Source organism: Bombyx mandarina, chromosome 08 (genome assembly GCF_030267445.1).
Source record: "Bombyx mandarina strain Sakado chromosome 08, ASM3026744v2".
In the NCBI taxonomy this organism is placed as follows: domain Eukaryota; kingdom Metazoa; phylum Arthropoda; class Insecta; order Lepidoptera; family Bombycidae; genus Bombyx; species Bombyx mandarina.
Window position 1 is genome coordinate 14242395 of NC_143215.1, and position 550591 is coordinate 14792985.

Consider the following 550591-nt stretch of genomic DNA (forward strand, 5'->3'; position numbering starts at 1 on the left):
GCGATCGATAATTAAAAAAAAAAGTATTTTGATACCTACGCTTATTCCTAATGTAATGTTTTTTAAATAAATAAATTAATTTATATTTAGTATTCATGTCAGGTAATTTTAAAACCGCAACTAAACCAAGCTCAGCATTGCATTCTCAAGTATTACTAATCAGGCGTACGCACTGTGACCTTCTTTGCAATTCGTTGTTAATTATACTCAAAACAAACCGCGGCAATATACAGCTAGCTAGTAATTTGTAATAAATTCAATCCAATAATTTTAGTAAGCAAAATGTTTTATGCGTCAGTTATTGAAAGTTTAAAAAAAAAGGAAATGAAGACAAGTTGAATTTTCGCGCCATTTTACATCAAAGATTACTTTGATCAACGTCTAATTCATAATGCCAAGATAAATTATACTTTATGCAGCTTTAACAAGATATAATTGCTTACACAACAAACATTATTAAATTAATTCGATTAAATGTAATTTAATATTATTTATGTATGATTATAAGTACAAAAAGTTTGTATTTACAAACACAATCCTCAGAATAGGTATATAACATTCTTAATGTATGAAATCACGACCGCAATGGAAACGTTGACACCGTGTGACATTATTTTATTTTTTGTAAATAAATGTACAGAAAATTTTATAGCGTAGTATGTTTAAAAAATGTCAATATTTAATTTTTCTCTTTACGGTTATCATAATATTAGTAACTCATATTAAACTTACAAATGTTAGTATTGCTATATTTAAAAATGTTAAATCTGTCTTGAAATCGAATTTTGATTTGTTTTCTGTCAATTTAGATCGATACAGATTGCCTAATAAAATAAAATAAAAACTAACCGTCATATTTTTTTCGCAGCTGCCAAAACGAACCTTCCAGAGGCGGACAAGACCTCCAGTCGTACAGCCTGAGGTGGACATCGAAAAGGTTCAGCGTGGAGATTCTAAATACACTAAACGGAACGAGACACGGCCGGCCACCACCGCAGCCCCGCGACGGAATGAGAGGCCCCCTAATAGGTTCGTCAGACGGAAGCCTGGTGGGGCGAATGGTAAGTCTTTGAGAATACAGATTATTGTCGTCTAAAGCCGAGATTAATAATGGCTTTTTTCACTTAATTGTTTTTGATTAATATAAAATTATAAAACATACATAATTAAAAGTTGACGATGGAAATTCAATATAAAATTTAAATATAAATAAGTAACATGAGGTAAAGGTATTACCCACGGTTATTTGTTTAATTTGTTTAATGCATTTGTAACACATACAATTTTTTTTAAATAGGTGAACCATTACCTACTCTAATAAATAAAAACTTGTCAACGTCTATAGGTTTTAATAGGAGCAAAGGGAAATCTGCCAACGGCCACTCGATCGACCTTTACAAATAGTAATATCCTTAGGCCTTTATGAGCTACGATAATCTAGCTTAATAAACGTGACTAAGCAATAAAAATATCTTACTAGTAACTAAAATGGAGTGTGGTTTATTATGTAGTGGCTGTTATGGAAAAACCCTTATACATTAGGGACTTGCGAAGCATATTTTGGAGATTTTTTTTTAGTTGGGATGCCCATTTTATATATTTTAAATTTATAGGTACGTGTAGCAAAAACTTTGTAAATTTTCGTAAAAAGGGGTTTTACGAAAATTGGGCGAACGGGTATGAAATTTCCCACACTTATAGAGAACATAGAGAAGGAGTGCAGAATGTATTTTTTTTTAATTATTCATTAAAATACATTAGATCAATAAAAAAACATTACACACACTACCATGTATTTGACACAACACGCATATATACTCCTTTCTTTGTCATTAAAGTCTGTGATCAAATTAAGAATAGATTTTTACAAATTCAAAATTGTTTATCTTTATATTATTTGTCTATAGTGAAGCCTTGGCAAAATCTGTGATTAAAAAAGTAAAGAAAATCAAACTTATAATCTTAATTATTTATAGTAGAATTTCGACTACTAAGGGATCACTAGTCCTAAATAGTTACGTAGATATTAGGCCGAAATCAGAGTAACATTATGGAATTATTGGAAGTAGTTTGTGGAGAAATACCGAAAACGATGGCGGTCGTGCCATTGACGGCCAGACAAGGATAGTTCACCTGGTATTAAATGGTGATTGTATGACGGCTTTGCGACAGAAGATAGGAGGATGGCGGTACCTATCGGTGGGGGGGGGGGGGTTTTGCTTTCTACGTATAGTTCTATTAATAATTCCACACAATTGACCGGTCGTCCTAGTGAAACTGGAAAGGTCTCTGTCCAAACAGTAATCCCTCATTCATAATAAAAAAAGTTAACCGATTATATTTCACCGACGCTTGTTCATCCTTAAGAAAAGAATGTTTAAAAAAAATCTCGAAAACATCAAGCAATACTTGTTTAATATTCGTTTTATTTCATTCTTATTTACACATCAAACAAGTTATCTTAATATAAAAAACAAGTTTTATAAACAAACAGTTTTCGTTATTAAGACGTTTCTAGAGGTCCTTCTTCGAACGTGATTGGAACAGAGTCCTCCCTGGAGCTTGATATTGATGTCCCGAAGCTATAATAGCCGTACGATAACTTAGGTTCGCGTCTGCATACTTTGCCAATCAAAAATTTGAAAATGCCAATTCAGTCTTCCTCGTTCTGTTATAGCGGGTTTCGCTACTTAGATTTAAAAAAATTAAATACAAAGTTATGGAGGTCTGATGACAGTCACGCGCACTGATTTAGAATTGGGAGTCGACCGCTCAGGTCGGAGGATAGGAGAAGACTTGACCGCTCAGGTCGGGAGTTGGCAGAAGACTGGCCGCTCGCGAGGCGGACGGAACAGGAGAGCTTGGGAATGCTGATCGTGCAGCTTGGTTAGGGCTGTCAGCCAAATAGTATTCATACTAGGGTTATAACAGTTCCCTTACTGCAGAGGATCGCGACCACATGTGACGTTCCTCCACAGTGTTCGATCATGGGTGGCATGGACCGCATGACTTAGATAACATAAGAAAACAAAGCCGCTGGACGTAACTTCTCGGGATCCTCCAAAAAGTCGACTGAAAAAAAACTCAGTAAATGACCACCAGTTTACTGAGATTATATTTCATCCTAGTTCATTAATGTCTCAAATTAATCATCTTGACTTCATTTCATTTCGTTTTATTTCACTCCATATTATCATTTTTCATAAAAATAAGGATATAAAATATTAAAATAAGACATGACCTAAAGGTCTTAAATACTAGGTCATAAAATCCCTTAAAAAAATATTTTGTGAATTTTTAATATTATGTAGGTACATAATTGATCTCTATATCTTTTGAAACTATTTAAGCAATAAATAAATTTGTATTATTATATTAGTTATATTTTTAAATTACGAGTATTGTGTCAAAAATCAATAAAATCGAAACAAAAAATGGCGCGAAAGAGAGTTTCCGCTATCGTAAACTAAGATTTGATTTTTAAAAAATCAATGTTTTTTTTATTGCAAAACGCCTCGTAAATGGTTTGTTGAGTTAAGCCATTTAAAAACTAGGTCGTCTTTGATACAATTCCGCGAACACGCAACGTGTATACTGGTATATTTGTAATCACACCAAACATGTATCGCGTCCTGGAAAAATTGTCTAACCTCACCTTTGTAACGTAGAATATGCAGTATACATTGTTTGAAAAACCAACTGTTTTCTCATAAAATCTTCTTAATCACTATACAAGAGTTTCTTAGTTTTTAAAATTCTAAATTCGCTTCGTTTAACTCCTTTTTTTTTGTTCTGTGTCAATGCAAAAACAACATAACTTCGATGATGTATTCTTGGAAAAAAGAATGCACTTTTTGAGATTTTTACTTTTTGACCTTTTCGTATAGCTCACAGCCCTACCCTACCGTATAAAAAAACTGTTATGTGTCTATAGCTTTAATATTTATTTATCTATAGCTTTCATTTGATATAGTTCTTAAAAATTCAGCTTCATATAAAATTTTATACGAAAATGTTTTTACTCATTCATTCAAAATAGAGTTTTTGCGTATAGCAGATTTTAGTTTGACAGCGACGATATATTTAATTTATTAATGAGGCCGTCAAACTGATCCTCTATTACCAGTGGTAGGGTTTATCGTGACCCGAATAAGTAGGCGCCACAACGCTGCCTATTTCTACCGCTGGGTAGTGGAATTCGCGTTTTGACGTCCACTCCTGCAATCACTTGACATCAGGTGATCGTGATAAAAACACTGCGTTCGAACACAGCGTGACCGACGTGATTTATTACCTTCGCAATCGCATCACGCGACTGGTTGTTAGGAACGCAACGATCACGGCTTATGGCTTAACAAGCATTCACATAAAATTGACCGAGAACGATCGGTTTAAGGTGTGTATCGATAATATACGAGCATAAGAAAATCAAGCAATGGGCAGTTTAAAAATGTTATGACTTCCGCCATTTTGGAATCGCATCATTACGTAATTAATGGTGGTAGGGCGTTACATGAGTTCGCACGTGTAGGTAAAATTATCTTTTCTGTCGCCAAGCAGTCACACGTTCCAGTTTGAGCATTGGTATACCAGTTATACGTGACTGTCAGTTATTTTCGACCTTAAGGTCTGTGGTGATATTTATTCCATTAATTCTTTGAACTATTAAACACCAAGTGAATCTTGAACTTCATTGAAGTTCCCTCACCAAAGCAATACGGAAATACCTTCCTTCAGAACCCTTTCACTCTTCAAACGGGAACGTATGATATTTCGCGATAGAACTCCGCAGAATCCTGTATTCCGCAAACTATAAAAACGACTACCAAAATTCGCTCAGACCATCGCAGCCCATGACCTAATCAAATAATCCTTGTAGCTACACATCTCAGGCGTAGAAGCTCTTCATCACATGGACTATTATGGCACTGATGCAGCATTCAAGCTCAGTCTGAGCTCGCCGCAGACTTCGAGCTGCATCGGCATTTGCAAGCTAATCTCTGCACTGACAACGCTAACTAAATGACACGACCTCCGGTCTCGGAGGGGAGTGGTGTCTAATATCTTGTGTTCTATCATAGAAGATTAATTTCCAGATAAATAATAGTCTACCCAGCAATTTCACTCGCTAGGTACAAGATTTTCCCTCTGTCGTTACCTCCCGACTAATAATAATGGGCCCTTCAATTCAAAGGCGCCGCTAATCAACGTGCACTACTATATTGCTAAATATAACAAAAACTAAAGCTACAGTTAACCAATTAAAAACCACAATTACTTTCGATTTCGATTCGCTGACTTTCTCTGTAATAAAATACACTTTTATGTTTACTGAGTTGTACAATAAGCGAGTTGAACGAATGTGCCGAGACGCTAAACCACTCACGGTCATTGCTGAATATTGCTTCGCTATTTCCATAGACGTTATATAGTAATAGTAAATAATCTATATATTATATAAAAATGAATTGCTGTTCGTTAGTCTCACTAAAACTCGAGAATGGCTTGACCGATTTGGCTAATTTTGGCCTTGAATTATTTTTGGAATTCCAGAGAAGATTTAAAAGGTAGATAAATATGAAAATGCTCGGAATTAAATAAAAATAACAATTTTGTTTTTCCTTTGAGTGTCCCCCGTCGGACGGATTCTTTTTGTTTGTTTTAAGTTTATTTTATACAAAAGTTTAGGTATTTTATTTATCGATTGAGGTACTACGAAGTCTGCCGGGTCAGCTAGTAGTAAATAAAACGGTAGCGTCATTAGAACATAAGCACGACACGATTACGTACTATCTTTCTTTCTTTCTTTATTCTTTATTGTACACACAGTTAATATTACAATAATTGCGTAAGATATAAAAAAATGGCGAGCTTAACTCAACAATTGAGTTTTCTACCAGCTAACCGTTCTTAACGAAGGAAAGCTTTAAATGAGTGGGTAGAAGAATACAATCTAAACAATTTACAATTTACAATCTAGACAAGAACTTAATAAAAATAAAAATAAAACACTAATACATAATATATTAGACTACATATATATACATACACACTTATATAACGTAACACATAATAAATCTTATTCAGAATTTTTTTTCTTTTTCGTAGTGCCGTCCGTAATTATATTTGCCAACACTTGCACTGACTTGGCATCACATTGAACCATCATTATTAAATACTAGCGACCCGCCCTCGCTTCGCTCCGGAAACATTAAAATACACATGAAACAAAAATAAAAAATAAAATAAAAATTAAAAAAAGTAGCCTATGTTCATCAGGGACAATGTCGGCTTCTAATGGAAAAAGAATTTTTCAAATCGGTCCAGTAGTTTCGGAGCCTATTCGAAACAAACAAACAAACAAATCTTTCCTCTTTATAATATTAGTATAGATAATAATTTCGGAAGCCATTATTATAACCATGTAGTTAAAATCATGATTTTCATTAAACTGGAGTCTCAATCAGACCGAAGATCAACCACAAGAAAGAGATGAGAGAAGAAACCACAATATTTTCATATTTTTCTTAAATAAATAAAGAAATTCGATGCCTACTAGAGTTACTTTAGCTAAAATTTCATCAGATTGTCTTAGTTGTCGCATATATATTACATCCGTGTCCGCAAACCTCTTTCGATAACTCTTAATTTATGATGATTGGTTTGCCAATGATCTAGTTCGGTGGCCGCGTTACTTCTGTGATCCCTATGTATTTGTAATTTGTTTGTAGCTTTTTGAAGTAATTTAATGTATCTTCATATAGTACCTTATATAGAATGCCTTTGAAGGATGGTAATAAAAAGAAACCTTCCTAATGCAACGTCTGGTATTTACAGTACTAAAAAACTTGGAACTCATGTCGCAAAATGGGTGGGGGGGCTTAGGCTGGTCTGTGGGCTCCGGTAACGATTCATCACCAGGCTTCTCTTCCATCCATCTTAGTAATTAAAAAAGTGAGATATTTATTTTACATAATATGTTCCGACTGGTTGCTCTTAGTTGAACATCACTCAGCGAGTCCTGTTTGACGGTACGTACTAATTACAAAAGTTTTGTTTCCATTTCCTCGCGCTGCTCTTGTTGCTTTACCAATGTTTTAATTAGATGAGAAGAAGCAACGAAAATTTGACCTCGTGATTGGAAAAGCAGCGAAAGTATTCGACAAAGCAATGTTGACTTAGCGTATTGCTTGACGGGTGTGTCTCTATACGTAATCGGAGTCACCTAATTACGTAATTCAGAAGGCACTTTTATTTAATCTGTCTTTGTTAATAGGTAAATAAAACAATTATATTTTCTCATAGAAATCGTCTATGGTCCCTCCCAAAAACGAGATTAATTTCCTTAATTAGCTTTAAAAACCAGACCAACTATATGGCCTTAAGAGTCGGTACCCTGTGGAGCCTCGGATGCGTTCGTGTTGGCTGATGCAAACGCGTCAGGGTTCAAAATAACTTCAAAAACAGCACGCACATGACTAAAGACTTTCACGATGACTGGACAACTTCGTTTTTTCGACACCATCAAACTTAGATCGTTTATTATTTGCGTTATTACTGATGCTGAACGATGATCTGACACGGGTGGGTATCCTAGACCTGCCTGTTTTTGCCGCGAATCAATTGTTCCAGTTTGAGGGACAGAGCCGATGCTGTAAATACAGCGCAATTGAGAGCTCATATCTCAAGTGAGTCGCGGCGTTCTGTGTTGTCTAAGGTTGTGTTGTCTAACCCAAAATCGAATGGAATAAAAATATTGTTATATTTTAATTTACATTGAGTGTTTTATAACCAATATTGTTTAAAAAGCGTTCGTTCTGCGTATCGCTACACGCCTTCTTGCCGTTTCTAATTTCTATTTCACCTAGGATCTGACGCTCAATGTGCTTAGTGCGAGTTTTTTAACGTTCTCGATAGCGTAAAAGTTAACTCACAGTTTGTATGAAGTTGGATCTTTCGCCTACGTTTGCCGTTAGGGGCGCTGTTCCAACTGCATACAAATTTGGGTTAACTTTTACTCTATCGAGAATGTTAAAAAACTCGCACTAAACACTTCGGTGAAAAAGCACTATAGAGATTGTTTCGTTGAAGCATCATCTTATTGCAACATTTGCTCGTTAAAACTAGTAGTTAAAAGTAGTAAATTTCAAAATGTTTCAAGCGTAAATAATTAAATTAAAATGGTGACCGCCTTGTATGAAACCCGCATTTGATTCATTATGGTTGACCAATTGAATGACCGACGGAAAAGGATGTTGGCAATATTAACGACACCGCTTTTAACGAAGAAATTATATTTTAAATGTAGATAACCTACTCGGCTTCGTCATATATGATCCGTCACCGGTATTATTTATTTATTTATTTTATTTATAACTTTATATACTTGACAGTATAAAGGCGGACTTAATGCCATAGGCATTCTCTGACAGTCTACCTTAGGGGAGAGCAGAGGTGAACCTTGGCAGGTGTAGTGTGAAGGTGATATTACTTAAACACATGTGTATATAACATACATATTATTTATAGATACAAACACTTTTACTTAAATAAAATTAGATGAACATGCTAACTCTGTAAGAAAAAGATCTCGAACCCTCACTAAAAAAAATTTTTTTTTTGCCTTATAGCATTTGGCTTATGTTTTAGGGATTTTTGACGTAACATGAGTATTTTATGTAACTTTATCTCCGAAAATATGTTCATGAATGAAAACATTCCCAGATGCCCCTATTGTGTTCAACTTTCCACGCTCTTCACATTGTTGCGTAAAGGCTCGCTGTACTTCTGACCCAGAACTTTCACCTAACAAGACGAACTCGCTAGAGAAGCAGATAATTCTTGGTTGTAGCACCGCAAATTCACACAAAAAATGGGTAAAGAAAATTCGAGCTACTGCTCCAATCTGAGTTGTCGCTTAGAGCAATGTCTTCCAGCAACCTTGTCCGGAATGACATTTATAATACGCTTTTATTAGCTTCATACGCATGTTAGTATCTATGTTAGTATGTAACGGAATATTTGAATATGATTTAGATCGCCTTCAAAACGTCGGATTTACTTGAAATTTGGCGTACTTATCAAGGACCGATGACAATTCAAGCCCACTGAATTTCTCGCCGGATTTTTTCAGTGGGTCGCGTTTCCGATCCGGTGATAGATTCTGCAGCACTGAAGCACTGCTCTTGCTAGGGCCAGTGTTAGCAACACTCCGGTTTGAGCCCCGTGAGCTCACCTACACGCTAGGGTAACGCAGATATAGCCTCTCAAGGCTATCAGCATAGGTAAAAAAAGGCAATACAATATTATAAACAGTTAGACCTGTTAATTACTTTCGACAGTCAAAACAAGAAATTCATTTGAACGCCTTCTTTTTTTTAATTAGCAAAAAACTGTATTTGCGTGAATTGTACATTAATGAATAATTTACGATAGATAACGCTACTTAAAATAATATTTAAAAAAAAAGTTTAATAAGAACTAAAAAAGCACGCTTTTATAGAAAATCGAACTAAAAATATAGTTGTTTTATAGTTTTTTTTTAACTACTATTTATTGTACATGGTAACGACGGTGGTTCTCACGTTGAGAGAAATAACTAACTAAATGCATATAGATATAAATAATTAGTTTCAAATTTGGAAATCGTTAGGTGTGCCTGCGTTAAACACTATGCTTATATGCTGAGATAACCCTTTACTCCAAGATAGGCTGTATGCTTATCTCTCTTACGACACCAGCAATGAAAACAAACAAATCAGTTTTAAGAATAGAACCGTAAAATTTAAATTTTCATCTGAAATTGGTAGGTAAGATTTATGTTTGCATTCTCTCGTAAGTAATCGTAGTAAAATATCACGTTGCGAGCGCTAGTTACACAAAGGCCCAAGTTAGAACACTAAATTGCATAGTACTAGCTACAATCGAAATATTTGTATTACTCATCAAACAAAATCGCATAGCTTCCAAAACAAATCCGTGCTTCCTCATAACGCGTCCAAATATTATCGTATCGTAATTAGCATTCGACAAAAACATTCACAAAAACAAGCTATATATAACAGGCGACACATAATTTTTAATATTAAGTATATATTTTTTTTAAATAAGCTTTTTAACTTTTAATTGTATTTTATTTATAACACCTAATACACTTCACGGATTCCTCTCTTTTCTTTAACTTTCTTCTAAAGACACATGCTTAAAAATAAATTATGGCAAATAAAAAATTAAATAGAATAAAATAAAATTATATGCGGGCAATAAAACTGATAATTTTTTTGTTGCAATGTGCACTATGCGCGACATTACCGCCACTACACCAAAACCTTGCCAACTTACGTGCCGCTTACTATACCTAGTTAATATTAAAAAGGAAAACATAATATCGTCCGTACGGGTCTCACACAAACAAAATTATAATACTAACGGACCGCATCTCGCAAATCAGCTTCGAGAGATGAGTGAAAGCAGTCAGTCCAGTATATTTCAATACTTTCTCGTGGCTTACGTAATTTGTACGCGTCACAAAAACAAGCAACATTAATAATATTTTACGTTATTATTTGATCGCAGGCGCCATTGTTCGCCCGCAGGGGTATGTACCTACCTAAATCTAGGTATTCGGGTCGCTAATTAATCGGTTAGTCGAAAGCCGTTGTGTTTTTTTATTATTGCTTAGATGGGTGGACGAGCTTACAGCCCACCTGGTGTTAAGTGGTTACTGGAACACATAGACATCTACAACCCAAATGCGCTACCCACCTTGAGGTATAAGTTCTAAGGTCTCAAGTATAGTTACAACGGCTGCCCTACCCTTCAGACCGAAACGCATTACAGCTTCACGGCAGAAATAGGCAGGGTGGTGGTACCTACTCGCGCGGACTCACAAGAGGTCCTACCACCAGTACATACATAAACAGCTAAGACTTCGATATCATGTCTAACCAATAATTAAGTTCCAGTGAAGCTCTTTATTATATATGAGTCGTCTATTATCAAAGGTGGCAATCTGTGCATTTGGACAAAAAAATGTTATTGATAAGTCAATACGGATTGATTTGAATATAATCGTCTCCTTCAAAGAATACGGTTCAAAACCTGCATTAAATAAAGGTTAATAGTTAACCTGTTATTTATCTAAGATGTCGTTCCGAAGAGTTTTGTGACTGCCAATGGAATACAAAGTCAATAATTCGTTTTTCTGATTTACCAATAATTATCCAAAAGTCAGATTGCCGGCTTTGATAATAGTCGACTCATATTATGTAAATATGCCGCGAATACATAAACCTTGAATATGTAATTGTAATTTACATACTTTATTGAAATAAAGGGGATACGTTCGTAGATAACAAAATAAAAGCATACAAATAGGTTAATTGTAATAAGGTCTATTTTACTTATTTATTAGTCCATTTGGCGACGCGTTTACAAAGGTTAAGCGGTTGGATACGTACATATTGGAATCATTTTTATCAATGTGTATGACCGATGTACCGATTAGATACGCAAATAAATAAGTCTTTAGCCGCGAATATAGGAATTGGGTCTCATTTTCTTAATCCGCGAATAATGAAAACGCGAATGAAATAAGTGCGACTAAGGGTCGATTCGACCAAACAAGAGTAAATCTTATTCTTAGAATAACTCGTCAGTTAATCGAGAGTAAATCAATTTTACGTTTTACCATCTACAATTCTAAGAATAGTGGGCCTATTCGGGAATTGGTACTATACCGCCGTTTCGCACGGAATAACGGAGCTATTCCTAGAATAAAGTAATGGCGTCAGTCAGTCCAACATCTGATTTCTGTCATTTCATAAATATTTATTATGTTTTAATTTCAAGTCAACGCAATGCACTAAATTATTATTAATAGTCTGGCATTGTATAATGCAACGTTTAAACGAAAAAAGATAAAACCACACGACAAAACTTGACAATTCCCTCAAACAAACAACAAATAAAAATAATACGTTTGACAGCTGGATATCTTACACAACAGCTACTTTTTCACACTAAAATACGGCAAAATCGAGTTGACGATTTGTATGCTCTTACACTATGCCGTTGTACAACAACATTTATTTGCCAGATTTTATTTTTGTTCACCATTCACTCTGCTATTCGCGTATTGTTAATTGTTATTCCTAGCGCAAGTATACGTGGAAAAACGCATATGGATTTACTCGAGATTAAAATCATGGAATAGGTTATTCCTCGTATAGTTACTCGTGTATAAATTTAAGTTTGGTCGAATCCACCCTAAGGAGCTTTAGCTGTAATACAAAAGATGAAAAAAAAAACAATCGTATTCTTTTTATCTCCGAGACTAATACTTTTACGAATTTACGATTTCATTACTGTATTTACGGCACAAACAGCTAACCGCTAGATCTTGGAATTTTCGAATCAAATAATTATTTTAAAAGAAAAACCCGCGTAGGTTGTTTGAAAGGAATCATTGCGAAATACAAAAATAATACGCTTACGTGGGAAAGTCAATTTTCTATTGGTAAAACTCAGAGACATTTGGCGTCCCACGCTCTGATTGAGACATTTCGCGTTCCAAGAGTTAACAGAGAAAAAAAAACAAACAAAAGTCGAACAAGTCTTTGACGTCTACGGTATACATGCTTACGCAAGTCTCCCGTATATTACGATAATATTTGTTGTGATTAATTCGATCCATTTGCTTTATTGGACATGGCGCGGCGCAATGGATTTCGTAAATTAATATCAACATTGTTACACCATAAGGTTGATTTTAGTGTGGCATGCTATATATATATATTTTTTTTTTTATAGCTTAGATGTGTGGACGAGCTCACAGCCCACCTGGTGTTAAGTGGTTACTGGAACCCATAGACATCTACAACGTAAATGCCTCACCCACCTTGAGATATAAGTTCTAAGGTCTCAGTATAGTAACAACGGCTGCCCCACCCTTCAAACCGAAACGCATTACTGCTTCACGGCAGAAATAGGAGAATTTGCGCTGATAACAACAAGACACCTTAGTCGTGGGAAGTCCCATTAAAATTCTGTGCTACCAACCTAAAAACAATAGCTCGATATGCATTTAAAACAATGAAGATAAATATAATCTGTGTTTATTTACCGAAATGATTCATTGTTTTGTAAACGTTTTGCGGCTTCGTGTTCCGGTCGTGTCACGCTCCGACGGCGAATCTAACAATCTTAGTTCATTGCTGAGATTATCTTAGTTCGTGGATGAATTTTGAATTCAATTATCTTGGAATCGATCTGTAGTTGCTGTTGTGAGCGATGCACTGAATTAAAATGAGGCTTTGAACCGGCTTCAAAGAAGGGGACTACAATTAGACTGTATTTTTTATGTGCGTCTGGTGCGTCATCTCAAAACTTTTTCTAAGCAAATGGATTTTGATCGTGTGGCCTAATCTAAATTAGTATTAAGGTCTCAGTAAGTAGTTTTTGTGTGGTCTTAAATGATTCATATTGGTGATTCATGGCTTTGACTACCTACATTGTAATGATATTCTCATTTAAATTTTGCCAGAGTCGGCTTTCTTTCTTAAGATGGGCGGTGGCTTTTAATGGAGCCCATAGACATCTACAACGTAAATGCGCCACCCACCTTGAGATATTAGTTCTAAGGTCTCAGTACAGTTACAGCGGCTGCCCCACCCTTCAAACCGAAACGCATTACTGCTTCACGGCAGAAATAGGCAGGGTGGTGGTACCTACCCGTGCGGACTCACAAGAGGTCCTACCATCAGTGATTACGCAAATTATAATTTTGCGGGTTTGGTTTCTATTACACGATGTTATTCCTTCACCGTGGAAGTCAATCGTGAACATTTGTTGAGTACATATTTCATTAGAAAAAATGGTACCCGCCTGAGATTCGAACACCGGTGCATCGTTCAACACGTATGCACCGGACGTCTTATCCGTGAGGCCACGACGAGGTGTCTACACCCTGCTTAGCATTGTCGCGGAGCCATTCGCCTGGCTTCTAAAGTTGAACAGCTGTACTACAATTGTGAATTTGACCTCATGTCTCAAGATAAATGACGGCATCACGATTTATAACTAGGCGCTCATGTAGCTACACTTCTAAATTAAAACAATGATTAGATTATGCTACGTAACTGCTCATTCATTTAAAAGGAAAACCTATCTTATCATTGTCAACAGCTACCACTCTATCGACGACCAGTGTGACCACGTCAACGACTACCCGCCGTCCGCTGCGCATAGCCAACCGGCGGAGACCGACAGCGACTACCAGGATCACCACCACGCCTACCACCACCACCCCTAACCCAATTACCACTGCCCAACCGACTACCGCCTCGCCTACCACAGGCCAAGCCACAGCCATTGAAGATATCTTGGATGTTGAACCATTACAGGATATAGGGGATACAGGTTGGTTTCTCTTTAGGTTTTATTAGCTGGAACTGGAAAAGAGATGATTTTTTTGGTCCTTATTATAAAAATACCTCACGCATTACAATACAGAAATCAGAGTAAGTTTATTAACACGGTATCTCCGCTGTCAACAGTAACTTTACTGTAGATACACTTGTGACGTGATAACGTCTTAAAAATCGATGAACACCGGCTGCACGCACGAAAAAGTGTCACGTACCGTCTGGGTCTTAGCGTGCAAGCGAGACGCGGAATAAGCGATAGAGAGGCACGATCGGCCCAAGCGATGGCTTGTGACACATTTATCTCTCATCTCACATTTCGTCAGACCTAGCAGTTCGAATAGTTCTGCTAATTACGCTATCACGTAAATCTATCGTCCGTAAACCGACTTTACAGACAACCAATATTTTCAATCCTTATAACGAGGAATGAAGTCCTCGAATGACGGACTCATTGATATGATATGAATGAATGAATGAGTCAGTTTTACAAAGTGAAATAAATGTAACGTCTTCAATATAAATACAACATTACTCCTAAAACAGTCGTTTTGTATTCCCCTGATCCACTAACGGTGTTTTTAAGTACCTCAAGCACCGGTCATCGTTCGCGTCGAACCCGTCGCTTGCGACGAAGGGTTCAGCAAGCAAATTAACCCACAGACACAGCCCACTGAGTTCCTCGCTGTATCTTCTCAGTGGGTCGCGTTTCCGATCCGGTGATAGATTCTGCGAAGCACTGCTAGGGTTAGTGTTAGCAACGCCTCCAAGCTTGAGTCACGAGAGCTCACCTACACATTAGGGCTACGCTTACATATCCTCTCAAGGCTATCTATCAGCTTAGGTAGGAAAAATCTGATGAAAAAGGATTTAATAAGAGTTTTTTATTATTCTTAGATGCTATTGAAGAACCAAATCAAGAACAACGTGGAACAAGAAAGAATAACAAAGTACGTCGTCCTTTAGTGACTTTAAAGGAGTCACCGGGAGACCAGAATCCGTCAGCGACAAACGAAGAGGAGAACAAGAGACAGAGCAAGAAATACAGTTCAAGTTTCAAACAGAATCAATTAGACGACCTACTCAAGTTGAAGAGCAGGGACCTGGAAACCACCACTGAATTCAAAACGACTGCTGTTGAAGGTACTATAGGAAACAAATTACTAGAGCTTAATCTATACTATATTTGAGTCGTCTATTATCAAAGGTGGCAATCTGTGCATTTGGACAAAAAAATGTTATTGATATGTCAATACAGATTGATTTGAATATAATCGTCTCCTCCAAAGAATATGGTTCAAAACCTGCATTAAATAAAGGTTAATAGTTAACCTGTTATTTATCTAAGATGTCGTTCCGAAGAGTTTTGTGACTGCCAATGGAATACAAAGTCAATAATTCATTTTTCTGATTTACCAATAATTGTCCAAAAGTCAGATTGCCGGCTTTGATAATAGTCGACTCATTTTTAATATTATAAAGCTGAAGAGAGCCGACTTAACATAATAGGTGTATGGCTCTAATAATTAAGAATAAAAAAAAAACTGAAGAGTTTGTTTGTTTGAACGCGCTAATCTCAGAACTACTGGTCCGATTTGAAAAATTATTTTAGTGTTAAATAGCGCATTTATCGAGCTATATAACATCACGCTAAGACCAATACAAGCGGAGTACCAATAAAGAATGTTTCAAAATCGTTGTTTTTTTTCCTTTTGAGAGCTTCCGCTGCGTGCGCTGCAGAAACGGTTAAAGTTTCGCTAAAATAATGTATGACAGAATTGTTCCCCTTTAAAAGATTTAAAAAAAAGTCCGCGACAGCATATGTCCATATGTTAAGGTTGGCTCACTATAACGTTTTTTATGCCAACCAAGTTTGTTCTAAAATAAAGCATGATTTGTAAACTATTCCACGCGGACGAAGTCGCGGGCAAAAGCTAGTTCCTAATATTTTATCAACGTCCTCTGGCGATAAAGCGCTTTTTGCGTAAATATTTTCCCAAATTGCAAACAAACTCACTGCTCACTTTGAAAACGTGAACTATAAGTGGATTTCACGTTACGCACAGTGTGTGTAGTGCCAGTTTTTTAACGTTCTCGATAGAAGTTGGTTGATTTTTTTAAATCATATTTACCTATTCACAGACTTCAACGCAGAAACGGCATTAGCAATAGCCGCTCACCAGCTCTTCAGCGCGCCACTGCCGGTCTCACAGAACTATGACGACGAAGCTAAGACCACAAGAACAACGCAATCATTCAAATACACCAGCCCTCAGTTCAACCAGTTCACGGACAAGACACCCTACGAGGAGTATCCTAGCACGCCCACACTTAGAGACACAGTATCTAATGTAGATTTTACACAAACGACAAATCCAGACACCAGAATTACACAATATGAAACAACAAGAACAACAGACTTCCAAGTCACGAATCCGTCAATAAACACGTTCGCCGGTTATTCGACTCTATCAACTACTTCGGATTCCAGTGAACTAACTTCGGTTTACGAGCCCAAGTCAACGGGGACTTTAGCCAGAGCCAACGAAGAGACCAGGACACCGTCCACTAACATCCGTTTTAACGTGCCCGAAGGATTCACGTCGCGCTACACGACCGGTTATACCACAACTGATTTCGAGCCGAGCTTAACCACGAGCTTTGAAACGCAGAGGCCCAAGTATGTCCCAGTCAGGGCCTCAACGTTCGGATACTCTACGTTGACAACGGAGAACTCTCGCGAATCTACGACGGAATTCGAAACACCCAAAACGGGCCGTGCCAGATATCGGCCCACCACCACCACTGATACAAGCGAGACTCCTCCCAGTGTTGTCACTGTCGTGGGCAGAGGCTCAGGTAGATACTCAAGCACGCCATACCCGGCCATAACGAATGAGTACCTCGAAACGACTCGTGGTATTTTTGAGGACCCAACCGATTTCACTTCGCCCAAAGTTTCGACTTTCGCTAGTCCGATCCCAACTGGCTTCACATCGAGGCAGAGGATTTCGTCTCCTAGTGTTGTAAATGCAGGGTACACTGGAGTGTCTCCGAGGTCTTCCAGTAGAAGTCCAGGGTCCAGCGAGAAGTACGGCACAGAGAATTATGGTTATTCAACGGTGACTTACTCTCCGGCCAGTCGAGAGCCTTCGTTCTTTACGAGAGATTATCTTCTGGAGTCACCTGTGACTAAGACTTATGATGGTAAGTGTCTTTTCAATAAAAACTTTTGTTTTCAATTCCGATCTTGTCTCTTGTCTTGATTTATATTAAAGGTATGACAATCTCAAACGTGGTCACTGATCTGTCTTTTAATCATTCTAATATTACCGCAGAAGAATACCAGTACCTAACGCCTGTAACGACGCCGAAACCAAGAAAAGTGTTCAGAAAGAAGATCCAACGCAGAATAACGACCACAGCCCGGCCCACCACTTCCACCACGGTCAAACCGTCCACTCCGGTCCGACCCAGGACCACCACTGAGCTGTACGAGAAGATATCCAGACCCCCAGTGAGGACTTACAGGCCCATCGTGAATTATGATTATTATGATGACAGCGACGAGAAAGTAGCCAACCGGTACGCCGAGGGTACGAAGGTGATTCTACACGAGAAAGGTACAGTCATTTACAATTTTCATAAGCATACGATAGACGTTATTGAAAGTCTTGTTAAGATTTAATCTCGCGTCAGTTTAATTCAAACTTGTCGCATTGGACGACGAATGTCATGCAATATAACCCACATATATCTATTTATATACCACCACACCACATATATATATTTAAGCCATATATATCCATAGAGTTTCTCGCCGAATTTGCTCAGTGGATCACGATTACAATCCGATGGTAGACTGGAGAGGCTCTTTCAGCTGCTCCCAACTGGTTGGTGAGCTCATAGCCTTGAAGAGCTTACTAACGTGTGACCTAGCAAGTGTATATACCCATATTGGAAAATAGCAAACCCTAAATTTCTGGCCGAATTCGCTCGGTATCGGTGTTAAAGTCATAATAATTTGAAAGGTCTCCTTGAATGAAAACCCCCTTGATTGTAGTGTCTTGTTAATGGTCCAGGAGACTCTGGAACTTAAACGTGTTGATGCCACAGGTCTATTTGGGCCGGTAAATGTTCGTGTGATATAGCTTAAAGGTACAACTGGTGTTACGAATCGAGGACATCTCACTTTATCTTCTTGTTTTTTTCCACCTTGTCCCACTAGGTGAGGTCGGCACAGCAAATTTCGCTCTTCCATCCTCTTATATCAGTCGTCATCTCAACACATACTCCTCTCTCTCTCATATCGTCATTCACACACCTTCACATCCATGTCTTCTTCGGTCGACCTCTTCCCCCTCTACCTTGCACTACCATTTCCATACATCTCCTAGTCACGTGCATCTTCTCTCTACGCATCACATGTCCATACCACGCTAACCGTCCGCTCTTTAATTTGTTGATTACGGGCGCTACTTTCACACTTCCTCTGATATACTCATTTTTTTATCTTGTCCATTCTTGTTACTCCACGCATCCATCTCAACATTAGCATTTTTGCCGCATGCATTCCTCTTTCATGCTTTACTGTTTATACATCTCAATTCTTAAACACATAAATAAAAGCACCCCGCAACGAGCCCAATCATGAGACACGTAAACATTTTCTCATATTTCCAGGTACAATCGAATGCTTAGATGTGGGTAACTTCCCTCACCCGACCTCCTGTAAGAAGTTCATATCGTGTGCGCGTATGGAAGGAGAGACAATCGTAGCCTGGGAGTACATATGTCCTAAAGGCCTTAGCTTCGATCCCGTCGGCGGTATATGTAACTGGTCAGCGGGCCTGGGTTGTGATGAGAAGGATGTTTAAGTTAGGCTGTACGGGCGATCGTTCATAGACCGTGCTACGATAAAATAAAAACACAGAAATGTTGTTTTTGGAATTTGTATAATTAAAACTTTTATCTATGGAGGATAGAAGTACCTAAGGAGGACCATCTCGCTGTAAGTGTCCGCTGAAAGCGAGCCAATTAAAGTGGCGCCGTAGGAGTAAGTGGAAAGAGTTTTCAAAATTGTTTTTGGAAAGCGCCTTAAGCTATTAGAGTAGAATACTAAATTAAGAAAAAAAGAAAACCTTCCTACTTAAATAGTAATAAAAATTGAGTTAATATTTTAAATCTGGCATATTTTTAACTATACTTAACTCTTACAACATACTTAACTCTATTTAAAATTGGTATATTATCTAAATCATTTCCACTTCCTACCCTAGCGCTATTTCGACGAGTCTTTCAACAATAGCTTACCTTTTACAGGCGGACTCTTTTTCAACTTGTCTCCTTAAGCAAGATGGTGCTTCTTACGTCTACCCTCCATAATTGTATTATAAAATTTAGTTTTACTTCTTTTTAGTGACTGTACTTAATTGCAATTTATGTGTCGAATTCATACTTAACGGTAACGCGCTTAATGAACGATCGTATTGTGTTAAATAATTATTTATTTTTAGTAACAAAAAATATATTTGTGATCAAAACGTGTTTCACAAAAATTTCCTTTTTTTTCTATATTTTATACTCTATTACTGATGACTTGTGATATCTATTACATATTTGACTGATATAAAATGTTAAAACTCAATTATTTAAAGAATGTAAACGACTGGAGGGCTTATTTTGAATTTATTCAAAATTATGAATTGAATACTTATGAATTGTCTTATAGATAAAATGCATATCTATAAGTTCTAATAACACGTTCGCGTGAGCAACCTTATTTCGTCTTTTCGCATTAAAAGTGTACAATTTCCAAAAATATTCGAAATTGAGTTAATATGCGAAATCATTTGGTATCACTAGTATTTTTCTCATAAGTACTGTCAAAAGAGCGTAGCTTAGTTTTAGTTTTTTTTTTTTTTAGTTTACCTATGTTCTGACTACTATTAACAAAATTAATAAATAATTTAATCTTACTTAAGACAGATAATTTAACTGGTAAAAAATAAAAAATAAATGTTGCAAAAATTAATATTAAAAATATCACATGTTAAGCCGAATGCGAGAAGACGATTTCTGATTATTGCTATAGGCGCACCTTTTTTCCATACAAAGCTTAGCAACGTCTAAAAACGTCCCGCCGTAATACGCACATACATCTTATGAATCGATGATTATTTTAGGAAACGCGGCGGTATAATCTATGAAAATTGAATGTGTTGCGGCGCTTAGTAGATGCGCCAGAGGAATTTGCCCATAAAACAGACGTCCAAAGAAGTTAAGACAAAATAAATATGATAATCTAGAAGCCGTCATATGACGTTGCGCCATTTCATAATTTTAAAAACACGACGTTGTAAGACGTTGCTCAAGCGAACTTGTTTTAATGACATTAAATAAAAGTAATTAAATCCATAAATATTTTATTGAATAAAAATATACATGCAGAATAGTGCACGTGAGAGGCGAGGCTACTACGGTTGGTATGTTTGTTTGTATACATTACGAGCTTCTAATAAGTTAGATCTTATCTGATTTTTTGTCCTGCTCGCACAAACACAAATCTTGCATCGTTAATGCGAAGCATGTAAACGTTACAATACGTCATGCTGCTAACTGCTGCTTTCATTTAATCAATCATATTTTCTTCCGAAAAATGTTTATTGAATTAACAAGTTCAATTATTAAGCTATGCCAGTCAATTATAATTATTTTTAAATTACTCTAAGTCAAAATATTACTGTTACTTTTTATAGTTCTAATAAGTCCTAAACGACCTCAGAAAAGAAACGCGGAAGTGCTTCGAAAATGAACTCTATTACTTATAACATCTTTTGGATGAAATTATTTCTTAAAGGTACAGACAGATACTTCTCAGTAAACTTACACTGCCATTATGATACTCAATGTTAAAAAATTTAGCTATCTTTTAGATAACATAAAAAGAACTAGTATATTTGTAACTTTTAATTTTCGAAAAGTTTCAACAGCACACACCGAATACATTTAAGTAGGTACCTAATTACTTATTGTTGTAAAAAATACATAAATCATAGATTCTTAATTAATTCATGTCGGGTAGTATAAAGGAACCTGTTAATTCTCTTTGTTTTTTACTACCTTTTATAAGTGTTTATACTATGTTAAATTATGTATTATCTATAATAGTTTAAAAATAAACTTAATTTCTTTTTTTTTTTTTTATAAATAGTAGAATGTGCCTTATTGAGTATTAGTTTTAAGGAATGTGAATGTCACTGAATGTATCGTTAAGGAAATAAAGGAGACTTAAAATTGGTATTTCTTTCTGAATGTTACATTAACTACACTCCATCACTATTTGTTGACTAATTTTTCTGGTATTGCTTATACGTTTCATAATGGTTATCAAATTTAGCCACCCGAGTAATTAAAGCACTATGGAGTAATGTAATAAATAATTATATTAGTTTAAAAATGAAACAAACACACTTAATAGTTAACCGAATCATTCATTTCATATATTTTTTATCTGTTGATATTGGTCAGGATTATGGAGGGTGGAGGTAAGGAGAACTGTCTCATATGGGAGAAGCTTGAAAAAGTGTTCCACTTTCAGCACTTAAATAATAGTTCAAAAATCCTCCAGAATGGCGCTAGCATAGGCACAAGGTACGATATGAATTGAGCAGTTGTTAACTGATTGAAGTATGCTGAGTTAGAAAATTTAGTATATTTAATGACTAGAGTAGTTAGTGACAGTGTAATATATAAGACCTTACATGTTTACGTAGTCCAAACTAATTTCGTCAATATAACCTAAAATTATTGCTGTGGTAAAACGTGGAGACACGTGGATTGCATTTTCTTATCAGCTTTAAATAGAATACTTTTTGTGATTGTGTAGTGCTTACAGTTCTTTCTCCTTTTTTATTTCTCTATATTATTCTAATAACTCACAGCGCCTTTTTTTAAATTTACCCGGTTGCTACTGTAGCGCCACCCTTATTTAGCAGATTTTAACGGACACTTTTTACACACAGAGATGGTTCTCCTTACCTCTACTTTCCATAGTACGGATATTAGAGCGATGTCCTTAGTGCCTGTGCGATTTTTCAAGTTAATCGAACGTCCCAAAGATCTCGTTACTTAAAATACTTAGTTCAAGCTAATTAAAGGGAGTTATTACATCCAGATATAGTATTACAATAACTTATGTTTCCATAAAGTACATTTTTCGACTTAAAAATAATAATTTAGTACTTTTTTTTTATTGCTTAAATGGGTGGACGAGATCACAGCCCACCTGGTGTTACGTGGTTACTGGAGCTCATAGACATCTACAACGTAAATGCGCCACCCACCTTGAGATATAAGTTCTAAGGTCTCAGTACAGTTATAACAGCTGCCCCATCCTTCAGACCGAAACGCATTGCTGCTTCAGGGCAGAAATAGGCAGGGTGGTGGTACCTACCCATCCGGACTCACAAGAGGTCCTACCACCAGTAAAATAAAATAAATAAAATGAATACAATAAAACAACATTGTAATCTATTACAAAGTACGTTTACTAATATTGACATATCCAATGCCGACGCAAGTCATTTTGATCTTCTGAGCTACAGACGTCTCATCTTCATCATCAGAGGCCTCATCATCGATGTCGGTTCGTTGGACTTCTAACTTGAACATCACACCAAAAAACTCCTTCAAATGCTGGAGAAATGATATCGTGTAGTCTGAAAGGGGTCCCACCTGAAATAATATTGTTTTTTCTGTAACTACTGTCGGTAAGATGTCTTGTGGGTCCCCGCACAGGTAGGTACCACCATCCCGCCTATTTCTGCCGTGAAACAGTAATGTGTTTCGGTTTGAAGGGTGGGGCAGCCGTTGTACTTTTAAAACTAAGACCTTCGAACCATGTCTCGAGGCAGGTGGCAGTGTTTACGTTGTAGGGGTTTATGGACTCCGGTAACCACTTAACACCAGATGGGCCGTAAGCTCGTCCATCCATCTAAGCAATAAAAAGGAAACAACATAGATACAACAATAGAAGTGGGACCCGTTGAGAAAGTGTGTACTAATTTTTTACAATTTTCTATTACTTAGACGGGTGGACAAGCTCACAGCCCACCGGGTTATCTTTGAGGGCGTTACCATTAGAGACTTTGCGTACTTACAATACACTCGCTAACATCTTTCTGTCCGAGCGCCATCCACAGAGCCAGCAGCCACTGGAAGGCGGAATCCACAGTACCGCCGCGGTATATCTCGTCCAGTAACTTCTGTGCGCACTCCTGGCCTATATCTTCTGGCAATGTAATTTCACCTTTACCTCCTTCGACTGATTTCTGAAACGAGTCAGGATTTAGTCAAAAGCTTTGCTGCTGAACTACTTACTAAATTATAAATGAAGATAATTAGATTTACCATGTAATTATAAATGAGATTTTACAATATTGTTGGAAATCCCAGTCATTGATTTAATGTAAATAAATGGTTCGTAAAGGGCCAAGTTGTTCAACAACAGAGCGACTCAACAAGATCTTCAAAACATTTTGCAAAATTGTCAGAGCCCACTAAGACAACTATATCAACTCCAGTGAGACAAGTTGTGAGCTGTTATATTTGCAGAAACTTAGTTCAGAAGTCTATTGAGGTTCTGACCCTCTGTTATGACAAATCAATCAAGACATAAAATAAGCAGTTAAAAATAAAAATAAACATAAGCCATTTTCAGTTTTCAAACAGTAGTCGAGTAGTCATTTGACACTTACTGCTTCAGCACAATAAAAGGTTTTCTCATCGGTTTCAGCAACAAGACTGACTCCAAAGCCCGGACTCTTGCCAGCGTTCGACCTTCGACACTGGTCCGTGTTGATGTAGACATCCGGTAGAAAATTAAGCATCACCTGAAATATAAAGATTCTAAATGTGAATTTTTATAGAATTGCAGAGGAAGACACATAATGAATTCCTTAAATGTGAGTTAGTAAATTCATTATAATTGGAGAAAATACATCACAGAAGGGCCTACAACTGATGAAAGTCTATGAATGTAACATGTTATTCAAAAAATCGGTTGTCTGTAAAATTGGTTTACTGATGATAGTTGAATGTGAGTGACAACGTCATAAGAAAATACTGATGGAATGGTTTCATTTTTCAAAAAAAAATTTTCATTTTATTTATTTGATAGATATTGTCGCTCGTGCGCGCTCTCGCTTTCACTTCAAGCCTTAAATGGAACGTCTTAGAGCGAGGTAACGCCGCATGAGTCATGTTTTTCGTGCGTGCAGCCGGCTCGATCGAATTATAAGACGTTGTCACGTCAAAAATTTGTTATCAACTTACTTTATAGTCTCATCCTTATACCTAAAAATATTGTAGTGTGTAAGCCCATTGCCTATTACTACCACTAAGTAATGCATTTACAGGTACGATAGTTCTGATATTAGTCAATTGAAATCTAGCCCTTATGTATGTATGGCAAAATTAGAGTTGTCAGGTCTATAGGTGGTTAATGCCACTTGATACTACTTAAACTAATTAACCGATAAATAATATAATAGAAAAAAACACTAGTTAGGCTTATCTTCTTTGAATATAATAGAAAAAAACACTAGTTAGGCTCATCTTCTTTGATATTTTACAGTGTACAAAAACAATTTTCTCACCCCTTTAGCAGCTTCAACAACTCTGTTAGCCATTGTAGGAGACACCCTTAAAGCATAAACTATTCCTCTTATTCTCTTCACGAGACCCCATTTGGTCCATTGTAGAGGTCGGAGATGACGTTTGACTGGACATTTAAAAACAACTTCGCCTCCACCTAATGGCGGTGCTCCTGTAATATAGGTGACAAGTTATTGTAAATTTCTTTAAAGGACATATCAGATACTAGACTTTTTTTTTATAAACAAAATTGGCTCCAACACCTTAGACATTTTGCCAATGTCACGGTATAATAAGCAAAAACGACGGCAGCTTAGAAAAAAAAAACCTAAATACAAATAAATCTGATCAGTTTTCTGCAAAATTCATTTTTTTATTAACCCACTTACATACATATTTTGTCATGCGTCATTTAAAAAATAGCAGATAGTTAAGGTGGAGACACACAAAACATTAACATAATTAATTCCTTTAAACTCCTAATAAACAACATGAAAAAACATATTGTTTACTGATTCATGAAAATTTTAATGTCAGTTATTTTTGAAAAATTTTATAATTTTGATGATTAAAATGCAACATTATAGAAATTTTTAAGAGATTATCTAATCAAATTTACTTTTTGAGGAACTCATTGTTGCTTTAGGGCACTGCATTAAAACTATATTTTCAAATCTCACTGGTGGATAGCAATGTTTCTAGAGGAAGTCATGTTACTTGTTAACAAATAACTTTGATCAAAACTAACCTCTTCTCACAATTTTCAGATCCAAGCCATCGTCGACAAGAATAAATTTAAGGAGCACAGGTAGAGCTGCCGTCTTTATTTTGTCCACTGATACATCTAGGTCACTGTGGGTTACTCCTTGTAGGACTGCATTTAAAGGTTCCTTACAGAATGGTCCCAGTGCTAGCAGAACTTCAAGATAATAACCTAAAAAGGTTTATTGTTTAATTTCAATTTGTCACCCTGAGGATGAAGATAATATGAAGTATTTAAATGTTGAGTTAATGTTTAGACCATGGTATGGTTAAATTTAGTTTAGATAGTTACATCAGTCAAGCTGATGTCACTAAAACTACTTTCAAAAACAACCAAGGCATCCTCACTCTGTCAAAATTTATTTTAGTATTTAAACTGGACTCTCCTAGACGGTTCCATGCCTGACAAAAGATTTATTATCCCATACTATAGTAGATATTAACAATCTGTATTATGTCCATGCCTTGCTCCACTGAAATAGACTCTAAAAGCATGCTTTTAGGTATCAGGAGAATGTGTATGCTGAATTGTCTGAATTTCCAGCTGTATCATATGTAATCAAACTAATATATAATCTTCTAATTTAGAAAAACTACATTCCTAATAACGTATTTGACGTGAGTAGAAACTTTATTGAAGACCACTTACCTATCCCTCTCTGGGTATAACAGTTGTGATTAACTTGTCCACCAATCAGTATACCAGGCTGGTAATATACTGAAGTACCGGTTTCGCTCAGCTCGACTCTCGTGCCATTCGTCACTTTATCTAGTAACCGAATTAAACTGACTTCATATTCCCGAAGACCCGGGTCATCGTTGGTACTGCGAATGTCTTCTATTTTAATAGCACGCCCACTGAGAGTCGAAAGCAGCAATCTTTGACGAAAGTAATTGCTGCCCTTGTATTTTATTACGTCATTTTCAATTACTGCGGGCATTTTAATATAACTAATACTCCGAATTAGTTTTCCGGTGATATGTAAACAGCGAACATGTGCAAACCACTAGGCACTGCGAGTTAGTCAACTGTCAAAAGTGTCAAAGTAATAGCAATAGTTGTATTTTTCCATCTGGAAAGGCAAAAGTATCAGATCATATACTATCATTTAAATATTGTGGTATATTGATAATGAAATGATATAATGAAATGAAGTCAAGTTAATTTATTTGACTATGATTACGCAGCTTTTCTAGACTTATTATGGTATTCTGTGATGGAACCTAAAGTCAGGATTATTTTAAAAAAACTGGTAGGTACCTATACGCTATGTTTTCTTTGCCTATTGGATGGACCAATCAAGCCAAATAAACATTGCTGTTTTAGAGGTTAGGGTATTGTATTTATTTGTGTGTTGCTTTAAAATTCTCACTAAAATAGAACAAAAATATCATGAACATTTCAATAGATGATGTAGTTTTACCTGGAGATCACTGTCCAGAGATCGTGGCGGCTGGCGAAAAAGGAAAAGTTCTACTAGGTCCTGGTCTTCGCAAAGAAATTAACGGTGTTTTCATAACAAAACCAGGCGTATTACGGAAACGAACACCAAATACATACTGGGTGGACAATTATCAGAAGCGCTATGTGCCTTCTAGAGGTGAAAATGTGATCGGTACCGTGGTACAGAAAGCGGGCGATATTTTCCGTGTGGACGTCGGGGGGAGTTGTGCCGCATCGCTGTCATATCTGTCGTTCGAAGGAGCAACGAAGAAAAACCGTCCCGCAATCAAAACAGGCGATGTTGTATACGCGAAAATGTTAAACGCAAGCAAAGATATGGAACCTGAGCTTGTGTGCGTTGATTCGCATGGAAAAAAAGGCCGACTAGGAGTATTAGAAGAAGGATTCGTGTTCAAATGCTCGTTGAATTTAATCAGAAAAATATTAAACCCACATTGTCCATTATTGAACTCATTAAAGAACGAATGGCCATTTGAATTAGCAGCTGGCATGAATGGAAGGATTTGGATCAAAGCAAACACTATGAGAGAGACATTGGCTCTAGGAAACGCGATTTTGGGCTCAGAATATTTGAGTAACGATGAAATTAAAAGTATGTGTAAGAACATAGCAGTTTTACTCGCAGGTCATGTAAGCTAAAATAAAAGAAAAACCTTATTAAAGAAATTTGTTTTCTTTTTAAGAAACTAAATACATTTACAAAATCTTCAATTAAGAAAATTTAAAGGTTTCATGTTCTGGGTCCCAGAAAAACCATTTGAAAGAAAAACATTTATAAAGTTATAATATCATACAGAATTTTCATATGTTAAGTTTCTAGTGGTGAATGGAAGTCAGCTCTCAGATTGAACATAAATGAGAGAACCTTCTACGGAATCCGTTTACGGATACCCGGTCGAATTGAGAAAAAAATTCAATGAGAGAACCTGACTAATGTCAATTGACATTTTGCATATAGGTAGACTACAAGCAGATCCCGTAAAGGAAACAAAACTAAAACAGTGATGGAAATTTTATTTTGGCAAATGCTAATCTAATTATGAAATCTCAATACATAATGAAAACTGCTATGTTTTATTCAGGACATGTAGCATTCCAATACTTATGACATAAATACATTTCATATTAAATTTGAACAAAGCCACAATATATACATAATAACAAAGTCTTCGTATAGGTTTTTATATTTTTTGCTGTTTATTTTAAAAGATTTTTCACTTCAGAACTCTTTAAAAATGTAGTCACAGAATCAAACAATATTTACATTATCATCGGAACACTTTAATTATAATTTAAGACTAATTTAACGATATTTTCTTATGTAAATTCAACAAACTTGAGTTGGTCGTTCAGCAAAAATAATACCCTTATTTTTCACTATTTCTAATATATTTCCACTTTTATGTTATTTCTCAACACATTCCTGCAATGGTGAATTTATTTAAATTATTCATATCAATTATTTTTTAGTCTTTTAACAACAATTTATTAAAGTAAGTATGTAATTTTTCTTTAAAACTATTTTAGTTACAAAGGTAAGGAGAACAAATAAGTTTTTTAACTTTGTATGGGTCAAACTGTGTTCGACTTTGACTTTTAACAATTGACATTCCCAAACTTCAAACTGGAGCTATAGGTCAAGTTTAATTTCCATTGAATGTATGTTGTATGTATTAATTAAACAACAATAAGTTTTATTTACACTAACTCAACTTTCTACTTTCTGTTAAAGATCGAGGCAAAAGTATTAAAAAAACAATGCTATAGATTATAGAATATGAATCACAGCATAAAATACGTAACACTGTACACATTTATTTACATATTATTATATTAAATTTTTCATATCAACAAAGCAGTCAATTCTCATGTATCTTTTTTCTTTTAATCAATAATTAAATATCAAAATATAATTTAATTCTATTGTTAAAAAGAGATCAAGATATTTATACTTACAAAGTTCTTTATTACATATTTTACAATATTTATTAATATACACTAAGTATCATTAACCCGTTTGTTATATGAATGCAATTACATCTTAAAGGAAAGATAAATTTGGGAGTTAACTTCTTCAAAGTACAAAAAATCTGTAATAACAATTAAGTTTATATCTGATAAAAAAAATATATATATGAGTTTATTGGTTTTTTTCAGATTTTAATTATCAAGTTATAAATATGTTGTATGTTTAGAAATAAAATTTTGCTTAGAAGAAAAAATAAATAATCAGAATATTAAATTTCCTAATTAAGTAGTATGTACTTCTAGGTACATAAGTCCTATTTTGAGCCAGTGCTCTGGTACGTTCATTCCGCTAGTTCCTGTAGTGAGTAATGCATTCCAAAGGACTGACTTCCAACATCAATTAACAAAACAATGTTTTGGGTGGGTATTTTATCAGATAAAATCTATTTACTTTCACATGGGCAATACGTTTTCGGGTTACACTGAATTTTAAGCTTAACACATTTAAATTCTTCACCTGCTATCTAATAGCATGTTCTGCTATAAATTTCTTCAGTTCATAAATAACAATATAAAACACTATTTGGGTAGTTCGTCTTTTTTTTTTTTAATACAGAAAATAATAATTAGTACATAATGCTTCGTCCTTCAATTAAAATAAAATTCTAATTTATTTTACTGAACGTCTTGTTAGACTAGGAACATTTCGTTTTACGTTTCGTTTTTAGGCGGCACTCCCCGTTTGTTCGACCGTAAAATTGTGGTGAACCTTAGCGATAATCTCAAAATCGAAGTGCTTATACATATTAACTCAAAAACAGTTTCAGTTAACGTCCATACGTTTTGTAATTGTTTTTATTGTAGCTATATCGTAAGTAAAACAAAGTACAATATAATAAAATAATAGTTTGGAGGCGTAATTCGTAAGGTCCAAAATTGCCTGACATAAAAAAAAATACAGTAGCTCCGGCTTTGGTTTTCTTTAAAACAGACATTGCCAAACAAATCGACTGTATTTTCTTGTAACTTTAGTTCAGAATCACATGGAAAACTATTATGACTTGATCTCCAATTCAGCCTACCTCAACAACTGTGACTACGAGGCATTGACAAAATTTTAAGATGCACAAGTCTTGTATAAATTTGTGCAATTGACAATTCAACGAAGAAGTTTCTAATTGTTCAGGTGAAACATTTGAGTATGTCTGATTTTGATACAAAACAATTACTTATGTGCAAGTCGATAGGGTCTAGAATTCATTGCCTCTGATTTTGATATAAAACACAAGTATGTACTTATTTTCAAATCCATAATATTCAAAGACTTATTAAAAATGACTCTGAAATTTGATTCTAATGAAACAACTATGTTATGTAATATAATTATCGTTGCCTTTAAATTATTTCAAAAGACGAGTTAAACCCCTTTTGGGTGTATACCCGAACATACACAAACAAAAGTACTTCAATATAATTTGAAATACTTAATAAATTCCAATTATTTCAAGTTGATATCTATCGGAATTGTTTGACGCAGATTCTAAAGCAGTTCTTTAGCTAAATAGACCATTATGCACAATCTCAAAGTGGTTCGATTCGGTAAATTATGATAAAGGATCTAGAATTTCCACCTCGATTCAATTTACTTAGAGTTAAGAATCGCATGGGCAAATCATAACTTAAGTAAAACTATCACTGAAATGAGACACCGATTTAAAGGCGGTTCCATAGTAATTTCTTTCTGAACGTATGACCACTTTGGACCTTAACACGGTGAACTTAGTGTCCAGAGTCGCACAACCGAACCTCATAGATTGATCTCGAAAGCGACGTATCTCGGCACCGACTGCACTGAGCGCCCGAAGTCCGGCGAGTTGCACTGGGGAGGTCTTCCTCAGAAGACCGAGTCAGCGGACCTGGACAGGTGCACGGGGTGGGATGGAGAGCGCGCCAGTCTCTTCTTGGGAAGCTTCTGTAGAGTGTTGAGGAGAGACGGGAAATCGGGACGGTCAGCTGCACGATACGACCAACATACCATCAGGATGTCCTGAGAGAAAAGACACGAAACGAAATATTAATAACACTGGCCCCAGCAAGAGCAGTGCTTCGCAGAACTATTTCTGTCATGTGCGCACGATCCGTAATATTTATGGTAACTATGCAATATCTAGAATGTCGTATTGAGATAAAAAAAAAAACTTTTCTTTCTAAAATCTTCCAAACATTTCTAAGTATAGCTCAAGTGCATTATCTTTTTATGTTTCCCGTTTTTCAAGATTCAAATAATTCTCGGAAACAAAGAAATAATCGAGCTTCTTTTAAATTTTGACAAGATTTTTCTTGACAAGATAGTAGTTTCTTTTTCTTCTACTCGAACTACGAACTCTACTATGATTCCTTTACAACAGATGGCGTTGTAATAAAATAATTAAATTAATTACTAACGCTATTCATTAAGCAAATCTTAACTCCACTGCTTCAGCTACAAATATGTTTAGTGATCAACATTAAGTTGAAAAATTCATATTTCGTTTTTTTTTTAAATCATTATTTCCACTAAATAGATTTGCAGCTTGAAAACTGACACAGATACAACTCTAAGTGATTAAGACTTTATGGTGAATTTCCAATTTCGCTAGAGAAATTCGATTTCGTTTACAGAATACCTCGTAAGGCACAAATAGTTAAGAAACTAAGGATATCTTTGATCCTTTTTTCTCTATATTTTTCTTTTATCACGTTAATGAAAACCCCACGACCTCATGATTGTCTACAAAACACGGGTGGACAGGACATGCATGGTTGCCGTGTTTCATCTACAGACGACTTACCAACAATTGGGCCTTGAACTCATCCGCGTCCGTAAGCTAAGAAAAGAAAACTTCCGATAACGTTTCGCAATCCAATTACGGTTCAGCTATCGCGTGTACTTAGTGTTAATTAGAATAATGATAAGATTATTACGCACGGATAATAAAACCGGGTATAAAGAACCCGAAACCGAAAAATTGTTTCGACTTTTGTTTTTTTTACAGCGCGTAATGTAATGCAATTTAATATCAGCAGTCACGCGGAGTCAATGACACATTGTGTGACTGCCTACGTGTAGATTGCGGGTTCCAAAACATATCCGATATATTTCTCCGAGGATAAGTTTTTTTAAAAACTACCTTCATTTTGAGTTTAAATACAAATGAGTACTTTTTACCTTTATATCCCTAGAAGCTTGCATGTTCGCAAGGGACTGCTTCACGCCCTTACCGACTTGCCAAATGATCGACTCCGGAGGTTGACCCTTGAAGGGAAATTCGCCGCAGAGGAGTTCGTACCAAACCGTGCTGAAATATGGACAGTATATTAAAATTACGTAAATAGAATAATCTAATGGTTTTTTTTAAACAGTATAATTAGCCATGTTTTTGTTTAAAAATAAGGTGATGGTCCTTCGAGCCAGATCTACAATTTTCTATTTGACGGTAATAATATTTTTATTGCCCTTGCAGGCAAACCAGCATACGGCCTACCTGATGATGAGTGGTTACCGTCGCTCAAGAACGTCATCAATACCAAGGGCAGAGCCAAGCTGCTGCCTACTGTTAAGTACTCCAATTACACCACTAAATGCTCGTCCAGCGCCTAAAGTTACAGTGTCAGCTGCTATGAAGCCCAGCAGCATTATACGTGTTCCTCACATCTGAATTAGACTCCTCCTTACCGGCGGTAGAGTCCGCACGGGTAGGTACCGCCACCCTACCTATTTCTGTCGTAAAGCAGTAATGCGTTTCGGTTTGAAGGGAGAGGCGGTCGCTTTACTGTAATAACTGAGACTGAAATTGACGTCTATGCGCTCCGGTGACCACGTTAAAAGAGCATCACATCTAAGAAAAGAAAAAAAAACGGGAATATGAATACACACCCAAAAGCGTATATGTCGGTGGCCTTCGAGAAGGGCAGGAGCAGGGAGGCGTGAGGGCGGAGGGCGCGGATGATCTCGGGCGCCAGGTAGCACAGCCAGCCCGATGGGATGCCGAGACTGTCGCCGCGGGCGCTGCGGAACAACACGCATCAGTCGGCGCGGGACAGTCAGGCGCTCCGGTTCGAAATAGCCGGAGCACCCGTTGTACAATGCACTTCGCCGCACTGGCTGGCGGATACAGGTCTATTCACCACTTGCTTTTTTTTAAAGGGATTTTCTGACCTGGTAACTAAGACCTTTAGGTCAAATCTTATTTTAATTTTAATGAAGTTTTTGGAAATGCGGCGTGATGAGACCACACCGTACAGGTATTCGATGAGGTAGTGGAATTTAATCTCTCAATACAATCATGGAAAATTCCTGAGAATGGTCAGTTTGGATGTCATATCCAGTAATTTTGTTTCTCTACAAACAGCGCTCTTTCACATACACTTAAACTCTTAACAAAACTAAAGCAATCCACGTAGCTTTATACATCGTGTTCCCGTCAATAAATCTCAATACATTTATACTAACTTATTCCCGAAGCACAATTTAGTGACGCTGAAGAGACCAAAATCCGTGATGACCACCTTCCCGCTCTCGAGGAAAATGTTCTTCGTCTTCAGGTCCTTGTGGATGATGCCTCGGGCGTGTAGGTAGCCCATACCCTGTGAAAAACAAACCAATTTTTCGTCGAGAACATTCTGAATGATACCCTGGTTCGTATTTTAAACGCGGAATCTTTTGAGGAATCAAGAATTTCTGGTCCTCTTTTACGCAAAAACTTCTTAATGCTGTAACATCAGATGCTATTCATTACGCGACACTCCTTACACCATAGTTGTGATGAACAAAGTTCACGGTCAACCTGGTGTGTTAACTGGTTACCAGGGCCCATAGATATCGCAAGGTAAACGTCGCCAGCGACTCTGAGTGGGTTATGACGAACGGCTACGGTGAGAGGACCCTTCAATATTTTTTTTTGCTTATATGGTTGGACTAGCTCACAACCCATCTGGTGTTAGATGGTTACTGAAGCCCATAGACATCTACAACGTAAATGCACCACCCACCTTGAGATGTAAGTTCTAAGGTAGTGTAGTTACAACGGCTGCTCCGCCCTTCAATCCGAAACGCATTACTGCTTCACGGCAGAAATAGGCAGGGTGGTGGTAACTACCCGTGCGGAGTCACAAGAGTTCCTACCACGTAAGTATCGACGACATATAACCAACAATCTCACCTGTGAGATCTGCTGCGCCACGAGCACGCTCTTGTTGGCGGTGAACTTGTCCTTCCGCAGGTGGATGTGCGTGTAGAGCGTCATGCCCTTGCACAGTGACGTCACTATCGCGAGCCGGGGCGGCTTCATGCAGGCCCCCATAAACAGGACCAGGTTCTCGTGACGGGTCTTCCGGAATATTGAAACCTAATCGACATTAATGATGAGTGAAACTTAATGTACTACACAAAATAGAAGCGTATACTCTCTGACACGTACACAAAGAGTAAAAAAAAATTGTGCTTGCGGGTACGATGCCTACGGGACGTATAGTGGGCGGTCATCGACCTCTCCATTTTGTACGCCTTACATTTCAAGTTCATAAAACATATTGTTCTTCTTTGGTTAAGGCATTTTATTATTAACTAATTCCAAAAGCTTCACTTTCCTCACTCCCACAATACCAAGTCCGTCTGTAACTTGTTCAAATCAATTGCCAAATTTTTCGATTCCCATTCAACTATGTACAAAGAATCTATAAAAAAATTAAATTGATCACACTGATATTCGACGAAATAGCAGCCTCTATGGACTGCGATTCACTTAAAACCAACGAGCGGCGACAACATCCACACTTTGCAACAAAACTCAACAAAATTATAATTTGCGTAATTACTGGTGGTAGGACCTCTTGTGAGTCCGCGCGGATAGGTACCTCCACCGCCTATTTCTGCCGTGAAGCAGTAATGCGTTTCGGTTTGAAGGGTCGGGCAGCCGTTGTAACTATACTGAGACCTTAGAACTTGTATCTCAAGGTGGGTGGCGCATTTACGTTGTAGATGTCTGTGATCAAAAGTAGCATAAAAAGAAATAAACTTATCCACCGGTCTCTTTCACTCCGTCTTTTCGGTTTGAAAACTTTATTTGATGTTTCCGAAAAAAAAATACATTTTCTGGGTTGGATCTTTATTATTCTAAAGGCGCGATGTGTTTCATATGTACTTGAAGGGATTTCTCCGTAAGGGGGGATACCTCATGCTTGAAGGTGTCGAGCAGCGAGCCGTCGTCGCTGAGCGGCAGCACGTGCAGCAGCTTCACGGCGACGGCTCCGTGCCAGCTGCCCCGGCAGACGGTGCCGAACCTGCCCGCCCCTATCACCTCGAATATCTTCACGTCATCATAAGGTATGTCCCATTCCTTCATTGACAACTGTAGAAAAAAATAATGTTCATTTAAATAATGCCTGATCGTCTGTTCAGATAGAGTTTAAACGTTTTTGATTATTAACAATCGGCTAATTGATAGATAGGCAGCGGCAGCGGCTTGGCTCTGCCCCTGACATTGCTGAAGTCCATGGGCGACGGTAACCACTCACCATCAGGTGGGCCGTATGCTCGTCTGCCTACATGGGCAATAAAAAAATAAAAAAAAACTTAGTGACAATGTCTACTGCACTATTGGATCAGACTTTTATTCTCGGTACGTTTTGTAGACTAGTCCGTGTATCCGGTAGCACAGAAAATTCAACATTTTCAAAGTCCCTAGTTGCAGATTCGGAATAGGCAAAAAATAAATAAATTAAAAGATGATCCCGAATACAAAACATACATAACGAAGAAATTCCTCGTTGGAAGTCAGTTAAAAAGTTAATATCATTGGTAGCTTCTTTTTTAATTGACCTGTGTTTTATTCACGCGAATGAATATTTTTACGATACATTCACCAGCATCAAGAAAACCTATTAACATGATTTGCTTACGTATCGAGGTACAATAATAACACAATAATATTATTACTTTCGCTTCAATAGTCTATTGTTGCAGTAGCAATTAACAATTATTTTGCACAAAAACGGTATAACAATGTCATGTTAAAATTTAAATGGTAATTTTATTTTGTTAGTATCAGTTATTGATAGGGCCGGGTATAGTTACTGGGTATGTTGGCCCAGTGCAATTAGAATCACCACAATACAAACAATACGGCCACAATGCAAATATGCCTTACAATTTATAATATTAACCACAGGGTAAGTCACAAGTCTACGCGTTCCTGCTGAAGAAATCTACGAAAAATATGTTTGCATCTTTGGAGTCTATATGCCTATATATAAAACTTTTTGACTGAGAAAGGAATTTAGTATTACAACTAAACTGTGTTACTGTGTTACTTATAATATTTGCTATGTGTATGTGCATTACTATAATTCTCATGTTGTATTTGCTATTTTAGTTATGTGTTATTTGTTCTACACACACTCATCACTTTTTATTATTATTCTAATTAGCCTCCCGCAGGTCTGCTGGAAGAGATTTCTTAAAGAAATAAGCAGTGCCTTTGTACATAATTTTCCTATTACTCTGTACTATGTCTTGTTTTCTGTGTGTACATAAATAAATAAATAAAGTCCGAAACACAAAGTAAGTTACCCATAGCGGCCATTATAATTGAATAAAACAATTTAAATATTCATTAATAAATTACTTACTTCCTCAAACATACGACGTCGGTGGCGGATCATCGCTTTTGTCGCAAAACAAGATTTGGACACATCAAAAATGTAACAAAACTCAACCAGAATCTCACTATGAAATCATGCAAAACTTTATAAATACCTACACAAATTTTAATCTATTCTGTTTATTTATTCGTAACTAAATTTAATTAACAAAATCCTTCGAACTACCCGCAATTTTACCTAATAAATAGTTGTGGTGATAATGTTTTTACACTAGTACGAGTTTGGATTATAATTCTACGACTGAATAATTATTGTTCGAGTTGTTTATCATTACAATTATTGTCGGCCGTTATCGCATCGGGAATGTTAAATACAGTCGATGCCCAGAGTTACATACCCTAATATCGACTGTGGATACGATAAATGTTTTAGAAGGGGAAAATACAAAATCGATTTAGTAAAATATGGATTGATAGTACAACGACGCTAAGAAATCAGTTACGTGAGAATAATTTTTATTTATTTATTGCTTAGATGGGTGGACAAGCCACAGCCCATCTGATATTAAGTGGTTATCGGAGCCCATAGACATCTACAACGTAAATGCCACCACCCACCTAGAGATATAAGTTCTAAGGTCTCAGTATAGTTACAACGGCTGCCGCACCCTTCAAACCGAAACGCATTACTGCTTCACGGCAGAAATAGGCGGGGCGGTGGTACCTACCGTGCGGACTCACAAGCGGTTCTACCACCATGGCTTGGCGAGGTCCCAATTTATTTTGAGTCATGAAGTTTAAGCCTCAATTTGAGCAGCCGACCCACTTTTCGGACCAGTGGGCTTAGTGCGAGTTTTTTAAGTTCTCGATAGCGTAAAAGTTAACTCAAATTACAATAGCGCCCCAAGCGGCAACCGTACGCATTCGTTCCACCTCCACACAAATTTGAGTTAACTTCTACGCTAATGAGAACGTTTTGTGCGACAATAGTCACTCGTATTTATAGCAGAAAGTGGGGTAGCTTAGTCGTGAATTCTCCTGAATACCGTCTTAAGCACTTGTTTACATGCGTAACATTAAGGAAACAGTCAACTTTAACTATTTTTTGTTTAAATAGCGATGTTGCGCCGACATATTAAATTTATTAGTATAAGTAATATAATAAAATGAGCGGTCGCTTTGCCCAGCGAGAATAAATCAGTAACAAGTTGTGCCTTATCTAAGGACACTATCAATGACATGACTAATTAGTACTGAGCGGGGAGCTCTGCGACTACACTATTGTTATATGCTTTGCGACTACTCCGACAATCCGCTTGGTCGGGTGAATGACCTTTTTTATTATTGAAGGATTATTGGTAGCCCGGAGGCCTCTCCAGTTTCAACAGGACAGGTGGGCGAGCAAAGGCTCAGTTAAGAGGGGTGGGATTTGCTAATAGCTGACCGAGCGCTTCCGAAGGAGACCTAACAACTCAAGAGCAGCTGCTTCATTCACGAATGAATCTACTACCGGATCTAACCGAAACTAAGCAGGCTGATGCATGGGCTAAGTTGTAGTCGAATTTTTTACCGAGTTCGATGAATACGTTCAGCGGGGTCCCTAAGCCAAGGGAACGACCTCAAGGCTCACCTGGAAAACGCAATGAATGCCGCCATCATCCTCGACACTCGAGGTCTACATTTTTATTGTATAGTAACTGTGCTAATTCTATTCCAAGTCATTCAATTCCGCTTTTGCAGATAGCCGTCGGAGCAATATTTTTGATTTTTGGTTTGGAAAGATTTTTTGATTTTGTTATATGAAGGTATATGATTTTGTTATATGCCACTGTCCACAAACCGTACAGCCCCGACCTAAGCCCTAATGATTTCTATACTTTCCCTAAAATAAAGAATAAATTGCGTGGACAGAGATTTTCATCACCTGAAGAAGCTGTCGACGCCTACAAAACGGCCATTTTGGAGACCCCAACTTCCGAATGGAATGGTTGCTTCAATGATTGGTTCCATCGTATGGAAAAATGTGTCAAATTTCGCGGAGAATACTTCGAAAAGCAATAAATACATTTTTAAATAGTAATGTTGTGTCACTTCGTTAATTCCCGAAATTTTCAGTGCCGCCCTCGTATGTATGAACATGTGCATATTTGTATTTATGGCAACGCCCGTTGATTCACTGAAGGATTGTACAATTAATAAGATAAAAAGTCGTTTTTCTCTATCCTCCTTTGAACCCGTACCCGACGAGCTAAGGTCTCACATTGACCATCACACCCCCTGTAGTGCGCTGGCGGCCGCGCGGCCCCCCGTGTGGGGGGGCGGGCTGTACGAGCGGTACTCACGCTGTTTTGTCGCGGCCAGCGCGCGTCCGTGTGCTTGTCGAGCGAGTCCGCGCGGCCCCCCGTGTGGGGGGGCGGGCTGTACGAGCGGTACTCACGCTGTTTTGTCGCGGCCAGCGCGCGTCCGTGTGCTTGTTGAGCGAGTCCGCGCGGCCCCCCGTGTGGGGGGGCGGGCTGTACGAGCGGTACTCACGCTGTTTTGTCGCGGCCAGCGCGCGTCCGTGTGCTTGTCGAGCGAGTCCGCGCGGCCCCCCGTGTGGGGGGGCGGGCTGTACGAGCGGTACTCACGCTGTTTTGTCGCGGCCAGCGCGCGTCCGTGTGCTTGTCGAGCGAGTCCGCGCGGCCCCCCGTGTGGGGGGGCGGGCTGTACGAGCGGTACTCACGCTGTTTTGTCGCGGCCAGCGCGCGTCCGTGTGCTTGTTGAGCGAGTCCGCGCGGCCCCCCGTGTGGGGGGGCGGGCTGTACGAGCGGTACTCACGCTGTTTTGTCGCGGCCAGCGCGCGTCCGTGTGCTTGTCGAGCGAGTCCGCGCGGCCCCCCGTGTGGGGGGGCGGGCTGTACGAGCGGTACTCACGCTGTTTTGTCGCGGCCAGCGCGCGTCCGTGTGCTTGTTGAGCGAGTCCGCGCGGCCCCCCGTGTGGGGGGGCGGGCTGTGCGAGCGGTACTCACGCTGTTTTGTCGCGGCCAGCGCGCGTCCGTGTGCTTGTTGAGCGAGTCCGCGCGGCCCCCCGTGTGGGGGGGCGGGCTGTACGAGCGGTACTCACGCTGTTTTGTCGCGGCCAGCGCGCGTCCGTGTGCTTGTTGAGCGAGTCCGCGCGGCCCCCCGTGTGGGGGGGCGGGCTGTACGAGCGGTACTCACGCTGTTTTGTCGCGGCCAGCGCGCGTCCGAGTGCTTGTTGAGCGAGTCCGCGCGGCCCCCGTGTGGGGGGCGGGCTGTACGAGCGGTACTCACGCTGTTTTGTCGCGGCCAGCGCGCGTCCGAGTGCTTGTCGAGCGAGTCCGCGCGGCCCCCGTGTGGGGGGCGGGCTGTACGAGCGGTACTCACGCTGTTTTGTCGCGGCCAGCGCGCGTCCGTGTGCTTGTTGAGCGAGTCCGCGCGGCCCCCGTGTGGGGGGCGGGCTGTACGAGCGGTACTCACGCTGTTTTGTCGCGGCCAGCGCGCGTCCGTGTGCTTGTTGAGCGAGTCCGCGCGGCCCCCCGTGTGGGGGGGCGGGCTGTACGAGCGGTACTCACGCTGTTTTGTCGCGGCCAGCGCGCGTCCGTGTGCTTGTCGAGCGAGTCCGCGCGGCCCCCGTGTGGGGGGCGGGCTGTACGAGCGGTACTCACGCTGTTTTGTCGCGGCCAGCGCGCGTCCGTGTGCTTGTTGAGCGAGTCCGCGCGGCCCCCGTGTGGGGGGCGGGCTGTACGAGCGGTACTCACGCTGTTTTGTCGCGGCCAGCGCGCGTCCGTGTGATTGTTGAGCGAGTCCGCGCGGCCCCCCGTGTGGGGGGGCGGGCTGTACGAGCGGTACTCACGCTGTTTTGTCGCGGCCAGCGCGCGTCCGTGTGCTTGTTGAGCGAGTCCGCGCGGCCCCCCGTGTGGGGGGGCGGGCTGTACGAGCGGTACTCACGCTGTTTTGTCGCGGCCAGCGCGCGTCCGAGTGCTTGTCGAGCGAGTCCGCGCGGCCCCCCGTGTGGGGGGGCGGGCTGTACGAGCGGTACTCACGCTGTTTTGTCGCGGCCAGCGCGCGTCCGTGTGCTTGTTGAGCGAGTCCGCGCGGCCCCCCGTGTGGGGGGGCGGGCTGTACGAGCGGTACTCACGCTGTTTTGTCGCGGCCAGCGCGCGTCCGAGTGCTTGTCGAGCGAGTCCGCGCGGCCCCCCGTGTGGGGGGGCGGGCTGTACGAGCGGTACTCACGCTGTTTTGTCGCGGCCAGCGCGCGTCCGTGTGCTTGTTGAGCGAGTCCGCGCGGCCCCCCGTGTGGGGGGGCGGGCTGTACGAGCGGTACTCACGCTGTTTTGTCGCGGCCAGCGCGCGTCCGTGTGCTTGTCGAGCGAGTCCGCGCGGCCCCCCGTGTGGGGGGGCGGGCTGTACGAGCGGTACTCACGCTGTTTTGTCGCGGCCAGCGCGCGTCCGTGTGCTTGTTGAGCGAGTCCGCGCGGCCCCCCGTGTGGGGGGGCGGGCTGTACGAGCGGTACTCACGCTGTTTTGTCGCGGCCAGCGCGCGTCCGTGTGATTGTTGAGCGAGTCCGCGCGGCCCCCCGTGTGGGGGGGCGGGCTGTACGAGCGGTACTCACGCTGTTTTGTCGCGGCCAGCGCGCGTCCGTGTGCTTGTTGAGCGAGTCCGCGCGGCCCCCCGTGTGGGGGGGCGGGCTGTACGAGCGGTACTCACGCTGTTTTGTCGCGGCCAGCGCGCGTCCGAGTGCTTGTCGAGCGAGTCCGCGCGGCCCCCCGTGTGGGGGGGCGGGCTGTACGAGCGGTACTCACGCTGTTTTGTCGCGGCCAGCGCGCGTCCGTGTGCTTGTTGAGCGAGTCCGCGCGGCCCCCCGTGTGGGGGGGCGGGCTGTACGAGCGGTACTCACGCTGTTTTGTCGCGGCCAGCGCGCGTCCGTGTGCTTGTTGAGCGAGTCCGCGCGGCCCCTCGTGTGGGGGGGCGGGCTGTACGAGCGGTACTCACGCTGTTTTGTCGCGGCCAGCGCGCGTCCGTGTGCTTGTTGAGCGAGTCCGCGCGGCCCCCCGTGTGGGGGGGCGGGCTGTACGAGCGGTACTCACGCTGTTTTGTCGCGGCCAGCGCGCGTCCGAGTGCTTGTCGAGCGAGTCCGCGCGGCCCCCGCTGTCCGTCGAGCCGGATCCAGTCAGGGACAGCTCGCGGGTGACCTCTGAACAACAACACATCCCAACCTTAATAATTGCAACAAGATAATGAAGCAAGTTTATTTAAAGAGGAAAATAGTTAATATATATTTTATAGACTTTTAATGTGAACTAATCAGATTTCGATCACTAATAATGTTTTATCCCTAGCATGAAGGCACGAATACATGTGCGTCCGGGAGGCCGCTCGCAGCAACGAGGATCATTATTTTCAAAGAGTGTCATTCACTAGACTATTGGAAAAAATAATAATACTGGGTTATTCTCAAGGTTACGCGAAAACGACGTTAAGCAGTTTCGTAGATCACATCCAAAAAACTTTTGCTACAATTTTTTATATATGTCGTGGTTAATGAGTAATATAAAGTAGTACTAGTAATATAAAGACGTTGTTTTGACTATTATTTTAAATGATGAAATGTTGTTTTGATAAATATCGCAAAATGTAGGGTAGACTCCGTAACGCCACAGTATAAAATGGCGGTACGTGGACAGAGTCGTGGCATTCCGCGTCAGACAGTCATTCAGTCCGTATCGGACGGTCCGTCCATCTCAGTCAGTGAGTCTCTGGCAGGCAGTCAGTCTGTCGGTATGTGGAACGAAACTGTCGGTTTACCCTGTCATTGTGGAAGTTGTGTGTTGAGTTTCAATAATTATTATTCAAAAAGTTTTATTGACTAAACTGAGTTCAACCCAATACCAGTGATGACGGAAACTACCGCTCAGCCATCCCTGGCCTGGTGCCCCGCGACGACATATATATATTTTAGTTCTTTGAATTTTCCACTGCATTAGTTTAGAGGAAAATTTTGCTTTATAGCATTGAAGATACATGGCCGATACAGCGCGATCGCACACGATATTTCCTTACGTGACGGCACACGACATCGTTCCCGTAGCTAATTTTGCTTGGAGGGGGGTTGGGGGGGGGAGTCTGTCACTAAAAACGTACGTACCGTTTTTATTACTATTCGTGTGTTCCTCCTTGTGCTCCGCTATCGACTTGGCGGGCGACTGCACGACCGTCGGGTGGTTCGGACTCGACGCGGGAGTTTTTACTTCTGGTACGAAATTAATGAGGCATAAGTGGTGTGTGACACATAACCCGACACACAAACGAACTGGGGGACTTTCTGGTGCTGTCCAGCGCTTGGGAACCACCAGCCAGACACGAGACTAATCTCAATGGAATCTTGAAGTCGTCATGGCTTAAAGGATGAGTTCGAATGCCGCAGACGGGTACCAATTTTTCTAATGAAATACGTAGTTGACAAATGTTCACGATTGACTTTCACGGTGAAGGAATAACACCGTGTAATAAAAATCAAACCCGCAAAATTAATAATTTGCGTAATTACTGCTGGTAGGACCTCTTGTGATTTCGCACGGGTGGGTACCACCACTCAGCCTATTTCTGCCGTGAAGCAGATTCGTTTTGAATGTCGGGGCATACTAAGACCTTAGCACTCGTATGTCAAGGTAGGTGGCGGTATTTACGTTGTAGATGTCTATAGGCTTCGATAACCACTTAACATCAGGTGGGGTGTGAGCTCATCCACCAATATATGCAAAAAAAATCGAAACCGATAAACTACGGGCACTACGCCTTACAATAATAGCCTCCCGTACCTGGGAAGTGGAACTTGTGCGGCGGGTGCGGGGCGGGCAGGGGGGCGGGCTGCGGGGTGGCGGCGGGCTGCAGCGCGGGGGAGGAGGGCGTGGAGCTGTTGCACGACGAGTTGTTGGACGACGAGTCCGCGCCGCTGCCGGCCTGCGTCCACAGCCATAGATAATTAATACACATAATATAATGACAAAGTTATGACAGGGAAAAAAAAAAAATTGCTAACGATTTTCTAGAATTATTATTTGGATAATCGTCCCAAATTGGAGGACAATACATTTTAGTTCGAGTTATATCAGAGTATTTTGTTGCTTAGTGCATTTATAGCAATACAAAGGAAAGTTTACTAACAATGCGACAAAAAAAAAACGCTTCCTCAAAATTTTTGGCACTACATGCGAATGACTTGACTTCTGGGCATAGAATCGGAGGTTCAATCAACCAACAAATCACAATAAGACCTCAGAAACAGTTTTATTAGCTCTTTGTCGGGATATCCAATATGTGTATATTCGAGGCCGTCAGCGTAAAAGTGGCCTAACCCATAATTTTTCATATTCGTGCTTTATAATATGCTTATTGCAATTTATTTAAAATATAATAAATTTTGACGCAAAACCAGCCTGTCCCTAGTTTCACCCATAGATAATAGATGGCCTTGTAAGCATTATTTTTGTGCGTATTGTTTTTGCGTACGAAGCAGTGTAAAAGTAAATTCAAACCTCATTATCTCCAACTATGTTAAGCTTAGGGTAATTTTGCAATGATGGCCTCATTTAAACGTGTATAGTACGTATAGTGGGGGGGAATGATGGATGAGCTGGTGGTGGTGGTGTACTGACCGCGTGGTGCAGCGCGGGCGGCGCGCGGTGGCGGCGTCGCGGGCGCCCGGTGAGCGAGGCCAGCAGCCCCGCGCCGCGCGTGTAGCTGTACCCCCCTGCGGACACGATCAGATCATTGAAGGCAACACCACTAAGTTCCACAGCCCACTGAGTTTCTCGCCGGATCTTCTCAATGGGTCGCGATTCCGATTCGGTGGTAGATTCTGCGATGCACTGCTCTTACTAGGGCTAGTGTTAGCAACGTCGTCAGGTTAGAGTCCCGTGAGCTCATCTACTCGTTCTGTGAATCTAGTATAGCCCCTCGAGGCTACTAGAATAGGTAGGAAAAAATACTAAGTGCTCGACTGACGACAGATTACAGATCCTCGCTGATAATTATACTAGTTCTATTATTGCGCCCCCGCTTAGTTATCTAATTATAATAAGACTTTGACTACGTGTCCAGAGGTGTTCGCTTGTGATGTCCGTGGACTCCAGGAGCCACTTAACACCGGATGGACCGTGAGATCTTCTGCGGGCTACTCGTGTACGTTACTAACGGAAATTGAGTACAAGCCCGCGAAACGAATGATAGTGCTTAAGTCATTAGTCGGTAGGATTGTTTATCCGGTACTGAATGCAAAAGAACATTTGTCTTTTTGGCCAGTAGCGCCACGCCGTAGTAAAAAGTACCGTCGACAAAAACGTCTTCTTTTTGTTGTTGACATTTAAACGATTGCTATTTAACTTCTTCCGGGACATCTACATATGTGTACGTTTTACAAATTATTATTTATATATTTAATTCTACGCTAAATTACCACATATGTGAAAATATATTTTTTTAATAAATAGTCAATATTTTTGTTAATTTTTTGTACTTATTTGTTTTCAATATAAAATAAACAAATTACAATGCAAAAAATAAAATTTTTAAAATTCCTCTCTGAAAAGATTAAATTATAAATCAGTACAATATGTAGTTTTCTAAATACAACAAGACTGACCGTCTTTATGGAACTTCTCTTTGAACGCCACAACGAACTCTGGGGGCAGGCCGCACGAAGGAGGCACCTTACTTTCACAATCCCTGTTGACAAAACAACAATATTAAAACTGGGAATAAAAATGTTTATCATTAAATTGGCATTAACTTATTTCTTTTTTTACAATCTGTACTGATACGATTTAAGTGAACAATTGCCTGTAATTTTAACTGCACTAATGAACAAGCCCATCTAGAATTAAGTTACTGAGCCTCATAGACAATGTGGATGGAGCTACGCATCTTGAAACGCGAGATCAAAAATTTAATTACTTATTTATTTATTTGACTCAATGCATTCGGTGATGCAGTAGATAGCGCCCCTGAATGTCGCGCTGACGGTCATAGGTTCGATTCCCACATCGGGCAAACATTCGTGTGATGAACAGGTTTGTTTGCTCTTTATCTGGTTGTCTATTGTCTATATATGTATATAAAATATGTAGACGTATATAAGTATGTTTGTCGGTCTCTGATACCCATAAAACAGGGTTAACCCTAAATTAGGGCCAGATGAGCGTGCTTGGTTTGTTCCCAGTTATTATTATTATTACTTATTCGCCCAATGTATGTCAAGGCGCCAGTAACTACGATAAATATAACTTCTTCCCGGTAAAATTTGTATTACTGTTATTCCTTTAGGGCTTAGGGTCTCTGAACATGTCTTAAGTACGTATGTCTTCAGAGAATTCGGTACCAGTCAGCTGGATTTGTAAGCCCACATCGTCATGTAGCTTTCGATACGTGTCTTAGGCCACGACTTTATATTACGAGGAAGCTGTAGAAGTAGCTCGAGGTTATCTCCCAGTCTCGTCACATGAATGACTTCAGAGACTAATATCGTACAAGAGCCTTCATCAAATAACAATTCAACTATATAATAATATATGTTACATACACGACAAAAAATGTAAGAGCTAAAAAAAGAATTTTTTATTACGTTACTGACGTTACGGTATGAGCGTGCGAGAGGGACAACATGATGCGCCCACTCTTTCACACAAGCACTTTTAAATTAAGCTTGTCATTTCGTACCTTTAGAACTGAAGAGGTTTAACTATTACATATATATAAAAGTTTTAAGAAAATGAGTTTTAAACTTTTTAACCACTTACAAACGTATTCTATCAGTTTATAAAATTTAAATATTATATTTAAATTATTAATATTATATTTAAATTTTAGTTAGAAATGGTAAAAATACACTTTCAATCTCTTTTAAATCTGGCGCATATTTTAAACTTTAAGATAATATGCGCTTTAAGGCTTAAAGTATTATTATGAAACCTGAAAGAATAAACAAATTCTTCAATTAGATTTTTTACATTTATCAAAAAAAAAAACAATAATTTTGTATTAAGCCACTTCCAATTCTCATTTGGATTCTGTTCACAAGGATATCTTTTGAATATCAAAACGGTGCGTCGCCCGTTAGTCGGATACAGTATCGTGTAACGGTCACCTGCTGTTTGTTTGCATCATCATTTATTATTTCCAAACTGTTGATGTATTATGTGTATGTAAGTATATTAGTATGTATTGTATGTAAATATGTTTATTGGTATATATTTCGTATTATATGTAAACGGTATATATTTTGGTTATTGTATGTATATATTTTCTATAATAATGTATTATCTGTAGTACACCGCAACATACCTGCTATATTTTTATATTTTCTAGAATTTCTGTAAATTAAACGGTTGTCTGGAAGAGATCGCTTTTAGCGATAAGACCGCCTATTGTACAAATGTATCTTTTTTAAATTGTTTTTTGAATGTAAATTGTTTTGGTGTGCAATAAAGTGTATTCTCTCTCTCTCTCACCTGTGACATTTGAACTTGCACTCCTTGCACTTGAGGCCGGAGCCGAAGAGCATCTGCTTGTCGCAGTAGTCGCACGTGGCGATCATGTTGAAGGTCTTGGTGAAGCGGTGCGCGATGTCGTGCGCCATGCAGCGGCTCACGGTCGGCGTGCGCGGCGCCGGCTGCGGCCCGCCCGCCCGCGCCCGCGCCCGCTCCGCCTCCTCGCCGCCCGCCCGGCTCGGCACCGGACACCGCTCGCAGCGCCGCGCCGTCTAGCATCACCGATGAACATTTTTATTACTAAGGTGTGTGGACGAGCTCACAGCCCACCTGATGTTAAGTGGTTACTAGAGCCCATAGACATCTACGACGTAAATGCGCCGCCCACCTTGAGACATAAGTTCTAAGGTCTCAAGTATAGTTACAACGGCTGCCCCACCCTTCGAACCGAAACGCATTACTACTTCACGGCAGAAATAGGCAGGGTGGTGGTACCCACCCGCGCGGACTCACAAGAGATCCTACCACCAGTAATTACGCAAATTATAATTTTGCGGGTTTGATTTTTATTACACTGTGTTATTCCTTGACCGTGGAAGTCAATCGTGAACATTTGTTGAGTACGTATTTTATTAGAAAAATTGGTACCCGCCTGCGGGGTTCGAACACCGATGCATCACTCAACACAAATGCACCGGACGTCTTATCCTTTAGGCCACGACGACTCATAGACGGCTTGCGGCTTTGCGGTAGACAGCAGCTTGGCTCTGCAACCGGCATTGCTGAAGTCCATGGGCGACGGTGACCATTCACCTCAAATAGCTTGAAGAAATATGAATTTTCGTGTTTTTGTTTGATCCAACAATTTGATCAAACTGTTGATTAAAAATTTAGCGTATGTGTTGCGAGGGCTCATTTGTTGTTGCGGAAACAACAACTTTTGCCCCTCAATATCATAGATACTATACACATCACAGTATACTGACATGGTTATTGTACTGGTGCAGCGGTCGATGCAGCGGCGTGTTGTCGGGCTCGTGCGGGGACGCGGGGGGACTGCCCCCTCCTACCGCTGACGACTGGCTGTTGTCACTGTCAATATAAAGCAATCATTTTAAAAAGTCTTTCAGTTTATTGGACTATGATTTATGGTAATAATAGAATATGTAGTTATGATGAACGGTTTCTCTTCCTACGTAGGCCGGAAGGGATCATGAATCCATTATGACTTCATGAGGACAAATATTTTTAAAACAGATAACCGCAAATCTTCAAATTATAATAATGCCAAAAACGAACTGGGAATCTTCTTCTTTTTCTCCACCTTATCCCACTAGGTGGGGTCGGGACAGCTAACTTTTCTCTTCCATTCTCTTCTATCAGCCGTCATCTCAACACTCACTCCTCTCTCTCTCATATCGTCATTCACACACTCCATCCATGTCTTCTTCGGTCGACCTCTTCCCCCTCTACCTTGCACTACCATTTCCATACATCTCCTAGTCACATGTATCTTCTCTCTACGCATCACATGTCCATACCACGCTAACCGTCCGCTCCTTAATTTGTTGCTTACCGGGGCCACTTTCACACTTCCTCAATTCCCTTCCTCGTTCACCAAAAACGAACTGGGAATATTGACCAAAAAATTTATAATATAAGTATTTACGTTCACAAACTATTTGAACGGTAGTACTAGAATCGGGCAATGATTTAATTCGCTCATCATTTTACTGACTGGGGGAGGTCAATGTATAATAACACCCCCATTTCCTCCCGTGGATGTGGTAAAAGGCGACTAATATATCAATTTCCTTGTGGCAGGGCGAATTATGGGTCCGCATGGGTAGGTACCACGAGCATGCCGAGAAGGGATCACGCATTTCGGTTCGAAGGGTAGAACAGCCTTTACACAATACAGTCGACACGTCCAAGGTTAATAGCGGGATAACACTTTACGCGGTCTGCGGGCTTCAATTACCACTTAGCACCGGTGTGCTCAGTGCGAGTTTTTTAACGTTCTCGATAGCGTAAAAGTTGGAACAGCGCCCCTAGCGGCAAACGTACGCAAACGTTTCAACTCCATACAAACTTGAGTTAACTTTTACGCGATCGTGAACGTTAAAAAACTCGCACTGAGTACACTGGTGTGCCTTAATCTCGTTCACTTGTTCAATAACAATAGTCCTTTTTGCGCTATTCAATATTAAGTACAGTTTAACTTTTTTCTTTTACAACAAGAGAATTCAATTGTCTTCAGAACGGTACGTGCCTATGATCCGAAGCATCGGGCTTCACGGACAACTGCGATTCGTGAGACCTGGACTTGATGAGGGGAGCGTCGGGAGGCGGCAGGCTCGCGTTCTGCTTCCGCTTGCTCACCGGTGTCGTTGGAGATTTGCCACCTGGAAACAATAAAGAATAAAGAAGTCGTTGTGGCCTAAAGGATAAGACGTCCGGTGCATTCGTGTGTAGCGATGCACCGGTGTTCGAATCCCGCAGGCGGGTACCAATTTTTCTAATGAAATACGTACTCAACAAATGTTCACGATTGACTTCCACGGTGAAGGAATAACATCGTGTAATAAAAATCAAACCCGCAAAATTATAATTTGCGTAATCACTGGTGGTAGGACCTCTTGGGAGTCCGCACGGGTAGGTATCACCACCCCGCCTATTTCCGCCGTGAAGCAGTTATGCGTTTCGGTTCGAAGGGTGGGGTAGCCGTTGTAACTATACTGAGATCTTAGAACTTATATCTCGAGGTGGGTGGCGCATTTACGTTGTAGATGTCTATGGGCTCCAGTAACCACTTAACACCAGGTGGGCTGTGAGCTAGTCCATCCATCAAAGCTATAAAAAAATTAAAAAAAAACCATCAACTCTGGCAACGCGTATGGCCAACCAGTATGTTTGAGAACAATTATTCATTTATTTGCTTTAGACGTCTTGCAACCTGGAAGCAAGAGGCTTTATGGTACCATAACGACCAATGTCGCGACTTTGGCAGGTCAATTTGACCACTCAATCCCATCAAGGGACTCTCGACACCCCAAATATCAACTGGTACAAGTACTCTTACAGGATCTTAAATGGTACGATTCTTTATTGGTAAACGACAGACTTTGGCTTTAAAATGACAAAAGTCTGACCTAGCGTGGAATACTTGCATCTCTAGGCTGGAACTCCAACTATTAAGATCCATTTGACATATGCCGTGGTTTAGACAAAACGTTGAAATACCGGTCATGTAAGTGTAAAGACGAGGTATGGAGTTTTCACATATTAGTACGCCAGCGGCCCACGGGTAGAGTAGTGAGATGCTTACGCGTTGGATACAAAGACATAAACGTTAATGTTATGACAAAAATGATATTAAATTATATTAATACATCACTTCAAAAGGACTTTTTACTAACGCCTACCCTATTTTTCGATGAAGCTATAACTTTTCTCGACCAAAGGGTTGGATAGCACCACTTTACTCTAAGGTGGTTTAGCGGCATTCACCTTTAAGACACGGGTGGTCCTCAACTGGTTTGCCAATAAACATTAGCGAGAACTATGTTCATAAATGCTCAATGTTCTCAGTCTGTTACACGAGCCTACGCCATTAACAATTCCAAACAGACTGCGCAGCCGAAATATCTCTTTAGGCTACATGGGGATTGTTGCGTTGTGGTGAATGAGAGTGGACTGTATTATTAGTTGAGATATATTTATTAATTCATAAGTGACAAATTAAAGATATATGAAATCGATGTGTCGCCCATGGCGGCTGGAAATGAAAAGGGGTAAAGTGTCATAGCGGACGTCGCTCGTTACACTTTTGACGTTCCGGATTCAAACAGAGATAGGTAGAGTATTTTTTTTTCCACATATGGTTTTCTATGTAATTTGGCTATGGCTAATATGACCGACGTCACTACACCCATTTCTATTATAAATGTTTCCAAACACAATGCGTAACGGAAATAGCCCCTTGGACTACAAGGGAATACGTAGGAAAAAAAATATTTAAATATGGTGTTTTATCTGACTATAGCTAATATGACTATAACGTCATTTCATCAAGTTCGACTACAAAAGTGCCCAAACACAGTGCGTAGCTGAAATAGTCCCGTAGACTACCAGCGAAAAAGAAAGCGAAAAGATTTCAAATTTGGTGTTTTATCTAGTTGGCTATGGCTATGACGTCATTTTACCGAGCTCGACTACAAACGTGAACGGAAATATGATCCACCACCTACGTCAAACAAGTTTTACATTTCAATCTGTCTAGACATTTATATGAAAGACGTCACTGCATCGATTCCGCTACACAACATATCGATATGTGTGTGATGACATATAATTATGCGTCTTGCGTCACGTCAAAATTATAATAGACAAAATATCCTACATTCTAAGTGAATGTCCCTTTTTGTACATAGATCGATGGATACGAACTCATCGATTACGACGAAGATTTCGAAGAGCAAACTATAAACACAACCCACTGACTTTCTCGCCGGATCTTCTCAGTGGATCACGACAGCGATCCGGTGGTAGATTCTGCGAAGCAGTGCTCTTGCTAGTGTTAGCCAGTTTTCTCAGGTCGAGCCCGTGAGCTCACTTAACCGTCCGCGCGAGGATTTAATAGCCCCTTAGGCTACCAGCGAATAGGAAGAAAGAAATACGAACTTCTAAACGGCTAGACCGATTTTTATATACAAAAAGAATGGATAATCCTGAAATACCTCAAAGTAGAGCTACCGGGGATACAAAATAAAAAATAAAACCGTAAAAAATCCTTTTTTAATTATTCAGAATTTTTTTTATTAGAAATTTGATTTTCACATTTAGGACAGAACAAACGTCTGTTGGGTCTGCTAGTTTATTTATTTATCGGTGCATTTTCCTGAGATAAAAGAATTGATTTTGTAACTCTCTGTTTCTTCACAAGGTTTATAGATGCATTTAATATAACGGCCTTCTGGTGTAGTGGTAAGTGACATGGTCACTACACAAGGGGGTCGCGGGTTCGAATCCCGGCAAGGGGAGATATTTGTATGATAAATATAAATGTCTTTTCCAGGGTTATGGATGTATATTAAATATATGTATGTGTATAATAAAAATCTTACATTTATTTCCGTTATCTGGTACCTGTAACACAAGTTCTTTACGAACTTATCACGGGACCAGTTAACGTGGCGTGATTGTTAGTAAATATTTATTTATTAATATTTATTGATGGGCGCTAGCACAAAAAATTTATACGTAAAATCATGAACCAGCTAATAAACCGTCTATTGTTGTCGAAATACCCGTAGCTATCTAGGGCGTCTTATTTCCCACTACAAGAGTCGAGAATATCATAAAGACATAATTATAGTTCGTGTACATGTGACCGATCAATTCTGAGACCAAAGACCGCCTGAATTGAGACTTAATTCGGAAATCTGTTGATAGGTGCTTTGACCGTTGTTACAGTTGGACAATACGGTCCTTGAATATGATTACGGTGACGTCATCGGGTCGCTGTGAATTAGAAATCAGTGAACGGAAACCCACCGGAGCTATCCGCGCGTGCCACAGTGACGTCAAACGCATACGATTTGCGTACCATTCCCGTTTATTTACATACGATTTTATAAGGCACGATAAATTCGATTATAATTTTTGATAAGGAGTTACGACTATAAGCGTTAGTTTTTTTTCCTACCTAAGCTGAGAGCCTTGAGAGGCTATATCAGAGTAACCTTAACTATTAGGTGAGCTCAGGGGCTCAAACCTGATGACGTTGCTAACACGAACCCTAGCAAGAGCCGTGCTTCGCAGAATCTACCATCGGATCGGAAACGCGGCCCACTGAGTAGATCCGGCGAGAAACTCAGTGGGCTAAGCGTTAGTATAGACCGAACCAAAACATAAATAACTAAACAAAAAAAAACACCAAATCAAAAAAATTTAAATATTTTACGCTATTATTTGGTGGGTACCACATACCACCACACTGCACAGGCCCGCGTATCGCTCACCATGAGCCAATTCGATCGAGAAACGGATAAAATAGTATGCTATTTTACCATGTCATTTTGTCCAATCTGGTCAAGTCGTTATTACACCGAGCCATCAATGGGACACTAGGTGACTAATGCCTAGGACGGCAAAATAGTCACCTATCATTTTCATAGTCAAAAAGTATAATAATTGCTTACGTAGGTACTTCAATGAGCGAAAATAGGCCGAACTGAGCGGAAATAGTTTAGCAATCTTAAGTTTGGAAATCAGATTTTCTTCAACATTTCAATTGTTAAATTTGAAAATCCAAAACTAAACCATGTAGGTTAAGTAATTATGGTTTTAAATACCATAGCACTTTTATCAACTATAAGCGATATGTTATATATGTTTTATTCATCAATTATTCTCCGGCCTTTTACTTAACTAATACAAGATATAGGTAATGGGCAGAGGTGCTCGGGCAGCTGTTAGCAAATCCCTCCTATCCTGGCTGAGCTTTTGCTCGCGCACCTGAGTATTCCTTTGATCATAAAAAAAAGGTAGTATGTATTGTTCACTATGCCCCAGGGCGGCACTTAAGGGAATTCCGGCTCTGGCTGCATGATCCGGCCATGTTTTTTTTTATTGCCTTTGTAGGCAGACGAGCATACGGCCCACCTGATGGTAAGTGGTCACCGTCGCTCATGGACGTCAGCAATGCCAGGAGCAGAGCCAAGCCGCTGCCTACCGTGACGCGCCCCTACCAGTAAGGTACCTTTCTTGATGTGCGCAGCGTGGGTCTCGTGGCGCGGGCGGTGCGGGCGGGGCGAGGCGCGCACGTGCCGCTCCCACGAGTCCCAAAACAGCTGGAGCTCCGTGTTGGCGTCGCCGCGACTCAACGACTCTGTAACAAGCACGAACAACGTTCATTCGTAGCTAGTGACGCAGATGTCATCTATGTCAACATGCACCGAAACAACAGCAGATTGACTCGTCCTGGACGGAAATAATAATTAATTAACTGACTCAATTAATTGATATTAAAATAAGAGTTAATATGAAATATTATCATCAAGTCTCACAAGAATCTCTTGAATGTAATCAAAAATACTTTTATAGTTTTAATCTCCTATTTATTGTTTTTGACATTTCAATACTTTAATGTTCGTGATGATTGACGACAGAGGTGTTTTTCATCGAGATTTAAATATTGTGCTAATTGTCATCGAATTTTCTACATCATTTAATTCGCCGAAGCGTCAGAATAAACCATATGAAAATAATAAAGGCTAGAATCAACTGTAAAAGCAGTTATTATTAAAGAAATTTAGCGATTATAGCAAATTCAGTGACAAATTAATTAAGACTCACATAAAATTGTTGAAATAAAATATTTTAACTATAAATGTTTACCCATATAAGTTCTTAATCGTTGCATGGCTCGACACAATCGGAGCACCTCCTCTTCGCGCGCCTCCGCCAGTATCAGCCGCATTTCGGCGTCTGACCGTTCTCGTAGGCTCTCCAATGTTGATACCCTTGATAAGACCACCTGAAATATTGTTAGATTTGAGCGTGATGCCTAAAGATCAATGGAGTCAATCTTGTACACATTCCAAACCAACAGACAAAACATACTCTGCGTCACTAATCACAATCAGTTGATACATTAATCATAGACACTATCTAGAGTTTCTCCACAGATTTTATCAATGAGTTGCGATTCCGACTCGGCTGTTGATTTTGTGAAGCATTGCTCTTGCTAGGGCTTGCTAGGCAAATTCTCTCAGATTGAGCCTGTGAGCTCACCTACCTGTCTGCAAGAAGCAGGAATAGCGGATTTGGGAACAGGCTATATTTACTCGTTTTTTTTTTAATGGTTCACTGGTATCCACAAAAATTAGCAAAGCAGTGCAGCACTGCTAAGTCTCAAACCCACCACCTCAACTTGATCTGATCTGAAAGCAAGTACCTATTGCTAGAGTTTTTGACTTACTTCAACAGATTCAGGTGAAAGCCCAACCACTCTGAGCCATTTCGCCAAATTCGGTACATTAGAGAACTTTAATCGTAACTGATCATCCAAATTTGCTTTGATCACTAGCTGCTGTGAGAAGTGCTTCACTAGTTTACCCTGAAAACAAAACCGAATTCAATTAAAAATAATAACCTAAATATTTAATTGTCGTATAAATACAATTACGGTCTTGAAAAGATGTATGTTCTCTACAATTTTTGATAAAACAGAGATTAAGGTTGTGTAAATTAAAGGAATCTCAGCTTGAATTACATTGTCTTAAGAGTCATATACTTGATAGAATAGCATCATAATGTTCAAATTCACTAATGTTCAACATTTTTTTTTATAGCTTAGATGGTTGGACAAGCTTACAGCCCACCTGGTATTAAGTGGTTACTGGAGCCCATAGACAACGTAAATGCGCCACCCACCTTGAGATGTAACTTCTAAGGTCTCAGTATAGTTACAACGACTACCCCACCCTTCAAACCGAAACGCATTACTGCTTCACGGCAGAAATAGGCGGGGTCGTGGTACCTACCCATGCGAACTCACAAGAGGCCCTACCACCAGTAATATACCACTACCAACATAACAGAAATTTAAAATAAAAAATTGAATTGAATCTGTAAACTAAATGAACATTAACTACGCACAAACACAAATGCACACAAACATTGAATCAAATAAACATGAATGACTTTCCAATCATATTTATGCCAATCAGTTTAATATAAGAAACTTATGTATTTATAATTGAATTAGTTTTTTTATTTATTGCTAGCATGGATGAATGAGTTCACTTTCTATTTAATTAAAAATAGTTAGTGAAGACCATGGACATGTGTGCCATGGAGAAGTGAATGCTGCCACCCACCTTGAGATCACCCTTCGAACTGGAATGCATGAATTCTTACAGCAGAAATAGGCAAGATGATAGTATCTACTCTTGCAAGATCACAACATGCCTTACCATAGTAAAAATGTCCCTTTTTTTTAAATCTGCAGGTTTGATTTTGTAGTTGATGGTTCTGTGACTTAGTGGCTTCCGCCAAACATTTAAGACAAAAGGTTCACTAAGCTTAAACTTTCTAAAACAACTAATTTTTATATATGATTTGCAAATGCTGTATTTGCAAGTATTGGTGCTTCTACAAACTTTTAATTTGGGCGATTTAGTTGCCTGTTTATTATAAATTAGCTAAGCTTCAAAATATACCTTAAAGCATTATAAGATTGAATATATAAGCCACAAGTTTAGAATACTTTATTAGAGTTAAGAATAATTTCATATAACTGACTTCAGACTTTAACATTAGCCTGTGTGTGTGTGTGTGTTTTACTATATGTAACACATCCACAATCACACATATGTGATCATGAAATCTTATCAGTGACAGTCAGTGGGCCAATATAAATTCTATTGATTTAACAACACAACACTTTTTAAGAGCAGATGATATCATCATATCATTCTTAACTTGCGCTTATTTTATTGGCGCTCGTACGCAACTAATACAATTTAGTGGAAATTATACAATAGATAGCAAAGTAAGTGAGAATGTTAAAATATTTTTTTCCCTTTTGTTTAAGTTCTATAGTAAATCAGGTAGAGCTCTGATTCCGTAATACGGTATTGACCTATTCACCTCAGTCCTTGAGAGAAACGCAGTCCTTGAAACAGAAGGCCTTGCGACTGGCAAACTCAAGGACACCGCTCTTTAACACACTGTTGTTATTTAAATACATATTTATGGCCCCTACCTCCAGGGTCCGGATCTCCTGCTGCGTCAGTTCGGCGCTTGTGGAACATTGTGTCCGTAAACCCTCAAGTCTTTCCGCTGAAACGTCGATCATTGACTGAATTGTCTCTATAGTTTGGACTGCATCAATTTTCTTTTTTTCTATCTCGCTATCTGCATCCATTACAAATATCACAGTACTGAACCGAATACACTAAACACTATGCATTAATAAAATAAACTTTATTCATTTTAAAAATGAAATTTACAAAACATTACAGATGTTGTATTGCCGAAACAGCGGCCATATCCAAGAAAATCTATATTTTTTGTCTATGCTTTTTGAATTGTCAAACCATAGTCAATTTGTTTTGACAGCTTTGTTTAGTGATTGTCAGCAAAGAATAAAATGTCAATATTATAGACAGTCAAACATTTGTCAACAAAGCAATGTGTCGAAAATCAAAGGAGAAACCCCATTTTGGGCCTAAGCGTTACACGAATGGGATATGTACCAAAAAATTCGTCTATTTTGCTTGATTAACCTATTAAAATCTTAGCTTCATTGACAATGGCCAAGTGTAGAAAATAAGTTGAATTCAATTTTTTGTTTTAAACAATCTTTGTAAACATCTGCAACACTTATTTCAATATACGTAACTAGCTCCACAAACGTGCGGATTAGAATTAGAACATCCATAAAATAGGATCGATTTAGTGGAAATCCAAGTGTAAAAAATAATTAATACTCTTTTGCTTTAGGATAAATGACTGTTTTTATAGGTATTTTAATCAATGTAAATAGAGTATGGCCATCGAATCGTGACACAACTACTTACAATGGCGGCAATTCAAAATATCTACAACTGACAACATTAAATGAGTCGTCTATTATCAAAGGTGGCAATCTGTGCATTTGGACAAAAAAATTTTATTGATATGTCAATACAGATTGATTTGAATATAATCGTCTCCTTCAAAGGATACGGTTCAAAACCTGCATTAAATAAAGGTTAATAGTTAACCTGTTATTTATCTAAGATGTCGTTCTGAAGAGTTTTGTGACTGCCGATGGAATACAAAGTCAATAATTCGTTTTTCTGATTTATCAATCATTGTCCAAAAGTCAGATTGCCGCCTTTGATAATAGTCGACTCAAATATAGCATGAAAGGGTAGTTTTGCATTTTTATAATGTGACTATGCCATAGAAAAACACAAATGTATCAAATCGTGTTATGTTATCTTTAATGTTGCCAACTGAAGATATTTTGGATTTTGCCGTAAAGCAGTAATGCGTTTCAGTTTGAAGGGCGGGGCAGCCGTTGTAACTATACTGAGACCTTAGAACTTATATCTCAAGGTGGGTGGCGCATTTACGTCGTAGATGTCTATGAGCTTCAGTAACCACTTAACATCAGAACTAAAATGAAATGAAATGTGATGAGATAATATGGGAGCACGTAATGATTTATATTTTATATAAAAAAGCTATCATATAAATATAGTATTTCATATAAAAAAGTTTTCATTAAAATTAAAATAAGACTGACCTAAAGGTCTTAGTTACCAGGTCATAAAATCCCTTAAAAAAATCATTTCGTGCGCAGCGCGTTTCGCATTACGTTGTTTTTAATTTTTGGCTTTCGTTCGTTTTCGTAAACAACCTAACACGCGATTTCTCGTAACAGGTTCCATTTTTATTTTAAAGCAACCTGTTGCTGCAACAGGTTTCGTAAAAAATTACTCATCTTTAGTAGGAAATAGCCTCAAAAATATCGTTTTTATTAAAATATCTCGAACAATAAACATAACCTAAAATGTAAACATTGTCTGATTTTACCAATTTGGCCATTGCTGGGAGACCTGAAAATTGGGCTCATGAAACCTTCTTAGGTATTGTAACTTATGCCCAAATTCTAGCACTGTAACGCCAGGCCCAAGTTTGTATGGATTTCGGGTTTGTCCTTTGAACTTTGTTGAAATAGTGACAATCGAGGTTGAAGATTGCAACTATAGATATTATATCTTAAGAACGTTATTTTAACATTTTTTTAAAAAACAAGATTCTGACCTTAATAGATATTATAAACTGAAAGAATTTAATAACTGCTCTACAAAAATTTTCTTCAGTTATTTTCATTTCAAAAAAGAAATTATTACTTTAAATTAACACCGCGGGATGGATTGAATCCAAAACGAATTGTTTCGTGCAAGGGTTTGTTTTCATTCTTTCCATTTATTTTATTTCAGTACCTGAGACTAAATAAAAATATATCAATGATCGGTTGTTAAAACAAAAGAGATCTGTCGTTCATAGCTTTGCAGTTTGTAGGTGAATTTTTGGGCAGTCAGCAAATCAAAGATTATATTAAAGTTAGCCTAGAAGATTGTTTTGCCAAATTAATTAATAAGAATTTGAAAGCAGTATTTTAATGACTTTATCTAGAAGGAGAGAAACATGAACTGTTCTTTAAATATTTTCTTGTTAATTATTAGTAATTCCTATGACTTATGTATTGTCTAAACGAAAGGTTTCTTGTACGCTTGTACCCCACTAAGCTGACTCGGTGTAGATAATATAGAGGTCACTTACAATGCCTTATGTTAAGACGGTGCCGGAATTTGTAAAACTTGTGGGGTAGACCATGGTTATAATTCTAGAGTTATTTAGTAACTCTAATACTTTTTCTGTTAATCTAAAATGATTTTTTATTGGCAGCATTTGCTTTACGTCAACTCAATATGTCCAAATAAACGTCACTCGTCACTTTGTGACTGTGACAACATTTTTAGTCTATGATTTGTATCAATTTGGTTTGGACGTTAGTTAAATCATTATTTTTTAAATAATTCACCTCTCGTGTATTAGATAAATTATTATGTGATGTAATCAAAGTGGAAAGATAACGAATCTATTATAGTTTAAAATCAGTGCTTTAAAAAAAAAAATACGCGGTACTAAATGTAGAATTATAATGTTTTTCGGACGATTATTGTTCACTGTGTTCTGCCTTGAAATAGAAGGTAAATAAAATGTTTTAACCCAAGTATTAAAAAAACTTGTTTGAAACAAAATAATGATATAGCGAAGAATAATTTAAGTTTTAAATATAATAAATTCTGAATAAAATTTCGTACATAAATATATCCTACTCCTAAAATGCTAGACCAATTTTCCCTACCAGTGGTTTTCTGGAAGAACAGTCATGAACGTGTAAAGTTCGCCTCTGTATATATAATTAGATGACCTTTTAAAATTTTGTTTTCTTGTGTGTAATAAATAAAAAATAAAACTGAAAACCTTTTGTTCAAGTTTTTTCTTTCCTCGGGGCTGAAGATGTGAACATACGTGAAGTCTTTGCAGACAAGGGTACCGTAAACGTAACAATACCGTGTGGGGAGCTCCTTACTGTACCACCCCCTAATGTGCAATGGGTGCACAGGGGCCACAAGACTCATCACAATGTTTTGGTAAGTCCGAAAAAAAAAACTTTAAGCTTGACCTTAACAAAAAATACTTTATAGATTTTAAAATAAATTAATGAAAATAAATGTAGACTAAGTGATGGAAAATGTATAGAATATATTAATAGAGTGATTGTGAATGATGATGTAATTAAAATAATTTAAAAGATGGAATTAAATGAAATAACCATGAAAATGTTTCCGTGCCATTTAAAAATGTTTTATCATAAGAACCTTGTGTGTATATATTATTATAAAAAATGTACCCTATGCACAATTTAATGACAAATTTAACAACAACCAAATTTTAAATATCATAAAAAAAGGTAAAAACATTACTGCAACTTCCAATTTCTCTGTTTTATTTATTACATAAGTAATTAGCCTTTTAAACATCGGATATTAGTAGTGAAATAGCTGTATGTAAATAGCTAAATGTCATTAAAATGTACTAGTGTTTACCCAGTGGTTGAAAAATAATCATTAAAATCTCAAGATTTTAATTAATTTTATTGGTACAGGTGGAAAAAAGTGTTTGACATTTTTTTGTGACAATACTAAAGTACTCCAATTGCTACTACAAAAGAAAAAGGCACTAAACTGTTTGATTTCGCCTATATGTAATTAAAAATAGTGATAATTTTCTTAACAACATTTGGAAGAAAAATTAAAATCTAAATATTTTTACAAAATGAATACACATAAAACTGCAAAATTAAAAGAAAACATAAAAAACTTTTTAACACTAAATACTATAATGGATATTTACGACAATTAAGTATGTATATTATGATTTTTATTATTTTGTACTTTACTTCATTGGATTGATTTAAAATTGCTATAAAATTATCAAATGGCAAATATAGACAAATAAAAAAAATGCAGATTTTACAGGAAATAAACATTTTTGTCATCCACCAAATCTTGCGAGATCAGTTCCATTTGTACTACAATACCCGTCATGATAATCGCGGCAACGATAAGGCGATTGCCTTATCGTTGCCGCCGCTGACTACTCCCCGAATCCTTATCATGCAGGAGCCAGTCACTGCCGACGCCCTAGACACGTCCTTACGGATCAATCAGATACAATAACTTTTGCATTAGACGCCTTCAGCTCTAACACTAGGAGCAGGCTTAGGGACCCCGGTAACCGTACTCGTCGAACTCGACAAGGAGGTCGACGTGCAACCTAACCCATGCATCAGCCCGCTGAGTTTCTCGCCGGATCTTCTCAGCGGGTCGCGATTCCGATCCGGTAGTAGATTCATTCGCGAAGCAGCTGCCCTTGAGTTGTTAGGTCTCGTTTGGAGACGTTCGGGTAGCTGTTAGCAAATCCCACCCCTCCTGGCTGAGCCTTGCTCGCCCACCTGTCCTGGTGAAACTGGAAAAAAAACTATAATGAGTTTTTAAGATCACTCAAATTAGATGTTGTTGTTAATTAAGTTGTTTTCCATGCATATCCTATCCATGCTATATGGGGCTTAGGTCGGGCGAGCGCGCTTGTGCTCCATAGCATAGCTTTGATTTCAATCTTTCGAAGATTTTACAGTGGGACCTAGCGCGAGTCACTGAACTAATCCTGGTGCGCATGGTGTCATACGAGTTGTTAAAATTCGTACAAAAAATAATGAAATGACGCGTCCTGTCGTCAAGTTTTGGCCTTTCCTAATTCGACAACAACGGCGACAATGTCGGGCCGTGTATTATAAATGCATAAAAACAAATCTGCCTATTAGAAATGGCAATAGGATTTCTTCTAAAAGCTCAGTTCCACATCGTGCCCTTGTTAGTGACTCATTCACAATGACGCGAAGCTCCGTATGGACCCTAATAATAAATAGCTGACCAAACCAGAACCGATCCTTCACCATATATCTTTTTCCAATGATGTTACGCTGAGCATACCTGCTCAGAGCGTCTCCACACTTTCTTTCTTCCAACATTTGGCTGGTAAAATCTAAAATCGTTTTACTATTTATCGTGATTGTTCTAGTTACTTGACATACCCGATCCTGCGGAACGAATGGTAAACAGTCGATGTCGCCCTAAACACGTCTTTTCGATTCGTGTTAGCAGCATCGTCAGGTTTGAGCCCCATGAGCTCATCTACTAGTTAAGGTTACGCTGATATGGTCTCTCTAGAATCTAGACTATCAGCTTAGGTAGGAAAAAAAGGGCCATCAAGGCAAACATTTAAACAATAGGGAACATATTATAGAACAGTTTCCCTATCCATGAAACTTAAAAAAAAACCCGGCGATTTCCTCCTGACCAAAAAAAAACCATGAAACTGGTATAGTATGAGAAATAGGCTAGATAATTTTGCTTTAAGCTGACAATATCTGCTACGAAAATAAGGTATAGGAAAAAATAGTTATGTTTCTTAATGTAAACGTAAGATTATCAACACAAGGTTAGGTTTTTTTCCCAGTGAACCGAGACGATCCAAAATTTCTTTACAACGGCATTTAGTTTTGTATTAAAATTAAATGTAAGTAAATGTAATTTTGTGACGTCGTTGTTAGCGATTCAGCCTTCTATTCGTTTTCTTTCATTTTATCACAGTTTCCTCGTGCCGCTACAAACACATAAATTGAAAAGCATAAAAAAAACTACGACAATAAAAATCATATGTAATGCAAATTGTAATGTGAATGACGTTTGGCAACAGAGAAGCATTGTACTTATATTTAACTGCATTATAATGATTACATACAATTTAAAACAAAACATTGCATGCATTGGTGCACCTGTGCAAACCTCACTTGAATGTAATGAACTTATAGAGAATAGATTGGTTTTATACAAGTTCATGAGTACCGGATGGAGTCGTATAGGATACTTTTTCAACGCAAGTATAAAAAAAAACATAAAAAAATGGGCATCTATGGTTTAAAGTAGGTCTTCTGTAGTAATGAAAATCGTAATGAGTATAGCATCGATCCAGAGTACAGTTTCGCCATTAAGAAGAATCGTCAAGAAGGGTTAGCTCCCTCACGACAAACACAGATAAAAAATATCAAGTAATGCGCTGCCCGCAAAATTGTGCACTTTCAAACTATTTTCAATTCTCACGTACGTAAACTAAATAGTCTAAATCTAATAGTCATCAAAGTACTGTGTTACAGTGGTGAAAAGTGGTTGTTCACATCTCATTACGATAAAACGCCTTTACTAGTCCTTGTAACAATATTTTTATTTTCCCTGCCTATTCGTTGGTAGCCTAAGGGGTTATTGCAGCTATTCCCGGACGGGTAGGTGAGCTCACTGGCTCAACCTGAGAGAATTTGCTAACACTAGCATGAGCAGTGCTTCGCAGAGTTTACCACCGGATCGGAATCGCGACTCACTGAGAAGATCCGGCGAGAAACTCAGTGGGCTGTGTCTATGGGGTGTAACAATATAAAATAAGAAAATCGTTAATTTAAATAAAAACAAAAAACAAAAATTATTGGCTTAAATGTCATTGAACTTTTAACCTACGGCATGCATAAATCATTTTGTGGGAGCTTAGCTTAAAGTGTATCTCGCCACGACTTTAATGTGACTGGTTACCATCGATCTATTACCACATCGATGCTGGCTACCCTCTAGCTGACGCAAGCTTCACGATCTGCCAACTACAGCCATCGGATTGACAATTAATAGCAGATGAAATCGCGGTTCAGGCCTAGCATAAGCTTATATCTGATATTAATCTGAAGATATGGAAGAACCAGTCTTCCTCGAACAACTGTCGCTATATGTTTTTATTGCGCAGACTGCCTATTTCTACCGTGAAGCAGTAATGCGTTTCGGTTTGAAGGGTAGGGCAGCCGTTGTATAATAACTATACTGAGACCTTAGAACTCATGTCTCAAGATGGGTGGCGGCATTAACGTTATAGATGTCTATGGACCCCGGAAACCACTTAACACTAGGAGCTGTAAGCTCGTTCATCCATCTAAGTAATAAAAAATTATGGTAAAACAATCCACCTGGGATAAAATGGTCAAAAGTCCCCATAGGAATCACAAAGTAAATACTGTCATCCGCTTCTACACCTAAGGCTATAAAGGCTAATCTAAAATGCCGAAAGATTTCGAAAGAAGAAATTATAAAAATGAGTACTTTCAGAGTACAGAGTTTAAAAAGAGAACGGTTTACGAAAAAAAAGTACAAAACTCAGTAAATGAATATAGCTTAAAGGTAAAGTAAGAAAAAACTAATCATGTTACGTACTATCCAGTTCTTTTTTTTTTTAAATCTGTTCTCCACGAAAACATACGGTAAAGCTGCGGCCGGTGGTCGTGTCCGGTGTGGCCTAACTCATTCGACCTTGCTCCGTACACGCGTCACGGCTAGATCGCTTCGAACCGGCGAACTCTTAATTTGCGCACTAAATTGTCAAACGACGAACCCGTATTGCTTTGTGTTTTATTTCTCGATACTTGATTTTTTTTATTGCTCTGACGTTTTTTTTATTGCTTAGATGTGTGGACGAGCTTACAGCCCACTGGCCACAGCCACAGGCTACTGGAGCCCATAGACGTCTACAAAGTAAATGCGCTACCCACCTTGAGATATAAGTTCTAAGGTCTCAAGTATAGTTACAATGGCTGACCCACCCTTCAAACCGAAACGCATTGCTGCTTCACGGCAGAAATAGGCGGTGGTGGTACCTACCCGTGCGGACTCACAAGAGGTTCTACCACTAGTAATTACGCAAATTATAATTTTGTTGAGTTTTGTTGTGACGTGTGGACGTTGTCGCCGCTCGTTGGTGTTTTAAGTGGATCGCAGTCCATAGACGGTATAATGCGAATGCCTATCTTGAAACACGATATCTAAGTCTCATAACAGCGGTTTCATCTTTCGAAGAATGCTTCGCGAACACGAAGAATGGTAATACAATATCTACCCGTGCCGATCGCAAAATAAGCCCTACTCACTGGTAATTACGATTCTTTGATGTTATTCCTTATTCGTTTAAGATCTTTGATGCCATCCGGGCATTCTTGACTTCCTGTCTCCTTATTGGAATAAAATTGGCACTCCAACCTGTGCCCTCAATTGGGCGCTGAAATCGATGCTGTTAGAGGGCTTCGGTAATATGGTTATTGAAAACCCTCTGTGCGTGATTTGGAGCATATTCACGATTGGAAATATACTACTATAGTATTTTATTAATAAAACTAGCGACCCGCCCTCGCTTCGCTTCGGAAACATTAAAACACACATGAAACAAAAAAAAAAAAATTAAAAAAAAAGTAGCCTATGTTCATCAGGGACAATGTCGGCTTATAATGGAAAAAGAATTTTTCAAATCGGTCCAGGAGTTTCGGAGCCTATTCGAAACAAACAAACAAACAAATCTTTCCTCTTTATAATATTAGTATAGATTTATGAGCCTTTTTTGCCAGTAATGACAGTTGCGTCCATCGACGGGTTAATACACAATTGTGATAAATTTATTAAATACTAACCGTACTCGTCCGCTTCGCTGGACATTTAAATTAACATTATCATTTATGGTCATTATTAGTAGGGAGCCCAACACTCATATAAATATTAGCCTGTCCATTACGTACATGTATTTTCTACATGGATACCAAGTTTCAAGTCAATCGGATGCATTGTTCAGTAGTTATAACGGAACATCCGCAAAAACCACTATATATTTATATATTAGTATAGATTTGTCCTGTATTGTTCTCGCAGTTTCAGCAAACGCAAGGGATCCAAGTTTACCCATATTATTATAAATGTCATCAATTTTTTTTTTATATCCGGTAAAAAAAGGTAGATGCAGCTGATTAAAATCTCTTCACAATTCAGGACGCTGTAAGGATTGTAATATAAACAAAGAACACGTTTGAATAATGACGTCAATATTCACGATAATTATAATTCAATCTATACTTCTATACTAATATTATAAAGAGGAAAGATTTGCTTATTTGTTTGTATTGAATAGGCTCCGAAAGTACTGAACCGATTTAAAAAAATATTTCACTGTTTGGAAGCTACACTATTTCCGAGTGACATAGGCTATAATCTTTTTTGAAATAAATTAGGGATCCTTACTATAACTTCAATAATGTAACCCAAGGTGAAAAAAAATTACCTAAAATATTCTTTTCATCGCGTGCCCTGCGAAAACTATTGATTATAGAATAAAATAATGCAATACGACTTGGTAGAGCACATTATTATTTACGAAAAGTGTCGTGACAGCATATGTCTAACTATTATAATGCCGCAATAAGTGTTCTTTTCGTTGAAATTTTTGTTAATGACCCGAGCGGAGCCTGAGCGGGCCGCTAGTATTTTATAAGACAATTTAAATAGTTACTTGTATTAACATAGCCTTAGTGATTTGTGATAACATCAGCTGTCTGCCGTCAAAGTCGCTCCAGGAGTTTCGAAGCTTAACTGGAGCAGATACACTGACAAAAAAATTAAAACATGGCTTCCCGTTATAAGTAAAGCATACGAAGGCATACCTTCAAATGCATTTATTAAAAAAATGCTATTATTTTGACATTACAAAGAGAAATTATTAGCTTTCAATTCGAAACGCTTGGTTTTTTTGTGATAGAAGAATCTAGATCTTTGTTCGATTTGCGTCATCAATCGACTACATGAATGCAGTGTGGTCCAAACGTACCTCGATCAGAACTGGCTCGATCTGGTATCTGTTCGACAATAGCAGCTTGTTAGTGCCCGTCCTTATTTGATAACCACATTTAGGTAAAGACTGACTTTAGGCTGATATTAGGCGGACTTATGTTGTTTATTTTACGGATTTATACGCGTGGGGGGAACTCACTTCCCAACTAGTGTTATGTGATTATCGAAGTCTCAACAGAACTACGGGGGCGGTTTTTTTTTGTCATAGATGGGTGGACGAGCTCACAGCCCACCTGGCTTTAAATGTTTACCGGAGCCCATAGACATCTATAACCATGCCGCCGGTGATGCCGCCACCCACCTTGAGATATAAGTTCTAAGGTCTCAGTATAGTTACAACGGCTGCCCCACCCATCAAACCGAAACGCTTCACGACAAATAGGTAGGGTGGTGGTACCTACCCGTGCGGACTCAAGACGTCCTACCACCAGTAATTACGCAAGTTATAATTTTGCAGGTTAGATTTTTATTACACGATGTTATTAATTCACCATGGAAGTCAATCGTGAACATTTGTTAAGTACGTATTTCGTAAGAATTTTTTTTACCCGGATTCGAACACCGTTGCATCGTTTGAAACACCGGATTTTTTATCCTTTAGGCTACGACGACTTCAAAGTTCTTGAGACATTAGTATTACAACAATTTATTAATATTAATGATATCGACTTTAACATTCGGCCTCAAATTAGACCCGTAAAATTAATATAACAAATATGTATATAGAATAGTAAATAACACTTGTGGACACAGCTGACAGAAATGTCAAATATTTTACTTTTCCCTGACCCAATAAAGCAAGGCAAAGTTATTCAGCGGATATGGTATTTAAATCCCCACGTTTTTTTATTAAATGTAGACTAACTTGCTGATTTCTCAGGTACCATCACCCTGCCTATTTCTGCCGTGAAGCAGTAATGCGTTTCGGTTTGAAGGGTAGGGCAGCCGTTGTAACTATACTTGAGACATTAGAACTTATATCTCAAGGTGGGTGGCGCATTTACGTTGTGGATGTCTATGAGCTCCAGTAACCACTTAACACCAGGTGGGCTGTGAGCTCGTCCAACCATCTAAGCAATAAAAAAAAATGTATTCAACATAAATGAAAGTAAATACTTGTTGAACGTCAAAAAGAACTACGGCCAATTCACAAAAACTAGCCTCCGTCCTGAGAAGAACTGGCAAGAAACTCAGCAGGCACGTCTTTTTTTTTAAATATTAGTTTTTTTTATATTAGTTGTTTTTAAAATATCGTTATAAAAAAATATAGTTTTTACAATGAGTATTAATAACGTAACAATTATTGCAATATTGAAATGCCCGGAGCGAGCAACTCATTCCCACTTTGTGCAATCTTCAATGAGTGTTCAACCTTGTGTCTGGGAGGCTGGTGGCAGTCACGTTGTAGCGGGTCTTAGAATATGAACACCAGCCTGATCATAAACTCCACTACTTATCTAGAGTAGCAAAAGCAAACAGAACTGTTAATGCGAATATCTAGTATGATGTTTGGCTTATACGAAAGGACACACTAGAGTTAAAATTTTATTGGGAGGTGCATGTAAGCGGATTATTTGTATTTTACTGATGGTAGGGGTTCTTGTACTCCCGCACGGCTTTCACCATCCTGCCTATTTCTGCCGTGAAGCAGTAATGAGTTTCGGTTTGACGGGCGAGGCAGCCGTCGTTTAAGCAGTAATGCGTTTCAGTTTTACGGGTGGGGTAGCCGTTGTGCTATAGACTTCGAAATCATGTCTTTTTTTTATTGCTTAGATAGGTGGACGAGCTCACAGCCCACCTGGTGTTAAGTGGTTACTGGAGCCCATAGACATCTACAACGTAAATGCGCCTCATCTCTCAAATCTCACCTTGAGATATAAGTACTAAGGTCTCAGTATAGTTACAACAGCTGCCCCACCCTTCAAACCGAAACGCATTACTGCTTCACGGCATAAATAGGACAGTGGTACCTACCCGAGCGGAGTCACAAGAGGTTCTACCACCAAAAATTACGCAAATTATAATTTTGCGGATTTGATTTTTATTACATGTCTTAAGATAGGTGGCGTTCTTTACGTTTTAGATATCTATTGGCGTCGGCGACCACTTCAGACCAGGGCCGTTAACTCGTTTATCCCTCAAAGGAATTAAAAAAAACCTGTTCGGAAATTTTCCCATCTTTCTCTCTAAGCGAGCATTAGAAAAGGACGAATGATTTCTCTAATGCTTGTTCTTGCCTACGGATCCTACAACATGCGTCCACACTTACTTGTGTGTCGGCGTTAGCGGTCATTTAGGATCTTCTAGGTCCACTCTCGGTACTTATAATTATTCCAAGCGTCGGTCACCTTTCTCCTGAACGTACAACTTAACCCACAGACACAGTCAGGTGTCTCTTGCCGGATCTCTTAAGTGGGTCGTGATTCCGATCCAATAGTGGTGGATTTAGCGAAGCACTGCTCTTGCTAGGGTGGATGTTAGCAAATCTGAGCACCTTGAGCTCGCCAGTCAATCGAGGCAAATCCAGTATAGTCTCTGGAGGCTGCTGGCAGATAATTGAGCAAAAAACGCGTAAGCCACTATAAAGGTAAAATTAATTGACTGTCCGTCTTCATTGATTGAGCGACACTGGAAAAAATACGACGTACAATACGTGGAAATGAGTTTGTAAAAAAAAAAAAACTTATAAATACACTAACAAGCACAGCTAATTCACCGTTATTTAATAATGTGCTTGATTTGCAGTTTTACTGCTGTTAAGAATTGTGCAATTATGTTCACTCCGTTGCGCTTCGAAATATTTTTAATCAATCGAATTATTTATTTAGTAATAAAACTAATAATAAACTTTCACAAAATATTATCGGAAAGGAATCTAAAAATTATTTGCATGCATTAAAATGGTTGGATAAATTGCCTAAGACTTCTCGTGATTCCACTCGTCGTAAATTTGGAATAAATAACATGAATGGTAACTAAAGAAAAATATTCCAGTTTTCAAATCCAAACTCTGAAAGATTTCGCTGAAATGAAGGACCTTTGGCAATCCAATAATTTTATTGAAATCAAATTCAAATTACCAGCATTACCAAGCTTATAAAGGCGGTTGGCTATTAAAACTTGTTTTCTTTTTAAAAAAACCTATTAATGTTATAAATAGATAATGTGAAGAAAACAGCATATCTCGTTCCATAGCTCAGTGGACGACTTTAATTCGGCCCCAAAGACTCTGGATTAGTTTAGAAAACCTAATCCTCAATACAATTGACGATACGACGCGATGCTCCCAAAACGGGAAAGTTATTTTGAGCTCTCCCACGAATCGACCACTTTATTAATTGATAAAATTGTCCGTAGTGAGGACGAACGTCTGAGACAATCGTGTAAATTGGATGTCTCAATTTGCGCAAATTTTTTAATAGCTGCCTGAAAGCGACGCGCTTGATGAACAAACTGTATTTAGGAAATGTGATTTCGATCGTTATTCAATCCACAAGGAAGATCTTCCACCGAGTAAATCTAATTTATCTGTAGACGCTCTGAAGGTTGTTGAGAACTATTCAATAAAAACCAGCTATGGGTCATGCTAGTTTTTCTTGAAACTGTCGTTAGCGTGATTCAAGTTTTAGCCGGTTAGATTATATATCTAGAATCTCGCTTTGTGGTTCCTCACGTCTTCCATCGCAAAGAACCTTAGTTGAAGACCTTCAGTTTTTTCTAGAAAATTCTAACAACCACATTTTTTCATATCGGAACTATATGTATTGTATTGTGTTCGCATGGTATGAAATTCCTAAATGGTATGGTTTAATCACTATTTTGTAATACCCGCCCGTGGCCCTTACTTTAAGCCCCAACTTTAAGTGTCAAGCTCGCGTAACCTCACTTATTTAACTTAAATCTTAACCTCACTTAATTCACGCAAGTAATTTGGATCACGTTTATTATTTCGATTTTATTTCAATTTATAAGTTTCGTGGTCACGGAATATTTGAAAGTCAAAATTTTTGGAACTTTAGAAATAGATGAAAATAAAAATAACAAATGCAAGAGATAAGACTGTTAAAGTAGTTTACATTGATTAAAGAAACGACAAAAAACTAAATATAACTTCTAAGGAGCTTGTCCGAAATAAATGTTTATAATTTTATCTATACTAATATATAAATCTACAGTGGTTTTTACGGATGTTCCGTTATAACTACTGAACCGTGCATCCGGTTGACCTGAAACTTGGTATCCATGTAGAAAATTCATGTACTTAATGGATAGGCTAATATTTATATAAGTGTTGGACTCCCTAATAATAATGACAATAAATAATAATGTTAATTTTAAATGCCCAGCGAAGCGGGCGAGTACGGCTAGTAATAAATAAGTTTCAATACTAAACGATAGCTATACGACAGATATTAGCTATTTATAAATAAACTAGCTGACCCGGCAAACGTTGTTTTGCCATATATGCGCCATCTATTGATTACTTACTCAACCCAATCGAAAGGTATCGACATCTGTTAGAATCATTTGGAGTTAACAGATAATTGTGACTGTCAAATAATAACAGACAAATAATTAGCAATAAATTAAAATTGCGACTATAATTTGAGATTTAAACTATCCTATCTCTCAAGTTGGATCGAACTGCACATGGTGTGCGAATTTTATTATAATCGGTTAAGTGGTTTAGGAGTCCATTGAGGACAAACATTGTGACACGAGATTTATATATATTAAGATGGTAAATTTGACTTGCGCAGTTATCCGCACTTACGCCTGCGTGGTCCTTCGTGAGAATGAGATTTTTTCGATATATAAAGCAGCCCATGTCGTTTCCCCGACCTAATACTATCTATCACTTTAAAAAAATCATGTCAATCCGTTGCTTCTTTTCGAAAGAAGGACAAACAAAAAAACATCATATTTATTATATGATATATATGTATGTACATCATAATAGTAATTGTTACTATAAATGATCACAGGATCACAGTTTACAGATAACTAGAGGTCCCGCAGTAGTCGAAATTCGACTATAATTAATTGGAATTGTGAGTTTGTACACTATTATGATTGTATTTTATACTTCTATAATCACAAATTTCGCCAAGGTTACACTATAAAAAATATTAATAAAGACAAACAATATTTAATCTATTCTCAATTTGACAACAGACGTAAAGAACAAAAGTTTGACAATAAATAGTATGCATGCGTGTGTGCGTCAAATACATGGTATGTAGTGTGTGTAATGTTTTCTTTATTGATTTAATGTATCTTTTATGCATTATTTTTAAAAAATATTAGTATTGTGCACTTCTTCTCTATATTCTCTATAAGTGTGGAAAATTTCATACTCCTTCGTCCGCGCAATTTTCGTAAAAATGGATACAAAGTTTTTGCTTCACGTATTAATATAGTATAGATGAATACGCAATCATCAGACGTCAACTGTACCGAACTTGCATACAGTACTGCAAGATTTTGTGAAAATTTATGTTAGAAAGATTAATGTTTAGGTTGGGCATGTCTTCTAATCTTCAATTTAATACTCAAGCACTATAATCTTATTTTCACATTTAATTTCTTGAAGAATCGAATTCGAAGCGCGGTTTATTTTTTTTTGGTCTACCTATGCTAGTAACATCGAGGGGTTATACTAGCTTCACCTATCGTGTAGGCAAGCTCACGGAGCTCAGCCTGGCGACACTAGCGCTAGCAAGGCTAGTTCTTCGCCGAATCTATCACCGGGTCGGAATCGTGACCCATTGAGAAGATCCGGTGAGAAACTCAGTGGGCTATGTTTGTGGGTTAATATTCACGACGAACCTTTCATCGCATTCGACGGGTTCGACAACTGTGACCGCTATTTTAATACCTAAATATTTATTTAATACTTAATGCCTTTTTTTAATGGTGGTAAGACCTCTTGTGAGTCCGCGCGGGTAGGTACCACCACCATACCGCAAAGCAGTAATGCGTTTCGGTTTGAAGGGTGGGGCAGCCGTTGTAACTATACTTGAGACCTTAGAACTTATATCTCAAGGTGGGTGGCGCATTTATGTCATAGATGCCTATGGGCTCTAGTAACGACTTAACACAAGGTGGGCTGTGAGCTCGTCCACCCATCTAAGCGATAAAAAAATAAAAACCTAAAAGCACCTATAGTGGATCGGGAGGATCCGAAGTGACGTGTTTTGGGCGACGGTGACCGTTTACCGTTTGGTCTGCAGGGTGAGCGCGAGTGTCTGTCTAATCGTGTTGTGTTTTATACGCAGTTGCAATCTACCCCTAAAATCAAAATTTAGAAATAAAACAGTTGATGACACGGAATCATAATAATTTTCCTCTGTATACGCACTAACTATGATATACACAATATTGATAATATAAAAAAAACAAACTACCGAAAATCTAAATTTCAGAAAGTATTTTGAAGTTGATAAAATTTTACTCAATCTATGGTAACAGATGTTGTATAATTTATTCTAAATTATAAAATGAGATTTAAATGTATGCAACAGAATTTAATTAATTTAAAATTTCAATATACATATTAAAATTGTACTTAATAATGAGAATACATTAATTTCGCACCTTGAACATATAATAAATACGTAACTAACACGGAACGTGTAGATATGTATTCGAGACAACAAAAATATTATTTTAAGTTTCTTAGATATGAGTCGACTATTATCAAAGCCGGCAATCTGACTTTTGAACAATGATTGGTAAATCAGAAAAACGAATTATTGACTTTGTATTCCATTGGCAGTCACAAAACTCTTCGGAACGACATCTTAGATAAATAACAGGTTAACTATTAACCTTTATTTAATGCAGGTTTTGAACCGTATTCTTTGAAGAAGACGATTATATTCAAATCAATCTGTATTGACATATCAATTTTTTTTTTGTCCAAATGCACAGATTGCCACCTTTGATAATAGACGACTCATATAAATGATATAAAGAGAGATAAGAGAGAAAGAGATATAAAGAGATGTCACGATTTCGTCGCATTGTTATATTTTGAAATCTTTGGCTGATAAAACAATATTAACAAGTCCGGCAATTTGTACATCCTGTACATTATTAGTGCGAAGCAACTATACGTTGCCATTTGAAGGATAATTTATCTGTAAGACCAACATAATTGAGTCCCATAATCACCGATTCAATTAGTTCAATAACATACCTAACAAAAAATTAATGAAATGTTTTTATTATCACAGTCAGGATTCCAAGTCATAGAATACAATTATTACATTGTCCTCATTATTATTAGACATTGTTACGACGTAAATGGGCAGAAGTGGGCCCAAGTGGGCGGACTGTATACAGCAAGTGTACCCACGCATCCAAACACTGATGTATTAAAATTTCTACATTGCTCACAATCATACTACAATTTCGATTTTATTATAGACTAGCTGACTCGGCAGACTTCGTAGTGCCTCAGTTGATAAATAAACAACAACACATCAAAGGAAAAACAAAATTGTTATTTTTGTTTAATTCCGAGCATTTTCATATTTATTTACCTTTTAAACCTTCTCTGGACTTCCACACTTGGTTAGCATAAAAAACGTTATAGTGAGCCAACCTTAACATATAGACATATGCTATGCGGACTTTTTTTAGATCTTTTAAAGGGGAACAATTCTGTCATACATTACTTTAGCGAAACTTTAACAGTTTCTGCAGCGCACGCAGCGGAAGCTCTCAAAAGGTAAATAAAACCCCGATTTTGAAACATTATTTATCGGTGCTCCGCTTGTATTGGTCTTAGCGTGATGTTATATAGCATATAGCCTCCCTCGATAAATAGGCAATCTAACACCGAAATTTTTCAAATTTTCAAATTTTTCAATTTTTTCAAGTCGGACCAGTAGTTCCTGAGATTAGCGCGTTCAAACAAACAAACTCTTCAGCTTTATAATATTAAGTATAGATATTGTACGTTATTATGAAATTTGTGAAGGCAAATGAATGCGGAGAATGGAGGTGAGGGCTATGAGCAATTATAGGGGCCTCATGCATTGGTCCGACCAGATCCGCACCGCCCTTGATTCCACATTTCACAACGCCCTTCACACCGCCAGCCGCTGCCGAGATAAAAACAGATAGAGAAAGATCGTGCGTGAGAAAGTGATACAGAAGGTTGATCACGACCCTCAGCAGTAAGGAATACGATGCAAGAACGAGGGAGGGGCATCTTAAACCTAGACCAGCGTCTCAAGTCCACTGGCATTATTCAAATTCATCTCTCAGCAACGCTATGGAAACCACACCCGTACGAAGAATCCATGGATTCGTCGTCGATCTTCGTCAATTTTTTTATTTGCCTTGTAGGCAGACGAGCATACAGCGCACCACATGGTGAGTGGTTACCGTAGCCCATGGACTTCAGCAATGCCAGGGGCAGAGCCAAGCCGCTGCCTACCGCTTAATACTCTCCACAAGCCTCGTTTGAAGAAGGACATGTCATAGCGCTCGGGAAACACCGTGGAGGGGAGCTCATTCCATAGCCGGATGGTACGTGGCAAAAAAGATCTTTGGAAACGCACTGTGGATGAACGCAGTGGCTCCAGGTAGTATGGATGAACTCTATTCCGGTGGCGGGTGGTGCGATGGTAAAAATGAGATCCTGGGATCATTTCAAACAATTCCTCTAGAAGAATCTTTAAAATAATAGGGAAACTAGTTAAACGAACAAAAAAGGCTTTGTATTATAGTAAATTTCTTATATTATCGGTCGTTGCATTGAAAGTTGCTTGTTCGCGTTGTCCAACGCCCTTGAGAACTTCATTCCAATGTATTTCTTTGTTTCGTTCACAAACACCGGATTGTATATGTCAACCTAGAACAACAATACATGGCACTGCCGCATAGAACTTGTTACTAGAACTGTTCTAGTGAGTCAATGTACTTCTCATCCGCTATTTGCTAAGTAGAAGGAGTCCGCCAACTGAGTTTCTCAGCGGATTTTCTCAGTGGGTCGCGATTCCGATGAGGGAGTAATTTCTGCGAAGCACGGCTCTAGCTAGGGCTAGTGTTAGCAAATTCTCTCAAGCTGAGCCCGTAAGCTCACTTACGCATAGAAGCGTAGCTGGAATAGCCTCTTAGGCTACCAGCGAATAGGTGGGGGAAAAAAGATGGAGTGGAGCATGAACATCGGTAAGATGGTCACCATCATGACAACATAGCACAGCCACCGCGCATCATCTGCCTTTGATTAAAAATTTTGCGCGTTTACTGCGAAGAAGGACCCATTTGTCATGGTGCTGCATTTCCAAGGAGTATCCCTGCAACCTTCCAAGAGTATATACTTGTAGTCGATATTTCGAGCGATGTCCAATTTCGGAGTAATTTAGAGGGCAAAATCAAGTTGGCGTCAAAACTGCTGGGAGTCCTCAACAGAGCGAAGCGGTACTTCGCCCCTGGACAAAGACTTGCTTTATAAAGCACAGGTCTGGCCTCTCTCTAGACCGGGGCTCCCAAATACTAGCTACTTCCATTTGACTCCATACAGAAGAGAGCCATTCGAATTGTCGATAATCCTATTTTTACGGATCGTTTGGAACCTCTGGGTCTGCCGGGGGACTTCGGTTCCCTCTGTATTTTGTACAGTATGTTCCATGGAGAGTGCCGAGTTTGAGATGATACCATCATCTCGTTTTTACCATAGCACCACCAGCCACCGGAGTAGAGTTCATGTATACTAGCTGGAGCCACTGCGGTCATCCACAGTGCGTTTTCAGAGATCTTTTTTGCCACATACCATCCGGCTATGGAATGAGCTCCCCTCCACGGTGTTTCCCGAGCGCTATGACTTTCCTTCTTCAAATGAGGCTTGAGGAGAGTATTAAGCGGTAGGCAGCGACCTGACTCTGCCCCAGGCATTGCTGAAGTCCATGGGCGACGGTAACCACTCACCATCAGGTGGACCGTAAGCAAGCCTATAATGGAAAAAAAAAATTCAATCTCAATCTACTTATTTATTAGATTCGAATGGTTTTAATTCTTTAAAAGGTGTTCTTTAAAAGTGCTAAGACCTAACCGAAGACCTCGTTTAAAAACAGATAAGACTGAGAATGAAGTCAGTCTAGTAAATTATGATATATGACGTATATTGTTGTGACACCGCGAAAAGTTAATGTACGTAATAATTATGGATCTTAATGCACGAGCTCGCATCGTGGCTAGGGGCTCGTCAATTGTAACGCAGGCGCGTCGGCACTGGTGCAACGTGTCGTGTCGGGTGATGACGTCCGAGAGTTAATAATGTCTAATACGTTTAAAATTAATAACCGTCCATCACATACACAAAAATGATGTGAACACACCATTCGATGTTTGGAACCAAGCCTCTTAGAATAGTGCGACACCAGAACGCAAAAGCAAAATCGACAAATATGACGTATGGAAGCGAAAAAAAATTAACTTAAGAATGGTACCATCCAAATTGGTCCTTAACCAATCCAATCCATATTGGTGGTAGGACCTCTTGTGAGTTCGCACGGTTAGGTACCACCACCCTGCATTTTTTTGTTGTGATGCAGTAATGCGTTTCGATTTGAAGGGTGGGGCAGCCGTTGTAACTTACTTGAGCCCTTAGAACTTATATCTCAAGGTGGGTGGCGCATTTACGTTGTGGATGTCTATGGGCTCCAGTAACCACTTAACACCAGGTGGGCTGTGAGCTCGTCCACCCATCTAAGTAATAAAAAAATAAAAATAATGCACTACAGTGTATTTAAAATGAGTAGAGTATTATGTATTACTAAGGCATGCGTTTCGTAGAGATATAGTTTTATAGTCAAAACATGGGAAATAAATAAGTTAATGAGTTTTACAACTTCAAAATCCATTTTCGCTTTACCGAATAAAATGTATATTTAATTTACATAATAAAAAAATAAAGTTGAAATTGCCCATTTCAAGATTTTTTTCACCTATTCTCTAGTAACCTCGAGGGGTTATGCTAGATTCGTCGAGCGAGTAGAAAAGCTCACGGGGCTCTAACCTGGTGACGTTGCTAACACTAGCCCTAGAAAGAGCCGCGTGAGCGAACACTACACTTGCAATCTTGCATAGGTCATGACCGGACATATGCAAGTTTTGTAGAGTGTCACCATGCTACGAAGGGACAATTTACTTCGCTTGCAAATCATCGGATAGATGAATGCACTACCAGCGGCCCCTGAAATGGAAACCAAAGTAGAGGTATCACGTGTACAAGATAATAACAATTTAATAAAATGACTATTTAAAGAAATAAATTTAAAGGTACAACTTTTGCCCATATACAGAGAGCACGCAATAACAAATAATAGCAATAAAACTCTTTATTGAAGAGAAAATAATGTACAAAAATTCAGATTTCAAGCTCTACAAAGAATCGTGAAATATCATTTTCCACTCGCGCCACCAAGTCGAAGTTCTTAAATATTCTAGCGTGTGTCAGAAATAAATTAAGAAAAACTTAACGCGCAGGTGCTGTTTAAGTTTTCGGTATAATTTGAGTTAGGTCTTAACTTGTGGAAACTAATTTGAATACTTAGATTAGTTATATGACTGTAGGGCTAGAATACCGGTAGGTACTTACAGTTATGAAAAGGAGTTTAGTTCTTATTTTGTATTTGTCGTTTTTGTCCCATACCATCCGGCTGTGGTATGAACTTCACTGTTATTTCCCAATTCTGTGACAGCTCCAAATGTAAGAAGTTCAAAGGAGGTGTGAAAAGAATCCTCAGCGGTATGCAGAGGCGTGGCTTTCTCCCTGGCGTTGTTGACATCCGATGATGAGTACTCACCCCAGGTGGACCATACGCTAGTGTACCTTCGAGAGTAATAAATACAGACCTTGTGACAATAAATAATGACCCTTGACTTGGAGTCTTAAAACCGTTTTTCTGGTTGAAGTCACGATTTTTTTGACCGTCTAAACTTACTGTAAATAGTAATCTGTTATTCTCTAACCAAACATTTTTAATTAGTTTATACCGTTTATACAGACGTCTTCTTAATTTTAAGCAGTTACTGGTACCCCCCATAGGCCCCTAGTAGAGATGCTGTTAGTGTTTCACTCACTTTAAGGCTAAGTTATTTTTAGTTTAAAAATGATATTCAGAAAACGCCATATCTGTTTCCTGTGCTCATAGTTAACAGACACTAAACATCATGCTGACATTGTAATCGACTGTGATAAAATTATTTGTTTTATATCGTATAAAAAAGATTACTTATAAATAATTTCAAAAGTAAATATCGTTTTCCTGTATGTTACGAAGACCACGCGTAGTTTTTCAAACGTTGTCATCTTCTAAAAGCAGTTCCGGTCTGCAATTACTCTCATCGACTGCTCGGTAGTGTCGCTGTTGTGTTGTGGACAATGCAACAATGGTGTCCATTAGTTGCGGGGTTTTCATTGGTCACGCTCATGACAGTCGGACCGGAACGTAGGCGAAGGGAGAATTTGTTACGCGGCAACGCATTTCCTGTTTGTTTGTTGAAGATTCAATGTATTTTGTTGAAAAGTTTTCATGTTCGTTTTTGCCGCCCAATTTGAGACGTTCCGGTCCTAAGGGCAAGGTAGCCGATCCAATTGACTTGGCAAACATAATTGAATTAATGATGGGTACCAGGAGCGTGGGGCGTCCTCCAACCAGGTGGACCGACGACTTAGTGCACACGGCGGGATGGATGCGGTAGGTCGTTGGATGCCGAAGGCGGAGGACTGCATTCTGTGGAAGGCATTCGGGAATGCCTATGTTTAACAGTGGGCAGATAATGGCTGATAATGATGATGATTAAAATTAATTTAATGACTTAATTTCGGGTTTAAATTTTATTATTTACGTTTCAAATACTTTTTTTTAAGGAATTTTATCTAGTAACTAAGACCTTTAGGTCATGTCTTCTTTTAATTTATATTCTTGTTTTTATGAAAAATAATATAGAGTGAAATGAAATGAACATGTTTAATTTGAGACATTAATCGACTGGGCTGAAATGAAACGAAATGAGATGAAATGATATGGGATGAAATATAATCTCAGTGAAATGGTGGTCATTTACTGAGATTTTTTTCAGTAGACTTGTTGGAAGATCCCGAGAAGTTACGTCCAGCGGCTTTGTTTTGTTTTCCGACGCCTCAACTGAGGGCTTAGGAACTTAGCAAAAAAAGTGCGACGCTACTTACGTTTGCTCTTAGAAAGAGATCTTCTTCTCTTCGCTTAGACTCAGCCTTGGTGTTTTTTCTGTACTCAACAATTCCAAATATCCAGACGAAAGTAACGTCTTGGACAATGATATTTGGATTTATAAAAAAAAAATCAACGGTCCTTTTGCCATTCTATAATATTGAACAAGCGTAAATAATAATGCCATTGTTTAAATAAAAAGTAACTGAATTGGAACATACACCATAGATTTAAAACAATGTAAATATTCATCAGGAAGAAAGCTCCGATATAAGTAAGTCCGAAGCGGAATAAATCACGTTTTCCTGTTAAATATTTTCTTGGTCGTAGTAGAATGAGTCACGGCTGCAACCCCAGCACGACATTATAAACGGGGGTGCGTCGCCCTTTACCAAGAAAATGACTCACATTCAAACGGTATTTGAAAATTTTCCGACTGATCCATGAGACGTAGCGATTATTATTGTAAAATTCCTGAGTATTAAGTATTAACACAACTTGTATGCAATACAACTCCTTCTAGATTTTTACTTAGAATCTAATAAAGCTGTCTGGTTACAATTTCGAAGCACCCCATTGATGATCCATGACTGAGTGATTTTACTGGTGGTAGGACCTCTTGTGAGTCTGCGCGGGTAGGTACCACCACCCTGCCTATTTCTGCCGTGAAGCACTAATGCGTTTCGGTTTGAAGGGTGGGGCAGCCGTTGTAACTACACTGAGATCTTAGAACTTATATCTCAAGGTGGGTGGCGCATTTACGTTGTAAATGGGCTCCAGTAACCACTTTACACCAGGTGGGCTGTGAGCTCGTCCACCTATCTAAGCAATAAAAAAAAGAAAGAGTTACAAATACTTTTTCCTCATTTCCGAGAACATAGAATAAGCATATTTGCAAATGGCCATTGCTAAGAGCATCGCTGCGTTGTTGTCTACGATTAATCCATCAGAATGCTCTCTTCATTTACATAAGAAGTAACGTATTAAATGTGCTTCTTCAATCAATGTATATCGCTCAAGACTTAAACCCCATGAACAATTGTTTGAACTGTCACCTCAAAGTTGTAAAGCGTTTACGATTGCGGAATGTATGTGTCGCCGCAGTCTATTCGTCAGACGACGTCGTCAGACGGATTGGTTGCAAATAATTCATTGAACTTCGACTAAGATTGAATTTCTTAAGGTTTTCGCGCATCGTCCGATGTAAATCATTGTTTAGAAACATTTTTGTCTTTTCTGACGTTCCCTATACTTTAACATTGTCGAGTTAGTCGTCCGTGACTAGTGTTTTGTGTCTTGGTCAATGTTTGAAGGTCTTTCGTGTGTCTGTACTTCCTTAATCACAATTTTGAGCCATGTATATGTTGTAAGAAATTGTAGGAATTGGTTTTTCGCACCTGCATCATATTTTACTATATATAATTTAAAATTGTGACTTGTTTCTGAAAATGGTTCTTTAGGTACACACCGGACCCAGATAACAAAACTTTTCACGTACCCATGACCCATGCGAGCTCACGACTCTCTCTCTCTCTCTCTCTACCACTGCGTAACTCCTCACTTCCAATCATTACATCACCCGAAAAGTTCACTCTTCAAGCTTTCATGGCTATTAACGGTCTTGTTCATACGTAAAACGCACAATTCCCTATATTCCGAGTCATCATGTTACAGTAATATTATTATTTAAAGCACGTGCCAAACTTTTATTCCACCTCTAATAGAATACGGCTTCTGAATTGTTAATCGCATTAGGTACGTTAAAAGATTTCTGCAGAATCCACGGCTTAAATCGATATTCGTAAAGAATATAACTGAATAGTACAAATGTAATGCTTTATTACGAAAATTTTATTAGTATTCGTCGTGTGAGCGACTTCCGAAGATCGAATATAGTACTGAAGAGAATAAAACTAAAAAGAACAGAGATTTTATTGGCGTTTAACGATTAGCGGATGCGGCAGCATAAGAATGTTCGAAGTGCCTTTGATTCTCATCGCGTTTTATTACGTATTTTGAACCAAGGAATGGTGTGATCTGATCACGTAACCCGAACATCCCTATAATGCCGTAACCACCAATTTCAAATTGCGTTTCGAGAAACTTGTTATGACCCGTACCAATTCTTAATTGAATATGCAATTTCGAAAAGGGCACATCTCTCAAAAAGTAAAATGTTCAGGAAATGAAAAAAAAAACTGATTATTTTCTAAAGCAGTGTAAAATTTGAAATATTAACTTTTGAGATATATTAGCAATTTTTAGATATATTAGCAATTAGCAATCGAAAATAACTGAAATTATTATAAAATGGATGTAGGTAAGCCTCAAAACTACATGTATATGAAAAAACGTATTTGACAAAATATGCGACATGTGCCCTTTTCGAATTTGCATATTCAATTGATTTTACACATTCTCCTACTTCAGATTTAAACGATGCTATTCAATATTGGTAAAAATCATTCGAGTTATTTATTAAAAAAAAGTTTGGTAGCTTGTAGATAGGAATTAATTACTATTTGCCATCGACGAGCTCGGCAAAACCTCTAAAGCGTTTACGCGTACCTTCTTTTATTTTATTTATTTATTGCGTATATGGGTGCGTAGATGGGTGGACGAGCTCACAGCCCACCTGATGTTAAGTGGTTACCGGAGCTCATAGACATCTACAACGTAAATGCCGCCACCCACCTTGAGATATGAGTTCTAAGGTCTCAGTAAGAGACCTCTCCAGCGATCTTGAGATCCGAAATCGAAGTGTCCATTTTATCATAGCCTACGTAATATGTAATGGCCTCATGGATGCTCACGGTTAGCTGTATAGTTCTTATCCCTAGAGCGATGGTCACAAATGAACAGACTATTAAAACGACTTTGGATACAAAAGCCTAGTTCGATTGCCCATGTGCTTACAGCACAACGTGATAGAAGCTATTAGTTCTCGACCATAGGGGATCTAGTTCAATTTGCAACGTCCAAGCGTCGTTCCCATACGGTATTGTTACGTGTGAGCCGCAAATAGAACGTACAGCATTTAATAAGATAGGACACACATAAACCATTAATAAAATAGCGCGTTAAGATAAAACTTAGTAAACTTGGATTATTAGACATTTGCCCTCATCGGTCTTTATATAAAGTTGAAAATCGCATATAAAATTTGATGGTGCTAACGTTGTTATATTTGAGGTGATTTTGATTGTGCGAATACAAAAATTCATTTGAAAATTGACATAACTTAACAGTTACGGTGATATCATTCAATCTGACAATTTAATAAAACATGTATTTCCTTCCATACTTTTAAACTGCAAAGGTCAATGCCCAAAAGTGGGCCAACTTTATGTCAAAACTATTTGTACTAGAAAAACTATGCCTTATTTTTCACGTTGTTTAGTTTATGTATCAACATTTCTTTCAACCTGGCATTGTTTTACAAAAAAAATAAATTACTTATTTGATAACATCCCAAAACTGAGTGCCATAGTTTTTAAATAAGCCAATAGGCAAAGGGCTTAGCCCATAAAGCCTTATAGTAAACCTTTAAGCTGCCAAACGAAAGAGCTGTCTGTGACTTGAACAACAAATTACAATGAACAAAAAAAAATTAGCTAATGGTTATAATTCACAGACTTTTTAGTTTATTTTTGTTCAATTCAATATATATATATTGTAATAATAATAATTACTTAAAACCATGAATTATTTAATATTTTTAGATATTATTCATTCCATTAGTAAAAATCTCAATGGCCCACCATTACTCTATTCTTATTATATATGATCAGAGAGTTTTGGCAGCAACCCGAGTGAAGCGTCACTTGAAGTTTTATTTTAATGTTTTTTTAATAGTTTATTGTGATGTATAATATACAAATTGGGTGTTGTTTTGTGTATTAAACGTCAATAATCGTTGTTCATGATTATTGAGGAATTGGAATAAAACTGTGGCTAAAAGCAGTGACTGTTTTTTTTTTTTTTTCCAAGATAAAAGGTCTGCGGAAATTCACGCTCACTCAATGTGCTATTCATCGAGTTGACGTCAAAATTCCCAAAAAGCAATAAAAAAGAGTTAAACCAGCTTTTTATTGAAAAAAAAATATATCTACGACAGACTAGGCTGTATAGGCCACGCTATTTGCCTGCTTATTGGCGAATTTAAAAACAACAACAACAATATCGTTGCCGGCTTCCGGATTTTCATTTCATTTTATTATTATTAAGAGGATATAATAATAATAATAAAATGTACGTAAGGGCTTATTTCTAGCAACATTAACCACAATTAACTTATTTAATACTGTAAATAATGATGAGAGCGATTATTGATTTCGAAGAAAACAATTAACAACTGAATTTTAGCTGCAGAAAAAAACAGATTTCTCTTAAACCTGGGAGAGAATATAAAAATCGTTTTCTGAATATGAAACGATATTTCTTTGTCTATCAAATTAAGTTAAAACCATCATGACCCGACAACTTTTTTAGGGGCCCAAACGCCCTAAGAAAATGGGCATTGTCCTTTGTAATATTTGTATATTAATATAAGTATTGTACTCGTTAGAGTAGGTCTACCTCTTCCTCTATATCCTTCCACATTTATAGTCAACATTCTCTTAGCAACCTCATTTTCATTTCGTCTCATCACATGTCCATAACATCCCAAACTCCACACATTCGTCGCAACATTCCCATCTCTGCTGCATGCAATCGCCTTTCATCCAATCCATTTCGCCATTTTTTTTAATTTAGATGATGGATAAAATCCCCTGTGAATATTACAAAAAAACAATGTATGCTGTTAGATTTGGATAAAAGCTCTATTAAATGGCTTACTTTACGAGTATTAGCAACCAAAAGAAGCCGCCTAATACAAAACACTATCACGGAAAATGCCAATTTTATTTCTTATTTTCATAAACATTTTTCTTCGGAACTTTCGTTTCCTGTTTCCCTGTGGTTCGGCTTAACACGCTACACGCGAACCCGCAAACATTGGATTTGACAAATCATTCGTATTCGGGTCCTTCCTGATTCGAATGGTTAATAATAAATTTCGGTCCCAGCTATTTTTAGTCACATCACTCATTGTCTCAGATCTCGATTGGTATTAATTCGTTTGATGAAGGGAAGGGATCATAAAAGACAATTTAGCGGTTTGAGTTGCGCTAGACAAGTCTAGTGTTTTAGATCGCAAAATTACATTCTATAAATTCAAATTCAAATTCAAAATCATTTATTTCAACTTAGATGTCAGTATGACACACTTGTTGAATGTCAAAATACAAATAACAATGTTAACTCTACCACCGGTTCCAAAAAAAAGCCACAGTCCTGAGAAGAACCGGCGAAACAAACTCAGCGGGCTTTTTTTTTTGTTTTTTCTCAAATATTTTCTTTTTTTTTAAATAAATAGAAATATTCACAATAAAAGAAAAAACAAGTCAAAAAAATACAATTAAAAAAATAATAATAATAATGAAAAATGAAAAGGCCAGGAGCGAGCGCCTCATTCCCACGTAGTGCCATCTAGTAAATAATCCTTAACTTTATAATACGCCTTGTTGCACAAACGTTCCTTAACAGTTTTCTTAAATCTATGAACAGGTAGTAGTTGAACGTTTAGTGGGATCTTGTTGAAAAGCTGTACACCCAGCCCCCTAAAAGAGTTGCTTATTTTCTTAATTCGAGCCGCCGGCAACGCAAGCCTATGTTTGTTCCTAGTGTTCACATTGTGCAAATCGCAGACTCTGGGGAATTCTTCAATGTTTTTACGCACGTACAATAAATTTTCAAAAATGTATTGGGACGCTAAAGTTAGAATTTTGATTTCCTTAAACTTGCCAGTAGGTATCATTCCGATTTACAGAGAAGCGTTTCCCCACTGTGTTGCATACCGCATATTTCTTGGAACGGACATTGATAAATTGTTTTGAATGATCCCACCATTTCCTTGCAATCATAGTATTACAGTTTATCTTAACAGAGTCCATCCCAACTGACTGTAACCGCTTCATTCGAGACCGCAGGCGGATCATGTCGGAGTTGAACCGGCTAAAACCCCCTTTCAATTGTATCGGAGGCGGTATGGACCAAGATAACATATTTCTCGAATACCCGGCCAAACGATCGTTAGGTATCTAAAATCCGCAAAGATGTGTCTCTATATGATAAATTCTAGAACCTGCCTGGATCAAAATTATCGTGATCTGAGGAGTATGATCATCTGTGATTCAGTTGTTCGTTGGTAAGATTCGCGTAGTACAGTAGACCCATCGTCTTCTTTGGTCACGTCATGAGGCCTTTCAGTACTTCTCTTTCCTATACTTGATACCTGTAACTATACTTGAGACCTTAGAACTTATATCTCAAGGTGGGTGGCGCATTTACATTGTGGATGTCTATGGGCTCCAGTAACCACTTGACACTAGGTGGGCTGTGAGCTCGTCCACCCATATAAGCAATTAAAATAATAATAAAAAAATCCTAAATAAATCAATAGAATATACTGCAATACTGCAAGCCAAGTTAACCACAAATTCAATATTTTTCATTTTACTAGCTAAAACTAAAGCAAATAGCAAAGGAAAGTGTAAAGTTAGAACACTTTAACTCACTTGAAATTATAAATTATATTTTAGTAAATAAAAATATTGTATCAATATTTACCACAGTAGACCAGACGTAGGCATTTTGATATTGATCGTAGCACAAGGTCCGCCAATACAAGGTCGCTCAGTCTATTACCTGGAGGTCTAAGCGATGTTTACAAATCGGTGCTTGATCAAGAAAAATAAATATGGAACAAATTACATACATACAACTGATTCACGTATTTGGTACATTTGGTATTGTTTAATTCGAGATTATAATGATGGTTAAATACTGAGTGTACCTGATAATAATATGATGCTGCGGTTCAAACCTACACTGTTTTATAAAAATATCCTTCTCGATAAGCATAAAACAAACAGTAGGTAAAACTATCGGTAGGCAGCGGCTTGGCTCTGCCCCAGGTATTGCTGAAGTCCATGGGCGACGGTAACCACTCACCAACAATTGGACCGAATGCTTGTCTGCCTACAAGGACAATAAAACAAGTAATAAAATCGCAAAATTACGTAAAATCAGTAGGGTAGGTAACTAGGTCTACCAGGATCATATATGTACTTACTTATATTATTATATACCCGTCTATTTTGTGTACCGGAAGTCATTTCTCTGTATCCCTTAAGATTTCGACCTCCCATTTCAAGCTACACAACAGTATTCCCACTTTGATGTCTATCATGATTACTTGCTCGTTAACCCAAAGGGAATGGTGGGGTCCTCTGTTCTCGAATACTAAAAAATTCACAAGCAGCAAATTCTGGCAGTGGCCAGAAATTTGCAAATAAGCTTCATTAATTATCAGTAGACTAATGACTTGACCAAGACTCCTTTGTGAAATGTGAATACAGAACAGAGCTAATTACTGCTTTGTTTATTTAGTGCCTTTTAAGACAGGTTTTGGTGCGAAAAATTCATTTTATCTGCTTTATCGAAGGCTCTACTTTGTTAATAAATCTAACAATATGTATTGTTATGAAATAGTGGATTTTTAGTGTTGTCTCGGATTTTGTAATATGATAAAATTAGTGAATGCACTAAGAGATTATAATTTTTTATTTTTTGGAATATACATAATATATGTATCTCAATAAAAATTTTCTATTTAAAAATGCATTTGAAGCTCAAGCCAGTCGACTCTGATAAATTAAATGTTTTTATGAAAAAATAATAATATAGTACTAGACTTTCACACAATACAAAGACAAAAAGTCAGTAAACATTATGTAGGTATTTTTGGAGAAAAAGAACAAAGCTAAGATCTTCTACGGAACGAATGAAATTGATGGGTAGATCGTCGGTCCGAATATTATTGGTCGGGTATTGTGTGTATATTTGCAAACTTATATTGGAAATGTCGCTAATGCGATTCAGGCAACCGTCAAAAATTATATTATTTAATACATTTATTCAATAAAAGTATTAATACGTGAAGCAAAAACTTTGTAGCCCTTTTTACGAAAATTGCGCGGACGGAGGAGAATGAAATTTCCCATACTTATAGAGAATATACAGAAGGAATGCATAATGCTATTTATATTATAATGCTATTTTAGTTTAATTATGCATTAATAATACATTAAATCAATAAAACAAAACATTAAACACACTACCATGTATTTGACACACACACACATATACTCTTCGTTCATTGTCAAACTTTTGTTATTGCTAAAAGTCTGTGGTCAAATCGAGTATAGGTTAATATTGTTTATCTTTAATATTATTTGTCTATAGTGTAGTCTTGGCGAAATATGTGATTATAGAATTACAACAAATTACAATAATAACAAAAGAACCATAATAATGTTCAAACTTATAATTTCAATTACTTATAATCGAATTTCAACTACTGCGGGACCACTAGTTTAAATTAATCTTTCTTATATTGGCGTGCAACCTCGCATACATTATCCACGGACAACGGGGTTAATTACGCGTGCAGTTATTATAAGTTATGAAATTATTTTTCTGAATTACTAGTTCTAGTCTAAAGTAAAAAAATATGGGCCGTCTTTAGTGAATAGGCGTTTATAAAGAAAGACGCTGGTGAATATGTAAATTTGATAGCCCTAAAGTTATTGGCTTCGTAGAGCGGAACGTTTTGTGAATTGAAAATGCAAGCTTCGTTATAAATTCTGATGACACACCCGCAGGCGTCCATTACATTTGTTAATGACGTGTTATTTGTATAAATTAATTGAATAACTTAACGTTTACGATTTTATATTGCTTCGTTGCCAAAATTATTGTTATAACTACGTAATTAGAACAATTACTGGGGTTAGGACGTCTTGTCCGTCCGCAGGGGTAGGTACCACCGCCCCGACTATCTCTGCCATGAAGCAGTAATGCGTTTCGGTTTGAACTAGTTTGTAGTTGAAGGGCGGAGCAGCCGTTTTTTTCTTTTTTATTGCCCGTGTAGGCAGACGAGCATACGGCCCACCTGATGGTGAGTGGTTACCTTCGCCTATGGACTTCAACAATGCCAGGGGCAGAGCCAAGCCGCTGCCGTTGCCTGCCTGCCTAGTTAAGTACTCTCCACAAGCCTCATTTGAAGAACTCTACTCCGGTGGTGGGCGGTGCGATGGTAAAAACGAGATGATGGTATCATCTCAAACAATTCCTCAGGGTACTCCCCATGGAACATACGGTACAAAATACAGAGGGAACCGAAGTCCCTCCGCGGACCCAGATGTTCCAAACGATCTGTGAGAATGGGGTTATCGAAAATCCGAACGGCTCTCTTCTGTATGGAGTCAAATGGAAGAAGCTGGTATTTGGGAGCGCCGGCCCAGAGATGGGAGCAGTACTCCACGCGAGGCCGGACTTGTACTGTTGTTGTACTGTTAAACTGAGACCTTAGAACTCATGTCTCGAGGTGGGTGGCAGCGTTTACCCTGTAGATGTCTAAGAGCTTCGGTAACCACTTATCACCAGGTGCAGAGTGAGATAATTCAACCCCCTAAGCAAAAAAAAAAACCATAAATAAAATTAATCTTACGGCTTAATCTCACGTACTTCATTGCCATTATAATTATTTCTGGGCGTTTCTAATACTTTATAGCTTGATTGAATAAATGAAAAAAACCTTCTTAAATGTTTTCCATTGTAATATTCTATTTGTGTGCGTTTATTCATTTTGAAATGATACAATTTCCCTACAGAAAATCCTTTAAGTACGATTGAATTCGAGCTTTCTATCTACGCCCCTGTGAAACGGAGCTTTGAGAAGTAAGCATTTACCGTCCTCCCCATTTTTCCTTTTACTCGTAAATCCTTTACAAAGACAGGCGGTCTCGAGCTTCTTGAGGGTCAATGAATATCGTGAGCCTCTCGAATTACAAAAAAAAAACTGTTCGTAAACTTTCAAGAAATTAACCATAAGGTAGTTTTTAAGGGATTTTTATAATAATCTATATAATATGTTTTTTATTGAAATGAAAGACTAGTGTTTGTAAAGAGAAACTTTGATAAATTTTGTAAAGAGAAATTTATTTTATCAAATGAATGTCTTGCAAACACAACTTACTTCTACAGTTACTATAGCTATTTAGTAACGTATAAAGAGAAACAACATTGAAAGCAAACTCCTTCAATACTTAATATCTTTTCACAATCTGAAATATTTCTTTTTTTTAAAACCGCGTTGCTTTTTCAGTGTACAAAGTCGGAGAGAAATTTTCTGATTATAGATAGAACATAGTGTCAAATGTTGCCACCATAGATAAATATCTTCTCACAATCTGAAATATTTCTTTTTTTTTCAACCGTGTTGCTTTTTCAGTGTACAAAGTCAGAGAGAAGTTTTCTGATTATAGATAGAACATAGTATCAAATGTTGCCACCATAGATAATGCTATTATGTCTGTCGAAGTTAATGCGCGGGCAATTTCAATATAGTCAATAGCCAAAAGAGCTTCATTTACATATTATACATATACTCGTACAATAACTGTTGCAGCTGTCTACGCCGTAAACACAGCTATTGAACAGGCTCCTTATCCTATTAAATTAGAAGGAGTTTCCGATATTTTGTCCCTTGCAATGTATTTATTATACAGTAGCTGAAAACTTGCTAACAAAAACTCTCTAAAAGATTGAACTCAATCGAACACACACAAACACTCATTTTGATTTATAACAGAATTAAAATATTTAACTAATAGCATTTATATTGTAAGAAATAAAGAAGTTTAATGTGAGAGATAAAAGGCGGAATTACTGGTAGTCTTGTGAGCCCGAAAGAATAGGTACCACCATCCTGACTATTTATATCACAAAGCAAATTTTTCGGGCAGAAAAGCTGTATTATAAAAGTGACACTTATAACTCATGTGTCAAGATAAGTGGCGGCTCAAGGTAGCTGGCGGTTTCTGTTACCACTTCACAAAGCCAATAAAAGGCTCGTCCAAGTGCGCCGTATAAAGTAACTCTCAAAAAATTCACCTAAACATCGGTATTCCGTTCTCATTATATCGGCCGTGACCGCTGTCTGTCTGACTTCAACAGCCCTGACCTTCGAAAGCTGTTATCATTTGATTCCCTAATTTATCGGTGGCCGATACTTTGAAACTAGCGATTTAAACTCGACTTAGAAGGCGAAAGTGCCAAATTCAACAGTATATTGTGTTTATGACATTTTTCTGCGAAATGGCACAAGCAGAGGCATTTTCGCAGGTGAAGTGATCAGACAACGTCACGGTCTATTTTGTGGTCCATTATCATCATAGTCGGTTACTCTTGGCAAGGGCAGTCGTGGTCATGTGGAATTCTTATTTATTAAAAGCCTTGACAGATCTACATCTGACGTAAAAGTTAACGCCATTCTTGACATATGAGATAGAAATATCAATATTCTACAGCTGCTTTATATCGAAAGTACTCGTCACCCAGTGGTACCATATATGTCTCATGCGAAGGCTTTTGGATATATGCCCAGTTTACTCGAGTCATATTTACTGCCACGACAGCTGAAGTAAAATTAAAAATTCACCTTCGTGCGTCTAATTTATAAAAAAATAGAATATTTAACTATAGAATGTCTGCATTAAAATAAAATATGCGATAATTATATAGCAGACCTAGTTCATTGCAGTTAAACTATGTACAAGGTTCTGCGATTTTCAACTTTAAGTTAAGGCGAATGTAAATCGCATTTCGAATAGTTTCAGAACTTCGTCGTTTGTTTGTCGGCGAGAGTGTTTAAAAAATAAACCCTGCATATCGTTGAAGTTTCCTTAACATCGCGGTTGGTTTAAAGAAAATTCATCAGTTCATGGTTTTAGAATCGGACTGGTAATACTTGTGACGTATACAGTGGAGCACCGGTAGTAATTTCGTAGGACGCATTATTCCAACTACATGACAATCTAACAGGAATTTAGATTATTACGTTATGTATCTATCTAAAGAAGCACACACCGACTAAAGTGTAGAAGAAATATGAACGAAATTGCAAAATTTATTAGGAGTACAAATAAGTTTCCGCCATTTTTTGTCGAAAAAATAATATTTATTATGAAAGAAAGGTAATTTAAATTTAATCGAAGTATTGTCCATCACTAGCAGCTACTTTTTCCCATCTCTCAAACAGAGTTTGGATTCCACGTCTGAAGAACTCCTCGTCTTTTGAGGCTATCCACGAATCAACCCAATTTTTGGTATCTTCATATGATGTAAACCGCTGCTCCGACAGAGCATGTGCCATTGACCGGAACTTCGTGGGACGCATTATTCCAACTACATGACAATCCAACAGGGATTTAGTCTATTACACTACGTATCTATTTAAAAAAAACACTCACTTACTAAAGTGTAGAAGGGAAAAATGAATGAAGTTGCGAAATTTGATTTTATAAGTGACTCGTAAAACCCAACCCGCTTTGCTGGCGGGTCATTGATTTGACTTAGATTCGATAGCTACCAAACGTTCGCAAGATCAGCCGCTGGACCAATCTGCAAACTTCCTGAAAATTTTATGAAAATCGGTCCAACAGGCTCAGAGCCTATAAGGAACACACTACATACATGCATGCAACGATTTATGAATATGTACAATTTTCGAATTTCTTCGTAAATCAGTTGAAGTTTGCTTTATTTACTTCAAATGTCATTATGCCCAATGCAATTATTATTGTAGAATTCCTATTTTCTACAATAGCCGTTCCTGTTAAACTCTCGATGTTTTGAAAACTCAAATGTATTTTGTCAATTTAGAGCAGCTCCGAAAAGTCGATAATTTAATGAATTCTTAAAGTTATACATAATAATAATAATAATACTTTTTATGAGAAATAAAACGTAATCCGTATTTTATTAAAAAAATAAAGGCCCTTTATGTCCGAAGACCCATCCTCGTTTTCTAATCCCTCGAGATTTCGATACAAACTCTAATCCGTGTTTTATTAAAAGCGTATTTTCTGATGTCGCAGGCTGACGGTAGTCTGCTCCTGAAGAAGATAGGAACCGAAGACGCTGGACTATACGAGTGCAGTCTTGAAAATGAGACAGATTATGTCGACAGAGTCAACTTGACCGTACGAAGTGAGTGTTCAGAAAACATGTTATATTATTTATAAGTTTGATAGCAAACAAGCGTTAATAATATTTACATTGATCTAGTTGTCAATATAATACGTGTTAGCGGACCGCAGTACTTTAAAACCCTGTAGGTAACCTATATGTTTTTTTCGCGCGTACGTCCGATTCCTAAACCGAGACAGAAGCAGAAAAACTTGTAGTGTCAATTTAGCGAAAGAACCCTCGGCTCGAAGACCACCCCGATGCGCAGGCTGTCAGGAGTTTGCCAAGAGTGTGCCAAATGTGTATCCTCAAAACGCCGCGCCGGATCAGGTTAGAGATGAGTCGGAGAGGACGTCTTCCCATCACGAGAAAGCATTGCTCCCAAACCGACATCTAAGAGGTCCAGTATACAGTCACGGGGGCTTAAGAAAATCCATCCTCCTCATTAATATTCACCTAAATTATGATCCGCACAGCTACTAGCATTTCAGTGTTGTGCTATACACATACATTCTCGATCCTGCGACCTCTTGATTAAGATGCACATCTGATACCTCTGGGTCACAAGCTCAATATACCGTTCATAAACCTGTGAAATCCAATACCGACTGTCAGTTTATTTTCGACCTAGTCATCTAATGTATTGACTGACAAATTGATGATAGATTATAGTTTTATTTTCATTGCACTGCCCAGGTAAGTTAACGAGACAGCTAGCCATCTGGTGTTAAATGGTTCGCCGCATCCACAAACATATTATATAAAGGTTTACCCAAATTGAGATCTGCTATACCTACCTATTTCTGCCTCAAAAAAGTAACACGTCCAGGTTGAAGGATGGGACGGTCACTGTACTACACAATTGAGTCCTTTCAAACGAGATATCCATGGTCGTGAGCTCATAAAAAATGTGACATGAATGTGTTTGTGATAAGATTTGTGTTTAGTTGCTAAGATGATGATAATGACGATAATATGAGTTGTCCGATTACGCTGAACTTATTTTAAGTGAAATAGATGTTTTTTCTAATTGTCTCACTACTTACAGGAAAAATCTGTCGCGGATCATCTCCCAATTAAATTAATCTTAAGCAAGCAATGAATGAAATGTAATCAAATCTTAGCTGTATATTTTTTTTTTTTTTAATGCACTGTCGATTACACCTATAATTGAGGTGACAACTGCCATGAACTTTTGTCAATTTGTCAATGTTTTGTATTGATGATCACTTTGTTGGTGCAACTTAATAAATAAATAAATAATCATTTCCTCATACGGCTATGACATCAAGCTCAACCCTACACTGACTTTCATAGAACTCAACCCTGCACTGACTTTCATAGAATCTACTAAAAAAAACTACAGTCGTTTGTTAGTACCATCATAAACTCCATTAGCGGGCAATTCGAGTGACATTCTTGTTCGTTTAATGTACACCCAAAAAAGCCGTAGCAATTTGTCGTAATAGGTCGCCGCTTCATTACGTCACGTTAGCCCCTCCTAATCGACAGTTCAATCGGGTTATAAGTGAGTAGACGTCATGATATATTCATTCGAAACCATTAGAATTCGATTTCCTGTACGAACCTCGTGCGTCCGGGAAACATTAGTTTGCTAAAAAAAAAACTCGATCGCTACAATTTATTTTGGGTATAGCGTCATGACAGAATTGCCCACAATAGTCCTGCACAGAAATCTAATAGATCGGATACATAACCAGATAAGATGGAAAATTCCTTGAGAAACTGCGAAAAGGGCCGTGGCGAAAATACCTTTTTTCGACTCTCTGTGACGTTTCGTGATGCAGAGGACAGCTGTAAGTGGAAGACCATAGTTGATGATAAAATTATGAATGTAGATCATGACCCACAGTCCACAGACATTGAAGACGCATGAAGGTGAAGACAATCTACCTATGTAACTTTAATATACTACAGAAATGCTTGTCGTTAACTCAGTAATCTAGATTTCATCTCTAAGAAGTAACTATTTTTCGGAGTCAATTTCCTCTCGTTCCTGCTAATATCAGACCGGTTGAGTCGTCTCAACTCAGACCAACCTTGTCCTCCTCTCGACCAACACTCAACCGGCTACATGAAGATTAAATCTAAACACAAGATATCACAGATATCACAAGATGAGACAAAGAGACAGGTCAAAGCTATTGTAGGGCAATTAATTATTCGCGAAAACTGTTTGTTGTTTTTTAAAACAAAGGACGTTCGTTTTTTTTTTAGATACACTTACATAATTCTAAAAATAATAATTTATTTACCACCAATAAATTATAATATATAATATGTAAACTTTTACTTGGCGAAAAACAAAAGATAATAAAAACTATAAATAAATTATCGTAACAACATTAACTCAGTCAGGTGTACACATAGTGCTTGCTAATAGGAACTTCAAGATAATAATTTATCGCTACTATTATTGTCTTGAACATTCATATCGCTTGCTTGCGATTATACGTTTTATTTAAGTCAATCATAATATTATTTTACACTGTGAGCTGAATGACATTTTCTTTTACTATACGAAGAGCAATAGAGGATAGCTTATACATAGATGGGCAGACGACTTCAAAGGTCCACAAAACTAGGACGTCGCCGCAACCCTAATGATACAATCGGAGTATGAATTTCACAATGATCCGAGAATATTTAAATTATACATTTAAAAGTCCTCCCTCTTGTAATGGCTCCCAAGCCATTTTCCATTGAGCTGAGCTCAGTAATCCCGCCGTGAGTTATATGGAAATCTCGCTGAATTGAGTCCGTTATAAACGAATGTATTGTGGCCATGAATAATGGTGAAAAGAGCGATTTTTCGCATGTACGTTTTACTGGTGATACGGTAAGATGTGAGTCCGTACATTTTGCCTATATTTTTACATATCACCCACTATACTGTCTATTTATATCCGTTTTTTCAGCTTGCACTGCTGTTATATCATACAATATAATCGGAGTTAAAATTTAACTTCAATTTCATGCCTCAATTTGGGGATTCCATTCGCGTCGTCTATGATATCCGGTAATAACTTAATAATATTTGGACTGTAAGCAACTTGTGCTACTTTTAATTTTCCTACTTATGCCGATAGCCTTGAGAGGCTATATCAGCGTTACCCTAGCGTGTAGGTGAGCTCTCGGGGCTCAAACCGAAGGTGTTGTTAATACTGGCAAGAGCAGTGCTTCGCAGAATCTACCACCGGATCGCAAACGCGACCCACTGAGAAGATCCGGCGAGAAACTCAGTGGGCCTTGTGCTACTAGTATGAATACCAATTATAGGAATATACGGCACTTGCTTGAATATAGTAGACATTAAACTATGGTCACTGTACAATAATAATAGCGTGCCTGAAGAGGATCACAAAACACCGAAGGTCGCATCACGTAATGACTGTGATTAGATACGTCCATTCCAACCCGAGCTCTTGTGCAAGCCATTGTGCGCCATATGGATTTGTTCCATTACCCACTGCAACTAGCTTAATTGCTGCATCGATTTTACTGTCCATTTATTTGCTTTTGATCACAAACTGAATTGGTGGTGCAGTAGTCAGCGGCCCTGACTTTTGCGCCAACAGTCGTTGGTCCGATTCCCACATTGGACAAACATTCGTCTAATGATGACGTTTGTTTGCACTTTGGTTGTATAATATCTATATATGTATATATTTAAACATATATAAGTATGTATTCCAGTCTCTGGTACCCATAACACCGGGAAACCTAATTAGGGGTCGTATGATCGTGCGTGATTTATTCCCAGCTATTTATTATTATTATTAATAGGACGGGGAAAAGTTTCTTTGCATTTTTAAAGAAAATTCACAACGTTCTTTAATATAGTTTATTTACATTTAACTAAAGTATGTAGGTACCATTTTGTTCGAAAACTTTTTGCTATCTTGTAGGTAGGGACACGATCCCATTGCTATAGAAATTTTGGGCCTTCTGATCAAAATACCTCGACAATTGGTTTTGGCAGTCTTCTCGTGATGTTAACCTGACACTGCCTAAATAATTCTGAAGATACCGAAAGAGATGGAAATCTGAAGGTGGAAGGTCAGGACTATACGGCAGATGCATTAACACCTCCCAGCCAAGCTCTCTTAATTTTTGCTGAGTGGCTAAAGATGTGTGAGGTCTAGAGTTATCATAATGAAAAATCACACCCCTTCTGTTAAAAAAAACACACAATGGTGCGGATGTATATCGGAGGTATATTGAAATTCTTAGAAAAAGAGCATTTCTATTAGCCAGCGAATTGAAAAACTGTTGCAATTTTGTCTGATAACTCTACCACAATAATGAAATGAGAGCTTGTATCATATCTGTTAGATTTTGAGCCAGACCATACTGAACCGATGCCAACACATCCAAAGTATGTCATAGCATTGGGGATATGTTCCCCAATGCAACCTACGTAGTCCACAAAGATGGCTACAGTTCGAGCGTCCTTGATTCTGTCACAGATAACAATAACCTCTCCGCTTCTGAAGTCTTCCGTTGTCAATAAGTCCGGTATATATATTCTATTCCGGAAATAGCGAGGTGCCCGATCGATGAAAAATTCATTTGTCGAACACACACACGTGAAACGTTTATGTAACGTGTTTGTTGACTTTTAGGGTGGTATCGCTTTGCACGATAGGGGTCTGTCTCTGTTCTTGTGCATGTTATATATTGTATATATATTATGTGGGATTTTGGGGCGAAAACTACTGGATTTACCTACCGCGTGGGTAGGTTACTGCCACCATGCCTATCTCTGCCGTGAAGCTGTAATGTGTTTCGGTTTGAAGGATGGGGCAGCCGTTGTAACTATACTTGAGACCTTAGAACTTATATCTCAAGGTGGGTGGCACATTTTACGTTGTAGATGTCTATGGGCTCCAGTAACCACTTAACATCAGGTGGGCTGTGAGCTCGGCCACCCATCTATGCAATAAATAAAAAATAAATAAAAGATTTGAACACCAAAATCTTTATTTCAAAATTCACTGGTAACATCGCAATGGCATAGATAACTGACATTGACATTCACCATTTTTTAAACAAATTTAGTGTTACCAGTGTGAAAAACTAAAAAATCTACTGTTAGTATTACACTTACCTGTATAAAAACAAGGAAAGACATTTAAAGTCTATTTTATAGTAAACTAGTGGACCCGGCGAACTTTGTTCCGCCACACGGTTTGTTTCAAACACATCAACCGGTCAACTTCAAAATTCTACTATAATTAACCATAGAATATATTACGTTTAGCTGTCAGTTGCGTTTTGCTATTCCATATCAGTTTCGTTTTGTTATACCACGTTTTATGTCACGTCCCTTGGGAACGTGATAAAAAGTATCCTATGTCCTTCTCCTGGTTCTAAGCTACCTCCTCACCAATTTTCAGCCAAATCAGTTTAGCCGTTCCTGAGTTATAAATAATGTAACTAACACGACTTTATTTTATATATATAGATTCGTTCACAATTCCATGTGGAAATTTATTTTGTAACTTCATATTACTTCATCTCGGTCACCGCAGTATTATTGACATTCTACATTAATTCTAACTGCTTTACAAACAGCGCAAGCACGGAAAAACTTAACAATAAAGTAACTCCGCTTTCATTACATACGTATGTATATGTAAAATATCGTATTTATGTGTACATTGTTTATTTATTTATCTAGTTGTAACTACGTCGCGTTTAATTTCTCTCTTGAATTTTTTTTTTGTATTGCTTAGACGGGTGGGCGATCTCAGAGCCCACCTGGTGTTAAGTGGTTATTGGAGCCCATAGACATCTACAACGTAAATGCGCCACCCACCTTGAGATATAAGTCCTAAGGTCTCAAATATCGTTACAACGGCTGCCTCACCCTTCAAACCGAAACGCATTACTGCTTCACGGCAGAAATAGGCAGGGTGGTGGTACCTACCCGCGCGGACTCAAGAGGTCTTACCACCAGTAAATGATTCTCGTCCACTTTGAATCAAGTTGTCTGGAAAAGATGGCTCTTATCGATAAGACGGCCCTGAAGACTCGTATTTAAGATTTTTCATTTACAATAAAGCATAATCTAATCTGATCTGCCCAAGATTAAAAACATTAGTTAAGTTAATTCCCAATTAACTTCCACTACAATACGGACGCAATATCAAAACATGTTTTCTTTTGTGGGTATAATCAAGCCTTATCAAGCGGCTTATAAGTCCTTAGTTAATTAGTACGTGTAATGAAAACAAAACGCCCACGACCGCGTGTGCTCATGTTCGCCTTGTAAACAATGCGTTTGATTATGTGACGTCATCGCTATGTTAATAAACTTGACTTGTTTTTGAGTATAAATTATTTTTGTTCTAGCGCGGACGCTTATGTCGTAAGAAATATGCCATTTTTATTAATTTTATTAATATTAATAAATTTTATTTATTAATTAGTATAATTAAGGCCGAGTGTCTTCCTTTGAGACACGTGACGTCTGTGCGTGTGAGCATACATTTATTACGCACGCAATAAAATGTTTTTGCAAGTTGTGACGTCACAACTCAAGGTCATGCGACCCGATTATTTTGTTTCATTTATAAAAATAATTCGCAAATATATAATAATACATATACATAATTAGTGGGAGAAATCCACTATATCTTTGACCCATAGATAATAATAATACTTCAAGCTTATTTTGAGTCTGTGAAAGACTTTTTTTTAATGAAACTCGTCGATGATGTAAGGTATCACTTTTCTTATTCTTCCCACCACAAAGCAACCAAAGCGTTCATGGAGATAGAATAAGACCCTCTCTGTACTGGTACCGAGTGATTTGTCTATACCGGTGCTTATATTGTGACCCAATTTTTCTAAGTAAACTTCCAGTGTATCTATATCATCATGACGCTAGCGAGCACGCTGAAATGTGTTCACTAAAATTTCTAATCCGTCAATGTAAAGTATGATTGGCGGCTCGTATCCGTGCAGAGGAACAATACGTTTTTACTGGTGATTGGACCACTTGTGAGTCCGCACGGGTAGGTACCACCACCCTGCCTATTTATGCCGTGAAGCAGTAATGCGTTTCGGTTTGAAGACCTTAGAACTCACAAGTCGTCATGGCCTAAAGGATAATATTAAGACGTTCGGTGCATTCGTATATAGCGATGCAACGGTGTTCGAATCCCGCAGGCGGGTACCAATTTTTCTAATGAAATACGTACTTAACAATTGTTCACGATTGACTTCCACGGTGAAGGAATAACATCGTGTAATAAAAATCAAACCCGCAAAATTATAATTTGCGTAATTACTGGTGGTAGGACCTCTTGTGAGTCCGCGCGGGTGGGTACCACCACCCCGCTTTTTCTGCCGTGAAGCAGTAATGCGTTTCGGTTTGAAGGGTGGGGCAGCCGTTGTAACTATACGGAGACTTTAGAACTTATATCTCAAGGCTTGTGGCGCATTTACGTTGTAGATGTCTATGGGTTCCAGTAACCACTTAACACCAGGTGGGCTGTGAGCTAGTCCACAAATCTAGGCAACAAAAAAAAAAATCTCAAGGTGGTTGGCGGTTTTTACGTTGTAGATGTCTATGGGCTCTGATAACCACTTAACACCAGGTGGGCTGTGAGCTCGTCCACCCGTCTAAGCAATAAAAATCAAAATATTAACTTTCTGTAACTTTTATTGATATCAAAGAAAAGAAGCCATTACAGAACTTTGTTAGATGGGAGTTCCACCTTTTTAAGACCCATGAGTATGACCACCTCATAATCGATTTATCACCCACTAAGCTCAATATAATGGTTCACAGCGGAGCCCCCGCCTCTAGTGAACGTTACCGTCCATTCCTCGACTATCCTCGCTCTGATCCTCTGGAACGTGGCCGGAGACGGTGGTCATCCCATCATAGATTTCACCGCTCAGTATAGATCGGCGATGCCAGTCAACGGGACATTGGAACCGTGGAGGCCAATCAGCCCCAATCACATTAGTCCTAATTCGGTAAGTTTTATTACACACGGTTTCCCTAAATATTAATTTCACTATAAATACAAATTTTGTAACTATACTGCGACCTTAGAACTTATATCTCAAGGTGGGAGGCGCATTTACGTTGTAAATGTCTATCGGCTCCAGTAACCACTTACCAGGTGGGCTGTGAGCTTGACCGCCCATCTAAGAAATAAAAATAGAAATAAAAAAAAAACATACTCGTAATATAGATAAAACGTAGTTTATATCCATCACGCTTAGTGTTTCTCTAGTTCTCAGGAGAAAAACGAAATGATGTCAAAGCAAAAAAAATATATTGGTTTCATAAATATCTTCAGTGTGATCTATCGAATTTTCATATCGCAATATTAACTATCAAATCTGATACACAATTAGAATATATTCTCTGAATGGGATAAACAATATATTATTACAAAGATACCGAAGTACCCGCAGTTTTGATTTCCTTCAGGGTTCAATATCTTTGAGATAATCTTTAAAGAGGTAATCTGTAGTCTTTCCTATCATGTACACAATAAAACAATCTGTCGAGAAGTAAAAGTCTATTTAGTTTAAGCGAAATTTTATCAACTATACAGGAGGGCAACTTAAAGTTTAAAAAAATTGGAAAAAATATCATAACAAAAAAACTTCTTCAGCTATTTGAATAGAGTAAACATTATTGAAGCTCAGTTAAAAACATTGAACTATACCTAATACCAGATAAAACACAACTTTGAATACAACGATAACCATAGACACAGCCTACTGAGTTTCTCGTTGATCTTCTCAGTGGGTCGCGTTTCCGATCCGGTGGTAGATTCTGCGAAACACTGCTCTTGCTAGGGCTAGTGTTAGCAAATTCTCTCCTACCTCCTACCTCATTACCAGCCAATAGGAAGGGAAAAAAACACAAGATAAATGTCGCTTGAGCCAAACAGCCTTTCACTTCGCGATATCTGAAGGGTAGGTCTATCTATGTCAGCGATCGGGGAACCGGGGTAAATTACCGCAAATGGGGTAAATGAAATTTTGGAGGGTAAAAATGAAACTTTTGTGAGTAAAAAAAAAATTGAAGTGAAACTTCTTTAGAATCGTTAAATTTTTAGTTGTTTTCTTTTCAAATTTATCATGGGGGCTATAATATGAATGCTATTCGTTTTTTTTGTTCTTCGTCATGGGGTAATATCGACTTACACAAAAATATTTTGGGGTAATAATTAAAAAAGTTCTCCGACCGCTGATCTATGTAATGTAATAAATGAAAAAAGGTATCTTTGTTATTCTTTCAGCGTCAGATCGACGTGTACCATTTGGAGCCGAACGCCTCGTACTGGTTCCGAGTTTGGGCGACGAACGTGCTCGGACCGGGCCCCCCAGTCGAAGTGCTCGCTACAACCCTGTACAGTGATCAGGAAGCAGGTGAATACATACGATTAGACATTAGACAACAGTACTTCGTGAATTGGTGGGCGATGTCCTTTCTGTTTTATTGATATTCAACTTTTTTAAATATTAAACTTTAAATGGCTCTTAATTAAAGTCGCAAATATGCCGCTTAAACCAAATACCCGTCGATATACATAATATGTTAGCTAATCCTAATATGTGGTGTCTTAAAGTTAATCATAGCACTAGCTACCGCTACCAGACACACGCAAACTCACACGCACATACACGAAAACAATAAATGCATCGACGCTTTGAAATATCGTAGATGCTACATGAGGTTGAGATCAGCTTGATGTTAAACGGATATCCTAATCTAGAGAATCCGAGGCCCTAATCTCCTTTAGATGTATAAAGAGCATCGAGCGATCGAATTTATTTATATATTTATTTATTATACTTCATGTAAAATTTACATTGGCTGACTTATTGCCTAAGGCATTCTCTACCAGCCAACCAAAGGTAGTGCAGAGTAAATTGTGTTAGGTGCAATGAAATTTATATTAAATTACAAATACATAAATATATATAATACATAATGAAATATACATATACATACATACATCGATTCGATCAAGATTCAAGATCGCTTCGATATCTTCTAGTAGATGGCTCAATTCTTTGGCCTTTCCTCCTCCTCCTCCTCCTCCTTCACCTTGCGTCGTTCTCCTCATTACTGAGGGTCGTGACTCCCTTACTTGATTGATATCTCTTGTAAGATTGTGCTCCATCTGCTGCGATCCTTGGGCTCGTGGACGGCATTTGACTTTAACTAAATTATGTAAAATGTCATGTAAGGTTAAGCTGCTTTCAGACTACGCTATACTATAGTATAGCAACGTATACTTAGCCAATAATATATAGTAAAGTACACTGTGAACGTGTCCATAACAATCTATGGTGCGCGATATTGTTGTGCTATGAGCTATATACTATATGTTATTATATTTTTTTTATTCAGATCTATTTATTGTTAGAATCATTATTAGAGAGTACAAATCAGTTAAATGTTATTATATTATAGCGTAATCTGAAAGCAGCTTTATCGTTGGGTAAACTTTAATTTATAAACCCGCAATCGAAGACGAACATGTTAACTCAGAGCTTCCGATTGTATGTATTCCATTGCGTGCTATGGAATGCAATTCTAAAATTTGTTTTCATTTAGATCTTAAAGCGTCGTCTAGAAAAAAGTTACAGCTACCCGCAATACTTCATATCTAGGTTTTTTTTTATTGCCCTTGCAGGCAGACGATCATACGGCCCACCTGATGGTGAGTGGTTACCATGGACTTCAGCAATGCCAGGAGCAGAGCCAAGCCACTGCCTACCTAGATAATTAATTAGCACTATGTCTTCCGCAGAGCTGTACAAACACTTCCTAGAGGGCGTCGAAACCTTCGACACGAGGACGTGGGTGGCAGCAGTCTGCGTGGTGATGGGCACCCTGCTGGTGCTCGCGGTCGGCACCTGCGCCGTGCTCTGCCGCGAGTGGCGACGCACCGGTGAGCCTCGCATGTAGCGCCAGCCCCTGCCCAGACTCTACTTCGTATGGAGATAGAGTCGGTACTTAAACGAGACCATACGTGTGGTCCAACTAAAGCGAACGCTTTGGACATTTACATATTAATACGTATGACTCTACTTCGTGTGTAGAGTCGGCGGTTAAACAGACTATGCTTATAGTGCGGGTAAAAAGAAATCAGTCGTCTAATTTGTGTTGTGCAGATTATATAGCTGAAGGTTGAAGGTGTGTAGAGTAAGAAAATGCAAAGAGCCTATGAATATAAATTACACAAGGTCGGGACTTTATGTAAAGATCGATCGATAACTGAACAAACGATGTATGTAAACAATTGCCTTTTAAATTGGCGGTACAGTTACTCTATTTTGTTTGTAGAGTCGGTAGTTCTATGTATTCTATGATATGTGGTGAAGGAAAAGAAAATTTATATCGATCAAATTGACTCTACGTGAACGTAGAGACAGGATAATCAAGAAGCAAAACAATAAAAAGCACAATTTTAACTATTTATAAATAGTCAATAGCGAAATGGACTAATATTAATAAATCTAAAAGACAATAGCTCAATTCGATTTGTTTGAATAGATAAAATACTACTTCGGCTCAAGGTAGAGTTCGTAATACGACTTTACTAGTGTTAATAAAACGCCAATTTACGAATAACTTATAAATACGGTGACCTCGTGTCGTGTTAGAGTCGCAACGACTGGCCTAAAGAAAACCAAAGTAATGAGGGAAAAAAACACTGCATTACAGTTTAAGCAAACTCTACATTAAGAGTATTTCGTAGACACTGCATTAAAATAAATCGAAGCAATTGATATTAGATAAACAATAAAATGCTGATGGCGGCCATGCTCGGACTGGCCACTATGCATACATTTGTGTGTGCAGTCCCAAAGGCAAAATTCGCTGAGTCATGTGTATCAATAACACACGGCGGTATGCCACTCGTCAAATTTCATTATCCAATACGCATTCGATAAAAAAAAAGACTTCTCCATTAATAAAATATTTCCTCAATCAATAGATTGAGTCTTAATAACTTTTAGTCCGATCGAAAACAATTGATACATGAAGATTTGTGTCGCGATTTTCACTTGAAAATTTAATAAGTAAATCGAAGGTCTATCCGATTCAAATGACATTTTGGCAACTTTACATGAGAGCCATTTAAAGTTTATAAAAAAATTGGAAATAATATCATAACAAGAAAACTTTTTCAGCTATTTGTATATAAAGTAAACTCAATTGAAGTTTAATTTAAAACATCGGATTGTTGATGCTTATCTATATATATATATACCTAGTCAGGTCATAAATTCTGTCACATGTTTAATGTAAAATAATTGAAACAAGTTTATTCATTATGTAACCATTCATATACCAAAATGAACTTAACAAAACATAGATTCTTATGACACTAAAGTTTATTCAAAATGACCTCCGTGATTTTGAATACAGGCCTTCAATCTGCGCGGCCAGTCGTCTATCGCAGCATGAACGAGGTCCATGTCAATATCGGCGGCTGCCTTAATCAAGGATGTCTTGAGTGACTCCAAATTGGGATGAGGCTTTGAACACGCCTTTTCCTCCAAGTGTTGCCATATCTTGTAATCTAACGGATTCAAATCTGGACTGGAGGAGGGCCAGTCTTCGTGCCGGATGAAGTCGATTTCACGCGCCGCCAGCCAGTCTTGTGTGCTCTTCGCTCTATGAGCTGGCGCCGAATCTTGTTGGAATACCCAGTGCCTGTTATTGAACATGGTATGAGAAACAGGTTCCACAAGGTTCGTCAGGACTGTATTTTGATACACAACTGCATTCGTTTTTACACCTTTCTCACAAAAATGTACCTCTGTTAAGCCCCAATAAGAAACTCCCAACCATACCATGAGCGAGGATGGAAAATGACCTCGTTGGACACGCGGAATACGGTTGCTCGCTTCTTCACTACTGTGTGCGTACACCCTATCATTTTTTTTTTGTTGTAGCTCTCTTCTACGGTAAAAATTTTTTCATCATTTTTTTCCCGCGTACCGCTTCAACAAAGCGCGGCATCTCTTCAGTCTCAGGTCCATTAGACGAGCATTCAAACGATGTCCTGTTTTTCTTCGATATGCCCGAAGTCCTAAGTCTTCATTTAACACCCTTTTCACCGTGGTTCTGCTTAACCCCATCTGAAGGGCCAACAATTTCTGCTTACGTTTGGGATTTCTTTGAATTCGCGCCTTCACAGCTTTTATCACTGCTGGAGTCCTAACAGACCGAGGGCGACCACTTCTTGACCTGTCATCTACACTAGAGTCTTCATTGTATCGTTTGATGGTACGATAAACGAATCTTTTGGTTATATTCAAATTTTTCAGTATGTTAAAAATTTTAATTGGCGCGTAACCGCAACGATGCAACGCAATAACTGCAACACGGTCTTCTTTAAGCGTCCACTCCATATTTAAAAATGAGTAAAATTCTAAAAGTATACATTTTTATTTTCATGAACAATTCGAAATTCGAATTCAATAAACTTTTTTGTGGCCAGCATTCTAAAAGAAAAGTTTTTACTGTGTGACAATACTTATGACCTGACTAGTTATATATAAGAAAGTCGTGTTAGTTACACTATTTATAACTCAAGAATGGCTGAACGGATTTGGCTGAAAATTGGTGAGGAGGTAGCTTAGAACCAGGAGAAGGACATAGGATACTTTTTATCACGTTCCCATTGGGACGTGTCATAAAACGTGGTATAACAAAACGCAACTGATATGTAATAACAAAACGCAACTGACAGCTAAACGTAATATATTCTATGGTTATTTATAGTAGAATTTTGAAGTGGACTTTTTGGCGGGAACGCGAGGAGTGAAGTTGTGTGATTTGTTTTATTTTGTCTATTTCGTGTTTCTTCAGGTTTAAATGTGTAATAACAGTGGTTTATTAACTGTTTAATATCTGTGAAAGTGCAAAAATGTGGGAAAATGAAACAAAGCTGCTGGACGCAACTTCTCGGGTTCCTCCAAAAAGTCCACTGAAAAAATCTCAGTAAATGACCACCATTTTACTGCGATTATATTTCATCCCATATCATCTCATCTCATGTCATTTAATTTCGTTTTCATTTCACTTCATGCCATGTTTCATAATAATCAACTTCATTTCATTTATAAAAGTTACGTATCATTAAAATTGAAATAAGACTTGACCTAAAGGTCTTAGTTACCAGGTCATAAAATCCCTTAAAAAAAAGAATTTTGAAGTTGACCAGTTGATGTGTTTGAAACAAACCCTGTGGCGGAACAAAGTTCGCCGGGTCCACTAGTATCAAATAAAACGGACCTTTAATTACAAAGATAACAGTCGCGTATTAAGCGGAATGTCGCTTATACCAAACAGCCTTTCATCCCTCATGAATGACAATAATTAAGTTTAGAAAATTTTCTCTTTGTTTTTTTTTTACATTAAGCACTAAGAAATTTCTTAAGTGACATGAGGCAAAAGTGGCAAAAGTATTTTATCGAATGTTGTTTGAGATATTGGACAAACGTTTGACCAATGGCATACCTCACTTAGTTGGTTGTTGGACCTCAGCGGTGTCAGTAGCTTTTAAAATACCTGTTCGGACGTGGATCAAGATGTATAAATACAAAGACAAGAATCATAGTGATTCTGTAATTATATATTAGTGTAGTATGTAGAATCGGTTAGAATACTATAAAAAAAGTGATATTATATTACATTATTAAGTAAAATAAAAAAGACAAAAAACTTGCAATAAATAAGATACGCTTAAACACTTCAATTATAATTATGGTCCAAAAATGTTTACTAACGTTTTTATGCACTTTCCTATTAAATATATGTACTTTGAACACGGCTTCAGTAACTATTTAAAATATTTAAATATAATGATTATATCTATAAGTACAAGGATTTAGTGCCAAGGAATTATGATTATACTTCCAAAATTTGTATTAGAATTTAATAGGTTTAAAAAAAGTATAGCTTCGCTATTTTAAAGGTGCTATGCTTACATATAAAAAAAAATGTTACCATTGTTTATGTTCAAAGTGACAGAAAGTTGAAAAAAACGCCTTAAAAAAATTATACCAAATCAAATAATTTTAAGTTTCCAATTAACTATACAATCCCAATTTGACGTAGGACAAAATGCCTTCTTTGACCACTACAGTGCTGTGGTCGATGCATTTTTTGTTTGTTACCAAAAAATATCATCAACATTCCTGTGCTGGTTCCAACACACAAAGCTGAAGTTCCCACCTACTGAGAGAGACTAGATATGTATAAAAAAAAGTAAAATATGCGTCACGCGAATACTGATTGAGTAATCTGTGAAAACGATTTTTGTCCGTTTGCTAATTTTACTAACCAAATTTCCAGGTTATGTCAAATAGACAGTTGACGTTACTGACGTTAGAGTTTCGCAACAACTATGTTCTATTTCATTTATTAAATTTTTAAGGTTAATAATTATGTACCGCTGGAAGTATTTATTATAAAAATAATATTTACACTAAAAGCTATAATTAGTTTAAGATAGAATGCGAAAATACGGACCAACAATGCTACGGAGCGTCAATTAACAATTTCTAAATAAACTTCAACAATGCATTTAAGCAAACTACAATTCATTAGGGTAAATGTTAAAAATACTTTTTGACATAAATATATCAATAATATTAAGTAGCGTGTTACAATAGAGGGCTCATTCGTGAAGGATACAGTAAAATAACACCATTTTGTTTACAAAAAAGAAAACCAACTTCATAAAACAAAATGAGAATATCATCAATGTAGATACACTCAATTAATTATGGATTATTAAAACTAACTCAATACCTGCTGATCAGATCTCGATAGCATGTAAATGAGGCCACACGAAAAGCCTTATTTTTCAAATTAAAAAAGAATCGTCAAAATCGGATCCCCTAAACAAAAGTTCAGCGGCGACACACTTGAAAAAAAAATCGAATTAATAACCACCTCCTTTTATAAGTCGGTTAAATAATTACATCAACATTGAACAAATGCCTGTACAAACCGATCTACATATAAAAACAATCGAACTAAAAACTTTTTTTTACGTCGGTTGAAAAGTAAAAGACATTTTGACTAGATCGATATTATTTTTTCTATCATAATTTTGCTACGGCTATCGTACACTAATGAGATCAAAATGCATTGAGAAGGAACTGTATCTAATTACGAAAATGTTTTTTATGACTACTTTAATTCCATTCCTTCGAAATACAGGCAGAATTCTTTAATCATAGCTCTAAATCGATAGAATGATTAATTAAATTAATATAACCTATGAGTAGTTGCTTAATAGTATTTTCTATAAAAATGGAAAAATTAATTTAAAAAAATTAATTTAGATTCAATAAAGGAAAATCTATCCAGATATTAGTAGACGTATAATAAATAAGGTTTCTCGAATAATTATTGTAAATATCGAATAGGTTCAGTTGAGAAGTTTCTATTTTATTTTACACAACCCTTGACGGTCTTAATAAGAAGTGACATTTAATTTGTGTTGTCAGACTACACAGTCTGTGTACGCTCGATACGCTAGCAACACGGGCTCATAAGGACTCGCATCCAGGGCCGTAAAACAATCTCAAAAAAAAAGCATGTAAGACTATAGAGACAGATTGACATTTAAAAGATACATTAATTACTTAGTTCTAACTAGACTAGTTAAAACTTTCAGCTTTTAATTCTTATTATAATAACCTAGCTAATATATTTTTAGTATACATTTTTATCGATACGCTTCAGTAGTGTACAATATCGCGTTTTCAAAGCAGTTTTGACGAGTCGTGCTTCAAGAAAACGTTCTTCTGATTTTTTCATTTATCAGCCTAATGATGACATTTAAATTTGCTGATATATAGATATTTGAACTCGCTTTTACATATTTTTTCGAATATCATTCAGCACACTAGCATTAAGCCTTTGGTTCACTTGACCATTTTATTAATGTTGAAGCGAGTTTAAAACGTCTTATTTGAACGCATGTCCGCATATTTTATTTAATATGCCGAGTATGTTACGTAAGTGAAAATTTTTTATTCATTCGATTTTTTCTTCTTTCCCCTCTATCGCACTCGCTTGGATCGCACGCTTGGACTGCGGGGACGCACACTAACAAACAAACACGCACACGGTGACGGTACGTATCTAACATAACCTAACTAAACCTAATAGATTACGGGGACGATCAGGATTTAATTGAACTAGTGCCTAACATCATTCTGAATCCGGGATTCATGGAAATGGACCCGATTCGACCGCGGGAGGTGTTCGGCGGCTCGATCATCAGGTCGACGGAGTGTCCGGGCCCGGGGAAGCCGAGGAGGGTTTGATTCTCGTCCATACTTAACCTTAGGATACTGTATCGCACCGATTCAGGATTCTTATCATGATCTTGGGTCGTTCTTGAAGCAGATGACGTCATCGATGCCTGTTTCAGTTTTGCATAAACATTTCAACGGTAGACTGCTTTATGGTTCTTGGTTCCTTGTGGTGTTTTATAGTTGTTGGAAACGAACGACGGGAACAGTTCGCGAATACCCGTGCACCTGCCTTCTTTGTTGTTACTGAATAAAAATGTCGATGGTCTAACATTTTTGTACGAACTTTGTCTATCTATCAGATTTTTTTAAATAAACTAAACTAGTTTCCTTTATTCGCGGCCCAAAGACTTCCATGTTAAGAGATTTTCAAACTGAACTTTTTATCTAAAACTTATGATCTGGTTTTCTATACTACAAGAAAAAGAAAAAAAAACGTTATAGCAAACCGTCATAGCAAACCCCTCACTATAACGTCAATTAGTCCCTAATAGATTTCGATGATATTTCGCACAAAAGAGAGTTTGTGCAGTTTGTATTTGCGCAGTGACACTGCATAAGTGACATAATTGCTGTAACAAATACGAAAATGTGTGCGATGGTTTCTTAATTTATGTAGCAACGAATTTTCAAGTCGACCGGTTGTTTATGGTCCCGAGAGTGTGTGTGACAAAGGGAACTCTTTATTTCGCGGAAAATGGAACGTTTTATATTCCGAAACCGCGCGACGGGACTGGTTGGTAATAATATCCAGAAAAGAATATACCTACCACGAGATTAATCAAACGAGAACCTTAAAATACACCACTGACAGTTGTGTCAATTTTGACGTTGACAGTTCGTGACGAGACCTGACCATCGACACAGATAATAAAATTCATGAAACTTGTTTGTTTAATTGGCGAAAGGGTAATGAGTGACATATCAATTTGGTTAATAATTAAAAGGTAACACGTGTATGTGTGTCGAATCGGTGCGATAGAGTGACTAATGGTTGAAGGCCGCAGAGCCTGTTGTTACTTTGTAAGTTATTAAAACGAAATATTTTCTCATAATGAAACTCGAAGGCTAAAGGAATCGTAAGGCGTGGTGTCGATTTCTAATGTTTCTAGTACTAATCGACTAGTTCAAAATCCAGCAATGGTATTTCAAAAGTCTGGATACTGGGGAGCTTCCGATCCGGTAGCAGATTCATTCACGAAGCATCTACTCTTGAGTGTTTAAGTCTCCCTTGGAGGCGCTCGGGTAGCTGTTAGCAAATCTCGTCCCTTCTGGCTGAGCCCTTGCTCGCCCACCTGTCCTTATGAAACTGGAAAGGCCTCCTGGCCACCAGTAAAACCTCAATCATAAAAAAAAGAAGATGGGAAGCGTTTGGTAAAAATCAAAATGCCTACCGGTAAAAAGCTACTGTCACGCTTAGTTTAACATAATGAGAAAATAATTCGATCTACATTTAAGCTTTTAACCACCAACGAGAGAGAGAGAGAGAGAAAAAAACTTTAGTTTTGTAAAATTTTCACTTTTTCGTAATGTCAACGCGTTACATGAATCATGACTCTTAATGATTATTTTCCGCCAAAATCTTTTTTTTTCTATTGTTATTCGATTGTAAAATGTAAATAAAAACATTGCTTGCATTTACCTTTTTTTGATATACATATTTATACAAAGTTTTAATTGTTATAATCAAAACGGAAGCTTAGATATTATATTCAGTGTACAAAACAATTTTTAGAAAAACTTTTGCTTATCCGTTTGTCGTGTTTTCAAGTTGTTTAGCGAATAATGAATAATGTGACGGTAGATTAATTTATTTTGATATATTTTTAGCGTACGGCAATACATTTTGCGATCTCATTGTAACATTGTTTCTTTAACGTAATCGTGATTCGACACTGTGATTTATTGTTTTCCATAAATTAATAATGTTATTTTCTTTTTTCATCATTAAGCTAAGGAAACTATGCGTGTATATTTTAATACGTACGTTTTGTATAGAGACTGGTGCGTCCTGGTGTTGAGGAAATCGCAATATTACTTTAGTTATAATATTAATATAAGTCAGTAGTGCAGAGTGTCAAGCTTTATAATATAAACAGCGTGTTCCATGAGAGTTTATCGAGAACTGTTATGACGTCATTAAATCAATAAAAATAACTTAAATTCCTCATTTTTCAATTGAAACCGAACCCACATAACAGTGGAGTAGTCGCGGTCATTGAACTCTGCTTGAAGGAGCTTTGAGACAAGCTATAACTTGACGGATCCTATAGGTAGCGGCTTCAGTCCTGCTGATAACGTTGACAATGATCACTCACCATCAGATAGGCCGTAGGCTATTTTTTTATCGCCATCGTGCGCAGGCAAGCTTACGGTCTATCTGATAACGAGTAGTCGCCTTGGAATTGTGGCAAAAAAGTCCTTCGCAGGGAACGCGAAAATAGGTCATCAGTATACAGAGACAATAAAAAAATGCGTATTTGTTAATGTCATCGAGATATCCGGGTCGGTAACAAGATCCTTGGTCCGTCTAGCAAAGAATCATTCGATAAACTTTAAATGGAACTCGTTATCTTTACGAGTGTTAGTCCACCGCTTTAAAAACGAGGTTCATGTTAAGACAATATTATAATAGAAATTTAAATATTATTCATGTTATGTAGGTAACGCATCACACACGTAACGTTGAAGGCGCGACGCAGACACTTGCCTTTAAATGTATACAACATAGACAAGATACAACAAGACTCGAATGATAAGACAGATCAAACTAGGAATTTGTAGACTTTGGGGGTCATACTCATAGAAGAGACTGAGAAATGCATAATGCAATCGTAACTTCAGTTTTAATACCATCAGAAACCACTGTACCAGGTGCCGAGCAACTCCCACTCCAGGAGTGACTACATTCACAATTTTCCAGCGGTCTCTCTTCCTCTCAAATCTGAACAAATATTTCCATTACACACAAAAAACTGAGCATTTAAAGGCTAAACAAATAAAAAAAAACATTTCCAAATAGGTTGATATATGATATATGTTATGTTATATATGCATTGTAAGATGTTTGAGTTGTGGAAATGCAGATGTTCGTAATGAAATATTACATTAAGATGTGACGTAGAACAGAATAAAATACTGCACAGCTCGGAGAGGTCGTGCGAAAATGTTCCAGCCTTTAATTATACTGAGACCTTAGAACTCATATCTCAAGGTGGGTGGCGGCATTTACGTTGTAGATGTCTGTGGGCTCTGGTAAGCGGTTAACACCAGGTGGGTCGTGAGCTCGGCCGTCCATTTAAGCCAGCGGTCGGGGAACTTTTTTAATTATTACCCCAAAATATCTTTGTGTAAGTCGATATTACCCCATGGCGAAGAACAAAAAAAAAACGAAATCGCTTCTTTTTAGTATCTTTCATGTTATAGTCCCCATGATAATTTTAAAAAGAAAACAATAACTAAGAATTTAACGATTCTAAAGAAGTTTCACTTCAATTTTTTTTTTACTCACAAAAGTTTCATGTGTACCCCTGAAATTTTCATTTTACCCCTTTTGGGGTAATTTACCCCGGTTCCCCGACCACTGATCTAAGCAATAAAAAAAATAAAAAAATATTTTAATTTGTCGCATGCAAAAAGGAAACAAGATAAGGTTGTATATGCTTAGTCCTATAAGTCTGTTGCATGTCGAAAGTGTTAATTAATTAATGATTTAATGAATGAAAACTATATGTTTGTGACGTCAGGGGCTGGCACGTTCTCGCATCGCACCGTCCCGTTACGAAAGTTCTCGATGTAACTAGTTTATATTGTTGTGAATTTACAGAGCCGTTTATTTTTGTATACAAAGCGTGTGCATATCAGGAGAGCCTTAGATATTAAATAATAAATAAGAGTTAAAAAAAAAAAACCCTAACATTTCCCTCTTCGAGTATTTCTAAATCTTTCTTCTACGTCTTGCCTTTGCGTGTCATTTATTCTTCAAATTGCATTAACTAGGTATGTACGTGGTGTTATTGTCGTGATAAGAACCTCTATCTATCTACCCCTTCTTTGAGCCATATAGGATTTGATTACAAAAATTACGATTTGTTGTTATATAGGGTGCTTGGTTAGCTCACAATAAACCACGCAGCACGGGCTGCTCAAATGATCCGTCCCTTGAAGCATCAGAACTTTGTCCTCGAAATTGGCTATGATCTGTCTCCTCAGATCGCATTAAAAGTTGACTAACGATGCAACAGATACAACACGGTAGCTATCTCTAGTAACTAATATTCATATTGAGTTAATTAATATTCATAATAAAAAGTAACACCATGTACATATATCAACAAAAGCTATGCCTAAATCATCTTTTCGCACCATTAGAATTGAAGTGGCCTAATCCAAAATTTATTGTTTTTTGGTAAACGCCAAAAATGTAATTGAAAAATTGTAATCCTTCAGTTTCGATTTTAATTCTTTAAGCCTTAAAGCGCAAACCTTAAAGCTTCAGGTACTTATGCGCTCGATTTAAAAGATACGGAAAGTAACCTTTGTCCTGTTTTAGACTAAAATATAGTTTTCATTTTTTTTTTATCTGATATTATAAACTAATAGAATACATGCTTATAAGTGGTCCAAAGTATAAAACTGATTTTCTTCAAATGTTTTGGTTAAGCTACTTCAATTCTAAAGTTGGGTTGTGCTTTCATCGTATGCGAGAAATAGAATATAAATCGTATATAAAAATATAAAAAAAAAAATCGTCCGTCTTGCGTACATCGTGCTAATATGTCAATTAATCGTAAATTTTATTAATTATTACTATAATATATCTTATTCATAATTAATAATGGCGTGTTTTGCACTTTATATTTCTTCTCTGGTGGCTTTATATAGCGAAAAGTGCGCGTGCGATTTAATAAGTAAAGCTTATACGTCACAATGATGATGATGATGATGATATTAGCCATTGTATTAATATTGAAAAAAGATCTTCATTCCACCAACTAACTACATTAGTGGAAAAAATAAGGGACAAAAAGTAATTCTGATTTTTTCGGCTGTATGTAACTTCAAGAAAACTGTTAGTACAGAAATAAAAATGTATTTAATTTGAACTTAGAAATTTTTAAGCGCGGTTGTTTTAAGATTTCTAACAAAACCGCTATCGTTAACAATTTCTAAGCTCCAAAGATCAAAAAACTGAACCATTCAAGCTACATTTAATATTTTGATTGTTAGAGCAATGGAATAAAATTTTTGATGCTTTCTTTTTTTCTACTGATTTAATCAATACTGAATTCGTGCTTAAAATTGTTCGTCGCGCCAATTTTTCAACGATTTATCAATGAATGAGCGCCATTTTAGCCCAGCCGCAAATTCAGCGTTATATTTAAAATATATCTGTGTGCTTAGTGCGAGTTTTTAGCGTTCTCGATAGCGTAAATGTTAACTCAAATTTGTATGGAGCTAGAACGTTTACCTACGATTGCCGCTAGGGGCGCTGTTACAACTCCATACAAATGTGAGTTAACTTTTACGCTATCGAGAACGTTAAAAAACTCGCACTAAGCACATTGTCACTAACGCGAGTGTTCGAAAAAGACGAGCCGTTCACGTTTATAAAGTCTTGTTTGGAAATTGTATGCGCAGAATAAATCCACGAAATATTATAATAATAAGTTAACCACTAGGGTTATTTCTTAAGCCAAGAATAAATGAGAGATTATTATGATGAAATTTCAGTGTGATCTATTCGCCATAGAAGGCCATCAGTATTCTCGCACTTAGTCTATAAAATTATCATAAATTTTAATTATGAACACAGAACGTTATTTTTGTATATGCTCTTTTATGTCGATCTGAGTAACTTTGTTTCGTTGGAATAAGATTTAGAACGCAGTCCTGATGCCTGAACTATTTTATTGAACTACCTTCAAAAGTTCAAACGTCAGCACCGTACATATTACGAACACAAGCGACCCGCTCCGGCTCCGCTCGGGTCTTTAACGAAAATTTCAATGATATTTTACTTTGTTTAATTTTGTTAAATAAAAGAACACTTATTGCGGCATAACTATAATAGTTAGACCTATGCTGTCGGAACACTTTTTGTTAATAATAATGTGTTCTACAAAGTCGTAGTACATTATTTTATTCTATCATCAATAGTTTTCGCAGGGCACGCGATGTAGAGAATATTTTAGGTAATTTTTTTACACCTTGGGTTTTAGTAAGGATCCCTAATTTTTTTCAAAAACACATTATAGCTTATGTCACTCGGGAATAATGTAGCTTCCAAACAGTGAAAGAATTTTTCAAATCGGTTCATAATTTCGGAGCCTATTCAATACAAACAAAGAAACAAATCTTTCCTCTTTATAATATTAGTATAGATAATATCCTTTTACATAAAACATTAAAGGCAATCTAAAAGATAACCTTACTAAACATCCAATGATATCAGAATGTAACAATTTCCTGCGTATATATTTGATATGGCATGTAAATTGATACAAAATCTAAACAAAAAAACTATTTGTGAACGATTCAAAGTTACTCAGATCGTCTCGTAATCATGTCTGCTAATACATGTTTCTTCGCTGTAACAAATCTTGGTACAAAAACGCTGCATCGAATCGTAAAATTATAGCTTAAATATATTATTGTGTAATTCTAATGATAATTATGCTTACTAGTTCTAATGTTCCTAAAGATAATACTTTCTAAGAGTTGAGCAATCAAAAAAAATCTTTTTTCGTTACAATTCTAATTCTAACACACTAATTTGTTTTTCAATAATTATTACAACTCTATTCAATGTTTCCTAACCCATTCATTGTCTTACCTTTTTAACCGAAAGGTCAAGTTATTTACTAAAACGTCAGCAGTTCATATTGTTTTTTTTCTTCCAAAACACAATTTTTTCCAAATTTAATTCTAAACTTAAAATTTTCAAACAATCATTTTTCTTAACACTAATCAATTCTTCGTTTTTTCGTGATTACACTCTTCACAATCGAAACATTTTGAAATCTAATTCTTTCTACATATTTAATACAAGCAATCTTTCGTCTCAATCTTTCCATTCCTTTCATTCGTTCACTTAACGTTTATAGTGATAAAATATCTTATAAATAAACAGACTCGATATTTCAATTAAGAAAACTACAGAGAGAAATAAATGTATAGGTAATGTTATAGTAGAAATAAATTAGATAAAAAACTATTTATAATAAGCGTTCAATTTGATCATAGAACAGATTCAATTCAATCCATTCACTTGTTGCTTACATTCATAAGTTCGTTCCATATTATACTGTGTTTTCAACTACTTTAGTTAGTGACAACACGAAATATGGAGTGATTGATATTTTTATTATTCACGTTCGGCATTCGGAATTGCTTCCTAAAAAATCAGTAGACTTTTGAACTGAAAGCCTTTTTCAAACCCGCGTGGCTTAGTATGATTGTCTTGTCTTATTCCGCTATAAAAAAAAAACGGTTGTCTGTAAAGTCGGTTTACTGACGATAGTTGAACGTGACAACGTCATAAGAAAATACGCCCCAGAGCGAGGTAACGCCGCATGAGTCATGTTTTTTTGGGCGTGCAGCCGGCTCCATCGAATTATAAGACGTTGTCACGTCAAAAGTGCGTTCTCAGGTTTCTTGGGTAAGAACGAAAAATATTTAAATTGTGATTTCGACGTCATCTGGTGCTTGGGCGCTACTAACCATTTCCTTCCATTAGAGTTTTTCATGCGATGATTGAAAATTCCGAAGAGCTCGGGTTGGTCGTAAAAGATCGAACCAAAGTGCAATAAATGTGTTATAGCTATAGACATTGCTATAATAAATAATAATATCGAGGGTTTTGGTATCATTATGGCTTAAGCAACATTTCGTTTAATACGCGACTAGATGATGACCGAGCTTTGCACGGGTTTTTTTTTTTTTTTGATAACGCCATCTTGTTATGTCTTTAAAGCGGTTAGTTGCCCTCAATTAAGAAAAATAGTATTATTATTCGCCAATAGATGTCGGGAAGAATCATAAAGTTGATTATCGATAAAGTTTATTATTGAAAACACAAATAAAACAACATTTTCTGAAAATAAATCGTAGCTAGATCGATTTATCGCCCCCGAAATCCCCTTTATACTAAATGTTATGAAAATCGTTGGAGCCGTATCCGAGATTCAGATTATATATATATATATATACAAGAATTGCACGTTTAAAGGTATAAGATATTTATCTTTTTAATTAAAGGTCCGTTTTATTTTGTATCAGCATCAACAGTTCGACATTTTTAATTGGACTTCAATTAAGTTTACCCCATTCAAAATAACTGAAGAAGTTTTTTTGTTATGATATTTTTTCCCAACTCTAAACAGCTCTTCGGGAAAGTTGCGAAAATGTTGCTTTAACCAAATAGCCAATAGCCCCTCGATATAATAACAGTCTGTCGTGACGATTACGAATGCCTAGCGATTTTTATATAATAGTTGAAGCGCATTCGTGAACAGAAAAACGGGTTCAATCTTGATTCCTAGACAAAATGTAGATTATGGTTATACTATTATAAAATAGTCGTCTGAACGCTAGCTTAGTGCTGTATATTGTGATGTGGAAGAAAATTAAGACTGGGAGAACGAAAATATGTTAAGAAGTTGCTTTAGTGTTAATGATTCTTAGCGGTCGATCTATTGGTTTGAGTAAGACGCGGATATAGACAGAAATTAATCTGATATTATTATGCGTACAGAATCCGTTGAAAATTTGAACTTATGTTACGGTCCTTTAAGTTTATAGTTGCATGAATTGTTTCTGGCCCATATGTTCTCTCGCCTTGTATCCAGAGATTTTTTAATGTTACTGTTACTGCCAAAAGTAGGTTCGTGCAATATAGTAATGTTATGTTTACTTGGGAGGAGTTTCACCACGAGACTTGACGCGATGATCCAAGCTATTTGGGTCTTTAAATCTTGAAACGAGAAAAAGAAAAGAGGTTCGATTGCAAATCGATTTGAAAAGTGAAACACTTTTTTAATTGAAAAATAAAGTAGGTATGTAAAAAAGTATCGATTCATAATATAAACAGTGCAGAAAACGAATTCGAATAGTAGAATCGGATGTCAATAAGACAAATACCAGAGATACGTTATCAGAAGCGTTAAGAAAACAAAAACTAAAAAATTCAATAAACTAATTTATTTTATCGAAACAATATAACCAAATTCACAGTATGGCCACTTATCTTAGAGCTAAAATTCGATGTTTTTGCAACAAATATTTTTAAAATTGTTTTCCAGTGTATCCATGTACTTATAACGGTTGTACGCGTCAGGGGTGAGATTTACAATACGGACTGTTACTTTTCAAAATCTGAATAGTGCTTGGGCAAACAATTTTTCTCCCTTTGATGCATGAGTTATATCTATGTAGTTATATTCGCGAATTAATTATTCTGGAACAAATTATTCTGGAGTTATTTATCGTAAGAAATTGCATAAAATTTAATGACAAAGGAAACATTCCAAAAAAATATATATATATTTTTTTTTTATTGTAGCAGAAACCGAGAAAATTTCTAAAAAGACAAGATGTGGTCACAGATTATGCGAAACGTGTTGATCTGTCTCTATGCTTTTATATCGTTATTTACTTATCATTAGTTAGTTATAGTTATTTACGTCACATGCTTGACTCGTCAATACTTCCAAACAAAGAAGTAAGTATAATTAGAAAACAAATGGATGATTTAATTTTATGTGGCGCAGATAAAATTTAATCTAAAATCCAAACATCAGCCGGACTGCGGATCACAAGTGCCGAAAACATTAAAACTTTTTAGTGGTGGAATGTAATTAATTATATAAATCCATAACACTTGACTTGCGCCGATACTCATATTAAACAATTGTATTTTATTTGTTTTAAATTTGATATTCCTTGTTTATACAAAAAAAATTGCTCATCCAACATTACTTTCCAGAATTATTACAACATGGTAAAAATGAATTCGGGTGAACCGCAAAAAAATTCCATCTAGCAAAAAATGCGCTGTTTCTCTGTGTGACCACTTCTTTAATTGTGTCATAGCGAAATTCGAAGAGCAACTGATCTATTACTACTGAATTTTGGTGTTACCATGAAAATATTACGGAATGTCACTATCGGCATGGGCAGTCTGTTAAGAACGTATTGGCCTTATGCTGTTACCGTTCTGCCAATATCTACCAATGATACCGCTTACTTAAGTTTATTATTAATGCCTTATATTAAAGTGATTTTAGGAAATAAGGGACAGTTTAATTAATAGTTTTTTCAGAAAAAAAAAATTAACATGTTTTAGTGAGATAACTTACTAAAATTTTGGTTTTGTATTTGCAAAGGTTTTTTATATTATTAAGATGAAAAATATGAGAATAGAGTTGTAGATATTTTTTTTAATGAATATCGGTTCGCGCTGATTTGATTTCCGGACAGATTTTACGTGTTTTTTTTTTTTAAATCTATTCTGATCGTTATTTTACCAATATGATCATTAAACTGATTTATATATCACTTGTATAATCGAATCCATTGTATAACCGATAATGTTTCGAATATGTTTACCTTAGTTATTTTGTTTTATAGTTTAAAAAAATACGGCGTTATTGTAAACTCATGGACAACATTGATATTATAAATATTTTAGTTATATAGTGATCGTTAATAATATGGTATTATGTTTAGAATCTCTTGCCAGTTTACAGTTGATAAAATATTTTTATTTGTTGTTTATGGTTTTTAATTATAAGTTACTTTGTCTGTGTTGATGTTTTATAGGAGTAGGTACATACATACATAAGTTTTCTGTTTTTTGTTTGTTTTATTTTATGTTATGAAGTTACTGTTACTGATTTTCTTTAAACAGGAAAACATTGAATACACTTTTATGTTTACGTAAGTTGTAGGATTAAATAAAGAAATAATATGCAATTTTAAGCTGGAGAAATATATTTTTCGCATTTTGAAGGTGCATTTGAAAACATTTGCAAAGGACAATGAATAAAAAAGTTTAACGACACGTGAATGTACACAAATAAATTAAGTACTATTATTATATTTATAGGTTATCAATACTGATCTCACCCAATACACACACACAGACGAAAGCTATGTTTACTTTGTTGGATTGATAAAAAGACTTAAAAATATATTTTCAAAACAAGATATAATTGCATCTTATTTGGTAATTATAACGCATGCTTTATTACTACTATTAAGCATATGCTTACTGAATATTTAAACAATACATATGAAAGTGTTCGATAAATTTTATGACAATTGTTATAAATGCATGTTCGCATAAAATTATTTCCTTGGAACTGTGTCGTATAATACTGCAACTCTTTGTACAATAATATAAAAAACACAACACATTATCTATGGATGTCAATTTGATTTTGTACAATAAAATTAAAAAATCACATTCTCTATGGACGTTAAGTCCATTGTTTAGATATTAATTTTTTTATTTTACATATAAGGTTTAATTTCACATACAGTAAGTATCAAATAACTTTATTTTAAATACTTAATTGCGTGTTTAGCGTTGGATAGAAACATTCCAAGAGATGAACATTTAATAAAATGGGAAGCTGTTTAAGTGTTGTGTTTACATTGTCCACGGATAGTTATTGCTTAAGTTTTTTATTTCGAATCTCATTGTTAATATTTAAAAAATATTTCATGCAATACCAAATATTTTTATTTTTTTTCTTCTTTTTTTTCAGTGAACGGTATTATATTATATTTTTGTAACATCCGTTTTTTATAGTAGTTTATGTAATACAAAGTGAAGAATATTGAGGTGAAATTGTTGTGATGTTTTAAATCATTTTCATTAAAACGCATTTTTCACATGTAATTTTGTTTTATTGTTACTTGTATTTTACTGGTAGTTGGACCTCTTGTGAGTCCGCGCGGGTAGGTACCACCACCCCGCCTATTTTTACCTAAATTTTTTTTCCTACCTATGCTGATAGCCTTGAGAGGCTATTTCAGCTTCGCCCTAACGTGTGTAGGTGAGCTCACGGGGCTCAAACCGGAGTGTTGCTAACACTGACCCTAGCAAGAGCCGTGCTTCGCAGAATCTACCACCGGATCGGAAACGCGACCCACTGAGAAGACCCGACGAGAAACTCAGTGGGCTGTGTCTATGGGTTAATTCGCTCGTCGAGCCTTTCGACGGGTCACGACGACGGTGACCGGTGCTTGTGGTGCCTAAAAGCACCGTTAATGGACCAGGAGGATCCGTAATGACGTGCTTTGGGCGACGTCGACTGCTTACCATTCGGTCTACAGGATCGGGTATGTAGTTTCCAGCGGCCACGACAAGAGGGTTCTCATGTCGTGCTGCCTTCTCAAAGTGGCTATTTCTACCGTGAAGCAACAACGCGACTTGGAAGGTAGCCGTTTTATTATTAAAACTTTTTATTTATTGCTTAGATGGGTGGATGAGCTCACAGCCTACCTGGTGTTAAGTGGTTACTGGAGCCCATAGACATCTACAACGTAAATGCTGCCACCCAACTTGAGATATGAATTCCAAGGTCTCAGTATAGTTACGACTACCCCGCCCTTCAAGTCGAAATGCATTACTGCTTCACGGCAGATAGGCAGGGTGGTGGCACTTACCCGTGCGGACTCACAAGAGGTCTACCACCAGTAACTGAGACTTAGAACTCATGTTTTCAAACTGTGCGGCGTCATTTATATAGGTGATGTCGATAATGTCAGTATCAAACACCCAGACCAAGAAAACGAAACATCATGCGTATGTTGGGCCGACGTGGGAATCGAATCGACGATCCTCGCAACAGTCAGGCCCGCTAACTACTGCACCACTGAGTCAGTCAAACAGAGGCAGCATCATGACAAAAAATTTAAAAGGTATTAATGAATAAATAAAATGAGTTCAAAAGTGCATTCGATAAAACTGAGGAATCTTTTTAATTTTGTCACTGACATTTGAGGTTTGTTGCCATGCACGTCTGATAAAGTTTGTTACAAAATAAACAAAACGATAAATATGTATGTACCTACATATTCATAACGCGTTTGGTTATTTGCTGATGACGATATAAAATATGAGCGTTAGTTAACAATCCATAAATCGTGGTGCATACAAGATATGAATAGGAAATCGGTTTTCAATTTTCATATTTAAAAATTACTTTGCGATCGAAGCGAGGCTGTTGAGTTCGGATTCCAGACTCTGAAAAAAATGGATTAGCTGTTTTAAACTTAAGCTATTTTTGTACGAACTTGTGGGCAATTACAATGTGAACGGCGCCAACCTTTTTGAAACACGCCTTTTCGGTAGGCAGCGTCTTGGCTCTGCCCCTGGCATTGCTGAAGTCCATGGGCGACGGTAACCACTCGCCATCAGGTGGGTCGTATGCTCGTCTGCCTACAAGGGCGATAAAAAAATGTGTTAGTAGTATTGTGTAATTTCTGCCTCGCAAAACCGCAACAGCGGTGGTGGTATACACCCATGTGGACTTACAATACGCCCTGCCACCAATACAATCGTTTAAAACTTGCAACCACACGTTCGTCCACTAGATGGTAAGTAGCTCACCGTTGCCCATGGACATCTTTTATTCCAGGGACAGAACCAAGACGCTGTTTACTATTGAACATAGATGAACCTCTTGTCTTTACTATTAACTCCCAGGATAGAATCGATAGTAGTAGATAGGTATATGTAGTTGACAAGTGAAAGTTGTTTGATCGTAGAAAAAGAGACTCAGCAAATTTTTTTTACGCCACAAATAATTGTTCAGGTATGGCGTCCTGAAATCCTTGAAATTTGGAGATTCGGGTCAAAAGAAGTTAAATTTCGCTAAAAGAGCTTACGATACTTTCCGTGGGAAAAGGATCTGACTGCATCAGATAAAACTCATGTGTATATTTTTTACTTTAGCTTTGGCCATTTTGCTTGGAACATGAGGTCAAAATCACGATTTTTATTGTATTAAGGTTTTCCTTCAAGCTAAAGCACTCTGTTTTGCGCGAGATATCGACGTGATTATGACTGTCGATGCACGGACATCGACAATAGCGCGGCGCGGGCGCCGGGAGGAGGACAGCGGCGCGGGGTCGCGGATTTACACCTTCTTCGAGACTTCGTGCAGCAACGCCACTCGCGACCCTTGCTTATTACTCTTTTTATAAATTAACCAAATATTACACCTATCGTATTAAAACAGTCCACTCTTTTATTTCATAACACCGGTCTACCCCAGAGCAGTCGAAAACAATGGCACAGTACCCATACCTGCAAATCTATTTCATCCAATGCCTCTTGCAATTCGTAAAGTCCTGGATCGTCAGGTGTAAACACCCGACACTCTTCATCAAAGAATCTCTCCATCTTCAGGCGCAGCTCTTCATCGTACCGAATGTCACGGTCGCGAACGTAAGCACTTTCTGTAGTTAACGATAACGGTTCTTGGAAACTGAAATAAAAGATCATCATTTACACACGTCATTTGTTTCCTGAATGGATCCAGGTGGATCGCAGTAATTGATGGAATAACAATGCTCCAGCTCCTTGATATTGATATGACTTCTGCTGGACAAACAACAGTAATAAAAACTGGATATATCTATGTAAATAAAAATTAAACAGATATACTGGGTGGCTTGTGAGCCCGCACGGGTAGGTACCATTAGCCTCCTAATTACTGCCGCGAAGCATTAATTATTATTAAATGATATCGGTGTGCCTGGAGTTGGAACAGCGCCCCTAGCGGCATAAGCTTTTTACTGGTGGTAGGATCTCTTGTGAGTCCGCGCGGGTAGATACCACAACCTGCCTATTTCTACCGTGAAGCAGTAATGCGCTTCGGTTTGAAGGGCGGGAGAGCCGTTGTGACTATACTCAGACCTAAGAACTCATATTTCAAGGTGGGTGGCGGCATTTACGTTGTAGATGTCTATGGGCTCCGGTAACCACTTAACACCAGGTGGGCTGTGAGCTCGTCCACCCATTTGAGCAATAAAAAAAATACTGAGAATTCCTCGCACGTACTCGCTGCAGATTATATCGAGCCTGGTAATAAATAAAAATAAATAAATAAATAAATATTTACTAACAAATCACGCCAACAACTGGTCCCGTGATAAGTTCGTAAAGAACTTATGTTACAGGTACCACCAGATAACGGAAATAAATGTAAGATTTTTATTATACACATACATATATTTAATAGAGATCCATAACCCTGGAAAAGACATTTATATTTATCATACAAATATCTTCCCTTGGCGGGATTCGAACCCGCGACCCCCTTGTGTAGTGACCATGTCACTTACCACTACACCAGACGGCCTTACATCCGCCTCAGCACCGCCATTTCCGCAACTTGGATGGTATACATGTTCTTTAGGGGTTGAAGCCTGGGAATCGCAGTCTATTTACTACAATATTACATTCAATAAAACGCCTAACAGTATAAGTCAAAGTATCTTGATTCTGGATACAAGGTTAATGAAAACTTAACCGGCATTTTCATTGAAGGGTATTTCCTCCACGGTGTTTTCCGAGCGCTACGACATGTCCTTCTTCAAACGAGGCTTGCGGAGAGTACTTTATGGTAGGCAGCGGCTTGGCTCTGCCCCTGGCATTGCTGACGTCCATGAGCGACGGTGACCACTTACCATCAGTTGGGCCGAATGCTCGTCTGCCTACAATGGCAATAATAAAAAGGGAAAAATGAATTGAAATGAATGCATAGTTTAACTATTGAAATAAACAGACATGTAAAATTATAATAACTAGAAGTCCCGCAGTAGTCGAAATTCGACTATAATTAATTGAAATTGTAAGTTTGTACACTATTATGATTGTATTTTATACTTCTATAATCACAAATTACGCCAAGACTATACTATAAAAAATATTAACAAAGGCAAACAATATTTAATCTATTCTCAATTTGACAACAGACGCCAAGAAATAAAGTTTGAGAATAAATAGTATGCATACGTGTGTGCGTCAAATACATGGTATGTAGTGTGTGTAATGTTTTCTTTATCGATTTAATGTATCTGTTATGCATTATTTTAAAAAAATATTAGCATTGTGCACTTCTTCTCTATATTCTCTATAAGTGTGGAAAATGTTATACTCCTCCGTCCGCGCAATTTTCGTAAAAAGGGATACAAAGTTTTTGCTTCATGTATTAATATATAGATAAGTTTAGACAACAATCCTTTTGTAACAATGTATCCATTGTATTTTACAAAAAGTGCCTTTCATTTATTAACGATAAGAAAATGACGGAATACTTGTGGTCTCTTTTCCTAGAAACTCGTACAAAGAAATGTTGTTTCTGTTTAAATAGTTCTCACTTTAATAGCTTATGACTAATTAATTGGTTTTGTCATTTTGTCAAAGCATGAAAGAGGAGTGCATGCGGCAGAGATGCGAATGTTGAGATGGATGTGTGGAGTGACAAGAATGGACAAGATAAAGAGTGAGTATATCAGAGGAAGAGTGAAAGTGGCCCCGGTAAGCAAAAAATTAAGGAGCGGACGGTTAGCGTGGTATGGACATGTGATGCGTTGAGAGAAGATGCATGTGACTAGGAGATATATGGAAATGGTAGTGCAAGGTAGAGGGGGAAGAGGTCGACCAAAGAAGACATGGATGGAGTGTGTGAATGACGATATGAGAGAGAGAGAGGAGTTAGTGTTGAGATGACGACTGATAGAAGAGAATGGAAGAGAAAAATTAGCTGTGCCGACCCCACCTAGTTTTTTTTATTTTTTTATTTCCCTTGTAGGCAGACGAGCATACGGCCCACCTGATGGTGAGTGGTTACCGTCGCCCATGGACTTCAGCAATGCCAGGGGCAGAGCCAAGCCGCTGCCTACCGCTAGTGGGATAAGGTGGAGAAAAAGAAGAAGTCATTATATTATTTCCGATGTTTCGAAGTTCTGTTTACAGTTTTTGTGGTCATAGACGAATTTTTATTACGTGCCTACAACTTTCTAAAATCGAAGAAAATTTCCGACCTATGCTCACAAAAAAGGTTTGAAGGTTTTTTTTCTGTGCCCTTTCTGTTATTCTTCTTCCTATTCGTGCACTCTTGACAGAGTGGTCGTGGTCATGCATCAGTCGGATACGACCTGCTCATGACTCTCGTGGGAAATTAGTGCAGTGGTTTCCCGTTGGCTTCTGCACCAGCATTTTAGGGGGTATTTGATCCCCAAGGTTTCTGACGCCTCTTCCGTACAGGTTGTCCTGACGGGTGTGTATGGTTATACCGCCATTGCTCGGTCGCCATTGCCGATGAAGGTGGTGAAGGTAGCATTCCGATCTCCCCTTACTCCCCTTCTGTCATTACAGTTAACTTATTCGTGATACCTGTATAATGAATCCAGATAGTCAGGTGGAAACGCGTCCAGAGCTGTTCTTAATTCCTCCCACGGATCACGCGTATTTCTATTCTTCAACTGTAACATAGAAAACATAAGTTTTTTAATTTAGCGTGTACGGTTTTTTATGGCAAAACGATTGGACACTGCCAAGAAGCACACGGCCTCATTTTCCACCTGATGTTAAGCATTTATCGAAGGAACAGAGAATGAATGTCACATGTTAACGTTGAAGTCTCAAAATGCATTAAAATATCCTTACGTCTGCAGAAATTAGACAGCTGACACAAAGCTCCGCAGTTTACGCGCGAAAAATATAGGCATAATTTGAGAAGCACGCCATCTTCTCGATTATGTTTAACCCTCAGACACAACCCACTGAGTTTCTCGCCGGATCTTCTCAGTGGGTCGCGTTTCCGATCCGGCGGTAGATTCTGCGAAGCAAAGCTCTTGCTAGGGTACGTATTAGCAACTTCGTCTGGTTTGAGCCCCGTGAGCTCACCTACTAGTTAAGGTTACGCTGAAATAGCCTCTCAAGGCTCACAGCTTAGGTAAAAAAAAAACAATATATTTAGGTTGGCTGTAAATTTGAACATCGGCTAATGTACATTGAGATTCTCGCGTAGTGCACAACTCTACTGGTTCAATGACATCGACCGTTGATTAGCAAACAATCAAAGATGTTGTCGTCCTTCTGACCTCGCGACCTCGATTCGTTTTTTGCAATAAACTAAGTATCGTCTTGCAATCGTGTCCAAGATTTGAGTCACGGAATAGATAATTAAAGTTACCTTAAGGAAAAAAAAGTACCTAGGGTACAAGGGTACCTTAATTATTAGTTCCGTGATTTGAGTATTTCATTTTTGCCTTATATAATTGTTATGTCTGCCCAGTTGTAAATTTTTTTTTTTGGTCAGGAGGAAATCGCCGGACTTCCGCCCTCCACTGGGGATAGAGGGCGGGGCATGTCAGAGTCGAATTGACTAAAACCTCCTGTCGCTCAACAACCAACGTCCAAACCTCGCATGAGACAGAACTCATGAAGAGGCAAAGGGGGGAAAGTGAAGCGCTTAGTGCGGAGCACATCTCTCCCATCACCCTCCCCCTCGGGACGCCGGACCGGCGGTCATCGGCGCCACGACCACCAGCCCTCTCGGTCGGCAGGCTATCCGAAGCCCGCCTAGATGGCGCCGGTTAGAGTGAGCTATCCTACGGAATACCCCGCTGGACCAGAACCAGCGTGGGTCGAGGATAGCCGGCCTTCCATCACCCGGATGCTCTTGCGTAAAACGCGTGCAGAGCAGCTTGCACGTCGTCTTCTTAGGCCCCCCTCGCCGGTCCCCAGACCGACATGTGAGGGGGGACCCGAAACACTTAGAGGGCCAGGGCTTGGGCGAGATCCGCCTCCCTGGCCCCCGCTCGACGGCGGCGGGATTGTGCGTCTCTCACGCGCCCCGCCGCCTCCTTCTGCGAGATGGTGCACTCGCAGAAATCGAGCATCGCCTTCCACGACTCGTCGTCGCCGAGCATCGATGCCACAACACTCGGCAACGACAAGTCGTTTCCTACTTTTGCGACGAGGACACGGCGCCACCCCTCCCATGCGAGGGCAGGCGACGAGCGTATGCTCTGCCGTGTCCAAGTCGCAATCACAATGGTGGCACTCTGCCGTCGGCTCGGCTCTGATCCGGTGCAGGAACTCACCGAAGCAACCATGCCCAGTGAGCACCTGCGTGAGCCGGAAAGTGAGGCGTCCTCTGTCACGATTCACCCAATCCACAAGGACCGGGTGAATCGCCTCGAGAAAATATAGTAGACTTTTATATAAAATCGAACAACGCCAGTTCACCAAAAGACATCACTTACAATGAAAAAAGGAAAAATACTCTAAGTTAACCTTGCGCATAATATTATAAGACGTATCTAGTACTTTACTAGAAAGCTTAATCTAACGCTCACTAATGTGATCATAGTATGATCAGAATTAGGTACTGTCAGTTTGTAATTATGGGCGTACAACATGCTTCTGGATACATTAAATAGAAATATTATTACAATTCTTATTGCAATGAACAGAAACCTTGACCCCATCTTTTATTGATTTATTTGTTTATGTTTTATTTATTTATTTGCCTAGATGAGTGGACGAGCTGGCGATAAGTTTACCGAAGCCCATAGACATCTACAACGTAAATTCCCCATCAACCTTGAGACATGAGTTCTAAGTCTCAGTTTTATAGTACAACGGCTAGCTTAACCTTCAAACAGAAACGCATTACTGCTTTACGGCAGAAATAGACAGGGCGGTGGTACTTACACATGCGGGCTCACAAGACATCCAATACCACCACCAGTAATAGTCTGCTAAGTTCTATGGAAAACATCAGATTTTTCAGGGTCACGTATTCCAGCAATGCTAAAGGACACTTCTTACCGCTAAAGACTCTTCTCGAACATTATTTAAAAAAATATAACACAGTACCTATAGAGTAAAATAATAATTAGTTTTCTCAGTAAAATAATAAGCAATTTATAAAAAAAAAAGATCGCATCATATCTAAATACTAGCGACCCGCCCTCGCTTCGCTTCGGAAACTGTAATTTATTATTGATTTCTCCACTATTTAATGGATGTTATTATACATATAAACCTTCCTCTTCAATCACTCTATCTATTAAAAAAACCGCATCAAAATACGTATGCGTAGTTTTAAAGATTTAAGCATACATAGGGACAGACAGATATAGTAACAGAGAAAGCAACTTTGTTTTATACTATGTAGTGATGAAATAAAAGTCACACTAACCCGTCTATACCATCCATAGTCGATTTCCGAGTCAGTCATAGCTCTGGACAATGGTAAGCTCGAGTCCAGACTCAGATGGGCGGATTCCGACTCATCGACAGTACTGTTGAGCAGGCCGTCGCTGGACGTGCTTAAGCAGTCTTCAGGCTCAGTCCAGACGTAAGGTGACAGGCTGACTTCCGGTATATCGAGTTCATTAACAAAATCATAACGATTTTTCGGTATAGAACTTAAGAACGTTTCGAACATTTCCATATTGCGTGAACTCTTTTTTAAATTATTGCTACTAAATATTTATATACTTGCGTTTATTACATTCTTTTTAATAAATAATTTGAGCAGCTAATAATCGAAAATGCATTAATTATAAATTAATAAATATTCATTGGACAACGGTTAACTTTTAAATAAATAAATATTGATTAATAAAAAGAAATAACATTCGAGAAATTTCTAGGCGCGCAACAACTATATCTATAACTATTTTTACTGGTGGTAGGACCTCTTGTGAGTCCGCGCGGGTGGGTACCACCGCCCTGCCTGTTTCTGCCGTGAAGCAGTAATGCGTTTCGGTTTGAAGGGTGGGGCAGCCATAGTAACTATACTGAGATCTTGGAACTTATATCTCAAGGTGGGTGGCGCATTTACGTTGTAGATGTCTATGGGGTCCAGTAACCACTTAACACCAGGTGGGCTGTGAGCTCGTCCACCCATCTAAGCAATAAAAAAAAAATCTAATTGTCGAACTAGAGAACGATCATGATCCTTTGATTTTAGTGAATCTTAATGTACGTACGTACGTATAGTACATATAAACAGTACAAGTATATAAACACTGTTAGGTGTTCTATGATTAGAATGTTTAAATGTATAGGTATTTACCACATAATTAACATTTATTAAAATCACCAGTAACTCTTAGAAGAAATATCTTCAAAATAACATTAATTTATAAATCGTCACTAAAAGAAATCGTGAAACCATAAGAACAGAAGTAATCAATTAATTGGATATATGACCTTTAATCTAAAGCCTGATTCAGTAAAAAAAAACAAAGAATCCTAAACATCACCACATATTTCCATTGAATTTTTCTACCACAGATTATTTAACTATTGAACTCAAATTTTAACAAGAATTTCATCATCTATTATTCTTACTAATCAGCAAGTTGAATTTCAACAGCTTAACAAAGTTCACGCGATCTAAATCACGTAGCGCACTTTTAAACTGCTCCCAATAGCGTACTGACTGTCGCTTTCACGCGTATACAACTTGAACTTATATAGTTTGGTCGATTTTCGGTTCCTACCTACGTACGTGAGCCAAGCCGCGTCGCACACTCTTTCTGGAAGCACGCTTCGGCAACTGATTATACTACGCAATAGCCTAGTTGTGAAATGTAAATAACATTACGAATAATTTTCAGTGTGCTTAGTGCGAGTTTTTAACGTTCGCGATAGCGTAAAAGTTAACTCAAATTTGTATGGAGTTGGAACGTTTGCCTACGTTTGCCGCTAGGGGCGCTGTTCCAACTCTATACAAATTTGAATTAACTTTTACGGCATCGAAAACGCTATAAAACTCGCATTAAGCACACTGAGCTTTTGACTAGTCGTGTGGTCGAATTAGAACGAAGTTCCGTCCGAAAATGCTGCTTTTGTTCGAGTACGTCGCCGTGGCCTAAAGGATAAGATGTCCGGTGCATTCGTATCTAGCAATGCAACGGTTTGCGAATCCCGCAAGCGGGTACCAATAACTTTTTTAAAATGAAATACCTACTTAACAAATGTTCACGATTGATTTCCACGGTGAAAGAATTTAATAACATCGGTTTTTTTATTTCCTACCTATACATACCCTTGAAAGGCAATTTCAGCTTCGCCCTAACATGTAGGTGAGCTCACGGGGCTCAAACCGGAGTGTTGCTAACACTGGTCCTAGCAAGAGCAGTGCTTTGCAGAATCTACCACCGGATCGGAAATGCGACTCACTGAGAAGATCCGGCGAGAAACTCGTATAATAAAAATTAAACCCGCAAAATTATAATTTGAGTCATTACCGGTGGTAGGACGTCTTGTGAGTCCGCACGGGTAGGTACCACCCACTCATCTAAGCAATAAAAAAAACGTCGAAAAACTCGATCTAGATCTAGTTTCCAGGCTATCTAGTCTCTCTTATCTAGTTCTTAACGACCTCGATGGAGCCAAATTCATCAGTTTTATCCGGTTAAATTTGCTTACGAGTTGTTTGTTACATAGCAATTTAAGAGATATCTTCGGCCACTTATAGTTTGAATATCTGGAATGAACTGCCGTCCGCAGCTCACGTATTTCATTCAATAGTTACCGGAGTCTATGGACATCAATCACATCATGAACGGCTCAACCACCCTTGAGTCATGAAGTCATAAATCTCATTTCTATGCCTTCCTAGATATACGAGCATCGGCCAATTAGAAAGTGAGTGGTTACTGTCGCCCGTGAACAACAACAATCCCAGGGATTGCTTTCAAGCCTCGTTTGAGGAAGGATGACGTAGCGTCTTGGAAAAATCCGTGAGACGGAGGTCATTCCTGTTGATGCTTAATGACACGAATGATCACTGGAAATCAACTGTGAAAAATTACAGCGGTTCGATTTAATTAGGATGAGTCAGATCATACCAATATTCCCTGTGTGTTTAGTGCGAGTTTTTTACCGTTCTCGATAGCGTAAAGGTTAATTCAAACTTGTATGGAGTTGGAACAGCGCCCCTAGCGGCAAACGTAGGCAAACGTTCCAACTCCATACAAATTTGAGTTAACTTTTACGCGATCGAGAATGTTAAACAACTCACACTAAGCACACCGATCAATAGCTGGACAAGCTCTTGTCAAAGTACGATCCTCAAAGCTGTTTGTTTACACCTTGCACCAGCTTTGCGATCAATTGCTTCCAGTAGGTATTCTTGTTTTATTATTATTGCTTAGATGGGTGGACGAGCTCACAGCCCACCTGGTGTTAAGTGATTACTGGAGCCCATAGACATGTACAATTTAAATGCGCCACCCACCTTGAATTGCGCCAATATAAGTTCTAAGGTTTCAAGTATAGATCCAGTATTTCCAGTATTTATTCCAGTATTTTCTCTCAGCAGGAACAAGCTGCCTGCAGTTACGAGTATTTTCGAACTGTTAACACTGTCTATATCATTAAATATAAATCTTAAGCTTAGTTAAAATATCTTATATCTATATCTATAAAAATGAATTGCTGTTCGTTAGTCTCGCTGGACTCGAGAACGGCTGGACCGATTTGGCTAATTTTGGTCTTGAATTATTTGTGGAAGTCCAGAGAAGGTTTAAAAGGTAGATAAATATGAAAATGCTCGGAATTAACTAAAATTAAGAATTTTGTTTTTCTTTTGATGTGTCCCCCGTCGGACAGATTCCTTTTGTATTTGTTTTAAGTATATTTTATACAAAAGTTTAGGTCTTTTATTTATCGATAGAGGCACTGCGAAGTCTGCCGGGTCAGCTAGTTTATAATAAATATGAACTCGGCTGTGTGCTACCGGATTTCAGTAGAATCATAATTGGTTGACTGTGATTTAGCGATCAATGAAAATAATGGTAAAAGGATAATCTTGGACCGGATTTGAAAAAATGCCACTAAAATGAATAAAACTTTTTATAAAATAGTTTTTGCTAATATGGATGGACAAGCTCACGGTACACCTTAAATTAAGTGGTCACCGCAACGAATAGATATATATAAAAAATCTCCACATTTACCAAATTCAAATTATATTGATTACTAGCTGACCCGGCAGACTTCGTAGTGCCTCAATCGATAAATAAAAGACCTAAACTTTTATATAGAATAAACTTAAAACAAACAAAAGGAATCCGTCCGACGGGGGACACGTCAAAGGGAAAACAAAATTGTTATTTTTATTTAATTCCGAGAATTTTCATATTTTTATACCTTTTAAACCTTCTCTGGATTTCCACAAAAAAATGCAAGACCAAAATTAGCCAAATCGGTCAAGCCGTTTTCATGTTATGTCGTGACAACGGAAGACGGGTTTCATTTTTATATATATAGATGGTGATAATTTTACTTCAATACATCGAGAGCTGAAAGGTGGCTTAAGCGATATTTCGCTTAATACGCGACATTTATCTTTGTAATTAGAGGTCCGTTTTATATTGTATTAGTATTAATAATTCGACGTTATTAATTGGGCTTCAATTATGTTAACCCCATTTAAATAGCTGAAGAAGTATTTTTTCATGATATTTTTTCCAAAATTTTAAACTTTAAATGGCTCACCATTCATTTTTTTTTATTGCCCTTTTAGGCAGACGAGCATACGGCCCACCTGATGGTGAGTGGTTACCGCCGCCCATGGACTTCAGCAATGCCAGGGGCAGAGCCAAGCCGCTGCCTACCGCTTAATACTCTCCACAAGCCTCGTTTAAAGAAGGACGTATCAAAGCGCTCGAGAAACACCGTGGAGGGGAGCTCATTCCATAGCCGGATAGTACGTGGCAAAAAAGATCTCTGGAAACGCACTGTGGATGACCGCAGTGGCTCCAGGTAGTATGGATGAACTCTATTGCGGTGGCGGGCGGTGCGATGGTAAAAACGAGATGCCGGTATCATCTCGAACAATTCCTCAGAGTGCTCCCATGGAACATACGGTAAAACTACAGAGGGAACCGAAGTCCCTCCGCAGACCCAGAGGTTCCAAACGGTCCAATTTCCAAAAATGCCACTTAGACCAAATAGCCTTTCACCTCTCGATATGAATTATTATGAATATTAGATACAATTAACACGCTATGACTTAAGGTACGCATTCCCGATCCTGTGGACAAAATGGAAAGCAGTCGACGTCGCCCCAAACACGTCATTTCGGATCCTGCTGATCCACTAACGGTGCTTCTAGGTACTTCAAGCACCGGTCACCGTTCTCGTCGAACCCGTCGCTTGCGACGAAGGGCTCGACGAGTAAATTAACCCTCTGACACAGCCCACTGAGTTTCTCGCCGGATCTTAGTGGGTCGCGTTTCCGATCCGGTGGTAGATTCTGCGAAGCACGGCTCTTGCTAGGGTTCGTGTTAACAATGTCTCCAGGTTTGAGCCCCGTGAGCTCACCTACTAGTTAAGGTTCCGCTGAAATAGCCTCTGAAAGCTCTCTGCTTAGGTAGGAAAAAAAAAGTCGGAACGCTCGCCCCAGCTCGGGCCGCAGACGTCACGTTTGCACAAACGCAATAAACTGCGACTGATTGCAACAAAACTTTACACAATAAGAATCAAGAGTCAAAACTTGTTTACGGGGCGCGAGCATCATGGCAGATCGCCCAGAAATGTAGCAGCCGATAGCGTGATGCGGAATGACGCAACAATCCTGCCCTTGCACTTGAATACCTGGGCGGCAAACGACCAGACAACTTCATACAATAGCGCGCTCGTATCAGCTGAGAAATTGATATGAGATTAATCTGTCTGACTGAACTGGCACAGCGCGCAGTTTGCCGCCCCGCGCTCGCTTGCTCAGTCATGAGTCGATAGCGCTCCCGGATGGATGTGCTTAACGGTTCGCCGTCGCTGCGACTGCGCGGCGGCATCAATAATAACAGTGACAGCAAAAAACACGAGTTGAACCAGTGCACTAGTGCCATGTCGCCGGAGACTCAGCGACTCCTGCCGCCCACTAGTGAGACTATTATGACGAAACCGTTCCCGATCCGAGGTAGCTATATTAAATCTGAGTTTCTACTAAAAATAATTCGTTTATGTGACGTTGACATCGCCTCATAGTCCCCTATTGTTGATACAACAAACGACAGCGCGCGCCGGATTGGGTGTGTGTGCAAAAAATTGCATTAGATGCGCTCTCAAGTCACCCTTCCCCCGAACCGGACAGCGGAGATTAATCGTACGATGCTCTAGTTGTTAGCTTGGAGCCGTTCACACGATAACCTTGTCGACTTAATCCAGTTATGACCGACTGACTTGTGAAAATAATATACAGAAACTCACTAGTTCAATTTGTAGAAACTTCATGTGCGTTTTTAAAATAATTCTTAGTTTTTATCCGTAAATTGAGACAAGTTGAACGGCTACTGCAGTCTGTAAACCTACGATCGAATCTCAAAGGCATTAGAATATTAAATAGCTTCGGCGCACTCACAACACGTTCTACCAGTAATTAAACAAAATAGGTTATCGCGTACGCGCATATGTCGCTATAATTCGAATACAGGGATTACTATAAACAATCCCAAAATCGAAAACAGGTCAGAGAGTTGTGCTGGGAATTTTTAACACAAAAAAACGATATTTACAATTTTTCCTTGGCTTGTTTCTACTTTCTCTTAAACTATAAAAGATCAGCTGACGCGCGGGTTCAATGGCCTCTGGGGTGCGCCTTCCAGCTGCGTTACAGGTTTTATAAAATACTAGCGGCCCGCTCCGGCTCCTCTCGGGTCTTTAACAAAAATTTCAACGATATTTGACGTTGTTTTATTTTTTTAAATAAAAGAAAACTTATTGCGGCATAACTATAATAGTTAGACATATGCTGTCACGATACTTTTTGTAAATAATAATGTGTTCTTCAAAGTCGTAGTACATTATTTTATTCTATCATCAATAGTTTTCGCAGAGCATACGATGTAAAAAATAGTTAGGTAATTTTTTTACACCTTGGGTTACATTATTGGAGATTTAGTAAGGATCCCAATTTTTTTTCAAAAAGATTTTATGTAACCCTATTTCACTCGGGAATAGTGTAGCTTCCAAACAGCGTAAGAATTTTTCAAATCGGTTCGGTAGTTTCGGAACCTATTCAATACAAACATACAAACAAATCTTTCCTCTTTATGATATTAGTATGGAAGTATAGATATAGAAGTACAGATTCACCGACTACAACATACACTCATGGTTATGAACAGCTTTCCATTCCCGAAGGGGTAGTATTTTATTCTCCTTTCGGCTTCGGAAGACCGGACGCTCTGTTTATTGGAATGATATTGAAAGTTATAGTTGGCTAAGAGGTGAAATTTGCCCAAAGAACTTCTTCAAAATTAATTTTCTGGTTAAATATTATTGACAATAAAAAGCAATAAAATGTTACAAATAAAAATAAGTTCAGAAACACGTCAGAATATCAAAATTACTACTTAAACAAAATGCATATTAGACGTTTAAGTAACAAAGTAGGTAACTAAAAGGTCCTAAAACATAATTCTATTTTTCTTTTTCTTTTTAAATATTTTGGCTTAGGAATCTCGAAATCTTTGAAAAAAAAAAAAAATTTCAAAAGACTTAGTTACTGAATTGAACATTATTTTCAAATCTTAAATTAAAAAAATCAAAAATCTCGAATGTGTGTGATGTGTGTAATGGTTGCGACGAAATTTGTAAAATAAAATTTCTTTGTAATTTAAATTATTGTGAACACATTAAAAAAACATTCAACAATAATCATAATATAACAACGTAAAAAAGTAATTCTTTGTCAAACTTCCCACTGTCATGTTAGTTCATTGACTACACATTGAGTACAACACCTATTGTTGGAAACTTCAATGCCATACATAAGAATATGATTTGTTTAGAACAATAACAGTAATTTGTTTAAACAATTGAATGATTTGGTGCAATAGTTAGCAGACTTAAACTAGACTAGATTAGACTCCTGGACTGTGGGTTCGATTCTCACGTATTACATATGTGAGACGAAAAGGTTTGTTTGCTCTTTATCAGGATGTGTTTGTTTTAAACGTAAATAGGACTTTTTGGCGGGAACGCAAGAAGTGAAGCTGTGCGTTTAGTTTTAACGGTGGTTTATGCACTGTTTGATATCTGTGAAAGTGCACAAATGTGGGAAAATGAAACAAAGCCGCTGGACGTAATTTCTCGGGATCCTCCAAAAAGTACACTGAAAAAATCTTCGTAAATGACCAACATTTTACTACATCTTACTACATCTCATTTCATTTCATGATCATGATCATGATCTCATCTCATTTCATTTTATTTCATTTCATCTCAGTTGATTAATGTCTCAAATTAATCATAATTTCATTTCGTTTCACTCCATATTATCATTTTTCATAAAAAAAAAGAATATAAATTAAAATAAGACATGACCTAAAGGTCGTAGTTACCGGGTCATAAAATCCCTTAGAAAAAAACGTAAATAAGTATTTACATCAGTCTCTGGTTCCCATAGTATTCAGTGGGTCGCGTTTCCGATCCGGTGGTAGATTCTGCGAAGCACGGCTCTTGCTAGGGTTCGTGTTAGCAACGTCATCAGGTTTGAGCCCCGTGAGCTCACCTACAAAAGTTAGGGTTACGCTGAAATAGCCTCTCAAGGCTCTCAGCTTATGTAAGAAGAAAAAAAAAAATTGTCAACTGCAATACAATAAATGTAATTCATAAAATAATTCCAACTCTTGAAGTATCAGTGATTTATATCATACGAATCATTCAATCACTGTTCTCAAGAAATATTAATGATTTATATTCGAAGAAGCTAAATCAAATTTAATGTAACCTTTTTTTTCCCTTCAAACTAAACACGAGCGACGACGAATTCAAAATTTGGCCAATAATTAGACCCCAAACGAAGCCTCAACTAGTGAAGTAACATTTAGCAAAGTTTCGTTCGGTTTTCGCCGTCAATTACGTAGAGCAAAAACAGTCCGTTACCCTATTGTATTATTGATCTTTTGAAGACACACGTCCGACCTTGCGTGCCGTCGTCGCCCGCGTCCTTGCTAATCACACCACAATCACGGTCAAATTTCATGTTGCCTTACTGTTGGCGAATGTATTTGTGTATAAAGTTCTATTTAGGGACTAGCCGGTATTTCGCCGGGACTCGCCATATGTCGGGATCTGATTTAAAATAGAATAAAAAATAAAATAAAAATTCATTAGTAGGTATGTCCTTAGTTTAAATTTAGAAGAAGAAGTCGACATGGCTGAAAAGACGCGGGGCTTAGTATTCTGATCTATGTGTCAACTTGGCGTCAGGTGGGCCGTGAGCTCGTCCAGCCATCGAAGCAATAAAAAATCATTCCTAAACATTCGCTACTCTACTAATTAATCTCCGTGTTTTTAAGGAAAAGATCTCTAATCTACGATCCCAGGTGGAGTTAACACTAACTGGCAATAGCAATGAAATCGGGCTAATCAATTAATCAAGTGATTGACAAGAGAATTTATTTAAATCCTCACAATACGTTTGTCTTACATTTGTACGCAATAATGTAGGCAACAGCTTTAAACAGAGCCGCAGAGTAGAAAATCATACAAGAATATTGTATATTTTTGTATTTATTTATTACGGACTATGGAGGGTAGAGGTAAGGAGAACCGTCATATGGGAGAAGCTTGAAAAAATGTCCCACTTTCAGCACTAAATAACAGTTCAAAAATCCTCCAGAATGGCGCTAGCATAGGCCCAGGGTATGACATGAACTCATTGAAGTATGCTGAGTTAGGAAATTTCATATATTTAATGACTAGAGTAGTTAGTGACAGTGCAATATACAAGACCTCACATGTTTACGTAGTCCAAACTAATTTCGTCAATATAACCTAAAATTATTGCTGTGGTAAAACATGGAGACGTCGATTGCATTTTCTTATCAGCTTTAAATAAAATACTTTTTGTGATTTAGTAGTGCTTACAGTTCTTTCGTCCTTTTTTATTTCTCTATCTTATTCTAATAACTTTGAGCGCCTTTTTTAAAATTTACTCGGTGGCTACTGTAGCGCCACCCTTAGCAGATTTTAACGGGCACTTTTTCTCACACACAGAGACGGCTCTCCTTACCTCTACCCTCCATGTTACGGACATAATTTTCGCGTTGCGGTAATCTGTAATTTAATTTTTTTTGCACTTCATATGCAGATTATGAAGAACAATGTGCTATCAATTTAAATACGGATCTACCTACCAGTTCCAGCACATTGTGTCTGATCTCACCTATGAATTTTACACATGTGGATTTTTTTGTATTTGTTTGTCTTAGTTATACATTCATCTAAATAAAACAAAGAATTGGCATGATTTTTTTAAAAGCTATTGATTGTTTGAGGTTAGGCGAGTGACATAGGCTACCTTTTACCGCGAAAAATAATTACATTCCACGAGAAACTGTTTTATTGTCTATAAAAAATATACGTGACATCTTAGAAAAAAAATATTTACACTCTTTCTGGACCGAGTAACAGTTAGTATAATATATGAGCATAGTCGAAGCGTAGCCCTGTACTTCTGTGATACTACAAACAATTAGTAATAGTAAACATTTTTGAATCTTCCAATTTCGTTACTATTTGCTCTCAGTGTTGACCCATGCTGTCGTATGATAGCAGCAGACGTCCTACCTACGGGCACTACGTGTTTTGTTGATATTTCTGTTCACACATACGTGACGGTCATGCGGTTACGTCAGACCGCATTAGCTGTTGCGTGTCGGTGACGTGGTTCACACAAGAATTATTTCTTATTTATTATTGCTATATTATTTATTAAAAAAAATTAATGCGTGTAAAATGACATTTCTAAAACAACGCTATCTGAACAGCGGCGTCTTTCTTTAGAGAGGGTATCGCAAGAAACTCTTGCACCGGGTCATTGTTTTTGTAGACATTTATTCGCGATAATTCCAAGGATCTAAGACAAACATCAAACTTGCGCATCTACCGGAGTTGTTAACAAGAACATTAAGTTTCTGATGCATTAAATTTTTATAAGAGTGTAAAGCACATACGAAATTAGAAATAACATTTTTGGTGCTAACATATTTTCTAAAATTTAATTAGTGGTAAATGGTTTTGATATCACATAAAATTACTATTGACAATCGCATAGACACAGCCCACTGAGTTTTTCGCTGGGTCTTCTCACTGAGTCGCGATTCCGAGCCGGTGGTAGATCCAGTGAAGTATTGGTCACGTTAGGACTTGCATTAATTGCATTGTGTTATTGCATAAGCAAATTCTCTCAGGCGGAGCCCGTCAGTCAACCCTACCAGTCCGCGCTTAGCTGGAATATTCCTTAAACTCTATTCCAATTACGAAATTCCTTTTGACACTTCTTAGATCGTAACTCTTCACGTTTTGCATAATCTCTATATATAAAAATGAATTGCTGTTCGTTAGTCTCGCTAAAACTCGAGAACGGCTGGACCGATTTGGCTAATTTTGGTCTTAAATTATTCGTGGAAGTCCAGGGAAGGTTTAAAAAGTGAGAAAATATAAAAAGCTCGGAATTATATAAAAACAAACAATTTTGTTTTTCCTTTGATGTGTCCCCTTGATGTGTCTTTTATTTATCGATTGAGGCACTACGAAGTCTGCCGGGTCAGATAGTTTGAAATAATAATCATTTTTTGTTCATGGTCGTAAAGATCATTTAAAAAATACACAATCAATCTAAATAATTATACAGTTAATTCAAACACACACACACAATAACATAATAATAACATCTGTCTCATGGGACTTCGTAATTGGAATAGAGTATAGGCTAACAGCGAATAAGTAGGGAAAAAAAGCATAAAGAGTCTAATTTACGAACGTAACATTGCAGTCTAGTAACTAGACTGTGAGTTGTATGCACTGTACGACTGTGTCTAAAATGGTGAACTAACATTATATTAGTTCAGCTTTCGTGCAGATAAAAACCAGACAATTCAAGACTTTGTGTACATTTCTAAATTTATGAATGTTCATTTTAATATGCGTGGCGGTTTAATCTTATCGTGCTCAAATATCAATAAATATGGCCATAAATAGCGGTAGACAGCGGCTTGGCTCTGTCCCTGGCATTTCTGAAGTCCATGAGCGACGGTAACCACTCACCATCAGGTAGGCCGCGTGCTCGTCTGCCTACAAGGGCAATAAAAAAAATGAGAAAAAGTCAAGATTCTTATTTTCCTTTCCATGTTCAACATTCTTGGCCAATCATAAGGAATTCTCTTCTTCCAAAACATTTTAAACTTCCTTTATTTACATAACCAATGGGTCGTTAGTTAACGTAAACAGAGCTACGTTTTTTACAATAGTTTCGAACTCTACCTGCTCTATAGTGCGTGTAGGATTGTGTGGAATAATGTAGAGAACAAGGTCGCCATACTTCGGTTTTTATATCTACAAGTAAAATATAGATATTGTGCAGCCATATAATGCATCTATGTTTATATGAATAAACCTACTTTGTAGCTAAATTCAATACATTAATCCTTGGAAGTTTCTTTTATTGCTTAGGACGAGCTCACAGCCCACCTGGTGTTAAGTGGTTACTGGAGCCCATAGACGTCTACAACGTCCGCCAACCACATTGAGATATAAGTTCTAAGGCCTCAACTATAGTTACAACGGCTGCCCCACCCTTCAAACCGAAACGCATTACTGCTTCACGGCAGAAATAGGCAGGGCGGTGGTACCTACCCGTGCGGACTCACAAGAGGTCCTACCGCCAGTAAAAAAGTGTTCGTTTATATATTCTAAATCTTTCATCTTCCACTAAAACTGTGCGTTCATTAACAACATTTACAGGTTTCATTTTATAGGATGATGTTGTTCCTAAATCGTTCGTGACCACGTATTATTTCTTCGAAACCACAATCAGTAGCTGCCTCAGAATTTAAACACCTGAATGACCGCTACGCTTTATACCCGTATCCACTACTGATTTCACACCGGGCGTCATACGCGTTGGGCAGGCAGCGGCTTGGCTCTGCCCCTGGCATTGCTGAAGTCCATGGGCGACGGTAACTACTCACCATCAGGCGGGCCGTATGCTTGTCTGCCTACAAGGGCAATAAAAAAATAAAATAAAAAAATTGGTCGAAGATGCTTCACGAAGCTAGTATACATTTCAATCATAGACACTGACTTATCTATATATTAATATTTTATATATATATTATTATTACTTTGTATCCCTTTTTACAAAAATTGCGCGGACGGAGGAGTATGAAATTTCTCACACTTATAGAGAATATCGAGAAGGAGTGCAGAATGTTAATATTTTTTTAAATTATGCAGAAAGAATACATTAAATAAAAATAAAAAAACACGACACACACTGCCATGTATTTGACACACACACGCATGCATGTTGTCAAACTTTTCTTATTGCCTAAAGTCTGTGGTCAACTTGAGAATAGATTAATACTGTTTGTCTTTATTAATATTTGTCTAAAGTGTAATCTTAGCAAAATCTGAGATTATAGAGATAGATTATAGAAGTATAATAAATAGTCTTTGACAACAGAACCCTAATAATATACAAACTTATAATTTCAATTAATTTTATAGTCGAATTTCGACTACCGGGCGGTCACTAGTAATATGTAAATAGTCTATTCAATTAATAAAAAAATTATATTCCAAATCCTTCCAGCTATTCGATTTTGCGTCGACAAATCATTGCATCGTAAAGATTAAAATAAAAACATTCATGAGATCGTGTAAAACGATTTGATACAAGCAGTAATAATATGAGAATGTAGTATACGAGAATACGAGATAAATGCGCATGTTGGTTTATAGCCGGCGCGGCGGGCGATCGCGAACATCGCTACACGTGACACGCGCATGCTACACAATTCAACGGGGTTACCTCGGGTTACCTTGTTGATTACCAAAAGAGCATATCTACTATTCAGTTTTATGCAACAATTGTAGTTTTAATACAATTTGGTATTCAACGAAAGGGAATTGAGGTTAATAATACCGGACCCGAAAAATAGATTTTCTAGTTGGAATGCATGCGGTTTTTTTTTGTACCTAAGCAGGTAGCCTTGAGGGGCTATGCCAGCGTAACCGAGCGAATAGATAAGCTCTCGGGGATCTAACCTGACGGCGTTGCTAACACTAGCCCTAGCAAGAGCAGTGCTTCGCAGAATCTACCGCCGGATCGGAAACGCGACCCACTGAGAAGATCCGGCGAGAAACTCAGTGGGCTGTGTCTGTCGTTAGTTTACTCGCCGAGGTTGCAAACGACGGGTTCGGCGAGGACGGTGACTGATGCTAGAAGTACCTAAATGCACCGTTAATGGATCGGGAGGATCCGTAATGAAGTGTTTAGGGCATACGCCGCCGTATCATTAAGTTAAATATTTTACAAACAAACAAAATAAAAAGTTTACAATTCGTCTTCTAAGTAGCAAACGCCAAAATTTCCGATACGAAAAAAGTAAAACACAGTCAGTCTCCTTTGAAAATGAGTTTAGATTAATTTTATCGTCGAGTTTAGATAAGAACGGTGACCTGTAGATACTTGAGGTACCTAAAAGCACCGTTAGTGGATTGGGAGGATCCGAAATGAAATTGCATGCGAACTTAGCCGTCTCCGTGGCACTATATGATCTTTAAACTTATCTGTTATCGAAAAAAAAAACAAGGAAAAAATATTTTATAATAGAAATGTATAGTCGTTGAAAAATAAGCTATAGTTAAAATAATTGAAATGGAGGCGATTTTTTTTTATTAATACAACAGTAAATCATACGAACTAGTTATTGATACTAGAGGTCCCGCAGTAGTCGAAATTCGACTATAATTAATTGGAATTGTAAGTTTGTACACTATTATGATTGTATTTTCAACGCCAAGACTACACTATAGAAAAACATGAATAAAGACAAACAATATTAATCTATTCTCAATTTGACCACAGACGTCAAGAACAAAAGTTTGAAAATAAATAAATAGTAGGTATGTTGAAAGTAATAATACCGAACCCGAAAAAAGGATTTTGTAGTTGAAATACATGTGGCTTTTTAACTCATCTGCGATCGAAAATAGAAACCAAAAGCAGTAAGCAACATGTATTTTAGAAATAGATTGTCGTTGAAAACTAAGCTATAGTTAAAATTGAAATGGAGGGGAATATTTTTTTGTAGTTTCAGTAAATCATGTATATAGTTAAATGAATTAATTAAGCTGCGATTTAGAAGACGTTGTCATTTTTTAATGACATTAACATGCGAACATTTTTTTGATAAATCTAATACACTGCCATGCGGGCGTGATACTGTTTTTTCTATATATATTATACTATCACAAAATAAACAAAAGAGTAATAAAAAAATCATTTATTTGTTTTTCAAAATAATTCTAATTACATTCTTTTTTTTCATAATCAGTTTTTCCCACATTGGTTATAATCTTGCCAGTGCCAAAATTATTTAGGTTTTACAGCGTTACATAGATTACCTTCCTGCAGAATTCGATTTATCTAGTGCTAATATACTTCGTAAAATGACAAAATCACAAAAGAACCTTAACAACACATTAGTGAAAAACGTATTTGCAGATGTCTGATTATGAGCTATGCCATTACCAGTGCTGTATTACCACTAATCGTAAGAATTAAGGAATAAAGATTACATAAATGAAGAACATACATGATAGATTGTTTTTAAAATGATCGCTACGCTATTCCCGTCAATCACGTCTTCATTTTCTTGCTCTTATCCCACTATGCGGCACCACGGCACAGAATGTTTTCTTTTTCCATTCAGACCTATCATGCGTCATCTCTGCGCTCACATCCCATCTCGCGTATCCTCTTTCACACAGCTCATCCAAAGCGTTTTAGGACGTCCCCACCTCACATTACCGTCATATCCAGTGAAGTTGAACGCAACATCTGCCCTTGTAATAACCCGAAGCGCATGACAAATGAAAATTTTGCGAAACGACACAATGACAGAGACATTGACCACATAATATATCTACTATATCAGTAACTACAGATTATAAATCGTCAATAGACCGCAAAACAAATTGTGTAATTTTATATTGCTAATAGATTATTCGATTACTTCAACGCAGTAGATAAAAAGGATAATGACTCAGCCGGGTGAATCTTGTCATTGTTCATTAACGGAAACTTACATCAAATCAAAATGAAAAATAAGATTTATTTTTTTTATTACGCCATTTTGCAACATTGTTGCAGTTAACAAAAACAACCAACTAAGTATTATAGACCACGGGCTATTAGAAATCTGATTTACGACTTTTTAGTAAACAGAAAGATAACACGAGGCCGTCATACAACCAGTCATGTTATACACACAAGTGGACTCGTTCATAAACTTTGATTTGTTTTTATTACAATAACACATATTTGTACTGTGCATGAACGATAATTTTCCTTACAAAAGACACACGTGGAAGACGAATGCTCACACTAATATTTACGACGTACGTACTTAAGTACTAGAATTGCGTTGAACTTTAATTATTTTAGAGAAAAGGCGTAAATTTAAATGAGAATAGTCTGACCCGATATCCCTTTGTCATCGTGGATGTCAAAGCCCATATTCCAACATGGAGGTAAAGACTCAATCCAATTAGAGTACCTAACGACCCTGTAAACTTATAGATGTCATGCGTTGTACTCTAGTACTAATCTACATCGGCTGACAACACTTTCCACCAGCTGGGTACTGCGCCGTATTTAGCTTCAAAATACGCTTTCGTTTTTAAAATACGTAACCTACGAAATTTTGCTCTAAGTCCAAACATCGAAGGATTGTGTTGAAATCCGTCACTTGATAAATCTTTTTCGGGCAAGTAATGAAATGAAGCCTTTCATTTACGAAATCAATCATGATTACGGATCAAATGGTAGGTCTTTCTCTTGTTCTGTGTGCTTAGTGCGAGTTTCTTAACGTTCGCGATAGCGTAAACGCTAACTCAAATTAGTATGGAGTTGGAACGTTTGCCTACGTTTGCCGCTAGGGGCGCTCTTCCAACGCCATACAAATTCGAGTTAACTTTTACGCTATCGAGAACATTAAAAAACTCGCACTTAGCATACTGGAGACTATGCACGTAGGTTCCAGAGGACGTGTAGACTTCCCCAGTGGAGGCGAACGACATACCATTGCTATTTTCGAAGGTTTTTTTTAATTGCTTAGATGGTGTTAAGTGGTTACAGGAGCTCATAGACAATATAGACATCTACAACGTAAATGAGCCACCCACCTTAAGATATAAATTCTAAGGTCTCAGTATAGTTACAGCGGTTGCCCCACCCTTCAAACCGAAACGCATTACTGCTTCACGGCAGAAACAGGCGGGGTGGTGGCACCTACCCGGGCAAACTCACAAGAGGTCCTAACACCAGTTTAATGAAAGATCTTCCAACGAGTGGCTGATATTGCTCGGTCCGTATTCAAGCTTATCTTAAAAACGTCGTAAGCTAGATTCAGGCTTCTGTCAAATATCTTGTGCTCTAGGATGGCTGCCGCCACATCTATATTTACAGTTAGTACAATAAGAGATTCTTCTATGGATTAAATAAAATACATCAAACACTTAACAACGAAATATAGACGTCTAGAAAGAAACCTGTATTTGGATAGATACCGATGACAACTAGTTCATTGGTCCAAGGATAAAAGCCAATAATAGCGATTAGACACAGGGCTGCCGCGTTATAATTACACTCAACTCACTTATTCTACTTATGTAATAATTATTATTATACTTAAGTCATTTAGTCTACTTAAGTAACAACGACTATTATCCAGTCGCTGAGTGAATGCGATCATTTCACAGCCCACTGAGTTTCCAGCCGGATCTTCTTACTGGGTCACGATTCTGATCCGGTGGTAGATTCTGCGAAGCACTATTCTTACTCTCTCAGGTTGAGCCCGTGAGCTCACCTACCCTTCAGGGCGTAGCTGGAATAGCCTCTTAGGCTACCAGCGAATAGGTCAAATCAAATCAAATCAAGCTTTATTAGCTAAAACACGGTTTACAAAGTTGTTGATAGTTATTTTATAGAACAGCGTGTTTCTACCAGGTCGGCGTGCAAATATTATTCAAAATTATTTTGCATTAAATGCAGTCAGTAAATATAATATGTATTAATTAATTCAAATATCAAACAACAAAATAAATTAATTGAATAAGAATTAGTTATTTATGTCATAAAACGAAAACAAACAACAGAAAGAAGTGAATTTAAATCATTTTCATTAATTTATTATTTAAAAAATGGTTAACTATAATAACATCTTAAAGTTAATATTTTTTTCAAGTTCTTTTTAAATAAAAATAATTTGTCTTTTTTTATAGCATCAGGTAGCTTATTAGATTGGGGGAAAAAATCATTTCAACAACAAAATCCTAAAATTACAAATTTTATGCCAAGTTTACACAATGATTCATTTCTCAATGATATTTATTCTTTAGTGGCTAGGGGTTAGCGGCATTTTACATGTTCTCCTGCCATTACTGACCTCCTCGAGCGACGATAACCACTCACCATGAATGTGCTTAGTGCGATTTTCTTAACTTCTCGATCGCGTAAAAGTTAACTCAAATTTGTATGGAGTTGGAACGTTTACCGACGTTTGCCGCTAGGGGCGCTGTTCCCACAGGTCTTTCTACCAATTTCGATAATAATAAAAAATAGAGCAAATACAGAACATACACTGACTGACTCGATGGTGTAGTAGTTAGCGGCTCTTACCGTTGCGCCGGCGATCGTGGCCTCGTGGGTTCGATTCCCACATAGGGCTAACATTCTTGTACAGAACAGGTTTGTTTGTTGTTTGTCTGGGTGTTTATTATCTATTTATGTATATACTTAAACGTGTATAAGTATGTATCTCAGTGTCTGGTACCCATAACACAAAGGGAATCCTAAATTGGGGCAGGACGACAGTGCGTGATTTGTTCCCAGTTATTTATTCTTATTTTTTTATATAGTATATTTTCTGGGGCATTCGCGAATCATATTTTTTTTTATTGCTGGGTGGACGAGCTCAGCCCACACGGTGTTAAGTGGTTACTGGAGCCCATAAACATCTACAATGTTAATGCGCCACTCACCTTGAGATATAAGTTCTAAGGTCTCAAGTATAGTTACAACGGCTGCCCCGCCCTTCAAACCGAAACGCATTACAGCTTCACGGCGGAAATAGGCAGGGTGGTGGTACCTACCCGCGCGGACTTATGTAGCGGTAGCCCTACCGCCGCGACAGACCAACATATTCACGTAGGTACCTACTCTTACTGCGGCGGCAGACGCGTCACTGCTGGGCAGCACCTTAGTGGCACCACTGCGGCAACAGCACTGCTGCTTGTTGCCGAGTTCGGAATCACACCTTAACTGTAAACTGTTTGTTTTGTTTGCTTACAAAACAATTAACTTGATGATACGGCAGCGTACGTGCGGCATGAGAGCGTTGTAAGTTCCGGCTTTGGTCCTTGAACATTAGCAATACACTAGAGACTTCGACTGTCTTCGACCCCAAGGTCTTGAAGTGAGCGAAATATTTAGGTTATAACAAAATGTTAACAATTAGGTACAGAAAAAAAATTATTTCTTTTGGGTATTAGTTTTAATTATGTCAACGACTCGCAGAAACCGATGAAATAACTGAATTGCGCAATCCTTAGGATATTTATAATATTAAACTACAAACAATATAAAGAACAAAACAAAAAAAAAACAGAGTTCGGAAAAAAACAGAAAAAATCAAAACATTGTCTATGTAGTTCAAGTCAATTAAATGTACATTATTAAAGAAAAATCAAAAACTGCTGGTCAGCTCTTGATAAAATTTAAATGTGACCACACGAGAATTGATAACAACTATAAAATAATAATCGATTATCAAAACACAATAAAACACACGTATAATAAATGCAATGGTACAAAGAATCTCCTAATACTTTTTTTTGAAGTCCGTAATAAATACAAGCACGCACAATATGATCTACGAAATAATTGCACATCATTAATTAATTGAATAGTTAATGATAATAAATTTACTTTGCACTGAATTCCAAAAGTCCAACCGATAACGGAAACAAAGCATCGCAGCATCGTTTGAAGTAATTAAATAAAAAACAAATTAGTCACTGCAAAGTTTAAAGTCCGTTTTGTCTATTTATTATTATCTATGATTCATGTATTTAAAATATAGAATCATTTAAAATTTAAAATCATATTTAAAAACATTATTTTCCGCCCAAACCTCCATCTACTCTTAGACATAAAATTACTTACTTTAACTTTTTGTCATGCCAAAGATGGTCTCTGAAAGAATAACAAGATTAATTATTTCTGATTTATATTTTGCGAGCTTACTTTTGTTAAGTAGGTGACGGCATTAACTTTGTTGATGCCTTTGATCTCGTTCACACGTCTGAACAATATAAAAAATTATCTCAATTGTATTTTGTACCAGTTGTCCTACCCCAAAACCCACAGACATCCGGCCTTGATGTAGTCGTGATCCACAATATTTCTTGCCAATAGTAGCTACCACCAGATTACAGCGGTTACGTAACTGCGTGGGCATTGCGTAGGTTGCAATTTCCTTACCGACATAGTACTGACAATCGGATGTTAAGATCATTGACTTCTTCATGAGAACTCTTTTGTCCGGTAACTCTCTGGTCACAATTGTTAATCGAAGACTTCAAAAAGAAAAGTACCTATTCTTTCGATGAATAAGATTCACTTTTAAATGGCGTTCGGAGTCAGTACCGCTGTTAATAGTATTTGGGGCAACAGCTGTATTTGTTTTTGCCTTGTTGGGGCCTTTAGACATATCTCTTCTTTTTTAATTTCTTCTAATATCTTTAGGGCGACCGCTCTTAACGGTGGGTGGCCGTTGATTGAGAAAATGCTGCCTGAGCTATCTGACTATCTGAGAGTGGATGCAGAAATACTAAATAGATCGTATTGTAACTACATAAAGTTCTGAATAGGGCATGCCTGTTTAGCATTATCCCTTATATGTCCGTATAACGCCATATTGGTTGAAGTATTTTTGTTAATGCACTAGATAGATGATCTTGCCACACTTGGTGCTCTCTCAAGCTGAGCCCCGTGAGCTCGTCCGCAAGCCATGGTTTATCCAAAAAAAACCTCTTAGGCTGTTGGCAGTTAGGTAGATTTTTTCTTCTATAGATATAACATAAAGCCACTGCCCGTCTTTAAACTTGTGATCGACATCTAGATTGTAATATGTAGACTGCTTCATTGAAGACGAGTGCCTTATTTAACTCACTCGTTTTGTGATATTGATCTTTTTTTTTCCTACCAATTCGCTGGTAGCTTAAGTCCAACTACGCCCGGACGGGTAGGTGAGCTCACCGGGTCAACCTGAGAGAATTTGCTAACACTAGCCCTAGCAAGAGCAGTGCTTCGCAGAATCTACCACCGGAATCTAGGGCTAGGCTAGTTCTGTGGGCTCGCTCGTTAAATTCGTCGTCGTAATCGACGAGTTCGACGAGGACTGTGACCGGTGCTTGAGGGTCTCAAAAGCACCGAGAGTGAATCCGGGGGATCCGACATGTTTCGGGCGATGGCAGCTTTGCGTTGTCCCGTCACAGTCGGTTAAGATATTGTGCGTGTTCAGATCACGTCGGACCGACGGTCCGAATGTTGTTTTTTTTTTCCTACCTATGCTGATAGCCTTGAGAGGCTATTTCAGCTTCCCCTAACGTTTGTAGGTGAGCTCACGGGGCTCAAACCTGACGACGATGCTAACACGAACCCTAGAAAGAGTCGTGCTTCGCAGAATCTACCGCCATCCGAATGTTGTTTTTTTTTTTTTTTTTTTTTTTTTTCCTACCTAAGCTGAGAGCCTTGAGAGGCTATATCAGCGTAACCCTAACTTTAGTAGGTGAGCTCACGGGGCTCAAACCTGACGATGTTGCTAACACGAACCCTAGCAAGAGTCGTGCTTCGCAGAATCTACCACCGGATCGGAAACGCGACCCACTGAGAAGATCCGGCGAGAAACTCAGTGGGCTGTGTCTGAGAGTAAATTTACTCGTCGAGCCCTTCGTCGCAAGCGACGGGTTCGACGAGAACGGTGACCGGTGCTTGAAGTACCTAAAAGCACCGTTAGTGGATCGGGAGGATCCGAGATAACGTGTTTTGGGCGACGTCGACTGCTTTCCATTCTGTCCGCAGGATCGGGAATGTAGTTACCGGCGGCCACGATGAGAGGGTTCTCGTGTCGTGCCGCTTTATCGAAGTGGCGCATGGACGCCGACTGAAGATACTTACTGATGGACTCTAAGTCCAGGTCGTCATGGAGGTCGACGTTCCTGACGAACCACGGGGCTCCGACGGCTATCCTGCAAAAACGGGATTGAATAATTTGAAATGTTTTTAGGTGTATGCGGGCCGCGTGAGCGAACACTACACTTGCATAGGTCATGACGGGGCGTATGCAAGTTTTGTAGAGTGTCACCTTATTTCTAAGGGACATTTTACTTCGCCTACATATCATCGGGTAGAGACGTCCTAGAATGAAGGCGGCACGGTCGCGTACCGTCTTAATGTGGGGGCGGAATGTCATCCTACTGTCGAGGGTGACGCCTAAGTACTTGACCTTCGGGGCCCACGGTATGGGCTGGTCGAACATCGTGATTGGGCGAACGGCGGGGGCGGGGGTATTGACGCGCCTAGTCGGAAGGGGGATGCTCAGCGTGGTGTTCGGAGGGCGACCCCTTTTGAAGAGCACCGCTGTGCTTTTCGTGGGGTTAATGTCGATGCGCCACTTCCGGAACCACTGTCCCATGGTGGTAGCTGCGGTCTGAAGTCGTCGATGAAGCAACGCCTTCTTCCTACACGAGTAGTAGATGGCGGTGTCATCGGCGAAGAGCGCCAGATGGGTCTCCGGAGACCGGGGTATATCGTTGATATACAAACTGAATAGTAACGGGGAGAGGGCGGAGCCTTGCGGGACTCCGGCTGTGACGTGACGGGGCCGGGAACGCGTTCCCTCGACTCGATATCGGAACGAACGGTTCGACAAGTAGTCTCGTATGATGAGCACGAGTCTGTCTGGCACTCCCATGTTATACAGTTTGTATATCAAACCGTTGTGCCAGACTTTGTCGAACGCCTTCGCTATATCGAAGAAGAGGGCTCCTGTCGGAATGGGTTTCCGCCTGTTCAGCCCTAGTAAGATGTGCTCCGTGAGGCGGTGCACTTGATGGACGCACGAGTGTCTGGCGCGGAATCCAAACTGCTCGTCTATCAGAATTTTGTTCGCGGATACAAAGTCCCAGAGGCGTTTACGAAGGAGCCGTTCGTATAATTTGCCTATCGCCGGGAGGAGACTGATGGGGCGGTAACTCGCGGTTTCGTTATTCGGTTTGCCCGGCTTGTGTATGCCGATAACGTCCGCTTCTTTCCACGCCGCGGGAAAGATGCAGTTCGTCATAGCAGCATTTAATATCGTGGCCAACATCGTTATCAGTTGGGCTGGTAACAGTTTTAGCGCGCGGTTGCGGATGACGTCGGAGCCGGGAGCTTTCCGTGGTTGTAGGCTATCGATCGCCTCCTTAACCTCGGAAGTGGTAATGGGGGGTAACGCGTCCGAGGGCGGCAGGGAAGCTCTGCGCTCGACCTCCCTGTCGACGAACTCGGTGTGTTCGGGGTCCGCGTGTTGAGTGCTGGTGGTGCACTGTTCTTGCAGTGCATCGGCCAGCAACTCTGCCTTGACATCGTCATCGTAAGCCGGTGATTGGCCTGAGGGGCGTACGAGAGGCGGCATAGTGGCTATAGTTTCGGACTTGAGGGTCCTAGCTAGTCGCCAGTATGCTTGGTGGGTGGGCGCGAGTTCTTCTAAATAACTATCCCAGTTTTCGTTTCGGGCGTCGCTTAAGCGGGATTTGACCTCCCGCTGTAAGCGACGCATCCGAGTCCGGTTTGAATCCGTGGGATATCGATCGTAGGCCCGGATTGCCGCGTTCCTAACTCTTACGAGGTCCCTAAGATCGGGGGAAAGTCTGATGCGGTGGAAGCAGTCCTCCACATCGACTTGCTTAGAAGATCTTATGATCGCCGTCGAGACGTGATCTGTGAAGATGTTTATGGATTCGACGGTATCCTCGGGGGATGGAGTTGAATCCGGGCCGCAAGGGAGGATTGGTGGAGCGGTGTCAGCTAAGCACGTGCCCAGCTTCTTCCAATCCACCATGGTCCTCATATCTGGTTCTCGGTTGACTGGGCGACCGAGCTGCATTACGACAGGTCGGTGGTCTGAGTCGAGTTCTGACATTGCCTCGATGGAGCGTAAGCGCAGAGTTACGTTCCTCAGCAGTGCCAGATCTATTGTGCTCGGACGACGCGCGGCGTTGTACGGATAGCACGTGGGGGTCGGGGGGTTGAATATTTCGAATGTGAGGTCGTCTATGAACGCGTCGAGACGCCTACCGTTCACATTCGTGCGATGGCAGTTCCACCTAGTGTGGTGGCAATTTAAATCGCCTGCCAGGATGACCGCGTCCCCCATACCGAGCAGTGTCTCGAGGTCACTGCTCAGGAGGGGTTTGTCAGGGGGGAGATAGACGGATGCGATGACGATCGGCTGGTGTCCCGTCAGCGCGATGCGGCACACTGACGCCTCGATATGTAAGAGCGAGGGAGTATCGAGAGGGCGAATGTTGTTGTTCGGAACTTGTATATATGCGCTTTATCTTGAAAATGTCATAAGCGAGATTCAGGCATCTGTCAATTATCTTGCGTTGTATGATGGCTACCCGCCACAATATCAATCGTTGGTCAGGATTGTACAAATTGAAACAGACAAATATCTTAAATGTTACTGAAACTTCATGAAGTTATAACAAAAGATATTAGTGTAATTCAACTGCATCTAAAATCAGCGTTCCGATGGAATAAACTCATAAAAAAACAAATCCGATTCCACAGTCGTGATAATAATTTTAATTATATAGAATATCAAAATAAAATTACGAGCACATATTTATACGGTAATCTTTCATGGCAATTACTGAAGCAAATACCTACTTCAACGTTTGACAACTAAGTCATTACAATGTCAAGGAAGATGTGACGTCAGCGTTGATTTCGCTGGGCAAAATTAACGTTTCCCGCCCACGGCTTTTCTCGCTTTCATTCATTCATTGTTTACGTGTTATGTAATGAATGTTTATGTTTTTTTTTAGCAGCTAATTTATTTAACGACCGATATTTTCGTCTATGCCTTTGATAGATTTTCCTAAATATAGTGTTCGCAAATCACTTCAATAATGAGGTAATAACATCGAAGACATCAAAACGATTATATTAAGCCTATTTTTTTTCTGAAAAGCAGACGTGGGTTCCCATTTAATAAAAGTTGAAGAACCCGTATGGATACATATACAACCGAGACTAGACTTTATGCCGCAAGTTGGCTGAATTAACATTATGACGTACAGCCACCTACCGTCAGGTGGACATTGAACTATGTCTATCTATTTAAAACAATAAAAATATCACATCATATCTGTGGTACATTTTAATATATTTATTTTCATATTAATAACGCATTTTGTGTACATAAAAAATTACAATGATGAAATTACAACGCTTTACCACCAAGTAGGGCTTCTTGTAGCCTGCACGGGAAGGTAATAGCACCTATTTCTGTTGTGAAGCAGTAATGCGTTCCGGGTTCAAAGCTCGGTCAGTCGCGTAGTCGTACCATAGAACCACGGAATAGATAAATAAGGTGTAGTAATAATCTTATTTATCTATTCCGTGCATAGAACAGTGTGCTTATTGCGAGTTTTTTAACGTTCTCGATAGCGTAAAAGTATTTGTATGGAATCGGATCGTTTGCCTACGTTTGCAGCTAGGGGCGCTGTTCCAACTGCATACAGAATTGGGCTAACTTTTACGCTATCGAGAACGTTAAAAAACTCGCACTAAGCACACCGAGACTTAGAACCCATGTCTCAAGGTAGGTGGCAGAAGTAAAACTGTTGATGTCTAATGATAGCTCCGGTAACCATTTAACACAAGGTAAGCCGTGAGCTCGTTCACCTGTCTAACTATTAAAAAATAGAATGTTCATAATACGTAAACAGATCACTAAATATGGCGATTACCAATTATCATTTTCATTGTAATATAGCATTTATAACTTGCGTATACAGAGTCCTCGTTTAATTAACAACCACTTTCAACGTCTTTTATAAATATATAAAAAACAGTCGTTAATACTACATTCAAATGTTAGTAGTCCGCAACCACGAGAACCGAAACGTCGGAAATAATAATTTAAGGAGAGTAAAAAACGCACGATTAACCCGCAACAGTAGCTTTGTGTCTACGCCTCGGAAAATCCGAAAACACCTGAGTATTACTCGTCTCGATAGCACAATTCGTTTTTTCATAAATGTTTAGCTCATATGGACACAGGGAACCATATCGACCATAAACATCGATTATTTCTAAGAAAGAACATACTCATGCTAGAGGAACAATTAATATTCAGGACTTTTCAATAATAAGATTTAGACCATTAATAACGTGCCAACGTAGTAACAAGATTTATTATTGTACTCAGAATAACATAAATCCACCAAAACAACAAAAGCAAATACGATGCTTTTATATAAAACTTGTACGTGAAATGTTATACACCAACTATTTCATGCCATTCATACTAGTATAGTTAATAATGCGATTAATTCCTCTGAGATTAGAAGCACTTCAAACAGTTCATAAATACTGATGGTCGGTAATAAATCCAGCAGTAAACTTAATGAGTTGAAAAATAATGATAACCCAAAATAATTGCAATTAAACCAAAAAAGTCTATATAATTACACATCCCCTCATTATTTTAATATTGACTTATAAGTCGAGAGTAACAATAATATTCAAGTTCTTTAATTGTACGTCGTTTTTTAGTCGGCGTATCGATATAATGTAACTTCCATCATTTATTAAGGTCTTGAAGTGTCGTTGTCTGTAAAATTTACTAAAAACCAAAATTGTCTATGCTTAATCGCTGTATCTCTCTTTCTGTCAAATGTGTCAAATCGATCACGTTGACAATATGACACTGACAGTTTGCGTTTTGGTATCTGCTGTGATTGGACGTGTGCTAGTAAAAAGTTTTTAGCGAAATTAAATTGCCAATAATATCTTGAGTGCTGTATTACTGGGAATCCCGCGATGGATGACGAAAACCGAGCTGAAGGCTGGAAGTATTTAAATAAGCAGTTCTTCGGTGATGGTTAGTAAACTTATTAATTAAAATATCTAGGATATTTTTTCGTACCTACTTGTTTTGCAGATTCTATCGTCACAAGACGTCGCTTGATAGGTCAATGATAAAGGAGTTTCCGTTATCGCGTTACAGCTTTGGTATTATGTTTTCACATGATATCTAAATACAGTTCTAGACTGCACTAGGAAGTAAGTTTATTGATATCATAGTTAATTAACTTAATCTACTGTCCTGTCAGCATTACGCTAATCACTCCACAAATTTAATTAGTGACTGTTGTTTGAAGGGCTTGTGATAAATTTGAAATAAACTTAAGAATGCTACAAGCAATAAACTGAAACATAATAATAAAACTGCAAAAAAGTAAGAAATAAAAAAAAGTTTAAAAATTAACAATAACTATTATAAAAAAAAATCTACAAATGATTTTTTTTATTCACAAAATATTAAATTTTTGATACACATCTACAATTTGTTAAGAGTTTGAGCTCAAAAAATTTATTCAACAAAACATTTGTAAATACACTCAAAATCTGTTATAACGACATCGAAGGGACTGCTCATATTCAGTCGTAAAAACCGATAGTCGTAACAACCGGTGATGCTTAATGTGTATCGTGCAAGTACAAACAAATCGATAGGGAATTATTGAAAAATATATTTACATAATACGCGATTTTTCTTCAATATTAATTTGTTTTCTTTTTCTTTGTGACATTTTGAAAGTTTCACGAATAACTCCACAAAGTTTTGGTGCGTCTTGTGTATAGATAAGTAACAAACTAACTGAAGAGATATGAAGAAGCGGACTTTGACTACCGCATGCACGTGTTTTGTTTCTAAGAATTAGAAAAGACCCTACACTAAACTAAATCCTATTGTTTTCTTTCCTGATTTTAAAAGCCATTGAAGACAAATGTGGATACCTATTCAAATTGTTCACAATACAGCTTAGCCGGTCGTTCTAACAGATCTAATTCTCCGAAATATTAGTTAAATGTGGTCGTTTTATGAGGTATGTCGTTATTACCAATGTTGTAGAAAGCAATATTTTTAATAAGGCAGTCATATGGCATTCAGCCGGGACCTTTGTTCTTGGTTATTATAACCGGCATGTTGTATTAAACGATGTCGCAGTAAACGGTTTTGACTGTATGTAATTAGCCCAAGAGCCTGCAATGACAAGACCATCATTTTATTAAAGCTTATAGTTTCTCTGTCCATGTCCTCAACACAAGTAAGAATCATTTATATTATACTTACTTGTTCTGGTACTTAAAATTATTTTAAAGTGTTCAATTTTAGTATATTTTCTTTAGAAGACCATTAGAAATCACATCATCCATTGCTGGATACTTAGTACATGCACAATTCACTGACAGACACTTCCAAATTTTAATAAATTATAATTATTCTGATGCCATAATATAGAGCTGAATTTTATACGCAATATATGGGGACCTAAAAAAAACTACCTCAGGTGTTGGACAGTTTTAATAGTCATTTAAATCCTCGGTCATTATTATTATTGTGTTTTATTGTAAATACATGCTTTCAGTATTATAAGACACGTGTTTAAGTACCTTAGTGTAGAATCACATTGGAGACAACATGTTTTATTATATATCACCTAAGCTGAGCTTTGAACACTATGACTACTATGCTGATAATCAAAATTGACTCACTATAATTATAATACCCAAAAATAAATTGCAGTCTCACCAGAAATGGTGATCTGCTCCAGACATCAAGTCAAAGTTGAATATTTGCAAAATGTAAGTAGACTATCTACTTAATTTTTTATTCAATTTATTTATTATTTACAGGAGAACGATCGAATTATGTGAACATACCGCATGTTATCGCAATGGTGGGTCTCCCGGCACGCGGGAAAACATACATTTCCAAGAAACTGTCACGCTACCTGAACTGGATAGGAATCAATACAAGAGGTAAGAAACTTTCATTTTGTAATTATGACACAACAGACACCAAAAACTGTTGATGCATAATTGAATAGATGATAAAAATTAATAAGTTTATTACTTATCCATCTTACTTTCAAATTGTGATTAAACCAGAGACGGTTCAAAAAATAGTGTTTTTTGCAAAGGCAAAACACAACTCACTGAATGGTGAGTGATCACTGTCACTCCTATATGACAGACCACTGACTTATGCATATAAGTTAAAACTGTTTATGATTCATTTAAAAAATGGAATAAAACATATTTTTTCACAGAAGACTTGTTCGTATTCATACTTCGAAGTCACTTCATAGAATTCATTCTTCATTGTTTATCTGCAGTTGACATGTCTTGTTTCTGCTTACAGTATTTAATCTAGGTGAATACAGAAGACATGCTACATCCGCATACACAAGCCATGAGTTCTTCAGGGCCGACAACAAAGAAGCCATGGCTATAAGACAGCAGTGCGCTTTAGATGCATTACAAGATGTGTGTGAATGGCTGACTAAAGGCGGAGAAGTCGCCGTGAGTATCTACATCTAGTGTGATTTTTTTATTTGTTTTGAACAAACACAGGCCCCACGTAAAGTAGTTACCAGAGCTCACAATACAATGTGGATGCCACTACCTAACTTGAAACTTAAGGTCTATGTGTTTAATGTACGATTGCATGTTTGACTATTATTACGGGATGTTATTCTCTCATAATGGTAGTCATTAGAGAATGTTACACAGTACCTATTTCATTACAAAAAATTTAAATCGGCACGTTCAATTTAAACACCAGAAAAATCTCAACAAGCAAGTACAATGAGCTTATTTTTTAGGCCGAGACGATTAACATTATGTACCTACATTAGATAGAAAAATACGAGCTAGATGCTGTTCTATTTTTTTTAATAAGCGATCTGTGGAGCACTTCTAAACATTTGACCAGTGAATTTAATCAGATGTTGTTCAGAAATTCATTTCATTTTCTTATATGGTCACTAACAATTATGGTCTACTTTATATTAAACTATTACTGATGTCCATACCTAAATCTACAATTAGATGCCTCCACTCTCACTAAGATAGATAGTTCTCAGTTTTTTTGTAGAAAGATTTAGTGCGATCAATAAAAAAATGTACTAAATGTCAAATTCAAAACAAAAGAGAATATGTGAAACAAATAGTCTATTTAAACCTTGAGGGATCGATCATTCGCAAACAATATGATACAATGATGCAACAATGACAATGATATGCAATAAATAAATAATAAAATGGTTTTATCATTATATCAGGTCTTCGACGCTACAAATTCTACTTTGGACCGACGGCGGATGATAAGAGACCTTGTAGTCCACAAGATGGGCTTCAAGCTTTTCTTTGTTGAATCTATATGTGATGACCCTAGGATTATTGAACAAAACATTATGGTGAGTTCTTATGTTCTAAATGAAAACTGCCATATTTAAAACAAAACCTACAATGACTTGATATAGTGGAACAACTTGATTATGTAATTATAAAAATAAATACTGGAGGTTTGATTTTATTTGCATTATGTGATCCTTGTGGAAGTCGTAGGCGTTCGCGTCTTAGGTACGTAATCATCTGTGCAAGAGCACTGGGCGTCTGGCATACTAGGCCACGGACGTTTCAGTCTAAACAATTTATAATTCGCAGGAAGTAAAAGTGAGCAGTCCGGACTACACAAACATTCAGAACACGGATAATGTTCTAAATGATTTCATGCTCCGGATAGAACATTACAAGGAGAAGTACGAGCCTCTGGACGAGAGCCTGGAGTCTGAATACAGCTTCATGAAGATATACGATACCGGAGAGAAGGTGGTCGTTCACAAGCACGAAGGGCACATACAGAGTCGGATTGTGTACTACTTGATGAACATACATATTGTACCCAGAACTATATATCTGACAAGGGTTAGTTTTATTAAAATTAATGATAATTTAAATTTTATATTTTTAACATTCATTATAGTGTTGATCAAAACCATTATAAAAAAAATTATATTTGACAAATATATCGATATATACATGCGTGCGTGCGTGCGTGTGTGCGTGTATGTGTTGCAGAAATAATTTAAATTGGCCAATAACATTTTTGCTCTTGCTTTTCCTGAATAATACGTTTTGTTATAGAATATGTTTGATGATGCACATGCAAGTGACATCACTTTTCAGTAGGTACAATGAACTGTTGTCTGTCTAGCCTATAACTTCCTTATTGACTATTATCTTTTTTATATAATACTAGCCGTAGTTGCCCGCTTTGCTGCGCATTTAAAACTAACATTATTATTTATTGTCATTATTATTAAATATTAGCATACCCATTAAGCACTTTTTTTTTTTGTTGCTTAGATGGGTGGACGAGCCCACAGCCCACCTGGTGTTAAGTGATTACTGGAGCCCATAGACATCTACAACGTAAATGCGCCACCCACCTTGAGATATAAGTTCCAAGGGCTCAGTATAGTTGCAAAGGCTATCCCACCCTTCAAACCGAAACGCATTACTGCTTCACGGCAGAAATAGGCAGGGCGGTGGTACCTACCCGTGCGGACTCACAAGAGGTCCTCCCGCCAGTAATTACGTAAATTATAATTTTGCGAGTTTGGTTTTTATTACACGATGTTATTCCTTCACCGTGGAAGTCAATCGTGAACATTTGAGAGTATGTATTTCATTAGAAAAATTGGTACCCGCCTGCGGGATTCGAACATCAGTGCATCTCTAGATACGAATGCACCGGACATCTTATCTTTTAGGCCACGACGACTTCAAATAAAAGTGTCTATATAAAATTAAATAACTATAAAAAAAAAAGCCGTTGATCAGTAAAATCGGAATGAGTAAGTACGAGTCCTGCTTGCAGCACGGCGAGAGCCTGCACAACTTGGTCGGGCGCATCGGCGGTGACAGTTCGTTGTCGCCGCGCGGCTGCCAGTACGCGCGCGCGCTCTCCGCCTACATCGAGCAGCAGCGCATCCCGGGCCTGCGCGTGTGGACCTCCTGGATGCGCCGCGCCATACAGACGGTCAAGGACGTCAAGGCGCCGCAGGAGAGGTGGAAGGCCCTCAACGAGATCGACGCGGTATGTTGCGTAAACTCGATCGCGCCGCCCTTGATCAACAGATGGCGCTGTCATATAAAGATACGGAGTCCGTTTTTGGATGGAGAGTAGGCGGACAATTAAGTTATAGTATAGTCTGTTCACTGTATTTTTGAATTTATAAACATTCATTTCATTTCATAAAATCTCTTAAAAACAGTAAACAGTAGTACATAATAGTACTAGTAATAAATATTTTGGATTTATAACTTAGTATCTAATAATTCCATTTGTGATAGATCGTTATAAATTAATCTATAATTTACATTACCGTAAATGACGCGTTCGTGACGTGTTTCATATCTACGCTAGAATTTCGAAAAATAACAGTTTCATTATTCTCTATAATGAAAACTCATTCATTATAATATAGTTTCTACATGACGGTGATAAAAAAAATTGTGTGAGCGATATGTCATTTAGTATCAGCACAGTAAGTTGTGAGAGTATAAGAGAGACATGAGAATGAATGAAAAGTAATCTAAAGCTGTTAAAGTGTAATAACAGATGGCGTTGTATTTAAATAATCATTATCTGACATAAAATTGCCACTTAACTCATACTAGCGACCCCCCCTCGCTTCGCTTCGGAAACTGTAATTTATTATTGATTTCTCCATTATTTAATCGATGTTATTATACATATAAACCTTCCTCTTCAATCACTCTATCTATTTAAAGAAACCGCATCAAAATCCGTTGCGTAGTTTTAAAGATTTAAGCATACATAAGGATATGGGGACCGAGAAAGCGGCTTTGTTTTATACTATGTCGTGATTAAAGTTGGACGGTACATCCAGGGTATATGTGAAGAGATGACGTACGCTGAGATACAAGAGAAGTACCCGTCGGACTTCAACTCCCGCGACGCCAACAAGTTCGCGTACCGCTACCCCCGGGGGGAGAGCTACGAGGACCTGGTGGCCAGGCTGGAGCCCGTCATCATGGAGCTGGAGCGGCAGGGCAACGTGCTCGTGGTCTCGCACCAGGCCGTCATGCGCTGTCTGCTGGCCTACTTCCTCGACAAGAGTGCAGGTGAATACTATTGAAGCAACATCTACTATTAGATTTATTTTTTAGATTAAGTTATAAATAAAACTCAAGATAAATCATAGAAATAATAACCAGTCACACTATCCTGTTAAACCAACTATTCGTGAACTGTTTCTTAAAACAAAAATAGCTAGTGATAGATTAATTAAATTTGTTCATTTATATTATTAATAAAAAAAACGAAGGGAACCCAAATTAATCAGCTGAGATGAAATTAAATGAAATGAGGTAGAATATGATTTCTGTAAAATGCTGGTTATTTACTGAGACTTTTTCAGTGGACTTTTTGGAGGATCCCAAGAAGCTACATCCAGCGACTTTGTTTCATTTTCCCACATTTGTCCACGTTCACAAATATTAAACAGTTAATAAACCACCGTTATTACACATTTAAACCTGAAGGAACACAAAATAGACAAAATAAAACTAATCACACAACTTGACTTTTGAACACGATTCCCGCCAAAAAGCCTTCCACTAATGTTTGTCATGTGGAATAACGATATTTGTGAAGGGTTGTCAGTTTGAACTATCGTATAAGCCGCGCCAATAAAGAAACTAATCGAAAATGGCGTCTATGTACCTGCACTGACAGAGGGTAGGGTCAACAAATAACAAGAACGACAGAAAGAAAAAGTTGTTTATTGTAAAAAAAATATAAAAAAAAAACAAATTAAAATGTACTTTACTTTATGCCCTGGTTGAGGAGGAGGTGTCTCATCTGGGATGCAACTTGCGTAGACACTTTTGCTGCCAGTCATCTAAGTCGCACAATTCGAAAGTGAAAAAACTCGAACTCAACAACAAAGTCACAACTGATATTCTTTCTGCATGCAGTACGCGCCGTGTGCGACTAAAGACAGGAATAGTTTAGAGTGAGAGCGCATGATCGCCGCCGCCATTTTGGTTTCGTTTCGTTTATTGGCGCGGCTTATAATGACCATGAAGCTCCACGCTGAGGGTCTGTGCTCTGTGTTCTGTGCAGAGGAGCTGCCGTACCTGCAGGTGCCGCTGCACGCGGTCATCAAGCTGACGCCGGTCGCGTACGGCTGCCGCGAGGAGCACATCCGGCTCAGCGTGGACGCCGTCGACACGCACCGCCCCAAGCCGCAGGTACACGACCCTTATGTACGCCTCGCGTCCTGATTTAAAGCTTAAGCGTCTACAAACCAACGAACTAGTAAAAACGCTGATTTAAAATCTAATACTACCAGACCTAACACATCCTGTGGACCGAATGGTAAACACGTCATTACGGATCCTCCCGATCCATTAACGGTGATTTTAGGTACCTCAAGCACCGGTCGTCGAACCAGTCGCTTGCGACGAAGGGCTCGATGAGTAAATTAACCCACAGACTCAGCCCACTGAGTTTCTCGCCGGATCTTCTCAGTGGGTCGCGTTTCCAATCCGGTGGTAGATTCTGCGAAGCACTGCTCTTGCTAGGGCCAGTGTTAGAAACACTCCGGCTTGAACCCCGAAAGCTCACCTACACGCTAGGGTAACGCTGATATAGTCTCTTAAGGCTATCAGCATAGGTAAGAAAAAAGCTTTTTGATGATTTGAACGTTTTACATAAATCAGGACTGTATAAACCGCCGCGCGCACCTCAATATATGTGGCTTGCAGAACGTATTTGTTAATCGTATCCCAAAAAGAGGAAATTAAAGGCATAAAATATATTCGACACTAAGTTCAGTTTTTTTTAAATCTACCTATATTATCTCTGATCATTTAGTCCGTGAAGACTGATATAATTAAGTTCATTTAGCTCACTATTTGATATCTAATCTGTATTGGCCCTGATGCGCCTGTAGCTTGGATAGCCTGCTAAACATTTACTTCACTAAAATGTATGCACTGCGGACCATCGTTGGCTCTAATACTTCTTTTATCATAGATGAAATGAACAATTAACGATATTCAAAACTTCCCGATTTTAACAGTAAACATAAATTGTGGGGCGTATTTGTGATATTTGCGGGTAGATACCAGTCTGACCATTATATCGTAAAAGCATGAAGAGTGGCGCAAACTTTATACAATACTATTCAAACTTTAACGTCATATTTCAGGAATGATGATAACGAAGTAGGCTTATCAGACCACGACGGGGCAACGCAAAGCCACCGTCGCCCGAACATGTCTTGTTAGATCCCCCGGATTCATTCTCGGTGCTTTTAGACCCCTCAAGCACCGGTCAGCGCCGTCGTCGAACTGGTCGATTACGACAAAGAGTTCCACGAACGAACTAACCCATAGACACAGCCCACTGAGTTTCACGCCGGATCTCATCAGTGAGTCGGGATTCCGATCTGGTGGTAGATTCTTCGAAGCAATGCTCTTGCTAGAGCTAGGGTTAGCAAATTTTATACATATCTGGAATATACCAATAGCTGGAATAACTTCTCAGATTACCAGCGAATTAGGTAGTGAAATAAAATACCATTAGAATCTGAACAAACATACCAAATAATTTTAGTTGCTATAATTGGATTCTCCGACCAGTGAGATAGTGGATGAAGTTTCATATCGAAGGGTGCAAGGCTATTTTATTTAAGCGACATTTCGCGACATTTAACTTTGTAATTAAAGGTCCGTATTAGCATCTACAATTCGATGTTTTTAATCGAACTTCAATTAACTTTATCCCACTCTAAACAACAGCTGAAGAATATTTTTAATGATATTTTGTCCAAATTTTTATGTTTAAATGGCTCTCCTGTAAAGTCACAGAAATGTCGCTCAAACCAAATAGACCCCTCAATATAATAATTAGGCCATTTATGTAATGATTATATAAATAGACTTGTAGTATTTAAGAAGGAATGAAGTGAAGAAGGAATTAAATAACCGTTAGCAAACAACAAATCAAATGTATAGGAGTAATTATAACTTATTAGGGTAAAAAATAATCGTCGAAGCCACCTTTCGTGAATTTATTAATCATTCGAAGCAATCGATATTGAAAAGAAAAAAATCGATTAAAATTTTCAATGTCACCACAACACTACAATAGGTAACTGGACACTATATAAATATTACTTTAAATTAAAGAGTGTCAATTAAATTAAAATAATTCTTAGAAATCGTTAAAAAAATAATTTAAATAAAAATCCAATAATTTTAACATTTTTGACGTCAAACTAAATGCAAATAATGGTGTCATTTTCGGACAACGATCATTGGTTATTGCATAATTGACAGTTAGCGTGTCGTATACTCTCACCCCAAATGACGTCATATGAAATAGATTAGTATATTTTAAAGTTTTCAATATGTATATCAGTTGTCCAGTTCCCTGTTTTCTACACTGTATGCCTGTTCACATTAAAATTACTAATAATACAAAAAATAATTATTACAATGATGAAAAACTAACATTATGTATAAAAAACTAAAAAAACCTTTCATTTCACTAAAAAAAAACTCACTATGTAAGAAAAAATGTGTAAATTTCGATTTTGAAAAAAAAACAACAACAATAAATTTTAACTTTTTCTAACAGGACAAGGAAGAAGCCACACCTGAGAGCCAAGTATGAACATTTTGAAGCATGATTTTTCCAAATTTAGCTTTAGTCGTTGGCATGAACTAAGTATCGTATGTTTTCATTTCCACAAAGGAAAGGTCGTTACAATGGTCTGAATATAACGCAAATGTAAGGCCACTTGAAACAAATACCGGGCACTGAAGTAAACTGCAGATCTACACGTGATTTTAGTAAAAAATAAAAAATGGTGCGCGTGGAAGAAGTGAAACTTCTTTTTCGATGTGTAGTATTGTGGTTTTCTTAATTTTTCATCCTCAAATCAGATTGGTCTTGTAATAGAGAATGCTGTGTATAAGAGATGGGACATCTTCAATATTTATATTCTTTATTATATTTTGAAGTATTAATAGAAAAATAATACTTCATTAAAATATTAGGCGCTACTCGTTGCTAACCCTCGCGGCGACATGTAACAGGTATACTACGCGCATGCGTTCGAGTGCCACGCATTCACTCTCGCTCTGTCTCTTTCTATTTCATGGTAGCGTTAAACGTTTAACGCAACCTTATTGGAAGTCTCATTAGAAGTTTCACTTCAATAAATAACTGGGAACAAATCACTCATGAGCATTCATCGAATGATCGATTCGATCATCTATCATCATCGTTCCCTCACTGCTAAGGATCGCGACCACATGTGACTTTCCTACCTAGTGTATTACATGAAGTGTGTGTAGTATGTGAAGTACATGATCTCTTTTTCGAAAGGCGATATTGCTTGATTGTTTTGTAGTATGTTGTGGTTTATATAATTTATATTATTTGATATGTATGTATGTATATCTACGTATCTATGTATTTATTTTGGTATTGTAATTATAACCTAGTGTTTATTTTCACTCATGTCTGCTATAATTCTTTAAATTATCGCCATGTATTAATTTTATCACAGCTACACACTTCTTGAATCTTTAACTTCATCAACGAGGGTTAACTGGAAGAGAATGCCTGCATGGCGTTAAGTTCGACTTTGTGCAATGTTTTTGTGCAATAAAGAATTATCAATCAATCAAGTGGCATGGAGTATGCGTATATTGCACATAAGCCTCAACCTACATAAGCTTCAGTCTCAGTCTATACATATATAGATAATAAATATCATACTACTGTTTGTCCGGCGTGGGAATCGAACCCGCGACCATCCCACTAGTCAGGGCCGCTAACTAGTGCAGCACCGAGTCTGTCATTTTTTTTTATATCTTTATTGCATAGTTGCGTGCGCCCCCGGTCCGCAGCAATGCGTTCAAACCGTATCTTGTGAGTCCGCGCGGGTAGGTACCGCCGTTTGCCTATTTCTGCCGTGAAGCAGTAATGCGTTTCGGTTTGAAGGGTGGGGCAGCCGTCGTACTGTAAACTGAGACCTTAGAACTTATATCTCAGTTGGAAGGCGGCATCTATGTTTTTGATGTGTTGTTTGCAAAACAATTTGAAGCAAAAATAACCAGGGCGAGGACGATTTCGTTTTTAAGATATATTATCAGATTAATGATTAATTACACAGCTTATTTAAGAACAAGATGTGGGTTGAGGTAGTGTCTGCACTGACCGCCCCAAACGACCTTTCCTTGTGATGTGATATCATACAATTTATATAATAGGATATTTTTTGTAAGATATTTGGAGTTTTGTGAGTGTGGAGTTTCACACTGGGTGCAGGGTGTGCTTTTGGGTGGGAAATTGGGTTTGTTCTGTTGGTGTTTAACCTTAAATTATGTAGCTTTGGGTTATTTATTTGAATATGTTTCCCGTGTATAATTAAAGCTATCAAAAGACGGTATTAAATGTAAAGAGAGGATTCTGAATATTCCTAATTATTTCCCAATAAATTTCGTAATCAATTAACTAGGAAAAAAAAGTCTGTGATTGTCACAATTTATTTTAAAAACAACCAATTGAGCTTAAGTCATTTAAATACAGCACTATATCGGGTGCCGATTCACAGAACACATTCTAATTAAAAAAAATATATTACACATAAAAATCGGTTAAGTCAAAAGTTAACCTGTAGTTTTAAGGACACGACTAATGATCGTAATTGTTCAGTATATCTATTAAATGCTATTAAATTCAGTATTTCTATTCTAAGACTTTCTTCACCAAAGGCTGGTCATACCACTGTCTGGCAATACACGAAACGTCAGCTCTATGTTGTGATGGTATGGTATCAACCAGCGTAGAACACGGAATAGATAAACGAATTATATGTATTTTGTTTTATTCGTAGGCGAATGGAGCACTAAAAAAACATTAGATTTGTGGTTGAGAAAGTTGCAATAATCTTCAAATTCAACAATTAAAATAAAATTATTCATTTGAATACACTCTAATGTGCACATAAAAAGTATTTTAAAAAAAAACAGAATAAATGAAAAAATCTTTTTTGTTACTGTTAAATGATTTTACTATCGGTTTAAAAAATGTTCACCGATACTAATTAATAAAAAAAAAAAACCTATAATCGTTTTGTTCATAAGTGTTTTATATTTTGTTTAATATTAAAACTACTGAACGAAATGATGCCGTGAATAAATGTAGTAATAATAATAAATAGTAATAAATGTAATATAAATTAGCTTTAATTGTGATCCACTCAACTAGTTGGTGGTAGGAAGATTAGTACAAGAATAAGAGATGGCGTTGTTTTCAAATTTTAATGTCGTCCACAGATAATACCAGCGCCGCCCATAAAACCGCCCGTGCCTCCAGTCCTGAATGGCGAAACGAATGGGGATCAAAACGACGATATATCTCATTGAAAATTCTTGTATTTAATTTTTATAAAATATATTAAGTAATAACCGCTTTGTAGAACGAGACTGACTCGAGAAAAAATATCAGAAATAGAGATACACAAAGAATTTTGGGTATATTAGTAGTTAGTAACATAATTCATAAATAGAACGAACAGAAAAGTGATAGATATATATTATCTGTCCTTTTCTCTTCATTGCGTAAATTCAAAAGAAAATGCTGCAAAGTGAGTTTCTCGGTCGTCTCGTTTTATAACTGCGACTAATAAGGTTAAGTTTTTTTTTTTTATAAATACCTATTGTAGTTACTGGCAACGATGGTGATGAGCGTGTGGCTCCTTGCGAGGGTTCGGAGAGTGATGTTACTTGCATATGTTTGTTAGACGTAACTGGTAAGAGAGTAATGTGGTCGCAGATTCCTGTGCGGGCGCTCACAAGGCTAAGGAGGCAAGGCTTTATATTTCGTAGCACCAATCACGTACGTGGAGTGCGTTTGCGAGTACGCCTGCCATCGGAACGTCTGTGTGTTTAGTGCGAGTTTTTTAACGTTCTCTATAGCGTAAAAGAAGGGCCGCGGTACGCGAGGAATGGCGACGTCTGGTGAAGCGCACCACCAACCGAAGTGATGACCACGACCACTCTGCCAAGAGTGCATACGACTGAGAAGAAGAAATAGCGTAAAAGTTAACTCAAATTTGTAGGCAGTTGGAGCAGTGTCCCTAGCGGCAAACGTAGATAAACGTTCCGACTCCATACAAATATGAATTAACTTTTACGCTATCGAGAACGTTAAATAACTCGCACTAAGCACACTGAGCGTGGGTAGGATGCGAAAATCATCGAATATAACAAAATCCTTGCCACTAATTACAATATAACGTTTAAATATGTAACGATTGTATCGTCCTTTATAAAAATATAAATTAATTTAAAAAAGTATAGGTATATTATGTATATAATTTTTCTGGTTTCGTGATATGACAGTGCAGCGTGGGCCGGGTTCGTTCACGTTTCGTGCATGTCGCGTATGTATACAACATAATGTTTCTTTGAATTAATAAATAAAATCGCATAGAATCTTCTAATTTTAAACATTAGTTTTTGTATTTGTAAAAATAAAAAATCATATTTTATTCTACGTATCCTAATCTTGCTCGTTTGAAATTCCTTAAAAAAAACGAATTAATACAGGTTACGTAACACGCAATGTAAATTTAAATGATCTAAGTTTTGAAAACATGCTCCGCACCTCTTCACACAAAGTCAATGGTAAAGGAAACTGTGGAAGCCGTATCAACTCTGATTTAGAACATTACAATGACGTTAGCGGAAAGCAATATTCCTTGCGAAGTCACGCTGTATTAACAGTATTCACATATCGTGAACCCGCAATGTATAGTGAACAAAATTTTCATTCAATCGACCTCTGCTTGAAGCGTTTTGTTTTTGTAATCATTCAGCCTTGCGTGAGCGTATGTGCTTGAGAGAAATAAGAGTCATGTAATTATTAGTGTTTATAAAAACTAAACTTCGATAGTTCACTTTGTTATGGCGAATGTTGCTATAATATCAATAAAACTGTGCAGCTCGAACGAAGTGAAACTTGCATTGGCCCGACTGCTACTCAGGAAGGGTACATTTTAAAATAGCCGTACAGAGCGTTGAAAGAAATGTATTAAATGAACGTGAGGTCGATGAATTTGAGACTGACAAACGAGCTAAAATTGTTAAATTTTAAGTCATCTTTCTTTTTTACTATTTTTAATTTAGAATCCAAATAAAACTTTAATTTTTTTTTATTCACCTGATCAAGCTAATAGTTAATCAATATAGTTAAATGACTTTTCCATGTTTACACATTTCAAGGTAACCTGTGGCAAAATTGTTCTGTCACTGTCATTGCTGATGGCCATTTGAGCACGATAACAAAGCTAGACGGAAGTTCTCAAATATATTAAGTGTATAATCTATGCGGAAGTTGTTGAAGCTAACTAAGTGATATGATGTGCTACACGTGTAGGTGAAATCGGTCGCTTTTAATTTGGTAGTAATAAGTTTGTTCATCGTTCGCTAGCGTCAAACGCGTCAACACTCTATGACCTATATTTTTCCACTCCTCCATTTTTTATAAATATAAAATCGTATGTATATGTTCATTATTTAATAAGGATTTATACAAAATGGCTATAGATATCAAAAATAATGTAAATCGTGTATGTAATTTAATCATTTATTTTTAATTAAAAGTACTTTATGTGGGTTTTTGTTTTCTTTCATTATACCTTTTCATGATACTTTATGTGTACTGCAAGTGTACTCTATCAAGACATGTAAACTAGTGTCAGATTCTGTAGTATAGTGCTGACTGCAATTCGTAAGTTTAAAAAAGCTATTTTTAAACGAAGCCAAGATTGTCGTTAGTGTTATCTGGTGAATTTTGTCGCAAGAAGTTTATTCTTTCCTGTGATGGACGAAATTAGTTAATTTTGATACATACAGTGTGTAGAAGCAATTTGTTTACATTTTTCGGCTGTGGTGAACAGCTTTTAAACGCAATGTGTTAAATCAGCCTTTCCCAAAGTGGGCGATAACGCCCCCTTGAGGGCGCTACAGGCCTAAAGGGGGCGGTAAGAGACCCAGAAAAAAAACGGAGGCGTTGTGTCGAAGCTTGGGAGGCGATTTGTAATTTCATCTAGGAGGACTCTTAGACACCGACTGAGCTCTCGCTATAGTGTTTTACTTTTGTGGTAAGTAGGTGAAAAAATGGGGGCGCTAAAAAATAATTTATTCTCAAAGTGGGCAGTAGACAAAATAAGTTTGGGAGCCCCTGTGTTAAATGGTGGAGACCGCGTGGTGAACGAAATATTTATGGCGGGAACTCCTATTCATACCTATTCGTTTGCACTCGCCGTGTATCGAAATGAGATATACCAAAGAAAAGTTATAACGGAAAAAAACAAGCATCGTACTACATGTGTATGTTCTTTAAAAAGACTTCGATTTTAAAACAATAATACGCAACTGAATGGCAGTTTTAAATTGGCTGGCAAACAAAGCATTATTGGTAAAATCCTCATATTTATGGCCAAAATAAACGACCGTTAACATAAAATCGAAACAACCATTGAATATTAATTAATTTCCTTCAATTTGTTTTCGTTTCAATATATGCCATAAATTAAATCGATACCCGCAAAATCTTCATAACAAAGCAGCGATCGGAGTTGAGTTTATCTTCTTTTCTTGCGACAATTTTGACCGCCCACTATCCGAATCTGAAATTAACCTGCCTTCAAAGTATTTAAGGTATAGCGTCATAGAACGTTTTTTTTTTCAAAGGTCTGGAAGTCTAAAAAAATTATACAGAGTCTAAGCTGTGCCCTTGGCTAATCATTAATGCATAGTTAATATAGTTACATAACAATAATGTTAACCCACAGACACAGCCCACTGAGTTTCTCGCCGGATCTTCTCAGTGGGTCGCGTTTTCGATCCGGAGGTAGATTCTGCGAAGCACTGCTCTTGCTAGGGCCAGTGTTAACAACATCTGTTTGAGCCCCGAGAGCTCACCTACACGCTAGGGTAACGCTGATATAGCCTCTCAGGGCTATCAGTATAGGTAGGAGAAAAAATCAATAATGTTCATGACCAACTGTTACCATTCCATAGATAACACAGATATCTACCAGTCATAGAAAAAGCGATCGTATCGAGCCAATGAGCGTGCGCACTTCCTTGGTTGGTCGTAACAAGGTCACGTGACTACAAGCGTAGATGTGACTATGCTTTAAGACTACACAGACTAAATAAATTACATTGAAAAAAAGCATTGATAGAGACTAAATTCGTACCAGTTTCAATATCGAAATGAAGCATGTTCAACTTAAAGAACGCAAGGCACACGGGGAACGAGTCTCAGTAAAGCCCTTCTGGTGATTTTTTTTAAAGAAGCATTAAAGAAAGCATTAATGAAAGTGTAGATATCTGGGAAAACAAAAAAATCGCTGGGAGTGACCTTTCGGGTTCTTCTAAAAAGTCCATTGGACTCTCAGTAACAAGTCATCATTTAACTGAGAAGCTGGTACAATCTTGCCTACTTCGGCCGTGAATAAGTGATGCATTCCAGCTATATGGATATGATAGTCAATATACCATACAATTATGACTAAGAGCTCACGAATCAAGATGAGTTCACGCTATGGTGTCTATGAGTTCAGGTAATCATTTAACACTACGTGGATGGTGAAATCGTTCTCCCATCTAGTATTTAGATAAACCACTCATAATTAAAAAATATTGAAGAATGTGCCGATATTGCTGAACTCCCAACGATGGTCACATTTAAGTAACATTAAAGCAGTGGCCGCGCACCGCAAGTGCTGTTTTTTTTTTCAAACATTTTACATGCGCAAATTGAGTATATTTATATATATTGAGTACTTACTTAACAAAGTTTAACAGTTCGATACCTAACCTTTTTATAGAACTGAGGGATTACTGTTTCACCAGTGATACACAATCTATCAGTTTAATATGTGCCATATTAAATACATACCATATTCCCGTACAAATATTTTTATTTTTCCTACCTATGCTGATAGCCTTGAGAGACTATTTCAGCCTAACCTTAACTAGTGGGTGAGCTCTCGGGGCTCAAGCCTGACGACGTTGCTAACACGAATCCTAGCAAGAGCTGTGCTTCGCAGAATCTACCACCGGATCGGAAACGCGACCCACTGAGAAGATCCAGCGAGAAACTCAGTGGGCTGTGTCTGTGGGTTAATTTACTCGTCGAGCCCTTAGTCGCAAACGACGGGTTCGATGAGAGCGATGACCGGTGTTTGAGGTACCTAAAAGCACCGTTAGTGGTTGGAGGATCCGAAATGACGTGTTTTTTCTCGTGTCGTGCCGCTTTGTCGAAATAGCGCATTGATGCTGACTGTAGATACTTACTAATGGACTCTAGGTCCAGGTCATCATGCAAGTCGATGTTCCTAGCGATCCACGGGGCTCCGACCGCTATCCTGCAAAAAGGGGATTGAATTACTTGAAGTGGCTTTAAGTTAGTGCGGGCCGCGTGAGCGAACACTACACTTGCATATGTCATGACGTGGCGTATGATTCATCATCATCATCATCATCATCAACAGCCCACAGTCGTCCACTGCTGGACATAGGCCTCTCCCAATCTACACCACTGAGCCCGGTCTGCTGCTCTCCTCATCCACTTCTTGCCGGCCACCGTGCGGAGGTCATCGCACCATCTAGCCAGGGGGCGTCCCACGTTACGTCTTCCGCTGCGCGGTCTCCACTCTAGAACCCGTCTGCTCCAGCGATCGTCAGTCCTACGGCATATATGGCCAGCCCACTGCCACTTCAGCTTGCTGACTCTTTGAGCTATGTCGATGACTTTAGTTCTCTGTCGAATAATCGCATTCCGGATTTTATCCTTCAGAGAAACTCCGAGCATGGCTCTTTCCATGGCTCGCTGAGCGACTTTGAGCTGACGGACCAACCTTACTGTGAGTGTCCACGTTTCGGCTCCATAAGTCATTACCGGCGTATGATTGGAATGGTGTAATTATTCTAAGTCACCTTATTTCTAAGGGACAATTTACTTCATATATAGTCGTAAAAATATGTCGTCTATGGATATATAAATACTTATTACTTATTAAGTGTATTTATTATCTATGGATATATAGTTAATAATTGGTTTTTGTGAAAAATGTTACATAATAGTATGAAGTGAAATGAAATGAAGTTGATTAATTTGGAACATTAATCATTTGGCATGAAATGATATAAATTGAGTGAGATGATGTGGGATGAAATATAATCTCAATAAAGTGGTGGTTATTTAAAGAGACTTTTTCAGTAGACTTTTTGGAGGATCCCGGGAAGCCACGTCGAACGGATTTGTTTCATTTTCCCACATTTGTGCACTTTCACACAGATATTAAACAGTTCATAAACCACTGTTTAAACCCGAAGAAACATTTTAAAGACACAATAAAACAAATTCACACAACTTCGTTTCTCGCGTTCCCGCCAAAAAGGTTTGAGGGAGTACGTCTATTGAACAGGTAAAGGGACCGTAGTCCATAAAGCCCATTATTTGTAAAAAAGACCGTAACTGATTTCCGTTATTTATGGAGATAAAAAAGGGAGGAATTTATTTATCTTTTCTTCTTTTTCTCCACCTTATCCCACTAGGTGGGCTCGCCACTTATATTTTCTCTTTCATTCTCTTCTATCAGCCGTCATCTCAATACTAACTCCTCTCTCTCTCTCTCTCTCTCTCTCTCTCTCTCTCTCTCTCTCTCTCTCATATCGTCATTTACACACTCCATCCTTCTTCTTCGGTCGACCTCTTCCCCTCTAACATCCACTACCATTTTCATACATCTCCTAGTCACATGCATCTTCTCTCTGCGCATCAGATGTCCATACCACGCTTTTTAAGGAATTTATTGAGATAAAAAATTACTAACGTATTTTACTTTCGACAAAAATGCCCTTTCTTTAAATATTCAAACTTCAATTTATAAAAAAAAATAGAATATACTAATAGGCTTTAAAGTAAGTCTGCTAAAATGAATAAGCGAATGCTATACATTCCATTTATGCGGTAAATCAAGACAGTTTTCTTGATGCTGCAGATGCACACAGCACGGTAAGTCGACTATAGGTATGCTTTGGATTACGAGACTGGCTGGAGATGATTTGAGTATGAAAGAAAATTCATTCGCGAATCAGCTGCTCTTGAGTTGTTAAGTCTCCTTTGGAGGGGCTCAAACAGCTGTTAGCAAATCCCAACCCTCCGGACTGAGCCTTGCTCGCCCACCTGTTCTGGTAAAACTGGAAAGGCCGTCGGGCCATCAGTAATGCTTTCTTCCTAAAAAAAAGTATAAAAGGTTGAAGTTTAACAACACAGCAATTTATACCTTGAACAGTCAAATTTAAAATAAACAATTTATTTAAAATCACATTTTGATCATTACATAGAAAATGCAACACGGTCGCTCTGCCATTTAAGACAACAACATTTTCAAATAAGGCCTTTTTTTCTTTTCCTGAGTCGGCATCTTCATTTCTGAATGTAATGTCCGGCTTGGTGACTGTTCTCTCATAACCCGATGTACAACTTCTCTCGACGCATCGTCAGCTGTCCTAAGTGCTTCAAGTATACCTAAGCATGACGGTAAGTAACGCGATCAGTTTTTGCCAACGCGTAAATAATCGACCACGTGGTCTTTTCCTGTCGACATGACCTTCTACAATCAGCTTTTCGAGGTTGTCAGTATTTCTATGAGCAGTGTGTCAAAAATAGTTAAGCATGAGCGGGTAACAAATTGTAGAGAGTCTGTTATGAGAACACTTTGACTTTGAGGAACACTTTGAGAAAATCTTTTTGTTAAAGTACCACGACAAAAATCATGAAGAAAAACTTTGTACGGAAGTTGATCGACGCCGCGCCGATGGCAATTTGACCTGCACCGGGCAATGACACTTCACGCTGACAGTCTTATTTAGAAATCGAAATCGATTATGTTTCTGGATCGATAATGATCTATGTTAAGCATTGATTATTCTACGTTATCTACGGAATTCAACCAGCTGTCAATGACATTTCGACGTTTGAAACGTATCTTTACGAAATGCGATTTGCATTGCATATCATATAAATAACATTTTAATTAAATTCCGTTGTAAATAATTAATTTGTATTCGATCGAGGTAATGATTTCGGAGATCTGAAAAATGGCGTTTAATTGAAGTGTCATTCAGTTTGTGCAATTATTATTGACAAAAAAGAATGGCCTCAACTTTGAATTTAGACGAAAAATTCAATCGAGGTGCGTGCGACATATTTTTAATGTGACCTAATTGAAAAATACACGAAAAGTATTGTGTTATAAATTATATAATTATTATGTTACAGTGCGTAGAAACTTTTGTTTTTATTTGGATATTGACGACCATGGAATAGCACGAATATTGTCTCGACGAATTCAAGACATGGGGCTGGTAAGTTAATTTAATAACATGATATTTTTACCGCCAAAAATGAACCTATTTACTGTTATAATATGCAAGTAAGTAAATATGTAAAGACATTTTTGGTTATATAGACATTGAAATAAGGCTAATTTATGAGCGCTTCTTCCTTAACACAATCTGCTTAATTCTGCTAATATACAATTTGGTCACGTTATCCTATAAAATTAATTCCGGTTTACGTAAACTCTAAAGACGTCGTCAAGTAAACTAAGTTAAGTACTAAGGCTACGTAATTTATGAAATGTTTTGTTTCATAATTTAACAAAGAAATGCAAATGCTTAAAATATTATTAAGAAATTAAATTAATTCATCTAAACAAAATTAAGTTTTAAAAAAATGGGACGGTTGTAGATAGTTTTCCTGCCCTAGTGCGAAACGGAATGTATCTTTTCTGAACCAATGGGTAGCTAGCAATCTTCCCCCTCCAATATTAGCGCTATTGCAGCGCCTCCAGTGATCAAAACAAAAACTATTGTGAAATATCTCCATCTTGTATGACAGATTTGTGTTTGTTGTTACTTTTCCGATTTTATTTAGTTAATATGTTTAAATTCAGTTTAAAAACATTATGAAAGATGTAAAACTTATTGTCGAACATATTTACAAACAAAAATATATTTTAAATTATGAACAATAGCAGTGAGATTCAATTCTATCAGTGACGAAGTGGTCGACTCAGTGACTGGTATATAGTTACTTATTTTTGTGATAAGCGGAGCGCGGGGGCCTCGCGGACTGCTTTTATGTAAGTATATACATCTTGTTTTGCCCATACGTGTGCCCGGACAGCGCGTTTGAGTCATAATCAGCCTGAAAAGTATTAAAAAGTGACATAGTGGCGAGTCTAGCTAGTAGTTAACATTCAATTTCAGGTCATCTTTTGTAGGGTCGCGGCCGAGTCGCCGCCGTCGCGTGAAATGCAGCCGGCCGAGGCCGCGCCATACTCTCTTTCGCGCTGCGCTGCACTACATTTAATAAAAATGCCGTTTCAATTGTAGGTTCTTGAGCCAAGCGTGTGACCGCTTAATTTTTGACAGTTGTTATTGCGTACCGCATACACCGAGAATTGACTTTTATGTTAAAATGTTAAGGGTCAATTTCGTATGCACGGTGATTGTGTGTTATTTTTTTGCGCGGGACGGTTGGCGCGAGTCGCGTCGACTCGGTCCATGAGCCGTATTTCAAGGAAGCCTCCATAACGTGTATGGAGGCTCCGAGCGGCGTCGATATCTCACCGCGCCCGGCGCCCGCCTGCACTCCCCGTTACAATGTGTCAATCGCGATGTTCGCGCGAACTATGCGTTCCGAGAATGCTCATCACTAACTATGTCCGTGTGTTGTTCGATTGCAACACACAGCACGTATTAGGTCAGGTCACTGCACTCGACACTTTCGTAATTAAATCAAACGACATAAAACTCGAATAGTAAACAAAGAAATTCCAATTTGCTAACTCTTAAATAGAAAATATGTCAAAATTGACGTTTCGATTGTTTACAAACAATACGAATCTTTTGACTTCTTTGTGAACTAATAATTGGTAAAAATCTGGCTTACTTGTTGGCAACACCAATCAGTGATCACAATTCGAAATTATAATGATTTTTTCTCTTTTTTATCATAAATATCATTCTTCTTTTATTTTGAATACTGTAGATCATTCATTCATTCTTTTTAAATTCAATCCCATATAAGTTATAACAAAAGGGAAACAAACTAAAACTAATGTTGAGTGACAACAAATTGGTGGGTACATATCGACGCTTGAAAGGCAAACGTGACTAAGCGACAATGCGTGAATTTTACAGTAGACTAATTTAAAGTTGAAATACCTGAAAACAAAATTTATTTTAACGAAACTAGCTGTAATAGAATCTAGCTAGTAGCTGTAGGATTGAAATGATTTTAATAGACCTAGAAATATATTTTTTTTGCGCATCAAATATGGTTATTGCCTATCATTTATGTACAAAGCAGTTATTGTCGCTTAGTCAGGTTTGCCTTTCAAGCGTCGATATGAATAACTAATTACCTGCATTTAAAAAAAAAACTGAATAGTAAAACATTATTATTATTTAAAATTGTATTTTATGAAATCAAATATCTGAACATATTTATTTCTACTGGTTGTCTTAAAAACTGTTTGAATGCAACTGCTTTCCTGAGTAATGCAAGTTCAACAAATTGCGATATCTGAGCAATTCATATGAACAATGTGGCTATAATTTATGACATTGTGCAATCATAGCATAATATGAACTTACATGTGAAGATACCATTCAGTCTTTTTCTGCCATGATCTAGTCATACTTAGGGTTTTGAAGGGTTGCATAGCCAAATTAATGGTTGCAATTTATTGAAACAGTCTTTAATGGTATGGAGATTCAAAAACTGTCATTGTTGTGAAAATTAAAAAAAATACTCATTAGTGAAGTGTCATTGTGTTGTTCTAGTGAGAACAACACTGCCTGTCTATGAATCTGTATCTTGAGTTCATGAATGACTCAAAATAAAAAGATAGTATTGTCTCCATTTTTTTTTTCATTATTCATCGTGTTTTTCACAATCCCCAATTATGTAAAAAAATACCAGGTGTGCTCTTGAACCAGCTGCCGTACTATATCACTCAAAAATGCATCTTAATGAATATGAATCTATGTGTAAAACAGATATACAGTACTACAGACCATTGTATCTCTGTATATGGTAACTCCAGAGATCTGATAAATGTTTATTTGAACAGCAACAGGAGTGCTACCTGTCATCTCGTGTGAGCCACGTCGTGAGATCGCGATGTCCTGAGCGTCGTGCCGATGCCATGCTGCAGCGGGCGGTTGCGCCCCACCGCCCCTACGTGCTGCTCACCGTGCACAAGGTATCAATATCAAACAATTTTCTCACTTGTTACTCTTGAAGATTTTTATACCTTCCACCTTGCTCATTTTCCAAATAGAAATTTAAAAGATGCTACTTTTTAATCTATAAACCATCTTCTGTCAATGGAGTGGAATCAAAAAGTAACTATATTTACTCAAGCACATCAACTAATTTGGGATGTACAGATTTTTGTTGCAGTAGTTAGTTCAGCTTTGATAGTTTTACAATTTACTAAATATATCATATCTCATAATGTAATGATAATTGTGTACCATCTGTATTCACGATAATACTAACATATTATTTGCTAGTGATAAAAAAATAAGAAAATGGTTACTTTGTTGAAATATGCTTAAATTTATATTGCAATTTGTTTATTTATTGGAACTTAACAATAATGAACTGTATAGTTTTTATTTATTAAATCACATGAAATAAGTTCACTATTAAAAATGACTGATGCTCATGGGTGGATAATTATATTTTCATAAGTAAATGATTATTATTAATGATTCAGCTCTAAAAAAAGATTATAAGGTTGCATATTAGAAAAAAAAAACTGATGTGGTCAATAAAGTTTTTTTTCTACTCAATGTCAGTTTTCGTGTATGCAAAATGCAAAGCTTCAAATTCTAATATATTAAAAGTTTGTTTACATAATAATCAATTCCCACAAATGAGTACCAACTTTAGTAATAAAATGGGTACTAATGGTAACACATTTTCAAGAACTACTTCCACAATGAACATTGTGTAATGAGTAGTAATTTCTGGTAAAGCATTTTAAGAGCCTAAACAGGTAGGTAATTCACCACCCTATTCATTCTTGTTGCGAAATACCAATGTCTTCCGATTTAAAGTGTGGGATTGTCCTTACATAGTGTATAATTGAAACTCACACCTGTTTCATGGTTGGTGATTATATTAACATACCAATAAAAATCTAGAGACCCCTTAAGCCTAAGTGAACTGTGAGCTCTTTCTCTAATCTATACTAATATTATAATATTATAAAGAGGAAAGATTTGTTTGTTTGTTTGTTTCGAATAGGCTCCGAAAGTACTGGACCGATTTGAAAAATTATTTTTCCATTAGAAGCCGACATTGTCCCTGATGAACATAGGCTACTTTTTTTTTATTTTTTTTAATTTTATTTTTTTTGTTTCATGTGTGTTTTAATGTTTCCGAAGCGAAGCGAGGGCGGGTCGCTAGTCTTGATTATAAATAAACAGTAAAAATATATAAAAAAATAAAAAAATAGACTAACAGAACATCTTTAAAATAAGGAATACACATTTAAAGGGAAAATCTCTGTATGTTGTAGTCATTGGGTTGGCAACTACACAATAAGTTTGTTACCTGTAGTTTACAACTATAGTAATAAATATCCACCATTCACGCATGGTGGAGGATGGCTGTATAATAAAATGTGATGATAAACCATATCTAAACTATCTATCTATCTAGAGAAATCAATGAGTTCATCTTTAGGGTAGCCTTTTGTTTAGAACACTTGATTTTATACAAATAATGGTTAGTAATAGAAAATGTATGGAAATTAAAATTAATCACTGGTAGTCCTTGTGATCAAGTTTTAAAACTGTGAAAATATTGTCATAAGAAGATAATTAATAATAATAAAGAAGTGCACGCAGGTGCTATTAATTTTTTTATTTATAAAACTGGTGCTATACCAAGGATTTTTTATGCAAATTATATCATTCAGAAGTCAAAACAGTAAAATCCTGATATGGAAACTGAGAAACCTGATCTGTGCACTTAGCCTTAATTGTCAGTCAAAGATTAAAATCATGCAATAACTCAAAATGTTGTTTGTTTTATATAATTTAAAACATTATAATATCAACCCAAAAAAAAATGTTAATCATGTAAAAATTTAATAACTTCATGTTTTGATAACTCCGCATAAAATTTTATAAATGTAGGTAACTGATGTATTGACACATTCTAATATAATATCTTGTAGTTTCAAGTTGTTTCTTTGTGACATTTTTTAATTTATCTACATTTAGGAAAGGTTACAATTTTAAAAAACAAAATTGTCCTATATAGAGACCGAAACTGCTTCAGGTAGGCAAATATGATAAAAAAACTAAAGCCAATAAATGAAAGGCAATTTTTTTCCAAATATAATCAATTTGATATTTTAATTTCAACTTGTGGGAGCATGGTAGCCTCTTAGATATTTTTTATATTTCACCTTTCACTATCAATTAATTTGGGTTACTTTAATGCTTTTTATTCATATTTATTCTCACAGCTATTTATTAAACTTTCAGGCTGTAAATCTATTGGATAAGCTATATGACACGTTCTTCTCTACGCAGCGTAAAGCGCATGACAAGCACTACCCTAAACATTTTATCAAGATTGAATTTTTGGACAAGTATGGAATGTTTCTAAGAAAAAATCCTCTTGTACTTACTGTTCAAAGGTAACTATTTTTATTTGATTGCATGTTTTTTTTCTATTTCCAGACTGTGGCGGCCCGTTTTCAAGGAATTCTATGTATGGCCCGAGATATCCATAGAACCTGATCCGCCTAGAGAGAAAAAGGAGAAGACAGAGTCCTTAAAACTAAACAACCTTAAACAAAGCACAAACACAACAGGTCAGAAGTAAGTAATTTACCACCAAATCTACCTTATTTTAGGCATGTCCACTAAAAGAAGCTAATAGTTATCTATTGATTTTAGAATGACCAGAAAAAATAAACCTAAAATTAAAGAGAAGGAAGACAAAGAGCCAAAAGGAGGCTACTGTGAAATGTGTAACGCAGACTATGCTGATGCTGCCTTACATAGACGATCCCCACATCACTTAGCATTTGTCAGAGACCACACCAACTTCTTAGCACTGGATTCTTTGATCAGTTCTGGTGCAGATGTTACAACATTCCTTGATAAAGCTACACCTATAAATGGAGAAAGAAGATCACTAAGAAAGATGTGTAATGGTGATATTGAACTTCCAAAACGGCGATCCAAGAGGTCCCAATCACCAGATTCAACCATGAATGGAAGTCAAAGTCCTAAAAGGAATGGGGGCCTAGACGATGAGAAAAAACATAACACTAGATGCAGCAAGCGTACTGAAACACAAGAAGACAGACACTACTATAAGGTAGTGAGCACTAAACTTAGATCTAGTGGTGGATTTCCAACCAAACGCAAGGACTCTCCTCCAGCTTGTAACGGCACTAAACCATTAGTAGTTAAGTTCAGAAAAGTAAGACGATCAGAGCTCTCGGTTCTGAGTGATGAAGCAGAACAGTTTATGTTCCCAAAACGCGCGAGTTCCACAAGTTCTACTTCATCAGATGATGAAAAGGACCTCGGGTTAAGGTCAAAAAGCACACCTCAACCCCCACCGATATCTATAGAAAGACGGAGATTAGCTAGACCTGTGGCACTCAAGGAAGAATCTTCAGAGGAAGACAGCTGGCCTGAAGATAAGCGACGACGGAAACGACGTACACCAGTTGTAGTGAAACGAGCTCGCAGATCACTAACTAAACCTGTGGAAACTGTTGTGCAGCAGCCAGTACCTGAAGCTGTTAAAGACTTAACTCCACAACCAGACCCTGATACCAACCCCCTAAGAGAAGAACCCACCGAGAAATGTATGAAGTGGGAAGATGGCAAGCTGAAATATACACCAGCTGTCGAACAACTTGAATTTGCCTTTGAGTCGGTTCCTCGAAGTGAACCTTGGTATGAGACTTTCAAAAGACAAGACCAGGACAAAGTAATCGCTAGGAATGTATCACAATATTTTTGTAAGTATTCCTGTATTAAATTTTACTTCATTTTGAATTGATATATTATGTATTAAATTAATTTAAAATAATTTTTCAGCCGTTTTCTCGAAGTCACCAGTGTTACCATATGAAATGGGTCAGTTGCCGCCTTTAAAGCCAAACTGTTGTCCTTTGAGCGATCTAACGAAACGGGAAGACAAACCTGGGCCGTCAAGGTCGTATGGCACGCGTGGCATGAAAAAACAAAAAGTAAGGAAACGAACAGCAGCAGTTCTCGCACTAGAGTCACACCCGCGAAAGTCGCCGCGAGAACACGCCTCCACCCTCGCCATCCTAGGGTCCGCCGGCCTCCTACAACGTCGCAAACAACACGACGACGCCAAGTCTACCGCCTCTGAAGACACCCTCAGCGATGCACCTCTCAAGCTTGAGCCGCCTCCTTCAGAGCTGCATCAGGCATCAGAGCGTCTGCAGCGGTTTTTCTCTGAACTGTTCGAAGACACTGCCGAACTCGAAGTCGCGGACGACATGACCGAAGGACACGCCACCTTCAATACTCTCGCCACCGCCACCAACGCTCCCGACGTCTCCAGCCTCATGTCTGAGTGTGAGCGCTGTGATCTCATCCGGAATGAAATCAAAGAGGTTGTAGGACGACCGCGGGGAAAACGGGGTAAATTCAAAAAGAAGAATCGGACGGGCTGGCCGAACAAGAGAAAACAGAAAAAAGAATCTCGAGGCGACAGCATTGAGTCTGAGAAAGCTGAGAGCGTAGAGAGATCCTCGGCCGAGCCGCCCGACGATGACACCGCACGAGATATTGTCAGCGAGGAGGACGCCGAACCTTCAGAGCTCGAAAACGAAGATCCGCCCGACACGACCACGCACACTACACAGGATCGAACATCAATCGACTCCCAAGAAACAAAAACAAATGTCGACTTAAAATTAACTCCATACAAAAGCGAGAGCAAAAGAGACTCCGATTCGGAGAAAGATGACAACAAGAGCGTGTCGGAAGATGAGAAAGAGCTGAAAAAGAAGAAGCGTGCATTGCAGGGTCTATGTGAATGGTTGCAGCCTGTAGTGCGTGTTGCGCGGGTGGAGACGCGCACTTTGCGCTCTGCCGCACGGCCTGCTTCGCGAACCAGACCGCTGCGGTAGCATCCCCGCCACTCTAAACAATAATAATGTTCCTTCTCTTCACATCAAGTGTTGCGGTTTTATTAAGTGATTCGGTGAGTGCCTTTTGAAGTTGTGGAAAAGACTCGAAATATTGTTCAAGAACCGCTCACAGCATCAGTGTATGTACACTTATATACTTTAATCACTGCAGTCTCCTGATCTCGCTAGACTCTGCATAAAATGAACTACAGTTGACTTAGAATGATGTGTGAACGTGAATAAGTTTATTTATTTCTTATGTAAATATGATTTAGTTATAATGTTTGCATGGACCCTTAATAGGTGACTTAATTTTGGAGTTGATAATTATTAAAGGAGCTGTGCAGTATTTTGTTTAATTTTAATCTTTTTCAATAACTTTGATTGTTTTTCAGACGCTTTTAATTAAAGTATATTATGTTAACTAAAGAAAATGCTATTAACAAATTTTGTAATAAAGAATCTTTAAGCTCTGAAAAACTCATTTGTTGTTAGTCTTTTTTTGTTAGTCAAATTATTATAGATCTGTTTTGAACAGGTTATTTTGTTGAGCTCTGTGAGGAATGAAAATTAAAGCGGCTGGAAATGATCGTGTTCAACAAAAGACGCTCGTTTCGAGGCTTGGAACTTCGAATTTACTTTGTACATAGCATTGTAATTTATGTAAGATGTTAATGTATGCATGTGTAAAAATGTACATTGTGATCAAACTGTATACATTTTAAGTGGTGGTAATTAATATGTTGCCAAACCAAAAAATAATCAATTCAATTTCATTTATTGTACTTTTTTTGTGACAAATTTAATATACACAGAAAAAATGTGACTAGCATTTGAAATGAAATATAATTGTGAACTCATGAAGTGGGTGAGACGCGAAACTTGGGTGTGGACATGAACTTGATTGATACGATGCAATCTGTGACTACCATTGGCATTGTTAATGTCTGTAAACAACCTTTACCTTTCTCGATTGCAACCTTATAGTCTTGCAATCTGTGGCAATTACGACAAAGCAATAGTTCTTGTATTTTAATTAGGCGGGACATCGTCAGACGCATCAAGTCTGCCCCTTCCAACACTACATGACGATCACGACCACTCTGTCAAGAGTGACACATTTGAGAAGAAGAATTATGATATATATTGAAGTCTCAAGAAGGACAACTCTATAAATTTTTTTTTACTGTTCCATAATGTTCAAGTTTCGTATCCACTACCGCTACCCAGTGTGTAACCTTAGTGTACAAAAGTAACAATGTATGCTTAGAAGTTTTTTCTTTTATAAATGGTTGAGTTGACGGAGATGGGAAAGAGATGCAGGGGGAACCAAAGTATTATTTGTGTACTAGTTGTTTCATTGTTTACTGTTAGTATAATTCAAAATATAGTACATTCCAGAATTTTATTGAACTGCTGTTATAGTGCAATACCATAGTAGATTTTAACATTGTATATAATCTGTCAACTCTTGACGTCCAATGGAAAACGTAGTGATGTAATGAAACACCTACCAAGAATAATCTTGTGTAACTAACCTAAATACAAATATATTACCGTTTTGAATAAGTAGTTTATCAATAAAACCAGATGAAACTATTTCTCTTGGACAAAATAATAGATTTCAAAAACTTGATGTAAAAATATCTGAAACTTTTTAAAGATTACTTTCTCAAATCTGTAGTATCTCAATGTTGCCTGTATAATTAAACTGAATGAACCATCAGAATTTCCGTAAATATAAAAATTTAAGATCTGATTCACTTTTCAGTAGTGCGTGTAAGTGTTGTGTTTTATTATTCAAAAAGTGATAATCCACCGATTGTGTTGACCCCTGTCTCCTGATATTCCAAATAAAGTTGTATAAAATATGATAAGGTCCTCTGTTTTATTTAATTGTTCTAACGTGAGATCACCAATTATAATATTAAATAATACTTATTATATATAATAGATGGATAAAAATAGGAACAGCAATTTAGTACTACAAATAAAATATTTCTTTTTATTGGATGATTCTATTCTATTCTATGATATTATTTTATATTCCTGTTACAACAAAACCCATAAGACTAGAAAAGGTATACCCTAAACCCTGAACTATTTAATGAAATATTATCAGACAATGGCTTTGAACTTTATTCAAAAAACATCGCTTTGAAAAAAAGTGATTTCATAATCATGACTTCCAAGTGAAGCTAAACACCAATCACAGCGCATGATGCCATATTCAGTATTTTTGTGTTATGCTATGTACTAACTATGATCAGTTATGTTGAACACCACTGCTCATCTACTCTGCAGGGCACAATCTATATGAAATTGTCATTTATAAGATAGTATAAAACTAATTAAGACTTGGTATTTTAATGAAAATTTTGTCTTTCAAGAGTACTAGCATGCTTAAGTTTATTGTTTGAGTGACTTCCTGAGTTCACCTGGCTTTTCTGGAAAAACAGGATCACTGCTCCAGGCATGTTAGCAATTGTCAATATTCTGGCAAGAGGAAGGCAATGTTATCAAGTATGCACTGCTGTCCTTCATGTCATGTCACATCATAATCACCCAACATCTTTTTTTCAAACAAGGTTTGAAATAAGTTCTTATTTAGTAGCTTTATGTGTCATTGTCAAGATCCATTAGTAATGGTAGCCACTTACCATCATATAGGACATAGCCCACCTTGAAATACAAAATACACCAGCAGTTTTTAAAATCAATAAAAATTAATGACAAATAATAGTACAGATTTAAGACATTTTCTCTTTTAAAAAAAAAGGGACTCTCGAGTCAAATGCTTATTTAGCATGAATTATGAATGAAATAAAATGTGATCTATTTACTATTTTATTATCAGATAATGTACCACCAGATCAAATGAAATACAAATGATCTATTCTAACAGGCATATAATTAAAAACAAAACTTACACTTTTTACACAATGGTCTGAAGTGCACTGATAAAGTTTGTGTAAAATTAAAACAAAATTTGTCTAATCACTAAACAATACTTTTAGGCCAGTTGTAAATTAAGAAAATGCAATTTTGTGTTTGGTTTGTTATCGTTTCAAAAATACAACTGGTCCAAAATTATGAAGTTTATATTTTTATTATTATTCATAAATATCTTCCTTGTCAGCAATGTATTGGACAATGTCTTTTGGTCTAACCAGTCTCTCTGCATCACCATCTGGTATCTCAAATCCAAATTCATCTTCCATTGCCATTATGACCTCAACATGGTCCAGTGAGTCAAGACCCAGATCATTCATGAAGTGGCTATCTACAGTCAACTGAAAAATAAGAGAAAAATTATTAGTTTATCTTAGAATAAAATTTGATGTCCCACACATTCAGTTTTGCACGGACTATAATAAAATTTCCACAATCTAACCTGTTCAGGGTTAATTTTGTCATAAAGTTGAAGTACAAGCAGTACTCTACTTTTTATAAGGTCTAAGGTGAGGGGAGGGCCACCGCTGTACTTGCGGATACCATGTTTCTCGTTCTGAAACAAAATATTTCTAAATGAATATTATGTACCTGACTAGCACTGAGTTTGTCGTAAGCCTTGCACACTTTCAGGACTCGCTCCTCGATTTCCTGAACCGAAAGCTTAGACTGCACGCCTGTCGAGTACCGATGTGATTGTGGTACCTAAACAGTTCGAGTTATCACTGTAATTTTGTTATGCAATAATAATTGAGGTTATATTGATTTTGTTTAAAACAGACTCAAGAAATTTATAATAATGTAATGTCAAGGAAATATTTCATTGTAATATAATGATCACTATACGGCCCAAAATGCATTTTATTATATCAGTAGATAAGAGTCTTACCCCATTCTGAAGGGCCTGACTTTTGTATATTTTGACAGCGGCTTTAATTGTGCTGAACTTTTGCTGCAACGCAACGGTCGAAAGACGACATGTTACGGACGTTCTATACGTTGTTGATCTCCGCAATAGACCACCGAAAGCACTTCGGAAAATATTCGCAGCAGCCATTTCTTCAAGCTCACGAAATGCTTTATTTTCTTTCAGCAATTCCCTCTCATCGAATCCGCAAGCCTGGGTTGCCAAAACCTTTAATACAACTGCAATCGATAAACTGTGTCAGCTGTCACGTATAGGTACATAAAGAGCCAAAACATTTAGCTCAGACAGGTATTAATTTTTTTCAAAACAGAGTTAATTTAATTTATTGAAGTCGTCTTGGCCTAAGGTATAAGATGCCCGCGATACATTCAAATGCCGCAGGTAGGTACCAGTTTTTCCAACGAAATATTTACTAAACAATTAATTATTTACGATTGACTTCTACGGTGAAGGAATAACATCGTGTAATAAGAATCAAACCCGCATTTATAATTTGCGTAATTACTGGTGGTAGGACGCCTTGTGAGTCCTCACGGGTTGATACCACCACCCTACCTCTTTCTGCCATTAAGCAGTAGGTGTCATGATCAATCGATTCCGACCGAAAAATGGGTTTGTATATTGGTATATGTAAAGGCGTTAGAACCAGCTAGGTACATATATTAATCAATTCATTCAACTCATTTCAAACAATGAAGGACATAAATGGATCCACATTACTTGGTGTTTGATGCTCAAAAACCTAAAAGAAATTTCGAACTTATTATGAAGACTGCTACTAAATTTTACATTTTCTTAAATTTTATCGATAATTTCATAAAATAATGTAATATGTTTGATGCCATTTTTGATTACTGTTGATGGCTAGTTAATGTATTGATGACAAAATGAGCGTGTAGATTCTAACTTAGTTCATAGATAAGTCATTGAATATATAAGTCATAGATCTAAGTAAATACTCTGTGCCAAAAGTGACGTTTTTTAATTTATTGTTTTGTGTGAACGTATGTTGATATGAAGTTATTGTTTTCAAATTAAATAATAAAAGACAAGATGGGTAATGCTGACACAAAATTAAACTTTCGAAAGGCGGTTGTCCAGTTAACTTCAAAGTCGCAGGTAATTGAGCACCAATTCGAAGAAAAATAATGAAATAAAAATCAGTCTAGTTTCATCGATTTATGTATTTTGCAGCCTATAGATGCGTTGGACGATAGCTTCTGGGATCAGTTCTGGTCGGAGAGCGTAACCAACGTACAAGATGTGTTCGCATTGGTTCCCGGTGCGGAGATACGTGCCTTGCGCGAGGAATCTCCTAATAATTTAGCAACGCTGGTTTACAAGGCTGTGGAAAAACTCGTCAAGGTCGTGGACAGCAGCTGTAGGACGCAGAGAGAACAGCTGATCGGTGAGAAATTTACTGAACAACTTTTTTTGCCCAAAAAAGTATCACAATTGTTTCGTCCACTCTCAGGTCTACATCATCAAAATGCAGCTGAAAACAATATTTCTGTCTCAAGTTCTTTCTCAAAATAACAATTAAAAAATACTATAAAAATTTTGACCAAGACCATACCATACAGATTAGTAATACAATAGTTTGTAAAGAAAAAATCACTTTCTTTCTTTCAGCATTGAACTGTGCACGTCTTCTTACCAGAGTATTACCATATATGTTCGAGGAACCCGAGTGGCACAGCTTCTTTTGGTCATCGCTCCCGGCTGCAGCTGAGAATGACTCTGTACCGTTAGCACAATCACTGATAAATGCTGTTTGTGTAAGGGAATGTTTGCTTTATTTTGCTAATTTTATAAGACCCTTGTAAGTATTTTTTGGTGTTAGTAGATATTTCAATCTCACATTTCCATTTATCTATATTTGGGTTTTAGTTAATAATAAACTACATAGCCCATTAAAACAGTAGAAAGATAAAAATAGTGGATTAGTAGGAATACTACAGTTAGGAAAATTTTGGTCATGTAATCTGTACACGATCCTGGTACTTGGTACTTTAATTTTGTTGTGTGATGTCTAGTCTACTAGCCTACTTATTACATAAAGTCTAGTGAGTTTATTCAGCATATCAAATAGAGTACATTTATCCATGAGGGGATATGAGAAACAATAAGTTGTCGTAACGATGTCTGTAGCTTCTGGTCAAGCATAATCCATAACAACTTTACTAAATTTTTAGTAAATGATTCATCATCATCTTGCAGGATCTACTCTTCTGCCCAGACTTCACAGTAACGAGCACTAAAAGGGCAGGTCCAGTAAGTAAATGAAATTGCCTTATTATAATTTTGTCCTGCTTGATTCTGCAATCCACCAATTATATTCATCTAAGTTAAGTCACTGCTAGAGTCTCTACAGTGAACTAGAGTTAAAAGTTTAATTCAGTTCAAGTAGATGCTGGTGCTTAAGTTGATGTTAGGGACTTCCTTCTTCTAGAAGGTTGTGTGCCAATTAGTTTGTCATGGTTGATAAATTGCTTTTTCATTGCCACAAAAATTCTTTTGTTGAACTTAGATAAACTTAAGTTTTCCATATGATAAGACTTAACTAAAAATGGTTTTCCGTTTTAATTTTACACTTGTTTTCTGCAACTTAAGAGTTAAAATAGTATGTAAATCGAAAAGGTAAAAATAGTAAAAGCCATGGAACAAAATGAAGTAAAGCAGTCTTCTTGAATTTATTACTTTTTTTTTATTGTTGAATCACTAATGTTATTGATTTATTGATAAAAATACATAAAGTTTTATCTTATCAATCACTCTCAAAGCTTTTTGCTGATAAAATACTATGTAATCTATAGGATCAATACTGTTGCTGCATATATGGATCTGTGTTATGATGCGTGTCTCTCTATGAAGAAATATTACAGATTGATGCATTTTTAGGCCACTTACAAACATTACTCATTTTCAGTTTTTCTGCAGTCAAATGTCAGGTAGCTTTCATGGGAATTGTAAAAAGGAAGGTCTTCCACCGGGCGTGTCAATAGACCGACGCTTCGAATTTTATTGTCTGGCACCCGTATATATGTAAACTCATTAAGAAAATGTCTTTAGGACGAGTTAGGTATCAGTTCAAGTTTGTTGGCTAAGAATATTTTATAGTTTTCATATTATTATGTGAATAAATTTTCACAGACCGTTTTCAGGTACCGTTTTGGTAACTCCTTAAGATAGTTGGACTTAAGATCAAATCTAGCTGTCTTAGTTATTGACGAAGTTGAGGATACTGTTACTGCACACTAATGATGGAAAAGTAGCAGCAGTAACAGTTCCAGGCAGCTGAGGCTAAATTACAGAAATGATTAAAAAATTATCGACATAGCCCCACGTACTAATATAATTAACATGTGATCTCAATTTGACATTAAAACGTAAATAAAAATTCATTATCTATACATTGCACACTTCCCTGTGTGTGGGAGGATAGGACAGTGATAAAAATGTATAAAACTAAAGTGTCACTTTGATTATATATTAAGCTACCTAATTAATTTAGATTAACTAGACTAAATTTGTATAGTTGAATGTGGAACATATAGGAAAAGAGCCTTGTCTTATAAACTAGTCTGTTATTAATTAGGGTTATTATAGACAGCAGTACTTATTGAAAATAATCTAAACTAATTTAAGATTTATTGGAACAGCACCGTATATTAAATTGTAGAAAAGCAGGATCGGAATACCGCCCTGGTGTATCGTCAAAAGCACTGAAACAAAACGTTGCCAGAGCAAACAATCTTTTTTTTTTTCAAAATGTAATGTAACCACGAAAATTAAACAGATATCCAATTCATTATAATTTTACATATTTATAATTATTTCCAAAGCGATTACACTCTTCAAAACCTTGTTTTTCAATTCAGTTTTTTTATGCACACCAACATGACTTCTTCCCTGGTCCCTAGTTCTGCAATGTGTTAATGAGAATCTGTTACCGCTAACTCTTCTCTCCACTCGAGCTGATACAATGATTAATCAATACCTATAAATCGTCCAAAATAATTTCATTTCCAAACTAATATAAAACCTCTTTGTTGTTAACTTAAAGTTGAGTTGTGTTATTTTAAATTATCGACATTATTTTCTTCTGATGTTTATTCTGATTTAATGTTTTTTTTTTTATAATTTTATATTTACTAGAGCTACTACTACTACCACTACTACTATAGATCAGTGCATGCATGACCCTCATCGTTTGAGGCCGTTTCACCCCTCAAAATTTTAGATGGCTACTTGGCAAAAATCGACAGGGTGGTGGTTTTTATTATTTACCGTTTCACACCTGAAATCCTATTACATTTATGGACGCACAAATAAAGCTAATTTAAAGATTTTTTTATTGCTTCTAAGCAATATGGGTGGATGAGCTCACAGCCCACCTGGTGTTAAGTGGTTACTAGAGCCCATAGACATCTATGACGTAAATGCGCCACCCACCTTGAGATAAGTTCTAAGGTCTCAGTATAGTTACAACGGCTGCCCCACCCTTCAAACCGAAACGCATTACTGCTTCACGGCAGAAATAGGCGGGGTACCCATGCGGACTCACAAGAGGTCCTACCACCAGTGACAATTAAAATGTAAAAGTGCTTAAATTAGTCGTCAAGAGCTTTTGTGGACTAGGATCGTGCAGAAGAGCTATCCGGCTTGGACAGCTGCGAGTACATCTGGGCTGGAGGCGTCGGCTTCGCTCGCAGTCCTCCGAGACACGCGCCCCACGAAGCCGCCAGAACCGAGCTGCTTCGTCTGCTTCTCGTCTGCTTCAGTGAAACCATATACAAGCCACCGCAGCAGGCGGCCTCACATCACAACAGATGGATCGCGTATGTCTATATTTTAAAAGTTTAGCAAGATATTCGCCTTCACTATGGCACATATGGATGATTTTTTTTGTAGCCCTTGTAGGCAGACTAGCACACGGCCCACCTGATGATGAGTGGTTACCGTCGCCCATGGACTTCAGCAATACTCTCCACAAGCCTCGTTTGAAGAAGGTCAAATACATGTATGAGTGACTGTGACCTTGTAGAAGGGAATCGGAACAATTATGTTAGAGAGCACAAATAAAATAAATGTATACAGTTGAAAATGTCAATGAAAAAGACACGCTTTGAAAGCAAGGCAAAGTAAAGCTTAATAATCATTTTTTTAGCATAGTTAGGGTATTAAGAGAAGGTTTCTTCGTGTGAAATTTTTCAAATTAATCAGACGCTAGTGAAACTTACTTTAAAACAATCCGTCACATACATCCGAAACAACCTGACAAAAGTGTGTTAAGCTTAATATAAGGCTGCTTATTATTAAACTAACTCCATAAACAGTAGCACTTTGTCATCGTTTTCAAGAACTTTCCTAAAACGAACACCCTGTATAGCCGTTTGAAGCTGTATATTAAAGATCGACCAAAACGAACACCCTGTATAACCTTAAGCCTATAAAGCTGTATATTATAGATCAAAAGGACAGTTATTTGAGTAATCGTATTAAGGTACTTCACGAGTCCGGACAACCGTCACGCCCTGCCGCTGTTCACGTCGTTGTTGAACACTGTCTGCTCCTACGACCCCGTTGGACTCGGCCTGCCGTATAACCATCTGCTGTTCGCTGACACGTTGGAGCCACTAGTTGAGGTAAGCGCTGTGCTCTTCCGATTGCTTCCCCTAAATAATGGAGAGCTCGAAGGACCAACTTCTCTGCACTGAGAGAATTTGACAAATAACATCGAAGTCTCAGATGCGAGTGATATAGTTAGTCAACCCTTTGAACCGGAAGATGGGATCGTTTCGCTGCAACCAGTAGGAAGTAGGTGTAGGGGTAGGAAACACAGGATTAGCACACGACACGCTGCTCCACCAGTACCTATTAGTGTAGACGGACGACGACCAACGTAAAGTTCTCTGGTCTTCTATATTGGAGTCTCAATCGGAACGGGCTCGCAGTCCGTCAGAACAAACGCGAGACCAAACGAAGAGGAAAGGGGTTCATTCTCATCAAAAGTAACATTATCTGCTCGAAGGTGGCGCTTCAGATTCTCATCGTCACTCTTGACCATGACACGAGCAACGCAGTCAGCGAGGACTCCGAGGAAGTGAGTAACAACTAATACGATATCTTTCATAAAGATCACTGCTCCGCGGGAGACGGCAGATACGATAGTTCATGTAATGATAATAATAAGTGATCTTTAACATGTTGAAAGCAACACCACATGTTGCAAGGCTACGTCACGTGTGGCAAACCTATGCCACGTGCGGCAAATTTACACCACATATGGCAAATCTTTGCGACATGTGGCAAACCTACGCAACATATTATATAATATTTTTTAAAATAGCTAAAACAATAACCAAACATGTTTCCATCATCAAAATCACATATAAGTAAGTAGAAAGTGAACTAAGGAAAAAAAAGAGAAATTTAGAAATTGAAGCTTACACGAAAAAACAAAAAAAAATGCAACAAAATACGCACATATTATTATAAAACTTAATAATACTCATTGGCCTAAATTACTTTATAAATATTCCAAAACAGCTTTTCTTTATGCTACAAGTGACAAACAAAAGTTGTCAGCATTAGAGAACTTACTATCATACAACCTACAAGATCTACGGACAAAAAAGTTAGAAGCAAATTTTGTTTGAGCCGTGGTTACGAGAAGAATTTTTTTTTTGTTTTTAAGGGATTTTATGACCTGGTTACTAAGACCTTTAGGTCAAGTCTTATTTTAATGCTATGTAACTTTTTTATATGAAAATTATAGTATGAAATGAAATGAAGTTGATTATTATGAAACATGGCATGAAGTGAAATGAAAATGAGATGAGATGATATGGGATGAAGAATAATCTTATTAAAATGGTGGTAATTTACTGAGACTTTTTCAGTGAACTTTTTGGAAGATCCCGAACGTAACTTACGTTCAGTGACTTTGTTTCATTTTGCCACATTTGTGCACTTTCACAGATACTAAACAGTTAATAAACCACCGTTATTACTCATTTAAACCTGAAGAAACACTAATTAGACAAAATAAAAAAAATCACACAACTTCACTCCTCGCGTTCCCGCCAAAAAGTCCAGAAGAATCTCTATTTCTCCCAGGTGCTGCCGGATAATCTGTTCATTAACTACTTGTCTCGCATCCACCGAGACGAGGACTTCCAGTTTGCCCTGCGAGGGGTGACCCGTCTGCTGAACAACCCGCTCGCGCAGACCTACCTGCCCAACTCCTCGAAGAAGGTCAACCTTCACCAGGAGCTGTTGGTGCTGTTCTGGAAAATGTGTGACTACAATAAGGTATGAGGTTTGAAATGGGATGAGACGACGAAGTACTGCCGATTGTGTGTGCGTAACACTGGCTCGTTCACAGCCTCGCATTGAACTTAAGTCTACAATAGCCTTATAGCCTCGGTCTGGTTGTTTGCACGCCAGCCAGGCGACGACACTTGGAGATTGTTAAAAAATATCGTTTTTTTTTCTAGTAGTTGTGAAATATCTTCGAGCTGTTTGGTGTCTTTACTCGTTGTACCGGCGTTATAATCGAAGATATTACTATTTTCGACATAAAAATAAATAAATATATCTAATAAATAATTAATATCACATTTAACATAACTAGCCCATTGAGTTTCTCGCCGGATCTTCTCAGCGGGTCACGTTTCCGACCCGGTGGTAGATTCTGTGAAGCACTGCTCTTGCTGGGGCTAGTGTTAGCACATTCTCTCAGGTTGCGCTCGTGAGCTCACCTTCCCCTCCGGGCGTAGCTGGAATAACCTCTTAAGCTACCAATAGTAACCAAAAAAAAAACGAAATGATTGGGAAAATGCTGTTGCAGAAGTTCATGTACTACGTGCTGAAGAGCAGTGACGTGCTGGAGGTGCTGGTGCCCATACTGTACCACCTCAACGACTCCAGGGCCGACCAGTGTACGTACCCCACGCCCGCCTCATATACACATATATTTTATTACTGGTGGTAGGACCTCTTTTGAGTCCGCGCGGGTGGGTACCACCACTCTGCCTATTTCAGCCGTGAAGCAGTAATGCGTTTCGGTCTGAAGGGTGGGGCAGCCGTTGTAAGTATGTACACATACACAGTAGAATTATATTATGACAGCTGAATGACTCTGGTGTTTTTAAAATGATGACGTCAGCGTTGCCGAAGCCATTCTCTTCATCATTATCATTGCTTTCCATAGGGACAGTAATTATAATCATTTTATATTATATTAATTATAATCATTATAATCAAATATGTAATCATTTAATTCCATTTATTACATTTCAAGTGTACAAAGATAATAACAGAGAGCTCCGCCTCGTTCGGCTGCTCGAGCCAGAATGTTTTGGGCGTTTTTTGTTCTACCTATTCTAGTAACCTCGAGGGGTTATTCTAGATGCAACGAACTAGGTTTTGTGCGACAATAGTCACTCGTATTTATGTCGAAAGTGGGGGAAGCTTAGTCATGAATTCTCTTGAATACAGTCTTAAACAGTTGTTGACATGCGTAACATTAAGGAAACAGTTAACTTTGACTATTTTTAGTTAATTAAATGGTGACGTTGTGCCGACATATATATATATCTATGTTTTTTTTATTGCTTAGCTGGGTAGACAAGCTCACAGCCCACCTGGTGTTCAATGGTTACTGGAGCCCATACACATCTACAACGTTAATGCGCCACCCACCTTGAGATATAAGTTCTAAAGTCTCAGTATAGTTAGAACGGCAGCCCCACCCTTCAAACCGAAACGCATTACTGCTTCACAGCAGAAATAGGCGGGGTGGTGGTACCTACCCGTGCGGACTCACAAGATGTCCTACCACCAGTAAAAACTGCTACCAGTTATTCTACAGCTCGCGTCGGCCTCATGCACATCGGCGTGTTCATATTGCTACTCCTATCCGGGGAACGGAACCTCGGCGTGAGGCTGAACAAGCCGTACGCGGCCGCCGTGCCGATGGACATCCCGGTGTTCACGGGCACTCACGCCGACCTGCTCGTGGTGGTCTTCCACAAGATCATCACCACCGGGCACCAGCGTCTGCAGCCGCTCTTCGACTGTCTACTCACCATACTAGTTAACGGTGACTATTACTGTCTGTTCATCATCTGATGAAACATTCGGAATTCATGACGTAATTAAAGTAAATAGGTTGAAAAAAGATAAATTAAAAAAAAAAAAAACGGACGCGGAAAACATATCTCTGTCTCGCTCGCACCGTAACAGCGGTGACGTCATTAGCAGCAGTCACCGCTACCACGAGACTGAAAAGCTTCCGAACATAAGCTCTAAATAATTCTTAGGGACCCCGGTAACCGTCCTCGTCGAACTGGACAAAGAGTTCGACGTGCAACCTAACCCATGCATCAGCTCGCTGAGTTTCTCGCCAGATCTCAGCGGGTCGCGATTCCGATCCGGTAGTAGATTCATTCGCGAAGCAGCTGCTCTTGAGCTGCTAGGTCTCCTTCGGAGGCGCTCGGGTAGCTGTTAGCAAATCCCACCCCTCCTGGCTGAGCCTTTGCTCGCCCACCTGTCCTGGTGAAACTGGAAAGGCCTCCGGGCCATCAATAATCCTTCAATCACACAAAAAAAGTTCCACCCTCAGCGATAACGTGTCGTTATGATAAACGTTGCGTTTTGTTATGGCAGTGTCGCCGTACCTCAAGACGCTGTCCATGGTCGCGTCTACCAAGCTGCTGCACCTCCTGGAAGCCTTCAGCACCCCCTGGTTCCTGTTCTCGCAGCCGCACCACCACCACCTGGTCTTCTTCCTGCTGGAGATGTTCAATAACATGATACAATATCAGTTCGACGGTGAGCTTAAAGTTTGTTTTAAGAAAATCCAATATTTCAACGCAATTGTTCACCAACAATTATACACGGACAAGGAATAACAATGATACAATAATTTCATTGGTTTGATCAAATAATGATCGTTGTAGACGGAAAATGATACAAATGATAAAAAAGACGTGTGGTGTCGTGGGACACCGGATAGGAACGAAGTTCCTTATTATAAAAATATTAATTTTATTTTCTATTCGAGGTATAAAGAAAATATTCGGGTATTAATTTTTTATTATGATTTTTTTATTGATAAAAATAAAATAAAACTACTTTACAAAGTTATCACCTTTATTCACAATGATTTATAAAAAATATATGTCGGCGCAAATATGACTATTTACCTACTGATCATCAACTAATTACTCTGTGATAAGAAATTAATGTTAAACAGTTCCTTTTATTGTAATTTCAATACTTTAAAACGTGTTTGAAAAACGTGTAAACCCGCTCACGTGTTTGTAAAACGTGTAAACACGCTCACGTGTTTAAAACGTGTCAACACGCTCACGGGTACGAAGCCCCATAAATACGGCCGTGCTGTCTAGCACTGATTGATTCGTGTCCGAGCCGTTGTACTGTACGGATATCTCTGTAACGTTGTTATGCTTCTCGTGCAATATACGAAGTTCTTGTGAAGTTCTCGTGAAGTTTTGTTTCGGAAACCCAAACATGAGTTATCGTCAACAAAGCAATAACCGTTAAAATTTTAAAAACGTTCCATCTGTATCTCCCCCGACATCAGAAGTGAAGGATCAGGACTCTACTCTCACTGGCGTGACGTGTTTGAACATGTTCGAAGTACAGCGGAAAAACATGATGCAGATGAGAATACCAGTAACGGTATCTGAGATCACGGGTCAGAAATTCTTCGGGAACAGACAGATTCCGATCCATGTGCTTGGTGCGCTACGATTGATATGTACCTCGATGAACGTCTACTGGATGGTGCACGGCTCATTGTAGTCTTCAGTGGGGCCCTGAAAGGCGGTGCCTTATCATGATTGTCGCGGATTTCATACGTAAGTGTCACATGGAGGCATTTGCGACTTATTTCTCGCTCGTTATGCAAAATTCTTGCTGCGACGCTTATCAATTTAAGCAATGGTAAGCCACAAAAGCGTGAATGCAGCATACGCAAGTCGTGTAATAGCGTCTGCTACCTCGATGGAAGATCTGAGCCACGAAGAAACTTTATCACATGGCATTTACTAGCGGAAATAGGACACGAAACAAGCTGTTGCAAGAAATTAAGGCAAGTGCAAGTCTCAAGTGGAAGTTCGATCACAATAATGGATCTGTCATGACGACAAGCAAGCAAACAAGAAAGCAAGCAATTTTTCGTGGGGAAGAAAATTGACACATTTGAAGTCGTCGTGACCTGTAAGATACACCGTCCGGTGCGTTCGTGTCTGACGATGCGGCGGTGTTCGGGTCCCGCAGGCGGATGCCAGTTTTTCGGGTGAAGTGTGTGCTTGTGCGTGCTTGACAAGTGTTCGCGGTTGGCTTCCGCAGTGTGGGAGTAACATCGTGTAGTAGAGGTGGAACCCGCAAAATTGTAATTTGCGTGGTGGCTGGTGGTAAGATGTCTTGTGAGTCTGCACAGGTAGCCAGAGGTGAGACTTCTGCGGTCGCAGCCCACCCAGTCTGCGAGAACCGGGCAGATCGCCTCGACGGTACGGAGGCCGGCCGACGGGTCCGCCAAATGACGAGACTACGCCTCCAGCACGGACTGCCGAGTTTGGAGCCCTCGCGCTCCGGCTGCACTTGCGCTAGGGCGCGCCGCCTCGTAGGAGACTGTGAGGTATCCTTGAATGACTCTGACCGCGATCGCGCGCTGCCGCCGTCGCAGCGCAGCGACGTTCTAGTGGGTAAGGACGTGGCACCAGACGGGTGATCCGTATAGTGCCATCGACCGCACGGGTACCGTCACCCTGCCTATTTCTGCCGTGAAGCAGTGGTGTATTTCGGTTTGAATGGTGGGGCAGCGGTTGTAGCTATGCTGAGACCTTGAAACTTGTATCTCGGGGTGGATGACGCGTTTGCGTTGTGGATATATGTGGGTCCAATAACTACATAGCACCAGGTGGGCTATGAGCTCGTTCATAGTCCACCCATCTAAGCAAAAACATTGCCACGAGTTGCCGCCGAGGCAAATTGATGGCGCGATGTCATCGACGGCCGCGAGCAACGCAGCAGCAGAGCGACGTGCCGGTAGCTGCGTAACATCGGGTGTTTTGGTAAATGAGAAAAATCTGGTGAGTCGTTTTACTTTTATTTGGAATCTGATGCCGAATGTTCTCTTGTCGAGAAATCTATTAGTAGTAGCTTCATAATTCAGGAATTTTATGCGATGGTTCTCATAAAGGGTCTGTTGTTTTGACCAAAACTGTACGGAACAAATCCTTTGCGATGATTTATTGCTTAACCATTTTAATGTCATGTACTACCCGATAGTTGTTTTAATCGGTTCAGTGAGATTGAGCATTCAGCGAAATAAGCACTTAAATCTAGTGTGTCCTTATTCGAAGCCCACACTTGCGTTATTGCTGACCAAGCTCGCAATTAGCTCATGGAATTGTTCTTGACATGTTCTTGACAAGAAGTGCTAGAAGCACATATTTTTTAAATTGTTCTATCCAACGTATAAAAAGGGTGAGCCCTCTTGAGCTTTTAATAATTCGCGTGCCATACCCCGAAAAGCTTTTTACTTTAAATGATACTGAAAACAAGAGATTAACCTTGACGAGACCAGAGAGCAACCGGTTCCCCTCGTACTAATGGACAGGTAGAGCGCGTTATGAGTGTCCTAAAAGCAATGTTAACAGCGGTAGACTAGCGATACCAGATCGTGGCAAGATGTTGTAGGTGAGGTTCAGCTAGCTATTAATTGCACGATGAGTCGTGTAACGAAAGCATCGCCACTCGAGCTTTTAATCGGCAAGGTTGCAAGACCGTCGTTGATGTGTAGCGATGTAGACTGAAATTGATATTGACGAAATTCGCGAGATAGCGTATGAGAACAAAAGATTATGATAAGGCGCGATTTAATCAAACAAAGGCGAAAATTTAAAATTTTCCGGTAAGCGTACGTACAAATATGCACACGATAGGTTGAGGAGGATATCAGTAGGTCATGTACCAGTCGAAGTTGATGTTGACAATGATCCTATTGAAGATGAGTGAGCCTAAGTTGTGCTGGAAACTCTAGTAAGACTCTATCGGCCGTATTGTGTTCGACCGTACTAGTAGCTATTACGTAGTCGTAGCCCGGTAGAAATCGATGTCTCTTGAGGCAACTCAAGTAGTCCGTGGGTGCGCGGTGCGCGTTTGGCTCTGACGGAGGTCGGGGTCTGTAAATACCATCGTGTGTAGTCAGGGGGTGATGCACACGGGCGATTCACGCTGTGGATGCGCATCATGAGGGCAATTGCGATTGCTGGTCGGCGGGAGAGCCGTGGCGATAGAGAGGCTTATGTGAAGTTTCGATAATTTAATTATGCTTAATTAAATGGTTGAATGAATAAACGACGGTGGTACAAGGCTCTGATCATCCTCCGCTCTTTAATTTGCTCTAGAAGTTTATTGTGATCAATTATTTCCGTATACTTGAGAATTTTCTAAGCTTTTACTATGTGTGTGTGCTTAATTCATCAAAATGTAGTGCAATCCCTAAATACGATTTTGTTGAAACTAGGGATTTAGAAGATGTAGAGTCAAAAGACCACGATACAACTAACTGATTAAAGTAAGGATTTTTGTTGTCCTATTTTGTGTGATTAGTAAAGATAAGTATTCGGTGTCATTTATAAAACTGGTAATTGAACACATCACCTAAATCGAGCGTGTGTTTTATGTTGAAGTTGGGTGCCGGATGGAGGTCCCACTTATTTGCGTCGCTCGATGGAGGTATCAAGGTTATCGTCACTCGATATAGGTGGCATGAGTTACTCTCACTAGATGGAGGTGATTGTAACGACAGTTTGTGATTGATACTGAATACTGATGAAATACTACTCACATTACTTAGTTTTGTAATGACTCTGGTTTCTAATGCTTATTGAGCGTTAATGAAATTTTTCAGTTGTATAGTGTGTCGCTAATAATTGGGTAATTAAATTATCTACTCACACAGGTTAAAGATCTTGTTGAAAGCTAACGTTATGTTTTGTAATGAAAGAATCCCAATCCTCAATCTTGAATGAATCAGGATTGGCCGAGACGAAACCTGTTTGATATTACAGAAGGTTATTTTTCTAGCAGGAGCGTCACACAGGGACGTGTGACATGTCAGAATGGCCGTGTCGTGATTAAAGACTTTTAGTAATATTAAGACGTTATTTTGACTATTATTTTAAATGATGAAATGCTGTTTTGATAAATATCACAAAATGTAGGGTAGACTCCGTAACGCCACAGTATAAAATGGCGGTACGTGGACAGAGTCGTGGCGTTCCGTGTCAGACAGTCATCCAGTCCGTATCAGACGGTCCGTCCGTCAGAGTCAATGAGTCTCTGGCAGTCAGTCAGTCTGTTGGTATGTGGCACGAAACTGTCGGTTTACCCTGTCATTGTGAAAGTTGTGTGTGTTGGGTTTCAATAATTATTATTCAAAAAGTTTTATTGACTAAACTGAGTTCAATCGAACACGAGTGATAACGGAAACTACCGCTTAACCATCCCCGCCGCGCGCCGATTTATATTTCTTACTGCTATCCTGATAGTTACTTAAAATGTTTACCAATTTATGAGAAAGTCAGTATCAACATCAGCAGTAAGATCCAGCCGTTGGCCTTTGTCTTTGTTGACGGGTCGACCATCATTAAAAGTAAGCCTGTACATTACCCCTATCCTATTTTCCTTCCTTGAACCAATTTCAGAGCCCCTGTGGACCACGGCGTACGAGACCGCTCAGCACCACAGCATCATTCCCATGTGAGCTCTTCATTACGCTATTTATTTTCAGAGCCTCTGTGGACCACGGTCATAAATATAAGGCCCAGGCCACAGCATCGACCTTCACAATCCTTTAGAGCCCCTGTGGACCACGGCGTACGAGACCGCTCAGCACCACAGCATCATTCCCATGTGAGCTCTTCATTACGCTATTTATTTTCAGAGCCTCTGTGGACCACGGTCATAAATATAAGGCCCAGGCCACAGCATCGACCTTCACAATCCTTTAGAGCCCCTGTGGACCACGGCGTACGAGACCGCTCAGCACCACAGCATCAAACCCTCATAAGCCTAAACAAAAGGCAAGAAAAAAAAAAAAAAAAAAAAAAACATTACTTTTCAGAGCCTCTGGGGACCACGGTCAAAATGATTGACTATGACTGACTAACTTTGACCGACTTAGGCCTAGGCCCCAGCATCGTCCTAGTTCCCACTTCCAATAGAGCCCCTGTGGACCACGGCGTTCGAGACCGCTCAGCGCCACAGCATCAATCCTATCTACGAGAAATCAAATCGTGCAATTATGCGTGGAGCATTTGTATCGATATATCTACGAGTACATAAATCGTGCGAGTAAGCGTGGAGCATTACAAGCACTTCAATATCATCGCTCACCTCCCATGTACAGCATTCCTATACTTATAACAATTTTGTATAAAGCTTCTCAATCTTTATTCTGTACTACATAAGTACCACAGTGTACGCCCACTACATAAGTACCACAGTGTACGCCCACTGCATAAGTACCACAGTGTACGTCCACTACATAAGTACCACAGTGTACGTCCACTACATAAGTACCACAGTGTACGTCCACTACATAAGTACCACAGTGTACGTCCACTACATAAGTACCACAGTGTACGTCCACTACATAGTACCACAGTGTACGTCCACTACATAGTACCACAGTGTACGTCACAATATAAAACTACACAAAATAAGTTACTTTCAAAGTAACATAAAAAGGTACACAGATACCAATCTCAGAAACAGACATTCCATTGTTTCAGATGGACTCCAAGAACTCTCTGGTGATACACCATACATGGGCGGCTGGTGCAGAGCGCGCACCGCCTGTCAGTATGGCCGTGTCGGCGCAAATATGACTATTTACCTACTGATCATCAACTAATTACTCTGTGATAAGAAATTAATGTTAAACAGTTCCTTTTATTGTAATTTCAATACTTTAAAACGTGTTTGAAAAACGTGTAAACCCGCTCACGTGTTTGTAAAACGTGTAAACACGCTCACGTGTTTAAAACGTGTCAACACGCTCACGGGTACGAAGCCCCATAAATACGGCCGTGCTGTCTAGCACTGATTGATTCGTGTCCGAGCCGTTGTACTGTACGGATATCTCTGTAACGTTGTTATGCTTCTCGTGCAATATACGAAGTTCTTGTGAAGTTCTCGTGAAGTTTTGTTTCGGAAACCCAAACATGAGTTATCGTCAACAAAGCAATAACCGTGACGTCAGCAATGCTGACGTCACACTTTTTAAAAACGTTCCATCTGTATCTCCCCCGACATATATAATAATAATATACAAAGAAACAGCTATTTATATGAATAATAATAATTAAGCCTAATTATGTCCTATCACAGAAAACTTAACACGTAGACTATACATTAGACACTGTATAGCCATCATACTAAGACTATACGTAAATAATAAAAATCTTACGTTACGGACGTTTTTCCCGGTTAGGGTACCCCTCCGCATTGTCCCATAAGGAACTTCGTTCCAAAATAAAAATGTTCATCTGCAACGGTCCCTAAGATCTTACTATCGCTTCTGTAACAGTCTATAGGAGTAGTAAGCTCAACTATTTTCCTACTCAACTCCCTAATTATTAAACCTCTTAAGAAGTACTATGTGGTAGGGCCTGTTGCAGTACAAGATATGAATGCCCATGTCTCCTTTTTTATTGCATAGATTGGTGGACGAGCTCACAGTCCACCTTGTGTTAAGTGGTTACCGAAGCCAAAGATATCATAGACATCTACAACGTAAATACCGCCGCCGGCAGAAATAGGCAGGGCGGTGGTACTTACCCGGGCGGACTCACAAGAGCTTTTACCACCAGTATTTTCCTACTTAATTCCCTAATTATTAGAAGGAAGCATGTGGTAGGGCCTTGTACGGTACAGGATAGTAATAATAATCCCTATGTGTACTTGGAACGGACAACGTCCCCCTAGTTTTCTATACTAATATTATAAAGAGGAAAGATTTGTTTGTTTGTTTGTTTCGAATAGGCTCCGAAACTACTGGACCGATTTGAAAAATTCTTTTTCCATTAGAAGCCGACATTGTCCCTGATAAACATAGGCTACTTTTTTTTTTATTTTTTTTTTGTTTGTTTCATGTGTTTTCGAACTCACAGCTCACCTGGTCAATAATAAAATTTAATGTTTCCGAAGCGAAGCGAGGGCGGGTCGCTAGTTTTCAAGATAAAGTTGTTAACTTTACGTCGAGCGACTTAATGTTCCAGGTAACTCCAACCTGGTGTACACGATAATACGCAAGCGCGCCGTGTTCCACAACCTGGCCAACTTGCCGCACGAGCACGCCGCCATCGCGCGCTCGCTGGCGGGCGCCGGCGGGGGCGGGGCGGCCGGGGGGGGCGCCGCGCCCGCCAGCTCCGCCCTGCCCAGGCGAGTGCCGCGCCCTATTCGAAACTAATAGTAGCTTTTTTTGAAGTGCAACTTCTTTAGGATCGTTGTGATTTCAAATTTTGATTTTATTAAAACCCACTTCCACGATGAATTAATGACGTCGTGTTAATAAAATCAATAATGAAACAATTATAAAAACGCGTAATGATTGGTTGCTAATCGCCTTGTGACACCGCGCGGTGAGTACCAGCGGACCGAAACAGGAATGCGTTTTGGGTTGACGAATGAGACAGTCGTTATACCATACCATTTTGAGATTTTGACCTCATGTCTCAAGTCTGTTTATGGTAACCGCGTAACATGAGACGAGCCATGGGCTACAACCATCTACCCAGTAAAAATATATTTGGCTGACGGATTCGGATCAAATTTCGCACAAAGCTAACTTTTTTTCATCTAATAGAATTTTATTACTAATTAACAACCAATGATAAATATTATTATATTGTTAATCAATGTTCGTATTTTGTGAAAACGGCAATGTACATTAAAGAAAACCATTCAAAACATCACACAGGGCCATTGACCCCGCGTTCGTTCGTTATTATACATTGCATGCTGTGCTGGGACATTAGTAAAACGTAATTATTAGACCACCTGCCATAGCAGCCGGTATACCAATATGAGATTGTGTTCATGGTGCAGGTCTCGCAGCACGGAGTCAGTGGCGGAAACTGCCATGGAAGGTTCCAGACCCGCGCAGCCTGCCGAGCCGGGGACACTTAACGCCACACTGCCCGATACACCAGGTGATCACCAAGCTACACGCTCCTTGCCAGTGCTCCAACTACTGATACCATGCATCCTACGCTTTTTTTTTACAATAAAATCATTTTTCCTTACACTATAATTTTTAATTCAAATTTATTAAAATTCATTTTAAATTTTTTTTAGTTTTTTTTTTTTATAAAAGCGTATTTTGTTTGGTAAAGTTTGTTTAAACTATTATTTATTTCTCTCTCATTTCTCTCACTCACATCTTAACGTTCCGTTTCACTCTGTTTTCATACGTTCCGTTGTTATCGGTCCTGCGTAACGTACGCCCAGCGCTGGGAACCATGACGGAGCGCGAGTCCGCACATCCGCCGGCGGCCCGGGAGCGCCTGCTGCCGGACGGGACCGAGCAGCACGACAAGCCGGACAAGACCACCGCGCCTAAGGTGAGAGGACACCGCCTCGGAGGACAATATACTTCCTCAAATTGTAGAACATGAATATACAGTACACCGCGTGATGAGTGAGTCACTCCACTCATGTACTTACTGGTGGTCCTGGTCTTGTTACTCCGCGCGGGTAGGTACCACCGCGCCAGCCGCCACCGTAGCCAGCGTCCATATCCATAAATAGACAAAATTAAATAATTCACACAACTTCGCTCTTCGCGTTCCCGCCAAAAAGTCGGAATAACATCTGTTGACAATTTCGATCATTTATCCCTTTTATGGAGGTAGTAGATTACCGTATTAACCGTACTCCCTCGCAGGAGAGCGGGTCGTGGCGCCCGACGGCGGAGTGGGTGGGCGGGTGGCGCGGGAAGCTCCCCCTGCAGACCATCATGAGGCTACTGCAGGTCCTCGTGCCGCAGGTCGAGAAGATATGCATCGACAAGTAAGTACCGCGCCCTGGAGTGACCGGCTGCCAATGCCGAGTACAAAGGAGGGGAATTATCCCGTCATTTCAATACTTCAGAGCTTTTTTTTAATTTTTATTGCCCTTGTAGGCAGACGAGCATACGGCCCAACTGATGGTGAGTAGTTACCATCGCCCATGGACTTCAGCAATGCCAGGGGCAGAGCCAAGCCGCTGCCTACCGCTTAATACTCTCCACAAGCTTCGTTTGAAGAAGGACATGTCATAGCGCTCGGGAAACACCGTGGAGGGGAGCTCATTCCATAGCCGGATGGTACGTGGCAAAAAAGACCTCTGGAAACGCACTGTGGATGAACGCAGCGGTTCCAGATAATATGGATGAACTCTGCTCCGATGGCGGGAGGTGCGATGATAAAAAGGAGATGAAGGGGGATCATCTCAAACAATTCCTCAGGGCATTTTTTTTATCATTCGCGAAGCAGCTGCTCTTGAGTTGTTAGGTCTCCTTCGGAGCCGTTTGGGTGGCTGTTAGCAAATCCCACCCCTTCTGGCTGAGCCTTTGCTCGCCCACCTGTCCTGGTGAAACTGGAAAAGCCTCCGGGCCACCAGTAATCCTTCAATCCTAAAAAAAAACCTTTTTTTTTTCTTCAACTAGAATTAAACAGCAAACGTGTTGCGAATATTATTCATATACAGTTTATGTTGATCGATACGTTGTGTTTGTGTGTTATTCACTATCCCAGGGGTGGCCAACCGGTCGATCGTGGCAAGATAAAATATATAAATACATAAAACAGACTGCGCAACGTGATCACCAATAGCTGCACGCATCATCTACATCTTGTATCATTTGTTAATGACCATTACGTCACATTATTTATCCTCGCTTCTACACAAGAATTCTCTTTTATTATATAACTAGCTGACCCGGCAGACTTCGTAGTGCCTCAATCGATAAATAAATGAACTAAACTTTTGTATAAAATAAACTTAAAACAAACAAAAGGAATCCGTCCGTCGGGGGACATATCAAAGACTAAACAAAATTGTTAATTTTATTTAATTCCGAGCATTTCCATATTTATCTACTTTTTAAACCTTCCTCTGGACTTCCACAAATAATTCAAGACCAAAATTAGCCAAATCGGTCCAGCCGTTCTCGAGTTCTAGCGAGACTAACGAACAGCAATTCATTTATATATATATATAGATTTCGGGTTTATTTTAATCTGTTTTAATAAAAGAAAATATGCTACTTATTTATATACTTAACTACATTGTTTGATTAAATTTCAAAAGAGGTCATTGTAGATCGCAGAGTGCTTCGTCAGTAGACAGTAGATCTTGGTGCTAATCAAGTTGGCTACCCCTGCATTATACGACCTCATCGTTCAAGGTATGTAGCAGTGTTCACGTTCTGATGCCTATGGACAAGCGGTACTCACTTACCACGAGGTCGTCTCTGAGTTTGTTCACCGAAAAGCCTTAAAAAATTGCAAGTCATGTCCTCCTTCAAACGAGGCTTGTGGAGAGTATTAAGCGGTAGGCAGCGACTTGGCTCTGCCCCTGGCATTGCTGAAGTCCATGGGCGACAGTAACCACTCACCATCACGTGAGTCGTATGCTCGTCTGCCTACAAGGACAATAAAAAAAAAAGTTAATTCAAACTTTTTGTCTATCGGAATTTGACCTTTATTTATGCTCGCACATAATTTCCCAGAGGTCTGACAGACGAATCGGAGATCCTCCGTTTCCTGCAGCACGGCACCCTGGTGGGGCTGCTCCCCGTGCCGCACCCCATCCTCATCAGGAAGTACCAGGCCAACGCCGGCACGGCCGCCTGGTTCCGGACTTATCTCTGGGGAGTTATCTATATACGGTAAGCTTTGCAAATACGAAACGCGAACTTGTGCTGTGAACTTGTGGCGGTAGCCATCATACAACGCAAGATATTTAACAGAAGCCTGATGAATCTCGCTTACGACATTTTCAAGATAAGCTTGCATATATACAAGTTCCGAACAACAACATTAGGACCGTCTAACCCTCAGACACAGCCCATTGAGTTTCTCGCCGGATCTTCTCAGTGGGCCGCGTTTCCGATCCGGTGGTAGATTCTGCGAAGCACGGCTCCTGCTAGGGTTCGTGTTAGCAACGTCATCAGGTTTGAGCCCCGTGAGCTCACCTACTAATTAAGGCGACGCTGATATAGCCTCTGAAGGCTATCAGCTTAGGCAGGGAAAAAAAAAATAGGACCGTCGGTCTACCGAACAAATCGGTCCTAATGTTATTCGGAACGGCTTCTGTCAAATATCTTGCGTTGTATGATGGCTACCGCCACAAACTAATGTAATTCAGTAAATGAATAATCCTTTTTTTTCGTTTATGACGACCTCTAATTATTACTGTTGGAAACCATGGGTTTTATTTGAGACATAACTGATCGACAATCGAGAAATAACATCTCTATAAAATTCTACAAAGATATGTGTGTTGCATTGTTTCCTTTTTTTTTTCAGTAACGTGGATCCTCCTATATGGTACGACACAGACGTCAAACTGTTTGAAATACAACGGGTTTAGTTCAATAATAATGATAACCAAATTACCTATTTATTATTCGAATATGCCTTCGACGTACGAGGCTGTACGGCCACGTATACTTTGGTCTTATGAAAAGTATATCTTTGAACATGGCATTTTAAATCTGGTGTCAGCTGTTTTTCTATTTAAATTAAATTAATATAAGTACTTTATTTTGATAAAAGAGAGATAGTATTTTGTTTTGTATTAGATTCATAAAGTTAAATATGTATTTAAAATGCCTGTAAGTCAAAAGAACTTGGCCTTTAAAATATAATTGGTTTTATATTAAGTTTGTCTTGATAGATTAATCTATGCCGGTCAAATTTTGACACGTTGACCAAAGCCAGTCTAGTTAAGTCCTTAGGATTAGTGTACGTTAGGCATCGATAGTTTTTCAAACTTCCACACTTCTAGAGATGTGTGAACTAGTAATAAAATCACCTATCGATATCGCAAAGTACTTATCAATTATCGATAATCTGTCGATGTTTAAGGTACACTACTTAGGATGTTCCTTGTGGAGTCCTGTATGAAATGAAAATGGCTATTGATTAAAAATATTATTTTTTTGTTAAGTTTTGCTTTTTTGTAGTTTATTATTTACGCGGTGTGACATAAAGTCGGTACGATCCGTGAGAGTATGAATTAACTAAGAATTTATACATACAGTTATATCCTAGTGAGTTTATTGAAAGAGACATTCTTGGCATAAAATTGAGGGATAGAATTGGATAACTGAATGACATTAGAGAGTAGATACAAGGTATATAGATTACATCTAAAGGCGTCCGTGAAAGTAAGATGGCGCCACTGTTCCACGTGTGAATTTAAAATAATCCCTATTTTAAAATTCACAAGATTACGATTATATTAGACAAGGAACGATGCAAAATACTATTAGATATGTACATATTTGATGGAGAAAAAAAACTGAATCATTTAATAAAATATATTTGAAGCTTTTGAAGAAGCTTAGAAAAAGTTAGTATGTTTGTGCGGTCTATCAAAATATCCTTGCTTACGAGAACCAATTCGTGATTTAAGTTCATGATTAATTTTGGATTTATTTATTTCATTGGCTGTCCTATCCGCTACAGTATCTGTTTGAAAATACATTAATAAAATTTAATAAATTTAAAAAAGTTATAATATTAAATTCCTATACAAGATTAAAAAATTCGGATACCTCACTTTGGGGTATCGACAAAGTGATGATTTTCTATCGAGCCGTGAAATCACTCGGTAAACCGACGGAGCTACGATCCAAATGTTATTTTTCGCAACTTGTATGCATTCAAACTATGAAGGGTAGAGGTAAGGAGAACCGTTTCTGTGTGTGAAAAAGTGTCCGTTAAAATCTGCTAAATAAGGGTGGCGTAAATTTTAAAAAAGGCGCTAAGTTTATTAGAATAAGATACGAGAAATAAAAAAGGACGAAAGAAATGTAAGCACTACAAAATCACAAAAAGTATCTTATTTAGAGCTGATAAGCAAACGCAATCGATGTCTCCACGTTTTACCACAGCAATAGTTTTAGGTTATATTGACGAAATTAGTTTGGACTACGTAAACATGTGAGGTCTTTTGTATTACACTGTCACTAACTACTCTAGTCTTAAATATATTAAATTTCCTAACTCAGCATACTTCAATCAGTTAACAACTGCTCAATTCATATCCATACCCTGTGCCTATGTTAGCACCGCCATTTTGGAGGATTTTCGAACTGTTATTTAGTACTGAAAGTGGGACACTTTTTCAAGCTTCTCCCATATGAGACGGTTCTCCTTACTTGTACCCTCCATAATTCAAACTTATCTTGAAAATGTCATTAGTGTAAATTGTGGCAGCTGCCAAATATATTGAGTTAGTAAAATAGCTAACGGCTAGATTCCTGAGTTGATATATCAAGCCATATGCTGTACTACTGTGTAGTGCCATTTCGGTGACTTAGTGAATCGCTAATCAGTGCTTTAGATCACTATACTTGCTTGTTCTTGATATAAAATAATCCATCTCTTTGTATGCTCTCCAATTTATAGCTCAATGCATGAAGAGATGCAAGTTTAATCACATTTTTTTAAATATTCGGACAAAATTGGCAAAGGAGTTAAAAATACGTATATATCTCCAAGCAAAACTATTTTTGTATAATTGAATCATTTAAACTGAGAAGAAAGTAAAAGAAAATAAATTAACTGTCCTTTCTTTGTCAACGGAGCATCACACCGGTCCTAGAGAAGCCACTTGCAATACGAATAATTTGATTAATTAAGCCTGTTTGTTTTTAGACGCGATTTTGCGTCCACTAGCTGAACACTAGAACATCTCTCACTCGCAGCATCTCTGTCAATAGACTTTATAACTTAGGTACTTTATTTACGTACTATATACTATACGTATATAATTTATTTACAGTAGATTGGGGGGAATCGGGACGCTTTCCAATTCCAACACAAATTTTCAGCGGTTTTTCTTAGGGTAACACCAATAAAATTGAGATTAAAACGGTTTCGGAGGTTAAGATATTCATATACGATGCATTATTATACATAGCTCATTGAAAAATACACACAAAAACTATCTTGACCTGATCCACCTTGGATTTTGGGGCGAATCGGGTCACATAATAATATGGAGACAATAGGGTTTTTGATAGGGGTGTCACGATGTAATTGTTAGGTAGATATTTACCTTTAGGTAATTAACTTTTCAATATCTTTAATCAGTTACAAAACTCTGATGACTAAATTAAACTATTTAATATTCTTAAACACTAAATAAGAGTCCTTTTCTATTAAAAAAATTTAAATCTCACAAAAGCATTGTGACAACCCAGATTTCTCTCTATTCTACCCCTAGTCCCTATTCCCTCCAATTTACGGTATTTATATTTATCTTTAAGGAACTCGCACACGCAAACTCGAGACGGTATTCTGTAGATTAAATCTATTTTAGGATCAGAACAAGATGTCGGTACACGCCTACTTATTATTATAATATTGACCACTATAGGTTTTTTTTATATTATCTATAATAGTTTAATAGTGTAGGGAAAAGGCATGTAAAGAAACCAAATTATTATTATTATTGTTCGTTGTACGTAAATGCACTATTATGGTTTTTTTTAAATTATATATTGTTTAATACCTTGAGACGTGCTAAATCATGTATTTTTAAGGAAATTTGTTGTTTAGAAACTGAAACATAACACACTTCAAAAGTTAATCGAACAAGAATTTAACAATTTTTTTTTATTTAAATTTGCTGGTCAATTATATAGTGCAAATTATTATATACTTAAAATATCATAGCCATAAAATTAATAGTATTGTCATCGAAGCTTGACACGTGTGCAAATATTAAAATGAAACTGACGTCTTGAAGTAGATGAATATTACGTTAATACATTCCGCTACATAAATATACATAATATCGAAGAGTGAAAGACTATATATTGGCATAAGTGGTATAGATATATTTTGGTATAAGCGACATTTTTGCAAGTAGAGCCATTTAAAGTTTAAAATTTGGAAAAAATATCATGACAAAAAAAAAACTTCTTCAGCTACCTATTTCAATTGAAGATCCATTAAAAACATTGAACTGTTGATGCTAATACCAAATAAAACGTATTAAGCGAAATATTGCTTAAACCAAATAGCATTTTAACCCTCGATATGAAGCTAATGACAGTGCGCTAAGAACGGCCATCAAGGCACGGTCACAAGCATGCGGAGTGACGCAGCGCTCTGACCAACGTAGCGACATCTATCGGCAAAAACTGAAGTCACGTTAACGCGACCTTCGATCCTTCAGACTACCGAGCAGAGACCCACTCGGTTGAACATCGTCCCCTTTCATTGGGAAACACAAACTTGAGTTCGAGAAAGAGTACATATTGTACTCAGGTCGCGATGGGTCCACAGTAGAAGCATAAGGCTGGTCGTGGAGGGAGAAACTACTGCGAACGCGTGCAGCGCCTATTACTTATGTTTTGCATTTTTAGAGTTATTATCAATACTATTATAAATTAACAAATTAATAATTAATGTCTTATAAATTACCTGTGATCGTATTTATTTGGTTTGTTTTTCAATTTATACCTTAACGAAATGTTGCCTGCAAAGAAAAAAAAACGCTAAAGTGATCTGAGTGACGCAACCTCTATTGTACTTTACCGAATAATGTGTTTGTAAGATATCTCTGTGATTGAACAAATCAATTTATTATTTTTACTCGCGCGATTAGTGGCTAAGTTAATATTCGATGCGTTTTGGTGTTTTAAAACCAAGACTATACTAAAAATTACCATTTCTCTATGTATTGTCTATGTACTTATGTTTTGGGATCTCTTCAATAAAATTTATTAATAAATGATAATTCTAATACGTAATTACATCACTAACATTTGTTTTAAATTTTTATAAAAGTTAAAAGTGTAATAGTTTAAAAAAAAGTTTTAAATCCAAAATTAAACTTAAAATTATCATGTTACATTCCTCTCTGTGTTGTCTATGTACTTATGTTTTGGGATCTCTTCAATAAATCTTATTATTCAATGATAATACCAATTGCAATGACATCACTAAATTTTTTTTAATTTAATTAGTCTTAAAAAAATTTAGATGTTACGTTTGTTATGACAGTAAATATGATTTATTTGTAGTTAATATTAGCTAAATATATATTTGAGAATATTCATAGCTTTCACTACGATATTTCTCCTTTTGAATACCTAGTTTGTGGTGAAAAATAATCGCACTATTTTAAAAAAAAACCAGTCAATCCGCTATTGTGTTAGATAGTAGGTAGGTAGTTAATTAAAAGAACATTATTTTTTACCAAACCACTTACGTATGAGCAACTAAACATCATATCTGTTTATATGACAGTGATAGTACGGTATAAAGCTGACGTTAATAAAGTTTTTCAAGACCTCGGACAAAAGTAGGTATATATATGGCGTCGCCGACTCTATTTTTTGAGTCCTTAAAGCTAGATCTACATATGACCTTATGAAAAACTTTATTACAATATTGCACCTGTGAATGGGTTTGTTTATGAATATTGATATGTTTGTTATCCTGTCGAAATCTGAAACAGCTACATCAGACCTCGTTTTTACAAAGATTTTCCGAAAAACTAGATCTAATTTCGTGTTGATGTCCAGATTATATTTTACTTGTTCTTTCTACATCTTCTCTAATATTTATATAATTTCTGACTTTATGGTTTCAGTGATAATAGCATATGAAATCAAATGTAGTATGCAAAAACAACATATCTATACAAAACTTTTGTCCTTGATGCCTATTATTAGTGAAAAGTATGAATACTTAATTTTTATTAAGATCGGCTGATTGAAAGCTTCACGTAAACGAAAAGTAAAACCGAAAACCGGTGCCACAGATTTTTGAATTAACCAGAAAGAAAATATTTAATCTAAACCTATTTTTTAAAATCCCGAACTTATAAATTGTTTATGAGCAAACGATTATCGGTTAACTAAAGTGGATAAGCATTCGTCGTGATATAGAGAAAGTACACGGTACGGAACTGTTTTCTTTTTTTTTTCTCCTATCTAAGTTGGTAGCTTTGAAAGGCTATGCCAGCGTAACCTAACAAGAACCGTTTTCTCACTGCGAGGTGTTTAAAATGCGAAAAACTTGCCGCTTGCCGCAATTTTGATAGGATTTTGTAATAAAAAAATGGCACTATCGTCATTATTCTGAGACAGAAAAGACGTTTATGATGGTAAAATGCGATCCGCTTTTCTCTCCAATGTGCTTAGTGCGAGTTTTTTAACGTTCTCGATAGCGTAAAAGTTAGCTCATATTTGTATGGAATGGGATCGTTTGCGTACGTTTGCCGCTAGGGGCGCTGTTCCAACTGCATACAATATTGGGCTAACTTTTACGCTATCGAGAAAGTAAAAGAACTCGCACTAAGCATACAGATACATTAAAGAAAATCTGATCTACGTATAAAATTCCCATCTTGCTTTCTCTTTGTTAGGGTTTTTAGAGCACTGTTTGTATATTATGTATAAAAGATAAATTTAATGTTGCTGTAAAATAAACACCGTGTACTTAAATTTTGTGAAATCAAATAAAAATGTGAGCTTAATATATATTGTTGTTTGTTTAAATTCAATTATTATTCATGTATTTGCGTCCAACCACAAGTGCCCACCGTGTTAAATACTCAAAATAATACAATAACATCTACAATATCAAATACGAATCGGTACGTTGCACACTGTATTATTATCGAGATCTAGCAGAACTTAATTAAAAAAGAATACTCTTCTAAATATTCCTAAAACTCCCTTTATTACACAGGGGTATAACTAAGTAACCGATATTAAATAAAATTAATAAGTGTGTAACACCATACAACACAGGGGAAGTCTCGAAACATGGCTTATGCGTACTAGCACGAGTGTATTGTTTAGTTTTGCTTTATTGCAGAATGCGAACAGGTCTGTTCTTGTCGTTTAAAGTGCTATAATTGGTCATTTTTATCGTTTGTTATATCATCGAGGACACGTTAAGGTAAGTTTGAAAGTTATAATATTGAAATGTTATTAATGAATAATGTTTTTGCTGTAGTCCTTGAAAAAAAATTTCTTTTTGTATTAGTGTTGACTTTTAAAAATGTATGCAAGTGTATACACCGGGAAATCACTGTTATAGTATTCTATGGTTAATGTTCTTTGAAATTTAGTTGGAATCCCTTGCTCCTATTTGCCCCGCTCATACATTTTTTTTGTTTTCAGCGCAATGAAAAAGCGAGATATTTTTAATAAATGGTTCCCAAGTAATCAAAAAAAGGTCAAAATAACCTTATAATTGAAAAAATACTGCAATATTACGACATAGAAGACTGTAGAAACCCTCTACGATCACTACAAATGTTAATAAGTAGTCTTACAGCAAAAATACAATCTAAATGGGAGAAATGTAAGCGAAAATAACAGGAATCAATCTGGATTTAATCAAACATTTCTGTTATCTTGGAGGCACAAGACATATGCCGAAGAGACAAGAAAACTTTATTTAGTACATTATTCCTGGTACTACATGCCTTCTAGTATACTCAAAATCCTCTCAAACTCAAAAGAAGTAATTGAAACATGCGTTTTACCTTTGGACCAATTAGCAGAAGAAGCTCAATAAGCGAACAATAAGGAATATAGGAGGAATCGCGAGTATTTCAGCAGGAAAACAAGCAGAATTAACACCAATCGAGACGTACTTAACCGATTTCTGATAGGTTCAGATCCACTTCTATCTTCCAAATCAACAGTGCAAAATAGAACATGGGAGAAGAAACTTACTCGACGGAGGAAGATGGGTAGAAGGTTATGCGAATTTTTTTTAGTCTTTAGAATATATTTAGGGGTGTAAAATATATTTCTTGTGTATTTAGAACAAAGTTGCAGTATTAAAAATAATATTTTTAAAGAAAAAGAAATAAATGATTTTTATTAATAATTAATGTTATTTATTTATTTAGAAATACGAAATAAAATCTAATATTAACATTTTATGACACGTAAAATTAAAAAAAGATAAATTCACGCAAGATTGAATTAAGTTCTGCTAGATCTCGATAATAATACAGTGTGCGTTGGTGCGACTAGATGACTCATAGTTCCTTATATAGCACGTGATAGTTTACCTGTTTGCGACTCTTTCCAAGGTGGTAACGGAAAACGTCATCTCTTTTCTAGCTTACTCTGAACAGATTGAAATCTTTCTACCAAGACATGGCGGTGAACTCGAGCCGCCACAGCGGCAATGAAACACAATCAGACCGCGGTGCTTATTACAAAAAAAATAAGAATATTTTAACACGTTTAAGTTTTGGCGGGCTTTCTATACCTACCACAGACTATAACAATGTTTGTAGATAACAGTAATAGTTGCTGTAGCCGCACAGCCGCCACATAAACACGTTCGTCTGTTTGATTTCCGAATTTTGGTTGGCTGCGGCCATAGGGTTAGTAGTTTAACTTGTTAGTTATACTTTTAACTCCATGGCTGCGGCCCTCTTAAATCTGAGACTGAAGAAATGTCAAATCGGAATATTTGACAGTAAATGTAATAATATAATTTATCATAAAACTTCATGGATGAAAAAAACTTGTATACATTTTAAGTTTGGTAACACCGTCTCCACGTAAATAAAAAAACGTTTTTTTTTATATATTTTTTATTCTGCACTTAACAGTAGGCAAACGCTTCATCGCTTGGTAGCATTTACGTCAAATACCACCTAGACCTTATTTTACAGCATTTTAACCGTCCATTAAACGTTAAATAAAACCAATGAATACAAAACACGAATTGTGCGCGTGTATTATTTAAGCTAAAATGAGATCAATAGAATTGAGCTAAAACAGAAATCAGACTAATCAGATAATTTCACTTTTCTCTGAAAAAATTAATATTTATTTTAATTACATTTTCCTTATATAATACATTTATTGTAAATATGTACCACAAACAATTAACACACGAGACGAAAATCTACTACGCTAACACTCTATAGTTACAGTTACATTATTTTAAAATGGGGTCATTTAAAATTAAACATTAAATTCTTAAATACAATAAAATACAAAACTAATTTTTTCATGTCATTCTAATAACATTATTATTCATCGATTACTGAACACCGTATTATTGTTATTCATATTAATTACCTATTACAAGAGAAATGGCGATTTTCGCGCCTTTTTCAAAAAATGATTGTTTTTTTTGTCTGTCCGCGTTCAAAAAAAACGTAGAATTGTTGTACAATACACGACCATCATTCTTTCGAATAAAATTGCCATGCGATGCGATAACTATTAATACTTGCCCATTATAACACTGCGTTTTTTGGGATAATAGGCAAATTTTGTGATCGCCTCAAATATTTCATTATTCCGTTTTCAAAACGTAACAAAATACCAGATTACGTTGTATCCATTGATATACAATACGTTCAAGAAACCAACTGAGGAATCGTCAGAAAATACAAGGCTTCCCTTAATTATCTACTCACATACATTCATGCAAAGTTAAAAAATATAACAACGCTACTTCATAGAGTGTTTAAAAAAGTGTACAAAATGCGTTGTTATTATTATTATTTTTCACTTTTTATAATAATTAAAATATATTTTTATGATGTGTTAAATTCGATTATTAAAATTTAAAAATAAACAGGTATAGTTTAGTTATTAAATAATGGACATCGAGTTATTAAGAAGAGAAAAACGTGATATCTGTTGGAAATTAAACTTTTCATCGATACGAGGTTCGCGCTGGCTACCACGACGTCATAATGATGTACCGCTCCTGTAATCCTCCCACCGCTGACGATGAAAAGTATAATTTTCAAAAAATAATTAACGTCAATAGTATTATATTTATTAAGATCGTTGGGATTGTCGTCATGATGTCGTCCCGTAGCACCAGCCGCGTGTCGGAGCCGCGGAGCCCTATATGATGAGCTCGCTGGAGGGACGCGGCTGCAGCTAGCTGAGCTCCGTGTACGCGGGCGGGGGCGCAGACTCGCGGGGAGGCATCAGCACCGCTATCTTGTACGGGGGCGGAGCCTCGGGGGACTCCAGACTCACGCCAGAATTCACACCGCGTTCCGGAGGCAGTAATGCACCTAGCGAGATATCGTCGGACGGCTCCGGAGGGGGCTGGAAATGTATATGTAGACTATTGGAAACCATTTATAATGTAACTGTACGTGTATGTAAGGAATTCAGTAATTACCTACATCGTTTAACACGTTCTCAACGGGTTTTCTGTTTTAAAAGAACATCTTGGAAATAAGTCGTCATGGCCTAAAGGATAAGACGTCCGATGCATTAGTGTTGAGCGATGCACCGGTGTTCGAATCTCAGTCGGGTACCAATTTCTCTAATGAAATACGTACTCAACAACTGGTTACGATTGACTTCCACGGTGAAGGAATGACATCGTGTAATAAAAATCAAACCCGCAAAATCCGCAGAATTATAATTTGCGTAATTACTGGTGGTAGGACCTCTTGTGAGTCCGCACGGGTAGGTACCACCACCACCTATTTCTGCCGTGAATCAGTAATACGCTTCGGTTTGAAGAGTGGGGCAGCCGTTGTAACTATACTTTACGTTGTAGATGTCTATGGGGTCCAGTAACCATTTAACACCAGGTGGGCTGTGAGCTTGCCCACCCAACAAAGTAATAAAAAAAAAAACATTCACCTCTTTCCTACATTGAATCAAATTGAAGGTATGACCTCCGCCCGAGAGAGAACGGACTACGCGTATCAGACCCCCCTTATCGCATTCAACGTGTTAAAGTAATAAAAAATGGAGTTTCATCGAGTCTTCAAGGAGAAAACAAAAGTTATCCCATGTATATCCTTGTATAATATTTGTATAGAACTCCGATAAATACCCGTCCCTAGATGTATGCACGTGGAATAGGGATCAATCACAGTTTAGGGATTTTATAAAACTGGCCCTGGATAACCTGGATAACTGGCCCTTTGAGGGATAGCAAGGCCCATAGAGAAGGCTATCACTACGATAACTCATTAAAAAATACTAAATTGTGTGGTGGTTTAGTCGCGTGAGAGGAATAGTCTGTTTATTGGTTAGTCGTGTACCGGTCGGTCCCTTTGCGCGGTTGAGGAGACCCTTTCTGGCAGCACGAGGGGCTGCGGCTTGGAGCGGCACAGCGTGAGGGCGCAGCCCAGCCCGCACACGCACGCCACGGCCGCGCACACCATCCCAGCCTCCCCACCACCAGGCTCGCGTACCACCTACCACCGCCACCGTATCATTGTATACCATTTTTGAAGCGAGTCGTTGCTTTGGTATGCGAAAACCAGTCAGACGGTTTCGACAATTCTGAAGTCGTCGTGGCCTAAAGGATAAGACGTCCGGTGCATTCGTATGTAACGACGCACCGGTGTTCGAATCCCGCAGGCCGGTACCAATTTTTGTAATGAAATACGTACTCAACAAATGTTCACGATTGACTTCCACGGTGAATGAAAAACATCGTGTAATAAAAATCAAACCCGCAAAATTATAATTTGCGTAATTACTGGTGGTAGGACCTCTTGTGAGTCCGCACGGGTAGGTACCACCGCCCTGCCTATTTCTGCCGTGAAGCAGAAATGCGTTTCGGTTTGAAGGGTGGGACAGCCATTGTAACTATTAGGTACTGAGACCTTAGAACTTATATCTCAAGGTGGGTGGCGCATTTACGTTGTAGACGTCTATGGGTTCCAGTAACCACTTAACAACAGGTGAGCTCGTCCGCCCATCTAAGCAATAAAAAATACTAGACACGTAGGCTTCGTCCTTGATACGTTGAAACGTGTCTTCGGTGTGTGAAACACCAGCCAGGTTTCAACGGTTATTAGATAGGCATTGTCACCAATACGCTGGATGCTTTAGGACCGATTCCTCTGATGGGGCTGTTGTCTTTACCTCATATGACTAATGTCAAAGACGTGTAATTTTTAGATCTTAAAGTGCAGATGGATTAAAGTGCAAAGTCATATGTATATGTCATATTAAAAACAATCCGTAAATCGTGGGTTAGAAATATGTAGTAGAATCAATGCGTCGCAAAAAAAATAAAGAGATCTGCAGCCGCAGTTTTATTCATGAATCGCACATTAAAACCTTCGTTACAAAGCACCGATCCCTTAAAACTACACTTACTTGCCGATCGAAGTAATACTTAGCACCGGCCAGGAAGACGGTGGCTAGCGCGAATGACACCAGCATTCCGAACTTGAGGTGAGGTGCTACCATCGGCGTGTGGTGGAGCCCCAGCGCCGCGGTCCTCAGTAAAGTGTCTGGGGTGACGGAGCGCGCAGCTGCCAGACTGGCGATGGTGGGCTGCGGGGGCTCCGACCCGACCTCCACGTACATGGTGTCGTCTTGCCTCCGTGCCTGCACTGCTGGTAACGGCGGAGGCCTAGCGATGAAATCCTCTACTATTATCGTAGTTCTTACATATATTACACTGTGGTGATAATTCTATTAGGTTTCAATTCAAACGTAATACCAGTCTTTGAATCCCAGTTGGAGACCAGGTGACCGTCTGTGATATCTCAATGTTTATTGCTTTATCTTATTTATTTGTTCGATAACAGAAAATTAATCTCAATACTTTCCTTTTTAGAACATATAGTGCTATTGAACTAATTTATGCAAGTTCCTACAATCGCGACCCCTAACACAGGTGGATGGTAATACGGCATAAAGCTTCATGTTAATTTTGAGTATGTTTCAATGATACTATGTACACATATGGACTTATTGTTGTCTGAAATAAAATAAATAAATCATTCATGTCAACTCTCACTGATATTTAATTTTAAGTTAACGGGAAAATTCCTATGTCATCTTGAACCTTAGTGCTTATTAATGACTATTGTATTATAATTATGACGATAGTGATAATGATGATAACATGATAGTAATGAATTGTTAATAATGGGAAATCCTGTTTACTGAACTTTCTTGAAGACATTTGGCGTTTGGAGTCCGGTGATATTTAAATGTCTCGGTGTGTAAGTAAATAAGTGGAGGTCGTGGTACATCCTTACGGGGGGCACGGAAAGGGCCTTGTGTGTGTTACCAATAATACATACATATGAGATTCATATGTTCAGCAGTGTTACATATGGCTCATTAAATGTTTAAGAACAATTGAAGACATGAGAGAATGAAGGGGATATGATACAATTTGTTAATTTTGAGAAAACGGGCAACAACATTTTGTTACTTGTACTTTTTCTTCGTGAATAACTCCTTCATCACATGCAATTTCTAAAAATAACCTTTAAAACTGGAGTTTTAGGGTTTAATATGATTTATAGGCACATAGCATCTTCATTTCAAGTTCAAAAAATGGTACTTAACCCCTTCATCCACTCATGTCACACTTGGTAGGCAGCGGCTCGGTTCTGTCCCTGGCATTGCTGAAGTCCATGGGCGACGGTAACCACTCACCATCAGGTGGCCCGTGTGCTCGTATGACTACAAGGGCAATAAAAAAAAAAATACGAGGCAGGAATCGCAGGTCATTTTTAGTGCGTGCGTTTATATGCTTACGCGTAATGTCGGTGTGTGCGGTGAGGGCGGCGCGAGGGACAGTCGACGGCCGCGAACCGGTGCACCGGAGCCGCCATGCCCTTGCGGGCCCCCAGCGCGGCGTCCACGCACACGCGGCCCCTGGCCCGCCCTAACACAACACATATGTCAACCTACCACCTCAAGTAGACTTCAAGTTGAGGTCATGACTTCATATTGTGGGTAGGTAGACATCGTTATGTGGGTAGGTACACATCGTTATGTGGGTAGGTACACATCATTATGTGGGTAGGTACACATCGTTATGTGGGTAGGTACACATCGTTATGTGGGCAGGTACACATCGTTATGTGGGCAGGTACACGTCGTTATGTGGGTAGGTACACGTCGTTATGTGGGTAGGTACACTTCTTTATGTGGGTAGATACACATCGTTATGTGGGTAGGTACCGTTATCCTGCCTATTTCTACCATGAAGCAGTAATGTTTAGGTTTGAAAGCTGGGGCTACCGTTGTACTGTAGAAACTGAGACTTAGAACTCTTGTCTCAAGGTCGGTCTCCGCATTAACCTTGTTAATGTCTATGGGCTCTAGAAACTACTTAACACACGGTAGGTCGTAAGCTCGTCCACCCATTTAAGCAATGAAAAAAAAAATTATTAGAAGGGGAGAGATTGGTAAATAGTTGCTGGAACAATCTGACACAGGATGTTGCTAATAAATAAGCAGGCAGTGGTAGCGATTCATGCAGTCTCATAGATCAATAATGTCAGGTGAGTACCAGAATTTTCCTCTAAGTCACATAAAAATCTATGATTATAAAATAAAGAAGTCTACTATTTTACAAATGAAGAATGCCTTCACTTGCCTTGTTTCTGTACAAATCTCTTTGATTTTATTTCATTTAGAATACTCAAGTTTTGCTCTAATTAGACCTAAAATGTTAACATTCTAGTTTCTATGTTCTTAATAAATCAATTTAACTCCTGCCTATGTCTGTAGGAGCCTTTATACTATAAAATTACAGAGTCCATAAGTTTGTGTGCCCACAGATACGGACCATCATCATCATAGTCGGTTACTCTTGGCAGAGGCCATGGTCACGTGGAATCCTTGTTTATTAAAGCCTTGACAGCTGTTCTCAAACAGACACTGATAAAGTAAAATAAATTTGGACTTTTTTATTGTTTCAATGAATGATGAATTGTACAATCGATCAACCAAACAATATTTGCATCTTTCCAAAATGATACCTTATTATATTGCTGGTCATGCTAGACAGAAAACAATAGCAAGATGTAACAATAAATAATATATACATAGACAATAACAATCGCTTTGCTGAATAACAATGTGGGTTTCTTTTCAATCTTCAGAAAAACTTTAGTTCCTTATTATAAATTTTACATGTTCTATGTTAATATCTAATATTCTGTACATGTTCCATGTTTTCTAAAATTCTATGTAAATTTTAATCTACTAATAATATTTATCTTTAAAGTAATTAGTCTAACATAATATTTGTTTTTTCTGTTCTTAAAGTCACAGATTCGCATATGGAAAAACTGATTAAATTAATATGTATTTAGAATTTTATTTCTCTAAGCACCAGTGAATTTTGGGTATATCAAAATCAGTGCCTAAGAGCCAATTTTTTTTAAAAATAATATTGATTTTCTCTAATACTGGATGAAAGGCTGAATAAATTGATTTACATAATTGAAATATGACTGTTACTTACAAAAATTTGCCCTAGAAGTAAATGAGTTTATCTTGCTTCTAGCCATTGATAACCTTTTTTGTTTTCAAATGTGACTGCTTATTTTAATCCATTACTCTGGTTCCAACTAACACACCAAATATAAAGTTCCTGAATTAAAGTAATTGCTTTTCCTTCCTTGATCAGGAAGAATGTTTGCGGTGATAAAGAAATAGACAGGGTGGTCTTAGACTTTTGTATGGTAGCAATGTTGTACATCAATCTAGGTCTTACCAGCGGAGAGTGAGGATGGTACTCTATGACGGCCCGTGTAAGCACACTGGCTGCGCTTATCTATCCAGAAATGCATCGGAAGGTTCTTTTTAACTTCTGTGATGCAAACCTCCTTTTTTCAAGGTTTTATTAATTTTCTATTAAGATTTGAAGTTAGTGGCCATTGTCACAGTACCAATTCTGAAAAAAATACTAATAATTAAATATTAGCATTTTAATATGATATAATAATAATAATGTTTATAATTTTAATTTTGATTGATGGAAATTTTCACAATGATTTATTGCCCTTCTTAGTTATATCTCAGATTTCAGAAATCGATATTTCAATACTTAAACGTATACAAATAAAATCTTAATTACAATATAGAAAAAGGAAACTGAAATACCTACTTGCACAAAATCGTTGCCACAAAACACGACAACACGGATATTAATCGAATTATAATGGATTAAGTATAAATGCGAACACTGTTATACAAATACAATGATTAAACCTATTTTAAAATCTAAATGGTCTAAATTTTCTAAAAGTAAAAAAGAAATGCATCTCTAGATTTAGTGATATTTAACTATTTGACACTTCGAACAGCCATTTATTGGTGGGCGTATTGTATAGGCGGGCGGGTGTTCATGGGGTGTTTCTGCCCTGCGCGACATGTGAAGCAAAACAAACAGGACTACCAACATTAAAATACAACAAAATCAATAACTACATAGGAAGCTACATAGATAGTGTGTATATTACACTAATGGATTTTATTTCTATTCAGTGCTTTAGATTTCAATACCTATACATTATTCAGCTTTGGCTTGTGTATTTTAGTATAAAAATATCGTACGCAGTTTTTATGAAAGAGATAAGAAATTAGTATCAAACCTATTTGCGCTGCAGGCATAGGTAGGTATTACAGTTATCACAACAATATTTTAAACAAAAAAATATTTACGATATAACGATAATTTTATAAGATGCCCTTTTTGTTTACAATTTTTTTAGATAATTTTCAGGTTAGGTAAAACAGAAACAAAAGTTCGCGTCCGTAAAGTGAAGTTTATATGTTTTAGTATAGCATTAAAATTAAACAACCTTCTAGTAAACTTGATTTTATTTTTCTTCGTTACCATATATTTATAATATTATAATAATGTGGTGTTTCAAACCCGAGAAAAATAAAAGAGGTAATAAATCAGAGAATCTTACGTCCAATAAACAAATAATAAACATAAGAATAAACTATAAAACCAATAAATATAACAATTTCACAAAAGTATATTTAAAGATTGTGTAAACATAATGAAAGGTGGGAAAACGTTCACTTCCGTGTGATAAAAACAAAATTTGAAATTCCCGCGTTAAGTTTTCGAGGCGTTTCCGGAATATTCCGGGCTACGTCAACTTCTTCTCGTTCAGCAATAGTAGAGATACAATTAGCACACTCTCACAATAAAAATAAAAATATTCTGTGAAAGGTTAAGATGCAAAAGACGCTTTATAATATTTTAGTAAATCGATATTAGACTTCTTAAAAGCATTCCGAGAAAAAATTATAATTCCAAACAACTTGATGGTTTATTTCCGAACGAACCTCCTAGTCAAGGCTTTTTCGCACGAGAGTTTAAATAAGCGCATTTTTTTTTACATCTTAACTCAGATTTTTTCAGTTTTTACAATTTTTTTCCCACCGCTTGAAATTTTAATTTGCTAATACAAAAGAAATATAATTGGCGTCATTACGTCGCACGGGTAGGTACCTCCACTCTGCCCATTACTGCCGTGAAGTTATAATACGTTTTTGGACAATCGTTGTACTGAAAAAGTTAGAACTCATGCCGCAATGTGTGTTGCGGTATTAACATTGTTGGTGTCTATGGGCTCCGGTAACCAAAAATCCGGTAAAAACTTGGTGGGCCATGAGTTTGTTCACCCTTCCATAGTTCCATGTCTATCTTAGCAATAAATAAAAAAGTCCCTTGTTACGACGTTTACAAAACAAGATAGGCTAATGCTATTTTAGGCAGTATCACACAACTAAGATTACACTCTAAAATCACAATCTAACTACTATCGGTTTATAATAAAAAATTAAAGGCTTTTTTAGTTTAATTTAATTGAACTTCTAACATTCATACATAAGTACCCTACTTTGTGGAGTTCATTTAAAGTAATTGTCTTTTTGTTACAAATATTCAGGATGCTTATAGATGTTTGTATAAGTAAAAGAACGTGGATATGCAGAAAAAATTAAAACAATGAAATCTATCCATTTGTTAAAATAACGCGCGTTAAAGCAACAGAAAAGCGCTCGTGCGAAGTTTCTGTAGTTGCGTTTTTCGACATATTTTGACGTTGTTAACAATATGGTGCAGTCTCAGCAGTCTGATCGTGATTATCGACAGTAGTTCACTTGCACGCAATTGTGTTGGTATCAGTTTATCCACGTTAGTCGATAAAAGCAGTGATTCTCTTTAAAAGTTCCATTGATTTAATTGTTGGTGTTGTTACAAAATTTGGGATTTGAGTTGTGCGTTTTGGCGACATATCTAATGTTGCAGAGATGTATGCGACAATGGAATCTAATAATCGCAAGCAAGTCAATAGTAAATATCAAGCTAGGCCGTATTGCCCATGCTGGTCCAAAAGGTCTGGCCCAGTACCTTGGAAGAACCTAAACCTTTGCACATGTGGTGAAGAACAGAACTGTAAGTTGATTTTATTTTTTACTCATTTTCAATCCAAGTGAAGTAATCATTTTCCAGTTCTTAATAGAAATTATAGCTTCAAATATATAAGAAGATTTTTAAAAATATAATAATGTACAAAAATTGTTAAATCTGCACAGTAAAAGAATGGAGTTGGGAGAGGCCTCCGTACGTCGGTTCCAGCTGGCTCGTCCTCACGAATGACCTCAAGCAGGTCACTTTTCATCCATTCTATAGTTCGGGTACTGCAGTGGTCCGGGGAAACTGCCCAATGATTCATAACTACCATTATTATTGGGAAATTAAAATGTTAACTGATACATATGGTACTGATATTGTAAGTATTGACTTAAGCAAGCCTGAATATTCATTTCTTCTTCGTCAACATATTTTTTATGATACATTTTGATGTGCTTTCGGTGATATCTCATAATTTTTATCTTAGTTCAGCTGACATTGAGGAATGAATACTAAAGTTACAGTTCTTCTTTTTTGTGTCCTTCAAATCTTGTTTGAAGAAGGACTTGGTAGTGCAGATATACTGGGGAGCTCATTCCAGATCTGGGTGCTACTTGGCAAAAATGATAATGGTAATAAACAGCCTGAAAAAATGCTTTATTTCTATTAGACTTCTAGATTTCTATTAAAAATGACCATCTGGATAGGAATTAGTAGGATTAGAATGATATGATCCTATAAGTTGTAAATGAGAAAGTAGCAATAGCTCATGGAGGCCAGGGCCAAATTATTATCATAAAATACCCTGAATATTGAGATAAAATATGACATTTTATTATAAATGTATGTATAATTAAGTAATGTATTATTATTTGTCCTGTTATATCTTAAATAGAAAATAAATACATAGATATAAATCCCTTTGAATGTAAATTACTGAATTTTATTTCTCAATGGGCAAGTAAATTCAAGTAATTTATTCCAACACACATGACATACAAAAATGTCAAAAAATTTTAGTCTCTCCCACTGGTTCAGAATAAAACCACCGCTGCTCCCAAAAGAACCAAAGAAACAAATTCAGCCCTGAGAGCTCACCTAAATGTTAGGTTATGCCAGTATAGCCTGTCATGGCTACCAGCTTAGGTGGGAAAAAAAAGAGCAAGTCTGCCCCTTAAGTAATAGCACTTTGCACTACTATTTGGATGGTGTCAAGTACTTTATGTTAAAACATTAAAGAAAAATTATAACATAAAATCAAAATAACACTAAAAATTTGATAATACTTACTTGACTAAACCTTTAATGAATTTAATTCAAGGGCTTATGAAAGAAAATGATTTTGTGCTGCAATGCAGATACTCTATTTTAGCTCACATCTTATGAACTAGACCATCGGATTATTTCCAGATCCATATATTATAAAAGTATGGCAGAAAGATATTGAAAGTTGAATAAAATTTTATATTTTTGTTCCCTTCATTAATGTCAACATCAAGCTTAAAAAATTCCAAAGATGGGCTTTCACGCTATAAATAAATAAACAAGAACATGCCAAGTCGTATAACCAGTTGCTTTGTTTGAATAAACTTACAAAACAGTTGGCATTTAGCCACACTATTAAAATGGCTGTGAAAAACAAAAACTCAAAGTTGTTAAGCCTCATGGACTATGTAATAATACAAATACTATTTATTAATGAGTATAGTGACAATTTTAATGCAATATTTTTGTGGTTATATCTTTGTTGCAACCATGCAATGTTCATGCTTATTAAATGTCAATGAAATTATATTTAGGTATGTAAACTGCTAATTTTTTTTTTATTGTTTAGATGAGTGGACGAGCTAACAGCCCACCTGATGTTAAGTGGTTACTGAAGCCCATAGACATCTACAACGTAAATGCGCCACCCACGTTGAGATATAAGTTCTAAGGTCTCAGTATAGTTACGACGGCTGTCCCGCCCTTCAAACCGAAACGCATTACTGCTACACGGCAGAAATAGGCAAGGCGGTGCTATCTACCCGTCCGGACTCACAAGAGGTCCTACCACCAGTAAATTAATTTTCAAATATAAAATTTACACTTTGTTGCTCTAAATTGGAATAAAAGAATGCATTGAAGAAGGATATTTCATGATTGAAAGGGAACAAAGACCGGGAATCAATGCCAGAGCCGTATAGTACAAGAAACATACTGTAAATGACTGCAGTGGTGCCTGATCATAAGGTTAAGAACAGTTTTAGAGTATTGCCCTCTGATCACTGGGGATGCGCTTCTAAAATTCATCAAGCAATTTCTTAGAGCACTACCAATGAAAATAACAGTTCAAACACCACAAGCCTGCTGATCATGAGCATACTGACCATGAGCACACATAAAATTGCCAATCATACAGCATTACTTTGAATCATCACTGTGTTAAATACACATTTTTTTATTGCTACAGTGTATACAATAACTTATGAACGTTTTCAGCTCATAGGCGTCGGCTCGAATAAAGTGAACATAAGCGATCCTCAGTTCACGTTCACGTCTCTAATAGGACAGGACGAGGAATCGTACGGACTCTCCTACACCGGCGCCGTGCGTCACAACTCTAAAGTCACCAGAGACTCGGTCGGCTTCTGTCGCGGCACCATCATCGGAGTCCGGGTCGACTTGTGGAATGGAACGTTGGAGTTTTACGTCAACCGCGAGCCGCAAGGTATACTCCTAAGGCCTTACTTTCACAGATTTATCCTGATCAGAGATTGTTCAATATCTGAACGTCAAAGTGTCAGAGAGCCCCCTTCGATAAAGCGGCACGACATGAGAATGCTCTCATAGTGGCCGCCGGAAACTACATAGCCAATCCTGCGGACCAAATGGTAAACAATCGACGTCGCCCAAAACAAGTCGTTTCGGATCCTCCCGATCCACTAACGGTGCTTTTAGGTACCCCAAGCACCGGTTCTCGTCGAACCCGTCGCTTGCGACGAAGGGCTCGACGAGTAAATGAACCCACAGACACAGCGCACTGAGTTTCTCGCCGGATCTTCTCAGTGGGTCGCGTTTCCGATCCGGTGGTAGATTCTGCAAAGCACGACTCTTGCTAGGGTTCGTGTTAGCAACATCGTCAATTTTAGCCCCGCGAGCTCACCTACTAGTTAAGGTTACGATGATATCGTCTCTCTAGACCATCAGCTTAAGTAGGTGAAAAAAAGTCCGCTAGCGAAGTCAGCCATGACACTTTTTATATTTCTCTTAAATTAAGTCTTTAAATTAAATTAAGAAGGTTTCATAAATATCTCAAAACAATAAGTACAGTCAACGCTCAATTGCCACAACGAAACAGAGACCAAGGGAAACGCGCTTTAAGTCATGCCTATAATTAGGTACATAAATGAAAAACCATAATATTTGTTATTAATTAATTCACAATTCGTCAACGCGCATTGTAAACGGTACAAATCTCTGAGTTCAACAACTTTATCGTTTTAACTAGCACTCTAGGCTCGCAAAGGGTTTTTTTTTTTTCTAATTGTTATATTATAATAATTTAAAATGTTAAGAAAATATATTCAGTTTTTATTTTATTTATTGTATAGATGGGTGGACGATTTCAAAGCCCACCTGGTGTTAGTGGTTACCGGAGCCCATAGACATCTATATCGTGAATGCGCCACCCACCTTGAGATATAAGTTCTAAGGTCTCAAGTAGGTATAGTTACAACGGCTGCCCTACTCTTCAAACCGAAACGCATTATTGCTTGAAATAGGCAGGGTGGTGATACCTACGCGTGCGGACTCACAAGAAGTCCTACCGCCAGTAAAATTAAGTATATAATTTTGAGATGCGGTTAAAATAAGTAGGTAGTTATAAATATTTTATGAACAGATATGAGTTATTATGGGTTATTTTGATAATATCCTGAAAAGCACCCCACACTTTTTTACAATAAAATAATTTTTTCTTACACTATTTTTAATTCAAATTTATTAAAATTTAATTTCTATTTTTTAGTTGGATTTTCTATAAAAGCGTATTTTGTTAGTTTTTTTAAACTATTATTTAAGTATTTTTAATTTTTTAGTCAAATTTCAATTATTATTTTTTAATATTGAATTGTCATCGGTCCTTAATAAGTATACGAAATTTCGATTTAATCCGACGTTTTGAAGGGGGTCAAAATCATGTTCAAAGATTCCGTTACAAACATACGTACATACCTACGTCTGAATCTAATAAAAGCGTATTAAAATGAGCACTGACGTTTGTATTCGTATTGACTTTGCATTCCTATACAGGAGAGCAGATCTCTGTTCCTTTGTATATTGTATCTAGGCCTTTTCAGTGTAACAAAATTAATGAAGTTGAATTTAGACATCAGAAAGTTGAAACCCTCCATCGATACGTGTACAGGTATAGCGTTCTACAATCTCCGTCGTCACCAAGTCCTGTTCCCGATGATCAGCTCGACCGCGGCCCAGTCGAGCATGAAGCTGATCTACGCGGCGTCGTGGCAGGCCTCGCTGCTCGTCGACTCGGCCAAGATCCTGGCCGCCTCCGTCAAGAACAGGAGCCTCATGCGCCCGAAACTGCCGCCTGGTCTCTGGCAAACCCTGAGGAGACAATTCTGGCTGACCCTGCCTACTGAAGGTGAGTTTATTATTATAAGTATAAAACAAAGTCGCTTTCTCTGTCCCTATATCCCTATGTATGCTTAAATCTTTAAAACTACGCAACGGATTTTGATGCGGTTTTTTTAATAGATAGAGTAATTGAAGAGGAACATCCAATAGTGGAGAAATCAATAATAAATTACAGTTTCCGAAGCGAAGCGAGGGCGGGCCGCTAGTATATAAATACTAATATATAAATCTACAGTGGTTTTTACGGATGTTCCGTCATAACTACTGAACCATGCATCCGATTGACTTGAAACTTGGTATACATGTAGAAGATATGTTTTAGAAGAATTATCAAACTTATAAAAGAAAAAAAATGTGATGTTCCCCTTTGTTTTCAATTTCCATGTTTCATCGCAGACGGGTGTGGGTAATTAACCAGGCGAGAAGAATATGAAAACACAACGTTAGGTTTTCTGTTATAATTTCAAGTTATTAGATCTATACTACCTGGAGCCACTGCGGTCATCCACAGTGCGTTTCCAGAGATCTTTTTTGCCACGTACCATCCGGCTATGGAATGAGCTCCCCTCCACGGTGTTTCCCGAGCGCTATGACATTTCCTTCTTATAACGAGGCTTGTGGAGAGTATTAAGCGGTAGGCAGCGGCTTGGCTCTGCCCCTGGCATTGCTGAAGTTCATGGGCGACGGTAACTACTCACCATCAGGTGGGCCGTATGCTCGTATGCCTAGAAGGGCACTAAAAAAAAAATTAACATCCCTGTTTCGTAATTTTAAAAAATGACTCCCATTTTTACCATGTTAGTAGTGAAATTTCCGAAAAAACCTTCCTTAACATAAAATACGTCAACTGTCAAAATTTCGAATGTACTACAGAATCACAGTGAGTTAGTTACTGTGAAATCAGTTAATTATTAGTTATTATTATTATATAAACAAGATAACAAAAAAAATGTGTGTCATATATGTTTAGTTCATCGTTATCAACAGTCCGACAGGGGTCATGGGTAATGTTTGACATTGGACATGTTGATTAGGTAATCACATGCCAAATGTTACATAAATAAAATTTGAAATTCCAATACATACCCTTCGTCTCGGAAAATAAATTACAATCGCTGTTTCGCTCTTTCAAATTCCTTTCAAAATATTACAGATTTTTTTTTTTATTGCTTATATGGGTGGACGAACTCACAGCCTACCTGGTGTTAAGTGGTTACTGGAGCCCATAGACATCCACAATGTAAATGCGCTACCCACGTTGAGATATAAGTTCTAAGGTCTCGGTATAATTACAACGGCTGCCCCACCCTTCAAACCGAAACGCATTAGTGTTTCAAGGCAGAAATAGGCAGGGTGGTGGTACCTACCCGTGCGGACTCACAAAAAAATCCTTCCACCAATAAGATAGTTAGAATAGCCCGTTACGTTACCGTATCGATGATGATATAATTGACAAAAAAAAACCTGTGATATACATGGTTGAGATGCGAAAACTGTGACATTATTAACTTTAATTAAATAAAAACAACTTATGTCCCAAATGAATTGAGAAGCTTTATTTTTTATTGAAAATGATCTTAAATAAATAATAGTTTAAAATTACTAAAAAACACGTTTTATATAAAATTCAACTAAAAAATAGAAAATAATTTTTAATAGTGATAGTGATATAGTGATATATAATAGTGAAGTCGTCGTGGCCTAAAGGATAAGACGTCCGGTGCATTCATTGTTGCGATGCACCGGTGTTCGAATCCCGCAGGCGGGTACCAATTTTTCTAATGAAATACGTACTTAACAAATGTTCACGATTGACTTCCACGGTGAAGGAATAACATCGTGTAATAAAAGTCAAAAACCCGCAAAATTATAATTTGCGTAATCACTGGTGGTAGGACCTCTTGTGAGTCCGCACGGGTAGGTACCACCGCCCTGCCTATTTCTGCCGTGAAGCGGTAATGCGTTTCAGTTTGAAGGGTGGGGTAGCCGCTGTAACTATACTGAGACCTTAGAACTTATATCTCAAGATGGGTGGCGCATTTACGTTGTAGATGTCTATGGGCTCCAGTAACCACTTAACACCAGGTGGGCTGTGAGCTCGTCCACCCATCTAAGCAATAAAAATAAATAAATAATAATAATAAATTTAAATTGAAAATAGTGTAAAATATATTTTATTGTAAAAAAAAAGCGTATTGTCATCGGTCCTCGATAAATCTACAAAGTTTGAATGAAATCTGGCCGTTTAAAGTGGGTCAAAATCGCGTCTAAAGGAGTCAGTTAAAAACATACAAACATACACAACACAAGTGGAGCTAATATAAAGCGTGTAAAAATATTTAACTGAAAAATAAGACTATATATTATACTATATAGACTAATTATGACTAATAGATACTTATACTATACGAGTAATAGTTTATTACCTTATACGTAGATCCAATTAGATATATTGTTTAAATTATTGAACCACTTTGAACTATAGGCCGTTTTTATCTCAACACTAATTGAGTCAATTACTCTAATGTTGTCAAAGGTTATGGCCTCATTACGAATATTTAATAATAAAACGTGTATTCTGATGATGTTTCGTGTATGACTCAGTCCCCATGTGTGGTATCAGATATATCGCGAAACGATCAAAGAACAAACTTCCATCGATCTGGGATCGGCGGTTATGTTGTCTTTTTTTAGTTGCTTAGATGGGTGGGCGAACTCACAGCCCACCAGGTGTTAGTTAAGTGGCCACTGGAGCCCATAGACATCTACAATGTAAATGCGCCACCCACCTTGAGATATAAGTTCTAAGGTTTCGGTTGTTAGGGACATATAGAAATGAAAACGTGCAGCTTTCTGGAAAATGTCGTGAACGCGATTCAAGCTCTTGTCGGATGTCTTCTATTCTACGACAACAATGACCATGACATTGACACCGATGATTCATTGGTCGAACATCTCATTTGGGATGGCCTTAAAAAATATAACGGCATAACATCTTGCAGTGCAAATAAGACGTCAGGGTTTACCACCGCACTAAGTTGTTTTAGTTGTTATTCTGTTTAACGACTCAGCTTACTGAGTCACGTGCTTGGATTCGATTCCCGTCACGGAGTTTTGGTTTTGGCAACACCGGTTTATGTCTCAAATGTTCTAATGGCACCCTTAAACTACTTAACTTTGATTTTGGTTTAATTTGTGTGGAAAAATTTATTTTATTTCGGCCAGCCTCCTTAAAACCCGAGTCAGACAAACTGCCAGTCCTCAAGACACGATCGGTTCGTTCTGTGTGAAATGAAACGTAAGAGTCTAGAAATTTTTTTTATAGAATAATAGACGGTAGGTAGTTGGCAGATTAATAAAATGTCGACGAAATAACACCTCAGTCGTTCGCGACCACGCAAACTGTTAAAGTATTCAAAACCTCGGAAACAATCTATACTTCTATACTAATATTATAAAGAGGAAAGATTTGTTTGTTTGTTTGTTTCGAATAGGCTCCGAAACTACTGGACCGATTTGAAAAATTCTTTTTCCATTAGAAGCCGACATTGTCCCTGATGAACATAGGCTACTTTTTTTATTTTATTTTTTATTTTATTTTTTTGGTTTCATGTGTGTTTTAATGTTTCCGAAGCGAAGCGAGGGCGGGTCGCTATATGACAATAAAAAACGAGACATTATACCGTGAAAGTAGTAAGTATCGTGAAGCAGCTATCCTTGAGCTGTTAGGTCTCCTTCGGAGGCGCTCGGGCAGCTGTTAGCAAATCCCACCTCTCTTGGCTAAGCCTTTGCTCGCCCTGTCCTGGTGAAACTGGAAAGGCCTCCTAGCCACTAGTAATCCCTCAATCATAATCATTCAGCCAAAAGTATGATTAAGTTCAAGTAGATGCTGGTGCTTATGTTCGTACCAGTAATCCTTCTTTCATAAAATAAAAAAAAATTATCATCCAAGGAAAATGTATTTTGAAAAATTTCGAATGCGTGATATCCTTGTCGCTGACAATGAACCGGCAACCAATGGGCAGTGACACCACGATCTACAACCGACATTGTCGACTCAGACAACGCGCCCTAATTTATTTCACAACAGACAAAACAAACATTGAGATAATGATAACACTCGTGATTAATGTAAAGCTGGTAAATATAAAATAATGATATGATAAAATTTTAATTAATATTTCTTTTGTTAAATTGTTGGCCTTGAGTCGTCCGCGATCACGAAACTGTAAATCAAATCTGGTAGGTAAAGTCAAGTTGGCATATTAAATGTCCGGAGCCCTCAATAGAGCGAAGCGGTACTTCACCCCAGGAAAAAGACTTAGGGTCGCCGCACACGGGCCACCGGTCACAACCACAAAACGCCGCCACCGGCATATTTCCTGTAATTTTCATAAATTTAATATGTAGCTTGTGGCGGCCACCGGCGTCGATTGTGTGCCGCGAGTCCTTATAAAATGTATGAAAACAACAGGAAATAGGTCAGTGGCTGCGTTTTGTGGTTATGGCTGGCGCGGCCCGTGTGCGGCGACACTTATGCCACGCCACACAAAGCACTGATCTACCTTGGTGAGGAAACTCCCTTCTTTGGGACGGAGCTTTAGAATACCAATGGGAGCGCAATTTAATCACCTACAGGACCATTTAGTACAGGGGTTCCCAAACTTATTTTGTCTACTGCCCACTTTGAGAATAAATTATTTTTAGCGCCCCCATTTTTTCACCTACTTAAAAACCACTATAGCGAGAGCTTAGTCGGTGTCTAAAGGTTCTTCCTAGATGAAATTACAAATCGTCTCCCAAGCCTCTACACAACGCCCCCATTTTTTTTCTGGGTCTCTTACCGCCCCCCTTTAGGACTGTAGCGCCCACAAGGGGGCGTTATCGCCCACTTTGAGAAAGGCTGGTTTAGTATCTCTGGGTCCACGGTTGGTTTTCGGAAAGCTACCAAACTACTAACCACTCATCATTAGTTCGACCGCACGCTTCCGTAGCCTTCGTAGGTGATAAAAAAAATTATTACAATACAAAACGCAAAGTTTAATAACTCTGGTCTATCGTGTTATCTTTATATGCTAAATTCACCTCAAATAATCTTAAGTTCGTTGACTTTTGAATTTTGGACAAAAAAAAATTGCTACACATTTTCAGCTTATTCACGTGTTGGCGATACAATAAAAACTTCAAATGGGCAATTAAAATGCATTCAGTTCACAGATATTTCTTCAAATTGTTTTTTTAATTATGTGGTTTTGTATATAACAACTTCAAGACCTCAGACTACGCAACTTGAGCACGTATTGTAGAGTGATAATGCAATAATTTTAGAATTCCTAACACTGTCAACAGAATAAAAACAAACAGATGAAATTAATTGTTTTACTACTTCAGCGTGTTTTTTTAGTTTTAAATTTTTTTTTTTATCAGCCCACACGTCCGATGCTAGACATAGGCCTTTTAAACTTTATTTATTAATAAGAAACTCAGAATACAGAATGCTGAACTGCACTTTAATATCATCCGTACACACGACACAGCGTGTGAACATTCTTGGAATAAGACTGTGAAAGAGTAAAAATCCACGGACATCACTATATTTTTTCGGTTTCCGCGAGTCGTGGACATAATTAACATTACCTTAAGGCTTAATATCGGGTTTATTTTCGGTTGGTAAGCAGCGGCCCCTGGCGTTGCTGACGTCCGACGAGCGACGGTGACCACTCACCATCAGATGGGCCGTATGCCTTTACGGGCAATAAAAAAAATCATTTTAATATATTCGACGTTCACAGTTGTAGTGACTGACAGATGACTGAGCGTCCAACGGGTCGTCCGGGACCCAGCGGTATCAAACCATAAGTACTAATTATTTACTACTGAATTATTTACCTTATATGTACTTATTATTTACTACTTATACTGTTTGATATCGCTTGGTCTTGCTTGGATCTCAAGGAATACATTGTTTTTTATGATAAGCGATGTTCTTTGTGCGTGTGGCGGGTAGCCATCATACAACGCAAGATAATTGACAGATGCCTGAATCTCGCTTACGACATTTTCAAGATAAAGCGCATATATACAAGTTCCGAACAACAACATTCGGACCGTCGGTCTACCGAGCAGTATCACCCGCTCGGTGGAAGATCTTCCCTTTGTCGTAAGCCTCCCAAATGCGTTATAGATTACAAGGAAAATTTTTTTTTTATTGGTTAGGTAGGTGTATAGGTGAACGAGCTCACCTGCTTAACTGCTGTGACGTGTTTTATCCTCTAGATAGTTATTATCTGTACGCCTTCTAAACAAAATTACCATAATTACATTTGCATATCTTGAAAACTCTAAATTAGAATCAGAGGTTCTACTGTCCTATAGTGTCCTCCATCAGCTCATATTCGTTCACAGCCTGAACATAGGCCCTTCCAAATTTCCACCACCGAGCCCGTTTATCGACTTTCCTCGAAACTTCTTGCCGGCCACGCTTTGAAGATCATCCCACATTACGTTTGCGGTGCGAATAGTGTCCGTTAGCCAGCCCATTGAGTTTCTCGCCGGATCTTCTCAGTGGGTCGCGTTTCTGATCCGATGTTAGATTCTGCGAAGCATCAAGGCGAAGCTGAAATAGCCTCTCAAGGCTATCAGCATAGGTAGGAGAAAAAAGTCTATTAGATGTAAAAGTCAAATAGAAAAGACAGCTTTTTTTTATTTATTGCTTAGATGGGTGGACGAGCTCACAGCCCACCTGGTGTTAAATGGTTACTGGAGCCCATAGACATCTACGTCATAAATGGGCCACCCACCTTGAGATATAAGTTCTAAGGTCTCAGTATAGTTACAACGGCTGCCCTACCCTTCAAACCGAAACGCATTACTGCTCCACGGCAGAAATAGGCATATTAAGAAATAGCTTATTAAATGAAAAAATAATTTGTCTCTTCCAGGTTGTTTCGTTGATGACACCGATGTTGATATAGAACTGGAAGCAGCAAAGGCGATGGTGAGTACACTGTGTTCTCTGTCCGTATACCAACTAACAATATGTATTTTAAAGGGCCTGTTTAAATATATTGGTGTAGATAAGCTGTTGGATATATAATTATAATCTGAAGACGCTTGGAGTGCTAATTTACCAATGAATTGTTACGTAGGCTACATAAAAAATATATAGTCTTTTAAATAAAGAAAACGTTGACAGATGTATTTCTGACATGTTACACTGTCAAAATGACAGCTAAATTTGACAGTTGTCCCTTTGCTGTTTAGTGTTTAAAGTGATTAATTTATATAGACTAAGTAAAATATGAATGTACATAATTTGCGGGAATACGATTAAAAAGATCTGATGTCGGATACCTTTGAAAAATATATACGTAAAATGAACTCGAATATACCATATTTGTAAAAATATTGGAATAGCATGGTTTCTAGAAGTATAACAATATTTTTCTATAGTTATTTTAAATCAAATAATTGCGCAATAAATACTCTATTAAAACCTTTTCAGTATACTATAAATCTGTGGTCTTTTAAAATTTAGTATTCTGTTATAATGTGGTATTTATATCTGTATGTGGTGTATATCTGTTATATTAGGCCCTTACATATGAAATTGGCGTTTTGTACGGGAGGAATATAAAATCATTTTTTTTTTTGTAAAATATATTTAATTAATCAAAGTATGCACCGTTGTTATTTATGCCATCTCATAGGTAGTTCATTGATCCCTTTAGTAAAAAAATCATGGGGGTGAGAATCAGTTAACTCTTTGAAGGCGGTGTGGAATGCCGCATCGGAGTTGAATTTTTTTCCTTGTAAAAAGTTGTTCAAATTCCGGAAAAATGGTAATCTGTTGGAGCAAGGTCCCGGCAGTACGGTGGATGTCGCGGACTTTCCAGTTGTAGATCATCTAACTTAGTGGTTGCTTGTTGTGCAGTGTGTGTGGTCTTGCGTTGTCGTGAAGCAGCAGTGGCCTGGAGCAATTGACCAATCCGGTTGTTTAGCAGCTAGTTCTTCCTTCATGGTTTGCAGTTGTTGACAATAGATATATGGTGTAATCGTTTGGCCAAATTTTAGAAAGCTGTAGTGAACGATATAGGCGCAATTTGTTTTTTTTTTTGTTATTGCTTAGATGGGTGGAAGAGCTCACAGCCCACCTGATGTCAAGTGGCTACTGAGCACATAGACATCTACAACGTAAATGCACCACCCACGTTGAGATATAAGTTCTAAGGTCTCAGTATAGTTACAACGGCTGCCCCACCCTTCAAACCGAAACGCATTACTGCTTCGCGGCAGAAATAGGCAGGGGGGTGGTATCTACCCGCCCGGACTCACAAGAGGTCCTACCACCAGTAATAACTAGTCCACCAAACACTCAGAAGTAACTTTTTCTGAGTAAATTTTCGTTTAGGGCAGGATTTGGCTGGGTCTCCAGGGTTCAGCCATTGCGACGAGCACTTCTGATTATCATACAGTATCCACTTTTCATCACAAGTAATAATTCAATTTAAAATCCGTTCATTATTGTGTTGGTTGAGTAAAGTAACACAGCAGTCGACGCGTGTTTTTCAAGTTCGATTCACTCAATTCATTCAATCGTTCAAGTTTTTTTACTGTCCCGATTTGCTTCAAGTGGACTAATAAAGTTTTATCACTTACCCCGAAGCCTGGAGCTATCTCTGAAGTGCTTTGTGATGGATCCGCTTCCGGAATACCCTTTAGTTCTTCATTTTCTGCTTTGGTCTCCGGCCGTCCACGGGGTTGGTTCTGAAGGTCGAAATTTCCAGAGCGAAAATGTTGAAACTAGAGATGAAACGGATAGTGGTTTGGCCGGATACCGGATACCGAATATTCGGCTAACTGCGAGGCAAATGAATGGCTGTTTTCAAAACTCAAATGTACCAGCTAAATGAATTTATAAATTTGAATTTGGAATCCTTAACCATAGAGGAGATATTTCAGATCTAAGCGATCAGTAAGACAAAACGCTAATTTTCATATGTAAATCTTGTGAAAAAATTAAGTAAATCCATGTTTGGTTAAAAAAAAATTCTTCTATAAAATCCGTCTGTTTAATCTACATTATCTAATTAACCGATAAAATTATATAATTTAGGAGGTCCCTAAAATTATTAATTTTATGTTGCAGTATGTGTTGTAAAATTGTCATATTTTTCTGTATGTATAATGTCAGTTGAAACTTTCAATGTTTTGGGTAAATTCAAATGGTTTATTTAATACTTAAAGTATATTATAGTAGGTATATTATAATGGATTAGGTTGGCCACTTATATATACTTTTCATATTGGGCTGTGGGAGAATGTAGACCGAATCATGTTGCTTCCATTAAGTAAATGTTGGTTGATGTTCATCACTTTGTTAATTATACTAAAAACTATTTCTTGAATGTCTTTAATGGAATCTGCTCTTTCCAATGCAAACTGTTTCTATTCGGACAAGACAAGTATGTTATTTTTCTTACTATAATTATTTATTATCTGAATTTTAAGGTTTATTGAGAATTAGAAAGACTGGAGTTGGATCCATTATTTTTGAGTAAGGCTGTCGCTATGTTGTGTACCGTAAAAGCTTGTAATCAGACTGTGTGACTCATGATTGTTTCTCAAAATGTTTTAAAGTGAATAATAATTTATACAAAAAAAACATGCTTCTTTAATAATATATCAATTTTATTGATAATAGTTGATGAGTATGTTATCAGTAAAATTATTGAGCCTGATGAGAAAGAAATATTATGACAATATTCTCCTAGGTTTCACAAATTATAGACATAATTAAAATTTCTTATTTACCGAATTAAATACTTACTAGAAAAAAAAAGAAATTTAAAGTACACGAATTCATAAAATCCTTCAATAAATGTTAGAAATAAACGTAAACCAGCTAAAGCTGTTTTTATAGCCCACAAAAAATGATTAATTTGTTCCTTAGCAGGACATAATTTATTATATTATAACTACTTTCTTGATTTTCATTATCACTCGATACGTATTTCATCTATTTGGATACCAAACCATTGTTAAAAAAAATACTAATATTAAAAAAAAAACTGAAATTGTAAGCATGTTTGTTAATACAATATGATTTTCAAAGTGGTAATCGTTTATCCCCCAGCCCCTATCATCCGGCATGAAGAGAAAGCACTGGCTGAAGCCGAGCTCAACCTGCCTGTTCCTTCAGAAGAACACAGACAGCAGATGATGTGCCTAGGTTTCGGGGCAGGCTTGTTGAGACTGACACGAATTAATCGCATTTATTTAACAATCACAAACAAGAACGCGCTGTGCCATGTATATATTTCACATGTAACTGATTAAAATGTCAAGAAATACTCAACTACCCTCGCTCTATTTGTTTGAAAATTTTATTAAGTTTACCAAATTTTTTGTTACGGTTAAATCCGAACGAGTATTGAATTAAATAAATAAATAAATATTTACTAACAATCACGCCACGTTAACTGGTCCCGTGATAAGTTCGTAAAGAACTTGTGTTACAGGTACCAGATAACGGAAATAAATGTAAGATTTTTATTATACACATACATATATTTAATATACATCCATAACCCTGGAAAAGACATTTATATTTATCATACAAAAATATCTTCCCTTGGCGGGATTCGAACCCGCAACCCCCTTGTGTATTGACCATGTCACTTACCACTACACCAGACGGCCGTTAAATTACTTTAATATTCATTATCAGACCTCCTCATGTCGTCTTGCTGTGATCAAAGCTAGTCTGCTGTCAGCTGATTAATTAGAAAAGAGTTTCTCGTTTATTTCCAAATTACTTTTTCACGTTTACAATCAAATATTTTAATTTCCTACTTTCATTCATAATATTAATAAAAATACGATTTTAATGAAAGTTTTCTCTGAAAAAATATAGAATTAATAGGTTATAACAGTCAAACATGTCGAAAGTATATACATCATCCTTGAAAATTCTTATTAGTTCATTGTAAACAGCAACTATAAAGGTAAATTCTGATATGTTTATATAAATTCAACATTAACAACTTGCATATTTATGTAGTTTTTAGGATTAGATTGCCGTAAGGGGAATAGTGGACTTACTGCTTTTGTAGGCAGAAAACAATATTCATCAGCTAAGTATTTTTTATAGTTTCATTTTCTTAAGCCCACAACCTTTAAAAAAATTCGGAAGTTAACAAGATACGGGTCAATGAACGCGGGGTTCAATGTAACTCATTTAATTGCGTTATCGAGGGAGTTAAGTGGACCTATTTTTTTCTGTAGATTACATTTTATTCTGATATTAATGCATATTGTATATTGTCTTAAGCTTTGTTTAGTATCTACATATTCCTCTTATTCGACTTCAGGAATGAATGTTACACCTTCAACACAGTAGTCTTGTCATGTAAATGTATCAGTGTGTCTACCTAAAATCACTAGTATTTTTATTGTGCCTAAATAGTGCACTAACAGTATTGTCGTAATGTAACATAAAAATGGTATTAATTTTGTTACGAGACGAACAATAAAGCTTAATATCTATGACGAACAGTATGTGTTATGTTTTAAATATGGAGGGTAGAGATATGGAGCACCGTCTTGTATAATGGGACAATATGCAGAACGGTATCCACCTGCTTAGTGAATTTCGACTCGTAGTTGGATAGACCACAAATTATTTTAAAAAAAAAACTATGTATTATCTGTGATGCAGTTATATATTGTATCTATGCAACTACTCAACTTGACATTCTACATGCAAAGGTCTCAAGATATTTATTTATTTATAAGTAAACGTAAGCCCAAATGTGATTAACTTCAACAAAGGTAGGTAATAGAATTCGGATCGATTTTGTTCTATTCGGAAACGACATGGGCCACTCTCCATACATTGCTCGGCCCACTAAACGAAGTTCAAGGACAGTAACGAAATGAAGTTTAAATAAAAGACTATATGAGTCGTCTATTATCAAAGGCGGCAATCTGACTTTTGGACAATGATTGGTAAATCAGAAAAACGAATTATTGACTTTGTATTCCATTGGCAGTCACAAAACTCTTCGGAACGACATCTTAGATAAATAACAGGTTAACTATTAACCTTTATTTAATGCAGGTTTTGAACCGTATTCTTTGAAGGAGACGATTATATTCAAATAAATCTGTATTGACATATCAATAAAAATTTTTTGTCCAAATGTACAGATTGCCGCCTTTGATAATAGACGACTCATATATCCCTTTTATTATAAAGAAATTAAAATCAATATTGTTCATGGGGATACAAAGATATTTAAAAAATAAGATAAGATTTTTAGGTTACCTATATCATATGATTTGCTGTCAATACACTTACACTTCATCACATTCCCGCCGATAATTTTTTTTTCGTCGTTTGTTCCAACTGTTCTTAATTTTTCACCTCTCATTCTGAGCTACAGTTTTGACAATGCAGGAAAATTTTGGCAGCCATTTTAATTTCGTTCAATTGCACGAGTACCAAAAATTATTCTATCAACAGTTTTAATTTCAGCTGTATTATTAATGTATAACATAGGTACCTAATGTTTAGTTATTAAGATTATAATAACCCTTTGACGTGTGTTTTATGGGAAATTAAAGAAAGACTGATAAAAATAAAATCTATTTTATTTACCTACTTTCTTCAGTAAAAAGTTGTGAGACATTTTTCAGTGTTCAGTATTTAAAAATGTGGGGTATGGGGCAGAATTAAATCATCTTTACGTCTCTCTCAGGGAGCCTTGTCAGCCCACGAGGATAGGTGATATATGCTTTTGTTATGGAAGGTAGACGTAAGTACCCATCTCGTATAGGGGAAAAAGGGAAGAAGTGTCCACCTCTAAACAGCAAGTTATTGTGGGAAGACACCGAAATAGTGCTAGTTTAGTAAACGATATAGCATTTTTAAACAGAGTTAAGTGTGTTAGCTTATAACGCTGTTTTAAAATCTTTCCACTCGGCACTAAGTATGTCGCCATCTTAATTTGCTCCTTTTCAGCAGACGATTTCTAATCCACTGAGATGGTGCTCCTTACTTCTTCTACCCTCCATAGCTTCTGTCAAATTAGCATAGACAAAACACATGATAAACTTTTGCTCTAGTACCGTACAATGGGGTAAATAGGGACAAAATCGACCTTCAGATTGAATTTTAAAATAGTTCCAATTAAATAGTCACTGCTCAACCAAAGAAATAAGTTGAGTCTTGAACGTACCTAGGTGATATAGGCCGTTACATTATTTTAATTATTCATTTTAAAGAAATAATCGGTAAAATAATGGCCGTCCCAATTTACCCAGCGTCCGGGGTAAATTGACACGGTTAAGGGTTAAATTGGGATATTTGTAAGGGTTGTCAACTCGCAGTACTGCGATATATAGGTAGGTGCCATATAATTATTTATATGGACCGAAATGATGAATACAATCCATAATTTAAGCACAATACACAACATAGTGTAAATTAAGCTGGTTTCTATTCCGAAGCGATGTGACATGAATGATAATCAACAATACAATGATCAAAAAAAGTATGTGCATGTTATATTTTAGAAAATTATTATTTAATTTCCTTAAAAATCACAACTCTGAAACAAAATCATAAAATAGAATAAAACATATAAAACAAAAGGACTGGAAATGCAATAATACAATTTTATTTAATCAACATTTTCAAAATAATCTTTGAGCAAGAGTAAGATATCAGGTGAATAAGATAAAAAAACAGCTTTATCTGATTACTGCCAATAATAACAAAAATAAAAGAAATTCTTTCTAAGCGAAATAACTAAACTCAATTAATTCACTCACTCATAATTGGATATCTCGGATTTTTAATTAATGTTACATTTAAAATCTGAGGCCTGTTTTTATTTGTGTGTGTTCGTTGTGAATGTTAACAAAATCATGATTCGACGCGTGAATAGATTCTGAAATAACAAAAGTTTTGATTCGTTTGAGTTCTTTTAACTTTTAATTTTTTTTATTGCTATAAAGAACATGCGACCGGGCAGATATTACAAGGTAAATGTCGCGAAAAAAAAGTACTTATATATATACTTTTCTTTTACCTATAATACTTACATAAACTAACTGATAAACACATTAACCTTCTTTACATCACGCAATTAAGTGATAGTATAGGCTAAAAAATATATTATAAGATATCAGTGACAACCCTAACAAGTCATCCCTATTTTGTCTTTTGGCGTTCCAATTTTGTGTTTTCTCGTCCCTAATTTTTCCAGTCTCGTTCCAAATTACCCTACATATGTCCCAATTTTCCCCAAAAAGAAAGGAAAAAATATACATTTTTTATTTTGTCGAAATATTGTATTTAAAATAATAATATTGCAACTTACCGTTTGTTGTGGTATTTCCAGGTGTATTAAAAACTTATATAAACTGTGATCTTATTGAAAAAACAACGATAATATCACTTTTTTTAAAAGTTTTTTAAGCTGTTTTAAAACGCACTTTTCAACCACTATTTTAATTTTAATTTGACGAATTTTTGGGACCAACTTAACTCATGTTTAGTACTTCCATAGTTAACTTGGTTTTTCTTCTATACATTGATAAATATTACCTTAAAGAAAATTAGGTAGATTCCGTGCTACAAGTACTTTGAGAATCTTCCGCAGGTTTGTCCCAATTTACCCCAGGATCCCAATTTACCCCATGTCATGGTAGTCACGTGTTTTGCTTGAAGAGTGGGCTCCGTTAACCATAGATTAAATATTAATAGACGATTGTAAAATTAAAATCCAAACACATGAATTGGAGATTTTACTAAAAGATAGTTTGAGAATTTTTAAAACAATTTCCCTGTGTCTGTTTTGTCAGTTCATTCCAGGACTAACTGTTTTAGGAACCATTCATATGTTTTCAAAATCAACATCTTGATCTTTAAGTTGATTTCGTTCATATTTTATTACAGAAGAGAAATATGTATATTTGTCAAAGGTCCGACATTTGTCTCATGTAATTTTATGCTCATACTTAATTTCTTAAATATGAACGTGTGAGTCATGCCTACATACTGTTTCTTCAACTTCATTAAATGTAATTCGTCTCGGGAACGCAAAAACAGTGGAGGGACCATTTGAATTATTCCAGACTTGTGCAGTGTAATTCTTTAAGTGTCATAGTAATTGTCTTAGAAGAAAAGTATTTTATTATTTTTGCTATTGCCATTGAGTCGCTAATTGTATGAAAAATATCAATATCTTAAAAGTAGTAGGCAACTACAAGGCTACATCGTAGGCAGCGACCTGGCTGTGCTCCTGGCATTGCTGACGTCTATGAGTGGCGGTAACAAGGTATACCACACAAAAATCTACAAGATATACTTTAAAAGTATACTCACCTGCCTGCGATGACAATTAAAAAAAACCGCTTCAGCGCCACGTGTCGTACTCTAATAGTACTACTATATATTATTACTGCTGATTTATATTTGAATTTATAGTTAAACTATATTGTGAATAGTTGCCCAGTTATTTCTTAAAAGAGTACAAAGCATCGATACATCTCAGCTAATTGACGTCTTACCAACACAATATATGAATGGTTTTTACGTAGACAACGTCGAAAGGGACTATCGCATCGTAGTCTGGGAATAATTTAGAGATAAATGTATATATTCTAAGAACAATTTCGAATTTTAAAATATCATCGAAGTTTATAATTTAACTTTTTATTCTTTTAATTTTGATTAATAATATCGATATTACAATTAACTTGTTGTATAAATTAAGATAAATGAAATAGTTTTTGTTTCTTTTTAAACTATTTTAAAACAGGATGGCCAAGGCACTTTGTACCTAAAATTTAACTGGTCATCTTATCCAAAAGATTGAATTAAATTAGAAAAAAATGAAATGATGTTTTAGAATTCGGACATAGTTTTAAGTTTCTGACTGTTTAGAACAGTCCATTGTCCCAATAAAGTACATCTACTTATAAAATAGGAATAGAGTGTATACTTGCAGAATGTTTTTTTTTTAATATGTTACCTTTCAATTGAGTGCGGTCATATCGATGTTAAAATAAAATTCCATACAGCCGAGTGAAACAGAATGCGAATTTTAATCATATATTATATACAAAGATATTCTCGATCGAAATGCTGGCTCTAGTGTAATCATACAAACAGTATGTAAGTCGAGTTTTTAAATAATAAACAACACATATTTTTCGTTGTACTTCCCTTCCACAAAAAGTTTCTATTTTTAAGTTGTTAGTCCTTTGATTTGCATCTGATCTAACATAGATAATTTAAACCTCAGTTTTTTCTTTTTCAATTATGTAGACACTTAACAGATCCAAAAACAGTGAATGTCGTTAAAATTACATGCGCTTAAAGTGCTCACTATTTAACTATTATACTTTTTACTTTATTTAGTTACATTAATAAGCTAAAAAAAATTATGGTAAAAACGATGAAATTAAGAAATTAAAATCTCATTGTAGTAATGAGAATTAATGTATAATAAGATAATTTTTTACAATTTTATCCAATATGATAAATATTAAAATAAATTTATTTTAGACAGAAGTATCTAATGGTGTTTTATTTAAATCATCAAGGTGTGGGGAGTTCGGGACTGTGCGAGTTGGTTTTCCTATATAAGCTGATAGCCTTGCGAGGCTATTTCATCGTAAACTTAACTAGTAGGTGAGCTCACGGGCCTCAAACCTGATGACGTTGCTAACACGAACCCTTGCAAGGGCCGTGCTTCGCAGAATCTACCACCGGTTCGGAACGCGACCCACTGAGAAGGTCCGGCGAGAAAGTCAGTGGGCTGTGTCTGTGGGTTAATTTACTCGTCGAGTCCTTCGTCGCAGGCGACATGTTCGTCGGGAACGATGACCGGTGCTTAAGGTACCTAAAAGCACCGTTAGTGGACCGGGAGGATCCGAAATGACGTGTTTTGGGCGACGTCGACTGCTTTCCATTCTGTCCGCAGGATCGGGAATGAGTATGTGAGTAAGCGCTGAATGTCAAACGATATACAGTCGTCCCTTCCTGACTGAGCCCCTGTACGCCCACCTGTCCTGGTGAAACTGGAAAGGCCTCCGCGCCACCAGGGATACCTTAATCCAAAAATTAATAAATAAAAAATCGCCGTCGCCGCGTCGCCCTAAACTCATCATTTCGAATATTTCCAATCCACTACCGGTGCATATAAGTATTCTAAGCTCCGATCACCGTTCTCGTCGAACCCGTCGCTTGCGACGAAGGGTTCGGATACAGCCTACCGAGTTCCGCACCCGATCTGTGTGCTTAGTGCGAGTTTTTTAACGTTCTCGATAGCGTAAAAGTTACCTCATATTTGCATGGAATGGGATCGTTTGCGTACGTTTGCTAGAGGCGCTGTTTCAACTGCATACAAAATTGGGTAACTTTTACGCTATCGAGAACTTAAAGAAACTCGCACTAAGCACACTGCACTAGGAGTGGGTGATATAAATCGTATATAGATTCAATATCTATATATCGCAGCAATATCGTTGAATCCGATATCGCCCCGCACGAAATCTATATATCGATATCAGCCGATACACGATATTGCTCGATGTGATGCGCATCGCCATATCGTACCGATTCGTGAATCGAAATCTATATTTCGATATCAGCCGATACACGATATTGCTCGATGTGATGCGCATCGGCATATCGTACCGATTCGTTAATATCAGCAATATTCGTTTGGTTCGTATCGAATCGGCCAGAGTGAGTGAGCGCACGATAGGGATATCATGTGATGAATGAAACAGAAACAGGCATTATCCATACAATTGTAAACCTTATATTTAAGTCCATATGTCTGTAGATTATTCTTAGCGTATCAGCAGGATACAATTAAGGAAAGAAGTTTCAACTTTCGACCCTAACTTGAATGCAGTATAGCCTATTTGCATCGTTGAATTTAATTTCACGCGCTTTGACCTTGAACTAGAATTTTTGGACAAGTGTTTATAAATACTTAAAAGTTTTTTGTGTTTGATTTTTAAAGTACACATTTTTCTATTTTTAGTTGAATCCAAATAATTGAGTTTATTTCTTGTGTTTGTATTAAACTTTTGAAATCTACACTCTTTTGGTATATTTTGTAATTTTAAATTAAGACACAAAATACTAAAAACTGAAAATAATGTAGCCAGTCCCAAGCCTGGTAAAAGCATGAAGGAAAGTTTTTTTGATATTTTTATTTTCATGTTCTTTTTATTACTTTAAGATCATATTATAGATTGATATCAGAAAACCAACCGTATAACGTTGACTTAAATCTATATCTACTACGATATTATATCAGCGTATCGTTTCAAATATCATGAATCGAGAAAATCTACTAGCATCCATCAATATATAGTTTCAGAAAATATATAGATTCAATATCCGATATTGATCCTCGATATATAGATACGATTCGATACGCGGCAAAACCGATATTACCCACTCCTACACTGCACAGTGGGTGGTGTTTCTGATCTGGTACTACTTAGTTCATCGAAGCACTGCTCTTGCTTGCGCAGATGTTAGAAAAGTCTCCAAGGCTCGTGATATCGCCTACATTTCGAAGTTAATAGTAATAAAAGCAATAAAGCAAAAAAGCTGTTATTAACAGATTACACTGAAATCAGTTTTATCGGCTAGTCAGTTTTCACTTTATAGTTTAGACAAAATGAAACGTACATGAAGTTTAATCTGTTTTGTCACTTTTGTCCATAGATTATACACTTAATATACTTGAGCTTTTGTCAGTTGATCTTTGGACGCAGGCTGGAAGGTTGTTGTTTTTGTGCAGCGTTTAGATAAATAAATTTTGTCCTAAAGTAGTGATAGTCCAATATAGTTGTTATTTATTACATTATTTCTAAACAATAACGAGAAATTTTATATACAGTATTAATAAAAAGAAATTGTTTTTTCCACAACAGTCATACAGTGTCACCAAGTTAGAAATTTGGATCCGCTGAAAACCGCAGATCACCTTTCTCTATTTTTGATACAAATCCTCGCATCTTAACCGAAATGGCCTATCAGGTAAAATTTTTAGTACCAGTTAATAAGTTTTTGAAAGGATTAGTAAAAGGCGCATTAAAATCTGACGAAGCCGCCAAAATATTGAATAATAAAATGTTGTTAAATAAGGGTTTGTAATTTCTAAAACAGAGTTTATATACGCATAAATGTAGCATTTCTTGCTTGATCAGACAATGAAATATTTTTAAAGTAGGATAATTTATAATTGCAGTACCTAATTAAAGTGGATTTATTCCGTGTTTTGCGTCATAATATTTATAACATTTTCATTTGAATGTAACAATCATTCTATTAAAGTAATAAAGTTACAATATCTACCGAAGTTTGTTGATAATATTAAGTTGATCAATTTTAGGGTGGGACATTGTCCATTGATGACATCAGCTTTAGAAAATAGGGCAAAGGGCGAATAGAGTCCTTGACATGTTTCATCAAACAAGCCTACAAAAAAATGTTAGGTCATGTTATAACAATAAATATAAATGGTACCTACTTAATATCTTAAATATTAAGTGTACTATGACTTATTCACCATTTTTATCATAAGCCCAGTTTCTTAGTAGGTTAATCTTGGTAATTGACATAATTATTTTTTCATTGTCTCAACAAACAGTATGGTACTTCACATTATAGTTACTGCTGTTGTAAATTCTGCTACTCAAAATCGATAAAATTAAATATATGATATAATTACGTACACCCGTACAACAACTTGACTCTACTTATCCGTTAAATATTAATCAGACTAAAATTATAATAAATATATTTCGACCATACGTAACTTATCGAAATTTTGTTTTGATTCTTATTCAATAAACTATTAGGTGCTAGGGTTAGTGTTATCGACGTCATCCGGTTAGAGTCCCGTGAGCTCACCTACTCGTTCTGTGAATCTAGTATAACCCCTTGAGGTTACTAGAATAAATAGGAAAAAAAAAAGTTCAATTGATAGTTGTTAAAGACAAAAAAGCCAGACTAGAGGATTTATGTGCTAACTATGCTTGATAGTTCAAATAAGATCTGATGAATATATTTTCATAAACAAATATAATAAAGTTGAATAACAATTCCGTAGAGAGCTCCAACTGTAGTAGGAGTGCCTAACTTCAATGCTGTAGAAGATGCGGCAGCTTTGAGGGCCGCCATGAAGGGTTTTGGTACAGACGAGCAAGCGATCATTGATATATTGACTACCAGGTCCAACATGCAGCGGCAAGCCATATCACAGGCATTCACACGAGAGTATGGAAGAGTAAGTATACAACGAACATAGCTATGGAAACTATGCAAATTTTAGGTCTACTTCAAGTAATTAGTCATTTATGACCGAGTTGCAAATATGATAGGACAATGAAAACTCAAAGTTTTGAGAGTGCGATAGTTCACCTCAAAATTTTAAGTCCAAATCCAATAATAAAGCATTATGTTAATTAATTTGTTATAACATTGTATACAATAATAGCTTTGACAAGTAATCATAAATACTGACAACAAATTTAAACCGACACCCCTAGTACTTGTATATTGCCTATTAAAATTTATATGGTATTAAGTTAGTGCGAAGCACTGCTCTTGTTAGTACCAATGCCAGCAACACCTCCGGTTTGAGCCCCAAAAGCTCACCTAACAGCTAGGATAATGCTGATATAGCCTCTCAAGGCTATCAGCTTAGGTAGGATAAAAAAAATTAAGCTAGTGGCCCCAGAATATAATTACAGTAGGTAGTAAAGTATAATTAGAGTAAAAATCAATCTTCTCCTAAGTGCACCTTTATGGTATTCATTTTGGTAATGAAATATTAACACTGCTTATCAATGATTAATTACATTTAGAATCATCTGTTCAACCTCAGTGTGAGTCATGCGTGTAACAATATGGCCGCTAGTGGCTCCTAATTTAAAGTCAAGGTTACAAACGTGTTACTCATACATTTAAATTAATGTAAAGCAGAATAATACAGTCAATAAAACATAATTTTAAATATATAAATTATTTTTTTACATTACATTGCATTTTGCATTTCTGAGAACCCAAAGAAGCACAAAACTGAGATTTAGGTGAATGGTTACTGTATGATCATAAGCCTATGCCACAGACACAGTCAAGCCGTGTTAATAATTTTTTTAAATGTTTAATTGGCCAAAAGGTACTATGCAAATACAGTTCCTAAAGACGGTTTTTAAAATAATAAAATAAGTCTTTGCCCAATATTACAATTTCAACCTAATCACGATGGAACACGGTAAATCACTCAAGGATCTCATTGAAGACCTGAAGTCCGAATTGGGTGGTCACTTCGAAGATGTAATTGTGGCTCTGATGACTCCCCCTGAGGAGTATCTGTGCCAAGAGCTGCACCGTTGTATGGAGGGTATGGGCACGGATGAAGACACCCTCGTTGAGATCCTCTGCACCAGAACCAAGCCGGAGATAGCCGCTATTGTGGACACATACGAACGATGTGAGTTTTCAGTTAACGTTTTTAAGTGCTTAAGAAAGTGTTTAACTGGATTACAGCAATTTGTTGTAAATTTTATAAAAAAATAGTGAAAATGTAGGTCAGGTTGTACTGTTAAAATCGCTAATTGTACAAAAAACATTTATATATTTCTTGAAAGTACTAGAATGTCACCAGTTATATGTAAGCCATCATGGCTTAAGGGATAAGACGGCCGGTGAATTCGTATCGAGCGATGCGAATGTGCCGGTGTTCGAATCCCGCGATTTTTCTAACGAACGCGATTTTTCTAACGAAAAACGTACTGACCGCATGTTCACGAATGACTTCCACGGTGGTGAACATCGTGTTGAAAAAATTAAACACGCAAAAGTTATAATTTGCGTAATTACCGGTGCTCGCATGATTTGTGATCACGCACGGGAGGTTCCACACCCTGCCCATTTCTGCCGTGAAGCAGTAATGCGTTTCGGCTTGAAAGGTGGGGTAGTCGTTGTACTGTAAAACTGAGGCTTACAACTCAAGTCTCAAGATGGGTGACGGCATTAAGTTGTTGATATCTGTGAGCTCTAGTAGCCACCTAACACCAGGTGGGCCGTGAATCCATTCACTCGTATGAGCAATAGAAAATAAAAATATTTAGATATTCATGTGATAGAGTTAGTCAAAGGAGACCAGTGTGCTTAGTGCGAGTTTTTTAACGTTCTCGATAGCGTAAAAGTTAACTCATTTGTATGGATTTGGATCGTTTGCCTACGTTTGCCGCTAGGGGCGCTATTCCAATTCCATACAAGTTTGAGTTAACTTTTACGCTTGTAAGTTTGAGTTAACTTTTACGCTTGTAACTTTGAGTTGAGTTTTTGAGTTAACTTGTAAGTTTGAGTTAACTTTTACGCTTGTAACTTTGAGTTTTTGAGTAAACTTGTAAGTTTGAGTTATCTTTTACGCTTGTAACTTGTATGGAATTGGAACAACGCCCCTAGCGGCAAACGTAGGCAAACGATCCAACTCCATACAAATTTAAGTTAACTTTTACGCTGTCGAGAACGTTAAAAACTTCGCACTAAGCAAACCGGTTACTCGATCTGCACGGACCGCTTGTCCCCACAGTGTACGACCGCCCGCTGGCCGAGCACATGTGCTCCGAGACGTCGGGCGACTTCCGCCGCCTCCTGACGCTCATTGTCGTCGTAAGTAAAGCGATGAAATTCATATAATGCACGGATTTCGATCTTAATACAAAGTTCATTAACCTCAGTCAAGCTGTCTGCTGCAGTCGTCTTGTAATCGCGCGCAACATATCGACGCTTGATAGGCAAACGTGACTAAGCGACAATGCGTGAACTTTACAGTAGACTAATTTAAAGTTGAAATTAATTTAATAAAAAAAATCCTATTTTAACGAATCTAGCTGTAGGATTGAAACGATTTTAATAGACTTAGAAATATATTTATTTTGCGCATCGAATATGGTTATTGCCTATCATTTATGTACAAAGCAGTTATTGTCGCTTAAGCCTTGTTCGGACTAGGCGAATATTTTAGTCGAGTACCGAGTAATTTAGCGGCGAAACTACTCGCTACTCGAGAGAATCTGGTAAAACGAACTTTTCTTCAGAGTACGGGCCCAATATGCATGCATCTTAAAACTCAAATCGGGATTTGTGACCTCTTTAATAGAAAGGCTTTAGACAGAGACGGGGAGGAAGGTCCATTATGTTACTGAGAGAGAAATGCCAGTTAGTTAGACCCTGACCCTTAGAGTTAAGACCCTGGTGTAAGTACAAGGGGCTCTTGTCAATATGCATTAAGCTCAACTTCATTCCACGCATACCTCTCCCTACCTGTCTGGACGAATTTGACAAGAACCTACTAATGCGACTATACATGTTAGTTCAAGTACATAATTTACTGTAGTTCTTGACTAGCAAAAGTTTTTGATAATCATTCGCGAAGCAGCTGCTACTCTTGAGTTGTTAGGTCTTCTTTGGAGGCGTTCGGGTAGCTGTTGGCAAATCCCACCCCTCCTGGCTGAGCCCTTACTCGCCCACATGTCCTGGTGAAACTGGAAAGGCCTCCGGGAAACTAGTAATCTCTCAAACATAAAAAAAAGTTTATTATAGATCATAAAGAGATTACGCTGGTATACCTTTCGCTCCCATTTCGACAGCACAGAATCTAGCAACGTACCTGTTTTTGGTTAGTTCGTTTTTAAGATCATAGGTTGTTTCTTTTTATTGTGTGATCTTTGGGTTGGCGTTTTCCACCATACCACTTATGTATTCAGTTTTATTCAAATTCCGTGTATAGACGACATGTTCAAATTGCTAATAAGCCATTAGAAAGGCAGAGATAATCGCTTAGGATATGATTTTGGTGCTGCTTACTAAGATAAGTTAGCTGCTAGTAGAAAAGATTGGGATTTTTTGTGACTAATGACCACACTAACAGATATGTATGTTGCTTTTGCGTTGTTTTCATTTACACATTAATCTGTTACACGGTTTGTTATGACTGTCCTGTATATATTCGTACGTAAACAATAGACTCCCTTAATTCTGATATAGATCTTAGACACAGAGAATTCGGCTTTTCAGACAAAATGTGAAAGTCGTAGTGTTGATTCGATGTTTCTTAGCTTACCCGGAGACTTTTTTGTTGGCATCGATCGTTTTTTGGGGAATATATCTTTGTGTCTAAAACTATTCGTTAAATTCTGGAATGTTCATAATTTACTGTCGCGAAATTAAAATAAAACCAAATTGTATCTGAGGATATGATAAGCCTCAACCGTCAGTTGGCAGTTAAGTTTTCTTTTGTTTGGTGCAATAGTGCCGTTAACGATAAAGTTTTATAAGTACTTAAGTTTGTAGAGCTTTCACTTCGTTTTTATGAAGACGGAGCACTTTCTTTTACTTTCGCTTTCGCCGAGCGACCCGCACGGCCTTGGACTTGATGTACCAATTTTTATGCCTTAAAAAAAAGCCATTTTATTTGACACATGCTGATAACAATAACTTCTTGTGAACAACCGAGATGTTAGAGAATTTCAAAGATGTAAAAGTATGGTACCCGAAGTCCAAGGCCGCAGAAGGGCGGTTCTATCTCGTTAATAAAGTCTGGTGCGAAGGGGGCCCGCGCGGACGAGGCGCCGGCGGACCCCGAGCGGGCCCGCGAGCTCGCGCAGGAGTTGTACGACGCCGGGGAGGCCAAGTGGGGGACCGACGAGGAGGTCTTCAACAGAGTGAGTGTCACCTCCTCCACAGCGCGGACTAACTCGTATATATGTTACGGTAAATGTACACTTTTACCGGCAAATGTGCACATTTAATGCAAATGCAAAGTGCAAATGTGTACTCTTGCCTTCACGTTTTGGTAAATGTATACTCTTATCTTCATGTTTCAAGAAAAGTTGGAATACAAATAAATTAATGTTAATGTTGTTGCAGTAAAAAAATATAATAATACAAAAGGCTTTAATAACGAAAATTATTTTAATTAAAAAGTGTAAATAACAAACAAAGTATACTTTTCTTTACATATTATATAGCATGTCGTAGGCTAGGTTATGTTAGGTTGTAGTTACGCGCATTACTAGCACTTGCGATTTAGTATTTTGTATGCCATGCTCACATTTACCACAACGACATGGTCATTGTGAATTAAATATACATTTCCCTTCTTTGAAATTGTAAATGTTAGTTGAATGCACATTAGCCAAACGAGGAGGCAAATTTGCACATTTACCGGAAAATGTGTGCATTTGCCGCAATATCTACTTTTACCGTAACATATACACTTTTCAATCAATTACAAAATTCATTTACTGTTTTTAGGTTTTTATTACAACCAATTATGTCAATCTATAATGCAATAACATAATTGATTTAATGCATTATGAGTTCGACGTACAACCTAACCCATAGACACAACCCAATGTGTTTTACGCCGGGTTTTCTTAGTAGGTCGCAATTCCAATCCGGTGGTATATTCAACGAAGCACTCTGCTCTTGCTAGGGCAGATGTTAGCAAGCTCTTTCAGGCTATGTCTATGTGAGCTTTTGATTGGTGGGCACCTATGCGAAGCCAAAATAGATCAAGACTAATGGAAGATGAGTGGCTTTTTGCCAGAAAATTATTTTTCTGTCTAAACTATTATGCAGTAAATTTAAATGATGTTGAATATATTCGACCGTATCTGAACGTTTTGTGTCGTTTTCGTTTTGTTGTTATCGATGGTGGACAAGCTGATCGCTCACCTATGACTCAAATGGTTAAGTGGTCACCGAAGTTCATAGTGCTTGTCGTCGTCCACAGCGAGATATGAGCCCGAAGCCGGGATTGTATTGAAGTAAGTGATGACCTGGAATGCGTGAAGGCCTGGCGTAGTTACCTTAAGTGTCCAAAGATTTTCGTTTTTATTTATTTATTCTTGCTTATATGGGTGGACGAGCTCACAGCCCACCTGGTGTTAAGTGGTTACTGGAGCCCATAGACATCTACAACGTAAACGCGCCACCCAACTTGAGATATAAGTTCTAAAGTCTAGTTACAACCGCTGCCCCGCCTTTCAAACCGAAACGCATTACTGCTTCACGGCAGAAATAGGCAGGGCGGTGGTACCTACCCATGCGGACTCACAAGAGTTCCTACGACCAGTAAGATAACAAAAATAGAAAATAAAAGTGTTGCAATATAGTCGTCTTCTCGCATTAAAACTGTATAATCTCTCAAATCTTACTAATTTTACAGGAGAGTGTTTTAAAAGGTTTAAAATGTGATATTTTTAATATTAATCATCTTTGCAACATTTATTTTTTATTTTTTACCAGTTACAGTATCTGGCTTTTAAAGTAAGATAAAATTATGTATAATATTAATTTTGTTAATAGCAGACAAAACGTAGGTCAACTAAAAAAAAAACTAAAACTAAATAACGCTTTTTTGACAGTTTTTATGAGAAAAATACTGGTGATACTAAATGATTCCGCATATTAACTCAATTTCGAATATTTTTGGAAATTGTACACTTTTAATACGAAAAGACGAATTATGAGTGGGTTGATTTAATGAGGATATTTCGGCGCGTCCAGATCTTAGCCCACGAGAGCTTCGCCCAGCTCCGCCAGATCTTCGAGGAGTACAAGAACATCGCGGGGCGCACCGTCGAGCAGGCCATCAAGGCGGAGATCGACGGAGAGCTCAAGGACGCGCTGTCCGCCATCGGTCAGTGTGACCAGCCTAACCAGACCCCCACCCACATCCGGGTGTCTCTTGGGGGGGTGTCTTAGAACCACTCTGAAGTTTCATTACCAGTGTTCGTTCCCGTTGCGCAGACTTATATGAGGGGTTTTTTTATGGCTTAGATGGGTGGACGAGCTCACAGCCCACCTGGTGTTACGTGGTTACTGGAGCCCATAGACATCTACGACGTAAATGCGGCACCCACCTTGAGATATAAGTTCTAAGGTCTCAAGTATAGTTACAGCGGCTGCCCCACCCTTCAAACCGAAACGCATTACTGCTTCACGGCAGAAATAGGCGGGGCGGTGGTACCTACCCGCGCAGACTCACAAGAGGTCCTACCACCAGTACCAGTCAATCAAAACAAAGTGATGAAAAGCGTTATGTTTATTTTGAAGCAATTCAAAATGAAGACCTAGTCGTTTTAAAATGAAAGCTTATATTACGATCGATATCGCACACATACGACCTTTTTAATTTAAAGCTTTACATGTTGAATTTGTAATGAAACGTTCGCGTGGCTCAATTGAGTACTTCCTGTCATCTTAGTCAATTCTCAAGGAATGCTGAGCACAATTCAATTTCGGGCAACTCACGTGGGTCACGCTCGGTGGAGCCCGGAAACCCCCGGGGACATTTTTTTTTTATTGCCTTTGTAGGCAGACGAGCATACGGCCCAACTGATGGTAAGTGGTCACCGTCGTTCATGGACGTCAGCAATGCCAAGGACAGCCAAGCTGCTGCCTACAAAATATTTCAATAATGTCTATTTCATTATTTGTTTTCCATAATGCAATTAACCTCTTGCGATGCCATTGTTGCCAGCTTATACAAATCTTCAATTATTAAATAGCAGCTCTGTTATGTGACAATTTATTTGAAACGAATTGAAATTAAGATTATTAATTTGGGACCGTAATCCATTGGGATGAAATTGAATGTAACGAGATGAGATTGGATGAAATTAAGTCTCAGTAAAATGATGGTTATTAACTGAGACTGCATTGGACTTTTTGGAAGAACCCGAGGAGGTATGGTCAGCTAAAAAAAAAGAACAAGAAGCTAAGAGGCTAATGAGCCTGAACAAACACTAAACTCTATATTAACGTCTTTGTGTTCTTTAAGAGTCCACGGCATGCTCGTCAAAGCTGCCTGGTCGCGCGCTTTTTACTATAAAATTTTAAGAATGTGGAGAAATTAGAATACAGCTAACAATGCTATTGGACGAAAACGTCGATCGTTAAAATGTATAGTCGAATGCCAATTAAATAGGCTAGAGGTCGATAGGGTTAAGAGTCCCGAGCAACCACATGTCTGTGCCGGCATCGCTGATGTCCATGGGCGATAGTGACTGCTCATTTAGAGATGGTTACCGAATCGCAACTCGTCGAATCCGTCGCTTACGGCGAGTAAATTAACCCACAGACACAGCCCACAGAGTTTCTCGCCGGATCTTCTCAGTGGGTCGCGTTTCCGATCAGCGGCATATTCTGCGAAGCACTGCCCTTGCTATGGCTAGTGCTAGCAACGTCTTCAGGTTTAGAGCCCCGTGAGCTCATCTATTAATTAAGGTTACACTGAAATGGTTTCTCAAGACCATCAGCTTTGTTAGTGGAAAAAAAAATCGCACTGATCGTCCTTTGCGTTGGAAATTTGCAAGTTCGAAATGTCATAGTGACAGATAACCCGCTGCTACAAGCGAAGGGATGTCGCCTCCCCACTAAACCCGCGATGATTCCAGTCGAGTGCGTCCAGAACGCGTCGAGCTGGTTCGCGACCCGCCTGCGCGGCGCTGTCCAGGGGCTCGGGACCGCGGACCGAACCCTCATCCGTATCCTCGTCAGCCGCTCCGAACTAGACCTGGGCGCCATCAAGCTGGAGTACGAACGCCTCTACGATAAGACGCTGGAGAGTGAAGTGAGGGTATGTACGTTACAGTGGAGTGCGTGGAGGACGCGGCCGGCTGGTTCGCGCGGAGGCTGCGGCGCGCCGTGCAGGGCGCCGGCACCGACGATAGGGCTCTGGTCAGGATCCTCGCCACCCGCGCCGAGGTAGACCTCGATAACGTCAAGCTGGAGTACGAGAAGCTGTACGACAAGACCCTTCAAAGCGACATCTCGGTACGGAAACGGGTCTTGCTTGATTTGAACGGTGGAAGTAAAGTCCACATAAAAAAAAATGGGCAAAGCATGTCAAAGAAGTGAAATTTCTTGTTTTCTTAGTTACAAGTATAAAGAGTCAAAATACTACTTACTACAAATCATATTATGTATATATAATAATCGATATAAATATAAAAATTAATTGCTGTTCGTTAGTTTCGCTAAAACTCGAGAACGGCTGGACCGATTTAGCTAATTTTGGTCTTGAATTATTCGTGGAAGTCCAGAGAAGGTTTAAAAGGTGAATAAATATGAAAATGCTCGGAATTATATAAAAACAAACAATTTTGTTTTCGCTTTGATGTGTATTTTATACAAAAGTTTAGGTATTTTATTTATCGATTGAGGCAGTCTGCCGGGTCAGCTAGTGTATATATAATTATCAATATGTAAGTAATTAAAAATTATTCGTTCAAAATTATTCGAATATGTACATATTTGAATTTACCTAAAAAGTATAACTTTGTTGATATAAATACCTACTAGCTAGTAATAAAACCTTCACACGGATATGTTACGCTCATAAATTTATAATTATAAAAAAGCAACCATTTTTTCTCGGTTGTCGTTAGAAATTTCACTTCAAATTTCAAGTAAGATTTAGCAAATAGCGTAAGAATGCTCATCCACCACAACACCAACTTCTACTCGCACTCTGAAACATATTATTACATACCGGATCCTATATGTATATATTATATATTTTATTCCTAACGTACATTTTTTTTCTAAATCAATCAATTCATTTTGACTAATTAACTTGCTTTCAATGTCGTAATGGTTTCGGTATACTATTCCTTGAATGTATGTAACATGTTTTAATGTATTACATTCTCGCTACCTGCAATGCGTCGGAACAGGAGGTGAGATTGTATTTTCATACATTTTCCTACGTTGAAGAGAACTTTTTTTATTTACATCCAAAAAAACTTTCTTAAATTCATCAATAATCTACTCCGCGTGATGGAGACTAAAAGCTATGATTAATTAATTTGGAAGCAATAAAATTTAAATCACTATAATACTAATACATTGCATTTCTTTCCCATCCGCATGTGCATCTGTCCACGATCGACACGAAATATTGCTACACCGCCATCTCTTGGCCGCCATGCTGACTACACCGCACGTGCTGCCATCTAACGGTCGAATTGTGAATTACCGAAAATGTCCCGCGTTTTGACAGCAGGGAGAGACCTCTGGAGACTACAAAAGGGCTCTGGTAGCCCTCATCGGACCAGCTTAAGAAGGCCTTTGCTGTTGGAAGCATCCATTCGATGTGATACAGATTGCGATCCTCGAATATTTATGACAACGTTAACAAGAATTATTTAAAGAAATTAGTAAAATTGTAATTTTATTTCAAGTAATATTTATTTGTTGTTGAGCTTTACGTGGCATATCTGAGTTAATAGATGTGATTATTTTCACTTTTATCATAGAAATACAATAGTTTTTTTTGTATGGAAATAGACAAAATCGTACAATTTAAAAGTACATTCATTTTGTTTAAATTAAAACAACTGAACAGACTGAGATAGCTGAATAATATCCTTTATTAACATTAAATTAATTTAATAAACTATTTATTTTGTCATTGATAACAATTATACATTTAAACAAATTCTAAATCTTCAATTGTAAGTGCACGCATTAGGTACTTTGTACAATCGCCTTATTAATTGTCAAGAAACATGAAATTGTTGTCAATTTAATATTTTATCGCGTGTTTTTGCATTCCGAATCATATTTTGTGAGTCCCGTGTTTTTCGTATTCAGTTAAGCTTTAAAAGTTTATAAAAATATTTACTATTTAATAAATAGCTGTGTACAATATTTCAGGTATTTATTATTTCATTTCAAAACCCTCACTGTGACATACAAATCGAAACTTAAAATCTTATAACTTAGTTTTGTTTGTATAAAAGATGTGTTTACATTATCAATAACGAGGTGAATTGTTTTAGGTCCTATTTTATTTTATTATTATTAGCGTATTTAATCGAAAAATAATATATACAGTAAATTAATAATTACACTACGATTAGATTGGGTATTATTAGAGATCATAATAGATTTTTAGTCAAATTAAAAATTTCAATGAGTCATTCAAATAAACAAAATTTATTTTCCTTGATGCTTGATCCTTTTAGATTTTTTTTACTTAATGAAAGCATTCTGACAACACAAACCCAATTAAAAGTTCTAAACATCGTTTTACCTTAAGCGGTCACATAGTGGAACTTTTTAAACTGAAATAAAGCAAATAAATATTATAGTTTTTATTTACAAAATAATAATTAAATCTAGTCTGTTAAAAAACATGAGTTTACAAATTCATTATGTCCTAGCTGTATCTGCAACGTCAGTACATGTTCTACTAATCTATATCTGATCTATGTAAGGGAACCATTTTCGAAAATGAACCAAATAAAATGAAATGATTAAACTCCTCTGGGATTTTTCTGGAGAGCTCGCACATTACGTACCGAGGCTTAAGGAGAGCTTAGAGTTAGCTTTACTGTTGTCCATGGCGGCAGTGACCACTTTTCGAAAAGAGAGTGGTTACGTGCTCGTCAACCCATGGAAGCGATAAAAATTGTAATCCGATGAAATTAACAAACTTAATCAAAATACCGACATTTTTTGTACATTTCGGACGCTGAGAGCGATGGGTCGTTGACCTGAGAGTTTCGCACGCTACACATGGGATCCTGAAGTGTAGCGACAAGTTTAGACGCAGTGTAGTATTGATATATCGGTTTCGTGTATTCGAGGGTTCCCTTACAAAACATGTTTTTTTTGTATTTTCGTAAGTAGTTTACATTTTTCTCAATTTTTTTAAAAATATATCCTAAAATATATACAGGGCATATAAAGATCGCTTCCAAAAACGACGATCGATCATAGTTCGATGGAACGGAACTACATTTTAGTGACGCAGTGTATGACAAACAAAAATGCTGCGATCTGAGGGGTCGTTGAACTGTTAGCGCGTGTGTGCGATCATTGACCCCAAGTCTTATCCCATTACTACTTCACAAAATCATTAACTAATACGGGTCGCGGCGGTAACATAATTACAATTTCGATTTCGGAAGCAATCCGTCTACACTCTGTAGAGTTCACAGCACTACGGGTTCTTATTACAGTACGATCACTTAACATCGCTCGGGATGTTGTTCAGTCGTTGGGCGCGAACAGTTTCGCTTGTAGTTCTTCTAATGACAGCACTTCCTCGTCGCCGAGGGCCGGCTGTTGCTCCGCTTTTGATTTCTCACGAAGTTCTGTTTACACAAAAAAATACGTTTTAGAAGTGAAACTTCTTTACGCGCGTTGAGAGTAAAATTTAACTCGCGACAGATTCGTTACGGCTAGAGAGAAAAGATACAATTTAGGACGAGCGAGAGTGAGAAAACAGACAGAGCGTCTCGCGAACCATCTTGGAGAGAGAGAGAAAGCAAGCTAAGTCGTTTCTCTTATACACATTCTGTTTACGGGCGTCGGCCACTAGATGGCTAGATAGAAATTATATTTCTACTATTAAATAATATATATATATATATATATGAATGGTTAAGAGCTTGTTTCTCTTATACACAGCTATCCCCTCTTACAAGAGAAATTTGATTTAATGATGAAAAATGAAAAAAACCAGAACACTACACACCGCAAAAGAAGTTTCACTTCTTTCTCGTGCACCAGGTTGCGCGTACCATTTTTTTACTGTTTTTTTTTGACCAAAAGTTTCCACGAATTGTAATGAAATGTAATATATTATTTTTGTCTCATTTTTTCTTATTTTTATTATCTCTCGAGAACGTTAACTCTCACTAAGCACACCGACATGTAATGCAGTGTTCTGGTTTGTTGGTGCGGTGCGGCGGGGCGGTGCGGCGGGGCGGTGCGGCGGTGCGGGGGGTTGGGGGGCGGGTAGTTACGTTGCCAGCGCTGCAGCACGCGCGCGTAGTGTGCGGCGGCGTCGTGCCGCTTGAGCTGCGTGCAGACGTGCACCAGCCCGCGGTAGTCGTACTCCAGCCCCGAGTAGCGCTCGCCGAACAACTTCACGCCTGCACACACACATACATGATCACTTATTTTAACCGACTTCAAAAAAGGAGGAGGTTCTCAATTCGACTGTATAAATATATATCGACGCTTGAAAGGCAAACGTGATTAAGCGACAATGCGCGAACTTTACAGTAGACTCATTTTAAATTGAAATACCTGAAAAAAACTCTACTTTAACGAATCTAACTGTAGGTAGGATTGAAATGATTTTAATAGACCTAGAAATATATATTTTTTTGCGCATCGAATATGGTTATTGCCTATCATTTATGTACAAAGCAGCTATTGTCGCTTAGTCACGTTTGCCTTTCAAGCGTCGATATATATAATAATATAAAGCTTTTGACCGGGTGAATCGATTTTGACGATTCTTTTTTTATTAGAATGCTGACGCTTCCCGTGTGGTCCCATTTCAATTTAGTCCAGTTCTGATAATGATATCCATGAGAAAACCATACAAGTCTTAAATTTGCATTAAGAACGTGCGCGACAAATAAATGAATAACTTAATATCACGCCAACCGATTTCGATGATTATTCTTTTTAGTGTATATTAATTTGTCTTTAAATATCTTTTTGGAAGTTTTTGCTTAACGTATTAATATTTCATTTACGTATTAATATCTGCGGTAGGCAGCGGCTTGGCTCTGCTCCTGGCATTGCTGAAATCCATGGGCGACGGTAACCACTTACCATCAGGTGGGCCGTACGCTCGTCTGCCTACAAAGGCAATAAAAAAAAAATTGTCGAAATCCCTCGAGTGGGGTTCTATCAATTCGAATGAGACCATCGTTTGACTGTGGATCTCCGGTGAGCACTTAACATCGGACGGGACGCGTGCTCGCGGTAGAGTCGGCAACAAGGCAAGGTGTCTGACTTATGTGTATGGAGCGCAGGTAGAGTTTCTCTGCGGCGCGGTGCATGTTCATGTGGTAGTTGTAGAGCGAGGCGAGGTGGCCGATGCTGAGCCCCACCTCGTAGTCCTCGGGGCCCAGCAGCTCCTCCTTTATCGCTATCGCCTTCAGGTGCATCGTCTCCGCGTCCTGGAATTTAACACAATTTTTTTGTTACTTTATTGATGCACAAAATAAATTACAACCATAGATATTATAAGTTTAAATATTTTATAATACTTTTTAAACAAATACCTAACCGGACAGTTCTTAATTTTCAGAATTGCCGCGCAAACTTCACAGAACGCGGGTATAGGCATACTCTTTTTTTTTAAGGGATTTTATGACCTGGTAACTAAGTCATGTCTTATTTTAATTTATATTCTTAATTTATGAAAAATAATAATATGGAGTGAAATGAAGATGATTAACTTGAGACATTAATCAACTGGGATGAAATTAAATGAATTGAGATGATATGGGATGAAATATAATCTCAGTAAAATAGTGGTCATTTACTGAGATTTTTTCAGTGGACTTTTTGGAGGATCCCGAGAAGTTACGTCCAGCGGCTTTGTTTCATTTTCCCACATTTGTGCACTTTCACAGATACTAAACAGTTAATGAACCACCGTTATTACACATTTAAACCTGAAGAAACACTAAATAGACAAAATAAAACAAATCACACAACTTCACTCCTCGCGTTCCCGCCAAAAAATCCTATTTCTTGCGCGAGCAAGGGCTCAGCCAGGCGGGGCGGGATTTGCAAACAGCTGCCCGAGCGCCTCCAAAAGAGACCTAACAACTCAAGACCAATTGCTTCGCGAATGAATCGGTTTTTGTTAGAGCATGTCTATTTATTGTACAGCGATTGTACTATTTATTGTATTACTGGCGGTAGGACCTCATGTGAGTCCGCGCGGGTGGGTACCACCACCGCGTCTATTTTTGCCGTGAAGCAGTAGTGCGTTTCGGCTTGAAGGGTGGGGCAGCCGTTGTAACTATACTGAGACCTTAGAACTTATATCTCAAAGTGGGTGGCGCATTTACGTTGTAAATGACTATGGGCTCCAGTAACCACTTAACACCAGATGGGCTGTGAGTTCGTCCACCTATCTAAGCAATAAAAAAAAAGCGAAATAGATAAATGAACGCGAGGGGCAGGCAGCTAGGTCATTGCGGCTGCATCATGCACGTGCTGGGTGACGTCACGACTCACGTGGAACTTGTGCATGCTCTGGTAGAGTCGGCCCAGGTTCCCGTAGTGCTTCGCGGTCTGCACGTTCTTCTCGCCGAACGCCAGCATGGACAGCTCCAGCGCAGCCTTGTGCAGCGCCTCCGACTCCTCCAGCAGACTCGGCTCTGTCCGACAACAAAACAATGTTCAACTTTATACTTTAACTAACGACCCGCCCTCGCTTCGCTTAGGAAACTGTAATTTATTATTGATTTCTCCACTAGTTAATGGATGTTATTATACATATAAACCTTCCTCTTCAATCACTCTATTAAAAAAATCTATTAAAAAAACAAAATGTGTGCAATTCACACGTGGTAGAAGTGAAACCTTCCAAAATTAAAATACAATTATCCTAAACGTCTTAAGTATATGTAAAATTTTGTCATTAGTAAATAATTGTAAGGTAGCGCCCTCTGTGAATTGATATTTTAATTTCACGTATAATCCTAAATTAAAATTCACTACAAGAGCTTTCATACACACGTTAGTATTAAAAAATCTCACAGATGGCGCTGTATTAAATAGTATGTATATTTCTGTCTCATTCTTTGCTGGCTTCATCCTACACATTTTTGTATTTGTGTCTCTTACCTGTCGTTTTTTCCGTTGCATCCGGTTTGAAATCACAACGATTCTAAAGAAGTTTTCACTTCAAAATCTATTGAAAAACCGCATCAAAATCCGTTGCGTAGTTTTAAAGATTTAAGCATACATAGGGACAGACAGATATAGGGACAGAGAAAGTGACTTTGTTTTAAACTATGTAGTGACGCAAACGTTGAGTTGTGATAAATTCACGGTATAATAACATGTATATATATAAAAATGAGATGCTGTTCGTTAGTCTCGCTAAAAGTCGAGAAATAAACTTGTGCGCATTGTGAATTAAAAAAAAAACCACATGTGTTATCTGTGGACCGTGCGGCCGCCATGTTTCTTGGGATTTAAGGTCGAAGTTAAATACCGTACAATGGGGTAAATAGGGACAAAATCGACCTTCAGATAGAATTTTAAAATAGTTCCAATTAAATAGTCACTGCTCAACCAAAGAAATAAGTTGAGTCTTGAACGTACCTAGGTGATAAAAACCGTTACATTATTTTAATTATTCATTTTAAAGAAATAATCGGTAAAATAATGGCCGTCCCAATTTACCCAGCGTCCGGGGTAAATTGACACGGTTAAGGGTTAAATTGGGATATTTGTAAGGGTTGTCAACTCGCAGTACTGCGATATATAGGTAGGTGCCATATAATTATTTATATGGACCGAAATGATGAATACAATCCATAATTTAAGCACAATACACAACATAGTGTAAATTAAGCTGGTTTCTATTCCGAAGCGATGTGACGTGAATGATAATCAACAATACAATGATCAAAAAAAGTACGTGCATGTTATATTTTAGAAAATTATTATTTAATTTCCTTAAAAATCACAACTCTGAACCAAAATCATAAAATAGAATAAAAAATAGAAAACAAAAGGACTGGAAATGCATTAATACAATTTTATTTAATCAACATTTTCAAAATGATCTTTGAGCAAGAGTAAGATATTAGGTGAATAAGATAAAAAAACAGCTTTATCTGATTACTGCCAATAATAACAAAAATAAAAGAAATTCTTTCTAAGCTAAATAACTAAACTCAATTAATTCACTCACTCATAATTGGATACCTCGGATTTTTAATTAATGTTACATTTAAAATCTGAGGCCTGTTTTTATTTGTATGTGTTCGTTGTGAATGTTAACAAAATCATGATTCGACGCGTGAATAGATTCTGAAATAACAAAAGTTTTGATTCGATTGAGTTCTTTTAACTTTTAATTTTTTTTATTGCTATAAAGAACATACGACCGTGCAGATATTACAAGGTAAATGTCGCGAAAAAAAGTAATTATATATATACTTTTCTTTTACCTATAATACTTACATAAACTAACTGATAAACACATTAACCTTCTTTACATCACGCAATTAAGTGATAGTATAGGCTAAAAAATCTATTATAAGATATCAGTGACAACCCTAACAAGCCATCCCTATTTTGTCTTTTGGCGTTCCAATTTTGTGTTTTCTCGTCCCTAATTTTTCCAGTCTCGTTTCAAATTACCCTACATATGTCCCAATTTTCCCCAAAAAGAAAGGAAAAAATATACATTTTTTATTTTGTCGAAATATTGTATTTAAAATAAGAATATTGCAACTTACCGTTTGTTGTGGTATTTCCAGGTGTATTAAAAACTTATATAAACTGTGATCTTATTGAAAAAACAACGATAATATTACTTTTTTTAAAAGTTCTTTAAGCTGTTTTAAAACTCACTTTTCAACCACTATTTTAAATTTAATTTGACGAATTTTTGGGACCAACTTAACTCATATTTAGTACTTCCATAGTTAACTTGGTTTTTCTTCTATACATTGATAAATATTAACATAAACAAAATTAGGTAGATTCCGTGTTACAGGTACTTTGAGAATCTTCCGCAGGTTTGTCCCAATTTACCCCAGGATCCCAATTTACCCCATGTCATGGTACTCGAAGGTGAATAGTGCAACATATATGTGGGATTTTAAATTCGGGGTGGGCCAGTTCGATCACTTCACAAAAACTAGATGCTTTATTTCGTCTTAAGTAACCCCAATACAACGTCTTTCGTATTTTCGTCTTCCGGGTTACGCGTCCGGAAACTATTCCCTGTTGCTTATGCAATAAAACTAGATGTTCCGCATTCATTCGCCTCCTTGCTAACACGACATCTCCTATCTCTCTCACTCAGTCATGCTCCATATCGCTCCGTTCCGTTCCTACATATATATTGTCGTGGTGGTGCTCACCGCTCATGTCCTGGCGCGCGGGCGTGTCCAGGGCTATCTCCTCCAGTATGAGAGCCTTGACGCGTTTCGCTGACGCCAGGAGCAAGTGGTCAGGGGGCACCAGGTTCTGAAAGTTAAGGTTTAGTAGCGACGTCGTCACGCCGAGGTTGAAGTCCTTACACTTACGATGATAGCATTCCCTTCGGTTTCCTCCAGTCATAGACACACTTACAAAATTCGTCATTGTCTTAAGTCATTTGCAACGTCTTTAATATAGACGAGACGGTACAATCGAGACGTTTGAACATTGTGCTGACTACCGTCAAATTTTTTTTAATCATACACCCGCCCGGCGGCAGCGCGGGGTCGCTGACCCTTGAGAGCGCCCGCACCGCGTGACTGCAGTCATTGACCTTCGAGTGCTGTTTTTCATTTGTTTTGTGTTTATTGATTCAATGATTCTAACTTAAAAATAGACTTTATTAGTTAAGTTGTTATTTCCAATGTAATGTGCTGGTCGGTCGGTGTACCTGTATGATCCTAATGGCCCTCTCTGCGTGCTCCCTCGCCTTGTAGAAGCGTCCCGAGGAGTACTCCAGCACGTAGAGCGCGTAGGCGAGGTCCTCCTGCGCGGTGGCCACGTGCAGACTGTGGCGGCCGAACGCGGCGCTCAGCGCGGCCAGCGCCTCCTGCGACAGGCGCGGACGGGGGGGTGAGCGGGGGGTTGGGGGACATAGGTACGTGAAGTACCTATATATTACAATACGAGTAAGTTCTGGTGACATCAACGAATATAGGTAAATAAAAATTTGGCGAATTACACTCATTAGGATCTGGGGAATTCCTAAGAAAAAAGCAGTGGTTTAGTCTATGATTTATTTTACTACAGGATTACTAGTATAGGCTTTAAAACCCCGAAATTCCCTAAATCCTTATATTTTTCAAATTGTCTTTAAACATCCAGAATGTCAGCAATTTTTCCCTAAAAAAGGGATAATTCCCTAAAAGCGGCAACAGTGCCGGCGACCCGCACGCACCTCGTACACGGCGACACTGTGCAGCACGCAGTCGACGTTGAGCAGGTAGAAGCCCAGGTCGAGCAGCGCGGCGGCGTGTCGCGGGTGGCGCGGCCCGTAGGCGGCGCGGGCGAGCGCGGCGGCGTGGCGCACGAGCAGGCCGGCGCCGCGGAACCGCCGCTTCACCACGCACGCCTTGCCGCACGCGCGCAGCACTTCGATCGTGATCCTGCAGCAGCAAACGCCCGCACGTTAGCTGTGCGCAGTCTACCACACTTACTTGTGCTGATATTTATCATTTATCTTTATAATATTAGTATAGAAGTATAGGTTAACAACTCAATCCACGAATCGCTTTTTGTTAAATTTCCTATTCAGAAGGTGGGAGTTGGCACTGGGTATAAGACGATCTTCAGACGCTCGTATGGAAGCGTGTCTTTTGTACTGTCCTTATAGTTTCGGAGCCTATTCAATACAAAGAAACAAACAAATCTTTCCTCTTTATAATGTTAAGTATAGACGTATCATTCATTCAGTATCAAGAATAATTAATAGAAATAAATAAGTAATTCTTCTTTCCTTTTGCGGGCCTACTGGAAGAGATTTCAACATGAAATAAGTAGTGCCCTTGTACTCTGTATCCTTATTGTCGTGTTTTTTCTAATAGCTGTGTGTACAAAATATATTAAATAAATAAATAAAGAATATTATCGATATTTTAGACATTGCCGAGCTCACTTGACGGGCGTGTGCGGAGTGAGGAGCTTGAGCGCCCTCATGCTCCACGTGTAGGCGGCTCCGTAGTCGCAGCGGACGAAGAACAGCGAGCTGAACTCCTTGCACAGCCGCGCCAGCAGACTGCTGGAGCCCCACGTGCCGGTGCTGCCGCATCTGCAGCACTCCTCCGATATCTCCCCCTCCCTCTCGCATGGATTCATGATGTCGCTGAGAATGTTTTATTTCGTTTTGTTAACATAATCGCGAGGGAGTCTGTATAGAGTCCCTTCTTTATTTCGACGTAAAATCGTGTTTTATGTAATTAACACCACAGTTGAAACAATATTAGTTTATATTAGTAACGGCATAAATAATTCTAAGATATTATATTATATTAGTTATTATACATATTATATTTTATTTTTACGTTTTTAAATTTTCCGGCTGTAAAAAAGGTCCCGTGTCAGAGACTATCTACTTTTTCCCACGTCTCGTGCGTTCCGGCTTACGCATCATAAAAATGTGCGTTCATAAACGCCAAAATTGTATTCAAAGCATACGACGAAGAAGACTTCGTTAACACCATACTACGATATTCTTCCCCACCAAAGATTACTGTGGTATGAACTGTATGAACTAGAAAGCTATAGACGCTTTGAAAGCACACTCAAACAGCTTCCGACACGACTTCCTACTGTACGTTTCTGAAAAGAACATTGTATAGAGTAGGAAATATTTTGACGAAATCCTAACTTGCGCTAAAGACATCTATATAAGTTTACGTATAGACAGATCCTGAACATTCATTCGTATTGTTACGCCGGTAAGAGTAACGCCATCTATCGCCGAATAGTCGAACGAATGTCAAAGGACCTATTCTAGTAGTATCTAGAACGCTCGAGAATTACAACGGCATCTATTGTCAGATAACGGAAACACACAATACTGGATTTGTATGGAATATTCTCGATAATTAATGGGATGTGGTATCGGCTATATAAGCGTTGCAGAGATGGCACGCAGTCAGTCAGTAATCGGAACTACTCGAAGCGAAACAGCGAATGGATCACCTGAAGCGAAGCGGAAGAAGTGAATTGAGAATTTTAAAGTGTTAGTGAAGTTTTTTAAGTGTTTTAAGTACTAATACAGTGTCAACTTGTAATTCGGTAGAATTTTATTTATCCCGAACCCCAGCGCGTAACAATATCACACAGGCCTACAGAACAAAGAAGTTAGTCCCACCCCTACTCTTTGTGGTACCCCAAGCGCACTTGATTGTTTTACGTTTCTCTCGACGTTACATGAGCCTATAGCGACTAAAACCATCAAAAGTCTGGTCTCGGTGCTTTCTTATCGAATTAAATCTTGAAAAAGCTCACCCGTCAGTCTGCGAGGCTACGTCGCAAGTTTCCGCCACACTGAATGAGCATTCGGGAAGCTCAGCGACGTCTTCAGTGATGCCCAATAGCTTTAAGGCCAGCGAGTACGTCTCGGCCGCGGCGGGGAAACAGCAATACGCTGATTGTGTGTTCAATAATCTGGAAATCATTAATGAATGTGTGACCTTGCCGTCACCGACATCCTGCTATCAGCTGCAATGACCTGTCGAATAAAGACCCCCCCTCGGGGACAGGCGGAATGACCAGTCGAACTTACTGAATTCTTTGTTACAGACATGCGTTCTACTGTTACGATGTTAATTAAATTTCATTTCGATTACGTTCCCTGAAATCCGTAACTGCAACGTATTTACGAACTGTATAGATGAGTTGAGAAAGTTTTCGTTGAGTTATGCCAGCTTTTCCCAAAGTGGGCGATAATGCCCCCTTGTGGGTGCTGCAGGACTAAAGAGGTAAGAGACCCAGAAAAAAAGGGGGCGTTGTGTAGAGGCACGATGAGGCGATTTTTAACTATACTGTCGTAGTATATGGTCACTATTTCATTTTACAACTAATATCGGATACTGTCTTAAAAATATTTCTTTTTACTGAAGCAAAAGTACTTTATTTAAAGAACCTTAAGCTAAACATAGGGAATGTATAATGTTTTCGTGTTGATTACATGAGATTTACGGCAATCAAATTTTGCTGATGGTAAGGCGTCTTGTGTGCCCCTTCGGGTATGGTACCACGACCCTGCCTATTTTAGGCAGGCATTAGAGACATAGAACTCATATCTTAAGGTGTGTGGCGGCCTTTATGATTTTGCTATTCATCTATGGACTCCAGTAACCTCTTTACACCAGGTGGACTGTAAAAAATTACAATAAATGTACATTAAGTTGTTGACAATTAAAATAAATAATAGTTTAAAAAAAACTAACAAAATACGCTTTTATAGAAAATCCAACTAAAAAATAGAAAATAAATTTTAATAAATTTTAATTAAAAATAGTGTACGGAAAAATGATTTTATTGTAAAAAACCGTGGGGGTATTATTAAAATAACCCTTCTACTCATATCTGTTCATAAAATATTTATATCCCACGCAAATTTCGAGTTAATCCGACGTTTTGAAGGGGGTCAAAATCATGTTCAAAGATTCCGTTACATATATATGTCTGAAGCTAATAAAAGCGTATTAAAAATAGTTCCTTCAGACCTATGACAACATTCGAGGGTCAGTCTTTTGTAGTACGTTGACTGCGGCTGTGCCTGACAGATACTCCTGCACTTGAGGAGGACGGTCTGCGCGTCCGCGTACCACCCGGCTTCGTTTAGGAATCCACCTGCGAAAGTCGAGATTGAAAAGACTCGAACCGCTATTACTGTTGTGGGCGTAAACAACTGTTCTAATTAAACTAAATACCAACGAGTCTTCGCAGAGATATTCATATGAATTCACATCATTATAATCCGCCCGTCGTGTTCTTAACGTAAATATTTATTACTGGTGGTAGGACCTCTTGTGAGTCCGCACGGGTAGGTACAGCCGCCCTGCCTATTTCTGCCGTGAAGCAGTAATGCGTTTCGGTTTGAAGGGCGGGGCAGCCGTTGTAACTATACTTGAGACCTTAGAACTTATATCTCAAGGTGGATGGCGCATTTACGTTGTAGATAGCTATGGGCTTCAGTAACCACTTAAGACCAGGTGGGCTGTGAGCTCGTCCACCCATCTAGGCAATAAAAAAAAACGACCAACTAGAGATGCATCTTACAAAACGTTTTCTTTGATGGGAGAGCAGAAAAAATTAAGCATACCGTTCCAAAGTGAATTAAACCAGACGTCTTTTAGATTCTGTTCGTAATAATGCGCATAAGATTATTGCAGGGGTTCGATTGATTCCCGAGGCTCACGACCCACTCGGTGTTAAGACACGACACATGGGACCGAAGTTTCCAGACTGTCCCATGATAATATTACTAACAACCGATTCGCAATATCCATGATGGCGTTACCTACCGGTCTAGGTGAAAACAACGATCGTAGTTTAGTCATGCGACAGTGAAGATCAGTGGGAATACTCACCGAGCCTCAACCCGAGCTGTATCAGAGAGTTCCTAGATCTGACGTTCGCGTTGCACTTCTCAACGTAAGCGGTCGCTAGTTCGGTTGACAGCTTCGAACAGTGTTCTATGACTGCCTGAAATAAACAATTGTTATTTAACGAGAGCGACAAATACAGGGTCATGAGTGTGATTAGAGCGAGTTTTTAAAACGTTCTCGATAGCGTAAAAGTTAACTCAATTTTGTATGCAGTTGGAACAGCGCCCCTAGTGGTAAACGTTGGCAAACGACGACGACGACGACGTTAACTTTTACGATATCGAAAAAGTTAAAAAACTCGCTCTAAGCACACAGTAAATTGCAATAGAGCAGTTAATGAAATTTAATCTTCATTAAAGTCTATAATTATTATAAAATATGTATTATTATGTTTAGAAAAAAGTTTTAAATCGGCCACTCTAAGTCCATGTATGGCGAAACGCTACATAGCATTGAAGGCAGCGGTTTGGCCGTGCTCTTGGCTGACATCTAAGGGCGGCGGTAACCACTCACCATCAGGTGAGCGGTGTGCTCGCCTGCCTACAAGGGTCATCATCATCATTATTTCCTATTACCCTCTGCTGGGGTGTAGGGCTCGAATCAAATTTTTCCCTTTATATCGGAAGCCTACAAGGGTAATAAAAATAAACTTTTTATTCTTCTATCATCATTATCCTGCCCTTCTCCCAGTCACCAGGGGTCGGCGCAACATGTTTGCTCCTTCCATACTCTTCTATCATATACCATTTCTTCGCTCACTCCCCTCTTACACACATTGTCTTTCACGCAATCCATTCATTTCTTCTTAGGTCTACCTCTTCCAGTAAAGCCTTCCACATTCATAGTTAAAACTTTCTTAACTTAAACTTCTTATTCTTGTGTATACACATAGGATTATCTTCAAATTTCCGTTAGCCCAATTCAGGTTTCGGCCGGATTTATTATTTACCTACTGTATTATTTTACGATATCGACCGCTACATTGTAATAATATGCAATACGTACATATTCAATAAAATCTCCATAAAATCACGTTGCTCTTACAAAACATGACAATCAAGTAATTACGTAACGTTTATACGACATTTTTATAACATATTTTTAACATATTAATCGGGTGCGTCATGGGTCGCCGCGCTAGCAATTCCGCGTTCACTACACGATAGGGTTGTCAGTAATTTTACCGACTTCAAAAAAAAAATTTTTTACGCCCTCAACGCCTCTGCCTTTTTAACAATAATCATTGTTGAATAAATCCTTGTGTTATTTTTCCTGTATCAATTATTAAAGCAAATTTTTTCCCTGAAAATAGTGGCACAGATCTATAAGTCTGGACTAATTAGGATTTGAAAGATGAAACGTTTTGAAGTCATCGTGGATTCGTGGCCTAAAGGATAAGACGGCCGGTGTGGTCGTTATAAGCCACTGCAGCTGTGCCGGTGTTCAAATCCCGTAGACAGGATACATTTTTCTTAAAAGATATATGTATGTACATAAGTACATTAAATGCTCTTTATTAGCGAGGAATATGTTTCGTAAATATGCCGCGAATAAAGAAACCGTGAATATATAATGGTAATTTACATATATGGGATTATAGGGGATACATTCGTAGAACACAAAATAAAAACATACTTTATACTTGTAATAAGGTGTATTTTCCTTTTTTTTTTAAGTCCATTTGACGACGCCTTTCTATCAATGTGTGTATGTACCGATTAGGTTCGCGAATAATTAAATCTTTACCCGCGAATATAGGAATTGGGTCGCATGTTTTTAATCTGCGAACAATAAAAATGCGAACGAAGGTAGCTGAAATAAGGAATTTTTAGTGTACTTAACACGCATTCAAGAAATACTTCCATGATGAATTTTTATTCGAGCAATTATAATCAGGACCGCAAATTTTACAATTCACGTAACTAGCGGTGCTAAGACGTATTTTAGTCGAGAACGGGTAGTTGTCACGATCCTGCCTATTTTGCCGCGTCACAATACGTATGTTCGAGATCGTAGACTTGGAGATATCGATTGAAAATTCGGCCTCATGTCTAGTCCACGACGCTTGCCAACGGGTTTCGTTAACCGACCAACAAGACGAATGTATAATGATATGTATATATGTAAAAATGAATTGCTGTTCGTTAGTCTCGCTAAAACTCGAGAGCGGCTGGACCGATTTGGCTTATTTTGGTCTTGAATTATTGTGTCCAGAGAAGGTTTAAAAGGTAGATAAATATGAAAATGCTCGTAATTAAATAAAAATGACAATTTTGTTTTCCCTTTGGATGTCCCCCCCCCCCCGTCGGACGGATTCCTTTTGTTTGTTTTAAGTTTATCTTATACAAAAGTTTAGGTCTTTTATATGTCGATTGAGGCACTACGAAGTCTGCCGGGTCAGTTAGTAGAGCAATAAAAATAATAGCAATTTATAAGCCACTAAATAGGGTAAGAAGGCACGTAATGAATTCCTATTTTTTTTTATTTTTAATATTCTGACAACCCTGATCGCTCTCGCAAAGCGTCACCACACAAAAGTACATTGTTCACAAGCTTTTATAACGTAAGCATAGGAAATGTTTTACAATGTTTTCGTTTCGATTTGTCTGACGAGCTGCAGTTGTTTAAAGAGCATTTGTCGATATTAACTGTGGCGGTAGCCATCATACAACGCAAGATATTTGACAGATGCCCAGGGACTTCTTAAACTAGGATGGGGCCCTTGGACACACAAGAATTTGAGGCCCTTTTGGAAAGTAAAAAAAGCGAATTATAATAACACTTTTTTACTGAGTATGACCATTTATTATAGGTTATCAAATACAGTATGATATAATATGTCATTAATGATATTAGAATGCTGCTGGTTTTTTGGTTACGATTTCGATAACGGTTTCTTTCGGGATGTCTGTTGAGCAAAATCTTTTATTATAGGCATAGTATATGCCTTGTAGATAGATACCTTCTAATTACTGATTTGTGAAAAAAGGGTAATGTGCCCGACAAAAATGTTTTGAGAATAAGCGTGTGAGAGAAATTGTCGGTCTTTCGGGCCCCCCTGAGAATGGGGGCCCTGGGCACGGGCCCCGTGTGCTCTTATGGTAAAGACGGTATTGCAGATGCCTTAATCTCGCTTACGACATTTTCAAGATAAGCTAGCATATATACAAGTTCCGAACAAGAACATTCGGACCGTCGGTCTGTCGAGCAAATATCACCCGCTCGATGGAAGATCGTCTCTCCGTCGTTAAGTATCCCAAATGAACCATATTATTAGAAGACATTTCTTAAGTCATAATATTATTATATTACCATTTTAAATAATATAAACTTTACGTTACATATGTATTCACAAATTCTATAAAACACTTGTAGATTTTTGTAATGGTTACGATTATTTTGGTTCCTTGAAAAAATACCGGTGTGTTTTTACTGTTAAGGTGCACACTGATTATTTATCAACAGATCGGTGTGAACAAAACACCTAGACCTTAGTGCCAACCTCACGATGCAAATTCCACCACCAACCTTGAGGGATGTGAGGCCTAAATTTCAATTGTAACGGCTTAAAACCACCCTTTGAACTAGGAAAGCTTTACTGCTTCGCGATAGTAATGGCCAGGGTTGTAGTACCTATCCGTGAAAGGCTCACAAGAAGCTCTTCAGCAAGCAACATCAACCAACCGGGGAACAGCAACCAACCAACATCAACAAACATCCAACCTGGTGGCAGGACCTCTCGTGAGTCCGTACAGGTAGGTACCACCACCCTGCCTATTTCTGCCGTGAAGCAGTAATGCGTTTCGGTTAGAAGGGTGGGGCAGCCGTTGTAACTATACTTGAGACCTTAGAACTTATATCTCAAGGTGGGTGGCGCATTTACGTTGTAGATGTCTATGGGCTCCAGTAACCACTTAACACCAGGTGGGCTGTGAGCTCGTCGACCCATCTAAGCAATAAAAAAAAACTCATCAAAGCGGTATTTTGTTTCATCACTAGTCCCTCACCTGGAAGCACTCGAGGAGTTTCAGCTGGCAACCTGCGAACCGCAACAGCCTCTCGAAGACATCCAACTCTGATAGCTCCGTGTGTAAAATACACAACTTCTTCTCCTGCAGCATCTGTAATTAAGAGAAACGTACCGGTGAATTTAATGTTAGAACATTCTGCAGTCCTGACTTTGAACTACATTTATATAAGTTCTCCTTTTTTTTTTTATTCCTACCTAAGTTGATAGCCTTGAGAGGCTATTTCAGCGTAACCTTAATTAGTAGGTGAGCTCACGGGGCTCAAACCTGACGACGTTGCTAACACGAAACCTAGCAAGAGCCGGGCTTCGCAGAATCTACCACCGGATCGGAAACGCGACCCACTGAGAAGATCCAATGAGAAACTCACCAGGCTGTATCTTTGGGTTAATTTACACGTCAAGCCCTTCGTCGCAGGCGACGAGTTCGACGAGAACAATGACCGGTGCTTGAGGTACCTAAAAGCACCGTTAGTGGATCGGGAAGATCCGAAATGACGTGTTAAGTTCTCCATCATCCATCCGCAGTAGCGTCTTATAGTGTTACTAGTGGCCGGCTCCGGCCCCGCTCGGGTCTTTATCAAAAATTTCAACGATATTTGACTTTATTTTTTTAAATAAAAGAAGGCTTATTGCGACATAACTATAACAGTTAGACATATGCTATCGCGACACTTTCTGTAACTAAAAATGTGTTCTACAAGGTCGTAGTACGTTATTTTATTCTATCATCAATAGTTTTCGCAGGGCACGCGATGTAAAGAATATTTTAGGTTTTTTTTACAGCTTGGGTTACATTATTGGAGTTTTAGTAAGGATCCCTAATTTTTCTCAAAAAAGATTATAGCCTATGTCGCTCGGGAATAGTGTAGCTTCCAAATAGTGAAAGAATTTTTTAAATCGGTTCAGTAGTTTCAAACAAATCTTTCCTCTTTATAATATTAGTAGGGTAAAACCTGGATAGATGCCGCAGCGGGATAGATGCCTCATGTTCTAAAAACCTAACTTCCCGCACTCATGACAAAAAAATAATTGAATAAGTAGGAAACACAGTCACCCTATACCTTATGTACCATTTGACAATCGCGTGGTGACGAAGTGTTTTCCTCGTGCATGTAATTTTCTCCGCGCGGAATTTCACGAACACGTCAAAGATTTAAAGGTTAGTATTTAGCGTGGTATAACTTTATAGTTAGTGTAAAATTCCATTATATTTTTTACTACGTGAATATATTGGTTCATTGAGTCTGCATTTAGGTGTAAATAAATGCTATTATGTTTATAATTTATTTACAAAAAATATGGGTATCTATCCTTATCAAAAAGGATAGTTGCCCTGATTTTTTGGGGTATAGGTGCCTTTAGGGGTATCTATCCCTCCATACTCTGCCATTTCAGAATACAGCAGAAATATGCCACGAAAACATAAAACACAAACAAATGATTTACAGTTCAAGCAGCGAAGATGAAGACAATCCACTTAACTATAAAATGAAAGGAAATAAAACAATACATTTGCCCCTAAAGAAATCTAAGGGATAAACCTAAAACGCATGTAAATATATCTGCATTGGATGTTTTGAAAACTATAAAAATACGAAGTTGTAATCCGACTGGATTCAATGTTGTGTTTTTCAGAAATGTTGTAGAAGATGTGGAAAATTGCACTATTCAGTTAAACTTAAATTAGACAAAATAATAAAGATAATATCTTTATTGTGTTAATTTAATATAACAAAATATGATTTTGCAATGTACACATTGACACTAAATTTGAATATTTTATAAACAATTAAGAATTTATATTTTAGTTGAATAAATATTTGTAAAATTTATTTTTAATAAAAAAATAGGATAATGCATGTTGAAACTAAAAAAAATTGTAGTTTAGCTTACGCTTACTTAACGCTTTAAAATTTTTATTATGATCATTTGTGTGATATGAGAATTATTTTTTAATTATAAACATTCAAAGACTTAAAAAATACAAAATATTTTTTATTATAATGACCCATGTTTCTTGGAGACAATTGCTCTGTTAGGAATAGAACTTCTTAATATTTGGTTTGGTTTTTTCGTTTACACGGTATAAAGGGCATCTATCCTGCACTGCAGGCATCTATCCTACTCAGTATTTTCTTGGTGGGGCAACTATCCATACAAGTAGGCATCTATCCTCCAAAAAAAGGTTCTACGAAAAACGAATTTCTGCAAAATCTGTATGTGATAGGTTAAAAAAAATGTAGACTAATTAAACATAAAGGATTGAGCTACCTACGTTAATAGAAATTATTCGTATAAAATTAATATTTTCAAAATTACATGACTATTTCAAAAAGTGGGGCATCTATCTCGGCTTTACCCTATATAAGTATAGTTTAAAAACTCAATCCACGAATCGCTTTTTGTTAAAATTCCTATTCAGAAGGTGGGAGTTGGCACTGGGTATAAGAAGCTCTTCAGACGCTCGTATGGAAGCGTGTCTTTTGTATTGCCCTTGTAATAAGGCAAGCATACTGCCCACCTGGCGGTGAGTGGTTACGATCGTTCATGCATATCAGCAACGCCGAAGGCACAGCCAAGCCACTGCCTAGACAAGAGGAGATTAATAAAGCCCACTGATAGCCCACTGAGTTTCTCGTCGGATCTCTTCTGTGGGTCGCGTTTCAGATCCGGTGGTAGATTCAGCGAAGCACTGCTAGAGCTAGTGTTAGCTTTGTTAGGTTAAAGCCCCTTGAGCTCACCTATTCGCAAGGTTAAGCTGACACAACCCAGCATAGGCAAAAAAGGCCCATTGATGAAATAAACGTGCGTACAATTATGTTGCTGAATATTATAACATTGTATCAATAGCGACTGTACAGTAGTCATCATAAATGTGTTACGAGCAAGCGTCGCGACGCACATATTGTATTCGTGGAGTAAGTCATAACTGCAAAGCGTTTTTTTTTCTTCAGTACAGTCAGTCTGTACACATTCATAGTTCCTAAACTATTAATTTTAATTTGCCAAATGTTTTTATTCCAAACCCCCTCATAGCCCAAGGCCAGTTAAGTGGTTATCGGAGCCTATAGACACATATATAACGTAAATACCGCCACACACATTGAGATATGAGTTCTAACGTCTCAGTATAGTTACAACGGCTGCCCCACCCTTCGAACCGAAACGCATTACTGCTTTACGGCAGCAATAGGCAGAGCGGTGGTACCTATTAGTGCGGACTCACAAGAGGTCCTGCCACCAGTAAATTGCTTAGATTAGTAGATTGCTTAATATAAGTCTTTTTTTTTTATTGCCCTTGTAGGCAGAGGAGCATACAGCCCACCTGATGGTGAGTGGTTACCGTCGCCCATGGACGTCAGCAATGCCAGGGGCAGAGCCAAGCCGCTGCCTACCGCTTACGTCTGAAGCATAAACGTGCTAGAACCTCACTAACTCTATTTTAATAAGGATTTAGTAAATCATCATTAGCCCGCAATCGCCTACATCTGTGCATAGCCCTCTTCCGATTTACACCACGGAGCCCGGTCTTCGGCTCTCCACATCGAAGTTTTGCCGGAACTCTTCACAAGTTCTCGCTCCGCCTGGCCGGGGGTATATTGCCCGGTGTCTACTCAAGAACCCATCTGCTCCAGCGATCGTTGGTTCTAAGTCATATATGTCCAGCTCGCTGCAAGTTCCGCTTGCCGTCTCTCTGGGCCATGTCGATGACCTTCTCTGTCTAATAACCTCACTCCTGATTTTGTCCATCAGATAAGCTCCGAGCTCGGCTTTTCCCTTAACTTCTTCCATTCATATTTCAAAGTGTAGATTGAGAAGTCACATTATAGGCTATTATTAATCGATAGTCTCATAAACTTCCTATAAAACTGCTGTTCACGTTGCAAAGTTTACAACTTACACCGCATGGAAACACAAAGTAACATTCAAATGTTTTTTTATTACAATGTTTGCAAGTGTACGTGTGGCCACGGTCCATTTGCTTTTATAATGTACCTACAACTCACATGCATGTGTTAATTAATGGTCTTATAATTATATCAACAACTTTCATGGCATTTTAGATTTTCTCGGAAACGTCCTAAAATGATAGCTCAAATCCCTGGTGGCCAAACTTATCACGGACATTAAGAATTTCAATAAACGAACACACATTGACCTAGTGTACGCAGAACTTTATGGTATTTTTTTTTAACAAATTCTTAATCAGAAGCGTGTATTTCGAATTCATTTATGATATTGAATGTCCCATTTGTGTATTATCCACGTCATAGTAAAATCATCGGTCAACATGTCTCCTCCATTTGTTTACATTACCTTGAAGTCTCTCATCATCATCATCATCATCATAATGACATTTTAACTATGAATGTGGAAGGCTTTAGAGAAAGAGGTAGATTTAAGGAAAAGGATTGCGTGAAAGACGACATGTGTAGGAGGGGAGTGAGCGAAGAAATGATATATTTTGGGAAATATACGACGGAAGGAAAGATCTTCCACCGAGCGGATGATATTGCTCGGTAGACCGACGGTCCGAACATTGTTGTTCGGAACTTATATATATGCGCTTTATCTTGAAAATGTCGTAAGCGAGATTCAGGCATCTGTCAATTATCTTGCGTTGAATGATGGCTACCCGCCACATCACTCCCCTCCGAGACTGGAGGTCGTATCATTTTTAGTTAGCGTTGTCCGTGCTGAGATTAGCTTGCAAGGGCCAGTGCTGCTCGGAGCCTGCGGTGAGTCGAGGCTGAGCTTGAATGCTGCGTGCCTGTCGCCAGTGCTGCTCGAAGTTTGCAGTGACTCGAAACTGAGCTGAATGCTGCGTGATTGTCGCCAGTGCTGCTCGAAGTCTGCGGTGAGTCGAGACTGAGCTTGAATGTTGCGTGCGTGTCGTGCGTAGTCCATGTGATGCAGATCTGCCACGTCGGAGATGTGTGACTCCAAGCGTTGATGATCCGGTCGTGGGCTGCGATGAACTGTTGCGGCGTGATGAGGCAGTGAAGTTGCGTGCCGTAGGACCAGGAAGCGCGATGAGTCGGCTGCGATGGTCCTGTTGAGGCTGCGATGCTGGCTTGCTGTGGGACGACTGTCAATGACGTGCTTTTATCTGCGAGAATGCGGGGATTGTGGTAGCCGAAGTTCTTGATGCGCTGATGATGAATCAGAAGGTTGCGTGTTCACATCACGTCGGGGTCACCAGTTTGGGAAATATACGACGGAAGGAAAGATCTTCCACCGAGCGGATGATATTGCTCGGTAGACCGACGGTCCGAACATTGTTGTTCGGAACTTGTATATATGCGCTTTATCTTGAAAATGTCGTAAGCGAGATTCAGGCATCTGTCAATTATCTTGCGTTGAATGATGGCTACCCGCCACAATATGATAGAGGAGTATGGAAGGAGAAAACATGTTGCGCCGACCTCGGGTGACTGGAAGAAGGGCAAGAGAATGATGATGACCTTGAAGTCTCTCGTGTCCTTTAAATTACAAACTAGCATTAGTTGCGGCTTCGCACTCTTAAATAAAATAATTTGCCAGGATGCAATTTTATTCAAATTCATTCAACGGATTATGCTTAATAGACTTAAAAACATGTTAAATCATATTAGACAAAACACATAAACCCGATTCCAAGCAACATTGGAAACAAGGCCTGAATATCTCTGAACCTTGAAAACGCGACATAATATAAACTGTCTGATGTTGCCCACATCGCAGTGAAGGGGAGAATTTATTGTAATACAATGCAGACCAGTGCACAACATTGTACGATCCACATATTATTTTGAGTTATTACGTGCAACTTTTGAGCACTTGATACCCCCGCACAGCCAATGTAGATACGTATAGCTGGCCGTGGGATTGGCAGGCCCAGATAATATTTCCGTGTTTAACCCGGCGATTTATAAATGGTTAACAATAGCTGTTCTTGAAATAAATCAGTATAGTAATCAAAGTTTCGTTTTCAATGGATATCAGTGGATAGTATCACAAAAACACAGATGGCTTTAGAACAAATACAATTAAAATATTCATATTTAACTTAAACTTTGACAAACACCCAAACACCATCACAAACTTTCACATTTACCTTATTATAGTATAAGTACGAGGAAGTAAAATTACCGTTATCTTTTATGTTTACTAACGGCAATTAAACTTTGTTTTTCTCCAGGGAAAACCCTGTCGTTGACCTGTTAATTTATCATTACAATTTAGTGATTTGCGATCATTATTTTTTTTTATGTTTATTTTTATTTTACTTACAATGCTGATAAATCATACGAAGTAGAATTCAAAGTGACCAACACATACACTCAGTGCTTTTTTTTAATGTTTCTCAGCAGTACTTTATGTACATGTTACCGGAAATGTATGAAATCAAGGAATTGTATACAAATCCTAGGAAATGTGTACAATTCCGATACTATTTAGGAAATGTATAAAATATTGTTTGAAAAACTATTTAATGTATAGATATCCTAGGAAATGTATAAATTTCCTCGGAATTGTATATAATTCCAATATCGTATTAGGAAATGTATAAAGTAAATGCTTTCTGTAATAAAACACGTTGTTAATAATATTTTTTTGTCATACCGTAAAATAATAATAATATATTCATATTATCTTACTAATTAAAACTTCTAAAATTAACTATCTATTAACTTTTAACGTATCACAAAATCAACTTATATTTATTCTTATAAAATCAAATTTTCATTTGGCAAGTAATCAGTCTGGTAATTAAGTAATTATAAATGTCAAAGTATAAAAGTAAATCTTTATATTATACAGGGTGGCCCATAAGTCCTTTGAAAAGTAAAATTTGAATAAAACGAACAGGGCGCGCGTGAGCGGTGCAGGGGAAGCGGGGGGAGTAACTTCGGTTTATGGGAATTTAGTCGCGATGGAGCGTTTTACCGGAGCGGACCGTGCGTTTTGTGTGCGCGAGTTTTATAAAAACGACAATTCGGCAACCGTTGCGCGGCGTAAATTTCGAGAACACAAAGGTTTACACAACTTTGACGACACTCCAACTCTTCAAACGATTAAGAACTGGGTTGCTAAGTTCGAGGAGACCGGTTCGACGTTAGATAAACCGCGGTTGGGTCGCCCAAGGACGTCACGTACGGAACAAAACATAGACACAGTGACACAGTCTATTCGCGAAAATCCGACACAGTCAACTCGTAAGCGCGCCAGAGCATTAAACGTATCCAGGACATCGTTACAACGGATTTTGAAGAAAGATTTACTTATGCACCCTTACAAAATTCAGTTGGTTCAAGAATTAAAGGAAACTATTCAACGGTACGGACGGTATTCAAAGACAAAATTATGCGAATGAAATGTTGAATCGGTTTACTTCCTTCAATAACATAATGTTCTCTGACGAGGCTCATTTCCATCTTAACGGGCATGTTAGTAAACAAAATTGCCGCTATTGGAGCCCCATCAATCCAAAACTTAAGCATCAGAAGCCCTTACATAGTCCGAAAGTGACTGTTTGGGCCGCTATGTCAGCCCATGGTATCCTAGGGCCTTACTTCTTTGAGGATGGCAGAGGGCGCGCAGTTACTGTTACGTCGGAGCGATATGTGGCTATGATCGAAGAGTTTTTCATACCAGAATTGCAAAACTTTTCAGGCTTTAATGCCAGGACGTGGTTTCAACAGGATGGGGCCACTTCTCACACCTCTAACACTGCTATGCCCGTTATCCGTCAACTTTTTCCTGGCAAAGTTATCTCTAAGAGAGGAGACATTTCCTGGCCTCCACGTAGTCCAGATCTGACCCCGATGGATTTTTTTTTGTGGGGCTACCTTAAGGCTAAAGTATACGACACAAGCCCGCGGTCAATTGAGGCCCTAAAAGAAAACATCCGCAGAGAAATGACAAGCATTTCAGCAGTGACGTGCCGCGCAGTCATCGACAATTTTAGACGTCGTTTGCAAGAGTGCCGTGATCGCAACGGATTACATTTAGGAGATGTTATTTTCAAAAAATAATTCCCGTTTTTTAAGCTTTTTATGTAAATAAAATTTTTATTCATAATGTAATTAGTTTTATTTTAATAAATTTTTTTTCATATCAAAGGACTTATGGGCCACCCTGTATTAGTTTGTCAGTCCATATAGCTATTTAATTTTGCAGGGTAAGCTCGAATGGCATTTGGAAGTACATAGTACTTTATTTTTAAAATACAGACATCTTGATGTAGCACAGTTTTTCTTGCAAAGGCACTTCTTAAATCCCTGGCCGGTTCCAGTGGATTGCAAGTTGGCAACGGACCGTAGTGCAAGACTCGTCCCGCTGTCCCCGCGTACCCACCAATATCTTAAATGTTTTACATTTCCGATTGCTATTTAGGAAATGTGTAATGTGTAAGTATAATATAATTTATTTCACACATTTCCGTGCGATTTTAGGAATTACATACATTTCCTAGGAATTGTATACAATGACGGATTACATACATTTCCGGTAACATACATAACATATATAAGAAAAAGTGTTTTTTATTTTCAAACCACGGTGGCCGGTCGGCGGGTCCTATCCCTTCTACCTTGCCCACCACAGTCAATTTTTCGGTCTAGTGGCCGCCGAACTCTAAAGACTTTAAATTCTACTAAATAAAACCAGCATTTAATTTTGCCGTTAATGTTTGTCACAATAACTGCAAAGCAACGACTAGGCTAACGCGCTGAAGATATGTATAAAAAGTACCTAAAATTAGATAAGTTTCGTTGGCAGCACACGGCGAATACCATGTGATGAAACAAACAGTCTCCATTCTAATTAATTTATCGCTGTTACTGTGTACTAGTACGAGTATATGCAATCAATTTGAACGCTTCAAACTGGATTTACATTGCAATCGTAATGAGTTTCATTGAAAAAAAAAAAAAAAAAAAAACTAATATCCTATTATTTCTCTGAAGACTTTTCTGATTGTATACCGCAGTTCTTTATACTTTGTGTGAAATAACAAATGTATTCTTGTCGTAATTTATATGTAGATGTATATACATATGTATATAGTAAGTAGAGTGTAGATATCTTAGAGATATTTTAGAATGTAGATATTACCTTAGAGTATACATAAACTATGCTTATGTATACTCTAAGGTAGATATCCTTCAAATTAAATTTTAAATCAAACTAAAGTGCTTAAATACGGTACATATGGACATAACCGAATAGAAGTCGTTGGTAAGCACGGAAAACATTTTTTCATAGAGAAATTGTTGTGCTCCGAGATTGGAATTTATTATAATTGAATTTTAACTCGAAAATTAATTTGAATTTTTAATAAATTAATTAAATATTTGTTATGTATGAGTTATGTTAAATTATTATGATTTGACTTTTTGTTAATAAATTAATATCTTAATAAAAATTAATTATTAGAAATGAATTAATTAATTGAGTTTAATTTGAAATTATTTTAATTGAAATTGAATTAATTTTATAGCTTGACTTATTGATGTATTAAAAAACCCCATCAATGGCTCGACTCTAATATCCACCAACCAATGGCCAGGACCACAACAAAATAAAAAAATGATTAAATATATGTACGGTTTACAAATTAAACGTGATTTTTTGACGTCTCATAGCGAATGGACTTCAACAATGCAAGGGACATAACTGCCAACCATTAAGTTTATGAACCAAACCAATGACACCAAGTACGGAGTATGGTTTGCAATTTAAACGTGTTTTTTTTCGAGTTTTTAAGTTACTTTTTTTGACGTCTCATAGTGAATGGTTGCTTATGGAATTCAGCAATGCCAGGGACGTAATCAAGTCGCTGTCAAACATTATGTTTATGAACCAAACCAATGACACCAAGTACGGAGTATGGTTTACAACTTAAACGTGTTTTCTTTTAGCTTTCAAATTACTTTTTTTAACGTCTCATAGCGAATGGTTGCGAATAGACTTCAGCAATGCCAGGGACGTAATCAAGTCGCTATCTACCGCTGAATCAATAAACAACACCAATTACAAACGCGTCAACGTTTACAAATCTTACGAAGATCTTCTACGGCTCACGTCACGTGTATGCGATGAATAATTTAAAAAAAACCAAACGTCACATGCGAATTGGCAAAACTGCCGTGATTGTGTATTGACCTCGCTTTGTTACCAATGGCTTCGTTTCCGTGCCGCCTCACTGTTGACAGATCGCGTATGATAGATAGCACCGGTATGTGGTATTGAGTTACGAATGTCGTTCCTGATTGGTATATTATACATATATAAGTATATTACGAGAATAGGTAATACTGATGTGCCTTTATGTAATATGTTACGTATTTTTATTTATTTTTGAATTATTTCTATCAAATTGATATTATTTATCCTTCGAGAAATCGAATATACGTGGGTACGTATAAGTACATATTAACTTGGACCCTTTCGTAGCCACATCACTCGATACGGAATTCTTTAAGCTTCAGTATTATTAGCACGAAAGCACTGAACGCTCATCTTTGCGTGACCGATAAAAAGTTTAGTAACAAAACTAGGGGCCCAGTTTGTGCAACGGCCGAGCCTGCAGTTGGCACGATAGCATTAGTGGAATCACACTAGTCGGCTTATCAACTAAGCACCATTGCATTTTGTAGGTACGACGATTGACAATTCGATTCGTCACAAGCGACAGTGACTTGCCGATGACACCATTTAACTAACCACATGCCATTTGTCTTCTACCTACTGGGAAACACGTGCGATTTACAAGGAAATACTATTGTTACGATTGGGAAAAATGTAAGTATATGACTAATACAGAACTTTAAACAAAACGAAAACCCAACTTAAGCAAAATACAGTGAGAGAATATCATCAACATAGTCCGAGTCAATTAAAATTACATTAATAAAGGGAACTCAAAACCGACCGGTCAGATCTAGTTAAAATATAAATGTGACCGACAACACGTGAGAAGCATCAACTTTCACATAAAAATAAATAGTACCAACAGAATCGGTTCTTAAAGAAGAAATCCTTTAGGTAACACAATAAAAAATTAAATCAAATTGAGAATCTCGTCCTTTTCTCAAGTCGATTAACCAGAGCGTACTTAATCTATTCATGTTTACTAAAATAATACTTAAATGATTAATGCACTCTTTAAGTTATGAAGTTGTATATATATGTACATATTTTATGTCGTAACGTGCCAAATTTAGTGTTTTGTTTCATCACACAGTGAAATGACCTCCCCTTCAGTGCAATGCCATGGGAACCACCAAGATATTAATGATCTCTTAGTATTATTTCCAAACCCGAATACTATTAGTATATTACAAGAATATAAAATAAATAGTTTGCTCAGTTCGTTGCGCTGTACTCAGGATTGACTTTTTGGGGCTAGGTAGCAAAAATTGTACACAATAAATACGTTGTATTTTAAGGTCACATCAAAATAAATTTATATCAAATTTGAATCAAAGACTACATAACAGCAATATAGGAACACAAATAACCGGGAGGTGGCTTCAAAGTTTCCAGACACATTAGTGGTCTCAGTATAGATACGATCAATAGAAGAAATGTAGGAATGCGTAAATGAAAACACTGTTTTGTTTAGTCTAAGAACGATGATCTATATACAAGACGATCAGAAAATTACGATTGAACGAAAACGTTTTGGTGTGAGCGTCTCGCGACCTCGAGATGACGAGACGGCAGCACGCCGCGATGTGTTACAAAAATATTGTGTGAGTGTACGTATATATCGACATGCTCTGTAAATTATAATGAAGTCTTCGTACTAGTTAGTGCATCGAAATTAAAATAAAAATATGTATATCGTAGCCTCGAGGAATTATGCCAGCGTAACCGAGCGAGTAGGTGAGCTCACAGGGCTCTAACCTGGTGACGTTGCTAATACTAGCCCTAGCAAGAGCAATGCTTCGCAGAATTTACCACCGGAACCTGAATCTACAATCTAAAAGTCGGTGCTTTTAGGTATCGTTGATAGTAGATCGGGAAGACGTAGTACAAACGATGTTTTTACTATCAAATAGAATGTTGTATTGATCGGGGCGTCCGAAAAATACTTCTGATGGACTGTGTAAAAGAGGATATATGAGAGAAGGGTGTGAACGCAGAGATGACGTATCATAGGTCTAAATGGAAAAAAGAGTACATACTGCGGCTACCCCAAATAGATAAGGACAAGAAGAAGAAGAATGTTACATTTTCTTTTACCCTACTTATTCGCTGATAGCCTAAGGGTCTATTGTAGCCTCTCACAGAAGGGTAGGTAAGCTCACGGGCTCAACCTGAGAAAATTTGCTAACACTAGTCCTAGTAAGAGTAGTGCTTCACAGAATCTAGCATCGGTCGGAATCGCATCCCACAAGATGCGGCGAGAAACTCAGTGGGCTGTGTCTATGGGATAGTTCACTCGTCAAACTTTTCGTTATAATCGTCGAGTTCGATAAGGACGGTGACAGGTGCTTGAACAACCCAAAAACACCAAAGTTGCATTGATATATAATTGGTTACAATACAATAATTACAGTCGTCGTTTTGCGTAAACACTTTTACGACATCTCTGTCATAACTAGGCTACTGTGATAAATTTATTTACATAAAAATATCATGTTTTAGAAGCCTCATTACAGTAAATTCATGCTTTGCAGCTTTGTCTGCAACTAAAATACTATTAGTTCCTTCATTAGTTATTAATTAGGAAATATCTCCTTTAAATATTTAGGACAAATCTGCTTAACCAGTGAAGCATTATTGTGACAGTTGTTTTTATTTTAGACGTTTTGGTTAAATTGATTTAAGAAAAAGTTCAATTCTTATACATGGTGTTATTTCTTCATAGTGATAATTCTATTATACGTTTTCCCATATTAAGCTGAGCGGGCATTGTACAAAAGCGAGGGTCCGCGGCAATCCACACTCTGTATTCCTTAGATAATTCCTTGCAAACAGACTTCAACAATTGCACGGTCGGTCATCGTACTGTTACAAAGCGACAAGAACAATGCCTTGGTGCTTAGTCACCGAGGTTGATGTAACATCGGACCCAAGTCACCATCAAGGACATTTCCTGGTTAAACGACCAAGCCGCATCTATTGATTTAAGATCTCTTAAATGTAGTCTATCACGATCAGTCAATTTGGGGTTTAATCTCTTTTTTTTTTTTTTTTTTTCTTATTGTTATTTGACAGATATAGTTCTGGTGGCATGGCGTATTTTAAGGCCGTACAGGTTGGCAACAATGCCAACAATAGATAGACAACAATAGTTGGCAACAATAGAGGCACAGATCTATTTGCTACAAAGTATTGATGTGGTTTAGTTTCAAGGGCTATTATAACAAACAAAAAGGTAGACAGCGGTATGATCCGCATGGCTATGCCCCTGACGTCCATTAGTGACGGTAACCACTCACCATCAGATGGGCTGTATGCTCGTTTGGCTACAAAACCAAAAAAGACATGCGAAACTTTTTGCAAGTTAATCGATCTCGTGATGAAGAGTCATATAATACTAGCTCCCAGTTAACGATGTGTTTCATAACCTTGACACAAAGCCGTGATTCCGCACTAGGTTAATGCACTCGGCATAATTACCGAGAACATCTCTCTGCACCGGAGACAAAAGGTATTTAAATTCGAATTTCGTCTTAATCGTTTGCAATATTCGATCACTTTTTGCTTGAACGTGTTCTATAAAATAACTGACATTAAAAAGTCGACGAACAAAACGAAATAAAATAACTCCGTAAATAAAACTGTTTAATACGAGGGCGGCACTGAAAATTTCGGGAATTAACGAAGTGACACAATATTACTATTTAAAAATGTATTTATTGCTTTTCGAAGTATTCTCCGCGAAATTTGACACATTTTTTACATACGATGGAACCAATCATTGAAGCAACCATTCCATTCGGAAGTTGGGGTCTCCAAAATGGCCGTTTTGTAGGCGTCCACAGCTTCTTCAGGTGATGAAAATCTCTGTCCACGCAATTTATTCTTTATTTTAGGGAAAGTATAGAAATCATTAGGGCTTAGGTCGGGGCTGTACGGCGAATGGTCTAATAATTCTATGTTTTCTTGCTCTAAAAACTCTTTTGTTCTGTGCGCGGTGTGAGAACTCGCATTGTCGTGATGGAGGATGATGCGGCGGTTGCAGTTCTCTTTACGGAGTCTAGAAACGACCTGTGGCAAACAAATGCTAGCATACCATTCTGCATTAACCGTTCTTTGTCCCTCAAGAGGAATAGTCGTAACATGGCCGGTTTTGGAGACAAACGTGGGCACCACTTTTTTTGCAACACTCCGTGAACGAACAATTTTTGTTGGCTTTAACTCATTTTCGAACACCCAAACTCGTGACTGGTTTTTTGTTTCGGGTTCGTACGCGTATATCCAGGATTCGTCACCCGATACAATATTGTATACAGCATTTGACTTGACAGCAACTTATTATAAGCCTGCGATTATAAAACAAATCGTCATAACTTTAAAATCGAGCGGGAATCGATAAGAAACTAAAAGAAGCTCTTTTCCTGTGTACGTATCATTAACTTCATAATTAGCTGTATCGAAGAGAAAGTTTCGTAGGATTTTTAAAGAATTCATTAGGTCACATCCTATTTATTACCCGATCATGGATAGGCAAATCCCTATGATTTAATTAACAGGTTTATAACGTTTTCTAGGCGACCAAACCAAGCAACTTCTACATACCTGTACAGTTAGGTCACGAAAGAACCATCTCGATTGAATCACGAACATTCTAGAAACCGTCCGATATTGTCATATTACCATTGACGTCACGCATCACGAACACTCGGATACTGAATTCTCGACGAATCCCGGCCCGCAATCAATCATCCCGTTTGATTTGTTTACGAGATATTAGGTAACGTTATTCTTGCGATGTAATATTATAGAGACGTGGGTTAAAACCGGTCGCGGATTGTCTGTACGTTGTTAAAAGCACGCCGGGCTTTATAACAAAATAGAGATGCAACTTTTTAAATTTAATTAGCGTTTAAAGCTTGAGTGTCAGTTAGTCCATAACATGTTAGTACACAATATGTAAATGATTGCCGAATTTGTAACGAAAACGGTATTCCACGCACATAGTACATATCGCCGTTGTCAAACCAAAATCTGCTATGTGCACTTTTTGAGATTTTTACTTTTTGACCTTTTCGTATAGTTCACAGCCCTATCTACCGTATTAAAAAAACTGTTACGTGTCTATAGCTTTAATATTTATCTATAGCTTTCATTTGATATAGTTCTTAAAAATTCACCTTCATATAACATTTTATAGGAAAATATTTTTACTCGTTAATTCAAAATAGAGGTTTTGCACATAGCAGATTTTGGTTTGACAGCTACGATATGTGATACATAAAAAAATTGTAATTTAAATTCACCGTTCGATAGCGGATCATGTCTACTGCCCACTGCTGGACATAGGCTTGTCCAATCGATTTCCAGTGCGGCCGGTCTGTTGCCATCTGCATCCAACGTGACCAAGCGGTTTTCACTAGGTCGTAGGTCGGGAACCCCCTACTCTGATCGGGTTCTGACCCGGGACGGAGATCGGACGTCGGGTTTAAGAGTGCAGGGGAGTCACTTAGTGCGGTAGGATCCTAAAACTCCTTGGGACCGAGTTCTGCTCCCAACATCTGCAGATCGTCAAGTCTCACATACCCCGCGCGCCCCTAGATGCGGGTACCTCGTAGGAGGGCGGCGGTTGTCATGTCTATGGTCTACGGTCACTGCTCGGAACGTGAGCTATTTAAATTACGAAAGCCTACAAATGACACTATTCCTCGTCCGTTCCCATGTAGCCAACTAAATTCGCGATATAATACTTCCTCGTGCGTAAATTACCCAAAAGTCGACTTCTCATTCAGACCACGTTCTTCAATAAAATTTATTGTGCATACGTTTTTATCGTTTTTCAATATACCTTCCTTGTATTGTAACGTATTACTAATTGAATTGGCAAACTGTCAAGCGTCAAGGATGTTCGAGACATGTTTGTGAGCTCGCTAACGAATCACGGCGCCCACCTTGAGACATTAGGTCCAAACCTCGATTACATTCCGGCTGCCTTACTCTTGGAACCGAAGTGGGTGAGTGCTTCGCACAAGATACTGGCGTAACGGGGGTTACGTTCCCAGATGGACTCGCGATTCTCCACTTTGTGTTTTTTTATTTGCTTAGATGGGTGGACGAGCTCACAGTCCACCTGGTGTTAAGTGGTTACTGGAGCCCATAGACATCTACAACGTAAATGCGCAACCCACCGTGAGACTTAAGTTCTAAGGTCTCAAATATAGTTACAACGGCTGCCCCACCCTTCAAACCGAAACGCATTACTGCTTCACGGCAGAAATAGGCAGGGTGGTGGTACCCACCCGCGCGGACTCACAAGAGGTCCTACCACCAGTAATTACGCAAATAATAATTTTGCGGGTTTCATTTTTATTACACGATGTTATTCCTTCACCGTGGAAGTTAATCGTGAACATTTGTTGAGTACGTATTTCATAAGAAAAATTGGTACCCGCCTGCGGGATTCGAACACCGGTGCATCGCTTCAACACGAATGCACCGGACGTCTTATCCGTTAGGCCACGACGACTACACGAATGCACCGGACGTCTTATCCGTTAGGTCACGACGACTAAGTATCCTACAAGAAAAAAGTTAGTAAATTACACGCACGCTCGATATACACCGGCGTTAATTTTGTATAGACCGTAAAACCATTTACGGCAAAAATAGACATGATTTGTAGGTCAACTGGTCATAGCAGTATTGAAATGAAGATGTCATAAAACAATATACACGTAACGTAAATATACTAGTAGGGGCGCCTATACTACTATACTGTAACTATACTTGAGACCTTAGAACTTATATCTCAAGGTGGGTGGTATGTTTACGTCGTAGATGTCTATGGGCTCCAGTAACCACTTAACACCAGGTGGGCTGTGAGCTCGTCCACTCATCAAAGCAATAAAAAAAAACTGATCAATCTTTTTTTTTGTTTTGGCCCATATCCAGAGCCGATCGACCTCAACGGCAACGGAAGCTCTCGGGATGACCTTACAAGTGATACGATGGATGAATTTGAAGCATGAGAAATTTCAATAACAAATTCTAATTGTGCTCTTTTGAGGATATTTTAAATGCATACATATAATTATTCTTTAGATGGACGTCAATGTTTTTATGTAAAATACGTTTGACTACGTGTGTATGATTTTTGTTTTTATGAAAGAAGCCGATTCGACACATTGGCCATTGACGATGCCAAATACATAAAGCTAACAAACAATACGCCATTCACTTCTTGCACTCTTGATGTATTGTACGATTCAACTAACACTAGAAAACAAAAATAGTCATTCAGCTGTACGGTTCATCAACCTTACGAGACTTTTATAACGAGAAGTGTGACAAAAGTATGGAGTAAAAACAAGTCGATTAGTCTCGAATCAAGCATTACAATGTTCATCGGTGATTCTTGACAATGTTACATAAAAAAAGCACCTTAAGATTAATACACATAGATGCGAAATTGGTTGCACGATCATAAACTTATCTAGAAATAGAATAGAACACACACAAAAAATATCTCCCTTTAAAGGCAAAAAATGTGAAATGCTCTAGTTTAGGCATTTGAAAGGTAGAAATGAAGAATATTAATGATCAAAAAGCCTTGAAAAGAGGCATATGAAGCTATAAAATGTATCTCCTGACAAACGAGACGTGAACCCTAAATAGATCATTATTAAACTGACTATGGATGGTTTAATGCGTGAAATGACGCAAAAACGCAAAAAATTGTAAATCTGATGAGTTATATTATCGATAGATGGACTGACCTCAGCTAGGTAATTAAATATAATCAGGTAACTAACTGATCGATGCTGTCCCTACACCGAGTATTCATGAAAGGGTCTACAAATTATGAGCAGTTACTTCAAAAAAGCCGTATCAAGATCGTTCCACATTGTTAGTACTACAATCGCCATTTTACCTACAGGAAACTACATTGTAATCGTTTTCAACTACAAAATGAAATTTTCCCATGGTCGTGTTGACTCGGTAGAGCCACAGTCATAAATATCGTGATGTTCAGAACTTTCATGTAACGTTTCTTTAGAAGATTCGTAGGTGCGATTTCGTCTCCTATCTGGCTTCGTACATCCACTAACCGCTATATATAAATTAATTAAACCACCAATGCTTAACCCGTGCATCAGCTCGCTGAGTTTCTCGCCGGACCTTTTCAGCGGGTCGCGATTCCGATCCGTTAGTAGATTCATTCGCGGAGCAGTTGCTCTTGAGTTGTTAGGCCTCCTTTGGATGCGCTCGGGCAGCTGTTAGCAAAGCCAACCGCTCCTGGCTAAGCCTTTGCCCGCCCACCTGTCCTGGTAAAACTAGAATAACCTGTGAGCCATCAGTAATCCCTCATTCATAAAAAAAACCACAAACGCTTTTTAGATTACGTGAATACAGAACAAGAACACTAAATTGATTGTTAAAACACTACAACAGTTAGGGGACTAATGGATTGGACTTGAAATTTGTAAGTCTGTACCGGCCGTGCTGCGTATGTCTCTTGGGGTACCAACGTAAACTGCCAGAAACTTGACGGATCGTTCATCTCATACCATTAATTAATTTTTGAGTGGTAACAAAGAGCTTGATGCGAGATTTTTTTAAATTTTTTTTTATTGCTTAGCTGAGTGGACGAGCTCACAGCCCACCTGATGTTAAGTGGTTACTGGAGCCGATAGACATCTACGGCGTAAATGCGCCACCCACCTTGAGATATAAGTTCTAAGGTCTCAAGTATAGTTACAACGGCTGCCCCACCCTTCAAGCCGAAACGCATTACTGCTTCACGGCAGAAATAGGTTAGGTGGTGGTACCTACCCGTGCGGACTCACAAGAGGTCCTACCACCAGTAAAATGTGTCTTGTGAAAATAATACAAATCGCCTAATAGCTACCTATGACGCACTTGTATATTTTTATGGGACAATATTAAAATTAATCAAGCTAGCGTACCGTAACATTCATCCAAATTGTCAAATTTAATTAATTTTTACTTTTTTCACAGACCATTCGCGTCCACAATTGCGTCATTGGTATTAGAAGAGTAAAATTATATTGCAATTACTCCTAATGTAATTTAATATGTATTTAATTATCATATCCTGCATCACTCCTTTATTTAAAAATATAGATACGACATTGATCACGCAATTAATGAATCTTTATGACAGATTCTAAGATACGAACCTACAACTGATTGGGCAAGCGAATTATTACGTATTTATAAAAATACTAGCTGACCCGGCGAACTTTGTTCCGCCTTAGAGGCAATAAATAAGCAGACTTTTGATTTTATCGAGGTAAATTTTTTATTTGGATAATTGATGTAAATTAAAAAAAGCAAGCGTTTTAATGTTTCTTTATTTGCCATGTATTTTTGTTGTTATTATTATCTTCAGTCCGTTCACTCGCAATGTTTCGAATCCTAGTTGCATTACGGTTTCGTCGGGAAAGATTTGATCGTGTTGGTCGCGGCATGGCTTTCTTAATGATTACCTATCTCGGCGCAATAAGCTAATCGAAACTCGAAATACAACACATACAAATACACATCAACCATAATAATTAACCATAAACTACATTACGTTTATCTGTCAGTTGCGTTTTGTTATTCCACATCTGTTGCGTTTTGTTATACCACATTTTATGTCACATCCTACAGAAACGTGATAAAAAGTATCCTATGTCCTTCTCCTGATCCTAAGCTACCTCCCCACCAATTTTCAGCCAAATCAGTTCAGCCGTTCTTGAGTTATAAATAGTGTAACTAAGACGACTTTCTTTTATATATATTGATGACGTCAGTCTGGTACATATTTATAAAACTAAAATAATAACTTCAAGTACATATGAACACGTTTCTTTATCAACAGAAGTCACCATCTTTGACTGATAATAGTACTGTATCAGTTTTTTTTATCGCATTTAGATTTGACCCTGGCGAAGTCCGTCAAAAGCATTTATTTGCACTTGTCTTGCTTGAATGTAGGTTAGACATTTGAAAAAAAAATTACTATAATTTATGGTTTTCTGTTTCATAAAATACATTATTATGGCCTTAGTGAGTAAAGGTATATATGCACGGGCACATAGCCTTGCTAGGGTCGTGACCAGTGTACTACCTACTTTAGTTTCAATTTTATTTCCGCAGTGTAGCCGTCGGTCAGGTAACCATGTAACGAGGTGATTATGAATCAAAAGTTCTAAGCCATTAGTGGTGAGAAATGTGCCAAATTTTTAGTGGGGTTCTAATTATGTCTAAACCTATTTCTGTAACGGAAGACTTTATTGCAATTCAACAAAATACACATTTTGAAAACATATCTAAGCTATCATTGGTCACGGATGTGCGGGTTACGAATATATGCATACTATTTGTGTAATGTCAAATTGAGAATAGATTAAATTTAGTTTGTCTTTATTAATATTTGTCTAAAGTGTAGTCGTGGCGAAATCTGTGATTATATAAGTATAACAGTCTTTGACAATAGAATCATAATAGTGAACAAACTTATAATTTCAATCAATTATAGTCGAATTTCTACTACCAAGGGACCACTAGTTTAATTAAATTAATGAAAGGTATGTGTCTGAATAAGCCATAGTAACTGTTCTAAAATTCGAATATTTTATGTTTATGTGTGTCGCGAGTTTCACACAAGTCTAGACATTGCAGCTTCTAGGCAATATGCGATAGGCATTCTAGGCTGCGACAAAGGCGGTCACCCGGTACCCCGTTGGCACACTTGCGACGGTATCTTCCTGGTCCCAGACGTCTTATTATACTTAACAAGTTATTAACTTAACAAGTTATTTTTGTAATTTCAAAATAGTTACGGTTTATTCTCGTGATTTTTTATAGTTTTACAAAATTATTATATCGACGCTTGAAAGGCAAACGTGACTAAGCGACAATGCGTGAACTTTACAGTAGACTAATTTAAAGTTGAAATACGTGAAAAAAATCTATTTTAACGAATCTAGCTGTAGGATTGAAATGATTTTAATAGACTTAGAAATATATATTTTTTGCGCATCGAATATGGTTATTGCCTATTATTTATGTATAAAGTACTTATTGTCGCTTAGTCACGTTTGCCTTTCAAGCGTCGATATAGTGCCGTCCGAGACCAAGAAAACTAGAAAGTTTTTTTATTTTTTTTTATTTATTGCTTAGATGGGTGGACGAGCTCACAGCCCACCTTGTCGTAAGTGGTTACTGGAGCCCATAGACATCCACAACGTAAATGCGCCACCCACCTTGAAGATATAAGTTCTAAGGTCTCAAGTAGGTATAGTTACAACGGCTGCCCCACCCTTCAAACCGAAACGCATTACTGCTTCACGGCAGCAATAGGCAGAGTGGTGTACCTACCTGCGCGGACTCACTAGGAGAGGTCCTATCACCAGTAATCTGTGTGCCCACATGTGTGTGGCCACATTGTGTGACGTGTATGGGCCCTGGTAAGCCTATAGCATCAGGTGTATAGAACTATAGTATAACTATATAGAACGTCAGGTGTAATGTAAAAACTGAGATTTAGAACTCATGTCTCAAGATGGATGGCGGAATTTACGTTGTAGATGTCTATGGGCTCCGGTAACAATTTAACACCAGGTGAGCCGTGAGCTCGTCCACCGATTAAAGCAATAAAAACAAAAAACAAAATTAAGATATAAATAAAAAGATTCTCGCGTGCATGAAACCCCTGACCTTTAGCAAACAGTCTTAATCATAGAGATTTGTGCATTTTAAATATAAATTCACTGTATCTTGCTTTATGTAAACAGTATAATAATATTATTCTTCTTCTGAGAAATACATAATCTTTAAACTTAAAGCCGGAGTTGCTTTTACCTTCTCGATAAACAAGAGACAGATTAATATTAACAATATATTTTACTAGCTGACCAGGCAGACTTCGTAGTGCCTAAATCGATAAATAAAAGACCTAAGCTTTTGTATAAAATAAACTTAAAACAAACAAAAGGAATTCGTCCGACGGGGGACACATCAAAGGAAAAACAAAATTGTTATTTTTATTTAATTCCGAGCATTTTCATATTTATCTACCTTTTAAACCTTCTCTGGACTTTCACAAATAATTCAAGACCAAAATTAGCCAAATCTGTCCAGCCGTTCTCGAGTTTTAGCGAGACTAACGAATAGCAATTCATTCTTATATATATGAGTCGTCTATTATCAAAGGTGGCAATCTGTGCATTTGGACAAAAAAATTTATTGATATGTCAATACAGATTGATTTGAATATAATCGTCTCCTTCAAAGAATACGGTTCAAAACCTGCATTAAATAAAGGTTAATAGTTAACCTGTTATTTATCTAAGATGTCGTTCCGAAGAGTTTTGTGACTGCCAATGGAATACAAAGTCAATAATTCGTTTTTCTGATTTACCAATCATTGTCCAAAAGTCAGATTGTCGGCTTTGATAATAGTCGACTCATATATAGAATATAGAATCCACGGAAAACCGAACGAATGGGAAAAGGAGATTTATTTGTACGTAACCGAAAGCTCTTTAGCTAAGTAGGTACTATAGTATTACTGGGAAAAAGATTAATAAAGCATACGAGCGTGCAAAACCATAGCAGCATTCAAGAAATCTGTTAAAGAACATTATTTATCCTTACCATCTTAAATAAAGTATATATATTTGTATAATGTATTATAATATAAAGTAAGTATATGTGTGTGTGTGTGTGTGTATTTGTATGTATATATATTGTTTTGTATCTTGTAATATGTATATATTATTATATGTAATGTTTACTGTATGCACTAGGTTTGTGTTCCTAATTCATCTTTCCTTTTGCGGGCCTACTGGAAGAGATTTCAGCATGAAATAAGTAGTGCCCTTGTACTCTGTATCCTTATTGACGTGTCTTTTCTAACAGCTGTGTGTACAAAATATATATTAAATAAATAAAATAATTACATTGTTTTTTTCTATAAGAGTTAGAGAGTTGTGTGTTTAAACGGTCTAAATAAGAAAGTTTGTATTAGGGGTCATTGGCACGTGATAGCGTAGTACCTATCGCCCGCCAATATTGCGCAATCGCTCCTGTGCTCTGTTAAATACATATTTTGTTAACTAGCACGTTTGTACGATAATATTGAAGCAGGATGTTTGGGAATCGGACATTGTTATATTTTTTGTGTCACAAATTCGTTTCAACCACCTCTCGTATTTTCTTATTGTTACGTCACATAGCAACAACACAATGTTACAATCTCTTTTAGCTATTTGCTAGAAGTTAGAATATTTTTTATATATTAAATTTTATGGAAGACCAGCTGACCCGGCAGACTTCGTAGTGCCTCAATTGATAAATAAAAGATCTAAACTTTTGTAAATAAACATAAAACAAACAAAAGGAATGCGTCCGACGGGGGACACATCAAAGGAAAAACAAAATTATTATTTTATTTTATTCCGAGCATTTTCATATTTATCTACCTTTTAAACCTTCTCAGGACTTCTACAAATAATTCAAGACCAAAATTAGCCAAATCGGTTCAGACGTTCTCGAGTTTTAGCGAGACTAACGAACAGCAATTCATTTTTATATTATATAGACAAGACATGTTAAGTAGCTAGGGTCTCCTCTATGGTATCGACACCGCCACGGAGAGAGCAATCCGCTGAGAACTAGCTATTGCTATATAGGATAGCATAGCAATAGCTATGATTCATCGTTTCGCACAACTGACATCCAACCTACATAGTAACAGGTCATCTAAGTACACACACTGAATCTAGATCACCTATTTGGAACAATAACATCGTTACCACACTATGACGTTCGTATATTATCTAAGGAACCTTGTAAACCTAAAATATAGTCTAGTATTTAATGCGATGAAATTAGATGTCCTCGATTAGATTGTTTTTTGAATTTATTTGCGATCTGATGAAGCACACTCTTTATATTTACATGCTATCTTATCTTTCAAGTGTACCTTCGCTATTGAAAATTGACCACTACTCCGACCTCTTGCTATCCAATAAATTAAAAATGTTCAACTCTGTTCTAGTACCAGTCCGCTGCATGTTTTTGTGATAACATGGCCAATTAGGGTCAGTATCCGGGCGGTAACTCGAAATGCCGTTTTTTTGCTTCGGACTAGGAAACTAAGAACGTGTTCAACTTATTTGCATATATTCTGTTCAAGGTCTGTTCAAAAAAGCGCATGAATATGGAGCGCCCGTAAGACAACTGATCTATCGAATGTGTGTTAAAAATAGGACTTCTGTTTCGTCTTTCGACTAACTAAGACTAGCTGGTCCATTCTATTTGCTGTAATAATATGTACGATTGTTTTAAAACATCAGTTACTAATCATAATTTCTATCTAGTAATTTAGAAGCCTAAGTACAGCGATTCATCTAAATATCTATTAAAGGATATTTGTATGGTAAGAACATCCAAAAAACTATATTGGTTTAAAAACTCAAAGAGACGTGGCTGAAATGATCATGGAAACTCAAGCAATGAACAAGCACAGTACGCCAGGCAAATATTGACAAAGTAGAAGTCGTCATGACGGATGACCTTTGATGGAAAATAACATAAGAATACTGTAAAGGATTACAAGGCCAATAATATTAATCAATATGAATAAGAAACAGATATTTTTAGTTCGAACGAGGAAAAGCTTTTTAAGCGACCTAGTTTTTCAACCAAGCAATCAATGGATGAACATAAAAAACTAAGACTGACTAAAAATAAATTGAAAAGGGTGTATCAAAAATTGTCTTAAAACATTTTTGGCGTGACTTTTGATTCGGTTGATCCCATCACAGTTGCGTCTGCTATCTCCCTATTTCTATCGCCAATGAGGTTCAAAACATGTTATTTTAAGGCACTCACGACTGAACATTTAAAAGATTTTCTTTTGCACAGTCTTCAGCCATTTTTTTTATTGGTCTCGGTTTAATCAGGCTCCTTGGTATAAAGTACTTGCTATCATTTATTAACATAAAGGCTGCTAATAAAAAATTGCCTATCGTTTTATTTGCATCCTACAAAATGTAAATAGCTTAATGGAGCGCATTACGGAATATGGTAATAGGAAACGAAAAGTGTAACAATAGCATCTGTTATCTATGCACACACACAAAAGATAAGAGGGCTGATAGCACCGAGCGGTTACCAGAGATGAGACCTTTTGACCCAAAATAAAAATTTCAAAATAATGTGTCTTATTTGTAGTTCTCGATGAGATTTGAGGAATTTTATAATTCCATCACCTCAATTTTGCATTCACACCACCCGCTAAAATCAAGTGTAAAGATTTTGGTTACTAGCTCTGAATGTGCACGTCCCTCCACGTATTTTCCTGGGGACATCGGTATGATTTTTTCCAAACAAGGTTTGAAAAGATTCCTCAGGGTATAAAAAGACTTACTTTTACTGGTGGTAGGACCTCTTGTGAGTCCGCACGGGTAGGTACCACCGCCCCGCCTATTTCTGCCGTGAAGCAGTAATGCGTTTCGGTTTGAAGGGTGGGGCAGCCGTTGTGACTATACTGAGACCTTAGAACTATATCTCAAGGTGTGTGGCGCATTTACGTTGTAGATGTCTATGGGCTCCAGTAACCACTTAACACCAGGTGGGCTGTGAGTTCGTCTAAGCAATAAAAAAAAAAAAAAAAACTTTTGGTGGGTTTTTAATTTTAGTGATCCCAATTATTTCACCAAAAATCTCTGTTAATTTAAAATAATAGCGTAACTGAATTACAGATAGACAACGCACAAACGACAACGGTGGATTTGTGAGCACATGTTAGATGGATGTTTCTTATATAAAACTGGCACTTGTAAAATAATCGAAGAACTAGTACATAATTATCCATTCTACACGACTATGACCATATAGGGCGTCTTACCTATTAGGTTCGGCGTTTAAAACAAAACAAGCCTTCCATGAAGCCTTGGATAATTGTGAATCGGTCAATCTTAAAGTCACGAACAACAATATGTTTTACGAGCAGTGAAATGTTTACGAGTCACCATCATATCGTAGTTCGCAGTTCAAGTATTTTGAAATTGAATTAGAAATGCAGCACTATTGAAAAAATGAATAATCTTTTTGGTTATCCAACAATTATAGGTTTCGAATACATATTTGCCTCATTTACTTTGGTTTCGAATTGAGTTTATTGAATTTATTCATATTTACCAGACATGAAAAAAGTTGTGAACATGAGCTACACTTTTAAATTAGTACTTTTATTAAGTGCCAAGCTGCGAGTTGCCTGTAGCTAAGCGCTGCCGAGCTCGGAGGTATTATAGTCAGAAATAAATAGAAAGTAAGATTTAAAAAGAAACTCTGGTTTTTAAATTATACCAAATTATTTTCACATTTGAGTTAACTACAGAAACCTGTTAATTCAATAAAAAACGCTATTCTGATCCAAATATATCAAAAACTTCAATTTTTATTTCAAATATGTTTTTTTTAATAAATAAATAAAAATCTCTCTTTTATAGTAATATTGATCAAATGAAAGCGAAGGATCTGCACAATCCTTTTTTTACTGGCTTCAACGAGCGAATGATCGAATGTCTGTCCTTTAGTTCATCCATACTACCTGGAGCCACTGCGGTCATCGGTAGTGCGTTCCCAGAAGTCTTTTTTGCCACGTACCATCCGGCTATGGAATGAGGGAGCTTTCCCGAGCGCTATGACATGTCCTTCTTCAAACGAGGCTTGTAGAGAGTATTAAGCGGTAGGCAGCGGCTTGGCTCTGCCCCTGGCATTGCTGAAGTCCATGGGCGACGGTAACCACTCACCATCAGGTGGGCCGTATGCTCGTCTGCCTACAAGGACAATAAAAAAAAAAGCGAACAGACATTCAATCTATCCGTCCTATCTATATTACACTAGTAAAAAACAACATTATTTGCTAATAAACCCACATTAATTCAATTACAGGGTTATTGATCTTACGAGTCAAACGTGTGGGTAGACAAAAAAACTAAATCAACAAGCATCTTTATTGTATTGCCTCTCATAACAAAACCCGTTACATTAGTACGGTATCCTGGCCTTGTATCATTGAAATCATGTTAATATAACACTCGAGGTTTATTTTAAGAGTATACCGACAAAATATTGAAACGAAGAGCGTTTTTTTTTTATTACACTCACGGTCAAGCAAACAGTTCAAGCCGATAGATACATTCCTAACTTATTATACTCTGACGATAACGAGTAACATTCAAAACTAATACATTTGGAATAACAGATTTTGTAGATCTGGAATCACATACGAACAGTGAAATTTTATTATGCGTTCATCATGAGACGTTACGCAAAATAACAGAAGATTTACCTTAAGAATACAGTTATTTACATGTACTTTAGTTTCTTTTTAATTGATTTCACTTTGGTAAAAACCGCCAAGAGTTTATAGTAAAGAGTTAAGCCACGGCGTCACCACTATCTGACAATTCTTTAAATAAGGACAAACCTTTTTGTATCTTACCAATAAATGGAGATCTGATCAAAATTAACTCCTGTTACCTGCAAACAAAAATACCAGTCATTATTTTTGTTAAATTAGGTGTGAGGACATCTAAACAAACATCTAAATTTTTATGTGCTCTGACGCGTCTCCTTGGGTTTTAGTCAGTTCAACTCCGACATGATCCGCCTACCGCCCCCAATGCGTAGGCGAAAGTGCGACTATATCCTCCCGACTGAAAAAGTCTATCCAAGTGACTAAATAGTTTAAGCTGTACAGCAAATACGATACAAATCAGAATAAAATTTGCCAATACTCTAAAGATTTCAGAGACTTAACCTCGTGTCGCATGTGATCATGATTCGTCTCAAATACCCGCCAATTGAGGACATAAACTAGCGAATTAGAAATTCACTTTAATTTACTGAACAATCTCTAGTCGATACGCCGAAAAAAAAACATATGGTAAACGCTCGCAAACACGTGTGATAAGTGTATTAGCGTGAAAGGAAACGCGTGAAAGTGTTTTGTGAAATCGAACAACAAATAATTACCGTTCAATTAGTCTTTTGGGCATGACAAACTGAATGAAGCAATTAAGGGACTTCTAAATTCGACATGCGTTACGAAAAGAGTTACATAATAGCTATTTATTTGGGAATATAGGACTAACTGGTACAAAATATCGACCAAACTTCCTTGAATCCTCAATTAAAACTTCTTTCCTCATCAAATTCATTTTGTTCGAGCCATTCGAAATATAATTTGCAAAAAAACTGCGAAACTGGACAGTTAGTATTTTTATTCATCACACATATTACAGTACTGATGTTTAGTTTCACCATTTGTGTTTGAAGGCAAATAATGTATAGCACATTTTGCCAACGACCTTAATAACTCGTGTAATGAATCCTCGACAAAGTGTTCTGTCTCTTTTGATCGCGTTCAAAACGACCTGTCGATGAAAAGGATGTAATGATGTGTAACTACTATACCTAGGTTGCACCATAATAATCAATAAAACAAGATCACAGTAATAAATTGAATGTGACACACCTATAAAATATTACTGAATCACTTTTGTCATGGCATGCTTTTCATTAAAATTTATTACAAATCTCAGTAAATTTACTTTAGAATTTTTCATTGACAACATTACGGAGTGAACTAACAGAATGATACATAGAAGTTACAGTGTCCGTTACAAATAATTTGCGTTTCAACCTAAGCGAGCACGATTTAGTAGCTACACTAAATGGAAAATTGTGTTCAATCTACGTCAACGTTTCACCGTGGGTAATTTGTCCAATTTTCAAATAGTAACCCATTTGATACCGCAAAACCATAAGCGCAAATACAAATCCAACTCCAATTAAGCACCCGTAAAACAACTGCCACACAACAAATCAAAAGAAACCCCCACAGACCCACAACCTTGGTTTCAAAGTTCTGAATAGGAAAGTAATCTTATTTGTAATGAATTCGGTGCTATAAGGTTTCTGAGCAAAATTTTCCGACAGCGTCATGTAATTTGAGTGGGGTGGACGCCGAATGAGAAAGGTTTTGTTGCTTACGCAAGCAAGCGAAAGTGATTTTTTCTCACAAGTAGCAGAGTTGTTAGGCGACAAGCAGTTTGGACGGTTTTATGAGAAGTTTGACTTTGACCTTGTAAAGTTCTGCAATCTGGTATCTGAATAGAAAATTGAAGTGGGTTAGTACTTTCATTTTTCTATGCACACGTGGCTACTAGGAAGTAGCAGCGGCTTGAGCTATCCGATTTTGCCAAACAGTCATCACCAGGCTAGCTGCACTACAGCTGCTTTTATAACTTTTTTCGAAATGAAATGAGCGTAAATGGTAAAAGAGGAAGGTAATTGTCAATTATATTATCTAGTACATTTGATCCGATCACGTTCTTCTCTTGTCAATTATTATTTTAAAACTTGTATAAAAAACATAATGGACCGATCAAAATTATAGTCATGAATGATCTCCTAAGGTAGCACATTATATGTGGTTACTGGGCTAATAGGAAATACTCTTCTTTGTTAGTCGGATTTTTTACCGTCCATAACTTTACCCTCACACTGGTATGCCATCTGGTCTTATCTCAAGCCAGTCGGAGAGTATCGCAAACGGTGGAGTCTAGTGTGGCGTAATTCAGTAATACTGCCGTATCGGGCTACTGCCACAAGACCATTTTCCTGCCACTTTGTCCGTGACCAACTTTTCGTGATATTTTTGTCTTATCTCGAAATGAGTCCAAAGTATTCTAGGATGCCTTAGCAGAAGGCAGATGATAGAGCTTTGTTTTGATTTTTATCAGGATACTTATACCTAGCAGTTGGCCAAGAGTTTATTTTACTCGTTCAAAATATGCAGTAAGCCTAGTATCATAAAGGTTATACTAAAAAATCTTACTAGCTAAAAGTCTAAAGATTTAGGTTATCGCCAACCTCAGAGCTACATTCGTGCTGATTCGTGTTTTTCTTTAAAGATTATCGTTTAAATTTTTGTATGTATCACCGTTTTCCTTGTGGCCACAGACGTGTATGTTTGTCGATGTAACATGCTATGTCGTAATTATCGCTCTAGTTCATTGAAAAAGGGCTAGAGTTATTCGTAATTTCGCCACTTCTTGTTGTTTTGACACGATTATTATTTTTCATAACACGCGCATGTTTATATCAAGGGCTTATTTCATAACGAATTGAATATGGATTCAGTCTTCAAAACTATTTTATTGCTCATAGTTATTAGATCTAAATGTCAAAGTGACTTCTCAACACAACTGTTAGCTTAAAACAATTGGGTATATTGAAATTAGCCATAAACAGTAGACATGTGGCTGACTGTGGTGCATAATTATCGCCCCTGACTACTAAACCGAGGTTCGATTCCCACATCGAGTCTACGTTCATGTGATGTACAGATTAGTTTGTTATTTGTCTTTAATATCTATATAAAATATGTATTTATTTACTGGTGGTAGGACCTCTTGTGAGTCCGCACGGGTAGGTACCACCACCCTTTTTCTTTTTTATGGTACCTGCCTATTTCTGCCGTGAAGCAGTAATGCGTTTCGGTTTGAAGGGCGGGGCAGCCGTTGTAACTATACTCGAGACTTTAGAACGTAAATCTCAAGATAGGTGGCGTATTTACATCGTAGATGTCTTTTAGCCCCAGTAACCACTTAACACCAGGTGTGCTGTGAGCTCGTCTACCCATCTAAGCACTAAAAAAAGTGTATGTATGTAAATCTGTCTCTAGTTCCCGCAGTATAAGGAATCCTAATATGGGATCGGAAGACAGTGTCTTTTGCTTTGTCTCTACACTCCTGGTGGCCGTGGTAGACATGTTTTTATACAAAGTTTCCCGACGCCACTCGGTCCTTCCGGCTGCGAGCCCGGCGCTCACTTGTAGAGGGCAATCAGTCCACCTTACTGGAGTTTTATCGTGTGGCTCTCAATTCCCTCAACCACCTGGCGCTCGATAGAAAGATCCACCCGGCGAAAAATATCCAACGAGACTGCACCGTACATGAGGATCGCTTAATTGTCTTCAGTTCCTCAAGAATGGACTCGTTGCTGCGAAATTCAGTCTACCATATCCCGAGTATTCTTATCCAGCATCACATTTCAATCAATCTACTCTATGTTCCTTACTATCTCGCAAGGTTCAAGTTTGTGTGGGGCATAAAAATACAAGGGATACCAAAGAACTGTCTAGACTAGTCTCCGTAGCTTTGCTTATATTACGATTCCGCCAAATTTTTCCATAGCATTTCTAGCATTTGCCATTCGCCTGTTTATTTTACCCATGCAGCCCCCATTGTTTCATATGAGGGAACAGAGGTAAACTGTAAGACTGAATGACATCGCAATTCATACATTTGATTTCTGGCCAGTTATTGTTGGCTCTGTCGACAATAATGACTTTAGTTTTACAGCGGCTTATTTTGAGGTCGAATTCAAGGCTCAATGTTTCCATCTTTGTCAGAAGGTTTTCGATGTAGGAAATACTAGTCGGAAACACTAGTACCATGTCAATCACTCAATCCTCCAATAGAGATACAATTATTCCAGTCCTCGAGAATAATTCTCATGATGTGTCTCAATTCTTCGAATTTTTCCTTAGTATCTCGGTTACACAAACATGTACTGTAAAAACTGGGACTTAGTGCTCATGTCTCAAGAGGGTGACGGCATTAACGCGGTTGATGTTCATGGGCTCACTTAGCACCAGGTGGGCCGTAAGATCTTCAACCCATCTAAGCAATATAAAAAAAAAAATATTGAACAAAAAATACATAAAATTTATTTTCACTGAATCAAACAGCCTTGTTAAACAATAAATAGTATTTGCGACATGGTCTTCTGTAATTCAAATTATTTGCCACATTATTCACTAAAATTCGGATACACCCAAAATTTAATAACTGCATTTAAAGTTTTTTGTAGAAAAAACTATGATTCAATTCAATTAGTAGTAGTAATTTATTATGTTTTGTGAAATACAGAATATATTATTTTGGTTTTTATCATTTATTTTATCATTTAATAAATTGATTTTGTTGAGGCGAAATATTTAACTCCCGCAACTAATGCAATGCATGTAAGCAAAGAATTATTTTATTAATAAGTCACCGGATACTAATGGCAATGAGTACTAAGTCAGTCGGTAGTTATATTCGCTCAATAACATCTAACAATAAAATTATAACATTTTTCTACGTCAAGCTAAACATAAATCATGACATCTAATTTAATATCTGGTTATTCGTTGTGTATTAGCGTATGATGATCATCGCATTCATATATGAACAAACCAAGCAAGATAGAGTTATTAAAATGATAATAATCCTAGTTTCGAATAATCACATACTTTGGTTTAGATTTTAGTGCTTTCAGGCTGCAAGGATGATTTCGATTTGTGAACTTGCCCATAGACACATTCCACTGAGTTTCTTGTCTGATCTTCTTGGTGGATCGCGATTCCGATGCGGTGGTGATTCAGCGAAGAAATGTTCTTGCTAGGGCCAGTGTTAGCATTTCTCTCAGGCTGCGCCCGTGAGCTCACCTACTCGTCCGTGCCAAGATCCCTTAGGCTACCAACGATTTGGTATCAGCTTCGAATTCAAATCAAAACCAGCATATACTCGTATTTATTCATAATGTGATGTCAAAATTGTTAAATATCAAGGAAAGGAATAAAGCCGTATTATAAACTCACATTTAAAACTTGACATTATAAATTCACAAATGAATAAATAATAGATTAAAAAAAACTAACAAAATACGCTTTTATAGAAAATCTAACTAAAAACGTGTGGCACTCGGGAACTGCCACTGTAAATCTATTGCATAGCATTTTTTAACAACTTATGCAATTATAATTAAACAATGTTAATTTAATATTAAAACACAAATAAAACAAGACCACGCTATATTAAACATTAATAAAAGCAAACCCTTAACTGTCCCCTTCATACTCATAAGCTAGACCGCGCGAGAGAGAGATGGGCAGACTTTTCATGATGCGCATGCAGTGTGACGTCACGCCACGCGCTTATTCACAAACACTACACAAGCGCAACGTGTGAATGTGTTGAACGCGAGCTACATGGTAGGCGGAGTGAGGGGTGTAAGGTTTTTTTCGTTACGGAATTTCATGATTCGGTTGCCGCGCTCAAGGCCCGCGATAAAATCTATGCAATAGCTTAAATAGAAAATAAATTTTAATAAATTTGAATTAAAAATAGTGTAACAAAAAATGATTTTATTGTAAAAAAGGTCGGTCCTTAATAAGTATACCAAATTTCGAGTTAATCCGACGTTTTGAAGAGGGTCAAAATCATGTTCAAAGATTCCGTTACAAACATACGTCTGAATCTAATGAAAGCATATTAAAAATGAAACGTTTTCAGAAGACTTAGGTTTTTAGGTCATAAATGTACTAGCGGTTAATCACAATATTATAATTGTTTACCGTTACGGTGGCCTGCGGTGAAACCAGAAGTTGATCGCGAACATATTTTATGAGTCATAATGATCATCAGATCATTGAACTGTTGTCGCAATACAAAAAATGATATTCGTTTAATACGCCGATAACTCGACATGTCATAGGTGTATAGACATTCATCGGTGTTGTTTACATAAATACTAGTTATAGCTATAACTTACTGTTTGACCTGTATCTCCTATTTAACGGGAATGAACTATTACAATAATGCAGACAGACAGAAAACAATAAATATTCGTTTATTAACTGTGCATGAATGGCTTTTTACTAGAGTCCTCGTCGAACCCGTCACTTGCGACGAAGGGCTCGACGAGTGAATTAACCCATAGACAGAGCCCACTGAGTTTCTCGCCGGATCTTCTCAGCGGGTCGCGTTTCCGATCCTGTGATAGATCCTACGAAGCACTGCTCTTACTAGGGCCAGTGTTAGCAACACTCCCGGTTAGAGCCCCTTGAGCTCACCTACACGTCAAGGAGAAGCTGAAATAGCGGCAAGGCTATCAACATCGGTAGAAGAAAAAAAAATTAGAGTCCTTATAATAAACAAAAGCGAAAAAGAGTTTTGATGCTTTTTATTTACTTTCAAACGGCTTATTTTTATTTTTAGAATCCATTTACTCTTATAGGGAATCCTACCGGAATTACTGGAACCGAAAAAAACATGGATGGAGTGTATGAATGACGATATGAAAGAGAGAGAGGAATGAGTTTTGAGATGACGGCTGATAGAATAGAATGGAATAGAAAAATTCGCTGTGCCGACCCCACGTGGTGGGATAAGGTGGAAAAAAGAAGAAGAAAACAACGTTTGTTTGTTCGCGGGTATTCAATGAACTTGAATCTTTAATTTCGATTTTGGGACCACAAGGCATATGAGTGACACAGTACCGCCGACAGCAAAAACAAAGTAGGACTAGATTTAACTAACCCGGCGATGCGGTGTCTGGGGCCAGCAAAAACCACTACCGCAAAACGTGTGAACCACGATGAAGGAATAGCATCGTGTAATAAAAATCAAACCCGCAAAATTATAATTTGCGTAATTACTGGTTGTAGGACCTCTTGTGAGTCCGCACGGGTAGGTACCACCGCCCTGCCTATTTCTGCCATAAAACCGTAATGCGTTTGGGTTTGATGGGTGGGGCAGCCGTTGTAGCTATACTTGAGACCTTAGAACTTATATCTCAAGGCAGGTGGCGCATTTACGTTGTATATGTCTATGGGCTCCAATAACCACTTAACACCAGGCGGGCTGTGAGCTCGTCCACCCGTCTAAGCAATAAAAAAAAACGGCCTTGCTTCTGACTTCGAAGTCTCAATTTTATCGAAACAATCCGTGCCATTTGTACTTCTTCATCATTGTTCCCTCACTGCTGAGGATTGCGACCACATGTGACGTTCCTCTATAGTGTTCGGTCGTGGGTGCCATGGACCGCTTTCTTAACCAGATCTGACTACCTATCTGGTGTTCTGACGACGGCGCGCTTGCCTTCTATGCGATCCAAAATTATGAGCTTCTGTTATTCATGTCTGGGAAACCACATGTTGTATTCGAAGAAGCTCATAACACGCCATTAGTGCACACGAGTATTATTACTTCGCGTATAAAAAAAACAACCCATAGAAATCCGAGTATGTTTGCGATACGACCGACCTATCATAACACACGTGCGTTTTGTTTTATTACAAGACACGTCATTCCTTCATCGTTGAAGTCGATCGTGAACACATACCAGATAATAATATCTATTTTGATTAATTAAAATAAGCAATCTATAGGCGACAATTTTTAATTTGATGTTGAATTGTTACTGATATTCTTAATTTTTTATTGCTTAAATGGGTGAACGAGCTCACAGCCCACCTGGTGTTAAGTGATTACTGGAGTCCATAGACATCTACAACGTAAATGCGCTACCCACCTTGAGTTCTCAGTATAGTTACAACGGCTTCCCCACCCTTCAAACCGAAACGCATTACTGCTTCACGGCGGAAATACGCAGGGCGGTGGTACCTACCCGCGCGGACTCACAAGAGGTCCTACCACCAGTAAATTCTAATTCTAACCCTACCTCTAATTCTACATACCCGATCCTGCGAACCGAATGGTGAGCAGACGACGTCGCCCTAAGCACGTATTTCGGATTATCCCGATCCATTAACGGTGCTTTTAGGTACCACAAGCACCAGTCACCGTTTACGTCGAACCTGTCGTTTACGACGAAGGGTTTGACGAATAAATTAACCCACAGACACAGCCCACTGAGTTTCTCGCCGGATCTTCTCAATGGGTTGCGTTTCCGATCCGGTGGTAGATTCTGCGAAGCATTACTCTTGCTCGGCCTAGTGGTAGCAATGTCACCAGATTAGAGCCCCGTGAGCTTACCTACTCGCTCGGTTAATTTGGCGTAAAACCCTATAAGGTTACCAGGTTAGACAGGAAAAAAAAGAAGATATTCTATCATCTCAATGTAAATGAGTTGTAGCAGTACACGCGAAGAGCCTAGTTAGTTGCTGTCGTTTCGTTGTGTACTAGGTTATACCAATGTCACGCTTATTTCTGTTATTATGAGGTTCGCTTTAAGGTTCAATGGCGTTATTCTAATAATTTAAACGAACACCACCTGATATTTTAAGGTCTGACTCCATATTCTTATATTTCATGAAGAATAATAATAATATAGCCGGTATAATTGCGAAACCGTTGGCTGTTCTGCTTCGAAGGGTGGGACACCCGTTTAACAATACAATTCAGACTTAGACCAAATGCCTTAGTTTTAATACTTATGGGCTCCGCTAGCCACACAACACCAAGTAGGCAGTGAGCTAGTTCAGATTTATTCAGAATAAAAACCCATAAATAATTTTCTGAAAGAATATTCTACAAGATCCCTTGCCCAAAGGACCTAATCTATATATATAAAAATGAAACTCGTTTTCCGTTGTCACGACATAACATGAAAACGGCTTGACCGATTTGGCTTTTTTTTTTTTGTAGTTTTCTAATACTCTGTACAAGGTTCTTACGGAAACAAATATTAAGAAAATCTCTCAGAAATATTGAAAAATATACATTTAATTTTGCATATTTATTTGTGAGCTATTCCACGCGGACGAAGTCGTGGGCAAAAGCTAGTGATTTTATAATTATCATTGCTATGACAATAACAATTTCTAAATATCGTTTTTCACCCGGGAAGCTTCTAGAACTTACCATTCTCCGTACACAGCACTCGAAACTTACAAAACGAGAGTTAGCTGTAATTTCTGACGAGATCAAATCATGAACACTTTCTTTCGTAGCAACGTGCACAGAATATTCAATCTTAATGCGAGTACTTTAAAAGCATTGTTGCTTACAGTTACGTCCGGTTCACCTTCACCTAAAATGTAAATGTACATAGCGGTAGTCGAGACGCGCGCACGCCTAACCGTAAAGGACTTCGTGATGTATCGATTTTGTTCGAATGTTTCGAGAAAAACGTGAAAAAAACTATGGTTCATATATTATGTCAGAAAAATGAAATAAATTAATTTTGTACTTTATTAATTATATGAAATAAATTTTGTAGCCGTCGTGGCCTAAAGGATAAGACGTTCGTTGCATTCGTATCTAATGACGCACCGATGTTCGAATCCCGCAGGCGGGTACCAATTTTTCTAATGAAATACGTACTTAACAAATGTTCACGATTGACTTCCACGGTGAAGGAATAACACCGTGTAATAAAAATCAAACCCGCAAAATTATAATTTGCGTAATAACTGGTGATAGGACCTCTCGTGAGTCCGCACGGGTAGGTACCACCACCCTCCCTATTTCAGCCGTGAAGTAGTAGGTATAGCGTTTCGGTTTGAAGGGCGGGGAAGCCGTTGTAACTATACTGAGACCTTAGAACTTATATCTCAAGGCGGGTGGCGGCATTTATGTTGTAGATGTCTATGGGCTGCGGTAACCATTTAACACCAGGTGGTCTGTAAGCTCGCCCATCCATCAATGCAATAAAAAAAATCGTTACTTGTATTCGATTACATGCAATGTTATTCCACTAGGAAACCATTGACGATATAATATAGTCAAATTTGGACGATAGGTGAATTCTGTAAGCACTACAGAAAAGTGAGAAATTAAAAAAAGCCTTAAAATGTTCATAGAGGTTTTTAAAATAGAAGTTATGAACTGAGAAAAGCAGTTGATAAAATTGCTTACTTTGTTTCCACCATCTACCTATTCGCTGGTAGCCTAAGAGGCTATTCCAGCTACGTCCGGACGGGTAGGTTTACTAACACTAGCCCTCGCAAGAAGTGCTTCGCAGAATCTACCACCGGATCGGAATCGCGACCCACTGAAAAGATACGACGATAAGCTCAGTGGGCAAATTGCTTAAAATACTCGAGAATTAAGTAGAAATTTTTTGAAAAACGATTTACCGCAATGTATTTATTGCCACTGTTGTTTTTCAAGACCTTAAACGCGATATTTATGAATTATTCTAAATAAAAGGGCAATAAAACATTTCGAAACACTATGTGTACTGAAAACAATAAGCTTAAACTATATCAGGCACAAAACAGTCCGTGCTATGTCCGTGATTATTTACGTACGTAGCTCATGTTATAGCACCTCGATAAGATTACGTAAGTGATGTCCGATGCGGCAAAACGTGTTGATGGCGTGGGACAGGTGCCTAATTGTGATGTATAGCCAGCCGTAAGGGCGAATGTACCACAGGCTTATGACGTCAATCATAGTCCGTCAAGAATTCGACGAGCTAAGTCAACCAAAGGGAGAGCCCACTGAGTTTCTCGACGGATCTTCTCAGTGGGACGCGATTCCGATGCGATGGTAGATTCTGCGAAGCACTGATCTTGCTAGGGCTAGTGTTAGCAACGTCGTTACGTTTGAGCCCCCTGAGCTCACCTACTAGTTAAGGTTACGCTGAAATGGTATCTCAAGACCATCAGCTTAGGTAGGGAAAAAAATCGCACTGATCGTCCTTAGCATTGAAAATCTGTGAGTTCGATATGTCATAGTGACACTTAAATCACTTTCTAGGGCTAGTGTTAGCAACAATCCCGGTTGGAGCCCGTGAGCTCCCTATCGATCCGGGCGTAGCTGAAATAGCCTCATAGGCTACCAGCGAATAGGTAGGGGGAAAAAAGCATATGACTACCCAGCCGGACTAAAGACAAATGCAACGTATTAAATTTACACAATTTTAATAAATAGGTCATTATTTTATTGCAGATTTAGTATTCAAGCTTCGTCCTCCGACGCATGTGCGCTCTGAATTAATGAAACTCGTGTTTATTAACATGCGAATGAGTTTTTTAATGTTAATAATAAAAATGAAATATGTTTGTTTGTTTATGCTTTCCTAAGCTGCTCATCTGATTGTAATTAAATTTGGTAGTTGTTGTTTGCGCTCGAAGGATGATTTACGTGATAGTTCCATCAAGGCACGACAAGCGACTCCTTTAACAAATGGGGGTATTTCATTAATTAATACGTGAAGCAAAAACTTTGTATCCCTTTTTACGAAAAATGCGCGGACGGAGGAGTATGAAATTTTCCACACTTATAGAGAATATAGAGAAGAAGTGCACAAAGCTAATATTTTTTTAAAACAATGCATTAAATATACATTAAATCAATAAAGAAAACATTACACACACTACATACCATGTATTTGACGCACACACGCATGCATACTATTTATTGTCAAACTTTTGTTCTCGACGTCTGTTGTCAAATTGAGAATAGATTATATATTGTTTGTCTTTGTTAATATTTTTTATAGTGTAGTCTTGGCGAAATTTGTGATTATAGAAGTATAAATTACAATCATAATAGTGTACAAACTTACAATTTCAATTAATTATAGTCGAATTTCGACTACTACGGGACCTCTAGTTTCATTAATTTTGCCACAGCGGAGCGCAGTCAGGTTTCCGTAGTGTTGGTATAAATGGGTTTAATTAAGGTCACAAATGTTTCTGAGCGCGATCGATCGATATTACGTTAAAGCAGCGACAAAATCATTTCATCGCCAATGAAAAGGCGTGTCACGAATAATCTTATCACAGATAAGTTAGGGTTAAAAAAACAACAAACAAGGAAATATTTTATTCTTAAATGACAATTTGTATTAATAGTAAATGTGTATTTGCTTGCACCATGCAATATTGGATCTGTTCTGGCATATTTAGTATAACTTAAGTGAAAAATTGAATCACACCGAAACATCCAGAGCATTCCATGGCGCAATTTAAGAGCACAAAAGCGACACAATCGCGCAATTGTCGGTCAATAAAGTCTTGACGACGCTAGATATTGTTAAACGACATTGTAAACTTTTGAAACGATTGCAATGAGTAAACTTTATTCCGGCACCACACTGCTCATGTCACAGATCACGATTTATGCTTCGTTTATTGGTGTAGATGCGGAGTAGAATTAGTTCATTGCTCGTCTGCTGATATACGCCTGCCTTGAAATAGAGTATCTTATCAACATTTTTATTAGCTTGATATGTATGTATGTTTGTTTGTATTTAACGGAATATTTGAACTACATTTTCGCAGACTTCAGGACGTCCGATTGCGCCAAGGATCGGTGTTGATAAAATAATTTTATAAGTTCGCTCTAATATTCTGACCAGTATCAACAGGATAAAAAAAAGGAGAAAAAATTGTTCTTTACTGTTAAAGTGTTTTTTTAGTTTTCAAACCACTTCTACTATTTTACAGATTTGTCGGATAGTTTGTCATAAGATATCGATATTCGACTAAGCCTGTTGGAGTTCTCATTCCACTAAGCATTCTCACTTTTTCGCCATCTTGTCTGGCGACCAAGTTTTTGGGGGCAACATTGGGGTGTTTTTAGTTAATCTCCCCTAAGTCCTATCCTGAGCACTGGCAGGAGGTTGTGTTGAGTCTGTATACATCGGTGCCACGGTCTTGCCTATCCGGCAATAATACGTACCTGTTTGCAGATTAACAAAGCCTTCGCTGCAATGTTATTATGACTTTTAACTCTGGCTTCAGAGTACATCTTGACTAAAGAAAGTCAGAGAGCGCTCTACTATGCCAAATAAAAAAGTTCTTTCAAATTGGCGTGTTTTTACGTGCGTGGTTTCATCCCAGATTATTTTTTAAGAAAACCGGGCCTTTTTCTCACCATATATTAAAACCGTTGTAACTCATAACCCCATAGACACAACCCACTGAGTTTCTCGCCGGATTTTCTCAGTGACTCGCAATTTCAATCCGGCGGTAGATTTTGCGAAGCACTGCTCTTGCTAGGGCCAGTATTAGCAATCTCTCTTAGCCCCGTGAGCTCGCCTACCGACAAGCTACTCGTAGCTATCGTAGCAAGATCGGGCTATTCCACCCCTATATAGGAATAAGCTACAAGTGAATAGGTAGGGGAAAAAATAGATCATAATGTCAAATGACTGAGGCAAAACTAGGATCCACCGCCTGCATAATAGTTGCAACTTCTAGTTTTTTTTAACGTTCTAACAACATTATGGTACGTATATATGTGCCATCAGTTAAAAGTTAGAACTTTTAGAAAAGAAAGAACTTTTCACAAAGCTAATCAAACTTCAGTCCCGTTATCTTGAGCATGAGGAACCCCGTCTTCACTTACTCGTTTATCAGACTATAGTTGTCTGAAACTTCGACCCTTAAAATAAATCGTAACCTTAATCTCTTATTTCCAATCCTAAATCGATCACACGAGTTTCGCACTAGTATTGGAGTTTGGGAGACATCTAATACCTAAAATGCCAACTTTTACCCCGTTTGGACCTTGCTACTCACAAAATCTATTGACCAAACTTTGGTCAATAGATTTTGCGTATGGGCAAAATTAATTTTAGGGATGTGTATACTTTGTTTCATGGTCTAGATATTATAGTTTTTTTTCCCTACCTATTTGCTGGTAGTGTAAAAAGCTATTCCAGCTACGCCCGGACGGGATATAGTATTGTATAATACATCCATATACATATAAGTGGTCAAAAACAAAATGTCCAACGTTTTCTGCTTTGTTTATAAATTAAAATATTTTTTTAGTCCAGTTTTATTATTTTTATTTTTATTTTTATTCGCGACTTTTAGTGCTATCAATATAAAATTTAGCAACAATAAAATTCAATAACAAAACAAAAGAGAACATGCAATACATTAAATATTTAATGCAGTAAATGTTCAAGTATCAGACTCGAGTTTTTCGACTACTGGGCGAACACTAGATAAAAATATAACAGCGTAATGAGATGTAAACTAAGCGATTTCACGATGACGTCATTAACCGCAATGTGTACCGTATACTTTGTACGCTTTATATAGTACACTACACAAGAATAGTAAGTGGTATCCTTTGTTTGTAATCGACTATATTTCAATTGATTTCTAAACGTTTGCATTATCATCGAACTTGACAATGTGTATCTGTAACCTAGTACAGACTTATTAATGAAAATAAATGTAGACCACCAATAATACAGCATATCTTTTCCATTGTCAGCCTCACGCTCGATAGAAAGAGACAGAACATACACAGCGTTACACAGGCTACAATTAGTTAACACAATCGTTAAACTTTTTACACTCATTATGAATGTCTTAACGAGTACTATTGACAAAATGTGCTCATTGTTTCAAATCTTTTTATTGATTCGTAACTGCTTGATCGGATGCTTTATACAATTTTGTGACTCAGAATAGGTCAGTCACCTCAGATATAGTTTCTGTTAAATATAATCCAAGTCTAAATTACCTTTTATTCGCAACCTCATTCATATCGGTACAGACTGAAGTGGTTTGTGTCGAGTAAGCTATGTGAGGGTATAGCAAGCTACTTTCATCTCATCATCAGCGCACATACGTCCAAAGCTAGGGACCGTATAGACCAGTATATCCCAACCTTTTTTGTGCTATGCCCCACTGTAACATTTCTAAAATTTTTACGCCACCCATACATAGTTTTTAACATTAAAAAATTTATTTGTTCACTTAAGAAACATAAATGATAGGTTTTAGGAAGAAATCACTATTAAATTATTATCAGAACACAGTAAGTAATATTTCAAAACATAATAACAATAATAATCATTAATAAAAACTAAAATTCAAATTCAAAATAATTTTAATAAAGTTTTCCTATATTAATTTAGTGCGATTGCCCCCCTTAAATATCAAATTGACCCCTTGTGGGGCTTGGGCCCCACGTTGGGAAACACCGGTATAACCGTAAAAAGCATATCCAGTCGTCAAACTGCGTCCTCTGGATTGAGAACCACGTATAATATCTACGGGTCATGAGCGCGGTATCTTTGGGACATTAGTGTAGACTAACCCAGCTCATGTACTTACTCGAAACGCTTCGAACCACCAGACCTGGACCTCGAGGGCGGACCTCGAGGGCGGTCCTCGGGGGCATGGGCGAACTAACGGGTACTTCTGCATATACATCGTCAGCGCAACCACGACCACTCTGACAAGAGTGTCCGACTGAGAAGGACCCAGCCAATGAAATGAGGATGTGATACAGATCGACACTGTATTGGGAAAATCGTAGTCTTAGATAGTTTAAGCACTTTTTATAAGATACACCGAAGTTCAAAAGAACAGTTATCAATATAAGAAAACACTAAGACAGTACGTCTGGGCATCGAAGAAAAGCTATCAGAACAGAAAACAGATACCTAACTAAGGTAAAGTATAATAAAACCAGCTATTTTTAGAATTATTTCCTGTGTATCTGTTTGTTCGCAAACATCTCCGAAACCAAAGCACGCTTATAGTTTAGGTAGGTCATACCTAGGCAGAGATTAATTTGCAGCTGAAATAAAATCGAATGTTGCCAAAAAATCGTCATTTAAAGATATTTAGATATTTTTCAGTTAGTTCTTTACTTAGAGGTTACATTACGAAAGTATTGTTTATAACGTTTTCCTGCCCAAATCACTGAACAAATTTTTATCAAATTCGGTGTGGAAATAGTTTGAACCTTGGGAAAGAACATAAGCTACCTTTCATCCCACTGTTGAACACGGGACTTCGTCCATGCTATATAAAATATAGTCCACGTGGTCTAGCGCAGACGTAAACCTTTTTTTTCTAATTGGGATTTGGTAGATAATTGTTGATAGTGAAACAATATTTATATCGAAAGAAGTTCTTGTTGAATTGTGTAATAGGGTAAAAAAAATTATGTAAGTTTAGAAAATATAACTCAGCCGAGACTTCGGCATATGTCTAGGTGACTGGCGGTGGACGTTGCCATGTCGGGGATCTGACAAACAGTAAACAGAAGATGGGTGTGTGATGTGAACCGATGTGAGTACGTTATCACACAGGGGTAAGGACTTTAGTAATGTTTTCTATATTACGTAAAATACGAATTTAATAGGTAATCAAAACAATAAAACCGTCCATCAAAGTAATCAGTTTGTAATATCGAATTGCCCACACGGGAACAAAGAAAATGTTCATGTGAAGAATTACGTGCAACCAACCAGCAACAGTGAAAGTGCTATCGCACGCAAACCTACTTATTCTCGTGGTCTGACAACAGTACTAAAAAACAATACACCAGAACACATAAAACGACCAAATTATGTATCGGGAACTGTATCAAAACAAAATATATGTATATGAGCAGATTTAACTCGGTTATTACAATGTTTCGAATCCATTAGATCCAAAAACGATTAAAAAATGTACCGTAGCCCACAACTTACCTTGTAATAAACGTCCATGACCACTGTATCTGGAAGTAAACGCAAGACCTTTTTGTAACACTTTGATTTGTACCAAAAATTCACTAAATTCGTCAGGCACAGTTCGTATAAATTTTCGGGTATTTTCTTCGCAGGTAACGGCGGCGACGCGTCAGCCATCTTGGCGATGTACCACAAAACTCGCTTCATTTCGCTAACGAATATGACAACAGCTCCCGTACGATGTTCAGGTCAGTCAATAGACGGGACGTTATTGGTTGGAATCAAGCATGTTTCCAGGCTTGCTTATAAGCTGTAACACTATTGGATGATATTAACTTTAAGGCGTCAATAAATGAAAATAACTGTAGAATTTGGGTGACCTTGTCTGACAATTTGCGATCTCAAATTGATAAGAAACAAAGCATTTTCGAGTGAGAGAGATGTATAGCGACGGCCATAATCGATTTTACTGAACAGCTGATCGCGTAGTGGTCATCAGCTGACTTGAAAGAACGACTTGTAGCGACCGTACCGTCGTGATCGCGGTAACTTTTGAGCAAAATGGAACATGTCGTTTGTTTTTTATATGCTGACTGAAATTAATTATATGCTTACGCATGTCGTGTCTTGCACATATCATATTATCTATACTGATAAACGTTCACTGTGATATGAAATCCTTATTTTTACTTAATTTCATTACTTTTTACTAACGCAATATCACGCATACATATTTTTCATTGACGCATTTTTTAATCTCTAGTCTCAATTTTAATATCTCATAACATTTTTTTTATTTCCCTTGTAGGCAGACGAGCATACGGCCCACCTGATGGTGAGTGGTTACCGTCGCTCATGGACGTCAGCAATCCCAGGGGCAGAGCCAAGCCGTTGCCTACCGTTAAGTACTCTCCACAAGCCTGGTTTGAAGAAGGACATGTCATAGCGCTCGGGAAACACCGTGGAGGGGAGCTCATTCCAAGGCCGGATAGTACGTGGCACAAAAGATCTCTGTAAACGCACTGTGGATGAACGCAGTGGCTCCAGGCAGTATGGATGAACTCTATTCCGGTGGCGGGCGGTGCGATGGTTAAAATGAGATGATATGATTATCTCAAACAATTCCTCAGAGCATTCCCCATGGAACATACGGCACAAATTACATATCTTAAGGACGCGCGCAGTACAGGACCGATCACTGTGGCCAAGCTCGGGAGATGACTAGCAGTCCAAGTGGAGGTCTAATAGCTCAGCACGATCATGAATATTTTGCGTATGTTGCAGATATAATCCTTTCTTCGATAATCAACATATTCATACAAGATATATGTAGATATATGTATATAGGTAAAACCAAACATTTCCTGTCACGCTATGTACGCTTTAAAAATGGATTAATTAAAGACCTAGATAGTAATCTATGTAAATAGCGCTTTATCAGCCACGATGTTGTACCAAGTTTCATTATTTGTATATCCCCAATAACATAATAGCAGCAGTAAAATGTACTACAGATAAGATACCTACACAGTTTGGAATAAAAACGCAACCTCTTTATCGCGGCAAATAATTTTGTTGTGCTATAAATCACTTTCATGGTTACGCTATTATTATAAACATTTGTATTGAAGACATTTCATGTAGGCTACCTTTAATTAGTCACGCTTATCTATATAGCATTCATATTAATGTCTTATAAATATTAAGTGTATTTACTTACTATGTTAATGTCTTAATCGGTTTTAAAATGCCTTTGACATGTATTATTTCTTCTCTACATTTTGTCATTGTCATCTTTCATTCTTCCTTTTCTTTTTAATACGCTTTTATTAGCTTCAGACGTATGTATGCTTGTAACGGAATCTTTGAAAATGATTCTGACTCCCTTCAAAACGTCGGATTAACGCGCTTATTAAGGACCGATGACAATTCAATATTTAAAAAAATATTGAAAAAATTGAAATTCAACTAAAAAATGAAAAATAAATAATAGTTTAAAAAAACTAACAAAATACGCTTTTATACAAAATCCAACTAAAAAATAGAAAATAAATTTGAATTAAAAATAGTGTAACAAAAAATTATTTTATTGTAAAAAAGTGTGGGGTGCATGGTATCAGTAGCTATAAATATTTTATGAACAGATATGAGTTGAAGGGTTATTTTGATAATATCCTGAAAAGGGATGGGCGGAGCATTACAGTCTGGCGTTCCATAAGGTTCGGTGCTCTCCCTCACGAATTTCATCCTGTATATCAATTATCAAAGACATGTTATCTTTTCAGGGCATGCACGCACGAGGGATGCGCGATTTTTACTGGTAGTAGGACCTCTTGTGAGTCCGCACGGGTAGGTACCACCACCCTGCCTATTTCTGCCGTGAAGCAGTAATGCGTTTCGGTTTGAAGGGTGGGGCAGCCGTTGTAACTATACTGGGGCGTGGGTGGCGCATTTACGTTGTAGATGTCTATGGGCTCCAGTAACCACTTAACATCAGGTGGGCTGTGAGCTCGTCCACCCATCTAAGCAATAAAAATAAAAAATTAAAATCGGTCATCAGTTTCTCTCGGAGCGTAGTGCAGGAATAACGATCTCTGAAGTGGAGAGCTCTCTGGGGCGAGTCTCCGAGTGAGGTTCCCCGTTGAAGGACGTTGCTCGTTCACTGCGAAGAAGGACCCCTTTGTCGTGGTGCCCCAATTCCAAGGAATATCCCTGTAAACTTCCACGAGTATTTGGATACTTGGGATCGACATTTCGAAAGATGTCCAATTTTGGAGTCATTTGGAGGGCAAAGCCAAGTTGAGGTCCAAAATGCTGGGAGCCCTCAGCAGAGCGAAGCGATACTTCACGTCTAGACAAAGACTTTTCCTTTACAAAGAACAAGTCCGACCTCGCGTGGAATAGTTATCTTACCCTTGCGCTGGGGCTCCCAAATACCAGCTACTTCTATCTATTTGATTACATACAGAAGAAGGCCGTTCGCATTGTCTACAGTCCCATTCTCACTGATCGTTTGTACCCTCTAGGTCTTTGAAGGGACTTCGGTTCCCTCTGTATTTTGTACCGTATGTTTCACGGGGAGTGCTCTGAGGAATTATTTGCGATGATACCATGATCTCGGTTTTACCATCGCACCTCCCGCTACCGGAGTAGAGTTCATCCATACTACCTATAACCACTGCGTTCATTCACAGAACGGACTTCGTATTGCAAGTCCGTTCTAAACGTTCGTATCCATTTTATCCGCATGCATACTCTGTAGTTTTTATTGGTTCTAAACTTTAAAATGCTTTAGAAATAAATTTGGGGATGAATACGAAATGTGGCAGTAAACTATTTTGCCCTGGTGGACTATGGCTTCGTATTTATATTTATACAGGAATGAAACCTTCATAGTGTAAGGCGTTTGTGAAAATGTATTAGGTGCATACTTTGATACATCCATTCTCACGGATCGTTTGGAACCTCTGGGTCTGCGGAGGGACTTCGGTTCCCTCTGTATTTTGTACCGTATGTTCCATGGGGAGTGCTCTGATGATACCGGCATCTCGTTTTTACCATCGCACCGCCCGCCACCGGAGTAGAGTTCCTCCATACTACCTGGAGCCACTGCGGTCATCCACAATGCGTTTCCAGAGGTCTTTTTTGCCACGTACCATCCGGCTATAGAATGAGCTCCCCTCCACGGAGTTTCTCGAGCGCTATGACATGTCCTCCTTCAAACGAGGCTTATGGAGAGTATTAAGCGGTAGGCAGCGGCTTGGCTCTGCCCCTAGCATTGCTGAAGTCCATGGGCGACGGTAAACACTCATCATCAGGTGGGCCGTATGCTCGTACAAGGGCAATAAAAATAAAAATAAAACTGAGAAATTATGAACTGCCCGAAGTGAGCGACATAATAACTTATCAAGTATACCTACACAGAGTGCCTCGCAGATTTGTCCACGGACGTTTCTGAAGATAAAAATGGCAATCACAGTGAAATAAGTGTCAACGCTCGGTTAATATATAAAGTTGTTCACTATTACAATGCACAATACGAGTCAAAACAATATAGATAAGCTATATTAGAATTGAGAAATCTGTACACAGACTCTACTAATGCGTAAAGTGCAGAGCATCGGAATACCGACTACTGCGCCGTTTGAATATAGGTAGGTATCGACTTTATTTTTATATGCTATTTAAACATTTATTTATGAATAACATTTAAAGTTATTTTACTGTGAATCTAGTTTTGCTTTTTGTATTTAAGTTAAAGGCTTTATTATAAGGTACTTTTTTTTAAAATTCTCTAGCAATTTCTGCAAAACATGTTAAAATAAACTTGTACTTTAACCCTTTTAGTGCTGACTAAAAGGGTTAAAGTAAGAGACGCTTGGTTCATTCGTATCGAGCGATACAACTAAAACGGTGTTCGAATCCCGCAGGCAGGTAGGTACGGCAGGTAGGTACGTAGGTAAATACGGTGTGCTTAGTGCGAGTTTTTTAACGTTCTCGATAGCGTAAAAGTTAGCTCATATTTCGATGCCTCCAATGAACACTACTCTAACTCCAAATTCGTAGGTTTACAGGAGGAGAGTTTAAACGAAAAAAGTTGATAAAATCTTTATTATTGCATATATATTTCTGATTTTTTCTTGTGTAACTAGCTGATTTACTCTTGCTTCGAACCCCATCAATAATGAATTTGTAATACTTTTAAAATAGTGAAGCGATTTGCGTGAAAAACGAAAATTTCAAAATTTTGAGTTAGTGTTCATTGGAGGCATCGATTTGTATGGAATGGGATCGTTTGCCTACATTTTCCGTTAGGGGCGCTGTTCCAACTGCATACAAAATTGGGTTACGCTATCGGGAACGTTAAAAAACTCGCACTAAGCACACTGATCATCAAGTTTAAAATGAAACAGCCATTAATTTGAACTTTTTTATTGAGACATAACTAACATTAACACTAAAACAATTAACACACGAACGTCCACTAACTAACTTAAAGCTGTACTAGCACAAAAACTTCCTCCGACCACAACTAAAATACTATCCGTTTTCATACATTCGGTGTGTTAAACAGAAGGAAAAAAAAACTACATCGGTGAAGGCTATTATTGTAAATATGAACAAAATAAATGTTTTACTTAAAATCAACAAATGCAGCACAATTTTCAATTTTCAATGTAACTGTCAAAATTCCCGCCATTTAATTTGCACTATTGTTGGATCTGTAGCAATTCGATTTTCGAAATTTTAATTGTTTACAGAACTAGCAAATAAAAATAATATAATTTGAAACAAGTTATTTTTGAAAAAATGAAATGTTTGTATGATATTTAAAATTTTAGTTTGAAGTTACATTATTTTCCGATGGTGAATTTAGATATGGACTCCAGAAGATTGATGTACGCCGTGTGCTCGTAGGCAGTACTGAAGTCCGACAGCTTCTGCGCGAATTCATTGCTTATGCCCTTCTCTTCTAGTAGGTTCATGAGTAGGTCGTACAAATACTGAAAAAAAAAACAGATTTGTACAAAACAATATTATTACAATTATTTTAGAGTGTAGAAAATAAATTAATATTATATTAATAATGCTTTATCAAGGATGCAAAATGCTGTTAATTATTTTGCATAATTAAACGCAGCCGTAAATATAGGCTGTGGGTATTATTTAAATAATATGTTGTCGGTTGAATTCGCCAGCATGCCGCAACCATGATCTCAGACTGAAATTTTATCTATTCAGAGAAGCTAAACTCATATTCTTTTAGACTATAATAATTATAATTAGAACTTTTACCCACTTAAACAAATAATGATACATATTATAGTAGAAGTCAGCAAGTTTATAGAATAAAAAAAATATGTAAGCATTTCATAATTCCATTTCCCAAATTGTGAAATGGATAATAACTTCGTGCTTTCTATATACCCCAATTTTTGGCGCTTGATAACTACAATGATGTAAGTTCAAGTGTGGCAAGTAAATGGGGCACGTCACAGTCGGCGTCGAACCTAGGGACTCTCGGTTCATAGGCAGAGCTCTATACCAATAGGGTATTGAAAGCTAGTGAGTTTAAGGTGAAATTATGGTATTCTTTTTTTATTTGAGTACATTTTTATTTGCTTTTTTTCACTAATGAAGTTATAGTAATATTATATTATTTTAAATGTAACTATAAAAATTTATTTAATCTTGTTAAAGTTTACAAAAATATTGATTGTTAATTTAATTTTCATTTGTTTTTTGCATTGCTCACCTGGTTTTAAGCGTTTACGAGAACCAGAGGAAAATTATATTTTAATATTAAATTGTGTATATATTAGATAAGGATTTTCGAATAACCAGGACTGATTTATTATTATTCATATTTTATCAATCCTCTTTTCTGTAAACACCTCGTATTCTAGCCGAACTACAGGGGAATTTTACTTAATTGTGAAGTTAATTTCAAAGTAAAAACAAGATAATATTTATAATTTTATGAGATAATTCTCTTCATTTATATGAATTTATATCAACTGACCTCGATTAAGCCGCAAATAAGAAAATGCAAACAGCAAATTACAAGTATATGATTACAATAAAACGTAGGTATATTTCTTGGGATTTATAAGATTCCTTCTGGTATGCTGTTGATCACACAATGAGGTCCTATCAAATTTATTTGAAAAAACAATCAAACTAAGAGCCTTACGTGTTGTTTAATTTTACATAAAATTTGTGTCCAAGTGGCTTGAAACTAAAATTAAATCTCTCTAAGCAACTTGTAAGCTACTTACTAGAAAATACACATAGAGAGGTTGGCTTTCAGATCTTTTTGAGCTGATATAATAATATGTGAAACTAATATCTATACTAATATATCAATCTAGTGGTTTTTACGGATGTTCCGTTATAACTACTGAACCATGCATCCGATTGACTTGAAACTTAGTATCCATGTAGAAAATACATTTACTTATATTTATATGAGTGTTGGACTCCCTAATAATAATGACAATAAATAATAATGTTAATTTTAAATCCCAAGCGAAGCGGGCGAGTACGGCTAGTATTATATAAAACCGACAAGATGCTGTATCTTACATACTAAATAAAGATGAATAGATAACATACCCCATCGAGTACATCACCAGCGACTGCATACACTTTGTCATTCCATTCACCCTTATATAGGGTTATTTCGTCAATGCCGAACACATCGTCTGAAAACAAAATTAACAAGTAGTTAAATTTACTTAGTTTCCGTTGGAGTTGCGTTGATTAACTGCAATTATATTAGTCTACTAGCCTCTGAGAACTACTATGACCAAAGCTTTCAACATGGCCGGATCTGAACAAATCATACGACTTAACGTATCTTTTGCGTGAAGTGGAAATTTTCAATCGTTTTTGCCCCTATAGAACTATAATAATCATCATCTGGTATTTTGTATGTGATACCAAACAATTTATATTTGCAAAATGCTCTGTTCTTTTCTGTCTATAATGCGTTGAGGATACATTCAGATTTATTTACTTAAGCTGAAACTCAAAAGGTTGCTCACAGACACAGAACATGAATTACTACATTTTTAGTATGCCAATTCAACATGGTCAATAATTGAATTATTTTTGCTTACATAGACTATTTTAATGTATTTTCATTTCATTTTCAATAATCAAGTTTACAGACAACTACTGTTAGATAAAGACCTCCTGAAGGTTCAAAACAACCCCCAAAAAATCAAACCCGCCAAATTATAATTTGCATAATTACTGGTGGTAGGACCTCTTGTGAGTCCGCATGGGTAGATACCACCACCCTGCCTATATCGGCTGTGAATCACTAACGCGTTTCGGTTTGAAGGGTGGGGCAGTCCTTGTAACTATACTGAGACCTTAGAACTTCTCATGGTGGGTGGCGCATTTACGTCGTACATGTCTATGGGCTCCAGTAACCACTTAACACCACGTGGGCTCGTCCACCCATCTAAGCTATAAAAAAAAAGTATATAAAAATCCGTCTGGAAATGTGACCCTCATTATGTCTGTATCTTTCGTCCACCCATCTATGCAATAAGAATAAAAAAAAACCCATTATGGACGTCACGCTGCTCAGATCTACTGGATTCTTGCTACCTTCACACCTTGAGTAGTTCAACTAATAATGGTATGTTTATGGGCAACCGACAATTCTGATACCTCTAAAAAGTGAATAATGATACCACCTTGATATTTAAGATTGAGGTTATATATTTTATGGCAGAAACAAAAAGGGGAAAAAAGGAAAAGGGAGGGTGAATCTTGCCACATGGTGAATCTCACCAAATTCTAAACTGAAATAATCTTTTTTCTTTGTAAATTGTACGAGGGCTGCACTAAAAGTATCGGGAATGGAATATTTCCACTGTTCCTGTCATATTAAAATCTTTTTAATTGAAAACTCCTTGGTTTTAAAAATCGAATACCATTTATTTATTTAAAAAAAGATTCTCGGTCTTGTCACGAGGTTTTGTCAAACTTGTTTAGTCGTTGAGAAAATGGAATTGACTCGATAAAATTCAAGAGCGATGATTTATTATGACTTTCGAAGTGGTTTAACACAAAAACAGTGTGTTGATCGGATGATTTCTGAATTTGGTGATGAAGGCCCATCCAAAACCACAATTTATCGCTGGTTTGCTGAGTTTCAACGTGGACGTGTCAAGCTCAGTGATGATCCCCGTCAAGGTCGTCCAAAACTGCAGTCACCCAAGAAAACGTTGATGCTGTGCGTAAGCTGATTGAGGAAGATCGACATGTGACATACCGCGAAATTCAGGCAACTTTAGACATTGGCATGAGTCAAATATAAATAATCTTGCATGAACAATTAGGTGTAAAAAAGTTGTTTTCCCGATGGATACCGCATTCGCTCTGTGAAGAGCAAAAAGCGGCTTGCGTTACTTGGTGCGTCAGAACTCTCGAAAGATTCCACGCAGGATCCTCAAATGCTGTATACAACATTGTATCTGGTGACGAATCCTGGATATACGCGTACGAACCCGAAACAAAAAACCAGTCACGAGTTTGGGTGTTCGAAAATGAGTTAAAGCCAACAAAAATTGTTCGTTCACGGAGTGTTGCAAAAAAAATGGTGGCCACGTTTGGCGGGACAAAGAACGGTTAATGCAGAATGGTATGCTAGCATTTGTTTGCCACAGGTCGTTTCTGAACTCCGTAAAGAGAACAGCAACCGCCGCATCATCCTCCATTACGACAATGCGAGTTCTCACACCGCGCACAGAATAAAAGAGTTTTAGAGCAAGAAAACATAGAATTATTAGACCATCCGCCGTACAGCCCGACCTAAGCCCTAATGATTTCTATACTTTCCCTAAAATAAAAAATAAATTGCGTGGACAGAGATTTTCATCACCTGAAGAAGCTGTGGACGCCTACAAAACGGTCATTTTGGAGACCCCAACTTCCGAATGGAATGGTTGCTTCAATGATTGGTTCCATCGTATGGAAAAATGTGTCAAATTTTGCGGAGAATACTTCGAAAAGCAATAAATACATTTTTAAATAGTAATGTTGTGTCACTTCGTTAATTCCCGAAATTTTCAGTGCCGCCTATGTATATGGTAAACTGACTATAATGACTTCTTAGTACTCAATCTTTAGACCCATTAGATTAATCAGGATCAAGAAATGATTACGTTTATGTTTACTAGTATACTCACTATATTCATCAGCAGAAGCTGCAGGTGGATCCTGAAGATAGGAGCAGGTGAAACCAAGGGTGGTGTCTCCTCGGACTAGGTCAACCTCAAACTGAGGTTTGGAACGCATCTCAGAGAACTCTTGCTTCTCAGTCTGAACATCACCCTCAAAGTCATCAGAGTCCACAGTGTGATTCACGTTGAATGTGACACGAATTCTGAAAAAAATCTATAGTTAGAGACTGTTAAAATTTCACTATTTTTATGATATTTCTGTGAGCTTGTTTCTTTAGCTTTTCGTAATTCAACAAATTGACAAAGATTGCTTAACAGTAAAATAACTATTTGGCAACATTTATTAACAACTGTTTCCCCAAAAAAATTTTATTCAATATTTCTCCTTCTCAAGATTTCATTACTTACGTTTCATCTTTAAGCTGCTTTGTTAAAACAACTTCGGCCCCGTCTCCCTTTACAGTAAAGCCTTCTACTTCAGCAGGGAGAGTCTTGACCTTCTGTGCTTTGCGTTCAGCAACTATTTCTTCTGTCAGGAACTCTACCAGTTCTCTTTCACCTGAATGTATATAAATTGGTCTTATTATGTATATTGAGAACGAAAATATGTGCAATTTATTCTACAATACTGTAAAACATCAATAAGTAGGTAATGAATTTTAATCAACAAACAACAATTTTATAATACACGAATAAGGTATTTTTTTATTCTCTCATTTTACTACTATTTTATTAACTACAACAACTACATTAGATTTACATTACTCTTGATTATAATGATAATAACTCCAGATCAACAGGGAAAATCCAACTATTCTATTCAACACTATATTTCATTGTGCCTGTCAGAATATAAGTTAGTAGGATGTTAGCATTTTTAGAGTAGAGAATAGTACTACAGATAGCGAAGTTTGGATATGACTATTTCTTTGAATTAGTAACTACACCATCATGCAGCACACACTGATCAAAGATCCTCACAGTACTAATTAAGGTTAAAAAAAATACTTTTCAAGGTTTTCTATTGGGGCTAGAAAATCAAGGGTGTCCTTTACAATATAAATAAATGAATGATTATCTGCAAATGAGCATTGCCTATTTATAATGTCTGTCCTATTTAAGGATTTCAATTATTACATTTAATTGAATACCATTAGCAAATGGAATTATTTTTATGCTTAGATGGTAAATGTGCTCATAGACCACCAGATGTTAAGTGATTACAGAACTTACAGACATCACAACATAAATTCTGCCACCCACCTTGAAACATGAGCTTGTGATCTTAATTGATTTATTTAATGCCTTCAAACTTGAACACGTAACTGCTTAGTGATAGAAATACAGTGCTACAGTATGGCAAAACGTGCTATCACCATTATACATTGATATATTATTATGTATATTGGATATTGAAAAATTTAGATATATCCATGTTTATAATACATGTTATTAGGATTGATACATTGAAATAATTGTTATTCTAAAAATAGTGAAATAGATTATTTTAAATTTTAAAATATAAATGTTATTCCTATTCTAAATTGAAAGAAAGAGCACACCCGCACTAAAACTGGAAAGAATGTCACATACCTCTATGCAGGAATGAAAATCTTTACTTTCATTCCTGGATGAAAGTGTGTTTTTAATGTACCCTGCTTGATTCTAAGACCTTTCTGATTTTGAAAGGCCCAAGATAATTTTGCAGGAATGATTTTTTTAATTTTGAAAAATTCTGTAAACTCCCAAATTTACCTCAATGACTAATTAATTTTATCTTCAATGTTATTGTTGTTACTGAAAATGATTTTAATGAGCTAAAATTTAGACCAACAGAATGTTGATGCATTTCAAACCCATACTCTGATTAATTGTCCTCGTTTTGTTTCTGAATGAGAACTCATAGTTTATTTGTATTGTATTAAAAAAAAAATTACATTTGTTTTTGATATTACACACCAGGTTTCTGAATTTTGCATTTAGTGCACAAGCGGTGATGCAAGATGTGTTTTTTTCAAAAAGGCTAAGTAAGTGAAATAAAAAATATCTAAAGTTTCACATACTAATATACCAACCAACCTTAATAATATGATCTGATGTAAGTACATAATATTAAAATATGACAAATTTTGTTCAGAGTATTAGTACTTTTTGGTGATGATCAAAATTTGATTTAAATATATTCATCAGTCCATATAATTTTACAGTTTTGCTCAGTTCATCAATTTAACATGAAGCTAGTACCACCGCAGAACTTACCAAATAAGGAATGGGATTAGGACTCACCAAGGGGCTTGGGTTTAATGGAGTGTTCGTCTTCTTTATCGGCTAGAAAACGCATTTAAAGTATTAAGTTTATCTAATGATTCCCCATTATTTCGTCATTTTTGTGCAACGAATTTGTAGGAAAATATAATTTCCTTTTAAATTAACATTAACAAATACCTTATTTTATTATTGGTGATACATTTAAAGACCAACGAAGCATGGTGTAATTATAACCTATAATGGAGATAGCCGGAAATTTAATACCTTTCGTGTGAAGCGCCTTCAACCCGCAGCCGCAGCTGCAAGTATTGGAATGGTTGTGTAGCAAGCTGGTGGAAGCCAGGGTCCCATCTAACCTTCGAGAGCAGCTCATGTGCCATATACCCCTAGTAAAGTCGCGTTTCACAGCCGTCTGTGTGCGACTAACCAACCCGCTTAAGTTCGCAGTTTTAACGCATGTTTGCAGCACTCTATGGGTCGCTTTAACTATGCCGCTCATTTTTGCTGCTTATTGAACTTAATGTTCACTTTTCTAGATTTTTTTACAAAACTTTAGTCAGGGTGAAAAAGTGAATGAGAATTGAGATTTGAGACCACAGACGACTTTAGTTGTTTCACGATTCGTCTATTGGAGGGGCAAAGGAATGGCCTATACAAGATTTTTGCTTCTGAAAAGCTGAAGTCAGTGCTTAAAAACTATAAATGAAATAATTATGGACATGAAATTGAATGAAATGAAATAGATTTAAATGAGAGGATGCAACATTTTAGGAGTTGGATGAGATGAATATTTTTAACAAAATATGGAACTGAATCTTCTGTTTCGTAAGGTGGAACCGTGTATTTAAAGTTAAAATAAATATAAAGAAAAAACTGGTAGTAATATATACGACATGCATGCATGGATAGATATCGACCTTTCCCTATTGTTGATACATGCCTATGCCAGTTTTGTTTCTCAAGGTGGGTGATGGCATTTCCTGAACTCATTGCCTGTCTGGCGCAATCAAATACTTTGTGTCAAATGGCGGGAGTCTGTAAATAATTTACATAATTTAAATCAAATAATTTCTTTAATTTAAATCAAACTTTTTCATTCGCTCCGATTTTTTTTTTCCTAACTAAGCTGAGCCTTAAGAGGCTATATCAGCATCGCCTTAACTAATAGGTGAACTCACGGGGCTCAAACTTGATGACGTTGCTAACACGAACCCTAGCAAGAGCCATGCTTCGCAGAATCTATCACCGGATCGGAAACGCGACCCACTGAGAAGATCCGTCGTCAAGAAACTCAGTGGGCTGTGGCTATGTCTGAGGGTTAAGCGCTCCGAGAGTTAATTGCATAAAACCAGCTGTTTTATTATATTTCTGAACATTTGTGAAAGTGCACAAAAATGAAACAAATCCATTGAATGTAGTTTTTCGTGAACTTCGTTTTTCGGGTTCGGTATTTTTTTTAATTTAAACGTGATTTGCGATTTAATCTCGCTTTTATTATTTTTATTTCACTACTGCTAACGTTTAAATGAGGTAAAATTAGATAAGACCATCACAAATGATCATTTATCATTTCTGATGACATGAAATAACTTTTCAGTAAAATGACGAGCACATCTAGAGCCACCTGGACTTTTTTAAAACTCGATAAATTTTGTTAAATAGACTTCGGGTGTGTGACATAAGATAACGTACGGGCTACATTCCCCTTGCTGGCCCATTGGAACGATAAAAATTTTGCATAAGTTTTTGACAATTGACATCTAACAACTTGGACTTGGTTGGAACGTGTTTTTATTCAAGCTATACAATATTAAACGGAAATTAAATTATAAATAGTTTGCAATGGCGAAAAAGCGAAAAATTATGTCAAAATTGGGCGACACACCTAAGTCAGCACCGGTCGAAGTTGTCATAGAAGACGTAACAAATCACCCACTGTGCATGCACGGGCCAACACTATTATTTTCTAGCGAAAAAGGTCGATATTTCGCATGTTCGTCGTGCAGGAACAAAAAAGACTGCACAGTACACATCAGCGAAGAAGATTGGTTGAAGGAGAACGTCAAGAAACGAAATGAAAAGTACTACAGCCTAATTCCAACGATCAATAAAAATCAAGCGTGGAATAACTTTGCGGAGGTTAGAAAGTTTTCTACAGATTTCTGATTGCCGAGTTTGGTAATTGATAATTCGGAAGATAAAGTTATTAAAAAGTAACGTTGGTAAAAAAAAGTTTCGGAATCAGGTATTTTGGGATAAAGTAGATGGTCACTTTGTCTGTCAAAAAAACTCTGATCAGAAAGTAAATAGTAGTGTATTAATAATGTAAAATTGCGACAAATATTTACTTTAAAAAAAAAATACGCCTTCATCAAACTAATTGTAATTTGGTGCATAATTGCCACTGAGTTTTTTTAAGTGTTATGTTATGCTATGTGTAATGAGAGTTTTTATTGTTCATTCCATTCTTATATTATAAGAAAACATAAATCTCTTTTTTTGAATAGGTTAGATCAAGGCCAGTATCTGACCGGGCCTACTGCAACACATGCCAAGAACTGTACATAGTGTCAAGAACAAAAAAACATGGTAAAGACCACAGGGTCATCACTCCACTTATGGATGAGCAGCTCAAACAACCTTCATCATGGTTGCCATTATTAGAGAATGATGCAGCTGAAGCACAGTACTTGTTCACAAAGAAATCTGCCGGCACTGTGCTGGGTATACTCAAAAACAATAGCATAAGGTTTGTTTATTCTGCTAATAAGCTTTTTTTTTCATTTAGGTAGACAATCATGTGGCCCACTTGATGATAAGTTGTTACCTTCGCTAATGGATTTGGGCAATGAGAGGGGCACAGCTAAGCTGCTGTCTACTTCTGAGGACTCTGCAAACCTCGTTTAAAGAAGAATATATTATGGCACTCTGTAAATACTGCGAAGGCTATTCATCCTAGAGCTGGATGGCATGTGGGAAAAAGTATCTGAACACATCTGTCAAGATAGTATGTGCGAACTCTGCTCTGGTAGTAGGAGGTGTGATAGTAACAAGGAAATTGTCTCAAACTTTAGAATGGGAGTATGGACAATCCAAATAGCCCACTTCTGTTTAGAGTTAAAAGGAAATAACTGATATTTGAGTGGTCTGGCTCTGACACTTACACTCTCTTAAGGACTCCATATTGTAGAACCTAACTTGGCTTGAACAACTTGATCTGATATATAGTTTCAGATTAATGGATAGTTCATATTTAATAACTCTTATCAGCTTAAATCTATTTCATACCTAGAAACCAATGTATTAATATACCATATCAACCCTTGAAAGGCAAACGTGACTAAGCGACAATGCGTGAACTTTGCAGTAGACTAATTTAAAGTTGAAATACCTGAAAAAAATCTATTTTAACGAATCTAGCTGTAAGATTGAAATGATTTTAATAGACCTAGAAATATTTTTTTTTGCACATCGAATATCATGTTTATTGCCTATCATTTATGTACAAAGCAGTTATTGTTGCTTAGTCACGTTTGCCTATCAAGCGTCGATATAATAAAAAAACTATTCAACAGAAATATCTTATGCATTGGAACTCCAACTGTTCATGAGGCAGCACAAGCCCACCCAGACTTTAACTCTATACTCCTGGACTACGACAAGAGATACCATGTGTTCCAGCCCCCTGATAAATACATATGGTACAACATGTTCAATAATTACATGTTCAATGCTAATGATGATGAAAAATTACTAAAAAAGTTCTTTAAGAAGTCAAGGTAAGAAACAAAATAACAAATTAATATAATATTTAAGAACATTTTATTTAAAGTAGGAAATGATAACATTATGACAAATTTTATTTATTTTTAGAGATGGTGGTATTTGTGTCGTAGTGGACCCTCCTTTTGGAGGCCGTGTGGAACCACTAGCGAAGACACTAAGGGAGCTCACAGATATGTACAATAAAATATGTGAGAAAGACGATACCTTGCTACCTGTTTTATGGGCATTTCCATACTTCTCTGAGCCCTACATTACAAATATGTTACCGGAAATTAAAATGCATGATTATCAGGTATGTTCTTGATTATTTATCTTTTCAAAGTTTTGAGAGGTTTTCAGAGTAGATTCACACAGTTGTTTACTATAACATATCTATACCAGTATCGGGAGCAATTTTTCCAAAGAAACACATATTATGATGTTTTACATTTTCTCCATCAACTTAATTTAAATGAAACCCACGTAAAATATATGTGACAACACATTGATAGATACTAGGCACCATCATTCTGCATATTTCTGCCACGAAGATGTCATACATAATTGCTCAAAGAGTGTGACATACAGGTCAAAGTCTAGATTGCATTGTTTACAGGTCGTCCTACCCTTTTCATCAGTTAACAATGAGAATCACTTAGAACAAAAGTATACTGCTTAAAAGTAGATATTCCACTTTTTCTTTGCATTCCAGGTTGAATATGAGAATCATAAGAAATTTCAAAATAAAACGAAAACCGGACGCAAATACGGATCACCAGTTCGTTTCTATACTAACCTACCTCTTATCACTATAGATTTATCGAATGATAAAAACTACAAGTTCTGTGACAAATGTAAATACTGGGTTTCAGTGACAAATAACCACTGTAATAAGTGCAAAGAGTGCACGAGTAAGAATGGAATGACATATAGACATTGTAATATTTGCAAGCGGTGCGTGAAGCCTACGTTCTTCCATTGTCAGCAGTGTGAACGATGTTGCCAGGAAAAGGAACATGTTTGTGGTGTTGAAGTGACAAGTCAGGTAAATATAAACCTATCTATATCGTTTTTATATATTATGAATGTATTTACTTACACCAAATACATTTATGGACTACAGAAAACCCTGTGCTGTGGTTGTTAGCTCACTTACTCATTTGAACCCCACTTCGATAAAGCGGCGCGACATGAGAATCCTCTCATCGTGGCGACCGGAAACTACATAGCCGATCCTGCGGACCAAATGGTAAACAGTTGTCGTCGCCCAAAACACGTCATTTCGGATCCTTCCGATCTAACGGTGTTTTTAGGTACTCCTAGCCCCGGTCATTGTTCTCGTCGAACCCGACGCCGCGACGAAGGGCTCGGCGAGTAAATTAACCCACAGACACAGCCCACTGAGTTTCTCGCCGGATCTTCTCAGTGGGGTCGCGTTTGCGATCCGGTGGTAGATTCTGCCAAGTACGGCTCTTGCTAGAGTTCGTGTTAGCAACATCGTCAGGCTTGAGCCCCGCAAGCTCACTTACTAGTTAAGGTTACGCTGATATGGTCTCTCTAGACTCGACCATCAGCTTAGGCAGGGAAAAAAAACTTGATAATATTATTTTTTTATAGCATATTCAGTCCTTCCCAGTATGCAACTTTACTATATATTTATAATCTTACAGTCTTGCTACAATTGCAATGAAAAGGGTCACAAGAAAACCCAGTGCCCACAGCTACAGGAAAAAGTAAAGAAGAGACGAAAGCAAGCATGAAACATTTATTAAAAAATAAATCAATTATAAAAACTAAAAGTTTGTATTATTATAAAATAATTCACAATCATGATCAAATGATTCAAATCAAATATAATGTACCTTAAAAATAATTTTGCATTATGTTTTCATTTGTATATAATGTAGTGTGAATACAGCTAAGTTGAACTGAAAATAAAACAAAGTTAAAATTAAATTATTTCATTATATTAACACTGAAATTAAAATAGCGCCAACTGGTATTACGTGTGAATGGGCGTATTTAAAATACTACATATTTTAGTAAACTGATCACAATGGCGCATTTAGGATTTTTATTAGTTTATTGAAATTCAAACATAGAAGCAAGGGCAAAAAAAAATGTATACTCACTTAACGTTGATCTTGTTGAGAATTTTTTGCGTGGCTTCATATCTTGCTTCTGCTCGCGCAGATTGTTGTAACCAGGCTTCCCTCACAGCCGACCAGCGGGCTTGCAGTGAAGATAACAGCTGCTCCCGGCTTGGTGGTGGTGTCTGATTATTGGGATTAATAAATAATATTATGAAATCTGACCAGCCTCAGATATGACCCTGCGTGGATGGTACCTCCACCCTGCGTATCTCTGACGCCAAGCAGTCATGCCTTATTGATTTTTATAGTGGAATGGTTATTATACTATACCATCTAGACCTAGACCACGAGTTTCAAGATCGCATTCACACTGTGAATCTATTGTCTTCAGTAACTGCTTATCACCAGACGTATTGTTTGTTTGTTCACCCGTCTCGGCAATAAGAACAATTGAAATCATGTAAAGCTCTCAGTAATCTTACCCATGAGGCAATACAGTGTAAAGTGTTTGTGTGTGTGTGTACAAAATTTGATGCTGTACAGAGAACAGAACTATTTCCAGGAAATTCGTGGCCTAAAAGATATGACGTCTGGTGCATTCGTGTTGAACCGATGCACCGGTGTTCGAATCCCAGACAGGTACCAATTTTTCTAATGAAATACGTACTCAACAAATGTTTACGTTTCACTTCCACGGTGAAGGAATAACATCGTGTAATAAAAATCAAACCCGCAAAATTATAATTTGCGTAATTACTGGTGGTAGGACCCCTTGTGAGTCCGCGCGGGTAGGTACCACCACTATTTCTACCGTGAAGCAGTAATGCGTTTCGGTTTGAAGGGTGGGGCAGCTGTTGTAACTATACTGAGATCTTACAACTTATATCTCAATGTGAGTGGCGCATACGTTATATACGTTGTAGATGTCTATAGGCTCCAGTAACCACTTAACGCCAGGTGGGCTGTGAGCTCGTCCACCCATCTAAAAAAGAAATAAATAAATATTCTATAGTTATTAAAAAAAAAATGATAAACAGAATAGAAAATGGTTTTGTTTTCCCTTTTGTATCTGAATAAATAAAGAAGAAAAATTTCTACATACAATACAGCATGTACAAAATATAAAATTACCTATTCTTACAAATTTTATATTTTAAACTTACATATTCAAGATCAATATTGTCCTTGTTGGCTGCCTTTTGTTCCGGCAACAACTCTGGTATCCTAGAGACTGGAGGTCCCTCTGGCCCTGGCAAGTCTATTGTCATAATATCCTCGTTGTCTTCAGGTTGATCATAACTAAAAAAAATGTTTTGATTAAATTAATTAAAGTTTATTTTCATTAATCATACTTAATTATATTGAGACACAATAGGTTCGTGGTATTGGCAAAGTGGACAGAAAAATACGAGGTAGAGGCCCAGCACATTGGACTGACCAGATCTGTACTACTCTTGACACCACAGTCCATGATGCCCTACACTTGGTGGCTAATAGGAATAAATGGCTTAGAGTGATTCACAATAAACTCTTTGCAAATAAGTGATCACGACCCTCAGCATTGAGGAAACCGAAGCAAGGAAGATCACAAGATGATTAGCATTATTATTAAAAAAATATATAAATACCCAAATTTGCTGTAATCAGCTTTAGGTTGGTTTGCAATCCAGGCTCTGCAGATCGGATAGAGAGGGGAATCCTCATCAAACTGTGACAAGTCAACACTCCGATCAAACAGTTTGAGAACATATGACTGCCGCTGGGATTGTTTTTGTGAGTGAATGTCTTCTTCTTCCGATACATAGGTTTCATCTTGATCTGATTGTCTGTGAATGTGATTTCATATTTTGATTCTATCAATGTTTTAAATGAGAATGTTTGTGGGGATGGATAGACGTTTGTTAATCTTTGAAGTTAAAAGATTTTGATGTGACTTAACAATTTATAATCTTAATATATATAAATCATGTGTTACATTGTTTGTCCGTGATAGACTCCTAAGCTACTTAACCGATTTTAAATTAAATTTGCACACTGTGTGCAGTTTGATCCAATTTGAAAGATAGAATGGTTTTTATTTCGATTAATGGTCGCAATATTTATTAATTAACAATAAAATGATTTCTTATGTTGATTTTTGTTATTAATTGAAGTTTCATAAGTCTAAAACAGATGGCGCCTTAAATCGGTTGTCTGACATTATTATCTCATAGATGGCGCTATGTTAAAAATACCAAAGTTTCACTTAAGCTACAATTTAATGGCATAAACACCATGTGTTGCTGAGGCTAAAGTTTAAGTAAAAATTATTTCGTAGTAAGCGCAATACAGTGAAATCCAATTGTTCTTACTTTGTCAATTTTTGATATTAGCATAGCCGGCCACGCGGCATGTTATTTAGAAACAAAAACCTTAGCCACAGCAACGTGTGGCCGGGTCTGCTAGTAGCTTATATGTTAAAACCCTACATAGGCTATTGATGTTTACACAAATTTAGGTGTGAATACTGTAATGGTCTGTACTATAATGGTAAACTTTAGGAATCCTGTGTTACATTCATATACATTTATTCTGGTTATTAACCTGGCTAACTAAAATTGTCTTATAACAAAATCTAATTTTAGCTGGTCTACTTTTCTTCTGTTGTCATGCCTTAATCGTTGATGGTTGTGTCTAGTTTGATTTTTCATCAATCAACTATTATGACAAACTCCGCAAAGTCTCAATGGCCTCAGCCTTATTTATTGGCTTAAACTATATTAAATATAATGCAATCCTAGTTTAAAATGTATATTAGATATCTGTGAATAAATACCTTCTTTTCCCTGGTGTAAGATCAGTAGAATCATCAGAATCCAATGCCGGTTCCAATATTTCCATTAACGCTCCCTGCAGCCTCCCTCGAGCAGTTGTCACCTCTTTTACTGTTTGTTTAAACAAAAAACAATAAAGTATGTGATATACTATTTTATTCACTTTTTAAAAGATGTAATTGTAACTATTTTTTGGCTCTAATCACGCGTATTTTACTTTCACGACATTTTAAATACTTTGTAATTATCAGGATCTTCGACTACTAAAGTGTTAGTGATTTTATGATGACTGACATTATATATAATAAACTAGACGCGGGAATACAAGAGATAATTATAGATACGAATCCGGTGTAAGCTTCGAATTTAATAACAGTTCAGAAAAAAAAATCGTTTTTAAATTAAGAATTTATATTCGATATTCAATATTCTGCATCTTTATTGAAGGAAACTCAAATCGAACATGGTCCTCCCCTAAGCCAAAAGTTTAACCACCAATCAACAAGACTACCATATCAGGAAAATTTTATATACAATTGTGTATTAAAGTTCGTGAAGTTGATCAAACCTTTATTAGAAATTTGAGGGAATTGCGTTATACTCTTTCCTTTGTTTTTGATTGGAGTGAAAATCCTTCTTCGTTTACGCATTTTTAAACCTACTCCTTTAGGAGAATAAACGTGAACTGTGTAAATTGAAATAAATCTATTTAAAATTAAAATAACTAAAACAATTAATCAAAACAAATGAGATGTGCACCATAGATTATACACTGCACAATTTATTTAATTTGTTCTTTTTTAATTTGTATACGGCCATTGGCTACTCCAAGTTTGGGTCTACATTTGTGATTTTTGTTGAATGCTGTTTTTTTTGGAGAAATCTTGAAGTTATAAAAAGGATATATTAAAGGATAAGTTAAAAAAGGTGACGACAGTGGATTTTAATATGTTTTTTTCATGTAAAAACTACTCATAAGTATTTAGACGAGAATTCTTGATATTTTCTCAAAAGTTAACTAAAGTAGCAGTCAATTCCCATCTTACTAGCATACTATTTTCTTTAATTTTGTTTCATACCATTTTATTTCAGATAAATTAATCTTATTTCTCATTTAACAAAGTATTTTAATGTATCTCTGAAATAATAAAATTAAACCATCAAACTCGACACGAGTAACGATGGCAGAGAAAGAAACCGAGTGCTATATATATATAAAAAGTAACAATCTATGGTCCCTCTGTTATGTGTCAAACGAAGCGGTTCAATATTTTATTTGTCAAAATAGTTTCTTGTGTGAATCTTGGTTTGACTGTTTAAAGTACCACGAAAATAGCTCATTATTTAAAAATACGTTGCCGTGATTTATAAATGTTGAAATACAAATTGAAATCTTATGTATTATAATGTCAACACCAACGGCTTATGAGCACGACGCTGATGGTTAGTGTATAAAAAAATTCACGATTGAAGAATTTTCAAGCCTCACCGCTTTCTCTAGTAGTTTTCACATTAACCACGTCTCGTGTGATTGAAGATATTCGAATTAATTGATACAATACGATTTTTTTGTAAACATTAGAGATTAACGTTTCACACAATAAAAATAGGAAGAACTGTCCTTTAAATGCTTGAATTTTTCATGCAAATATATTACCTATTATTGTTAATCAACAATCTATTATATATTTCTAATCAAGCTTAACCTTTACTGATTTTCAAAGATAAAACTAATTACAAAAACTTTACAAAATTAATTTATAATTAACTTTAAAAAATTTCAACATTCAAGGGAGTAAATTCATTCCTGCAACTCAAAGACCTGATGGAACCTGGCGCAAGCCGAGAAGAATAAAAGAAGGTTATGTACCTCAAGAAGAGGTACCGTTGTATGAAAGCAAAGGAAAACAGTTCAGGGCCAGGCAAAATGATGGACTTCCGGTTGGACTTACACCTGAGATTGTAGCTCAAGCACAAAAGAAGAAAGGTCAACGAAGCACTATCCAACCTATACCTGGAATGATTATAACTGTTGAAAAGAAGAAAAAGAAAAAGAAGACAGGTATAAAAAAAAACTTTTTTTGTTGTTCCTGAAGCAAAGTGGCACTTGGTGTAATATGTTATTACATCATCAAATGGTCATTGAGCTCATCTGCTTATCTATAGGGCTCACATATAATAAATGAAGCTTTGAGTCCCTACCGAATTAATATTTCATGAAAAAATTTAAGGTACTTTTCTCCTTTCTGGTCATTCCCTCAATGCTGAGGATCGTGACTGTATGTCAATCTCCTCCACTCGGTCCGGTTCTGTGCCATAAGTACCGCTCCCTGTATCTGGCCTCCAGTCACCTCCTTAAATTGGTCACCCATCTAGCTGATGCTCTTCCTCTAGCGTGCTAAGTACTTTTAAATTACATAAAAGAAAATATTCCTGCGCTTGCTAAATTCCTTCAGTAATAGCACCCTGGCTATAGAAACTATCTAGAGCTTTGCCATATAATATTTTTAGAATACAAAAAATTAAGGATGAAATGAGTAATAAATATGCTATTTTTTCTTATTTTGTTGGAAAAAATCATGCCCCACCTGGTGTTAAAGGGTTACTGGAGCCCATAGACATCTACAACCTAAATACCATCAACCTTTTACAGTACAATGGCTGCCCCGCCCCACCTTTCAAAACAAAATCTATTACTGCTTCACGACAAAAATAAGCAGGGTGGTGTTATCTACCTGTGTACTCATGAGACGTCCTACTACCACTAATTATGCAGATTATAATTTTATGGGTTTTATTTTTAATACACGATTTTACTCCTTCACAGTGGAAGTCAATCATGAACATTTGTTATGTACTTATTTTATTAGAAAAAATGGCACCTGACTGCAGATTCCTACCCCATTGCATTGCTTGATACAAATGGGTTGCTTATCACTTAGCTTAACAGCTTCATCAAGTGACAAAGAATATAGAAGGACACTTGACAGGGAGTCCAACCGCAGTTAAGAGAAATTAATCTAGTCAAAACAGCAACACATTGTCATGTTCATGAATAGCTTTCACAAATAAAGAATAAGACAGGGTAATAAAAATCTTACAGAATAACTTCTGAGGAATAATTAGTATTAGGGATTTTAAGTTGCAGTCTCCAAAAGCTCGATAGCAATATTAGGAAGCATACTATCCTATTCATATTATAGATTATTATTTTGCTGGCATACACGGCTGGTGAACATGAACATTTAAGGCAATTTTGAGTAAATATGTAAACCTTACAAGATTCCAAAAACATATTTAAAAAATGACAAGAGCTATCAAGTTCACAAAAATGTTGATAAATTATTTTTAAAGATTCTTAATCCTTTAGCCATTTTAAATTTTTGAACATAGTTACTTTATATTACTATTATATGATACACACCACTAAAAATAACCAATATTATTGCAGTGAACATTTGGTTAGAGAATTTTGATTTTTATGAACTCTAAATTTTTAGTTACAGGTGTTGAAGAAGCTGCAGAAAAACTTGCCAAATGTGAAATACAAGAACCAACCTTACCTAGTCAGTCAGTAACGACTGAAAGTATATCTCAGTCTGATCCGACAAAACGCCTCAAGAATCTCAGAAAAAAGCTTAGAGAAATAGAGTTTCTAGAGGAAAAAATAAAAGCAGGGCTTCTTAAGAGCCCTGATAAAGATCAAAAAGAGAAAATGTCAAAAAAGAATGAAATTTTAAATGAAATTGACATTTTAGAGAATAGTATTCTATGATTTATTGCAATTCAAGATTTTATGAGACATTTGATTATCATGTTCTTGTTATGTGTGTGTTGTGGTGGATGTGCGAGTGAAATGTTTCTTTTTAATTATACAATATATTTACAACATTAATGTGTTTGAGTTATTTATTTAAATTGTCTCATAATTTTGCGCTCTGGATTACTAAGTTGTGTGGAGGTCTGAATGTGGGAAACGTAGAAGTTCCTATTTCCTGTACTATTACTTTAATGAAAAAGATGATCATTTTTGAGACAGTGATATGTAAGATTAAAAAACAAAATAATTTAGTAATAAATGTATTATTAGTTAATATTCATTACATTTATATAATAACGAAACAGTAAATTAGTAGTTTTAACTTATTCTATATAGTTTGGAAGTTTCTTGGATAGATGACAGGTATATGGGATGGAATGAGATATTTTTTTCCATATTCATTTATTCTAGACTTGTGTGTGCTGAAACAAGATGGCCTGAAAAATATTAAAACAACACGTTCATATTTTTAAAGTATTTTACTTGCTAATTAAAGCGGGTATTTGCGCAACTGGTTTTACAAAACAAAACTGGTTCATCAAGGCAAATTAAGGCTATGTCAATTAATTATTTGAATTGTGCAGATTAGAAAATTATAGATTCACTTACAAGTTTTGATGAACCTATATAAACTCGTTTCTCGCCCTTTGCCGTGCGTAATTACCCAAACAGGCTAAAATTCCTACAACGGCTATACCGATACCTAAAACAGTAGCCAAAAAGTCACCAAAGTCGTAACCTGTAGATGCTTCCACATTGCTTATACCAAGAATTGTGAATAACAGGAAACACAATTGGAAATACATTTTGAAAGTAATTTAAAACAAATTTAGTAAATTTGGAATGCTGTTTTGATTCTTTGCACAGATTACTTGATTATTTGTAAATTCTTTGACATGCGATGACTTTTTGTTTCGTCTATGAATGAATACGCAGAGGGAATGTATGCTATACTAACAACTATTTTGTAACAATGGCCGAATTTCTCTTTGTTGTATGAAAATTGAATTAAATGAGCTTCAATAATTCACAAAAAGTGGAAATACACTAAAAACTCAATAGCCCTTTTGGAAGAACCCGAAATGCCATCGACTTGGTTTCATTTTCTCATACTTGTGCACAGAAGTCAAACTGTTATTAAGTCTCCGCATTTATACGTTTAATGCTGAAGAAAAATTTATTTAACCAAAAAAAAAAATGTGTGTGCAAGTAAGTCACACACGCTAGAAGTGAAACTTATAAAAATATAAATAATCGCAAGGGTCCACCACTCCGGCCTGCAATGGAGCAGCCTCACCCTGGGGAAACCACCTGCACGACCACGGCATCCCTACGCCAGGTAAGTATGATTTCGGAAGAGAAATACAAGAACGTCATCAAATGTGTTGACCGCGTCACCGCGATTCAGGAATTGTTGAATTTACGTGCAGCGACATCCATTGATAACAAACTAAATAGAAATAAAAGTATCTCAGGGCGCTCCGAGAGTCACGACAGCGTGCACAGATATCAAAAACACACTGAACTAGTCGGGGACGCGAGACCGTGTGGAGCGCTTGGTGATTTGTCGGCGCCGCTCGGAGCCGCTTTAGTAAGCCAATCGCGGCACACTTATTTTTTCGTTTCGTTTCATTTCGTTTCATCGAGTTTGAAATCACACACAACGATTCTAAAGAAGTTTCACTTCAATAAAAAGTCTATAAGCACTCAAAACTATCACAGAAGAATATTTTTGTTGATTGAATCGTTCTCTTGGACAGGTTAAGGTAATGTAGGGAACATAACGTACGAATTGATTACACAAAAGGAATGTAATTGGATGAAGTAAAATGGAATTGAATGCGATGTTCAATAATTATCATTTTGGAAATCTATCACAATTCTTAAAAATATTCTCTGAAGTTTTGTATTTGGATTCACGTTGACCTCAGACTATCTGACTATGTCGCGGACACGTGCCACCTAGTGTACATGTAAATGGCACCACCCACCTTAAGGAATGAATTTTAAGTCTCAGGCTTATAGAACAACGGTTTTCCCACGTTTCTTACTGAAACGCAATACTATTTCACCGCAGAAAGAGGCAGGATAGTGGTACCTTCCCGTAGAGGCACCAGTACTTACGCAAATTACAATTTTTGCAGGTTTTATTTTTAATACACGATTCACGATTATTCCGTCGTCATGAAAGTCGTTTGTGAACATGTATTAAATACGTATTTCATTTAAAAAATTGTATCTACCAATATTTCTAATTAATAATTGAATACGAACTCTAGCACAATCTATTTCTAATATATTATAAATATTTAAAAGCTTTAGAAAATACACATTAAAATAATCTTAACTGATCGCTTCACTTTGACAACTGTTGAAGAAGGGTATTAAAATATTAAAGACGCGAATGGGTATGGGTCGTCGGTGGTGTGTATTATAATGGAGTAAGTACCTGAGTAGGCGTCGTCGGTGTTTGGGTGGTAAATCAATTACGACACCTTGCACACTAATGTTTATTACAGTCAACACTAGTCCACACGAGAAAACAACAAAGTCTATATTGTTATAATAATGAAGAATAAAAGGTTACGAGCACAGAAGAGATTCAGTTTATACATAGAAGACACTTTACACGACAATACAATTACGATAAGCACAAGGAAAGCGCGTTATCAAAAGCGAGGCAAAAGCTTCGGAAACAAGGTAAATATTCTGCAAAAGCGAGGTGCGTTCAGTCTTGATATAAGCTCCAACTGGGGATGTGACTAGCCGCGATCAGCTGCGTAGGAGTACTTTTTCGAGCTGTACGCGACATTCCATCCATATTAAAAAAAAAAAAAAAAAAAGTGCGCGTGTCCACAGCACAAACGAACGGGCGGCCAGCTGATTGATGCGGTACGATATTGTAATGAGTACTTAAGTGTGTGTACGTGGAATGTAGGTTAAGCCCACAATATCAAAATCAAATTTTAAATAATGAGTTTGAGTAAAAAATTCTTTTCATTTCATTTCTGATGGAGTTTGAATATAAATGTAATGGCAGGCAACACTTGACACATAATTACAGATTTAGAATATTAGAATTATTTTAAATATTTAAAAAACAGATGATTGTCTTCTCGTAAGAAAAAGTCAGAACTTCTCATCTAGACACGGTCAAAGAAACATGTAAGAGTTTTATAAAAATATAAAGATAATAATTTTATAATGGTGTAACAGTGTTCAAACTATCTGTAATATATTTAGAATGAAGAAGTGTGTTTTTAAATAGCCCCTCATCTCCTACAGAACCCAATCCCGTCAAATTTAACCGTCCAACAATTTCATCTCATTTCATTTCATGCCATGTTTCATGTTAATTAACTTCATTTCACAAAATCATTTTTCATTTAAAAAAATTTAAGGTGCATGGTATGATACCTTTGCCTTTCCAATTAGAAAACTAAAACTACTACTACCTAGATGTCCTAGACCATAGATTATACACTTAATATTCCTAGACTATTTAGGACTAATAATTCTTCGCGTTTGATACTCTTTGGCAAGACTAAAAAAAATTGATATTTCTCAATTTATACATAGTATACAGTTGCTTGCCAATAATTTAATTAATTATTATTTGATACGTAGTAGGTACGTACCTACTTTGAAATTGTCATGCATTATAATTGACAATGGGTTCATGTTTACCTCTAAATTGAAGGAAACAATATTTATGATATACAGGAGACACATAACCTTATAAATTGGCTTGAACACTAGAAATTTTTATTTTGTGATTAAATAAATATCGCAATGAGTTATCCGGGCGGTGGTGGTAGAGGAATGGGGTTTGCCGGCTTCTCGATGCCGAAGCGAAACCCTTCGAATGTGTCTCTCCATGCTGTGCCGCCTCCAACGACGTCTATGCATGCTGTCCCACCGCCTTCCAGTGGTCTTTCAAAACAAGGATATTCTACAATGAGTGCTATTACACAAAATGCAGTTACCGGCACATGGGGTACTCTTGGGAAGAAACGCGCCAAAACAGAGGATGAGTAAGAGCAAAGCTTTAATTTGTTAGAATAAAGTAGAATTTCTAGATTAATATCTTTGTCTTTCTCACAAATTTTACAAACACATTTATGTTTTGCTCGAAAATGATACCATGACTCTGTTTCGTAGGTATTTTGATGATGATGATGAACCTCCAACACCAGCGTTGGCTTATATACCTGCACCAGGAAGCCCTACTAATGCAGCAAGCAGTTCTAGGGTAAGTATGTAGATGACAGCAAGAATCTGTCCTGCATATGATGATATTTTATAAATATGTAAACAGATACATGTGGATAGTGACCGAGACTCATGGGTTCAATAGTTCTTGAACTCTAGAATTGGATATTTTATCTTCAAAATTTAATTCTGCCAATTTTTTTTAAATTTTTTTATTTAAATTGTAATGTTCTTAGTATCGTGTTTTTCAGCATCAGTAACATCAGTTGGCTATGATCATCTAGTCGTTTCAGCTACTTAATACGACTTTGATTTGTTTTTTTTATCCTTGACAATATTCACTTCGAAATTAATGAGCTGAAAAATACATGATCAATCAGCAGCCTATTTTAATGGGAACCAAAAAATTGCAATTGTTATCCTACCATTAGAATACATAATACAGGATTACATTGCAGCAAAAACAGCTCAGCGAATTGTACCACTCATAGAAAAATCTTCTCATCATTAACAAATATCATGACTTAAGATTCTCTGATTAAAATGCCTGTCAACTGTTGTATGCAGATATAGCTTATTGAATTCTATTTTTTTTACAAAATTGCAGGCTGATGATGATGATGAAGATCCTCTAGATGCCTACATGGCTGGGTTGGAACAACAGGCAGCTCGGGATTTGGTCACCAGTAAGGAGAATGCAGCCAGCGGAAAAGACAGTGTGAGAGGAACTAGGGGTGATATTGATGATATGGATGATGAAGAGAGTTATTATAAGTAAGTTACTTGTAATTTTACGTTCATTGTTTTTTGTTAATTTAGCTGTAATTACGTCCTTTTATAGCTGTAATTTATGGAATAAACCTGTAAAAAAGCTTATGTAGATCTTATAAAATCTTCAAATTGCTTGATGTGATCTGTTTGTAAATATTTGTTCTACTGGTTATGTGGATCTGTAGAAAATCGACACCCTTGAGGTGTGGTGGAATCTTAATGATATACAATGCAAAGCTCAACTGATGTAATTATTTGTATTTTTACATTAAACTTTTAGGTATATGGAAGAAAATCCTCTGAATAATGCAGATGACACATCTGATGTAGAAATAGAATATGATGAAGATGGCAATCCTTTAGCTCCAGCGAAGAAAAAGTTCATCGATCCCTTACCTCCTATAGACCACTCTGAGATAGACTATGAACCATTTGAAAAGAACTTCTACACTCCTCATGAAGATATTGAAAAGCTCACACATCAACAAGTTGAGGAATTAAAAAAGAATTTAGGTGTGAAGGTATGTTTAATATTGACATTTTACTAATGTTTATAAATTCACCTCTTGTGAGTCTGCACGGGTAGGTACCGCCACTCCGCATATTTTTGCTCTGAAGTAGTAATGCGTTTTGGTTTGGAAGGGTGGGGCAGCTGTTGTAACTATCCTGAGACCTTAGAACTCAAATCTCTCGTTGTAGATGTCTATGAACTCGTTCGCCCATTTAAGCAATAAAAAAAAAAGAATAACAATGTGTGCATCAGAACTTACGTAGACATATCCCGTTGCCTTGTAACTTCGTACAGTTGTTGCTGTTTGCTTTGCTTTGCTTTAGGAAAGGATTTTGTCAAAAAATCATTATAATACCATCATTGGCACAATAATCTCTCAATAGATCTATTTTATAAATTATAATCACAGAAAAGTGGTATAATGCTGGGTTTCACTGGTTAATAATAAAAATATTTTGTAAATTAGTATTTTAAGTCATGTATTTTTATTAATTTATTATAACTTGAGCAGTTTTACTAAATGGCCAATCACTAGTAAAGTTAGAGGTACAAGGAGGCTGGTGGTAGGATTAATTTGGGAAGAGATAAATTGGGCAGATAATATACCATGGATGTGCAACAGGAAAGCATTAGCTAGGACTAGTTAGGTGAATAGCCAGCCAGAGTATTGTCACTGTATGGTCCGATGACACAAATACTCCTTTAAAGCATGTTGTTTGGTTCATCAGATAACGGGTCCGGACCCCCCTCGGCCCGTGAGCAGCTTCGCTCACCTCGGGTTCGACGAGCAGCTGATGCGCGCCATCCGCCGCTCGGAGTACACGCAGCCCACGCCCGTGCAGGCCGCTGGCGTGCCCGCCGCCTTGTCTGGACGAGACATTATTGGTACGCATCGACACTGCTCAATGAGGATTTTAAGTATTTACTGCATAAATGTATTGATCTTTTTTATATTTAAATCCAGGTAATAGTATTGGGTACGAGCCAATAAGTAGTAATTAATACGCTTTTATCAGCTTCAGAGATGTAATGGAATCTTTGAACATGATTTTGATCCCCTTCAAAACGTCAGATTAGCTCGGAATTTGGCATACTTATTAAGGTCCGATGACAATTCAATATTTTAAACAGTTTGATCCGTTATCCTTACTAGGATAATCAGGATTAGCCATTTTTTGTTTTCCTTTTTTTTACAATAAAATCATTTTTTCTTACACTATTTTTAATTCAAATTTATTAAAATTTATTTTCTATTTATTAGTTGGATTCTCTATAAAAGCGTATGTTTTTAGTTTTTTTAAACTATTATTAATTTTTTGGCAATTAGGTAATGTTGTATCCACACACTTCTGATGTATTTTGTCTATAAAACCATACTATACCATACCATGTAGGAACAAGCATCGACATTAGTTATCTCTTTAAAAGGGCTTTTAAAATCGAAACGAATTATTACGGCGTGTCATTGACGACATAAAGTTATTCAAAGTGAAGCGACGGACGGGTCATCTCAAGAAAGCGAAGTGAATAGTGAAATTTGCCTTAGTTGCTAAAATAATTAATTAAATAAATAATTAAATGCACTTTAAATTATGGTTTCAGTGAACTATAGTGTATACTCTATAATAGAATGAAAACAAACCGGTTGTTATAGCAACGGCTATTCTTTGTCATTAAACAATTTGCCAACAAGATAAGTCTTCAACTTTAGCTTTATAATTTCTAGGTATTGCCAGAACCGGCTCAGGCAAGACGTGCGCGTTTCTGTGGCCGCTACTGGTTCACATCATGGATCAGAAGGAATTGGCGCCCGGCGATGGACCAATAGGACTCATCCTTGCTCCCACCAGAGAATTAGCTCAACAGGTATAGATAAGATACATTTAAATTCAAAGGATAGCACTCTCGATGCTGTAGTGGCCGAACATAAACAGAAAATGTAATTAACGAAAGCTAAACATATGATTATATATATCGCACATACGGTGTGGTAACGTCACTTATGCAAATTATGTAATTTTTCAGGAGAAATGTTGAAAAATTAAACATCTTACTAATATACTTCTTATATAGTTCTGCTAGGCTATAGAAATAAAATGATAATATTTAAACTACAAACTTCATCAGTAAAAGCAAACATCTCTCTCCACTTACTATAACTAATAACTAAAAAACGTATTTTCTCATACTCAGTTCAGTGTTAATCAAAATTGTATAAGTTTATATGTATTTTATAGCACCGTATATTATATATGTTATAGCACTTCATGTGCGATGCATCAATAGTTCAGATTTTGTAATAGCGTAGTGCTGACCTGACGTGTCATCTGTACGTGATAGATACATTGTGTGCAGTACAAAAAACTATAATTATTTACACTGTTAGTAAATATTATATCATTGTGTTTAGAATTACTAATGAGATAACTTATTGTTTTAGGGAAAAATTTTTGTATTTATTTTTTGCTTGAATTTTGTAAATATTATAAATAGTAACACACTCATATAAACTTTAGGTTGCTGCGAGCTATGTCTACGAGATTGCTTTAATGTTGTTGCTTTTATTCTTTGATGTTTCTATTTCAGATTTACATGGAAGCGAAGAAATTCGGTAAAGTGTACAACATAAGGTGTGTGTGCTGCTACGGTGGTGGATCGAAATGGGAACAAGTTAAAGCGTTGGAAGGTCATTATTCCAAAGGTTGATTTAAATAAAAATAATCTCAGGTGGCAGCAGCCGAGATCGTCACGAAATAATCTAGTCCTGTGTTGTATCCAAACATTATATTTTAGCCAAACAGAAGTGGAGTCGCCTGTTATTTAATTCTTAATGTACTATTGAACTATTGCTGTTGGGAGTGTTTTTTATTTATTGCTTAGATAGGTGGATGAGCTTACAGCCCACCTGATGTTAAGTGGTTACTGGAGCCCATAGACATCTACAACGTAAATGCGCCACCCACCTTGAGATATAAGTTCTAAGGTCTCAGTATAGTTACAACGGCTGCCCTGCCCTTCAAACCGAAACGTATTACTGCTTTACGGCAGAAATAGGCAAGGCGGTGGTACCTACCCGTCAAGACTCACAAGAGTCCTACCACCAGTAGATGGTTGGCTGATGTATTTTTTATGTTATTATACAAAGAAAGAATTTTAAGCTGTTCAGAAATATAGAAGTGATAAGCATTCTAAATATATGCTAAAGCGTGAGAATCATTATTTTGCACAATGACGTCACCGTACACCATAACAAAATAATCTGTCAACTATTTCTACAGTATTCCTTTGCCCAAAGTTGTCTTGTACATAGGTTTAGGATTTTATACAATAGACTGACTATCTAGGCTCCAGTTTTCTGACGCTAGCATTTACTTAATTGTTCATTTGCAGTGATGTTACTAACATTTAATTTAAAATTTTTTTGTTATTGCTTAATGGGTGTACGAGCTCACAGCCCACCTGGTGTTAAATGTTTACTGGAGCCCATAGACATCTGCAACGTAAATGCGCCACCCACCTTGAGACATAAGTTCTAAGGTCTCAGGTACAGTTACAACGGCTGCTCTACCCTTCAAACCGAAACGCATTACTGCTTCACAGCAGAAATAGGCAGGGTGGTGGTATCTACCCGCGCGGTCTCACAAGAGGTCCTACTACCAGTAAAAAGTTATTATCTGATTCTTACCATTTTATAGACAATGATGTAAATCAAATGCTTGATATTCCAGGTGGTGGTGCAGAAATAATAGTAGGCACACCGGGACGCGTTATAGACTTGGTCAAGTGTAAAGCTACAAATCTACAAAGGGTGACTTATCTAGTGCTCGACGAGGCTGACAGAATGTTTGATATGGGATTCGGTGAGTCACTAATAATTTGTGATAACACTTATTATGGTTAAATGTAATTAATTCATAGATAAATTAGTTAATTATAACAAATGTGGATTAATTTTGTATAATACATAAAAAAATGATATTCTACTGGCAAAGGGTGAGCAGGATTCAAGCTCGAATCCTGCTCATCCTAAATATACCACACCACAAACAGTAAAACATATTAATTTTTTTAGATTAGGCATCTGTAGTTCCTAGTTATTGAAATGAAGGTCATATTTTGGCACGCTGCTTCACTTCACTTCACTTCAATGTAGTACTTGAAATAAAGTAGTTTAAAATAATAGAACAATAAGATTATCAAATTTTAATGGTCAAATAATTCGAATGATGTTTTTAATTGTGATATGCTAGAGCCACAAGTCCGTTCGATCTGCAACCACGTGCGGCCGGAGCGACAGGCGCTGCTGTTCTCCGCGACCTTCCCGCGCCGCGTGGAGCGACTGGCACGGGACGCGCTGCACGACCCCGTCCGCGTGCAGCACGGCGCCGCGGGGGAGCCGGCGCACCTCGTCACGCAGCACGTCCGGTACGTCACGCTCAGTGTGCGCACTAGCAGCACGGCGCCGCGGGGGAGCCGGCGCACCTCGTCACGCAGCACGTCCGGTACGTCACGCTCAGTGTGCCCGCACTAGCAGCACGGCGCCGCGGGGGAGCCGGCGCACCTCGTCACGCAGCACGTCCGGTACGTCACGCTCAGTGTGCCCGCACTAGCAGCACGGCGCCGCGGGGGAGCCGGCGCACCTCGTCACGCAGCACGTCCGGTACGTCACGCTCAGTGTGCCCGCACTAGCAGCACGGCGCCGCGGGGGAGCCGGCGCACCTCGTCACGCAGCACGTCCGGTACGTCACGCTCAGTGTGCCCGCACTAGCAGCACGGCGCCGCGGGGGAGACGGCGCACCTCGTCACGCAGCACGTCCGGTACGTCACGCTCAGTGTGCCCGCACTAGCAGCACGGCGCCGCGGGGGAGCCGGCGCACCTCGTCACGCAGCACGTCCGGTACGTCACGCTCAGTGTGCCCGCACTAGCAGCACGGCGCCGCGGGGGAGCCGGCGCACCTCGTCACGCAGCACGTCCGGTACGTCACGCTCAGTGTGCCCGCACTAGCAGCACGGCGCCGCGGGGGAGCCGGCGCACCTCGTCACGCAGCACGTCCGGTACGTCACGCTCAGTGTGCCCGCACTAGCAGCACGGCGCCGCGGGGGAGCCGGCGCACCTCGTCACGCAGCACGTCCGGTACGTCACGCTCAGTGTGCCCGCACTAGCAGCACGGCGCCGCGGGGGAGCCGGCGCACCTCGTCACGCAGCACGTCCGGTACGTCACGCTCAGTGTGCCCGCACTAGCAGCACGGCGCCGCGGGGGAGCCGGCGCACCTCGTCACGCAGCACGTCCGGTACGTCACGCTCAGTGTGCCCGCACTAGCAGCACGGCGCCGCGGGGGAGACGGCGCACCTCGTCACGCAGCACGTCCGGTACGTCACGCTCAGTGTGCCCGCACTAGCAGCACGGCGCCGCGGGGGAGCCGGCGCACCTCGTCACGCAGCACGTCCGGTACGTCACGCTCAGTGTGCCCGCACTAGCAGCACGGCGCCGCGGGGGAGCCGGCGCACCTCGTCACGCAGCACGTCCGGTACGTCACGCTCAGTGTGCCCGCACTAGCAGCACGGCGCCGCGGGGGAGCCGGCGCACCTCGTCACGCAGCACGTCCGGTACGTCACGCTCAGTGTGCCCGCACTAGCAGCACGGCGCCGCGGGGGAGCCGGCGCACCTCGTCACGCAGCACGTCCGGTACGTCACGCTCAGTGTGCCCGCACTAGCAGCACGGCGCCGCGGGGGAGCCGGCGCACCTCGTCACGCAGCACGTCCGGTACGTCACGCTCAGTGTGCCCGCACTAGCAGCACGGCGCCGCGGGGAGACGGCGCACCTCGTCACGCAGCACGTCCGGTACGTCACGCTCAGTGTGCCCGCACTAGCAGCACGGCGCCCGGGGGAGACGGCGCACCTCGTCACGCAGCACGTCCGGTACGTCACGCTCAGTGTGCCCGCACTAGCAGCACGGCGCCCCGGGGGAGACGGCGCACCTCGTCACGCAGCACGTCCGGTACGTCACGCTCAGTGTGCCCGCACTAGCAGCACGGCGCCGCGGGGGAGACGGCGCACCTCGTCACGCAGCACGGTACGTCACGCTCAGTGTGCCCGCACTAGCAGCACGGCGCCCCGGGGGAGACGGCGCACCTCGTCACGCAGCACGTCCGGTACGTCACGCTCAGTGTGCCCGCACTAGCAGCACGGCGCCCCGGGGGAGACGGCGCACCTCGTCACGCAGCACGTCCGGTACGTCACGCTCAGTGTGCCCGCACTAGCAGCACGGCGCCCCGGGGGAGACGGCGCACCTCGTCACGCAGCACGTCCGGTACGTCACGCTCAGTGTGCCCGCACTAGCAGCACGGCGCCCCGGGGGAGACGGCGCACCTCGTCACGCAGCACGTCCGGTACGTCACGCTCAGTGTGCCCGCACTAGCAGCACGGCGCCGCGGGGAGCCGGCGCACCTCGTCACGCAGCACGTCCGGTACGTCACGCTCAGTGTGCCCGCACTAGCAGCACGGCGCCGCGGGGGAGCCGGCGCACCTCGTCACGCAGCACGTCCGGTACGTCACGCTCAGTGTGCCCGCACTAGCAGCACGGCGCCGCGGGGGAGCCGGCGCACCTCGTCACGCAGCACGTCCGGTACGTCACGCTCAGTGTGCCCGCACTAGCAGCACGGCGCCGCGGGGGAGACGGCGCACCTCGTCACGCAGCACGTCCGGTACGTCACGCTCAGTGTGCCCGCACTAGCAGCACGGCGCCCCGGGGGAGACGGCGCACCTCGTCACGCAGCACGTCCGGTACGTCACGCTCAGTGTGCCCGCACTAGCAGCACGGCGCCCCGGGGGAGACGGCGCACCTCGTCACGCAGCACGTCCGGTACGTCACGCTCAGTGTGCCCGCACTAGCAGCACGGCGCCGCGGGGGAGACGGCGCACCTCGTCACGCAGCACGTCCGGTACGTCACGCTCAGTGTGCCCGCACTAGCAGCACGGCGCCCGGGGGAGACGGCGCACCTCGTCACGCAGCACGTCCGGTACGTCACGCTCAGTGTGCCCGCACTAGCAGCACGGCGCCCCGGGGGAGACGGCGCACCTCGTCACGCAGCACGTCCGGTACGTCACGCTCAGTGTGCCCGCACTAGCAGCACGGCGCCCCGGGGGAGACGGCGCACCTCGTCACGCAGCACGTCCGGTACGTCACGCTCAGTGTGCCCGCACTAGCAGCACGGCGCCCCGGGGAGACGGCGCACCTCGTCACGCAGCACGTCCGGTACGTCACGCTCAGTGTGCCCGCACTAGCAGCACGGCGCCCCGGGGGAGACGGCGCACCTCGTCACGCAGCACGTCCGGTACGTCACGCTCAGTGTGCCCGCACTAGCAGCACGGCGCCGCGGGGGAGCCGGCGCACCTCGTCACGCAGCACGTCCGGTACGTCACGCTCAGTGTGCCCGCACTAGCAGCACGGCGCCGCGGGGGAGCCGGCGCACCTCGTCACGCAGCACGTCCGGTACGTCACGCTCAGTGTGCCCGCACTAGCAGCACGGCGCCGCGGGGGAGCCGGCGCACCTCGTCACGCAGCACGTCCGGTACGTCACGCTCAGTGTGCCCGCACTAGCAGCACGGCGCCGCGGGGAGACGGCGCACCTCGTCACGCAGCACGTCCGGTACGTCACGCTCAGTGTGCCCGCACTAGCAGCACGGCGCCCCGGGGGAGACGGCGCACCTCGTCACGCAGCACGTCCGGTACGTCACGCTCAGTGTGCCCGCACTAGCAGCACGGCGCCCCGGGGGAGACGGCGCACCTCGTCACGCAGCACGTCCGGTACGTCACGCTCAGTGTGCCCGCACTAGCAGCACGGCGCCGCGGGGGAGACGGCGCACCTCGTCACGCAGCACGTCCGGTACGTCACGCTCAGTGTGCCCGCACTAGCAGCACGGCGCCCCGGGGGAGACGGCGCACCTCGTCACGCAGCACGTCCGGTACGTCACGCTCAGTGTGCCCGCACTAGCAGCACGGCGCCCCGGGGGAGACGGCGCACCTCGTCACGCAGCACGTCCGGTACGTCACGCTCAGTGTGCCCGCACTAGCAGCACGGCGCCCCGGGGGAGACGGCGCACCTCGTCACGCAGCACGTCCGGTACGTCACGCTCAGTGTGCCCGCACTAGCAGCACGGCGCCCCGGGGGAGACGGCGCACCTCGTCACGCAGCACGTCCGGTACGTCACGCTCAGTGTGCCCGCACTAGCAGCACGGCGCCCCGGGGGAGACGGCGCACCTCGTCACGCAGCACGTCCGGTACGTCACGCTCAGTGTGCCCGCACTAGCAGCACGGCGCCCCGGGGGAGACGGCGCACCTCGTCACGCAGCACGTCCGGTACGTCACGCTCAGTGTGCCCGCACTAGCAGCACGGCGCCGCGGGGGAGACGGCGCACCTCGTCACGCAGCACGTCCGGTACGTCACGCTCAGTGTGCCCGCACTAGCAGCACGGCGCCCCGGGGGAGACGGCGCACCTCGTCACGCAGCACGTCCGGTACGTCACGCTCAGTGTGCCCGCACTAGCAGCACGGCGCCCCGGGGGAGACGGCGCACCTCGTCACGCAGCACGTCCGGTACGTCACGCTCAGTGTGCCCGCACTAGCAGCACGGCGCCCCGGGGGAGACGGCGCACCTCGTCACGCAGCACGTCCGGTACGTCACGCTCAGTGTGCCCGCACTAGCAGCACGGCGCCGCGGGGGAGACGGCGCACTCACAGCACCACGTAAGATCCTCTCGGGCAGTGCCGCTGGTGTCTCGGAACTGAGTGATCTGTATGTGTGCAATCACAATATGGATAGGTTCCATTTTCAGGCTCCGTAGCCAACAGACACCTTACCTGTCGCACAAAATAAATATACAGCGGCATTCGCAGTTACTTGGTCCATCACACAGCGTCCGCGACACGAGGTGTCCTCCGGCCGGGGTATCCGTCAGCAGAGCTGCGGTGACGTGTTGGACTGGTAACGGAGCGCCGTGGGGTTCACTAATAGTTTTAAAACACTATAATTTCACACTGCAATGTATAGTGCCGATCATTAAATACCTATTATACTAACCGAAACGTCTTCTGTTACAGAATATTCAACAAACCAGAAGAGAAGTGGTCATGGCTGCTCAGTAACTTAGTTGAGTTCCTGTCGGCGGGAAGCGTGCTCATATTCGTTACGAAAAAGGTAAGAACCGAGCGCCTCACATTAATATCTTTAATTAAACTAATAATTTACCGTGAGCACTCTTCGCTATTCCACTAAGAGGACAGAAACATTCACCATCAGCGTCTTCAGACGAGGCTTGAGGAGAGTTCAGCAGGTAGGCAGCAGCTTAGCTCTGCCGACGTCCTTGAGCGACGATGAGCACCATATGCGCGTCTGTACAATGGCAATAGTTACTAGTATTAGTAGTAATAACTGTGTAATAATTTAAATTATTACTTGTTATTTAATTACTTCTGATAAGACTTTACTTTCTCTTTGGAAACGAGCTAAGCAAAAAGTGTCTCCTCCCCTTTAGATATCCCTAGTTTTTGTGACTAGAAACAAGAGTAAGGCTGGCTCTGTTGTACCTAGTAGATCGTTCATAATACTAGATATAATATCGATACTAGGTACATACCACCCTATCTACATACTACCCTGTCTTGTGGACCGAATGGTAAACAGTCGGATGTTACCCTAAACACGTCATTACGGATCCTCCCGATCCGATTATTACAAAGTTAAGTCGTACACTGTGTGCATTACTAATAAAAATCTTACGTTATGGACGTTTTTTCCCGGTTACGGTACTCGTCCGCATCGCCCCATAAGGAACTTCGTTTCAAAAAGATACTAGGTAGTAAAAACACAGTTTCTGAACACGGCAGCTGGAGGCGGAGCAGACGGCCGCCAACCTCGGCGTGCAGCAGTACGACGCGCTGCTGCTGCACGGGGACATGGAGCAGGCGGACAGGAACAGAGTCATCACGGCCTTCAAGAGGCAGGAGACTAACATACTAGTAGCCACCGACGTTGCCGGTACGCTACATTATACTTAAACGTATTGTATTACTGGTGGTAGGACTTCTTGTGAGTTCGCGCGGGTAGGTATCACCGCCCTGTCTATTTTTGCTGTGAAGCAGTAATGCGTTTTGGTTTGAAGGGCGGGCTAGCCATTGTAACTATACTGAGACCTTAGAACTCATATCTCAAGGTAGGTGGCGGCATTAAGGTTGTAGATATTTATGGGCTCCAGTAACCACTTAATACCAGGTCTAACTATCCATGCAATCTATATTAATATTATAAAGCTGAAAAGTTTGTATGAACGTGCTAATCTCAGGAACTACTGGTCCGATTTGAAAAATTCTTTCAGTGTTAGATAACCCATTTATTGAGGAAGGCTAATATGTAAACAAAGCGGTAAGGCCAATACAAGTGGAGCACCAATAAAGAATGTTTCAAAATAGGGAAGCCCCTATAGGAGCTATTTAAGCAAATAGCTCCTTAACATTCTATAATTCAAAAATATTTTCACTTTCTACGTAAATGAAGTGGGGGGTAAAATTTAGCGTTATGCCAAAGTGACTATTCCACGCGGAGGGAGTCGCGGGCTAGTAAAAAATAAAATAAAAATGTTACTGTTAATAAATATCGAGCAAGGCTACATCGGTACCCCCCGCCCGCAGCCCGCGGCCTGGACATCCCGCACGTGCGCACCGTGCTGAACTACACGGTGGCGCGCGACATCGACACGCACACGCACCGCGTGGGCCGCACGGGCCGCGCCGGCGTGCCGGGCGACGCGCACTCGCTGCTGCTGCGCCAGCACGACCGGGACTTCGCGGGGCACCTGCTGAGGAACCTGGAGGCCGCGCAACAGGCCAGTACCTCTACCCAGTCTGTCGGTGCTGTGACGTCACCCGACTACTGTTCACGCTATAACCCAATCCAGTGTGCTTAGTGCGAGTTTTTTAACATATCAAATCAAAGGTATTTTTTACCACGTACCATCCGGCTATGGAATGAGCTCCCCTCCACGGTGTTTCCCGAGCGCTATGACATGTCCTTCTTCAAACGAGGCTTGTGGAGACTATTAAGCAGTAGGCAGCGGCTTGGCTCTGCCCTTGGCATTGCTGAAGTCCATGAGCGACGATAACCGCTCACCATCAAGTGGGCCGTGTGCTCGTCTGCCTACAAGGGCAATAAAAAAATTCTGTATACTAATTTCATAACATCTTGTCTGTCCCTATTTGGATGGGATTAGACAAGAGCGATCGATCGAGGTGCATCTCGCGTCGCAGGTGGTGCCCGACGAGCTTCTGCAGTTGGCGATGCAGTCGGCCTGGTTTAGGAAGTCGCGCTTCAAGAAAGGAAAAGGAAAGAATCTTAACATCGGCGGCTGCGGCTTGGGGTAAATCAAATAAAATCAACAAAAAAATATTTTTTTTCAATATAAATGTAAGTACACTTGTTGAATTTGTCAAAAAGAACTACCGTCAATTCACAAAAACTAGCCTCCGTGCTGAGAAGAACTGGCAAGAAACTCAGCGGTCACGTCTTTTTTTTTAATATTAGATTATAATTGTTTTAAATATTAGATGTTTTTAAATATTCATAAGCTAATAAGGTGAGCTTAACACGTTCACTGCCATGTAGGCACTAAAGTAATTGTTTCGATTTCTCTCTTCGACTTATCATTAAGGAGTCGGAGCATCTAGTAGACTCTGGGAAAAACGAATGCAAAGATAATGAGAATGAATCTTTTTCAAGAGACCTAAAAGACTAAAACATACGTTAACAAACAAAAGAAGGCAATCTAGGCGTTTAATAACAGAAATCGAGATAATTACTTCAGTGCGCCGCGTAGGGCACCGGTGACCTACATGACAGTCGATGTGTTAAACAGAGCTCTGAATTGAGATGCCCAAAAGGGATATACAGGGTGTCCCACAAAGGGTATATCAAGGCGAAAAATATAGATAGTTACCAATTAAATTGTACACTATACAGGGTGTTTTGGAATCTATTTCGACAGTATTTATACAAATATACATTTTATGGAAAGTTTATTAGGAGTTCATGCCCCCCCCCTCCACGTGTGGTCATTGAGTATGTGTCGTGCGCAGGTACAAGGAGCGGCCGGGGCTGCCCCCCGCGCCCCCCGCGCCCTGCGAGCCGCACGGGCCCGCCACCGACCGCCTCGCCTCCCTCAAGCAGGCCTTCCGCTCACAGTACAACCAGGTGCGACAACACAACCCTAACTCACCTTCACGCTGACGATTACTAAAATCTTAATTATTTAACAAATTCTTAAATACTATAAATGAAAAGAGTATATACGCTTAAAATATTTGGAATTGTTAAAAAATATAATGCGTATAACAATTGGTAGTATGTCCACACGTCTAGTGGTTACCTACCTGCTACTACCCGCTGCGAGAACACTCCTCATACGGTGAAATCGAGACTTTAATCTCATGCCTCAAGGACTTTTTGGCGGGAACGCGAAGAGTGAAGTGGTGTGTTTTGTGTTATTTTGTCTATTTAGTGTTTCTTCAGGTATAAATGTCTAATAACGGTGGTTTATTAACTGTTTAATATCTGTGAAAGTACACAAATGTGAGAAAATGAAACAAAGCCGCTGGACGTAACTTCTCGGGATCCTCCAAAAAGTCCACTGAAAAAATCTTAGTAAATGACCACCATTTTACTAAGATAATTTCATTCCAGTTAATTAATGTCTCAAATTAATCATCTTCATTTCATTTCACTCCATTCCATATTATCATTTTTCATAAAAATAAGAATATAAATTAAAATAAGACTTGACTTAAAGGTCTTAGTTACCAGGTCATAAAACCGCTTTTTTTTTTTTTTTAAAAACGCCTCAAGTTGTGAGACGTTGTAAGACAGTAAAGTACACGACTCGTTGGAACATCCGATATTTCAGTTCACAGCGTCGTCAGATCACTCGTGGGAGCAGACGCGGGTCCAGCCCGGGGTCAACGAACCCGCGCCGCCGCCCGACGACAAGCCCGAGAGGGTCCGGAAGAGCGGCAAGAAGAGTCGCTGGGAGTAGCCGCCCTCAACTCGCTGTGAGGGTAGTCTGAACACGGGGGTCGGTGCTGTCTGGGAGCTTACGTCGCATGTGGCCAGCTGAGCCGATGCGGTCCAGAGACCGACAGCCGCGCCCGAGCCCACGAACTCTCACGGAACTAAAGAAATATCTCTTAAAACTGGTCACGGAGACAACTTTTTTTTGTTATTGCATATATGAGTGATATGAGTTCTAAGGTCTCAGTATAGTTACAATGGCTGCCCCGCCCTTCAAACCGCAACGCATTACTGCTTCACGGCAGAAATAGGAAGTGTGGTGGTACCTACCCGTGCGGACTCACAAGAGGTCCTACCACCAGTAAAGCCGAGAACATTAGTATTTAAACTAGCGTAGCCGGTCTCAATGAAGTGTCTAAGATTACGTAGTTTTTCAGACGCAAGTTTTGTGTCGACGCTCGGAGACTTATCTGTCTCTGCCGTAAAGCAGATGTCGGGTTCGAAGGACGAAATAACCTTTATACAAGTGGAAATTGAACCTCATGTCTCGGGGCGAGGGGCAGCAGCGTGGCTAGTGACGCCAACTCCTCTCCTGTCCTGTGTGCTTAGTGCGAGTTTCTTAACGTTCTCGATAGCGTAAGAGTTAAGCTAATTGTGTATGCAGTTGAAACAGCGCTCCTAGCGGCAAACTTACGCAAACGATCCCATTCCATACCAATATGAGTTAACTTTTACGCTATCGAGAACGTTAAAAACTCGCACTAAGCACACTGAAGTATTCAAAGAAAACGTACCATGCATTGATGGTATTATGAAAAACAAGGGCGGATCCAGCTTTGGCGCCAGGAGGGGGTCACATAGTCAAATTTAGATGCGTTCGTTCCCAAACGTTTGCCATTATACAAAGTTATTATATTATATTAAATTAATTAAATATTGAAGGTATGTAGTTACATAAAATCTGTATGGTGACAAAATATATAAATAAAATCATTATATTCAATTAGTGGTCCACCTAAGTCCTGGAACCAGCTCAGGGGGTGGTCATGACCCCCATGACCCCCCCCTGGATCCGCCATTGATGAAAAAAGGGCTTTTCCAATGTTAATCTGCCAAAATTAAAATCTGCTTAATTACTAATGACAGTAAAGTCCGCACGGGTAGATGCTCCCACCCTCCCTCGTTCTCCGGCGAACCAGTCACACCATCTGATATGAAGGTCTGGAGAACAGACTTATCTAAAGGATCCGTTTGGCACCAGGTGGCCGTGGGTTTGTACAAGGGGAAATACAATTTAAAAAAAAACTAGAAGACAATGCATCGGCCCCCGCACTACCCGCAGATTAAATAAATTGATTGAGTCATCTGTCACCCTAAGACAAACAGAAGCCCGATACAAAACATCGCTAGCAAATAGGTGATACATAATCTAACAGATATCAATTCATATATTTTTTCATTAAAATCAATTGTAACTTTGACAAAAAAACATCGTAATGTCCCAAATTTAAAGTCAAACGCATCGAAAGCGAACAAACAAAACCACAAACATTAGATATATATATATATAAATATTAGATGATAGTTAAGTTATCGTTTTTATGTGTCGGGAATTTGTTTTAATTTTAAAATTCTCTTTTAAGATAATGTCGCGTGAGTGTTCAATTAAATGTAACACTGTCCAATGCGTCGTCGGTCTTAGCCTTAAGGTGCTTATTGCGAGCTTTTTAACGTTGTTGATCGCGTAAAAGTTAACTCAAATTTGTATGGAGTTGGAAAGTTTGCGTACGTTTGCCGCTAGGGGCGCTTTTCTAACTCCATACAAATTTCAGTTAACTTTTACGCAATCGAGAACGTTAAAAAACTCGCACTAAGCACACTGATCGCTAAGAGAAGTTCAAAGAAGCCGGTGGAAATAGCATTTTATAATAATGTAATTTTGTTTATATTTACTATTAAGTTAAGATAATGAATATCTTATAAGAGATAATTAAAAAATTTCATCTAATATTATTAATAATGTGAACACAAAAAAAAAGGTTTAATTTTCTATTTATGTAATCAAAGATGATTTTATTAATGAAATTCTAATTGTTTACGGGGGGATTAAACATAATAATATATATGACGACTAAACTGTTCACGTAAAGACATGGGTATTGGAGCGCTTTTGTCTATGATCTGTCGCGCGACTATCGAAAAGTTCGAAGCAATGTCATTACGTGTGACGTCATTTGGGGCCAAAATAGCCGAGCTAATGCTAACACACGTCGATTGGCCACATATGACGCATGCATTGAGTAAGATGTTGACGTCAAAATAATGTTTATTTATTTTGTTTTAATGAAATTCAAGATTCGTTGTGATGAGTTGTCAAATATTCTCGTTTGGTTCTAACTATAATAGAGCTGCAAATTATCTGAAGTGTCCTCACTGTTTGTCGTTGTCCGTTGGCCACTGCTCTTAAATACAAAGATCAATCACATTAAACTTTACTATAGACAGTTTTAGAAACGGTTCTGCGTTTAATAATGTATTCACTGCTTTGGGGACTGTGTGTGTGAATTTTATCGGTCCGCATTAATTCGTAGTCCAGAGTAAACTCAAATTTGTATGGAGTTCGTACAGCGCCCCTAGCGGCAAACGAAGGGAAGCCGTACCAACTCCATACAAATTTGAGTTAACTTTTACCTTATCGAGAACGTTAAAAACTCACACTAAAGACGCAGTACTGAATAATTACAAGATCCCGAGTGTATAGAATTATTTCGAATACCTTTTAGAAATTATCAGCGAAAATCCAAAAGTGGATGGAAAATTGTTAGAATAAATAGAGCGTACAAACAGGAACAAAAAAAAATTGCCTTAAATCAAACCGAAAAATGTGGTTTATAGTTTAAAATAGTGAAGAAACGTACAAGTATTTTTGAAATGTTAAAAAAAGTTTTTGAATACGTCATAATCTTCATAATGTATAATGTTGAAAATAAACACGAGATACAATATTACTACTGTAGTTTTAATTGTAATTTATTTGGGTTTTGTTTATTATAAAATATAATATATTTGTATTTTTCTTTCTACCCACCTTGAATCAATTGTATTGTTACGCGCTGGGGTTCCGGATAAATAAAAATTCTACCGGAGTACAACTTAAACCTGTATTAGCACTTAGAACACGTAAAATAGGTACTTCACAAACACTTTAAAATTCTCAATTCACTTCTTCCGCATCGCTTCAGGTGATCCGTTCGCTGTTTCGCTTCGAGTAGCTCCCATTAGTTACTAACTGCGTGCCAACTCTGCAACGCTTTTATAGTCGATACAATATCTCTAGAATCGTCGAGAACATTCCTCACAAATTGAATTCCTTCGACATGTGTTTCCGCTATCTGACAATAGATGGCGTTGTACTCAAATTCAAATTCAAATTCAAATTCAAAATCATTTATTTCAACTTGGATGTCATCAACTCTTCAAGAATTCTAGATGTTACTTGATCCTTTGACATTCGTTCGGTTATTCGGTGATAGATGGCGTTACTCTTACCGGTATAGCAGTATTGTAATCTGAATTTTACTTCGATTAATAATGTAGGTTTCTGTCTTTTATTCATGTCCTTTCAACCCCAAAACAAGTTATTCTTGTTACCACGTACATACAAAATGAAATAGATTTCAAATTGTGAACTGAATTTGGAAGTTTAAAATGATTTTGTTCTTGGAATGCCTAGCAACTAGGTCTTGTTGATTGCAACAGCATGCGATCCAATGCGTTTATCGTGTCCGCTGGCAATTACTCCGCATCAGTCAGCCGCTTTCGATGTCCCTAGACAAGTCTTGATTGATCCTCCTTAATCACTACGTAACTTGGCCTCTTAAACGAGCCCGCTGAGTTTCTCGCCAGATATTCTCAGCCTATTGCGAATTCACTGGTGGTAGGACCTCTTTTGAGTCCGCACGGGTAGGTACCACCACCCTGCCTATTTTTGCCGTGAAGCAGTAATACGTTTCGGTTTGAAGGGTGGGGCAGCCGTTGTAACTATATTGAGACCTTAGAACATATCAAGGTGGGTGGCGCATTTACTTGTAGATGTCTATGGGCTACAGTAAACACTTAACACCAGGTGGGCCGTGAGCTCATTACACGTCTAAGGGAAAAAAAATGATCAGGTCGTTAGGCAAGTTACTCTTACAGTAGTTACTCGTTAATCCTCTATACTATACCGATGAAAAATATTTCACGATTGAAGAACACTACAATAAGCAAAGTGATAACATGTACGCTCACAGTTCTAAAGAAGCTGCTCAAGTTGTCGGAAAGGTACAACGTGGTCATCATCCTGCGTCAGTGATGATTTGGTGGGTGCCTTATCAAGGAGTCACAAAATTACATTTTTGTGAAAAAGGAGCGAAAACTTCAGCCAATTCGTATCAAGATACAGGCTTGGAGTATGTTGTAAAACCTTTCAGTATTACACTTTTTTTAAAATATACCGTGCACTTTCCAGTAGGACTCCGCATCTGGTCACAAGGCACGAACTACCCAAGCCTGGCTTGAAACCGTTCCGGACTTTATAAGGGCTGAAGACTGGCCCTCATCTAGCTCAGACCTCAACGCTTTAGACTTCAAATTATGGTCAGTTTTAGAGGACATGGTCTGTTTTAAACGACACGGCGACATTGAGTCTCTTAAAAAATCTTTGGAGTAAGTAGTGGCGAAATTTCCCTTGGACACAGTGCGCAATTTCATAAATTCCTGGCGTGGCGAAAAGATTAAAGGCATGTTTAAAAGCCAAAAGTGGCCATTTCGAATAGTTTTTTTTTACTGATACCTTAATAAACTCAACTTAATAATTTCAACATCCGTCTGGTGTAGTGGTAAGTGACATGGTCACTACACTAGGGGGTCGCGGGTTCGAATCCCGCCAAGGGAAGATATTTGTATGATAAATATAAATGTATTTTCCAGGGTTATGGATGTATGTGTATAATAAAAATCTTACATTTATTTCTGTTATCTGGTACCTGTAACACAAGTTCTTTACGAACTTATCACGGGACCAGTTAACGTGGCGTGATTGTTAGTAAAATATTTATATTTATTTATTTAAATATGTAGGTATAAATTTTAATAATATTACATTATTTCATTAAAAAAAATTCATTTTCATTTGCAACAGAACTTATGGCCGGACTAGGTACACTTTCAACCTAATCACGGTACTATAGGCAAGAATAGGTAATTGGCGACGGAGCTCATATCGAACGTGTAGGCGAAGTTTTAATTTATTCAGTTAACTGCCTTTCAACACGAATGGCGGGCTTCTATCACTAGCTTGCATATATTAGCTGATAAATTTCACGCTCTTAGTGTTTCGTGAAGTTATTTTAGAATATACATAATTCGTGTTCTCTTAGGATTCCGCGAGACGTTGACATTATTGACTTGACACGGATCCGTCACTGTTCAATAAATAAAGGTAAAAGCAAAACATACACTGTTAATTCTCAAGAAGTTGTTTGAAATTTTAATTCGCGCCGTTCGAATTATAGAGACCCAACCCAAAAAATATGTTTTTTGGAAAACGTCGAATAAAGTTTTCAAACCGAAAAGACGTAGAGAAAGGGGACGGAGTGAAAGAGACTATCCATCGGATAAGTTTGTCCCTTTATAAGCCACTTTTGGTTATTTAATTATTATGAGGCGCCGAAAGGGGTCGTTATAGGTCGTTGAATTAAAGTCGAAATCCAAAATTTTGGAAATAGGTCTCTTTAATTCTAAAGGTGCGAATTGTTTTATCTATAGATTTTTTACCCAGAAAGTCATTAGGATAATTTATTATTAGTTATTAAAGCAATCTTAAGATTATTCTCATTCATGTCTATTACCTTGCTTTAAATTTGAAATTTGAACAAATGGTAGGCAGCAGTTTGGCTGTGCCCCTTGCATTGCTGACGTCCATGGGCGACAGTAACCACTAACCATGAGGTGAACCGTGTGCACGTCTGTCTACAAGGGCAATAAAAAAAAGTTCGAAAGTGTTTGAATACTGTTGGGTGATGGTGACTGGTGGTAGGACCTCTTGTGAGTCCGCACGGGTAGTTAGTAAAGTTAACTCAAATTTGTATGGAATTGGAAAGTTTGCCTACGTTTGTCGCTAGGGGCGCTGTTCCAACTCCATACAAATTTGAGTTAACTTTTACGCTATCGAGAATATCTTTTTGCCGCGAACTAGTTATGCATCTCGTTTTGAGGTTATTACAGCTGTTATTACAAGACAATTGGGATCATTAATTACCCATTAAAATTGAGATTGCGACCTGTTTCTTTCAAGTTGTATATTGTTTTTGTGCACGAGTTATTTTTTAACAGCCGTAAGTTATCATTCGGCTGTGACCTGACTCACCCATTTACATAAAGTTGTGATAGCATAGGAGTTTATTATTGTTTTAGCAGTTACCAAAATATTAGTTACTGCCATAATTTCGCTCATCAAATGTATCCGCTGTGTTTGTGAGGAGCCCATGTTCCTGTATATACCTGTGAGTTCGTGAAGTTTGAAATTAGTTTTCTGAGGGAAAACCGCGGCAAACGGCTTCGTTATTCAATAACGTAAGGTTGCGGTTATCTTCGCTATGCCAATAAAATCTATACCAATATATAAATCTACAGTGGTTTTTGCGGATGTTCCGTTATAACTACTCAACCATGCATCCGATTGACTTGTAACTTGATATCCATGTAGAAAATATATGCACTTAATGGATAGGCTAATGTTTATATGAGTGTTGGAATGACAATAAATACCTTATAATGTTAATTTTAAATGCCCAGCGAAGCGGGCGAGTACGGCTAGTTTACTAATAAATATAATTTAAAGCATTTAGTTATTAGACTTAGCTATTGACAACGCATAATTAACACTATTTTACAGTTCTCATTGTCACGGACGCCAGTTTGCGGTTTTTGAAATGAAAATTAAACTGTAAACCGAATTAAACCGCAAAATCTGTTGTAGTTATGCTCACGACTCGCAAAAGCGGTAGAAAATGCTAAGTATATTAATAACGCAATTTTTTCGTCACAAATAGGACCTAGTTTACCAGGATAATGTATCTATTGCTGATTATTTCCGGGTGACGTGGTAGTGACAATCGCTAAAGATCGATAAATAGTTAAGATGGAGTAAGATGGATGTGTGAAGTGACAAGAATGGACAAGATAAGGAATGAGTATCTGTATATCAGAGGAAGTGTGAAAGTAGGCCCGTTAATTAACAATTTAAAGAGCGGACGGTTAGCGTGGTATGGACATGTGATGCGTAGAGAGAAGATGCATGAGACTAGGGAGATGTATGGAAATAGTAGTGCAAGGTAGAGGGGGAAGAGGTCGACCGAAGAAGACATGGATGGTGTGTGTGAATGACAATTCGAGAGAGAGAGAGAAAAGTGAGGGTTGAAATGACGGTTGATAGAAGAGAATGGAAAAGAAAATTTAGCTGTGCCAATCCCACCCAGTGGGATAAGGTGGAGAAAAAGAAGAATTCAAATTCAAAATTCAAACAAAGTCAAAAATATTTGCCAAACATTAATTTGCTATTTTATTCATAAACCACGCACAAGTTTAAATTAATAAGGGGCACAAACGCAGGAATTCCAAACTCGTGAATACTACTAAGATAGTTTTGTTCTTAATGAGTTTTTAATTTGGCGCCGCGTTCCACATTTACAACTAGCTGATAAGAAGTTTCGGCGACTGATAACGGAACTTTACCTTTGTAGACTTGTCTTTCCAATTCCTGTTCATTCTTGTGTTGTTTTTATGTAAATGATCGATAAATTTAAATACAATTACGTGTCTTATGTTACGTGCAGTTTTCTTTATTACATTTAGCGCTGGCGGTAGTAGTCGAGTTAAACATAACCGGTATCCTTTTCATGTTGTAAAAGGACATAGGTACAGATAAGCCTTGTATTGAATTCGTAACTTCTAGGTGGAAGAACACTTATGTAAGCTAAGAGTCTGAGTTCACATTCTAATTTTCAAATAATATTAATTAAAAAAAAAACAATATTATCGAAATGAAATAGTAGTTAGGAGTGGTCAGTTTCCTTTTAATACGGCATTGAATACGTAATAACAAAAAAATAGTAATGACAGTGGCAAGTTTACAATGATGACTGTGATATTTCCGCTTGCGGCGCCATACCAACCATGGCATTTGATTCCCGCGCTTTGCCCGTGGCTGTATGTGGCGGAACATAGCACGGAGCGCTAACAAAAAAAAAAAAAACGCGCGAATTTTTCTTTGTTTCACGGAAGTGATGCAGTATAAATCTGCATAAAAACACGTATGTATCGTTTTTAATCTTGTGTATAACATTTAATGGAGCGAGAAAGTAAGGTAAGCGTCCCATAAATAAACGTTTGGAGTTTCGGGAGACCTTCAGTGTAATTCTACTCAGTTCGTGAATGTTTTTGTTGTTTGTATTTTTTAAGTTTTGGAAATTTCGTAAACCAGTTTTGCCTTGATTATGATTCGCAGCAACGTTTATTGTTTTACATTGTGTTTTAATACAGTTTTTCATAATAATATGTTATTAAATTGTAATTTATTTGAGTATAAAATAAATACATACAATATACTAACGTAAATTATAATAATAGAAACGGGCGTCTGGTGTAGTGGTAAGTGACATGGTCACTAAACAAGGGGGTTGTGGGTTCGAATCCCGCCAAGGGAAGATATTTGTATGATAAAATTAAATATAAAATGTATTTTCCAGGGTTATGGATGTATATTAAATATATGTATGTGTATAATAAAAATCTTACATTTATTTCCGTTATCTGGTACCTGTAATACAAGTTCTTTACGAACTTAACACGGGACCAGTTAACGTGGCGTGATTGTTAGTAAAATAAAAAATTAATTTTTTTTAGATAAACAAATAAAAGATTGTGTAAATCAAATTTACCAGAGAATTAATTAGAGAGTTACATGTGCTGCCCGATTTACATCACCGATTTCTCTGTCTTTATTTTTTTTCGGTAGTCTAGAAGATGTCCTTATCAGACGCTCAGCAGTGTCCCTGACATTGCTGATGTCCGTGAGCATCGGTGACCATTTATCATCACTGCCGTATGTTTGGTACCTATTAATGCAGTAATAAGAAAATCACAATAGACCGCCCATTATTATTTTTAAAATTAGAGACTTTACAGGGTTAATTTTGGATTCATTGGCGAAAATACTCAAAATACACGTTTGAACGGCTATAGAACTTAATAAAAAAAAAAACAATGCGTCTTTTAGTTATAAACAGCGGTGCCTCTAACAACACTCATTTGAGGTCAAACTTAGCTTATGAATTATTCACTATTATTATGAGAAATGGCAGTCTTATCTAGCTAACAATGCGGTAATGAGCTTAAAGAAAAATACACATTATAGTTGAATGACGGATAATTTATTAAATTGATTGTTTTTTGGTGAGGGACCTTGCTGCCTACAATACGACACGGCCGTCTCTGTCACAGCTACGTTGTTCGTGTTTGTACAATGAACACACATCTCTGTAAAGTGATGAGAACCGTACTCGTCGACCTTACTGGTGGTAGGACCTCTTGTAAGTCCGCGCGGGTAGGTACCACCGCCCCGTCTATTTCTGCCGTGAAGTAGTAATGCGTTTCGGTTTGAAGAGTGGGGCAGCCGTTGTAACTATAGTTGAGACCTTAGATGTCTATGGGCTCCAGTAACCACTTAACACCAGGTGGGCTGTGAGCTCGTCCACTCATCTAAGCAATAAAAAAAAATCGGCAAAGAGTTCGATGTGCAACCTAACCCATGCATCAGCCCGCGGAGTTTCTCGCCGGATCTTCTCAACGGGTCGCGATTCCGATGCAGAAGTAGATTCGAAGCGGTTGCTCTTGTGTTGTTGTTCTCCTTCGGAGGCGCTCGGGCTGCTGTTAGCAAATCCCACCCCTCCTGGCTTAGCCTTTGCTCGCCCACCTGTCCTGGTGAAACTGGAAAGGCCTCTGGGGGAATAGTAATCCCTCATTCATTAAAGTACCTAAAATAAAAAAAGATGTGTGTGGCCTGTTTATGATGGTATTTTACATGTTCCTTCATAGCTTCTAACTTTATTCACGAATTATACGTGTAGGACAGCAGTCGACAACCTTGTCAATCAAAAGAACAAAATATAGATGACATACAATTGAAATTTATTCAAAAGTGCCATTATTTTTTAACATATATTTTTATAGCCTTGTGTTTCAAAAATTTTTACTTTTCTCTTACGAGGCAAGATAATATTTCGTGCCTGAACTAAACATTTTGCGAAAGAGCCGTAGTCGAGGTGTCAAAGCGCGGCAGGTTTCCGACCACTTTTATATAAGGAAACCTTGAAGCGTCTAAAGTATATGGTAGTAAGATGTTGAGAGAATCGTTTTTTGTTTCTCATGACTATTTCGTGGTTTCATGATAGTAGAACGTCTTGTGGTCCGCACGGGTAGGTGCCACCACCCTGCCTATTTCTGCTGTGAAGCAGTAATGCGTTTCGGTTTGAAGAGCGATTAAATTTGTAAAATTGATAAATTAGCGTGATTTTTGGTAGTAGAGCGTAATGTATGCATTACTTCGGTTTGAAGGGTGGGGCAGCCGTTGTAGCTATACTGAGACCTTAGAGCTCATATCTCAAAGGTGGATGGCGGCATTTAGGTTGTAGATGTCTATGGGCTCCAGTAACCCCGTAACACCACGTGGGCTGTGAGCTCGTCCACCCATCTAAACAATAAAAAAAAACCTTTCTGCCGATTTGCGACACGAAGCATTTATGTCTTGCGTAGTCGACAATAGAGGCTTAGACCCCATGTCTCGTGATTTCATTTTGTGATTTTGATCCGCAGCAACAAAAAAGTCGTCGATGTTAATGGATTTTCGTGATCGAGTTTCATTACTTTCTTATTATTCAAATAGCACCGATCGATGTGTTGTGTAGTATAGGATTGGCGACCAACAATGACAATCAAAACTTGTATTGTCCGAGTTCCGCCGGAAGTGACATTATGTCTGACCGGTGATGCGGACACGAGGCCCTGGTTTCGTGATGCTACCGAACTAATTTGAAGTTATTTAAATGTGGTCACGGAATATATGATGGTACAGCGGTCTCGCTGTATAGTTGTTCCAAAGTATGAGCGCGTCTTTATTCAAATTCAAATTCAAAATCATTTATTTCAATTTAGATGTCAGCATAACACACTTGTCGAATGTCAAAATAACAATGTTAACTCTACCACCGGTTCCAAAAAGAGTCCTGAGTAGAACCGGCGAAACAAACTCAGCGGGTTTTTTTGTTTTATCTCAAAAAAAATTTTTTTAAGTTTTTATTTTTTATTGTTTAGATGGGTGGGCGTGTTCACAGCCCACCTGGTGTTAAGTGGTTACTGGAGCCCATTGACATCTACCACGTAAATGCGCCACCCATCTTGAGATATAAGTTTTAAGGTCTCAGTATAGTTACAACGGGTAGCCACCTTTCAAGCCGAAACGCATTACTGCTTCACGGCAGAAATAGGCGGGGTGGTGGTACCTACCCTTGCGGACTCACAAGAGGTCCTACCATCAGTAATTACGCGAATTATAATTTTGCGGGTTTGATTTTTGTTACACGATGTTATTCCTTTACCGTGGAAGTCAATCGTGAACATTTATCAAGTACGTATTTCATTAGAAAAAATTGTACCCGCCTGCGGGATTCGAACACCGTTGCATCGCTATATACGAATGCAACGGACGTCTTATCCTTTAGGCCACGACGACTTCAAAAGCTTGTAGTTGTAATTATATTGTAACTATATATTTTCGTTAGTGCACAGACGGAGCGGTCCGTAGCTACATACATTAGCTACATATCGCCTACATTGACGCGTATACAGATTGGTCCCCCACACAACTAAGGGCGGCGCGCAGTCGTACTTTGCAACAACTATAGTAAGTTGGTGATAGAATTGTCTTCGATTCGACTCGAAGACGAGGAAGATGGAGTTTGGTGAAGGTCGCTCTAAAAAGTACTAATATGAGGTGAAATTAATTAAAAGGTGGTCTATTCAAGTTAATCACGACTTCATCTGCGTGGTCAAGTGTAAAATTATTTTATCTAAAGTCTCAGGTAACTTTTCTAAAGATTAAAATACAGGTTCTCAAAACTTTAAAAAATATTAATTCATTCCTTTATTTGAGGTGAAAGAACGTCAAACAAACATACAAACAAACACACTCACATTTATAATATAATAAGACGAATATCTAATATTATAAATAGGTATTAATAAGGTATGGATATATGCATAAGATAGTGTGCCATCATAAGCAATTTTGCTTACGATTAGCTTAGCTGTCACAGGTTAAACATCCGATCTAACTGCAGCAGCTTCATATCTGATACCTTATTTAAAAGAGCACATGCAATTTAGAAATACAAGTTAATAGAGTTCCTATCGATATTTCTGATATGGCCAGTAATGGGAGCTGGAGCGTCAGCAGCGGCTAGTGAGACGCCGGGTGGAGACCTTCGGCTTCCAGCATCGGGGCTGCGTTTCACCACAAATCAGCTTCGAACTCTAAATTCCTATGTCGAGACTTTATGGGAAGATGATCAGAAAGGTGAGAGAGTGTAGCTTTTAGAACTAGACTGCCATAGTAGTTCTGCAGGTAGGGTTGTGAGCTAGCAGGAACACCAGTATACCTGCGTGTTTTGTGGTACAGTCAACCTTTGTGTGTTTGGGTAATCCTGAGCTTTCCCTGTAATGCAAATATAGTAGGAAGTTTACGGTTGCTCATGCAAAGTAAAAGGGGTAAACTGCCCTTTATAAATAAAACAAGTTAGGTAGTTCCGATTTTACTCCGTATATTATGACAAGTGTCTGATGTGTCGGGTGGGCTATGTCTGACTGACTATATCAAGCGATGTACAAAGCCGCATGCGCTACTAAACTGTGTCCCTACAGGAAGCGTACTTGTTTTTTAGGGAGAATATCGACAGAAACCGAGAGCGCTGTTGAGAGTTTGGTCCAGAGAATCGTGGATGGGGCTGGACGTCGGGACCCCAGGTTCGGGTGTTCACACCTCATCGCTTTGCATCGTGGAAAGAAGGTAGCTAAACATTCCTCATTTCAAAATGCCAGGGAAAAATAAACCGCTCACTCTGGTCTGATTCGCGATTATTAGGTACGTTCAAATGTAAGTTCATTTTCTTTATAGATTGATGGAATTTATGAGATCATATTGACGTATGCGTAACGTTCAAATAAAGCGTTAAGATATACCGTTACTTCATTAGACGCGAATCGTTTTCCTTGAAGCTTGTGTTAGTCGTTGAAAAGTAGTTTTGAAGTTTTTAACTTGAGCCGATTTTGACTACGCATTTTTCTTTCCTTTTCTAATAGCTGGTAGCCTAAGGGCTATTCCAGCTACTCACCTACCGATAGGTGAACACAATACCGAAATAAATATTTCTTTGGGTCTATATTGGTCACATGACGCATTGACTATGAAAATGAAATCGAAGAGTATTAAGGTAATGTAATGTATAAATGTATGGGATCTAATGCGAAGATCACTCAAGATTTTGCTTACTGTTTGTATTTAAGTTTATCTTGAGAATGTTTAGAGGAAGTCTTCCTCAGTGCCTGACCTTGGAGAATAATATTTTAAATGTTTATCTACGTAAAGATGTACTACCTTCAAACCGATCCACAACTAGATGTTGGAACTTGTTTCAGATGAGGTCTCGGTCCTTGGAGTACCTAGTGACCCTGGACTCTCTTCCAGTACTCAACTCTAATGACGAATGTCGTCTCCATGACGGTCCAACTGGTTACGGCCGGGTCCGGCTGACGGGGAGGGATGCTGAGAAATGGGAAGAATTTCTGACACCTGCGGGATACTTGTGCCGGTATTTTGGGTTTTAGTCTCGTGGAACTTAGATAGTCGTGACACATTTTGCGAGCAATTCACGTGTGGACTTTAATTGAAGATAGATAAAAATGAAAACATGTGTTTGTATTTAATTTGCGTTATAAGTGATGATGGTAGCTGTCGTGGCCTAAAGGATAAGACGCATGTCAAGGGAAGCGACTGTATCTTGGTTCGAGTCCCGCAGGCGGGTACATATTGTTCTAATGATATGATACTTAGCAAAATTTCGCGAAACTTTTTCACGGTGAAGGAATAGCACCGTATACTTGTAGTATAAAAGAAATTCACAGAAATTCATGGATAGAGATCCAAACGATAGGGCTGGAGGTGAATGTTTGTGAAGTTTTCAAGCTTTGGTTTAGATCGTACTGTAACAATTACGTACTACTGTTCATAATTAATTTATATACATTTTTACTGGTGGTAGGACGTGTTGTGAGTCCGCATGGGTAGGTACTATTATGTATCTCCTGCCACGAAGCACTTGCTGCTACTAATGGATGCCGGTCCGAAGTCTGGAGAAGCAGTGACTTTAATTGAAACTGTGACCTCATGTCTCAAGGTGGTAGATTGTAATTTATCAAAATCTAGAGCATTCAAAAATCCGTTCTAAGGGAATGGTTTGTTTTTGATAGAGACAAAATAGTAGAGCGTTGGGTGGGGTTGGTGGCGCGCAGTGCGGGCGCGCGGGGCGGGGGCGCAGGCCGGGCCCTCGCCGCGCGGGCTGCTCTCAGGGCTGTACCCAACCAATACTGCTACCTGGAGAGGGGTAAGTCTTGCACATCAAAACTATAGTGCAAGGTGGGGCTTACACACTCCGGTAAGTATCACATGGGCCGTGAGCCTATCTAAGCAATAGAAAAAGCTATAAAACAAATAAGAAAGAGAAACAAAACCGGTTGATGAACGCGAAAAGAGAAGAACGCAGAAAGCGGTGCCTAATTGTGTTGTTGTTGTCTTCTTAGATATAGATATTAGCTTAGATGCCTAGACCAGGTCACGGTCATGGCCCTCTTGAGGCCTGAGGTCGAAACTGTATTACGACAGTCTCGCTCTACGGGCTTGAGGTCGAACACTAAGTTTTGTTACGGCAGTCTCACTCTTCAAAACAGTGTGCTTAGTTTTTTAACTTGTCGTAATTTGTATGGAGTCGGAACGGCTTCAATTCGTTTGCCGCTAGGGGCGCTGTTCCAACTCCATACAAATTTGAGTTAACTTTTACGCGATCGAGAACGTTAAAAACTCGCACTAAGCACACAGAACTAATGATTGCTTCGAGACATAAGTATGCAGGATAATGGTATCCTGTATAGGAAAAGAAAGAGTTTAGTATATAGAGCAAACAGCACACGTGTTGTTCCCACGCTTCGCCGACTTCGCCCTTACTCGAACTTGATAAAGTTTTAATTAAAACGATTTTCCCCCGGAGCTCGGGAACGGTCTCGACTGTGAAACTAAATCGTTTACGATCCGTATCTCACACCGATTTATAGATCGGCCGCCGCTTGTCAAACTCGCGCTGTTAATATTCGATGGTTCTGTTGTTAGGATTGAGATCCAAACAACAGGGGCTGGGGTTGAATGTTTGTGAAGTTATCAAGCTTTGGTTTATGTCGTGAAACAGCGTGGTTCATAATTAATTTATAGGCATTAGAATGATCTGTTAGGATTAGGGCTTGGTGATGGCTAGGATGCCACGGAAACCGGGTTCATGAAGTAAATGCGATCTCCCGGTCGCAGTCAAGTTTTTTGTTAACTTGGGTATTGTGAGCCTTAATCGCTTTGACGACTCGTCGGTCGGGAGTCTTCGGGGTAGTGCCGCGAGTTTTGATGTAGTGGTGACCGCGGGAAACCCTTTATTCTGATCGGGTTCTGACCCCGGACGGAGATTGGACGTCAGATGTGAGAGTGCAAGGGGAGTTATTTGATGCGGGAAGGTCCTAAAAATATTCTTAGGCCCGCGGTCTGCACGCAACTAAGCAAAAAAAATATCCAAATTTAAAACTTTAAATGACTCTCCTGTAAAGATGAAAAATGTCGTTTAAACAAACGAAAAGGCTTCGTCAAACAGAACGCGTAATTAGCGCGCGTTAGAGCGCTACGCTATGACGCCGAGATGTGATGTACTACTGTGGTAACATACCGTCACACAGAGCGCCAGCGCTATAAGCGCTATAGCGCTGGCGCTCATATAGGCTAAATAGCCTTCGTCTGTGAAGTCAAAGAGTTTCAAGTCTAATAACTGTGTTCACATTCTGAATTCTATCATGGGTTTGAATCGTGAATTTAAAGAATTTCACCAAAGCTGTTCTTTCCTCAAGCATCATCAGGTTTCACCAGTATCGACCGTCGTCTGGCCATCGTGGAAGGGGCGGTGTGGGTGATGGTCCGCGTGGGGGGTGGGGAGGCTGAGGCCAAGCTCGTATTGGGAGCCAGGGTCCAGGGCTGCCACCCACAGGCCTATACAACCAGAGTGCCTATAACACATCCGTTGGCGTTGCTACATTACACTGCAGCTCAGGGGGTAAGATTTAGAGAGAGAAGAAGAGAGAGAGGGAGAATATACTTTATTGCACACCAAAACACAAACAAAAACAGTCAACAATTGTACAATGGGCGGTCTTATCGCTAAAAACGATCTCTTTCAGACAACCGTATAATTTACAGAAATTCCGAAAAAGATAAAAATACAGCAGGCCTGTTGCGGTGTACTATTAATGATACTTTATTAAAGAAAATACATATATACAATAAATAGATATATACCGTTAAACATAATATGAAATCACTATATGATTTATATTCCAATATAACTTACATACACATAATAAATCAACAGTATAGATAAAGCATAAAGCAAACAACACTAGGCGGATTAGTAATGTTCCTTCACCATTCCTTTAAAGCATTAATTGAGATAGCATTTAACTGTCTATAATTTTTTAAGTGAAATACCTTTAAGCGTATTTGACATTTGTGGTGTTGTGTGGTGTAATTTAAGCACCTTCTTCTGTATTTTAATGATTTATTATTAAAACTAGAGGACCCGACAGACGTTGTCCTGCAAAGTTCATTCAAGTCGATCTAGCCGTTTAGTTGTAGTACAGATAAATAATCTAGATACCGACTGCAGCGCTATCTGCCGGGCTGATTTGTGAATCTAAACCATCCAGGGTGCCACCCAAAGGCATACAAAAAATTCATTCAAATCGGTCTAGCCGCTTAGGAGGAGTTTAGTGACAAATTCACGCACAGAAGAAATATATTTACTAGCTGTACCCGTCCGCTACGTTGGGCATTTAAAATTAACATTATTATTTCTCACCCCCACAAAGCTTCTCATCATAACGCCCCCGCAACTGGTGTAGGGAGCCCAACACTCATATAAATATTAGCTTATCCATTAAGTACATGTGTTTTCTACATGGATACCAAGTTTCCACAAGTTTCACCAAGTGAAATTTCCAGATGTATTATGCCGTCACGGCTGGACCCCCTCTAAGCGCGGCCTGTCCGGACCGGACCTCCACTTGGCAACTCTGGCATCCGGCGCTGGAGGCCACCTTGGACGCTCATTGCTCTGAGCTGTCCACGGTGGCCAGGATCGCTGGAGCTTTGAACGCTCTGGTCGATAAAATGAGAGAACAGAGTCACCAGGTAAGATAAATAGCAGAGCTTAGACACTTTTATAGTTATTGTATTTATAGTAAAAAATGGTTCTGTTGCGGTGTGCAGTATTGTGGTTTTCTTAATTTTTCATTCTTAAATCAAATTTATCTTGTAATAGGGAATGTCGTATATAAGATAAACGACCTAGCTCGCTTTGTGCTTTCCCTCTATCCACGGTTGAATGGTTCGCGAGACGCTCTGTCTATTTTCTCACTCTCGCTCTGCCTAAATTGTATCTTATCTCTCTAGCCGTAACGAATCTGTCGCGAGTTAAATTTTACTCTCAACGCGTCTAAAGAATTTTCATTTCAAAAAAAATTGAAAAGTATAGAATTCATATCGGAATCAGTAGTACTTTTCTTTAAGCAAATTAGATACACGAAGACTGATAATAGCCGGGATCATTGAGAAGATCATTTCCATTGTCAGGGCAGTCTCCGAGCTACCAGTCGCTACCTGGTGCAATGTGCGCTGCGGCGTCGCCTGGACCGGTGTGCGGGATACGCCTCAGCGGCCGCGCGGTGCTGCCCCGGGGCGCACGCGTCACACCACCTGCTGCTCGTACTGGATTCGTGAGTCGAAGCACTAGATAATGACAACAGCGATCATACGATTCGTTGATAATGTCTATGAGCTCTATATCCAACTAATACTAGACGAGCCGTAAGCTCGTTCACTCCTTATGAATGTTATACAGGTGATATAAATGTAAATTTGAATATTGAAAGATTAGAAGAAGGAACATAAGAAATATAAAAACATTTTTAAAATTGTAAAATATAAAAAGCATAAAAAAACTGGTGAAGTAATAGCTTTAAATGTTGTTTCTCTTTATAGAGCAACTCAATTTGTGCTGTAGTTTTACTTAAACTTTTACTTTACTTTAGCTTAACTTTTTTTTTATGTGAATAAAATAATACATTATCTATATATTAATACGTGAAGCAAAAACTTTGTATCCCTTTTTACGAAAATTGCGCGGACGGAGGAGTATGAAATTTTCCACACTTATAGAGAATATAGAGAAGAAGTGCACAATACTATTTTTTTTTTTAAATAATGCATAAAAGATACATTAAATCAATAAAGAAAACATTACACACACTACATACCATGTATTTGACGCACACACGCATGCATACTATTTATTGTCAAACTTTTGTTCTTGACGTTTGTGGTCAAATTGAGAATAGATTAAATATTGTTTGTCTTTATTAATATTTTTTCATAGTGTAGCTTTGGCGAAATTTGTGATTCTATAAGTATAAAATACAATCATAATAGTGTACAAACTTATTATACAATTCCAATTAATTATAGTCGAGTTTCGCCTACTGCGGGACCTCTAGTATGAATTAACAAAGAAATCTAATATACAAGCACATAAAATAACAATATGAAAAAAAAATTAAGACTATACCTTATTTACTCTATAGATATTCATCTTCTTCAAATATTATTTGAATGGTCTATAGTTAATAATGCAAGTGGTCCCCCAGTAGTCGAAATCCGACTATAATTAATTGTAATTATAAATTTGAACGTTATTATTTGGTTCTATTGTTAAAGACTACTTATTATAATTCTATAATCACAGATTTTGCCAAGAATACACTATAGACAAATGATATTAATCTATTCTCAATTTTACCACAGATTTTCTTCTTCTTTTTCCCCACCTTATCCCACTAGGTGAGGTTGGCACTATAGACAAATATTATTTATAAAAGGCAAACAATATTAATTTATATTTCAATCTCAATTTGACTACAGACTTTAACAATAAACTAAAGATTATAATATTATATATGTATGTGTGTGTGTCAAATACACGGTATTGTGTGTAATGTTTTTATTTATTGATTTAATGTATTTTTTGTGCTTAATTAAATAATATTAACATTCTGCACTTCTCCTCTGTGTTCTCTTTAAGTGTGGAAGATTTCATACTCCGTGCAATTTTCGTGAAAAGGAGTACCTAGTTTATGCTTCACGTATTAATATGTATATAAAACTTTTGGTTGGATATGGTTTGGTTGGATATGGGATGAAATATAATCTCTATAAAATGGTGGTCATTTACTGAGACTTTTTCAGTGGACTTTTTGGAGGATCCCGAAAAGTTACGCTCAGCAGCTTTGTTTCATTTTCCCACATTTATGCACTTTCACAGATATTAAACAGTTAATAAACCACCGTAATTACACATTTAAACCTGAAAAAACACTAAGTAGACAAAATAACACAAAACACACCACTTCACTCTTCGCGTTCCCGCCAAAAAGTCAACTGACAGCGTCATCTATATGATTAATCAACAGCCATAGAGTGCTGTAAAAATGTACTTTACGAGTAAAGAAGCCTAGTAAGTTTCATTACATATAGATTACTTTTCCCTTTTTATTGTACAGTTTGCTATCGATATGCGAGCGCGGCGGAGTGGCCGGGTATGTGCACCCCACGGACCGCGGGTGCTTGGTTCGTCGCGGCGCGGGGGACGCTGACTGGGACAATGACGCTGTCTGCATCGCAACTTGCTTACGGAACTTGAACAGAGTTGCAGGTGAATATAAAATTATTAAAAATACTATTACGCTATTATTTAACGCGTTCCTTTACTTATTGGTTTTTAATATAGTGAGTTAATTTATAATATACAAATCCGCATAAAATTTTAAAACAAATTGTTTTTAAATTATGTTCTCTGAAAGGTATAGAGTCGCTGTCGTGTTGAAAATTTTTCGGTGAATAAAACCTTTATATTTTTATGCATTTCGTATTTTCATTAGTAATATAGGTAATTATATCGTCGTGTTATTGGTTATGCGAGCCAATAAGCTCTATAATTATACTTCAATATAATATGGCCGTTCGTCTTGACATATGAGGTGGAAACTTTATAGTTATCAAAATATTTTGGTGGGAATCTGCCAAGTAAGCTCACCAGAGTTCCACTAGTCACTGCAATGCGTTTTCTGCCACCCAGTTTGACGCACGAATTCGAAGACTCAGTCGTATTGGAATTCAAAAATGCACGTGGTAGAGTCAAGGCATGCATTTTCAAAATGATGCAACTTTAATTAACAGGTTTCTACCATGAGGTTTCACTGAATTTGCCCCCGATTCCGAAAAATTAAAAGTGCATAATTTTATTTATGGTTAGTTTGTGAATACAGTTGATTTCGCGATTCAGGTGGTTAAGAACTTAATGACTGTATCGCGGCAGAAACGGCGGTGGTAGTATTTGCAAACTCTATCTTCGCTCTACCTTTATCTCTAGGTGAAGAAATTCCCCTCGCTCCATCAGAATCTTTGGAACTAGCGCTGTTCAACCGCTGGGAGAATTTGAATCGAGAACTTAAAGCTTCTGTCGGCTCTACAAGCACGTACTCTAGGAGACAAATACGCTACTTGTGGAGAGTCGCCACTGAGCTTGTTAAATGCAAAAGTATGGTTTATTCGGTAAGTTATATGTGTGTATGTTATCAGCCGAGAGTAGCACCATCATATCTTTCATCGTAAGAGTCTTAAAAATCTTTTTTTATTATTATTTTATTGCTTAGATAGACGGACGAACTCACAGCCCACCTGGTGTTAAGTGGTTAGCAGAGCCCATAGACATCTACAACGTAAATGCGCCACCCACCTTGAGATATAAGTTCTAAGGTTGCCCTACCCTTCAAACCGAAACGCATTACTGCTTCACGGCAGAAATAGGCAGGGCAGTGGTACCTACCCGCGCGGACTCACAAGAGGTCCTACCGCCACTAATTACGCAAATTATAATTTGAGGGTTTGATTTTGATTACACGATGCTATTCCTTCACCGTGGAAGTCTATTGTGAACGATTGTTAAGTACGTATTTAATTAGCAAAATTGTACCCGCCTGCGAGATTCGAACACCGGTGCATCGTTCGACACGAATGCACCGGACGTTTTATCTTTTACGCCACGACGACGACCAATGTAAAATAAAATACATGTAAAAGAGTTTCGCACCTTTTTGGTGTTAAGTGTTTATTGAGCTCCATGGACATCAGCAATGTTTCTTGAATGTCTCGTTGGGCTACTAGTCTGTGACTATTATACAACCGGATCCGGCTTCCATTCCCGGTCTCATTGTCGTAGAACCATTATTTATTGTACAATGTTTCTTTTACAATAAAAAAATTGCGAATTTCCGGTCGGGTTTTTTCTTACATAAGCACTATTTGTGAGGCGGCAATATACTAGTATATAAGCAGAAGCGTAAATTAAAGTTATTCTAAATAAAATGTCGGTTGATAGGTCTTAATTATTGTTTTTGTATGAAATTCGTATATTTCATCCAAAAATCGCAAATTGGAAACCGATTGAATCTCAAAAATATAAAAAATAAAAACTATTTCGTTATGTCCAGAATTGCTTTAGCCATTGGAAGTGGAGATTAAGAGCTGATGGTTTTGACTGCAGGAACCTCAGAGCAATTTCAAAATGAACTTAATACAGATGACGTCATCGAACAGTGAAGCAATAGAAGATTTGATACACATTCTGGCGATAATGCTGGATCAGGCCAGAGACTTGTATCTGAATGGTCTCCAGTGCAGGACCTTTAAGGAGTTTGACCGGGAAACGTCTGTGTATAGGTGAGATGGAGTCGGTTTATCGTTTTCTGAAGGCTTGCAATCTGTGTGTAGCGCCAGCTCATAGGTGTCCCAAGGCAAATGTCGCTTTGAGACATGAGGTCGTAGTCTCAATTGTGTGGCTGCCCATGCCCGCGAGACCGTGATTTACAAGTAACGTATTATCCGAGGGATACCTATACTGAACTAAAGCTCCTGTTGCTAGTAAACGAAAATAAAAACACATACAAAAGAGACTTGTTATTTAATGAGCTAGCACCTTTTCTCGGTCGAAAAGCAAAGATATTCTCCTGATTTTTGGTAAAGAGGCAGTGTGGTCAATGAAAGAAGATGGCTTTCGAAGCACTTCAGACAAAACACAACTAAAATACATAGCCCTGACTAAAACAATGTTACTATAAAATATTCTACTATCCACAGATCAAAAAAGTGGAATAAACTAAAAAGCTACTACGATGCTTCTTCGGCGTGTCTCATAGATGCCGTTAGACGTGACCCTGATCTGCAGAACCAAGATTTGACCAACCCACAGACCTTGATGAAGAGCATCTTGAACTGGCTTCATAAAGGCTGTAAAGAAGATAAAAAATATTTAGCACCGGTCTTGAAGCCATACTTAGATGGTCTTTTCAATTCTTCTCTGGAGAATTCTTGGTTTTTAGAAGACTTTGAGATGAAGCAGTCATCATCGGAGCATGATGGTTTGAAAGAGTTCTGCCTTGGGGTTCATGAGGGAAGCATTGATCCTTCCATGGGATTGTTGGAAGTGGCCAAAAAGTACACTTGGGCCAAAGTTATGGTGGACTTTGTGGAGAAGTTTCGGCATATCGGTAAGTTTTAGGAGCTCTATTTTATTATTTGGAATAATATTCGATACAAATATTTCACAACGCATTGAAAGTCATAATTTTTGCCGCCTACCGTTTGCTTCTGAAATGACCTGTATGCTTCGGTTTTTCTTGAGTTCTATAATATGTCCTTCTTCAAATAGGGTATGACAGAGGTCTGCAGCTGTATGTCCGAATGCTATAATAGCTTATTGTTTTGATTGAAGAGTTTCGCGTGGTGTTCCCCTCAAGTGGAGGGGTGGCGGTGTGCGCGCCCCCCCCACCCCGGAGCGCGCCCCCCTCCGCGCGGACCCTCACGCTGACCGCCGCCCGAAAGTCGGAAGCTAAACTAAGGCTGGCGGAGAGGTGCGTCATAGGCGCCTTCCACGATGCACTTACCTTTACTAAGAGGTAAGTGTTTTACATTCAATAAAACATAAAAAAAAACAATTACTACTACTACTAAATTACCTGATCAAGCGTTACATCTTTATGGTTTTCATTTACCACAAAAGTAAAATAAAATTCAAAAAAGAACTATGCATTGTTATTTGATCCTTCGAGCCGAACATGACAGTGTTAAGGAAGTTGTGTAAAGTGGCTTATATACGTTCAAATATATATTGATAATAAACACCCAAATAAAGTGCAAACAAACCTGTTGATCACACAATATTTTCCCGATGTGGGAATAGAACCCACGACCCTCGGCGCATCAGTCAGGGGTGCTAACGACTGTACCACCGAATCAGTCAACAGTAAAACACAAAGTAAATAATTTCAAGATTTACTGATGGTTGGACGTCTTGTGAGTCCTCACGGGTAGGTACTCTGCCTATTTCTGTCGTGAAGCAGTAATGCGTTTCGGTTTAAAGGGTGGGGCTATCGTTGTAACTATACTGAGACCTTAGAACTCATATCTGAAGGCGGGTGGCGGCATTTACGTTGTAGATGTCTATGGGCTCCTGTAACCACTTAACACCAGGTAGGCTGTGAGCTCGGCCATCCATCTAAGCAGTAAAAAAAAGGACGACGAGCTCATATTTCCCGATAATTAAAATTGTGAGCACGCTCTTGTGTTTTATGTTACCATGAAATTTTCCCGAAGTCCTGTATTGTAAAATTGTCTAAAATGGTTCACTGTCAGTTGAATATTTTACGCAGATTGGCCGTTACGGTGAATTATTGTATCGTTAGAGCCGTTACGAATATCGTTAGACCGATAAAAGCTACGGATCCGATAGAGTTTTGTAAAAGAAAACAGTAATTTGTGTATATTGGCAGGTGAAATTACGTGGGACCTTTTGCGGTATTTGGCTCACGAACTTATTACCCTCTTATTGCAGGGTGATCATTGTTGCTCATAGACTCATGTTGGAAACATGTGCTTACTAAGAATGCCTTATAGTCTATGTTTAATATAATTGTCAATCTAAAGGTTGCCTGAAATTTTCAGGTTTTTTTAAGTACAATCAAGTATAGTCGGAGTTATGTTACACATTCCTAGTTTTCTTTTCTATGTAACAAAGCTATGAGTTGGATCGGAGACTTACAAATGCTTTTTTACTGTTTAAATCGATGCATAGGTGGCCCAGTTGGCGTTAAGTGACTACCGGGGCCCACAGACATCAACAACATAATTGATCATCAGAAATGAGTTCTAAGTCTCAGTTTAATCATGCAACGGCTGCCCTGCCCTTCTAACGGAAATGTATTACTGCTTCACGGCAGAAATAGGCAGGGTGGTAGTACCTACTTGTGCGGGCTACACGTCCTACTACCAGTAAAAAGGCATGAATATCCATATATAGACATATATCGTCTCTTCGCATAAAAGTGTACAATTTCCAAAAATATTCGAAATTGAGTTAATATGCGGAATTATTTGGTATCACCAGTATTGTTTCTCATAAATGCTGTAAAAAGAGCGTAGTTTAGTTTTTTTTTTTTAGTTTACCTATGTTTTGACTACTATTAACAATATTAATACATAATTTTATCTTTCTTTAAAAGACAAATAATGTACCTGATAAAAAATAAAAAATAAATGTTGCAAAGATGATAAATATTAAAAATATCACATGTTAAACCTTTTAAGCACTCTCCTGTAAAATTAGTAAGTTTTGAGACTATACAGTTTTAATGCGAGAAGACGATATATCGACCATACCAATTGTAACTTTACCAGACTACCGTCATTTCTGGAAGCCTAGAAAAATACGTACCCCGAAACGTTTCCAATTAATCGATAATGTTTATTTCTCGTAATTAATACGCCGTCGCGCCGTGAGTGACGAGGGTCAGCCCCGCCGCACCTGCCGCGCGTACACTCTCTGTGCGGGTATATTTGTTTAGGGAGATATTAATTGATGAAATTTTTCGCGTGTACCGATTAATCAGTTCTTGTTTCTGTTTTTTTTTATTGCTCAGGTCGGTGGACGAATTCACGGCCTACCTAGTGTTAAGTGGTTACCGGATCTATAACGCAAATGCCGCTACCCGCCTTGAGATATAAGTTCTAAGGTCTCAGTATAGTTACAACGGCTGCCCCACCCTTTAAGCCGAAACGCATTACTGCTTCACGGCAGAAATAGACAGGTTGGTGGTACCTTCACGTGCGGACTCACAAAAGATCCTACCACCAGTAATTACGCAAATTATAATTTATGAAAATAAAAAATTAAATATAATTAAATAATTAAATATAATTAATTAAAAAGGAGAAAAGAGAAGAAGAAAAATAAAAAAATCTTACATTACGGACGTTTTTTCCCGGTTAGGGTACCCCTCCGCATCGTCCCATAAGGAACTTCGTTCCAAAAATGATGTTATTACACGTATTTCACTTAATTTCCTTTCCCTCTCTCTCCCTTCCGCTTCCTTTTAAAAGTACAAATCTAGACAACGTTTTAAAAAAATATAAATTAATATAGAAGTTTGTTTGCATGGACCCCTCCTCAAGTGAAGGTGAAGGCCTCCTCTAAAGAATATCATCTGTTTCATTGTTAGATGTTCACCTTTTCTTGGTTGGTCTACCTGAACACATACCTAAAAGTTGTATAAGTGGAGTTACAAATAAAGTTATATAGAATCAAGTGAACCACTGCAATATGTGTATTTATTTCCTAGTAATTAGTTTTACATTTTACCTTACTTACCTGCAACAATGAACCAACAGCGGTATTCCACGCCACGAAAGCGAAGAAATTCTTACAAGCGTCAAATCCGGAAACTACTGGAGGAACTCCGCCAAGCCTGATATCATACCCTCGACATCATACCAAGACGTCTCTAAGCTGAACTTAGAACCCAAGCACAGAAGATCTCGGAGGAATCGACCAGTGACGTCATATTTTCCAGAAATTTCGATCACAAAACAAGGTGACGCGAAGACCTTGAGGAGAAAATACCATACGTTGAAGAGTCTAGTATACACTGAACCGGTGGAGAGTATCAAAGAGTTAAGAAAGCGACCGCGGTCTGCTGGGTCTACTCTCAGGAATAAGGAGGCTCTCAGTAGACCTAGTCTTTTGGAAACTTTAGATTTTATTAACAGCGTGAAGGATGCTTTGAGCGGTGAGTTTGTGGTCCATTTATTCTTTAACTTTTTTTTTATTGCTCAGATGGGTGGACGAGCTCACAGCCCACCTGGTGTTAAGTGGTTACTGGAGCCCATAGACGTCTACGACGAAAATGCACCACCCACCTTGAGATATAAGTTCTAAGGTCTCAAGTATAGTTATAACGGCTGCCCCACCCTTCAAACCGAAACGCATTACCGCTTCTCGGCCGAAATAAGCAGGGTGGTGGTACCGCGCGGACTCACAAGAGGTCCTACCATCTTTAACGAAAATAAAGTGTCTGTTTGTTGACTGAAATAAGTTTTGTTGGTCCAGTCGGAGAGTCTGGCGCGTCTGATGCCGAGGAGTCCGCGTGGTCGCCGGCGGACGAGTGGCTCGTGGGGCAGACGGCGCCGCTGAGTCTGCTGGCCGCGCACTCCGCGGGAGACACTCTTCATTTGGCGCTGGCCGATTTCATACCGGCTCTGTTGAATCGAGGAAAGTTTACTGTGAGTGTGCTTTTCATTCAATTGAATGATGCGTATCTTTTGGACAGGGATTAGTATCTTGAGGCGTGATGTCCGTGGACATCATGGTGAAGGAATAATAATGTGTAATAAGAATCAAACCCGCATAAATATAATTTGTGTAATTTTTAGTGTTAGGACATCTTGTGGGTCCGCACGGGTAGGTGTCATCACCCTGCCTAATGCTGCCGTGAAGCAGTAATGCGTTTCCGCTTGAAGGGTGGGACAGCCGTTGTAACTATACTGAGAGACCTTAAAACTTATATCTCAAGGTGGGTGGCGCATTTACGTTGTAGATGTCTATGGGCTCCAGTAATCACTTAACACTAGGTGGGCTGTGAGCTCGTCCACCTACCAAGGCAATAATAAACAAAAACTTTCAATAGTTTTGGAAATCGGTGTTCTTCTAAATTTTTTACCAGGAAAATGGCGGTTCTTTAATAGCTTTTTGATCAATGTTTTTATTGATTTAAAATGGTATTTCAGTTGATGATTCTCCAAAAAGTTCGTGTCTATTACGAGGGATTTTTATGTTAAGCAGACTTAATACGATAAACATAGGTAATTCTTAGGTCAGGACAAGTAATATTTTCCCGCGATGAAGATCAAGGGGCGACCTGAGGGGGTAGAGGCCGTGCGGCGCGCTACCAGTACTCTAGCGCGCCGCCAAGGAGTATCCATAATAGAGCAACCGGTTGGCGGTGTATCGCGTCGCGACTCGGTAGGCTGGTTCTGATCCAGCGGAGTATTCCGGGACACCGTCTGGGCGGCCTGACGGGCTGTCGTACCGGGACGGCCGACGTTTCAGAGCCTTCGATTCGCCTCGAAGGATCCGTCGGCCGGGCGTCCTTGGGGTGAGCTGCGCCGTCTGGTTGTAGTGTTGACCGCGGTAACCCCCTTACCTCATCTGATTTCTGACCTCGGAGGGGATCGGACGCTTGGGAGAAGGGTGCAGGGGACTCGTTTAGTGGGTAGGACCCTGCAAACATCCTTGGGTCCGCGGTCTCGCAGTCACGGACCAGTCCCACATACCCCGCGCGCCCCCACAAGTAATATCTTGAGTGGTGTTTCAGTATTGTTGTGTGTATTATCCAGGTCCTGCAGGAGCTGTGCGCGCGGCTGGGCGCGGGCGGCGAGGGCGCCCTGCTGGCGCTGCACCGGCTGGCGCGCGCGGCGCGGTCCCGGAGCAGCGAGCGCGCCGCCCGGTACGCCGCGTGTAATTAGTTTCCAAACGATTCTTTTTCACCTGACGGTTCTCTGGAAGGGATCGCCCTTAGCGATAAGACCGCCAATTTTTTTGTATTTAATGTTTCGCATTGTTTCTTTTGTTGGTGTACAATAAAGAATAGTCTCTCTCTCTCTCCCTCTCTCTATCTCTCCTCCTCTATCTCTCTCTCTATCCCTCTCTTTCACTCTATATGAGTCGGAACAGCAGATAAAATGACAGTCCATTTGGTGTTAAATGCTTACCGCTGTTGGACATACACCTTAGTCGTCTCGGCACATGGTCGACTAGGATTTTAGTGGTCATTCAAGGTTCTCCCACCAGATTTTTGATAAAAACACCGTAATCGTAATTATCCAGCCCCACTATGATACAGATATTAATTAACTCCATACCATTTCTAAACGTCAACAGCTCTTGGAGACTTCCTGAAGCATACCCCAGCAGGTTGGAGTCGGTGCAGACGTACAAACCGAGGTCACCAGACTATGAATCAGGGGATGAAGAGCCTCCACCACCGCCGCCGTTACCGCGCAGGTCCAGCAGGAGACAGGTGCGTTGTAGATGAAGTCTTCTAATTAAGCATGTGTTGTTAAGAAAAATCTGTTAATTTTCAGTCTTTATCATCTGCTGCCAATTCAGGTGTCGGTAGCCAATAACGAGCCACAGTTACAGAAGTATATAGTAATAGAAGTATTTATAATTTGCGTAATTACTGGTGGCAGGAGCTCTTGTGAGTCCGCACGGGTAGGTACCACCACCCTGCCTATTTCTGCCGTGAAGCAGTAATGCGTTTCGGTTTGAAGGGCGGGGCAGCCATTGTAACTATACTGAGACCTTAAAACTTATATCTCAAGGTGGGTGGCGCATTTACGTTGTAGATGTCTATGGGCTCCAGTAATCATTTAACACCAGGTGGGCTGTGAGCTCTTCCACACATCTAAGCAATAAAAAAAAGGACGATTGACATGTGAATTCACTATGGGGGTGAGTTCGATAACCAATCAGCTCATAAACATCATTACATACCAGACCTTTTTCTTTGAGACATGAGAGCAGTCGCAATCTCAACGATGACTTGTCCACTCTTGAATACTGAGTCCAGAATAGTTTCGCGGAGGAATACTGCGGAAGATGGTACTTACCCTTGTGGGATTACAATTTACGAACTTCATTTTTAGTAGATGATGTCATTCCTTTAATAAAAAATTTGTACCTAACAAATTGAATATTAGTCAGAAAATTTTACGCTAATATTTTTAATCAGTCACAATTATTTTAATTTTCTTAGAAGTACAAGCCGTACTCGTCAGCTTCGCTGGGCATTTAAAATTAACATTATTATTTATTGTCATTATTATTAGAGAGTCCAACACTCATATAAATATTAGCCTATCCATTAAGTACATGTGTTTTCTACATGGATACCAAGTTTCAAGTCAATCGGATGCACGGTTCAGTAGTTATAACGGAACATCCGTAAAAACCACTGTAGATTTATATTTTAGTATAGATATAAACTCACAGCTAAAATGATGGTCATTGTCGAGCATGGACATCAGCAACGCATGAGGCATAGCTCAATCGCTCATCCTCATAGTTCACATATAACTTAACATCCCAGTTACCAATAAGACCATCTTCTTCTTTTTCTCCACCTTATCCCACTATTTGGGGTCGGCACAGCTAATTTTTCTCTTCCATTCTCTTCTATCAGCCGTCATCTCAACACTCACTCCTCTCCCTCTCATATCATATGGTTACAGATAACCTACACGGACTACACCGCCCTCCCCCCCCGATCCGCCACCCAGGGGCCGGCGGGGGGGCGCGCCGCCGTCACCAACCCCCTCTACGACGTGACCACGACGCTACCCAAACACAAACTCACAGTCAAACGATCGAAGTCGTTAGGCAGGAGTTGCAGCACAAAGCTGGGGGACGGTTTCAGGACTTTGGGCCACAGGAGTAGGACTAACGACGTGCTGACGGCCACCGAGGGCATGAGTGGAGTGACGGGCGTAGAGTCGAAAGGATATCTGTTCTATCGTTACAGCACTGCGGATGTCGTTGGTGACTCCTACAGAGTACATAGAGCCACTATTGAGTGATTCTTCGAGTGGGACTTCTATAAGGATGTGTAGGATCTGGTGCAGAGTCCTAGAAGCAAGGGCAGTTGGAGAGGAAACTAAATAAAGATGCTGCTTCAGACCAATAATTTATAGTCCACCAGAGTAGCTTTTGTCACTTCGCAATAAGGACGGAAAATGGGACTCTTTATGAATGGACAGGGAAGTTCGATCCACTAGTTACCAGATATCGGAACACGTGCCACTACCCGCCTTGAGACATGAGTCGGAGTCTCAATTGTGTAACGGCTGTCTCATCCTTCAAAAACATAACGGACAGTAAAACAGTGGACACAGTGACTGTTCCCGAGGGTGTAAGTGAAGGGAGAGTTAGAGCTTCGTTGAAACTTTGTTCCACACGTAATGAAGACGTGCGTAGAGTGAATAGTGTGAATTATTAAAATAAATGTTAGTCGGATTTTGCTTTTATTACCTCATCCTGTCCAAAAGAATGTATAGAATGGGGATCGCAGCGCATAAAAATAAAACTTCCACTGTTCCATAATCTTTTCTTATCTATATACATAAAAATTAATTGCTGTTCGTTAGTCTCGCTAAAACTCGAGAACGGCTGAACCGATTTGGCTAATTTTGATCTTGAATTATTCGTGGAAGTCCAGGGAAGGTTTAAAAGGTAGATAAATATGAAAATGCAAAATTAAATAAAGTTTAGGTCTTTTATTTATTGATTGAGGCACTACGAAGTCTGCCGGGTCAGCGAGTTAATAATAAAAAAATACCTAACCCCTTTTTTACGCCTTAACCGTCTTCGCCATCTTCATTTTGTTCTGTCATTTTCTTTTCCCTTTCTTTCTGTTTTCTCTCACTGACATACGTTCCGTTCTTACCAATCCTACATTTATTTATGTTACCAAAACAAGCACGTGTGTGTTTTATAATAAAATTCCGCGCATCCAACAAAATCTCTACAACCAGTCGGTTGGCGACGCGGAGAAATTAAATTTTAAAAGAGGCAATTTAAAATGTTTCACGTGTGACACGGCAGTGTTCGCGCTTATATTATATACTAGCGGCCCGCTCCGGCTCCGCTCGGGTCAACAAAAATTTCAACGATATTTGACGTTTTGTTATATTTTAAATAAAATAACACTTATTGCTGCATAACTATAATAGTTAGACATATGCTGTCGCGACACTTTTTGTAAATAATAATGTGTTCTACAAAGTCGTAGTACATTATTTTATTTTATCATAAATTGTTTTCGCAGGGCACGCGATGTAAATAATATTTTAGGTAATTTTTACACCTTGGGTTACATTATTGGAATTTTAGTAAGGATCCCTAATTTTTTTCAAAAAAGTTCACCTGTGTCACTCGGGAATAGTGTAGCTTCCGAACAGTGAAAGAATTTTTCAAATCTGTTCAGTAGTTTCGGAGCCTATTCAATACAAACAAACAAACAAATCTTTCCTCTTAGTATAGAAGTATAGATATATCGTTAATACCATGTGAGCCGAGAACGGGTTGAAGGGACCGCATCGTGACCTAGTTGAAGTCCAAAGTTAACGCAACAAGCACTTTTGGACATCACTGTGGTTTATTAACTTCCAGCTGATCGTATCGTAACATCATTCGTAAATAATATCTCTGTATAGAGCACTTAACCTGCATTGCTTTCCGACTCTGCTCGCTACGTACTTGTTAATCGTACGAACTCTCATAATAAATGAATACCACAAGTACCCTGCCTATTTCTACCGTGAACCAGTAAAGCGTTTCGGTTTGAAGGGTGGGGCAGCCGTTGTAACTATACTGAGACCTTCGAACTCATATCTCAAGATATTTACGGCGGCATTTACGTTGTAAATGTCTATGGGCTCCGGTAACCACTTAACATCAGGTGGGCCGTGAGCTCGTCCACCCATCTAAGCAATAAAAAAACAGGGTAGATACGTTCTAACAAAGTCCCGTGTTGTGCGAATACGTGTTAATGAGACTAGAAACCAAAATAAAACGGAGAATAATTTATGCGAATGAAATCTCTCCATTATGCTTGTATGTATGTATTTTTTTTATCTGTTATACATAAAAAATATAAGCATTAAAATTTCGGTTATTCCCACATATTGTGTGTTCACAGTGCATAATTTTATTTTCTAAACTAGTGACCCGCCCTCGTTTCGCTTCGGAAACCTATATTTTATTATTGACTAGCGACCCGCCCTCGCTTCGCTTCGGAAACATTAAAACACACATGAAACAAAAAAAATAAAATAAAAAAAAGTAGCCTATGTTCATCAGGGACAATGTCGGCTTCTAATGGAAAAATAATTTTTCAAATCGGTCCAGTAGTTTCGGAGCCTATTCGAAACAAACAAACAAACAAATCTTTCCTCTTTATAATATTAGTATAGATAGCTGACTCCCGCGGTTATTGTTGTACCGCGTTCCCAGTAGATGGCAGAGAGCCTTTTTTGGATGTTTAGCTCCATTAGACTTTCTTAGTTAATAAATAAAAACAGTGCACTGTCTTTTGCGAAAAATGCTTAGTTTGAACAGTTTTTGCATATAAAAAACATCGTCATAATCATCCAAGTGGCATAACGTCTATGACCTTTTTTATAGATAGAGTGGTAGTTCTTTGATTTTTATCCGTACAACCAACCTGATTTTGAGTGGTGATCATCTCTCATGGATTATCAAGGTAAGCGTGCCTTGATAGTGATAGCTTAGGATATTTTTTTATTTTGCTTAAAGAGCATGTCAGAAAGCTCAGAAGTATTGTGAAATTTAGTTCATTAGAGTCGGAAGTATGTGGCATAAATGAGCTCTGATAATGATACATATATGGATAAATGCAGCGATTTCTGATAGTGGTCCGCATTGCATGGAGAGTGGTGTCTTGGTAAGAAGCGACATAACGGTGTCCTCTTAAATGAGTCTTGTAATTGTAGCGTGCTTTGTTTAGTCTGTGTCGAGTCTTCACAAACAGGTTGCAAACAGTCGTGTCTTTTTAATAATTATCACCCTACATAATACACACGCTCTATATATAAGCACAGACTCAACAGTGGTGACTCCGACGTGATCACTGTTGAGTTTGAGCACAGACTCAACATAATAATGAAATATTCATCATCATCATCGTTCGCAAATATATCACGCCACGATATGTTTACATTTCAAATGATATGTATGACTTGTAGTGACTTGAAGGTAGCTGATTTAAATGTCTCGCACTGCAAATATTCGCTTGTTTGGTTATTGCGATACGGCTGCTAGGAAATTGGTTCTATTTACCCGGTAATTAAGTTTTAGGTGAGCGCCCCGTGCGCCCGACATACTGTACACGCCAGAGCTATGAAATATTCATTAAGCTGTTTTGTATTGAACTTGAGTAGTCGAAATAAGTTAAATTATTTAAAATTTATTTTGGACCGTTTACGTTTTAAAGGCTTATTCCTTTTTGGATTTAATTTTAATCAGATATGGCTTTCGGGAAACCATTCTCGAAATTATAATTAACCAAAACATTCCTATAATTTCTTTAAGTCATGATCGAAAACGATTTTTTTAGTATATCGAATACACTATTTTTTTATATTTTTTTATTTGCCTTTGTAGGCAGTGCAGCATACGGGCTACCTGAAGGTAAGTGGTCTCCGTCGCTCATGGACGTCAGCAATGCCAGGAGCAGAGTCAAGCCGCTGCCTACAAATTTACCATTAAATTGAAAAATAATGCAATGTAACAATGATTACTCGTACGTAAATAACTATTAAAAGAGCACACGCCTTTTTATCATATTGTTATCATGTGCAGTGTAATTACTTCTTTTATTTTACGGTTTACTTAATTTATTTTACGGCTTAATAATTAAAGCGTAAAAATAGTTTTAAAATTTATTCTATATATACCTACTATACTATGATAGTCATTTTCATGAGACGTTTTGGAAGTTTTAACGTAGCTGTAAATTGTACGTTTAAATGGGCACAGTTTCAAATTAGATTACCAACAACATTTTTAGGATTCATTTCAAGTTGGAAGTAGGTTAAATCTCTCTATTTTGGTATAGTCGAATGTTTCAAGTAATAAAAATATTCAAAAACGAATCATTTACGTCAAAGAAGATGCCAACTACTGTTTTTATTCAAAGTCAATAATTAGTTCACCCATTTTCAAAAATCTAAATGTGACCTAACCGCCCACGCGCAAGATATTGTTCATCGGATTTTTTATTTATTTATTGCCCGTGTAGGCAGACGAGCATATGGTCCACCTGAAGGTGAGTGGTTACCGTCGCCCATGGACTTTAGCAATGCCAGGGGCAGAGCCAAGTTGCTGCCTACCGTTAAGTACTCTCCACCAGCCTCGTTTGAAGAAGGATAGGACACACTCTACGGCGCAGTAGAGTCAATGCAGCATCAATCGCGTTTGAGTGGCAACCGCGTGACAGGAGAAGACCTGATCGCCCTGTGCACACTTGGCGATGCACCGTGGAGAGCAACACGAGGACTGCCGGTATGACCTGGAGTGATGTCGAGTAGCAAGCGCAAGACAGGATCAAGTGGAGGCAACTTGTGAGAGCCCTATGTACCAACCCTAGGACTACAAAATTGTCCAAAATCAAGTGGAAGTTTGAATAGTATCGCCATACAGTACCTACCTACCTACCCTTCAGACTAGAACGCACCAACGCTTATCGATAAAAGTAAGAATGGTGCTTGGCTGTCTTTTGCTTGGAGAAAAATGTTGTTGCTGTTATGGATGACATAAAGGATGGCAGTACTAAGAGGTGGTATGCCCAGATCTTCTGTTGAATCAAATGTTTTTCCTTATTTTAATTTGGTCTTTGAATGCAGACAAACTGTCCAACTTAAGGTGAATGATTGTTGTTGCTCGTGAACATCAACAATGCCGAAGACAGCTGATCGGGTGCTAGCTTACCCTAAAACTGGGATTGCAAAATAATCAAAGAAGATTTACATAAAGATCTCGATAATGACATAAAAATAATTAAATTGTGTAAATTGTGTTTTTTTCTGTGTCCAAGTTTGAAGAGGAATACTACTACTCATCTAATTAATAATCACTACTCATCTAGGTTTCTACTAACAATGAGCTGCGGTATTTGTTAATAACAATATGACATAAAGCACTGGAGATAAACATTTTTTTATTGCTTAGATCTGTGGACGAGCTCACAGCGCACCTACTGTTAAGTGGTTACTGGAGCCCATAGACATCTCCAACGTAAATGCACCACCCACCTTGAGGTATAAGTTCTAAGGTCTCAGTATAGTTTCAACGGCTGCCCCACCCTTCAAACCGAAACGCATTACTGCTTCATGACAGAAATAGGCGGAGTGGTGGTACCTACCCGTGCGGAATCACAAGAGATCCTATCACCAGGAGGCAAATGGTAAGTGTAACCTTCTTTTAATTCTATCGTACAGCTTTGAAGGTGCCTGAAAATAAAAAAGACACTAATACTGTCAGTACATACTCAAAGTTTAAACCAATCTCCATAATAATGACGTTTGAAAGCACTTTTAATAATCGAACTTTCAAATTTTAAAAGTTTTCCAATAAACCAACGCAGACCTCTACGTCGTAGACACAGCGTAGCAGCGTAGCGTGTAGGCGTATAATTAAACGACACAAGACTAGCAATTAGTTGTACACACTGAAGGTTGTGAGCAATGTTATTAAACTAATAATCCTTGTTAGTTTATCACAATATATCCTGATTACAAGAAGATAATCTACAATTGTTCTTGAGCAAAAATTATTGCATTATCATTGGCCAAAAGATGTCGATTTCTGGTCACAGGTCTGGCTCGAAGTGAACATGATGATCAGTTCTGAGTTCTCTTTTTAATGCGCTTTTATTAGCTTCAGACGTATGTATGTAACGGAATCTTTGAACATGCTTTTGACCCCCTTCAGAACGTCGGATTAACTCGAAAATAGAAAATCAATTTTAATAAATTTGAATTAAAAATAGTTTTACAATAAAATCACTTTTCTTACACTATTCTTAATACAAATTTATTAAAATTTATTTTATATAGTTTTTTTTTTTTTTTTTTTTTATTGCCTTTGTAGGCAGACGGGCATACGGCCCACCTGATGGTGAGTGGTTACCGTCGCCCATGGACTTCAGCAATGCCAGGGGCAGAGCCAAGCCGCTGCCTACCGCTTAATACTCTCCACAAGCCTCGTTTGAAGAAGGACATGTCATAGCGCTCGGGAAACACCGTGGAGGGGAGCTCATTCCATAGCCGGATGGTACGTGGCAAAAAAGATCTCTGGAAACGCACTGTGGATGATCGCAGTGGCTCCAGGTAGTATGGATGAACTCTACTCCGGTGGCGGGCGGTGCGATGGTAAAAACGAGATGCTGGTATCATCTCGAACAATTCCTCAGAGCACTCCCCATGGAACATACGGTACAAAATACAGAGGGAACCGAAGTCCCTCCGCAGACCCAGAGGCTCCAAACGATCCGAGAGAATGGGATTATCGACAATCCGAGCGGCCCTCCTCTGTATGGAGTCAAATGGAAGAAGCTGGTATTTGGGAGCCCCAGCCCAGAGATGGGAGCAGTACTCCATGCGAGGCCGGACTTGTGCTTTATAAAGCAAAAGTCTTTGTCCAGGCGTGAAGTACCGCTTCGCTCTGTTGAGGACTCCCAGCATTTTGGACGCCAACTTGGCTTTGCCTTCCAAATGACTCCGAAACTGGACATCGCTCGAAATGTCGACCCCAAGTATCCCGATACTCTCGGAAGGTTGCAGGGATACTCCTTGGAATTGCGGCGCCATGACAAAGGGGTCCTTCTTCGCAGTGAACGCGCAAACTTGTGTCTTTATCGGGTTGAATTGAACCAAGTTCAATTCACCCCATTCGGAGACTCGCCCCAGAGAGTTCTCCACTTCAGACACAAGTTTTGATCGTCTCTCTTGCACCACGCTCCGAGAGAGACTCTGATGGCCGATATATCGCGCATCCCCCGTGCTGTCATCCGCATAGCAATGCATGCCATCAATAGACAGCATGTCATTGATATACAGGATGAAAAGCGTTGGGGAGAGCACCGAGCCTTGTGGAACGCCAGCGTTAATGGTCATGGTATCAGAACAGTCACCGTCTACAACGACCGTGATGCTCCGCCCATCCAAAAAGCTAGCGATCCACTTGCAGAGACCCTCGGGGATTCCGTAAGATGGTAACTTCGATAGAAGTGCCCTATGCCAGACCCTGTCGAAGGCCTTCGCGATATCAAGGCTCACAGCAAGAGCCTCGCCCTTGCTCTCCAAGGCTTCAGCCCACCTGTGAGTAAGGTATACAAGAAGATCGCCAGCTGAGCGACCGTGACGGAAACCGTACTGTCGGTCACTGATCAGCTGGCGATCCTCCAGATACTTCAGGAGTTGTATATTAATTATTCGCTCCATCACCTTGGAAAGCAAGGAAGTTATCGCGATAGGCCTATAGCTCGATGGGTCCGACCGGTCACCCTTCTTGGGGATAGGGTGGACGTGGGCAGTCTTCCATGAAGACGGAACCCTGTTAGTGCAATAAGAGAGGCGATACAAACGCGTTAGCGCAGGCGTCAGCTCAGGGGCGCACGTTTTCAGAACCACTGCAGGGATGCCGTCTGGCCCGCTCGACTTATGGACGTCCAGGAGTCGGAGTTCCCGCCTGACTGCACACTGTGTAAAGCAGATCTCCGGCAGGGAACTATCACACCGGAGGATGTTCGGTGGTGTGGCACCCCCGTCGTCCACAGTCGAGTTCGAGGCGAAGAGTTTGACCAGAAGGTCAGCCTTCTCTTTCGCACTATGGGCCAGACTGTCATCGGACTTGCGTAGTGGTGGGAGACTAGACCTGCAAAAGTTACCTTCTGCAGCTTTGGCGAGCGACCAAAAAGCACGGCTCCCAGAGGGATAGCTCTTCAGTCGCTCGCCAATTCTAGCAACGTGCTCCGATTTCGCCCTGGCAATAACCTTCTTGTAGGACCTGGAAGCGGCGTTATATTTCCGCCTTTCCCCTGAGATGTTAGGATTCCGACGTCTCCTGGCATTATCCCATGCCACGTATGCGGACCGCTTGAGGTGTGCAGCATCCCTGCTGGCATTATTATACCAGGGTCTGCTGCGACCCCCAACGGGCACTTCAGAGGAGGGAATAAACAATTCCATCCCCTGGAGCACCACGTCTTTAAGACGGTCCGCACAGACGTCAGGATCAGCAGAGGAAAAGCAGAACCGCCCCCATGGGTAGGATGCGTAAAATTCACGCAATCCATCCCAATCTGCTGACATATACCGCCAAACTCTTCGATACCCGGTCGTCGTTCGACGATCAGGACGAGAGAGTGGTACGGCAGCACGAATAAGGCAGTGATCAGACGATCCAAGCGGAGCGTCGACCACCACACTGTATCCGGCCGGATCTGTGGTCAGCAGAAGGTCCAACAAAGAAGGCTCGTGCCCCTCGATATCTGGGACACGGGTGGGCTGTGTCACCAGCTGGGAGAAGCCGTAGGCCAAGGCGAAATCGTAGGCAGTCCGACCCGGGAGGTCAGTGGTTCTGGACCCCAACCACTCTTGGTGGTGAGCGTTAAAGTCTCCAAGAACCACCACCTCCGCAGATGGGTACTGCTCAAGCACGCGGTTAGTCCCCTCTTGCACATGCTCAAACAGAGCTGAACCTGCATCACTGCTGTGGGACCTGTACAGGCACGCGTAGATTCGGCTACGGCCCCCGTGATCTACGCGCAGCCACAAGAGGGACAGGTCCCGTTGTTCGAGGCCCCGAAGACGGCGACAACAGACATCAGCCCGGACGAATACGCACACCCCGGCTTTACGCAGGAAGTTGTGCTCCAATACGTAGCCGGGGTATTCAAGGTATGAGGTATCATCCGGAGCAGATATCTGCGTCTCCGTTAAAAAAAGCAGGGCAGGCTGCGCCGTCTCAAGGTGGTGGTGTACGGCGTCAAGGTTGCTATGTAGGCCCCTGACATTGCTGAAATCCACATTAAATGTGGAATGGGGAGCCGCCTGTAAAACCCTTTTCTTTTTTTTCGACTTCATTAATTAAGTTGTTATATTTCCGGAGAGTAGGATAAGGAGAGGTAGGATGTTAGAGGTGAGATCGAGGCAACACCTGAATGAAGCGCGGAACATAGTACATGCTCGACCACGGGTTGCGTGAGAGACTGACGCAGGGCATGGAAGGGCCCCCAGTCCACTCTGCGTGCGATCGCCGGGATCCACTCCGGTCTCCGACTCCGGCACGACGACCGCACGACAGAATTTTACACCGGTTGGCGGGACAGCTTCCCGGGGCGGAGTTTAGTAGAGACACCCGGGTTCAGGTCCCCTACTGACCGGCGGGCGGCAGCGGGTACCGTTTCACTGGGTCTCCCTATACCCCCGTCAAACAATCACGCCCCGTGAGTTCGCACGCACGTCTGCTCCGCAAGTTCCAGGCGTCACCAAGACTCACCCACAACAAGGAAGGGGAAAGGGAAGGGATAGAACTGGCTCTCCAACCCACACGCCGGAACACAGCTAGGCTATTTGGCGGCGGACTCTAGTTGGAGGGTGGTCGCCAGCCAGTCGGACTAAGTCCTACCACCGGTTATGTTTTCGGCTCCCGTTTAGCACCACCCAGGGGTCACTTGTAGGGAATCGCGGGTTAAACCTACGGAAGTGGGAAGCACCAACCCCCAATAGTTTAGTTGGATTTTCTGTAAAAGCGTATTTTGGTAGGTTTTTAAACTATTATTTATTTATTTTTCTACCTAAGCCTTGAGAGGCTATGTCAGCGTTACCGGGCGAGTTGTGTTCTCCATATCCAGTGTTTTCCTCTGATCTATTCCAGTTGCTTGGTGAATCCTATGAGATACAGCGCTCACTGTCTGCGGTTGCCATTAAATAACAGAGCAGAACTTAAGAAATTGATTGTCGGCCATGATCGAAATGTAAAATCGGTTTAGTATAACAGAAATATTTTTAAGGTTTGTGCGAGGCATTTGTTTACTATGTGGATTAGGCCAGATTAATCTTTGATCTCGGAAATTTTAAAGTGTGAATAAAATAATCACAAGATTGTGTTTACACTGCCTACCCATTCTAGTATACTCAGTTTCTAAGAACTTAGATAAACTCTGAAAACAATTAAAGAAAATCATTTCAGTGGAAAAGATTCTGATAGATTTCTACTGGGATTATGAGAGAAAGCGGTATAAATGCTATTGGGACATAATAAACAATTAACATTCACGGGCTTTGATAACAAACGCTCAACCTAACCTAACCTATGCATCAGCCCAGTGAGTATCTCGCCGGGTCTTCTCAGCGGGTCGCGATTCCGATCCAGTAGTAGATTCATTCGCGAAGCAATTGCTCTTGTGTTGTTAGGTCTCCTTCGGAGGCGCTCGGGCAGTTGTTAGCTCAACCTCTGGCTCCACGGTCTCACAATTATGGCTATTAAATTAGAAAACATATTTTCGTTATCATTTACAAATTCATAAAATAAACGCAGAAACAAGGAGGCCTCTTTTAATATATGGCTCTCGAAAATTCTATCAGAATTCACTATGTAAACGTTTCTAACTTTGTGACTTAAATTTAGAACTTTCTAACTTAGAACTTATATCTCAAAGTGGCACATTTACGTTGTAGATGTCCATGGGCTCCAGTAACCATTTAACACCAGGTGGGCTGTGAGCTCATCCACCCATATAAGCAATAATAAAAAAATTGTATTCATGAATTTACATGAAACACCAAATGAATTTTATTTTTATCACTGATACTATGTCACTGAACCCAATAACACCGGTTATACGGAGCATGTAACGTCATAACATATTCTATAATGTATTGTTTGTAAAGGAAATATCAATTGGCGAACGTCGGACTCTGCCGACCCGATCCGGTGCGAGATGACGCGGTCTATTGAATTAAATTAACTCTATGGTATTTCGCGACTAGATACGATTAAAATATTTTCGATTTCGCAATAAAAACTATCGTCGTCATCATCATCATCATCAGCCTTTATCTGCCCACTGCTGGACATAGGCCTTCTCTAATGCCTTCCATAGAATGCGGTCCTCCGTCTTCCGCATCCAACGACTTCCCGCTGTGCGCACTAAGTCGTCGGTCCACCTGGTTGGAGGACACCCCACGCTCCTGGTACCCATCCGTGGCCTCCATTCGAGGACTTTCCTCTCCCACCTGTCTGGCTCGACAGATGTGACCGGCCCATTGCCACTTTAGCGTGCTAACTTTGAGAGCAATTAATAAATACTATGTACAATGGTTATAAAGAATCCGTACGTGTTTAATGAATGACGTGAAAGCAAGGTTTAACCGATATTAATAAAAATACAATTTTTAACTCGATTTAGTTTTAATTTTAGTAATCTAAATTAATATATAGATTACATAGTTGATGAATTTATTTCAAAGTCAATAGCTTTTTGTTTTTTTCGATCACTCAAAATTCCTAGCATTCCAGAGTAAGCTGCTGGCAATAGTCTTGCTCAACATGTTTCTGCAAACTATGATTTGTATTGACTTGTATTTAGGGTTGCCACATTTTTATTAAAAATAATTTTGCAAATTTGTAGTGAGGGCTGGGGAAGATTTTAAATAATCGTGAATAATTTTGAATTTTTGATTAAACTAACAAGCCCTTCACAGTTATACAGTTTTGAATTAAATCCGCGTGAAATCGCGGGGAGCTTCTAGTTGATATATGAAACAGGAGTGTATCGTGGCAACTTTAAATATCGCCCTGGAAATCTAGTGGAAGCCAGAAGGATGCGGAACATAGCGTTTTAAAATTATAAAAGTCAAATTAAAATCTTCGTTTAAAATTACGTAGATAAATTTACGGGGGTACCTATAAATATACGGTTCTACCACCATATACTGATGGCAGGACCTCTTGTGAGTCCACACAGGTAGATACCACCACTCTACCTATTTCTGCCGTGAAGCGGTAATGCATTTCGGTTTGAAGGATGGGGCAGCCGTCGTGACTATACTGAAACCTTAGAGACCCATATCTTGCGGTGAGTGGAATTTGCGTTGTAGATGTCTATGGACTCCAGTATCCATTTAACAACAGGTGGGCTCTGAGCTCGCCCACCCTTCTAAGCAATAAAAATAATAATAATCCGGAAGAAACTTGTTTAGACCAGTTCATTCTTATCTGGCTCGTATCGAGATCACACAATGATGAAATAGGTCACGCTCACCTACCTACCTTACTAAAGGAAATAATTATTCACACCCGTCTGTTATTGTGAGCTCGGGCGGACCGTAGTATATGCAGACAAAGAATACACACAGATAACATTCCTACTATTGTGGCCAAGGTCAATGTGTGCCGTAATTGCATTATTCCAATACTTTGTTGATAAATTAACATTAAGTTTTATTAAAATGTAGGTAGGACAACTGTAATTTAGTTACAATATTGTATTTTTTATTGCTTATTGGGTGGACGAGCTTGCGGCCTACCTGGTGTTAAGCGGTTGCCGGAGCCGATAGACATCTACAACGTAAATACCGCCACCCACTTTGAGATAAGAGTTCTAAGGTCTCAGTATAGTTACAGCGGCTGCCCCGTTTTTTTAAACCGAAACGTATTATTGCTTCACGGCAGAAATAGGGTGGTGGGTGGTGCCTACCCGTGTGGACTCACAAGAGGTCCTACCGCCAGTAATTACGGAAATTATAATTTTGCGGGTTTGATTACACGATGTTATTCCTTCAGCCTGGAACTCAATCGCGAACATTTGATAAGTACGTATTTTATTAGAAAAATTGGTACTTGCCAACGGGATTCGAATACCGGTACATCACTAAAAACGAATATACCGGAAGTCTTTATCCGTTAGACTTCGCCGACTTTTTAGTACTTTAAAGGACTGGAGATCGATTTTCACAACAAGAAAAACATTACGAGTAATAGCGTTTAAGAAAGCCAAAATCGGTCCCGAAAAATGTGCTTAACTGGTAGCAAAGTCTTTAATTGTTCTGATCTGAATTGTCATTTGTGAGGATCGAATGGAACAAACATTTTATTCTAAGTTCGAAGAGATCTTCTTTTACGAAACAGTTTATAGGTCATATAACATTGTGAATATATTCCGATCCACTGTGTTCAGAATCCGGGTGGTTTAAGGAGTTTACCGCGGTCAATACTGCAGCCAGATCGCGTAGCTCACCCAACGCTTGGCTGTCCGAGGCGGTTCTCTGAGAAATTGTTTGAGATGATACCATCATCTCGTTTTTATCATCGCATCGCCCACCACCGGAGTAGAGTTCATCCATACTACCTGGACCACAGTGGGTTTCCAGAGATCTTTTTTGCCACGTGCCATCCGGCTTTGGAATGAGCTTCCCTCCACGGTGTTTTCCGAGCGCTATGACATCCTTCGCGCTATGATATCCTTCTTCAAACGAGGCTTGTGGAGAGTACTTAACGGTAGCGGTAGGCGTCAGCTTAGCCCTGCCCCTGACATTGCTGACGTTCATAAGTGACGGTAACCACTCACCATCAGGTGGGCCGTATGCTCGTCTGCCTACAAGGATAATAAAAATACTAAAAGCCTTGGACGCGAAACGGTTTTGGATCGTCGTCTGTCTTGGTACGGCGGCCACGGTGCCAGTGTTATTCCGGGATACCTCGCTGGGTCAGAACCAGCCAGCTGGGTCGGGATGCGATACCAGTCGTTGTTGTGATCTTACTCATCGGCGGCGCGCTAAAATGAGACACCAGTAACCTCTTTTAGGACACATTTTTGAAGCTCTTTTGTTATAAGACAATTGTCTTACCACCAAGACAGTTAATTCCGAGTTTAATCCCCGGAAACCTACAGTGGTTTTTAGTGTAGCTTGGTGAAAACGCCCGTGAATTTATCTTGAACCTTTCTGAACACATCTGTATGTAACGTGCGGTGTGTACATGAGTGCTTACGTCGGTCGGCTTGTTAGCATTGCGTCAGAATTGTTAATGACACGGAGGACGCCAGCTCTCGGAACTGCCTGACTTTCACTGCAAAATAAACTAAGTCACAAAGGGCGGGGTATTAGGTTAAAGGAATAAATGATTAAGTCGAGTCGAGGTTTTATTTGAGGTACTTCAGGCGGAGGTATGATTTAATTATGGTCGTTTGCTTGTAATTTAACGTCCGATGTATTTGTTGTGACTATTTTAAGAACTAGTGGTCCCGCAGTAGTCGAAATTCGACTATAATTAATAGAAATTATATGTTTGAATATTATTATGCTTCTATGGTCAAAGACTATTATAATTCTATAATCACAGATTTTTCCAAGACTACACTATAGACAAATAATATTAAAGATAAACAATATTAATCTATTCTCAATTTTACCAAAGACTTTAAGTAACAACAAAAGTTTGACAATAAACAAAGAGTATGTATATGTGTGTGTGTGTCAAATATATGGTAGTGTGTGTAATGTTTTCATTTATTGATTTAATGATTTTTTTATGGATAATTTAAAAAAATATTAACATTCTGCACTCCTTCTCTATATTCTCTATAAGTGTGGGAAATTTCATACTCCTCCGTCCGCGCAATTTTCGTAACAAGGGGTAAAAAAAATTTGCTTCACGTATTATGTAATATATAGATACGTGCTCAATAACGACTACTACGACACAGGACGAGCCTTGTCTTATTAAAATTGAAGCGGTAAGATTTATTGATTTGTATTGATGACGTACATCGAGATGCATCGTAATACAACGCTACTGCGGTGGCTCGAAGCGGTCGTTGCTAGCTTGTTCAACGTTTTACTGGCGGCTCCATAGAAGCAAACTCTCGGAATCACAAGCTTAAGTACAGTCAATAAAATGTATATGAGTTTACGTAACATAAACTGTACTATCAACAGAAAGGTTTATTGGTGGGCGGACCAGGAAGAATGCTTCACTGTTAGATATTTGGGCCGCGCAGTCGGCGGGCGATCATAGTCGACACGATAACATTTCTTAATAATCTCATGTCTTCATAATTTTATTAAATACTAATTACCCTTTTAAGTTAATTTATTCGTACAAGTCATTTAAAGTCAAACAGAAATATTTGTAGTTTAAAAACTAAAATAAACAGACTATAATAGCAAACCGAACTAGCAATTGATTTCATCTTTTTTATTTCTTATCGATATCGGTCCACTACCTATACACCTACTGGTTTCGGCTCTATAAGATACCCTATCAGAGCGAAGTTATGAAATTATTTCTCTGTCTTCGGTGTTTAATGCGTGTGCAAATTTTCAAAGTTAATTGCACGTCTTGAAATCGTTAAAATTATGTCTAAAGATTCTGTTATATACATAAATAATAGTAAAAAAAAAAACTAAAAATATACGCTTTTATAGAAAATCCAACTAAAAAATAGAAAATAAATTTTAATAAATTTGAATTAAAAATAGTGTAAAAAAAAAAATATTTTATTGTAAAATGATGGGGGTATAATTGGGGGGGGGGGGGTAATAATTGGGTTCGGAACAGCTAATTTTTCTTTTCCATTCTCTTCTATCAGCCGTTAGCTTCACACTCATTACTCTCTCTCTCATATCGTCATTCACACACAGGTAATTTATCTATTATTACAGAATCCGATACGCAATTAACGTTAGGGATACTATAACGGTTTATCTTAATAAATTATTAACTCATTTATGAATATATTACAAGTCGTCTAAATACTCTTTCGAGTCATCTTTGTATTTATGGCCGAACGTAAACACAATTCAGCCCTCTGAATAATATCAAGACTGTTACCTACTGTTAGCTTAAGTGACAAAGTAAAACCGAACTTATGTGTAACAACTTAGATTCATTTTTAAGCAAACACATTGACCTTTTAATAGTTAATTGTGTAGGCATTAAGAGTGCTTTGAGAGTTTGAATAACATATTAAAGTAAAGTATTTTTCAGTGGAAAGTATGTATGTGTGTGTTGATATTAATTTTTAAGAGCATGCAGATGTATCTAAGGCGCAAACCAGTCAATTGTTTGTGTCGATTCTAGATGTCTTTATATAACTGAGATATCTATGTTTGTTAACAAAAAAATATATTTTTGTTTAGTACCTAGTGTTATTTTTATGAAAAACTTTACAAAAACCCTTTTTATTCCACCTATCTGAGAAACAATTTAATAAACAAGACAAAAAGAAATTGTAAGGCATAAAACTAATCTAAATCCTGAGTTGTCAGTAATTACTTTCAATTTTCCAATTTTGTTTCTCTGTATAATTAGATAAACATAAGACTCCTGGTAGCAGTACTCAATGGTTACAATGGTGAAGAAATGTTGAACAAGTCGGCATCAGATGCGTACTTGCGTGCTAAAAGTGTGAGTGATGCGTTTCCCGCCGCTTTTTTTTTATTGCTGTTAGTGTTATTGTTGTTACTACTATAATTGGGATGAAATAAAGTCTCAGTAAAATTGTATTATTATATATTGAATGTCCAGTGGACTTTTTGAAAGATCCCGAGAAGCGATGTCCAGCGACTTTGTTTAATTTTTCCACATTTGTGCAGTATCACAGATGATAAACAGTCAATATACCACCGTTATTACATAATTAAATCTAAAGAAACACTTTATTAACAAAAGGAAATTAGTCACATAATTTCGTACCTTGCACCGCGTCTAAAAGCCTAAAATCGTCTTATCGTAAAGATCAAATTCCAAGTCAAACAAACGGCCCGACTTTTTAAGTTCTTGTAATGCATGGAAACGCATGTTTTATTTTTTTATTAGACAGTTGTTAGCAGAATTCTTAAATATCAACGAAAGCTACACAAAGACAAGCAACTCAAACTCAATTTTTATTTATTTATTTTTTATTGCCCTTGTAGGCAGACGAGCATACGGCCCACCTGATGGTGAGTGGTTACCGTCGCCCATGGACTTCAGCAATGCCAGGGGCAGAGCCAAGCCGCTGCCTACCGCTTAATACTCTCCACAAGCCTCGTTTGAAGAAGGACATGTCATAGCGCTCGGGAAACACCGTGGAGGGGAGCTCATTCCATAGCCGGATGGTACGTGGCCAAAATACTACCCAACCTATAGTTTTAATAAGTAATTTGGTGTGAGACAATCACCAAGTGTATGTCACATTTGAGAATGAGGTGGTTAAGTTATTATCAAATACTATTAACTTCTAGTTTTTAAGTAGCAATGCGAGATGGCTCGTAGAGGGAAGTGGTTGTTTCATAACAATATTTTTCGAATCGTTAAGGTTTTTTCCCATGGCCATTGATGGAGCATTACAAAAACAAACTTTTTCAAGTAACATGTGAACGAATAATTCGATATAAGTTTTTCTACGTTTTTCCTTCATACGAACGTGCCTAGACAACAAATCGAGTGAACTACGATGCTTTTGAAAGTATAGCCGTCTCTTGCTTGTATATGGTAAATTTGGTCGTGTTTCACATTGGCTTTTCGTTTCACGCATGCGCATTTAAGCAAGTGAACAGATCCCTAAAGATGAACATAGATCGAAGCTACATAATATTATTTTCGTTAATATATTTTTAAATTTTTTTAATTACATGATTTGGTTTTTGTCTACATTGGTCTTTTATTTATAGTTAGTTAGTTTTATAATTATTGAAAATTCAAAAGTATATTTGTTGTGTTATTAACAACAAAAAATTTAAACATTATATTTGTTTCCAATAAAGTATTTGGGAGATTTTTTTTGTTTCTAATAGAAGATTAAGGAATACGAATACACGAACACGAGTTACGCAAGAGGGGGAGGAGCAGCGTACGTAGCTTCGATCGGTCGCCGAGCCAGAGTCAGCCTCTGAAACCCGCGGGATCTCCCGGGCACGGTCGCATCCCGCCGCACAAATAGCCGGGCGTTGGGAATTTCGATTTTAAATACCTTTGATAAATCGACAAAAAAAAAAACAACATTAGATGTCAAAACATGCGTTCGCGCGTTTTTTATCTGTCAATGTGATTTTTTTTTTCGTTTCATTATGTGATCAATGTGGTCGCTCGCTCGATGCTAAAGTGTGATAACGTGACCTTTGTTATATTAGACAAACTGTTTTTGTTGCTTAAACATTACTATTGCATTAAAGTGGCGGCACTTTGGACACTGTGAACGTTGCAATTGGATGAATCATGTGATTTTTTGGTAGGTAATTTTTTGAACTATCATTGTGTATGCATTTAATTCATTAAATAAATTATTTAGTAGGTAATGTGACAGCAGGTGACTACCATTTTATGTTACAATTTAAAAAGAACAGTAAATTATATAATATAAGATACATTTCGCAAATAAAACGGTCAAATACAATTTAAGAACATAGTGAACCCAGATAAGTAAAATTCAACACCGATAAGATAGGTCTTTTTTATGAAATAAAAATATTTTAGGAAAAGGTTTTCTCAGCGCTACGATGTTGTATTGTGTTGAGCAAACCTTCAAACAAGGTGTGAATGAATTTTGATGTTATTTAGTCAAGGATAGTATCCCGAAATTATTCGACAACATTTCATAACTTTTTATTGGATTTTGTCAAAAAAAATTTTTTTTTATTTTTTTTTTATTGCTTAGTTGGGTGGACGAGCTCACAGCCCACCTGGTGTTAAGTGGGTACTGGAGCCCATAGACATCTACAACGTAAATGCGCCACCCACCATGAGATATAAGTTCTAAGGTCTCAGTATAGTTACAACGGCTACCCCACCCTTCGAACCGAAACGCATTACTGCTTCACGGCGGAAATAGGCGGGGTGGTGGTACCTACCCGTGTGGACTCCCAAGAGGTCCTACCACCAGTGATAAATAATTTACAAAATATATAGAAAAATATTGAAGGAAATAATTTATTTATAAAACCATCACTGCTCATAGCTGAGATGGCATTTTTCTAAACTCGCAATTTTAAACGACTTGAACTTGAAACCTTAAGCGCCTATCGAAGCTTAACTTAAGGCTTGAAGTGCGTTCTGCTGAATCATATTCTAGTCAACCATGAGTACTTAGCGTAATATCGAAAACGGAACATCCATTGCCTTACCATTATCTGCCGGAGTAGAGTTCACCAGTTTCACCCGGTACCAGTTACTAGTGTTTTCTGCAACACAGCTCACGGAACTTGACAATGGCCTATTCTATTTTTATTTAGCGAGTCCATATCTCTAAATGGTACTTATGAGCTGGTCAGTTTATTAGCCACTCACAAGAAAAGTACCAAGCTTGGACTGGGTAAATGATAATAGATTTTCTGTTTTATGAGATTTTGTTCATGTTAGACTTGTACAATGAGAGTGCTGTGTTTACACTGGATAGTGTGAAATCTGAGCATCCGTATTTAATTAACTGCGATTAAGATGATTCTTGAATCTTTCACTTCATCAACGAGGGTTAACTGGAAGAGAATGTTTGCATGGCGTTATGTTGGCCTTTGTACAATATTTTTGTGCAATAAAGAATTTTCAATCAATCAATCAATTAATCAAAGCTAGCAGGCTGAAGTGGCAATGGGCCGGTCACATCTGTCGAGCCAGCGACGCCAGGTGGGGGAGGAAAGTCCTCGAATGGAGGCCACGGATGGGTACAAGGAGCGTGGGGCGTCCTCCAACCAGGTGGACTGACGACTTAGTGCGCATGGCGGGAAGTCGTTGGATGCGAAAGGCGGAGGACCGCATTATGTGGAAGGCATTGGGGAAGGCCTATGTCCAGCAGTGGGCAGATAAAGGCTGATGATGATGATGATGATGAATCAATTAATTAGGATGAGTGCCCTGAGGAATTGTTCGAGATGATACCGGCATCTCGTTTTTACCATCGCACCGCCCGCTACCGGAGTAGAGTTCATTCATACTACCTGGAGCCACTGCGGTCATTCGCAGTGCGTTTCCAGAGATCTTTTTTGCCACGTACCATCCGGCTATGGGATGAGCTCCCCTCCACGGTGTTTTCCGATGACATGTCCTTCTTCAAACGAGGCTTGTGGAGAATATGAAACGGGAGGCAGTGGCTTGGCTCTGCCCCTGGCATTGCTGAAGTCCATGGGCGACGGTAACTACTCACCATCAGGTGGGCCGTATGCTCGTCTATCTACAAGGGCAATAAAAAAAAGATGATGTACCAATTGGCCATATTATGCGTACATAATTGTAGACCGCTAAAACATTCTAATCGCCCTAATGATATTTGTAAGAAATATCAGGTATTAAAGTTCATAATTACAAAAACTCACCACGTCACCGTCTGACAGATCGGTCCCCTGAGGTTTTCGGCAAAAATTGCTTTCCAATGTACACGGCGTCGATGATAGATGACGATGGTCAGCACTAGATAATAAAATAAGGTATTTGCCTTGTAGTTCTCATACAAGGTGTCAATATTCGCATTATTTTATGAAGACTGCCCTAGCTATTGTCAAAGAACACCGTCGATCAGTATTAATTTAAGAACTTGAACGAGGCTTCAGAAAAGGCACGAAGCAGAAGTTGCTCGGATCTGTCATTAGTATTGTCAATTTCTATCAGTTTATCGCTAATGGCATTTTGAATTGGCAAGATTCATTGCCTGATGAGAAAAGACCAAATAAACAATAGTGTTCCCCAAGCAATCGTGTATTCCTGTTCGAATAATTGGATGCCTTTATGCAATATCATTGACACTTGAACCTTGTACACACAAAAAGACCAGTTCTTCATAAGCGAGACCGCGGCCAAGAACCAAGAAATCTGAACAAACCCAAACTGATTCTAAAGCTGTAAAGGAACCAGAATAAAAATTTGACAGGTTTTATTTGTCACATAAAGCTACTTCTTCATCGTCGAGCTCGTAAAGTATTTTTAAAAATGAAATGTATTCAGAACGCATCACCTGTGCTGCTAGATATTCGTTCACAATAAACGTCTGACCTAGAAACGCGGCATGAACTGCATCTTGCAGTGATGGCCGGGGGCTATACGAAGCACGTACCTATCCAGGAATATCCATATTTTATAAACGGCGCTTCGTGTGTCCAGGTCAGATTCGTGCCGGAACGTGTTGAAGACACCGATATTTAGATCGAGTTATTAATTTCGTGTTTGCTTTTATTACATGAAGCCACTTCGATATTGTTACGAAGTTGTTTCAGATTTGAGAGATGTGACAGCCATAATTTCAAAGAACAGATGACATAAATAAACTCTGGACAACGTAATTTTTTTCATAATCTTAGTCATCTACAACCTTTTGGACGAGAAAATGTTTTCCGAAATGATTTACGGTCTGAAAGAATTTTTATTTTTCCCGTATAATATATTATCCGGAAAATGTTGCCGGACTTATGGATTTAATAACATTTTTGGAGGAATTTAGAAGAAGCTACATATACGAGAAAGATCTTTCATTGAGCGGGTGTGTTTGCTCGGTAGACCGAGATGGTCTGAATGTTATATGCAAGCTAATCTAGGTAATGTTGTTAACGCGATTCAGAATTGTGATAGCCAAGTCCACAACATGAGTTTTTAGTAATAGAATTTTAGTTCTGCTCACTATCGATACAAGTGAACTTTGGAAGGCTGTATTCCTAGGCAACGATGAACGACGGAAAAAAGATTTTCGTGTATGCTTTTACAGACTGTATCTAGCATCATTACAAACTTTTACGCGAACAAGCAAACATTTCAAGTCCATCAAAAATTCCTTTACATATTATTCCTCGGTAAGGAGCAAGGACAAATTATAAAACTTATTGCGACTAAATTAATAAATTTGCGTAATAATTGGTGCTAGGACGCAGTGTGCAGCCGCAATGACAGAGGGTTTTTGGCATTGTTTTTTATCGTGAAACTTTCTTCCTTCCCTGTGTCCCGAACTTCCTTGACCTCCCTGGGCGTCTAATGCCAACATAATTATCAAACCTGACTACAGGACATGTCGTAGCGTTCAGGGAACAATGTGGGCGGCCAATTACTTCTAGAATTGTTAAGTAAAATGATATTTTTTTAGTATACTGTGGACTAAGGTTCTAGCTGCAGATTGCGGATGGGATTGGCTTAATCTCTAAGATGCATGGAACATATCGGTCCTGCGGTGACGCGAACATAGCTAGTCATAATTAGTTAAATTATAAAAACAAAAGGAGGGTAGGTAGATAGGAAGGTAGTTATGAATGAACGAATCACAATACGCTACAAAACAACTCGGGTTCGTAAATACTCAATCGTTGAACAAATAAGAGAATTTCCTAATAAGGAAACGGACGGTGTACCGACATCAGACGCCATTAAATAATGTAAACAAAAGACCGTTTTGAAAGCTTCTGAGAAGCTTTAAGGCTCGTTCACATGTTTATGAATACTTATTTAATTTTGTACTCGGGGACTATAATTATTGTGTTATAATTTCTCAACTGCATGTATTTTGGCGTGCTGGTTTTTATCATATACGTGCAGATAATTTCGCAAGCCACTTGGTGTTGAATGATAACTGGAGACCATAAGCCAAACATAAATATGGCACTCAGTTTGACAGTTTTTTACTGGTGGTAGGACCTCTTGTGAGTCCGCACGGGTAGGCACCACCGCCCTGCTTATTTCAGCCGTGAAGCAGTAATGCATTTGGGTTTGTAGGGTGGGGCAGCCGTTGTAACTATACTGAGAACTTCGAACTTATATCTCAAGGTGGGTGGCGCATTACGTTGTAGATGTCTATGGGCTCTAGTAACCACTTAACACCAGGTGGGTTGTGAGCTCGTCCAACCCCATTTAAGCAATAAATAAAAAAAAGAGATGAAATCAAGTCACTACTGTGTTGTGTAAGGTTTATTCCACCATAAAGACCGGAACTGATTGCTTTGCCGCCGAAATTCGATGGATTGCGATAGCAGCCCGTGCAGGTTCTATACATATCTCACACCATTGAATTGTAGCCGAAAATGAAGACTGTATTTCGTTTTATAAGCCATTACTAAATTGGTTTTGAACGAATATCCAATATTCCAATATGAAGTCGTCGTGACTTAAAGGATAAGACGTCCGTCCGGTGCATTCATATCGATCAATGTAACAGTGTTCGAATCCCGCAGGCCGGTACCAATTTTTCTAATGAAATACGTACTCGACAAATGTTCACGATTGACTTCCACGGTGAAGGAATAAAAATCGTGTAATAAAAATCAAACCCGCAAAATTATAATTTGTGTAATTACTGGTGGTAGGACCTCTTGTGAGTCCGCACGGGTAGGCACCACCGCCCTGCTTATTTCTGCCGTGAAGCAGTAATGCGTATGGGTTTGAAGGGTGGGGCAGCCGTTGTAACTATACTGAGACCTTAGAACTCATATCTCAAGGTGGGTGGCGGCATTTACGTTGTAGATGTCTATGGGCTCTGGTAACCACTTCACATCAGGTGGGCTGTAAGCTCGTCCACCTATGCATGCAATAAAAAAATGCACAAAAAGCAATTTATCGTTAGAATTTTATTTTTCAATATTATATGTATTTATGGCCGATATGAAGATCGCCTTGTGAAGCCAGTCACCCCAACCAAACATTTTTATGAGGTAAAGAAACGATATTTCAAAGTGATGGTTTTCATGTCGCATTGTTTAATTTATTGTTTATTGAAGCAACAGGGAAACGGGATTGTAACAGCTTATATTAGTTTCTAGTACATTTTCTATGTTGTTATTGGACCCACGACGCGCGATATTTGGGCACTCAATCATAATTGTGTATAATGACTGTACCATACTTTAAACCAAGACGCTTAAATGCTTTGTGGCTGTATCATCATCATCAGCCTGTATCTATCAGCCCACCGGTACGTGGTCTCCAGTCCAGAACGCGTCTGCTCCATCGACCATGGGTTCGGCGACACGTATTTCCGGCCCATTGCCACTTCAGCTTGCTAATATTTAGGGCTATGTCGGTTACTTTGGTTCTTTGACGGATTCCCTCATTTCTGACCCGATCCATCAAAGAAACTCCAAGCCTACACCTTTCCATAGCACGCTGAGTGACATTGAACTTACCGACCAGACTTGCGGTCAATGTCCACGTTTCAGCGCCATATGTCATAACCGGTAGCAAACAAGCGTTGAAGACTTTTGTCTTTAAGCATTGTGGCAGTATAAAGTTTGATTACTGTGCTGACTCCCATTTTTTCTGAGTTCTGTGCCGGACAAAAGTGCAAGAGAATCCCTTACTAGGTCTGTTGAATACCCTTTGCTTTTCAGTGACGTTCGTCTCTATAGATGGAAGGGAAGTCATAAACAGCAAGCTCTCTTTTTTTTAATGCTTTGATGGGTGGACGAGCTCACAGTCTACCTGGTGTTAAGTGGTCACTGAAGCCCATAGACATCTACAATGTAAATGCACTACCCACCTTGAGATATAAGTTCTAAGGTCTCAGTATAATTGGAACGGCTACCCCACCCTTCAAACCGAAACGCATTGCTGCTTTACGGCAGAAAAAGGCGGGGTGGTGGTACCTACTCGTGTGGACTCACAAGAGGTCCTACTACTAGTAACCCTCTTAGCGGAGGGGATCTCGGGACTCTATGTCCGTTCCAAAAAAGATAGTGGTACCCATTTAAAAGTTTGCGAACCTAGTATTGCGACCGACTTTCCTAATTCTGATATCTATGGAATGAGGTAGGACATTGCTACTAACATACGAATCACCATTTTTTTTTTATGATTGAAGGATTGCTGGTGGCCCGGAGGCCTTTCCAGTTTCACCAGGACGGGTGGGCGAGCAAAGGCTCAGCCAGAAGGGGTGGGATTTGCTAACAGCTGCCCGAGCGCCTCCGAAGGAGACCTAGCAGCTCAAGAGCAGCTGCTTCGCGAATGAATCTACTACCGGATCGGAATCGCGACCCGCTAAGAAGATCCGGCGAGAAACTCAGCGAGCTGATTCATGGGTTAGGTTGCACGTCGAACTCTTTGTCGAGTTCGACGAGTACGGTTACCGGGGTCCCTAAGCCTGCTCCTAGTGTTAGAGCTGAAGGCATCTAGTGCAAAGGTTATTGGATCTGATGGATCCGTAAGGACGTGAGGAATCACTAATGCAATGATGGTGGTGACGGTATTTTGGCTGTGATCAGAATATGTCATTACCCATGTGATTGATACTTCAACTAATGTCACAAGATAAATGTCAATATTTACGTTTGTGGGCTTCGGCTTAAAGCTAGGTGGGTCGTCAGCCCATCTTTCTAGTTCAATAAGAATCTATCAATGTTAGTAACAATTTATATCTGCGATCATATTTAATCACATTAACCTTGTAATAGGCTGTTAAAATTATGAAAATGTTCAGGAGTTCGCGTCGGTCGAATTAAAGAGTAATGATGGAGAAAGACGGACGAAGTCAATTTTCTTTTGAGTTCAGTAAAAAACGATGAATGTTATGAAGACCCTCGACCTGCGAGCTTTTTCCAATTTTATTCTAAATTGTGTTTAAATGGTTTTAGCTTTTTAGGTGTTCGAGAGTTATTTATTATTAGAAATGAATTGAGGATTAATTTTGTGCCCGAATTTGCATTTAGTAGTCGAGCCGTTCTTTCCTGTCCACGGTGGGGTAAAAATGTTTTACATCATTGCTATAAGCAAGCTTTTTTTTATATTACTTAGATGCGTGGACGAGCTCATAGCCCACCCGGTGTTAAGTGGTTACTGGAGCCCATAAACATCTACAACGTAAATGCGCCACCCACCTTGAGATATAAGTTCTAAGGTCTTAAGTGTAGTTACAACGGCTGCCCCACCCTTCAAACCGAAACACATTACTGCTTCACGGCAGAAATAGGCAGGGTGGTGGTACCTACCCGTGCAGACTCACAAGAGGTCCTACCACCAGTAATACACTACATAATTTGGTTTACACATCTGAGAATTTTTAGATCTCACAGAAAAATACGCTCCATTTTTTTTTTTGTTTTTATAAAATAATTGATTGGAGTCCTTTTTACAAACGCAGTGTGGCATTACTTAAAAATATAATCGTCACTTAGAAAAAATGGAATTTATTTTGTATATTTTATGAACGAGTTGACGCCGCATCTGATGTTAACAGTTGCCGGAGTCGGTAGATAGATACGGGTCGTGAATACCGCCACCCACCTTCAGACATGAGGTCTTCTAGGTCTCAATTGTATTGTCCAATAGCTGATCCCCCCTTTGAATCGGAATGCATTACTGTACGTACAAAAAAAAAAATTTTTTTTTTAAATTAAGGCCATTTCCTGTTTTAGTATTTTTTTATTGCCCTTGTAGGCAGACGAGCACACGGCCCACCTGGTGGTGAGTGGCTACCGTCTCCCATGGACTTCGGCAATGCCAGGGGCAGAGCCAAGCCGCGGTCTACAGTTACGGATTAGTAGTAAGTTAAGTGGTAGTAGTAGTAGTAGTATTCGTTTATTATTAATTATTATTAATTTATTATTAATCTTGCTCATGAAGTGTGCTGGTAAATATCAGCATTTATACAAAGCCTTATACAAAGATTTTTCTCAAACAAGAAATACAAGGGTAATGTACAAATATTTTCATCAAATTAAACAGTTCTTATGAGTTCAGCAGCTTTCTCATTATCTCTTAAGGCTCGGTTTGTTCGTAATTGATGCGTTTACCCTCGGCCCGATAGCAAGGTGGCTATATCCTCACGGCCAAGAGGGGCCCATAGCCTTCGGGGAAATACCGTGTTTATTACGCACTCTAATGAAGTACGTATCATTCAGGATTGTGTGAATATAAATAGGCTTATAATGATTGATTTAAGGCAATGGATGCAGTTTGAAAAAAAAAATTCAACATGTCATTCAGCATGAAGTATTTTACGGTTTGATCTTGGGTTTTTTTCTTCTTAGTAGTCGTACACTCTTGATAGAGTGGTCGTGGTCATGCATCAGTCGAATCCTGCGATACCGATGCTCTCGCGATGCGACGCCATGTGGCACGGTGTTTCGCAGAGTGAGAGCACTTATTTATGTTGGTGTGAGTCATATTTTATGAAATCCATCGTGTTGGAGAACGTCCGTAAGATCTTTTGCCCTCGAATTTCCCTTGCACCATCAGCCGCTCAATGAAGTCCTCATTACGAGTGATGTGCCCGAAGAACTTGAGGATTCGCGTTTGGACTGTTGAAGATAGTCTCTCCTTGATGTTGAGCTCTTTCAGGATCGAAACGTTGGTACGGTGCGCGGTCCATGGAATTCTGAGGAGACGTCTTCAACGCCATATTTCAAGTGCCTCAATCTGACGACGGTCTTACACCCTCAGCGTCCGGGTTTTTATTGTCATTATATTGTTTACTAGCTGATCCGGCAGACTTCGTAGTGCCTCAATAGATAAATAAAATAAACTTAAAACAAATAAAAGGAATCCGTCCGATTGGGGGAACATCAAAGGAAAAACAAAATTGTTATTTTTATTTAATTCCAGCATTTTCAAATTTATTTTAAACCTTTTAAACCTTCTCCAAATTTTGACTAATAATAAAAAATCAAAATTAGCCAAATCGGTCCTGCTGTTCTCGAGTTTTAGCGAGACTAACGAAAGCAATTCATTTTTATATATATAGATAGCGTTTCAAATACTTTACAGTTTTCGTGGTCACCGTCGCTGGTCATCATGTCAGTATTTTCAGGAGTTTCACAAAATGAAGTTAGAAATGAACAGCTTAAATATAGTTTAGTTTAGTTTATTAGTTGATTTGTTTGTTTGCGTGTTCGTTAGTACACTAAATTAAGACGTCACTATTGATGAAATGATTAGCTAACTCCGTTGAATTCCTGCCACAAATGGATTTATTGAAACTAGTGGTCGCCCGGTAGTCGAAATTCGACTATAATTAATTGAAATTGTAAGTTGGTACACTATTATGATTGTATTTTACCTAGTCAGGTCATAAATTCTGTCACATGTTTAATGTAAAATAATTGAAACAAGTTTATTCATTATGTAACCATTCATATACCAAAATGAACTTAACAAAACATAGATTCTTATGACACTAAAGTTTATTCAAAATGACCTCCGTGATTTTGAATACAGGCCTTTAATCTGCGCGGCCAGTCGTCTATCGCAGCACGAACGAGGTCCATGTCAATATCGGCGGCTGCCTTAATCAAGGATGTCTTGAGTGACTCCAAATTGAGATGAGGCTTTGAGCACGCCTTTTCCTCCAAGTGTTGCCATATCTTGTAATCTAACGGATTCAAATCTGGACTAGAGGAGGGTCAGTCTTCGTGCCGGATGAAGTCGATTTCCCGCGCCGCCAGCCAGTCTTGTGTGCTCTTCGCTCTATGAGCTGGCGCCGAATCTTGTTGGAATACCCAGTGCCTGTTATTGAACATGGTATGAGAAACTGGTTCCACAAGGTTCGTCAGGACTGTATTTTGATACACAACTGCATTCGTTTTTACACCTTTCTCACAAAAATGTACCTCTGTTAAGCCCCAATAAGAAACTCCCAACCATACCATGAGCCAGGATGGAAAATGACCTCGTTGGACACGCGGAATACGGTTGCTCGCTTCTTCACTACTGTGTGCGTACACCTTATCATTTTGTTTGTTGTAGCTCTCTTCTACGGTAAAAATTTTTTCATCCGAAAAAAGAATTTCCCGATAGTTTTTTCCCGCGTACCGCTTCAACAAAGCGCGGCATCTCTTCAGTCTCAGGTCCATTAGACGAGCATTCAAACGATGTCCTGTTTTTCTTCGATATGCCCGAAGCCCTAAGTCTTCATTTAACACCCTTTTCACCGTGGTTCTGCTTAACCCCATCTGAAGGGCCAACAGTTTCTGCTTACGTTTGGGATTTCTTTGAATTCGCGCCTTCACAGCTTTTATCACTGCTGGAGTCCTAACAGACCGAGGGCGACCACTTCTTGACCTGTCATCTATACTAGAGTCTTCATTGTATCGTTTGATGGTACGATAAACGAATCTTTTGGTTATATTCAAAATTTTCAGTATGTTAAAAATTTGAATTGGCGCGTAACCGCAACGATGCAACGCAATAACTGCAACACGGTCTTCTTTAAGCGTCCACTCCATATTTAAAAATGAGTAAAATTCTAAAAGTAATACATTTTTATTTTCATGAACAATTCGGAATTCGAATTCAATAAACTTTTTTGTGGCCAGCATTCTAAAAGAAAAGTTTTTACTGTGTGACATAACTTATGACCTGACTAGTTATACTTCTATAATCACAAATTTCGCCAAGATTACACTATAGAAAAATATTAATAAAGACAAACAATATATACTTAATCTATTCTCAATTTGACCACAGACGTCAAGAACAAAAGTTTGACAATAAATACGCATGCGTATGTGCGTCAAACACATGGTAGGGTGTGTAATGTTTTTTTTATTGATTTAATGTATTTTTAGATACAATTTAAAAAAAAATTACATTCTGCACTCCTTCTCTATATTCTCTATAAGTGTGGGAAATTTCATACTCCTCCGTCCCCGCAATTTTCGTAAAAAGGGATACAAAGTTTTTCCTTCACGTATTAATATATAGATGTCTAATATGCAATGCGATAATAGGGAATTACAAACTTACTATATATTATAATTTTAAATTTGATGCATCTGAAAATACCGTGTCTTCTTTTGAGCTTAGAGTAGGATAGGTGGCGAACCTATAAAATATGCTGTAAAAGCTCCGATCCTTCTTTGCAGCTATGAACTTTTCCCTGTAGGCGTTCCTCCCGATGTTACAGCGAAATCCTTTCTCACGAGTTTATTGAAAAGTTCGCATCCGCAGAAGTTAAATTCGAAAGTAAGTCTTGATGTAGTAGATTTTTATGTTTTAATGCTCGTGATGGTCTCCAGATATGATCTGTCTACCTAATCTTCTAATATAAATATGTTTGTATTTGCCAGCCACTCATTCCCACAAACAATCCCTAAGTAGTCAAGTTTCACAGCGGCAAACAAAGGAAAAGCCTTCAACATCAGATCCAGTTCACCCGAGGGAGAGCTTTTCTTTCTTAGGCAGCTTAATGAATTTAATCAGAAAATGGAAAGAGGTTCAGGAATTTCGATTCCGATTTCCAACTCTCTAAAGCGATTATGTCTCTACTCCCTAGAGCTTTAGTCGACAGAAGTTCGGATACCACTAAGAACCTTATAAGTGCATTAAGAACCTTATAACTGCACTAAGAACCTTATAAGAATATAAAATGAGACTCACGTTGTAGCTACGAGTAGGTGCCAATCTATCTCCAGACATCATCATCATCATCATCATCTCAGCCTGTCCATTGTCCACTGCTGAACATAGGCCTCTCCAAGTGATCTCCAGTGCGGCCGGTCCGTTGCCACCTGCATCCAACATGACCCATCCTGACATAGTGATTGAGAAAGAATTTTTTACGCATCTTGAGCCCAGGCCACTAGGTACCATAATCATGACTATTTCTGCCACGAAGCAGCCGCGTGCTTCGATTTAAAGGGCAGTCCAGCCGTTTGGTGATATAATTCGAGCTTTGAAATTATCTCGAACAAAAATAAAGTTTGTGAAAATTAATACGCTTTAGAATCTAGAAATCTCCTCTGATCGCTAAAGCAATATGACATGTTTGGGGAGTTTACGACGAAAGGAAAATCTTCCACTGAGCGGGTGATATTGCTCGGTAGACCGACGGTCCAAATTTTGTTGTTCGGAACTTGTATATATGCGCTTTATCTTGAAAATGTCGTAAGTGAGATTCAGGCATCTGTCAATTATCTTGCGTTGTATGATGGCTACCCGCCACACATGTTTTTCAAACTAGAACCGAAATTAGCTCCTACTTTGCTAGCGTTTTTACACCAATAAAATATGTTGCTTGTAACCCAAATATACATTATGTTGTGTTCTCGTGGGAAATTAATGGAGAATATTAAGGTTATATCCAGTTCCATCAGGGATTGGGGTTTTTATTTTTTAAAACCTGGCGCGAACACACCTTAATTGACTGCGGGACTGATTGTGAACTGGATAATTGAACTCTTGTTGTATCCTTTATTCATATTTTAAATTTACGCGATCCTGACGCTTGAGGCACATGGACATCATTTAGATCGTAGCGTCTTCAATTTGTCTTTTTTTAAAGATCGTGCTTATTCTGAAAAAAAAAATTTTTTTTTGGGCCATACTCTAATAATTAAAATTCAATATACAGTTTTTGATCGTTACGAGAAAGTTCTCTAATAAGAATTGTTTTTAATTATTTTTGTGTTTGCTATGCTATTAATGGTTGGTAGGTCGAGTGGTGTGGCGTGTCCTAACTATATATGCCACGAAGAAGTCATGCGTTCTCGTTTCAAGGGTAAGGTTGCAATTCCACAATACGATTGGAATTACGACACGCATGCTTTAAAGTGAGTGGTGGCATTCACGGCGCTATGTCTATAGACTTTGGCAATAATTTAACGCCAGATGAGATGCGGGCTTGGCACTCATTGAAGCATTCCAAATAGGTCTTAAGCGCTATGTTCCCGGGACATTTTTTTTTATTGCTTAGGTGGGTGGACGAGCTCACAGCCCACCTGGTGTTAAGTGGTTACTGGAGCCCATAGACATCTACGACGTAAATGCGCCACCCTCTCTAAGGTCTCAAGTATAGTTACGACGACTGCCCCACCCTTTAACCCGAAACGCATTGCTGCTTCACGGCAGAAATGGGCAGGGTGATGGTACCCACCCGCGCGGACTCACAAGAGGTCCTACCACCAGTAAAAATTATTATTATTAGCGCGTTATCACCTATCCTAGTCTCTAGGAACGGTTGCGATACACCTTGTAAGCTTAAACGAGACATCCCAAGCGCTTCGAAAGACAAAACGTTCTCCCACGCGCACTGTGTACTGAGTACAATAAAATCCAATAATCCTAAACTCGACGCGTGACGTTGACAAATCGTTGAGCGCTCGTGTACTTCTAGATAGTCGGGTGATCGTCGGCAAATGACACGCTCGACGTTAACGTGACGGCTGACTGGTATCCAGTTGAGCGTCGCACAGAATATTCGTATTGTGTAAAGGCTTCGTCAAACAGAACGCGTACTTAGCGCTGCCTTTTAACGTCGCGCTCTTTTCATGTCACACAAATTGACTAGATGAGCCCAACGATCCTTGACGCAACGCATTCGCCAAATCATAGTGCCTTTCGATAGCAGTGTGAAAATTTAAAAGTATTAAGATGTCGAGGGATTCAGATGTGGCATTGTATAGGCATGGATATTTTCTAACTATTTCTGTCAAAATTTCGGGCATTATCCAGTATTTTAATACACATTCACTCGGACGCTAAAATTAAATTTTTAAAATATTACAACGCTTGACGTCAAAGCGTCCCAAAGCCGTGACATAGCGTTGCGTACTTATAGCGCTGGGGCTCTGTTTGACGGTATGTTACCATAGTAGTACAACACATCTCGGCGTCATAGCGCGCCGTCAGTTTAGTGCTCTGACGCGAGCTAATTACGCGTTCTGTTTGACGAAGCCTTAAGTTCGACGCTTATGAACGCCTCGAGAGTCAAGTGGTTAGTCAGCTATTCTGACTACTACGGGATCTGGTACTACGGGGTCTGCGTCGGAGCCTTGTCATAATTAAAATATATATCAAAGATATTTGGTTCTCGTAAATATTTGCTCTTGTAGCGGAGTTTATGTAACAACGGAGAAAATTCTCATTAATTCCCCTAATTAATTGTGTAATGTTTTTGGACATTTATGTCGCAGAGACGTTATCTGTGTTCATATACCTACATTTCTTTATTAGGTAATAAAAATCAAACGCGCAAGGTTATGAAATTTGCGGAATTAGTTGTGGGATGGCGAATGGTTCTGACTCCAGACGGAGATAGGTGTCGGGTGTAAGAGTGCAGGGAGTCGTTTAGTGCAGTAGGGCTCTGAAATTCCTTGGGCCCGCGGTCTGCTCTCAACATCAACAGATCGTCAAGCCCCACATATTCCGCACGCGCCCTTAGGCGCGGGTACCTCGTAGGAGGTTCGGCACCCGGCCCGGTAAAAAGATGTGTGGTTTCGTGGGACATCGGATAGGAACGAAGTTCTTCATAATAAAAATATTAATTTTAAGTTCTATTCGAGGCATAAAGAAAATAAAACTGGAGGTTTTGCAACAACCCACGGTCATTCGGTAACGTGCGAACTTATTGTGGTACACTTCATTCACGGTTGTTGGCATAAGAGTTTGTGTATTGCGCAAACGAACGCTCTGAGATCGTGGTCAACGAATGATAAAAAATATGTTGTTTCTTGTACGTTATTAGAAAGTTAAGTCGTACACTGTATGCATTACTAATAAAAATCTTACGTTACGGACCACTTAACACCAGGTGGACTGTGAGCTCGTCCCCACCTAAGCAATAAAAAAAAACTTTAATATGGTAGCTTCCGTGTTGTTATATCTACGGAGTCCTATAATAACAATCGTCCTCCCATAACCACTTAATACCAAGTAGGTCACGAGTCTAACAAAAGCTTGTAACTTTAACAAAAAACAGCAGCACCTTTCAAATTGCATTACACGAACTAATGAAGGCTAATAGTACTTCCGGATCTAATGAAAAACAATCAAACAACTTCCTTCTTTGAAACTCAGAGATAAAAGTCACTCGGAAAACAAACTGAACTCTCTTAGGGGAAATTAAATTTTGTTTTTTTTTTCTGATTCGCAGGCCGGCGGACGCCGCATCAGCAGCCCAGGACTTTCACCCATCGAGCATGATCGGTTAACGCCAAAATGACTAATGTCAAATTGAAATTTCTTTATTTGCTACTGAAGCTGCTCCTCGCTAAGTTTATCGTTAACGCCCGACCGAACCCTGACAACGCAACAGATATCATCATAAAATTTTCAAATAACCATACCTTTATTCCAATAAATCCTGATTCTGACACTCTAGTGGTCGCCAATGACGAGGAAGCAGAAATTGATGATTTAAAGGAGGCGGACGCAATGGTCAGCTCGGAGCAACAACGGGACAAGGAACTATCACAGAACAGCAACACTCAAAAGCGTGTGTCGAACGAAAAACGAAACATATCAGCGCTGCTAGACGATTTAATCGATTCAGAAACAAACCGAGACGACACTATTACCGATTTACTGTTCAAGCCCGATTCAGAATTCGTCGAAGGCGTGCCGACTTTCGAATTTTTGATCGCCACTAGAATCAACGAGAGCGAAACTGGCGTTAATGAAACCAGTAGAGATGCAGGCATCGGTGATGTGCTCAAGAAGTTGGATTACGTTGAACTTGTCGAAGTGGTGAAAGCCGGTAAAGAGAACAGAAGTGCCTATATGTTGAACATAACCGGACACGAAGTCGATAACGATCTAGCGCCGGACACAAGTGAGTATTCATTGTAGTGCTTTGAGAATCCGCTGGTTAGTTCCAGTTTGATTGGTTTGTGTGATTGTCAATTACCCTAATTACATATGTATTCTCTATAATATTTTTTCTGAAACAAGATGCATGTGACTAGGAGATGTATGGAAATGGTAGTGCAAGGTAGAGGGGGGAGAGGTCGACCGAAGAAGACATGGATGGAGTGTGTGAATGACGATATGAGAGAGAGAGAGAGAGAAGTGAATGTTGAGATGACGGCTGATAAAATAGAATGGAATAGAAAAATTAGCTGTGCCGACCCCAACTACCCACTAGTTGACCCCAACCCCAACTAGTGGGATAGGGCGGAGACAAAGAAGAAGAAGATTTACAAGAAGTTTTAATATTGATTTAAATGATTTTTATTGTAAAATTGACACGTTGTCTAAACTTTTAGATGAGTTTTCCAAAATTCTTCTTTGGAGGGTTATGATATAAAATGTATCTGCGACTAATACTTCAAGTCAATAGCCCCAGCGGCTTAGGTCTGAGTTTATTATTATTAAATTCATTTATTTCAGATAAAATTATTAATGCATATTAATTAGTTAGTAGCAGTGATTTCGTAAAGATATGTTAGCAGGGACATAGTAACAAAACAAAAGTAAAGAACAACATACAGTTAGAATTACAATGGTTTACCATTTCGAGCAAATTTATGAACCTTTCTACATTGATTGAGAAAAGGTCCATTTAATCTCGAGAACATCAGTTTCAGTTTATGAATCAGTCAGTCAGAATAAGTAATTATAAATAGATAGATGAACTTACGTGCCTACTTGTGATGGGATATATTGCGCGCTGTATAATGGGCATCATCACTTTATGGATTTATCGCAAAGAGTTCAAGAGGCAGAACAATTGTTCTTACAATCAAACCTAAAATCGTGAGCTTATAGCTCAAGAGACGCGGTAGGATTTGGGTTTGTGGACACATAATAGTATTCAGGACGATAACTCCGCGGTTGGAGTTGCAATTTGTAGGCACATAACAGTATTCGGGACGGTAACTCCTATGTTTATCCAGAGAAATTCCACAGAATATCCACAATCACAATAAAAACGCAACCTTACATTATTAATAGCAATGCACTGAGCGTACTTTCATGTAGTTAGATATTCGCTTTGTGGACCATTTTGGCTCGAGCAGAGCCGCAAGATGGATTGTGGGCTATAATGCGATTTGCCCTTGAAAAAAGATTAAATGATTTTGTTTGAGCTAGAAAAATAATATAGGAAAATAACTTTCTAATACACAAGTATAATGAGGTGGTAAGTGACTAAACTAAGGCAGAAAATTTAGTAGTAGCAAGTTAATATTAGGGTGTACTAATGGATAACATACCGATGCTTTGAACCGGTTCAGTCGGTGTAATATGAGATTTATTTTTAAAACAACATCTCAATTGTATAACATCTAATCGTAACTGTTGATGGCTTCGTTGTATGTACATATACAATATATAGACTGAAGGTCACGCCCTACAACTAATAAATTAATACTCATTCAAATCAAAGGGTTAGATCTGTGTTAAATAACAAAACAATACAAGTGTCTGTTCGAGGTCCGCTTTGTGCCCGTAAACGTGACAAATTAGGGACCTTCGTACAATATTCATGTAGCAATACCGCGCAGTCCGGAGATTGTAGCGATAAAGTATGTTTACGTAATAAATTAGGTCCAATTCACAAAGGTTCTTTTTGTATTGGACACTTGAGCGCATAGTCTTCAACAAGTGTGAAGTGTGTGCGAAATGTCAAATTTTTGCGGTTTGTTCGCGGCAGAATCCAATATCTAACAATAATCACGCGTTAACTTTGCCTACTTCTTGTCTATTCCGAATCAATGTCTCCGTTTTTTAAGGTCTTTTGTAACTCGAAGACTGTTATTTAACAATCATTTTGTAATATAACTCCATACTTAACAAAAGTAAATGAAATATTTTACGCGTTTCCATATATTACATGATAAAATTTCATCCTGGAAGTTATTCATGAAAATGGACGGTACCTTCTCGATGATCTGGAGCCAAGGACAGGGCACGGCAGGCAGCAGGTTGGCTCTGCCCCTGGCATTGCTGACGTCCATGGGCGACTGTAATCACTCACCAAAAGGTGAGCCATATGCTCGTCTGCCTGTAAGGACAATAATTTTTTTTATAAAAAAACCTTCGATGCACCGACCGGCATATCTATAAACTTACGAATCATAATATATATATGCATATATTATTATATTTAATACCTTTAAAAGTTAGAGCAGAAAGCGTAATAAGTTCATAAATAACACTCCAACCTTCTACATGACGCGGAGGCTACATATGAAGCTTTTTCATCTACACTTTATACATAATTCATAAATAGGCTACCCTCGTATGCGAGCTTTCAGTGCTCGGTTCAAGGAGAAGCTTTTAATTTTAATTCGAAGGGTAAATTAATATTGTTCGAAACGGGTAGTATATTTTAGCTTTTCATATTTTGTAACTAAATAAGATTATTTTATGTTATTATTTATTCGTACCCATCTGGGCAGTGATTTTCAAGTTAAATTCGAATTTTACGGAATAATCCTAGATTTATTTTAAGAACGTTAACATATATTGTTCATAATTGTGAATCCAATAGAAAAAAAATGTTATTATTTTTAAACGAGAAATTCTTGTATATTAATATATATGTATATAATCTGAATCTCGGAAACGGATTTCGGGGGCAATAAATCGATCTAGCTACGATTTATTTTCAGAAAATGTTGTTTTATTCGTGTTTTCAATAATCAACTCTTCCCGACGTTGGATTATTGGCGAATAATAATACAATTTTTTTAATTGAGGGCAACTGACCCCTTTAGAGACACAACAAGATGGCGTTATCTATTATTATTAATGGCAGACAGTGTTCCACTCATCAAACAGTAGTGGTTACCATTAATCGTGAGTACCAGTAATGCCGAAGGCATAGGGAAGTTACTGCATTGATACGCGTAGGATTTTGTCTCAAAGAAAATGACGTTATTCATATTGTCTTTAAGTTACTCCTGTCATAATTGGATCAGTGATCAGCTTCGGATATTATTGTATATGTATTATGAATTATATATGATGAAAACAGAAGAAGTATCCGGTGTGTACATTGAAGAAAAGCAATTAAAATAGAAGCAAGAAATTTATAGAACTATTTACTGTCCGTCTGTGTTATTACAGTTTTCCGGACATTAATTAGGAGCAGAATTTAATAGGCTTTCATCAAAATAAGATGTTGAAAAAAGTTGCCATTCAAAGACATTTGGAAATTACATTTATAAATTTTGGTATTAGATGTTATATTACGTGAGCAACTCTTATTACCTTCTTACGTTTTAACATTCGAACCACTGAACAGATTTTAATGAAATTAGGTATAGGCTACTTCCCATCCGACTGTAGAGCGTGGATCTTTTTATTTTTATTTGTTTTATTGGTTAAAGGGGTGGACGAGCTGACGGCCCACCAGGTGTTAAGTGGTTACCGGAGTTCATAGACATCTAAAACGTAAATGCCGCCATCTTGAGACATGAGTTCCAAGGTCTCACGGGTCTAGAGGGTCGCCATGCAGGTGAATGCGTAGAGGAAAGCTAGTTCTAAAATAAATATGTTCTTCGATTATTACTAGTTAATACGTAAATTCTTAAATTACTGTTTTTCCCTTCAATATTGCGCTATAATTATGACGATCAGTCTAGCTTCCTTCATATTAGGTCCGGCTAGTGCTTGGAATTGCAGACTCGAAATTTCCCGAAGAAGGCGACACAGATGACGGCGAAAGGAATTTAGATACTGTAGCATAGAGATACAGTTGGTTAGGACTATGATTTGGATACTATAGATATGAGATAGTAAAATTTTGTATTATATTAAAATCATATCATCATCATTCACCTGCCCTTCTTCCAGTCACCTGGGGTCGGCGCAACATTTTTTCTCCTTCAATACTCCTCTATCATATATCATTTCTTCGCTCACGGCCCTCTTACGCAGTTTTTTTTTTTTTTTTTTTTTTTTTTTTTTTTTTTTTTTTTTTTTTTTTTTTTTTTTTTTTTTTTTTTTTTTTTTTTTTTAATTATTTTTTTATTGCTTTCGATAGGCAGACGAGCTTACGGCTCATCTGATGGGAAATGATAACCGTCACCCATAGACATCCAAACTACATCAGTGACTCAGATGCGCTGCCTATCCTGGCCTGGATGGGCAGCCTTATGTATGTTATACCGGCTATCCTGTCCTTCAGACCGGAACACAGTATTACTATTTTGCGGCAGAAATAGACAGGACGGTGGTACCAACCCGGGCGGGCTTCTACACAGAACCCTACCACCAGTCTTTCACGCAATCCATCCATTTCTTGTTAGGTCTACCTTTTTCTCTATATCCTTCAACATTCATAGTTAACATTTTCTTAACAACCTCATTTTCATTTCGTCTCATCACATGTCCATATCATCCCAAGCGCGCACTTCTCAGCTTTTCTGTCACAGGTGCCACTTTCAGACTTCCTCTAACATTTGTATTATATTAAAATGTCAGTTTAATATAATAATTCTAGTTAATAATTAATAATTCTAGTTGTTTTCTATCGAACTATATATGTCCACAACTATAGAAGACGAAATTAAATGTGAATAAATAAAAAAACGGTTCACATATTCTACGACCGTCTTAGGCGGGTTAGCGTTAAAATTGAAACGATTTGTTTTGGCACTAGTCGACATTCTTGACGCTAGATTGTTTTCACGGCATTTCGTTCATTCATTTTCATTTTTCATTATTATTATTATTTTTTTAGACTTGTTTTTTCTTTTATTGTGAATATTTCTATTTATTTAGAAAAAAGAAAATATTTGAGAAAAAACAAAAAAAAAAAAGCCCGCTGAGTTTGTTTCGCCGGTTCTTCTCAGGACTGTGGCTTTTTTTGGAACCGGTGGTAGAGTTAACATTGTTATTTGTATTTTGACATTCAACAAGTGTGTCATACTGACATCTAAGTTGAAATAAATGATTTTGAATTTGAATTTGAATTTGGCTTATAGGCGCACAAATAGGAATGAAGCTTAACTTCAGATATGAAACCGTAGACTTAATAGTTCTGTATAACGGCAGTCGGATTCTTCAAAATGGGACGTATGATTGATTAACGACAGAAATGGACAGGAAGCTTGCGGGTGTGCTGGGTCACAATAGTAGATCGTAGTCCAATAGTATAATATAATACTTAGATACTGCGAAGTCGTACGATGCATTCGTGTTGAGCGATGCACCGGTGTTGGAATCACAGCCGGATACTAATTTTTCTAATGAAATACGTACTCGACAAATGTTCACGATTGACTTCCACGATGAATGAATAAGATCGTGTAATAAAAAGCAAACCCGCCAAATTTTAATTTGCGTAATTACTGGTGGTAGGACCTCACGTGAGTCCGCACGGGTAGGTACCACCACCGCCCTGCCTATTTCTGCCGCGAAGCAGTAATGCGTTTCGGCTTGAAGGGTGGGGCAGCCGTTGTAACTATACTGAGACCTTACAACTTATATCTCAAGGTGGGTAGCGCATTTACGTTGTGGATGTCTATGGGTTCCAGTAACCACTTAACACCAGGTGGGCTGTGAGCTCGTCCACATATCTAGGCAAAAAAAAAAAAAAACGCTGCCGTTTATTTTCCGGTCAATTTCTTAGTCGTTGGTATGAAATCCACGAGAAGAACTGGAGTTGTCCTTTTCTGGGGTGATACTACACAGCCGTGGATCCGAAATACACAAGAAATTTTTACTTGGACAAAATAAATTTTACATAAAATAAATCGGTATAGTTAAATTAAATAACAAAGTATAATTGACCGCATTACGTAGCTCCGGGCAGTCGTTTAGTAACAGAATCGCCCCAGTTTCAAGTATAACTTAGCGCACGGCTCTTTACAATTGACCTAGATTTGTTGTACAACAATCCTGTAACTTTTTGCTCATGTTAGTATGAAAACTCTCGATTTTAGTTTTCATTTTAATTTAACTTTTTTCGTGACCATTTTTATACATTGTTTTTTTTGGCTTTTCTTTCATAGCTTAGGCCGAGGTTGTACCAATATATTTTGGTATTGATTGTACGAAGGCTCTCGATTTTATTTTTTTTCATTTTAATTTAACATTTTTCGTGATCATTTTTTTATATATATACTTTTTTGCTTTTCTTTTATAGGTTAGGTCGAGATTGGACTAATATATTTTTGTATTGATTGATAAAGTTTAAACAGATGAACAAATTAACAAACAATTATATGTAGCAGAGTGTAAGTAATATGTACTTAGATTTATCTTATATAGGTATATTATATAACAATGAATTGCTGTTCGTTAGTCTCGCTAAAACTAGAAAACGGCTGGACCGATTTGGCTAATTTTGGTCTTGAATTATTTGTGAAAGTCCAGAGAAGGTTTAAAAGGTAGATAAATATGAAAATGCTCGGAATTAAATAAAAATAACAATTTTGTTTTTCCTTTGATGTGTCCCCCGTAGGACGGATTCCTTTTGTTTGTTTTAAGTTTATTTTATACAGAAGTTTAAGTCTTTTATTTATCGATTCAGGCACTACGAAGTCTGCCGGGTCAGCTAGCTTACAAATAAATTTAATGTGACTTTTTTATCTAATATATAAAATTCTCGTGTCACGATGTGCGTGATCGAACTCCTCCGAAACGGCTCAACCGATTTTGCATATCGGTGTGAGTAGAGAATCAATCAATTTGATCTCTCGCCCTTCAGATGGATTCGAGAATAGTTTAGATTTACAAATCAGCGCGGCAGATGGCGTTGCAGTCGATGTCTAGGTTATTTATCTTTCCTATCAATAATTTATAGGGCAAAACAACGTTTGCCGGGCCAGCTAGTGATTGTATAAATTATTAAAAGTCGAATTCGCACAAAATTCTGAATCTATTAAGCAATTTAATATATTACTTCGGTCGATGCCTGGACTTATTATGTAAATATATTAGTGGTGAGCCGCTTTTGAATATTCCGACCTTCTTAAAAGCGCTCGACCTGGATTGCTGCCAAAATACTTGTGGATCTGCCTCTTGTACTAGGAATCGCAGATTTTATACTTGTCAAAGTTAACTAACTTTTTTGGAGTTGATTTTTCGTGTCTTTATTTTTTTTATTGCTTAGATGGGTGGACGAGCTCACAGTCCACCTGTTGTTAAGTGGTTACTGGAGCCCATAGACATCTACAACGTAAATGCGCCACCCACCTTGAGATATAGGTCTAAGTATAGTTACAACGGCTGCCCCACCCTTCAAACCGAAACATATTACTGCTTCACGGCAGAAAATAGGCAGGGTAGTGGTACCTACCCTTGCGTACTCACAAGAGGTCCTATCACCAATAATTACGCAAATTATAATTTTGCGTGTTTGATTTTTATTACACGATGTTATTCCTTCACCGTGGAAGTCAATCATGAACAGGTTGAGCCCGTGAGCCTGTGCGAAGTTGGAATAGACCCTTAGGTTCCCAGCGATCAGGCAGGAAAAAAACTGGGTCTAACTCTCAAATGGTCTGATGATGATGAATATTTCTTTGAACACACATGTTGGCACGTGACCTGTCGCAGTCTTGTCTGTGTTCTCAGGTTTCACGGACGTCCAGACATTGTTCCTGGCCTGCTTCGGGACCCTGCTGCCGCTGCTGGCGGTGCTCTTTGCTACGTTGGTCATCAGGTGAGAATTACTTATGTAACCTTATTATTATTATTAATTTTATTCACGTGTGATGAACAGGTTGCTTTGTCATTTATCTGGATGTTTATTATCTACATATGTGTGCTGGTGGTAGGACCTTTTGAGAGTCCACGCGGGTAGGTACCACCACCCTGACTATGTCTGCCGTGAAGCAGTAATGCGTTTCGGTTTGAAGGGTGGGACAGCCGTTGTAACTAACTATACTTGGGACCTTAGAACTTATATCTTAGGGTGGGTGGCGCATTTACGTTGTAGATGTCTATGGGCTCCAGTAACCACTTAACACCAGGTGAGCTGTGAGCTCGTCCACCCATCTAAGCAATAAAAAGAAAAACCTTCTTCTTGTTTGTCTCCATCTTATTAATCCTCTCTTTCTCTCATATCGTCTTCACATACTCTAACCATGTCTCCAGCGGTCGACCTCTTCCACCTCTACCTTGGACTACCATATATTTAAACGTATATAAGTAATACATACATACTTATCTACATACTTAGCTAGTCTCTGGTACCCCTAACACAGAAAATCCTAATTTGGGGCCGGATGACCGTGCGTGATTTTTTTCCAGTTATTATTACCAAGGGTATGTACCACCGTAATCTTAATTTCTGCATCAATCACGCACTATGATATGACAGCTGCTGGACAATACAATCGCTTAACATCAAGTGGCCCATGAGCTGGATTGCTTACCAACTCCAAAATAATCTATACTCATATATAAATCTACAGTGGTTTTTACGGATGTTCCGTTATAACTACTGAACCGTGCATCCGATTGACTTGAAACTTGGTATCCATGTAGAAAACACATGTACTTAATGGATAGGCTTATATTTATATGAGTGTTGGACTCCCTACACCAGTTGCGGGAGCGTCAATGATGAGAATCTTTGTGGGGGTGAGAAATAATAATGTTAATTTTAAATGCCCAGCGAAGCGGACGGGTACAGCCAGTATTTTACAAGTTTGAGAACGAAAAAAAGTGCTTAAATAGCAAATTAGGCGCGAGAAAATTTTCCAGTTAATCGGACTTCTTCAAGTGCGTGAATATGGTGTTAAAGGATTCCGATGCATACAAGCATACATACATACATACATACCAAGCTGATGAAAGCGTGTTAAAAATGCTATTTGAAACTAAAAGTGAATACAAAGTACGTGTCCCCTAGACATCTCCTTAAATGAAAACCATGGTTTTAGTAGAATAATTGGTGTGCCGTTTTCAAAATAACGAAAAATAATTTCCAAAATAGGCAGAACACATTCTGGATCTCACTATCTCGTGTTCTTTTCATTATTAAGTAACTAGCGACCCGCCCTCGCTTCGCTTCGGAAACATTAAAACACACATGAAAGCAAAAAAATAAAATAATTTTTTTTTTTTAAAAGTAGTCTATGTTCATCTGGGACAATGTCGGCTTCTAATGGAAAAAGAATTTTTCAAATCGGTCCAGTAGTTTCGGAGCCTATTCGAAACAAACAAACAAACAAATCTTTCCTCTTTATAATATTATTATAGTATAGATATAGATATTATTCCATTTATTTTCATTGTATTATTACAAATACGGCCGGCACTTAGCCGTTTCCTTTAGTAAAAACACTATAATTTATTCCTAACTACAATTTGATGTTTAAGTGCGATACCTTAAAATATTATATGTCTGTGTGTGTGTTGAGAATGACAGAAAAGTTACGTAATCGTTTTCAACCAGACTTTTTGTGTTTCGACACTCATGACTGAAGTCTTAAACTGATATATTTGTTTTTTCTTATTAATGAAAGGGCTGGAAATAAAATAAAATATTTACAAAGATATATTATTAATTTAATTATTAAAAAAATATATTAAGCTTAACCTATCATGGAAATTTATTTATAATTTTCGACCGAAAATAAGATACACTGGCACAGAGGCTCGTGACATCGTCTAATACGAAAGTTCCTATTTCTGCGTGTCTTTCAAGGTTACAATGGTTAGTGTTTCAAGATGCCAAACATCAATGAAGTCACTATACTTAGTTGTTACTAAATGATACATATTACTGTGGGATCTTCTATTCGCTTTGAGCTAATGAAACAGTTGATGGCTTCACACAAGCTTGATTTTTTATTCAGTCTTTCTTATTACAAGTAAATAACATAATAATAAAAAATAAAGTATATAAAAGTCTTTCGTCTTCAGAGTTACACTACCCTCATTCCTCCTCCGCTTAAAAATAAAACGATGTGTCCAACATTCATTCGCCGTCTTTCTTACCTCGTAACACGACATCTCCCATCTCTCTCACTCAGTCATGCTTCATATTTCATTTTCTTTCATTAATCCATACATTCCGTTCTTAAATTACTAAATATTATGTGTAGCATATTTCAACGAGGATTCCATCCAGTGATGTCGAAAGCCAATAGATCCGTACCCACGTAACTTTTATTAATATTTACGGGTATTCCGTAAATATTGACGAGGGTTTCCTGTCGTTACGACTTTGGACTCAATCGTGTTGGAAATATAAAAGTTTTTCGGGTGACAGATCAATTATTAAACTCACGGTCGTGTGAGGAAATTTGATGTTTGCCCCGAGCAGTCCACCTCCTTTGAATATTCACAGTTTCAGAGAAACATTATACAACTGGCAAATTTACTTTAGAAAGTCAAATAGTGGTTCCCACTGCCCTTGTTTCGTTGTTACAAATAATACAATATTGAACATTTTACGGAGAAGTTACCATTATTCTGCTGTGTTTTTGCCGCGAAATAATCATTCCGGTCCGAAGAAAGTTCTTTTTGCTAATAGAATTAAGTAAACTAGTGGTCCCGCAGTAGTCGAAATTCGACTATAATTAATTGAATTTTTTTTTATAAACATTATTATGGTTCTATTGTCAAACACTATTAGACTTCTTTAATATAATCACAGATTTCGCCAAAACTACACTATAGATAAATAGTATTAAAGACAAACAATATTACTTTATTTTCAATTTGACCACAGACTTTCACAATAACAAAAGTTTGACAATAAACGCAGAGTATATGTGTGTGTGTGTGTGTGTGTGTGTGTGTGTGTGTGTGTGTGTGTATATGTGTTGTGTCAAATACATGGTAGTTGTGTAATGTTTTCTTTATTCATTTAATGATTTTTTTATGGATAATTTAAAAAAATATTAACATTCTGCACTCCTTCTCTATATTCTGTATAAGTGTGGGAAATTTCATACTACTACGTCCGCGCAATTTTCGTAAAAAGAGGCACAAAGTTTTTGCTTCACGTATTAATATTAAGTAAATAAATAAACGTTCCATAATTTAATAGGACTTTCTGTCATATGATGAGTACCAGAAAGACGTATTCATATAAGATTATATATGTAATTCAGTCTGAGGACTAGAACAAAATATACGTAGGGACATCGAACACTAAATATTTTAACAAATTGACTGAATCCAAGTGGGAATGTAAGTCGAACTCCAGCACCGAGGTTAACTTGTCACTGCCACGAGAACGTCTCATGACTCAATGTGGACAAACTATTCTCTCGATAAACACAATAATAACATGCACCACTCGCCCAATTAGTGAATTGATCAATTGCAACTCAAGAATTAAAAAGAACACGTTGCTTTTTAATTTGTTTTTCAATATTTCAAACAAAAAAACCCATTAAAAAACTAATTGTCAGCTCGACAAAAAGGTATCGATATTATAAAAACCTATCAATTGATATTAAATAAAAAAAATCTGTTGTTGTTCCTTTGTAGAAAGGAGATTATATTTAAATTACCCGCGCATTAACTTCGACTACAGACTTATTAGGATTATCTATAGTGGCAGCATTTCACACTTTGTTTGGGACTTTTTGGCGGGAACGTGAGGTGTGAGGTTGTGTCATTTGTTTTATTTTGTCTATTTAGTGTTTCTTCAGGTGTAATAACGATGATTTATTAACGGTTTAGTATCTGTGAAAGTGCACAAATGTGGGAAAATGAAACAAAGCCGCTGGACGTAACGTCACGGGATCCTCCAAAAAGTCCACTGAAAAAATCTCAGTAAATGACCACCATTTTACTAAGATTATATTTCATCCCATATCATCTCATCTATCTCATTTCATTGAATTTCATCCCAGTTGATTAATGTCTCAAATTAATTGTCTTCATTTCATTTACTTTCACTCCATATTATTATTTTTCATAAAAATAAGAATATAAATTAAAATAAGACATGACTTAAACTTATTCATAGATGTAACACTAAAAACTTAGTTATCTATTCGAGGTAGTTATAATGTGTCTTTGAACATTATTTCGATCAACTTTCAAAATTACCAACATATAAAAATTTTGATTGTAATAGAACTGACAGATAAGTGATAATCATAGATTATGCACTTAGTAGTAGCAGCAGTAGGGTTTTTCTCGAAGAGAAAAGCAATGGAACTATGCCATACAGCCAACTCTTAAGTTTTATATTGTCAATATAGATTATACATTTACTTAATATATTTGTGACAATGACAATAGGATTTACGTTTTGTTTTTAGTATGTACATTTTCTGACTTAGATTAAAGTGCTTTGCCAATCTCGAAAGGAGCGTTTGTGAAGTAAGTTACAGTTGTAAATCTTTAGATTTTAGTTTTACGTTAGCTTTATTTATTTTTTAGTGTTTTCTATTATTTTACTGTATTTTTGTTTAGTATATATTTATATTATATTATCTTAGTATGTCAAATTTAGATATTAATGATGCCTTCTTCTCATGCTCTTCCTCAAGCTCGTCTGACATAAGCTATAGTAGTGCATTTAGTGAGGATGATGACTCAACTCATTTGCGAGACTTGATTCAAGCAAAATTTTCGCCGTTTCCTAAGTTCCTCAACATCGTTCACATAAACGCACAGAGTGTCCCAGCCCACTATCCCGATCTCTTGTCCTCTTTCGATTCCAGTGTCGTCCATGCAGTACTCATCTCTGAATCCTTTCTTAAACCTGCTCTTCCCTCTACTCAGTACTCTCTACCTGGGTATCGCTTACTACGCAACGACAGAACAGGGAAAGGAGGAGGTGGCGTTGCGATTTATCTTCGTTCTGATATTCCTTCTAAAGTTATTGATGCGTCCCCAGGTGAATATGCGCAGTCCGCAGAAAACCTATTTATTGAAATCTCCTTTCACCATACTAAGCTTCTTCTAGGCGTTCTTTATAGCCCCTCTTCTCATGTTGACTATTTCTCCTCTTTCGAATCTAAACTTGAATCTCTTTCCCCCCTTTATGATCATACAATAATTCTTGGTGATTTTAACACCTGCCTTCTGAAATCTGACAGCCGTGCTGAGAAACTTCGTGCGGTAGTTACTTCTCTCAACTTAAATATCCTCCCTCTTGCAGCTACACACTGTGCACCTCAATATCAAGACCACTCCCTTCTGGATTTAATTATTGTTTCTGAATCCAACATGGTTGCTACACACGGACAACTATCGGCTCCTTTTTCCTATCATGATTTAATTTATCTCTCCTACAAGATTCGTCCTCCTAAACCAAAACCCAAATATCTTTTCCTTCGTAGCTTCAAGGGTATAGGCGTGGAGCGATTGCGGGCTGACGCGAGGAATGTTGACTGGTCGACTGTTTTCGGCTCTGACACGATCGATGACATGGTTTTTTCTTTCAATAAAAATATCTCGCTTCTTTATGATAATCATGCTCCCATCAGACGTGTCAGAGTTAAACAGTTACCCTCACCTTGGTTATCCGACTCAATTAGGCAGATGATGGCCAGGAGAGATAAGGCTAAACGCAGATACAGAAAGCTCCCAACGGAAGACAATCTTACAACTTACAAGAAACTTCGTAATCGTTGCAATCGGATGTGTAGAGATGCCAAAAGACGCCATATTCATAGCTCCCTAGAGGGTCTGAACACATGCCAAATCTGGAAATTCCTTAATTCACTAGGCATTGGCAAACAGTTAAGCGAAACTTCCTTTACTATTAACCTCGACGCTTTAAATAAGCATTTCTCTCAAGCTCCCATTATTCTTAATGACAGTACAAAGTCATCTACACTATTACAACTTTCCAAAAGGCCTTTACCCATGTGCACTCCTTTTACTTTCACTCCGGTTACAGAGTGTGACGTTAAGAGATCCATCCTTTCTATTTCCACTAGGGCTGTGGGTGAGGATGGGATTCACCTTCAGATGATCCTTCTGCTTGTGGATGAGCTTGTCCCTATCATTACATATATTCTTAACTTCTCTCTCTCAAAAGGCTCATTCCCAAGTAGCTGGAGAAGGGCTCATGTTCTCCCACTTCCTAAGGTCCCTAATCCTTCCTCTTTTTCTCAGTTTCGTCCAATCTCAATACTTCCCATTCTCTCTAAAGTCTTGGAGGGTTTAGTCCAAAGACAGCTCACTATCTACCTTAATAAAAACAATCTCCTCAACTCTTTTTAGTCTGGTTTCCGCCAAGGCCACAGCACGGTCACTGCATTGCTCAAGGTCACTGACGACATTCGCCACGCGATTGATGTGGGGCAGCTAACCGTGTTGACCTTATTGGACTTCAGCAGTGCTTTTAACTCAGTAGACTTTGACATCCTTCTAAGTATCCTTGGATCTCTTAATGTATCTCCACTTGCTCTAACCTGGTTTGAATCTTATCTCCGGGGACGCTCGCAGTGTGTCCGTTCTGATGATTCTACTTCAAAATGGTGTGATTTAACTGCGGGTGTACCTCAAGGTGGCGTACTATCTCCTCTTCTCTTCTCTATTTTCATTAATGAAATTACTCAGGTGCTGACTTCTCACTACCATCTCTACGCTGACGATTTGCAGATTTATAGACATTTTAAAGCTGATGACGTTGCTTTAGCTATTGCTGAAATCAATGGAGATCTTGGTAGAATTAGTGCTTGGGCTAAATCTTTTGGACTTCTTGTGAATCCATCAAAATCACAGGTCATAGTAATTGGCAGTTCCTATAGGTACAACACGATTGACCACATTAATTTGCCCCCTGTGACGCTAGATGGAATTCCAATCGCTTATTCTAAAACAGCAAAAAACCTAGGTATCGTTCTTGATTGTCATCTCTCTTGTTCCGGTCAGATAAATTTAGTTAGCAGGAAAGTGCATTGCACGTTTCAGTCTCTCAAGCGTCTTCAGCGTTTCTTGCCCTTTGAAGCTAAAGTCACCCTGGCCCAATCCCTTATGCTTCCTCTCCTTGACTATGCAGATGTCTGTTTCCTGGACGCCGCGGAGGGGCTATGGGACAAACTGGAAAGGTTACAAAATTTATGCATACGCTTTATTTTTGGTTTACGTAAATATGATCATGTCTCGCAGTATAGATCACAACTTAATTGGTTACCTATCCGACTTCGCCGTGATGTACATGTTTTATGTATGCTGTTCAACATCCTCAATAACCCAGCTGTTCCCCTGTACCTCCGTGAGCGCTTCGAGTACCAGATGCCCCGAGGTGTACCCTGTCGTACAAGTAGATCCCTTCTCCTTAATTTTCCCCCTCACTCCTCCAGCCGCTACGGCGGTTCGTTCACTGTGCACTCTGTGCGTCTGTGGAACTCAGTTCCACACTCAATCCGTGCAAGTCCCTCACTTGAGGTATTCAGGAAGGCATTAAAGAAGCACTATCTATCAATTTAGTATTACTTATATATATTTATTTTATGTATTTCATTATATATGTACGTGTATGTATATGTTTACGTTATTTATGTGTGTATGTATATATATGTAGTCTAATATATTATGTATTAGTGTTTTATTTTTATTTTTATTAAGTTCTTGTCTAGATTGTAAATTGTAAATTGTTTAGATTGTATTCTTCTACCCACTCATTTAAAGCTTTCCTTCGTTAAGAACGGTTAGCTGGTAGAAAACTCAATTGTTGAGTTAAGCTCGCCATTTTTTTATATCTTACGCAATTATTGTAATATTAACTGTGTGTACAATAAAGAATAAAGAAGGTCTTAGTTACCAGGTCATAAAATCCCTTAAAAAAAACACTATGTTCGTTATATAGGTACAATTAAAAGAACTGCACTCTGGCTTTGTACATTGAAAAATACAATTTAAATTTATAAAGAACAAATATTTCAGATTTAAAAAAAAAAGCCTAAATATTGATGCAATACCTTTCAGTATTGTTTCAGTTATAGGTTCGTAAATAGCTGTAGTAATACTAAGTGTAGAAGTAATTTGTGTTTGCAAATCTTTCTTTTCATAAGATAAATAACTCTTTTACAGAGCAACAACTTTATTTTGTTTTGTTTCAAAAAACACATTACATATATTAACATATTACATATATAAAACAAAAGGTAGATACGAGTATCGAATTTCCGTTGATTCTATCCTGTGAGCCCTAATCTTTTCTAATAAAACTATTCTTCTATACGTACAAAGAGCTCAAGCGCGCCGTAAGCCTCGCAATACTTCTCCTTATTCACGGTTCGTATTGTAAAAGGATTTCATAAAGGAATATCGCGGCACAATACGACGAAGGGCGCAGGATATGAGCTTACGGGATACAGCATAGAAATTCTAGACGTTTCTATTGATATATGAATAGAGTATTTCGTTTGAGTTAAAGGCAAGCCGGTGTGTTTTGGTTTCAAGCGTCACACAGCCTATTCCATTTAGACTTTAACCTTATATTTCAATTTATGTGGCATTTATATCAGCTGACCGTGAGTTCGTCCCACCTCTAATAAAGAAAAGCCTGTATTGCGCTAACGAAATTTTCAAGATGAGCTTGCATATATTATTATGTATGTACTATGTAAGCATGTATAGACTTGTGCTGCACATTGCTATGTGCACTTTTTGAGGTTTTTACTTTGTGACCTTTTCGTGTAGTTCACAGCCCTATCTACCGTATAAAAAAAAACTGTTATGTGTTTATAGCTCTAATATTTATCTATAGCTTTCATTTGATATAGTTCCGAAAAATTCACCTTCATATAAAATTTTATACGAAAAAGTTTTTACTCGTTAATTCAAAATAGAGGTTTTGCACAAAGCAGATTTTGGTTTGATAGCTACGATTCTCCGCGGTGAAGATAGGTAAGATACCTGAACCATGTTCTAACAATAAAGGTGTAAGTTCTAAGTTGCACAATGCGAACCAGACTATGCCGCCGCGCCGGTTATCCGGCTCATTCAGCCGTTATATCCGGGGACAGTCATTTGTCGCACACAGACAGCTCCTGTTATAACGATGTCATATAGAGAAGCGTTTGTGGCCTGACTGATAACACGATAGCTATAATCGAAATACGAGTATGATATTGTTTGTTATTCATTTTGAATTTAGACAAGCGGCGTATCGGAATGATTGACTCAGCGGGGGAGTAGTTAGGGTCCCAAACAGTTGGGCCGTCTGCCGTAACATGGCAGCATATATTGAATGAAAGAAATAAAAAAAAAATTATAACAAATACTTGAATTTTCTGTATACTATACTAGTAAACAGCAACTTTATAGATAACGACCTAACATTATCGAAAACCATTTTAGTGTCTATAGAAAACATACATTCATAAAACGACATTTATAATATCAATATTGTTATGCCAGTGTTAGTAACGTCATCTGTCATCCAATAGCAATATACGGATATCAAAACTAGTACTATCGGGAACGTTCAAGAAGTGTAACGCCATCTATTGTCAAATAGCGAAAACGGATTTCGAAAAGACTCGGAAATGCTCTCGATAATTGCAGACGTGTCGTGTAAACTAGGAAAGCGAGGCAGAAATGACATGAAGGCGGTGACTAAACAGTTCTACTCGAAGGGAATTGCTAATTTTGAAGTGTAAGCTTGGACGTTCTAAGTGTTAAATAGAGTTTTAATTTGTACATCAGTGAAAGTTTTATTTATCTCGAGCTCCAGCGCGTAGCATTACTATAGATGTACATATGTAGCAATCAATGACATTTGTGTTTAAAATACTTTTGACTTACGAGTACCTATCTTTTTTTATGACAACTTGCCAGCCGCTTCCATTTATTCAAATTTGTGTTCATCTTCTCCGAGAGCAGTAACGGTTGGAGCGTCACAAATATGATTCGGTATCGGATTTGTGTGATTCGCTCATCAGATCAAAGATATAAAAAATAGGGCATTTTATTGGTTTACAAATTGGTTTATGTTGCTTCCTCTTTGGCTGTCACTTTTGGTAGAGTTGTTTTGAAGTTATGTCTTACTCGCACATTGAGATAGCTCTTTACTAGAATTGAAACTGGATTAGATGTTTATCGGTAGCAGTTTCGTGTTCTGAATTTCTTTATTTATTAATTATGGCAATTGTCTTCTAGCGTTGTCAGTGTCGTGTCTATACTAATCTCCTATACCAATATAAAAATCTTCAGTGGTTTTTACGGATGTTCCGTTATAACTACTGAACCGTGCATCTGATTGACTTGAAACTTGGTATCCATGTAGAAAACACATGTATTTAATGGATAGGCTAATATTTATACGAGTGCTGGACTCCCTACACCAGTTGCGGGGGCGTTAATGATGAGAATCTTTGTGGGGGTGAGAAATAATGTTAATTTTAAATGCCCAGCCAAGCCGGTCGCGTACAGTCAGTTAATTAATAAATATGTATTTATTGAGTATGTACATATTCTGTTACATGTATGAAATGGGATATGGAGCGAAATGAGATGAAATTGATTTATTTGAGATTTTAATCAGTTCATGCAACTATGTATATGCCGCCAATAAATCTATTCTGTCAATGATGAAAGTAAATAAAAAGGTTTTTTTTTGTTCGGTTTGGCCATCGACAGGTATAAAGAAGGTTCATACAGCCCAATCTTTCGTATAAAGACCGAAGTCATGTCTGTTGTATGAAAAAGGGAATGGAATTGGATTGAAATGAAATAATTTATTATGAAATGAAATGGATAGAATTAAATGAGGTAAGACAACACTGTGCGCATTGGATGAGATGGAATGTAATGTTTTTTCAATACAATGAAGTAATTAAAAGTTCAATGGGATTTATGGAAGAGCCCGAGAAGCTTTTTTCAGCGATTTCCTTTATTTTCCACTCTAGTACACTTGAATATTGAACTTTAAATAAGTCACAATTGTAACACGTTTAAACATAAAACATAAATAGTTACACAAAATAAAATAATAAGAATAACTTGATATTTCGTGATCCCCCCAATAACTCCCATATCAAAGGTAACTATTTTCAAACTTTTATTCCTCTACGACCATGGTCAGTCAGACCCTCACACAACGCCAATACTCAGAGAACAACCCAGAAGATCTCAATAGCAGAATACTGCAATACTCCCACACACATTTCGGTAGGCAGCGACTTGGCTTTGTCCCTGGCATTGCTGGAGTCTAATGGCGACGGTAACCACTTACCATCAGGTATGCTCGCCTACCTACCAGTGCAATAAAAAAAAACACTCACCGTCAGTTCTCTGAAAGAAAAGAACAAAGCTTCACGCTACTCCGGCGTGATATAAAACATCAGGCTATGAGGTCATCTCTGCTAGAGAAATCTTAGTACCCCTCGTGGAAAATACGTTTCATGAGCCAGCCGCGTAATGGTCTTTATAGGCATAATCATTTGAGGCATATTTTTAACATCAAAAAGGGAAATAGACCGGCCTGTCTAAAGGAGTAGTTAATTTAATATTATGATAGTACAGGTAAAATATGCGGGATACGTGACCGTTGTTATTCCAATAACCTGACCCTTCGGGCCGTTACACAAACACCATACAATAATAGGTTACGTAACTGATAAAGGGGATGCGTGAAAATGTTAGTTTATTTTACGTTAAAACGATACTTGTGAGGAAAAGCATCGCAGCTCACTTTTCGTTTCAAAAACGTTACAATTATTATAAACTAGAGGTCCCGCAGGTCGACATTCGACTTTAACGGCCGTCTGATGTAGTGGTAAGTGACATGGTCACTACACAAGGGGGTCGCGGGTTCGAATCCCGCCAAGGAAAGGTGTGTGATAAATATAAATGTCTTTTCCAGGGTTATGGATGTATCTTAAATATATGTATGTGTATAATAAAAATCTTACATTTATTTCCGTTATCTGGTACCTGTAACACAAGTTCTTTACGAACTTATCACGGGACCAGTTAACGTGGTGTGATTGTTAAAAAAATAAATAATAATAATTGGAATTGTAAGTTTTTACACTATTATGATTGTATTTTATACTTCTATAATCACAAATTTCGCCAAGACTACACTATAAAAAATATTAACAAAGACAAACAATATTTAATCTATTCTCAATTCGACAACAGACGTCAAGAACAAAAGTTTGACAATAAATAGTATGCATGCGTGTGTGCGTCAAATACATGGTACCTATGTAGTGTGTGTAATGTTTTCTTTATTGATTTAATGTATCTTTTATGCATTATTTAAAAAAAATATTATCATTGTGCACTCCTTCTCTATATTCTCTATAAGTGTGGGAAATTTCATACTCCTCCGACCGTGCAATTTTCGTGAAAAGGGATACAAAGTTTTTGCTTCACGTATTAATATATAGATTCTTATACTAGCTTTTGCCCGCGACTTCGTCCGCGTGGAATAGTTACTTTGACATGACGCGTAATTTTGTCCGCCTCTTCATTTACGTAGAAAGTGAAAATATTTTTGAATAATAGAATGTTAAGGAGTATGGAGTTAGGAATGTAAAAAAGTCGTCGTGGCCTAACGGATAAGACGTCCGGTGCATTCGTGTTGAGCGATGCACCGGTGTTCGAATCCCGCTGGCGGGTACCAATTTTTCTCATGAAATACGTACTCAATAAATGTTCATGATTGATTTCCACGGTGAAGGAATAACATCGTGTAATAAAAATGACACCCGCAAAATTATAATTTGCGTAATTACTGGTGGTAGGACCTCTTGTGAGTCCGCACGGGTAGGTACCACCGCCCTGCCTATTTCTGCCGTGAAGCAGTAATGCGTTTCGGTTTGAAGGGTGGGGCAGCCATTGTAACTATAATTGAGACCTTAGAACTTATATCTCAAGGTGGGTGGCGCATTTACGTTGTAGATGTCTATGGGCTCCAGTAACCACTTAACACCAGGTGGGCTGTGAGCTCGTCCACTCATCTAAGCAATAAAAAAAAATAAAAAAGCTATTTAAGGTACCAAAATCACGTTTTTTAACCGACTTCAAAATAGGTAATTATCAATTCGACCATATTTTTTTCATCTATGTATGTTCACAGATTTCTCGAAAATTTTTGAACCAATTCTGATAAAAAAAAACTTTTTTTTTGTTTGAAATGGTAGACTTCCCGAATGGTCCTGTTTACATCAAGATCTGATGATGGAGTTTTGGAAGAAATCCGGAAAAATCTGTGCTGTGTTTGTGGGTTAATTTACTCGCAAGCGACGGGTTCGACGAGAACGCTGACCGGTCAATTATGCACTTAATTTCCAAGAGTACTGATCTTCCGTATAGACATTTTGATATGTACGAACTGGGCAACGTACAGCAACCGAAATGGTAATAAAGAAGTATTTACTTTTACTTGTCTCTTCCAGATGTTTGTGCAGAAGGCACTGTCCAGGGTTCTGCAAGAAGCACACCGGCTCCTCGGCGTCCGATAGCAGCGACAACAAAGATGGAAACCACCAGCAGGTTCGTCTAATCTATTAAAATTTTAATTTAATATTTTAATATTAATATCTATACTTCTATACTAATATTATAAAGGGGAAAGATTTGTTTGTTTGTTTGTCTTGAATAGGCTCCGAAAGTATTGAACCGATTTGAAAAATTCTTTCACTCTTTGAAAGATACACTATTCCCAAGAGACATAGGCTATAAACTTTTTTGAAAAAAATTTGGGAAATAAAACTCTAATAATGTAACTCAAGGTGTAAAAATATTACCTAAAATATTCTTTACATCGCGTGCCCTGCGAAAACTATTGATGATGGAATAAAATAATGTAGTACGACTTTGTAGAACACATTATTATTTACAAAAAGTGTCGGGACAGCATATGTCTAACTAGTATAGTTATGCCGCAATAAGTGTTCCTTTATTTAAAAAAAATAAAACAACGTCAAATATCGTTGAAATTTTTGTTAAAGACCCGAGCGGAGCCGGAGCGTGCCGCTAATTTAATTATAAAGCTGACAAGTTTGTTTGTTTGAACGCGCTAATCTCAGGAGCCACTGCTCCGATTTTAAAAATTCTTTCAGTGTCAGATAAGTCATTTATTGAGGAAGACTATATATAGGCTATACAACATCACGGTAAGGTCATTACAAGTGGAGCACCAATAAATAATGTTTCAAAATATGGGTTTAAATAGTTCCTTAACATTCTATGATTAAAAAATATTTTCACTTTCTACGTAAATGAAGTGGGGGTAAAATTTAGCGTTATGCCAAAGTAACTATTCCACGCGGACAGAGTCGCGGATAAAAGCTAGTCTATTATTAATATTTAACCAGATTAGGCTACGTCCATAGAACGAACACGTTCAAGATCAGCACTAACCTTGATAATTGATTCTCTAGTCACTTCCATCCATATTTACATATCAATTCCAAAGCCTGTATGGTTCAGTAGTGTGAATAAACTTTTCTCACTCGCAATTATAAGGGCGATTATCATTATCATATACTGAACGGGTGACCCACATTATAACACTGTCGTATGATTCACTGGAATACCTGTGCATCATACCACAGTTTATGATGCAATTGATTTTCGGCTATCCTAAAGGTTCTCGTATATATTTTTAGTTTTTTATTGCTGAGACGATTGGATGAGGTCACGCCTCATTTGGTGTTAAGTGGTCACCAGAGCCCATAGACATCAACCTAAATGCCGCCACCCACCTTGAGACAAAAGTTCTAAGTCACAGTCTCTAAAGTAGGTACAGCAAAGTACAGTTACAGTTAAAGTACAGAAAAGTAAAGCAGTAATGCGTTTCGGTTTGAAGGGCGGGGCAGCCCTTGTAACTATACTTGGGACCTTAGAACTTATATCTCAAGGTGGGTGGCGCATTTACGTTGTAGATATCGATGGGCTCCAGTAACCACTTAACACCAAGTGAGCTGTGAGCTCGTCCACCCATCTAAGCAATAAAAAATAAATAAAAAAAAACTTCGGAAAACCTTTGTAGAGTGAAACTCTCAACGTACCAATCGACTATGATTTCAGATGAGAATCGTAAAGTTTTACGTAAAATTAATAATCAATTAATATTGACTAGCGGTCCCGCAGTAGTCGAAATTCAACTATAATTAATTATAATTGTAAGTTTGTACACTAATATGATTGTATTTTATACTTCTATAATCACAAATTTCACCAAGGCTACTCTATAAAAAATATTAATAAAGACAAACAATATTTAATCTATTCTCAATTTGACCACAGACGTCAAGAACAAAAGTTTGACAATAAATAGTATGCATGCATGTGTGCGTCAAATACATGGTATGTAGTGTGTGTAATGTTTTCTTTATTGATTTAATGTATCTTTTATGCATTATTTTAAAAAATATTAGCATTGTGCACTTCTTCTCTATATTCTCTATAAGTGTGGAAAATTTCATACTCCTCCGTCCGCGCAATTTTCGTAAAAAGGGATACAAAGTTTTTGCTTCACGTATTAATATATAGATTATACATTATTTGGATTTTTATAATTTTCAGTGATTTTACCGATTGATTCACATATTCGGTGTAGCCAAAAAAAAAAACTATTTACTATCGTGGAAAAATCTATAATATTAATTTCATTATTAAGCATGGTGAAGCCCTCCTCCAAACCCTTCTATTTGGGTCTATTTTGGGCTACATGTATCCGTCGAGGGCCTTATAGGGCGATATAGCAGATATAGCTTTTATATCGTCCTCCCATCTTGATTTTATTTTATTTATTTATTTTCAATTTCATTATAATTTTGACTCCAAATAAAAACTACTTAAAGCTTTAGAAGACTAAAGTTAACGAGTTTGTACAGTACATATTGGCTTTAGGATAAACTACCCTCTCAGTTCACGTATCCGAGCTTAAAGCTTTGAGAGCTTTCACAGGGGCTTGATGCTATAAAATTTTGTAAGCAATATCGTAATAGTCTTTGTGTGTTTTCGGGAGTATGCATCTGGAGAGTCAGATCTAAAATTAACATTAGTTTAATACTTGCAAGTTTCTGAATTAATTAAGTGGGATAAAAGCTCGACATTTGGCTTTTTAGTTCTTTTTTGTGCTTAGATGGATGGATGAGCTCACAGCCCAACTGGTGTTAAGTAGTTACTGGAGCTCATATACATCTACAACGTAAATGCGCTAACCACCTTGAGGTATACCTAAGTTCTAAGGTCTCAAGTATAGTTACAACGGCTGCCCCACCCTTCAAACCGAAACTCATTATTGCTTCACGGCAGAAATAGGCAGGGTGGTGGTACCTACCCGTGCGGACTCGCAAGAGGTCCTACCATCAGTAATTACGCAATTTTTATAACACGATGTTATTCCTTCATCGTGGAGGTCAATCGTGGACATTTGTTAAGTACGTATTTCATTAGAAAAATTTGTATCTGCCTGTGGGATCCCAAAATCGACGCATCGCTAGATACGAATGCACCGGACGGACGTCTTATCTTTTAGGCCACTACGACTTCAGAATTTTTATTGCATTTAAAGAGCACCCGACTAACCTTGAGATATGTCATGTTTTTTTGGATTATACATCTTACTGTCGTGGAAAAAAACGATAAGATCGTGATATGTAATCGCACCTGTCATTGTGTGTCAAGGTGAGGGGCTGTGGGTCCGTCTGCCTCTTTACGCCAATAAAAGTCCCACCTCAATAAAGAACCCGACTCAAAGACGCTCAAATATAAATAGGTCACAAACGAGCTAACAAGTACATCCCTAGTGGCCTCGAATCTTAATGGTCTAGAATGTTCTTACTATGCGGACTGGTCCAGTGGGACGTGTCGCCGCCTAGGCAGAGCTTAATACGGCTCAACCCTTGAGGTCTCCCGGGACAGACCCGTTCTGCTAGAAGCCAGACAATTGGATTGAATTGTAAATTTGATCTGTGTTTTATTCTCAAGAAATCCTTAAGCAATATCGATAGTGCTATTCTTAATGCTGTTCTATCTATTGAATAATAGTTATTCAATTATTTCAAAGATAAACAACTAGCATTTTTTTTTTGGGAAAACGCCTATCAATTTTGCTATAGCAATAAAATGGATTTTGGTTGCTATTCTCTTTTAAAGGTATTTCGAAATTTCAGAGAGAAAGCTTCTGCTCGAATAAGTAAATATAGCTTTGGATCTAGCAAAATACGCTATAATAACAAGTCGAACAGCAAATTTAATATATAATTTTTAGTATACTGCCGATCAAGATATTAGACCGGAGTAATTATTGTAATGTTTTTGTGTCTTGAAACATGCGTTCCTTTTAAGTTAATTGGAATTTACATTAGAAGAGTCTGTTTGGGAGTTCACAACGAAGGAAAGATCTTCCTCACCGAGCGGGTGAAATTTCTGGGTAGACCGACGGCCCGAATGTTGTTGTTCGGAACTTGTATAATATATGCAAACTTATTTTGAAAATGTCGTAAGTGCGATTCAGGCACTTTTTTATTTTTTTTTATTGCCCTTGTAGGCAGACGAGCATACAGCCCACCTGATAGTGAGTGGTTACCGTCACCCATGGACTTCAGCAATGCCAGGGGCAAAGCCAAGCCGCTGCCTACCGCTTAATACTCTCCACAAGCCTCGTTTGAAGAAGGACGTGTCATAGCGCTCGGGAAACACCGTGGAGGGGAGCTCATTCCATAGCCGGATGGTACGTGGCAAAAAAGATCTCTGAAAACGCACTGTGGATGACCGCAGTGGTTCCAAGTAGTATGGATGAACTCTACTACACTACTACTTGTCAAACATCTTGTATTTTATGATGGCTACCCGCCACAGTCTGTTTATGCCGCGCAAAAAGAAAGATAAACTTGCCGATAAATTTTAATACAGGATATCATCATACAGGACATGTTAATATAACATTTTTTTAGATATTTGATATGATTTTTATCTTTATGTTATTACTTTTAAGAAAAGCCATTAAAAGTGCTTAAACCTTTTGGAACCGGAAGAGAAATATTGTTAAACTAGCCATACTCGCGCGCTTCGCTGGGCTTTTAAAATTAACATTATTATTTATTGTCATTATTATTAGGAAGTCCAACACTCATATAAATATTAGCCTATCCATTAAGTACATGTATTTTCTAAATGGATACCAAGTTTCAAGTCAATCGGATGCATGGTTGAGTAGTTATAACGGAACATCCGTAAAAACCACTGTAGATTTATATATTAGTATAGATAATAACAATTACCCCCTCAAAAGGGGATCTTAAATAACAATTTTTAACAATGAAATTTATTTACGCTCACATTCTATGGTCTAAGTAGGTACTATTTTATTTATTTTGTATTTATTTATTTATGTACACACAAAAAAGAAGACATAGTGCAGAGTAATAGGAAAATTATGTACATACAAAGGCACTGCTTATTTCTTTAAGAAATCTCTTCCAGCAGACCTGCGAGAGGATTATGAGAATAATAATTAAAAGTGATGAGTGTGTGTAGAACAGCTAAAATAACAAATACAACATGAGAATTATAGTAATGCACATATGTACACATAGCAAATATTGTTAAACTTGAATACAAAATATTTTAAGTACCACAGTATATACGAAGAGTATAGAACAATGATCATTCGGTTTTATGATATTTAAAACGAAACATAATCAGTGCAAACGGTAAAATGGTGGTAAGTAGGACCTCTTGTGAGTCCGCACGGGTAGGTGCCACCACCCCGCTTATTTCCGCCCTGAAGCAGTAATGCGTTTCGGTTCGAAGGGTGGGGTAGCCGTTGTAACTATACTGAGATCTTAGAACTTATATCTCAAGGTGGGTGACGCATTTACGTTATAGATGTCTATGGGCTCCAGCAACCACCAGGTGGGCTGTGAGCTCGTCCATCCATCTAAGCAATAAAAAAAAAATGACAAAAGTTAACAAACATCCACCAATATTTATTCACAAGTTCATCTTTCCTTGCGCGCCGGTGGGTGCAAACAATTACTTAAAGTTAAGTAAATATTATTTTTGGAAAACACAAACGTACTGCTCTTACTGAGCTTAGTTCATTAGAGGCAGCTGAATCTAATAATGAAACGAGGAAAAGCTCGCTCATATTAGAGAAGCTTTTCCTTCACCGAAATAGGTATATTTGTTATACGGAAGTTCGCTTGCGAATAGCAAAGTTTTGTTTTATTATTTTCTTATATTAGTTTATTGTTTGCTTAAAAGAAAAAAGACGTTCTAATAATTCTTTTGTCGTTTTTGTCTTTTTTTCACTGTTGACGGCTAGCTCCCGGCACACTTGATGTTTAGCTGTTATTGAATTCTTTTGTTCTATAAGCAAGTCTTGTTGAAAAACAACAACAGAGGCATACGAAGAGTACTCAGAGGTTTTAAAAAAAAATGCATTTATGGGTGGACGAGCTCACAGCCCACCTGGTGTTAAGTGGTTACTGGAGCCCATAGACAACTACAACGTAAATGCGCTACCCACCTTGAGAAATAAGTTCTAAGGTCTCAGTATAGTTACAACGGCTGTCCCACCCTTCAAATCGAAACGCAGTACTGCTTCACGGTAAAAATAGGCATGGTGGTGGTACCTACCCGTGCGGATTCAAGATGTCCTAACACCAGTAAATTGTTTCCTGTTTCTTCATAAAAATAGCTAACACTTTTCTAGTAATTGCTGATTGAGTAGCCTGCCGGAAAAGCCATTGATACCACGGCATGTAACTTTGGCTGAGCCTTTGCTCGCCCACCTGTCCTGGTGGAAGGGCCTCTGGGCCACCAGTAACCCTCAATCATAAAAAAAGGCATGTAAATGAGCAACTACATTGAGTGTTATGGTTGACTCGAAAAACGCGACGCGAATTTAAAGCATATAGTGGTCGATATCAAACTCTTACAAACACCTGAAACAATCGGTCCGCACCAGTAAGAAGGACATAGTACCACGGCGGGCCAATATGAGTCTATTCCAATGTGAATGTGTTAAAATTGCTCGTCAGATTACAAAGGCAAACAAAAAAAAATATATATTATTATTTTACCGTATCGTGTCACACGTGTACATACAGAATTCGAATATGTGGTATACTAGTTTTAACTACAAATTTGTTTTTTTATTGATCGATATTTGAATTAATTAGGTCTTCAAAGAGCTTAAACTTTATATTTTAAAACTGCGTTGAAATACCGAAAGCGTTCACCCAACGAATTTATTTTATCTCGTACATTAGTATTCGTGCCTTGATTATTCGAGACCCCTTCGTTATGAACAGGATTGTCATGAGAGAGACTGGGCCGGACTCAGTGTGGGGGGTTAGCTGGGAGTCGACGAGATATTTTAATAGGCTTTTATTAGTTAATTTTTTTATTGTCCTTGTGGGTTGACGTACATATGGCCCACCTAATAGTTGAAGATTACTGTCGCTTATGCATGTCAGCAATATCATGCCATATAGCCATATTTTTTGCAAGTTGGGAAATCCGTTTACGGATTCCCGGTCGAGGGGGGTAATACAGTGACCGGGCTGTCGCACTCCGGCGCCTCCAGAGAAGAAGAGGGAGAAGAGGATGACCAAGATCCTTCTCTTCTTCCAATTTCTGCAGCTTGAGAATGGCGCGCGAAGCACTGCGCGGCGTCAGCCACGCAAGACCCGCCCCCCAAAACCAACTACCGACTAAACCCATCGAGCTCCACTCGCATAGTGCCTTAGTATCCAAAATCAAAATGTTCGACTGGTGGTAGGACCTCTTGTGAGTCCGCTCGAGTAGGTACCACCACCATGCCTATTTCTGTCGTGAAGCAATAATGCGTTTCGGCTTGAAGGGTGGGGCAGCCATTGTAACTATACTGAGATCTTAGAACTCATATCTCAAGGTGGGTGGCGGCATTTACGTTGTAGATGTCTATGAGATTCGGTAATCACTTAACACGAGGTGGGCTGTGAGCTCGTCCACCCATCTAAGCAATAAACAAAACCTAGTGTTGAGTGCCTGTTTCGGCCAAGAAGCAATCACTTCATCGTGACAGTCCTTGGTCAAGCTGCCTGCGGGCTTTAGCACGAGTAAATCCCTATTTCAGCTTTAGACTACACTGACTTCAAATGCACCGCGAAAAGTCTTTTAAGGAACTGTTTGTGATGAACCCGTTACCTTTATTTATAAAATTGCACAGCACCCTACGTAGAGTTCATCTCTACAGCGTGGAGTCTCACTTTAACTCATACTCATATTCATACTCACTCATACTCACAGTACGATGTCAAGTATTTCTGCTTCGTATCGTTCGACTCTATAAGGGACTTTGTTTCTTTTTATTGCCCTCGTAAACAAACAATCATTTAGCCACCTGATGCTGAGTGATTGTCAGCAGATGAGTGATTGAGCGCTATGTCCTTCTCAAAACGGTGCTTAAAAACATTTTCCTCAGAAAGCAGCAGCCTAGTTACGCCCTTGGCATAGTAAACACTTTACCACGAGGTGGACCATTAACACGTCTGCCACTGATGAAAGTAGAAAAAAAATGCCACCCACTTTTAAAAAAAAAAACCCTTAGTCCATCCCTGCGTCGATTATTATTCTGTCCAGTGATTTAATTAATTAGAGTTCTGACAGCTATTGATTGAGCTGGGCGCCTTGAAACGTCTTTATACAGGCGGACTACCTCATTTCGTGTCTCCGTCATGATACGAGTGTCCATATTTGCAATCAACATTACAGTATCATCAAAGAGTCCATTACTGATATTCTGAGAAAGTTGTCAACTTCAAACTCGCAACAAAAGTTTTGTTTATGAACGCGAATACCATTTTTATCTGTATATGATGGGTTTTACCGGCTGTTTATTCCATCTAAAATCAGATCGACGTATATTATGATAATGTTACGCGCTGAGGTTCGAGATAAATAAAAATTCTACCGAAGTATAAATTAAAACTGTATTAACACTTAGAACATTTAAGGAACACTTTAACATTCTTAATTCGCTTCTTCCGCTTTGCTTCAAGTGATCCGTTCGCTGTTTCGCTTCGAGTAGTTCCGATTACTAACTGCCTTCGTATCATCTCTGCGACGCTCTTATAGTCGAAACGAAATCCCTAGAAATATCGACAGCATTAATGTTAAGTCGAGTAGTTTTTTTTTTTTTTTTTTTTTTTTTTTTTATTGCCCTTGTAGGCAGACGAGCATACGGCCCACCTGATGGTGAGTGGTTACCGTCGCCCATGGAATTCAGCAATGCCAGGGGCAGAGCCAAGCCGCTGCCTACAAAGTTTTGACATGTGTTACCGCTTTTTGATAATAGATAGCGTTGTACTTCTCGAGCGTTCTAGATTTAGCTTTCTTTTGATATTTGTTTGTGCTATTCGACGATAGATGGCGTTGCTCTTACCGGCGTAACAATAATAATAAGCGGGGACGAGTCATACATGGTCCTCTGGTCCAAAATTGGGATTCCCTGTACTACGGGAACTGGAGACTGATAAAAATTCATATGTATACACATACCTATATATATGTACATAGATATTAAGAATTTAAAACAGAGCGAATAAATTGATTCATCACACGAATGTTTGTCCGACGCGAGAATCGAACTCACAATCCTCGGCTCAACACTTATGTAGGTGCTCTAAGTACTCCACCACAGGGTGAATTAAATTTGTGCCGTATGAATTCGCATTTAACCTTTAAAATGAGTTTTAAACCGGTTTCAACATGAAGCACTCTTTAAAACATTTGAAAAGCTCGCAACTTCGACTTAAAATTTTACACCGATATGTTATAACTACCCGAAAATTCTATCTAGTACATTACATTCAGTCGATCGGACGCTGGTTGTGCACACATTGAAAACCAAGCTTACACACACTTGCACAGGGTCAAGTGCAACACTAACAAACTCACACGGACGCCGAATACAATCTAAATGTATTCACAAAGTAAAGTTGATTCACTAAAGTCCAGTGCGAAATTTCGCGAGTAACTGTCTTTTTTTTGTAAGGTTTGATAAACATTGTAGTCGTCGTGGCCTAAAGGATAAGACGTCCGGTGCATTCGTACCTAGCGATGCGACGATGTTCGAATCCCGCAGGCGGGTACCAATTTTTCTAATGAAATACGTACTCAACAAATGTTCACGATTGACTTCCACGGTGAAGGAATAACATCGTGTAATAAAAATCAAACTCGCAAAATTATAATTTGCATAATTACTGGTCCTACCACCTCTTGTGAGTCCGCGCGGGTGGCTACCACCACCCTGCCTATTTCTACCGTGAAGCAGTAATGTGTTTCTGTTTAAAGGGTGGGGCAGCCGTTGTAACTATACTGAGACCTTAGAACTTATATCTCAAGGTGGGTGGCGCATTTACGTTGTAGATGTCTATGGGCTCTAGTAACCACTTAACACCAGGTGGGCTGTGAGCTCGTCCACCCATTTAAGCAATAAAAAAAGGCACATATAAACTTTTCAGAGACTGTGAAGAGCTAATCAGAAAATATTGATAGTGTTAACAGAATCATTAAGGCAGAGTTATGTTCGGTTGTAAATAACAAACCAATACTGCATTACTGAAAAAAAATACGTTATTAGTATGGCTCCTATTATATTCAACAAATTGCCGAATAGTATAAAGGATCAGCCCTTAAGGAAATTTAAACAACTCCTGTCTTCGCTGTTATTAAACAAGTGTTATTACTCTGCCAACGTATGCCAACAGGCAGAATGTAGTGGGATTGAATATATTTTAGACTTAGACCATACTTGTACCTGCATTCTATACAAATAAATGAATTATTATTATTATTATTATTATTATTATAATACTGAAAAGAACTCTTACCATATAATGTAATTTAAATGGTTGAAGCCATTCTTCGCACACGATATTTTTGGTAATGACGTAGCGGGTATCATGTTTTGAACTTATCTTACAAACACTTAACATAAAAAAAAAGATGTGGTGTCGTGGGACACCAGGTAGGAACAAAGTTCCTTCGGCTAATGTAGAATCGACACAATTTGCAAAAAAAAAAATTGTGCTCAATTTTATGTAGGTTTTCTGGATTTTTCTCTTAAATTTTGCTGATTAGTTTTTATTTAAGTATAGGAAAGTATTTAGGAAATTCAGTATTTTAGGAAATAATAAATTACGTAAAATAAAAAAAGGAAGGGATGAGAGAACGAAAAGAAAGAGGGAGAAAGAGAAAGGTATTATACACTACTCGCTTGTGTATGCGACTGTCGCGCCTGCGCACGTCTCATTTAACGGTTTTATTCCACGCACTTTTTTCCACGGATTTTTTCTTACGGTTTTACTATCACATTTTTTTCAGTTCGGTCGCGCAGCAAAATCCCTATCCCCTCCAAGCCTGCCGTAAGGAACTTCGTTCCAAAAACAATTCAAAAAGTTCACATTAAATTTGTGTGTCTAGGTCAATCGAATTATGGCCGAAATTTCCCTTTGCCCTTCTGACTGAAGTGTGCGTGATGCGCTCAAATGCACACAGTGCTCACACATACAGATGCGTTCACGCACACAAACATACACACTCACACATAGTACGGGTGAGCAGGTTTTATAAGGTACATTTTAGGATACCTACACATGCACAATAATGCATAAATGTTAAGCTAAAGAATTTTTGGTGTTCAACGAATATTTACTTTTGAATATAAATAACTTGGAAGCGATGTTAATTAACTTTCATTCAGTCAACATTCATTGCAAACAAATTGGGCAATACTGAGATATTGTAGTTGTTTATATTGTAACATATATATTTTTACTACTGTATTAAAAATATCTCAATTTTGCCAAATTCAACTCAAGGAGTTTGTTTCGTCTCTTAAAACTAGTTTATATTGTAGTTTATTGTGACATTCAATAAATTTATTTACATTTAAATTAAGGTAAACTATTTTGAATGTTTATACAGTTAGATGTGTGTACAAAACTATAATAGTGTTTATTGTATTACCAAAAAATAAATAATAGTTTAAAAAAGTAAAAAAAAATACGCTTTTATAGAAAATCCAACTAAAAAATAGAAAATCAATGTTAATAAATTTGAATTAAAAATAGTGTAATAAAAATGACTTTATTGTAAAAAAAGCGACTTATCCGAGAAATAGATGATCGGCGCGCCTGATAGTTTCCCTTCTTGGTCTTGACGCAGACACTCCGGGTCTAAGGAAAACAAAAAATCGCTAATCCTGATTATCCTAGTAAGGATAGCAAATCAAACCGTTTAAAATATCGAATCGGTCCCTAATAAGTATGCTAAATTTCGAGTTAATCCGACGTTTTGAAGGGGGTCAAAATCATGTTCAAAGATTCCGTTACATACTAACATACGTATGAAACTAATAAAAGCGTATTAAAAAGAGATAAAATCGAGGGATCTACTTGAAAACGATGTGATGTATAATAATATATAATTTAAAAACTAAAGACACCTATGTAGTAAATAAATATATATTTTTTCAACTGGTCATTATATTAAAGAAAAATTATTGTATTGTCATCGACTCTTGATGCGTGTGCAAATTTTCAAGTTAATCGCACGTCTTAAAGTCGGTGAAATGGACTTTCATAGTTTCCATTATATACAAACAAACACACAACATATATATACATAACATCTTTATATATATAATTCTATTGTACGTGTATATGTCACTGAACTCCTCTTAAACGGCTGGACCGATTTGAATGAATTTTTCAATTATCTATATATTAATACGCGAATCAAAAACTTTGTACCCCTTTTTACGAAAATTGTGCCGACGGAGGAGTATGAAATTTCCCACACTTGTAGAGAATATAGAGACGGAGTGCAGAAGGTTAATATTTTTTTAAATTATGCATAAAAAATACATTAAATCAATAAAAAAACATTACACACACTACCATGTATTTGACATACACATGCATACATACTATTTGTTTATCGTCAAACTTTCCTTATTGCTTATAGTCTGTGGTCAAATTGAGAATAGATTAAATATTGCTTGTTTTTATTAATATTTGTCTATAGATAGTCTTGGTGAAATCTGTGATTATAGAAGTATAATAAATAAAAAAGTATTTGATAATAGAACCCTAATAAAGTTAAAACTTATAATTTCAATTAATTATAGTGGAATTTCGACTACTACGGGTCCTAGCTAGTATACATATTATTATATAAACATAGGGTGTTAATAAAAGCCGTACATTAAATCCGTATGAAAGTGTAAATTGGGTATTCGTAGCAAAAAAACATTTTAAAGTTTTTGTTTATTTGTTTGCAATTAATTCATAAAATGGCTGGAAAGATACAGGACTTTTACCGGTAGGCCTTCTTAGGGTTCCGCGAAATAAATAAAAACCCATTAGATTATGAACGAAAATCAAAAAGAGGAACAGGGAATTCAAATATGTAAATATTACTAGTGTTCATGCCAAATGTAACAGCAAAGCATTCCCGGATTTATCTACATAAATCAATAGCGTTCTTTTTACCTTGCACTTTCTCGCATCTCTGCTTATATTAAAGAAGCAAACACGAAAATCTACGAGATGTTAATCAGAAAAACCGTTATCAAAAACACTGACATTTAAACACTGTCTTTTCAAATCATCGATCGCCTTTATTTACAGAGCAGCGAGAGTCAATTTGCATTGTGAGATTCTGTGTATTAGTGCTTCGTGTTAAGTCAACGTTTTGCAAATGGATTTTGTGTGAACGATTACCGTTTGAGGTTTCATTGGAAATGTACAACGTAATTGTAAGTATGTAATGTTGAGACAGGACGAATATTGATAAAGAAAGAAAACTGTGGTTTGGTTGCTCATCTCATCTCATCTTATCTGCACTTAAGACAGTTTTTATAATTTTTTTATTGCTTTGGTGGGTGAACGAGCTTACAGCCCATCTGGTGTTAAGTAGTTACTGGAGCCCATAGACATTTACAACGTAAATACCGCCACCAACCTTGAGATATAAGTTCTAAGGTCTCAATATAGTTACAACGGCTACCCCACCCTTCAAATCGAAACGCATTGCTGCTTTACGGCTTAACATCAGATGGGCTGTGAGCTTGTCCACGAATCTGAGTAATAAAAAAAAGTGGGCAGGGTGGTGGTACATACACGTACGGATTCACAAGTGGTCCTACCATCAGTAATTACATCACCACAATTAATGGCAGGGCATTGTCTGAGCCTGCACTGGTGGGCACTGCCACCCTGTCTAGTTCCACCGCGAAGCAGTAATGCATTTCGGTTTGGAGGTTTCCTATTTTTTGACCCGTTATTTTTGTTTCTGTAGATTAACAAACGTGTCCGCGTAGTATTAAGCGGACACTAAAAATATGTATTTTGAGCAATGACTCAAAGGCTCAATAATATTGTATTAAATATATCCCACCCTTAAAATTGATAATTATTAAATGTGACATTAGTTCCTAGGACGTATCATGGTTCAACTGGGTCTTTATTATCAGCTAGTTTGTTAATGCCTCGAAGAATTGACAATTTACAGTTAGGAGAACCTCTTCTTTTATATGACGCATAGTAGCATTAGTATCAAACGACCTGTTTATTTGTTCTCCAAATTATTTTACTTCGAAACACCTCATTACTTCGTGTCTGAAACAGAAGGGATTGTGGTACTGACCGGTATGGGCTCACAGCATCTATCATCGAAAAAATAAATTTTTTGGAATAACAAAAAATATACCATACTTTTTTTTTTATTGCTTAGACGTGTGGACGAGCTCACCGCCCACCTGGTGTTAAGTGGTTACTGGAGCCCATAGACATCTACAACGTAAATGCGCCACCCACCTTGAGATATAAGTTCTAAGGTCTCAGTATAGTTACAACGGCTGCCCCACTTTTCAAACCGAAACGCATTACTGCTTCACGGCAGAAAGGCAGGGCGGTGGTACCCACCCGCGCGGACTCACAAGAGGTCGTACCACCAGTAGAAACATAAATTTTTTGGAATAACAAAAAATACACCATACAGCCTCGTATGAACCTGAACTTACTCATTTTTAAATCGACAAAGAACACTGTATTTAAAACTATATACACAAACAAATTTGCATATTTATAATTTACTTTGGATCCACAGAGAGCGCAAGCTGTCCTTAATTGGTGTTTTTGGTGGCAGGTGTTTTTATGTTAGATACGAATGAGTTACGCGAATAAGCACGCCTTAAGTGTCGGTAAAAGTAAACAGATAATCGACCTCATGTTAAATGGTTCCCGGAACCTATAGATATCACGATAATCCAACTGCCCCCGACCTGAGATTTGTAACATTTGAAATACTCCGTTAGTACGACATGAAATTGTCGGAATTATTTTTAATCAAACACAGAAAATGCACGAAAGGATATATCACTACAAAAGTTCGCCAACTTTAAGCTTTAAGAAGCTTTCGGCTAAAGTTCTTTCTCCTGTACTTATCACGCGTACAATAAATTCTGGTTAGAGGTCGCCGGTTCGATTCGCAACTAATGAGAGAAAGCTCTTCTCGGAATAAGTTCGCTAAGTTCAGACGAGGCTTAAGGTGGATTTATGCAATGGTCCTTTTGAATGTGACAGCTTTTAGGTTATACAAGCAGAGCTGGAAGCTACTTGTGCCGCCATCATACCATTAACTACGTGAACTTTCTAACAATGAATATAGTGGAATAGTTTGGTGTTATATTGTTTTTTAGAAGGTTCAGAACGCATTCAAAAGGCAAAAGTTTACTATTTTTTTCTAAACAGATACATCCCTAATGTCACGCGTCATGAGCGGAAGGGTCGAAAACAAAATAAGGTCGACGCTCCATTGCTTTTAAGATTGTGAATATTTATTTTGCAGTTCTGAATAATTTGTATAAAGAAATATTAGATTATTTTGTTTGTTATGTTGTTTCTGTTTGTTATCACTGAATACACCGGTCATTGTCGTTGCGATGAAGGGCCCGACGAGTAAGTTAACCCATAGACACAGTACACTGAGTTTCTCGCCGGATCTTTTCAGTGGGTCCCGTTTCCGATCCAGTGGTTGATTCTGCGAAGCACTGCTCTTGCTAGGGCCAGAGTTAGCAACGTCGTCAAATTAGAGTCCCGTGAGCTCACCTACTCGCCCGGTTACGCTGATATAGCCTCTCAAGGCAAAGGCTAACAAAGGATGTTACAAATTGAACGCGTCCATCTACTTTGAGATATGAGGTCGATTGTCTAGAGGACGCCCCTCCAAGAAGGCATGACAATATCATTGTACAGATTGACAGAGCCGTGGTAGCTATCCTGGGAGATTCACGAGACACCTTACAGTCAGTAATATAAAGTTTATAAGTTTAAGAAATTATTTTTATTCGTTAGGTTGTTTTACTTAATAAAATAGTATTTACAAAAAGATTTCCACTTAGATACAGTCGCATCACTCGAGATGAGCAGACTGTGCCCGTTTCTCTCAGCTGGGCCATATGTTTGGATGTTAAATATTTTATAAATTCTAATCTTTGTACGCTGAGTTTTTTGGTTCATCAATCAACATATTCTGGAAATTTAATTTTGTTTTATCACGCTTATGTTTGAATGCATAGGCAATCTTGGAGAACTTCTCGAGGGGGTTCGTGGACAAATCGGTTTTTAGGGAAAAACATCATCCATCATCTTGTTCGAGAAATTTATTTTTATCGGTTTTTTATGGAGTGCAATTTACATGTGTGTTTTTTTTATGTTGCCTTAAAGTAATGTCGCGCTGGGGTTCGGGATAAATAAAAATTCTATCGAAGTACAAATTAAAACTGTATTAACACTTAAAACACTTAACAACCACTTTAAAATTCTCATATCACTTTTTCCGCTTCGCTGTAGGTGATCCGTTCGCTGTTTTGCTTCGAGTAGATTCGCATACTAACTGACATCGTGACATCCCTTTGCAACGCCTCGTGCAACGCTTTTATAGTCGATATGACATCCTCAGAATTATCGAGAACATTCCTCACAAGTCGAGTATCTTCAATATGCGTTTCCGCCATTTGTCAATAGATGGCGTTGTACTTCTCGAACGTTCTTGGCTTTACTAGTTCTCTGGTATTATTTGGTATTCGTTTCTACTATTCGACGATAAATCGCGTCGCCCTTACCGGCGTAGCAGTGATATAACTGGCAAAATTCACTATAGGTTCACTAGTGATTGTCTCCTGTGTGATGAAGAAATCGAATCCATTCATGTATAAGGTTAGGAGTTGATAGGCACGAAGAACGGTCGCTGGTTTGTTGTTGATGTAATAAATTTCCATTGGCTGATAACAATAGTCTCAAATTTTTTTTTGTTTTTAGGCAACGTTTCACGGCTGGTCTGGTTGTGTTCTTCTGGTTTACGTTGTGAAATCAATTGGTCAAACTCCATATTTTAAGTGTCAAGAAAAAAAGTGATCTTAAACACAGGGTTTTGTGTATAATAACAGAGTAATGCCTTACGCAATAAAGAAGCGGCTTCGGTACCCTTCAGGACGCACACACATGCAACGCGTGTGATCGATTGCACACGTAACACACACAGGGCTGTATTGAGATTAATTACATTTGTAATTATCGCTTTTTGTAATTTAAAACGTAACCGACATCAATTTTATTGATCGCATTTTTATTCGACTTCAATACGGTGAGAGGTTCTCAATTCACCTATATTGATTTATGTGTTTTCTATAACTTTTTTTATTAATTAATTTGGTTATTCAAAACCTAATTATTCTCATGTGGTCCTTTTTAAATTTCATTAAGATCTTACTAGTAGTTTTCGATTTATCTTTAGTAATACGAATTTAATTGTTTTCTACTCGACAAGAATCGACTCCTTTATGAAGTCTTCGTCGCCTAAAAGATAAGACGTCCGGTGCATTCGGGTTGAGCGATGCACCGGTGTTCGAATCCCGCAGGCGGGTACCAATTTTTCTAATAAAATACGTACTCAACAAATGTTCACGATTGACTTCCACGGTGAAGGAATAATCGTGTAATAAAAATCAACCTGCAATATTATAATTTGCGTAATTACTGGTGGTTGGACCTCTTGTGAGTCCGCGCGGGTAGGCACCACCACCCCGCCTATTTCTGCCGTGAAGCAGTAATGCATTTCGGTTTGAAGGGTGGGGCAGCCGTTGTAACTATACTGACAGCTTAGAACTTATATCTCAAGGTGGGTGGCGCATTTAAGTTGTAGATGTCTATGGGCTCCAGTAACCACTTAACACCAGGTGAGCTGTGAGCTCATCCACCCAACTAAGAGATTAAAAATAAAAAAATAAACTCGCACGGTCATCCGGTCTTAATTTAAGATTCCCTGTGTTATGGGTACCAGAGATTGACATAAATATTTATATACGTTTACATACATATCGACGCTTGAAAGGCAAACGTGACTAAGCGACAATAACTGATTTGAACATAAATGATAGGCAATAACCATATTCGATGCGCAAAAAAAATATATTTCTAGTTCTATTAAAATCATTTCAATCCTACAGCTATATTCGTTAAAATATAATTTTATTCAGGTATTTCAACTTTAAATTAGTCTGCTGTAAAGTTCGGGGTACGACGGGATGGATGTAATATACTCTGCGTAAGCCCTGTCCCACCGTCTCAATAGCTCCGACTGGGTTCCCGCCCGGCCCGGGGTAGGGCGCCGGCTGTGAGCGGCAGGAATTTTTTAGTGAGGTTCAACTCCCACATACCCCACCTGCCGTGCGGGTGGGATCCGGCGATTTTCTCCTGTGGAAAAAAGAAAACTGTCAAATTCACGCATTGTCGCTTAGTCACGTTTGCCTTTCAAGCGTCGATATATAGATAATAAGCACCCGATCGAAGAGTAAACGAGCCTGTCTAGCACATCAATATTTTCCCGATCTGGGAATCGAACTCATGACCCTCGACGCAACGGTCAGGGGCGCTAGTTACTGCACCATTGAGTCAGTCGTAACAGAGTACTCAAATGAATATGATAGCGTTTAGCCATCAGCTGTACATCTGCCTGACTCCTGCTCTGAGAGCTTGCAGGTGAAGCTTTCTCTTGCAGCCCGACGGAGGCTAACGACGACCGACTTTCCAATGACTTTGCTAAAGCTCCCCTCGCGTCATGTTATTGCCTGTCATTAGCAAATGATGTGATGCAGTGGCGAAATTTATTATGAATTCCGCTTCGAATTTGACAGAACGAGATGAAATTCATTCGCAATATCTTTAAATTAATACGCGAAGCAAAAACTTTGTACCCCTTTTTACGAAAATTGCGCGGACGGAGGAGTATGAAATTTCCCACACTTATCTATACTAATATTATAAAGAGGAAAGATTTGTTTGTTTGTTTGTATTGAATAGGTTCCGAAATTACTGAGTCGAGTCCGAAATTACTGAGGATCCTTACTAAAACTCCGATAATGTAACCCAAGGTGTAAAAAAATTACTTAAAATACTCTTTACATCGCGTGCCCTGCGAAAACTATTGATGATAAAATAAAATAATGTAGGTACTACGACTTTGTAGAACACATTATTATTTGCAAAAAGTGTCGCGACAGCATAAATGTAACTATTATAGTTATGCCGCAATAAGTGTTCTTTTATTTAAAAAAATAAAACAACGTCAAATATCGTTGAAATATTTGTTAAAGACCCGAGCGAAGCCGGAACGGGCCGCTAGTAGAGAATATAGAGAAGTAGTGCAGAATATAAATATTTCTTTAAATTACGCATGAAAAATACACTAAATCATAATAAAAACATTACATACATTACCATATTACAGTATTTGACATAACACATATAAACATAATAATATAATATTTGTTTATTGTTAAACTTTTGTTATTGCTTAAAGTCTGTGGTCAAATTGAGAATAGATTAATATACTGTTTGTCTTTAATACAAATTTTCAATAGTACAATCTTGGCGAAATCTGTGATTATAGAAGTACAAATAGTCTTTGATAATAGAACCACAATAATGTTTAAGCTTATAATTTCAATTATTTATAGTCGAATTTCGACTAATAGGGAACCACTACTCTTTAGTAAATAATGAGGTATTTTAATACGCTTTTACTATCTAGATACATATCTATCTGGTTATAAGAGAGAGACATTTGAAAGAGGGTGTTGAAGCTTGCGTATTGAGAGCTTTTTGGGTGGGTTTCGGAACTGGGTGAATTGGATATTGAATTTGTAGCTTTCTTTGTAACTATCGGCTTTGAAATGAACTTCCCTAGGGTATTGCGCTTTCACACGCCTCCCTTCAACGGAGGTTGGAAGAGAGGCCTCTGATTCTGCAATATTATGTAATAGATATCACGTTATGTGCTTCAAGTGTTCCAGCTATTACAATCAATGTTCTTAACTGCGGCAGATTCGCGAGCTGCTTGCGTATACAGAAAATGCTATTTTTGTATCTCAGTATTAAATTTTTTTTATTTTTAGTAATGCATAAAACTATACCATTTCTTGATTTCTTTTTTATTATTTTATTTATACTTATTGTACACAAAAAGAAAATACAATAAAAACAGATTTAAAGAATGTCTAAATACTATGTACAAAGGCGAGCTTAACTCATTCATGAGTTTTCTTCCAGCAAACCATTATCAGAGAGAAATACGATGTATAAGAGGGGAATAGTGTACAATATAAGAGCTATTAAAGCATGATTTTTAAACTAAGCATTAAAAAAAATATCTAATATTAAATGAAAAATATATATAAATAAAAATACATAAAACAATAACTTAAATACGATTAAAGTGACAGGAAATGTTTCTTCATTTGACTCTTAAAAACTTCTAGAGAGGAACTAGCACGAATAGGTTGAGGGAGAGAATTCCATAATCGCACTGCTTGTATTGTGAAAGAGCCACTATAGCGACTAGAGCTGTGTATGGGAGTTTTTAAAAGAAGAGAAGTAGCTTGTCGACTAACTTTGCCGTCAGGAATCAGATATTCAAAGCGTTCACGGAGATAGATAGGGGCATCAGGATTGTGAAGAATAGAATAGAGAAAAGAGAGGATGTGGCAATCTCGACGTCGCCTAATCGGCAGCCACCCCAGCTCAGCCCGGAAATCAGAGACATGGTCATACTTCCGGAGACCAAAAATGAAGCGGATGCACAAATTCTGCAGACGTTCGAGTTTATCTAAAAGCAATTCAGAAGCATCTAGAAAACAGATATCAGCATAATCGAGAAGAGGAATTAAAAGCGTTTGGGCAAGATAAATTTTAGTGCGAAGAGGCAAGAATTTTTGAAGGCGTTTCAGAGACTGAAAGGAGTAAACTGTTTTTCTGCTTACTTCGGAAACGTGATTAATCCACGAGAGGTGACTGTCGATGTATAAACCTAGATTTTTGACACATTTCGAATACGCTATCGGAACGTTGTCGTAGAGGATGGGCGCTAACGAGCTGTAATCGAGAAGGCCGCACATATGCCTACCACCAACAATGAGAGCTTGCGATTTCGAAGGATTCACCAAAAGACCAAAGGACTTGGCCCAGTTGTAAATCGCAGAGAGATCCACGTTGATTGCCGAAATGGCAGCCCCAACGTCAGCAACCCTCGTATGACGATATAGCTGCAAGTCGTCTGCATAGAGATGGAAGTGTGAAGATAAAGATTGAGAAATTGTGTTTATAAACAGAGTTTCTTCTCTGAGAGATTCTTTGAGAGTTTAGTTCAACATCTATCTATATATATATATAAATGAAATGCTGTTCATTAGTCTCGCTAAAACTCGAGAACGGCTGGACCGATTTGGCTAATTTTGGTCTTGAATTATTTGTGGAAGTACTTAGTAAACAACAGTCTTAGATCGGACGTTTTGACTATGAATGAATGTAAAGCGTCAAGACAACAGTTCCAAATGAAGATTTTCTCCTTGTCTTACCGTGTACCGGAAACACATAAATGAGACAAGAACAAAGTATTTTAGCGTAAAATACAAACATCGTAGAAGGAAAACGTCAAATTTACCTAGCACGGCTGTTCCTACTGTTTATTTCTCGGTAAATTTCGTTGAGGTACTGAGAGTCAGCGCTGACGAATTCCCAAAACTTTCTAAGGTTTATGAGGCATAAAATTTGAGGTGTTTTACGACGCTGCCCGTGGAATAAATTACGGAGGTCATCCATCATCGTGCTGATGACGTGGGGACTTGAAACGGAGATTTATAAATAAGACAACATTTTATTTTAGGGAATGCGTTTTAGGGTTTGTCTTTCATGCAACATATAGTGTAGTTCTTTACATCTTATGACACGAAGGAGTAGATAAACCTTTTTTCGGTCCGGCTCCGAATTGTCCTAGAGATGTCCGCGAGACTCCGGTCCAATATTTTTATCGGCAGTGTACTAAAAATTAAATTTGCGGATCGAGTTGTTATTATAGCGTATTGAAGTCGTCGTGGCCTAAAAGATAAGACGTCCGGTGCATTCGTATGTAGCGATGCATCGGTATTCGAATCCCGCCAGTAAATACCAATTTTTCTAATGAAATACGTACTTAACAAATGTCCACGATTGATTTCGGTGAAGAAATAGCATCGTGTAGTAAAAATCGAACCCGCAAAATTATAATTTGCGTAATTACTGGTGGTAGGACGTCTTGTGAGTCCGCACGGGTAGGTACTACCGCCCTGCCTATTTCTGCAGTAAAGCAGTGATGCGTTTCGGTTTGAAGGATGGGACAGCCGTTGTACTGTAAAAACTGAAACCATAGAACGAGGTGGGTGGCGGAATTTACGTTGTAGGTGTCTATGGGCTCCGGTAACCACTTAACACCAGGTGGGCCGTGAGCTCGTCCACCCATCTAAGCAAAAACAAAAAACTCAATTCAATTCAATTCATTCATTCGAATGATATGTGTAGTTTTGTAACTAAAATAAAACATTTTGACAGCAAGTTGAACTTTGAATAAAATTATCCTTTATTAATTTGGTTACTCTAGTCAGGATATTACGCCAAAGTAATAAAATTATTGTATAGTCACCAGTCAAATTAATAGGTCGTCATTATATTGTTTAAAATTCCGTTGAAACATTTCGTCACATAAATAAATAATTACGGATTAAACTAATTAAAGGAAATATTCTTGAAAACAGTATTCATTCTCATCAAATTCGAAGTTTATATTAAATTAAACTCAAAGACTTCCGAAACCTTAATAACTTCGATAGAACATCAGTCCCGCTATCCAGGCAAGGTCAGGCCAGGCATGCGTAATTTCTTCCAAACACACCACAAGCACCAATCATAATAATAACCGATGATTGGGTACTTCAATGGTTGCAATTAAATACCACTTGAATTGCGCTCTAAGCCATCGAAATGTCGGAGAACGGGGGGGTGAAGTGGCGAAGGGGAGGGGTGAGGCAGCCAAAAATCTAGTCTGACTGGGTTTTGGTAGTGCAACGCACTTTCCGATGCCGGTGCGAGAGGCTAAGAGTTGAATGGAGCAGATTGTTCTAGAATTTTTTGGATTTTTTTGTGTGGTACTCTGATGACAGGACGTATTTTTAACTTGTACTTGAAGACCATCTTGCTTAATCCTGCTGGGAGCTAGTCATGCCATTATTTGTGAAGCGTCCATCCACATATAGTTTGCTTGAGTAATTTCTATTGACAAAATAAAAGTAATGGAAGATTTTTTTTTTGTTTTTTGTCAGGAGGAAATCACCGGACTTCCGCCCTCCACTGGGGATGGAGGGCGGGGCATGTCGGAGTTGAACCGACTAAAACCTCCTGTCGCTCAACAACCAGCATCCAAACCTCGCATGAGACAGAACTCATGAAAAGGCAAAGGGGGGAAAGTGAAGCGTTTAGTGCGGAGCACATCTCTCCCTTCACCCTCCCTCTCGGGACGCCGGACTGGCGGTCGTCGGCGCCACGACCACCAGTCCTCTCGGTCGGCAGGCTATCCGAAGCCCGCCTAGATGGCGCCGGTTAGAATGGTCTACCCTCGGAATACCCCGCTGGGTCAGAACCAGCGTGGGTTGAGGATTGCCGGCCTTCCATCACCCGGACGCTCTTGCATAAAACGCGTGCAGAGCAGCTTGCACGTCATCTTCTTGGGTCCCCTTCGCCGGTCCCCAGGCCGACATGTGAGAGAGACCCGAAACACTTAGAGGGCCAGGGCTTGGGCGAAATCCGCCTCCCTGGCCCCCGCTCGACGGCGGCGGGTCTGCGCGTCTCGCACGCGCCCCGCCGCCTCCTTCTGCGAGATGGTGCACTCGCAGAAGTCGAGCATCGCCTTCCACGACTCGTCGTCACCGAGTATTGATGCCACAACACCCGGCAACGACAAGTCGTTTCCTATTTTTGCGACAAGGACACGGCGCGGCGGCGCCACCCCTCCCATGCGGGGCAGGAGACGAGCGTGTGCTCCGCCGTGTCCAAGTCGCAACCAAAATGGTGGCACTCTGCCGTCAGCTCGGCTCCGATCCGGTGCAGGAACTCACCGAAGCAACCATGCCCAGTGAGCACCTGCGTGAGCCGGAAAGTGAGGCGTCCTCTGTCACGGGTCACCCAATTCACAAGAACCGGGCGAATCGCCTCGACGGTCCTACGACCAGCCGAAGGATCGGTCAGCCGTCTGGACCATGACTCCAGCACGGACCGCCGAGATTGGGCCCTCCGCGCTCTAACCACACTGGGGCTGGGACGTGCCACGCCCCGTGCACGAAGGTCAGCCCGCCACTGATAGTCAGCGGCGAGCGCCTCCGCTTCCAGAACCCAAGGCGGCGTCCCAGCCAGTACACACGCCGCCTCGAAGGAGATGGTGCGATAGCCGCGGATGACCCTGACCGCGATGGTGCGTTGCGGCCGTTGCAGCAGCTTCGCTACCCCCATGGCCAGGGACTGGCCCCACACGGGCGCCCCGTATAGGGCCATTGATCGCACCACCCCTGTATAGAGACGGCGCGTCACCTGGTCAGGCCCCCCAACGTTGGGAAGGAGCCGGCTTAACGCGCCGGCCACCCCCAACAGACGAGGGACCAGATTTTGAAAGTGAGCACGGAAGGTCCAACGACTGTCCAGAATGAGGCCGAGGTACTTCAACTGCACCCCGACCCCGATACGGACGCCTCCAACCACGATATGGGCATCGACAGGTGGCACTCTCCGGGGCCTGTGGAACCACATGGCCTCGGATTTACTGAGCGCCACGTCGAGGCCCAATCTCCTGATTTTGCCGACGACATGCGCCACAATGGAAGAATAGGCAGACTTAACGCCTATTAAGATTTTTTTGTTCACCCAATCTTATAAATGAACAAAGAAAATAATGGAGATACAAAAGAAAAGCCACTGAAAACCGATAAAACCAAGAAAGGCGAAAGCAAATTCATCGTTAATCAATTAAACTTTGACGCAATATTTGACGCAATATACGCAGTAATTAACTGAAATTATTCAAGTGGAAGTGGTCCGGCCACATATTCCGTTGAACTGACTATGGGAGGAGCACAAAAGTACTGGACTAGAGACCTCGTACTGGACGTGGCTCGTAACGTTCAAAACAACGAATGAAGTTGGTAAGTACTGGATGCGTAAGGCAAGAGACCGAAAAGAATGGAGTGCATAAGAAGAGACTTACTTACAAAATTGGATGGACACGGTATGAAGAAATAATTATTCAAGAGTTGACTTTCCAAGCTAGTAGTTGGTCTGCACAAATTTGATTAGCAAATTTAAATCTGTTATTAAAAACAGCTGCAGTCCATTCTCTGTTCTGTCGTTAGATATTCGGTACTGAGAGTAGGCGCGCGGGCGCATCTAAAAACTGCAACCCGATTGCAAGAGGCTGCGGGGAGGGGCACTGCAGTGGGGGGAGGGAAATAAGAAAAAACAAACCGCCGCCGAATCCGGGCGTCGACCGGCCGTTGACCTCGTGCCCTAACTTAGGTCTAACTTTGAAGTCTAGTGCTTTACTTAGCACGTGGGCGTGATGACACCGGTTTTATTCGATGACGGTACTGGTTTTGAGATTTGAAAGGTTTATGCCTGTTTCAGAGGTTTACGTTTAGGTGATTCTGTTGCTTTTTTAAAGGTTTTAGTTGCTCGAATAGAAAACTGGGCGTTCATGTATTTCCATGCATTGCTTATTGAAGAAATCTCTACTGAGTCGCTCTCTCTTCCTGAACAAAAAGCCGAATGCTGTTGTTGATATGGCCGAACTCGAGCTTTGAAGGTTGCTTCGATTGGATATAAAGCCCCAGTCAGGGAAGGTGAGGGACTACAGGGTGAAGGCTGATAGGAAAAACATTTTAGTCGTAAGCTCTGTCTCCAAGTATGTATATTAATTTTTTTTACAAATGCAGTAATATGGCATAGTACACATTAATTATACTCACTAAAAAGCAAACTCCGTATTTGCTTTTAATCAGATAAAATTTTTTTTCTGTTATTTCGATTTAAAAATCAAACTACGACGAACTGATCCTGATGAGGTGTCTACAAAGATCTATTTGAAAGGATATCATTCTGGATAGACAAACAGATAAAGCGAACCTGAGAAGCTCCTTGTTTTTTGAAATCGATTTTAATCTTACAAGTATTGAATTGAGAACCGCCTCTGTCACTTAATTTGAATCTATTGTGTGTGTGCCTTGGGGTGTTTTAAGTTAGTAAAAGTCATATGTATGTCGGTAACAATAAGTTCAAAAAGCGTGTGGTCAAGTGGAGCTGGTAGGCATTGTGTTGGTACTTTCTGTTTCACGGTGAGTTCTTGTTTGACTCACTTAAAAAAAATCTTGCTTATTGTGAATAGTAATTTGCTCCCTAATCTAGACTAGACTCTTTTTGCCTATTCCTATAAAAAAAAAATCCCCAAGCTATTGAATGGCAATTGATTTTCATCCTTAAGAAAATTGTAATAAGATCAAGATTCATAAATATAAGCTTATTGCAAATAAAAAAAAACCGAATTGCGTTCGATTTTCAAATTTATTCCTTAACGTTCACCTATAGTAAATTACTTATCGGAGTTTAGTCCTTGCATTGTAGTAGATAAAGATCATATTAGTTCATATTTACGTTCAGGGCTAGGCGTATGATTTTTTTTGTTGTTTTCCAGTTACCACAAACTGCGTTAAGGAAGTTCGTTCTAATAATTATTATTGTTTTTATAAGAATTCATAAGGTCATCAAGGTTAAAGAAATACAAATTTAATTACCTCATATAAATATCAACATCTGAAAATTTCTAGAATAATCCATAGCAGTTTCAGGACAAAATTGCTTGTTTTAACCTTTAAGCAAATACGTATAATTAAAATCTGTATACATTAAAATGCACTGATAAAATGTAATTTAAACTCCATCAAAGTTGCTTACACCTGGCCCAAGCTTCATTAGCTGTCAAAAATTCAAAAGATTTCAATGTTTAATGTTCCTTTTTATCTTTACACCAAAACACAGTAAAGATAAATCTGAACCTTAAGTTTTAAGTGATATAACTTATTTTACATTAAACTAATTCAATGAATTTTGTAAATAAACGAAAATAATTCTATCGCATTGAATCGTGAATCACCAGTGTATTAAGAACTCCCGCACGCCCCACTTTCCCTTGTATGTTCTAAAAAACGAAGCTGCGTTGCAATTTTAGAGGTCTCGTCGAAATGGATATTTTTATGGCTTGTGCGGATTGCATTATGGTGCAGTTTATGAAATGCAGCGAATTATTTAGGTATTGCATTGGTGTTGGAGTCCGTAGAGGTTGCGGTCTACGTAACATCTACTTTAATACGTTTAGTCGTCTTGGGTTGGTATTATAAAGTCTTTGCAAACACAAACGGACATAAAGAAAGTTTTTATTTAAGACGAACACAAAATATAGAAAGAAGGAGAAAGTAAACAAGAAATAGATAGTCCAAGCAACACAAGCAGGTACACGAAACAAAAAGCAATAATTAAAAGGCGTAGTACAGAAAGAATAACACGGGATGCGCGCTCGCAAGTCAGATTTCGACTGGTGGCGGTGGATCGGTAAAAATGCGACGACCGGTTCGTCTATGCACCGATGTACTCGCGAAATATTATCGCCGCCGCTATACTGCAGTTATCGCCTGAATTTGCTTGAGAATTAATTTTGTTTAATGTAAATAATGTTTTGTATGATTGTGTGGTAAATGAATGTGTTTATATAAAATAAAGTATGTATGTGTTGTTGTGTAGTGTAATTATAATAAAATATTATAAAATAAATAAATACATGTGAGTCACCCACATACGTCCATTTGTCGATTCAACGTTCGATCTTATACAAGGCTCCAACTCTTTTATGTTCAGCGCTCAATTCACATGAATTTTATATTGGTACGGATGTCATGAGTTTGCACAAGTAGCATTATATTTGGATAAAATTGTATGCTTACTTAAATGAATATTGTAGTATGATTTACTGGTAGGACGTCTTGTGAGTCCGCCCGGGTAGGTACCACCGCCCTGCCTATTTCTGCCGTGAAGCTGTAACGCGTTTCGGTTTGAAGGGTGGGACAGCCGTTTAACTGTAAAAACTGAGACCTGAGAAATATTATCTCAAGATAGGTGGCGGCGAGCAACAAAAAAAACCGCAAAAGATCTAAGCTACGCAATTGGCCTAAGAATGCTTTCAGTACAATAAGCACCGATAGCAGATACGAGTCTGAAGTTGTATTCACATAGTATTTTGCGTCTCCCTAAACAGCTATAGGTACGGGCAACATTTTCATATGACCATCCAAGAATCTATAGTAGTATATCAGGAAACTTAGGTCACTACAACGTCCATCAAGAACTCCTATTTAATTTTAACAATGTCATAAATTTATTAACACGCTACCGCTTGTAAATTGTGCCGTCAGTCGAGCGGAGGTGAACGATTCGTCAGTGCACAAGTCATTAGCGTCCAAAAATGCTTTCGTGTAAATAGAACGAATGTTATTTCTTTGTTCCTTCATCGAGGTCAAGTCGTTGCTCCAACGTGCAAGATTTAGGCTTATGATCCAATATAAAATGGTCCCAGCGAATTCGGTGCTCGCATCCTTACTTCAATATACAGTCTAGATCATGATATAGATGTTTATTATTAATTTCATCGTAGTTTAAATGATAAGACGAATATATAGCGAGCGATATGACTATGCCCGTGTTGGAATCTATTTTTGTAAGGAAATTTTCATTTAAATTGTGTATTTTTTATTTTATTGCTTAGGTGTTAAGTGGTTACCGGAGCCCATAGAGATTTAAAACGTAAATGCCGCCTCCCACCTTGAGATACGAGTTCTGAGGTCTCAGTATAGTTAAAACGGCTGCTCCACCCTCCAAACCACGTTACTCCTTCACGGCAGAAATAGGTAGGGTGGTGGTACCTACCCGTGCGGACTCACATAAGGTCCTACCATCAGATATTACGCAAATTATAATTTTTCGGGTTTGATTTTTATTACACGATGTTATATCACCGTGGAAGTCAATCGTGAACGTTTATCTCTATTACTCTGCCTTGAACCAGCCATTATATATAATACTAGCGACCCGCCCTCGCTTTGCTTCGGAAGCATTAAATTTTATTATTGAATGGCCTAGTCCTGCGATGTTAGACGCGGTTATTGTCGTACCGCGGGTAAAACCGCGAAGCAAAGCTAGTCTAAAAAAAGTAGCCTAAGTTACTTCTTATATCATTAGCTACCTATCAGTGAAAGTCCCGTCAAAATCGATCCAGCCGTTCCGGCGATTAGCCCGAACAAACAGACAGACAGACAGACAAAAATTGTAAAAAATGTTATTTTGGTGTATGTACCGTATATATATATTCATATGCATGTAGTAAAAAGAGGCTATTTCAATATTATAAACAGACACTCCAATTTTATTTATATGTATAGACTAGCTGATACGGCAGACTTTGTAGTGCCCCAATCGACAAATAAAAGACTCATCAAGGGGACACATCAAACGAAAAACAAAATTGTTTGTTTTTATATTATTCCGAGCTTTTTTATATTTTTTCACCTTTTAAACCTTCTCTGGACTTCCACGAATAATTCAAGACCAAAATTAGCCAAATCGGTCCAGCCGTTCTCGAGTTTTAGCGAGACTAACGAACAGCAATTCATTTTTATATATATAGATATATTCGAGTATACCCGATAGTATAGTAGTCTAATATCCTTTTTTTTTAAGTTAGATGGCACTAACCCCGGACCATCTTGAGATTAGTGAGAGCTTCATGATTCTGTTAAATCACGCGAGTAATTTAAGTTTCGTTTAATATCTTAATGCGACTTTTTGTTTTTAACGATCAGCAATATAACAGTAACTTAAACGTTTACGACGCTTATAAAAGTATTGTTTAATAGCTTGTAAAAAGTGACGTGAAACCTTTTTGCTGTTGTTGTTTTTTTTTAAGCGTCACAAAGATTAATCTGTGCTCGTAATTTTTTTTAATGTAAAATTCGAAATTTTGGAACACTGGAATCGGCAGATGTATGATTGCTGTTTATCTTACGTGAGCTCCCTGACGTCTTAATGAGGTTTATAATAATAGTTAATCATATATTTAATGGTGTCGTAGGAAAATATTGTGTTTTATTTAACTACCTTAAATAGGCAAGTCATCGAGCACTGAATTACCGTGCTGCCGCCTAATATAAAATTATCTCCGAAATTCGCAGTTGAAGACAAAGAAAATATCAAAATGCTGTAATAATACAGCCCAAGTTGACGTATATTTTTATGTCTCAAGTGTAACGGGTTTGTTGGGATTGTATTCTAGTTAATATCGATGCAAATTGAAGAACAGGTGAATAATAGCTCACATCTGCGTTTAAAAAAATGTCCGACGTGGTACTAATCCTGGTAAGCCACAAATTTAAGCTAAATGAATAATGATACCAAATTTTCGGTATAAATCTATATATTGATACGTAAAGCAAAAACTTTGGACCCCTTTTTTACGAAAATTGCGCCGTCGAAGGAGTATAACATTTATCACACTTATAGAGAATATAGAGATGGAGTGCAGAACGTTAATATTTTTTTACAGTTAAGCATAAAAAAATACATTAAATCAATAAAAAACACTACACTACCGTGTATTTGAGACACACACGCATATATACTCTTTTGTTTATTGCTTAAAGTCTGTGATCTAATTAAGAATAGATAAATAGTATTGTTTGTCTTTAATATAATTTTTCAATAGTACAATCTTGGCGAAATCTGTGATTATAGAAGTACAAATAGTCTTTGATAATAGAACCATAATAATTTTATTTTATTTATTTATTTTATTTATTGGGTACCAACATGTTATACATCAGCACAGAACATTACAGGTATCATATACATTGATTTCACACTAAATGCTAACACAATTACAGGTACCGACTGCATGCATAAAAAAAGCGGTTCATTATATAAAAAACAAAGAAAAACTATATATAACATTACATGAAGACCCTACATTATTACACATTCACTACCAAATATACTATTACTTAATTGAAAAAAAAACTCATTGAGCAAGGCTGTAGACTTCTCGTCTAAAACTGTCATAACGTTCAAACTTAAAATTTAAATTAAATATAGTCGAATTTCGACTACTACGGGACATATATTGATATCAAATATTCCAGACAATAAAAATACTTAACTCCGTTTTCTGTAATATAAATACGTAAACGAAACTACGCAACGACGTTCTATGTAAGATTGATTTAGTTTCTTCATTAAATGACAGGTGAGTCATTTTGTCAAGGAAATATCTTAAAAAAAAACGTGTGGCACTCGGGAACTGCCGCGGTAAAGCTATTGCATAACATTTTTTATCAACATAAGCAATTATAATTAGACAATGATAATTTAATATTAAACAATAATAAAACAAGACCACGCTATATTAAACATTAAAAAGTTGTAAATGTATCTGGGCTCCAGTAACCACTTAACATCAGGAGGGCCGTGAGCCCGTTCACCCATCTATGCTATTAAAAAAAGGATAAATTACTTCAAGAAGTCGGCTTATGCAAAGAATCCAATCACTGGTACAAAACTTTAAAAAATCAAATTTTTTTTTTTTTTTTTTTTTTTTTTATTGCTTAGATGGGTAGACGAGCTCACAGCCCACCTGATGTTGAGTGGTTACTGGAGCCCATAGACATCCACAACGTAAATGCGCCACCCACCTTGAGATACAAGTTCTAAGGTCTCAAGTATAGTAACGACGGCTGCCCCACCCTTCAAACCGAAACGCATTACTGCTTCACGGCAGAAATAGGCAGGGTGGTGGTACCCACCCGCGCGGACTCACAAGAGGTCCTACCACCAGTACAAAATATCTAAAACAAAAAAATAAGAAATCAATAATTTCATGATGCGCATGCAGTGTGATGTCACGCTACGCGCTTATTCACGAACAATACACAAGCGCAACGTGTGAATGTGTTGAACGCGAGTTACATGGTAGGTGGAGTGAGGGGTGTAAGGTTTTTTTCGTTACGGAATTTCATGATTCAGTCGCCGCGCTCGAGGCCCGCGATAAAATCTATGCAATAGCTTAAAAATATTTTTCTTTACATACTATTAAAGAAAAATAGACTCATAATTTAAAACCTTTTCCAGTTAAAGTCTCCGGCTGAAGATGAAGCAGGCGTTAATAGAGTGGAGAGCCGAGAGTCTCCGCCTGGCAATGGATCAATCTTCACAATGACTTTGAAGAACAATCATCTAATAGTCGAAACAGAAGAGAGAAATGTATGTGTTGATTTTACTCTTCTCATTCCCTCTCTTCCTGAATTTTTTTTTATTGCTTAGTTGGGTGGACGAGCTCACAGCTCACCTGGTGCTAAGTGGTTACTGGAGTCCATATACATCTACAACGTAAATGCGCCACCCACCTTAAGGTATAAGTTCTAAGGTCTCAGTATAGTTACAATGGCTGCCTCGCTCTTCAAACCGAAACGTATTACTGCTTCACGGCAGAAATAGGCAGGGCGGTGGTACCTACTCGTGCGGATTCACAAGAGGTCCTACCACCAGTAATTACGCAAATTATAATTTTATGGGTAAGATTTTTATTACACGACGCTATTTCTTTACTGTGGAATCGTGAACATTTGTAAGGTACATATTTCATTAGAAAAATTGGTACCCGCCTGCGGGATTCGAACACCGGTGGTACTGGTGGTAGGACCTCTTGTGAGTCCGCACGGGTAGGTACCACCGCCCCGCTTATTTCTGCCGTGAAGCAGTAATGCGTTTCGGTTTGAAGGGTGGGGCAGCCGTTGTGACTATACTGAGACCTTAGAACTTATATCTCAAGGTGTGTGGCGCATTAACGTAGTAGATGTCTATGGGCTCCAGTGACCACTTAACATCAGGTGGGCTGTGAGCCCGTCCACACTTCTAAGCAATAAAATAAAAAAACCGGTGCATGGCTAGATACGAATGCAATAGACGTCCTGTCCTTAGGTCATGACGACTGGATATATATCCTAAAAATGTCTGCTGCTGCCGATGCTAGGAAACATTTTTCGTTTTGCAGAGCATGGAAGCTCTTTGTTGGGCAGATAAGCTCACGGGCCACCTGGTATTAAACAGTGATGCCCATAGACATCAACTACATATAAGCCACCACCCAGCTTGAGACATGAGTTCTAAGGCTCGGTAATTACAGTTCAACGGCTGCCTCACCCTTCAAACAGAAGCGTATTACTGCTTCAAGGCAGAAATAGGTAGCGTGGTTGTGCCTATCCGTGCGGGCTGTCAAGACGCCTTACCATCCCTTCCACCGGCGCTATTACAAGTACATCTTCAAATGAGGTTTGAAAGAGTCTTCAACAGTCTGTCTTCGCTGGTATTAAAATGATTCATAATTCATCTTAATGGTCTCTTGTTGCTTTTTTAATTGCATAATCTAGTTATTTCTTTTCTTTTTCAGGATATCACAAAGAACGGACGCGAAACCAAAATGAAATATTCCCCGGACAACGATGGCATTTTTGTGGTGGAAGTTCAACAATCATCAGCGTACAGGCCGCACAACGTTGCACTCCAAAACTCACCACCTCAAGACCCTCAAATCTCGACGAACCAGGCTCTTATTCACAGAGTACCTGAAGAATTGGACAAAAGGGCAGAAGATGACAGTGAGCGTAGCAGCGAGAAGTGCGAAAGGGACAAAGCATTGGCTTTATCGAGCACTGGTCTCTCAATTTCAGATCTTAGCATGTCCTCTATTGGATCCCACAACGTTAGTTACTCTTATGGAAGCCAGATGGGCTACGAACAAGGACCATTCGGCTATCCAGTCTACGCTGGCTACGATGTTTCTAAAGACGACGTCCCTGAAGGTATTGTGTGCGACAATTCCACAGAACCATTGATTAGTAAAACCCCAACTGACCCAGACAAGCCAGTGGTCACAGCAGCTATCTTTAAGCAAGATTCTATTATAGGTAGCGAGGTGCCAGGCTATTGCATCGAAGGTTCTTCAGACGGTCCCTTACTTTCTGATGTTCAAGCCAGAGAATACAGTCTTCAGCATTTACACGATCAAAAGAAACTGGAGAATGGAGTTGCTGTAGTCATTACTGAAAAAGATAGTCCGAAGAAGAACCTCAATCGAGCTGATAGTCTACCTGTTCGGATAGAAGACGAGAATGAGAAGGTAGATACCGTAATAATCAGAGAAGATGTCGGTGATGTGTTCCATGGCAAAAGACCTTCGCTACCGGCCATCAAGACGGAGATCTATGAATCAGTTTGTGATGCTGCAAAGACAATTTTACCCAGGCTCTCCAGTGAAGCTTCATCTGAGATATATGGCACGCCTCCCATGATAACAATCACGGAGGAAAGTGAGTCAAGCAAGTCAGATGGCACGAGCTAATTTTGGATGGTTGTTTGTATATATTAATAAGTTTTTGAAAAGATTTTTGTAAAGTGTGTGAAACGGTGTGAGTGAAGTACGGCTAAGTGGTGGTCGCAAGGCATTCAATCGAACCATCATTTGTAACACCGGTCGATTTATATATCAGATTGGCTGCTTTATTCCCGGCTTGTCGATATTTTCTTGTTAACCTTAGAGCTCTTTTGCTTTTAACGGGTTCTCATCAGCTAAACAATGTGTTTAATATCAAAGTAACAGGTTTTGAAAAAGGACGCATCAGCATTCTTCTATTTGTATCTACTATTCCCTCTTCGTCGTTACAATCTTGGTACAGTGTATGCGATTGTCATATGGCATTAGGGCAGGCAGGTTTCATGCGCCTCAAGACCCCCCGCCGTGTCTTCTTGCTTGAAGCTACTGTCTGCAGGGATTTTCAACTGCAGACTTTATTATCTCGGTCCGCTGCATGGGAGACCTCATTTATACACAGTTAAAGAACTCTACATGGCACTTCGAAAACATTGGTCATTTGTTTCATCCCATACAAGGTACAGCTAAGAGCAGGGTGTTTTAGTTTCAATTGAAAAATTAACTTGCTTTTTACAAATTTAAAAGCTTTTTCTTCATGCACCACAAAAGTTACTCAAGGTCTCCATACATAACGTTTTAAAGTAAACAGTTGCCCCTTGCAGCTTACCAAAGTATATGTGGGCTTTAATTCATTTTCAAACCTCATACGATGATAAGTGTATTTTTAACGGACCTTAAAAACTTAAAAGGCTCTATCTTCGACGGTATATTATGTTCACTGATTGGTAGATTCATTTTTTTTATGTTTTTGTTTTTTTTATGTTTTTATTTATGGCGCTTTTAAGTTTAATTGGTGAAGTGCAATCATGAAGATGAATGTCAATTTTTGAAGTGAAATTTCTTTATGCGCGTTGTGAGTAAAGTTTAACTCGAGACAGATTCGTTACGGCCAGAGAGAAAATATACAATTTAGGAAGAGCAAGAGTGAGAAAATAGACAGCGAACCACTCGACCGTGGAGAGAGGGAGAGGACAAAGCGAGCTGGGTCGTTTCTCTTATACACAGCATTCCCTATTACAAGACAAATCTGATTTTAGGATGAAAAATGAAGAAAGCCACAATACTAAACACCGCAAAAGAAGTTTCACTTCTTTCACGTGCACCAGGTTGCACGCGCACCTTTTTTATTTTAAAACATATTTGTACCTACCTACATTAATTTTTAAATAAAGTTAAGATGTGCAATTCAATATATCTATTGGCTAACTTTGGTCTTGAATTATTTGTGGAAGTCCAGAGAAGGTTTAAAAGGTAGATAAATATGAAAATGCTCGGAATTAAATAAAAACAACAATTTTGTTTTACCTTTGATGTGTCCCCCGTCGGACGGATTCCTTTTGTTTGTTTTAAGTTTATTTTATACAAAAGCTTAGGTCTTTTATTTATTGATTGAGGCACTACGAAGTTCGCCGGGTCAGCTAGTATATAATAATTGATTCTCGGGAAGAATTATCAACGAAGGAGAGTCCGGTCCTCTCTAACTGCAGAAGATTTCGTGGCGTGCAATGCGTAGAAGAACATCGAATCTTCACTCACACTGGATTCACCAATATTTATGTTTCTAGTACATTTACTTAAATTGTGAAAGTTTTTTAACGTGTGCTTATTTGAAATGAAAAATAGTAGATTTAAGATCTTAAAGCTTCGTGTAAATTTCTGTCTGTTAAATATAGGATAGAATAATAGTTTTGACATTTGTAAAATATTAGATACGAGTTGTGCTCTGCGGGCTCACTCGCGTTTAATTTGCAGTTCAAAAACATTGAAATACGTATTAATTTCGTATTTTTGAAGTGTATGTTAACAAAGAGACTTTATCGTAAAAAAGTGTATCATTTTTCGAGAAATTATTGAGAAATATGTTTTGGACGATTGATGATTTCTTAGAAAATTTAGACTTATGTAACAAATTTATTTTGTTTAGCAAAAAGAATTATGTTTGTAGATAAACCGACGTAGCTTTTATGTTGTTTGTCAGGCATCCAACGATATTTCGAAATCCTGATAGTTTCGGCAAGCTGAGATTCAAGCTAATGTAAAATTGATAAATTAATGTCATGATGAATTAATAAGTCGAAAGAAATTATTGTGGCCTAAAGGATAAGAGGGTCGGTGTACTGGTATCAACCGACTCGACTGTGGCGATGTTCGAATCCCGCAGACAGGTTTTATTTTTCCCAAACTCATCTGAACTTAAGACCTCTACGATGAAAGAATAACATCGTGTACTAAAAATAAAATATGCAAATTTATTTGTTTGTAGACACACTGGTAGTACCTGCCTAGGTGGGCTTACAATACTTATCTTGTTTTTTGGGCCGGTAGGTTAAGATACTGACTACCACCTGCCTGCTTATTCCTGCCCAATGTCGAGGTCGCACAATTCAATTGGGATTTCGACTTGATGATGCCTGTTTTTTCATAGCTTGGATGGGTACACGAGATTACATCTGTTGTTAAGTGGTGGTAAGCGCTGCCTCAGAACACTAGTTCAGTGTTATAGTTATATGGTACAAGCTGGTGACGGTGGTATAAGATATTTGACAGATGTCTAAATATTGCCTACGACATTTTCAAGATAAGCTTCTATATATGCACAAGTTGCGAACAACAACATTCGGACCGTCGGTATACCGAGCAATTTGATTCGCTTGGTGGAAGATCTTCCCTTCGCTTTTATCCTCAGTGTTTGTAAATATAATATGGATCAAGCCAACCCCTACTCGTATATCCGATTACACATTTTTATGGCTAAACCTCACGGTCATTTGGTGGTCGGAATTGCGACCCGTTGAGAAGATCCGGTGAGAAACCCAGCGAGTTAATGTTTAGGTTAGGTTGCACGTCGAATCTTTTGCCGAGTTCGGCTACCGGGGTCTCACTCCTAGTGTTAGAGCTAAAGCTGTCTAGTGCAAGGGTTATTGGATCTGATGTATCCGTAAGGACGTGTCTAGGGCTTTGACGATGACTGGTTCCTGCGAATTCGGTACAGTCGTCTGTGTACATTGGTCATGCTATTTTCACGTTTGTCCTTTGGCGATCTTCCTCTAAATCTTGAACTCAATATCTTTCCTATCTCTGTATTCATGAAGTAGTTCCGAAGTTATTATAACTACCATTTTACGGCGTTCGTCTGGTGTTTTTTGTGGTTTTCGAAATACCTGCTTTTCAATAACTCTTTGAAACGGCTTTGACAGTCCATCTTAACTCTAACATATATAAAAATAATAATTTAAAGGTGATTATAAGCCTTGTGCGTGAATTATTATTCGGCGGCCAATTTAACATAGTCAATTTTTGTTGGATGCTGCGATACGATTTTAGGGCTTGGGTATTCGATGGTATTCGAGATCCCACAATACGACACCGATCAAACAACAATCTAAGAACTTATTATTAAGAATGTTAATTCAATGAAAGCGTTCATGCAATCACGCATTATCATTCATCATCAACAGCCCACCGTCGTCCACTGCTGGACATAGGCCTCTCCCAATCCACACCACTGAGTCCCGTCTGCGGCTCTCCTCATCCACTTCTTGCCGGCCACCGTGCGGAGGTCATCGCACCACCTAGCCAGGGGGCGTCCCATGTTACGTCTTCCGCTGCGAGGTCTCCACTCCAGAACCCGTCTGCTCCAGCGATCGTTTGTCCTACGGCATATATGGCCGGCTCACTGCCACTTCAGCTTGCTGACTCTTTGAGCTATGTCGAGACTTTAGTTCTCTGTCGAATAATCTCATTCCGGATTTTATCCTTCAGAGAAACTCCGAGCATGGCTCTTTCCATGGCTCGCTGAGTGACTTTGAGCTGACGGACCAACCGTACTGTGAGTGTCCACGTTTCGGCTCCGTAAGTCATTACCGGTAGGACGCACTGGTTAAAAACTTTCGTTTTCAGGCACTGTGGGATGTGCGATGAAAAGACTCCACGCAGTTTGCCGAACGTCACCCAGCCCAGTTGGATCCTTCTCTTGACTTCCCTCTCCAAGCTGTGTTTACCCATCTGCAGCATTATCATTAATGTCTTTTTTTTATCACCAAATAAAATTTATAAATAATACGAACTTTTTTAACAACAGTCAACCTGTATACTGTATGCCATACGTGGTTATTCATTCTGTTTTTTGTTTCTTTGTGAAGTTCCATTAAAATATATCCATCAGTAATGATCAATAAGTTGATGGCCTTTACCGAATTCGGTATGGTATGAAACCATCATTAAATATAGTGCTGGGCTAGCTATCTGGTCGTTTATTTTGGCCCCAAATGATGTCATCGATGATTGTAATTTTCTCTCGTTATTGCTATTTCATGTAATAAATTACTTTACCGATGGAAGGACCTCTTGTGAGTCCGCGCGGGTAGGTACCACTAGCCTTACTATTTTTGCCGTGAAGCAGTAATGCGTTTCGGTTTGAAGGGTAGGGCAGCCGTTGCACTATACTTGAGACCTTAGGACTTATATCTCAAGGTGTGTGGCGCATTTACGTTGTAGATGTCTATGGGCTCCAGTAACCACTTAACACCAGGTGGGATGTGGGCTCGTCCATCCATCTAAGCAATAAAAAAATATCTAATTCAAACTCCTTGGCCAATTACGAATTACTCATCTTTGCACTGAGCGCAAGACATATGTATTCTTGAAGATATATCAAAGGATTCAAGATATAAAAAAAAAAAGTATGTTGAAATTACGCCAATGTTTTTCTCGATTGCGTCTGTAAGCCTTTCTATAAAAGTTACCCCGAATGATTTTTAGGTTGAGCTGATATTGATAGCGGGCAGGCAGACTTGGGTCATAGGTCGCTACGAACGAATGCTACGGCATAGGGAAATAACAGATATACCTTTGCTGTGGCCTAATTAAGCTGTACTTTCGGGCATATTCCAGACTTTTATGGTCTAATTTTCTATCTTTAATCGATCTGTGTGCTTAGTGCGAGTTTTTTAAGGTTCTTGATAGCGTAAAAGTTAACCCAATTTGGTATGTAGGTGGAACAGCACCCCTAGCGGCAAATGCAGGCAAACGATCCCATTCCATACAAATATGAGTTAACTTTTACGCTATCGAGAACGTTAAAAAACTCGCACTAAGCACACTGTTGTATTGATCAGGCATGTGGGCGATAATAGATATGTCCGCGATAGACTGGACGCAGTAGAACCTTTCTGGTATATTCTCGAGAACTGGCTGATGCTAGTATTGGTAGTAGGGTGTATCAGGATGAAGTTCATCTTTATTTCAAGGGAAATTGGAGCTGGATAATCCAATAACCACGTTTGTATTTGTTCGTAGCCATTAAGAAACGAGAATAGGAGGGATCTGGAGGAATCTCAATCCATTTAGTGGAATTGGAAACGTACCACTGAGGTTTGAAACACCGAATTTGAAACGGTAGGCAGCGGCTTGGCTCTGCCCCTGGCATTGCTGAAGTCCATGGGCGACGGTAACCACTCACCGTCAGGTAGGCCGTATGTTCGTCTGCCTACAAGGGCAATAAAAAAAACATACCACTCGACAAATGTAACTCATTAGTTTCACTACTAAATTCATGAATCGAAGATAAAATTTTTAGAAGATTAACGGAGTCTTATGAAACTTAAACTATGGTTTTTCCTGTCGTCTCTATCTTTCAAATTCTTAGCCCCATAAAAGAGAGATAGAGTTTAATATCAACTTTTATTATGTTAAGTTTTGCTCATTTCTAGATTTCCAAACTATTAGGTAGCTTAAATGAATGTTTAATAATAAAGTTATATAGATTTAGTGCCGTCCGTAGCCAAAGATGTTTTGTGCCAAGCAATTTAAGTCCTTGTTCTTTTGTGTTTAAGAAATTTTTTTATTGTTAAAAGTGAATTGTTTGTTATTTATGTATTTACGTAACTCTTGATACTTTTATAGTAGTACAGCTTGATTATTTACTTGTGCGTGTTTGTCGTAATAATTGTTATTTGAGTGCAGATAGAAAGATAGATGCAAATTAATTTAGAGCTTACTTACATATGACGTATAAATTTGATGTTAGGGTAGCATTTTTGAAATCGAATGACGAATACCGTATGTTCCATGGGGAGTGCTCTGAGGAATTGTTCGAGATGATACCGACATCTCGCTTTTACCATCGCACCGCCCGCCACCGGAGTAGAGTTCATCCATACTACCTGGAGCCACTGCGGTCATCCACAGTGCGTTTCCAGAGATCTTTTTTGCCACGTACCATCCGGCTATGGAATTGGCTCCCTTCCACGGTGTTTCCCGAGCGCTATGACATGTCCTTCTTCAAACGAGGCTTGTGGAGAGTATTAAGCGGTAGGCAGCGGCTTGGCTGTGCCCCTGGCATTGCTGAAGTCCATGGGCGACGGTAACCACTCACCATCAGGTGGGCCGTATGCCCATCTGCCTATAAAGGCAATAAAAAAAAAACGCAAAAAAAAACACGGACGAGTTTATGGCCCACCTATTACTAAATGGTTTCCGAAGCCCGTGGACATCAGGATGTGAATACCGTCAAACCACCGGGAGACATCAGGTAAAAAGCTGAAGTCTACTGTATTTCCTATCAAAAGGAAACGCATTCCTGCTTCGCTGCAGAAGGGGGCAGGTACTTAAATATGTACAAGGGCTTAGAATAAGTTCTGCCACCAAAATTGGTTGAAATATTTAAACCTCATAATTTCTTTTTTTTTATTGCCTAGATGGGAAGACGAGCTCACAGCCCACTTGGTGTTAAGTGGTTACTGGAGCCCATAGACAACTACAACGTAAATGCGCCACCCACCTTGAGATATAAGTTCTTAGGTCTCAGTATAGTTACAACGGCTGCCCCACCCTTCAAACCGAAACGCATTACTGCTTCACGGCAGAAATAGGCGGGGTGGTGGTGCCTACCCGTGCGGACTCACAATAGGTCTTACCATCAGTAAGAGTATTTCTCCTACTATAATTCTATTTTTCATAATTTTTTTCATTAAATAATCAGGTTGTACATTGTATTTATTGTGCAAATACTATACATTTTTTTTAAATTTTCATTTAAGATGGATATTTCCTATTAAAACTTATAAAAAGCTTTAGTGACAAATTCTATGTGCTACATCCCTCTCGTAGTTCAAGAAAGGGACGAAATCAATTTACATATAAGATAAATAAAATGTATGTATAATGAATTAGCTAATAGGTGACAATGTTTTCATTAAATGGTTACATTTACAAAAATAAACAAATTAAAACTAATTATAGTGTTTTATTTCAATTTTTTTTATTGCTTAGATGCGTGGACGAGCTCACAGCCCAACGGTGTTAAGTGGTTACCATAGCCTACAGACATCTACAACGTAATGCGCCACCCACCTTGAGATATAAGTTCTAAGGTCTCAAGTATAGTTACAACGGCTGCCGCACCCTTCAAACCGAAACGCATTACTGCTTCACGGCGGAAATAGGCAGGGCGGTGGTACCTACCCGTGCGGACTCACAAAAGGTCCTACCACCAGTAATTACGCAAATTATAATTTTGCGGGTTTGATTTTTATTACACGATGTTATTCCTTCACCGTGGAAGTCAATTGTGAACATTCGTTAAGTACGAATTTCATTAGAAATTTATTTCATCAGAAAGATTAGTACCCGTCAGCGGGATTCGAATACCGTTGTATCGTTACATATGAATGCACCGATCGGTCATCTTATCTGTTAAAAGTGAGGCCTTAGAACTCATGTCTCAAGGTGGGTGGCGGCATTTACGTTGTAGCCTATAGACTCCGGTAACCACTTAACACCAGGTGGGCCGTGAGCTCGTCCACACATCTAATCCATAAAAAGAAAGTAATTAAGTGCTGAATATGTGTTTAAGAATGATTCACACGATAAAGGAATAATTTAAGGTTTAACAGGTTCTGAAAATGTCGAAAGATAATGAATTGCTGAATTGACGGTAGTTCATTTTTTACTATATAAAAAAAAAGCTTATGGATTAAAACGTAAGAACTGATGGCGCTTTTTAACTTTAAGTTTCTTGCGCAACGACTAATCGCTCTATCGTCAAACGCTAAACAGTATCTAGGCCTATTCTGAAGTCTGTCCTAAGTCCTGTTTTTTCTAAAAAAAAACAATCTGGAGGGGGCCACGCTATACCAGCTTCATTATTAGATAAAAGTAGCAATGTCATCAAAGTTAAATAAGTCAAATCCCGTGTCATCTAACAGTCGTACTATTAAGCGTTCGCATTATTAGCACTAAGCTATTAATATGAAACTAAGGATAAATTGTGATCAACCACGTTAAAGACACTTGAACTAAACATAATTTTATATTAAGTTAGTGTTTCTATTGAATAACAAATATAGACATAATCGTAGTATATTCGTTAAATGATTGAAAATTGAAAGAAAATCAGTAAAGAAAATGTTGTCATAGTCTGAAAATCTAGTTCAGTAAAATGTCAAAAGATGGCGCTGTCTTAAATTTTCGTTAAGATCGTCTAAATGCTTTTCAGCAAGAGCACGTTTCAGTTTGTTTTACGCCATCTATCGGGTGGCTAATGCATTAAAAGGTTAACACTTTTGTTCTGGATTCCAATAAGAACGAGTTTCGGTAAATTAATTCTGTCATATAGTTCGATTTGATTCCAGAAGATGACATGAATATTCTTTCAGATAATATGGAAGGCGGGAGAGGTGAAATTATTAGTTATACTGTTGTTCGTCCTTAAAAAAAAAAATTATATTTCACGTACTTCACATCTAGCCTCATCATCAAAGCGAATCTAAAATTCTATATCATTCACACACATATTGTTCAAGTATAACACGAAGATACGCCTAGTTTAAACGCATCGAGTGACATGACAGTTAATAGTGAGATAATATTTTTTTATAAACTTTTTATAAACACTGTGTTTTTATTTTTATTTTTTTTATTGCTTACATGGGTGGACGAGCTCACAGCCCACCTGGTGTTAAATGGTTACTGGAGCCCATAGACATCTACGACGTAAAAGCGCCACCCAGCTTGAGATATCAGTTCTAAGGTCTCAGTATAGTTACAATGGCTGCCCCGCCCTTCAAACCGACGCATTACTGCTTCATGGCAGAAATAGGCAGGGTGGTGGTACCCAAAAAAAAAAAAAGGGTGGTGGTACCCACCCGCGCGGACTCACAAGAGGTCCTACCACCAGTAATTACGCAAATTATAATTTTGCGGGTTTGATTTTTATTACACGTTGCTATTCCTTCCGCGTGGAAGTCAATCGTCAACATTTGTTGAGCACCTACGTATTTCATTAGAAAAATTGATATCCGCCTGGGATTTGAGCACCGGTGCATCGCTCAATACGAATGCACCGGATGCCTTTATCCTTTAGGCCGCGACGAATTATATGTGTTCATTTCACAAATAACTTTCCATAAAGTCATAAAATTGTTAACATTTTTAAGTTGGACAGATTGCGTGATTACCGTCATTATTTTGTTTCTTTTTTTATGACCTACCTAAACCGATAGTGTAGAGAGACCATATCAGCGTCACCCACCGGTCTAGTAGATATGTTGTCTCTATTTCTACAACCAGCCCCAGTCACGTGATTCTGTCATGATTGAGATGGCCGTAGACTAAAATTATTAAGGATTCCACTCCGTGTTGCAACGTGTCTATCAGCTTTGGTAAACAAATTTAAATTTAGGTGGTACTTAGAAAAATATATCCCCAACTTTGAACCTAAAGAACGGACTCAGCATGAAGGGATAAGTAATATTGACTATGACGTTTCATGAAATTAGTTTATAAAGGAATCTTTATCATCATGATTGTACTACCGATTGGATGTGTGTTTAGTTCGAGTTTTTTTTTGTATGGAGTTGGAACAGCGTCCCTAGCGGCAAACGAAGGGAAGCCGTTCCAACTCCATACAAATTTGAGTTAACTTTAACGCGATCGAGAAGTTAAAAAACTCACACTAAGCACTCAATCCGGACGCGACAATTCTAAACTTGAAGGAAGCCGTGAGCTTGAATGTGTTTAACGGTAACTAAAATAAAGATATATAACGCCATTTCAATCACAAGAAAAGTATATATATGTATTTCTATAATAAAGTTATTATCTATCTGTCTATATATATAAAAATGAATTACTTTTCGTTAGTCTCGCTAAAATTCGAGAACGGCTGGACCGATTTGGCTAATTTTGTTCTTGAATTATTTGTGGAAGTCCAGAGAAGGTTTAAAAGGTAGATAAATATGAAAATGCTCGGAATTAAAGAAACATAACAATTTTGTTTTCTCTTTGATCTGTCCCACGTCGGACGGATTCCTTTTGTTAGTTTTAAGTTTATTTTATACAAAAGTTTAGTTATTTTATTTATCGATTGAGGCACTACAAAGCCTGCCGGGTCAGCGAGTTTTAAATAAATTAAATTAATTCGCCTGCTTTTAGAAACACTCTCCGCTTAGAGATGAACGTGATAATAGTCATAAATGAAATAGCGTATTTAGTAATAGATGAAACGCTATGGTTCATTAGATTATGATCATATTATTCCTACGTAATCGTTAGTAGCCTAAGGGGCTGTTCCGAATTCACGCGGACCGCTAGGTGAGCTCACGGGCTCAACCTGAGATAATTGCTAACACTGGCCCTAGCAAGAGCAGTGCTACGCAGAGTCTACTACCGGATCGGAATCACGACCCACTGAGAAGATCCGGCGAGAGCTCATGTTATGATCATAATAAGAGAGTAATGTATTGCAAAGTTATTTTTCATTACGATTTGTACAACATTTAATGATTAGCGTCGAAGGCCTCCGTTGACACATTTATAAACAATAAGCTTTTTAATTCAAACAAATGAACGTTTAGATTAATAAAAAAAAAACTCATTAGCATCACAGGGGAAACATCAAAAATATTCGTCGAAAACGAATATAGAAAAATGAAGTCGTGCGTCACACGAATGTTCCGGAAGCATTCTAAAATAGGTCAAAGCCTTACAAAGCTAACAATAGCGCGGCCCGCGTCAAACGAGAACCCGGAAAAAAATTAAAACAGATAAAAAGGCATTATACGCGTCACAAACAACTACCCTCATCTCGACGCTATTGATTCACTGCGGATAATTGAGTACACGCATGTCACCTCCCCCCGCCCCTTACCCTTCCCTCCACACACGTCGCAACTCATTTGATTACAACGGAAAAAGCGTCGAAAAATTGAGTAGATGCGGTGCAGTAATCGGCCCGTTGCCACGGCAACCGATATTAACGTAGGGAGGAGAAGCACATCACATAAATAGATTCGCACATAATACGTCCGATTCCACACACGCGCCACCCCTATCGCACATTTCTGTACAGTGTTAAAATGCCTAAAACCACCCCCTTTGGCCCGGTTTAAAAAAGGCCCGAGTTCGGGTACATGCAGATTAGCTAAAACTACGCATTTTTTACCCCAACCCCCGGACAGGGTTGACGCTCGCTCTGGCGGAGCAGGAAGCAGATGCGAAATTAATATTTATGTTTAGTGTCCCGGAATTTTCGCGAAATAATTTCTGTTAAGCTTAATACAGAAGTATATTCAACTTTAACCCCTGCAGGTCAATTTTAGGGTTTAAATTGTCAAGACTTTAAAGTTTCACAAAAATTTTGATACTTGCGAATTATTGTATAGTACAATAATGCGTTATGCTCAAATTAACTTGAGCGAGTCATCTTCTTCGAAATATTTAAATGTGCCAAGCATACACGAGTAGACAAGTATCTGCCTGGCCTACGTACTAGGGAGCTAGGTTTTTTTTCCTTCTTTTTTTTTTTCTTTTCTTAATCTTATATTTTATTATCTTGATCGTTTTGATTCTCGTTAGGGATTTATATGTGTTATATGTAATAATAGTTACTTTGCTTCTCTTATTTGGGGAGTATGTTTTCTGGCAGATCGCTATTTGATACGTTTCTGTCCAGGTTGGGGAGCTAGGTTAGATTTTCACTTACTCTTCGAGCGATAAGTAGGAGACTACTACTAAGGCTGAGACTACTACTACTAAGGTTTGAAGGGTGGGGCAGCCGTTATAACTACATTGAGACCTTAGAACTTATGTCTCGAGGTGGGTGGCGCATTTACGTTGTAGATGCCCCACCCTTGATCCCCCTACTATGAGCCCCAGTTATTACTTAACACCAGGTTACAACTGTGAGCTCGTCCACCCATCTAAGCAATAAAAAAAAACTTTTGGCGGCCTAACGCACGGCTTGGCCTGGTGATCTCTTGTGAGACAGGACCCTGATCGCGGCCCAAAAAAGTGGTTATGTTTACGGTACTATCATTCATTAAGCATAATAATTGCAATGGCCCGAGGGATATTTGTAGATGCTTCCTCGTGTATCCTGAAGCCAGAGTGAAAATCTTTCGAATATTGATCGGCTTAACTGGTACGATTGGAATTGCGGCTTCGTCTCACTAGATGGCGCTGCTTAACTTCCTAAGTGATGGCGCGCAACGTTATATCGTCCAATCGGGTCTTGAGAAAGATTCACGTTACGGCTTGTGTGCTTAGTGCAAGTTTTTGACGTGACAACGTCTTGTAATTCGATGGAGCCGGCTGCACGCACGAAAAAACATGACTCATGCGGCGTTACCTCGCTCTGAGGCGTATTTTCTTATGACGTTGTCACGTTCAACTATCGTCAGTAAAACTACTTTACAGAAAATCGATTTTTTAACGTTCTCGATAGCGTAAAAGTTAGCTCACTTTTGTATGGAATGGGATATGGGCGCTGTTCCAACTGCACACAAAATTGGCTTAACTTTCACGCTATCGAGAATGTCAAGAAACTGGCACTAAGCACAATGACCATTAGAGCCGAAATTCAATGGAACAGTCAAAGATTTTCTTAGTTTTTTTCATGAGTACCACTTATTAGGTCTCCAACAGTTAGGTCTCACCGTTCGATAGGTCTATATCCACCAACCTTGTATTTTACAACTCCGAGGAAAAAATATATATCTACACTAAAATATATATATTAACATCAATAATGAGTACTCACGTAGTGGCAACCTCGGTTGAAAGGGTGTTTTTTCTCGTTTCCCCCCTCCCCCTTCGCTAACTACCGAAATGTGGCCTCTCCCGGGGAGGTCGGGAGCTACGGAAAAGTTTGCGTTTTAAATACGTAGGATGTACGCATTAAAACGATTCGCGATATAACGACGAATAAATATATTGTCCTCCGCGATACATTTCTAAACCTTACGTGTTCGTAATGTAACTGTAATATTCCGGGTGCGAGGCATTAAGTGTTGTTATTACGAAGTCTTTGTGACGCGCAAGGGTTATCTTGGTCACTTTAAATATGTATATTCTCGTTTTGGCTGCATATATTTATATAATTATGTAATGTAGTCTTTTGTCGTCAAGTTTCACTGGTTTTTTTTTAAATGTGAACTTTTCACCTGCGTTGTTTTAACGTTGTTAATGAATACAAATCGCTTGATTTTAAGCGTATGTAGGTAGTTTATTCTTTCAACTTTAATATTTTTTTTGTAATTAGCCGGCTTTTTATCGATTTTGCATTAATAATAATAATAATAAATTTTTATTTCAGAATTAAATTCCATATTAAGTGACGATCATATTTATAAGCTGAGTTTATAGTTTATTTGCTGTTAGGTGGGTGTCAGAGCGCATAGGAGTCTAAGCGTGTATTCTGCACACTTCATCATGAAGTCAATCGTATTTTTTCTTAGAAAAAAGGAATTTCTCTTTTTTCTTAGACGGGTGAACGAGCTGCTCTTGAATGATTACCAGTGCCCATAGACATCTATATATACAAAAATGAATTGCTATTCGTTAGTCTCGCTAAAACTCGACTGGACCGATTTGGCTAATTTTGGTCTTTAATTATTTCTGGAAGTCCCGAGAAGATTTAAAAGGTAGATAAATATGAAAATGCAGCAATTAAATAAAAATAACAATTTTGTTTTTTCTTAGATGTGTCCCCCGTCGGACGGATTCCTTTTGTTTGTTTTAAGTTTATTTTATACAAAAGCTTAGGTCTTTTATTTATCGATTGAGGCACTACAAACTCTGTCGTGTCAGCAAGTGAACAATATAAAAGCCATCTTCCACCTTGAGACATGATTTCTTAGTATCAGTTCCATGTTATAATGTTCGTTTCCCCCCATTACACCAGATTGCATTGGTTCGCGGCAGAAACAGACGGGTCGGTGGTACCTACCCGTACGGGCTCCCAGGACACCCTACCTCCAGTGCATTTCATCTCATATTATTAAGAGTATCTGTTTCCAAAGATACATTGAAAACTTGACTAATATGTCATTATGAGACCTTACAACTCATGTCTAAAGGTAGGTGACGGCATTTATGTTGTAGATGTCTATGGGCTCCGGTAACCACTTAACATCAGGTGGGCCATGAGCTCGTCCACCCACGTAAGCAATATGGCCCACGTAATCAAAATAGCCCCTCTACTTATATCTGTTCATAAAATATTTATAATTACTGATACCATGCACCACATGCTTTTTTATTTATTTTTAATTAAAAAACTAAAAAAGTTGAATTTCAATTTTTTCAATTTTTTTTTAAATATTGAATTACGGTCGGTCCTTAATAAGTATACCAAATTTCGAGTTAATCTGACGTTTTGAAGGTGGTCAAAATCATGTTCAAAGATTCCGTTACATACTAACATACATACGTCTGAAGCTAATAAAAGCGTATTAAAAAAAAACGAAATTTAAGCTCAATTTAATTATTACGACACTTAACAAAATCACGATTCACTTCCTTTGGTTCTTTATTACGTTTAGAACTGATTACCAAACGCCTACATGTCGTCTTTGCAACGCTTTTATAGTCGACACGAAATGTCCACAATTTCCCAGAACATTTCCGATGGTACAAGTTGTTTTATCATCCGTGCAGTTGCGCCGGGGTTCGTGGGTTCGATTTCCAGATCAGGCAAACATTCGTGTGATTAACAGGTCCGTTTGATCTTCCTCTGGGTGCTTATTATCTATATATGTATAAATTTAAACCTATATGCTTGTCAGTCTCTGGTACCTATAACACAGATAATCCTAATTTGAAGCCGAATGACCGAGCATGATTTGCTCCTAATTATTATTATTAATATAAATGATTAAAAAAAGAACAGACATATTTTTATAAAAAAACAATAAATAGACACGACATTAAGCCGTAAAGTGTTAATAATCTGAAAAAAAAAACACATGACACATAAATCATTTGGAAGCAGTTTTCCCGAAGAATTACGTTACGTAGTACAATGTGATCTCGGGTTAAATCTACATAGGGGTCGGGGAGGACGATCATATTATTTTACAATTTATTAGCCGAAGGCCGGCCGGGTTGCTAATTCCTGCAGGAGTGCTCCTAACGCGTTTTATTTTTACAAACGATTTTGGATGGGGATTTTGTTGGGTACCGGCGTGTGGTGTCCGTTTTAAGAATTGGCGATTTCCTTAATTGCGGCTACCTCATTCTATGATCTCTTAATTGCTTATCATATAGCATGTACCACTATTGTGCTTATTTTTGGGGGTTCACAATTAGGCTTAGTAGCGTAGACCAGCCTTATATTAATGACGATCAATTCATAAAGCTTTTCAATGACCTTTATTACTAATTTTAAGCCCAAACTTCTTAAAGTTCAATATATATATTTCCTAGTCGAGCTGCTAAAGCAATGATATTTAAAGTCAATTCGATATTATTGAGCTACGAATAAATAAAATGTTCTTAGTATTAATTAGTAATGTAACGCCGGTAAGAGTAACGCCATCTGTTGTCGAATAGTAGAAACGAATACCAAAATAACTAGTAATATCGAGAGAGCTCGAGAAGTGTAGCGCCACCTATTATCAAAAAGCGGAAACAACCATGGAAACGACTCGCCCTATCGGGAATGTTCTCGATAATTGTAGAGATGTCGTGTCAACTATAAAAGCGTTGCAGAGATGACACGAAGGCAGTTAGTAATCGGAACTACACGAAGCGAAGCGGAAGACCTACACTGGTGGTAGGACCTCTTGGGAGTCCGCACGGGTAGGTACCACCGCCCTGCCTATTTCTGCCGTGAAGCAGTAATGCGTTTCGGTCTGAAGGGTAGGGCAGCCGTTGTAACTATACTGAGATCTTAGAACTTATATCTCAAGGTGGGTGGCGCATTTACGTTGTAGATGTCTATGGGCTCCAGTAACCACTTAACACCAGGTGGGCTGTGAGCTCGTCCATCCATATAAGCAATAAAAAAAAAAGAGGTGAATTACGAATTGTAAAGTGTTCTTTAAGTGTTTAATACAGTTTTAATTTATACTTCGGTAGAAGTTTTATTTATCCCGAGCCCCAGCGCGTAACAGTATCTTGCTGTAGGGTCGCAGAGCGAACGTAGCTGTTTTGCTACAATCGTTCTCTACGAGGAAATATGAAGATAAGCTTAGGGTAGAGATAGGCGTACTGGCGTCTATCTAATATGAAACGATTTAACGCCACAAGTGGGCTCTAACCGGGCGCGATGTTCACACCTTGGTCGTCTATGGGTCTGAAAACTGTAAAGTATTATCAACATTAGTATTATATTAAACTAAACGTAGGGTTAATGTGTTAAAACAGTTTTGTTTAACATAAGTGATTGTAGCGGCATAGTGCGGCTTGGACTCGGCAGATTCGAACAAACGCTTCAGTTCACATCTCGGGCCACAATCTAATAATGTGGTCGAGCAGTGTACGCGATCGATGTCACCCGGAGGCATCGTTACGATCGCCAATAATGTTTTCGGAGCTCGGATTCTGCAAATTCGCGAACGTATAAGTGAATTACAAGTTTTTGTTTTGTTATGTTTTTTTTGTTGTTATTTTTCGATGTATTGCTCTGTGTTACATGATTTTGGATGTAGATAAGTGAGATCGAAAAGAATGGGGTGCGTTCGGAGAGACCTACACTAAGCATAGAGTGGACATGAGTTGAAGAAGAGAGATATTGTTTAGGGGTAAATAAGTGCTTGAGGTCGATATTCCGCATATTCTGGACAGTCACTATATCAAATTTAGATCTCTGAACTAAATGTTACTATAACCCATCGCGCAAGACATTGCCCAGCGGAAATGGCGTTGGATAGGACACACTCTACGGCGCAGTGGAGTCAACGCAGCATCAATCGCGTTTGAGTGGTAACCACGTGGCAGGATAAGACCTGGTCGCCCTGTACACACTTGACGTCGAACCGGGAGAGCGAAATGAGGACTGCTGGCATGACCTTCAGGTCTACTTACTTCAGTAATATCAAGGAGCAAGCGCAAGACAGGGTACTCTAGGACTGCTACAAGCAACATTGCTTAGGGGCAAATTTTGGATCTAATTTGATTTGACAGCCAACTGTAATAAGGTTGCCTTTGCGATTTAATGTCCGCCAAACGCACCGACCTAAGGTTTAAGTTGTCGTAATCTTAAAGAGAAGAAGCCTGTATCGGTTGACGTGATTATGATAATTGCCGATAACATTTTACTGGCGGAAGGACCTCTTGTGAGTCAGGTCCGCACAGGTAGGTATTATTGAAAAATTGGTACCCGCCTGCGGGATTCGAACACCGTTGCATCGCTCAACACGAATGCACCGGACGTCTTATCCGTTAGGCCACGACGACTTCAATTTATAACATTTTATTTAAATATTAATTCGATGTCTCAGTTTGCATACGAACTTCAGAATGAACTGCGTGAATGCTTCATCGTAGGAACAACCAGGATATTCATGAATCCAAGTTATCGTAGCTGAAATTACGCACTGCCCATTGGTTAATATTTTAGTCGCCTTTTACGACGCCCATGCGAAGAGATGGGTTGGTGCTCGTCCAGGTCTATCAAGGTACTTTAACTGTCAATCAGTGCTTACTGGTAATAAGGCATATATAAGCCCACACTGGTAATAATGGTGCTGATGCTGGTCATAGCGCTCGGAAAATATCGTGGAGGGGATTTCATTCCAAAGTCGGATGGTACGTGGCAAAAAAGATCTTTGGAAACTGCCGATGAACGCAGCGGTTCCAGATAATATGGATGAACTCTGCTCCGATGGCGGGAGGTGCGATGATGAAAAAGAGATGAGGGGATCATCTCGAATAATTCCTCAGAACATTCCCATTTATTAATTTGAAACTTCCAGGTCACAGCTCATAAAGGGCATTCGGAATACCGTATCGCGTTAGTAATGCGTTTCGGTTTGAAGGGTGGGGCAATCGTTGTAACTATACTAAGACCTTAGACCTTATATCTCAAGGTGGTTGGTGCATTTACGTTATAGATGTCTATAGGCTCCAGTAACCACTTAACATCAGGTGGGCTGTGAGCTCGTCCACCCATCTAAGCAATAAAGAATAAATTACATGCAAACAGCTTAAAAAAGTAAAATACACATATGTTATTTGCAACAAATAGGAATCAAATTAGCGTCCTCTTTCGAGTATTTGTTCAGGCGACCACAGACCCTCCCCCGGGGGCGGGAGGGCGGTGGGCTATCGGAAAGTCCCAACCCTCTGAAAATCCCCTGTAAGACCTATATAAATTCCTATATGACGTCAACGATGTATTTTATTTCATGTCGTGTAGATAGCTCTGGGGTTGTGACGTCACTAGAGAAACAGTATGAAGGTATGTTGAACTCCCAGGCTACCTAATTCTGCTGGAGGACTATATTCGTAACATGGTAAATAAGTATGCGACCTCATATCTTTAAGTAGGTGAATCAACATCGTGATATCTTAAGACGTTTAACACCTAAAAAACCGCGATTTCTGCCTATAAGCGGCAACAAAAACATTTTTTTTATTGCTTAGGTGGATGGACGAGCTCACGGTCTACCTGATGTTAAGTGGTCACCGGAGCCCATAGACATTTACAATGTAAATACTGCCACCCACCGTAGATATTCTGTACGGCTTCCCCGTCTTTCAAGCCGAAACGCATTACTGCTTCACTGCCAAATAGGCAGGGGGGTGGTACTTACTCGTGCGGGCTCACAAGACGTCCTACCACCAGTAATTATAAATCAGCCCGCAAATTATAATTTCGCGGGCTTGATTTTTATTCCTTCACCGTGGAAGTCAATCGTGAACATTTGTTAACTACGTATTTCATTAGAAAAGTTCAATTTACTAAACACCTTTATAGGCTACTAGGCGTACTCGCCCGCTTCGGTGGGCATTTAAAATTAACATTATTATTTAGTGTCATTATTATTATAAGGGAGTCCAACACTCATATAAATATTAGCCTATCCATTAAGAACATGTATTTTCTAGATGGATACTGAGTTTCAAGTCCATCGGATGCATGGTTCAGTAGTTATAACGGAACATCCGTAAAAACTACTGTAGATTTATATATTAGTATAGATATAGATTCATTCTTCAAGATTTCAATTCAAACTACTCACGTGGAATAAAGACCATTATTGCATCAAACAGATCCTTATTTTGATTTTTTTTCCTACCTAAGCTGAGAGCCTTGAGAGGCTATTTTAGCGTAACCTTAACTAGTAGGTGAGCTCACGGGGCTCAAACCTGACGACGTTGCTAACACGAAACCTAGCAAGAGCCGGGCTTCGCAGAATCTACCACCGGATCGGAAATGCGACCTACTGAGAAGATTCGGCGAGAAACTCAGTGGGCTGTGTCTGAAGGTTAATTTACTCGACGAGCCCTTCGTCGCAAGCGACGGGTTCGACAACAACGATGACCGGTGCTTGAGGTACCTAAAGGCACCGTTAGTGGATCGGGTGGATCCGAAATGACATGTTTGGGGTGACGTGGACTGCTTTCCATTCTGTCCCCAGGATCGGGAATGTAGTTACCGGCGGCCACGATGAGAGGGTTCTCGTGTCGTGCCGCTTTATCAAAGTGGCCCATCGATGCCGACTGAAGATACTTACTGATGGACTCTAAGTCCATACTTTGAAATAACATTTGAACTGCTACAAAACTTTATTAATCAAGTAAAACAAAATTAAATAAAAAAAACTTCATAAGTTTTTTGTGTCGAGCCAATACTTTTAAATTTCTAAACCGTTTAAAATAATATGCAAACGTGCAAGTAAAATCGACAATTTAATTGGCCGACAGCAAAACCCCGTCGAACCGGACGCGCAAAGTAAAGATATTTATAAGCAAACCTATATAGAACTAAACTTACAAGTAAAGAAAGCTATAAACGAAGCTTTAGGGCTTTAGGGTCATCGTCCTAGGCGTACCCGAAATTCGAAAGCGCTAAAAACTTTTTCAAAATGGCCGCCTCCAGACCTGTTACCGCGTAACATTACTCTATGCCAGGTGCTGCCAACATTACCGCGCTTATTTAAAATTACTTTAGTTTTAATGTTGGTAGTCGTATTAATATGTGATAATGCTCCAAATGTTTGTTCTTGAAAATTATTTACAATGATTTATTTCGGTTAGTTTCACTGTTTAATATGAGTCGACTATTATCAAAGCCGGCAATGTGACTTTTGGACAATTATTAGTAAATCAGAAAAACGAATTATTGACTTTGTATTCCATTGGCAGTCACAAAACTTTTCTGAACGACATCTTAGATAAATAACAGGTTAAGTATTAACCTTAATTTAATGCAGGTTTTGAACCGTATTCTTTGAAGGAGACGATTATATTCAAATCAATCTGTATCGCCATATCAATAACATTTTTTTGTCCAAATACACAGATTGCCACCTTTGATAATAGACGACTCATATGTTCTTTAGTGGTTCTACTATGAATCATGCATTAAAAACTACCCAAATAGGCCCAAAAAGCGTCCTATCAACTATTACTGCGTTTACTGATGTTTTTAAAAACTCCTAGATACGCTTTCAATTTAACAAATTCCTCTTCTCCCTCCTTCTGACTAGACGACCTATTCCGCAGTCTGTAGGCTTTGAAATGATATTTGGCTGTTCGAGAATCCAGGATTCTTCTTTGTTTCCAACTAAATTAGTAAAGGGAAAGTAATCTAAAGTTTTCTAATAAGTTTGTCTGAATTGTTATCAAAACAATTTAATAACACTCCCGTACAACAATTGAGCTGTAACATTCTTGAGATTACTTTGTTTCAATGAAAAATACCACATAAACAGTCAACGGCCATCTGGTGTAGTGGTAAGTGACATGGTCACTACATAAGGGGGTCGCGGGTTCGAATCCCGCCAAGGGAAGATATTTGTATGATAAATATAAATGTCTTTTCCAGGGCTATGGATGTATATTAAATATATGTATGTGTATAATAAAAATCTTACATTTATTTCCGTTATCTGGTACCTGTAATACAAGTTCTTTACGAACTTATCACGGGACCAGTTAACGTGGCGTGATTGTTAGTAAATATTTATTTATTATTATTATTTATTATAATTCATAAGCAAAGCATCAGATTTCTAATTAAAATTAAACATGTTATTATTTGCCATTGCTGATGACACGTAAAGACAAATCGATATCGTCGATAAATATTAATTGTCACCAAAATGATATTCAACAGTTTGCATCCCCTGCCTTGACTCTACTTAGAACAAGTTGCATTTCACCCGCCACTCATGCAGCCAAACGCACACACGGACACAGGCGCGTGCGCATGCACTAATGCGCACCTGTGGTCCCAGGGCCAAGGAACCGATTCGGGACTAGTCCGCAACCGGTCTAGACCGGATCCGACCGTGGTTCGTTGCTAGTCTAATTAAAGAGCTCGAACTGGGAACGCTCCCTCCGAATTAGGGTGGAAGGGTCGATGTTTTGTCACATGACACTAACATGCCTGAACCGATTTCAAGGTTCTTTATATTCGTATCATTCATGTTTTCATTACATCTCGTGAGATATGTTAGTCTCTCGTTTTCCCTACCTATTCACTGGTAACTTAAGGGGCTATTTCAGCTATACTGTGACGATAGGTGAGCTCACAGGACCTGCAAAAGTTTGTTAACAGTGGCCCTTATCAAGAGCTGTGTCCGGAATTGCGACCCAATGAGAAGATCCGGTGAGAAGCTCAGTAGGTAGTGTATATGCCTTAGTTCGGGCGTCGAACTCTTCGTCGTAATTGACGAGTCTGATGAAGACGGTCACCGGTGCTTGAAGAGCCTAAAAGCACTGAGAGTTGATCCGGGAGATCCGACAAGACATACTTTGGGTGATGGCGGCTTTGCATTGCCCGTTCGCCTGGGTCGGACATATATGTTGATCAACGAGTAAGCAATGGATGTCGTCTTATACAATTCAATTAAATTTCTAATATGCGAACAGTGGGCATATTGGGCCTGCCATATTGGGTCTTCACGGTCCAACCAGTGTGAGCATACTGGGTCTGCCAAATTCACGGTCCAGCCAGTCCACTGGATGCAAATATAACAACTGGAACGCCATCTAGCATGTTGAGCTATGAAGTCGACTTCACAATCGTATTGGTTCATAGGCTGCTATACCCCAAAAATCGGGGCTCAAGACTATCACAAAATTAATTTTTGTTACATCATAATTATTAATCAATTTTATTTGTACTAAGGAAGACGTTTGTGGACGCGTGATAAGAGAACGTATTCATTTCGAGATATTGGTAGCTGTTTTGATCCTTATAGGGATGTATTTAGACCATGTGCGCTTAAAAACGCGAGAATTGATAGTGAATATTTTATTGACGGCCGCTTTAGAGCCGGTCAGTGGACAAAATACTTAATTAACACGAACAAGAAAAGCACAAGCGTAGAATTAAGACAAAATTAGGAATATGGCGCCATTGCAACTTTTGAAATTTATGTGTCAATTGCATCCGCTAGGGCTTACGATGAATTCTTGTTCTGAGATTATGGGCTTTAAATTAAAAGGGACGCACCCTTTGAATTAGGTATCCGCAGGGCTGGCTTTTGTTAGAATTCTGCAGCGGTTTCAAGGTTTTTCGAGGTGGTTTTTAACTGGAAATGCTAGAGTGCTTAAGGGTGGCTAGTTAATTTTTAATATTGAATAATTACGGTAGAACGCTCCTTATAACGTAGGTATGTATGTACCGATTAACCGGTTAACCAATTTTCTTTTATGTTTAGAGCCATTGAAAATCATTAGTGTTGTCAATAAAAATATGGATAATGGAAATTTGTTAATAATAAAGCAATAGAGAAAACTTACTGCACAAAATGAATTTAAATCTTAAGTTGGCAGTAATTATAATCGAATTACGATCGTAGTGCGAACTATTTCGCAATAGGCACGCAAATATTTGTGAATGCATTTAACATAACAGAAAAAAAGCTATGTAGGATTGGTAAGAATAGAACGTTTGAAAAGAGTGTGGAACGACGCGTTAAGATGTGAGTGAGAGAAAACGGAAAGAAAGGAAAAAGAGAATGACAAAGAAAATTAAGATAGCACACGGTTGAATGAGCAAGGTGTAAAAAAGGTGTCAGTTAATTTTTAATAATAATAACAGACCACAGACCTCTTCTGAGTCCGCACGGGTAGGTACCATCACCCTGCGTATCTCTGCCGAGAAGCAATAATGCGTTTCGGTTTGATGGGTGCGGCAGCCGTTATAACTATACTGAGACCTTAGAACTCACTTCTCAAGGTGGGTGGCGGCATTATGTTGTAGATGTATATGGGCTCCGGTAACCACTTAACATCAGGTGGGCTGTGAGCTCGTCCAGCCATATAAGCAGAAAAAAAAAGTTTTTGGAAGAGAACAATAAAAGTGCGACATTAGTATAGTTTTATTTTATGCACCACGATCCCAATTCCACAGTTATATTTAAATTTTTATTTCGATTTCAGTTATAAGTATAACAAGTATGTATTGAGACACATAAAGTACAATACTTGATAGTTTTAATTATGTCTAATAGTTTTCATTTAACGACCTTTGACTCGTGACATTGTTTGTCGCCATTAGCCTATATCAATCCACTACTGGACATATTATGTCCCTCCAATTTCAGTCCATTGGGCACGATCCTTGACTTCTCTCGTCCAGCTCTTGCTAACTAGTGACGTGCAAATCAAATATATATTTTTTATTTAAATTTTCCTTTATGGAAATATATAAAAAGTATTCTTAGGTATTTTTTCTCGTCGAATCCGTCGCTTGCGACGAAGAGCTCGGCGAGCAAATTAACCCACAGACGCAGCCCACTGAGTTTCTCGCCAGATCTTCTTAGTGGGTCGCGTTTCCGATCCGGTGGTAGATTCTGCGAAGCACTGCTCTTCCTCAGGTTAGTATTAGCAACGTCATCACCTACTCACCCGGAGAATCTAGTATAACCCCTCGAGGATACTAGAACAGGCAGGAAAAGAAAAGGTTTTTTTGTCGCTTACAATGAGAATTATACACTGTGGTCTTGGATGGAAAACATTTTCTTAAAAATTAACCCAGACAAACGCTTATTATTTACTATACATAATTTTTTTACCGCCACTACTAGTCGTGGACATAAGCAATACTAGGGGAACATTCATACCGCTGTCTGCTGAATTCAAGCCACTCAAAAAGGACGCGTGGTTATAGAAAATTTTAAAGAACTAATTTATGTTTTTGTTGTGTGCTCACGGCTCATCCGGCGTTCAATGGCGGATGTCATAGATATAACAGCGTCAACCATCTTGAGGTCGAATCTAAATTGTATGGTATGGTTGTCTCAAACCGGATCGCATTACAGCTTCGCGGGAAAAATAGTCGGGGCCGCGATATCTATTTGGTAACATTCAATATTTCAATTCACTATGTTCAGGACATTATTATACCTAATTTTATTAATAGATCGTCGATCGTTGCCAACAATGTGCATCGAAATCACGTTTCAGTCAGAGACCCTGTTTTAAAATTAAATTTATCTCGCCATTTTTCTACGCACTTTCGCGCGCACACACACGCTCGCGACCGCGTGTGCTGACGTAACCGCAACGCACACATCAATACCGACCAATAAATAGATTGAACTAAACGGTGAAATTTAAAAAAGGAATAAAAGGCATGAATCGCTCACGCACACATACGTTTTAATGCAAACCGATCATTAGTTGGTATAAAATAATTTTGAATTTTATTTTTTTCGAATTAAGGTTGGTATTCGAATGCTGTAGTCGTATTGGTAGATCTAGCATTGCACTTACGTGAGAACCGTGTTACAAACACTGATGCACAAATTTTGATTATAAGAACACCGAATTTCCATTTCATGTGTGCGTTTTTCTATATGTGTGCGTATTTTAATGCATTCTTTTTGCATTTGTATCGTGCGGATGTTTATCTGTGTTAAGTATGTTTTTTAATGTGTGCGTTAAATTCGTTGTCCACATGATGGATTCGCGTGTTTGTATTAGTGTCTTTTTTGGTTTTTTTTCTCTCTGTATACGTTCCGAACACAGACTGGATAAGCAGTGAAAAAATAATTTTTAAACTGGCACGGCACACTCGTGTACTGTTTAATTTTCGTGGTAGTCTGTCCAGCGTGAAACGGAACGTCATTACATTTTAAATTACGAACATTGTTTTCGTTTAAATTGTATTTTTTCATTGTTTGTTGAATTTTCGAATTGAAGGCGCTATGTTTATTTTGTTTAATGTATTTTTTTTTTAATTAATTGAACAAGGTGTCTCGATTAGTATGAATTAATTTCTTCTCTCAATTAGTGGGTAACGCGGAATGGGGATGCCAAAATCTATTTATTCTCAGCTGAAAAAAGTTATTCTGTTTTTATTGTAGGATACCCTTACAAACTGGCATGAAAAGTTTGCCATTATTCCAATTTACTTATTTATGGCTTCGATTTGCTATCGCTGAACTGATTTTATCACCTAGATAGATGAACATACCGCCTGCCTGATGGTCAGTGATTACTGTAGTTCGTGGATGGAAGCTGTGATGACCTATCATTATGTACAATTATATGAAAACAGTCTATTAGTGTTTTTTTGTTAAAGTGGTTTTTTTTTCAGATTTCTCTATATGACATTTATAATGAAGTATGCAATCGTAGAATAAGGTGGTGGTATAATGAAATAAGTAACTATTTTCTATAATATAAATTACATTGGTATTCAGAATACAAAATAAATCGGTTTTCTTTCCGGTAGAAAGAAATACGGTGAGCAAAGGGAAAAGTTTACAACAAATTACACCTGAAAAAAATAAGTTGTACTAAGCTCCTTTTAAGAAAGCTCTTTAGTCTGGAGAAAGTCAGAGATTATTCGAACCTTCACACACTTTCAAAGTAATATTTCCTTGGTTGGATCGTATGTTTTGTACAAAATTTAGATAATACTAAAAAGATAAGTAAAACTCTATGATATGAATCGTGCCTAGCTTGTAATGATATTGCACAAAGCCCATGGTCAACTGCGTGCACTTTGAGGTCTGTTGTATAAATCCAATATATAAAATTCTCGTGTCGCAGTGCCTGTTATCAAACTCCTTCGAAATGGCTCAACCGATTCTCAAGAAAACTTGTCTGCATATCGATTTTAGAATCGGTCTACATCTATTTTCCCTACCCCCAAAGGTTAAGGGTGGTTCACCCAAAGAAACATATTTTTACGCGCTGAGGTTCGGAATAAATAAAAGTCTACCAAATTACAAGTTAACACTGTATCAGCACTTAGAACACTTAAAACACTTCACAAACGCTTTAAAATTATCACTTCGCTACTTCCGCTTCGCTTCGAGTAGTTTCGATTACACACTGACTGCGTGACTGACACGTGCCATCTCTGCAATGCTTTTATAGTCGATACGACATGCCTAGAATTATCGAGAATATTTCACACAAGTCGAGTATTGTGTGTTTCCGCTATCTGACAATAGATGGCGTTGTACTTTTTTAACGTTCTAGATGCTACTAGATCCTTCGATATTTGTTCGACTATTCGGCGATAGATGGCTTTACTCTTACCGGCGTAGCAATATTTCCCAGAAAAAATCCATATGGCAAAACAGCGTTGTCGGGTCAGCTATTTAATTATGAAAACAACGACTTTGGTATATTATATATGGTACAGGTATACAGCTGCCTGTCACTCGCATTATGTATGTATATCTCGAGAACATAGCCTGAACCAAAACCTTTAAAGAATCAAGTGGATATTTAGTTAAGCACAATAAAAACATCATGCACTAATGATATTGAAGTATTACTTCCATAAGACCTCTGTGCTTAGTGAGAGTTGTTTAACGTTCTCGATCGCGTAAAAGTTAACTCAAATATACTATACTCAAGTGTGAGAGTAATAGATAAATAATATTCGTATGTAAGTTTTGTATTAATTTTTAATTCTAGGCGATGCGATGCCACAGTTTTTAGCTATTTAAGTGCGGAGAAATTTAAATGGTGTTTGGAGATGGAGTAGCCCACAGGTGTTTAGTTGTAAGGTTAGATTTTATTTAGTTTATGTTCACTGTTTGTCTTTCAAATAAAATAAAATAAAATAATGGGAGGAGATGGTCACGATTGGTCACGATGGACACAGACATGAGGAATGCGACAAGAAGACATGCTGAACTGACCTTAAATAACGCGGGATAAAGGTGAGAAGAAGAAAAGTTATACGGTGCGAGTATCAGGATATGCGATCCTCTCTGAAGACAGCCAGATGGCAGATATCATTTTTACCTTTTTATTTTTATTGCCCTTGTAGGCAGACGAGTATACGGCCATCATGATGGTGAGTGGTTACTGTCGCCCATCGACGTCTGCAATGTCATATGCAGAACTAACCTGCTGCTTACCGTTAGGAACTCTCTAACTCTAACTTACAAAGCTATAAGATTTAATACGAAAGTCTTACGGAAGTTGTCTATTTAATGAATAATACTGAATACATAATTACGTGATATAGGTACTCATTTTAAATTGTAAAGCGAGCTAGTTTTAAGAAGACGTTCACGATCCAACGCATTTTATATTACGGTCACTTCATGAATACTGAACAAAAAATATACACAAATCATTCAAAATTTCCTAGAACAAGATGCAAAACAAACCTCTACTAGCAGACTGGAAGCATATCAATCTGTCAGTACTGTTTTGACATAGTTAAAGATAATGTCAGTAGTCGCATTTAATTTTTTACTCTTCTAACATAACGTAAATGTTAAAAGCCTTTATTTCACATTTCCTTTTTAAATAACATAGTAAGTCGTTCTTATTTGTTAGTAGTTTTATATAAAAACTTACATTCATATAGTAAGAGCGGGACGTATGAAAAGAGTGTGGAGCGGAGTGTCAAGATGTAAGTGAGAGAAAACGGAAAGAAAGGGAAAACGGAATGATAGAGAAAATGACAGAGAAAAAGGAAGATGGCGGAGACGATGGAATAAGCAAGGCGTAAAAAGGGTATCAGATAATTTTTAATTCACTTAGGGTGGATTCGACCAAACTTAAATTTATACACGAATAACTGTTCCATGATTTTAATCTCGAGTAAATCCATAGGCGTTTTTCCACATAAACGATAGTATACTTGCGCTAGGAATAACAATACGCGAATATCAGAGTGAATGGTGAACGAAAATAAAATCCGGCAAATAAATGTTGTTGTACAACGGCATAGTGTAAGAGCATACATAGTCTCAACTCGATTTTGCCGTATTTTAGTGTGAAAAAGTAGCTGTAGTGTAAGATAGAGAGAGAGAGAGTATTCTTTATTGTACACCAAAAAACAAATAAACAACAGAATACATTATCAAGATGTCTAGCTGTCAAACGTATTAATTTAATTGTTGTTTGTTTGAGGGAATTGTCAAGTTTTGTCGTGTGGTTTTATCTTTTTTCGTTTAAACGTTGCATTACACAATGCCAGACTATTAATAATAATTTAGTGCATTGCGTTGACATGAAATTCAAACAAAATAAATATTTATGAAATGACAGAAATCAGATGTTGGACTGACTGACGCCATTACTTTATTCTAGGAATAGCTCCGTTATTCCGTGCGAAACGGCAGTATAGTAACAATTCCCGAATAGGCCCACTATTCTTAGAATTGTAGATGGTAAAACGTAAAATTGATTTACTCTCGATTAACTAACGAGTTCTTCTAAGAATAAGATTTACTCTTGTTTGGTCGAATCCACCCTTAATACAGAAGATTTTAGAAAAGAAGAATAAAAGTGTTGTCAACGGTGGAATAATTTTATTTTATGTGCCAAAATCCCAATTCAACATACACATATCTTTTATCTAAGTTAGTATGTTTTTGGGGATACGCAAATGTATGGGTCTATTAAAAGTGGTTACTAGCCAGAGCTTCATACTGGAAATACCCGAGAGGTTTATAGCTTGGATGTGATGTAGATATATAGCACGTGAAGGCACAATGTTCGTTGGTGGTTCATGTGAGGATGACGTCTACACTCGGCCCGTGTGCGACACACAACTAGTTCTCGACGAGCGCGTGTGTGTGAAATGTACTGATTGCAGAAATGACTATAATAATCGATCATTTTCCATTTAATTAAAACTATTTTTACTACTACTACTGACTCGGTGGTGCGGTAGTTAGCGGCCCTGATTGTTGTTCCTAGGGTCATGGGTTTTTTATTTTATTTTTTATTGCATAAGTAGGTGGACGAGCTCACGGCCCACCTAATGTTAAGTGGTTACCGGAGCCCATAGACATCTACAGCGTAAATGCTTCTATCTTGAAATACGAGTCCTAAGATCTCAGCATAGTACAACGGTTGCCCCACCCTTCAAACCGAAACACATCACTGCTTCACGGCAGAAATAGGGAGGGTGGTGTTGCCTACCCGTGCGGAATCACAAGACATCCTACCACCAGTAATTACGCAAATTATAATTTGGCTTGATTCCCACATCGGGCAAGCATTCGTGTGATGAACGGGCTCAGTTGCTCTTTGTCTGGGTGTTTCTTATCTGTATACGTATATATTTAAACGTATATAAGTATGAGTATGTCAGTCTCAGGTACCCATAACACAGGGGATCCAAATTTGGGCCAGGTGACAGTGCACGATTTGTGCCCAGTTATTATTAGTCTTGGGTTTACTATTTTAATTTAAGGATTATATCATATTCAAAATAACTAACGGATAATTTTTGAATATATTAAATAATAACTGGACATAAGTAGGACACGGTCTTCGGGTTTCAAACTAGGATTTCCTGTACAATGAGAGTCGGCGACTAAAAATATATATCGGAGAAGCTACAATTATTAACACCATCGTTAGACGTCTTTGGGACGAATAGGGTGATCGAGCTAAGAGAAATACTGAGTACATCAATCACGTTTGTTATCTTAGAGCAATTTAGAAATCTTCTCTTGACGTTAGCAAACGAAAACGAATGACAGTTCTTAGGACGGAGGCACCGCTCTTCAAGAAGGCCGGTTGGAAAGTGTGATGGTGTCTACGCGCCTCCATCGGCTAGGCTCTGTCGTAGCACGAAGTTAGCCGAGTTCCGACGATACCGCAATCGTGTTGCCATCTCTCGGGAATCGTGCTGCGTTTTGTTTAGCTACTAAACTAATGATCGTCTCGGACATATCTATATATTAATACGCGAAGCAAAACTTTGTATCCCTTTTTACGAAAATTGCGCGGACGGAGTAGTATGAAATTTTCCACACTTATAGAGAATATAGAGAAGGAGAACAGAATACAATTTTTTTTTAATAATGCATAAAAGATACATTAAGTTAATAAAGAAAATATTACACACACTGCCATGTGTTTGACACACACGTTTAAGTAAATATAGGTACTCTTTGTTTATTGTCAAACTTTTGTTATTGCTTAAAGTCTGTGGTGAAATTGAGAATAGGTTAATATTTTTTATCTTTAATCTTACTTGTCTCTGGTGAGGTTTTGACGAAATCTGTAACTAGAACCTTAATAGTGTACAAACTTACAATTCCAATTAATTATAGTCGAATTTTGACTACTGCGGGACCTCTAGTTGTAATTAAATATATACGATTAAACGAAAGCTGACAAATTCTCGGAACATTCGTAATAATATCGGGGGGCTAAAGGCTATATCATTTAAGGGACATTTTTCCAACTTTACAGGAGAGTCATTTAAAGTTCAAAATTTGGAAAAAATACCACATAAACAAAATAGCCGAGCAAAAAAGCTGAGAAGTGCGCGTTTGGGATAGTATGGACATGTGATGAGACGAAATGACAATGAGATTGGTAAGAGAATGTTAACTATGAATGTGGAAGGATATAGAGGAAGGGGTAGACCTAAGAAGAAATGGACGGATTGCGTGAAAGACGATATGGGTAAGAGGGGATTGAGCGAAGAAATGGTATATGATAGAAGAGTATGGAAGGAGAAAACATGTTGCGCCGATCCCAGGTGACTGGGAAAAGGGCAGGATAATGATGACCACATAAACAAAATAACATGTTCAGCTGATTGAATGGAGTAAACTTAATTGAAGTTCAATTAAAAGCATCGTACTGTTGATGCTAATACCAATATTTATTTATTTATTAGACACAAACAAGCTGGGCAAGACACATTACAAGCTAAAAAAGAAAAAAATACACAATAAATAAAAACAAGTAAAAAATTTGGCTTATAACATAAGCCATGCGCGCACAACTAAGCAGGACAAATTTTAATGTGTTAAGTTCACAATATTCATTACAACTACAGGACAAGAAAAAAAAATAAAAAACAAAAAAATAAAAACATATATAAACAATAAAACGCATCTGTTAATTACAAAGATAAATAAGCTAAATGTCGCTTGAACCAAATAGCCTTTCACCATTTGATATAATGTGAACAATAAACGCAATATTAAGTCATCGAAGCAGCTTTAATTATTATTACAACAAGTGAATGCGGATGAAAATACTATATCCAAATTAATTTTTAAGATTTTTAGTCCCTGTTGCACATAATATATGGTAGTATATAGGTAATATAGGTATATACGGTATATATGTTATTATTTTTGTTGCGTACTGACCATGCATTACGACAGGACGAGTAAGATATATCTAGCTTCATTTCGTCTCATGTAGGCTCAATTGATTTTTTTTATTTTTATTGTCCTTGTAGGCAGACGAGCATACGGCCCTGCTGATGGTGAGTGGTTACCGTCGCCCATGGACTTCAGCAATGCCAGGGGCATAGGCAAGCCGCTGCCTACAGCTGCCGTAACTGCTTAAAAGTATGCCCGTTAACTTGTCTAATAGTAACAAAAATAAAAAATTAATTAAGTATTAGAATTGAGTCTTTTAACATTCAATTGGAAATAATGTAATTATTGTTTTATTTAGCGACCAAACATAAAGCTAATAGTGATGTTATTTAGATTGATTTATCTGAGAAACGTGTCTATGAATATACTATGTCATTACGTAAAAACTAGTTATTTTAATCATTCTTCGGTCTTGACGAATAGTATTATAGAGATATTTAAGATAAATAATATAATAAAATAAATAAATAAAAGCTGTAAATTATCTCTGCACTACTAGGAACTGTAAATTATCTCTGCACCACCCTATGGTCGACTGGAAGAGAATGCCCATGGCATTAAGTCCGCCTGTGTACAATTTTTGTTATGTGCATAAAGTATAAATAAATAAATAAATAAATAAAATAAAGGCAGTTTGAATAGTATTTAATAATATAACGTTTTCTAAAATCCTGTTTTGTAAACTGTACGAAAAGCGGTAGTGTGGGTGCTAGACGTCGGCTAGACAGGTTGACCCACTATCCGGAGACCTTGCGTTTCTTATGTTGTTGTTGCATTCCTCTCGCACCCTTCCCCGAGAATACAGCCATCTCTTTCGTACGAGTCTATTGATAGTGCGGAATTTTCAAGGTTACCTTGCTCGGACATGGGGTTTTGTTGATGGTGTGTTATATGTGTGTGTGTGTGTGAATGTGAGTTGTGAGGTCGTTCAAGGTTGTCGTTAAGAGTTTATGGGATCGTTTCTAATTAGATTTTATGTTTAATGCGTCGGTAATATGTTTATAATGTTTTAGTTAATATTCCGAGGGGTGAAATTCTATTTCGTTGAAGCGACATTTCATTTCATACGACGACACATTTATCTTTGTAATCAAAGGTGCATTTTTTTGTATATTAGCATCTCAACAGCTCTATGTTTTTAATTGAACTACAATTAAATATGTTTACTCCATTCAAATAGCTGAAGAAGTTTATTTTTATGATGTTTTTTTTTAAATTTTAGCCTTTCTCTTTTTTTTTTATTGCCCGTGTAGGCAGACGAGTATACGGCCCAGCCGATGGTGAGTGGTTACCGTCACTCGGGGACGTTAGCAATGCCAGGGACAGAGCCAAGCCGCTGCCTAATGTTTAACCTAACCGCTATCTAATCGTTCTCTCCTGTAAAGTTGCAAAAATGTCGCTAAAACTACATAAAGCTTTCACCCTGGAAGTTACACGGAAGTTAAGACTGTATTTGAGAGTGTTAGTTGTTTTTTTTATTGTTTTAGGTGAGCAGTCGAGCTTACGGCTCGCTGGTGTTAAGCCGTCATAGGAATGCACGACGAGGAACGCGGCCGCCGCAGCGTCGTCTCATCCTCTTGGTGCCACCGAGCCACGACTCCGTCATATCGCCCCGTGAGTATAATTAAGAGGAGACTACCTCCTCACAGAAGCTGAAGTTGGACGAATGCCCTACTCTGGTATCCGGATCGGTAGTAGTTCCTCACGTCTTAACTCGTCGCTGCCGAGCATCGTAACTTTTTTTTTATTGCCGTATAGGATGACGAGCATACGGCCCACCCGATGGTGAGTGGTTACCGTCGCCCAAGGGCATCAGCCATGTCACGGGCAGACCCAAGCCGCTGTCTATCGTTAAGTACTCTCTACAAGCCTCGTTTGAAGAAGGACATGTCATAGCGCTCGGGAAACACCGTGGAGGGGAGCTCATTCCATAGCCGGATGGTACGTGGCAAAAAAGGTCTTTGGAAACGCACTGTGGATGAACGCAGTTGCTCCAGGTAGTATGGATGGACTCTACTCCGGTGGCAGTGACAGGTATGGTTCTATCTTCGCGATAATCACACGGCGTAGCTTCACGAAAGCGAAGTAGTACGCTGGCGTGTTCTCCGCCGTGTCCTAGTCGCAGTTAGGAGTGGTGGCACTCCAGCGTTGGCTCCCTCCGGGCAAACGAGGTGCAGGTAGCGGCCGAAATAGCAGTATCCCGTTAGCACCTGCAATTCCCCGAAGGTGATATGTCCATGTATCCAGGCTCAAACTTCCGCTGCATTAGGACGAGACTCTCTCCTTGTCAGCATAGTCAACGGCGAGCGTCTCCGTCTCCAGGCCCTAGAGAGAGGCCCTGGTATGAACACAGCCTGCCTCAACGGAATCGCTTTGCACGGGAAATAAACTCAACAAACAAAAATACGTTCCACACATCTGTACATAACATAACATCAGTCGAAAAACAAATGCACACATTCAACGTTAACATGATTTTATACTATACACGTACTATAACTAAATACATAATGTCTTGATTGCAGCGTGTCGGAACATCGACCGATTTCAAGGATAAGAATCGTTTGTGATCTTGATCTTGTGACTAGATGTTATCCATTTGCATTGGAGTCCCATAGCCAGACATATCGCCAGAGGAGAAGGCTACGATTTTCTTTCCTATCCATTACTCGCCACCGAAAACTTTTCAATTTGGACCACACTCTACTTATATGGATAGCATTTCTTATATACGTATTTTGTATTGGCACTCAATATAATATATTAATATAGGTCTTTCTAGTTTAAGTGACTCTTTGGATTCCGATAAATGTGGCTTGCGGTGAAGATAACTGCGGTTGGCTGAGCTGTTGATGTCTATGACTGACGGTGACCACTCCCCATCACTAGCTGTCTCGAAGTCATTTAAGGTTTGGAGACCTCGTGGTTCAAGATGACGAGAAATTCTCCTCTACGATTTCGCTTACCTAAAGATGATCAGTAAAGTTATTACTGGTGGTAGGACCTCTTGTGAGTCCGCGCGGGTGGGTACCACCACCTTGCCTATTTCTGCCGTGAAGCAGTGATGCGTTTCGGCTTGAAGGGTGAGGCAGCCGTTGTAATTATACTGAGACCTTAGAACTTATATCTCAAGGTGGGTGGTGCATATACGTTGTAGATGTTTATAGGCTCCAGTAACCACTTAACACCAGGCTGTGAGCTCGTCCACCCATCAATAAAAAAAAAAGTTAACAAGTGTAAATTTCAGGTAATACCTTCAAGTTAACTTGGTCATTGAATCCGACCCTCTTTATGTTAACTATTCTACCCTCGCGACCTTGTTCGACCTCTGAGGTCAAGGGACGGTTGCCCTTATCTAACCAAAAACGTAAGTTTGGTATTTTAGTTCTATTAACCGGTTAAATGATCGCTGTTGGCAGCGAAACTCATTGTTAAGTGGAAGCTTTGCGGCTTAAAGCCGATATTGTTATTGTTTAGGGGATTTTGTCATAGATAATATGACGCTAGCTTCATTAATTTCACTTGATATTTATTTATATTTTTACTGGTGGTAGGACCTCTTGTGAGTCCGCGCGGGTAGGTACCACCACCCCGCCTATTTCTGCCGTGAAGCAGTAATGCGTTTCGGTTTGAAGGGTGGGGCAGCAGTTGTAACTATACTGAGACCTTAGAACTTATATCTCAAGGTGGGTGGCGAATTTACGCTGTAGATGTCTGTGGGCTCCAGTAACCACTTAACACCAGGTGGGCTGTGAGCTCGTCCACCCATCTAAGCAATAAAAAAAAACTTGTTTTAGAAATCAGCAGCAGACAGCGGTTTGGTTGTAGCTCCTGGTATTGCTGACGTGCCTGGATGACAATGGCTACTTTCTATCAGGTGCTCCTCTGCCAATAAAATCATTTAAACTGCATTGGTAGTATAACATATTTCTGCTGTGAAGCAGTAATGCGCTTCGGTTTGAAAGGTGGAGCAGCCGATGAACTGTAAAAATGGTGATTTAGAACTCGCATCTCAAGGTGATGATGCCTATGGGCTCCGGTAACCACTTAATACCAGGTGAACCGTAAACTCGTCTAAACATTTTAGCAATTAAAAAAGTAATCATTTAGTTAAAAGTTCATTGGAAGATTTTTTATTTTATTTTTGCATATTTGGTTTTTATTTTTTATTTTTTTTATTGCCTTTGTAGGCAGACGAGCATACGGCCCACCTGATGGTGAGTGGTTACCGTCGCCCATGGACTTCAGCAATGCCAAGGGCAGAGCCAAGCCGCTGCCTACCGCTAAATGGAATGGCCAATTTAAATTTGGAAAGAAAATCCCGTACAATACAACAGAGAAGAACATTAACGTCAGTGTAGTTATCTGTATTTTGTGCCTAATGTTTAATAAATTTGCGTAATTACTGATGATTAAGTACACTGTGAGGCCAGAACAGGATTTATATTATTTTTAATACAAACTTTATCACGTACATGCTCTTTTATGAGATCCAAAAACAAAGAATTTCTTAACAAAAATACTTATAGGGAAAAAATGTTCTCAAGCTGTGCAATTATTTTTAACTAATAACATAACGTAGACATAAAAATGTAAATGCTGCTACTCACCTTGAGACATGAGGTATGTTGTATAGAGACTGTTTTACCTTTCAAACCCATCCGTGCTCACAATACGCCCTGCTGAATCGTAGTTTCCTGCCTACACCCAAAAACACACAGCGTGTTGAATCCTATACATTTAACTGCGTCATTATCTAAAAAAAATACAAGTCATGCCATTAAACTGCACACAAACACATTTACATGCATAATTACATATATAGTGTATATGTGTATTTTAACAATATTACGTTTGTGTATGCTCGAGACGCGATCTAAGCCGTTCCGCCGATAGGAGGCCGGGGTTAACGAACTCGGTTACATATTTAGAAAAAAATATTTTGGCAAATGCACAGTGCAGTGCACTTTACACTGCGGGCCGTCGGAATGGGAACGAATCGATTTAAAATGCATTTCGGCCCATTAAAATGGTTTTTGGGTGCGTCTGTGTTATGATTACGTTTTTGTGATTGGTTTGCTTCACTTGGAACGTGTGTTGTAAAATTAATTTGGTTCTTTTGTTTTTATTGTGGAGTTCATAATAGTCATTAGCGTCCTGTAATTAAAGTCGTTTTTTGACTATAAGGAAGATGAGGTCACGGTTTATCGGGTGTTCAGTGGTAATTGGAGTTAGAAGAACTTTCAATAGAATAAACCCACTTTGAGATTTGACTGTATAGAACAGGGTGTAAGAAATGCGAAACTGACAAGATAAAATAGCTGTTGAAAGTTTTTAAAAAATTTTTTTTTTAATCCTTTTGTCGAATGAGCTTGCGGTCCAACTTGCGTTAAGTGGTTTGCGGAGTAGAAAGCGAATGTTGCGACCTATGTTGACACTTCAAATCTATGTCTCAATTGTATCTTCATTACGCAAATAGTAATTTTTGCTAGTTTTGATTTTCATTGCACGGTTTTAATCTGTCTTTGTGGAAGTAAGTTACTTCATGTGGCTTTTCAAATTTTTTTTGCATTACGCGCATCTATGATGATGATCTAATAAAGATAGGCAAATATAGAAACAGTTCAGTATCATTTCATATATCTTCGTCAGATTTGTATCAATACAGAAACCATTATTTTTCCAATTTACAAACAAGATTCTATCTACGAAAGAAATGAAAATCTTGAGGTGTTCGTAAGTATGTTGGTAAAAATGAAGTGCTTACAGTGTTCCTTAGAGAGATATTTGTTAGTACGGCTTTTTCTTTATATAAAGCATACCTCAACATTAAAATACATGACTCCTGAGGCGGAAGCCTGCAGGAGGAGGATACTTGGTGCACAGACAGGCATGATGCACACGAAAAAGTTTAATGTATATTGTTTATTATATTTACGACATTCTTTTGTATTGCATTACACGCACACAAACGAGAGAGACGGGTTTCCGTGCAAGTCTATATCTACACTAATAATAAAATGGTTACGTTCGAAAATTTTGTTGCCCGAGAACGCAAGGAGAATGTGTTAAATGCGGCCCGGGAACTTTGGAAATGGTTGCGGGCATCCGTTTCGAACGTGAAACAACACGTGAAGATAATTTACGCGCTATTTCAATGGAAGCCGTTGTTATTGGTGGTAGGACCTCTTGTGAGTCCACGCGGCTGGGTACCACCACCCTGCCTATTTCTGCCGTGAAGCAGTAATACGTTTCGGTTTGAAGGGTGGGGCAGCCGTTGTAACTATACTTGAGACCTTAGAACTTATATCTCAAGGTGGGTGGCGCATTTACGTTGTAGATGTCTATGTGCTCCAGTAACCACTTAACACCAGATGGGCTGTGAGCTCGTCCACCCATATAAGCAATAAAAAAAGAAAAAAAAGCCTCTTTTTTTTGGATTTAAAAAGGAAATAGATGAAAGCGGTTTTCCATGAGCAATCTCCATGGCTAAGTGAATGAGACGATCAGCGTGTTTGTAAATGGATTGATGCGATCGCACCGAAGCTCAAAGCTTGTATAAATTTTTTTAGTAGATCTGTATTTGGGTAATTTCTTACATTACCAGTGATAGGTGTGGTGAGTCCGCACGGGTAGGTATCACCACCTTGTCTATATTTGCCGCGTTTTTATTTGAAGGATGAGATAGCCGGTATAAAACTCAATTGAGATTTCGATTTTGTATCTCAATGATGTGATATTTATAGACGTAATGAGCTGTATGGCAACGAATAAATTTCACGATGAAGATATAAGATATTGTAGGCACGGGTAGCCCCCCCCCCCCTCTGCCTAATAGGTTCCAAAGTATTCAGGAAATTTTACTGAGCCTGAGCATTTTACTTTTAAAAAGCCATGTGGCAGCATCCACGTTACGTAGTGTATGGATTATAGCCATGTAGGAGACGATAGTTTTTTTTCTTTTTTTTTATGAATGAGGGATTACTGGTGGCCCTGAGGTCTCTCCAGTTTCATCAGGACAGGTGGGCGAGCAAAGGCTCAGCCAGGAGGGGGTGGAATTTGCTAACAGCTACCCGAGCGCCTCCGAAGGAGACCTAACAACTCAAGAGCAGCTGCTTCGCGAATGAATCTACTACCGGATCGGAATCGCGAGGGAATCCGGCGAGAAACTCAGCGGGCTGATGTTTAGGTTAGGTTGCAAGTCGAACTCTTTGTCAAGTTCGGCGAGTACGGTTACCGGGTTCCTAAGGCTGCTCCTAGTGTTAGAGCTGAAGGCGTCTAATGCAAGGGTTATTGGATCTGACGGATCCGTAAGGACGTGACAGATGATGTTAGGTTTCGGTTGTGTGAAGAATGTGGAAGGTGGGAATCACTTCACAAGCCATGTACTTTTTTGTTTTTGTTTTAAATTATGATTTCCTTTTAGGGTTTTTTTTATGGTAAAATAATAAAGTTTTAAAACAAAACAAAGTAATAGCGTGGGAGATACACGTGCGGAAGTAATAATCGACTGACGTCACACAAAGTATGATATAGCGTAGATATATAGGCGTAGGTTCAGTACGCGTGCTTAAAAAAGTCACCGCTTACCATTTAATGTATTTAAATCTAAATTTCCCTTTACCAGACTGCTGTGCCAACGAATCAAGATTTGTAAGAATATAATTTTCTTTTTTACATCTTTGATTCTCTGTCTATGACATATTTTGAATTTTGACGTTCCATGAAAAACTGCGGAAGACTCCAGAAAAAACCATGACAATATAAGAGTTTCATAAAACACTTTGATTTTTTCTTGAGTCTTTGATTTTCCACTACTGCTCATTATGAGAAGTGGTTAAAAACGGTTCTATAACTATGTTATTTACTTATTATTAAAACCCATGTATTTTAACATTGAGAAGTGTTTGAAATTATAATCTACCGATTTAATTTAGTACGGAGTGAGTAAATTTTGCGCATGCTTGACCTTCTGAATTTATTTTAGACTACGTTAAGGTCTAGGCTGTGCGTAATGAGTAAGCATTGAGGTCCCAAGATAACAAATGATCTGAACGGGATCAAGGACTTGAGTTCACGGCCAGGTCGCAGTCTGCCCAAGAACTAGGTGTAAACAAAGACTTTTTAGAATTTCCACGAATTCTGCTGAAGCTTTCAAAGTTTAAGTTCAAACTTATTTAGCATTAACAAGTTCACTCACTGGGGTTTTTATTTTTTTTATTGCTTAGATGGGTGGACGAGCTCACAGCCCACCTGGTGTTAAGTGGCTACTGGAGCCCATAGACATCTACAACGTAAATACGCCACCCACCTTGAGATATAAGCTCTAAGGTCTTAGGTATAGTTACAACGACTACCCCACCCTTCAAGCCGAAACGCATTACTGCTTCATGGCAGAAATATGCAGGGTGGTGGCACCTACTCATGCGGACTCACAAGAGGTCCTACCACAGTAATTACGCAAATTATAATTTTGCGGGTTTGATTTTTATTACACGATGTTATTCCTTTCATGTTGTCTCATATTATTCCTTTCACGATGTTATTCTTATATTCTGTCTTTTATTTTTCTTATTCAGTGATTCTTTCTCTCTTCTTGCGTTCTCCTTATTTCCTTATTCATTAAAAATTCTTCGCCGTGCCTAAATTTTCCCTAATTTTTTTTCGTCTTTATAATTTGTTACGTAGTTACTATTTTACTATACTATAATACTCGTGGTAGGACCTCTTGTGAGTCCGCACGGGTAGGTACCACCACCCCACCTATTTCTGCCGTGAAGCAGTAATGCGTTGCGGCTTGAAGGGTGGGGCAGCCGTTGTAACTATACTGAGACCTTAGAACTTATATCTCAAGGTGGTTGACCCATTTACGTTGTAAATGTCTATGGGCTCCAGTAACCATTTAACATCAGATGGGCGGTGAACTCGTCCAACCATCTAAGAAAAAAAAAATAATGGAGTTGTATTACGCCATTTCCGTATCATTCATAATTCTGTAGTGACTCGACTCTAGGCTTACTATTGTCTAAGATGCCTCGGAAACACATGCAGTATCCTTTCATGTGAATTTTGTGTTTTTACAATACGCTATAATATAATAGAGTTCTGGAATACTTTGGCCACATTGCAAGAAAGGATCACGGCTGCTTAGAGAAGCTAATGGTGACTGGCAAGGTGAACGGAAGAAGACCACGAGGTAGAGGCCCGACACGTTGGACTGACCAGATCCGCACTACCCTCGACACCACAGTTCACGATGCTCTACACTCGGCGGCAGATAGAGGCAAATGGCATGGAATGGTCCACAATAAACTCTTGTTGCGAGGAGGTGGTCACGACCCTCAGGATTGAGGAAACCGAAGCAAGAAGAAGATAATAATATAATAGCGGTGTTTTTTTTTATTGCTTGGATTGGTAGACGAGCTCACAGCCCACCTGGTGTTAAGTGGTTACTGGAGCCCATAGACATCCACAACGTAAATGCGCCACGCATATTGAGATAAAGTTCTAAGGTCTCAAGTATAGTTACAACGGCTGCCCCACCCTTCAAGCCGAAACGCATTACTGCCTCACGGCAGAAATAGGCAGGGTGGTGGTACCCACCCGCGCGGACTCACAAGAGGTCCTGCCACCAGTAAAAAGTGTGAACCACCAGTAAATACGTGAACTTAAACAAGCAGCGAACGTGTTCAATCACATCTAACTCGCGAAAGCCTCAGAAAATATGAACAACAATAAATAATGTTCGAAGAGTCATGTTTTCGACGGTGCACACACACGCGCACACGTAAAACTCACACATGTGTGGCGTACAAATAATTTGTGCGTCTGCTTCGTCCAAGGCAACGAGTTCTTTGCCACATCCAAGGTTGTATTTTATACATACGCTTGTAATGTTGCTCTTAGGTACACTATTGTCGGGTTTTGTCCAAATTCGACAAGTTTGAATACAGGAATTATGTTATTAGCTATTAGCATTGGCTATTTTTACTGGTGGTAGGACCTCTTGTGAGCCCGCACAGGTAGGTACCGCCGCCCTGCCTATTTCTGCCGTGAAGCAGCAATGCGTTTCGGTTTGAAGGGTGGGGCAGCCGCTGTAAATATACTTGAAACATTAGAACTTATGTCTTAAGGTGGGTGGCGCATTTACGTTGCAGATGTCTATGGTCTCCAGTAACCACTTAACACCAGGTGGGCTATGAGCTCGTCTACCCATCTTAAAAATAAAAAAAAAAATTTTTTTGTGCAAATCCGCGACAATTATTCCTTTATTCTTCTTCTTCTTTTCCTTCACCTTATCCCACTAGGTGGGGTCGGCACAGCTAATTTTTCTCTTCCATTCTCGTCTATCAGCCGTCATCTCAACACTAACTCCCCTCTCTCTCATATCATCATTCACACACTCTATCCATATCTTCTTCGGTCGACCTCTTCCCCCTCTACCTTGTACTACCATTTCCATACATCTCCTAGTCACATGCCTTAAGATATGCCATGTAATAAGATTTCTTTATTGCGTAAATAATTGAGTTCGCCTGGTATAAAGTGGTTACCGGCATCCAAAGAGATCACAATACCGACGTTGCCAATCGCCTTGAAATATGAGATTGAAGCCACAATTGCACTGTGTAATGGCTGTTGGCTGTCCTATTTTTAAAATGCGTGAGCCAAGCCTCAGTTCACGAGTTATGGAGAACAGCTGTCAAGGCTTTACTGAACAAGGATTCCACATGACCATGACTATGATGATGATGAAGAGTGCTTTGTCGCAAAAGCTGGTGGGATACATGTTCTACCATGAAATGAGGTATGTATCCGGAGGTATATATCCTGTCTTGCAATATCATTACCAGTTGGTAATTGCGGTGCCCTGGTCAATATTTAGAGAACGCTACAGTCCATTCTCCGATAAATCTCGCCTTTTACGACATACATAGATATTATTAGATACATACGCAGACATATGTAGATAATATTTAAAAAAAAGGGATAAATTTGTTTCAATTGTAATTACAAATGCGCTATTTGCAAAACACGATATCATGGATGTTCGATTGTGTGTTCCTAAAGTATAAATATACAACGTATTTGCATTTTTTGTTCGTTTTTTTTGCATTTAGTTATTTCAAAGTTATAGCCAAATTTAGTATTGAATTTATGTTGTAGTTTATAATTAATTAATTAGGCTTGCTTTGTCTCTGCACTGTGTAAGGTGCACGGCACTAATTAGCTACAGATGTCCTTAAGTGCCTTGTGATAAAAGTAATAAAATTTATTCTTAATGCAACAGTTGATCGATTTGCGGTAGACGCTGGCTGATGGTGGAAGCGATCCGAGAAGACTGTAGGAATTCTCCGCTTGCACACTTTTTACCACGTACTATCTCCTGGTTTTAAATAAGTTCCCCTCCACGATGTTTCCTGAGCTCTATGGCTTGGCTCTATTCCTGGTATTGCTGACAAGCGATGTTCACCATTAGGTAGGCCATATGTTGGTCAGCTTACAAGGACAGTAAAAAGATACATAGCTGCAATGAAATTGTAAAAGTCTGTAATGGTGTTTTTGAGAGCTTTGACATGTCTTTATACAAACGAGCTTAGCAGAGAATACTTCACGGCTAGCGGCTGGGCTGTGGTGATGGCATTGCTGCCGTCTACCAGCCTTAGTAGCAACTTACCACCTGTAGGCCAGTATGCTCGTCAACTTAAAATGGCTGTAAAAATGTATCTTCACCGTATAATTAAGATATACTTGTATTTTTTTAAAACACTTAGTTGAATTACTTTCATCAATCGAATCCTCTTGTTCCTTCATATTCTTTTGATACTTTATGACCATCGCCGTTATATATGCGCGTGCGATAAGGATAACGCGATCTCCTGATGCACTCACTCTTTAAAATACTAATTGCTCATTTTAAAGTTAACTTCATATCTGTTTACGAGAAGGATTCTAATTAAAGCTACTTTTTTGGTACGGTTTACTGATTAAATATTTGATACTACGTATGGTTATTACATTAAAACGCCTAGTCCATGATTGCTAAAACTGCTTAGTGTTCAAGATATCAGAAATAATGTGATGCCAATAAATCGCGCAGGTTAGAGTCGTGCGTAGCGAAGAAAGCACTAAAAAGGATTCTTATTACCGTATATGGTGGGAAACTTTAAAATTAAGGATGTGATCAAACATTAGGAACATCTTTGTGAGTGCTGGCTTGTGAGTGTGACTGCTGTGAAGGCAGTCAGACAAATCTGGGCCATTACTACATGTGGCCGGGTATTAGTAAATTGTCATTCCCCAGTTTTAAAAAAAAACGTGTTCACCTGCGTAGTTCTGAATCAAATCACAGATTCGTAGTTCGTGTGCTATTGTTGTACTTTTGAAATGGAATATGTCTACACAACATGAAGTAAGTTATGTGATTACGTGAGGTCGTCGAAATAATAAATAATAAATAAATATAAAGAAATAATAAATAAATATAATGTGGCCATTGTATAATGTATTCTAACTTAATTTTTAGCGCAAAATAATAATATTTATTTCTAGTTTATTTAATGCATTAATGATAAATATTATTTAAATAATAAATTAAACGTTCTTACAAAGTTACATCCGCCTTTTAATTACTAATGCATTCGTTAAGCGGACGGACTATAGTGTTGCTGTCGGTATATTGCTAAAGATATTTTTATTCGGTGTCAGCTCAGCGATGTATGTACTTGTTTTCGTCTCGTACATGCCTAATCATAGCTTGAAGCCGTTAACTGTGAAACAGTTTTATTAAAGACTTTAATAACAAATACAATGATATAGAATATTCTAAAATTATTAAACAATGATAAAATAATTAAATATTAAGAAAACAGCATTTAAAGCCTTTATTTTCCTTTTTAAATTATTATTTTTAGCAGTATTATTGAATTATGTTTTTTTATTGCTTAGATGGGTGGACGAGCTCACAGCCCACCTGGTGTTAAGTGGTTACTGGAGCCCATAGACATCTACGACGTAAATGCGCCACCCACCTTGAGATATGAGTTCTAAGGTCTCAAGTATAGTGACAACGGCTGCCCCACCCATCAAACCGAAACGCATTACTGCTTCATATAGGCGGAAATAGGTAGGGTATGTAGAAATGAACTCCTCTTTTTTGTCCATGACAGACAGTTCAGTGAATATTATAATATTATTATTTTTTAAACTAAAAATTTTCAAAGGTTTTACGTAAACATTATAAAAGGTTTTACATAAATTTAGATACAATAATGTCACGATTTTGACGATCTATGATTTATAAACTATGAATATTTCCACATGCCGATAATTCGTTTCGTGAACAGGGAAAACCGTGTCATTATTCACGTTGCTAAATTCGTTGAGTGAGTCAGCTTGAATCCTGACCTAGCCTAACGTTGAATCTAGTCTGAGAATTAATCGCGCGACCTCGAAGCGACCGGGCGTTGACGTCTGCCAAACATGTAGTAGCCAAAGAGTATGTAACATGGTAGTAGCTATTCCTGTTTTGAATTTATATTATTTCCATTTTAAAGTAGTTGGTTCATTTAGGTCTAAATTTTGTTTATTTGCATTGGCAGAAAATCTTAACTGGCTCTTATTAGCAATATTAGTTTGATCAATATTTTTACTGGTGGTAGGACGTCTTGTGAGTCCGCGCGGGTAGGCACCACCACGAGCATACGGCCCGCTTGAGGGTAAGTGGTTACCGCTCATCGAAGTCAGCAATGCAAACGAAGCCTCGTTTGAAGAAGGACAAGTCATGTCATGTAACTATAAGAAAATTGGTAAAATTGATGCGAAATATGGATGTTGGGAGCCTATTAACTTCATGTTCGACATTGAGAGAAGCATACTGCGTAGCTATGACGTCAGCACTCGCATCCGTCACGGTACTGAAATAAAATATGATTTTAATTACATTCTTAGTCCTTTCCTTCTTTTTTTTTAATACTAGCTTTTGTCCAGTTGTCGAAATTTGAACGTAATAACCAAGTGCTCAAGGTTCAGAATCGTTTTAAGTATTACTTTTTTTGTTTGTTTTGTCATCGACAATTATTCTTGTAAAGGTAGTTTTATTTATAGGTTTTTATTTACAGCACTAAAGCTGATCAATAGCAGTGTTGAAAAAAAAAGGAAGTCGCTTGAAAAACAAAGGAGAAAGAGGACGTCCGACCGACGGGCCGTCGAGGCGATAGTCGACGACCAGCGACGTCAGTCTCCGTGGTACGGTGGCCCTACCAGGCCGCCTGGGAGATGCCGCTGGTGTTCCGGGATACCCCGCTGGGCCAGAGCCAGCCTGCCGGGTCGGAACGCGACACACCGCCGACCGGGTTGCTCTTCCACAGTCTGTTTGGCGACGACGACAATGCGGACCGCATCGCAGGCCGTCGCGTCGTCCCATCCTCCTGGCGTCAGCTAGCTAGCGCTAGAGTGACGGTAGCGTGCGGCGCAGCCTCAACCCCCTTAGGTCGCCCTGTGACCATCACCGGGAGGAGACTGCCTCCTCACATGGTCTTAAAGCTCTTAACACCTGTTGCGTCGCCCTGCCCCTTTCATAGAATGTCAAAACGTAAAAAAAAGTCTAACATATATTGCCGCTTATATGATAGCGATGTATGGAGATAAGCAATAAGAGAGCAGTTGGAACTCTATGACTCTTTATAACTCTAGTTCTACTCCTGTAGCTTCTGATATAGAGTCAAACTGGAACCAAACTATTGAAGAGGATCTGATCAAAATCACTACTTCAGACCTTGTTTATGATAAAATATAGGTATAAAGGGATTCTAGTTGAAGCCTCCATTACTGAAGGATATATTACGCGAAAAACATAAGCATTTTTTTTTTTATTGCTTATAGGGGTGGACGAGCTCACAGCTCACCTGGTGTTAAGTGGTTACTGGAGCCCATAGACATCCGGAACGTAAATGCGCCACCCACCTTGAGATATAAGTTCTAAGGTCTCAAGTTTAGTTACAACGGCTGCCCCACCCTTCAAACCGAAACGCATTACTGCTTCACGGCAGAAATAGGCAGGGTGGTGGTACCCACCCGCGCGGACTCACAAGAGGTCCTACCACCAGTAACCACAAGAGGTCCTACCACCAGTAAGCATCTTGTTTTCCGAGTTTTAAATCTTCAAGTTTCATTATTTTGCTAAGGATATTTTGATTTTAGAACTAAATGAGCCGTGTTTTGTCGTGTTTTCCTAAATACGTTAAAATATCCTAGTCAGAGGCCGCCGAATGTGCCGCTGTGTCTCTATAAATAGTGCATTTGTAATCATTAACTTCACTAACGATTCCTAGCCTTGAATTCGGTCGATGTTCCGACACGCTGCAATCAAAACATTATGTATTTAGTTATAGTACGTGTATAGTATAATCATGTTAGCGTTGGATGTGTGCGTTTGTTTTTCGACTGATGTTAGTCATAGTTATGTACAACGTACGCGTGGAACGTATTTTTGTTTGTTGATTTTATTTCCCATCCAAAACTACCTTTATTGGTTTCAAGACGGAATTTTCCCACACTAATTTTCAGATTTTGTGTATATTCTTTAGCATAAATAGACAGTGATAACTGCTCATATAATAATAAATAATAAATATTTACTAACGATCACGCCACGTTAACTGGTCCCGTGATAAGTTCGTAAAGAACTTGTGTTACAGGTACCAGATAACGGAAATAAATGTAAGATTTTTATTATACACATACATATATTTAATATACATCCATAACCCTGGAAAAGACATTTATATTTATCATACAAATATCTTCCCTTGGCGGGAATCGAACCCGCGACCCCCTTATGTAGTGACCATGTCACTTACCACTACACTAGACGGCCGTTAGGAATTTATATAATATATAGGAGTTTAACTAATGATTATGAAGGGTCCGAGGCTTAAGAGATAAGGCTTCTAGTGTGCTCATCGTATCAGGCGACTATACGTCGGCCGTCGGGGTTAAAATCTTCTCAGATGTATATTTTTGCACACAAACTTTGTCATTATCATGTAGTTCAGAATAATGTTTGATTGAAAACTGTATTTAGTGTTTTAATAAATTTTTTTTGCTACAGGTCGACAAATTCACGGCGCATCTGATTTTAAGTGGTAACCGGAGTTCATAGACGTCATCCGCCTTGAGACATGAGTTTTAAGACTCAGTTCTATACAATAAAGTCTGCCCCCACACTTCAGTAATGCATTCCGTATATACATTTCTACTATAAATTACTAATAGTAATTACGCAAATGTTTTGAGGGCTTGATTTTTGTTACGCTGTTACGCTATATATATATATATATATACACGTCGTCATTGTGGAAGTCATTTGGGAACATATTCTGGAAGAAACCCCACAGCCGTTTAAGTTTCTCGCTAGATCTTCTCAGTGGGTCGCGATTCCGTTTCGAGGGTGGATTCCGAGAAGTACTGCTCTTGCTAGGGTTAGTGTTAGAAAACTCTCTCAGGTTGAGCCCGTGAGATCACCTACCTGTCCGGGCCTAGCTGAAATAGCCTCTTAGACTACCAGCGATGAGGTAGGGAACGAAAATTAGACTAATTTGTACTGCTCGATTCAAGGATAACAACCATTTTATTCTTTGGATCAAGACGATTACGAATTGCTTTGACTTGCAATTCGATTGAACGTCAGCGTATCGTAGAAGGAAAGAAAGAAAGAAAGAAATCATTTATTCGCCAAGCATAGTGAAAATGAGTTATTACATAAGTTAAACGCAGCGTGTATGCTTTGTAATTTATTTGACAGGCGAATTTTAGTGCAGTGCAAGATATTATATAATTTACCATTCATTCATCTATAATTCAACTAATAATTAAATATCCATTTATTTTCAATGTCGTTCCTAAGAAAATCATTTATGTGATAATAATTTTCACTATTAAGATATCTTTTAGTTTTTTCTTAAAATGAAAATCGTCTAGGTCTCTTAATTTTTTTGGTTTAAAGGTTTTATGTTCTGTAAATTGAAAACGGGTAAAACCGCGCCTCGTTCCTAGCTTGTGGATATTTGCAGTTTGGGCGGACGCGTTTCGCTTGGCGTGTTCCGTGAAGTGAGCAGTGCGTTGTCCTAGGTTATGGTACGTACGTATTAGACGCACGGTAATCTTCATGTAAAATAATTTTGGCTGTTTTTCTATGTATTAAGACGTGTGCAAACGATATTATTAGGCTACATGTATTGTCGCAGTTATAAAGATCAATTTAATCGTTTCTTTTTTCTATATAATTCAGTTGTTTCAAAGTAGAGTTATATTTTATTTTCTTTCTCTTCTTTTATTTTATTTGGGGCTGTTAAATCGGCGATTGAAGCATCTGCATGCCGTATGCTACCGTTTCCCACAGATAGAAGTATAATATCACATTTAAAAAAAAAAATCATTTCTTAGATTGGTGAACGACCTGCCCACCTGGCGTTAAGTGGTTACTGGAGCCCATAGACATCTACAACGTAAATGCGCCACCCACCTTGAGATATAAGTTCTAAGGTCTCAGTATAGTTACAACGACTGCCCCACCCTTCAAACCGAAACGCATTACTGCTTCACGGCAGAAATAGGCAGGGCGGTGGTACCTACCCGCGCGGACTCACAAGAGGTCCACCAGTAAAATATGCAGGTGATATAAATTCATCCTCCTCCTTGCATCGATAATCCTGAATGTCTCCCTTAACGCTGCATGGATCGTGGACTGAGCTGTTGACAATAGAGCGTATCTGGTTCAACCAGCGCAGTGGAAGCCTCTGGGCCTTCTTCCGCATACCTTGCATGTCACCGGCAGCTTTTAAATAAATGCATAAATTCATAAGAGTTTGCTATGCAGCCTTACTTTGATCACAATAGCCAGTAATATCGTGTCATTTTCGTAAATTTAAATAGCGGTTCCAATTGACGTTATATTTCGTTTTTTTTGGTTGCCATTGTAATGCTAATTATGAATTATGTTCAGTTTCAAGTTATTATTGGATTACTACGACAATGGTCAATGAACTTTCAGCTTATTAAATGGTATTGAGGCTAATTAAAATTTAAAAGAAATCATTTTAGATATGACTCAGGTTAATTAATAGTGGTAAGACCTCTTGTGAGGCCGAACGGGTAGGCACCACCGCCCTGCCTATTTCTGCCGTGACGCAGTAATGGAATACGGTTCGAAGGGCGGGGTAGCATTGTAACCATACTTGAGACCTTAGAACTTATACCTCAAGGTGGGTGGTGCATTTACGTTGGAGATGCCTATGGGCTCCAGTAACCACTTAACTAGTCCAAAGTACCATTCCTACCGTAAAGCACCAGATGAGTTTGAAAGTGGAAATGGGACGGCAGGCAGCAACTTGGCTCTGCCCCTGGCATTGGTGACGTCCATGGGCGATGGTAACCATTCACCATCAGATGGGCTGTATGCTCGTCTGCCTACAAGGGCAATAAAAAAGGTGATATTTGTTCTAGAAATTTTGTAATTCAATTAAGGCTTCGTTTTATATAAAGGGTTGCTGTGAGATTTCTCTGTGATGCCCATGGACTTCACTGAATTAAAAGTAATAAAAATAAGAAAAAATAATATAAAACAAATCGTTAATTGTAATTAAATATTCAGAATCAACATGTATCACCGTTATAGTTTTATATAGTGAAATGTTTAAGTTTGTATAACCTTCTATAGCTTGAAAATTAAGAAAAATACAGATTTAGTAATTTTATTTCGTGTAATTATGTAATTCATAAATTGCTTTTAGAATTGTTGTGCACGACGAAGAGAACACCACTTTGCCTATTTATATTCTATTTATATATCTATATCTGTTTGAAAGATAAAAAGTCTTCAAGCTACAGACAAGATTCGTTGTCTGGTGTATATGTATAGCTGTAAAGTATTTGTAATGTCAGAAACAATAATAATAACGCAGGATTAAACTATAAAAGTAATTGGTGACTATGGTGACCTAGCACTGAACCACTTACTTTTGTAACACAGGTTTTCCTAGCATAAAAGTCAGGGAATATTGTTATTGTATACCTCATAAAAAAAAAAGTGTATATTATTATACTAGTGTTATGAGTTCTTGTACGTGTTTGTATTTTAAGAGGCTTGAATAAATATTATAATAATTATTATTAATTATGTCTATGAATCGCGAATGTCGAAGAAAATAGTATAACAAAATACACATTTCATAGGGCTGGTAAACAAAATCCAGGCTCGACACAATGTTAAACACTTATCTCAGGCGGCATCTGAGAGGTTCTCGTCACCTCAGAGATCACTATGAACTGGAAGTGTTAACTGACTCAAAAATGATTTACAACTTTACTTGCGAATGCATAATGTTCTAATAAGTATTTTTTCATACATATATGTACATCGTCAGCGCAACCATGACTTCTCTGAGAGTCAGTCAGTGAGTCAGTCAGTGAGTGAGTGAGTGAGTGAGTGAGTGAATGAATGAGTGAATGAGTGAGTGGGTAAGTGAGTGAGTGAGTAAGTGAGTGAGTGAGTGAAAGAGAGAGAGAGAGAGAGGAGAGAGAGAGAGAGAATACATATATTGAGCACCAAAACACAATTAACATTAAAAACAGTGAACAAGCCGAAACATTTGTACAATAGGCGGTCTTATCGCTAAAAGCGAAACCGTTTAATTAGCAGAAATTCTGAAATAGATAAAGGCATACTCGTAACAGGTATGTTGCGGTGTACATTGGCAATACATATTATAGAAAACATATACTTACAATATATAGATATATGCCGTATAAGAGTGTCCGACTAAGAAGAAGAAGTCCGATTCTTTGATATTGGTAGGATACCTAGTAATAAGTGAACAGAGATTGTAATGTCCCACATAATGTATATCTCATCATGTCCATACTGAGGCGAGACGCTGGTAGCGGTTATCCTAATTGTTGAAATTCCGGATCGAAGATCATGGTTGATTGACTATCGAGGCTTCTTTTAAGGTAATTAAGGCTAGTTTTTACTGGCCGTAAAATTAATTGTGTTCTTGCAAAGACAGGCACAAATCCACTCGATACTGCTATAAATCTGTCGCATCATGACTACGTTGGGATATTCGTTATATTGTACAATTGATGAGCTCCACTTAACCCAGATAGGATTTGTTTGATATAAAAGATTATTTAAGGACACACACAATGCCTATTTTGGTGAGCAAAGTATAAACGCATTGACTCGATATTCTTTGACAGAAGAAGTATTTCAAGATTTGTTTTCGTATTTAACGACAAATAGAACTTCTAGGAAAAAAAGCTTTGACAAACGAAAATAGAACGGATAATTGTTTATTTTTGGATTATGTTTATACGTTGAGATTGTTGAATTATTATTCCTATGTTTGTATACTTCGCATATACTACGCAGGACTGAAAGGACGAGAAAAATAAGTCTGTGAAAACTGTGGACCTTGGAGCAGCTTGTGTCCAGCGTATTTCGGTTGATGACGATGTAGTCCATGGACAATCGGACTTTATGTAAGATCACATAGGTCCGTGATAAATTCGTTTGTCTATTTTTAAAGCGAAGCAATCATGCTTTTCGGTTGTGAATACCGGGTTAAGTGTAAACCTACATTGGAGACTATAATTTTTATTTATTGTATCTGGTGACATAAGGTAATCATGATCTCATTAGTTTAATTTAATAAGAAAATATGTACATAATCACGACTAGAAACGTAAGAGTTTTCAAACAAAAACAAAGCGCAAGATGAAAATTCGCTACGTGATTCGTCAAGGGCTTCCACAAACGATCTCCGGTTTTCCAGAACCGTCTATTAACACAACACATACGCATATTATGTACATATGATGAGCATATGTGTGAATGTCCAGAGTTCAATAGCATGCCAAATGGAGGGTCAGGGAACTATAGTTCGATGCCCCTACCAGATACTTGGAGTTTTTATATAGATTTTGCATCTGTTTTCGTGTTGCGTTCATGTGTTTTGGCTTGAGATTTTTCAATCCGTCAACAGATTAGAGCTTTGTGATGGCTGGCGTTTAGGAAGCTTGGTGATGGGCTTTTAAAGCGAGTGACCTCGGCAGCGGCTGATTACTACCCTTCTGAAACATGAAGAACTTTAATAATCATTATATTGTCTAAAAAAATTACGATTGTATTGTAAAAATGATGATGTTGAATTACATTACACATTTAGATAGATAGATATACAAATAAATTTAAAACAAAAAAGTTTTTTCATTGCTTGAAAATTAGATTAAGAATTTGACCTGAAACGCATAAGTAAAGAAGCTATTGTATTTTTGGTGCTGAGGGCACCCGAACCTATAGACACAATGTGGGATAAGGCTGGAGTCTAATTCGGAGAACACGGTATTGTTAGCCACTTTACGTACCCACTTTACGGACATAATTTAATTTTTTTTTTCTAAATTAATGTACTTCAGCATTTGTCATAAAGTTTGTTCAGTAAAAAGCTGATGAAAACAGGAGTTTGATTGTCTATTGTCAGGCAAATAATATCGCGTCAAACTATTTTCCTTCAATACAGGAAACATTATTTTATTATTTTTTTTGCATTTTGCTCGCTGTACCATTTCCGCGACGCCAGTTGGAATGTAAATCAATGCATTTTATTTTTAGTCGCGGGAAACGGTATGATGCATCATTCTTTTTGGTGAAATTGCAACGCTGCATTTATTTAGTTTTCTTTTTATTGCTTTGTTGGGTGGACGAGCTCACAGTTCACCTGGTGTTAAGTGGTTACTGAAGCCCATAGACACCTACAACGTAAATGCGTCACCACCTTGAGATATAAGTTCTAAGGTCTCAGTATAGTTACAACGGCTGCCCCACCCTTCAAACCGTAACGCATTACTGCTTCACGGCAGAAATAGGCAGGGCGGTGGTACCACTCAATCGTTCTCGCCATCTTTCCTTTTATCTTTTATTGTTTTCCCTTTCTTATCATGTTCTGTCACACACTTCTTAACGCTCCTTCCAAATTCTTTTCAAACTTCGTGTTCTTACCAATCATAACATTGACCACTTCTTTTGGCTTGATGATCTGGCTGCTTCTAGTAACTAGTTCTTAGAGGCAGCGTCTTATCTGCTTCTACGACCAGCATTTCAGCTTAAAGCTTGAGACAATATTACGAGCTCTATCTTACCTTTCAAAGTAATTGTTATGTAGTGATTAGCTAATTTTAAAAATTGTTAGATTACGTTATAGAAGAAAACCATGAGGACATATATTCAGGAGTTTATATGAAGGTCTGGATGTGTGGCTTATTCACCAATGCATCTTTGGGGGCGGGTCACCGAGTTAATAGATTAAGTTTTTTTTATTTGTTTTCTAAGCGAGTACAATTCATTACGTTAGTGAGTTTATCTAGCCTTGTACGCATGACCTTCCAAGGGCGTAAGGTCGCACCCACGATCGTCCCATATCGCTGCCACTCCGATAATGTATTCATAAACAAATCAATCAGCCTCTTGTTTATAACCATTTACAGAATAAATTTTAAATAGTTCTACCTTTTTTTCTTGAGCCGTGAACTGATGCCCGATAGTAAAGCAATTTAGTCAGGACAAATTGAGATTTATCGGCAGAACTAACCCATCGGAATATATGAACGAAATTGGACCAGAATACTTAACAAAATATGTTCACTATTGACTTCCACGGTGAAGGAATAACATCGTGTAATAAAAATAAACCCACAAAATTATAATTTGCGTAATCACTGGTGGTAGGACGTATTGTGAGCCCCCACGGGTAGGTACAACACCCTGCCTATTTCTGCTGTGAAACAGTAATGCGTTTCGGTTTGAAGGGTGCGGCATCCGTCGTATCTATACTGAGACCTTAGAACTCATATCTCAAGGTGAATGGCGGCATTTACTAATTGGTTTTCTTTACGACTGAAATGGATAGTGTGGTGTGGTACCTAAGCATTCATTAACCAGAGAGCCACTCTACAATGCAATTCAGACTTTTTCCTCATCTTTCGAAGTGGATGGCGGTATTTAGGTTATCTTGTGAGCTCTAGTATACACTTAGAATTAGATGAGCCAAGCTTATCTGTGCCTTAAAATATAAAAAAAAAAAATTGTAATATGAGAACTTAACATTACAAGACATTGAAACATTTGGAAAGGTGACCGAAAAAAAATACCACGAATGTAGTATTGAAACGCGGTCAGCTCTAAATAGAGTTTTTGAATCAACAAGTTCCGTTGAACTAGCTCTAGTCGGCGCGACCTACACCAATAAACCGACTATTAGGTTTAACCTTGGCTCTACACTCGATAGAGTGGTTACGTCAACGTTGAAAAACATTTTGTTATTGAATCTTATGTAGAGATATCTGATCTTACGTGCTCTTAGTAATATTTATTACCATCATTGATTTCTTATTAGCTTTTATAAGTAGACGTGCTAACGGTTCCTTTGATATTAAGTGAGTATCGCTACACACCTTGAGACATACGATTGAAAATTAATTTTTAAAAATCATGCAGGTTTATTAAAATGCGGATACCAATAAGTTTAAAGGGTTTTATAGATATGTTCATCTGCTTTTGTTTATTTAAGGCAAGATGCATCGTTTGCAGACATTAACAGTAGCAAGAATACAACCAAGCTGCTGCTACCGCCTGAGACTATCATTAAGATTCATCGCATTACGGATGTGACGTCGTAGCCCGGAAATATTGCTGCCACGAGTTAATTTCAGATGCTACGTTGCAGAAATGTGGTCTGAAAGCGTTTGTTGGTTGTATATAGCGGTTCCAGGTAGTAAGTACGCTACGCTACTGTACCAGTGGTGCGATGGTAAATCCCAATGGAATTATCGTCTTAACGATTCCTTAATGGACTGCGTACCCCAGTGCCCGATTCTAAATCGGATGGTTGCCAGAATTAAAAAAAAAAACTCTGACAATCTTGATCAACGTTTTAAAACCGCCAACAAAACATTCTAATGGAGCTATGAATTAGTAACCTTGGGTGGAGCGGTCATTCACACCGTGACGTCAGCGCTTTAATGATAGAGCTAGTTGTGAATCAATCTGTGCAGTTGCTTTTGATATTATTAACTTATATTTCGGCTTATGCTGGTCCTTGTAGTCCATTATTATTACAATATGTATATTGAGACCTTAGGTATTAATATTGAATGCTTACACAGCTCAATGACGAAACGTGTCTATCCGCAATCTGATTTAAATTGGAGGTTATCAAAATAAAAGAAAGACAATACTCTGAAGGCTTACCTATACAAAAAGCTTAGAAATAAAACTACAAGAATAACAACTTAATACTAAGCTCTCTATTTATCATGGGTCAACAAAGAAGTTTTTATAAGATGACTCTACATATAGACTTTTGATAATATTACGCGTATGTAGATTTACAACACTAGTAGTGTTTTTAATAAAGATCATGAAATTTATTTGTGCGCTCTACGTCTATCCGTGACCTACGCTAACGCTAAATAGAGTTCCGACCTTGACTCTAACGGTCGTCGACTCTACATTACGTAGCGCTTAGAATTTAGAATTGATTCGTTCACACGTGATCGTTTTTTTCTGTTATTTATTTGTTTGTTTGTTATTTAGTTTTTTGTGTCAGATTTATTCGTTCGTTGATAATGAGCTGTTTATTTCAATACTTAATAACGATCTTTGAACCATGTTTTGTTTTCATGATGGAAGTTCAGAATTAATTCCAAGGCCAAAATAATAGATTTTACCACCACTTCTTTGAAGTTACACACAAGAAATTCTTTCCATTAGTTTTTTATTCCGAGTACAACGTCTCTATGTTTTGTGCCAGATTCTGTTTTTGGAATGGTGGTAAATATCTTCTCTCTCAGTGTAGTCAAGAAGTTTCACTTCCGATTTGTTGTATTAAACTAATCATGTTGTTTTCATTCTGACAGATTATTATTTGAGAGACTACATATATTGAATACGTGATGAGGATGCTGCATTTGTTAGGTACCGATTTAAAAACTCTTTTGGACGTGAATCCTCAGCTTATCCAATCACCAGCCGAAGCAGCTTTGTAGTAGCAATATAAACATCTCCCACGGTACTGAACATCTCCTATTGCGCTCTCAGGGCTTCTAATCATAATTTTTTGTACTGGTTTATAGTCAACAGCGTACATGATACTTCCACGTTGTTGGGTGGGCAATCGAAGCCATTTTGTCGGTAAATTGATATTAACTACGTCTTTTGAATAAGTCAATTTTTGTGTAGACTTTAATTGGCGTATTTATAGAGGACGGTGACGTCATTGAGTACCAGAAACAAAAAAAAAGACGAAACTCTGTTCCGAACGACTTGTTTTTCCATTAAACATTTCCATAAAAACCTACGAATGTGAATTAACATTTTACGAGAGCAAAAAACCTTAAGTCCCTTACGTCGTGTGTCCCAAACAAAGTGCATGGCGTGTTGCGCCGGCGCACTGTGTGTGTGAGTGTGTGTGTGTCGCGACGTAGAGCTCTGAACGTGTAGACACGAAATTTATACTTTAATTTTGGCTATTTTTATCTACATTCCATATTAATTTGCAAGTAGACCACAACTGAATATAGATCCTCCTCATTCCTCCTCATTACTAAGGATCGTGACCCCTCCGCTGCATCAATCAATCATCGTAGAGGGCAGCGTGGATCTTAATGTCCAGACAAGATCGAATTTGGTCCGACCATCCCATGGAACTGCATCCTTTGGGACGTTTGCCCTCTATCCTGCCCCTTACCATCAGCAGCTCAAGACTCTAACCCTACTTTCGAGCAATGTCTCCAAAGAACTCCAATACTCTCCACCATACAATACTCAAAACTAAACCTCATTCTATTCTAAATCATCGATTTGAATGTAGGTATATGGGTAGAGCAATCCATTTTGTTGTTAGTTATAAATGAAGTTTATATTGTGATTGGTTAATTGAACTAAATGAACATTTTAGTTCATTACGTTAACTACAAACATGTATGATGATAATGATCTGGATTTTAAATTTAAAAATGATAGTAGGTCATTATTATTACCGAAATTACTGAGATAAATTCGAAAGTGTAGCTTAGTCGTTCTAAATTATGTTTTCAAGCTTGAGGCGTAAGTACACAGTGTTAAAATGGTGAATCCCATACAATTCTCTTTTCCAACATATCAGTGATCTTCAACAGAATGCGTGTTCACGACGACTCAGAACTTGCTCATGTCACAGCGACGATGTCTCCCGAAATAATTAGCACATCTGCCAGTAAATGTGCTAAAAATGAAAATGTCCTTGAACAATTATCTCGGACTAGTCGTCGAATTGGATTATTTAGTCTATGGCGTTCGGTGCGTCCTTTGTCTAACAAGGGCACTCGGCCATCAACCCGTGCTATCGATCTAATGCCCACACGCACATATGCAGTCGTCTGATAGATGTGCATTGATAATGAATTTTAAAGTCTGTCGTTGGAAGCAAATGAGAATTGAATTAGTTTACATTTGAGTCTGCTGTATTCCACATTTTTTGATTTAGAAGGTAGTACCAGTTTCGCTACCCTATTTAGTATCCAATCCGCGTGGATTCTTAGCACGTAATTGGCGTGGAACATCATGCAGCTATGTCATGACTATCCTTGGATCGGAAAATGGAAGTGCTGAGACTGTAAATGCTAGTACTATGGGTGACAGTAGGGATGGATGATGGTTTTTTAAACCGAATCAAATATATGTCAAATATGTATGTTCGACATCGAATATAAGTATGTATGTCAGTCTCTGGTTGTCATAGTACATGGAATCCTATCTTGACGAAATATGTGTGTAATTTTATTCCTGATAATTTCTTACTGACGGTAGTTTCACAAAATTGTGAAATTTTACGTACCTTAGGAATGAAATAAAAAAACTTATTTTGATAAATCCGTATCAGTCTTATTGATAATGTCCACGACTCGCAATAAGGTAATGGAAATGGTTACTATTCTTGCTGTGGGAAAGCTGTAATTTTTAAGAGAGAGTAAAAGAGAATTGCATTGCACAATTTTCTTTCTCGTTGTCTTAAAGTATTGAAATACCTTCATAGATATAACTATGATAAATTTAACAATAGTGTTATCGATACACGAAAAGTTATTACGTATTTTAGAATTCCGAAAAACATCTTATGAGATATTTTGACAACCTTGTAATAATATTTCCAATTCATTGCTCTCGTCCGGTGACATCTTATTAGAAAAAGTACTAATTAATTTTTCTTTAGCGCGAAAATTTTTCGTGCTTAAAAAAACATATTATATTTTCTAAGAATGAATTTTAAAAAAACTTGTAAAAGCTAAATGTGAGTGAATCCTTATTTATTCGTTTAATTTGAAACAGCTTACTGTGAATATTTACGCAAAAAAAAAACTTGTAAGAACACGGGCAGATACAGCGTTATGTATATGTATATACATGACACTAATCTGTGCCTCAAGCCCAGTGAATAGTTTCAAAAGGGTTTTTTACTATTTTTGTGTCGTCCGCGGCCGCCGGCCGACCTTTAGAAGCCCTTTTTTGCTCTGATAACCTTTTAAAAATATATTTACCATATGATTAATCGCACACCTATAGTTTGGTAAAGTTAATTTTGGTATATTACATCTCTCAATTCAATGAAATGAAATAGCTTTAGAACGAATCACGTGAAATGAAAATTAGGTTATATTTTTAATACTCTTTTTTCCAAATTCAGCTTAAAATATTACATATAATTGTTTTTAATTCTGTATTTACTAGCTTTTTTTTTATTGTTTAGACGGATGGACGAGCTCACAGTCCACCCGGTGCTAAGCGGTTACTGGAGCCCATAGACATCTACAACGTAAATGCGCCACCCACCTTGAGATATAAGTTCTAATCTCAGTATAGTTACAACGGCTGCCCCACCCTTCAAACCGAAACGCATTACTGCTTCACGGCAGAAATAGGCAGGGTGGTGGTGGTACCTACCCGCGGACTCACAAGAGTCCTACCACCAGTAAATTATAAGTAACCAGAAATTAATGTTTGATTACTAATCACACATTGCATTCGATACTAAAACGTTTTGTATATAAGCAATTATTCCTTGCACGGATGTTTATTATATATATTATATTATATATATTATATGAAATCGTTAACTGCGCATTTTTATCTAAATAATAAAAATTCAGCATCCTTTGTTGGCGTTGATATTTAAAAGTAATATGTAGATAGTTTAAAGAAAGCACTTTTCGGAACTTTCACTTCACTGGAAAAGTGAAAAAGAGATATTTCCGTGAGAACCCAGTATATGAGTTACC

General features: G+C 38.4%; 21 protein-coding genes and 1 long non-coding RNA gene across 57 annotated transcripts; 12 read left to right on the top strand and 10 right to left on the bottom strand.

Moving 5' to 3' along the window:
- Positions 1 to 22954: 22954 nt before the first annotated feature.
- Rtc1 (RNA terminal phosphate cyclase 1) lies at positions 22955 to 26881 on the bottom strand. The gene is made up of 6 exons (XM_028180172.2): positions 26491 to 26881; positions 25828 to 26013; positions 25082 to 25251; positions 24182 to 24316; positions 23585 to 23755; positions 22955 to 23159 (listed from the first exon to the last, which is right to left on the bottom strand). Exons 1-6 carry the CDS (start codon positions 26780 to 26782, stop codon positions 22959 to 22961), a joined length of 1155 nt encoding a protein of 384 aa, XP_028035973.2. The 5' UTR covers positions 26783 to 26881; the 3' UTR covers positions 22955 to 22958.
- A 245-nt stretch (positions 26882 to 27126) lies between these two features.
- On the top strand, positions 27127 to 27972 carry Rrp40 (exosome complex component Rrp40). Its single transcript, XM_089729274.1, has one exon. The coding sequence runs from the start codon at positions 27235 to 27237 to the stop codon at positions 27943 to 27945; it is 711 nt and encodes a 236-aa protein (XP_089585400.1). The 5' UTR covers positions 27127 to 27234; the 3' UTR covers positions 27946 to 27972.
- Positions 27973 to 28303: 331 nt separating this feature from the next.
- Positions 28304 to 57479, bottom strand: ksr (kinase suppressor of ras). 3 transcript variants are annotated; one of them, XM_028180197.2, is made up of 19 exons: positions 57171 to 57479; positions 55383 to 55520; positions 54800 to 54938; positions 54162 to 54290; positions 49671 to 49803; positions 48385 to 48490; positions 47420 to 47670; positions 45556 to 45638; positions 44570 to 44664; positions 43733 to 43874; positions 43060 to 43161; positions 42002 to 42108; positions 35487 to 35663; positions 34476 to 34661; positions 33767 to 33900; positions 33191 to 33322; positions 32483 to 32612; positions 32106 to 32141; positions 28304 to 31321 (listed from the first exon to the last, which is right to left on the bottom strand). In XM_028180197.2, exons 1-19 carry the CDS (start codon positions 57330 to 57332, stop codon positions 31169 to 31171), a joined length of 2535 nt encoding a protein of 844 aa, XP_028035998.2. In that variant the 5' UTR covers positions 57333 to 57479; the 3' UTR covers positions 28304 to 31168. The 3 variants fall into 3 exon arrangements, with proteins under 3 accessions (XP_028035998.2, XP_028035997.2, XP_028035999.2); XM_028180196.2 differs by having other exon boundaries at positions 43060 to 43164; XM_028180198.2 differs by lacking the exon at positions 32106 to 32141 and having other exon boundaries at positions 43060 to 43164; positions 57171 to 57478.
- Positions 57480 to 59939: 2460 nt separating this feature from the next.
- Positions 59940 to 111431, top strand: LOC114247234 (cell adhesion molecule DSCAM). The gene is made up of 7 exons (XM_028180120.2): positions 59940 to 60174; positions 60464 to 60621; positions 93548 to 93659; positions 101461 to 101651; positions 102935 to 103064; positions 104456 to 104596; positions 110848 to 111431. Exons 1-7 carry the CDS (start codon positions 60126 to 60128, stop codon positions 111003 to 111005), a joined length of 939 nt encoding a protein of 312 aa, XP_028035921.2. The 5' UTR covers positions 59940 to 60125; the 3' UTR covers positions 111006 to 111431.
- Positions 111432 to 124055: 12624 nt separating this feature from the next.
- Positions 124056 to 131621, bottom strand: LOC114247292 (uncharacterized). The gene is made up of 4 exons (XM_028180221.2): positions 131228 to 131621; positions 128410 to 128498; positions 125314 to 125494; positions 124056 to 124248 (listed from the first exon to the last, which is right to left on the bottom strand). Exons 1-4 carry the CDS (start codon positions 131480 to 131482, stop codon positions 124204 to 124206), a joined length of 570 nt encoding a protein of 189 aa, XP_028036022.2. The 5' UTR covers positions 131483 to 131621; the 3' UTR covers positions 124056 to 124203.
- A 5119-nt stretch (positions 131622 to 136740) lies between these two features.
- Pfrx (6-phosphofructo-2-kinase/fructose-2,6-biphosphatase) lies at positions 136741 to 172990 on the top strand. Of its 4 annotated transcripts, none has more exons than XM_028180112.2 (10): positions 136741 to 136969; positions 160106 to 160231; positions 160614 to 160774; positions 161536 to 161670; positions 161921 to 162181; positions 163137 to 163355; positions 164173 to 164407; positions 165411 to 165538; positions 167934 to 167963; positions 170645 to 172990. In XM_028180112.2, the coding sequence occupies exons 1-10, from the start codon at positions 136798 to 136800 to the stop codon at positions 170732 to 170734; spliced, it is 1557 nt and encodes a 518-aa protein (XP_028035913.2). In that variant the 5' UTR covers positions 136741 to 136797; the 3' UTR covers positions 170735 to 172990. The 4 variants fall into 4 exon arrangements, with proteins under 4 accessions (XP_028035913.2, XP_028035914.2, XP_028035915.2 ...); XM_028180114.2 differs by lacking the exon at positions 136741 to 136969 and adding an exon at positions 158114 to 158285; XM_028180113.2 differs by lacking the exon at positions 167934 to 167963 and having other exon boundaries at positions 136743 to 136969.
- Positions 172991 to 178342: 5352 nt separating this feature from the next.
- Positions 178343 to 188492, top strand: chif (DBF4-CDC7 kinase regulatory subunit chiffon). 5 transcript variants are annotated; one of them, XM_028180134.2, is made up of 7 exons: positions 178346 to 178587; positions 178674 to 178759; positions 181537 to 181668; positions 183971 to 184077; positions 184169 to 184309; positions 184388 to 185469; positions 185549 to 188492. In XM_028180134.2, exons 1-7 carry the CDS (start codon positions 178548 to 178550, stop codon positions 186613 to 186615), a joined length of 2655 nt encoding a protein of 884 aa, XP_028035935.2. In that variant the 5' UTR covers positions 178346 to 178547; the 3' UTR covers positions 186616 to 188492. The 5 variants fall into 5 exon arrangements, with proteins under 5 accessions (XP_089585409.1, XP_028035935.2, XP_028035937.2 ...); XM_089729283.1 differs by lacking the exon at positions 183971 to 184077 and having other exon boundaries at positions 178343 to 178587; XM_028180135.2 differs by lacking the exons at positions 178346 to 178587; positions 178674 to 178759 and adding an exon at positions 179265 to 179538.
- A 954-nt stretch (positions 188493 to 189446) lies between these two features.
- On the bottom strand, positions 189447 to 190722 carry ND-ACP (NADH dehydrogenase (ubiquinone) acyl carrier protein). Of its 2 annotated transcripts, none has more exons than XM_028180148.2 (3): positions 190457 to 190722; positions 190159 to 190272; positions 189447 to 189908 (listed from the first exon to the last, which is right to left on the bottom strand). In XM_028180148.2, exons 1-3 carry the CDS (start codon positions 190622 to 190624, stop codon positions 189729 to 189731), a joined length of 462 nt encoding a protein of 153 aa, XP_028035949.1. In that variant the 5' UTR covers positions 190625 to 190722; the 3' UTR covers positions 189447 to 189728. The 2 variants fall into 2 exon arrangements, with proteins under 2 accessions (XP_028035949.1, XP_028035948.1); XM_028180147.2 differs by lacking the exon at positions 190159 to 190272 and adding an exon at positions 190010 to 190123 and having other exon boundaries at positions 190457 to 190720.
- Positions 190723 to 191455: 733 nt separating this feature from the next.
- On the top strand, positions 191456 to 212201 carry LOC114247263 (protein HID1). The gene is made up of 17 exons (XM_089729284.1): positions 191456 to 191614; positions 191690 to 191903; positions 192128 to 192273; positions 192716 to 192769; positions 195137 to 195336; positions 196002 to 196143; positions 196530 to 196601; positions 197618 to 197812; positions 198351 to 198441; positions 199374 to 199604; positions 200171 to 200335; positions 207823 to 207985; positions 208652 to 208755; positions 209054 to 209166; positions 209490 to 209614; positions 211317 to 211475; positions 212116 to 212201. The coding sequence occupies exons 1-17, from the start codon at positions 191549 to 191551 to the stop codon at positions 212177 to 212179; spliced, it is 2304 nt and encodes a 767-aa protein (XP_089585410.1). The 5' UTR covers positions 191456 to 191548; the 3' UTR covers positions 212180 to 212201.
- An 8417-nt stretch (positions 212202 to 220618) lies between these two features.
- Positions 220619 to 227963, bottom strand: LOC114247256 (uncharacterized). Its single transcript, XM_028180165.2, has 6 exons — positions 227680 to 227963; positions 227287 to 227466; positions 225315 to 225444; positions 223914 to 224172; positions 222845 to 223000; positions 220619 to 221888 (listed from the first exon to the last, which is right to left on the bottom strand). The coding sequence occupies exons 2-6, from the start codon at positions 227360 to 227362 to the stop codon at positions 221715 to 221717; spliced, it is 795 nt and encodes a 264-aa protein (XP_028035966.1). The 5' UTR covers positions 227363 to 227466; positions 227680 to 227963; the 3' UTR covers positions 220619 to 221714.
- Positions 227964 to 228047: 84 nt separating this feature from the next.
- On the top strand, positions 228048 to 251173 carry LOC114247254 (SPRY domain-containing SOCS box protein 3). Of its 3 annotated transcripts, none has more exons than XM_089729285.1 (6): positions 228048 to 228187; positions 229843 to 229989; positions 230130 to 230326; positions 232429 to 232657; positions 234356 to 234592; positions 241527 to 241806. In XM_089729285.1, the coding sequence occupies exons 2-6, from the start codon at positions 229845 to 229847 to the stop codon at positions 241679 to 241681; spliced, it is 963 nt and encodes a 320-aa protein (XP_089585411.1). In that variant the 5' UTR covers positions 228048 to 228187; positions 229843 to 229844; the 3' UTR covers positions 241682 to 241806. The 3 variants fall into 3 exon arrangements, with proteins under 3 accessions (XP_089585411.1, XP_028035963.2, XP_028035962.2); XM_028180162.2 differs by lacking the exon at positions 228048 to 228187 and adding an exon at positions 244721 to 245727 and having other exon boundaries at positions 229262 to 229989; positions 241527 to 241582; XM_028180161.2 differs by lacking the exon at positions 228048 to 228187 and adding an exon at positions 250149 to 251173 and having other exon boundaries at positions 229576 to 229989; positions 241527 to 241582.
- Positions 242227 to 244199, bottom strand: LOC149502583 (uncharacterized). Its single transcript, XM_089729360.1, has 3 exons — positions 244188 to 244199; positions 243244 to 243387; positions 242227 to 242555 (listed from the first exon to the last, which is right to left on the bottom strand). Exons 1-3 carry the CDS (start codon positions 244197 to 244199, stop codon positions 242409 to 242411), a joined length of 303 nt encoding a protein of 100 aa, XP_089585486.1. The 3' UTR covers positions 242227 to 242408.
- Positions 251174 to 253371: 2198 nt separating the features above from the next.
- Positions 253372 to 265363, top strand: AnxB10 (Annexin B10). Of its 15 annotated transcripts, none has more exons than XR_016323444.1 (9): positions 253372 to 253406; positions 253558 to 253663; positions 254739 to 254915; positions 255920 to 256124; positions 257232 to 257311; positions 259252 to 259365; positions 261215 to 261347; positions 263107 to 263485; positions 264714 to 265363. XR_016323444.1 is itself a non-coding variant. In XM_089729291.1 (9 exons), exons 2-9 carry the CDS (start codon positions 253652 to 253654, stop codon positions 264771 to 264773), a joined length of 963 nt encoding a protein of 320 aa, XP_089585417.1. In that variant the 5' UTR covers positions 253372 to 253406; positions 253558 to 253651; the 3' UTR covers positions 264774 to 265363. The 15 variants fall into 15 exon arrangements, 10 of the variants coding, with proteins under 10 accessions (XP_089585417.1, XP_089585419.1, XP_089585415.1 ...); XR_016323443.1 differs by having other exon boundaries at positions 264717 to 265363; XM_089729291.1 differs by having other exon boundaries at positions 263107 to 263288.
- On the bottom strand, positions 265056 to 326483 carry Pat1 (Protein interacting with APP tail-1). The gene is made up of 13 exons (XM_028180212.2): positions 326231 to 326483; positions 281790 to 281903; positions 277765 to 277879; positions 276898 to 277024; positions 275675 to 275833; positions 274317 to 274523; positions 273600 to 273807; positions 273093 to 273251; positions 272584 to 272689; positions 269714 to 269856; positions 268476 to 268641; positions 267469 to 267597; positions 265056 to 266814 (listed from the first exon to the last, which is right to left on the bottom strand). Exons 1-13 carry the CDS (start codon positions 326417 to 326419, stop codon positions 266711 to 266713), a joined length of 1926 nt encoding a protein of 641 aa, XP_028036013.2. The 5' UTR covers positions 326420 to 326483; the 3' UTR covers positions 265056 to 266710.
- A 4645-nt stretch (positions 326484 to 331128) lies between these two features.
- Positions 331129 to 339090, bottom strand: P32 (complement C1q binding protein P32). 2 transcript variants are annotated; one of them, XM_028180203.2, is made up of 6 exons: positions 338446 to 339090; positions 338200 to 338241; positions 336322 to 336472; positions 335920 to 336116; positions 333329 to 333417; positions 331129 to 331716 (listed from the first exon to the last, which is right to left on the bottom strand). In XM_028180203.2, exons 1-6 carry the CDS (start codon positions 338678 to 338680, stop codon positions 331567 to 331569), a joined length of 864 nt encoding a protein of 287 aa, XP_028036004.1. In that variant the 5' UTR covers positions 338681 to 339090; the 3' UTR covers positions 331129 to 331566. The 2 variants fall into 2 exon arrangements, with proteins under 2 accessions (XP_028036004.1, XP_028036005.1); XM_028180204.2 differs by lacking the exon at positions 338200 to 338241 and having other exon boundaries at positions 338446 to 339006.
- Positions 339091 to 339378: 288 nt separating this feature from the next.
- On the top strand, positions 339379 to 343745 carry LOC114247279 (rRNA N(6)-adenosine-methyltransferase ZCCHC4). Of its 2 annotated transcripts, XM_028180194.2 has the most exons (6): positions 339379 to 340320; positions 340689 to 340930; positions 341757 to 341960; positions 342055 to 342259; positions 342659 to 342991; positions 343617 to 343745. In XM_028180194.2, the coding sequence occupies exons 1-6, from the start codon at positions 340024 to 340026 to the stop codon at positions 343704 to 343706; spliced, it is 1371 nt and encodes a 456-aa protein (XP_028035995.2). In that variant the 5' UTR covers positions 339379 to 340023; the 3' UTR covers positions 343707 to 343745. The 2 variants fall into 2 exon arrangements, with proteins under 2 accessions (XP_028035995.2, XP_089585420.1); XM_089729294.1 differs by lacking the exon at positions 343617 to 343745 and having other exon boundaries at positions 342659 to 343210.
- mip40 (Myb-interacting protein 40) lies at positions 343698 to 347633 on the bottom strand. Of its 2 annotated transcripts, XM_028180195.2 has the most exons (6): positions 347421 to 347633; positions 346855 to 346963; positions 345668 to 345865; positions 345203 to 345338; positions 344079 to 344221; positions 343698 to 343874 (listed from the first exon to the last, which is right to left on the bottom strand). In XM_028180195.2, the coding sequence occupies exons 1-6, from the start codon at positions 347500 to 347502 to the stop codon at positions 343865 to 343867; spliced, it is 678 nt and encodes a 225-aa protein (XP_028035996.1). In that variant the 5' UTR covers positions 347503 to 347633; the 3' UTR covers positions 343698 to 343864. The 2 variants fall into 2 exon arrangements, with proteins under 2 accessions (XP_028035996.1, XP_089585421.1); XM_089729295.1 differs by lacking the exon at positions 343698 to 343874 and having other exon boundaries at positions 344075 to 344221; positions 347421 to 347631.
- Positions 347634 to 348085: 452 nt separating this feature from the next.
- Positions 348086 to 350747, top strand: Pym (partner of Y14 and mago). Of its 2 annotated transcripts, none has more exons than XM_028180171.2 (3): positions 348086 to 348295; positions 348645 to 348914; positions 350359 to 350747. In XM_028180171.2, the coding sequence occupies exons 1-3, from the start codon at positions 348259 to 348261 to the stop codon at positions 350625 to 350627; spliced, it is 576 nt and encodes a 191-aa protein (XP_028035972.2). In that variant the 5' UTR covers positions 348086 to 348258; the 3' UTR covers positions 350628 to 350747. The 2 variants fall into 2 exon arrangements, with proteins under 2 accessions (XP_028035972.2, XP_028035971.2); XM_028180170.2 differs by having other exon boundaries at positions 348089 to 348295; positions 350353 to 350747.
- A 169-nt stretch (positions 350748 to 350916) lies between these two features.
- LOC114247278 (uncharacterized) lies at positions 350917 to 352288 on the bottom strand. The gene is made up of 2 exons (XR_003624871.2): positions 351282 to 352288; positions 350917 to 351109 (listed from the first exon to the last, which is right to left on the bottom strand). It is a non-coding gene; the product is annotated as an uncharacterized LOC114247278 (long non-coding RNA).
- A 1847-nt stretch (positions 352289 to 354135) lies between these two features.
- LOC114247269 (ATP-dependent RNA helicase DDX42) lies at positions 354136 to 369823 on the top strand. Its single transcript, XM_089729296.1, has 15 exons — positions 354136 to 354706; positions 354834 to 354924; positions 355492 to 355658; positions 355936 to 356176; positions 356895 to 357051; positions 357893 to 358032; positions 358753 to 358852; positions 359895 to 360026; positions 360417 to 360591; positions 365271 to 365367; positions 366057 to 366207; positions 366858 to 367051; positions 367473 to 367582; positions 368298 to 368412; positions 369122 to 369823. The coding sequence occupies exons 1-15, from the start codon at positions 354465 to 354467 to the stop codon at positions 369248 to 369250; spliced, it is 2241 nt and encodes a 746-aa protein (XP_089585422.1). The 5' UTR covers positions 354136 to 354464; the 3' UTR covers positions 369251 to 369823.
- Positions 369824 to 374544: 4721 nt separating this feature from the next.
- Positions 374545 to 400193, top strand: LOC114247282 (uncharacterized). 5 transcript variants are annotated; one of them, XM_089729297.1, is made up of 18 exons: positions 374545 to 374707; positions 381755 to 381898; positions 382263 to 382387; positions 383017 to 383189; positions 383848 to 383981; positions 385534 to 385736; positions 386681 to 386869; positions 387311 to 387453; positions 389293 to 389444; positions 390162 to 390343; positions 391335 to 391510; positions 391928 to 392337; positions 392562 to 392745; positions 395513 to 395910; positions 396231 to 396403; positions 397517 to 397626; positions 398061 to 398199; positions 399413 to 400193. In XM_089729297.1, the coding sequence occupies exons 2-18, from the start codon at positions 381757 to 381759 to the stop codon at positions 399755 to 399757; spliced, it is 3378 nt and encodes a 1125-aa protein (XP_089585423.1). In that variant the 5' UTR covers positions 374545 to 374707; positions 381755 to 381756; the 3' UTR covers positions 399758 to 400193. The 5 variants fall into 5 exon arrangements, with proteins under 5 accessions (XP_089585423.1, XP_028036000.2, XP_028036001.2 ...); XM_028180199.2 differs by lacking the exon at positions 374545 to 374707 and adding an exon at positions 377430 to 377579; XM_028180200.2 differs by lacking the exon at positions 374545 to 374707 and adding an exon at positions 377430 to 377579 and having other exon boundaries at positions 391371 to 391510.
- Positions 400194 to 417584: 17391 nt separating this feature from the next.
- LOC114247285 (uncharacterized) lies at positions 417585 to 492013 on the top strand. 2 transcript variants are annotated; one of them, XM_089729301.1, is made up of 6 exons: positions 417585 to 417975; positions 433507 to 434184; positions 441864 to 441969; positions 455591 to 455687; positions 487838 to 487969; positions 489156 to 492013. In XM_089729301.1, exons 2-6 carry the CDS (start codon positions 433572 to 433574, stop codon positions 490104 to 490106), a joined length of 1899 nt encoding a protein of 632 aa, XP_089585427.1. In that variant the 5' UTR covers positions 417585 to 417975; positions 433507 to 433571; the 3' UTR covers positions 490107 to 492013. The 2 variants fall into 2 exon arrangements, with proteins under 2 accessions (XP_089585427.1, XP_089585428.1); XM_089729302.1 differs by having other exon boundaries at positions 441882 to 441969.
- The last annotated feature ends 58578 nt before the right edge of the window (positions 492014 to 550591 follow it).

Coding starts and splice junctions, on each gene's coding strand:
- ksr (XM_028180196.2), bottom strand. CDS start 57,332: ATGGATGCAGATAGCGAGATAGAAAAAAAGAAAATTGATGCAGTCCAA. Junction 45,639..47,419: donor TGCAAGTTCAAATGTCACAG/GTGAGAGAGAGA, acceptor TTTTGTCAACAG/GGATTGTGAAAGTAAGGTGC. Junction 35,664..42,001: donor GCTGGCCGCGACAAAACAGC/GTGAGTACCGCT, acceptor TTTTTTCTACAG/TTGTCAATGAAGGAATGGGA.
- LOC114247269 (XM_089729296.1), top strand. CDS start 354,465: ATGAGTTATCCGGGCGGTGGTGGTAGAGGAATGGGGTTTGCCGGCTTC. Junction 360,592..365,270: donor CTCGTCACGCAGCACGTCCG/GTACGTCACGCT, acceptor CTTCTGTTACAG/AATATTCAACAAACCAGAAG. Junction 365,368..366,056: donor TCATATTCGTTACGAAAAAG/GTAAGAACCGAG, acceptor TGAACACGGCAG/CTGGAGGCGGAGCAGACGGC.
- chif (XM_028180134.2), top strand. CDS start 178,548: ATGGCCTCAACTTTGAATTTAGACGAAAAATTCAATCGAG. Junction 178,588..178,673: donor AGACGAAAAATTCAATCGAG/GTGCGTGCGACA, acceptor ATTATGTTACAG/TGCGTAGAAACTTTTGTTTT. Junction 184,310..184,387: donor ACAAACACAACAGGTCAGAA/GTAAGTAATTTA, acceptor TATTGATTTTAG/AATGACCAGAAAAAATAAAC.
- ND-ACP (XM_028180148.2), bottom strand. CDS start 190,624: ATGGCTGCTGCGAATATTTTCCGAAGTGCTTTCGGTGGTCTATTGCGG. Junction 190,273..190,456: donor GTCAGGCCCTTCAGAATGGG/GTAAGACTCTTA, acceptor CGAACTGTTTAG/GTACCACAATCACATCGGTA. Junction 189,909..190,158: donor ACAAACTCAGTGCTAGTCAG/GTACATAATATT, acceptor CTTATTTTTCAG/TTGACTGTAGATAGCCACTT.
- LOC114247263 (XM_089729284.1), top strand. CDS start 191,549: ATGGGTAATGCTGACACAAAATTAAACTTTCGAAAGGCGGTTGTCCAG. Junction 192,274..192,715: donor CACTGATAAATGCTGTTTGT/GTAAGGGAATGT, acceptor ATCATCTTGCAG/GATCTACTCTTCTGCCCAGA. Junction 199,605..200,170: donor ACTCACCATACTAGTTAACG/GTGACTATTACT, acceptor TTGTTATGGCAG/TGTCGCCGTACCTCAAGACG.
- AnxB10 (XM_028180213.2), top strand. Junction 257,312..259,239: donor TCCTGACGCTCATTGTCGTC/GTAAGTAAAGCG, acceptor TCGTTAATAAAG/TCTGGTGCGAAGGGGGCCCG. Junction 259,366..261,214: donor ACGAGGAGGTCTTCAACAGA/GTGAGTGTCACC, acceptor CGGCGCGTCCAG/ATCTTAGCCCACGAGAGCTT.
- LOC114247292 (XM_028180221.2), bottom strand. CDS start 131,482: ATGGAAATGTTCGAAACGTTCTTAAGTTCTATACCGAAAAATCGTTAT. Junction 128,499..131,227: donor ACTATGGATGGTATAGACGG/GTTAGTGTGACT, acceptor TCTATGTTACAG/TTGAAGAATAGAAATACGCG. Junction 125,495..128,409: donor TATCTGGATTCATTATACAG/GTATCACGAATA, acceptor CTTTTATTTCAG/TTTCCAAGAACCGTTATCGT.
- Pfrx (XM_028180112.2), top strand. CDS start 136,798: ATGGATGTGCTTAACGGTTCGCCGTCGCTGCGACTGCGCGGCGGCATC. Junction 161,671..161,920: donor TTATTGAACAAAACATTATG/GTGAGTTCTTAT, acceptor TATAATTCGCAG/GAAGTAAAAGTGAGCAGTCC. Junction 165,539..167,933: donor CGCACCGCCCCAAGCCGCAG/GTACACGACCCT, acceptor TTTTTCTAACAG/GACAAGGAAGAAGCCACACC.
- LOC114247256 (XM_028180165.2), bottom strand. CDS start 227,362: ATGCATTTCTGGATAGATAAGCGCAGCCAGTGTGCTTACACGGGCCGT. Junction 225,445..227,286: donor ACCATCCTCACTCTCCGCTG/GTAAGACCTAGA, acceptor GTGTTGTGTTAG/GGCGGGCCAGGGGCCGCGTG. Junction 224,173..225,314: donor CGCACACACCGACATTACGC/GTAAGCATATAA, acceptor TTTCATCGCTAG/GCCTCCGCCGTTACCAGCAG.
- LOC149502583 (XM_089729360.1), bottom strand. Junction 242,556..243,243: donor AGATAGCTCCAGGCTTCGGG/GTAAGTGATAAA, acceptor CAATTGCTCCAG/GCCACTGCTGCTTCACGACA.
- Rrp40 (XM_089729274.1), top strand. CDS start 27,235: ATGAACATTTCAATAGATGATGTAGTTTTACCTGGAGATCACTGTCCA.
- Pat1 (XM_028180212.2), bottom strand. CDS start 326,419: ATGAAGCGAGTTTTGTGGTACATCGCCAAGATGGCTGACGCGTCGCCG. Junction 272,690..273,092: donor GGGCCATTAGGATCATACAG/GTACACCGACCG, acceptor CTTAACTTTCAG/AACCTGGTGCCCCCTGACCA. Junction 268,642..269,713: donor AGAGCATGCACAAGTTCCAC/GTGAGTCGTGAC, acceptor GTTAAATTCCAG/GACGCGGAGACGATGCACCT.
- LOC114247285 (XM_089729301.1), top strand. CDS start 433,572: ATGACTAATGTCAAATTGAAATTTCTTTATTTGCTACTGAAGCTGCTC. Junction 455,688..487,837: donor AAGATGGAAACCACCAGCAG/GTTCGTCTAATC, acceptor AACCTTTTCCAG/TTAAAGTCTCCGGCTGAAGA. Junction 487,970..489,155: donor TCGAAACAGAAGAGAGAAAT/GTATGTGTTGAT, acceptor TTTCTTTTTCAG/GATATCACAAAGAACGGACG.
- LOC114247282 (XM_089729297.1), top strand. CDS start 381,757: ATGGGAGCTGGAGCGTCAGCAGCGGCTAGTGAGACGCCGGGTGGAGAC. Junction 389,445..390,161: donor GAACTTGAACAGAGTTGCAG/GTGAATATAAAA, acceptor CTTTATCTCTAG/GTGAAGAAATTCCCCTCGCT. Junction 392,746..395,512: donor GCACTTACCTTTACTAAGAG/GTAAGTGTTTTA, acceptor ATGAACCAACAG/CGGTATTCCACGCCACGAAA.
- Pym (XM_028180170.2), top strand. CDS start 348,259: ATGTCAACACCAACGGCTTATGAGCACGACGCTGATG. Junction 348,296..348,644: donor TTATGAGCACGACGCTGATG/GTTAGTGTATAA, acceptor TCAACATTCAAG/GGAGTAAATTCATTCCTGCA. Junction 348,915..350,352: donor GAAAAAGAAAAAGAAGACAG/GTATAAAAAAAA, acceptor CTAAATTTTTAG/TTACAGGTGTTGAAGAAGCT.
- Rtc1 (XM_028180172.2), bottom strand. CDS start 26,782: ATGCCCGCAGTAATTGAAAATGACGTAATAAAATACAAGGGCAGCAAT. Junction 26,014..26,490: donor TTATACCCAGAGAGGGATAG/GTAAGTGGTCTT, acceptor AAACCTTTTTAG/GTTATTATCTTGAAGTTCTG. Junction 25,252..25,827: donor TCTGAAAATTGTGAGAAGAG/GTTAGTTTTGAT, acceptor CCTATATTACAG/GAGCACCGCCATTAGGTGGA.
- LOC114247279 (XM_089729294.1), top strand. CDS start 340,024: ATGGCGAAAAAGCGAAAAATTATGTCAAAATTGGGCGACACACCTAAG. Junction 340,931..341,756: donor CTCAAAAACAATAGCATAAG/GTTTGTTTATTC, acceptor ACTATTCAACAG/AAATATCTTATGCATTGGAA. Junction 341,961..342,054: donor AAGTTCTTTAAGAAGTCAAG/GTAAGAAACAAA, acceptor ATTTATTTTTAG/AGATGGTGGTATTTGTGTCG.
- LOC114247234 (XM_028180120.2), top strand. CDS start 60,126: ATGTTTTTCGGACGATTATTGTTCACTGTGTTCTGCCTTGAAATAGAA. Junction 60,175..60,463: donor GTTCTGCCTTGAAATAGAAG/GTAAATAAAATG, acceptor CTTTTGTTCAAG/TTTTTTCTTTCCTCGGGGCT. Junction 60,622..93,547: donor AGACTCATCACAATGTTTTG/GTAAGTCCGAAA, acceptor CTGATGTCGCAG/GCTGACGGTAGTCTGCTCCT.
- P32 (XM_028180203.2), bottom strand. CDS start 338,680: ATGAGCGGCATAGTTAAAGCGACCCATAGAGTGCTGCAAACATGCGTT. Junction 338,242..338,445: donor GAAGGCGCTTCACACGAAAG/GTATTAAATTTC, acceptor TGCGTTTTCTAG/CCGATAAAGAAGACGAACAC. Junction 336,473..338,199: donor CATTAAACCCAAGCCCCTTG/GTGAGTCCTAAT, acceptor ATATACATTCAG/GTGAAAGAGAACTGGTAGAG.
- LOC114247254 (XM_089729285.1), top strand. CDS start 229,845: ATGTATGCGACAATGGAATCTAATAATCGCAAGCAAGTCAATAGTAAA. Junction 230,327..232,428: donor ATACATATGGTACTGATATT/GTAAGTATTGAC, acceptor GAACGTTTTCAG/CTCATAGGCGTCGGCTCGAA. Junction 232,658..234,355: donor CGTCAACCGCGAGCCGCAAG/GTATACTCCTAA, acceptor ATACGTGTACAG/GTATAGCGTTCTACAATCTC.
- mip40 (XM_028180195.2), bottom strand. CDS start 347,502: ATGCGTAAACGAAGAAGGATTTTCACTCCAATCAAAAACAAAGGAAAG. Junction 346,964..347,420: donor CCCTCAAATTTCTAATAAAG/GTTTGATCAACT, acceptor TTAAACAAACAG/TAAAAGAGGTGACAACTGCT. Junction 345,339..345,667: donor GCTGATTACAGCAAATTTGG/GTATTTATATAT, acceptor CATTTTTTTTAG/TTATGATCAACCTGAAGACA.